The sequence below is a fragment of the Triturus cristatus genome, chromosome 10 (genome assembly GCF_964204655.1).
Source record: "Triturus cristatus chromosome 10, aTriCri1.1, whole genome shotgun sequence".
NCBI classification, from domain to species: domain Eukaryota; kingdom Metazoa; phylum Chordata; class Amphibia; order Caudata; family Salamandridae; genus Triturus; species Triturus cristatus.
In genome coordinates, this window is record NC_140593.1 from 186,671,181 (window position 1) to 187,247,896 (window position 576,716).

General features: G+C 43.5%; 1 protein-coding gene and 2 pseudogenes across 4 annotated transcripts; all 3 read right to left on the reverse strand.

The window, feature by feature from the left end:
* Positions 1-27,138: 27,138 nt before the first annotated feature.
* On the reverse strand, positions 27,139-411,499 carry VWDE (von Willebrand factor D and EGF domains). Of its 4 annotated transcripts, none has more exons than XM_085630785.1 (32): positions 411,113-411,499; positions 363,934-364,118; positions 316,148-316,379; positions 304,285-304,350; positions 287,613-287,887; positions 223,823-223,912; positions 222,824-222,968; positions 220,967-221,181; positions 215,284-215,357; positions 207,441-207,714; positions 201,725-201,933; positions 199,871-200,871; positions 171,418-171,554; positions 156,016-156,171; positions 155,802-155,906; positions 141,263-141,377; positions 140,272-140,522; positions 138,183-138,402; positions 131,400-131,537; positions 112,796-112,969; positions 108,643-108,813; positions 81,474-82,118; positions 77,310-77,405; positions 77,123-77,218; positions 74,289-74,384; positions 72,696-72,791; positions 72,392-72,487; positions 42,314-42,409; positions 42,127-42,222; positions 32,792-32,887; positions 32,538-32,641; positions 27,139-29,682 (listed from the first exon to the last, which is right to left on the reverse strand). In XM_085630785.1, the coding sequence occupies exons 1-32, from the start codon at positions 411,192-411,194 to the stop codon at positions 29,662-29,664; spliced, it is 5,853 nt and encodes a 1,950-aa protein (XP_085486911.1). In that variant the 5' UTR covers positions 411,195-411,499; the 3' UTR covers positions 27,139-29,661. The 4 variants fall into 4 exon arrangements, with proteins under 4 accessions (XP_085486911.1, XP_085486913.1, XP_085486912.1 ...); XM_085630787.1 differs by lacking the exon at positions 411,113-411,499 and adding an exon at positions 409,453-409,562 and having other exon boundaries at positions 363,944-364,118; XM_085630786.1 differs by lacking the exon at positions 411,113-411,499 and adding an exon at positions 409,453-409,562.
* Positions 128,305-128,995, reverse strand: LOC146789188 (RNA demethylase ALKBH5 pseudogene; annotated as a pseudogene).
* LOC146789189 (mitochondrial coenzyme A diphosphatase NUDT8 pseudogene) lies at positions 173,477-174,110 on the reverse strand (annotated as a pseudogene).
* Positions 411,500-576,716: the final 165,217 nt, after the last annotated feature.

Sequence of the window (576,716 nt, forward strand, 5' to 3'; positions counted from 1 at the left end):
TCCATTTTTGCACCATTAATCTATGCTCTAATCTTTACTTTGCAGTGTGCATGCAGTTCTTTGATGACAGTTAATATTTCACTGTTCTATATTAGGATTTTAATCTAAAAACTGCAAGTAACAAAAGGATTTCTCTTAGAAAAGCAGTACCTATTTACATTATGTGCACTTTGTGATTGGCATGGTACACGTTCATTACAGCAGGCCTATTAATCCTCTTTGCTATTTTATGATCAGTCGAAACCTCAACTAGACAAAACTCTAATCTCTCTCCAGGAAGAATATTAATCACCAAGTTATCTTGACATTTTTAATCTTGTCTGGAAATTTCTGGAGAAAATTAACGCAGCAGCAGGTGATTTTAAAATCAAAAGAAACGTGAAAACTCGGCGTCCCCTGAAGTCAGCACCTGGTGCAATTGCACCGGTTGCACCGCCCTAGAGCCTGCCATGCCTGGACATGGAGTTCCCTAACTATATGCAGAGACTGGAGGTGGGCGAACCTCGAGCCTGAAGCCTGGATCTGGCTCAGCTTGAAGACATGTTGGAACCGCGAGCCCATAACGAGCCGAGCTTTCATGTGACTTCTGCCTGCCACCCTTTCTTTACCTAGGATGTCGCTTTACAGCCAAAGGTGGCGACTTTGTAACTATGGAGCCAGGTTCATGTCTGGGCATCGGCTCACCATCCTTTGATTTTGGGAAATGACTTATTCTCTCGAGCCTATAAAAACTGAATATGACCTTATGTAATGCAACTGGTGCTCATTTAAAGTGCTTCAATATCGTCAGGCCGAGTGTGCCGTAAAATGCACAAAGAGGTGTAAAACAAAGCGTTAAAACAAAGCGTTAACACAAAGAAGGAAAGGCAAATAGATATCCAGTTAGTGGCTGATTTGTACAAAGTAAACCTGGAAGCCTGATTAAATCGCAGCTTCCCATTTAAATTTTGTGACCTTAGGTAAATACTTTATTTCACCAAAACTCATTTTTCTTCATTATTGCGTATGAAAGCCCTTTCCAATGTGTAAGTTTAGAATACCAGTTGTACAAAAACCCATTATCTTTGATTTAATAGACTACAATGTTGCTCTATAATAATCTTTGCCATTGAGAGTATTTACATCACAACTGTTCACTAATGGTGCATGTTTAAATACTGTCACCTTTAAGATGTACTTCTCATTAACGAAATACCTATTTGAATTTTGAAGAGGCTTAATCATATTTTATGTGATGTTTGTTGTATGATTTATATAGAAAACATTTTCAGGGCTCGGCTCGTTCATAGGCAGTAAGACCCAAGCCAGGCCCTTGGTTCGGCTCTGGCTCGGCTCTCCCTGTTAATTTGTTCTAGTACAGACCAGCGAACAACATTAGCAAACAAAAATGTTTTAATCAGGAATTTGTTGCATTGCCCTCTTTAATATATTTGGATATAGAATTGAAAAGCATCAGGTATTTAAAAAGGCAGTTAACTGTGGGGTTGTTGTACTATACCTAACATTGTCTTGGGCATTTCAAGGAAAAGCATACACGGTTTGGATTCCTGGAATTTTTTCAATAGAAAACACTATATGTCCACCATCATCAGATGAAGAGGCTTGTGGACAGGGAGTGTGGTCAAACAGCCTGAATGATTTCTTAATCTCATTATTTATATCCTTTCAACATTAGAGCAGTTTGGTGTTGAGAGCAGGTCTGCCATGATAAAGCTAGGAATCCACCTGTCAACATTTGAAACTAATTAGGTTTAAAGGAAAACAGTGACCAATTTAGAGTTCAGTAGCATGGCACATTAATAATAATTACATATTCAACCACAACAAAACATCATTACATTGTGCCTCCTGGATTCATGAGACAATATCACTGAATCAAATATGAGTTAATTCCTTCTTGAAATTATTGTTGCTAAATGTTACAAATAAGTGTTGTACTTAGGAAGACAAGAACGTTACATTATGTTAAAGGAAAAATATGGTTTAGGAAGGAAGGCACAAATTTATATAAACAAGCTTCTTAAGAAAGTCCACTCTAATAATAAGATATCAAATGTTAAAATAGTTTTCTGTTGACTTGGGCTCTAAACCTGGACTCTGACAACTGAGGCAAAATGTTGTGTTTACCTTTTAAGTTTTCAATTGAAGAACGGTTAATCATCATAATACAAAGGTTATATGTTCCTCATCCATAATGGTCCTTATGCAATATGCCTAACTTTGCCCTAAAGAATGAAAACTTTTGCAAAGGCGTGGCCTTCAGGTGGGCATTTATTGCACATGCCCAGTTTGTGTGAAAGTTCTGAAGATTATACTTTGCCATTGATAGCCTGGGCAAGTTGCATACAAGTGAAATAAGAGCTTCAATCTGACGAGCAACACCAGTTGCAAAAGTATATTTGGAGCAAGAGTAAGCTCAAGATATACAAATGAATATAGGAGCTCAGTCAATACACAGTGCATTAGAAAAGTCAATGCACATGAGAGGTCATCATTTATGATTAAACATTGAGATGCTCTCTTTAAATACGTGCTTGGTCATCCATTAGCCATAGTGCTCACATGATACATGCAAATATAAATAAAAAACTATTGACTTTATTAACCGTTGCTGTGTTGTTAGCAGTAAAAAACAAGCATTGGCATAGCCAATTGGTCTCGCCTTTGGGACCTTAGAAGTGTTTAGTTATCCAGCACAATATACTTGGTACAACAACATCAACTGTTGCATGGCTAAACACTTATAAGGTTCCAAAGGTGAGACCTATTGGCTATGCCAATGCTTGTTTATATAATCTTTCAGACCAAGAACTTCCTTCTACAGTAAGTACTTTAAAAGTTATGAATTATTATAGTCTGTAATATAAATTACTTTTGTGCATAATTACGCACAATTGAAGTTAATGGGGAAAAAGACAAAAATGCATATAAAATCGTCTCGTTGTTTTTCAAAGTTCACCTCTTGGATTTCGGTAGTTAGCACAGCCAAATCCAATGTTCCACCAGTGGATTTGTTGGAGCGTCCCGGATTCAGGCGGGAGCAGGATGCTGAGGTCTTTGGTAGCTGGTGCGCTATGGGAGAGAGGGCCACTTGAAAATGCACAGCACAAGGGGACTTACAGGTGACTCTGAGGGAGCCCACTGAAGGGAGCAGGTTGCAAGGGTCTCAGGACCACAGGAGCATAGCTGGATTGGCCTTACCGGGGCCGGTCAGGCCGGGTGCAAAGCAGATAGGTCAGCCATGCAGCATGCGTCAAGATGTCCTCCTGGTCAGGAGCAGGCAGCTTGGAGAGGCAATTTTGGGACAGCTGGTCCATTCATGAAGTTGGTCTCAGGGGTCTTGACGTCCCTCAACAGGTGCTTCTTCCTGGGCAGTTGGAGTCTTGAGTGACTCTTCACTTCGGTGCGGGTTGTCTGGTACCTCATGTATTGGAGCAACTCGTCTCCGTAGGTCCGGGTGTCCTCAAATTTGGTGGAGGGACCTATCTGACCATTCGGAGCTGGTGTACCACTTTTGGTCCGAGTCACTGGGGAGCAGCAAGTCGGTGAGACCGGAGTCTGTGGTTTAGTGCGTGCTGTCGCAGGGGAGCAGAGCCTCTGCTCCAAGGGAGGTTCTTTGTCAATCTGTCAAAGACTGGAGGTGCTCTGAGGTTCTTGGAGTCCTCACAATGGCAAGATGAGGCAGCACACCATGAATGTTTGGTCCTCAAGGCAGCAGGCAGGGTTTGGCACCAGTTTCTCGGTAGCAGAGTTTTTCAGTTCTTGGTTCTTTTCTTCTTTGTGTCCATCAAATCTAAAGTTCCAGGGATGTCACTTAAAACTAAATTTAGGGGCATTAAAGAGGGGGACAGGTAGTAGCCAATGGGCTACGTACATTTAGGGTGTCCACACTCTCTAAGTGACCACTTCCTGTGGGAAGGGGCACTATCCTAGCCCTGATAGGTTATTTTCCTACCATCTCAAGATGAAGGATTTTCAAAACAGGGGCCCACTTCATCTGCCACACCTTACGGGTGGGCTGGCTGAATGAGGGCACACCTCCTCATCTGAATAATTTTCCCGCCTTTCCTCACGCCAAAAGTGGAGCAGGAAAGGAGGGTTGGCATTCTCACTATCATGAGATGCCTGGGCTGCACTTCAAAGGTGGCACTGCATTTGAAGCTTCCCACTGTAGAAGAACATTTCAACCTGGAGGAGGTATGAAGCACCTCCGCTCAGAGCACGCTTTTTTTTGGGCTCGCACCCCATGAGGTCAGAAACATGTCTGGTGGTGGCAAGCTGGCTACTACTAGTCTGAGAGCACAACAGTGCTTGGTAGGTTTTCAGGGAACCATCTAAAAGGTCACATGTGTGCATTTAATAATAAATCCGTCACTGGCATCAGTCAGTGTTTACTAAGACAAGAGATTTGGTACCAAACATCTTAGGGGACAGTGAAGCCATCATGGAGCTAGGAAACACATAGTGACAAGTATCCAGCCCACATATTCTCCATGGCCTCCCTGTGCACTTATATCCAAGAATGGCTCAGATATTGCAGTCATATCTGCACATACAGATATGTCCACACATGGGTGGACTTACCTACCTCATGCAGTGTATGGGTGTATGGCACACAGGTAATGTTATGGGGGTTCAGCCGCACTCCTTTTTCTTTGTTTATTTACACCAATTCTTAAGGTTGAATAAAGTAATTAATAATGTATGGGTACTACAGGATGTCGCCTCCTGTCCTTTAGGCGAAAATAGTCTAAACGGCAATGGGCTGCCCTTTCCGTCGGGAAGGGTCAAACCTGTAGATTCTCCAAGGCGAGTTTATCGCTTTTTCACAAATAATTGATCCAAATTGTTGAAGTCCAAATTCGTATTTATTTCATTTTATAATCCTTTGTATATATTCAATATATTCAATCCAACTTCAGGGTAATGTTATATACATCTTTCCGAAAAATGTTTTAATACATATGAAGGCTTGTATGTGTTCTGTTCGTGCTTCACAGAATATAACTTAGCCCCAATGCATTTCGGGACGAGCCCTTCGTCTGGGGGTGTTCCCTAAAACAGAAATGAACGAGGTGCATGTAAATCCAAGAAAAAAACAGAATGCGAAAAATGATTTAGTCTTGACCAGGTAGTTTAATGTCTACACAACCAGTAATAAAAAGCCATAGTGAAAAAATGGACTTACTCGACGGTGCTTGATATTAATATTGCCGTGAATTAAAGAAGAATTAAAGGTCCTAGCTTAATTTCTAGTTAGGAGACAATGTTTTGCCATAGACTTCAATGAGACCTATGTGAGTTCCTCCTGTGTCCAGCCGGACAGAGGAGCATTTAATCTTAAATGGTCAAAGAATTGTAAGTGAGAAATGAGAAGGCTGATGAAACAGGGGCACAGTCCTGTACCGAGTTTTCAACAGAGAGAGGAAAGAGAAAAGCCAGGAAATGAGAGGCAATTACAAATTGGTAACAGGCAAACAAGTTTTGGAGCGATCGAGGGGGCTTACAATACAATCAGTGACTTTAAGTAAGCTCTAACCAATAGTATCCACGGTGCATTTAAACAATTGCCATAATGTGGAACTATTAACAAGTCGACGTGACGTTTCGATCCCTAGCTCCTAGTATAGAGGGATCATCATCAGGACTAAAGAATTTGTCAACAAAGTAATGCCTGGTAGAATTATAACGCCTAGGGGAGGGGTTTTTGGAATGGAAAAGGTAGATGTGTCTTCAAGAGGGCGGGATCCTTCTTGTTCACGGGCGATGCTGCTTGTGAAGTCAGCCGCGTTGTGAACCCGTGCAATTGGGAAGGCGCTATGGAATCAAAGGATAATGAGAGCGTCTAGGATTTGAAGCAGGGTTGCAGCCAATGGTGCTGTGCGTAGTCTTTTGGGTGCGTGAGTGAGATCAGGTACGCCACACGCGTCTGTTTGAAAGTGGCGAGGCGTGTCAGTGTCCGAAATTCATCCGGCAGCTGTTTGTGCTGTCCGTATTCTTCGGGGCGCGTGATTTAAAAATTGAAACCAGCGTACGCGTCTGGGATGAGGCGCGTCTGTGTCCGAAAATCAACCGGCAGCTGCAATGGCTGTCCGAGTCATGCTAGTCAAGGTCTTGTGGCCACAATGGGGAGTCCAAACCAGTCGGAAGTGGTGACAGGCTGTCACCACTTCCGACTGGTTTGGACTCCCCATTGTGGCCACAAGACCTTGACTAGCATGACTCGGACAGCCATTGCAGCTGCCGGTTGATTTTCGGACACAGACGCGCCTCATCCCAGACGCGTACGCTGGTTTCAATTTTTAAATCACGCGCCCCGAAGAATACGGACAGCACAAACAGCTGCCGGATGAATTTCGGACACTGACACGCCTCGCCACTTTCAAACAGACGCGTGTGGCGTACCTGATCTCACTCACGCACCCAAAAGACTACGCACAGCACCATTGGCTGCAACCCTGCTTCAAATCCTAGACGCTCTCATTATCCTTTGATTCCATAGCGCCTTCCCAATTGCACGGGTTCACAACGCGGCTGACTTCACAAGCAGCATCGCCCGTGAACAAGAAGGATCCCGCCCTCTTGAAGACACATCTACCTTTTCCATTCCAAAAACCCCTCCCCTAGGCGTTATAATTCTACCAGGCATTACTTTGTTGACAAATTCTTTAGTCCTGATGATGATCCCTCTATACTAGGAGCTAGGGATCGAAACGTCACGTCGACTTGTTAATAGTTCCACATTATGGCAATTGTTTAAATGCACCGTGGATACTATTGGTTAGAGCTTACTTAAAGTCACTGATTGTATTGTAAGCCCCCTCGATCGCTCCAAAACTTGTTTGCCTGTTACCAATTTGTAATTGCCTCTCATTTCCTGGCTTTTCTCTTTCCTCTCTCTGTTGAAAACTCGGTACAGGACTGTGCCCCTGTTTCATCAGCCTTCTCATTTCTCACTTACAATTCTTTGACCATTTAAGATTAAATGCTCCTCTGTCCGGCTGGACACAGGAGGAACTCACATAGGTCTCATTGAAGTCTATGGCAAAACATTGTCTCCTAACTAGAAATTAAGCTAGGACCTTTTGTTAACAAAATAAGTTAGTACCCGTGGTCCTTAGCTACCCCTACCGGGTTCCCTTGTTATTTAAACTATTAAAGAAGAATTAAAGCAGTAACTACGTGTGTGATAGTGTGAAGTTAATTGTCTTGCCAAGAGTGAAGTTATGAAAAAGTACACTGTTCGGGTGAAGGTGCTTTAGTGTGTATGGTGTGCGAGTCCTCGTTCAACCGGTGGTGCTTAAATAATTGCAACCAGATTTTGACTAGTTGCAAGAAACCTTACAATCTGTGTACTGTGGTGATCGTGGTGTTATTAAGTTAAAACGCCGAAAATAAAACCGTTCTGGTGAAGTTAATTGGATTTAAACGCGACGGCGAAAATCATTACGGTGTGTGTGCCACAATGATCGTGGTGGTCATAAGTTTCTATTAGCAAATAAAAAGCTGGTTTGTACCTGTGAAGTCCGTCCAGTTGTGAAACGCTAGGTGGATGTCTTTTTCCGAAATAGTGAAAAGGCAAAAGTGCCTTGGATCTAAAAAAGCACAACTCAGCGGGGTGCATAGTGTGTCGTCTAGGTAACCAGGGACGCTATCGTGTTGTATATGCGTGCATCACATCTGTGGTAAATATTTCGTTACCGGTACTATTTTTTATGCGGTAAAGTCTTAGTAAGAATAACTCAGTAAAAATAAGAGGCAGAATCCGTGGTATTAGAGGTTTTAAAAGGCTTTATTCCTATACAAAGGAATACAATTCGAATTGTGGGCCTTCTATTCCATCACCACGAAAGTTCAGGAAGGAAGGGGGCATATATTATTGACAGATAGGCAGTTTTATAGAAAATACATTACAGTGAAACAGATGCAAGAGGCGTGACAGCTGATAATTCAGATAAACTGTACATACGTAACTAATAGAGGCGTAAACATGGGTGTAACTAAAATACGTCATTAAACATGATGTCACAAGTGGGTGGATCCATAAAAGAATCCTGCAATGTCAGCAGAAATATTTGGCAGAGATGCGCGCGCAGCCGCATGACGTGTGATTGACGTGCAACTAGAGGGTGAAGGGGACTTGACATTTAGCTCTACATGTGGAGACAGAAGTCTGGGGTTATGTCAACCTAATCCCAAATCATATCTAATATCCTATGTTTAAAGAACTGTGTTATCCAAAAGGAAAGGTCTCTAGGATAGAATCTATTCTATACTGACTGTTAGTGCGTGTACAAGCGTCTATGTGTCTACATGAAATGCGAGGGGGTAGGAATATTCCATGGTAACGGGGCTATGAATTACTTGCATGAGGACAGCGAGGCCTGGCCCCTTTGCACGGTAGCTGGAGGAATGTTTACCTAAACTGCTAGACAGGAATGTATCGGATGAGGAACGAAGGAGATAATCTCGAAGGTGAAATACAGTTTTTGGCAAGCAATATGCTGGATCAGGCACCGTTAGCCGCGCAGGGAGTAGGACAAAGTTCATGGATACAGATGCAGGCTCAGACTGGAGCTTTCAGAGGCAGAAGGCAGGAAAAGGCTTGATGACAGAATTCAGGGCCTACTCGCCTGAATCTGTAAAATGTGGAAAGTGAACCACATAAAGTCGGTGGCCTTTCATACTTAGGAATGGAATATCTGACCCATTCATGGCGGATCTGAAAGAGGACATGTTGATGGTGGACGCACATATATTTGCGTCTTCAAAACTGGAGCAGGAGGGAACATACATGTACTTATAGCATGTACATGGAGCCGTTGGGGTCTACGATAGGGGACATAACTGATCACAAAATTCATATTTCCTCATTCCCTCCTTGTCCCCTACGGACCCTCAGGAGATATCGATCTTCATCAATCCATCGATCTGTTCATATAGCATCATTTGTTCTTCTTTCTTCTTCCGGGATCTTGAATGGAAACGTGGATGTGGGATACACGATGTGGCACACAGACCACAAATCGCTGGCCCACATTGTAGACATAAACAGCAACTGAATAGTATGAGAAAGCCAATACCTAGGAAGGATAGGATTCTCCATCCCCAGGCTGACAACACGCCCCAGAACCAACCGGACCAAGTCCAGGTGCCTGGACTCTGGTGTATCTGGCTTATAATCTTATGAAGGCGGGTTATGGCTTTATATACTGACGGCGAATTTTCTGGTATGAAAATGCAACAACTTGATCCGATGACCCTACAAGCTCCGCCCCTATCGGCCAGGATGACGTCAAGGACAAGACGATTTTGAAGCACAACAATCCGCATAGCAGACTGCTCTTCTGTTAAATTGCCTAAGGCGGAAATAGTCTCGTTCACTACTGCTTCAAGGGTTCTGGTTAATCTACGTATCAGCTTACTATTAGTGACTGTACCTATATAGGGAAAGAATCCTTTATTGAAATCTGTGTATTTTTCCCATGCTGTTTCAGTGTAATCGACAATTGGGAGATCTCTCTGTTGTCTATTGTGTACTAAATGAGTATTTCTATGATAATCAGGAGGAGCTAGGAAAACAGGTGGCAGAAGGAATGCTATGTAACAAGTACCATCCCAATCTAGAGGTAGACATATATATGCGGTCTGGCCACATATGAAGTAGGAATGATGGGAAGCTCTAAATGTAGACTTGCCTTGATCACTGAATTTTATTACAGTGGTGCATTTACTGTGGCCCATGTGTATGGAACCATTCTTTCTTATACATAATTCCCCTGTTACTGGGAATACTGACATGGCGGGCAAGATTGGTGTAGCTTCAGATTCAACGTTCAGGATCATGAGGTTAAGTGTAAAATTACCTAATCCATATACTTCATTTTCTAGATCAGTTCCTGTTCTTTTGGGGAGTCCCTCCTTGTTAGGGTAGCAGACTTTAAGCAAAACTAGGTTCAGGTTTCCCCATACCCAGTTGTCTTGATAAACTGCGGAATTTGAATCTAGGGAATTAATTAAACTAAACCATGCTCCACAGGAGCCATTGTGTGTGAACGGATATGGAAAGAGGGGCAAAACTCCCTTATAGTTCTGATAGGGAGGGAGTCGGCCACATATCCAACAATTTGTGGCATTGCTGGTTTGATGGGAATGATGTAACATACTAATGAATGTGTTGTTGCGCAGCGCAAATCTATATGACAACTCATGCGGAGGTAATTCGCTAAAAGAATGTTCTGCAGTTACATTGTAAGCACGTTTAAGAATAGGGTAATACATATGCAATAGTATGCTGAAAATAATGATCAGAAGACTTAGAAAAAACAAAATTAATAATGTTACTGTACAGTGACTACGAAGTGATTTACAATACGCATGCTTTTTGAGCTGCATCTGATGATTTCTTTCTCTATTCCGGTCTAGAGGATACATGTCAGAGACAAATTCAACCGATTCACCTTGGAGAGGACTTAAACAATCAAATTGTCTGACTTACTAGACCTCAATTTTAGTTTATAAAGTTCTGGTTTGGTTAATTCAACCAAGGGGAGCTTTGAGTCTGTCTTTGAGGGAATACAGGGTTGAGTAATCACACTGGTTGGTAGTCCATAAAATTTTTTGATATGACTCGAGTGCAACCACCCTTTGCGACCCTCAATCTTCACGGCAGTCCTTGTAGTCAGTAGAACCAACTTAGGCGACTTCCACCTAGGATCCAGTTGGGTCTTCCGGTCGAAATTCCTGACCAAAACCAGGTCACCAGGAACCACGTCATGGGGCTTCACCTCAGTATTATCGGGAAAAGCTGCGGTTACCTGTGAACGACAAGATTGTAGTGCAGACATCAAGGAAGCCAGGTAATCTGTCAGCATATTACAGTCAACATCAGTTATTTTGCGAGGCATAGGCGTCCCCCACATATTTGGTGGTCTACCGAAGATCACCTCGTACGGGGATAGCCCAGTTCGAGAATGTGCTACCATTCTCATGTAAAAGAGCGCAACTGGTAAGGCTACTATCCAGTCGACACCTTTTTCCCTACATATTTTGGACAATCTAATTTTCAGAGTTTGATTATGGCGTTCCACAAGACCTGCGGCCTCGGGATGCCGGACACAATGGAATTTCCATTGGTAGCCTAACAAAAGGGAAACGTGTTTCATTAGTTTGGATGAGAACGGCTGGCCGTTGTCTGAGTAGACAACACGTGGTAAACCGTACCGTGGGAAGAATTCTCGAACTAACTGTTTGGCAGTAGTCGGGGCAGTGTAATCTGAAACCGGGTATGCTTCTGTCCAACGGGAAAGAGCACAGACAACTACGAGACCATATTTGAATCCTCGACATCGTTCCATCTGGATATAATCCATCTGGAGGACTTCAAAAGCATGATTAGGAGGTTGAAATCCACCCTGCTCTACGGGGATGCTTTTACCTGGATTAAACTGACAACATATCATACAGGTACGAACTTTTTGTTTAGCTGCTGCTCGCAAGTGCTTGTTGAACCAAATGTGTTGAATGCTGTCTAGCATAGCTTTCTCTCCTAGGTGCGCTGGACTATGTATTGTGTTAATGATAACTTGAACCATTGAGTCGGGAAGAAACCATATAGATTTTTCCTTCGTCATCCATCCTTGATCCGTTTGGATCCCTCCTAATTCAGTCCATTTCTTTATTTCTTCTGGTGTAGCATGTGTCTGTATGTCAATTACATCAAGGGCAGGATCCTTAACGGTCATGCAATGTGTTAGTGTCGGAACTATTGTCTTTGTCATGTCAGTTGTGTTAGTCTGATTCTGAGCAGTCTGTTTAGCTGTTCTGTCAGCTAGGTCATTACCCTGAGAAATGATATCGGTAACTTTTGTATGGGCTTTGCATTTCATAATCGATATTGTAGTGGGTAGATGAATCGCATCTAATAGGGCTTGAATGAGGGGTCCGTGCTGGATGTGGGCCGTGAGAAGTTAAATAACCTCTCTCTCGCCACAGTACGCCGAAGTCATGGACGACTCCGAATGCATAACGTGAATCTGTGTATATATTGACTTTCTTATTTTTGGCTTGAATACAGGCTTGTGTCAGAGCGATGAGCTCTGCTGCTTGAGCCGACAAAGTGTTAATACGATTTGTTTCAATGACTTCAATGTCTGTTGTGACTGCGTAAGCAGCCACTAACTCTCCTGTACTTGTTCTCATACATGACCCATCTACATACAATGTCAAGTCTGGATCTGACAAAGGGATATCTGTCAAGTCTTGTCTGGGTTTCGTCGTGATAGTAATGACTTCGACACAATCATGTGCCAATGGATCTGTTCCGCTCACTGGTAACAGTGTGGCAGGATTTAACGTATTGCAACGTCTGATTTCTATGTGTGGCTGAAACAATGTCAGTTCGTAACCGGTGAGTCTCACTATAGTCAAGTGTTGTGTTTGTGTGCGGTTCAAGAGAACCTCTACTGCATGTGGTACTTGTACTGTCAATTGATGTCCTAACACTATGGCATCGCTTTGTCTGATTGCTAAAGCTGTTGCTGCCACCGATTTCAGGCACGCAGGAAGAGCCTGAGCTACTGGATCTAATGTACTAGAGAAATAAGCACATGGTTTGTGTGATCCTGCTTGTTCCTGAGTGAGTACTGACAAAGCAGTACCTTCGCGTTCTGTAACAAAGAGTGTAAACTGTTTGCTGTAACATGGTGTTGCTAAAACAGGTGCTTGGCATAAAGCTTTCTTTAAACTTTCAAAGGCGTGTGTATGTTCTTGAGTCCAAGGGAGGACAGTCGATGTGGCTGCCTCCTGTGTTGTCAACTGGATGAGTGGTTTTGCTAGAAATGCATATTGAGGGATCCACTGCCTACAGTATGAAGTGAGGCCTATAAAAGCCCGTACCTCTTTTTGTGTCTTGGGTGGTGGCATGTTAGCGATTAACTGGATGCGGTCGGGTGTAAGCTGCCTTCCCTCCTTGGACAGCGAGTGCCCAAGGTAAACAACTCGCTGGACACAGAATTGCAGCTTAGAAGGGGACACCTTGTGCCCCTTGTCAGCCAAAAATTTTAAAACCGTCAGTGACGCTTTTTCACATTCAGGTTCGCTTCGGGCGGTGATCAGCAGATCATCGACATATTGAAGCAAGGCAGTGTTAACTGGCATGTGGATACTGTCAAGTTCTCGTTTCAGTGCTTGGCTATAGATGCTGGGGCTTTCTGGAAATCCTTGAGGTGCGCGTGTGAATTTAAAACTTCGTCCATTTAAACTGAACCCGAACAAATATTGACTTTCCGGATCGATTGGGACACTAAAGAAAGCATTCTTGAGATCGATTACAGTGAAGAACGTTGCTTCTGAGTCAATAGCTGTTAGTAATGAAGAGATATCTGGGACCACGGGGTATTGTGGTATAATACATTTATTTAATTCGCGCAGATCAATAACTAATCGATATACTGGTGATGCTTTTGGATCCGTTCTTTTAAGAATCGGAATTATCGGGGAATTACATACATTGGAGTCGGTTTCGACAACCACTCCTTGTGCAATGAGCTCGTCAATGATTTGCAGCAAAGCCACAACAGCATCGGGTGGTAACTTATATTGTCGTATTCGTGGTAATATTACTCCTGTTTTTAGTGTGACACGATATGGTGTAATATTCATGCAACCAACATCAGTGGGGCCTTGTGCCCATAAATGTGTAGGTAAATTCTGCAGTCGGTGATCCATGTCTCTGGACACGTAGTGACCTTTAAAGTCACGTAAAAATAGTCGTACTCCTTCCGGAGAACAACATATTATAGCTCCTAGAGCTTTCAATGTTTTTATACCTAACAAGTTTTCTGGACATGATTTAGTAAGCAATAAATCTGTAGTACGTGTCAATGGACCAATCGTAAGTGGAAGAGGTTGTGTCACGTCATTTATTACAGGTTTTCCTGAGAATCCAAGGGAAATATTTTGTGAGCCTGAGAGGGGTGCCCCTGGAACTTCACTGCGTCTTATAGTTGTTCTGCTTGCCCCTGTATCAAGTAAAAACTTTCTGTCGTCCCCTAATAGTTCACTATGTACATAAGGTCCCTCTTGGTCTACAGGAACCTCTATAAGGGGTAAGCCAACTTCCCTCTCTAGGCTATCTCATGAGTATCGCTGATAATCGGGATAATCTGCTTGTGCATACTGATACATCTGTTGTGTTGTTGCTTGCGTTGCAGCAATAGGCTGCGCTTGTGGTGGTGCTATGGTCTGTTGTGGAGCTCCCTGTTGCGGAGCTAATTGTTGCGGAGCTAACCTAGGTTGTGCATGCTGAGGAATTTGTTGTGTATTCTGATCCTGTCTAGGTGGACGTGGTCTCTCCTGGGTTCTACCTGTAGCAATATTATGTTTCAGGACTGGACAATCGTGTATATAATGACCTTGTTGTTTACAATAGTTACATGTCCCTTTCGTAGGACCTGCGGAATTACCCTTTTGATGACCATCGGCTGGGACTGACTGTGCAACAAGCATTTTCATTTTTGAATCTTTCATACGTCTTTGTTCGTGTTCTTGTTCTTCTCTAATTCTATTGTGATGATATTGTAACATCTGTAACATCTGTAATGGGGTATTACCTTGCCAGGTACTTTCGAATTTCAATACTCTATTCTTAACTTGTAGCAGAGAATTTTCAACTAATTTTGTCACGAACAGATGTGGATATGACTCACTACTGGCTTTTATGCCACTATTTATACCAAAACATTTTTCAAATCGGGAATAGAAATCACTAGTGTCTTCATCTGGTTTTTGTTTACAGGCTGAGATTGCACCCCAGTCTTCCTTTTTCGTAGTTAATAAACGTGGCAGTACCTGTACTAGTAGCCCTGCTAGTGCTGTAGTCTTTTCCCCAAGCCCTGATCCTGCAGCTCGGGCCTTTTCTTCGTTTTCCAATGCTGTCCAATCTATCTTTTGGTCTCCCACCTCCCATTCCTTTTCTTTGAGTTTCTCATAAACACCGGCGGGTAATAGGACTTTTAATATTTTCATAATGTCGGGATAGGTATACTCTCCCATGAGTAACATGTCCTTTATTTCACGGTGGAAACCTGCTGGGTCCTTGTCATGGCTGGGTACTACTTTCTTCATTTCTAATAATTCTAATTTAGTTATAGGCGTGTACACAAATACGCGTGTAAAATTATCACCGGCACCTCTAATTGGGTGCACTTCGCGTAACGGGTTCTGTCTATCTATGTGATACATTTTTCTTCCCATGATGGGAACTGGAACGTGTTCTGGGCATACAAAATTTAAATATTGGTTTCGGAATTCTAGAATTTCTTTAATCAAATCAGTACTTGACCCTCTCCATATATTCGTGAGCAGTTCTGTCAATATGTCAGGTAAGGGTCCTGGATCGGAGTGTTGGCTTTTATATAATACAAGGAGGTGTTGAATCATGTATATACTAGCTAAACGCTGTTCGTACGGGTCAAGATTCAGAAACGTGTGTGCAAGTACATCATCATTGTAGTCGCTGGGACTGTCAGCCCATTGTACTGCTGACCTAGCTAATTCTTGTTCGTCCATGGAATCGAGCATATGGTACCCTCTTCGATCTCGGAGTAATTTATCAACGGCTTGGAATAGGTGTTCGGGGGATTTTGTATTTAACATAGGGTTTGGAAAATGTCTATTATATTCTGGACGTATTGGACGTATCGGGTCGTTAAAGTCTCTAGTATAATTATGGGGTCTTCCTCTACCTACATAAGCTATTGTTTCTACTTGTTCTGATTCTTGCTCCTCCTCCTCTTCTGATTCTACTCTGTCTGTTTCTCGTCTTTCTTTATGTATTCGTTCTACTTCCTTGCGGATCTTTCGACTCATGGCGATTATACACGCCTGTCTATCGTGTTTCTCTTCTGATATGTTCTGACCCCATTTGACAAGTCTTTGCATGGTATCGTGATCTGCCCCGGGCCTGTCTTGATTCCTAATTACACAATTTATGAAAAAACGTAGTAGTTGTCTTTGGACATCCACTTTCTGATATTCCATAGCTTCGTTAATACTTTCTGGACCTCGCCCCGTGTGGACAAAGCGATATATTTCGTCTAGGTGTTCACCCATTCCTGGTATCGTCATTAAATATAATGTAGCTCGTCTTATACGTAGTGATGATATGAGCAATTTATCCTGTCTACCTGGTACTGGGTCGTATCTACAATCCACAAGCTGTTCTTTAAACATGTCGGATGTCGCTAATTGGGGTGTACGTTGGAGTGCTAAATCTCTAAGGGTCTGTTTATTTCGCGGCGGGGTGGCAAACATGTCTGTCGTACCTCCGGTAGCACCGTCTGAGGTGCTAGGCACGAAAGGATTCGTTGGACGTAGGATAGAGATTGTAGATGCGGGAAAAACCGTAGAAACGGACGGACCTGTGGGAACTTGTTGTGTAGGAGTTTGTAGTTGCGGGGATACAGACGGATGCTCTTGGTGTTGAACACCATCGGCAAGCGGTATGTGCGGTATGGCATTAGCATACTCGGGAGCTACGTCATCTAAATAGGAAGAAAGGAAAACGTCCTTTGCTGTTTTGGGATGTGTCTTAGGATGTGTTTTTATCGGGAGTAATGGAGGAGTTAAATCTTTTGGTATTTCCGGGGTAGCCTTAGGTAACCCTTCGGCCAGAAGAGGATACATACCATTCATAAGAGTGTTTCTTTGTCTATCTATTTGTTCTGAGTTTACTCGGGTACCTTCCTCAAGTAATAGATTTTCTCGAGTTTTATTTGAATTCTCTCTACCTTTCTCTTCCTGTCTGTGTGCTTTTTCTGTACGTCTGTATGATTCTTTACGCCATAATTCAATGGCATCTTTCTGTGACTGTCTGGCTTTCTTTTTCCATAATTCTTCTTCTACTCTCATGATGCAATCTGCATCCCAGGTCCCTGCTGCGGGCCATCTCTGGTTCTCTGGTAATTCTTTTGTGTAGTCCACCCATAAATCAAGAAATAATACGGCATCTAGACCATGCTTATGATACATAAAGTATCCTGGAGTGTCCCTAGGTGGGATGGGAACAGCTTCTTCGAGTACACTTTTTCTGGTTTTGATCTGTCTTAGTTTCGAAAAGAGCGGCATTTTTAGATCTTGTTTCTAGAACACACTTTATACGATGAACACAATAATGAACAGTCATTCACACCACAATATATAGAACGTATTAAAACATTTTAACATTTAACAGTTTTAACGAACAATGATAACTAATAGAAAACTAGTTACTGACATAATACTGACACTAGATAATACTTATTTATATGCAAGACATACTATATATACTGCTAAACAGTACAGATACACTGCTGAAACAGTGCAGACCGGATTTGTGTACCCAAACCCGTCTTGACCGGCACAGACTATGTGCACGTTAAATGCCTCCCCGGTAATGGTACTCACCGGGTAGCTCGGAACGGAAGGCCTCGGAACGGAACTGAAACTGGACCGGACTGGACTCGACTCGACTGGACTCGGAACTTCGGAACCTGGTGGGACTCTGTATACCTCGGATCTTGCTCTCTCAGCTAGGCTCTGGTCGGGATACTTCGCAATTCTCACCGCCTCGTCTGGGTGTTGATCGCAGCCTCAGTCACCCCCGCTCGGCCGGAGGGAGATACAGGAAATCCTGCGGGTACGCGTTTTTGTCCGTTCAGCTGTGGCAGGAGACCGGGCCTGCAACGCACCGCCGGCGCGGGAGATGAGAAAGTGTCCCTGTTCGGGCGCCAATTTATGTGGTAAATATTTCGTTACCGGTACTATTTTTTATGCGGTAAAGTCTTAGTAAGAATAACTCAGTAAAAATAAGAGGCAGAATCCGTGGTATTAGAGGTTTTAAAAGGCTTTATTCCTATACAAAGGAATACAATTCGAATTGTGGGCCTTCTATTCCATCACCACGAAAGTTCAGGAAGGAAGGGGGCATATATTATTGACAGATAGGCAGTTTTATAGAAAATACATTACAGTGAAACAGATGCAAGAGGCGTGACAGCTGATAATTCAGATAAACTGTACATACGTAACTAATAGAGGCGTAAACATGGGTGTAACTAAAATACGTCATTAAACATGATGTCACAAGTGGGTGGATCCATAAAAGAATCCTGCAATGTCAGCAGAAATATTTGGCAGAGATGCGCGCGCAGCCGCATGACGTGTGATTGACGTGCAACTAGAGGGTGAAGGGGACTTGACATTTAGCTCTACATGTGGAGACAGAAGTCTGGGGTTATGTCAACCTAATCCCAAATCATATCTAATATCCTATGTTTAAAGAACTGTGTTATCCAAAAGGAAAGGTCTCTAGGATAGAATCTATTCTATACTGACTGTTAGTGCGTGTACAAGCGTCTATGTGTCTACATGAAATGCGAGGGGGTAGGAATATTCCATGGTAACGGGGCTATGAATTACTTGCATGAGGACAGCGAGGCCTGGCCCCTTTGCACGGTAGCTGGAGGAATGTTTACCTAAACTGCTAGACAGGAATGTATCGGATGAGGAACGAAGGAGATAATCTCGAAGGTGAAATACAGTTTTTGGCAAGCAATATGCTGGATCAGGCACCGTTAGCCGCGCAGGGAATAGGACAAAATTCATGGATACAGATGCAGGCTCAGACTGGAGCTTTCAGAGGCAGAAGGCAGGAAAAGGCTTGATGACAGAATTCAGGGCCTACTCGCCTGAATCTGTAAAATGTGGAAAGTGAACCACATAAAGTCGGTGGCCTTTCATACTTAGGAATGGAATATATGACCCATTCATGGCGGATCTGAAAGAGGACATGTTGATGGTGGACGCACATATATTTGCGTCTTCAAAACTGGAGCAGGAGGGAACATACATGTACTTATAGCATGTACATGGAGCCGTTGGGGTCTACGATAGGGGACATAACTGATCACAAAATTCATATTTCCTCACATCAATAGATAGGGAAAAAGGGAAAGGAACGAAAAACAGAAGAAAGACCATGTGTGTAGCCATAGTGTTAAAACGAAAATGGTTTATGAAGGGTGTAAATGAAAAAAATAAATATGATAGTAAAGGTATCTAGAGTACATGATGAATAAAATAATAGGCATCGGTATCATGATATTTAGAAAGTACTCTCGTGTAAAGGGGATTGTTAGGTGTTTCCGGTATATGTATAAATAATAATAATATGCAAGACTATAAAGACATGAAAACAATGATTAGTCCTATAATAGAAATATTTCAAAAGTTTACAGATAGCAGCTATATTCACGTCTTTCATTTAACCCCTTAGGGTGTAATGCATTTAATTTGTAAATCCAATAAAGTTCAGGTTGGAGTAAAGATTTTTTGTTGTCACGTCCTTTTTCTAACACTTGTTCCAAAATCATGTACCGAAGTTGGCTGGTATTATGGTTCTTCTCTGCAAAGTGTGTCGCCACCGTAGATTTCAGGTTTTTGTTCCGTATGTTGCTTTTATGCTCTGTAAGATGAATTTTCGTTTGTGTAAAAGCGATAAACTCGCTTTGGAGAGTCTACAGGTTTGACCCTTCACGGAGGAAAGGGCAGCCCATTTCGGTATGGCACACAGGCCATTTCGACTCTTTGGTTTTCTCTGCACCAAGACATGCATCCTGCAATGGCAGTTCGCATAGTCTTGGTGAGTGCTCTCTGTGGTGGCACAATTGGTCCTGCAACCCCAGAGGACACTCTTCAGTCCCAATGCCTTAGGTAACAGTGGTACATTTACTAGGAATTTATAGAGGTTGCTGAAGTTGTGGCAATTGTGGTACAGTTTTGAGAACTAGATCTGGCACTGGGAATCTTGTTAGCAGGGACCTAGGGCACGTACAGTTTGAAATCACATCAAGCACAAAGTGGGGGCTAACCATGTCAAAAGAGGCACTTTCCTGCAGATATGCTGAGGATAGCCTCACATTTGAAATAATCTAGTAAGTTCCAGTAGATGTTCTTTACAAGTGTCACTCTCTACAATGGGTATTTTTTGTGGGGGATATATCACCAAAGACAATTTGATTTAAAAATGTGAGCTTTGCGGCATAATTTGTTAAATGTATCTGCTAAAAATAATACAATTTAGAAGCAGTTCTGAAAAGGGTACTAAAGAAATATTGACATTTTTCAGTGCCTGCCACAATATCCATGATCAAGTTTTTCGGTGCAGTAGAAATCATATGTGCGCCTTTAAAGAACTTGTGTGCTAGATACAAAAAAACTGAATACAAAACAGGCAAACAGAGCCACGGTTATGTAGTGGGCCCCTCTAACTAAATGACCATACAAAATCCTCTGCATTGAAAACGATCACCATTCTCCAGTTCCTTGTCAGGATATAATGTCCATCAAGGTTCATGGTCCCTCAATAAGGTGCTGCTAATATTATGCTGCCAAGTATGGCAACCTTCCAATGGGCGTTCTCAAAATTATAGCTAGTAAGAGGTCATCGTGGATACAGCTCAATGTGTGAAGGAATCGCATGGGATGCTAGCGCTGTTGTTACAATACCAATTCTGGTTACTTACTGAATACTTTTAGGTCTCATATATTAGTGTTATAATTACAGGTACTACCATGATACCAGCAGCATTACTGCCCTAGTGCCAAAAATTAACTTTGCAAAACTGATGCCACATCACCTATTTATATAATCCTATGTTGCCATTCCAGAAATCTCATTGTGGAGGTATGTGAAGCACCACTGGCATGCAAGGATCCCCACTGCCTCTTATGTAAGACAGGTCAGAATCCATGTTAATCAATCCATACAGGCCCATTGTTAAGCAAGAATAAATTTTGCCCTATCAATCTAAACTCAATACCCATGCCTGACACCACATTTCTATAGTATACATAAATGCCATTGCAATGCATGCATTCACACTGCCCCTATCCTGAAATCAGAATCTATATTGTCCTCATATGTACCATACAACTGTTTGGCAGAAACCAAATTACCAAAATATGTAAAGCGACAGTGCAGTGCAACCACCGTTGATAACTTCCAACCCCTTATTTATCATTCTCATTCTCACATGGACCTTGGGTACAGTGGATATGGGAAACGGTTGCAAGGGCCCGGATCCGTAGAGTCAATTCACTGAAAACAATCCAGAGAGGAAGCAGCAACTCAGTATGTCACGGCACACAGACAATAACCAATATTTCCACTGCAACCTCTCTGGTTTTTGCTCTTGTGTCAGGTCCTCCCTCTCTCAACTACTGATTGGATCACTCATGGATGAGAGCATCTATAAATGCTTTTGACATGAACTCCAGAACAGTTTCACAAGATTTGCTAGAATGTGATCATTGGTGCTTTCAGGGTTGAATAAATAGATGAACTATAGAAAAGTTTAGATTTTCACAGGGTTCTCTTGAAGGAGTAACTTGAAGGCCAATGAACGCTGAGCACAGTTCTCTCAGGACATTTGATGCTTTGTGTACCTCTGCAGCTTTATGAATCATTTCATTAATTATATTTAGCGTGTGCTTGCAGGAGTCTTTGATGGACAGAGTGGGATGAAAGAAGATGATTCCATATTTTTTTGGATGCCTCCTCAGTTTTTCTTCATTTTGTGATGGCAGATGCTTATCAGATTTCAATTCTGCAGCATAGTATATTGATCACTCGATTTATTTTCATTTTGTCATCACTTGGAAGATTTTGAAACATTTTCAGATTGCCTTGATTACCTGATGGATTTAGGTTACTGCAGTAGCCATTCTTATAATATGGTTGCGGAGAATCCTACACTTTTGATATGACAGATACTGTAAAATTGCATATGCCTTCAGATCAGTAAGTTAATTAATAATGCAATTTTCCATGGCGATTTATAGAGAACATAAGAATTGTTAGAGAGAGACCTGGGCACTAGAGTCTTCAAGAAAACTCACCCATTTATAATTTTTCATCATCTGTCACTGTGTTTTTCTGACAATATACACAGTTTGAGGAGTCACCTATTTCTATAGAGAGAAAAAAGATCTTGAATCTTCATTAATGTCTCTCTTAGTATGCTAATGCTGGATGGCATTAACATTGGGATTTTGATTGGGAACAGAGGGGTCTTGAAATAAATTGAGAAAACTAAATTTATGATCTTAAACCCTGACCATACCATGCAAGCTAACCCCATGCTTATTGGTGTTGCTTTAGAGAGGGTTAAGGTCTTCGAATATCTAGGGCTATCACTCACTGACGCTTTGGACTGGAGTTGCCACATTGAGAAATGGAGACTCCAACTTTTACAGCATAGTGGGGCCTTAGTAAGAATGCAGCACAGTTCGTGTTTTCGCCCGATATCTCCTGTAATTTAAATATATAAAATGCAGGCTTTGGGTGATGCTTTGCATGGGTCTGAACTCTGAGGATGTAAAAATACATCCAAACTACAAGTCACAGAGAATAGTTTCCTACTAGGGCTTCCTAGTAGTACCCAGCAAATCCAACTCAGACTTGATCTGGGTCTGTGGCCCATTACTGAGGGAGCAGGGAACAGGCACATTCTTTATTGATGACAGATCTGGGTTACACCGGAGTTATCTTCCTATTGAGCTGGTCTTACCGAAGTGTTAAGAATACTGGAATCGAGAAGTATCCCATGGATTAGATATGTGAAAGACACACTATTAAGATAGGATGCGGAGATCTGTAGGAAGTGCCAGAGGCTGTACTGGCTATAAGCAAAACCCAAGTAAAAAAAAAAAAAAAAGAAAGATACCTTCAGTATAAACCCGATCAAGTATTGTAAGCTCCCTCCTATGGTACCCTGAGTGATTGTTCTCTTCAGACTAAGGTAAATTATCACTTTGAACACTTCCTTGATAAAATTGAGCCTCGTTGGCCAGTAAACTGTATCTGCAATTAGGTACAGATCCCTGCCTATTGCCTCCTTTACTGGTAGATTGGCTTATAAGTCAGAATCAACTGGGTGTTCTTGCCTTACCTGTGGCTCAGAAAGGGAAATAGTAGAGCATGTGTTGTTCTTTTGTGCAACTTACCTTCCCAGCAGGAAAAAGTGGCTTATTCCAATCTGTCAGCTCCTGGGTGTTAGAGAATATAACAATGCCCTTCATATCTTAAGGTTTGATGTAAGCCAACATATAGTCTTTGCTGTATCACACTATTTACTATCAATGTGGAGGTTGAGGCTAGAGGCAAGCTTTTAATTGGCCACCCTTGTCCCTAGTGTTCTCTACATTTTACCTAAAGGACTTATTACTTGTTTTATAACGGCTCTAAATCATGGGCATATTGAGACATAGTTTTCCCCCCATTGTCTTATCTTTATGTACTTTTAACATGTATCTCAACATCACTGCAGTTTCTATTCTCTTTTTAGATACACACATCAATGCAGACACTGTGGATTAGTTATATGTGTCAGATTGTCATGGGGTCCTCCAATTGTTTTAAATGGAGTAATACATTTTTTTTTCTTCTTACTATTGGAGGGTTCTGTATTGGTTTTATTGCACTTTCTTAGTGTTTTGATTTTTAGACCTAGATCTAGGATTGTGCTGCACAGACTTATCAATTGTATTTTAGACTTTGCCTATGAACTGAAATGTTAATACATGTTTTTAATCAACTCTATTCTAGACTTTTTAACTTTGTGATCCTGACATTGCCTATGAATTGAAATGTTAATGTATATGGTTAATGATTGAAATAACGTTTTTGAATTATATTATATCTGAAGATAGATTAGATTCCAGACACAATCCTCGTTGTGGCTACTCAGATTTTGTAATGGTTATGCATCTGGTTCAGGCCTACTTGAATTGAGATGATCCTAGTACCACAGGACTGTGTCTCTAATTAAATAAAGAAACCATTTTGGATGGGATGCATTGGTGATGAATGCAGCCCTGGTGGAGCATATGACATCTCAGCTTGAATCTCACTATGAATCAGATAAGAGAATGCCCCTCCTATATCTTATTTTTCTCTCATTCACTCTGAGTCACCAGAAGAATCAAGTTTTCAACAATTTCCAGATTCTCAGTGTGACTTTCTCTTGGGAGTTCAGACAATTATTGTGAAATAGGCCTTTGTCTCATTTTTAATGTCCCCAAAAGGAAGATTTACACTGAGATAACTCCTTTAAGCCCTCTTCAGCTTGCGTTTTGTTTTGTCAACTGTAATTTTGCATACATTTGTAATTTTATGACTGTATCCCTGATGGTTGCTTTGTGGGAAAGCTTATGGTCAATACACTAGACCCGAGTTGGTAAAAGTGACAAGCCAATGGTAAATCTGTGGGCCTCACTGGTTCACTGCAAAAAGATATGTCTAATGCCATATGTCTAATGACGTAGGTTTTGCCTCCTTATTGTGGAATGCATATGCTGACACCAATAGTCCTTCAAAAGTATTTTGTTTCCTAAACTTTCACAGATTACTGCAGCAGGAAATTATTTTGATATTGGCGACACCCTCTAACAATCCCTGGGAGTGGAAGAGTTGCACTGTGATAATCCTTGGTAGGCCAACTAAGTAGGCGTGGGTGGAAAGCTCCACTCCGCCCGCTGTGTGTGCAGAGATTTGCCTACCCCGCGTTCCGCTGAGAAGGCAAATCTCTACACACTCCACAGCAGAGTAGAGTTGACCAGCCCCTGTCTCCATCCCCCCCTATTAAGAATTAATTAAAACTACATTAAAAGTAAAAGAATAAATACTTACCTTGACTGCGGCGTCCCCGGGCTGCCGTCCTCCTCTTCATCGCCATCTCAGGGTAATCTGCACATGCGCGCGCGCGCATATGTGCATTTCTCGCAAGGAATGCGCAGGCGCATGCGCAGATCACCCTGAGACAGAGATGAAGTGGACTGCAGCAGCCCGGGGATGCCGAAGGTAAGTCTTTACTCTATTACTTTTAATGTAATTTTAATTCATTGTTAATAGGGGGGTGGCGGAGCGGATGGAATGTGTCCCCAACTCCGTGGACCTCCGCGTAGTCTGGCTCCGCCAGCTCCTCCCAGTGTTACCTCTAAGCAAAGATTGTATATGTTTTGCCAACTGTAATTTTGTACATATTTGTAATTTAGTGGCAGAATATCTAATGTTTGCCTTATGGAAAAGTGCATGCTCAATTCAGCAGTTCAACTAGGTGACAAGCCAATTTTAAAGGCTATTGATGTGATTGGTTCTTTGAACAAAGTTATGTTAGATGACATAGGTCTATTCTGTTAATTGTAAAACATTGCAATAGCAATAGACCAAACATTCTCATTATAAAAAGTGAGAGTTAAAGTCAATAGGCCTTTATGGATAGCTTGTTATTGCACCATGTTAAAGCTTATGGACATGTATCTTGTTGCATGGAATCGCATAGATTATCTTAAGTAGGCAAGCATTTTTGTTTTGATTACTGACTTTGAGAAACCATGAGGGGAGACAATTTGCACTGTGATAATAATCCATGCTGGATTTTCTTAGGAGGGTCTGACAGGGTTAGTTGTCTGGTTGACTCTTGTAATCAAAAAGATTCATTAAGAATATATACACACACAATCGCAAATATAAACATGCATAGACAGACTTTCCATCAGCCTACCTCTGTCATTGGTCTGGTTTATTGTCATTAATTCTCTGCTTCTGTTCTGAACAGCAAAATGCATGCAACAATTGATCAGTCCACATAATTGATTAGTTCTGTTGCCCAGTGAGTGACAAAGGTTTCCCTGAACAAATGTGAGCTACCGCATTAAAATAAGTTCATTTCAGTACCAGGGATGGACCCTGTTGCCAGTTATTTAACATTTAGTTTTCACATTTTATAGGCCTCTTTTCATTTTGGTTCATCTCATTTTTGTTCATACATTGGTGGCCATAATGGAAAGGTTTCAAATGGCATTTAAAGAAGGATGCCACCAGCAGTGTCCACACAGAATGAAGCAAGTTCCCCATTGCACTGTTTAAAAAAAAAAAAAAAAAAGGGAAACATTAATTAAAGGGAAAAATTATGTTTTATAAAAATGGGGATATTCATCTACTACTCCTCGCACTGAATGAGACTGCTGTTCTGGGACATGTGCACATTGTGCACAGGCAAAATGCCATAATTCACAAGGGGCCCAATGGCTCAAGTTGCTGCCTCATTGCCCTATGCTGTTTACAGACTTAGGATGAAGCAAATTGGGAATGACACTACAACAGACCAATGGATGAATAGAGCGGACTGAAAGCCCCAAGAAGAATGTATGTAAATGCAGGCATTTGAAGAATTGTTTGGTAAAAATATTAGTTCTTATCTAACAGCAGACTAATAACAATGATTGTGTAGAATAAAGGCTATAACTTATCATAATTGTGATTGGCATGGAGAGGGTGACCCTTATGATGTGCATCACTGTCGATGAAGACATCTACTGCCCCCAAATACAAGTGGCACAAAAAAGAAAATGTTACTTACCCTGTAAGTATCTGTTCATAGCATGTAATGCTGTAGATTCACAAGCTCTCCATAATCCTCCCATCTAGTGTTGGGTTCAAATGTTTGCAAGCTGCTTTTCTTCAAAGGAAATCTTTCAATTCATAGGTTATGATGTGACTCAACCTTAAATTGACGAGGCACATGGTCACCGACTCCATGTTAGATTGTGTTTTTGCACAGTGGGTGATAGTAGTATGGTGTGGCAAGTGAATGCAGTATGGTGCACATGTGCACTGGGAAAAGGGAATTAATTAATAAAGACAAGATCTGAAAATAGTGCCACATGCTTCCAGGTGGAGGATAGGTGCATATGGCTCTATAGCACTACACGCTACTAACAGATGCTTGCAAATAACATTTTCGCTTTGTAGCATGTGTTGCTATAGATACACATGCTCTGCAAAGGCTGTAAAGCAGCGTACCTCACTACAAGTGGTAGTTCCCTCCTAAACTGTCCTCTGTGAAACATTGAAGTATATGCCATAACACAAATAATTTAGCACCCTGCAAGAAGACGGAAAGGGAGACCCCCATTGAGGAATAGTTTTGACTCCAAGGTGGCAATGAGAGAGGAGCAGCTTGGTAGAAAATATTTCAACACAAATTGATACAGAACAAGGAGTGCAGAAACTGAGGAAGAGTAGAACAAAATACATTTTTTTATTACCAAAAATGTGTTTATTTTAATGTTCATGGTTTGATTCACTGTACACAGAAATGATATCCGAATACCACAATGAACATTAACATAAAATTAATAACAGCCTATGTACACAAATACATACGGTTAGTTGTATGTAGTATTTACACCCAGGCATATGTCTGGAATCCCCATAGTTTGTCAAAATTCTACATATGCGGTTGATTGGTTTATATAATTCCCAATTTATCAAAATGTTCAAATTTAGAAAAACATTCCATTTAACTAATATGTATGCCTTTTTACCATTAAGGCTTGGATATATACAGGGTCTTAAAAGTTAGAGACCAGACAAGACAGACAATTTTGGGGCATATCCTGCGAACAGTGCTTACTGGAAACAAAAGGCAACGTTACCGTAATCACCAATTCGGGTATTGCAAACTATTTTTTTTTTGTATCTGAACTTTAGGAACGGTAAAACATTTAATGTATATGTCCAGCAATTCATGTCTTTATATTTTTACAGATGCATTACATTTTGACCATTCTCAAATCAAACTGAAATAAGATATACACTAGGAAAAGTTATGTCAGCTTTCTATTCAACAGTTTTCTTCTACTACTGGTAGCATATCCTTATTCTAAAAAGGTGTACACAAAGAAAAAAGTACTTGCAATCCTCATGAATATTCTCTTTTATCTAGTCCTTACCACATGGCAATATTCGTCATAGACTTGCGTTGTTCATGTTTTAGAAGCATTTTGTTATTCCAGTTAGTTTGATTTTATAAACTAAAATAGGATGCAGAACAGACCTCAAAGATTTCTCATTTTATATTGAAAATTTATTTTTTAAAAGATGCTGTTAGCCCCTTAGTAACACTTCATGGTCTCAATACATGTTTATCTTTGTCTCAACAATTAAACATTCATTTCTAAAGAATATGGCTTAAGAAGAAAATGTAAATAGTACTCACTACACCAAGGTTTTCAGACATTGAAGTGATATTGCAGTGTATCATTGGTGTGTTAAACAAAACAATGTCTTACCCAATCACAGCACTAATATTTCAAATAATTGTGTTTCTTTGGTATGAGGAACTATTATTGCACTAAGCCTTTGCAAATAAGTGTTATGGGCTTTCACCTAAACAGCATATGGCTTCTTGCCTCTTTCATTTATTTGAGCTAGGTGATTTCAGGAAGAGAGAAATTCCAGTACATGAATTCTGATGAGATGGAGTCTCCCCTTGCAATAACTTATACAGTTTGATTGTTGTACAAGAATGCACCGCCATACACTTAAGTGTCGATGAATGATAGATGAAGTTAGTGAAGATTTCAAAACAGTACCAAAGATCCCCATTTTCAAGTAACCACCGTCTTTAGCATGAAATGTGATGCGTCATGCTCTTAACTAATGATATTCCTCAAGACATTTCAAAATGCAAACAAACCTTGTCACAGATTAAAGAGTTATATTATATTTCTGTTCTGTTTTCACTATGAAATTAACTTTTGAAAATCTAGAAAATTTCATTTGGAGATGTTTTCCTCGTGTACACATTTTATAATAAGGCAAGTGTAGAACATCTGAGATTATTTTGTTTTTATAAAATGTTTAATCTATATATATATATATATATATATAATGTGCTCCAATATAAAAAGTTATAAAGAGAGTATCACAAACACTGAGGATCCTGTTTGTAATTCAGTTATTTATATACACATTTGGTTTGAAAAATATTCTGGTGAAAAGATTCTATTTAGTTTGATGTAACAGTTTTCAACAAAATCACAGGCCAGTTTTAAAATGGTGGAAGACACATGATTAAGAAGAAGAAATATACTGTATAGTACACAGCCAGAAATGCTGGTAGAAGTATAAATCTGTTTTAAGAATGTCTATGATTTTATTTCATTTGACTTATTTCCCTTAAAGAAAATATTTCGTTTGAATAATTGTATTTTGAAAGAAATAAATATTTATATTTAATCTGTTAAAAGCGAATGTCTAATATTATGTCCATCAGGGTTGTAAACACATACGTTTCATCATAGTTCCACTTAGTAAAACACGAATGATTTACAAATAAACTCAAAAGAGTTGAGAGATTACAGATTATGTGCTGAAGGACAACACATGCCTATATCACTGTTTAAATAAGATAACTGTTTTGTATTCACAATTAAAGGTACAATAGCGAGAAAACCCATTGCAATAAACACAAAAGTGCACTTTGTTAGCATTGCCGACATGTGTTCAGAGTCTGAGGTAGTGATTCGAGCGGATGATAGTACACTGAATTCTTCATGTCTGAGTTAAGCAAGCAATTGACCATCAGTGCTTCAAATATTAGACATAGTTTGACTAATTGTTACTATCTTTAGGACATGCTCCATGAACTAGCCTCTGGTGTATATAGCAGGTTTTCATGCTCAGTTCTGAATGGAACCCCTTTTCAAACATGGGCAAGTTCCATTTACATTGGTGTTTCACTTCTGCAGTCTTGGCCACATAACCACTCTCATTCAACCACGTTGACTGTGCACCTAAAACAAGAGAAAGCATATTTTACTTCTATAGAAAGTTTAATATAAAGCACTGTCCTTGAGCTCATAAAATTTAAATTACAAATAAGCAGAGCATATGTATTTTCAAGGACTCTTTTCAACTCACATACAGAATATTATGAGTGCCCCGCTGTGTCAAAGAAAAGAGACATGACAAAGGCTTTGGAAAAACTTCAGATCAACCTAACGCTGCCCCCTACTTACTACATGTTTGAAAAGTGTGAGATGCAACCTCTTTTGTACCTCTGTAATCTCCAAACTGAAGTGTACATTCAGCACTTTAGCAGTCGACCAACCTCTTAATAGTATTGTGGTCTTGAGAAACCAAAAATGGGGTATATAAAGATAAATTGATTGTATATGGTTAGGTTTTTCAGTGTATATATTTTTACCACTTCAGTGGTATTTTCCAGTGTTTTTTCAACTTCCTAAAATTAATGATTAGTGGGTACGCAATTTTGAACAGCAACAAAATTTGACAGAAGCGGATTTCAAACAGTGTTTACAAAATACATTCACAGATTTCTTTTAGTTTGTTGTTCGATTTTATTTCAGAAAGCTCAGTGGGTTATTACTTGCATCCACCGATAATTGTGCTGTGTGCACATATCACAGCAACAGTACACCCATTGCTTTATCTCAGCTACGTTCTACAGCTTGCCATCACCAAGATTGGGTGCGCTTCATACCTTGCAAGTGAACATTAAAAAACATGTGCAGACTTATTGGTGAAGCAAGAAGTCACTGGCAGCAAACTAATAAGTTCATAAGAGTGTTGAGTTCAATTGTATGATGTCTCCATGTTTAGGTATATTTGAGCTTGTGTGCTTTGTATTCCAGAAATATTGATGTTAATGTTTGCTTAAAACAGATTCTTGTGTTAAAAAATATAATTGGCAAGATGCAGGAGTTACCTTTGCTCCACCACAGTAGATCACGTACAGACTAACGTGCATGGGTGCTAGACAAAGAGCAGGCTTGATCCATACAAATGCACACATTATATACGCCATTCTACACAGCATGTTTTTTGTGTTATTAATTAAGCACAAAGTTTAAATTTTAAGTGTTTTGTGTTCATGTGGACTTGACCGCCTTCCAGACCACTGTTTTTTTCCCTTCCAGGGAAATGGTTAACATCTGGCGGTGCACTGTGACCCTGCCTTCCAGCAAGGGCTGCTGCTCTGTAAAATGATCAGACATTTTTAATAAAAGTGTACAGATTTCTTTGATGAATGTGCTGGTCTTTATTTAGATTAATCCTACTCTGCCCATTTCAAACTCACCTGCACTGTAAAATGTATTGTTTAGTTAATAAAAACCATTACAATCAAGATAAAAACAACTATCTGTTAAAATCCTCCAAGTCGTTTTTTGCAAAAAGGAATGTGTGACTAGAAGTGAGAAGTCAATACATTACAGAATGGTTAAGTGCTAAAAGAAACTATTTGTTAACATTTTCTAAAATGTTTTCTGCATAATGCTGTGAGTTGTAAGAGATGAGCAGTCAGTTCATTACAGAACTGTTGCAAAATTGCACAATAAACAGCACAAGTGGTAGCTAATCAGGGCGACGATGCCTCAGTACAGCTTCTCCAGGTAGAGCTCGTTCAGCACTGCTTCAGCTGCATGTGTTGCTGTTCATTTTTGTCCTTCCAAATAGACGGTCACAGCAGGTAAAGTAAGCAGCTGCCTGAGTATGTTAACACATGTTGCAGATCTTGCCAGTACCCAGGGAGCAGAGTGCTTAAAAAACGATAGAAGATGCTTCCAGGCACTTTTGAACCCCTGGGCCATGCATACTTGTCTGATTAATATTCTCCGCTGGCGGTCAAGAGAAGTTCAACAGCATAGCAAATGCAACCATGATTCATGTGAGTAGGAACATAACCGACAGTCCCTTTAATCTTCGTCACTATGATCGGCCCAGGCAGGATTAACTCACCTGCATCTTAATGCGTATCTTAGGAATCAACTAAATAATTTAACAACTCAACCCAATTGGAAGTGACTTAGCAAAATTGTCGTTACAAATGAAACTATAGTTAGAATTCAGTGAAATTTCCATTTACACGCAACTAAGATACAATTACAGGCCACATGTCCACAGCAATTATTTTGTATTTATTTATGTCTTTTGAGGTTGAACCAAACTAGTGCAGGTGTTAGGTAATAAGTGGTTGCAATTTCCTACCTATTCTTTTTCCTGAAAAAGGGGATGGGGAAGTATTTGTTCTACATTTACCTTGTGATAAAGCAACAGGGAAAATATCCGGAAGACAAGCAATGCTTCTCTCTAGAGGTCAGATTTTGGTACTTCCTAGTTAATAGGCAGGTTTTGGACCTATTTAAAATCAGTTAAAACTGGAATACAGACACCCAGGAATGTGGTTTCATAGAAAACCAAGTTCATAGAATGGCATTTCTGAGAGATCATTCCACCTAAAATGCGTAATTTAAATTTTCATGATCAACAGAATTTACCTTAGGCATAAACAAATTCATAGAATGCCTTTTCTTGGAACTACGTTTTACATACTTATTTTTTTTAAGGTGTAAATAGAATAAATCTTGAATATAGAGTCCTTCTGTTGGTTTTTCTTCAAGTTTTGCATAGGTCCTTTTTCCCGTCAACCTCTTCCGTTCTGACAACTGTCACTGGGGGACGTTTCACTTTTATTAAAAAGCCATTGTGGTCGCGGAATAAATCTATAATACCCCTGAAATTCCTCAGATATGGTTCCCTCCATAAACCATTTATTTACATATACATATGTTCATATATACGAAAAAATATATAAATTATCCACATTTTTGTTGCAAATGCTAATTACCTGCAACTTCTTATTGCAGACTGCTCCTGTATATCCGGGGCGACACGAGCACACGTTAGGCAGCACACATTTCCCGCCATAAAGACATTTTAGGTTGCATAAGGCTGTAAAGCATGGACCGTATAAAACATGTGAGAATTAAAAACAAACATACCTTATGACAATATTACACATTCTATGAGACAGTAAGTTTTGCATATTTCTAGGAACATCGGTCATCGCACATTCTAAGGAACAGCTCATGATATGCTTACGAGTTTGGCACTGCATTCCTTCCCAGTCCGGAGGACAATGGCACTGGTCCGGCCCAATGCACTCCCCACTATTCTTGCATTTCTGAAGACAGATAGCTGGAAAAGGGGCAAGAACAAATACATTATAATTACTTGGACAAATGTATGTGGTGAGGTAAAGATGAGAGACAAGAGCAAAACATAAGTCTTTGAAAAATTTACGTATTTGAGAAAGTTTGAACGATACTCATTCATCACTACACCGTATCCTAATGTAATATAACTAATTACAATAATACGGTTACTACTAATGATTCAATAAATATAAAGCTATTAACACTACTACTACTATTATTAGAATCATACTTTGTCATCATAGACGGTCTGCATGGAACATGAGGCACAATAAGATTGTTCACTGGGCTGTGGCAGAGTCTGAGTCTGAGTGAAGAGAGGAGGTACCAGGAGCGCCCCGTACAGGTAAGAGCAGGGGGTGTGGGGTGGGGGGGCAACAGATGATGACTAGGTAAAGTTACATTTTAAAAAAGAAAACCACTTACCTTGCACTTGCCGCATCGCCAAGTCGGCGATGCGGCAAGCGCAATATAAGTTGTCTTTTTTTTTTTATTTAATTTTACCTCGTATTAGTCTGTCAACTCCCCCGTGCCCCACCCAGCCTCACCACTCTTACCTGCACGGGCCGCTCCTGGGAGGTACAGGGTTGCCGACAGTGTCCATTGCATCCACAAGCGATTATCTGCTCCTCACATTCCTAAGTGCTGCTAGGAATTAAACCAGGCCACCACAGTCCTTAAACCCCATCACACCACCACGGTACAATACTCACTTAACAAGCCCTTCAACATGGCTTGTGCCCCTTCCCGGTAGCAATCCTGCCTCAGGTTCGACCAAGTGCTCTGCCACAGACTCTGCTACAACATACTCGCAGAACTCATGCTGCATGCTCAGGCTCACTATTGTGTGTTACAAGTTTAAGAGTGTTATGCTTTATTGTCTCTCTTTACTAATGTATTCCTGTATACTTTGATGACCGTATAATATCTGCCATATCAATACTTACGACATTTAGAACCAGGTAAATCAATAAAGCTGGGTTACAAAAAATACGGTTGGCTTGGAACATTTGATTTAATATTATCGTCCACAAGAAATTGCTATGTGTTTCAGCAGCCTTGGAAGTATGAATGGATGAATATGCTAGAGTGGGGCATGATGCTGTAACTTGCATATCCTACTTAACAGATTTAAATAGCAAGCGCATACCTCACTAGCATTTTAACTTCACACAAAAACAAAATAAATCCTTGTGAAAATAGCATAATTCATAAATGCTAACACACATAGTTAGCACAATGTTATTTATACAACGCTCCACGCCATTGTTTTGCCCGTTCTATGCAAATAAATATCAGGTGTAATGACACTCAGTTTATGAACCTCAGAAGGAGAAAAGGCTGAGTTAACAATTCCAGGAATTGTTCTTGTGACCAGCAGATCACAACATATATCAGTACTGTGCAGACGTCTCTAAGCTAGTCTGCTGGCTACAGAGAGCTCTTAATGAAGAAGGGATGTACAAGGAAGCAATCAAAACTACCTAGATAAGTGAGGTGTTGTTGAACTGGGACAACAAAGACTATGTGAAGTCAGTGCTATAACCACAAGACCTTTTAAACATGGTCTCAATCATCTGTTCCACTGAAGAGCAGGTGAAATAAGGTGCTTTAGTGCAGGCCTACCTCATGTTTTTCTTAAATCCAAATACAAACACATTAATGGCCCTCAACTTGTTTAGTTCGATCCCTAATCAATACCCACCAAATACTAACGACAATGCACTGCTGTACGAATCTCATAACATAACACAATAGCATAAAACAACACAACATAGCATAACATAAAAAACACAATATAACGGACCCCTTAACTACAACGTTAACACATTTAGTTATAAAATGTTAAGGTTTCCTATAAATCAGAATGGCCACACCGTCGAGAAAAAATTCGGTATTGCTATAATCCTCATATTTTTCATTTGGATGCCCCTTTTCTGCATTATATTTGTTCATTTATTACAATGTACGCTTTAATATATAAATTCACAAATACCAAGATCGTTAAAATATTTGTTTCAGTGCAATGTTATGGGAGGGTGCTGCCCAGTGGGTTCTCTTTCTCATGCTGGTACCTTAAGCAAAGGCCTGATACATAGTTTGGCAGTAGGCAAAAAGGTAGACTATGGCTTTATATCCCTGCATTTTGTCTGTTCTCCATATTCAGAGATGTCTGCCAGGACCGTGGAGCAGTGACGTGGCATGGACAAAGAGGGCTCTGGCCCAGGGCCCCAGCCTTTCAGGAGGCCCTCCTATATTGCCATCTCTGTTCTGCAGAGAGTCTTGCCCTGATGACCATCAATAATTCTAAAACAGATTGTTTCAAATACCGTTTTCCTTTAATTTATTTGTAATCTGGTTAATGTGTGAGAGTCTATTACAGACATCTTGCAGACAAATGTGTTTATGTGTAAGAGTGGGCGGAGAACTCCGCTCATGGAGTGTGCGGAGTTTTGCCTACTCCGCGTTCCACTGAGAACGCGGAGTAGACAAAGCGGAGTAGGCAAAACTGCGCACACTCCGTGACAGAGCGGAGTTGCCCTGCCGCCCGCCTCCACCCCCTACTAAAAATGAATTAAAATCACATTAAGGAGGAAAGGAAAAAGACTTACCTTCACTGCGGCATCCCTGGGCTGCCGTCCTCCTCTTCCTTGCATGTCCAGTTGATCTGCACATGCGCGCGCACCCATGAATGCGCATTCCATGCGAGAAATGTGCATGTGAGGGAGCGCGCGTATTTGCAGATCACCCGGAGATGCGAGGAAGAGGAGGACGGCAGCCCAGGGATGCCGCAGTGAAGGTAAGTCTTTTTTTTTTACTCCTTATTGTACTTTTAATTCATTTTTAATATGGGGGTAGAGTTGGGTGGTGGAGCAGAGCTCCATGGAGTTTGTCCCCAACTCCATGGACCTCCACATAGTGCCGCTCCGCCAGCTCGGCCCACGGTTATTTATGTGTCATGCAACATCCATAAAAAAAAATCTGTAGATCAAAACAACACCTCACATGTTCATATGTCATTGAGATTATGTGCAGAAATATTAGTGAGCTGCTGCTATGTTGAAAAAAAACATTATCACAAATATTAGATGTAAACACATGTAGAATTTGGACGAGTGTGCCTTTGCATTGTCACTGACCTGGCCAAAGGCGGCGTGCAATAACTGATACTGTATCATAAACTCAAAGCTATACCGAAAAGGGACCCCAAAATACATTTTGCCTAGGGCCCTCAAAATCCTTAAAATATCACTGCAGCATACTTTTTTTATACCGTGGCAGGAACCGCCATCATGGCAATTCCTGTGAATGTAAGAAACGTTTGACGGACGGCTGCATCAGGCATGATAGCCAGACGCCAAACTTTTCCAAAGATTTTTCTCCCAAACCGGGATTTTGTTTTTGAAAAATAAAAAAAACTCATGACCCACACAACATAGAAGTTTTCTCCCATGGCATAGGGGTCATTATTCTTCATTTTCCTGACCCTCAACACCAAGATATTCCTAGTGGTGACAGCCGATACAAAAAATGTAAGCTATCCAACCACCCACTCTAAATAGGGGGTACAATCAGATGGCTTACCCTTGATGGCTTTTACTCCTTTGGCTCATCAGAGTAAACTTGAAACCTACAGAGTAAATTCTAATCAGAGTGTGTAAACCTGACGGTCAGCCCATATCTAAGTCAGATGGGCAGACAGTGAGTTTGGCAAGGAGGTTCTCTATTGAGACAAAGTACCCTTTCTTCCAACATGTATCTATCTCTATCTTGTTTTCAATTCTACTCAGACCTGAACAGCTGCCCTTCTGAACAGCTGTCCTTCTGCTAGTTGCAGTTCTGCACAACAGCCAGCCCCAGAGATCCACAGCAATACAGGAAGAGAATGATTCATAGCTGAAACCATGGATAATACAATATTTTGAATGACACATCAATGTCACTGGTCCAGTCCTTTTTAAAATATTCTGCCAATTTCTTTATTGCTCCTGCTCTCCCACAGGATCAATTAGTGACTTTAATAGCACTAGGTCTTATTAGTCCCTCAGCTCCCTCTGCGCATTTTCCTCTTTTAAAAAACATGAATTCTGACCTACCTGCTCCTCCAATAGCACCTTCCAATCAACCTGCATATTATCCAGTGATGTCAGCTGTTTGGCGACTAATTCCATTTGCACAGCTTGAATTTATATGTCTTGCCCAGCCACGAGCTCTCCTTACCAAAAACCTGATCTTCCCACTTCAGTAATTGCAAATCAGCACCAGGCCATGGAATGCTGCCAGCAGCCACTGACTCTCCTAGCTAAAGTGGCCTTCAAGTTCTTAACTGGTGCCTCTCCCAACCGAGTCTCTAAAACAACCAGACTAATCACTGACTTCATGTGCTGAATCAGATCAACTTTGTTCCTCTACCTACTGTACATTGTCAACCACTCATAATTTGTTACACAGCAATGACCATCCCCTTTCTGACACTAATTTCAACATGACTAGCCACTGAAAATCCTAGTCCAACTGCTAAGCCCCCAACTCCTAAACTGATTTCCTCTATAGTACCTTAATATCCCTGTCCTGCTACAGACTTTAAATACTAATATGCTGACTTGCCTGTTTAATGTGTGACTTGCTTCTGGTGCTCATCTACTTATATTTTGAGCCACTGACTTTGTTTTCTTAAATGTTTCTCTATTAAAAACTTACTGAAGCCCTCATAGGCCACTTGCTCCCTATATCATCCAGTTGCCCTACCAAGGACAACCCCTGCAAAGCCAATGGCTCCCTACCTATCTTTCTAGCCAAAAGCCACTCACCAATATTAGTGCAGAGGCTTTCACTCACTTATCCCACCCATGTTTGGCTACTCATTCTCAGCATTTGACTGCACAAGATCAACCACCGAAAACCTCTTTCCATTGTCTAATTCAATCTAATGGCTCAGTGACTCGCTTAGTCAACCACTGATTGATATTTTTAAACACCTAATCCTCTGGTAAATCCCATGAGCCAACAGTCCAACTAACCCCAATCCCACCACTATTAAGCCCTTGACTTTGATACACATTTAGAGACCCTCCTGCTAAACCGACCGTCTGCCTCAGACTGGACATTGACTGCGAGGCAAAGCCAGTTGCTCATCCACTGATGCCAATACTCAGCCACTTACTTGCTGTGGCCACCAATGGATTCCCCCTGACATGGCCACTGAAGGATCATTACCTGTCTTCTGTTGTAACATTAACTGCCCTAGACTGGCTCACTACGTTTCCCAAGCTTCACTGGATTTCCAGGGGAACTTTGCACCTAGTGATGTTTGCAAATGGTAGAACTTTATTGTTGTAGTCTTTCCGAAGGAATAGGGCCAAGTCTTATTCTCTAAAAATGCCTTGCTACTCTTGTCGATGTGGTAGAATAGAAGATATGCTGCACTGCTTAGTAGCCGATTTCTTACTACCACAAAAACCTACTAATGATCGGTGACTTTTGGAGGTACCTCAATGGAAGGTGCCACACAGTTGCCATGAGGTCCTTGCATACCACATGAATAGAGTAATGGGAAAAATTAAACCTCATTTTATGGGTCGCGGATCTGCTGAGACACTTTTCTGACATTATTTGTGTTAACCCTTCCTTTGTGTTCCCAAATGCGCATCTTTCCAGTTGAAAAGAGTATAAAAGTCTACCCTCTTCATCATTTGGCAGGGTCCAGTAGACAAAATGAAAGAACTTTTTTAACTATCATACAAGCCTTTATGGCTCCTTGGACATCATCATGTAACATCATGATTACAACCCATCATTAAAGACCTGTTCCCAGTTGGGCCTGGTGACCTTTGGATATGGCTAGTGCATACAGTCCAATGGATACCCCCCCACCATCTGGCAAAGCTAACAGCAGACATCCCTCTTTGAAAGACTGACCCCTATGATTTGTTAACTTTCGGTGGTTTCACAATTGGCACTTAGACCGTGTTATATTTGCCACGTTGCAAAGGCTGGGAAACTGCTTGAGTTGTTATTTGGTCTTTTCCTGAACTATGTCTCCATGTAGACTACTAGACCTATGGTAAACAAGTAAAACACTACACTGACACTCCTGGCGCTCTAATTAATCATCTATTTTCTTAGGTGGGACCTTCATTATTTATGTGATGAGTTTTAAGGACAAGGGAATTTTAATTCTTGCAATGGAACATCAGATGCCGGGCCTTCAGGCAACTGAGTTGTCCGCTTTGTAGCCAAATGCCACTTTAGCTGAGGGCCATGTCTCATACCAAGTTAGCTACATTGTATTCTTTTACCTTGCCGATTGACCAGATTTTGATTACAAACACTAGAGTGATTCAGACAACTCCCATGTAGCCGAAGATTCATGGAAACTGACCCAAGGAATAACACTAGCCATAGTGTTCAATTCTATTTAAACCCCTTGCCTTAAGCAAAGTAAGCACCTTGAAAACGTTTAGGGTTGTATCGTAGCCCCAGAAGTTGCAAGCACCTTATTTTTGTGTAAATACTCATTATAGCTGCCCTTTTAAATGCCTGTTAATGACTAGCAGAAAGAGACTGCTCCAGTACCTCAAGAAAAGGTTTCCAAGCATTGTTAAAACTACACCAGAAAGCAAGCATTGGCAATGCCACTAGGTCTCGCTTATGAAACAGCCCATATGTTTTAGCCATGTTGTACACCAGCGTAGCTGCTGTTCAGCATGATTAAAAGTTAGTGTGGTAAAGGAGAGTGGTGCAAAATGGAGTGTCAGAGAGTAGAGTGGAGTGTTATAGAGTGGTGTAGAGTAGAGTTGAGTGATGGGCAGTCGATTGGAGTATCACAGAGGAAGTAGAGTGTCGCAGAGTGGAAGGGCATAGAGTGGAGAAAAGTGTCATAATGGAGTAGAGTGTCGCAGAGTGGAAGGGCATAGAGTGGAGAAAAGTGTCATAGTGGAGTAGAGTGTCGTAGAGTGGAGTGGCATAGAATTTTGTGGAGTGGTGTAGAGTGGAGTGACAGAGCAGAGTGGAATTGAGTGGCATAGATGGTGTTGTGTAGAATAGAGTAGAGTGTTGTAGAGAAGAGTGTCATAGAGATGACTAGATTGTTGTAGAGTGGAGTGGCATAGAATGGAGTAGTATAGAAAAGATGAATGGCTTAGAGAGTTGCATAATCAAGTGGCATAGACAAGAGTTATGTGGCATAAAGTGTCAGAGGGAAGTGGTGTGGAGTGGAGTAGAGTGGATTTTTGTGTTGTAGAATAAAGTGGAGTAAAGTGGAATGGAGTGTCATGGAGAGAGTTGCTTAGAGCGTTGTAGTGTGGAGAAGTGTGGTAGAGTGGCATAAAATGATTAGAGTGTTGTGGTGCGTTGTAGAGTGTCAGAGTGGGGCAGAGGTTAAGGGAGAAGAGCGTCAGAGTGGAGTATCGTGGAGTGTTGCATCATAGAGTGGAATACAGGGGCCGAGGGTGAAGTGGCGGGAAGTACAGTGGTGCAGAGTAGATTCGCGTAGAGTGCATTGGGTTTGAGTAAAGTCGTGTAGAATGCATTGGCGTATAGTGCAATGATGCAAACTGGGATGCAGTGGCATACACTAGATTGTTTCATAATAGAGTGGAGTGGTGCAGGATAGAGTGCATGGAGTAAAGTGGTGTAGTGGGCAGGGGTGTGAAATGTGGTGCAGAATAGATTGGATTGACGTAGAGTGTAGTCGCGTAGAGTGTAATGGCATAGAGTGGGATAAAGTTGAGTGGTGCAGAGTAGGATGCAGTGGCATAGAGTGCAGTGGCAGAGAGTCCAGTGTTGGAGAGTACAGTGTCGCAGAGTACAATGGTGCAGAGTAGAGTGCAGTGATGTGCGGAGTGGCATTTTGTGGAGTGGTGCAGCGAAGAGCGCAGTGGTGTGGAGTGGTGCCGAGTAGAGTGGGGTAAAGTGGAGTATACATGGTGTGATGGCCTATTACCATTACAGACAACACATCTTCAATTGAAATGACCATTACATTTGCACAGACATACAGTTTTACTGATAAAAGTATATAGCACACAAACTGCAATGTGTGGAAATGTCATCACAGTGTATTGATTTGTTTGATTGCATTAAAATATTTGTTACCATCACACTTTAGAATTACCAAAAAATTAGCCTCCATTGTCCTTTTCTAATTCTGATATCCTCTGAAATATCGGCACAGTTCTTTTATAGACATACACAATTTGTTGGGTGCAGGGGGAAAAAAAATAACATTGTACAGCCTTTCTCAAGCACACCTCCATTAGCCACCATGATTCATAAATCCTCTCAGTTTGAAGTCAGAGAAATAAAAGTAAATGCCAAGCTCTGTGGACCAGAGCCTGAAATCTGACCACTGTCTCTGAACGCACAGCAAACGTGACAAGATAAGAATGAGACCTGTTGTACAGAAATCCAGTACTGGAGGAAGAATACAGAAGAATACAGTAAGTAGGGATTGGGCAACTCAACTTGGGCAGCCTAAAACAAATAAAGCCAGCAAATAGAAAGCAAGCTAATACGAGTTATGAACCACAAAGCCAATGGCAAGCAGTGGGAAGAATGCATTCTCAGGTAAGTTTTCCAAATGTCCAGAAGATGTCGTTAGCAAACCAGACCGTTGCGCTGTCTGGTAGGCTTCGACCTAAAAACAATTCACATTTCCAGTAATTATAAGAATTTCTCCGGCTCTGATCTATCTGTGAAAATAAATATATAAAACAAATGCAGAAAGTTAAAGTTAGCTGCTAGGTTATCACATTTCAAAGTCATTTGTCATCGAGTAATGTTTGCAATTATGTTTGCAATTAGTTTTGCTACGCAACGTCTAACTCAGTAATTGGGCAATCCATGGCCCCGTGCGTGTGTGTGTGTGTGTGTGTGTGTGTGTTCATGTTTAACCTTGACGGGGACATTAAAAAACTAACATCTGTGTAGAAATGTGCACTTTTCTCACCACCCTGCATGTCTAGGGCCTCAGTGGGTGGTTCAATCAGTCACTTTCAGAAGCCGCTACTAGCAAGTGCAGCACTTGATGTATTCGTCTCTAAATGATTCCTGACGTGATAAATGGTTAGAACGCTTTTGCTAAATGCTTAATTTGACTCACAAAAAGCAGCTGGTTCTTTATGCTTGACGCACATATAGCACGTATATGCGAATTCAAACAGAACTATTATTTTAGGAAATGTTCCAAAAATGGTAACTTTTGAACAATACAAGACTTACGTGTGTTGCATCTTTTTCCTTTCCACCCTGAAGGACACGAACACACGTTGGGCCCCACACACCGGCCGCCGTTCATGCACATTGGATCGCAGACACCTTAGGAGAACACAGCACCAGTGAGATTACCATAACTCCAGCTGGGACATCTTGAAAACCACGACTTTTGTAAAGGTTTGCAGAATCTTACTTTTTTGACACCTTTTCCCATTGTAGCCTTCGGGACAGGTGCAGACGTTATTCCTCATGCAGTGACCTCCATTCTTGCAGGGAGGGTTGCAAACAGCTGCAGGAGAAAACAAAGAATAGGTCGATGATAGAGAGGCCAATGTGAGGCTGATCCTGCTGAGGTCAGGAGAATGAGTATCATTGTGTTGGATAACAATAAACATCTGAATGTGTGATTTAGAAGTGTGCAGGTTATGGTTTATGTTATGTATTCTACTGGCCTCCAATAGAGCACGCCTTTCTGTCGGTACATAATGTATATAGCAAAGACTGAAGAACACCCGCACTGCTAAGAGAGAGTTTTACAAGGAGGATACCAGTAGAGGTGGAGAATTGGGAGTAGACCAGGCTTTTAATAAAGTGGAAGAGGGTGACACTGATAGGGGGTAGAAGTTAAATGTGGCCTTGAGGTTAGGGAACTAAGTAGAGGGATTAGGAAGAGAGGTATATGGTTAGGAAACAGGGTAGCAATTATGAAGGGGAGGAATTGTGGAAATCACAAATAGAATAAGTGGATGTCGATTAAGCTTTGCTATAGGCAGCAGCTTCTATCACTAGCTTGACCTTTGCCCCACCCGATGCTTCCAGGAACAGTCAGTAAAACCCTTTGTTTATGTTCAACAGTTCCCTCTCCTTCCCCATTCCCTAGCCCCTCAAGAGCAAATTGGAGGCTTCTGAGAGACTTGCAGTTAGACAGTGTCAACCCTGAAACATCATTTTGTAAGAGTCTGTGTGAATTAATATCAATGGGTGAGGTGGAAAAAAGGACTATGTGGCAGGCTGCAGGGCCGCAAAGGGGGAGGGGCAAAAAGTGTGATCTTTTCAGATGGGTTTGTCAGCTGATTGGTTAGTGGACGGCTTGGACTTTCAGTCTGTTGCTATTACTATATTATCCGTTATTTTGTAAATATGGCACGCAGCACCATTTGAACCACTCCCCCCACACACACATATATATATGAACACACACACTGCTCCACCTTGCATTTGTTGTGACTTACTCTCGTAGTACTTATGGCTCACTGTTGAGTTCTAGGAGTGCCTGACATACTCCTAGTTTATTGCAAGAAATACAGGAGTAAGCCTGGAATACTACAAGAATAAGTTACAGTTGTTTGATAAAAACACAGCAGTCTTCAGCTTTTCGCACACATCTTGCTTCTGTAACTCATTTCTTGAATAAAATACAAACAGTAAAACAGTCAAAGTCATAAAGCAATGATTAAACAGTCATACAGACTACAACGGCTACTAGTTGCTGAAATCACAAAATGTGGTTAATATCATACAATGCATATTATTAATTATTTAATGAACCTGTATGGTTTCTGAAATTAGGTGATTTAGTTTTACCAACATCTAGGGCAAAGCTGTTCATTCTTTCCATGAAAACATTTGTCTTTAAAGAGAGAGGAGCTGAAAATGTGCTAAACCTCGCGTGTAAATATTGTCCTGTCGAAGGACATGGTCCTCAATGTCTTAATGTGAACAATATTAATTGCCAGTTAATAGCATGTAATCAGAACATGCCTCACCATATGAAGGTCGAGCAAACTGTTAACGCCCTTCCTAATTGGCAGGCATTTACCATAGGGGGACTAGATATGCTTTTGTCCAATTTATCCTTATGATTCATGTCTAGCAGTGCTAGCAAAATGGTCAGATGTACCAGCACCACAGACGAGAACCAACCACTGTTGCATCAGTCACTTCAAATTTAGATCGCGTGCAAGTCGTGTGTCCCACAGTTCAAGTCTGCGTGATAATTGTTATGTTGTGTCGCAATTTATTTCTACAGTGCAACCTTTTCCACTGAAGGATCGTGAATGACGCAGAACTGAGAAGGTTGTGAATACGTGGGTCTTCCTAACCTGCCTCAACTACGAATGATGTTCTACGGATGCAACAGTGGCTGCTGCTCTCATTGTTTAGTGGTGGGGCAGTGGGGAGGAAAGCAATCAAAATGGAAGACATAATTAAAATGATTAAAATTGCACCTCTCTCCCGATCTTCAAGTCTGTCAGCACACTGGTCAGGCTCCCAGACGCTAATCCAATCGCTTCTCCCTCCGAAGCTGGGAATACTAAACCTAGCATGAGAAAACTGTTGGGATTGGTCTGAGCAGCCTGGTTTGCTGCTTAGACAGTGCCTGGGAGCCTGTGGCGTTTTTCCAACCAGACTGTGCAACACAGCTGGTTTGGAGAAACCTAAGTACGCATGTCTGTTTGGCCGACCAAACTGACATGAGCACTTAAAAGTGCCCACTACTTCTCCTTCTGCCATTCCTGTCACACAGGATTACAGTCGAGTGCTGTTGTCACAATGCTTGCTGCTAGAGCCAGCAGCTGTGGGGAAAAGGCATGCCATGTCACTGAGCATAGCTAAACAAAATATTGTTATACTTTGTTCTGCTCAGTGTTTCTAGATGTACATTGGCAAGCCGAAAGAAAATATTTATGGCAACATGTTAATTTTTTGCACTCTTTAGGTAATTATAGAAAGCTAGAATGATTTTGCATGTTTCACCAAATTAAGAGCTACTTCACCTTTGCACCTTTTTTATTTTAAAAAGAATCTGACTTGTATTAAACTGGTTCTAATAACTTTTGCAACAAATATCTAACAGCAATTTTGCACTGCAGTTTCTATTTTCATGCTCTCTCTTTTACATGAAAGAGCTGCGCACCAAGGAATTAAGTGGTTAAGGGTGATGGGGTGACCATGTATTATTAGGAATAAACTCCCCCTGGCCATACATGATAAGGATATTGCAAGTCATCTCAGTGCTCCATAAGCCTATAGAGGAAATCATACTTCTGCCTCATTCCTCTACATGGAACTCCTCGGTGACTTGCAATTTCCTCATAATGTATGGAACGGAGTACTTTATTCCATATATAATAGGTGATGGAGTGCATCACAAATCACCCATTACAAATCAATTAGAGATGGGTTTTTATACGGGATGGCAGGCTCCTCCGTATTATGTATATATTACATAGTGATGGTTGCCACTATTGCCATGGTTGCCACTATTGCCACTATGTAGTTATAGTTTGGTCACAGTTTTGATAGGAAGAGTGAATAACTTTAGCTCCATTAGACGAATCTTCACAAAACTTTCTAAAAGTTCATCCACATCAACTCCATTATGGAACGTTTGGATGTGATCCATCAAACAAGGTCTCAGAAAAAAGGGGTCCCAAATTTATTTTTCCTGTGTAATTTCCCGCAGAAATTGTGCGACGCAATCCAAACAAAATGGCTGAACAAAACTATACCAAATTTGACAGAAACTAAATGTTTTAGAACTTAAAGGAAAAAATATAGTGATATCTGGATGGTTGGTACTGCTAAAACCCCTGCGATGCCACAAATAAATAAAAAAGAAACCACTCTGATTGGCAGAGAGGGATTTTTTACCTGTTGGCCCCTTGGGTTTGTGGGAATAAGGAATGCTTAACAAAACAAAAAAATACTGAATTTCACCAGTTATAGTTAATTGAACTAACTATGCCTTGCACCTTCACTATGCACTGCTTATGGCCTCATATTATACCACTCATGACATGTTAACTTGCATCATTGTTGACATCAAAGCCACTGGGGAACTATGGTATTACAGAAGGGGCCATAGACGCTTGTGCGGCCCCTCCTCTAATACTGATAGTGATGGCGGACATGTAGCTCTAGTGTGAATGTGGCCCAAAGCAAATGAGGGAATCACTTTGCCTCTGCACCACATCCTATTATGGACAATGGCACAAAGGTAATTAGGCCCTTAAGAGGTACACTCACAGTGTGCAACAAAAAGTGTTGCATTCTTAGTGCGCTGCCTGAAGGGAGCCCTCTGGAGGGGACAAAAAAGGTTCCCTGGAACCCTTAGGCTTTCGCCTGTCGATGTGTGAAATCACTCCCTGCAACCATCTGCAAGGGGATCTCTGTCCCTTTTTGAAACACAAAGCAGCATGTGAGCATCTTGGGGGCAGCACATTCATGATAACAGAGTGCACTGTCTCAGTATGTGCTAGCCACACCTTTTCATACGTGCGCCTGCTGCAGACTGGGATTCCGCACCAATTCTGTAACAGGAGCCCAGGAATTCTCATTGGAGAGAATCAATGTATCGAATTGGATAATGGAACAATTGTATCTCAACACAAGGCTAATGAGGATATAATATAACCTTATGGCCTGCTGCGGATGGCTAAATCAGTTGTTAGAGGCCCCTAACACAAGTCACAGACCAGAGCCATGAGCCTTTAACAACCAGTATAGCCTGAGACAGAAGAGCTATAAGGCCATAAGAGAATTCCACCCACTGAGGGTAGGATGTTCTAGATGAGAAAGGGAGAAACAGGAAGACAAACCTTGTAATGTTGGAACAGAAGGGCTATACCAGCCATTCCAAGTTTGGAGCCATTCCGTTGCCTTCAGTGCACCTATAAACATTCCAATGTTCTAATTCTGGATATGTTGATAAGAAAGAGCTCCGCATACTGTCTGCATAAAACAGTGGACTTTGGATTTGTTAACGGCAGACCATTTAGTACAGGGCAGACAGATGTTTAAGGGAGTAACAGAAGGCTTGGGCAAACCTGATTGTTGCCTTATATGTTTGGTGAGCATTTGCCATTAAAATGTTATGGGTCGAGAAATGTATTAAGGCCTTGGTGCTCTATGTTTTGGAGCTCCTCTCTTATTTCTTTTAACTTAGGGGTATACCAAGCCTTATTGTTCTTTAAATAACCAGACTGCTTTTGCTTCATATGAGCCAATGTACCGAGTGCAGAGTGAACTGTTGCGCATGGTCAGATAGTAACAACTGAGGATCATTTCTTAGGGTGTTTGTCATAGAGGAATGAGAGACCGGGCGATTCAAACAAAATATCTTTCCACGTATGAAAGGAAGTTAATTCATTAGAGGTGCATTTTCGATTTCATACAGCATTATACAATCATTTAAAAAGAACATAAAAGGTATCAGATTATGGTATAGCAGCTCAAGGTTCTACTTTGCTTCATGGGGCATCATTCTGCAAATGATATCCACTGCATGGACTTTATATGTAGTAGGTGGTGGTCTCCAATTAGAAGACTAATAAGGAGCAGGGAGTGCTAAAGAGGACTGATCCAAATGGAAATATAAATCTTCCATTAGAGCAGTGAGAAATGTCAACACTGATTATGAAGATATGATCTGCTAAATGGACAAGAGCTGCAGAATTTCCATGTGGACAATGATACACCAGTAGAAAGTGCGAAGCAGCTATTTTAGTTGATAGTTTCTAATGCTGGGGGTTGACTTGCATTTGGTACACATGATTTAAATATCTACACAAGGACTTGCAAATGAAGAATAAATTAAAACAACTAGATTGGTAGTGGCCCTATTAATAGTTTTGAGTGGACAAAACAAAATAGTTACTTACCAGTAGGAATAGTTTTGCAGCTTGAAGTGCTTTCTTAATTCACATGCTGTGCATTGTTCCACTATCTAGAGGTTGGGTCCGGAATCGTTCTTGTTTTTCTTTTTGTTGTTGTTGTTGTTGTTGTGGTTGTTGTCGGTCACCATTTGGTGGTATGTATATCCCATGTGTGATGTAAGACGGTGCCCTGGAACTTCCTGTGCATAGCCACCATACTTCCGATTCCTTTTCCTTTCTCTTTAGTGTCCCTTCTATTTTCTCTTTCCTTTTTTTTTTTTTTTTTGATTTTATCATTCCACATGGTTGCTTAAATTCCCATTTCTGGAGAGGTGGGTAGGTCGCATGTGTATCCAGAAAACTCTTCGAACTGCAAAACTACTCCTACTGATAAGTAACCATTTCATTTTGCAGCATGAGTCCTTTTCTGGATTTACTTGCTGTGCATTAGATTATATAGCAGCATCCCTTCCCTTGGGTTGGTTGGGTTGAAATGAGGAAATGTTAGCAAACAGGTATTGTAGTACCTTCTGCCCCACCTGTGCTTCCTTGTTCATTTAAATGTCCACACAATAACATTTTGCAAAGGTGTGTGGTGATGCCCATTTTGCTGCTGTGCAAATCTCGTTAATGGAGATGTCTGCTAAGAACGCCAGTGTTGAGCCTTTTTCCCTAGTTGAGTGCGCTCTGGGGTGCACAGGTAGGGTCTTCACCTTGCGATTGGTCCTTTAGTTACCAGTGAACCTTTGCTTGCTTTGGCGAAGGAGACAAACAACTGGTTTCCTTTACGAAACTTCTTTGTTTCCTGTAGATAGTACATTAAAGCCCTCCTCGGATCCCGTGTGTGCAGAGCTCTTTCAGCCTGTGTCTTAGGTTCTTTGAAGAAAGTTGGTAGCTGTATTATTTGGTCAACATGAAATTGGGTCACCTATTCCTCTGTGTGTGGCAATGAAATATCTCAGTGCACCACAGCCAAGGTTGCGTGCACCAAAGACATGTTTTAAAGGACAATAGTGCCGGGGATGAATCAGTCATATATGGGACTATGCCTCACACTGTATCTGACCTGTGACTGATGCATCCCAACCTTAACCATTGGATTAGGACTAATAGGTCTCCATGATACCCAATACAACAGAACACCCCCTGCAAAAGAAAGCATCGGCACCAGCATCTCTGTGTGCTTCCTCTCCTTCATTTAAAAACGCCTTCTCTGTGGCCTTCATAATTCTCTGGCCTTGAGCTGAAGTGCATGTGAACTAAGGGTGGGCGGACAACTCCGTTCCGCCCGCGGAATGTGCGGAGATTTGCCCTTCCGCGATAATAGGCGGAGAAACAAGGCAAATCTCGGCACATCCCGCCTTCCGCCTGCTTCCCGTCTGCAGTATTAAATACATTAAAAAAGCAATTTTTAAATAACCTTACCTTATCGGCGGCGTCCCCGGGTTTCCATCATTCTCCATCTCGTCTTCTTCTGGGAACTGTGCATGCGCGGGAGCCCACGCATGTGCATTCCTCGGCAGGAATGCAATTGCGCGGGCTCCCGTGCATGTGCAGTTCCCAGAAGAAGACGAGATGAAGAAGGATGGAAGCCTGGGACGCTGCCGATAAGGTAAGGTTATTTAAAAATTGCTTTTTTAATGTATTTAATACGGCGGGGGAGGTAGGCGGGAGGCGGGACGTGCGTAATGGAACTATGCGGAGAGTGCGGAGATTGTTTCCATCTCCGTGCCTCTCCACGTAGGTCCCTTATGCACATTACGCCCACCCTTAATGTGAACACAGCCTGACTCCTGTCAGTGGACTGAGGTAGGCTACCCATTCGTGGTCTGATGCAGAGGTGGATGAGCCACTGAAAGCTCAAGTCAGATGACTGGCTTTGGGTCAGCTCAAAGTTCTCTTGGACCCTGGTGCCCAAAAAGAGCCAAGCCTTGAGGTTTCTGCGTACCAAAGCAGTACTCCGTTGTAAAGCAGTCAAGAGTAAGATACACGCATCTCGTGACTGAACTGCCAATGTGACTCTAGAAAGCCTGGGCTCAATCCCAGCTCCCCTATTTCACCAAATTGTGTGATTCTATGCAAATATTTTATTTCATTGAGCCTCCTTTTTAGGTCTCGCCTAGCGAACACAGCGCAGCTGCTTCGCTTGGCGAGACTCTATTGTTGTCGCTTTCATTCGCGAATTGAGACAAACCATGTGCGCGCCCGGACAGGCGATGGGCAAGCGCATGGAGTCTCCTTTGTAGTGATAGGAGCTTTCACACGCTCCCACCAAGCGCTTGATTTATTAGCTCTTGCAAGCATTCACCGCTGGAGCAGGATTTAATTGGTCCTTTGATCCGTAGGGCATTTATTAGCTCTTGTTATGTTAACTTGACAGCATTCTACCACATGTAATTTATGCGGTGTGCAATTGTGCAGGTTGAAATATCTCGTACGAGTGCAGCTGCACTGCAAAACCTCTTTTTCCACAAAGAGATACACATTCCCCTTGGATTTAAAAATACACTGCGAATTCAAAAATGTTATTGGTTGAATCATGCAGCCTGAAGACCGGGTAAATGTACATCATTACATACGACTTGCGGAAAGTAACTATTTAATTTCGGTTTTACTATATAGTAAACTGGGCACTCATGTGGGTCAAGGGAATGGCTCAACGCTTACACTTGACCATTCAGTGGGAGCGCGGCCCTCTGATTTGTTGCTAAAATTGCGTGATGCAAAACTTGCCTCTAAAAACTTGAGATGCGATTAGCATGTGAGTGAGCCGGAAGAGGGTGGTACTGCTGTGCTAAGAGTTAATGGCCACTGCCCCCTATCAGCACTCCCACAGTAGTGAGAGGCGTTCCTTCAGCTCACAAGATGCCATGCTTGAACAGTAAATATTTGCAGAACAGTTCCCTTCAGAATTCTGCAGCGCTCCAGACCAGAACCCGTCAGCCACGCACAAGGAATTATGGATCCTTTTCAGGAATTACCAATCGGGGTCATTTCTCGTCAGATTGGACCAGTAGTTTGCAAAACCTCCAGAGGAAAAGCAAAACAGGCAAAATCTACCTGTGGAAAAATGATGCATGTTGCGTTGAGCCTATTCGTTGATAGTTTCGAAAAACTCCCTGTTTCATGAAATATCATAATTTTGCCATTTTGAGGGCTTTTGCACCACATAATTTTTAGAAGTTCACAAAGTAGGAGCAATAATAAACCATTTCTAATAATTTCGAGTTTCCTGGCATTTTTGACATTATGTTTTCCATATTTCATGACATTGTCCACTATATGGCTTCTGCGTTTCCGAACAAAACATGAACCGAGGCCTAGCTGCAAAACATCAAGATAGCACATTTTTCATATCAGCACACCAGTGACTAGGCGTGTACTTTCCTGTTCGGCAGCAGCCTGATCTTTACATGTACTTTGTTTCAAGAGCCATGGTTTTGTAAAAAGTGCCGGTCTACCTAAACCACAAACTCCTGCTATATATAAAACTTGTTTTTCTTTTCTTCAGTGTTTTATGTCTGTTAACTATCAAAGGAAAGTGACATTTATCCTATCTAGGAAGATAAGTATGACGGTTTTCGGGGAGGGGATTATCCTCCTGGCTAAATAGTTATAAACGGTAATTGTGACAATGTTAACCTTCGTTTGAAATCATTCATAGATCTGCCAACAGCATTTCTTACTTCGTTTCATCTGCTTCTACAATCACATCCACTCTTCTTCACTCTAATACAAGTCTCTGATTTATCAGCTGCCTAGCTGGAGTCGCTTCAGTCATCAGATGAGATTTAAGTATTCCTCCTGCCCTCTTATCTTCCCTCTCTAGGGACTTATCCTCCTACGCTCATTACTGCCCACCTGCCCATTTTCTATCTGATACATTTGGAATCAATCAAACACCCCTGCCTTCCAGCACACCTCACTCATACGGATTTCCACCACACTCATCCTGATTTCCACCTCATCTATCCTGATTTCCACCACACTCATCCTGTTTTCCACCACACTCATCCTGTTTTCCACCACACTCATCCTGTTTTCCACCACACTCATCCTGTTTTCCACCACAATCATCCTGTTTTCCACCACAATCATTCTGATTTCCACCTCATCTATCCTGTTTTCCACCTCATCTATCCTGATTTCCACCACACTCATCCTGATTTCCACCACACTCATCCTGATTTCCACCACACTCATCCTGATTTCCACCACACTCATCCTGATTTCCACCTCATCCATCCTGTTTTCCACCACACTCATCCTGATTTCCACCACACTCATCCTGATTTCCACCTCATCCATCCTGTTTTCCAAACACACAAGCAAGCACTTACAAATGAGTTCACTTTGCAGCTTCATTTTATATAACCTCCCTACCTTCTATACGCCAACCAGTGCCCGCTGCAATGGGAGCAGTTCCGCACTTATACAAACGTCTGTCTCAGCACACTCTTTCTACAGCACAACATTTTCACTGCTTCACATGATGCACATAGTTAATGTGGAGAGGGGCAAAGGTGAATGTGGACCATCCATGGTTTAACTGAAATTGACACAATCGTGCATCTTTCTGGAGTGGGATGTCACCTGTGGTAACTGGGTAGCACAATGGGGCTTTCCAGCTCTAAGCTACTGCTCAGGTATGACAGGGGCACCCAACAGCACAATGCTGGAGATTACTGGAGAGAAAGAGAGAGAGTAGTTAAGGATAATTGCCAGGTCCCAGAGTACAGGCCAATTGTGCTAGTGGTGCAGTTCAGTTACACCACTCGTGTTGCTTAATAATGACAATTATGTCAGCATTGCTGCTCATTATGCCAGAGGCTCTGGTCATTTATAGCATTGCCATGCGCGCCTCTCTGGGGCAATGGCGGCTGCTTCTTCAAAATAAAATAGGTCTCGCATTTACACATGTTTGAGCTATTGGCATTGTAAATGACAATGCTTTTTATTTATGTGTTAATTATCATAACAGATAAATAAAAGGCATTGTCATTTACAATGCCAATTGCTTAAACTCTTGCAAATGCGAGACCTATTGCATTGCAAATGCTTGTTCTTCATTATTACATAAGACAGCACATTCAAATATGCGAGTCTAGGATGTGCGCTGGACAAAATCCTGCTGTGTTTGTTTTAATAGACTAGAAATTTGCTTTAGAGGTTGGCGAGCCACTGGAAGCTTGATCCTAGTGTGTAGCTCTGGCTCAGTTCAACGTCCTCTTAGACCCTCAAGCCCAAACTGAGCCAAACATTCTCAGGAGACAATGTGGACTCGTAGCTATAACTGCCGACCAGGTCATATGAGAAACAGGGTTCAAATCTCACTGTGCTGGAAAAAAAACATTTTTAGCCAGCGGTTTCTGTTGTGAAGCGCTCTTATGTCCTTGAGTAAGATTTGCGCTGTGAGCTGTGTCCACCTGCCAAAAATATTTTGTGAATTTGGTTTGTCACCTACTATCTAATCTCATCCTCCAAGAATTACGAACAAAACATTAACCTTTGATGTCAGAGATACCCATCTATTGGTCTAATTGCAGCGTGATACTGGAAAATCTGGAATCAATCCCAACTTCCCTGCTTGACCAAATTGTGTGGTCAACGGTAAACATTTTATTTCACCAAACCTCCTTTTTGTTCATTGTAATATAGGAGAGCGCCCTTGAATAAGTTCATTCAGGTTGAGCTCTCTACAAAAACCTCTATCTATTTGATTTAATAACCTAAAATGTTGCTCTATTTATAATAAGAATCCAATCTATGTTTAAGGTACACATGTCAACTTACTCGACTCCTAGTCAGACCCCACCCAGGATATCGCAATTAGCAAACAATGAAAAATCAGCACTTTTGTAAAAGTACCATGATTTTTGCAGAAGTGCCCACAAAACTTGCCATTGTAAATAAATGTAGGCCAATTCCCCTTCTATTGGCTCTGCTCTGTGCTGAATCAATAAATGGAGGGTGAGCAAAAGGTGAACAGGTGGCAGAGGTGTTCAGTTCCTCTGCCACCAGCCTTTAAAATACACAAGCCCTCCTCCTGTGCTATCAGGCCCCTGCCACCCCCCTGCCATTTGTTTCATGAGCCCCAGTTACATTAAACCCATTTTTTTTTCGGTACGGCAAGCTTTAGTGATCTGCTCAGAATCACATGTTGAGCCAATGCTGATACTCAGCCCTGGTCCCACAGATCCGAAGTCTGTATCTCTGGCCATACCACCACATCCTCAGTTTACCACAGAAAAGAGGAGTCACCCTGTCCTGAGTCTCCTCTGTCCCATGATATACTACCCTGTCCTGTGTCTCCTCTGTCCCATGATATACACCCCTCCCCTTAACAACCCAGGACATATCTTGGCCTGTCTCTTCACCCCCATTGCCCTCTCACTCCCAAGTCTCCACTGTGTACTCGGCACTCCATTTGCCACCTGCTGCAGGGTTTCCCTTAGGAGAGAGCAGTTTTCAAATGTAGAAATGCACTCTCTAGCATCAAACACTGCCCTGTTCTGTGGTGCAGTGCTGCTGGACATTTCTGCCAGGTGACAGAGAGTGACTGGTCAGAGTCTCGAGTAGTGATCATGTGGTAGTTTTGAGACAAGCACATGTTCTACCTGCCACAAAAATACTGCAAATGTTGTGGTTTGAGTTCACAGATTTTGCTTTCTTTTCTGCAAAATGTGCCATCCCAGGCTGCTGAATCATGGTGGGGAGGGGTGTGGGGGTGGTCAGCCTAGTGTACTAACAGCACTGTCATCAGGCCGCGGGCAGGAATGATTCCCAGTATATGTTTAAAAACTCTCACTTTTAATAATTACTGTAAAAACAATCTCATGCACTAAGTTGGAAAGCTTCCATGTGTTAAAGAACTTTATTGAAGTTTAAAGACACCTTATCCTATGTTAACAATGTCTATTGCATGAGCCTACCCTTGGATGGACTCTGCCCTCCCTGTTAATTTGTTAACCCTTCCAATACTATGTTGCTCGAAGTGTAAGATTGTAGGCCACACACTCGGTACAAGTGAGACTGACATGCCTCTTTAATTATTGCCAGATCCTGAGGACTGAATGTGTCAAACTTCATGTTTGAAAACTATTTATTTTGATAAATGTGTCTTACTCTCAATGCAATTATATAACATTTCAAAACCGGGAAGCTTTGGGCAGCAGGAGAAAATACATTGTCAGGTTTGCTGTTTTACTTACAACGGTGCTTCAAGACTGGCCTTTCCCAGCATCTCGCTATACCAAATGCCTGCACTCTCTGTGCTTTGTCCACTTAAGCTTGTGCTACTTTAGGGCAAGGCTGTAACAACACCTCAGGGTTGCTGGGGGGTCGATGGGCAATTGGGAGACATACATCAATAAAGTACCCTCAGGCTATATCTGAATGAAGCGGCGTTAGCGAGAGCCGTCTTTTCAATCTCTCTCCTTCAGCTAATTACTCGCCCAACCTCCTTCACTGTTGGTTCCTTTGTCCTTCGTGCTGTGCAGCTCACCAAGCTGGTTTGTGATGCGACGTGCGCGCTCCATGAAAGACTCTGGGCGTTTCAGGGTAGCAATCTGCGCAAGCGCGCAGGCGCACACCCTGGAGGGAACATAGGTCACCACTTTGGGTAGAAAGTTTGAAATGGTTCTGAGGACCACCTTGACCCGGTGGATTTGTATATATGGTTCCTGCATCATCAATGCTTGAAGCACGCTGACTTTGCGTAGCGATGTGATTGCAATCAGAAAGGCTGTCTTTAGAGTGGGTGATCTTAGATTCCATTTATGCATAGACGCAAAAGGTTCTGTCATTAACTGCAAAAACACGTTTTTCCAGCTCCATACTGGTGCCGGAACGGATTATGGTAGTGCAACTCTTGGAACCCAGTGGCGGCTACAACTATAAAAATATGTTGTGCACTATAGTGTCAAAGTCACCATATGTTGCTTCCTCGGGTGTGCACCTCTCTCCCCGATCAGCGTCCATGAGCAGGAAAGGTAAGGACTTCCTTCCTACTAGGTGGACACCAATATAACCAATCCTGGATCTGCTCTCATCCTGAGAGCAGCTCCAGGATTGGTGAGAGCAGGCTAGCCCAGAACTCATTTTAAGAATGTAGGAGCCTGTTCCAGCAATCCCCTGGCTGTTATACAGGCAGGCGATTGCTGTGTTTACAGTGTGCATGTCAAGCTGGCCATAGCAATGGAGCCAGCCAACCCAACATGCGCACTGCAGGGGCAGCTGTAATCCTGCAATTGCAGGATGCAGCCCGCCCCCTGCCCTTGCACTGCAACGTTTCAGTAAAATAGCATAGAAATGCCATTTTACTTATTCGCGTGTATCCGCTCAAATGGAGGAGCCGCCCCTGTTAAAACCTTCCAAGAATCTCTTCATCACTGGGGATGCGAAGAAGCTGTTTTGCGATGCATAGGTTAACCTGCTGTCCAACACGCGAGTGAAGTATCTTAGTAACATTTTGTTAGAAATGAGGGGGCTCTGGTTGACGCAGGTGTGAACCCACAACAAGCAGGGACCCTTTACTTCTTGTCAGGGCGAAGGATGACTCCCCAGAATAACCCCTGCTCACCCTCTAGGTGCGTGGCGCGAGCAGTCTAGGCTAAGTCTCAGGCGTACACGGTTAAGCAAATGCAATTACACATACAGTAAACCCCTTGCATGCACCACAAACGGACACCAATCAGGAGATATATAAAAATAAGCTTTTATGTAGTTTCAGCAGATTCAAATACAAGGCCCAGTAACGTTGAACTGATGGGGCCACAATTCTTGGAAATACGGTCAAGTTCTCTTGGTTTTACGGAAAGTTCTTTAGGCGGGCACAAGGTAACTGTAGGCCTCAGCGCACTTCGTGCTGAGGCAGCGCCCGGGGAGCACACAGCAGATGACAGGGAAATAAGAACGTTGCGGACCCTGGATCCGATGCGAGCTCGCGGTCGAGTTCGTAAGTACAGTACCTTGTTTCTTGACGCAAAGGCGGGTGCGGGATTTCAGCGGCTCTTCGACAGAAGAGCGAGGCGGCGTCCGGGGCTCCCACACTTCACGATGGGGGGTCTGATCTTCAGGCTCACGACAGGAGCGGGGTGTTGCAGGTGGCGGGTGAACAAAGCGGGGCAGCCGGGCACGCCGATGCGTCCGGGCCGTCCGAGGCTTGGAGATGCTCACAAACGCCGATTCCGGCGGGAGGGTGAAGGTGCACAGCGAGCCTCCACGAGCGAGGTGACGGGGCAGCCCAGCACAGCGTAGGGGGAGCGGCTCCGATCGAGCAAGGCTCTTCCCAAGGCGGGGGCGGCTAAGCAGTCCTGGTCACGGCTCAGGGAGGGACTGGGCACGAGGGTCACAGCTCCGGCGAGGGAAAGGACACCACAGTCCAGCAGCAGGCGAGTGAAGATCAGGTAGAGCCCAATGGTCCTGGGGCTCAGTTCAGGGGGCAAGCTCAGTTCCAAGCCCTTGGAGATCGTTTTTGGAAAAGCACAAGTCTTGAAAGTAAAAGTAAAGTAAGAGTCTTCAGCCACAGTTTCTCTTCTCTCCTTTGGCAGCAAGGTCACCACTGCAGGCCAATCCCCCAGGATAGGGACAGTCTTCCTCCTACAGCTTTCCCGGTGCCTCCTCCTCAGGCAGAGATTCTTCTTGGTCAAAAGCGGATCTAGTTTCTTAGGAGCAGGGCTCCTCCATTTATACCACAAATCTTTTGTTCTCCCAGGCCAGGGGGGCCCTTGCCTAGTTCAGTCCGGTTTCTGAGCACTTTGTTTTCGTGATGCAGGCTTCTTCTTTCAGAGTGCAGGGCAGAGTCATCAGACGCTCCACAGGGGGTGGAGCCGGCATCGAGGTAGCGGAGCACTGTCCTATTCAGAGCCTAGGAGCACTCCTCCCACCCATCTACCTGTCGATCGTCCTATTCATACCAGGCTACCTAGCCCTGCCCATCTGGGTTCCCCCAGCCCTGTCACTCACACCAGCCAGACATCAGATACACATCACGCAGAGGCGGCTGAAATAGTTAGGCAAGCAAAGGCCAACTTTCTAAAAGTGACATTTGCAAACCCGGAATATTAAAATAAACCTTGCGAAAAGATGTACCTTAACATTCCGAGTTCAGGCATACTAAACTCGATCTCCTACCATGTTCCCTGGGTCGGTTAGGATCATAGGGTGTAATAATCCCGGCCGCCCACACTGGCCTATAAGAACAGGGTAGCCTTACAGTAGTGAACAACAAAATGGCGGTCATTCACTACCAGGACATGCCACGTATCTAGGCTTGTCCTACCTCAGGCTCACAATGCACCCTGCCCGTGGGCCTACCAGAGGGGTGACTAACATGCAGCTAAGGGAAGGTTTCGGGGACCGGCAAGTGTGGGCACTTGTCGGTCGGCGCGTCAGTACCAGACTGCACGCAGGTTCTGCAGTGGCAGACCTTAGACATCTTTTACCGGCCGCTTCTGTGGGTGGCACAACCCGTGCTGCAAGCCCACCAGCGGTGTTTGCATTTACATGCCCTGGCGCTCCTGGCGCACTTTACTGGGGTCTGATAGTAAACCAAACAATCCAATCATGGAATCCAACCAACATATACAATTTACAAAGGGAGCACTCGCACCGCGACACTGGTTGGCAGTGGCACAGCGCGCTGAGCGGCCAACACCATAAAATCACATGAGGCACAGCGACAAAAAGAGGGAGGGAGACTCACGCCAAGGTGCCAGGTCTAACACGTGTCCCCTCCAGCTGAAAGGTGGGGAGAACTACCCTACCCCAGGGAGTTCCTCACCACTAAGGCGGAAAAATCTGGACAGACCGTCAGCATTGGCGTGATCTGTACCAGGGCGATGTTCCACCGTGAAATCCATCCCCTGTAGGGAAATGGACCACCTCAACAGCTTTGGATTCTCACCCCTCATATGCATCAACCATCTGAGGGGCCTGTGGTCCGTCTGAACCCGGAAGTGAGACCCAAACAAGTAGGGTCTTAGCTTCTTCAGCGCCCAGACCACAGCAAATGCCTCACGCTCAATAGCACTCCATCTCTGTTCCCGTGGAAGTAACCTCCTGCTAATAAAGGCTACGGGTTGATCTAGGCCCTCCTCATTAATCTGTGAAAGAACAGCCCCCACACCATGCTCTGAAGCGTCTGTCTGAACGATAAACTCTTTGGAGAAGTTGGGAGCCAAGAGCACGGGCGCCGTGCACATAGCAGTTTTCAAGGCCTCAAAAGCTCTCTGACAGGTGTCAGTCCAGATCACCTTCCTGGGCTGCTTCTTCGAAGTCAGCGCTGTCAAGGGGGCAACCATGTTGCCATACCCCTTGACAAACCTCCTGTAGTACCCGGTGAGACCTAGGAAGGCTCTCACCTCTGTCTGGGTTTTGGGCGCCTCCCAATTCAGGATGGTTTCTATCTTGGGCTGAAGGGGTGCCACCTGGCCACTCCCAACTTGGTGTCCCAAGTACACCACGGATCCCTGCCCGATCTGGCACTTACTCGCCTTGATCGTGAGGCCTGCCTTCCGCAGCGCCATCAACACTTCCCAGAGGTGACGCAAGTGTTCCTCCCACGTGGAGCTGAACACGGCGATGTCATCCAGGTAGGCTGCACTGAACGAATCCAGCCCAGCCAACACCTGGTTGACCAATCTCTGGAAGGTGGCAGGGGCATTCTTCATCCCAAATGGCATAACCCGGAACTGGTAGTGCCCATCTGGGGTGGAAAATGCTGACCTCTCTTTGGCCCCCTCGGTCAAGGCGATCTGCCAATACCCAGACGTTAGATCAAACGTGCTGAGGTAGTTGGCAGCCCCTAGCCGATCGATGAGCTCATCAGCTCTGGGGATGGGGTGTGCGTCAGTCCTAGTGACTGAATTGAGTCCTCTGTAGTCCACACAGAACCGGAGTTCGGGTGTGGCTCCCGGCGCTGCAGCCTTTGGGACCAAGACCACGGGGCTGGCCCAAGGACTGCTAGAAGACTCAATGACCCCGAGGGCAAACATCTTGGAGACCTCCTCCTTGATGCATGTCCTCACCCTGTCAGTCACCCTGTAGGCCTTGTGCCGTACAGGAGGGCTATCCCCAGTGTCCACATCATGGACGCACCAATCAGTGACACCAGGGACCAGGGAAAACAGATCAGAAAATTGTCCCAGCAACTGGCGACAATCATTCTGTTGCTCAGGGGTCAGGGTGGAAGAGAGGATGACACCATCCACTGACCCATCTTGCTCCTTGGCTGACAGGAGGTCCGGAAGAGGTTCTGTCTCCTCTTCCATCCCCGCATCTGTTGCCAAGAGCATGCCCACTTGGGACCTCTCCAAGTGGGGCTTGAGGCGGTTGACATGTAGGACCCGTAAGGGGTTCCTGGGAGTCTTCAGGTCCACCACGTAGGTAACAGGACTCTTGCGCTCCACCACCTCAAAGGGACCGGTCCACTTATCCTGGAGCGCACATGGCTCCACGGGGGCCAAGACCCATACTTTCTGCCCAGGCTGAAGCTCTACCAGAGTGGCATTCTGGTCGTACCACCGCTTCATCTCCTCCTGGCTGGCTTCCAGATTTGCCTCAGCAAGTTGCCTGAAACGCCTAGTCTGATTCCTGAAGGCCAGCATGTAGCTATATACATTCTGGGGAGGTTTCCTGGGAGATTGCTCCCAGCCTTCCTTGACCAGACTTAGAGGTCCTCTGACGGGGTGACCATACAGAAGCTCAAAGGGACTGAACCCCAGAGACTTCTGTGGCACCTCACGGTAAGCGAAGAGAAGGCATGGTAAGAGGACGTCCCACTTGCGCCTCATGGGTCCTTCTAGGCCCATTATCATGCCTTTGAGGGTTCGGTTGAATCTCTCAACCAGCCCGTTTCCTTGGGGGTGGTAAGGTGTGGTGAACTTGTAGGTTACACCACACTCTTGCCAAAGAGATTTCATGTACTTGGACATGAAATTGGTACCTCGGTCAGACACCACCTCTAGAGGGAATCCCACTCGGGAGAAAATTCCCATCAGTGCACGTCCCACCACGGGGGCCGTCACTGTCCTCAGAGGAATGGCTTCCGGGTACCGGGTGGCATGGTCCACCAGGACCAGGATGAACCTATTGCCCATCGCTGTCTTGGGGTCCAGTGGCCCTACAATGTCAATCCCCACTCGCTGGAATGGAGTACCGACCACAGGGAATGGCTGGAGTGGAGCCTTCTGCTTCCTCCCACTCTTTCCACTTGCCTGGCAAGTCTGGCATGTCCTGCAGTGAGTATCCGAACTCCTGCGCATTTGAGGCCAATAAAAGTGGGTGACAAGCCTTTCAAAGGTCTTGTCCTGCCCCAAATGCCCTGCCAATGGCACATCGTGAGCCAGCCCCAGTAGGAAGGCTCTGAAGTCCTGGGGTACCACCAGCGCACGGGCTGACCCAGGCTCAGCAACCTTAGGCTCTGTATACAGGAGGTCGTTCTCCCAGTAAATGAAATGCGATCCTGACTGATCACCTGCGGCCTGGGCTGCAGCCTGCTGCCGCATACCCACGAGAGAAGGGCACTCCTTCTGTGCCTTACAAAAGTCCTCCCTGGTGGGACCCCCTTCCTGCTGCCAATGGGTCAGCTCCGGCAGGTCTCCCAGTTCAGCTATCTGTTCCCCCGTAGGCTCCAGGGCATCCCCCTCAAGGTCTGCTTCCTCCTGGACCGTGGGAACTTCAGGGGCCGGCTTCCCGCGCCCCTTGCTCCTTCTCTCTGAGGCCGGTTCCTGGGCCTCCCTCTCAGGCTCCAGGACCTCTCGAGTACCTTTACTGGCTGCCATGGACCGTGTGGTGACACACGCCCAATCCGGCATACCCAACATCTCCAGGTGAGCACTCCGCTCCACCTGCGCCCAAGGTGAGCTCTCCAAATCGTTCCCTAACAAACAGTCTACAGGCATGGCGGGCCTCACAGCTACCTGAAGAGTACCAGAGACCCCCCCCCACTCGAAGGGAACCTGAGCCACCTTGCAGTGCCTCTCTGTGTTGTCAGCGGCAACAACGGGATAGAATGCATTGGGGACCACCTGCTCCTGAGACACCAGGTGACACCTGACAGCTGTCACACTGGCTCCTGTATCTCTAAGAGCTTCCACCCTATGGCCATTTATGGTCACCCACTGCCTGTATTTCTTAGTGTTCTCAGGCAGCTGGGTTGGAGGGACCACTTCACGGTCTCCTAGCGAGACCAGGGACATCTCTGCGGGACCCCACCCACCTTGGACATCCCTCTCCTCCCCCAAGGCTACACTAGTCACCTGCCGGGGTGGAGCACCAGTGGGTGCTGGTTTACCAAACATCGGACACTTCACATCAGAGGCAAAATGCCCCAAATTGTTACACCTGTAACATCTTACGGGCCCCTTCTGAACAGGAGGACCTGTCGGGGCCCCGGTCGGTTTCTGGGGTGGGGGAGGCTGAGAACCCTTCCCTTGGTTCCCTTGGGGATTATTTTGGGGCCCTTTTTGGAACTGCTTCTGTTTACCCCTGTCCCCCCCACTCTTCTGCTGGGGACCCTGCCCACCTTTGGCGGAATCTCCCACGGTACCCTTGTGGACCCTGGTACTGACCCAGCGGTCCGCCTCCTCAGCAAGCTTCCTCGGGTTAGTCAGCTTACTATCGATCAGGTGCTGGCGCAGCTCAGGAAAACAATTACTGGACAAGTGCTCCCATGCCATTAGATCAAGAAGCCCTTGATAATCATTCACCTTACTACCCTTTACCCAACCATCCAGCGCTCTGCAAAAGAAAGTCACATACTCCACATACGTACTATTGGGAATCTTAGTGCAACCCCTGAACCTCTGTCTATATAACTCAGGGGTCAACCCATACCTAGCCATCAATGCTTCCTTCATATGGGGATAGGAATTACGAACATCAACAGGCAAATCTAACAGGGTGTCCCGCCCCTCACTCAGGAACCTTCCCCACAACCCCGCTCCCCAATCTTTCTCAGGGACCCGGTGGGAAGACATGGCTACCTCGTAGGCTCTGAACCACTGCCCGATGTCGTCATTCCGGAAGAACTCCTTCACTACATCCTTAGGAATATAAACTCTTGGTTCCGCCGATCCTGGCGGTGTGCTGCCACCAGAGGGATTAAGCTCCAAACTTTTTGCTTTCAGCTCCAGCTCCCTCAGCTTCATGTCATGCTCTAATTGTAGTTTCTTTTCTTCCATGGCTAATCTTTGTTTTTCCATATCCATCTGCCCATGGAGTTTTGCCATTTCCACCTCGTGTGCCCGGGTTGCTGCCCTGTCCGCCAACTCTTCTGGCGACAGGCCTCTGCCGAACTCATGGACACTTTCTGGGGGAATCACTTCCACCTGATTCTCTGGTGCCTTTGACTCATACCAGGCCCTCAGCGCCTTTACGAGTTGCTCCTTCTTTTTCAATCCAGTTTGGGCAATCCTGAACTTGGAGCAAAGACCTTTTAAGTCTTCATTGGTACGATCATGAAGGGCGCCTTCCTCCCAATCTATGTCTTCAAATCCAGAGATTATGGAAGCCGCCCCTCCGGCAGAGTGTGAACCAGGCATGGCTCCAACAACGGAGATTCTTGGCAAAACAAAAAACAAATGCTAGCCTTGTGGCTGTGTTACTGGTCTGCTCTCACTACGTGGTGATCAGTGATTCACTATACGCAAATCACAAATGCAAATCCGTAAATCCTCACCGCTGCCACCAATGTTAGAAATGAGGGGGCTCTGGTTGACGCAGGTGTGAACCCACAACAAGCAGGGACCCTTTACTTCTTGTCAGGGCGAAGGATGACTCCCCAGAATAACCCCTGCTCACCCTCTAGGTGCGTGGCGCGAGCAGTCTAGGCTAAGTCTCAGGCGTACACGGTTAAGCAAATGCAATTACACATACAGTAAACCCCTTGCATGCACCACAAACGGACACCAATCAGGAGATATATAAAAATAAGCTTTTATGTAGTTTCAGCAGATTCAAATACAAGGCCCAGTAACGTTGAACTGATGGGGCCACAATTCTTGGAAATACGGTCAAGTTCTCTTGGTTTTACGGAAAGTTCTTTAGGCGGGCACAAGGTAACTGTAGGCCTCAGCGCACTTCGTGCTGAGGCAGCGCCCGGGGAGCACACAGCAGATGACAGGGAAATAAGAACGTTGCGGACCCTGGATCCGATGCGAGCTCGCGGTCGAGTTCGTAAGTACAGTACCTTGTTTCTTGACGCAAAGGCGGGTGCGGGATTTCAGCGGCTCTTCGACAGAAGAGCGAGGCGGCGTCCGGGGCTCCCACACTTCACGATGGGGGGTCTGATCTTCAGGCTCACGACAGGAGCGGGGTGTTGCAGGTGGCGGGTGAACAAAGCGGGGCAGCCGGGCACGCCGATGCGTCCGGGCCGTCCGAGGCTTGGAGATGCTCACAAACGCCGATTCCGGCGGGAGGGTGAAGGTGCACAGCGAGCCTCCACGAGCGAGGTGACGGGGCAGCCCAGCACAGCGTAGGGGGAGCGGCTCCGATCGAGCAAGGCTCTTCCCAAGGCGGGGGCGGCTAAGCAGTCCTGGTCACGGCTCAGGGAGGGACTGGGCACGAGGGTCACAGCTCCGGCGAGGGAAAGGACACCACAGTCCAGCAGCAGGCGAGTGAAGCTCAGGTAGAGCCCAATGGTCCTGGGGCTCAGTTCAGGGGGCAAGCTCAGTTCCAAGCCCTTGGAGATCGTTTTTGGAAAAGCACAAGTCTTGAAAGTAAAAGTAAAGTAAGAGTCTTCAGCCACAGTTTCTCTTCTCTCCTTTGGCAGCAAGGTCACCACTGCAGGCCAATCCCCCAGGATAGGGACAGTCTTCCTCCTACAGCTTTCCCGGTGCCTCCTCCTCAGGCAGAGATTCTTCTTGGTCAAAAGCGGATCTAGTTTCTTAGGAGCAGGGCTCCTCCATTTATACCACAAATCTTTTGTTCTCCCAGGCCAGGGGGGCCCTTGCCTAGTTCAGTCCGGTTTCTGAGCACTTTGTTTTCGTGATGCAGGCTTCTTCTTTCAGAGTGCAGGGCAGAGTCATCAGACGCTCCACAGGGGGTGGAGCCGGCATCGAGGTAGCGGAGCACTGTCCTATTCAGAGCCTAGGAGCACTCCTCCCACCCATCTACCTGTCGATCGTCCTATTCATACCAGGCTACCTAGCCCTGCCCATCTGGGTTCCCCCAGCCCTGTCACTCACACCAGCCAGACATCAGATACACATCACGCAGAGGCGGCTGAAATAGTTAGGCAAGCAAAGGCCAACTTTCTAAAAGTGACATTTGCAAACCCGGAATATTAAAATAAACCTTGCGAAAAGATGTACCTTAACATTCCGAGTTCAGGCATACTAAACTCGATCTCCTACCATGTTCCCTGGGTCGGTTAGGATCATAGGGTGTAATAATCCCGGCCGCCCACACTGGCCTATAAGAACAGGGTAGCCTTACAGTAGTGAACAACAAAATGGCGGTCATTCACTACCAGGACATGCCACGTATCTAGGCTTGTCCTACCTCAGGCTCACAATGCACCCTGCCCGTGGGCCTACCAGAGGGGTGACTAACATGCAGCTAAGGGAAGGTTTCGGGGACCGGCAAGTGTGGGCACTTGTCGGTCGGCGCGTCAGTACCAGACTGCACGCAGGTTCTGCAGTGGCAGACCTTAGACATCTTTTACCGGCCGCTTCTGTGGGTGGCACAACCCGTGCTGCAAGCCCACCAGCGGTGTTTGCATTTACATGCCCTGGCGCTCCTGGCGCACTTTACTGGGGTCTGATAGTAAACCAAACAATCCAATCATGGAATCCAACCAACATATACAATTTACAAAGGGAGCACTCGCACCGCGACACTGGTTGGCAGTGGCACAGCGCGCTGAGCGGCCAACACCATAAAATCACATGAGGCACAGCGACAAAAAGAGGGAGGGAGACTCACGCCAAGGTGCCAGGTCTAACACATTTGCTGTACTGTCCTTGTTTCCATTCTTCAGTTATCTGTGCATCAGTAAATGTATCTGCTCCATGTTGCAGTGTAACATTTACTTGTTCTTTGTTTTCTTGCTTCTTTTAGGATTTCCATTGTCCTGGGTAGAAGCCGGAGATGCCAGAATTCTAGTTAATCAGGAGCCATGCCGTTAGCCTGAGTATGGCTGGTTCCGGGTGGTACACTTTACCGTCTTGCATTGTTAGCAGATTTTGTTCTGCTTTGATTGTGAGTTTTTCCCCTGGACATTTCTAGTAGGCCCGAGTACCAGGTCCTTCTGCCCCATTGTGGGGCAATGACGATGAGCTTTGTTCCTGGTTGTCTGGATTTGTCCAGTACCTTTGGAATCAGGGAAATTAATGGAAAAACGTATACAATTTTCCCTGACCAGATAATTTATAGAGCATTCCCCTCTGAATGGTGGTGTGGAAACCTGGAGGCGAAGTGTTGGCATTTTGCCTTTTTTGGGTTTGCAAACAGGTCTATACTTGGCCTGCCCAAACTTTGAAGATTGTTTTCCAGTGTCTCCTGCTCCATCTCCAATTTTTGGGAGGTGCTGTCCTGCCTGCTTAATCTGTCAGACACTGTGTTTTGTTTTTCTGGTAGATGGACTGTCTGCAGTGCAATCTGTTTTTGGAGCACCCATCTCCATTCCTCATGGGTTACTTTGAATAGGATGAATGATTTTGTTTTCCCTCTGTTTGCTGGAATAGAACAGGGTTGTTATGTTGCCCATTTGGACCTATACAGTTTGACCCGTTATGTGCACTTGGAAAACTTTTAGGGCTAGAAACACAGATTTCCTCTCCAGGTAATTGATATGTTTTACTGCATCTGTGCTGTTCCATAATTCTCGTACCTTCAGGTTGCCTGTGTGAGATCCCCAACCATTGTGGGATGCGTCCGTTGTTATGGTCACAGTGGGATTTAGTGTCTTGAATGGTCTCCCCATGTTCCGGTTTGTTTATATCCACCATTGTATTTCCTTTTCTACCTTTGTTGTGACAAACAACTAGATCCTCCAAGCTCCTGGTGGATTGTGAGCATTTGTTACAGATCCATTCCAGAATGAAGCGGATATGCATTCTCACTTGTGTTATGAGTGGGATGCATGAAGCATTATGCCTAGGAATTTCATGACAGTCCTCACTGTCAGAGAAGGAACCCATCTACTCTGAGATTGCCTTTGCTCTCTTGTGGACTGGATACACTTGCGCAGTCCTGGAGTTAAAGTTTGTTTCCAGGAACATCTTTACTTGTTCCGGCTATAGTGACGATTTCTTGTGATTTATTATAAAAACAAGGCTTTGCAGTGTGGCAATTAATCTTTGTATGTTCTTGTGGCATCTTTCTTTTGACTAAGCCTTTAATAGCCAATCATCTACATACAGGTAGACATGGATTACTTGTGTTCTTAGGTGGGCTGCCACCGCCGCAAAGCACTTTGTGAATACTCTTGGTGCGTCGTTATCCCAAAAGGGAGCACCCTAAATTAGTAATGCATCTTGTGCAGAATAAATCGGAGGTATTTTTTGTTTCTTTGGTTCATAGGTACATGTACATAATCATCCTTCAAATCTAGGGTGGCAATATAACCCCCTTCCTTAGGAGTGGTATTACTCCTTGCAGTGTTGTTATCTTGAAGTGTTGTGTACGGATGAACTTGTTTGGAAATCTGAGAACTAGGATTGGTCTCAAATCCAGACCTTGCTTTGGCACCAGGAAGTAGGGGGAATAGTTTCCCTTGTTTATTCCTCTTGCTGGTACCTTTTTTATTGCTCTCTTGTGTAAGAGTTCTTTGACTTCCTTTCTGAGTTGTATGATTTCTTGTCCCCTGAACTTCTTTGGTTTTGGAGGAAGCTGTGGAGGCACTTTGAGTAGTTCTATGCAGTGTCCGTGACGTATTATGTTAAAAACCCAATTTTCTGAGGAAATCTATCCCCTCTCGTGGAGGGATCTTCCTTGCTCCCACAGGTTTTCCGTGGTGGGGTTGGAGGCTGCATAAGTCATTTGCCTGTTGGTCCTCCCCCTCTAGGAGGCTGGTCTCTTCCCCTTCCTCTTCCTCGAAAGGACTGTCTCGGAGGGTGTTGCCATTGCTGGTATGATGCTTGCTGTGTAGCGTGATGTGTACTACCTTGTGGCTGCTGCCCAGATGTGAAGGGCGTCCTGCATGCGGGTCTCCTGGTTGCAGTTCCTTCGCTCCTGAAGGAACCCTTGAATTGCAGTGCCCCATTGCTTTTGCTGTCTCATTATCCTTCTTCAATTGCTAAAGGGTATCATCCACTGCGTGGACGAATACGGCGTCCCCTATGAATGGCATATTGATTATTGAGACTTGCACCTCCGGTTTGAATCCTGATACCCTGAGCCAGGGATGTCTTCTCAATGCTGTCTCTGTGAACATCTGCTTGCTACCAGTATCCGCTGCATCTAGTGCAGACTTGAGGCAGGTATTAGCAATGTTTTTTCCTTCGTGCATTACTGCCTTGGCGCAATATTCTTCTGGGAGGTGTTGCATGAGAGACTCCATCTTGTCCCATTGCTGGTGGCTGTAACAGTTCAAGTGAGCATTGGAGTTTGCAATCCTCCATTTCTCTTAATTTATCTAGGGTCCTGAGTGGAATGCGTGTACTTCTTTTCCACTCTTGATGTTACAGCCCTTGAAGTGACAGACTCATGGAAGGCCTGCTTCCCTTGGTCCAGGATGCTAGAGAGCCTGAGCAGATATAGGTTTCCCTTCTGTGAGGTCATTAATGTTTCAAGAAGGAAGCATGAATCCTACTTTGCCTCCTCTAGTTGCATCCCATATGGCTCCCCTTCAAGGCCATTCAGTGGGGATGGCCTTGAAGGAGAGCTGTCCACCACCTCCTCCGATTACTCAGATTCAAGATCTTGCCATGTCTCCATGAACTGGTTCTGGTCATGGAACCCTGTCGTGCCTTCGTCCTCCTCAAGTTCATAGAACTCTTCTTGCTACTCTTCATGAGGTTATGGGGTTGTCGAGGCCTCCATGCCTGACTGGTCATCTTCGGCATTAAAGGTCATTGAAGGCTTTGCAGGAATATGGAGTTCCTTCAAGGAGACATCGAACTCCTTCTTCCTCTGTAGAAGGGTGGCCATTTCACCCTTGAGCCTTATCTTCTTGCACTCGACCACAAGCACTTTTTGTTCAGCATCGACATTTGGTCTCTTTTTCGCCGCCGACGGGTCTGCATCTCTAAGGCCTTGTCTTTGTCTCTCACTCCCTCTCGAGCAGATGGTTGCGCCAAGGGTTTCAATGATGTCTTGCCCCCATTGCTATCTTTTGGGCAGGATCCATGTGGCTCTTATAGTTTTGGCTGACCGTCGGTTGATGAGTGCTCCAAAGATAAGGATGCCTTTTGGCTCTTATTATCAGAGAACTTAGTGTTGGCGGCTTATTTACCTTCGACATCCTCTTTATGGCATCCTTCACGCCCTTTTTGACACTTGCGTCTTTTTGGCATCAGGAGAGTAGATCTCAATGTCCGACTCCTCTCCACAAGCTGTTTCGACCTCTTCAATGTTCTCCTCCTTGTCAGTGGATAAGCCAAAGTCCTTGAGCGATATCTGTGTCTAAGTGCTTGAGAGTCTTGGGTGCAAACTCTGTGCAGGCCTCACAATCTTCATCTTCGTGATCTTTCAGGAGACAAAGGTTGCAGACTTTGTGGGTGTCTCTCTGTGCAAATATGTGGTGGCGGTTAGGGCAAAACTTAAAAGGGGTGTTTTCCATGACCCTTATCTGCCTCTACCTTCTTCCTTCTCCATTCACGTGGTTGCTACAGCGGGGTCCCCCGTTGGAATCAAGAAGGATCCCATTCTCTGTTTGTCGCTCTTCTTGTGGTCTTCAGTGATTTTTTGGGATTGTCTTACTTTTGTCTTCTTTTTCCAAATATTCTTTGGACCTCCTTCATCGTCCTTCCAGACCCAATGGTGGAATAAAAAATCTGATGATGGTGACTAGACACATGAACTTCCAGGGCGCTGTCTGACATCACACATGGGATGTACATACCACCAAATGGTGGTGAACGACGCCCACAAAAAAAAAGAAAAACAAGAATGATCCTGGAGCCAGCCACTAGATGGCGGAATAATGGACAGCATGTGAATCCAGAAAAGGATTCATGCTGCAATGATTGTGTTATCAAATGTTGCCTCCCAAAGTTGAACAAGTGGAAGCTTGGTTACTACTTGGGACAAAACAAAGGCAATTTAAAATGATCAAATATCACCACTAGACAGTTCGCTCCCAGGGTGATATTCTACATACAACACATTTGACCGGGATCAAGAGAATAGAGTTAATAAAATGCACAAATGAATACAGAATACATTAAATCAATTGGATGCGTCAATTCAGTATTCAGTGGGGCCACTGATGATCATTACTGTTTGGGACGCAAAATACTTGCTAATGCTTTGGCCAGTGAAGATCATTCATGTGAACGCCAATCTGTCTTGTCAGTGCTTGGCAAGATTTATGTTACTTCGAGAGGTCATTGATGATCACTAGTGCTTGCGGCCATTAAGGCTCACTAATGCTAGGGCCACTGAAGCTCTTCAATGCTGAACCACTGGATGTCATTATTACTTGGTATTACTGAAGATCATTTCTGCAAGTGGCCATTGATGCTCTTTAATTTATAGGAGGTACTTGACAAACACAAAGTATTGCACATGTGCTACAAGATTTTGTGTTTCGTCCTGAACTATTCTCTGGTCACAAGCAATACAGAAACTATCCATACTGTGATGTTCACACTGGAGACACACATTTTAGCTTATATTTCAGGATTGAGCTAACAGATTCTCATCCAATAAATGAAAGGCAATGAGTGATGGCAGCGGTTTTTGTAGTTACGTGCACACAAGTAGCTCTCGTTTTAATTGCGACAGGTCAGAGTTTTTGTGACCCATGCTTCTGTATTTGGAATCGTTGGAGAGGCCTGATGGGTACATTCATAGATGTCCTGACGAGTTTTGTTTCACACATATATGGTGCAGATTGGTCTAGGGAAAGGGACATAATAAACTAACAAAGGGTGTAAAATCGGGATCAAAGAATAATATGATGAACCAACAATATAATACTGAAAATCCCTAATTAAAGTTAAGTTTTAGTTTATTATTCAGAAGTCAAATCAATTAAGGACTAAAAAAGTTCAGTACAAAGTTATGGTTGTAAGGCAATTCTGCTAACACTTGAAATTCAACACTAATAGTTAGGTATACAACCGTAACACAACAAATGCCCTGGGCCTAAACACACATCAGACAATATAAATAATATCTTAGCTCATTGGCAAAACACTGACGGCACAAATGACTTCTATATTACACTATGTTGCTAGGCACTGTAAACACAACCATATTTCTTTAATACTTTGCAAAGATTTTGAAAGGCCTGAGGCACTGGCTATGCTCCGCAGGCTAAAGAGCAGGTGTACGGATTCTCTGCTTCCAGAGTTCATTGGGCATAGCCGAGGATCACACTCAATACTGCATGAGGGGAGTGGTGCTGAGAACAAAGCCTGGCTTAAGGGCCAGGCCCTGTGTCTAGAGCTTATGGGACAGGAAGGAAGGTAGAACCCAACAGGCATGTGGCGCAGGGGAAGGGCAAAGGCCCAGGGTATGCAATCAAATATTGTTGGGCAATGTCAAGGTTGAGCCAGTAGGCTCTATGAGACATGGTGTTGAGAGCAGGGCCTGGTTGGAAGCTAGACATTCTTCCAAGGAGGAAAAGCGGCTGTGCTTAGATATGACCAACGCTGCCATGGGCCACTGGACAAAGGCACACCAATGTTTGTGGCTCCTTCTCTAATGCTAAATTGCCCCAAAAGAAGAGACGTTCTTGTATATGCTTGTTGCAATGCTGTAAATATTTATGTAATGTCTTCCAGTGAGCCCAGAGATACCGGAGCCTAGTTTGTGGTGAGTTGTGCATCCGTGCACACCATTACTAACTACAAGAGACAAGTACTTCATTAAAGAGAAATGCATAATAGTGTAAGGCTATGCAAGGCAGACCGCACAGAGCATGAAAACAAACACCATCTGATAGGCAGGACCTAACAACAAGGGTGCACCGTCTGTGGCTGTATCCACCTTGTGGGTCCATCCTGGGTGCCTGGGCTCTTCTGTATCCCTCTCCAGAGGGTACTCTGAGGTATGCACTAAATATGCACCAACTCCAGAGAGGTTCAAGGTTAGCCCATGTTTGCAGGGCCATTTGTTCGGGTATCTGCCTCTGTAATAGGGAGCAGACTCCTTAGAAAAAGGCATTCCCATATTTGCTTCACTCAGGAAACTCCTGCTTTGCATGGCATGAGTACTAACTTTTGACTTGCACAAAGTGAACTACTTAAGGGTCTCCACAATTGTTTTCGCTCCATGCTGAGAAAAAAAAAATCACACATGAACTTAAAAATGGCATTAACGCTCATCCTTCTCCTGGGACAATTACTGTGATCTAACCATAGGAAATTGTTCATAACAGATAAATACATGAGATAAGGAAAAGAAAGAAGTAAATCGAAATACTAGAGAAGAACAGTGAGATGTTAGTTACATTTACAAAGTTTCATCATGAAGAAATAATACAGAATTGTCTTAATTACCGTTCTGACACTGAGGCCCGAAGAACCCGTTTGGACAGAGGCAGACATTGGACTTCAAGCAGGTTCCCCCATTGAGGCACACCGGGCTGCAAAGAGCTGCGGGGGAGAGAGGAAAACACGTGGACTTCTGTGAAGGTGTAATGCAGACACACAACAGGGCCGGGTGATCACACAGGGTCAGGGGTATTTAACTATTCACTACTCTACTAGTATTTACTTCAACGTAGTCCAATAATTCACAACAGCCTTCAAGAGAATAAAACTTTTTTTTTTTTAAATCAAATATAAAAAAGGCATAAATTACCTGTGCTACAAGTTGGTCCATACCAGCCTGGTTTACACTTGCAGACCTCTGGAGCAACACACTCGCCGCCATTTTCACAGTGTCGATTGCAAACCACTGATCAAAGGGTTAAAAAACATGAAGCAGTGAAAAAACCATTTCTCGTTTTTGGGAATTGCTTTGTCGATTAAAAAAGTACACCATAAAAAACAAACTGTATTGTATCTGCTTTGGAATACTCAGATATGTCAGCATCAATGTATGTTCAGAAGCAAAGTTTTAAAAACAACAATAAATATACAGAAACTTTAACGCTACACAGAGCAATAAAGCCTCAAATCTCAAATGGCTAGGTAGGAGATTTGATTTACACGGTGCGCACTGAAGATTTGCAATCAGACCAGGCAAACGCATACAACACCTAAGGTCACATAATAACTAGGGGACAGATGCACTTACAACTGGTTGCAAAATACTGGAGCAAATTACCAATTCGTTGTGGGTCGCAATAGGACCTACCTCATGAATATTAATGAGATAGGCTGCATATGATAGACTACTATGTATCGCAGCTCTCACAGTGATGCCTATGATACATTTTTAATAGAGCATTTACAAAAAAAAAAGCTTTTTGTTTTAGGAGATGCAGTGAGCCCCTGGACCACTGCCTCCTCTTAAACAAGCTTTTTTTTGTTAACATTCACACAGTGGAAGGGGTCCAAAGCAGAAGCCTTCTCAATTGCGAACGGGTTACCAAGACATGTTTGTAGTCATTAAAGTATTAATGTATGGCCACCAGAATTCGGTCACAAGATATATTAATACATACCATTCCAATTCAGTATTTGGAAGAGACACCCTAAACACGCCCCTTTCAAATACCAAATCTGTAGCTCTTCACAAACCCAAACTGTGATTCGGTGGCTTACTCCCGAATCGCAGTTTGGGTTTCTTTCATACCAAAATGCTTTTTTGCAACCACAAACGGGCCCTTACTGCGAATCAGCCCCTTTGGGAACACAAAAAAGCTCAGTACATTGGACCCTCGGTGTGCCCTTTCAGAATAGAAATGAGTGCTTGAACTTGTGCAACAGCACAGTCTAAAAGGAATACCTAGAACTTAGAATTTTACCCGAGTGAGCACATGAGCTGCAGGCATCAAGCTTAGAAACTTTGAGCAGTGATTGCCACTTTCTGTTTCCGAGCCGTCCCTTTTGCAGCTCAAACAGTATAACTTGGAGAACTGAGGAAGTTCTGAGTTAAAAAGAATGCATTTTAGACAGTGCAAGTACATAAAAACAGACACTAGTCTCATAGTCCATCCATAACATTCATGGTAGAGCATTATGGCTGAATAATGATACAGTTCATTGCACAGTACCAAAGCAGATCACTTCCATATGTTTTTCCTGAAACTGCACTTTCTAGCAGAAACATAAAATGGTAAAACTACCATTTTGTGTTTCCGCTTCTTGCAGGAAATACATACGCATTAACTGGGTCAGAGTCTGTGCTCTGCATTGAAAGGGAGCATAATTAGCCCTCATATCTGTTTTGAGGTGTCACTCTGTCACTAATTGTAAAGACATACTTTTTCAGTGCAGCCATGCTTACTTGTTTCACATCTTGGTCCAACATAACCGAAGGGACAGGTGCAAACATTTCTAGCCAGACAGTCTCCTCCGTGCTCACAAGGTGGATCGCAGTATGCTGCAGGAACAGAAGAAAAATGCAATATATGATGTATAACCTGTGCAATTTTTTTTAATGTAATAACTTGTCCAATGCCAATAACTAGACCAGGTATTGTGATCTGGACCCATGCTTAATACTAGATAATGTCAATTAGCATGATTTAGAACAAAATCTAGGATCCTCAAATTGGAAAGGAGTTTTCTGTACTGATTGCTACGTCTGTCAGTTTGGGCTGGACTGTTCCCATGAGGCACAGGGTCAAGACTGATTTGCATATGGCCATGTCTGAACTGGGGTGGCGTGGTGAGCAAAATAACGATGGATTAAACCCAGATCTGTGACTGGGGGTGAATGTTTTGCCAATGTGCAACATTCCGTCCATCATCTTGCTGTTCGCCCTATGTGGGAAGGGTATGCCCAGACGTGGGTCCCGTGCTCACTACGCTACTGGAGTCAAGCTATCCTGGCTGAAGAGGGGTGAAACCCCGAAACCGGTCCTAGGATGCTCGATTCCGGTCCAGGGAAGACATGGCCTGGCAGTTCAGGCTGGACTGTTCCCATGAGGCACAGGGTCAAGACTGATTTGCATATGGCCATGTCTGAACTGGGGTGGCATGGTGAGTAAAATAACGATGGATTAAACCCAGATCTGTGACTGGGGGTGAATGTTTTGCCAATGTGCCACATTCCGTCCATCACCTTGTGTGTTTTGCTGTACGTCTGTGTAATGTCATAAGGTTGTACTAGAAACCTGTGTTACTCACATAAGTATGGGACAGAGTCCTAAGGAGGGTAAAGGAAAGAGGAAAAGGTTTGTATGCTACAAATTAAGGGATAGATTATTAGTTAGGAGGAAACATTTGCAGAGTCACCGGGGAATGGAATTATTGATTCAGTCTGCTTTTGCCACACTTCTTTCCCCCTATCAAAAGTTAAAACCAACAGAATGGGGAATAACCAGGGTTGTGCTGCACAGCAGGCCTTTCTCAGTGTTATTTTACCAGCAAGATTCGCATCAAGTGACATCGAGTCAGGTGTTCACAGGCGTGTGAATACCGTCCCATTTAGAATTGAACTGAGTGAAATTTCATTCGGACATACAGCTTCAATCTATTTGCCGTCTGAGCCAACAAGGGAAGACTAGAGCATGATAGGACCACTGAACAAAAATGGCCTTGGGCTTCAACCTTCAAATTGCTCAAGCGCTTATGGTGTGTGTGCATGACATGCAAAACCTTTTTCAGAACTGAAGGTGGCATTCATATACTTGCAAAAATAAAGCAAATAAAAAATAGTCCATTGCACAAATGCCCCTTCTGGAAAATAACAAAAACAATTTAATGAAAGCCGACATTGGCCTACCAGCCCTAGAACGGATGTGGCCTATTTTGAAGGTGGATGCACATATGTGAAAGAGCAAAATGCAGTGACTCACACTGGAGCGAGACAATGGCTGAGGTGGGTTGGCCCATTGTTCCATCCTGTAGGTTGTGGTGGGTGGAAGCAAAATGTGAATGATGTGTGCGTATATATATATATGTGTGTGTATATACCAATATATATATGTGTATATTAGTATATATATATACATATTTTATATATGTATTTTATATATGTATGTATGTATTGTTCTTATGACTTTTTTTAAACATGAGGCTGCTATGGCAGCTAAAGTTGCCCCTAAGCCAGACCTAAAAACGACACTCATGAAAGCCCACTGGAGCGGTTTGATCTTTTCTGGAAAATTGGGACTCGAAACTACATAATGTAACCAGATGATTCCTAACTGCCTTAATGAGTGTGACATATCTGGTATCAAGAGACCTAACAAGGTTACCAAAGAGCATATCAGGCATAGCATCAGCTAACCAGAACTACCTATAACTGAGCTCCATGATTTTGGAGTTCATAGCTCTAGGACATTGATTGGTTTTGAATTGTTCCTCTTTTAGAAGCATATCTACGGATAGCCAAAAGACACAGATGATTGATGCGGGTGATTCACATCAACACAGATGTCTGTGCAGTTCCTCAATTCATTTTGAATCATTCAAGTAAGTTTTTATCAGTTTTTCAGCAAAAGCGTGAAGAAGGCAGTATATTTACACTCTTGGAGCAAAATGTCTTGTCTAGATTCAATGTATGAGTAAAGCAAAAACAACAGTTGATGGACAGAATGCAGAACAATGTCATACATTCACCCCAGTACAGAGATCTGGGCCTAAATCCATCGTTTTTTTGCTCACCATGGCATTCCAGTTTGAACCCAGCCGTATGCAAATCAGTCTTGACCCTGTGCCTCATGGGTACGGTCCAGCCCGAACTGCCAAGCCAGGTCCTCCCTGGACCAGAAACAAGCATCCTAGGACGGGTTTCGGAGTTTCACCCCTCATCAGCCAGGATAGCTTGATTCCAGTGCCATGGAGAGCATGGGACCCATGTATGGGCATGCATGAGTAAATACAGGGAATTTATATTGCTATGGGACTGAAAAGGCTGAAGCCATGAGGATCCTGCAATATTGTAATACCTAGAAAATTGACTGAATAGAATGCTCAATTCCTGTGTAATGACACACTTACCAGCAGAAAGCGATCTGGCTACATGTCAAGCAGAAAGTCAAGGCTTCCGCTTTACCATTGCCATTACGAAAAGGAAGCTAAGGTGTTCTATTGTAGATCATAAATATGCTGTTACATCAGATATATGGAAATCCATTACTTTGATCTTGAAAAAGGAAAGCATTTCTTTACCATCATCGCACGTAGGACCGCCATATCCTGAAGGACATTCACAGACATTTGGCTTAATGCACTTTCCACGATTCTTGCAATCAGGTCGACACACAGCTGTGGAAAATTAAGATCTTAATTTTATTTAATAATTGTTTATTGGCTATTTGCTACTTTTCAGAAAGTTAGGCCTTTTATGTCCACTTACCTGTTTGACAGTTGTATCCTGAATAGCCAGGTTTGCAACGACATGTGTTAGGAGCGGCACACTCCATATTTTTACCACAGGGCTGTCTACATATTGCTGAAAAACAATAAAATATATAATGAGTTTTTATTAAAATACACATACTGCATCATGGTTAAGCTACAACCACTGCAGCCTGTCTACACTAGCACTATACATAAACCATAGATACATTAACAGATTTAACTTAGCTGTAGGGTATTTGTTTAAGTTCTTACATTGAAACTATATTAATGTATTCATTTGGAAATAGATTCTGTTGAAGTTGTGATGCTATTTATTGGAATGACAAAGTATTGGAAAAATGTGGATGGAAGAAAATGTTTTCTGTTCCAGTATCCTTCATGTGACCACATGGATCTGTTTGTGGTCCGAAACATGTTGAGAGTTCCATTGAACACAATAAAGTGGCTCAGGGCCCATAATTGCTGGTACAGACCTTCTGCTCCAACATTTCAATGCTCGTCTTTCTGCTTGTTCTATTTTAATCTATACAATTCCACCGCCAGTAGATGGAATGCTCCAATACCCCTAAATGGTTGTTTAAGGCCCTCAACCTGTAGCTCGGGCATATCATTTGGGTTTGAGGTCGTTCACAACTATTATTGCCCTCAGCTGTAGACTATAATGCTTAACCCCTTCCATGCTGCGCAAATTCCGCCGCTGTGCTGACGGTTTCTTGCGCGGGCGTGGTCATGACGGAACGGTTCCGTCATGAGCACAGCTCAACCATGGCTCATGACGGAACCGTTCCGTCATGAGCACCGAAGGGGTTAAGTAAGTACCCTGTTGTACGTGGAGGATCTGGGACAATATCCAACATGACTCCAGTAATTATTTTGCAATCATTTTACGTTTTAACTTTTCTGTATGTACAACATTTTTTTTTACCCAGGCTGCAAATGATATATTTTTGGCTTCTGGAAAATAAACAGTTGGAACAAAACGGGCAGAGCACTGTGTGTTCCAACTTTGCCAACGCTACCACGCTTGCCTTAACCACGCATATGCCTTAACTAGGCATATGTGTGGTTAGGCAGTGCGCGGTCTAGTTGCTGGCTGACGGAAGCAGGAAAGATCGGAAGAGGATGAAACATGGTGAGGTAAGTGGGGCTGGGGCACGGTTTTGGAGGGGGTTAGTTTGAATGGTTTGGGGGGTCAGGTCGTTTTCAGAGCTGAGGGGTCGGGTAATTTTCAGGACTGGGGGTTGAGGTAGTTTTCAGGGTGGGAGGGTTCGGGGTCTTTTTTAGGGCTGGGGGGGTTCAGGGTAGTTTTCAGGGCGGGTGTAGTTTTCAGGGCTGGGGGAGAGGGTTAGGTTTTTAGGTGGGAGGGGGTAGTTTTGATGGCTTGGGATTCGTTTTCGCCCTGAAGAAAGTCCTGGACCTTCATGGCCACTGTGGACTGAAACATGTTGGCACTAGGGTCATAGGACCATAATACTCCTATATACCCCTACTCTTATTATTTTTAATCAACCCAGACAGACCCAAAAATAAAGGGAAACTGGGGATCTGCCTGAGGTTTTTTATCTTATAGCCTCCCTGGTCTGCAATTTCTTCAAAGCGCTCCCAACACTGTGGTCGAGCCCACCCCGACTTTTAGGCGTCGGGGTGACCCGATGATGAAGCATGACACCACTAGGGTGTGTGAGGGTACCTAAATTAAAAGGAATTGCTTCCTTGCTCACCTAGTGGTGAAGTTATAAGTTCCCCTGTTCATCATATCATTCCATCTACATGTAACAATAATGACCATTGTATGGTTAGTTGGAGTAAAATTATTTGTGTAACGATTTATACTGGGAGGTGTTACTCTGACCTATATCCTCTCTACCCTTTGGGCACGAGAAATCATTTTTCTCAACAGCCTTTGTATACACATGTATTTTTAAGCAACATTCATTGGTGTAGCATTAAATTATTTAAATATAGATTTAAAAAATGCTAAAACTTGAACTTAAACCGGCAGGGGAAATATTATGTGGTTGGGCCTGCTACAGTTGACCAGTGAGTAATACCGTGGGCCCTGGCACTTTTTTTTTTTTTTTTTTTTACAAACTAAGCACTGTTAAAGAATGATTAAGTGTCCATGTAAGTTTTCCTGAGTAAGCATTTCTTTTTTTACCTTAGCATGCTACAAGTAGCTGGGTAGGGAAAGCTGTATTGACCTGGTTCACAACATTTCTAGATGTGTAAGTGAGACTTGCACACCTAGGGCCAGATGTATGACCCACCAATTAGCGAGTCGCAAATTGAGTCGCATTTGCGACTCGCTAATTGACACGGTTGTGCACTTGGAATGCACAACAGTGTCTCAGACACTGTTTGCGATTCCTAATGGGGTCGCAAATTGCATGCCTCATTAATATTAATGAGGCAGGTGCAATTTGCAATCCCATTAGGAATGGCTAGCACTCCCAGGGATGGTGGCCTGCTGGAGTCAGCAGACCACCATGTCTGTGACTGCTTTTTTAATAAAGCGTTTTTTCGGGGTTTTTTTAATGCAGCCCATTTTCCTCAAAGGAAAACGGGATGCATTTAAAAAAGAAAAATGAAACTTTTCAGTTTCATGTTTTTTAAGGGTAGGCAATGGTCTCTGGGACCACTGCCTGCACTTAAAACATATTTTCCCACATACTCACAAAGGGGAAGGGGTCCCTTTGGGGAAAGGGACCCCTTCCCCTTGGGATCCCTTCCCCTTTGCGAGTGGTTTACCACCTACTTGAAGTAGGTGGTAAATTGCGAGTGTTTTGCGGCCGCAAAACATTAGCACATATCATGTTGACTCGCTATTAGGAAGGGCCGCCCCTTCCTAATATCGAGAGGCGTAAATGCTATTTTGTGAGTCGTTGACTGGCAAAATAGCATTTGTACATGCTATTACCCTTTTTTGCGGCCGCAAACAGGAGGATCTCCCGTTTGCAGCCGCATAAAAGGGTCGTGCATCTGGCCCCTAAACCGTAAATAAAAAGTGTGACATATTAGCAATTCAGATGGGGAAATCTTTAAGTGACTTGTGTTTTCACTTCTAATTTCACAGTCTTCTGGAAGACCTGCATCGCTTCTACAGTATAAAGAAGCTTGTGGGTGTCTAGCAGCGGGCTTTCTTTCCCTGATGAGTGAGAAGAGAACTCTCGTGCAGTGCACATATGCAGCTGTGCAGTGCATAACCCATTCCCCACTTCAAATATGCCCATAAATGACCCCGGTACTAGTGCTACTGAATGTGTGGCAAAGTGTCTGAAAATTCGCCATTTTCCAACGTGAAGGTCAATGGATAGATATACAATATGGAAATTGCATAAACATTTGCAAGACTATTCTCCACAATGAGATATTTCAAACGAAACGCTAGGAGTGGCTGAGAATAACATGCACACCTCAGACACTCACAGGCAACACAAACAGACGCCTGGGACTTTTGTGAGCAGGGCAGTTAGGAGTAAACCTCCAGAAGGCCTGGGTGTACCTCGTGTATCTGGACATTTGTGACCTTTTTGGGAAAGTGACCATCTGTTTGGGATCTTATTCATGGCAGTGAGTTCCTGTTCTTGCTAAAAGTTTTGGTAAGTAAGGTCAACATTTTCGGTAACTGTTCGGTGTTAAGTGTTGACAATAATGTGTATATGTGGGACAAAAGATGTAGTTCGAAAACTAGCTCTAATTGATGCTGTTTATCAAGGACCTGTTTCTCAAAGCTTTTAAGGTTAGTTCGTTTGACATGCACATGGAAATTCAGGAGTAAGTCACATCTCAGGCCGAAGCAAGTGACACTTTCTCAAAGTAAGTAATCTGTGCCCCCAGGAGATACTCTCATATTTACACATCACTAGTCATATGTCATAAAGTTTGAACTTCACGCTTGAAGTTAATAGAGAGCTGAGGAATGTAGAGAGGAAAGAAGGTGAGTGACAGGCATATCTAAAAAGGTGCAATGAGGTAATAACCAAACTTTGACAAGTTAATACTTTACAGTACATTTTGACGAAAATATTGTGTGCCTGTCATTTTTGATCGAAGATAGCATGGAATGTTCCATGCATTCAAACAAAAGGCGATTGTGCTTGCAGACATCTGAAGCCAGTGCCACTATGGTTACATCATCAAAGATGCTAACGCAGAATACCTTTGCAAGTCGCACCATCACCCTGGTACCCATATGGGCAGCGACCACATTTGAAGCCTCTCTCGTGGCTTGGCTCACAGGGCACCCCTGGAAAGCACGGGAAATCTGCGCACGTCACGATGTGATATACCGCTGTTACCGCGGTCTCCCACTCGTCGGGGGTGTCGGTGAGTCTAGAAGAGACGGGGTGTTGCTGAACAGATTTTTGCTTCGTTGATGTGCTTTCAAATTTGAAACCAGTGTTTCTGGCAGGTAATTTTTCTATTAACGTGCTCAGTTTCGTTTTGGCATCAGAAGGGATTTCTTTAGTGATGGTTGTCAGATTTCGAAAATGACCCTGTATTTTGGTGTCCTTTTCGGGTAAAAATACATCCTTGCTTTTGCTGGTCACTTTCGCGCTCTGCTCTGTTACGAAACTGCCTCTGGCGTCCGTTTTTTCGTGTGTTGTAGAGCCGTGGACTACAAATCTAGTGCCTGAAGGTGGCCTACTCAAGTTTGTGTGAGAATCCAAGTGGTCTACGTTTCTCGAGGACGGCCGTGCTTCAGTTCTGGAGGTTGGCAGGATGTGACGTGTGGCTTCCGGCCTGGGGGTGACACTTCTGTTAACAGCAGTTCTCGGTCTGTCTGTAGGTCGAGGCTGGAACTCTACAAAACAAAGAGCACGTGTGTCACTCAGTGAAAACCTAAACTAATGCCAATATCTTCCTCTCTAGGGACCGCCACGGTTTCTCTTTCACTGCATTGCACATGAATTTGGTATGGCTGGTCTACACTTTACAACTTGTCGTCACTTTACATCGTTCTTAGAACATTTGAAAAAAAGCTAGGCAATGTCATCGGTAGAGCATTTATTCGGAATCTGCACACTCAACACCTCACTAATGCAACAGCCAACATCTCTACTTTAGTACTGAACTTTCATCACCAAAGTTATACCAGCAATTAATGGCTCAGTTGCAGCGACACTTACAGGTTGTCTTTGGGCAGTTTTTGACCGGTACAAAAAAAGACCACATTAAATTAACATTTCAAAAATCCTCAGTACGTTAGTTAGTAAAAAGGTGGGCACACCCTGGCCCTTCTAATGCAAAAGCTAGGCATGCGTGTTTGTCACAGTGATGTGTACGCTTCAGAGCATTTTTAGGCGCTTCAAAGACAATTTTTGGAAGAACAGAGCAATTCTTGCAATTTTCTTTCACGTTAGATATATATTTATATTGGAAAATGCTATATAACTGACCAAAAGTGGAAATGGTCTGGACCGGAGGTGATGCATTTTCGGCCGAGGCGCCCGCTTTCAAATGAACTGCTTCTAGGCCCTGGTTTGATCTGTAATGCTTAAAGGTGTTGGATGGATTGGTCTATAGAGAAATCAGGAAATTTGTAGACTGGATATTTCCAATGAGAGTCCAGTAGGGTTCTGCAGAAGTCATTGCTCTGTACACATAAGGAACAGGTCAATGGGGTCTCCTCCTCAGTCTTTTACTCCATCAAAACTATTTTAAAAAATCCTAACTTTTCTGCCTTCCTATTTGCAAAAAACTGTAGTCACTTTGATGGTGCTTTCAATACTTGACTACCGTAATGGCCTCTTTTTTAATATACAACAGAAATATCCAAATAGACTTAAGATTATACGAAACGCAGCAGCTTATCTGTTAATAGGCATTCTCAAATTAAAATCCTTAGCAGGTGCCCTAAAAATGCTTCACTGGTAGGCAATAAGACAGAGAGAAGAATTCAAATCTGTCTGCACTGTTTTAAGGCAATGCATGGGATGGGACTTGAATTCAAGTGGTGCAAACCATCAAGAACCCTTAGGTCTTCCACAGCACACAATGTCCCGATTCCTAAATATAAGCACACCATTTGGGGAGGAAGAAGCTCCATCTACAGTGCATCACATTCCTGCAATACCCTACTTATTCATTTAAAAACAACGACAAATCTCTTGGCTTTTAGAAAAGCCTTAAAAACTTGGCTTTTTATCTCTATATGAAGTATATATGTAGATGTTGACATGGGTAGGTATGTTACGAGCTAGCGCCAAGACACCGCCAGGTAATCGATGCACTTTACAAATAAATGAACATAACATACACAGAGCAGCCTGCTTTTCGGAGGCACTGGCTTTCCCTACTGGCCAGTCTAATTTCAAAGTTACTTAATTTGAAAGAGGTGCCAAACAGCTACTCGTTTTGTGCAAAAGCCCTAGCTCTCTGGAATGCACTTTCCCATTCCATCTGGAACATCCAGAACCTCTAGTCATTTAGGAAGATTCTAAAGACCTGGCATTTCTCCTCTTTGGAGTTTTTTCTTTTGGGTATCCTCTCCTCAGGCCATTGCTGCGAGTGTTTGTTTGCTTCTGTACTAGCGCTGGGAAGCCCATCTCTGGGGCAGCTATGCACTTTATACATTTTATAACAAACATTTTATAGCATAACCAATCTATTGTTGGTGGTTTTCCGTAGTAATGCAACCCTTTCTTCTTAGCAGTCAGTGTCCCATGACCACAGTACCACATGTTTCGAAAGTAGATGATAAAAACAGTAACTGTCCAAAAACAGAGTGTTGTCCCCTAATTTCATGTAGGTATGCAATGGGAAATAACTGCTCAGAATTTAGGGGCACAATTGTTTTGATTTAAGTGACTTAGCAGCTCCATCTGCTTGCTGATCTTCTGCCCCCAGCTTGTAGGCAAGATGAGTTTTGAGAATGTCACTTGTATAGCGTGACTTCAGGTAGGGATTGAAGTCATGTCCGTTTGTATATATTGGCTTTACATAGTTCAGCTGTAGTTATCAAGCAATGGAGTGCTGAGCAAGAGATTGTTTACAAAGCGGGGAGAGGACCTAGTGAATGTACACGTTGAACACAGGGGTATAAAGAGGTTTGGGAGCACCAAAGAGGAGCAGCAAGGGAAGCATTGAGGTAGGAGTTTTGGATGGATGAGGAGAGATGGATTTAGGGGGGATTACAAAAGAAGGCAAGGTGATGTTCCAGAACAGGTAAGTGAATGATGCATGGGATATTTAGTAGGGTGTGAGAAGAAACAGGGAAGTTATTGAAAGGCTAAAAGGGTTGGGGTCTAGTAACTGAGCTAAGCTGAGGCGCCAGGCGAAGATTCTTTGTGTAAAAATGCCTTTTTGCATAGTATCTGCAGAATTTTTTGCTTTGAATAATAGGAGACTGCCACATCCCTACAAGTTTGTTAGATATGGCATCCTTAGTGTGGTTTCCACTGATGTTTTGCCTTCTGACCTCCTGTTTTAGTTGACTTTGTTTTTGCTGGATTTAGGAATCAGGGCACTTCACCACTGCTAAACAGTGCTAATGTGCATGTGCTCTCTACTTAAAACATGGTCTCATTGGTTTATCCACAATTGGCATATCTGATTTATTATAAGTCCCTAGTAAAGTGCACTGCATGTGCCCAGGACCTACAAATCAAATGCTACTTGTATGCCTGGAGCACTGATTTGCCGACCACTTAAGTAGCCTTTTAAACATGCCTTAGGCGTGCCACTGCAGAGCATGTGTGTGCAGTTTTAAACTGCCATGTCCACCTGGCAAGTTAACCTACTTACCAGGCCCAAACCGTCCTTTTTCATTACATATAGGTCACCCCTAAGGTAGGCCCTGGACAGCCCATGGGCAGGGTGCAGAGTATTTAAGAAGCAAGACCTGTAGTTTCAAGTTTTGCATGTTCTGGCAGTGAAATACTCTTAAATTCGTTTCTCACTAATGCAAGGCCTATCTTTCCCATAACATAACATTGGGATTGCTGTATCATTTTTAATAAGAGCAATTTACAATACAATAAGAGACCCCCTAAATTGGTGTCTCTGGAATCACAATTTAAAAACACAACTTATGGTGAGGTTGGTTCTTAAATTGCAATTTTGAAAAGGACACTTTTGGAAAGTTGTTTCAAACAAAAGGGGCAACCCAGTAACCCTGGGCTGGATAATTTTTAACAAAAAGGTGGACCCTATGGGAAAAGTGTAGCCCTTGACTTCCACTGCAAAGTGTCAAGAAGGGGGTACAAACACTTCGAACACAAATAACTCAGCATTACATATTTATCTTTTTATTTAATTTTAGCAACTTTTGTTTTGATTGTTGACAGTGAGAAGTAAAACCTAAATTTGTTCTAGCGAACACAAGGTGCTCCAAAAAAGGGTGACTGCGCAGTGAAAGTGACTATAAGTGCAGAAAGTGAATACGTGCTATGTACATAAATATATACCTGTGGCTGATAGGGATAATAGAGTGTTAGACATCAACCCCTGCTAAGCGAGTGTTGATAGCTACCATCAGTTTCTTGAAAAACAGTCCACATATGTTATTTTTGTCGATGTTTTGACCCCTGGACTTGGATGATTTAAAACAGGGCCATCATCAGGACGCAGAAATACATAGGAGACCCCAACTGATTGGGGCAATTAGTCCGCCTATCAAGAGAATCTTTAAACATCAGTCTTCAAATAGTTTCCAGAATAAGTATTCATATATGCTATTTTGGCTGGAAAATATATAGGCACTGTGAAATGACCGGCGCCCCCCGCGCCTAGAGGAGGGGCGCCCTTAGTAGCGCCACAGGACTGGACCTTCCCCAGGGCCGAAAAGGGGGCTGAATGAAGTGACGTCATCGGGGTGCGCTGGAAGGCTATTTAGATCCGCGCCCTGCGATCCTCAGCCTCTTTGTCCCTTCGAACCTCCGGCAAGCTGCAGGGGCACATCGTCAACGCGGAGAGAGTTCAAGTCGGCGGTGTGCGGAGTGTGGCACAGGAGGTTTGAGGGGGCCCTAGGCGTAGTTTTAGGAGAGATTGACGATCGTGTAGTTAAATAAATATTGCCTTTTAGAGTGCGAGGCGTCTCAGCGCTATATGCGGTGGGTCGCGCCTTTGTTTTCTTGTGTATTTCCTTTCTGTGCAGTTACAGGAAAGATACGGTTGTAGATTAAGGCATTTCGCCACAATATGCGAGGGGATGCTCCCTTTACTGTCGAGGGGCGCAGTGGTAGATGGTGATATTTTGCCCGATTGTAATGCCTGCAATGAGGGAGGTAACGAGGCCGCTTTTTGGTGCGGGAAGCAGAATGGTTTTTGAAGCTGCCGCGCCGCCGGTCGCAGCGCGAAGCAAGTTGAAAGTTGCAGCAGGCACCGGGGTGAGGGGACCCCGGTTTGTACTTAGGGCCTTTTGTCGAGGCTTTAGTACTTTATTTTGATAATTAGTAATTGAGTGGGGGACCAGGCAGGGGCCTTGAGACGCGGCGGGAAGGTGTTTTTTTAAAAAAAAGCACAAAGTGCGCGCGGGTTTTGAAGGGCGTACCCGGCGTAGCTCACCGGGTAGGAGCAGGCGGTATTTATTGGTTGATCGGGGGGTTCGAGGCCAGGGTCTGACCTGCCGCAATTAAATTTGGGTATTAGTTATAAAATAAGGAGGGTCCGTTAAAGGTTACCTGGTAGAGCCTGACGATTTCCTGGCATTGTCGAAGCAGCGGCGATTAAAGAGTAGGCGCGTTTAGGCAGCGCGTTGTGGGAATAACGTTATAGAAGGCTACAGTCGGTATTTAAACTTCTGGGCACACTGCTCCGCTCAGAGCTATTTTCAATTATTTCTCCAACGAGAAGGCGCTTTGATCTCCAGCAACCGTTTATAGCATTTGGCTTGACATAGCGATTATTTCTATTTTAAAACAGATGCATTACATAACCTAAAAGTCCCGACTGAGTGACACCCGCATGACATATTTCAATTGGTGGAAATACCTCACCATTCAGTCGCCTAGTCTAAATTGTGTTTTATGACATAAAACGTCATTTATGATGTTCAGGCGGAAAGGAAGGACCGGACGGCATCGGGGGAGGAAGCGCTTTGTCTGGCAACAAGCTTGGGATTGTCGAGGCAGTATGGCCTGTAGGGCGGGACGCGGGGCCAGAGAGTGTGTAAAGCGCTCAGGAGTGCGGGTTGTCATGGATGTGGCAGCGGCGCGAGGCGTGTGCTTTAGCATTCAAAGGGAGGCGGGGAAAGAAGGCGAATATGTAAGGCGCGACGCGCCTGCTTGGGGTTTTAAGTAACAAGGTGGGAGTGAGGCAATATCAAGGCAAGAATGTGGGGAGCGCTGGGGCGGCCGGCAGGGCTGCGAGTATTCCTGCGGTGCGGTTTGGGACCTTGGATGCGTACATTGCTGCTGCAAATCCTATGTACCCTGGGGGCGGGGTTTGTGGGTTTCCCCGTTACCGGTGTGAACGCCATGCATGCTTGAGTTTGTTTTGGAAGGCTTGCATGCTTCAATATTTTGAAATGCTTTCTTTGTAGTTCGCTGGTGGCAGACGGGTTTTGGGAGTATTCCCGGTCCAGTCCACGTCCGTTGGTAAAAGTGGTGAGGTTCAGGGGTAAAAAGCCACTGTGTAATTTGTAAGAAAAGCGTGGGGCCAGTCACTCACATCTGTCTGATACTTTTCAGGCCCCTTCAGATTACTCATCTATCAATCCCTCTATAGATTACCCTCTCGTCGCCTGTACAAGAGATATCTCTGTGGCACGACCGGTTAGCGTGTTCAGCTATTAACCGAAAGGTTGGTGGTTCGAACCAACCCAGAGTTTGATGTAATCAGAAATGTAATCTGCGAGAATCATTTATGTTCGTCACCTGTTACACCCTGAGCTCTTTAATGCAGAGCCATTGATACAAAAACTGGACATCCACAATTTTTCCAAGTACTAGCCATACACAGAGAGCCCGGCTGATGCAACATGGTGGAAAAGAAAGAGCTTTTAACAAATAGGGTCCGCACGCTAGTAGTGGGCATTGCTTCCGGGTGGGCGTACGCTTATTACCACTCTCGGTACATTGCAATGAGACAGTGGGATAGGGGCTGCACGTGGAAATACAATAGGCGCCGGATGTGTACCTGAATCCACACGCTATAGGTCACCTGGTACAATGCATATACAAGTTCTCTAACCAGCAGGATTTGCGGACTGGCTTTCCTTCATTGACAAGGTACACGTTGGAATAGGCTTGCAGGCACAGCTGAGCAGAACTTTACGTATTCGGGTAGCTCCCATTACACCAACTCCAGTAAGGTTATGCAGTCCAGTAGGAACTCTGTAGATCTAAAACCGGACAATGCTGTTATTTTAAAGGCAGCACATACTCATTTCCGTTTATGTTACCAGCAATAAGGAAATCAGCCATTGGTCTCAGTCACTGTTAGTACATTTGGTCCCAATGCTCCCGTAAGTGGCAATAACCAAGTTTCCTGGGGGTAACACGGTTAGAAATGCCAGCCATAATGGTCCGGGTGGCTAAGTCTCTGAGGAATGTAAAGTAGCTTGTTTTACCTTATAATCTCTTGAATTACCAATTGAAAAGACACCACACAGGTATTTATGTCAATATATATGTATTTATTGCTAAATATACTCTACTAATCTCCTTATGAGATTAGAGCCAGGTAACATTCAAAGATCAACAATTCTCAATAATTAAGGACAAATATGGCTGTAGCCCTAGGGGCGTACCAGACCATTTATTTAAAAAAAAAAAAAAAATGGTCTAACAGTTCAAAACTTTTACCTTCTTCCAGTTAGCTGTGAAACGTTATGGTTAGTTCAACACAAGGGACATAAACTCTGTCTTGCCAACATAATCACATGGCTGGTGTGATAGTATAGGAGGAATCAGCCTTGGTCTGAAGGAGAACGTCTCATCAAGGGCTCATGGTGCTGCTAAGAAGTCAGGAAACAGACGAAATTCTGTCTGCTTACAATTACCCTTGAGCCGCTAGTGCTGGGGAACTAATTCTGGCATGGATGTAGTTTTTTGTTATGTTTTCACGGCGATGCCAATAAGTGCGAGGAGACAGTGCAAAAACATTCTCAAGGCTTTGTTGCAGGAGGACCCCTTCCAAAACCCAAGTTTACAATCACCAGTTTGTGCCGATATGGAACAGTATTTATTCCTTTCACGTAGGGGGTCTTTTGCGAGGGACATAATAACCGTTAGGGTAGTAGTCAGTTTGGGGCTGAACGGTGAGTATTGTTGTGTGGGCTAACGGGTCTGGCTAGTTACCAGGCAATAAAATAAATTATCCAGCCGCTGCTTCCCACGACCAAGGGCAACGCCATCTTCACATAGTGTTGGCCATGCGGGGGTGGGAGGATTTATAATAAAGAGGCACATAGCAGATGATACGGTAACCAGAGGCTCCCTGGTAAAAGTGGTGATGGAGTACAATTTACAAACTTCACCTCGGGCACAGGGTAATTACCCGGCAGGTGCTACATTATCATGGTAACCCAGCCATTTATACCCCTGTGGCAGCCTGCAACCACAGGTCTTAACAGTAAGGGGCGAAGCAAAACCAGGCTTTTATACCCCTGTGGCAGCCTATAACCACAGGTCCTAACCAGTAAGGGGCAAAGCAACACCTCTCACAAAGGGAACAGCCTTGTCAGTGGGTGGAGCAATAGCTCAGAGGTTGGCAGTGCAGGAGTCCAGCCCAGTGCAAGTCCGGCTCAAGAAGGTCTGTTGATGGACACAAAATATGTAGCATAGCTGAGTGGTTTCTAGGCACAAGGAGGTGCCTGGTTGGTAAGTTAACTATGACTGATGTCAGCAGGTAACGGTATAGGGCAGTAGTTCTTCTTTGTCTGGCTGGCGACAAACGGGACTGACCTGCCGGTGGTCCCAGACGTCACCTGGCTGGTGACAGAGTTCGGACCCCTGGGGGTCCTGGACTTCATGGGCATATCGAAGAGGCATACCGGAGAGGCTTGGGAGGGTACACTTAGGGTTGCACTAAGGTTGCAGGCATCCCGGTGGGCAGATTTGCTATTGGAGGCCCTAAGGGACTAGTTTCCTTGGGGAGGGAGGTGGATGTCATAAAGTAAAAACGGGAGATAGTGTTGGGCCTTCCCAACTTGGGGGGCATTAAGAGAGGCTTCTGGACAATGTGCCTGCTACTGAGGTTAGTTGCCAAGATATTTTATCTAACGCATTCTTGGGCCTGGTAAATTATCACAAGGCAGGAGGGTGCGCTATTACGCCACCGCTCAATGACCGATGGTCTGAAGGGAAGTTCTCTATAAGTGGTCGGTAGGATAACGCAGGCAGTATAAGTTAAGGGGGTTCTGCTTAAGGCCAAGGACTAACTTGGGAAGAAAGTGATACGGGCGACCAGTAAGAGGAAGGCAGCGGGTCCAACACTTCCTCCGCTGTCCCAGGAGACCAGGGGAGTCTAATTGGGTTGCGCTAGCATCTAGGCACCCGTATGGGCGGAAATTTTATGGAGGGCCTGGGGTAGTAGTTCCCTTTAGGATAACGGTGGTGGAAATACAGCTGGTGACAGGTTCCTGGCAGGGGGTCATGGATTAATTCAGGGGAAACAGGAGATGGTGTAAACTAGGCTCTTCACAACTCGATGGTCACTGAAAGGGGGCAGGTAATGTATCACAGGACGGCCCAGATAACAAAAGGGAGAGGTGGAATCAGGATGGATGTCATAATTTTGGTAGACGGGCAGCGGCTCATACAAACAATGCTAGGGGCCATTTGGGAGCACAGTTAGCGCGGGGGGAGGGCGAGCGCGCCAGTGAGCTTCTCGCCCTGTGGCGGTTAAACAACTGGATGGCCCCCAGAAAGGGGTAGGAGCCACGTGTGCAGAGGGTAGGCGGAAGGGGGGGATTGGCCTGCTGGTGGTCCCTGACTCTTCTGCCCTAACCCACAACCTATGGACTGAGGTGAACCCTGGGGAGGCTGCCTGAGTGCAGGTACCCCGGTGGGCATGCCAGTGTGCCATGCGGGGCCCTGGTTTACAAGTAGTGCAACTGTTCGCTGTAGCGCGTTGGGGCCTGCTGGCACAATGTGCACAGCAGAGTGGGGGCTTGGTGGGCTGAGACGGCCAAGTTCAAGTGTATGGCCAAGTTCAAGAGTTCAAATGTAATGTGGTGCATATCTTCTTTACTGCCTTTGACAGGCCAAGGCCACTAAAGTGTACGGCCAAGCTCTAGTTCAAGTGTAATGTGGTGCCTAATTCCCCGGCAGCCTTCGTCAAGTTAATACCGCTAAAGAGTGATGCTTTGATAATTTTATATCCAAAAGGGATACTGTTACTCTCGTGTTGGTCACTGGTGAATTACCTGTTTCGTGAAATAAAAAGGCTACGCCATGAACAACACGCTCTGTTTCTGAGAGTTCTTGGGCAAATGGGAAGAGTGAATGTCACGTTGTGCGCCTACTATCATGTGTACATCACTGGGTTAGTGTGAACCGGACCTCAAGGAGGGTGCTCAAGTCAATGAATTACCTGTAGAAAAGTGCACTATTGTATTGTATGTGACCAGAGGAGTTAGAATTTGAAAAGGAAGCCTTTCATCATCAAAATGAAATCTGTTTTTCAAGGGCGTTTTAGTCATGCACTGCAATTCCTGTTTCCTAACTTTCCAAACCCGGGCGTCTCTCCTGGGCCATCAGCTGATGGCCCCGGAGGGATGCCCGAGTTTGGAGAGTTAGGAAACACAGGGCTGCATACCCCCCTGTAGTGAGTCTGGAGTCTGTGCACCAGAGCAGGAAAGGCAGGATCATGTGCACTTCAAAGGCATCTCAATGAAGTCTCCCTACTTCAAAGGCCCAACTGGGTAGAAGTACTGGACTTCTAACACCACCCAATCAGAACACTTCTGGAACTAAGGACATTCTACCAGGAAGCAGGACTGCTGTGCTGCCAGGAGGGACTGCCAATATTCTGAACTACTTTGCTATGTTGGCCTGCTGCCTGCTACCTGGGAGTGAGAAAGACGGGACCTGCATAGCTACATCCCAGAACCAAAGTATCTCCAAGGCCTTGTTGGCTTGCCTCCTGTGTCTGAAGTATCAGGGATATCAATGACTTTATCCTGCAACTTGCAACTAGCACCTGGACACGGTCTGCTGTGAGTCCTGCTCTGCCAAGTGATACCAATCCAGTCCTGGGCCCTTGGAAGTTAGTTTTCGGTGCTGCAACCAAGAAAATTCACACATCAACACTATTGCACCAATCATAACTGGTGCATTTCCTATAACACAGATGCATCGCTGATGCTGTACAAACCACAGATATCGCATCGCTGAGGGTGCAATGAATCCTCCTCTGTTTCCAGGCCATTCTCCGACCTTGCATGGCTTGACACAACGCATCACCTGGTGCTATATGCATCGTCTACAGCACAGTGGTTTGATGACGACGCATCGTTCCAATGTTCATCGCATCTTGACTTTCCCTGCGAGATTGACAGCGAAGCATCGCCTCCTTTGCTCCACGCTTCGTCTCCGATGTCAACGCATCCAAGATACTGTGCAGCGGGCCAAGGCTGGTCCCTGTATCCAATCCACGTTCCATTGCAGTCAGCCTGAACTTCTGGATTTGCCCCAGTCAAGCACAACCAGACAGCCCCAGTTGGAGCGATTTGTTTCTAAGCAAGACAAAACGTTTGTTTTTTTAAAGAATTCATATCTTGAATTCTGCTTACGGGAGTTTTGTTTTGGTCTTGTTTTACTTATAAAAATATTCTCTATTTTTCTAAACTGATGTGGAGTCCTTTTATGGTGTTTTCACTGTCTTACTAAGTAACGTGTTACTCATTGCCTCTTAGTTAATCCTGACTGCTCTGTGCCAAGCTACCAGAGGGTGAGCACAGGTTAATCTAGGGTGTGTTACTGACATACCCTGACTAGGACTGTGGTTCCTGTTGGACAGGGTGCAGAGTCAACCAGAAACCCAATTTCTAACACAGCTCATATGCTCTAGCCCCCCTTAACAAATGAGAAATAATTGAATAATTGCAAGGCAAATATCTGACCTTTAATTGCATAAAAGTCAGATGTCACATGCAAGTTGTAGTGTGGAGTTGCATCACTCACATGAGACTTTAAAAACAAGTCTTCAAGACCCAGGCTGTTACAGCTACATTCCAGAGTAATCCATTTTTAAAATGTTTAAAAGCCTACATTGGCTACAAAATTAGCCTTATAGCACAAATGCCCTAAGTACGCTATGCACAGAAACAAGACTTGGTAACTTAGGCAACTTACAATTTCTTTACAGTAACATCATTTTGAAAAGCTACTCAATGCACAGGATAAGCCAATCTTGTCACGTGTAAAGGCCTGTTCAAAATATAATATACCTTAATGCTTATCTCAGGCCGGGCACCTGAATGAAGTATCATTGGTGCAGGGTTTTAATCAGAATCAAAAACATATCATTCATTAGAGAGCCAACATTTTAAAATTTTTATAGAGGTGATTTTTAGTAAAAATGTTCAACTCTCTCTGAGCTTTGGCACCTCCATAACCCGGACCTGTCAGGGTCTCTCTCGCCTGTAGTTCACAGGAACAAAATGGTGTCCCAGAAACTGTGACTAACTGTCCTAGAACTTGTTTAATTCCAGGAAAGGCAAACACTTCTGGGCCATTGAAGAGGATCTGAACTCAAAACCATACACACTGCACCTGGCTTGTGATAGCTGATGTGCTACGCAAACAAATGATGGCTGGAATGCTGACTAAATCATACATTCACCCCAGTCAAGAGATCTGGGTTAAATCCATCGTTCTTTTGCTCACCATATGCAAATCAGTCTGGAACCTGTGCCTCATGGGAACAGTCCAGACCGAACTGCCAAGCCAGGTCCACCCTGGACCAGAAACAAGCATCCTGGGACCGGTGTCTGGGTATTACCCTTCATCAGCCAGGCTAGATTGAATCCAGTGGCACAGTGAGCAAGGGACCCACATCTGGGCATACCCATCCCAGTTAGGGTGAAAAGTGCTAAGCAAACAAATGATGGACGGAATGCTGAATAAATCATACATTCACCACCAGTTGAGAGATCTGGGTTAAATCCATCGTTCTTTTGCTCACCATGCCACCCCAGTTTAGACCCAGCCATATGCAAATCAGTCTTTACCCTGCACTTCATGGGAACAGCCCAGACCGAACTGCCAAGCCAGGTCCTCCCTGGACTGGAAACAAGCATCCTGGGACCGGTTTCTGGGTATTACCCTTCATCAGCCAGGCTAGCTTGAATCCAGTGGCACGGTGAGCAAGGGACCCATGTCTGGGCATACCCATTCCACTCAGGGTGAAAAGTGCTACACAAACAAATAATGGACGGAATGCTGAATAAATCATACATTCACCCCCAGTCAAGAGATGGGATGGGTATGTGTCAAAACGAAGAAGGATGCACAGGCATGTTTTGTAAGTAAAGGTAGTAGATTTATTCCTTAAGTTACATCACAGGTTCTAGGTTACAGGAAGATGTTCTGATCCATAAAAGTGCCCCACCAGGAGCAGCCTCCTCGCTGCTCAGCCCTTCCACACCAACTGATTCTCCCTTCAATCCAAACCCACTGAACATTCTATATAACCTCATCATAGGCTGAGCAGCCAGGCAGAGAACCACTGTAGGGAGAGTGCATTGGGTAATAAGTACATCACAACACATCTCCCCCCTTATAATGAACGAAAACATTCAAAATGTGTTAAGGTGATAAAACACACATCTCAACAAAGGAGGATGCATTAACAACAAAATAATTATACATCACCCCCCCTGCTATAATGATCATATACATTCAAAAAGGACTGAAAGTGATACAACGCACGTCAGCAAAGGAGGATGCATTAACAACAACCTATAACACATCCTTCCCCCTGATACTGATGATGGACAACAAAGAATGCAAGATAAAGAATTACATTCCTAAAAACAGAGGATGCTATCCTCTATAACTCACACAACAAACAGCGGGTACAATACCACCACACCACACGGAGTACCCATTGCGCCACCAACTAAAGCACAAGACTGCAGCAGAACAGGGATCTACAACCCTCAACTGCACAACTAACAGCAGGACAGGTATACCTCAAATAAGAGGAATAAGACACCACCCATACCAAAACAGGGAAATTATAATCCCCAAAACACTCTAAAAACAAATATGGGTATCTATAAACCCAAAGTAAATCCAGGGTATCTTTAAACCCAAATTAAATCCAGGGTAACTTTAAACCCAAAACACACTCAAGACACTCTATGGGTATTTTTAAACCCAAGGCAAATCCAGGGTATCTTTAAATGCAAAGTAAATCCAGGGTATCTTTAACCCAAACAAATCCATGGTTTCTTTTAAACCCAAGCAAATCCAGAGTTTCTTAAACCCAAAGCAAATCCAGGGTTTCTTAAACCCAAACAAATCCAGGGCATTCTTAACCCAAAAACACTCTCGAACACTCTATGGGTATTTTTGTAAACCCAAAACAAAGCAAGATCCAGGGTAACCAAAAAACAGTGAATTACAACCAACACGCACAGGCCACAGTCTCCACACAACAGAGAACACACCTCCTAACAAACCCAAAACTTGGGTACTCAACGCCCCACACCCTGCACTCACCACTCCACACCCTACACATAGAAAGGACACAAGAACTCCCTAAAAACAAAAGTCACTACTCTGCAACCACCCCCACAAAACAGTATTACAGTCTAAAATGACCCCAAAAAGAAAGTCTCTTACTCCGGTGAGCGATCACTCACCCGAAATTTCCCAGTCATGAAGTCCTTGTTAATGGCACACCATCTGCTAGCGAAGTCCAGTGTCCAGGTTTTGCAGCAACGAAGACACGACTCCCCACCATACGTTGAAACAGACCACTGCGGTGCTTATATGTAAAGTGTTGCAGCAAAAATCACAAGAAGAACAATAATGATGAGCTGTCGTTCGCGGTCCACCAGAACTTGAAATAACTTTATTGAGAACTGCAGTGCGATACTTCCCTGACGTTCTGGCACAGCATATGGCTGCATCCTCCAACCAAAAGATGGCGGAACGGCAGTGATACTGAGCTAGATGGCTCACAGCATCAGCATGCTTCCAAACGTAACAGACAGCAATACGCTTCAAGGATGAGAAAAACGTCACAGAGGAGGAGGCATCGCCGGACGACTGAATGTAGGTAAGTCAGCACAGTTTAAGTATTCGGAGGAATCAGATCTATTCTTATTTCAGGCATAGAATATCGCGTTGTCCCCTGAGTCCATCTAGTTTTTTTTTTTCCTGATCTTTATTGCGATGCTAAACAGCGTGGTTGGCGGCAAACAAACAGGAGCCACCAGAGAGAAGGAAGATGCAGCCGCCCACCACAAGATGGCGGCACGCAGCGCACGTCGTGCCGGAAGGTTCACGGCACATCAGTGCATGCAGCATTCAAAGGCAGGCAAAGACTCTGAAAAATCCATGACGACAAGGAGGGTCCCACGAAGGAACTTCAGGTAAGGTTGCGTGCGCTCAATATGTGACTCGCGACTCAGTGTTTTGAATCCAAAGATGGCAGTTGATCATTGCATAGTATGAATGTCTCAGAAACACCACCAATAACAGACAAAAAAAAACTTACACAACGGGGACATACTGTTCCTGACTTCCAAACGCTGCCAGAACAGACTGCCACTAAAGTCACTACTAATGAAATAGGTTGCCAGAACGAATACTTGAACTGTTCATCGCAGATCATGTGTAGGCCCTTAGTAAATACTCACAAGAGGCAGAGTGAAAAACGTCTGGATATAGTGCACACGCTAGGACCCACAAGTTAAACACAAATTCTATCTTCTGTTCAACAGCAGGCAGAGAGGAAAAGGGAAAGTCCAACAGGAACTCGCAGGCCCAGGTCAGGGCTGACCGTTCACAAGTGATGAGTGACACCATCAGGAAGTTGTAGGAGTGTCAGGAACTTCTGTTAGTCTAGTTACTCCTTTGGGGAAAAACTCACCCAAGTTCAGCAGGCACTGGCACGTCCACGATGGGGCTGACCGATCTTTTGGTCACTGGTGGGGCTTCTGGACTGCCAGCTTGCTTCTTTTAACAGCCCTTCTTCAGTTTCTTAGGTATACAAGTCCATTAAAGGGAGCTCACGTAGGTTCTTTCAAGTCGTCGCCAGTGTTAAAACGAAGAAGGATGCGCAGGCATGTCTTGTAAGTAAAGGTAGTAGATTTATTCCTTAAGTTACATCACAGGTTCTAGGTTACAGGAAGATGTTCTGATCCATAAAAGTGCCCCACCAGGAGCAGTCTACTCGCTGCCCAGCCCCTCCACACCAACTGATTCTCCCTTCAATCCAAACCCACTGAACATTCTATATGACCTCATCATAGGCTGAGCAGCCAGGCAGAGAACCACTGTAGGGAGAGTGCATTGGGTAATAAGTACATCACAACAGTATGCCCAGACGTGGGTCCCATGCTCTCCATGCCACTGGAGTCAAGCTATCCTGGCTAATGAGAGCAGAAAGCCCAAAACTAGTCCTAGGATGCTTGTTTCCATACCAGGTAGGACCTGGCCTAGCAGTTCGGGCTGGACTGTTCATATTGGGTGCAGGGTCAAGACGGATTTGCATATGACTGGATCCATACAGGAATGGCATGGTGAGCAAAAAAATGATGGATATAGGCCCAGATCTCTGTACTGGGGTAAATGTATGACATTGTTCTGCATCCTGTCTATCAATTGTTCTTTTTGCATTTGAAATAGCTGATGTGGCAAAAAAAAGCATCAGGTGGTGTATCTAGCAATTTTGGGATCAAATACATTCTGGAAATCCTATTTTCCTTCAGGACAGATTATATTTTGGGGGCTACATACACGGAGGATGATCCCTTCATAGGAATACTGTTCTGAACCAGACATGTGCAAAGTTGCTCTTGATGCCAGCATGAAGACACACACACACAGAACATAACATATCTATTAATAGGAGGACCAGCCATTGATTGTAATGAAGTGTGCATTTATTATTCTAAGGGCCAGATGTACATCAGTTCTTTGGAGTCGCTAATAGGAAATTGGACTGCAAATTCGGTCTACCCTATGTACAAACCCTATTTTGCGAGTCGGTAACCAATTACCAACTTGCTAAATAGGGTTTGCGACTTGCTATTAGGAAGGGGCATGCCAAGGGCATCCCTTCTTACTAGCGAGTCATACTTCAATGTACAAATGTTTTGCAACCACAATTGCGGTCACAGGACCCCCCTTTCCCTTTGTGACTGGCAATGAAAATATTTTTAAGAGCAGGCAGTGGACCAAGGGACCACTGCCTACTCCTAGAAAACGAAACAGAAATGTTGACATTTTCTTTTTTAAATGCATCCCTTTTTCCTTTAAGGAAAATGAGCTGCATTTTTTTTTAAAAAAACTGCTTATTTTACAAATCAGTCACAGACTTGGTGGTCTGCTGACCCCAGCAGGCCACCATCCCTGGGAGTGCTAGCCATTCCCAATGGGGTTGCATATTGCACCGGCCTCAAGAATATTAATGAAGCTGGTAATTTGTGACCCCATTATGAATCGCAAACAGTGTCTGAGACACTGTTGTGAATTACAATTTGAGAGTCGCAAATTGTGAGTCGCAAAACAACACAATTTGCGATTAGCAAATTGGAAGGGTCGTACATCTGGCCTAACTCCACGTGTACTTTGATTGTACGTTATAAAGCAGACCAAGGAAAATATAACTGCACTTTTAGTTTTTTGATACACTAACTTGAAATTACCTAAACACAAACACCTCTCCTCCCATACGCACACCGAATCACATAAGAGGCTAGTCATGAAACTATATTCATTTTATCAGGTAGTGACAGCAGGAAATCTGTCCAACATTGGGTGAATGTAAAAAATATAAAAAGCAGTATTTCAGGAATATTATTTATTATGTCTTTGCCCAACCATGGGCTGCTCATCGGGACAGCAATCACCCATGATAAAATAGATGCTGCTTTGACTGGAACCGTATAGAGCAGTAGAGGCTAGAACTGTGTCCTTCAACCTTTACTGTAATAAGAACCATTTCTGTTCAATGAAACTCACTGACAGCTGTTAATAATAGAAGTGTTTTAATAGAGACCAAATCAGACAAAACTACACTAGTGGCCACCATATGCAAGATTAATACTAGTCAGATCACCTCAGGGCATCACACATGGTTGCCAGCAGTATTGTACTACTGTAAGAAATGATTTGTCAATATAGAATACCTGTACAGGGGTAGAACATAACAGCTATATCTGCAACCTTTTGCCTTCACCACTACTGTTTTCTGAATTTGTTTTGTTTGCATTAGGACCCTGTTCATTTTACTACTACTAACAAGTGCTAAAATGCTTGTGCTTGGAAAATTGGCCTACACCCGATTGACGCATTTAATTTATTTGAGAGTCCCTGGGATATGAAACCACATGAGTTTGATTTAATCGTGTGTCTCTTAGAATAGTTTAGCAGACCCTGTCCTGAATTCGCTGAGGGAAGACCTTTCCCTAACTCTGCTGATTCCTCAATCTCTAGTTCTTGAGCTGATCTCTTGAACGCCTCTAGTTATTTTCCCTGAACCTTATTTTGGTTCGTCTGATGCGGAATCTTTCAACTTAAAATTTCCCCTTGCCATTCTTTGTGCTATTTTTAGCTTAGTCAAGTTCCTTTAAGGAACTAATATAGTCTCCGTTATACCGTTTATATTTGGTTATGCTTTACATTGTCTTCTGTATAATGTACAATTTCAGACTGATTGACCAAATTGATATATATGCTTATTTGTTAACCTAATTTGCATACTGATTAAAACTTGTAACTTTGACTAATCTGCTAATAAACTTTCATAGTTTAGACACCATCCTCACTTTTGTACTTTTTTATCCAACTAGTTTTCACTGTAATTGAATTTTGGTGCTGATGATCGATCCTTTCCTACACTGTCAGTCAATAATAACAGGTCCATATGACCAGCGGCACAATTTATATCATGATTACACCAAAGCCTTTAGGTACAAGAAAGTGTGCTGGATCAGACTTCTTGTCCGACTCCTGGGTCTCACGACTATAAATAGCTTAGCTTTTGGGCTTTGTCTGTAAAGAGGGAAACATTGTTGTCATCCTGACAGGATGGGGGTGGAGCTATTGCCTGCCTCACCTACACTTCAAAGGGCTGCCTCGAGCACAAACACACACACATACAAAAGCCTGAAACTAGCCCTTTGTCACACAGACCTCTTGGAGACTTAGTAGAAGATGTGATAAATGTTCCAGAACCAGATGTTGGAGTAGTCCAGGAGGTCCCCTACTTCAAAGGCAGTCACCAGGTAAACTATTGGACCGCCTGAGCCACTTTTTAGTACAATCCTGGACCAGTGAAAGATTTTAGAAGGACTGCCTTGTACCACAGAGGACTGTCCTGCTGTTTGAGGCCAGCCTTTTTCCCTACAAGACTGCCCTGCTGCTGCCAGTGGACTGTCCTGCTGCTTGTGGCCTGCCTTGCTTTTCGAAGGAGAAGTGGGCCATTTATTTGGACCCAGGACTAACAGAGTGACTCCAAGGGCTAGTTGGCTTTCTTCCTGTGTGAGCTACAGGAACATAACAAGCCCCAGAGATCTTGAACCCCTCACCTGCCCTCTGCTGAATTCCTGAACCCCCATATGGTTCCCCCAGGACCTGGAGCCTTGGAAGTAGTGTTGGAGGTGCTGCTGCTGCTGCATAACCCTAGCAATTGGGACTTAGAATTATTTTCACCAAAAAGTGTCAGAAGAACCGACAGAAGACTGGGACTTACCTGGCATCTGATCTGTCCAAGGTACATCGCTGGTCAGCCTGACTTCAATGTAGATCCTGCTATGTTCTTCTGCGCAGCAGCAAATCCTGTTCAGCGGGACCTCTGAACAACAGTATTTAGCGTTGTGGAGCCCTCTTTAACCTGCAGCTTCGCCCTGCTGGAAGTTTTCAACTTCCAAAAGGTGTTTAAGTCAGAAGGTAAAAATCTTCACTGGGCTTAACGGCGACAGGCTCCCTATCGACAAAGTCAACTTTTTCTGGCAGGAAATCGAGCGTCTTCCGCTCAGAGTTTTTTCAGCCATCGCCGAAGGCTTAACTGATACTTCTATTCTTCTAAGTCCGAAGGTAAGTTGAGACTAGTCCCATTCCACCTTCTGTATCTGACTCAAATTCTGGCACAGTCATCCTTAACTATTGATTTTACCCAGATGCCAGCGGTTGCGCGCTTTGGTCTTTTAGGCTCTATTTCACACTGAAAACTTAAATAAAAACATAGCTAAGGTTCTACTGACTGGATTTAATTTGGCCTGGTGACTTTTTATTTATTAAAATGTATTCTTTTTTATTTTAAATTGGCTTAGTATTTTTCGTGTTTTGTGGTTTCACTTTATTACTGTTGGTGTGATGCATAAATATTTTGCACATTGCCTCTAAGTTAGGTCTGACTGCTTTTGTGCCAAGCTACCAGAGGGTTAAGCATTGGTTAATTTAGTGAAATTTGTGGTTCACCCTGAGAAGGACTGTGGTTGCTGCTTGGGAAGGGTTTCACCTCACCTCATCTCCCCTCAACCAATAACCTAATTTCTTACCCCCTTGTACTAAGGTAATAACATTTGTAACCAGCATAGGTAAATGCATTAAGTTTCGCCTATGTGATTCTTATGTTTTTGGTAAGTTTTAAATTGGTGAGCAGATGTGGAATATAAGTTACAGAATCTCCATAAAAGTGTTATGACTTGTTTTTTGAGAAAGGCAATATATTGTCCACTGTTTGGAATATAAAGGGAATTGGACGGCGATGCCAAGTTGTGAATTCCGTCGCACCACATTGAGAGCATTCTGGGGCACAATAGCATTTCAACATCTTTAGGCAAGTAAAATAAATACCAGTGAGGACATAATAATTTTAAATATATTGCATGCGTTCAGTGATGGGTGTTAAAAAAGGACTATAATTAAAATAGCAGTCAAAAAACAAGTGGTGAAAGCTCAGAACATAAAGATAGACACAGCTTATAAAATACAGACTTGCTTGAAATAAAAAGATCTCCTTTGCTAGTCTCAAGCTGCAGAGCTTTTAAATCACAGAGTCAAAAAGCAGCAAATTAAGTGGATAGACAAATACGTACACTCCAAAGTTGGGCCTCCAAACTGGACACTTCCACAGACAGAGATGTGGAAGTTGCAGTTTGGTATCTTCCTCTGTCACCTTTTATCAATCCAAAGAAAATATGAGTGAGAGTAGCAGTGAAGAACAGGCTATGACCCTAAAAACTGCCTTTGTGGTAATGCACAGTCGAAAGCAGTGAGTCTGGTACTCAACCCTCTGCACGTGACCAAAGGTGTACAGTGCACTTTTTACAAGATGCGCTACATAATACAACACAAACACATAGGGGCAGATTTATGTTGCACTTGCGGCACTTTTGCGCCGCCGTTGCGTCACTTTTGTGACGCAGCAGCGGCGCAAATCCTGCGCCATGGTGCGGGGCATTTACAAACGTGACGCATATCCCAGATGCGTCACGTTGTAAAGCCCTGCGCCACATGTAGGCGTTCCAGGGCAGGTGGGGGCGTTCCGGCGCAGGAACGCCTCCTAAAAGTGGCTGAGTGAAATCTACAAGATTTCACTCAGTCACTTTTAGGCCCATGCTGCGTCAAAACCCTGCGCCTGCTTGAAGCAGGCGTAAGGATTGACGCAGCATTGTACAGATAGGGCCCCCAAGATCATTGCTGGAGCTGCGTCTCGCTTGCGACGCAACTCCAGCAATGCGCCACTTTTCGGCACAGATGCGTCACGCATCTGTGCCGTTTTTGCCCCATGGTGCGTCGCATTATAAATGCGGCGCAATCATGGTGGCGCAGCTGTAGCGCATAATAACTGGCGCATCCCTGCTGATATGCAGGGATGCGCCAGTCGTCATAAATCTGCCCCATAATAAATTAAAAAATAAAATACAAAATTTAAAGATAAAGGGGCAGATTTATGTTGCACTTGCGGCACTTTTGCGCCGCCGTTGCGTCACTTTTGTGACGCAGCAGCGGCGCAAATCCTGCGCCATGGTGCGGGGCATTTACAAACGTGACGCATCTCCCAGATGCGTCACGTTGTAAAGCCCTGCGCCACATGTAGGCGTTCCAGGGCAGGTGGGGGCGTTCCGGCGCAGGAACGCCTCCTAAAAGTGGCTGAGTGAAATCTACAAGATTTCACTCAGTCACTTTTAGGCCCATGCTGCGTCAAAACCCTGCGCCTGCTTGAAGCAGGCGTAAGGATTGACGCAGCATTGTACAGATAGGGCCCCCCAGATCATTGCTGGAGCTGCGTCTCGCTTGCGACGCAACTCCAGCAATGCGCCACTTTTCGGCACAGATGCGTCACGCATCTGTGCCGTTTTTGCCCCATGGTGCGTCGCATTATAAATGCGGCGCAATCATGGTGGCGCAGCTGTGGCGCAAAATAACTGGCGCATCCCTGCTGATATGCAGGGATGCGCCAGTCGTCATAAATCTGCCCCAAAGTGAGGTGTGCTACACTGATCAAGTGATAAAGTGCAGCGTGCAGTGCTAATCAAGGGAAACATGAAGTAATAAAAAAATATGCCCATCAGTCTACTGCATTGTTATGTGCCCAATTCACATTATGCCCAGCCAAGTTAAAATCAGTGTTTGCCAAAGAGACCAGAGGCTGAGAGACTCGGAGGACCAAGATATGTAGAGAACTGTTCATGAAATTCTCAAAATTGATGCAAACTGATTCTTCTTTTTCAGCCCTTACCATATCCCAACCTCATAATAGCAAGCAATCACCTGATTCAAACTTTTTTTTAACTCATGCAAACATGTGACCTCAAATTAAACCCAAACCAGATGATCACAGTCTTAGACAGTGCAAAGTTAAGCTCATTCTTTGCCAAAGAGATAAATTAACAAATAGATGCAATACACAGATGTTGGAGCCAAAAGAACAAAACAAACTGAAAAATGAAGGTAATGACAAAAACATGAACAATGTGGTCACAGAGTTAAGGGCACTAACCAGTGCTGTAAGATGGTCCCGTGGCCATGCTCCCTAGGGCAGGTAAGGCACATTGGGCCCCTTTCCACTAAAAGGGTAGTAAATTACAACAATAATGAATGTTTAGTGGGTGCCTCAAGTCATTTGGTTATGGTGCCACTGCACATGCTGCACCATTGCAAGCTAGTCTGCTGGCTCTGACATCATCAGTCGTTGGAGCAAAGGTCGAAGCATACACCAAAATATTATGAAACATCCATTTCAAGTGTCTCCCCCTTTGATTTCAACACTCAGACTTTAATTCAATTTTAGACTCCTAGCATTTGCCATAAATTAAGACTCAGACTTTGCAAACTGCTCAGAAAAAGAGACTGTGGGGTTATGCGGATCGGCTAAAGACATTGAAGATTTGTAGCTCCAGGTTACAACGTATCATGGTTGTGCCGCATGAATCACGATAGGAGTGTTATTTCGTTGGTTATTTCTACAAGAGCACTATTACAAGCCTTTTGATTGGACGTCAGTGAAGTGACTCACATGAAATTATAGAAGGACAGGTTGGCTGATTATGAGGCGACAGCTCATGTTGCAGCAGGGACGTGAATGAGGGTCCGCTGATAAATTGTAACCAACGGGTAATTCGGACTCTCTAATGTGGAGCGGTTTAATTGTTACAGGACTAGACTTTGGAAAATAATTTGTAGAAGACTGGATGCGAATGATTTTAGTGGCTAAATGATTGCTAACATCCAGCTCTGAAATACATTGGATTTTCCTGATAAATGGACGGATATCAGTATCGTGTTCATGGTTTTGTGTGGGACACTTTGAGCTGAGTTGTACATATACAAATATCCGGGCTGGGGCTCGCGTATACATACTGTAACGCAAGTATAGATGCGGCGCATTTCCGACTCTGGCTTGTATAGATTTCTACATTTATGCCTTGAAAAAGTCCAAGCAAAGACGAAACACTTGTCGGCTAATCGTGTGCTGGGAATTTTAATATTTGTTCAACAAGAATAAAGACTGCTAAACAGCATGAAGAATGACCTTTCTGGATTTCTATTTCTGATCACTATCGTTGGGTCTTCTCCGCTCTGAATGCAGGGTTCTATACACCCAAGGGTTTGATAAACCTAATCAGTACTAGATAAGGATAAATGGTGTGCTGTAAGAGCCTCAGTTTTTGTGTTTAAATTGGTTGCACATTGATTTGTGCTAATAACACCTTTGGGTAGTAGGTGTTTGGGGCTGACTTAACACCCGCTTACAGAAATATAGTAGAATACTTTTACAAAAAAGAAAATTCACACTAAATCAGTGTTAGATTACTTTGTGCTTAGTGGATGTGCGGCCATTTCCCTGTAAGGGAACGCTACTACCTGTGTATTTATGTCAAATGCTCAGAAAAGAGGTAAACTGAGGGCTAAAATGAATGCTCATTTTGAGATTCTTCTATCAAAATAAGGTATATGGCTGCTAAAAAAAAAAAAGAGTATGACTGAAGCAAGTAGGAACGAAATAGATGTATTTCTGTCAATAAAATATGCAACTATTTTTAAGAAGCCTGCCCCTGATGTTTTCTATTGGTCAACGCGGGAAATCTGATGAAAGTATTACGGTACCCACCCAGGCAGAAGTTTCTCAAACTACCACAATAAAATTCCTCCTTACATAAATAGCGTAATTTCTCTTAGTGTTTCAACTTGCCAGTTCAGTAGCATGCAAGCCCTTAGTGGTTAACACAAGATCACTTGCCTCCTGCCAGCCTGTGGTCTGTGGGTTCAAATCTGCTGCGGTTGACTTGGCTTTTTATTATTCTTCAGAAAGCCAAATGGAGTGAACTGCAACTGAATTGCAACGGAGGTCGACATCAGTGAGCTGTCTCTAAATACCTCAGCTGCCTCCAGTCTGTGTGAATGGGAGACCGCTTCTCTGTAGAAAAGTCTGGCCCGTGGCTTGAACTCTTAGGATGCAACCAAGTCTGCCTCCTTCGAGCACAACTGCATACACATGACTTCCCAAACCGGGTCTCATTCAGCCATCTTAGAAGTGTGGAAAAGCACTTTACATATCTTAGAATGACTTGTATGGCCATCTGTAAGCTTTGGCATGTTATGTTACCAGCATTTACACACAGGCCTTTAAATGGGCAGGTGCTGTCTGATACTCCGTACCTCCCCTCAGGGCCGGCTTTAGGGCAGTGCGACTGGTGCGGTCCCACTGAGCGCTGACCTGTGGGGTGGAGCTGACCTCAGAAGGGGGCTCTGTGTTAAGCAATAACTTATGTTTGGAGAGATGATGGTCACTTTTGCCTGTGGTAGTGAGAGAATCTGAAGAGGCGGTCATAGGGTGTGGGGGCCCCAAAAACTATAGTCGCACTGGACGCCACCAGCGCTAAAGCCGGCCCTGCCTCCCATTCAAACATGCAAATACCACATGCGATCACCCGCCAGCAATGAAATAAAAGGGATGCCGCACCACAAAGGCACACGGATGTGGATGCCTGCTTTGGCCCAGGGGGGAACTGGAGAGTGCACAAAGAACGTATAAGCCCGCAAGTAGGTCCCTGATTGTGCCTTGGCGTAAAGAGGAATGTGCGCTTGATCAGAGCATGAAACTGACACAGGCACAACTGGTCTGAGCAGCAGCCAAGCCCATCGGTAATCATGCAGCCTGCAGAGGCAAAACGAGTAATTTAGAAGTAAACAATTCAAATCACTGAGCCCATGGCAGAATTTTAAAGCAAGGGTGTAGCTGTTGTAGTGACAGCAGAATGAGACGCTTAAAAGAAGTTCCACCAAAGCGGATGAATACAGTACTTTGCGGATGGGAACCCAATAAGAGAAACACACAGGAAGAACAGGAAACAGAATGATGCAACCAATAGAAACAAGGAAAAGTAAAGTGAAAAGCACAATGACCAATAAGAAGTGAAGGCAGGATGTAAGTCTCTTTGAAGATATATTTAATACAATAGATTTCACAAGCACAGAGCAAGCGCTGTACAGGCAAAACCTAAAAAAGAATTTCAAATGCCACATGATTTATCACTCAAATATCAGCCTTAATAATACTTTGGAAATTTATTTGTTTTTCTTCATATATTGACTTATAAATTCTGAAAATAACTCAAATATGCACTCTCAATGTTGGTATATGTATGTTAGTGTATACAAGTAAAACCTAATTTAGCAGGCTGGGCTCCACACAGCAAGCTACTTACAGATAATTGGAGAGCTACCACTAGCTCACAAGCTACTCATTGGAAAAGCCTGGTCTAGACCTCTGCTGGTGAGCATCTGCCAGGGGAGTTCACCAGAGTAAGAAAATGTGCTAGGTCTATCCGAAAGATGGACAACATATGGCTACTGCATGCATCAGTGACTGTGTGCTCTACAACTGCAGATCATATACACAAGGAAGAAACTTGGTAGGTGATACATTTTCTTTAGAGAACTTGCCCCAGACCTCTTTATGAAGGTATGTAGGCATGCACATGGTGAAAAAACTATAGGTGTATTCAAGACCCCCTTTTTAAGACTGGAATTCAAAACTAATCAAGCTGTTGGCAGTGAAAGAATGGTAAAAAGCAAGAAATTGAATGGGCAGGGACTTTGCAGTTACTAGGAATGGTTTGACTGGAATAATGTCCTGTAAGCTTCCCTGTTATTGGACTGAAGAACTACAAAGTGCAGTTACTGGGCTAGAAATAGACCAGCCACTCTCTTTTGTAAATTATGAGTGAAAGGTTAAGCACACTAAATGTTTTATTAACTCCAAAATGTTGGTGAATATGTCAGACACAAACAGACAACAAACATTACTTTCTTCCAATGTGAATTCTTCCAGACCCTCTTACATATGTTGCACAATTAAAAGATAGTAAAATAAGTGAAGTATTTAATTGCAAATTATATCGTTCAGGTAGCCAGCCATATTTAGGACAGGGGAAAGTCCCTTGAATTTCTTGGCACCCAATTTTATGACAAAACAGACAGGTTTGTATTGCATTCTCTGTGACTGTAAAATAAGACTTATTCTTTACAATCCTCAAAGGATTTTCTATTTTTCTGGCCTTTATGGCCTATGCTGATGGACATTAACATTCCAACTTAGAAGCATGTTTTGTCATCAATAGGACGCAATGGGTACACACACATTTGTGCTGACTGATGGTGGGTCACACAGCTCCTGAGAGGATTAGTGAAGGAAGAACACTGAACCATTGCTAGGGCTGGGTTATAAAAAATATTTTAATGTATATTTACCTGGTAATGCTAGGTGCACTGTGCATACACGTCCGTCTCCAGACAAGCCTGGTGGACACTGCCCACATGTAAAATCAGCTCCTGAAGACTGACCTTCAAAGCACTGAACTCCAGGAAAGCAAGGATTAACTGCACATGGATTTTTCAAATTTGCCTGATTAGTGCTCGATACTGCGGAAAAAAGCAAAACAATATGATACCTTCTATCGCAACACTGTGCTACCATACCTTAGACTGTATGTGATTCTACGTTGTAGAAGATGGTGCATTGGGTTAAACTATGCTTTCTGAGAGATGCATGCTTTTTGGAGGAAAATTTGGAAGCCAGAGGTCAAATGAAAAAACTTATCACCAAATACCAGAAAAGGGATAGGTGGGGTAAACTTGGAAAGTATCCATTTTTTAAACAAAATGTACCCGTGACAGGAAGCTTAAAAAGATACATTTTGGTTTTTTTCTTGTGGCTGAACATCAAAAAAATTAATCTCCAGTGGCTTATTTTTCGACTCTACAGTATAACTTTTAAAATATTTCTTAAACTCTATTGGCCTGATTCACAAACTACATTCGGTAGTGCATAAAGTAGTGCTACAGTAGAACTACTCTCTAATAAAATGCACCTCACAAACCTATGAGTGGAAATTTCCACCACCACCTCTTCTATGGGGAAACCATCACACAAGTTCACACCTCACCATCAATATACAAACTAAGTAAATGTAAACATTTTAACTGGGTAGGGCTTTTTAATAAATCTTTTTTTTTTTTAAAGTAATTTAAATTTAATATAATATTAGTTAAATATTTGATTTAATAGTCTCATTAATAATTCTGTTTTTAATTTAAAAAAGTAAACTTCAATAAACATTTTACATTTTTCATTCAATTTAGTTTACCACAAAGAGAGCTCCACCCGGGTGGTGGAGAACTCCACAAACATGTGAAAAGCTATTAGTAGTAACCTTACACTATAAATTCAAAACACATTTAATTAATTTCAGTACATTAATTTAGTTGAAATTCATTTTGTATACATTTATATAAAAAGATTGCACCGAAATATAATGTTTAGATTCACTTATTATATATAAACAGTTACCAAACTTTGTTTAAAATTCATTTAAATGAATCTGCTATTTAAAAAAAGTAAAGCTGCATTCATTTGTAAATTAAAACAGTTATACAAATATATATAAAAATATATAATAAAATAATAATTTACTTATATATAACTATTTTTTAACTTTCATTAAATTTATATATATTTTTAGACAAACAAATGTCATTTAAGTTAACATTATTTCGCATGGGTTTTTATTTTAAGTCCATACCTCAATTATTTTCTATGCAGTACCAGTGGGAGGCCATGTGTGGTGCTGGACTTACTCCAGGTCTGGTTGTCATTTTTTGGCTGCCATTACTTAACATTTTTAACAGTGCCGCCAATCCCTGGTTCGTAAGGTGAAAACATGTAAATCTGTAGTAAATTTACACTCTGAAATGGCAAATAGCCAAAGTAGTAAATTTACTACAAGGAATAAATGTAAATTTACACTTGTTGATTTACTCACATGCAATTGTACTGATGTGAAGAGGTCTCCACATGTTTTGTGTCTTTAACGTGAGTGTTGCATTTATCGCTCAGGAGATTCTAGTACCTACGACGTTTGTCATGCATTAAAATTTGGATTAGCACACCATTTTACCTCTTTCGTTGTCCTCATCTGATTTCTACTTTAATTAATCAGTGTGGATAGAGGGGTTCCCTCACAACAAAGTAGAGAACCACAGCATAACACAGAATAGATTAAAATTCAATTTGAGATTGTTTATTTCAGAGCAAATCGTAAAAAAAGACAATATTTTTTAGAAAAAAGAGATACGGTGCTAAATGAAAAGCTCAGTATTTTAGGTTCCATAATATCAACTGTCTAATGATCACTTAAAGTTTACTTTATATACCTACTTGAAAGCTATGCTTATTTATGATTATCCTTACCCTTAAATATTTTCTGTGATTCCAAGGGTAGCCACTATATAACTCTATTAATGTGCAAAATACTAATCAAGACAAAAATTAAATACCAACCCTCATTACAGCAAAACCTTTGAAGCCTAAAGATTAGCCAACTAGGGATACTTAAAAATACACTGTATAATATGTGACTGGTTTCATACATTTATACTCCGTACTTTATTGCTATCCACAATGTATGGATTTCTGTAATTATAATCCTTCATTTAAATTTGCTTGACATAATGCCTGGTAGTCTCTGGCGCATGGTTATGGGCCCCAATACATAGAGGGGCAGGACGACACATTTTAATACAAAGCAGTGAATCAATCAAATGTTCTGTGGTGTGTTGTGCAAGAGGGGAACAGAGTGCAGAGCCATGTCTATTAATATTGGCCTGCTGCTCAAAAAGGGTTGCCATGTGCAATGCACTACCTCGCATCGGATTTGTACTAGAAGGATAGCCTTGCAGGAGCAAATCCAATGTCTGCACTAAAAAAATATAAGGAATCAAAACACTCTGTTTTCTGAGAATTTCTAAAAAATTACTTCAATATTACATTCAAGAATGATATCCCCTTCTCAAAGACATCTTGCACTTCCTCTGGGAGAAGATGTTGCCACCTTCTCATTAGATATTTTCTCGCTGAAGCTAACAAGTTTCTGTCATGTGATTAGGTTCCATAGAATTGTTTTCAGAGAAATCCTATATAAATTGTCCTACATTTTATGTATTTTAGCATTATGTTCCAACAGACCCCTTTATTAGTGAGAGTTCTGGTCTGTTGCAAAGGCAATTTACTTTTGATTATTTTGCTGTGTAGCTTTGTATGTTGCATCATTTAAGTTAAACTCTGGGCTTCCTGACTTGTTTTGTTTTATTTTTAAAACACATTATTACTCATATCCTAGTGTTTTTAGTATTATCAAATGGGATGAGATTTTTAAACATTGGCAGATGCTATGATCATTAAACATCTTTGAGAGAGGACAGTTAGATATGTCTTTCAGTGATTATTGAACATGCACCGTGTGCAAATGGTTGGAAAAGCAGTGCTTCCTAACAATGTTATTTCCTGACAATATAAAACTATCATGACCAGAGTATAGACTACCAAAGAATTGTGAAGGAAAGTATATATAGGTAAGTAAGGACAAGATACTTAATGCCACATCTATGTACTTTGATAATTCACATATCTTCAAAGGACATACAACTGAAGTTATGAACAGTAAATCTATATTTAACTATGTATACCCTCACAATATTATGTTAATCCATATTCTAGTTGCAAATGTCTGGCAGAGTGATAACTAATGCTCAATATTATGGCATATGGCCTTAACAGTGCACCAACACTGCATACAGGGCCTGATTCACAAAGGGCCTTCGCACTCATGGCATAAGCCCCACAGTCCTGTCCGGGGGCCCTAAATCATTGCGGGACTGCAAAACTGCAGTTTCTCACTGAAGAGGTCCTGCCACGAGTGACGGCCCCCGCCAATAACTGGCAGGCCTCCACCATGGACATGGAGGCTCTTTGTGAATCAGGGCCACAACTTTTATTCATAAAGACCACATAATAATGTAGACAGAGCAAAAGCAATATAGTTGGCTAGGCAGGGATCCCAAAATGTACATTTGAGCGCACTTTATACTAGTACACAAAATAAAGAGTGAGAGCAACAAAATTGCCATTAGCATGTCCCCTAAAACAAACAACACAGCATATAATGATAATTATTCATCCAAAAGCATTAGAGATCACTCACAAGGGCACAAAACACACAGATGGGACTGCTTCTAGTTAAATAGGAACCATAAGTAAACACTACTTCCAACAGACCTACACATATTCAACAAAATGAGATCAGAATATCATTACCCAGATCATTCTTAATACCCCAAAACAAACTGACAAGAATACTCAAAAGCCACAAAAAAGGTAGAAAGTTGCTACTCAAACATTGTTATCATGAAATATGGTAAAGCTGTTGATGTGACAGTTGCAGAGAAAATGGACATCATCAGGTCGGTGAGGAGACCTTGTGGAAGTCCTTCAGTTTATTGTTAAAGTGGCAAATACAAACCATGTATATATTTGGTATTAAACTATATTTTAGCGTTCTTTACTTGCCAGAAACTTTCTCTGATGTTTGCTCATCAGTACTTTCATTTTCTTCAGGGCCGTAAAGGTACTCTTCAGTTCTATCAGTCTGCTCAACATCATCTTCTGCATCACCATAATCTGGTTCAAAATCTTCTAGGACCACGGAGTCTGGAGGAAACTCTGTTGTAGCTAGTGTTTTTACTGCAGACAATGTGCAAAAAGAGCACAATGATTTAGCTCAATTACAGCAAGATTACTTATATTTATGTGGCTAGAATATATTTATAATTACTGAAAGATGTTTGAGTAGACAAATAGTACTACTTAATGATGTAATATCTCTTAAAGTTGAATGACAGAAATGGATAACCATGCATTTACAAACCTGTATTATTTCTAGACATACTTGCAATGCTCCTCTAACCATCAAAGCAGAGCTAGGAGTATGGTTAAGGGTGCATAATGTTGCAATTTCTGCAGATAAGTTATGCGAAGTACAGAAAACAATCTACTGTACTTCCTAAAGTTGTGATGTGTGTGTGCTTTACCCAATCGTACCCACGCAAAGTTTTCTTTTTTCTTAATAAAGAAGATGCTGTGCAGCTGAAATTTTTCTTAACAGTGCATTACAGTGGGGTGGGTGTAGTTACTGCGCTAGGAATACCCTGTACTTCAATACCCTTTTAGCAATTCCATAACCTCAGGATAGTGTCCTTCTGGGAATGCTGTCCATAGTATACAGAGCCTTTAAACCTTTAAACAAATCGATGTGAATAACATTGACATTTCTTTACAGGGTGGACAGCAGTATTAAGGAAAGATTTTCAAAATTGTAATGGAACAAACCAGTGTTTCAAAGAAAGAAACAATATAATAAATTAGATTTTCTTTCTCCCGATGCACGAGCTATCAAGGAAATGGGAAATCAAATCACACCAACAAAATGCCTTCCTTACGGTTCCCATCAAGGGTCCAAACATGCAGGCTGGTATAAGCAGATGATATGTTAAACTGTCCCTGGTAATTTTAATATCTGTTTGATACATTCAATAGTACTATAAAGATGCTCATTGTTGTTGCATTTTTAAAGCAACTGCATATTTGGGGTATGATTCAGAAAAAAGGGTAACAGAATATTAGGAGACCTACAACTCTGCCTGAAAGTTGCATAACATTTTTTTCAAATGTACAAACCTTCCAATGTGCCTACCTGGAAAGATGCACCAAACACAGGTTGCCTGGCTTGCTTCTGGAAAAGTAATCTGACATTTCTAAGTTATTTGCACTTTCCCATTACAAAATTGGAAGCATAGTACAATTACACTCTGGGAAATATATGTAGCAATGAGCAATTGCATAATTTACCTTTTGTTTTTTCTCGATGGGAACATATTACTTACAGTAAGGACACCATCAAGTTCAGAGGTGTTAGAGCCACCTTTTATTTCAGCCTTTTACAGGAGAAAATCTCTGACCATTTCCAGAGTGATAGTATTTGGGTGGCCACCTGTACTGCCTAATCCAGTTGCGGTGTACAATTACACAAATGTTAAAGGCAGCCGCGGCCGGCGCAGGTCATAGCGGTGGGTTGGGGGGGTAGGGTGAGGTGCGGGTGTAGTCAACAGACAACAACAAGGGAAATTAAAATTTCGAAAAAAAAGAAAACCAATTACCTTGCGCTCACAGTACCGCCGACTTGGCGATGCGGCGAGTGCAGGGTAAGTGGTTTTCTTTTTTCCCATTTTAATTTTCCTCATGGTCGTCTGTCGACTCGAACCACCACCCCACCTCCCTACCTCACTGCTCTTACCTGCACTGGCCGCAGCTGTTTAAAGGATTTACACCTAGCTATGTTTTCGCATAAAATGACTTTTGTAAATCAGGGTCTTTGTTTTTCATGTTTGAAAATCTCATATATAATTTAAAGATTACACAATTAAATGTGTTAATGTTTGTTTATACCATTTTCACTTTATCATGGAAGTCAATTCTAGAGAATAAGCTTCTGTGAAAATCTTAGGTCTCAACTACAGGCTTTAGCTGTCTCTTGTTGAAGACATGTTGTATAAAATATACATAGAATGGGCTAGAGTTTGACTCATACTGATGGTTCAGCATGTGTTATTTGATGGTTTTGCCAAAAGCATCAAGTGTGGTCCACCCAGAAGATGTATAGTTTCTACAAATTTTCCCTGGTGTAAATAAGTATTATTCAGTGTTTGATGTCAAAGACTTTTGTGTCCTCATTTTACTGTGCTCATTTGTTTTTAGAGGCCTGATTTGGGCAGACCCATGAGAACAGATCTCTGCCATTAACAACACTTCTTTGTCAACTTGTACTGTGCTTTACTTCCTCTACCTGTCCTCTCCTGGACCCTCTTTTGCCCACTTACTATGTGTCTCATATGCTCGTCCAGTGCTCTACCTTTTAGCAACAGAATGTACAGCTGCTATTTATCTGGAAATGGTAAATTAATCCTAATAAATAAGGGAGTAGCCCAAAAAAAACAACACTTTGAATCATTTCGCAAATGGCAATAAGTAAGAGAAGTAAGCAAGCCCTAAAGATGTTCCAGGGAGACCTACCCCTGAAAGAATTCTGAAATGTTCTTTTTGCACTCCACCCTCCTTTGAGTCTTTTTTCCTTCATTCATTTACACCTTCTCTTGATCCTACCAGTGCATACTTACATCTTTAGATGCATAGGTGGCTAGGTAAAAATGGTTTGTTATACTTAATGACAAGAAACATTTCAATTTAACAAAATTTGTGCGTGCGTGCATGCAAAGATGGTCATCTTGAAATGGTTTTTAGCATTAAACTATGCCAAAGCAAACAAGCATTGGCAAAGCCCATAGCTTTGTGTCATCATAATAACTGGGAGACCTATTTGTCTTGCCAATGCTTGTTAAAGGTTATTTTTGAGTATTGGCAAACATTTAAAGATGTACTAAGTGGATTTCTGAGTCTTAACAAACCTTTTTTTACAAGCTATCGCAATGGCAGCATTGAGGAAGTGGATTGAGGTTGATGGTGGTTAGAAAGAGGAAATTAATTATATTGCGTTTCTAATGTTTTACACACAAGAGATTATATTTAGATCTGCAATTCTATGTCTCAGTCGAGAAACACACCTGCAGTTGATATTTTTGTTTAATATGCATGTTATGTATGTGAATCACAATTCTTTCAAGCTACTGAAGTTGAGAAAAGATATACCTCTTAAGCTGAGAATTGTGCAGTTTCTTAACAAGCATGCACACCTATAGGCAGGGACATATTGGGCTAAAAAGACTTTAGACAACCCCCTCCACCACTGCCATGTGTCCTAGCCCAGGCTGCTGCAGATTCCAGAGACAAGCACAATCCTTAAACTGGTGTATTCTGGGCTGTGCCTGAGATGGCGTCTCAACATGTGCCTGGTACAAAGTATTTCACAGGACTTCCAGGAGCTCAACTGAGAAACAAGTATTGGAACTGTGATCCTGACTGCAAAGGGGACTGGGCCAGAGATGTGGCTAAAAAAGAACAAAATATTCTACAACTATTTGTTGGCCTTTCACCTTCATGTAAATAGGATGCCACACACACCATTTTTGGAAAAAAATGCAAGTTAAAGTTACTGATGAGAAGAGCATTATTTTATGTTATGAAAGCTTATTTGTTAATGTGATCACTGCATATGTTCAAGTGTGTAACCAGGCAGCCACACAAGTCATATGTATTTATAGCGCTATGAAGTCCCAGTCTCCTCCTGGAAACACTGTAAATTGGCAAGCCATTATTTTAATTATTGTATTAAACACAGTGTAAGACAGACTGCAGGAAAATGTGCGGAGATTTTGGATCTGATGTACAGAGCCATTTTGGGGTCATAAAGCCTATGAATTTAAAGTCACAGGGTGTGTGACCATTACATAACTTTTTTTAATGTACTAAACCCATTTTGCAATTGGTAACAAGTCATCAAACCTCAAAATTGGTTTAGAAAGGCATAAGGACTCACTATTTGGAGAGGGTATTTTTAGGGCATGCCTTCTAAATTGAAATTTGTTATGGTATGTTTCAATGTTTTTCAATTGAAATCTAGTCAGAAATCATTGAAAACTTATCAACTTCTAAGTTTAGATGGTAAAATATTAGCAAATGTCAATGTATAAGGCAATGTTTGTTGGCAAGTAGGCAGTGGGTCAAGGGGACCACCAGCAACTCTCAAACAAACTTAATAAAAGTTTATTTTTTAATTGCAGCTCTGTTTCCTCTAAGATAAACAAGCTTCATTATAACAAAAGTTTAGCGTATTTAAATTATATTACAGGCATGGTGAACTGCTACCCCAGCAGGTCACCATCAATCCCTGTGATGGCTTCTAATTGTAGTGAGTTGCTATTTGCGCACTACCTCAGGAATATTGATGATGTAGGCCAGATTGTGATGCACTACGATTTACAATTTTGTGGCCAAACCTATTAGTACAGTCAGTTCACAAAATAATTTTACAGTCGCAAAAAAGTAGGTGCGCAATTTGCAGCCACTTCTATTTGGTACATCAAGCACTTAGAGTTCAAGAAAAAACAAGTGTGTTAAAAATATATATTTGTAGAAATATGCAATCAAACTACATAGTGCAAATCCTTTTAATATGTTTCCATTACAAGGATGCTCTCTGGAACTCAGCTGAGAACAGCTTTACATTACCTTCCAAAAAAGGATAAACCTTTATCACAAGAAAGCCTCAAACAACTGCATCAATTTAAGAAGTATACTTCTTCACAAGAAGCCTTTAGATTTGCTAATTAACCAATTGCACACATTTATTTTAGATACCAGGCATGTTTATTATTTTGCTGTCTGCCCCTACATTGGCTTTACATAACACAAGACTGCCTGCCTTCCTTCCTTTTCAGCCAGAGGCACCTTAAGGTCAGCATTATTCATTCTGGACTGGTGTTTTATTTAAAAAGTATGCTAACTGTTATTGCAAAAACTAGGAAAGATTTATAATGTCACTACTAATTAATCCCGCTGGCTTCAACCACTGAGGTGACCCAGTAGCCATTTACAGGTAGAAGATGCTTTGTGTTTTTTTTTCAGTGCTTCACATGCCTCATGGTCTTGTGGTCTTTCTGTCTAATCAGCTCACTTGCAAAGAGCCCATGGGCCCGATTGTGCACTGTATGGATCACAATTCCCATATGGAATTTGGTACAGCATAGTGATAAGAGGTCCGGTGTTCATGCATCGGGATTTACTAGGTGCAAGAAAAACAAACCAGATCTCACGGGCCGATAAACCCAGCAGATAAAATTACTGCAACCTATTTCACACTCATTTTCTCTTCAAATTCACACAGAGGCATGTTAACAAAAGAGCGCATAGCTCTGGTCTCATCGCATGAATTCAAAAACTCCCCAAAATAGCTAAACAAACACACACTCTTCCGTCTATGGCACTCTATAAAGTAGCATGTTACCTTCTTGCAAACATGCTTTGGTGACTCATTAGGAGCACAAAGTACTGCTTAAATAAACATACAATACAATACAACATACTCCAACTCTACAGCATAGCATGTCCTAATAATGGCAATACAGAGCTAGACAAATTGCTATTGACAGGACTTATCCTTGCCTTTTACAAGCATACATATATTACTCAGTCCCCGATTCAAAGTTTTGTTTTAAGTTATGTCCAGTAACAAAGGAATTTTTTCACAAAGGTAGGGATTTCCAGTTGTGCATCAATTACCAAATTCTGCAATTTTCTCCTGACAACTTTTCTCTGAAAAAGGCTGCAGAAAAATATTACAATAAAATGCTAAGATATAAGTGCAAAACATGCAGAAAAAGGTGTGGTAAACACCAATTCCACTTTTTAAGCTTCATTTTGAAGTGGGGAACTCAAGAGATAATTATGTCACCCATTAAATATCCTACAGTAAGTTAGCAGTAATTACCAAATACACTTTGGGCTCAATTACGATGTAGTTCGGAAAGACTCCGAATGGGATTTGACACGTTCAATCCTGATTCGGAAGCCTTGTTTCAGACCAACATGACAACATTTCCGAATGACCGGTTTTGATTTTCGGAAACCGTTCAGACTGTCTGACTCGGTCCCGAACGGCATTCGGAGTAACGGAGTTGTTCGGAGCCGCCTCGTAAAAGTGTACGGACCGTGTTACCGACTGAGCGATAAAGATGTCGGACAGTCTTTCCGAAATGCTTGTTCCGACATGGATCGGCTGCCAGATCCTGTCTTTGGGGGCCCGTAGCAGGCCCCCTTTCACCCGGGGGCTCAGAATCGGGGCCATGGGGGTACCTACAGGTCCCCACTTTCCAACCTTGCACAGTGTTGCAGGCACTTTGGAGTGCCCACCACAGGGTGCACGATTTTCCAGAACCACCCCTTTCTTCAATGGGAACCTGTGTATTCGGTCTGAACACAGGCTCCTACTGAAGTCAATGGGGGTCAGACCGAACGGTGTTGGGAAATATTGTAATCATTCGGACGGAGTCCCAGAATCTGATTCGGTTGGAAACCATTCAGAAAAAGATTCGGTCAGAATGGTTTCCAAATGACATGGTATTCGACCCCTAAGTATAGCCCAAATACTACATAACTTTAAATCATGGTCCTAGTCTTCCAATGTATCTTTGTGATTCTATCATGATGATATCCATCAGTTCCTCTATTTAGAAAGACTCAGCAGGGGTAGAGGGAGATTGTAATTCTCTTTTGTTGCTCCATCTTGACCTGTGCAACATAGAGGACCAGTCTATGTTTAGGAAGACTCTTAAAGTTAGTCTGTAATATTGATAAGCTTCATATCTTTCTTGATGTTAGTCATTACAGTGCAAAGAAGCCTTAGGGCATTAATTATACTTTATAATTAACAACTCAACTCATATTTTGCATGTGTAAGATTTTGATACATTTAATGGCTTTCAATTAGCCCCTATATGCGGGGCCAGTGGCAACTTTAAATGAAATTGGGTAGAAATTATGGGCTGTAGCTTTAGTCCTTTGGTGATGGAACATTTTCACCCGAGGCATAACTAAGGTGTCTACTGCCTGACCTGCGTGTACACTGAGAGCAAGCTCAACTATGTAAATTCTGAAAATATAATTTATGTGTACCCAGAGACAAGCCTCTTCCACCTAAAACAAACACCTCCATGATCAGGTCCTCAGTGAGCATTGTAAAATAGATGTAGAATTTGCTTTAATGTGTGGCCTGTGTGTTTTTTCCCAGAATAGTGTCTATGCAGACAGGGCCGGACTGGGAACCAAAACCGGCCCTGGCAAAGTGCTCAGCGGCCGCCCCCCTCCCTGCAGGGGGGGGGGGGGGTGAGGTTTGGGGGTGCCGCAGAGCTCTTTGCCAGGGCCGGTTTTCGGCCGATTTTTTTACAGGGCCATTTTTGCAGCTATGCTGCAAAAACGGCCCTGTGTAACAAAAACGGCCCCCACCCGTGCGGCGCACCAGGGGATTGCCCGGTGCCCGCTACGGCCTGTATGCAGATGCAGTACACCTGCACTCCCCTTGTGTTGGCATTGCATTACTATGTTTGCCTCATCCAACTTGTGTAGTTTGGCTGCCTAATGACTCTAAAACCTTTTTCTGCTGTCAAATTTAGCCTGACTTTCTGTCAAAGGCAGCATAATCCTAATATAGTGTATAAGAGATTCCAATGCAAAAGTGTGGCACAATGAAAACACTACTTTGTTCACGTTACAATGACAAACTGGTAACCATGTTGTCTGCCTGGTGTCTCTCTTGTGTCCCGTTATGGGTTGTCCCCTTCTCTCCCCAGGCCATGTTAATTGCTATAATTAGTATAGACCTTTCGCAACAACCATTATAGATGCCGGTGGCGGCTCTTCTGCTAAGGTGGAGGAACATCACCCCCGTGCTTTTCAGCAGTGTAAGGAAAAGTAAAATGATAATAACTCAATGTTATTATCATATTTTGTTTTCCTGTTGTGGGCGTGTCAGCTTTGTGAGGCAGGGTGGGGCTGCTCTGCTGACTGGGCAGGGAGGGGAGGAATGATTTCACTCCCTAAGTGCGCATGAATATTTGGCCGGCAGTCTCAGGCCGGCCAAACTTTCATGCGCACTTCCCATGTTCTCCAACCAGGCTGCATTGCAGCCTGGGTGGAGAACATGCCCAGGTTCCCATTCTCCATCAGAGCACCGAACCACAGCGCTCAGACCAATCACAATACTGTATTAGAGAGTTGTGATTGGCTCAGGGGAGCCTGGGTGCTTCCTGTTCCGTGTTCCAGCCAGAGGGATGAGGAGGAGAGATGCGGTGAGGAGGACTTTTTTAAAACAAACATTTGGATTTTATTTTGATTTAAAATAGTGCGGACTCCTGGCAGAGAAATTAACAGGCAGTCATATTGCCAACTGACTGGCACTCACTTATTCAATACAAGGAGGAATGAAAAATGCATTAGGTTCAAACCTGAGACTTGCCAGTCACACATCTCAAACTCAGGTAGGATCAATATTCTGAGACCTGCACAAGTGAATGGCCTTAAACAAGCTTATGTTGCAACATTCCGATGAGCAGATGGAAAACTGAAAATGTCTCCTTAGTCAACAGTCAGGCAGCAGCATCTTTCCAAAGATGAAATTAAAAATATTTTATGAGCTCATTATCATTCCACAGAAGACATATTTGGAGAATTGGCAAAAAAGGTTGTGGTCTTGAAATAGCTTTGTGAACAATTATTCCAAAGTACTTTGCACTGAAATATGCAAAAGCTGCTTTTCAGCTATCAGATCGCTAAGTCCCCTTCTTAAACATCTGTCAGTGTAAAATCTACCAAAACAGGTTTAGTGTAATTGTCTAGATTTCGACCAATGTTTAAAATGCACAGTTTATCACTATTTTCTTGTGAAGTCTCTAAGGGTAGTCCTGTGCCATTGTCTGACTTGTTAGCCCCCTGCAGAAGTTCAGGTCTAGTTGTGCCCCTGCCTGTATGGGACTGTAAAATTAAGTAATTTGTGAAATCTGCACAATGAAGGATATCATACTTATGTGATTTCTAAGGTAGCCCTACTGATTTTTGTTTTTAATTTGAAGTATTCCTGGTGTACCTTTACCTCACAGAGGCCATAAGGTCTGAGGCAGTGAAAATAAGATGTGAAGCAAACCTAATGGAGTTTCCATTCATTGAGGCCGCTAAATAAAGTATTGATGAAAAATGTAATATCAACATGTATATGTAATTCTACAATTTAATCATCAATACAATAGTAATTATCTGGTCATACTCTGCAGTCTTTCAGTTGAAGACTGTTCAGTCTACAAATTCTGGAGCAGGATTGCAAGGTATGAGGATAACAGCACTCCTATACTGGTTTAGGATATGTTCCTTAAGTATTTGCTGCAAATTATCATGCCACCTATAATGAAACGGCTTGCAACAGATTTGAAATGCCTTGTCCTGTTGGGATGGGTCATCAATTCCAATTTAATAGTTTCTAATGCATGATAATTACAATATGCCAATAGCAAATAGGCTTACAGAGAAAGAGGGGTCACTATAGTCTTGTGCTCTTTGCTCCATCTGTTTCTAGCAAAATTGATCTATTCTGGTCTCTCAAATGGATGCTAATGAAGCTCAGTATCAGTCCTAGGAAAACTTGGAAAAAAGAAATCACTGGAACTTCCCCTGACTTAGCTCCCTCCTTATTCATGCTTCTACTTATTTGGGAACTTAAACTTGTACTGTGGTGACTGAGGAAACAAAGCAGTGGCTGAAGCACTGGACCTCTTCACAACGGCAGTACTCAACCAACTGGTTAACAATTCCACAAACAGCGCACTACACATGCCAGACTAGAAATAAGCAATACACTTCTAGCTCAGTACACTGGTACAATAGCTTCAGATTGGACTGACAATAAGGTAGTTGTGAGAAAGTGGATTATTAATTGGTGTGGATGTGAGACCTCAACAAGTAATAATGTATCTATTTTGTATTTGGTCCAGTTAGGTTACTTTAATTTAAACCTTAGCTCAGTCCTGGGTACCTCTGGCACAGAGCAGTCAGGCTTATCTCAAAGGAACATTTGTAAAGCATTATTCGGAAGTCAAACTGCTTTCAGCGGGGTAAACCAGCAAGTTGAATTCGACCGGCGATGTCGACAGTGGTTTAGCAGTAGTTGCGTCACAGCCCCTAGTTCTTTTAGAAAAAATTTACCAAAACGTTTCTAAATGCCAAGTTTTGCTGTCTTGAGGGAAAGACTGTACACTCTACACAGGAGTCTGCAACCTCTTCTGTATTGAGAGCTACTTCTGATCAGTAATAATCATCACAAGCTACTGAAGCCTAAGCAACTTGCACATTGTTATCAGACACCCCACACCTAGTTTCATTGACTTTAAGCCTAATGTCCATAGCGCCAGATACCATGGTTTGAACAAAATACTTTGACTAGGGGCACTATGACAGGGCTGCCATGTGTGTAAGTGAGAGCATGGTCTTTACGGATGTATGAACATGTGTGTGTATAAATGGGCTATATATGCATGGGTGACTCAGAGCCTTGTCATATGTACTGTCATACTGCTTCCTCTTTCTCAGTGAGGACTGTTTGTTTGTTGGACAATAAACACTGGGATTGTGATGGACTGATTCTATGCACCCCCCTCAGGATATGTTGGCCTATAGTCCTGCTAGCTCCCAGTGCCACCATATGTACCCCAAAACCTAGTAAGGTAACAAATAGTTTGGGCAACCTAAAAAAAAAACAAATGGTGCATGCTCAGAAAGGTACACAAGAAATACACAAAAGGGGCGTTTCAATATTTATTGAACCATTGTTATTCTTGTATAAAATATATGCACTGCAATGATTAATAGACAGAAGCAGATACAAGTGATTAGTAGTATAAGAACAGTGAAAAGGATAAACAATTCCACCATTGTGCTACAACAGTATATATAGGCTGGCATATAAGTAATTTGTATAGTGTATTCCTACTATGCGCTCCCTAACCTAGGTGCCTAATGGGGGTGTTCTGTCAAGAATCCCATACTGGATGATCTAACTCCCCAATATCTGAAGGTAAGTGTATGTAGATCCCAGTCTTGGTCACAAGTTGGACATTCCTCCACGCAGAGGGCAAACAGGAATCAGCTGGGTTGAGACTCTCAAAATAGTGACAACCTCACAATGACAGGAGAGTGCTCCTCTGATGTGAACACAGAAATTCATGTGTATTTATATAATAACATTATCCATGCTTCCGTGTCGAGGCTTCAACCAGGTTAACATTTGTTTATTCTTTTGTGATAGTCATGTCGTCCCATGGACGAATAACAAACAACATTTTCACAATGTATGTTTAGGCCTTGTACTAAATGTTCAAGATGTCATGATAGTGTACTTACGAAGTGGAATTGTAAGCAATGTGGTTTCTGAGAAACTAATCCTGCACTGTCACACAAGAGACGTGTGCATGTGAAGATGGCAGTGTTTCTTTCCTGGGCCTAACCTAGTCATGTGACAGTACTTGTGGCACAGGACATATCGTTCCCCATATTTTGCACCATAACATGTATAACACAAATATAGAACTATTTTTTTATATGGGAGAAATTTAAAGGGCCGAAAAATGTTCTGGAAAAAAGTTCATAATATGGAACATTTTCCTGCACTCTAAATTTCTCCCACTTCAAATAATGTCTCCATTTTTCAGTTAAAAATATGGAACCATATCTACCAGCCAATGGGAGAATGATGCCTGCTGTGTGTAAAAGCGACACTTTGAAATGGGGGAAAATTAAACTGAAATGTTAACTTTAGGTTTATACAGACTCCATAAAACTCATCATTTAAATTTTCTCCCATTTCCAGGTGTCAATTTACAAACACCAGGCATCCTACTCCCCGTGGCCTGTAGAAACAGCACCATATTTATAACAGAAAAACAGCCATTTGTTCAAACGGGAGGAGTTTAAGGTGAAGAAACTTGCTTTATAAAACATTAAGACGCAACTGGCTTAACTGAATACGCAGAAAGACATTGAGCCTTAATGTTTCATCACTTTAAATTTCTCCCATTAAAAAAAACGGAATTTTGGCACAATGTCTACTCACCATTGGTAACAAGAGGCCAGCTGTTTGATAAATGTAAGACTTTGTTATGAGAGAAATTTCAAAGGAAGAGTTAACTTAATAATTAAGGTGATTTTTTTCATTTTCTTCCATTTAAAAGCATTCAGAAACATTTTGTTCTCACATTCCAATACTTAGTTGACAAGGATAAATACCTCTGTGCTTCAGTTCTTCACCACTGTGCTCCAGTCTGGGTCATGAATCTGACGGAGCTCTGCTCATTATCAGGCCCTGCTATCTGCAGTCTGACAATTATAATGTAAAATAAACACAGCCTTCCCTTAACTTTAAAAGGAAAATCTGACCCTGTGCTTATTTAAAACTGACCTCAGGGCTGTGACCTTCTCTGAGGGGGCATTTAAGCGACTTGTAGTTCACGATTGGCTGGTTGGAGGCACTTGATCTAATACCAGTCAAGGGTGCAGGATCTTTTGGGTACTACTGGTAAGTTAGGATTCAATCTACCAGAATCCACAAGCAGGGTCTAGGATGAATCTAGTTTGCAGAGGTCAGCTGGGCTACGCTTTGTTAAAGTCTTCCTGCAGCTTTTGTGTTCATTGAGCTTAACCAGAAGACTAGCCAACTAGATATTGGAGTCCACTTTTCTGTACTGGGTTCATGTGGGAGCAGGTGCCAGCCTTGTGGCTTCTCTCCACAGATAAAATAGCAAGCTAGTCCTTCTTTTGAGCTCCAGTCCTTTGGGCCTGCAGGTGCAGTCCTTCTATTTTTCACAGGTACTGCAGTATTCTGAAAAAGGTAACCAGGAGTGCAACATTTATGCCTGGCACCTGCTTGTCAGTGGGGAAAACTCCATAACCAATAATAAAACCATGGGCCGCCCTACCTGCTCTTACATCACTCCCTGGAGGAGTGGCATTAGGCAATCCCACAGTACATCTCTCTGCCCAAATCCATGATGTTGGAATCTTTTTTCCTTTCGTCAGAGCTCAAGAAGGACCCCTAGGTGTGTCTAGAGAAATTAGAAATTTCCCTTGAAAAAACAGGGACAGTGCCCCCCCATTGGCGCCACTCTGGCTACTTAAACCATTGGGGGGGGGGTGCACCTAGGTGTGAGTTACATCCGACTGTGACAGAGGTTGCCCCTTTCGAACTAGTCCAGCTGGTGGTCACATGCCCCCAGGCCCTCCTGCTTAGAGGAGGTCACATCTCCTCCTGGCCATTGGCTCTTTTTTCACTTTGCCTGAGGGCAATTCACACCTTACAGTTGCCTTCGAGGTGACGGGTAGGGATTATCTCTGCAAGGGTTACTAGAGGCTTTCAGAAAGAAAAAAACTTTCTAAAATAGTAGTTTCATATCTGACTTTACAATCAGTTTGGATTTTAAATTACGATTTACTTGAGTCTTTGAATCAAGGTTTTAGCTATTCCCAAACTGAAGATGTACATTATAAAATGTTATGATTTAACCCAGTGTTTTTCTATAGGAGAGACAGCTTCGCGAAAGTGGAAAATGATTTTGGAGGTTTTTAACTGTCAGGACATGAGCAACTTAAATACACATGTCCTACATTTTAAATACCAGGCACACTACCGTATGAGCTTGTAGAGCCTACCTAAGGGGTGACTTATAAAAATGGCAGGTATAAGTCTGGCAAAAGGTTTATTTTGCCATATGAAGTTTTCAGTTGTAAAACTGCAGACTCAGGCTGCAAGGGTGGCACAATGTGTGCTGCAGTAAACAAGTGACATTTACCATATAGGCCCGGGTGCAATCAGTACCATATACTAGGGACCTATAGGTCAGTTAAATATGCCAGTCAGGAATTAGCTAATTGCACATATACTTTAGGAGTCAGAGCACATACACTAGGTGCTGGATGTCAGTGCTCCAGTGTTCAGAGTCAGTAAACCAGCACTAAATCTTGCAGAAAGTGGGGCCAAAATGTGAGTGTGATCGTGCAAAAAGAGCATTTCCTCACAAACGTGTTCTATTTGACCCGAATAGACAGATTCCAAACACGAATGAATGAGCACAGTACAAACATTTTACAAACTGACCCTCACTGCACTTCAGGATTTTCTGTTAGGAAACTTAGTTCTTCTAAGGGGTGATGTGACATAAGTTGTAGTCAATTACAACCTCAAATTAAGTATATGAGTGTATAGTGCAGAAAAAAAGATCAGAATTTCAAATGCATGAGTGAAGACCGGAAAAAAAGCCAGTGGAAGCTTAGAGCGACCTCTAAATTTAACATTAAACCACAGCAGGTCCTGCATAGCTCTGCCAGCGAGACAAATGGAGGCATTTCACCTGGAAAACAGGTCCACTCTGTCTGGTGAGAGCTACATTGGATTACAGTACAAGATAGAACCTGGTTTAAGTTATTCACCATAGTTGACAAAGCGGTCCATGGTAGGGGCTACAAACTAGCTGTAGGGGGTTACAAACTAGCTGAAAGACTCATTTCAAATATATCACATCACAACAGACCTACAAACTTGTGGAACAATTCTCCTTTGCAAAACCAGAAAACAATTCAGTTAAGCAGGGGGCTGGATTTTCTCGCACTCAGCCAATTATACCTGGAATTAACTCAAGGTTGAATTTTGCCTATGGTCGTGCAAGCCCTTATTTAGAACAAGCATTTGCAATGCAATAGGTCTCGCATTTATGCAAGTTTAAGCTATTGGCATTGTAAATGACACTGCCTTTTATTTATGTTTTAAAAACAAAAATAAAAGGCATTGTTGTTTGCAATGTTAATGGCTCAAAATTGCATAAATGCGAGACCTATTGCATTGCAAATGCTTGTTATGTAAATAGTAATGGTATTCTTATTACCAGGAAATGACAACCAAGCAACTGGGAGCGACTGTATAGTGGATATAAACCCCACAGTAGATTCGCCATGGACTTGGTCATACTTTTCCAACCTTGCAATAACTATGACCATGTAATTCCAAGAAAAGTAAGCCAGGCACCCCTCAGACAAAGCCCCACTTTACTTGAGGGGAGTATCCGTGACGCTCATCCGTGCATAAGCATGGAGATCCGACCTTTAGAGGGTGACTCCCGCCACACACTCCTATCAATCAAGGTGGTGAATTATGATTCCTCCCCCTGTGGATAGTGAGCATATATGTCTTTGCTAGAGGTCAGTGGGCCTTTGTACCACCTTACCTCAAGGACTGTAATACTTGTATCTGTCCATGTGCCAAGAAGACTGATGATTACATTTTGCGCTTTGCTTAAGAGGTATACAAGTCCCGAGTTTAAGGGGGCTCGATATTAACGAAAGACTACATTATGCCATACATTGATGTATAGCGATGATCGCAAATGTTTTAGCCTTTTGACACTTAAATTGACATTACCTATCACTTACACCACACACGGGGTATCTTCACTCCCCCATCATGGCAGTAACCCCATCTTTCCTTACCTGAGGATGGTGACGCTACCCCTCCGCACAGGCAAAAACACCACGGCTCGGACACCCGGATCGGCTTGAACTGGAACTTTCAGCCAAAGCACAGAGCCGAGTCGCTGAAGGAGGACACGGAATCGATGGGCTGTTGGAAGAAATGGATGGGGTCCACGTGCGAGACGATGCAGCCTCGGGGCTGGTAATCATTGATGACGGTGCTGTTAACGAAGCCCTCGGGGATGACCCGGTGCTGCTCCAGTTTGCGGATGACCAGCTGGTGCACCCAGGCGGGAATCTCATCCACCTCGCCCTTGGGGTATAGCCGCTCCTGGCCGGGGCCGTGCTTCTGCGCTCCATAAGTGTAGCCCTCCCCGAAAAAGTACTTGTCGCTCAGCGGAGCCCGGTCCACGGTGTGCTCCTTGTTAGCCCCTTCTCGGCCGCATGCACCACATAGGCGATGCGGCTCTCGATGCAGTCACACTCTTCTGGGCTGAAGAGGCGCATCTGACAGATGCCGTGTTTCACCAGGCGCGCCTACTTGTCCCAGTGGTGGAGTGGCGGCAGAGGGGGCAGTGGTGGCTCCTCATGGTCGCTGTATTCGCCGTCTGACAGCTTTCTCTTGGAACCCGGCTTTGGGCCTATATGGTAAGGCATAAGGGACTGCAACTTCTCCTGTAGGTCCGTGTATCCACCGGCGGCCATGCTGCGGGGCTCACATCACCCAAAGGCGGCTGCAGCAGGGGGAGCCGCCGCCGCGCAAGGCTCAGCTCCGCCGATCAGCGCAAGGGCAAGATCAAGATCGAGCTAAAGAGTCCATGATGAAGGACTGCCTTCGCCAGCCTGGGAGAGCAGAGGCTTTGGGGGCAGAGTGAGGATAGGTATTCCCCTATCCACCAAAACAACCGCGTTATTTTAGGGTGCCTGGCTGTAGCGCAGCCCGCAAATCCTGGTCTCCACCTCAACCTAACTTTCAGACAGCGAGGCCCAGCCTCTCCCCTTCGCAGTCCCATTGGCCTCGACAACGAGCTGTGGTGAAGGAAGGAGCGCTTACACTACCCATTGGTTCAAATGACCATAGTATATTATGTATCTACACAAGTTAGAATGACGAATGGCGATTATGAGGACCCCTGTGACGGTAAGGCTGCTTAACTGCATGCCTGACAAACAGGATTTTAATTTACAGGTCATTAACTGTTGTTTTAAGGGCGACACATTTTTTCATAAACATTTTTTTTCTTCATTGAAGGGCACACCTCCATAGTCTTTAAGGCCGTTGCCTCGTAACATTTTTTTCAAGGAAGGTATACAAACAGGCGCACCTAGACTCCCATTGTTTGGATTCTTTGGCTTACTCCATAGAAATACGTGACAGAAGAAACTTCGCTTGTGCAGTGGCGGGTAATCGACTTAGACGATGGTCTGGGACCGGCCAAAGCCAAGCGATTTCTCTTAGAACAAGCATTAGCCAGGCAGTTGCTGTTTATTTTTGCATCGCGCTTTCACTTTGAAGTGAAAGCGCGATGCAAAAATAAACACCCAGCCCTGTCTCCTTTTGAGAAGGCCCATCCAGATTGGCTCTCACGACGTGTTTATCTAACACACCTCCTAAAGATAAAAAATTGCATTGCAACAGCCGCAAAGCAAACAAGCCAGTCTGGATGGGCCGGACCAAAAGGCGAAAATGGCGGCAACCCAAATCCCTCCTTTTCAATGGGAAGCCAGAATTTAACATAAACGCTGACGCTACCCAATGAAAATGAGGGGTCGGGCTTCGAGTCCCCTTCGTGAAACTGCCTCGATGACTATAGCTCTAGCAGGCGAGGAGCGCATGTGAGCTCCAACGCCAGGCGAGACCTAAAAATGATTGAAAGCTTGAAGATGACGATAGCTTACTAGTCCTTGGATACCCATTGGCAGTGAGGTGCTCTATAAATAAATTTGATGCATACAAATTATTTACATATGCTATATCATTGGCACTTCATGTTTTTGGAAGGAACGCATGGACTGGACAAACCTGCATTATAAGATATTGTTAGCTGTAATGAATCTGTGTGATTCAATTTTAATTGGAGTACAAGTACATTTTTGTTTTATATAACAATTTAAAAATACACCGCATTAATTCACTTGTCCGTATCAATAAATTTTATGGATTTGGCCCTAAATAAACACATTTTGAATAAGTACAATGAGAACAAATAATGGTGGAGTACGTTTGCTAATCATTTTGTGCCGGGATAGAGACAGGAAGATAGTAACAAGCAATCATGCAGACTTTAAAGCATTCAGGTAAATACATATTATTGGGGTTGTGAAAGACCAACACCTGCGAAAGTCAGCCAGGTAATCTATTCAGCCATTCCTGGCTTTTAGGTATAAGAGCACTCTAAAAGTTCAACTAAAGGTCCCACCAATAAGGTGCTCTTGGGTAAAACTCAAATACGGTACAAATGTGTAATAAATTACATTTGGCAAGAATGGAAAGGCCAGTTCATGCAGATATCTGCTCTAAATGCTTCATTCGAAGGATCCAATTTTATGAATTAGGAAGAAAAGTTTAAAAACCTTTCTGGGACAGACTGCAGCAAGCCCCAAAAATAACAATGTTTTCTGTAATAGCTGAAGTCAGTCATATTCTATTTACCCAACTTTACCACAAGGGATCAAATGATCTGCACTGAACTGACAGAAACAGGGATTGACTTTTTTTGATTCATTGGCAGTTAGCATTCCGATTGTGCATGTTAATATTCTCATTGGCCATGCTTTCTTTACTACTTTGTTGGTTGGTGGTGAATAAACAGCATTTTTAATTATGGCATGTTGCATTTATTTGTATGCTTCCAATCTAGTCAGATGCATGACATCACTGGACAGCCTTGTTACTGCATCCAGGCTTATGGTTGTTTCTATGTGTCTTCTCCTTCTACAGGAGATTATATTAATTATTCCTTTCATTAGAGCCATTCAGGAAAGATTGAGTGTCATTCATGTAATAGTGTCTGATAGCTACTGCAATATGTGTACACACATTTTGGCATTATAACTTAAGAAATACAGAATAAGTTAGGGGACAATCAAAAAACATTATTATAGTTACCATAGCAAGTCACACCATCCCCTTCAAGTCCTTGTGGGCATGACCCACACTGATAAGAACCAAATGTGTTTGAGCAAACAACTCCAGGGAAACAAGGACTGGTTGAGCACTCATCAACATCTTCTTGGCAATTTCTACCTAAATGAAGTACACATATAATATGTAATGGATGCATGATAGTAATTAAATAATTATTCCTTGTTTAAGTTCATTTGGCTTTAGCTTATTTTCATAAATCATTACATTTTGATGAAAGAAAGAACATTTCTATTTTAGAATTTCCATTTAAAAAACCTCTAACACTTCACTGTAATATTGAAGAGTGGTATACCTTTTGCACCATTATTCAACAAGCTCAAACTTTTAAAAAGATTGCTGCCAAGTAACATTCAAGTTACTTGCTGCTCAATTCACTTACCATGCATGCCACTAAAAGACGTACCCACCAACTATATCTTCTGCGGGCTCCTCTAAGGATATTTCAACCATAGTAGAAATTCAAACCTAGAAATGTGCAGTTCCCCACCAAAAATGCATACTCTAGTAATTCAACTCTTTTTAAAGCGGGACTAAAATACCATTAACATGCTGCAGTTCATAGAACATAAAAAAACATAGCAAACAAATAGGGCTCTTCTCTGGAGGAACGTTTTCAAATAATGTAATTAGTACGGATGTTTGTTCATTTAAATAATTATGTTGGATGATTCTTTAAACATAGTGGAACTATGTCGCTGTACTAATCCTAGCTGTTAATAGCTGCATAAACTATTTCCATGAATCCATACTATTAGGAACCTTTGTCTTTGATCCCACAACTTCTTAAATACATAACTGTCCATGCGCCCCTTTAAATGTTTTCATCTTACGTTACGTTAGGGAATGTTTTCTGGTTGTCATTACAGTCAAGGGGATGTTTTAATTAAGATTTAGAAGTTAGGCATAAAGTTTGATACCTTCACATTATAAAACCCCAATGGCTATGAAATGTTATGATGCACTTTGCAATGGATTAAAACTTTATCTTGACATCTCAAAGAACTGCCCCAATTTCACTAAGAACAGACAATTACACAGTGCATTCTAGTGCACATATATGCCATTTTCTTTACATATTGCAACTGTAAATGTAAATATTCTGCACAATGGTCAGAGTACTGTTTTGTCTAAAGTGTTCAGTGTATAGTGAGATGGAGTAAGAAAACCTCACACTTTCAAAGAATGATGTGCAGTTATTTATTTATGAGGCTTTATTAATACTTATCAATGTCTTCACCAGTCATCACAGGTGCTTTGGTAATCATTGCCACTTGTAACAACAGGGGAACCCTACTCACAACGGAACCAGGGTAATGATTAGATATGGAAGAACAATGGTTCCAGTGGGTAATAAAAAATGATTTAGGCAATATATATATGCACAATGGCAATGAATTTGTAAAGGACTTCGTAATGTCAGAGGACAGAGAGAAATCTCTACACAGTTGAATCAATACTGTATTTTATACACAGCAATAAATGGTATATACATTTCTTTTGAATCATAAACATACAAAGTGTTTTAACCGTAAAAAGGTTTTTTGGTGCTCGGTGTCCCCAAGTGAAAATTGGAACCCAAAAGTGACTGTACAAGATAATAATGTTTTTTTAGAAAAATAGGTTTCCATAAATAAGAACAAGAAACAGAACGACCATATCAATACAAATTCTTGAACAGTTTATGTATGCAATGATACAGGCTGAATTGTGGTCTGTTCTGTGTGTTTGTCGACGGCGTTTCGACCCTCCTGTGAATGCGGGGTCTCTTCAGGACTTAGGATACTGGGACATCTACAATAAATGAATGAAAGTGAGCATGAGGCCCGTGTACCGGCACAGATGCGAGAGACTAAAATGAAAATGAGAAGGCCAAGTTGAGGGAAAGTACCTGAATGTAAAGGGCACAGCTGAAGTGAAGTGCTTTCGTGAGAGGTGAATTAAAAAACTCACGTGAGGACCCAGCCGGGTTCTACAGTCATAGAGGGGGACAAAAAGTTGTTATGTATTAACAGACATGGTTGTAGTCATAACGAGGTGTAAAAGTGACTTGTGAACGATGCGAACAATGCCAGAAGAAAACATAAAGACAGTTTACCTCACGGGGTGGCCGGCTCTTTAGATAGGGAAGACAGGGCACAAAACAGCTCCTCTGATACGTTGCTACAGCCGTAGCAATTAGGATCCCCTTATCTCTTCTTGGCGTTTTAGGGATCGGACATACGATATTGACTACGGAGATGTTAAAAACAAGGGCAGATAAGTATGGACTGCCTGGGCGACACGTGAGTAAGTGAAAACCAATGCTGGGGAGTACACGTGTACTTACAATTAGAGATCAATCTTCTAATCGATGCAGCGGTCTGGATAAGCTGCAGATGAACAGGCGTACGATGCGCTCTTGGTATAATAACGGCGAGCTTTGGTCGTCCGCTTTGTGATATACAGAAGTTGGCGCCAACCCTGCTTGCCGTATGTCACGTAACGCGCAGAACGCGGAAAAGTCGTTCTATCGGGGATCGGAGCGTGGATGGGTAGAAACCGAGGAAAGACTGTGCCCCGTGATGTAAAATCCCGCTAGACATAGTTGTTATGTCTTTTCACTTACTCACGTGTCGCCCAGGCAGTCCATACTTATCTGCCCTTGTTTTTAACATCTCCGTAGTCAATATCGTATGTCCGATCCCTAAAACGCCAAGAAGAGATAAGGGGATCCTAATTGCTACGGCTGTAGCAACGTATCAGAGGAGCTGTTTTGTGCCCTGTCTTCCCTATCTAAAGAGCCGGCCACCCCGTGAGGTAAACTGTCTTTATGTTTTCTTCTGGCATTGTTCGCATCGTTCACAAGTCACTTTTACACCTCGTTATGACTACAACCATGTCTGTTAATACATAACAACTTTTTGTCCCCCTCTATGACTGTAGAACCCGGCTGGGTCCTCACGTGAGTTTTTTAATTCACCTCTCACGAAAGCACTTCACTTCAGCTGTGCCCTTTACATTCAGGTACTTTCCCTCAACTTGGCCTTCTCATTTTCATTTTAGTCTCTCGCATCTGTGCCGGTACACGGGCCTCATGCTCACTTTCATTCATTTATTGTAGATGTCCCAGTATCCTAAGTCCTGAAGAGACCCCGCATTCACAGGAGGGTCGAAACGCCGTCGACAAACACACAGAACAGACCACAATTCAGCCTGTATCATTGCATACATAAACTGTTCAAGAATTTGTATTGATATGGTCGTTCTGTTTCTTGTTCTTATTTATGGAAACCTATTTTTCTAAAAAAACATTATTATCTTGTACAGTCACTTTTGGGTTCCAATTTTCACTTGGGGACACCGAGCACCAAAAAACCTTTTTACGGTTAAAACACTTTGTATGTTTATGATTCAAAAGAAATGTATATACCATTTATTGCTGTGTATAAAATACAGTATTGATTCAACTGTGTAGAGATTTCTCTCTGTCCTCTGACATTACGAAGTCCTTTACAAATTCATTGCCATTGTGCATATATATATTGCCTAAATCATTTTTTATTACCCACTGGAACCATTGTTCTTTCATACCTTGGTAATCATTGCATCAATTCCACATGGCTTTAAAATAGCATATATCAGTGGGAGGAGGTATATAATTTAGTTTTGAGGACATACTCCCTGCTTTGGGTACTGAGTGAGTGCCTGTAAATAATCACATGATGACAAGTTAGTGGGAGAGAAGGAGGGGTGTAAGGCTCGTGGGATATTGAGGAAGCATCGGGTATCAAAATAGAGTAGTACTATTCAATGGTGTTTATATTGTAGATATCCCATTGTTACGAGCCATGTTAATCTATCAATGAAGGTTTTTTTGTTCAGCCTAGAATTTAGGAGATTGGTAGTGAACATGCATTTTCTTTATGCTCTTAGATTAGCACCAAGAGTTTCGACCAAGGTGCGACTTCCACTTCAAAATAAAGAAAACGTGGATATGGCCTTAGCATGCCAATGGAGGGGCAAGAGTGAGGGATCATATAAAATAAATTAACTCCTTGTGAGAGATGAACACTCCTGCACTCATAACAGGGGAAGCTAGAGGAATTTCAGAAATACTACATCTTCCTATATTCTGCAGATGGACACTCATCTACTAAACAAGCCCACTATGTAGTGGCATCATAACTACTTTCTCTCACACCACAAGAAGGAGAAGAGTTTGAACACTTTGATTGCCCATGGACCTCTGCTTTACATACAGGGTTGTCCAACACAACAATACCAAGGGGCTGTATGAGTTTACAGGGACTTTTTGTTTACAAGACATTTATTGTACTAGACGCTCCTAGCGTGCCTAGGCTGTTTGACCATTTCACTGAGGCCAGGGTTATTGCTCCGTCTGTGAATTAAGCCACAATCTCTGTGATCCCAAAGCTTGGCTAATATTCACATCTGTGATCTACTTACATAGCAATACTATACCCAAATGCAGATGTCAAACTGTTCACCTAGATCAGGGCCACCAGACTTGAAATCTGGCCCAAGCTTATTCATGTGGATTAGTATTGCTTTATAGTGGGTAGGCTGACATACAATGCACCTAGTAGAATTAATAAGCATACTGACAACCCTAGCCAGATATTCACTGAGTAGACTAAATTGACTGGAATTATGTTAGCATTCCTCCAACGTCCATGATGCAAACCCACCAATATTTTTATTGTGATGGTAAACTTTTGCTTACCTACCTCAAGTATTTTGATGAATCGAAGGCCCTTTTGAGTACACAGGGGGACACAACAGGAGCTCCCATTGTCACAGCCAATGTTTGCCCTAAAAATAGAGCAGCTGACTTGCCACAGTCACTGTTCCACATCTATATGGCAAATGCCCGGTCTATAAGGGAATATAGAAGCCTTGTGCACTGCAGAAGGCATCCATATCTTTAGGCAGTCCCATCCCTCTTCTTTGTTCAAAGTCATTGGACACATGCAAGATTTAGAAGCAGAAGGGGCTATAAAAAGAATATGGACAAGTCACAGGTCCTTAACCACTCCCTTGTCCTGGAGGTAGAATTGGAACTTAAAGAAAGATACCCCTTTAAAGGGTCAACATCTCATAATAAATACTTGAGCATTAAAATAACACCACTGGTAGTGAATCTTTATACGTAATCTACCCCCTCAGTTTGAAACCATCCTGAAAAACAAACAAATGGGCACTATTGTTTCTGCCATAGGTGCGGAGAATCAACTTGATCCAAATGAATGGTTTGCTGAAACGGTCATACCTTTTCCAGGCTCTCCCTATTACAGTACACAATACGTTTTTTGAAAGAGCTGCTGCAGCTAACAATCTTGATGACCATATGACCAAATGGAACAGCTGCCAAAGAAGATTACCTCTAAGGCTGTTGCAGCAGCCCAGTCTGAAGAGGGGACTAGCCTTACCGGATTTCCATGTGTACTATGTAGTGGTGCAACTCTGCTTTGCAGTGGAATGGTCACAAAAACATAGAAAGCTGGAGTAATGATGGCCCTTGCCATTGTTGACAGATCCCTATGGGACGTAAATGTAATTTGGCTGCATAAGAACTAAAGACCTGCTAATGTGCCTCTTAGCATGGGACTCACTAACTAAGCACCTGGGGCCAATGACCTTTCCATTTCCATACACATCGATTCGTTTCAATAGTGAATTCATACTGGCAATGCAGCCAGGCCGTTGCTCCAAATATGGAGAAGGTGAATGCTGAATGATAGCGTACTTGTTTAAAGTGGAACCCATAACCTCTTTTCTATATCATAAATTAGATTTTCAGCTAGAGGACACATTGGAAATTCGAAGGCTGAAGGTGGATACCCCTAGGAAATCTGACAGAAGGCTCTCCAAATACAGTGTGCCATCCCAGGTTAAGGACATTGCAGATTTTTAAGTAAAAGTTTGAAAAGAGGAGAAAATGAAGTATCGCTTTAATTATCATAATAATTATTCAGGGTGTATGAGAGTTACATGAAGCTTTTATGCTATATCTGCTAGTGTTTCCTAGAAGAGGTGGGAAAGGGTGTAAAAAGTGGGCATAGATTGGGTTGACGCTCAATGAGATGCTGTAAGTTCTGTGGCAATATAGCATTATCAGGGTGCCTGATAATTTTCTCAGTGTTGTGTTAGTTGTTTTACTTTGAAAACTCAATAAAGAGAATTTCATTAAAAATAAATAAATGTTACCTTTATTAAACATAAAATGATCTCTAAATTTAGGACATTGCCTATGTAAGAAAATGATGCAATAAAGTATGTATTTTGACAAGGTGCACTTTTTTTATGTGTTTTCTTATTAACACTAATAAAACCAGGTAGATCGTAAAGTGTCAGTGTTTGCAATAACTACAACATAGATTATATATTTCAAGAAGTAAAAACAAAAACATTTCAAAAGAGGCCAAGTACACAGCAATGCTTATTAAACCTATTTGGTATGAAATTCCTCAATTAATTCTTTAACCCTCACTGATCAAACATCTGGTTTCACAAATTGTATTCATTTCACAAATTGTATTTATTAACATTTAATAAATACAAGGCGTACACAGAAGTGTGTCGCCATGACCATATTTGGAAATTATCAGTGCAGGAACATGCCATTATAGTAAATGTAGGACAATTTTCAATGTTCATAAATAGAATATTTATCATTTTTTATTAATGTTAATATGGTCATTTGCAAGTGAACTGCATTCAATACACAAGAAAATAATAACTTACCTTTGAGCCCTTGAAAGCATTCACAGCTGTAGTTATTTACTTCATCGATGCACCTGCTAAGGCCACAAGGGCTGGACTTACAGTCATCGATGTTCGCTTGACAATGTTCACCCTCATACCCCAGCAAACATGAACATAGGTATTCTCCTCTACCGGAAGGGAAGTTAATGTTTGTTACACAAGATCCACTGTTCAAGCAGTTGCAGCTCTTAACACTGACCTGGAAGACACAAGAATACATCCCTATCCAATGTAGTACTCAATATGGTCATAAATGATAATTCTTTAGTGCTTTAATTTTATACCAAGAGTTCCGGTTAGATATTTTGAAGCATGAATTCAATGGAGTCTAGCAGTAATTAAGACATAGGTAATGTTTACATGATAGCAAAAAATTGAAAATGTACTGTTAAGCTTTGGCCAAAGCAGCATAACAGTTGACTGATGAGCTTGGCAAATGTGGATAGCCACCAAATAAAAGTTCCTCTGACTGTACAGTCTACTCCTCCAAGAGTAAACTTAACTCTCCCATCAAACCTGGCAATTTTAAAACACAATTTGAGTGTCTGCTCTGGTACAACACCTGCCAAGGAAAGGCTAGCAGTCTTTAACAACAAGGTAGGTAAAGAGTTCAAAGCATGCTTGGAAAATGTCACTGTGTGTTAGGGAAACTGAAATGTGGTACTTCAAAATGGCTTATTCAATAGGATATTGTGTAACATTGACTGATAAACTTTCTGTCCTTTGTCAGAGAATGTTAAATGCGGTGAACGAATGAGTGTGTGATCTCTCCCAAAGGCAAACAGAATCTTCATCTGGCAAACTTTAAATTATGTCATGTGCAACTCCCATATTATTATATTGTTTCTTTTCTTAATAGAAAACACTCATATGCCACACACTTAACTCATAGTGGATGCCAAACACATAAAGCTGAAATTAGAGCCGTTTCACTTTTGAAAACTTTGAAATCATTCTGTGGCTCAAACTTAACTCTAACTATGTTCACATGGTGTTGTGATTTAGAGGGGAATTACACTGGAGCTGGTTACGGTAATGTAAGAACAAATAAAAACTCTCTTGCAGGAGACCTTTGTACTTGACATTTAAGTCACCTGCCCTACATAAAAATATGGACACCCCCTGTTCATTTGTGTGTTGATCTTTGCTTTTTCAGTTATTGCCTTTTCCTGCTCATGTCCCACCAATACTTCCTCTCTAAAGCCTATTTAAGATGTGTAGGTGTAGCTGGCATACTGCTTAACTTGTTTGTTTCTAAAGACCCCATGAATCCAATCAAATGCATAGAGAGGATTAAGGTCAGCCCCTTGCTTTTGATCGGATGGCAGTCTTGTCAACTTCAGTTTAATGCTCCTGTTCCAATGACTTCCCTCCATATTATTGTATTTTCCGGTGTATGGAGCATAGCGTCTGTACTATTATTTTGATTGAATTGTTCCAATGATGACATGTGTATTTTAGTTACTCCTTGGAAGTGCACAGCTACATCCCTTGCTCTCTCTCCCATCTGCTTTCTTCCGGCTGCCTCCCGCTCCTCCACTGTTCTCCTACCAAGTCCATTCCCAGCACCATTGCGATTTTTATGTTATTTTTCTATAGGCTGCTTTTGCAAGGGCAATGCAGATTCACATAGCTAAAAGTCCACTCACTTCATGTATTATGCTTTGTTCCCCCACTCCTCTGTCCTGCCCGACTACATTTTTAAAAACATTTTTCACGAGGGCCGATCAGCATCACACAGGGCATCATACAGGGCTGCTCAATCCCCTGTATTTGCCCGGCATCCTGGCAAATAATGTATTTCTTAATTTCCAAAATAGCACCCACCTTCTTCAAATGTTAAATGAATAATGAAGTATAATAGAAAAAATACAAGGTGACTGCCATGCAAGCATTAGTGGACATTTTGGAATTATTTCTGTTATGCTTATAAACCAAAATTACAAGATAAACACCCTTGTGTGCAAATTAAAATGGACACAAGTGTGGACATCTTGGAATATGTTAAAAAAATATAGTATTCTAAGATGGTTGTCCTGCATTAATTAGTACATTCAACTTCTATTACCTCTACTGATACTCTAGTTTCAGCATTGCAGTCATCTCTTATAGAAAATTCAAATGTTTGTGTCTCCTTCGACTTTGCTTTCCAAATGAGAAGTCCAGCAGGCGATAGGCTGGCGCCTTCAGGTCCTTTATCTAAAGTGAACAAAATGGCAGAACCTTCGGGGTCAGATGCCATGAATTGGTACACAAAGTTTTCCCCATAAAATGTCTGGAGCTTGTGCTGCAATTTCTGAAAGACAGGAGCTGCATTGCCTGAAATAAGAAATACTTTTTTTGTGAGCAGGTGTTTTACAAAACAAAGAAATACATGACACTAGAAAAATATATTATGAATATTGAAAAATGACAATATATTCATATTTCTGGTGAAATGCAGGAATCATTAATTGGGGTGTAAATGGGATTTATTACAAATTTTGAAGCAATGAGGCTGACAAGTTTTGAGTTTCCATTAGAAAGCAAAACAGTCAGTATTCATATCGCCACTAGAACTCACTTAGTAATCATCGGAACACAATGGACATGTTAATGGTATCTTTGACATTTTCAAAATGTCATTGGATATATCAGCTAGGTAGGTCCAGGAGAGATTTGCATTTTGGCCACGTAATTGTGCATAATTTTGGACTACGCTTGCAAAATTCCTGAAATTACTCTATTATGCTATGTTGCATAATTAAACAATGTTCACAGCAAAATGTTAGCATGATCACATGGGAACAACATCAACAACCAGAACAGGAGCAACTGCTGTTAATGGCATTAGTGTTGTTTAAGAATTTTTAAGGGCAAAATTACATAAAAAATGGACTTGAAGACGCATTTTACGCTAAAATATACTGCCAAATGCCAGTTTTGTATTTCACGTAATTTGATGTCATTCTGTTTATTTTTGTCAAAATATTCATGTAATTACACAAATGCAAATTAGGCAAATTTCTCTCACCCCTGGTTCCAAAACATAATGAAAAATTATAAAAAGCATCACTTACTCTGAGAGATTGACCATGTTAACTTTGATATGTCAGGTCTGCAACGTAAGCAGGGGCTACTGGGATTTGGATCTCCATCTCCATAGCAGAGTCCTTCAATGTTGCATGTTTTCTCCTGTATGGTTAGAAACAACATATGCCAATAACATGAGAATCTGAATTTCAGCAGCAGATCAGTGTTAAAGAATATTGACCATTGATTAAATGTGCATAACTGAGCATGGATAAAAATCATTGGATTTGAATAAAAAAGCTTCCAATCTAATGATGCTAGAAGCCAAAAGCTGAAATGATTCCTATGTGAATTATGCCACTGTATTGTCAGACATCTGATTAGTGCTACCCCACAGCACTAACTAGATACTTGTGTCCTAATGTTATGTGCCTGGTTGCAACATGGACAAATAGTTTTTTCATTGATAAGAAATTTGTGTGGCTCCCGTGGGTGCTCCGGCAACGTATCCTTTCTTATAACTATACCTATATTGTCTAAGTTGTATAAACAAAGCTGCAATTAGCATCATCCAGGTTCATCAATACATGCACCTGGCAACAAAGAACAAAAACGCTTTAGTCGCTCTTCAGTTGCCCTACTAAAGAAGAATCTAGACTTCTACAGCATTTTAGAGTATGTGACACAGCACCCTGGATACCTGCTTCAGTTTTCGTTACATTTGAATGTTGCCTAGCTGATTGTAGAAATATGGCAACATCAAGAATCTTTTGAGAATATAGCGGGCCATTTTTGGTACCCAGAACTATTATTTATCCATATTTATACATGCATAGGTTTTGTACAGAGCTAGCTTGTCTCTGGAAGATAATACACAGCAATCAAACAGTAGAACTGGTTATAGTGTTTTCCATCTTATGTCAGCTCAATAGATGGTTAGAGAGTCCCAGTTACGTGTTCACAAAAAAGAATGGGGCTGGACTCTCTGAACTGGGAGGGTACACATTATGCTTTCCTAGAAATATCAATGCAGGTCTTCCCGAACACTATCACTTTCTGGTTCTTCCTGAGGGCCAAAGGTTGAACATTAGGCTCATTCATGGCAGATGAAAGTTTTTAGCAACCTATTGAATTTTCCGGAATGCTCATTTTCCTCTTATTTGGGATGGCATGTCAACCTGGCAAACCTGGAAATTGGGTTCCACATTCTGGTGTAACAGAAAGCCAGATTATGCTAATATCCAAGGTTGGTTTCCCTACACTCTTATAATATGCTCTAATGGAATCGTTGTAATACTTCATGGTGGGTTTGATGGGATCCAAGACACTTTAGGAAGGGCAAAACTACACAACTTCCTTTTTCTCGAATAATTCAATTGATACTGTAATATATTTGATCACAGTCAATTACTCTTACTTAAGCTTGGTTTATGTCACCTTCACAAAAATGTATATATTTTTGCTTCCTGTAAACAGATTACGTAATACAATCAAGGTGTGATTGATAACAGAATCGGGGTCATTCTATGACTGTAAATTGGTAGGGAAGCATACTTTTTCCAAAAACAGGTGTATGACATTCAACTATTGAATGCAGTTCTAAACAAATTACCTGGGGCTCTGTTTGAGGACTATTACACAAATTCGAAAATAGGGGTCATACTAACCGGTCTCCAGTTTTTTTTAAACCAATGATTCGGAACAATGTCAAATCTCCAATATCCAAGATTATGGATTTTAAATAGGGTTTGCAAGCTGGACACATCGGGAACATCCCCATGCACAGAAAATAAACCACCAAAAGCTATTCTAAATGTAAAAGCATGAAATAGGAAAATAACAAGAACGTTTGAGGAAAACCTGCACATTTTATCTATCACAGAAGATGCCATCAAAACATCAGTACATTTTCCTCCCCTTTAACAGTAACTCTGATCCCATTAGTTTAATTACAAAAAAACAGTACAAGAAACCAAAGTAGTACCGCAACACTTTCATTCAATGCCCATTTCCAGATGTTGTCCGATCATAATCCTATCTTCACCAAAAACCCAGCCTATTAAGCAAGTCTATTATGAGCCGATTCAATCCAAGAGGTTCTTCCACATCACAAGAATACTATTTGATTAATTTCTCAAATGAATGTTGCAATGAAAAACTACAGCGTCAATCTAACACTAGCAAAATCAATAGGTGTGGCTGTAAAGGTCAGAAGTACTGGCTTTGCCAATGCATGTTTTCAATGCCAAAATAGCTTCCATTTGCACAACACAGTTGCATCCATGCTTATGAATGGAATGGGTTTCCTATTAAATAGCAACTATTCAAGCATGACTGCCTATGCATACATCGTGACGGGGGGAGGGGATGGAGACTGAGTACTTAACAGTGGCTAAAATTATTTCAAGCAACCCACCAAACATTTCTTTTCTTTTTCTAAGTCTGACGGTTGAGCCCAGATGTGGAGTCTGTGATCACTGGGCCACAGGACTCAACCGGCAGCTCATTTATGAGGGCCAAAAGGCTGAAGCTCTTCTATGGGGGCTTGGGTTCCTGACTAGATGAGACTTGACCTTACAGTTTGAGTTAGATTTTTTTATTGGAGCATGAACAAGTCTGATTTCCATGTGGCTGTTCTCTGTCTGGAGTCGAACAGTGGGGATTTAGTCAAGCAGTTCACCCATCATTTTTTTGATTTTCTAAGTGAAATTAAGTGCAAACTGTTTATTTTCCCATATGCAAGTAACCTGGCCTAGCAGGTCAGACTGGATTGCTACTGGAGAAGGAGCATGTCTCATTTGCATATGGCTGCTCTCTTTCTTGAGGGATATAGTGGGTAGATAAAGATGGACAAGAATTGTGCCCCTGTAAATACCAGTGGCTGAGATTGATTCAAATATTGCACTGATTGATTTCTTGTGCGGGCAGTCTATAAAGCAACACACTTGAATGGTCCACAGATCTACCTACATACCATCAGTATAGACAGAAAACACTCTAGACAAGCATAATAACAATAATGGGATGAGAGTGGAAGAATAGAGATACAGGTGCAAGTGTCGCCATGGTGAATGTCACACTGGTATCTCCAGAAAAATGTCTGGATGGACAAACGTATTCAGTCACAAATGCTGATAATGTGACCAAAGTTCATTCCATGGCTATGGTGTCCTTGGAGTGTGGAGGGGTTACTACCCAGAAGGAGGTGGTTGTGTCCTCTGCAATACCTTTAGAATGTCTGCTAGGGAATAATCTGAAGTCCTCAGCATGGGCTGAGGTAGAGTTAAGATCCCATGCAGCCATGCTGGGAATCCCTAAAAGGGTGTGCATAAAAACTAGAGCACAGAGCAAAGCTCAGGGTGAAAAAAAGCAGTTGGTTTCTGAAAAAGTGTACCAACCCTCCAAGAGTAAAGGGAGAACATCTGGTAAGCCAGCTTCTGAACAGCCACATGCTCAGGTCCCCTCTCCTCAGGGGGAAGGCCCGTCAGCCCCGGAGGGAACTGAGCCCCAGGAACTTGGACCGTACCAGGCAGAGCTCCTGGGCCCAGGGGGACCCTCTAAGAAAGAGTTTTGGCAAGGAAAGTGGACCTTTTCTACTCTTGAAAGCATGAGACAGCAAGCTGATGTGCAGGAAAAGAGATGTTAGTAAATGTAAATGTATGGATACTTGTATAGCGCACGACTACCCGGAGGCCTCTCGGCGCTTGTACGAATACCACTGTGGAACCCATCCTGGCTTTTCCCTGTGAGGCATCCACTCCTGGGCACCCCCAAGGTGAAGGCCAGGCATCCTTAGCGTTGTGGGGGCCGTTGTGGAGATTAAGCAAGCTATTGCCCAGAGTTGCAGAGTGGGACTCCATGATTAGAATGGCACCGAGGCGAGAATTATCAGGTCCGTGGAATTTTTGAGCCCAAGACCCGCCGAGGCGGGGAATTGAACCCTGGTCCCGGGCTAGACCTCTGCATCAGGGTCTGCCGCTCTAATCATTGAGCCACACTTCTCCACAGAAGTGCCTCCCACAGGGCCAATTGGGAGGACGGACTCCTGCACACTGAGGCCAGAGACCGCAAACCTGTGCCACTAGGAGAGTGGTAGTCCCTCAGCAGTACAGAGAGGTTTTACTCTCATTGGCCCATGACACCCCCTTAGCTGAGCATCTTGGCCAGAGCAAGACTTGGAGTAGGCTAGACAGCCACGTCTACTGGCCAAATATGTCCCACAAGATGAAGGGGTTTTGCAACTCCTGTTACCTGCCAAACCAGTGGCAAAGCAGGTAACCACCCAAAAGGCAACCCTAATTCCACTTCCTGTGATTGAGTGTCCCTTTGAAAGGTTAGGGGGTTGAGGTTGTTGGCTCCCTGGACCCTGGACCCTTCAAAAGCATCAGGAGACAGATTCATACTGGTGGTGGATCATGCCATGACTGTGCACTGTTATGAAAAATGTGGAATTACATTTCTTCACAATACTTTGTCCTGCAAAGTCATGCTATCTAACATACACAATACAGCATTCTATACACATCTTTCAAGGTATGACATATTAGTGTATTATCCTATATTTTCAGCACCACATATTCATGGTTGTAGGAAGCACTCTATAAAGTGCACCAAATCGAGGTACACTGTGCAGAGTCCAGGCAACCTATAGTGGTTTACACAAGCACAAGTAGCAAACCCAAATGCTCTCTTTTGTGATAGTGTCGGCGAGCAGTTTAAGCTTATCAGGGGGTAGGGCTAAGCATTTGTTGTACTCACGCAGGCAATAAATGAGACACGCACTCAAGAATAAAGCGGAGACCAATTTGTAAAAACAACACGTATTGTTATATACGGATTGTTATATAAATTTCAACACCAAGAACTTTGGGACCAAGTAAATCATTTTTGAGATATTGATTTTTGCAGGTAAGTAAAATGTTCACTTAAATGCTTTTCTATGGGGGGAAAAGTGTATTCAGCATGCAGTTACTTTCAATAGGTTTCCAGGGATCCCCTTCAGGACTTAAGGTGGTAGGAAGCCAAGGTCCAAAGAACCACCAGCAGTTAGTCTTTGCCTGCCTATGAGCGTCCAGGTGCAGATGTACTGGTCGGGTTGGTAGCTTTGCGCGCTACACTGAAGGAGGGGGGGGGGGGAAATCACCTAGAAACAGGCTGCAGAAATGGACTTTGGGACTCGTCTGGGAGCTCCCAATGAGGGGCTCGGTTCATGAGGGGCCTGGGAGCAGGGAAGCACTGTCCATTCTCGGAGAGTTGGACTGGGGCGCTCGGGTGCAGAGTGGTTCGGTCAGCTGGGCTTGTGGATCCTTGGTGCTCCTGGTTGTCGGTTTTGCCAGTTGAGGGAAGTAAAATCAGGACAGCTGGGCCACTCTTGAAGTATGTCTCTGTGATGCAGACATCCCTCAACAGCTGCTCTGTCTTCGAGCTGTTGGAGTCTGGATTGGAATTAGCACCTGGAAGCCCCCTCCGGGGGATCCCTGCACTTTAGAGATCTTTATAACATAGTATAACTCAAACAGGCTTTGGTTGCTGCAAAGGGCCCAGTACCCCGGGTATTGGTGCTGTGCAGCTCCGGTTTATCCTCACATTTTCGCACTTGATAGGGTGATGGATCTGACCTCCTGGAGCATGACTACCTCTTCCTGGGAGGCTGCTGGGTCGGTAGAACCGCGGGCGATAGAATGGTAGACTGGACTTTGCTGTTTGGTGCATGCAGGCTGTAGGGTAGCAGCTTCTCTACTTCAATGAAGACTGCTGGCAATTTGCAAAGTGCTGGCATTAGACCAGGGTTCTTGGTAAATGCACAGCAGCAGGGCGAGTTGGTTTGTCACAATCGTCGGAACTAATGCAGGCAGGGTTTGGCGCCAAAAAGTCTGCAACTGGTCATCAGGTCTCGCTTTGTTCACTCTTGTGTTTCCTCTTCTTCATGTGTCTATCGAATCTGAGTTCTTGGTGTCGGGGGTGCAACCTAAATACTCAATTTTGGGGTGTTAAGGGGAGTGAAGGTAGTAGCCAATGGGCTACTTACATTTGGGATGCCTACAGCCCCTATATGAGCAATTTCTGGGGGTGTGGGCTTAACCCTGACCCAGTGTATCTAATTTCACCCAAAACCAAGAAGGTGAAATTCTATTTTTCATGCTCACTTCAGGTAGCCCACCTTACGGGTGTAACTAGCCTGATAGTGAACACGCCTCCTAACTAGCTAATTTACCCACCTGTCCTAGTGCCATATGGGCCCTGGGCAGGTGGTAGCATTTCCCCTGTTTGGGGTAAGCTGGGGTTGCATTTCAAAGGTGGCAGAGGCCTTTGAAGCCTCCTGCTTTGATATGTTGATTACCAGCCATCCTACTTGGAGGAGGTGACAAAACCTCCGGCTGAAGCATGCATTGTTTCTGACCTCAGAGAGAGTGGGCTCTCACCTGCAGGGGGTCAGAAACCAGTCTGTGGTGGCAGGCAGGTCTACACTAGTCAGCCAGTACACTAGAGGTTGATAGGTTTTCAATGGGTACCTCTAAGGGGCCCTCTGGATGTTTAATAAATTCACTACTGGCATCAGTATTAAGACAAGGTGTTTGATACCAAACACTATAGGTTTCAGTGAAGCCATCATGTATCTGGGGAACTCGTAATGACCAGTGCCCAGTACATGTACTCAATATGGCTTCCCTGTTGACTTGTACTATCTAGCAATTGGACTAGACAGTACGGGGGCATATCTACTCATGCAAATATGTCCTAACATGTAATATAATGCACCCTGCCTTAGGGCTGTAGGCCTGCTATAGGGGTGAGTTACATATATTTGATGCAGCGTCTGGGGACATGGCACACAACGTGTGTGCCATTTTGTGTTTTCACTTTTGTCCGCACCATTTAATGCAGCCTGCAATGGCAGTCTGCATGATTTTGGTGGTTGGTCCATCAGGATGGCATAATACATGCTGAAGCCCTTATGGACCCTCTTTAGTGCCCAGGCTCTAGGTACCAGGGGTCCTATTTATTAGAGACTTACAAGGGTGCTAAAGGTCTTGCCAATTGTGGAACAATTGCACAGTTAGCTTGGTTTTGAAAAAGAACACTGGCACTGGGGACTATTTTTCATAATGTAAAACATTGACCATTCTAAAGTGATACAGAAAAAGCCTACCAAGAAAAGGAGGAATTTACCAGCAAGATCCAAAATATAAACATAATGTCAAGTATGCATTTCAAGAAGACCAGCAGAGATGACTTCCCTTGTGTGCTATAGGCTTCATAAAGGAGACAACGTTATTAAACTGTACAGAGTAAAGCAGCTCATATTTCTTCCATTGGTAGAACACTGTGAAGAGAAAAAGTGACAGCAGTGGCAAGGGGATGAAATTCTTTTTTTAAGTTTAAAAGCTTTATTTCAAATAAAGGTAGTACAGAGAACAAGAAACCATTGATACAAATATTTCACTATAAGAGAAAAAACATATCAAATGAGAGGTTTATGTACAGAAGAAAAGAAAGCGATTTTACATTTTTACGGTAATAAGGGAGAGGAAAGAAAGGGGGAAAAGAGGGACGGAAGGAAGGTAAACATTCTAAAACTAATAAATTAAGAAATTGCATCTTACATCGGAAAAAGAAAGATAAAACTAATCAAGGTAATATATATAGTAATAAAAAAAAACAGTAAAAGGTAAGGAATGAGGAAAATAAACGTTCAAAGAGGTTTGACATTTTCAGCATTTAAAAAAGCGTAATCAGTTAATACTAAATGATCTAAATAAGTGGTAAGGGGTAACCAAAAGAGATCTCTATTAAGCAAAGGCTTACAAGAGGAGGTAAAAGCAATATCAAGTCGATGCATAGGACAGAGGCTATTCCACCAGTGTTGAATGGAGAGTTTTGTTAGTGTTTTCCAATTTAGAGTGATGTGTTGGAAAGCCAAAGCTAGCATGAGGTAAAAAAGACACTTTTTATCAGGGAGAAGGTCTATGGAATCCGAGAGACTACCAGAGAAAAGTAGGGGGATAGAATAGGGAATAGAAATTTTAAATAGGCTAGCCACTTAGGACCAAACTTTCTCCCAAAAAGAGGAGACTGAAGGGCAGAGGAAAAGAAGGTGAAGAAGATCGGTATTAGGGGGGACCACAGGTCCAACAGTTTGTAGTAGTAGAGTGAGAGAATTTAGCAATAGAGGTGGGAGTGAGATAAAGCCTATGGTATAGAAAGAACATAGATTGAGTAAGAGAAGTAGAACAAGAGATTTTTAGAGCATGGGACCAAAGTTTGTCCCAAAAAGTAATAGACCATTCACATCCCAGGTCAGATTCCCATGCGAGTTCCAATTTGGTTTTCATGCACTCTGGATTAGGAGCTGAGAAATATTTATAAATAGAAGATGCTTTGGGAACTAAGAGAATAAGTTTAAGAAGAGAATGAGAGGCAGGGGGAAGAGATGAGGATGGAAGAGAATAGAAAATATCAAGAAAGACCATCATTAGAACAGTAAATTTCTGTAGGAAGGAGAGGGGACATTGAAAAGCGGTCTGAAACTGGGGAAATAAACACAGAGTTAGACCATCAAAAAGGTCTTTGACCCAGGATATACCTCTTGATCGCCAAGAGCTCCAAAAAATAGTTCTACCATTGATAGTAATGAGGGAGTTATGCCAAATAGGGGAATCTAAAAAGGATTCTTTAGAGATAGGATTGGGATGTAGCAAAGGTTTCAGTAGAGAACAAGTGTGTTTAAACAAAGGGAGAGAAGTAAGAGGCTTTTTGGCAGAAAAGGCCAGGACTTCCTTTAAAGAGAACGGTAATAAGGCTCGCTCAATGGAGAGCCACAAGGGAGTGAAAGGGGAGAAGTCAGAAAGGAGCCATTTGGAGGCTTGTCGAAGACAAAATGATTCATGATATAAGCAAAAATTAGGGAAATTGACACCACCATTAGATTTTGTCCTACGAAGAGAAGGAGAGATCCTTGATTTTTTATTTTGCCAAAGAATTTAGATAGACGAGAATCGATTTGTTTAAAATAGCAGGCAGGAATGTGAACAGGGAGCATGGAAAGAGTATAATTCAAAATAGGAGTAATCATCATCTTGATTGAATCCAACCTACCCCACCATGAAAGAAAGAGAGGATTCCAAGAGGAAAGTAATTTGTCAATCCGAGACAGGATCGCAGACATATTTAATTTAATAGAAGAGGCGATAGAATTGGAGAACCATATACCTAGATATTTGATTTTGGAACTATTCCATGCAATCACAGTGGAAGAAATGGAATGAGGAAGACAAAATTTAGTGAGGGAAAGAATTTCTGTTTTGTCAGAATTAATTCTATAACCAGAAACAAGGGAAAAAGAAGTAAATTCTTGTAATAAGGGAGGAATGGATTTGTCAGGATCGGAAATAAAGAGTAGGATGTTATCTGCGTAAGCAGAGAGTTTTAAATGTTGCTCACCGTACGAAAAACCAGAGATGGAAGCATTGTTGCGGATTGAGGAAAGGAAAGGTTCAAAAGCAAGAACAAAAAGAAGAGGGGATAGAGGACATCCCCGACGGACCCCACGTTGGAGGTGAAAATAAGACGAGATACGACCGTTAACTAATACTGAAGCTCTGGGGGCTGAGTATAACAAAGATATAAGAGAATTAAATTTGGGACCAAAGCCATGCCATTTCAAGGATGCAAATAAAAATGACCAATCTACTCTATCAAATGCTTTTTCAGCGTCAACAGATATGGCCACTGAAGATGTGGAGAAAGAGGGGACTTTGTTTAAAACATTAAGAAAAAGACAAGAATTATCAGAGGTCAACCTGCTTTTGACAAAACCACATTGCTCTTTACCAACTAAATGAAAGGGGATGAAATTCTAAGAAATTCATTCTCTGAACTTTGTAATGTTTCAGAAAAAATGGTTTTATATATGCGCAATGGAGGCAAAGCCATCTGAAATACTTTTCTGGGACAGTTCGAGGCACTGTTAGTTTTGGGGCCAATGGAACTCCATTCTGCCCCTATTTCTTGTTTTTTATGACACAAATGAAAATTCTGCAGCTGAAAACGTACATCAAATTCATGATTAATCAGCTAAAACCATGATTATTAATATTAAAAAAATACTACTCAACCTTAACTGCATGTCTGTCCCGTCTACATCCAATTGTTAAAAATAATTCAAAATGTAGGCGTAACTGCATTATATTTATTATATACAAGCGCACCTCATTCATGTAATTAACAAGTATATTGACCTTTGTCTAAAAGTGTAATGTTTTATACATAAACAATGACTTTTTATTTTGGAAGATGTGATTTTGAATCACATCTTTATTTTGAATGATATGAAAGATCAAGGAGGCAGAAATATAAATGATTACTTGTACTGACCTGCTGAGGAGTTATAAATTAGTGTCAATTAGTTAAGGTCTAGAGGTTTTATTCCATGGGAATATTTAATTTCCAATTCATTCTTCTACACACATTTATCTTCTTATTAATACTGTATCTAAAGAGCAATAATGCCTAGATTTGTTGCACCCACACTATAAATCATTTGTCTTTTGTTCACTGAATTTTGGGGGGTTAATGCAGATGAGACAATGATGGTTAAATCCCCTAATTTTAAGTTCTATTGATTTAGTAGGCCAAGTTTCAAACTTTGAGCATATTGCATTATTTGTCTGAGGGGTTGATAAGCAGTGAGAATAGGAGTGTTAATGATGACAAGGTTTGAATTGTTACAATTCTTTATGAATGAATGATTAGTCTTATTAAGTGCAATGATTGCCTGGAGGCGTCTTGGCGCTATGCGAGACATAAGGACGGTGGGACTCAATTATGATATTTCATAATTTAGCTGGATAAAAAGCCATGTTTTTAGAATTTCCTAAAACAGATAGTGATGGTTCTGCTTTTAGCTCATCAGGAAGATGATTCCAATGTAGGGTCATGGGCCTGAAAAAGCTTCTGCCAACCCAAGAGGAGCATTTGAAAGCTGACACCACTAAGTGCCTCGCAGTTTTGGAGCGCATGGTCCTACCCAGTGTGTACCATCTAAGGTTCTTCTTGAAGTGGGATGGGCCCTGTCTGTGAAGGGTCTTATAGGCCAGACACAAAACCTTGAAGATGGTGTGGTCCCTGACTGGGAGCCAGTGAAGTTGGCTAATGGCTATTTTTGCTGACTGGAATTTTGACATTTTCAAGAGGAACCGAGCTGCGGTGTTCTGAAGGTTGCAAATGTATTTAACGAACCCTTGGGCAAGTCTAGATTAGGCTATTACAGCAGTCAAGCCTTGCTAGTACAAGTACAATAACTACTGTTTGTAGGAGATTGAAGGATAGGAAGTTTTCGATCTTCTTAATCACTCTAAGAGCATGGAAAGAGGATGAGGTGACTTTATTTTACTTGATTTTTACATTTCAATTCCCAGTCCAGTAAAACCAAGAATTTTGACTTTTGAAGCAGGAGTAGGGAGTGATCCTAGTTAGGATGGCCACCAGGCTGGGGCCCAAAAAGAAGGGCTATTCTCTAAAATAATGACCTCTGTTTCAGTTGAATTTAACTTTAAGCAGTTACAGTCTATCCATTTACTTACCGCACTCATGCAGTTCCTGAATATGCACTGGAATGAACATAATTTTTGGCAAAGGAAAGTTTTATTTGGGTGTCATCAGCATATGATGCTAATGACAAGTCAAACGATTTTATGATCATAGCCAGAGGTGTTACGTATAGATTGAACATTGTGGGGCTCAGCGTTAAACCCTGAGGGACACAGCAAGACAGAGAATTAGGTTATGAGGTGAATTCCCCTTGGAACACGCTTGTCCCCGCCCAGAGAGGAAGATTGTAATAGGGCCATCGCCAAACCCTCTATCCAGAGTTCATGCACACGGTCAACCTGAAGCTCATGGTTGACCATATCGAAGGCCGCTGACAAATCCAGCAGGATGAAGGCTAAGCTTCTGCCTCCATTCAGGGTAGCTCTACTTTCCTCCGTGACCACTATAAGTGCTGATTCCACATTTTGCCCTTGTCTAAAGCCGTGCAGAGTATCATCAAGGAGATGATATGTATTTATGAAGGAGGCAAGTTGCTAATTTATTACATTCTCTACCAATTTGGTTGGATAGGGAAGCCATGATATGGAACGGTAATTATTTAAGTCCATGACATTAAGATTACTTTTTTTTTTAGTAATGGGAGAGCTGATACTAACTTCCAAGGGGTAGAAAAGTCTCTTGTCTCATAAATGGGGGTAAAAATGTTATTCAGATATAACGCTACTGCTCTAATTTTGGGGGACAGGGATGCTGAGTAGATCCAGATTTAATGCTGTGAATGATCTTTACAAGTTGCTCTACTGAAGGGGCCTCTAATTGCCTGAAGCCAGCAATTTTGGCACCCACCTCTGAGGGTTGGTTATTATCATGTATGCTAGCGGTGAATTTGTTAAAGATGTGCCTAACTTTCTCCCGAAAGAAACTAGCTAAACATTCACAATTGTCTTGGTTATTTACTGATGTCCTGGTTATTCACTGCTGCATTGCATGCTTTGGGGATGTACAGCTTTTTTTTGTTTGAAAGAGAGTTTGGTTAGAATCACTTGCTAGTTTTAGTTTCTCTGTGTAATATCGTGATTTAGCTGTAAACAAAAGTTTTTTGTATTCTGCTAGGCAGAGTTTATATTATTCTCTCTTCCTCTTTATATCATGTTTGCCATTTGTTCTCTTGTCTCCTACAACCCTGTTTGGCAGCCCCAAGTGTTTCATCAAACAATGGTTGAGATATCTTTTCTGTATTATTAGCTCTTAGTTTGACGGCAATGTCAGTGAGGGCGGAGCTAATTCATTCGGAGTAGTGTTTTGCCACCTGATCTAGATTAATCCCTATTTCGGGCAGTGACTTTATAAGTAGGTGATTTAATTCAGTACCTTGTATTTTGTGCCAGGCATGTCCAGCAGATGTCTCCTTACACAATACTGGGGCTAGCATTTCTTGTAGTTTACCACATGGTGATCCAGTGGGAGGGAGTGGGAATATTCGATGTTGGGATTATTAGTAAATATGCCGTCCAACAGGTTTCCTGCCCGATGCATAGGTCCATTCACTATTTCGGAGAGACTGAAGCATGAGAAGGTGTCTAACAGTCGTTCTGTATCAGGATCCAAGTTATTTTCTAGCTGGAAGTTAAATTCACCATTAACTGAAGTCAGACTTCAGCATGGGGTATTCTAAGAGCAGGCTGCTCTTATCAGCAAAGACTGCTCTTAGCCCTGGGGGACGATAGATGACCATTCTATTAAATGATTGAGCTTTAGTTAATTCAGTTTTAAACAACAGTGCTTCAAGCCCCTCTACCAAGACAGAATTAAAAGCAGCTGGGGTGTGATCGTGATAGATTACTGCCAGCCCTCCACCCATTTTATTAGGTTTATCTAAGTGAAAGATGGTGTCTCCACCAGGAACCGCTGCGATAAGTTAAGGGCCCAAGTTATCGTCAGCCCAGGATTCCGTGACGAACACCAACTCAGTTTGCTTTCCTGTCAGAAACTCTGCAAATTCAAAATGGTGCTTAACGTGGGATCTGGCATTCATAAGCACACATTTAATACCTACTTTGTCAGCTGCTAGTTCGCTACTCTTCTTACCCAGTGAGTTCTCCTGAATTTTTTCCTTAGTTAAAGGGCTAAGATTAATTATCGTGCTATAAGAAGGCAGACAAGAGGGAAAAGATGGTTCTATGAGAGATGAGGGACTCCGTAGAGAGCAATCGTCAGACTTACCGATAGGCCTCTCTTGAATAGTTGTGAGACAGGCGCTGTTCTGAGTTAAAACGGCCAAGGAGGCGGGTGCTAGGCAAGGTGTGGGCACGGACAGGCGTGGATGCGCTTGCCTTCGGCGCACCCACTGCGAACGTCTGCTGCGTGGACACGCTGTAAGCTGCCTTAAGAAACCCTTCATGAGAGGGGCGGGCAAGAACTGCACTGGTAGTATGAGCAATCGAGAAGAAAAATACGTGAGGGGAAAGTAAAATTTTAACTGAGGTCCAGCAATCTCATCGGCAAACACAGGCTCCCCGCGCTAGCAGACTACTGGCAAAATTAAAGATAAGGCAACAAATAAGGGGAGAAACAACTCAAACTATTTAAAACTGAACAAGCCTTTTCGAAGATGGCGTCAGAAGTAGTGGAACCAGGCAACTCTGAAAAAATGGGCACCTAAGTGCCTACAAGGAAAGAAAAGGTATCAACAAGGTAGATGGTCTTATCTATATTATGGCTTGGCTAGATTTAGATCTTTCTAAAATGAACTATTTCCTAGTTACTCTTGGATTGCCTACAGTAGTCATAAAAAGAAAGGGACAAAAACAAGCCCTATCAGCCTTTAATCTTCCAGCACCCCACATATAAATAGGGCATTTTGCATTTCAAAATACACATCAAAACACTATGTACAATATTACCGCCTCTATTTATAGTGAACAAAGTTGAAATCTGCACCAAATGTAAGCATTCCAATACGATTCGATCTTTTTAGAACATTTTTGTAAAAAGGGAGACAAATTAATATTTTACAATGTTAAGGGAAAATGTTACCTTTAGGGTACAGAAGCCATCAGATTGAGGGTCACATGTTTGGCACGCACCATCATACAGAGACATGGTTTTAGGGTTACTGTAGACATAGCCATCATTAGAAACCTGTAAAATGTAATCATGCAAGAATCACAACTTCTTAAGTGATAACATTTCACAAGTGTATAAATGGACATAATTTTTGGTGGCATTAAATTAGGTGTGCTTCCATTACCTTTATTTGCCACATTACTATTGGTCTATTATCCATCAAATCCATGCCGTCAGAGTGATATCCATCAGTTGGCAGCTGACAATCCACCGCCTTGCTGTTTCGGAAAGCAGCATGGGTAAACTGAGGTTCTGCAAGAAACCATTTTCCATCTGTGTACTACAACCAAAGACAGAACATAAACATGAGCAGTGATGACTTATACCCAACCACCAAAATGCTTTTTGCAACCTTTCAAATGATTTGATTATTGATATTATATACCAGTCTTTTTATTAATGTAATATGTGATAAAAGTGTGTTAAACACAGTTTAGTTTCTTCCATCAGACACCCTTGCATTCTAAGGAAAATGCCTGGCCATGACTTGATCAGCTCTTGGCATATGGTCTCACTTACACATTATAAGTATTTTTCCCTATGAATGAAATAAATCAGCTGAGAAAGAACTCAAAGTCATTGAGGATTGGATGGTCAATCATTTTTTGCAATTAAATCCAATCATAATCAGATTTCTTAAACTCTAAATATTACATCTCCATTCCAGCAATAGTTATCATCAATGTCTTCACCATGGTCCTTTTCCCAATGAAAGTCCTGTTAAAGTTCGGCCTTTTTGATCAGAAGGAAAGATGGCGTCAGTGTGAGCAGTCGCAGCGGCGGTGCTCTGGGACACTGGGCTGGGCTGTTCTACTCAGGAAATGCTTCCTACAACCTAACCGAGTGATCAAGACCCCCCGCATCCTGCATTCTACATTCCACATCCAGCATCTTTTGGAACTACCTATGTATTGATTTCATCGGCTGGGCTGGGTCTGGATTATATTAGCCTGGATTATATCAGCTTTGCTTTGAGACACTGTGATTCGCTATTATATATCGCAGCATCGAGAGCTGCGGGGGTAGAAAGAAAACCGGAGGCGCTGATCTGTGCTGAACTATGCGGCGCCCCACATGATATCACCACGAATATCGTATACTGGACAATAAATTAATACGAAAGTCCCGGCTTGACCTCGACCTAGACCTCAGCTCGACCTCAGCTGCAAGTTGCAAGTAGCTTTACATTTGATATTTGGCATTCAGATGGCACTGCTTTCGTAACGAATTGCGTAGCAGAAGGGTATATTTGTTTGTATTACCTGTGTTACCTGCTATTGACTATTGACTATTTCGCGGATTGCTATAGTGCTTGCCTATCCTCTATTGTTCGGAGCAATCCTCCTCAAATCCTTCCCCTACGGCTTTTGGGCAGAGCCCCCGTGGTTATGTAAAAGTGTTGATTGTCTATCTGTGATCGACTGTTAAAGACCTCTTGTGCCTAATTTCCTGGCCGGTGCTCCTTTGTTAAAAACCTTGTGCTTCCATACCTTCAAAATGTAACCATCAAACTTAAAACCCACTGGCTGCAGCAACGTGCCCGTATCACTTTTACCGTATTTCTCTACCCCCGTGACGCCGGAGCTTCTCCCCCGTCCGCTTCCTTTGGCTCCCAGACGTTATCTGCAGACGGGAGAATACAGGCCTCTTAACCTCATGCGCGCTGCGTGCTTCAGCGCGTCCCACGTGTCCCGTTGCCAGGGAGACGCTCTGCGCTGAAAAAAAAAAAGGGCTGGGAAAAGCAAATGGTGCTAGGAGTGGAAGCAGCACTAGAAACAGATTAAAAACGAAGGAGAGGCGGTGTATTTCTCAATCGCTCCCTGCAATTGAAACTGGAGCTGGAGCTGGTACCCGGGCTTCTCCATCGGTCTCATCTGTCTCATCTGCCTCATTGTTTTTATCTGGGACTGGGACAGTGATTAATACTGTTTCTGTATTTGTATGTGTGTCTATATATTTATCTGGCATACCGGCAAAACCACAAGTGAAATTTCAAATAGGGGAGAGCTACCCTCTCAATACTGGCTCCTCACAGAGAGAGCTGAAAACTTGTCTAAAGGAGCTTAAGGGCACGCAAAGTCAGAAGAGACGCAATACTGTCCTGAAAGAGTTCTATTGCAGGTACAAGAGAAAGTTCTATCAGAAACGGATTGTGACGCCCTTTAAGCCCTCTAAAGCCTCAGATATGTAAAGGAATACCGGAGAGAACCGGAAGGACAAGGAGGACAGAGGGGACAGAGGGGAAGGGCTCACCCTGGAAAAAGAACAAAAAGGCCAGAAAATACAAACAGGGGCAGCAAATAACGCCACTTTTAACAAGGAAAAAGGGGACGAAGCAGGCGAGTTTTTACAGGGAGAGATATCGAACCTACAAGACCTTGAGAATGCATAAATTGAGCTGACACCTGCCCAACATACAACTAACAGACATAAAGGCCCCGAAACCAGAGGAATCAAAGCAAAGGAGAAAGACCTGGCAAAAGACTCGGTAAAAGACCTGGCTAGAAATGAGGTTCAAGAAAAAGGAAAAATTAAAGATAAAAATATGGGAAAAAAACTGGAAAAAGAAAGAGAAAAGACCAAACCAAAAGAGAGAGAGAAAGAGAAAGAGAAAGAATAGGAGAAAGAGGCTGGCAACAGGAAGGAGAAAGGGGGGGAAACAGAGGAAGATGCCAAATTGGAACTAATGGCTAAAAAAGCGCAGAGATTACAGACGATAAAAAACTTGAAGGCAACTGCAAAAAACACTGGCATAATTGAATCATCACAACCAAGAATCTCTAATATATTCAGCCCTCTGCATAAGGACTGCCAGAGTGATGCAACAATCAATGGGGAAAAAATACAGATCCAAATGCAGAATAAGAACTCTGAGGAGTGGAATGGAAGCTGCAAGGATGTTCAAAGTATGCCCCCAACCAACTTGGAGGAAAGTCGAACTATAGTCACCGGCAAAGGAATTTGGAATGCTGACTCAAATGTGACCCAGGAAGAGACAAGGGCATCTATAGAGATAGACGCAGTAACATTAAATCAGAGAGAGCAAATGGAGTAATTGGATAAAAAAAAAACTGAACCAGGAAATGAAGGAGCTGATCCCCTTCCCCAATTCTCCCAATTCGCAAGATCCTCCAGGGGGGGAAGAAGTACATTTAGCTAATCACTCTCTCTCGGATGAAGACTCTGAATCAGAGGTATACGAAACAGGGATGTCTATCTCTAGTGACTCAAGTCAACTGAGCAATTCAAGAGAATCAAGTCCAAGCGCGCGAAGGGGAGCCGTATCTCTGGAGATCTCTGGCTCCAATGATTCAAGATTATCTAGCGAAATCAACATCAGGAAAAAAAGGAGCGGGGGGAAAAAAAGGTCAAAACACAAAAGAGAACGAAACGTGTTGAATGAGGAAACCACAGATCCTGGTAATAACACGGACTATGTCAAAAGTAGACCTAATCCCCCCCGAAGAAGCCCAAGGATTAAATTATCAGAAGAAACACCACGTCAAAACCCGGGCGTGCAAGGAAACAAAGAAAGACACCAAAAAAAAACCACGGAACCCTCGTTGAGCCAGGTGCTTTGCTAATAAAAAACTTCCATGAGGATGTGAAAAAAGAGAGCCAAAAGAACCGCATGGCCATTGAAAAATTACAAGGCGCTGTGAAGAAAGTGGGTAGTATATGCTCCGAGATCTCTGAAAGAATGGTCAGGGTGGAAACTCGTACCGAGAATCTTGAAACCGATGTCGCGACGCTTCAAAAAAAGGAAACCGAACAAGACGGAATAATAGGGGGGTCTCATGGCCAAAGTGGAGGATCATGAAAACAGATCCAGAAGAAATAATCTAAGGTTTATTGGAATTCCGGAGAATTTTGAGGGAAGCGATGCCAGAGGGGCAATGATTAACATACTCAAAACATCATTTCCGGAATTGGAAGCCTGGGATATGGAAAGGGACGTCCAGCGGGCCCATCGTTTTCCCCTAATGCTATCAAAAAATTTTAACAAGCAAAATCAATATCCAAGGGCAATGCTGGTCTGCTTTGGGAATTTTCTCCTCCGTGAAAAAATCTACGACCTTGCAAGACCTACCACCCAAAGAGAGCATAAGGGGTTCAAATTTTTTGCCAGACCGGACTTCGCTCACGCCACCGTGGAGCGAAGATGGAAAATGCGTCAGCTACTTGGACAGTTTGAAAAAGCTGGAGCAAAAGTATTCCTGCAAAATCCGGCATGCCTGAAAATTATATTTAAAGGTGCAACAAGAAGCTTTAACAGTGAAATACAGGCGGAGGACTATCTTCGGGAAATCTCAGAGACAGCCTCTCGAAATCATGGGAAATAATCTAAATCAGATATAAAGACTCGTAGTAAAAGGAATATATAAGATTAATTAACTATTGTAATTTGTATCTAGTAGAAGGTATACCTTGGGGATGCGTGGACTTTTAGCGGAATGGCTGAACGGCACGGGGAATTTAAATGTTTAGAAAATGTAGGCTTTGGATCAACTATAAAAGATAAGCATATTATTTATACTAAACTAGCCTAGTTCGCAGGGCCCGCTTGCGCAGATGTTGCACCCCTGGTCCAGACAGGCCCAGGTAACCTTCAAAGGTGGTGGTGGGTGGGGGGGGGAAGGGGGAGGCGGGAAGGCCGGACAGGTTAGACATAAAGGGTAGCAAATCTATGTCAAAAAGGAATAGGGAAATACTTACAGGGATCACAGGAAACCAGAACGTCTGGGATATAAAATATGGCACTTTTTTATTAGTAGCATGGCTGGGATAAAAATATTATCTCTGAATATTTGTGGTCTGAACGATCTTAAGAAAAGGCAAATGGTTGCAATTGGGCTACAAAACTGGGGAGCTAATGTTGTATGCATGCAGGAGACGCATATTGAAGGGTCCCAGAGCCAGCTGTTAAATACACTAGGGTGTAAACTGGCGTGTGCTACTTCACAAGGTGTTAAATCTCGGGGGGTTGCTATTCTGGCTAAAGGGAGTGGATTGGTGTTTAACAATTCTAAAACTGATAAGTTTTGCCGTTGGGCTATCACCAAATGCAGTTATCAAACAGGGCAAAAAATGACAATTTGTGCTATTTATGGGAGCAATACAGATGACTCCGGGGTTTTCGATGAGGTCTCTAACGAACTATCACACTGGCCTCTTCCGGTTTTGGTCTGTGGGGACTTCAATATAAACCTCCCGATCAACTGGTCCTTAAATGATGACTGGGTCTATAAAGGACGTAAACCTAAAGTATTCCGCTCTCTTAAAGATCTGTGTCTTGTACATGGACTTGTGGATAGCTGGCAGACTTCAAATATTAACACCGGCGACCTTGGCTATACCTTTTATTCAAATCCACACCGCACGCATGCCAGAATCGACTATATTTTACTTAAAATTCACTAATCAGGAATTCCCAAACTGTTAAATTGCCCCGGGTACTATCTGACCACAACCCTCTTTTCTGCACACTGACTATTAGGCTAGCTAAATCAGAGCCTACTCTGTGGTCATTTGAAAAAGCATTACTGAACGACCCTCAGTATTGTATCCACATGGAAGACTGGATACCCAAGTTCCTAGCAGAAAACATTAATAGTACATCAATAGAGGTTGTTTGGGATACGTTGAAAGCAGGGGTCCGGGGTGAGACTATGTCATTCACTCAGAGCAAACAGACGAGAGAAAGAGGAGTTACGGAGGCTGCAGGATGAGCTTATGTTAGCAGAAGTAGGACTCATTAGTGTCACTAGCAATATAGACACAACTGGGGATATCTCTAGTACCTTAGCCCAAGTAGCAGTTGCCAAGGCAGCAATCACTAATATGTTTTCAGATAAGGCAATCCGGAAAGCCACGGCACGAAAATAATTAATATATGAAGTCAATGACCAAGTGGGCCATCAATTGGCGATGCGATTGTGACAACAGGTCCATGCTAATCTAATAAGGGAGATTGTAGACCCAGTGGAAGGCCAGTTAAAAGACCCAGAGCTGATTAAGCAAGCATTTTGGAGGTTTTATAAAGAACTATATACGGACAACGGCAATGGAGACACCACAGAAATAGAAAGGTACTTAGAGAATTGTGAAGTCGTAAAGCTTGAGGTAAACACACAGCTGGCTCTAGAGGAAACTCCGAACATGGAAGAGGTATTGACCGCAGTCAAGAGCCTCCCTAAAGGAAAGGCAACAGGTCTGGACAGTATCCATTCGGAGTTCTATGGCACATTTATAGACGAAATTAAACACATATTTAGGGATTTGATTATTCATATTTTCTCCGGGGGGAACCTCCCAGTTCCTGGTTCAGGGCCAAAATTGTGATTTTCGCCAAAAAGGGGAAACCCCCAGAACATTTAGGATCATATCGTCCAATAACCCTTATAAATGCTGACTCTAAAATATACTCCAAAATCTTGGCAAACCGAATTGCACCCATAATACATAATGTTATTGTCAAAAGCCAGCACGGTTTTGTTCCTGGAAGGTCAATGATAAATCATATCCAGAGGGTTATTACACTTTTTGACGGAACAGAAACTACAGGAGACCCTATGGCCCTGATCCTTCTGAATGCAGAGAAGACCTTTGATAGGGTCTCCTGGCAGTTTCTCTGGAAAGCAAATGGCGATGATGGGATTTCGAATCAAGTTTATTCAGGCAATACAAAAAATGTATAATAATCCTAGGGCTGTTGTATCTGTCAATGGAAGCCTAACTAAGGAAATCGCCGTCTCCAGGGGAACTCGCCAGGGATGCCCTTGTTCGCCATTGCTCTTTGCAATATATATATAGATTCTTTTATTCGCTATTTGGAGAAAAACAATCATATAACCCCCATTATATCACAGGGGTATGCAACAAAAACATTAGCATACGCTGATGATATTGCTATAGTTACTGCAGACCCCATAGTAGCAATGCTGACCATTGAGGCCGAGGCCAGGAAATTTGGGCTGGTCTCTGGCTACACGCTAAATCAAGGAAAGACACAAATTGTTTTAAATCAAAAAATTGTGATGGATGATCCTAGGGTGGTGAAGGGAGCGACATACCTGGGTGTCACAATTTCTTCCAAATTAGAGGAAGTTGTTGCCATAAATCTTAAGCCAATGCTGAATACGATACAAAAGGATCTACGACGGTTAGACAATCTCCACCTGTCCATTATCGGAAGACCAAATGCAATTAAAATGGTGTACTTTCCCAAGATATTATATTTATTCAGGGCAGTTTGCCTAGAGTTTTCGAACCAGTGGTTTACAGTAATGGAACGTACTTTTTCTAGATTTATATGGTCATACGCTCAACCCTGTCGGGCATATAAATATCTTACCCTTCCTAAGGACAGAGGTGGGTTAGCACTTCCCAACTTAAGGAGATATTACTGGTCATGTGTACTACTCTACAGTAAGGAATTATTGCAAGGGGGGAATAACACAGAGGTACATACCGCCTCAATCTTTCAGCTATTGGTGGGGAATTCCTGCTATGGCTATTTTTGGAGGCACATACACGACAGTTACCACAAAAAGGTCAAATTTAAGACTCTTTATAGTTGTTTTAAGGTATGGAAGGCTGTAAAAAAAGTGCTAGGAATAGGACGATTCTCATATTACACTCCGGTACTAAATAACCCAATTCTTCCACCAACAATCTTTAAAGATAACTGCGTTAATAAATGGTATAACTTAGGAATAACACAATTAGGGGATTTTTATACTAATCAGGGGATTCAATCTTTTGATGTTTTGAAGGGAGAATTTGGTTTAGACTGGCGGGATTTTTTAAAATATCTCCAGATTAAGGACTTCCTAACTCACAAATCTGGAGTAAGAACACTCTGGGAAGAATCTACTGTAGTAGAGACAATTATACATTCTAAGAAACATTCGATAGGTGGAGTTTATGTGTCATTGTTGGACATGTTCCCTGATGATCTAGATAAAATGGCAATGAGGTGGCAAAGTAAACTCGATATTTCTAAAGAAGGATTTTTATACTCCTATCATCTAGCTCAAACCATTCTTATTTCTACCAAACTCCAGGCACAATGTTATAAAACCTGTTTTTTTCTCTATTATACACCTGATAGGATTGCAAAATGGGGAACTGGTAATGGGACTTGCTGCCCGAGATGCAACCTATTTAAAGCAGACTCCATCCATATCTTTGCCTCTTGCCCAGTGTTAATACCTCTGATTCAAGATAGAGAGGTTCTTAACTTCTGTTCTTCAAAGAAAGGTTGTCTTGTCACCAGAGGCAATGGTACTTGGGGTGGAAGATTCAGATAATCTTGAGAATGGTCACGATTTTATATTTGTTGCTATGGCCGTTTGGCGGCTATGTCTAGCCTCGGCTTGGCTAGACCCGCTACCACCCATTTTTCAACAGTGGCTAGCTAGGCTTTTAGCGGTGCATAATATCGAGATAGCTATATATAAGCGGAAAGGCAGAAGGCGACGTGAAAGGGGCATGAAAATCTGGACTCCTCACACTCTGGCGAGATCTACAAATCTGATTTATTATCAATGCTGTAATGTATTTATGTTATTGCTTTAATTGTTTTTTTGTGAAGCATGGAATATATTTTGCAAAATTTCCTATAATATTTATTTAAATATGACAAACACAACGTAAAGTTCATGATGTTAATGTACAGAATGTTTACCTGTCCGGGGGGGGGGGGGGAATAAATATGCTAAAATCAATAAAAATATATTTTTTAAAAAATTTAAAAAAGAAAGTCCTGTTAAAGTTCATGTTTCAGCGGGATGTGGAATATTTTTTTTACTCACAAAATTTAGACTTCTTCATAGAACATTTTTGGGAGGAATATATATTTGATATTTCTCTCACAAAAATAAGGCATAGCAAGAGATTTTCCATTAAGAACCACTGGACTTTTCACCTGCTGTTTATAAATAAACCACATAAGCATCATGAATTATATGACACTTATAAAAAAAAAGAAAAATCACAAAGTTTGCAAAAGCCACCTATGTGAATTTCCACATCTCTAATTCTTCTCTTTTTTCTCCCATTTTACGACACAACTGGACAGATTGTCTATAGGAATGACAAACATTTCCTGTTAAAAATAAATCTAATTCTCATTCTGATTTCCATCCTAGTGTTTAGACTCTTGTTCTTTCTAGTCTGGGTGGTTGAAAAGCTACTCTTTCACATTTGCCAGATTTACCTGTTTCTCCTTGTCATTCGCCTCTATTGATTCTATTTTAATCTCCCCGTCTATTCTGTGGCACACACAAATTCAAATGTGTACTCATATTTTAGCTACATTGGATACCGCTTTCCTATGTACTTGCTAACTTACAGAGTTCCTAATAATAATAATAATGCCACTTGTAGAGCGCATGGCTACTTCAAGGAAGTGTCCCAGTGCTGGGAAGCTACTACGGAAAGAAAAGAAGCACAACAAACTGGAAGATCTGAAAAGCCAAGTTTTCAGTTCTTTCCTGAAGATCATTTTGGAGGGGTCAACTGACCGAAAGCACAACCACCAATTCTAGCTCTTTTGAATTTTTGGAACAGAGGCCTGTTTAGCACAAGAGGATCAAAGAGTTCTAGTTGGAAGATAAGGAGTGATCATAGACTGAAGGTAGGCAGCACCCTGAAAAGAAGAGCCTTATAGCAATAACAAATGGCCTTAAAGGTAGTTATTTGTTTCACCGACAACCAATGCAGTTTTTTCAATGTGGGGCTAGTAGAAGCGCGTCTAGGAAGTCCAAGCAGTGTCTTAGCGGCCATGTTGTGGACCTGTTGAAGCTTTTTCAACCGCGATTGGGAAACATCCAAGTAAAGGGCATTACAGTATTCCAATCTAGATACAACTAAAGCCTGACCTACCAGTTTTTGGTCAGAACTAGGGAGGAGATGGGAGGATTTTCCTAATATATCTCAACAACCCAAAATACTTTCCTGCAAGAGCACTATTCTGGGCATCAAAAGAAAGTTTCTCATTGAACCAGATGCCCAGTTTCTTAACTTGGGACTTCGAGGTGTTAAAAGACAGACTGCCGGGCCATCGGGCACAGGCCAGATGTTAAAATACTTGCCCAATACCAGGACCATCATCTTCCTTGCATTTAGCTTCAAACAATTAAGGTCTATCCAGGTATCAACCTCTTATGAAAACGCATGGAGAGAAGAGTCCATGTGCCCACTCTTCTGAGATATGGTGATGACCAATTGCGTGCCATCAGCATATGACATAATAATAATAAAACCATATTGCTCAATGACCTCTGCCAGAGGGCTGGCAAACATTAAAAAGGGTTGAACTCAGAGAGGATCCCTGTGACACTCCTTGCTGCAGAGAAGAAATCGTTGACAGAAAAGGTTTTTGTGAAACCTGAAAAGTGCACCTCTGCAGGAATGAGGCCAGTCAATGCAATGCTTTGCCCCAGGTTCCAGAGCTGATTGGCCATGATATTATGGGATACAGTGTCAAATGTGGCCCTGGGGTCAAGCATGAGAATAGCCGCAGTGTTGCCCTCATCCATAATCCATCTTGCAGACTCGGAGACAATCAGCAGAACTGACTCAGTGCTGTAAGAGTGGAAAAGCCAGATTGCGTCCTATGCAGTAGCTCATTGTCTTTCAGAAAGTTGGAGAGTTGTCTGCTCACATGTTTTTCTGCTAGGCTAGAAAAAAGAGGCAGCAGTGATAGGCTAATAATTTTTCGGTTTACAAGGGTCCAGCAAAAGTTTTTATTAAAAAAGGAACCACTATAGTGTGTTTCCACTATTGGGAAATCGAACCAGAAGACAGGAAGAGATTAATATGTTCACATACAGCAGGTTGAACAATCTTGCATCCCTGTTCCAGGATGGAGGGAGAAATTAAATCTGAAGGCAACCCAGATTTGATGGCACAATAGAGGGAAGTCAATTCCCTGAGGCAAATCGGGCAAAATTGTCTTAGTGTAATTTTATTAGGTTCTTGATGCTCAGCAGTTAGACGGAGGAGAAAAGTCACCTCAATTATTTCAATTAGTGTACCCAGTTATTTTTATCAGCTGTTCTTTGGGTTTATAACATGGTTCAACCTCAGATCAGACTCTCTTTTAAGCCTTCATAGAATGTTTTAATCTAACAAATATTTTAGAATTTTATCTTTTACCATCTATTCCCTGGTACCTACTTGTTTTCAGGAATTTACTCAGTCCTTCTACCGAAGTGCATTTATATTCAGATTACATTTGTCAGCCATTCCAATGTGTGTATCCGAAGATACATGGAAAATGTCAAATATTAGGAGCTTCAGTGTCTACAAAGCACTGGCAGTGGCTAATCGTAATACCTGTTCCATTTGAATACCTTGCATAGAAATGGTCTGTTGTGGCAATAATGCCCTTCTTCTTAGGAATCAGTTGGGCTTGCCATCAAATTGTAGCCTTGTATGCACATTGAAGTATTATTATTGTGATAAATGCTTTTGTTAAGTGCAAGAGAGACAATACCGATTGTGGAATCTGATCCATCCATCCAATGGTAATTTTTGTTGTACATTTTTGATAAGCCACCATTGGGTCCAATAACAGTCATTCTGTAACATCCCCAAACAACACTTGTGATCTGCCTCCTCCTTCTCTGTAGCAACTATATTCCATATTAATTTAGAACTAATTTGTAATAATCTTTGATTGGGTGATGTTTACAGTCAATGAGATACAAATGCATAATTAACGATGTCTCTAAGGAGGGTAGCTTCAGATGCAATGTCATTCTCTGAAAAAACAGAGCAGGAACATGTCCATAGAGCATTTGTTGGGAAAATGTATTTAGGAGGCTAAATTCTCAATTGATGTCAGCACTGGACAAGTTAAATAGTAGGGGAGAAACATGCAACTCTGTTTAACTTGCTTTGATGTAGACATTTTAGTGGTAAATGTATTTCCTGGCTCCACATAAACCTTAACACAAGCATAGCTGTAGCATGGCTGAGTCTCCCTTAATATATAAAGAGCCAACATTGACCCAAGCTTCTCACAGATCAAGGGTCTTTTTCTTTGGAAAAAAGGACATATTGGAAGTACAAAAGCCAACAGAGTGGGCTCTCATTCTTAAATTTTGCCTTTATCCTAGGTCATCTAGAACTAGGGAGTCTGCCAGAATAGAGTGACAGTCCCGCACACTGCAGCTGGCCCTATTGCATGTTATGGAGGAGGTAGGGGGTAATATCTATAAATGACACATCCTACAATTGGGCTTTACACTGGCGAAAAGGGATATTGCCAGGGCATGGAAGGCATCTAGGGCCCCATCGGTGGCCGCATGAAAGAATGGGCTGGACTTCTGCATGGGGCTAGAACAACCCATTTTCATTGCTAGGGGGTGTTCGTGTAAACACTACAAAATTTGGAAGCGGTGGGCAGACTATCAGGGTCTGATGTTGGACCCGCCACCGGTGGTAGAGGCACATTTGTCGGAATGATGCACACGCGTACTATTAGACAATGGGGGCGGGTTGTGGGAGGGATCGGAGGGACTAGCATTTCCTGCTGTTTCATTAAGTGGTGGACAGGTTTATGGGGAATTGGCACGATCTGGGGGTGGGGGGAGTTGTTAATATGTGTTTGGTTATTAAATGCAAAAGTCAAAGTCATTATCACTGTATGGTTGAATTGTGCAGTAGTCTCTGGGGTGCAGAGCCCTGCAATATATGTGCAACTTGACAAATAAAATTTGTTTTCAAAAAAAGAATAGAGTGACAGTGACAAAATCCTAACTCTCTGTAGACTCTTGAGCAGGGACCGATAATAGGTATCTTGTTAGGCAAGGACCTTGCTAGGAGAGCTGAGCATGCTCAATTGTTCTAGGCTTGTCAAAGTCATGCTTTTCGAACATCAACAATCCTCTCCAGGATATAGGAATAGATGCTGTTTTTACTGACTTTCTTAGAGACCAGAAGAAATATGGGTGACAACCATGAGCCCAATGATGAGGTGCATGGTACAGTGGGCAGTCGTATGCTAGATGCAGTTACCATGAAACTGTTTTTCTCGGTCCGGAAATGGCCAACAACATGCATGTACTGAAATTTCAGGGTCATCCCAGTATGCTCCAGGCCTATTTAAACAGGTTGAACATGTGAGCAGTAATATGAATGCAGTTATTGGGTGTAAATTCAAACCTGGACAACTCAGAATTTTGTAGGGTGGCAGGTCTAGTGAATAAAATACCCTGCACAATCTAGAATTGGACCCGTAGTAGGGAAAAATAGCAGTACATTTCTTGGTCAACCATCAATACCTTAATAACGGAGAACACTGGAGTCAAAATCACAGAAATTAAAATGTGCTCTATCAAATTTTCCCCATTGAAAAGAGTTAATGATGCTGAATGATCACAAACAAGATTCCAGAAATGGCATTTCAAAGAATTGCTATGTATTGTCCACAATTTGGCTATCCCAGCTTGTTCATCACTCTCCTTTCACACTGCTCTTCAAACCCTCTTTGCATTGCCCTTCTCAATAATTTCCAAACATTCATCCCAAGCAGCTGATATATGGTTTTGATTTCATAAAATAACAAGGTTTTATATGATTGCTGCATTGTCTTGAGGATCATCTATCTGCAATAATTGTAAAAATGTTGCTGTTTGTGTATACTTTTAATCTTTTATAAGAGAATACTTCTTTAAACCCTATAAGTGACATCTGTCTGGTCATTTTGCTTATGGTTGACTTGTATCCAGCAGGAGATTGATTACCTTTTGTAATATATGACATTAATGAGTTACTACGGTCAAATTAAAAGATCCTACAACAAGCTGCTTGTCAAATAATGTTAGTCGACTGGAGGTGCTCCATCTTTTTACTTTTCTGTCTGTTGTCAGATCAATCCTCTAATGATTGTTTGACACCTGTAATAGGACCCACTTTCTGAGTGAGGCTGGCTACTGCCTCCACAAACTAGGTTTGGCACGTCTGGTGGTAGTGAATTAATAGCCCTGAGGAAAAGGCCATTTTCCCTGTGTCCTTGTGGGTAAGACGTCTGTCTTATAACTGGTCATTGGCCTTCATCACATATGGGACACAAATGACGAATATGTAATGTGCGAGTGTGTGCTTCGTGGGTGACTTGGTAAATGGTGGGGTTCATTTGGTGCTGTACAAGTTGGTAGCTTTCCTTTGAGAAGCTTGGCTTTGTTGGCATTTGACATGCAAGCCAGCACACACTACTTCCCATGTCCCCCTCCATGAAGCCTGTTCTATGTGGGTCAGTGGAAGGAAGCCACTAGCCTATTGTTTTGTCCAGAGTGTTGAATAACCAGACTATATCCCCTGTGATGTACTATTGCAGATTCCCCGAAACAAGAACTGATGTACGGCTATGTCAGAGTGCATCCCACAAAAGAGCTGGAAGCAGTCTGCACTGATGATGTAGCAATGTTTGTAAACAGAAAACGAGCTGTCCTTCACTTATGAAAGATAAATAAGGAAATCACAAGGGAGTAATCAGAAGCTATAGATCAACCAGCTTAAGCTCTGTAAAGCAATTTAGAGTCAGATCTACTAACAAGTGGCTCACAAGCAAAGTTGTTGCACTATGTTGTGTACCTAGAGAGAGCAGAACTGCATCATGTCTTCAAAGAAATGGAGCAGTTCTGCTCTTTCCATGCGCTGGCACACTTTGTGCTGCTCAGCACCAATACATGGACCTTAGTGCAAAAGTGTCTGTGCTGTGATCAAGATAGCTTTTGTGCAGTAAAGGGGTACCTTCCTCACAAAACTATGAGGCTATTTTCTCATTGTATATGGGAAGTAGAGTCTGCAAACATGCAGTGCGGAAATAACTAGGAGAAATAAAGATATTTCTCCTCATTACTCAGCCTCAAGGAGGCACAGGAATTTGGTGAAAATTCATGTCAACAAGTCTTTGTAGATACAGGTCTGCATCAAAACCCATCGATGGATCCATGGGAATGCCCATACAGAACCTAAGGGACACCCCCTTGATGCAAAATAACACATTGCACAAACCAAATGCAAAAACTTTGAATATCTGGGGCCTTAATCTGTATTGATGGCATCACTAACAAGACATGAGGAAATCATTTTACATAGTTTGTCTATAACAAGAAAGGAGGCATTGTGGTACATTGCTTAACCTCATATAATCACAGGCCATATCATGATGAGGTGTGCTGGCGCAGCACAAATCTGAGTCCTTACTTTATGCAGCTGTAGAGCGAAAAGTGAATTCATTCAACCCAATATTTCTCTGAGTTAGTGCATTATGTTAGCCAGCAGAGCGCATAAACAGATTAAGGCAACTCTTATTCACTGTGCCCGAACAGTACCGTCTGAAAATCAAGCCCCAACTCTAAGAAACATTGGGTTAAAATGAATTCTCTTGTCACACTGCAGGCGCAGTCTTAAAAGGGGCAGCGCATTTTACATGCTTCAAATTAGACTTTCATTTTCCAATGTATTCTCGTAAAAAGATCTGCAAGGAGTGGCGGCGCAGCTAACGTACCTGCTGTTTGGCCACTTCACATTTCAGGTTCGGTGACTCCCTGAACCCTTCACCGAAGACTCTTACAGATGTGCAGTCATACTGCCGGACGTCGCATTGACCAGCATTCTCAAGTTCTAGGATTTCTGGGACTTGATCTTTAAAAGGATCAAAATGTCTGAGATGGGTTAGGCAATAATTGCACAAACATTTCAAAAGTACATAAACCATATTTTTTATATGAATTGATACGATGCAGAGAGCACACTCTCTATATACAAGCATAGTATAAACAATTTTAGAGAAGCAGAACACATTCCCACATAGCATAATAGTTTGTATTATGACTGTCTCCTTTAGACCTAGCAGTATTGAGTTTCTTTTTTTTTCCGCAATGCACAAACCCCTTTTGTGGTGGCAAACCTATGGATTGGAAAACCCCAGGGTTTGCTACCTCAAAAGGGCTTTTCTTAAATACAACAGCCCTTTTACACATGGAAAGTTCTTTCCAACTTGTAAAAGGGCTTTTGCGATCCTTTCTGACTCACAGATAGGATGGGGCAACAAGCATTTACAATGCAATAGGTCTCGCAATGACATTGTTTTGAGCCTTTGGCATTGTAAATGTTATTGGGTTTTTTCCCCCATTCGTGAAGCATTAATCAAATGGTGGAATATGCTCGGTCCAGCCCCCTGCAAAAGAGGGGAGAGAGTCACTGCTGGTGAGGTTCAGTTCTGCACACACTCGGTGCCTTCTGGCTGCGCACTGTAGTTCAGCTTCATGCCGCACAGACTCAAAATGTGTACCAGGAACAAACAACGCGCTCACTGTCTACAGAGCGCTCATCTCACTGCACAGGATTCCAAACCCGGAGTACACGTGTGCACATACACTTAACACGATTATGCCTCACAGTGCAAAAAGCGCACCTCGCTCACCATGCAAGCCTCACTGTGCACAGGCTCAAACTGTGAACCGTGAGCACCGGAATACAACACTCTCGCTGTTTACAGGGCGTCCATCCCATCTCACTGCACAGGACGCTGACCTGTAGTACACGCGAGTACACACACACACACACACACTCTGAACTTTTTTACTCACAAACCGTTGATTTCAGGTGGTTTAATCTAATTAGTTGAATGCAAACGAGACTACATTACCCAGTCTGCATTATATCACTCAAAAATACAAAACTGAGAGCAGTGTCTGCAATGACCTGTAGAGAAATGGTTACCCTAATAGGAGTGAAGAGGGACGGAAAATTGGCCGCAGGGGAATAGCACAGCAGAACACTTCGAAACAAAGTACGAACACTACAGGAGCAGAAGGGCCTTATTACTAAGTATAGAAGGTGAAAGATAACTACAAAAATACAATTTTGCTGTTTGGTTAATTGTTTTGCAATAAAACATTTTAAATGTATCATAAACTTATATTGAGTTATTTGGCATACACATAAAACTCGGACAGCCCTGGACTTATGACACATATAATAGTCACATTCAAAATGTATTTCGCACATTTGAGAAAAATACTCATAAGCTTCAGTGTACAACTTACATGACTTCCCCCGGTTTTTCCTGGCTTCGGAAAAACACATAAGCATCTAACTGAAGCAGTTCATTTTCCCCACGCACAAAATAACTCCTTTGAATGCCCTAGAATCAGAAGTAAATCACTTTGCATTTTTCTAAGTTGATCTGAGTTGTAGCTAATAAGGGGCTGCCGAAAACCTTTTCACGGGTATCTGCTTCGGGAGACATGAAATGTTTTGGAATCGCATCCCATAGCAAGGGTAGATAAATTGAGTGTACAGCCTGTTTTTGTTTGTTGTTTGATATAGTGCAGATCTAGCTCCAATGAGTAGCAGCATCTTATACAAAAATATTGTTATTGCACCGGGAACACCTCATTCAAACACGATGTGCTGTACATAGAACGTTACAGTGTGTGGGGTTCTGTTGATGGCCAGATTATTTAGGCACAACTCTGTACTCCAGTTTTGTCTGGATCACCCGATGGGGAGGGTGATCCAGTTTCCGTAACCATACAGTGTTTATGACATGTGGGCGAGCATCATGCCTTCTGAGGTCTGCCCAACCAGCTCTGATAGGCGCTGGGTACCAGCAGCTTAAGGGCTAAGTCAGTGACAACAGCAGTCAGCCCCCAGACTTTGTGCTTCCCTCCAAAGACGACAGGTACAGTGTAGGCATAGTGTCCATGCATGCGGAAATGGGTGTGGCCCTGGTTAGCCTCTGAGCAAAGGTCCGGGATAGTGAGAGTAAAGATGTATTCCACCTCACTGGAGCTTAGAGTAAGAGAAAGGGACTCCAGTGGTCCAACGTAGGCTATCACTGGAGCAACCACCATCCCTCCCAAAGCAGTGACCGGCTTCATGACACCCCAGACGGCTTCCTCCTGTACTTGGAACCCCACTTCTTCATCTGTCTCCCTCACAGCTGTGTGGACGAGGTCACGGTCAGACGGGTCACACTTTCCACCAGGGAAACTGACATCTCCCTTGTGCTTCCCACGGAGCTCAGAGGATCGAAGGGTGCAGAAAGGCCGGCACGCCTTTCACCGTGCACAGCAGCACCAACAAAGCCGCAGTGGCCTTCGAGGCGAGAAAACGACTAGTGGGCTTCTCCAGCACACCCCGGTTCCAGACGCATTTTAATGTGGTGGGCTGTATTACCACATCAAAATGCATTAATCTCGCACTTTGAGCGCCCTGATCACCTGCGTGCTGTGAGGGGTGAAGCAGAGTGGCGCCACCGTCTGAGCTGCATTGAAAAAGGCGCTTCCGGGGCAAGGGGGGAGCAGGGGGCAGGCCGGTCAGAACCGGCTTGCCCAGTAATACACGATAAAAGGCCTGGGAGCGCGGGAGTCGGTCTCTTTGTCCCGCGCTCCCAGGCCTGCCGCACCCAGCCTCTAGGAGGCGGTCAACCTTTTTTGTGTTTTTTCTCTCCCTACAGGTAGCGTTACGCGGTGGCCGGGCGGTTCCTGACTCGCAGTGGAGTGACGGAGTCGGCAGATACGGGTGGCGCGCGCTTCCAAGGTTCGCTTTTTCGTGGTGGACGGCGGTTCCTGTTTCGTAGGAGAGAGCAGACGTCTGATGCGGCGAGAACGTACGGAGTGACGGAGCCGGCAGACCCTGGGGGAATCGGACGACGAGGAGTTAAGTGAGGCACGCGCTTCCAAGGTAAAGAGATTCAGCTCAGCGGGGAAGCGTGCGCTTGCTGATTAAGCCAGAGACACTGTGGTCTGAAAGGTTTGAGACTGTAGGTTCAATTCTCTATTGATTCTGTTCAGTGAGACCTTGTGGGAACTATTCAGTTGGAGCTATTTTAAGAAAAGTAGAGAGGAGTTCAATCCCTGGTCTTTCAAGGTCACGGGGTGCTCCGTCTAAAGTGTAGGCAATCGTATTTCCTGCAGTAAGGTGGGGAAATATTTAAAGCGTGTAGTAGCGCAGTAGGCGGCGTGTCAGTCTCATAATCAGGTCTTCAGTTCGGTCCTCAGAGAGGGCATTTACTGCATCAGGGGAGCCTTTTTTAAAAACAAGAGTTTTGCGCAGTGACAGTATTATAGCGTATAAGGCAAACGTAGGCGTGTGATTCAGGCAACATATTTGAGCGTCCTCTTGTGGGGGAGGCTTTTAAGGAGCGTTTTAAGTGGCAGCATTTAAAAAAAAGACTGGGTGATTTGGAGCAGAGTTTTGTTTATTGTTTTCCATACATACGCTAACTTGGTTTTCATCATAGGAGTACATAGTGGGTGCTCTTCACGCTAGACAAGAAGGAGGCGAGACAGAGGGTGTCGCTGTAAGGGGACACAGGCAGGCCTGCATTTCACTGCTTTTGTGGGCCGCCGGGCTAGAGTTCGCTCGCCTACCACCCAGGCTAGCTGGTGTGGTGCTGTCCCAGTTGCGTGGTGCTTACGGCCAGTTTGAGCACCCCAATCGTACAGGTAAGGACCTGGTTAGGTCCCATTTAGGTGACGAATAGCACTGTGCTCGCAGGGTAATTGCTGATGAGTGTGTGGGTTATCTGACAATTGTGGGCCCAAGTAAAAGATGTCTGGTAAACGGGGGCAAAGCTTTCCCGCATGGAGCATATGTTGGAGTCTATGATGCGCAGGATGGCGACAATGGATAGGAGATGGGGAAAGGTAGAGCAAATGGGGCACAGTCTCATAGAGCTCAGACAGAAGGTATATGACCAGAGCGGCCCATCAGGCAGGCCCAAGCGGACAATAGTGCCCCCAAAACTCAGAAGAGAATTAGAATCACTCCCCAAGCGGGTTTGAAACAAGAAGGAGAAGAACCAGGACCCCACACCTAGGCAACCTTTAGGTGAGATCCCTTCTGGGGAGGGTCCCTCAGGTCTTCCAGTTACACCAGAAAGCCCTATAGCTATACCTGATGTAGCGCCAAGTGTCCCATTGACCCCTGTGCCAAGTTCGGTGCCTCCCGCAGCTATCCCGGCGGTACCAATGATAATTCCGGTGGTGCCCACACCATGCCCAAGTGTTCCGGTCCAGAATCCAGAGGCCCCCGTGCCGGTTTTAGCACCAACAGAGGTTGGTCAGGTCCCGCCGGAGTTAGCATCACAGATAGCGGCAGTCCTTCCTTGGTTAGGAAAGGGGGGAATGTTACCTCTTTCTGTGGGCGCAAAAGAAGTAGGGGAGGACCCACTAGCAGAGGCACAAAGAATGGTGGCAAGGATTATGGCTGCCCCAAGCGGGGTGCCGAGCCCAGGCCCGAGTAAAGCCAGTCAACCCCAAACAGCGCAACAGGAGAGCGACATTGGAAAAGACAAGTTGGCCGAGCCAGCTGGAATCGCGGCAATAGGTAAGGAGGTGGCATTGCCATTGCTGGGCGCGGGGTGCTACCCTCTTGGAGGGAACATTTAGCAAGGTATGTAACACGGGAAGTGAGGGAATTGATATGGTCTGGTGCATATGTCAATAGGCTTTCTTTACTTGTGGATAACAGGGAAATGGAGTATGCTAAGAGGCAAAAGGATTGGATGCTTCCCAGTGAATGGCGGGTTGAAATGTCAAGATTCAGGGTGGAGGAGACCCTGACCAATTGGATAAGGGCTTTCTCAGTGTTTATGGCCATAATAGCTGAGCGGTCGCCTAATCTGCAAGCAGAAATGGCGTGTTACCAGAGCAGGGTAATGATGACTCATGATAAATATGGTGGCGTAGGTTGGAAAGAATATGACATGAATTTCAGGAAGGCTAAGGAATTTGACCCATCACTTACATGGGGCCGGGTTGATTCAATCTCATGGTTTGATCAGTTTGGCCCAGGGCAGCCGGGCAATGCAGGGCAAAATTGGAACAAAAGTCACACTTCTCAAGCACCTCAGCCCTTTCGGCCACCACAAACCGGGTGCAGGGAACGGGGGGGGGGGGGTCGAAAAGGAGTATGCTGGGATTTTAATAGAAAGACATGCACCAGAACCCAAGGCACTTGTAAATTCAGACACGCATGCTCCATATGTAATCACCCCTCTCACCCAGAATCGAAATGCCTCAAGAAAGGGAATGCATTCTCAGGAAATAGAGGGGAGAAGAAACAAGAATAAGGAAAAGGAAAAAATGATAACGCATTCACCCATTGACGTATTGGCTAGGACTCCTTGGTTAAATAGGTACCCAGATCATGCCACGGCTAGGATGTTACAGGAAGGGTTTTTGTATGGTTTTAGGATTCCAGTTGTTGACTGCACAGGGACACCAGAGTTTAAAAATCAGCTGTCTGTAAGGTTAAACCCAGGGGTAGCATCACAAAACATTACTAAAGAATTGCGCCTGGGTAGAATAGCGGGTCCATTTGACCACATCCCCGTGCCCAACTTTGTCTGCTCGCCCCTGGGGGTGGTCCCAAAGAAAGATGAGGGGGAGTTCAGGTTGATTCATAATCTATCAGCCCCTAGAGGCAATTCATTAAATGACGCCATCAACGAAGAACTCTGCAGCGTCAAATATGCTTCTTTTGACCAGGCAGTGGATATGCTAAGGGTTTTGGGACCAGGGGCCTTGCTAGCCAAAACAGATGTTGAATCCGCATTCCGGCTGCTGCCGGTTCATTGTTAGATCACCACCTGCTAGGCTTTTCATTTCAAGGGAAGTTCTACATGGATATGTGCATGCCCATGGGTTGTTCTGCTTCCTGTGCTTACTTTGAAAAATTCAGTTCGTTTTTGGAATGGGTTTTCAGGCAGGCGACTGGGCACCAATATTTCATGCATTATCTTGATGACTTTCTCTTTCTGGGGTCGGCGGGCTCCCGGGAATGCGCAGGGGCATTGCAGGAATTTTGCGTGCTCATGCGTACTTTTGGGGTCCCTCTGGCACCAGGGAAGACAGTGGGTCCAGCAACCACAATTGAATTTTTAGGCATTGGATTGGACTCTGTACAGGGATGTTTTAGGTTACCTAAAGAAAAAATAGTGAAATTTAGAGCAGTACTCCAAAAATGTTTGTCAAAAGATAAAGTGACCTTACACCAGCTACAACAGGCAGTGGACCAGTTGAACTTTGCACTACGGGTAATACCTATGGCACAACCATCTCACAGGCCATGACAGGCCTGCAGGAAAAGCATCATCACACAAGACTGTCGTCTGAGGTTCGCCAGGACATGCGGATTTGGATCGCATTTCTGGAGGGTTTCAACGGCAGGGTAGTGTGGCCCGGTCCCCCCACTACTTCTGCGGAGTTAGGTTTATGGACGGACGCTGCGGGCAGTGTGGGATTTGATGCCATACTCGGGAACGAGTGGGTGGCGCAACATTGGCCGGCTTGGTGGGTTGGAGTGGTCTGACAGCCAACATAGGTTTCCTGGAACTTTTTCCCATTTGGGTGGCATTGACGGTTTGGCCTCATCTGCGAAATCAATTGGTGATTTTTTGGTCAGACAACATGACAGTGGTGGAATGCATCAACCAACAGGAGGCACGGTGCAAAATGATTCTCCGCCTGTTGAAAGAGTTCGTGCTGTTATGTATGAAACTGAACATACAGTTTAAGGCTAAACATGTCCCGGGTTTGAGGAATAATGCTGCTGACGCACTCTCTCGCTTCAAGATGCAGGTTTTCAGGGAACACTTACCATCTGCAGAGGCAACACCAACACACTTCCCGGAAGTACTTTGGCAGATTGGTGCCCCCAGCTACAGAACCTCGTGACAGCTAGCCTAGCACCCAGGACCAGGAAAGCTTACGAAGGGGCGTTTTGGTCTTACTGCACGTTTTTGGGACGGGACTGGGTGGATAGCTGGCATAAGTCAGGGGCATTCCTCTTGTATTTAGACACTTTGAATAAGGAGGGGCACTCCGTGGCGACAGCCAGGCAACATGTAGCAGCGGTTTCTTTCTTTGCTCAGATCAGGGACACAAAGGACCCCATGAATAGTTTCATTGTAAGAAAGGCATTGAAGGGGTGGCGGCGCCTCCAGGGGGCTGCATCTGACACCAGGCAGCCGATTGGTTTGGAGCGGCTGACTGCACAGCTACCAGCCTTGGGTGCCATTTGCAGTTCAATTGGGGAGGCAGTACTATTCAGAGCTGCCTTTGCACTAGCTTTTTATGGGGCATTTAGGGTGGGGGAACCGATGGCACGCTACAAGCAGGATGTACAAGGTGGGCTCCTCCTGGAGCATGTGAGGATACAGGGAGACGCTTTGCTAATAACCATTACAAAATCTAAAACCGATCAGGAAGCACGGGGCGAAGGGGTGGTACTTCACAGGGCACAAAGCAATCCATGCTGCCCAGTGATGCACCTAGAAGCTTACCTCAGACAGAGGAATAGTGCGGTAGGTGGGACATTGTTACTGCATACGGACAGCACCCTACTTACCATGTTCCAATTTAAAAGGGTATTGGCCATGGCGATCGGCAGGACAGGTTTGAATCCAAAGGACTTTGGGATTCATTCATTCAGAATAGGGGCTGCCACAGAGGCAACAGCTAGGGGGTTGCATAGCAACAGTGTAAAGAAGATTGGACGATGGGCTTCTAATAGTTACAAGCGCTATGTGCGGCTGCACATGTTGTGAGGGTACCATACAATTGTGGACTGATGCCTGTCCTGTTTTGTTTGTTTGCTTTCAGTTTCTCTAACCTGTCACGCAGGGAGGAAACTGCCGTCGGCACAACACCAAGATTCTTCACAACGGCGGTCACAACCATGGGACAAAGGAGCACAGGATGTGTGGGTCATTGGTCATTCTTATATACGGTGTATGAAATCTGTTTTCCTTTCAGGTAATTACAGACAAAGAGCTGAGCAGGATGGTTTCAAAGTTTCTTTCCATGGTAAAGGGGGTCTCTGCCTCAATCAGTTTAGGGGTTATGTGACAGATCTTTTGAATAGACACAGCCCTCTGCCCACAATAGTTACCTTGCATTTAGGTGGGAATGACCTGGTAACACTGGGGAGAAGGGTCTTGATGGAGGACATAATCTCCGAAGCAGGCTGGTTAGCTATGGCGTGCCAGGGCTGCACCATAGTTTGGTCGCAGATGATACCCAGATTCAAATGGAGGGGGGAAATTCTGTGAAAGCATTGAATCACTCGGTAAGGAGGGTCAACAATAAAATGGGGAAATTGTTCAGGTCCCCTCAGTTACAAAACATGGGTGTGTCAGGGAAGAATCATGCTTCTTAAAATACGGGGTCCACCTGACTAGGTTAGGTAATGAAATATTTTAGAACATATCATAGCTTGGCTAGGGAGTGTAAGGGCTGGGCATGACCTTTCAAGGCAACAGGAGGGGGGGGGGCCAGATAGTCTGGCAACTACACTGGCCTGTGGCGGTAAGGTCATGACTGGTGAGCAGTTAATTTAAGGTCCTTAGGGGGCGGCGCCATTTTTGGATGGGATCGCCCAGGGGGAGGGACAAGGAGTGTTGCCTATAACTCCAGGGGCGGTACATCCGGTTGGCTGGATGGGTGGGGGGAAGGGGGGAGTCACACTTTCTTTAGGCTGGTTGGCCACCCCGCACTGGCATGATGACGTCACTAAATGGCGCAGAGCGCAATAGCCCCCATTTTTAATGGAGTTCAGGAAGCGTATGGGGGTAACCGGGAGGGGGAAGTACACTCTTGGTAAACGAGCCCTCTGCCCCTGTGCACTCCTACGGGAGGGCGTGGCTAATTGATAAGGATCTGACACCGGTTAGCGACCTTGCCGTAGGCCCAAATAGGATACGCAGAAAGTAATGTATGATTATGATCCAGATGTTAGATTCGGATAGGAAATACTCTGTATTAGAAATATGTTAAGGTTAGCCATCTGATATCTGTACATATGAATTGTAATCTAATGTCATGCTACGTTTCTGCATAAATTATGTAAATATTGTTTAATTCAATTTTATTTTGTTTTCATATTTTAATAAATACGGCCGGGGGTTGTACGACCCCCGCCTCCAAAGAAACTCCCCTCATGTTCATCATTAATAGATGTGGTTTATACACAAGGCGGGGGAGGGGGAAGTTCGGTATTCCCAGGCCATAGAAAAAGGCGGGGCCGGTATCGGCCCTGCCGCAAGTATGGTGGGGCGCAGACCCCCTCCCCCCTCGCCTGCTCTCCCGGGTGCGGCGCGCTCCACTGGGTCATTATGACGCGGTGGACGCGCCGCGGCGGGGATTGGGTTGTGGGGGCTCCACCTTGACCCGGAAGCGATTAAGGCGCTTCCGGGGCAAGGGGGGAGCAGGGGGCAGGCCGGTTAGAACCGGCTTGCCCAGTAATACATGATAAAAGGCCGGGGAGCGCTGGAGTCGGTCTCTTTGTCCCGCGCTCCCAGGCCTGCTGCACCCAGTCTCTAGGAGGCTGTCAACCTTTTTTGCCCACCCACCATCCCCTGTAGCAAAGTGGTTATTGTGTTATAAAGTTGACAGTATAATTTTGTTCCTTAGACATTTTCCCGTTTACAGGTCATCAATCGTCGTATTTATTGCTATTCCTTGGTCAGGCGGTAAGGTCATGACTGGTGAGCAGTAAATTTAAGGTCCTTAGGGGGGGCGCCATTCTTGGATGGGGTCGCCCAGGGGAAATGACAAGCGGTCTCTCCTATAACTCCAGGGGCGGTACATCCGGTTGGCTGGATGGGTGTGGGGAAGGGGGGAGTCACGCTTTCTTTAGGCTGGTTGGCCACCCCGCACTGGCATGATGACGTCACTAAATGGCGCAGAGTGCAAGAGCCCCCATTTTTAATGGAGTTCAGGGAGCGTATGGGGGTAACCCGGGGAGGGGGAAGTACCCTCTCGGTAAACGGCCCTCTGCGCATGCCCACTCCTACGGGAGGGCGTGGCCAATTGATAAGGATCTGACAGAAAGTAATTAATGTACGATTATGGGGTGGCAGGAGCATTGTGAGCCCTGAAGTCGGCCCCCAGAGCCGGCCTGCGGCGCTTACAGCCTGTCACTCAGGCGTTGATGTGTGAGTCTTCTGGTGCGAAGCAGAGAGACTGTGCAGTCAGTGCTACTGGCCACGAGTCAGTCCGGTCTGCACTGTGTTTTAAAAAATATTGTCACTCAAATTGCCTGACACCCTAATTGTACCTAAACTCATCTGCCATACACGAAGGGAAGGGGGGGAGGGAGGGTGGGCTGAAGCCCTTGAGCACAATGGGCGTTCCACGCCTGGCCTACACATACTGCTTTACAGCTGTTTGCCGTGGCCGTCCCCTGGGGATGTGTCCGATCGCAGGCGTTGTGACTCTGAGAGCAGGTACCAGTCATTTCTGAATCGGTTTCGTGTATTTATTTATTTAATGCAGTTTTATATTGCGCTGACTTTATCCAAAGGCGTCAGAGCGCTTTACAATAGAAGTTACTTAAGGAGATTTACACTCTAACAAGTTACATGTACAATCAGGATATTTTTTTTATTTTTTTTTTAAAGTGGGCAAAATTAGGTTAATACAGGTATAGAATACATATTTTCAAAGTTGAGCTCAAGTGAATGCCAAGCTGCCATGAGTGTCATGAACTGGGTTGAATTATTCCTGGATGTATGTAGAAGTCGTCAGCTGAGTGTGGCCTTCATTACGAAGTCAGCGGCAAATATTTTTATTATGATTGCTTGTGGTTAAGGCTGACGTTTCTTTACTGTCTTTTTTTTGTGTGCGCATAACGGCAGATGGGTAGGTAAATCTATGTATTTATTCTTAAGAACAGAAAAATTGGAAATTAAGTCTTATGAATGAGTCAACGGAGTGCCAGCTGTGCTGATTCACCGCATTGCGAGTTCAAATTGTTTTTCCATAAGTAGCTGTAGGTTAATACGTTTGCCGGTTATATACATTTATTATCATTTCCATCACACAGTGATGTTCATTTCAACTCGGTTGTAAAGCGCATTTTGCTAGGCACACGTCCAAAACTTTGTTGGTTTTAATCTAGTAAATGTCAGTCACTGGTATCTTCTTCCTAATTTAATTCACTTTTGTGTGTGCAGCCTCTCACTCGCTCTCTGCAAATCAGCTGTCGAGACGGAGAAATTATGATAATTTATTAGCAGGCCGCTGAGATCATCCGTGTTGGGGTCTCTCACATCCTATTTGGTACAGTTGAGTCCCACAGTGCCCTTCCGTGCTTCCCACGGAGCTCAGAGGATCGAAGGGTGTACAGGAAGGCCGGCACGCCTGTCACCGTGCATAGCGGCACCAACACAGCCACAGTGTCCTTCGAGGCACGAAATAGACTGGTGGGCTTCTCCAGTACACCCCGGCACCACCGGTCATTCTCAGGGGACAGGCAGCTCCAGATGGGGTTGCGGACTACGGTGGCGAGCACGCAGGGAGCCATGTCAGTGTGAGACCGGCTAGCGCAGCAGCCGGTGTAGGTTAGAGGCGCGTTACAAGCGTCCCTTTCTTGTCCCAAGGTGACTTGCCCTGGCAGCAGCTGATAGTAGAGCGACTAACGGCAGCCGCATTAGTGAGAACAAGCACAGGACAGCCAGGGGACCATGCTGCCTACACTGTGTTGTGCCCACCAGAAAGTGAAGCCAGCTCTTACTCGCTGGTGTGCTTCAGCTGCCTCCAGTCCAGTGACCACCGAGGGTACAGATGGAACAAGAAATGTAAAATGTTATGTGTCAAATTTAGCTACTGGATGCGGGTTTTAAAATAAGAGCCCCTTCTTCACTGGGAGCTTCTGAAACAAGCACAGTCCGCTTTCACTTTCATCCATCGCAAAACGATTTCTTGTCTTTATAGGGCCATGTGTTTCAAACACATGGCCCCATAAAGATAAGAAAGCTTTCACAGCAGAAGGAAGGCAGACGAGTCCGTCCAAATGGGACGGCTCAAAAAGCCAAACGAAAACGTCACAAACAGCTCTTTTCCAATGGCTGGCCACCGTTTAGCATAATCGGTGAAGCCAGCCAATGGAAAAGAGGGGCGGGGCTTGAAGCCCTTTACAGAAAATACCTAAAATCATTAAATAATCGCCAGCAAGACTGCGCATGTGCCCAAGCCACGCAGGCAAGACTTAAAAAAGGGGTGCCTGCCTCCTACTTAAGATGTGAAAAGGAATGCATCAGTAGGTTATGACTGGAACTGTGGATGCAAACCATACCCAAGTTACCGACCCCAGAGTTGGGATGGTAACTGACTCCATAAGGGAACTTTCCACTTCTGAATCATGTCAACTGCCTCGGTAGGGAACAGGCAGTTGTCCAGAGACCTACTCTCTACCTCCCCCAGATTTCTTCTCAAACGGGAAGCTCTTTTTTTGAAGCAACTCTGTCTTTTAATTTACATGGGCTGGTTTTAGAAAAAAATATTTCCCCTTTCGAAAGCACATGCAGGGATGGGTGTCTGCTGTCCCTTGTGGACCATCATCCCTGCAGTTGCAGCCATTCACAGAAGAGAGCAAATTGCAACCTTCATTATTAATATTTTTAGGCAGGTTGTTTTGGGACTCCCTTCAAACTAACAATTTGCAATGCAGTCCATTAGTACATATGTGGGCAAAACTCTACGAATTCCGCTGGCGGAGCGGAATTTCCACAGCCACCCCTAATTATAGTATATAATACAAGTAGATAAAAAGAATGCCTCCTATATCTCCTGGAATCAAAATTGGCAATTTTACTCATACACTCACAGGCAGCACACGTTGCATAAGTCAATAGAAGACTCGGCTTGTCTGATTAGGGGAGGGCCGGTGTTAAACCCGACAGCCCTTGGGTGGGCTTCCGCAAACCCATAGCCTCCTTACCTCCACTATTTGCTGTATGCTTTTAGTCAGCTTTAGGACTCTGCGCACTTTATCACTGCTGACCAGTGCATGTGCTTCTCCCCTACACATCGTTTCATTGACGTATCCACAATTGGTCTATTTAATGTATCTGTAAGTCCCTCGTAGAGTGGACTATCTGTGCCCAGGGTCTGTAAATTAAAGGGTGCTGTGTACCTAAAAGGTAGGGAAAATACTTCAAAGTTTTGCATATCCTTGTAATGAAAAACACCTATATTCGTTTTGTCAATACTGTGAAGCCTACTCCTCTCCTAGGTTAACATTGGGAATTCCTTATTACACTTTTAAGCCATAATTCCTGATTGAGAAGGAATAACTTTGTCATGTTCGATATCATTGGAATGGTATGGACAAATCCTCTTTGCTAGCAAACATTTAACATTACTGTTTTAGAAATGCCACTTTTAGGAAGATAAAAAGAACAGAGGATGGACAGAATGCTGAGCAATGTAAAAATACACCCGCAGTTTTGGGTTTAATCCATAATTTGTTTGCCCACCATGCCACCCAAGTTTGGCTCCTGGGAACAGTTGAGACAGAACTGCAAAGCCAGGTCCTTCCTGGACCAGAACAAGCTTACGGGGACAGATGATAGACAGAGTGCTGAACAATCCAAACATTCATCCCCTGTCAACAGATCTGGGTTTAATACAACCTTTTTGTGCCCACCACACCACCACAGTTTGTACCCAGCCATATGCAAATCAGTCTTGACCCTGCTCCTCATGAAAACAGTCCAGACCAAACTGCCAAGCCAGGTCCTCCCTGGACCAGAAACTAGCATCCTGGGACCAGTTTGGGGGTATCAGCCAGCCTAGCCTGAATTCAGTGGTGCAGTCAGCACAGGACCCACGCCTGAGCATACCCTTACCACTTAGGGCAACAAAAGCAGAAAGAGCAGATGATGAGCGGCTTCTATTCTTCTAAATTGGTGTGGAGTCTTTTTGTGATGTTTTCACTGTGTTACTGTTTGAAGAGTTTCACAAATACTTTACACATTGTCTCGTAAGTTAAGCCTTACTGCTCTTTGCCAAGGTACTAGAGGGGGAGCACAGATTAATTTAGGGTGTATACCGTACTTACCCTGGCTAGGATTGTGGTTCCAGCTTGGACAGGGTGCATACCTCTGCAACCAGAAACCCGATTTCTAACAGCTGGTAGAATGATACATTTTATATAGGTAAAAGTCACATGGTAATATTTAATACCAGTACACACATACAGAGTGCAGCTGCTCAGCACGTGGACTAATTAACTATGTTTAAGGTGTGAGGTGTCCCAGCCAGGGCCAGATAAATGAAATATGGCAGTTATAATTTTAAGAGGGCAATAAGACATGAGCTACGGCAAATCTTGAACATAGGATTCACAATTTAGTAGGCTATCTGCTGGTTTGTGGCCATTTTAATTAATCTTAATACCTATTTCTTTCACTGTAACTCATTCCTGTGCATCCCTGATTCTACCACCTATTTTCGGAACCTCCCAACCCATTCAGGTTATTGCTATTCTCCTTATGGCCAACAGCAAAAGGAGCAGTACTGCTTTCTTCTGCATGTTACTCTTTGTATTAGAAGGATATATGTCCACCATACATGTTGTTTGCAATACTGGAAGGTTTGCATGATGAGAGCATTATTCCAAAGTTTTTTCTCCAAAATTACTCAATCGCATGCCATGACCACAGATTTGTCTTATTTGAGTCAACGTTATTTAGGGTTTCAAGTGTGTTAAATTTGCTTTGTAGCATATTAGACTGTGTTAGGTACAATCTAGTGCTACTTTAGGAGTTTTTAATTTGTAGCAATGCCTTATCCTAATATATTCATTTCATCTCTTAATTAATGTCTTTTTCTGTAGGTCACCTCTAAGTGCTCTATATAATGTCTTCCCTGACCTACTGTCTTTTGGAAGATTTATCAGTGCAGGAAATGGATTTGACAGTGACGGTCCAGTTAAAATATGGACCAGGTGGGCTCAAAACCATGCTTTATTTTTCTAATTGTTCAGAACAAATGTTGAAGGAAGTTTTGTATACTTGAAGGATATGAATGCTTTGCCAAAGAAAAAGTTACGCATGGCTATGCATCCAAAATGTCATGTCCTTGACTTTAGAGGTCTTTCTGATGTTGTGATTGAGAGCCATGCAAGATTGTATTTACTAAAGTGTGCCATTTTTTACTAAGAATGATGTGATTTGGTCACTGGTACAGGAGTAAAAAGGATCTCTGGAACATTTGTTATCAGTGCCCTGGCTATACACCACTCAACTAAATAATATAAAACAACAAACTGTGATTGTGCCACCAAGTTGTAGCTCTCCAGGCCTGATAACTACGTGCCACCCTCTTCATACACAAATTCTAGCAGCCTCTTCATTGCTTGCCATTTTATTTATGGTATTTATCCAATAAATTCAAAGTTTGTTCTGGTGTCAAAAAGAAGTATGTAAAATCACCTGCAAGGTTTGTCAGTATCCTCAGGTAAGGCAGAACATACTTCCATGGGACACTACCTGGTGGCAGTTGGAGCTAAGACCAACACCCACCGACCACACATGAAATCTGGGGATCATCCTAGATGACAAGATCAACATGACAGCACAAAATAAAATAGTAAGCACCTTTTGCTTCCACATACTACGCATGCTACCGAAGATCTTCAAGGGCCTGCCATAGAACACCAGAAGGATTGTCAGTCAAGGACTCATCAAAAGAAGGATTGACTACAGCAATGCATAATAGAAGCACCTCTTATCCTTATGGACAATTCACCAGTCTCATTTATGAAATATCGACCACACGGTTGTGCAGAGCGCTTCAAGACAGTACGTCAAGCTATGTGGTGTTTCCCCAGTACTGTGTGCTTTGCTTCTGTCTCAGACACTACTGCCCAGATCATTCTTTTGAAGGATTATTCCCCCTTAGCTACCACCGTTGTGTATGTATCCAATACTCACATAATGTCCCCATATTTTCTTCAAGATTTTTTTAACTTCATTTTCGATAACTGTGATTCAGACACAAACAGTATTCTATCATCTTGACTAAGCATGCATTGTAATCCAATATACAAAAAACACTATACAATTCGGTAGTCACCATATTTAACACCAGCTAATGGCAAGTGTTACTTACTTTTGTTTTGGGGTTAATTCAGCCATACATTCTTGTGTTTATGAGGTCACCCTATTGTCTTGTATGTTTCTTTCTCAAGCTCGGGACACTGGTCCATATCTCTTTTCCATCCCTGCTCAGAGGGGGCCTCTCTGGCCTCCAGCTGAGTGTTATATCCCATTTTTGCAATAATACATGCCATCCAAATAAAAATGTATCTCCTTCTTGTTCCTCCCAGTTTCTCCATTATACCAAAGACAACCAGCTTGGGAGTTTGCCCAATATCACTGTTAGGCAGCATTGCATTCAGGAAATATTGTTGTATGATGGGGAATTCCCAAATGAAATATATCAATGTGCCAACCATGTTGTGACAGTGTGTGCATTTCGGAGAGTCCTCGTGCCCATCATACATAGTCTTTTCTGAGGTATAAAATGTTCTGTGTAGATAGTTGATTTGGATGAGGCTGAGGCAGACTGAAATTGCGAGAGCTCGGGGACCGTCTTGGCCTCTCTCCATCTGTCCTTATCTAACTCCGCAAGATCTCTTTCTCAACAAGAACGAAGAGCCATAATGGGATCTGGCCCATTAATAACCCTCCTCTATAATGGCTCCAGCATTAATTAGGTTCCTACATCTTATAGCTTGGTACTATTCCCTACATGCCCCTCAACTGCCACCTAGGACTAAGGAATTAGGCCACCCAACAGTTCCCGATGGTCGCTGACACTCATTGTTTGTTACCATAGATAAGGAGGTGAGTTCACACTACACTGTTCCAGTGAGGTCCAGTGGTGCCTATCCCCTGCCTCGCTGCAAGTGTTCACCACCAAATTCACCACTCCAGGTTGGGGGAAAACAAGAGAGCGATATGGAGATCATCATCCAGCGAGGAATCTGAACAGTGGAGCAGTTCCATGGAGGACTATGTTCCAGTGGGACATTTCTGGATGAGTAACTGTACAGCTCAGGAGAACTCCACCGCACCCCTCTAAACATTCAGTAACTCATCAATCACACCTGTTTCTCTGCAGCAGGATGACCCTATGGGACACAGGAGGCAGATAAAAAGGGTGCAGTGCTTAACACACTCAGCAGGATTCTTACACCACCTACCCTATTATTGCAGGCTTTCCACAGCGTCTCTTCTGCTAATCTAGTTGCTTGTCTACCAACAACCCCAGCAGTCTTAAGTTATGGCTCCTGTGCAGGCACCATAGTCAAAATTTACTTGTTACTTTCTAAACAGTTGTCCCCATCTATTAAAGGGTGCTGTGTACCTAAAAGGTAAGGAAAATACTTTAAAGTTTTGCATATCCTCTCCTAGGTTAATATTGGGAATTCCTTATTACACTTTTAACCATAATTCCTGATTGAGAAGGAATACCTTTGTCATGTTCCGTATCATTGGAATGGTATGGACAAATCCTCTTTGCTAGTAAACATTTAACATTACTGTTTTAGAAATGCCATTTCTAGTTGCTTGCCTACCAACAACCTCAGCAGTCTTAAGCTATGGACCCTGCTCAGGCACCATAGTCAAAATTTCCTGGTTACTTTCTAAACAGTTGTCCCCATATATTTGCTCAATTCTCAATCTTTCAATGAGAGAGAGCAAACTACCACTTGAATGGAAGGATGCACAAATAATTCCCATCCGTAAGAAAACCAATGTTCCAATGGAGGACCTGTCCAAACATCGTCCGTTTTCTCTTCTTCCTCTCCTGAGTAAGATATTGGAAAAGCATATTAATTAAAATCTCTCTAACCATGTCGAATCTACTGGATGCCTTGACACATCTCAGTATGGGTTTAGGCCATTGTACAGTACATAGTCAGCACAGATTGCCGTTACCGACTGCATAAGGCACTCCCTTGACAACGGACAAGCAGTACTACTAGTGCTGCTGGATTTGAACGCAGCTTTCGACACGGTCTCTCATCATATTCTGCTCCGGGGACTCATAGAAACTGAAATTCAACGACAAGCCTTTCAGTGGATTTCGAGCTTTCTCTACCACCGAACTCAGACCAACAATCTTGGCCCTTTCCCGATCTCAGACCATGTAACTGACTAAAGGAGTACCTCAGAGATCCTGCCTCAGTCCCAACTTGTTCAACATTTATGTTGCTCCACTAGCTGGACTACTTAGAAAGCTGAGCTTCACACCAATCTCGTCTGCTGATGACACCCAGCTATTACTGTCATTTGACAAAAATTCACACAATATTCAGACTGCCTTCTTAGAAGGCATGACTGCCATCGGGACCTGGACGAGGAATAATTTCCTACAGCGCAATGCCGGGAAAACTGAGATTATGCTGTTCGGAGATGCGCCTCTGCTCTGGCCCCAGAATGGTGGCTGTCTGATCTAGGTGACACCCCGGTCCCTAAGTCTGTGGTTAAGAACCTTGGCATACGTTTGGACCAGAAACTTACAATGAAAGAGCAAGTTACAACTACCGTGGGTTCATGTTTCCATATGTTAAGCCTCCTATGCATGGTATTTCCCTTTCTCCCCTTAACTGCATGGAAACACTCATCCAGGCACTGGTAATAAGCCGCCTGGACTACTTTGATACTCTCCTGATTTCAGCAAGTGAGTCCTCACCGAGTAGACTTCAAGTAGTTCAAAACACTGCGGCTTGCCTTGTCTCTAACTCTCCTGCGTAAACAGCCTCTCCCCCCCTTTTACAACGGTTACACTGGCTTCCAGTGTGAAAACGGGTGAAATATAAGATATGCTGCATTGTGCTCAGAGCACTAAATGGTAAAGGTCCTGGCTATCTTGCAGGAAAACGTATTCAAGATTAGCAACCCAGACCGTTACACTCAGGAGCTAAATTTTGGCTCCTCGTCCCGCGTTTCAAAAAATCCCGCTTGGGTAGGAAGGCATTCTCTCACCTAGCCCCCTATTTCTGGAATCAGCTCTCGATTCATCTTTGGAAATGCCCAGACTACCTTCTATTTAGAAGGTTGCTTAAAATTGAACTTTTCTAATTTTCCTCTTCTCATCTGCCTTGTCTGTAGCACCTCTGTTGCGCGGAGATACCACTTTAGGGGTGATTCAGGGGCTTCAAAAGTAAATAAATAAATAAAAAGGTTTTTTTATAGCAGGTCTGTCTGCTCCAGGAGGCTTTGGACCACAACCACCTGGAATGCGCTCCAACTACGACATCCACAAGCAGGACCAACAGGTTTCTCTGTTTGCAGTGCTTGGGGTGCTTAATTTGAGCTGGTGGTTTTCGGTGCTCAGCACCGGGGCCTAATTGTCAGTGCCTGCAATTTTCACAGTCTACCTCGTGATACTGCTGTGTGTCTACTCTTTAGATGAGCACAACAATATTGGTTTAATAATTCAATACAAAAATGACTAATAATAATACCTGCCACCAAAGCCAATCTTATAGATTTTGGGGGCCTGGAATAGTCTGAATTGTCACATTTGCAGGGGTTTCATAGTAGATGTGTTGGTAGTGCATTAGCAGCGCTGGCAGGGGAAATGGTTGGTGCAGGTTGAAGTGGCCACCTGATAAGTGCCCTGGCACTTATTGTTTTTTAAATTGGTCTCACTCACCCCTCAAATGCACTGCTCTAGCTCACAGACTTCCAAACCATGGACTCACCTTCCTGAGACTCACTGCAGCTTTCTCCAGTTGAGTCAGTCTGGGTGCAATATGATAATTCCCTGAGCTGTGTTGACAAAGTCATTATTATTGGAGATGGTGGGTGAAACTTTTTTCTCAAATTTCAAGCAGAAATTTCAGAGTACACTGCCACCTTCCACAGATCAATCAAACCAGGATCATTATAAGACTCACATAGCAGAGGTGGGGGGCAAAATGTATAAAGTGTCCATAAAAACAGTAAAGGCATCAGCACAGACACTAGTTTGTGGTACTTACCATGATAACATCTTTAAGGAGAAAACACAGTAATTACTAATTGCTCAAAAACAACACACAATCAAATATGCTAAAATGTGTTCTACATATTTGCAGATGTGCACCTGTTAATGGTTCATCTATACCAGATCCAATAACAAAATATGACCTCATCATTCTCTTCCTAACCAATACTCGTCTCCCAATCAGCACATTCCCCATTCATGTGTTATTCTCTCAAGAATTAGTGGTTAGAATGCACAGTGACTTTATTTAAAGTACCTATCAAATTACCTTGAAAAATTAATTTGAATGCCTCCAGTTTTGTGGTTTGAGATCACATTGCTACAACATCAAAACCACTTTACTAGAACACGTGCCAGGTAAGAACAAATCATTCACTGAAGAAACGATTGACCTCACCATCAAAAACACATTACCACACTTCAAAGATCACATACTGCAGGTAGACTTTAGTTACACTGGTTCTCCTTGAATACATGGCACTCATTCCTGAAGGATAACAACATAGCATTACTCACAAACACCGGGCTATTGTTTGTGAGTCTCCGGTGACCTTATTACTACCTTTCTAAATGGAAGTATTGTTAACCATATTCAAAATATCTGGTGTGTCAATATCCTTTCTTTATTATGCCAAAATCACCTTTTCAAACACAAACTAACCCCAACTATGCTCAGGTGAGGCACACAAACTATCTGTCTCTTCATGCCTTAACCAATTGCAACAACTGCCTAGAGCACGCCTAAAGAGGTGTGAGACCTCTGCATTTGCCTGTGATCAAGAAAGACAAAAGGCTGGGCCCTAGTTAATGGACACCTTTTACCTTGTACAACAGTCTGCAGTCCAACCTACCCCATACCACACACCAACGGAAAGTGCTTCAGGCAGTTTAATCACCATCTCCTTACTGACAAAGTCTTCATTTACTTTCTAATGAGAGCTCAGTCTCCACCCTCCAGCCTCAGGCACTACACTATCTGTCTGGCAAAATTGTTCATGCTACAACACAGGCATGCAAAGGGATCCTGCTTTGCTTCTTATAATTAATACAGTAAGCCACACTTGAGGATAAACATCACCAGACATCTGTTCCAGCAGTGCAGAATCTCAGTTTCAATATTAGCACTATTTACCCACAAGCAAGTTGGACTATCGGAACACCCTCTACACCGGGATCACCAAGTATTAGAAATGGGGGTCTCTAGTTGGAAGAGGTAGGTACCTTTGTCCAAATAGGGACCCTTGCTTCTAGTTAAGTTAAGGGGGACAAACACTTTAGATAACCTCTGCTCATCTCCTGGGCAGCTTGGCACAAGCAGACAGACTTATCCGAAAGGCAGTGTGTAAAGTATTTCTACTCAAAACACACAGTAATACAATGATAACACCACAAATAGACACCACACCAGTTTAGAGAAATAAAGTATATTTCTCTAAACTCAAATAGGCCGAAACGACAAAAATCCAACATACATGTAATAAGAATATGACTTTTCAAAGGTTTCAAACAATTGAGTTCATAGAAAACTATATATGCGTGATTTCTCAAAAAGTACCTGTAGATGCGTCAAAATTCACAAGGCCAAACAGCCGCAGAGATGTGAAGCGTCGAAAACCAAAGAGATGCGTTAGTTCCTGAGACCATGGGGAGGCAATGTGACAGTTCTGCTGAATGCAGAAGTGATGCTTTAAATTCGGTCTGTAGGGGGAAGTGATTTGTCAAATCTGAGACTGTTCTGGTCCGCGGGTGATGCATCAGGAAAGGTTGCTGTACAGGTACGATGCATGGAAATCCGTGATGTGTCGGTGAATGATGCGGGGGTGTCGAGTGGCTCTGCATCAGTTTCTTCAGTTGTTGACCCTCTATGCATTGGTTCTTGCAGTGTCAGAGGCGTTGCATCGGTTTTGGAAGTGATGCAGCACGGTGCGAGGAGATACTTCTCGCACAGTGGTGCTGCGTAGGAAAAACAGCAGCAAGAAGAGCGATGCGTCGATTTCTTCAGTTCTTCAGGATTCTTACAGCTCCCAGCAGCAATCACAACCTCCTGAGGCCCAGAACTGGAACAAGCACCTCCTGGCAAGTCCGATCCCTCAGCAGCAGAGTTCAGGGGAGCTGGGGGTGAAGACTTTGTGTCCCTGAGACTTCAGAACAGGAGGCTAGCACACGCAGGCCCTTGGAGATCTTCTTCAAGCAGGTTCCTAGCAAAGTTCCGGACTTTGTCCTGTCCTTGGCAGAAACAGCAACTGCAGGACAACCACACACAGTACACAGCAAAGGGGCAGTACTCCTCCTCACAGCTCTTCTCCTTGGAGAAACTCTTTACCTAGCTAAAACCAGCTCTGTCCTCTCTGCTGCAGCTGCCCGGCAGGAGGCGACAACAGCATTGTCCAAGGCAGACCAGGCCTATTCAGGTGCAAGGAAATCTCCTCCCCCTACTCTAAATGCAGCCCAGGTCTAATCAGCCGAGCCCTGACTCATTCAGGAAATGCAGGACACACATCAACCCCACCCCCCCAGTGGCTGTCTGAGAGAATGCACATCCCCAGCCACTGTCCCTCCAAAGCCAGACAGTCAATACACAAACCTACCAGAGGGGCACTAGATGGCTAAGCAAGAGAATACCAACTTCCTAAAAGTGGTATTTTCAAACCCAAAATATAAAACTCTTCCTTACTGAAAGATGTCTCTTTATATCCTGAGTTCAGGAATACTAAACTCCAACTTTCTACCTTGTCCCAATGGGGAGTTATATTTATAATATGTTATAAATAAACTCCCATTCCATCCTATGGGACAGATAGCCTTTCATTAGTGAAAAACAAAATACACTGTATTTCACAATCAGGACATGACACACACCTCAGTACATGTCCTACCTTTCACATACACTGCCAATGGGCTACCATGGGCCTACCATAGGGGTGTCTTACATGTAAGAAAAGGGAAGGTTAGGGCCTGGCAAGTGGGTGACATGGCAGTAACAAACTACTGCGCACAGACACTGCAGTTGCAGGTCTGAGTTACATTTACAGGCTGTGCATGTGGAGGCACAACCAGTGCTGCAGGCCCACTAGTAGCATTTGATTTACAGGCCCTGGGCACACATAGTGCACTGTACTAGGGACTTACCAGTAAATTAAATATGCCAATCATTGAATCACCAACTCATAAACACAATTTACAGGGAGAGCATATGCACTTTAACACTGATCAGCAGTGATAAAGTGCCCAGAGTCATAAAACCAACAACAACAGGTTCCAAAACAGGAGACCAAAAAGCAAAATGTCTGGGGATTACACCACACCTCAGGGAACTACACTGACTTTCAATACACAAACGTGCTCAATTCCAACTCCTCACACACACATTCTCAGGCCCCATGTACTTGAACAGTTGCATCTCCTTCCAACAACCACCCAGACACCTCCGCTCCAAAGGAATCCTACTTGCTAACATTCCATGCATACACAGTCAGGAGGACGAGTGTTCTCTTACATCACTCCTAAAGCATAGAACCACCCTCTCCACTTCAGAGACGACTCCTCTCTTCTTGAATTCCACAAGTAGCAGAATACCTGGCTTTTTAATCAACCAACCTACCACAGGTAGGGTTCAACACACACACTTATCTAGCACCAGGATACCCTCGTGGGTGACGGTGCACTTTAGAAATACATAGAACAAAGAATCTTCTTACATTGCGATATTCCTGAGGTAACGTCTTCCGTCAAGCACAGTCTAAAGCTCTTGATACTTCCCAGTAGATGCATACAACCATTACTTTATGGTTTTGTGGCCTTACTGGAGCAGTTGTCTAGTCGTAGCCTAGCACTGCACAGACTGTTATACTAGTGCATATCAAAAAAAACTAATACATAACTACTTTCATGTACACATTATGCTGTTCATTTTTACAGATGTGCATCCAGAAATTACATGCCATCTCAAAAAGCAATGTCTATATTTCTTAATTCAGCATAAAAACTAAACTAACTTCTGACTGTTGTCTCCTTTTTTCTTTCAAATGGCCATGTCCTTAATTTCTATTCATTACATGTCTCCTCCCTCAGATCACAACCTGCAACATGCAGGTTTGCTCTAATCTCTGTGATTATATCTCTGAAAACTGGCCATAACTCATACCAAAGATCACAACCTCTCCTTCTTCCAGTTATACGCCTGCAACTTAACAATACCTTAAATCCTTAAGCTAATCTACTAGACCCAATGACCATCTGCATGAACTCATACCACCACATCACTAATGCTGCCACCTAACTCCTGTTTATGTGACCGATTACAAAGAAATGAACACATGCATGGAACGGTTTGCTGAGCACACAAGACTGAACCCAATTATTAACAATAACCAATTACCTGAATTAATCACTAACCTTGGGTTCTGGAGCAGCGTGCTTCCCAGTGTAAAGCACTTCAACACCTCTTCAGGGATAGTTAGCGCTATATAAATTGAATCACAATTGCAGCAAAATTAACACTGTGCTATGATTCGCTCTTTTATTTAAACAAGGACATCTTAGAGGTCCAAGGTGTTCTCTTGTGTAAACACACTGGTCTTGTTTAAGATAAAGAACTTGAGACCCTAATGTAATCTGCCACAAGCCTACTGGTGTAGCAGGGAAGACTATTTATAAAAGATTTTTTTTTTAATTGGGTTGTCCAGAAGAAGGTGGATTTAAATATATAAATACCACCGAAACAGATCAACTAATAAATAAATCCCAATAGCAAATGGACATAATTTGATTGAGATCACTAACTCTTTGTATTAGGATTTATCAGTAGGGTTATTTGAATAATTACTTTTGAATTATTAATGTGTTCTGTCCTCTGGGTTGTGCTTTTCAGTGTATGAATTATATATATTTTTTATCGTGATAATATTTTGTACTAGGTGAACACTGCTTTGTCTATTATCATTGTGAAAAAACGGGAATTCTTTACTGTTTTTCTTTTTTGTTTTATCATTAAAGTAGGGGCACAGCACCAAGTTGTCAATGTCCACTCAAAAAAAAAGACGACTAGACGGAAAAATAATACATTGTATGTGAACCCCAAAAGATTCAGTCTTCAAAACTATACCTGCATATATTATACATAACAAATACACACATACATGTGCACCCGCTCTTTACAAGATCCTGTTATAGGTGGCCTCATCAGTTTTATCTTCACCGTTTGCCAACCCCCAACCTTAAGAAAACACTTCTCCAGGATCCACTGACATTTCTCCTTACCACGAAATCCACTCTGAACCAAAGGTTCCATTCTCAGCTAAAAGTTCCTCTTACGAAGAAAGCCATTGGCAAGGTTTTCTGGCTATGACTTCAAATTTGCTTTCAATTCTTCAGTGGCATCCCACCTGGTCACCAAGGGCTCTCATCAAGTTTATGGTAGGGTATAGGATGCACTTTGGATATTGCTTATGACAAGTCCCCACTGGGAGAAACTTACCTTAAGAAATCTTTTGCATCCAGTCCTTTGTCACTGGACTAACCTCATATGGTTTTTATATAATTTTACTATCTATTATCTGCATTTAGATTTGTACCTTAATTCATCTATTTCTGATAGCCTTTTGACTTCTGATAGCTACACTTCCCAACGCCACTGGTGGTGCTAAAGTTAGAAAAGTAGATTTGACTTATGCTACAGAAAGGCAAACATGATATTTCAAGAATGACTTTGGTCTGGTTTAAGGCGATGTAGAAACCCTGTTAAGGGCTTTAATAGAAAAGTTCCTCACTCTCTTCTATTGTGTCAGCCTAACTGTTCACACTATGTTACAACAACCTAATACAGGCTTGCAAAGAAAACATTATGGGCCTAATTAGGATGGTTGTCGGACTGCAACCGACAGCTTGTCGGCTGTGGTCCGACGGGCATCTGCTGCTGCAGTCTGAAATTCACCTTTCAAGACGTGCGGTCGGAAGCAGTAGTCGGAGGGACTGACCAATGCTTTTCAACGAGCTCAAGAATCCCTTTGGCGCCTCGGAAACTCCTCATGATCCCTTTATGATGGCAGCTCCGCTGTCTGGATTATGATGTCTGTTTCCGAAAGCCATTCCATGACGGCATTTCGGACATTGCAAGGTTGTTGGAAACCGACACTGGGGGCCCCTAGCAGGGCTCCCTTCCCCCCTGGCCCTCCGCGTTGTGGCCTGGGGGGCAGGGATGTTTGTTGTTTTCAAACATCCCTAATGTGTTTGAAAACATACAATTTTTAATGGGATCTTGTTAAGCTGCCATTTTCAGCCCAACGCAAAAGCCCCCATTAGAAAATGGATGTTTCCAACCGCACTATGTGTGGTCTCATCCAAATGGGATGCCAGAACCGCCTACATATTGTCGGGTGGTTTATACCCCGCGTTGTCTGCCCAACATCGTAATCAGGCCCTTAGTAATTACAGTTGATTGTTTAAACATGCCTCCCTATTTGGAATAAATCTTAAATTTACATTTCAGTCATTGAAGAACAGAACCAGAACTGGAAAGGTGAAGTGTTTTGTTGGGTATATTGTGGGGACATTAACCATCAAGTAATTTTAGAAGAAAATGCATGGAAGGCTAGGTTTGGATATAGGTGTCAGAATAGAAGGACTGTCACTTTGGTATGTGAAATATCAAATTGAGTTTATAGTTCTCTCAATTTATCATCTCTATAAAGATCATTGGGTAGCTTGCTTTTACCAGTGAACCATGAACCATTCACGCCCAGAAGACTTCCTTTTTAACACGTTTCCAACTCAAGTCATTCCATTTTATAGCCACCAGTCAACTAAACACTGTTCCAGTTCCCCAGACCTTTTTGCTTTGTGTCTCATCTCATACTTTTTCTCCATTTGTCTGTATTTCCCCTACACTGTCATTACTTACCAATCCCAGTCCTCACTGCGCTTTATTATCTCTATGTGTTTCTCATATTATCTCTATATATTCTCATATATACCTTGCACAGTTCTTCATGTGTAACTTGACCCGCAGGCAGGTCAGAAGTGTTTGAGGTTGCGTGCGCATCACTTTGGTGTCATTCAAAGAGCAGTTTGGAATTATGAAGACATACTTTGGGAAAACAGAAAAACAGAGCTTTTGGCGCCACTTATGACTGTTGTTGCCACGTTAGCTGTTTTAAGAAGGAACAGATTTGGGCCTCTGTATTAATAGCTAAAAAGTTGTAACTGGAGAGCGGGGCCTTAAAAATGGGTAAAGAGCCCTTGCTGCCCCCGCCCCCTTTTTGTGATGTTCCTGCTGAAATACCTGTTCTGCTTGGCTCACTTCATTGTCATTTGATGAGCTCAAAACATGTCTTCTATAATATTCCTTTGTGCTCACGTTTTTATATGTCCTATCATCCATGCCTCTGAGCTCATCCATTTATGCTGTCTTAGCTGCTTCACCCCTGTACTCAGACTGTGCAGCCAACGTGACGCTCCCATCTTCTACTGCAGCTCGCAGTTACTTCCACCCTCTCTGGTCTCTATAAGCAATCACCATCCATGTCAGGCCACATTACACTGTTTCTTCTCTATTTTCTTATTTACTTGATGTCCCTATTTTTTTCTCTCTCCTAACCATCCCTTGTGCCAGATGAACTCTTGGTGTGGGGAGCCATGATCCACGACCTCACTGACAATGCAAGTGCCTCCCTCACCATGGGGGCAAGCAGAAGAGAGACAGATCCTGCATCGATATAGATCCACAGCAGGAGGATGGGGGTGTGGCTCTGTTGGATAGCTACAAGTTGACACTCGGCCAGGCACTAGGTGGATGATCAACCTGCCATGGCTTGCTTGTGATACACGTACCCTTTCGCCACTAGCATATGGAACTAGTTGAGCATGGGGTGCGGGGCGTTCTGTTACTCTTTGATGTTGTATTGTTTACTTGCTCTTTTTAATATGTTGAGGATGGCCTTGGCAACATTAGAAATTCCACAGGATGCTTACTGTGATTGTACTGTTTGATAATATTTCCTAATATGGAACTGTATTTTGCCAAAATGGCAATAAAAACACAGATAAGAAAATAAAGCATCCCTTGTGCATCCTGCTAACCCATGATCACTCAATGAATTCTATCTTTTAAGAATTCATCTATGTGTTTCATTCTTTTCATCATCACTTAGTTGTGCTTACCTGCAAGAATACTGCAGTCATAAGAACCAAAGCCTTCGAAGCAAGCACACCCCCATTCTAAACACTGCCCATTTCCACTGCAAAGCTTAGGACACCGCAACGCTTGCAGCATGCTTTCTAGTGCATCCTCATGTCTTTCAGCGTTGTAGCTCCCTTCTTCTAAGATTCTGCGTTCGCAATCATTCTCCAACAAGGCAAGTCCAGCTTCCGCCCAAGTGAGATCATCCTTTAGCAACAAATCTGTAACGCACATCTCCAGGACATCCCCAATCCTGCTTCCAAGGAGATCCTCACAAGATTGAGCTATGGTTGAGTTGCTTATGGCCTGTTGGCATACCTCCAATGCTCCGGAATGTGTAAGTCCAGAAGGTGTTGGCCAGGAGGGCATAATCTCCTGGTTGGTATCCGCTGTGTGGTCCTCTGGGAAAAAATAATTGAACCCTTCAAGGTCAGTTTGGCTGAGGCTTTGAAATGGAAATGAGGGAAGGTATTCATAATAATTCTGTCGTTTCAATCTACTTCGGACAGACTGCCCCTCAGGAGAAGAACTTCCATGTTGATGATCATTCCACCTGTTTCCCACACTCCCCAACCTCTTCTTTTCCATTCTATTGTCATCCTCTGATTTACTGATGGTCCTCAGGTGTGTTAATGCATTTATGTATTTTGAAGTTTGATTAATTTGTGGCATGTTTCCATGCAGAAAGCTGAAAGCATCCCTCTCATCCTCGTCAAGCAATGCACGTTTAGATAAATCCCTGCTCTCTTCAACAGAGCTAATATATTCAGCAGTCACATCCAGTCCTGGTATCAGAGCCGACTGATGTACATTACTATTGCTCTTGCAAGAAGTTAGAAAGTCAGCTTGAGATGTAGGATCCAGCCTATTGGAAGACTGATAATGCTCAGTGCCATCAACAGTACATCCACAGTAATTGTTCTTCTTAGGTGAATCAAGTGGAGTTGGAGTTTTGTCAAAAAAACTATCCCCAGGAGGAATCCTGCAAGTGCGAGAAAGAAAAATTATGATTATGATTTTGCTTTTTAGATTTTCTCTTTAGTACTTCACCCTCCAATAAAATTGATTCAATGGTAGTCTGTGTTTGTTAGCCAAAAATGTAGTAAAGCTCAGTTGTTTTTTCAGATTCATAAAAAAGTATGCAATTGATCTTCTTCGAAATTCATTATGTGTAAAATTGCATCACGCACACTCATCCGATTGCATTGAAAACCTGCCTGGATGATATTTTAATAAAGAACTAGGCTATCCAATATATCAAACAAGAAGCCTTATTTCCTCATTAAATTTGGTTTTAGAGTACAAATATAAAAAAGAATCATAGTCAATATTAAAACCCATATAAAAATTCCAAGTTCAGTGTTTTAAAAGTCTATGTGTAAGCGCTATATGAAAAAATGCACCAATGAGAAATCGTATTGCAATACATGCCAAGACCGAAAGCTCTAACTTGGACGGATACAAGAAACATTAACGAAAATAATTTACATATGCTGATTTGCAAGGCATAACAAGGGGTCAGGCCATATTGGTTTAAATGCAGAACAGGCTTACCAAATTTAATTGGGAAAAGTAAAGTCAAAACAGGATTTATACCATGCTAATCAATAAAAATGGAATGTCCCATAATCAATACTTGGTTTCCCCTTGGGCTGTTAATAACGTTACAAATGTGTTAACTGGTAAGATACCTTCGGAAATGAGTAGCTGGACTATTCTGCTTTCTCATCTTTCGTGATCATTTGATAATGGTTGCTTTGGATTGACTGAAGGGTCTGTCGTAACCAACACCATAAAAAAGAATAAAGAGGCTTTTGTAAAAAAGTTGTGCTTACCTCCATTCATTTATAAATGTGTGATGAGTATCAGAGGTTTGTGGGATTCCGATACCATTGATATCATGAAAATCATTCCCAGTATCACCATCAAAAGTACCGCACAGTCCAAGTGTATGCTTATAGTCCGAGCTTGGGGCTCGAAGGGTTAGACTCATTCCCCATTCACTCACATCAGAGCGGATGAAAGCCCCAGAAGAGAAGGAGATCTACAAATAGAAAGAAGATTTCAGCACAGCAAGTTGGACGATTAGTTTAAATAGAATCTGGTGAATTAATTATCCTGGGACACAGTAAATAACAAATTGAAACCTATTTACTTGATACGATAAACTTGCTTAATTGCCAGACTAATTTAAAATGTAAACACCCAAAGTTATACTTCTAAACCAGTGGTGGTTCAATCAATCTATTACCATTCACAATTTGTATTACTCATAGAGCAAATCCAAGTCATCCCAGTTATAGCCAACAGAATCACTGGCTGTTTATTTTACTAGAGGCACTATAGCATTATCTATGAGTGATCTTAGAAATTACATCTAATTAAGTCTGCATTGACTCAAATTAAACACCAAAAATCTAATTGAATCCCCGCATAGAGTAATTTGTTTTTAAATATTTATGATGCACACTGCTAGGGCAGTAACATCAAAACTCAAAACAGAACAATCTAAGCTTAGATCAAGAAAAATCAGGTTTTCAATTGCATACAGTACAACAGATAGGTTGATGGAAAAAGGAAGAGAACACCCATGTTTGAAACCCTGGCAAGACAAGTAGTGTACACCTTGGTGGAACTTCCACATCTTAGGAACCATTGGAAGATGTATAGGCAACGACCAAAGCATTCTGATTGGCAAATAGGACAGGAAAGTACGAAGGTAGGCTACTTGTTGTTCAGGATATTATGTCAAAGGCAAAGTCTTCTGAATAATGAGCAGTTAGCAACCAGGAGTGAGTGTAACTTGGAAAAATTATTGGACAAGGAAGATCATTGAGGGAAGTTCAGGAGAATCTATACAAATGTATACTAGATAACATGAAGTATACCGAATTATATGGATTAGATAAACTAGTAGACCAAGGTAGAGTGTATTGCAGTAACTCAGACACAAGTCTAAGATGGTCTGAAGTTCTGCTATGTGACACGAGAATGGTAACAGAGGAAGAACTCTTCTTAATATCCATAGGTAAAAGTCAGATACTAGACTCCTTATTAATTTGAAGTGTCAAGGATCATCAAATATAAATATAACTGTGTTAACAGGAGGAGAAGTACACATCACTGTCAGACCACAATGATGAAGGGGAGTAGGTAAGACTACATTTCCAGTTAGATGTCCATAGCTTATACTGAGAATTACCTGTAAATCTAGGGCAGTCAGTTCAACACAGTGCAAGTGGAGACAGCAATTGTATTCCACACCAAGCACCCAGACACTGAAGGTATGTTTGCCACATAGGAAAATGTAGATGCTCAAACATTTTCTGAATTTAAGCAAATCCAGTTTAGGTCAAATTCAACATGTGAGTAAAAGGATTGTTTAGAATGAACAACTTTGGTAAGAACTTTTATTTAAGCAATATTTCTTCTGATAATGTTAGGAAATCTTATCTAAGTATTTATTTATGTGATGAAAATACATAATTGCTTACTAAACAGAGCTGATTATAATAATATCCCTGTAAGTTTAACTACAAAACGTGACATTTGCGTGACATTCCCTCCTCTAGTAGATTTGTCAAGTACACTATCTGACTCATACCTTATAACAGTTACTTTATTGGGGATATTTTGCTCCTTAGGCTCGCTCTAGAAAATTATTACCTTCCCAGTTACATGCATTTTTCCCATTTTGAGGTTTACGTTTTTACAGCAGGTAATACCCAATTGAACAGACCCACACAAAAATATGAACACAATGAAAACTGGCAACAGCGATCTGCACAAACAGATAATCCACCGGGGGAGCCAGGAGAACCAATTTGAAAACCACTCCTGCACAGGGGAAACTCCCTCCAGATGCATGTATCTCTGTAGGTGGTGCAGTGCTTGGATGGCAAGTGTCAATGTACCATTGCCTGCGTCATTCCCTGGAATGATGGTGCAGCAGGCCACACCGATCTTGGCACACACTCCTCCTCCCATCATGGTCGTCAAGTCCAATACATATTGGTGCTGCATTAACATGAGTCATATTGCTCGCATTTCTACCTTGACTGAATTAAGGCCGGGCTCAGTGCTGTTCATCATTTTAAGCATTTCCCACTTGGTCATTTGGGAACAGCGGGCGTGTGCTTTTGTCTGCAGAGTGAAGAAGGGTATCGACCCTCCTGCCAAAACCTGTGTATCAGTAAACAGTCTGAATTCTTCGGGAATGTCCTTTTACTGAGGCCAGCCAAAATAGACCACAGTTCTCTTCTCATGTGCTTGGTGCAGCAAGTTTGTCTTCTTCCTTAATGGGTGCTGGTATAAGTCTGATAGTTACTCTCTAGGATTTACCAGGGTCAGGGTGTGTATGGTGACCAGGGAACAGAGTCCATGCCATCCGTGGATGAGCAGAGTATAGGGAAACTCGCTGCACTGCCAGTAGAAGTCCATGAGCCTGGAGGTGCCCCATTGCATATCCAGAATGTGCATGATCATGCTGCAGTTAGCATTTGTGACCATTGGAAGCATTCCTTTACCTCTGAAACATAATGTATATATTGTAGGTTTCTGTACAATTAGGGTTTGCCCCTTCTAGCAAAGTATATTCACCCACCTCGGTGTCCCAGATTGCCTGACCGGGGATGATCGCGCTTTCATTCAATGATTTACCCTGTGACTGATTCCTCCTCATATCCTCGAGCTGGGCACCCTAGACAAGAACTTCATGTCTGGAGAACACTTTTTGTTAGAGAAAACTGCCCCAGATACGCTAAGGACAATCCTCGGTCCACAGATGGATGCAGGGGCAGATGTGTATGTGCATTGAGTTTGGAGTTGTGCTACATCCAAGAATCTCTTCTCTGGGATGTCTTGGGGATAAACAGTATCCTACCCTATGGTGCCCTTTCTGCGCATCCTGTCTAGCTCGGTTTGGATGTCATTAGGTTCAGAAAAGAGGATAATGCGGTTGGCTTGGTTTCTTATAGGGTCAAATGTACTACTACCCAGTGTGTTTCTGCTTTTTTGGGTTGGATCTTGGCCCTTATTCTGCATGGATATAAGTGGCTAAGGCATTTTCTTTCTCGGGGGCTACCTCTTGGAATATGTAAAGCCTGACAGCGCCTACTGCATGTGGGATCAGCAAACAGATGTAACATGACCTGGAGCAACTGCGGTCATGTATTGGTACCATATGTTGTGTAAGAGGGCACTGTGCTATGCATGTGGGATGCTGGAGTTCTGCTGAGTGTAATTATAGGAGACATGGCAGGGGCCCCAAAGCAAGTGCTGTGATAACTTTTGAATAGACTCCATTTTGCTCGACAGTTCCTTGGTAGCGAATAGGTGCAGTAGCCTCCATAACAGACAGGGGGTACATAACAATGCAATAATGCATAACCTGTCATTTGGCATTGCAGGTCTTGGAATGGGTCACTTGGGAGGCGTCTGTGGTACTCTGGTGGCCTTGGTTTCCTTATCAGTTCAAACAAAAAGCTTGAGGTGTTAGTTCAAAGTTTCAAATGCAAATTTCTTGTCCAGGATGGGGTGTTTTCTGTGGTAGCTGGGTGTTGGTGCACTTGAAGATTCGGTGGTTGACCTGTTTGGATGAGAGCTTGTTTCATTGTTAACTCAAAAAACATTATATATGTGTCATAATCTGGGTTCCTGTATTTTTTCTTTGGGGCATGTCTTCCACACTCCACTGGTCACGATTTTGTAAGACACCAGATGGTGGCCCCAGTCGGGTATCTTTTTTATAGTTATGGGAGAATAAGGAGATTATTGGTTATCGAGGCAGTTTATTCTCTTTTATGAGCCATTGGTCCACCTCCTTCATTTATTCCTAAATTGATCCTTTGTTTAGTGCAAGATATTTGTGTGGATCTTCAGAGGCATAGGGACAGACAGCCTCATGCTTTATCAGGAATTCTGTGGGTGGCACTGGTTCTTCCATGGAGTGTCTTGCTTGGTGTGTGCACACGAGTATGTGGTTCGGGAGGCGTGTTGCTATTTAGTGTTGCTGGTGGTTGCAATGCACCCTGAGATTCATGTGTGTTTATCACTCAGCTACCAGCATGCGGCATGCTATGTGACCCTCCCTTGTGACACCAGGTATCTCAACCCCACCTTTTCTCAGGAAACCTCTTTTGGGGCTAACTTTGGGCTTTTTCTCTTTCGTTTTGGGTGTTTCTCTAAGTCTTGTGTGATCTACCATCTCCTTTGTCATGTGCGTGAGGGGATTGAAGGATACTCCGTGGCCCCGTTTTTGCCCCTATCTATGCTTCCTTGAGGTGTCAGAGGTTGGACCGACTGCTTTCCCTGGAGGGTGCATGCGGGGTATTGAGCATTTGTTAGTCACCACGCATGCTCTGGGGGTGTGTGTGTGCACCCTGTGCCTTACCATCGTCTGGAGCTGCAGTGGACATTTGGGACCCGTCTCCCCAGGCACCCCTTTACCCTGGGACCACACCCTGCTTCCTTTCAGCGTACTTGAGCCTGCTGTCCCCAGCTGGTGACTAAGATCATTATGGTTGGGTGTTATAAGGATATGGCAACGTGTCCGAACTTCGGAAACGCGGGGTAGTTCATAAAACGCAGGAGAAAGCTGGCTGAGTCATTATTTGTTTTGTAACCTCAAAAATGTGGAACTCAGGAATTTTGATCAAAAACTATAAAAAAAATAAAAAAATAAATAAAAAAAGTCTGCTGAGAGATGATGTAAACAACAAGCTCGGGGACTGACTTTCCCATTCCCAGGACGTCTGGTCACTCTGGTGAATCTCCCTTAACCGGAGGCTTGGACTCTACGTCATGTGAATCCCTCCCAGCTTATTGACTTTTTGTAAGCGCGCTGTGGAGTTTTTAGGGTTTGTTGCCATCCCCGGCACATGGGAAGCCTGGCCCTGACACTGAGGACAGCTTTGTTTTAGAACTGAAAAGAGACCTCCTTTGGGTGGAGGCTAATAGCTTTTTGGAGGCTCTAATGGGCCTGCACATCATGGGCAACAGGGTATGGTCACTTGAAGGGTCTGTGAATAAACTGGAGATGAGGCAGAGGAAGGGTGTAAGGCACTGTATGTGTAGACCATTATTTATGTCTAATTTGTGATTAGTTACTCATGGAGTGATTGTCATACAATTATATATATGGTCCTGATAGTATGAAAAGATGAGTTATTGAAGTTAATCTGTAGGTTCTGGATTAGACAAGTTAGCTACTGAGAAAGGAAACACGGGTTGAACCCATGAGCAGGCTACTGGAATACCAACACAGAACTACAAAATATTTTCAGGCGGTGAATAGGTAGCTCGTCCTCCCACTGGAAAAGATGGTGTAGATGAATCACAAAGCAACGTTACAACAAAGACAAATATACTGTGTTAAATTTGAATTAATAAAATGTTAAATGCTGTCCGGATGTTATGGGAAACCTTGCCCTGACACAATAAGTCACCTTTTCAGAACAAGCAAGATGTCAGTGTGTCTTTCGCGGTCTTCCCCAAATTAGGTCAATGGTAGAAAATGAATGAGAATTTATAAAGAAAAGATATGGTACATACTGTTACTTTTCTTCCCAGATAGGATTCAGTGATTCTGACATTGTCACTCAGGGTGTCTTTGCTCTTCACCGATAAGTGGGGTTGTGATTCATGTAGCTGACCACTGCACATATCAAATGCGATCACGTCATTTCCTTCCTTTGCAACAAAGCCACAGTTACAAGATGCTGGAAAGTGCAGACTCCCACAGTCCCACTGCCGCACGTGGACTTCGAAGTCTCGCGAAGTACTTTTGTACAACATAAAGGTTCCTGTTTTAAAATTATCATAAAGCCTGTCAGCAGAAGAAAAAGAAAAAGATAAGAAACATTTGCTGTTCATTATGTGAATGCTAAAATGTAAAACAAAACCATTTGCATTATTGTATAGAGTTTCCCAAACTGTAGGTTGTCAACCGATTTCTGGTAGGTCGAGAAAGAGCAATAAATAATGATGCCTTTATATTTTGTATTTATCTTGTCACCTTTGCTGTGCTTCAAAGAGGTCAAATGTCTGTTTATGTCGTCTGACAAATTCCCGTTTATTCTTTTAACATGGGGTTGGTTAATTTTCCTTCCTGGGACTGCAAAGTGAGAGGAGATTTTAAAGTGAACTATGTGACAATTTTGCTGGGGTACAGGGAAAGTGAAAGAAAAGGTTGTAAAGATCTATTTTTTTTGCAACACAACAAAATGTAGATACTATTGTATTTCAGAATATCTCAGCATTATCACAAATTCTAAGGGGAGGGGGTATGCAGACCCCCCTTCTTAAGCCTTAATAGGCAACCCATCCCTGTTGCTCCATGTTTTTATAAAGGGGAGGGGGCCATGCTGACCATTGAAGGCCGCGGGGTGAGTCCCAGGGCCCCCGTATGGTGTGGGAGCTGGCATTGCTCCTGCTCGGAGGGAGCAGCTGTTTTTTGCTTGCTTCCTGCAAACGGAAACAATATGTGTTCTTTTTCTCTGCCTACAAGAGTACAGGCAGGGAAAGAGAACACAAGTCTGCTCCCAGCCAGCAGGTAAATGATTACATCCCCAAGAGCGGGGAGCAGACTTGCATATTTGCTCCCATCTGGTGGGAGATATAACAAGCACTGGTAAATGCATTACGTTTCACCTATGTGATTAATTTTAAGCTGTTTTGTGTTGTACGTTGTAGCTTGCTTATAAGTTACAGAAAGTCTGTTAACCCCTTGTATGCCCATGACGAGCTGGACTCGTCATGGAGCACAGTCGCGCTGTGCCCATGACGAGTCCAGCTCGTCATGAGGCATACCCTAGGGAATCCCTCTGTGCGGGCACCAGAGGGATTCCCTTTCTGCCAAAATAGCCTCGGGAGCTGGGGAAGAGCTTTCCCAGCTTCCGAGGCCCCCCCCCCCCACTTTCACTGCAATGACGATCGGCGCGCACGTCGCGCCGACGTCATTACAGAGAAAGTGAAACTGAAATGAGCCAAGAGGCTCATTTCAGTTTCACTTTCTACGTGCTCAGGGGGCTATCTCAGCCCCCTGAGCACGTAGAAAGACGGGAGAGGTATCGTTGGAAAGGGGGAATCTCCCCTTTCCAATGGTACCCCTCGGCAGTGGATCCCTGCTTGGGGATCGCCACAGGAGGGCGATCCCCAAGCAGGGATCCACCCACTAGACACCAGGGAGGGGGGAGCGGCCCCTTGGGCAAGGGCCTTTGCTCCCCCCAAAGAATTTGCCAAATTTAGTCTTTTTGCCCCCCCTGGGGGGCAGATGGGGGCAGTAGCCCCCAATCTGCCCCCACCCCGGGGGGGGGGGCAAAAAGCCCACTAGACACCAGGGAGTTTTAAAAAAAATACAAAATAGGGGTGGGGGCTGCCCAAAACGGGCATGCCCATGCCCCCACCCCACCCCCCATTACTACAGTCTTTCTGCCCTCCGGGGGCAGATGGGGCATTTGCCCCTAATCTGCACCTTCGGGGGGGCAGAAAGCCCACTAAAAACCAGGGATTTGTTTTTATTTTTTTTTAGGGTGGGGGCTGCCCGCAACGGGCAAGCCAATGCCCCCACCCACCCGCCACCATTACAGCCTTGCTGCCCCCCCTGGGAGGCAGATGGGGCATTGCCCCCCAATCTGCCCCCCGGGGGGGCAGAAAGCCCTCTAGACACCAGGGAAATAAAAAATAAATAAATAGGGGTGGGGGCTGCCCAAAACGGGCAGGACCATGACCCCACCCCACCCCACAATTACTACCGTCTTTCTGCCCCACCCGGGGGGCAGATGGGGCATTGGCCCCTAATCTGCCCCTTCGGGGGGGGGGCAGAAAGCCCACTAAAAACCAGGGATTAGTTTTTAGTTTTTTTTAGGGTGGGGGCTGCCCGCAACGGGCACGCCAATGCCCCCACCCTCCCCCCCACAAAAATGACAGTATTTCTGCCCCCCAGGAGGCAGATGGGAGCTGTAGCCCCCAATCTGCCCCCCCTGGGGGGCGCAGAATGCCCACTAGAAACCATGGATTTTTTTGTTTTATTAGTGCAGGGGTAGGGGCCCCCCAAAATGGGCATGACAATACCCCACCCCACCCCCAGAGAAATTCCAATCTTTCTGTCCCCCCCGGGAGGGCAGTTGGTGGCAGTGGCCCCTGATCTGACCCCTGGGGGGGCAGAAAGCCCACTAGGCGCCAGCGAGTATACCGGCTTTTTTTATACGTGGGGGTGGGGGCTGCCCAAAATAGTCATACCAATGCCCCCACCCCCACAAAAAATAGCCACAGTCTTTCTGCCCCGTCAGGGGCATATCGGGATGAAACCCCCTTCCCCGATTCCCCCCCAGGGAGGCAGAATTTTTTTTAGCAATGTGCATACCTGTGGATTTTGGGCCCTAGCGCAGTTGGCACGTAGGCAAACCTAGCAAACCTGTACATTTTTGAAAACTAGACACCGAGGGGAATCCAGGATGGGGTGACTTCACTGGCTCTCACTAGGTTCTGTTACCCAGAATCCATTGCAAACCAAAAAATGTGTCCAAAATAACACATTTTCCTCACATTTCTGTGGTGGAAAGTTCTGGAATCTGCGTGGGTCCACAAAATTCCACCCACCCTGCGTTCCCCAAAGTCTTCAGAGAAAAATGGTACCTCACTTGCGTGGGTAGGCCTAGTGCCCGCGTCAGGCAAGGGCCCAACACCTATTGAGGAGACATCAAAATTACCTATCACAAAACAACCTGGTTTTGCAAAGGGGGTCCCATGAGTTTTTGGCCCCGGGCTTGGCGGCCATCTAGGGAAACCTACCAAACCCACACATTTCTGAAAACTAGACACCCGGGGGATTCCAGGGAGGTATGGCTTGCGTGGATCCCCCAAAGTTTCCTTACCCAGAATGCCCTGCAAACCTCACATTTAGCTGAAAAAAAATCACCTTTTTCACACATTTTTGTGTGGGAAAGTTGTGGCATCACCGGGCTGACACAAATTTCCTACCACCCAGCGTTCCCCAGGGTCTCCCGATAAAAAAGGTGCCTCACTCGTGTGGGAGGCCCAAGTACCCGCGACAGGCAAGGGCCCAAAACGTATTGAGGCGACATGAAAATTGCCTACATCAAAACGACCTGGTTTTACAAGGGGGGTCACCTGGGTTTTTGGCCGGTGCTCGGCGGCCACCTAGGGGAACCTACCAAACCCACACATTTCTGAAAACTAGACACCCGCGGGACTCCAGGGAGGTATGCGTTGCGTGGATCCCCCAACGTTTCCTTACCAAGCATGCCCTGCAAACCTCAAATTTAGCTGAAAAAAAAAATCACCTTTTTCACACATTTTTGTGTGGGGAAAGTTGTGGCATCACCGGGCTGACACAAATTTCCTACCACCCAGCGTTCCTCCCGGGTCTCCCGATAAAAACGGTGCCTCACTCGTGTGGGAGGCCCCAAGCTAGGGTTCAAAAACGACAGCTAGACATTTTGCCAAAAAAGGGTCATTTTTCACTGCGAAATTGAGGTGTGACCACGTTGCGTTTTGCGCCGTTTCCTGTCGCGGGCACTAGGCCGACCCACACAAGTGAGGTACCGTTTTTCTCGTAAGACTTTGGGGAACGCAGGGTGGGTGGAAATTTGTGGATCCACGCAGATTCCGGAACTTTCCACCACAGAAATGTGGTTTTTTTGACAATTTTTTAGGTTTGCAAGGGATTCTGGGTAACAGACCCTGGTGGGAGGCAGTCAAGTCACCCCATCCTGGATTCCCCTGGGTGTCTAGTTTAAAAAAATGTATAGGTTTACTAGGTTTCCCAAGGTGCCCGCAGAGCTAGGGTTCAAAAACTAGAGCTAGTCACTTTGCCAAAAAAGGGTAAATTTTCACAGCGATATTGAGTTGTGACCACAATGCGTTTTGCGCCGTTTCCTGTCGCGGGCACTATGCCTACTCACACAAGTGAGGTACCATTTTTATCGGGAGACTTAGGGTAATTCAGATTTGTAAAGGAACTGTTATTATCTATTGACTCTCGATGCATTTCTGCCTTCCAAATGAAAGATATTGTGTAAAAAAGAAGTCATTCTAAAAAATGACTGATAATTCTCATGCTAGTATGAGTATTCCCAATTTCAGAAATGTGCAAATATCTACTGTTTCTAAACTCTATATTTTGTTCCCATTTCAGAAATACATAGGTGTCTTTCATACCGATTTTTCCATGTACACATTTTTACAGAATAATTACTATATACCCGGGACATAATAAAAAACCATTGCAAGTTGCTGCTCAGTTTTTGGCTCTGGGTTCGTCGGGTTCTCGGTGAACCTACAAGTCCTATATATCCCCACAACCAGTAATGTCCAGCGGATGTAATGGTATATTGCTTTCAAAGAGCTGTCATAATTAGAAGAAGTTACAGGTGAAAACGTTGACACAAAAGGATGTTTTTTTCAACTAATTTTCAATTTATCCTATATTTAACTGTTAGTTTCTATAAAAAAAACCTTGATGGATCTACACAAATGACCCCTTGCTGAATTCAAAATGTTGTCTTCTCGAAAATGTATAGCTTTCCAGGATCCATTATTGCATTTGTATAGATAGATATTATTCTTTTTCCATAAGCTTATCTGCAAATTCAATTGATATCCCATTGCAGCCCGCTGCAAATAGAAAATGCCTTTCATTTAATTATCCATGCAACTACTTTTCTGACTGAGATTGGGCAAGGCAAATGAAAATGTATTAAAGTTATTTACAGCTAAAAAACAGCAACTGGGGGGGAATTAGGGAGTGAGTCAATCAGTGCCTTTTCTCAGTAATGTAATACCGATTATGTAACAGGAGGAGGAGTAAATGGCCATTACATTGAATCTGCCGGGTAAAAGCACTTCAAGTCTGGACCAAATCAATAGACAACTAAGGAGGTTGTGTTGTGAGTTTATAGGTACTACTAGCAGCAACGAGAACATGTGAGTTACTTCTCATGCTTTGAGCAGTTATGAAATAATACACACTATTCCAATTACTCTGACCCCCCCGTCCAAATTAAGTACATCATTGGTACATTGTCAACCCATGAACATGGGCTGACAATGATGCAGAGTAGTGTGTGGTGAGAATGGCTAGTATGTGGTGTACTTGTGTTAATCATTAGCCCTACCCTTCCTTACTGGCCCGTCACCTTCCGATTCAGCTCCATGTGGACCTAATGATCTAGAACCAGGATGAATAAATGGAATTATCCCTCTACATTTCACGACAACACACTTAATTGGCCACAGATACAGCAAGGTTTGTGGTATTTTATTCTAACTGAGAACTGATTGTTGAGGATTTCGTAACAAAGGTTGTCTGTGGAGGTGAGTGACTAGGTTGATAATGCTACACAAAGAGCATTCTTCATAGTATGACAAGAACACACATCAAGGGTTGCCACAGCTATCACACACACCTGAAATAGGAATGGTGTGTACAGAACGCACAGTAGATGTGACACAATTTCAAATATAAGTATGTCTTTATGCAATTAATTAATGAGTGGTAAGTTGTCAGCCAAATTAGTTGTTTTGTGTAACAAGCTTAGGAGTCACTAGATGCACAAATGTACTTGCACTTACTGTGAACAGTGAACACGGTCAGTGTCAATGAACGATGAAGCGGGCGAGCGGTCTCAGCTCATCTCTGTTGATGAAGCCTTGCAGATATAGTGCTTAGACCACTAAATGACTGGCTCATATCTCACTGGGTTAGGGTTTGAAACCAGCTGTAGTGAGATTGCAATGAGGGTTATCCATTTGATGATTCTTTAGCAAACGGTTTGTGGCTGTGCATTCACAACTGAGAGCCAAGGTCTAGAAAGTGGGACTCTCCCCCACAACCGATCTGGGATCCACAGAAACACGGCATTCCCACAATCTACTACAAAACATCCGGTTTTTCGGCCTCTCCTTATTCTCTTTACTTCAATGTATTTATTATATACATTTTATCTCGATACCCCCTTAGATTGGACCATTACGGTACACTTATACATGTTCAATGAAAGTTACGATGCACTCGTCTTATATTTGTGATTTAATGCACTCGTTGTTTAAAACCGAAATGACTCAATTATTATAGCGCGTCGGCGGCCCTGTTTTACAGGCGCCTCTCAAACGTGCTCGGGCGGCATCAGCCTCAAAGCACCATTTGACTTCACGTGAGCTGTGCGAGCGTAGGTGCTAATCGCTAAATAAAGTTTTTACGACAGGCTCCGTGGTGTTTTATTCCCTTTCAACTGCACAGGATGCGTGTGTCACGTTGACCTCTGACACACCTGGTGACGTGTTGCATCCTGGGGATCTCCCACATGGGGAGGGTCAGTCTGCCGGGGAGTGTTGAGAAATGGCCTCTGCGCTCCGCTCAGAAGGGTCCCGGGGGCATCTGGAACTCATCGCCATTAACAAGGAAACAGAAGCCCGTTCACGGAGGTGGTAAAGTGATCGCTAAAGTCTGAGTTACGGCCGCAGACTTGTGCGGTGTCAAAGCCCCCGCCGAGCGCATGTGCTTCCAATCCTGCCCCTGCTACTCGTCGAGTGCTGAAAAACTGCGCATTGTGGCCCTTCAGCAGCCATCTCTTCCCATTAATGTCCTCTTCTGTACTTACAGTACATAGAGGGAGGGGTCCCGGGGGGAGGGACAGGAGAGCCATTAGTCCTGGACCTCAAGCTCAAAGAGGAGACTCAAATTTGGAAACCTGTTAAGATTGTTCAGTTGCTAGAGGGGATTCAAACCCGGAAGCAGCATGGATCTTTCGAGACCTTTGAGCTGGCCAGTGTGTGTGACAAATGCTATTGACACAAACACTTCTATATCCTCCTCCCATAAGAGCGCCGCACTCACTTGAGGTATGAAGAATAGGTCTGAGGATCTAATAAAAGAACAATTCTATGCGAAAAGGATGAAAAAGTTATTTGCAACTCAAATGTGGTAACTCACAGACATCTTTCAGAAATGATGTAATAGTTTATTTCGTCCTATCAGAGATACTCTTACAGGAGTCAGTTCAGCGAGTTCCATGATGGATTATTATATGGACTATTTTATCATTCTTTTCCTTAATCTTCAGCATGAATTTATATGTCACGTACTAAGGATCCATAGCCTGCTGCTCAGCTTGCTGACAATAAAAGATGCTGGAAGTACACCTAAACTGATTGCAAGAAAATACTATGTTGGCTTTCCAGTAGAATCTGATATAAAACTGAACATGGGATTCCTCCTATCCAAAGTGTTTGTTTAGAACCTGAACATGTCTTCGGCGAATATTATCTACAGAGAACATTTCTGGAATGTAAGCATAAGGTTTAGTGTGAATTAAAATGTTAAGAACTAGAAATTATGGTTTAATTGAACATATTTAATTAGAAGTATATTTACCTTCCATCAAATGTAATTATGTGAGGGTCTGTGAACGAGTAGCAGAAAGCAGTAGGCACATCCTTCACTGTAATCTGTAAGAGACATGGTATTCAGATAAGAAAAGATATGCAGTGATGAACAGTGAGCATTTTGCCAAATTAAGAAAGGTAACAGTAAGCATAAGTTATCTTTGGGTTTGCAGTGCCTCACAACTGATCTCTATAGAAATCTGAGAGACCCTGGCAAAGATTACAAGAATTCTTCCGAAGATAGTGGTAATTATTGCTTTCCAAAATAACCCCAACAGAGATTCTTTAATGAGCTAAACAATCCATTGAGAAACCTCAGGGGGAAATCAGAGGCACGTGACAAACATCCACTAACCACGAGTAGTGTGGCCTTGGCTGACGAGTGGTACACAGGCCATCACCAAACTCTACCACAAGAGGCATGAAAAGTTATGTTGGTCCCCACAGTAGCTGAATCAGTTCTAGTCTAGGTGAGGGATTTAACCCCCTTGGAAATCCTAGGAAGGTCAAGAAACCCCCAAACCGCCAAGTCAGTATTCAAAGATGAAAAGGGATGGGTGTCTTTTTTCTTTATAAGGCAAGGGACTTCCTCACATCTTGGGCAAGATCCACCAAACAGGAAAGGGAAGTTGCAGGAGCAAGGCTGTACCATTGGCAGCAGGATCAATTACCGGTGGGGAAGTTAGAGAAGGGGTGTGGCTTCAACCAAGAAAGGCTATAAAAGAGGGAACAGGAGAGCATTCCCAGAGGAGAAACCGAGGCCGGGTCCTGATAGAAGCTCTCAGTCTTCTGGTCGCTGCACATCCTTGAAAGAGAGGAAAAAAGGCTTGGATACCAAGGGTTGAATGAGAGCGAGGGAGGAGACACTGGAGGCTGGATACTGATTGAAGGTCTCTCTTCTGTTTACAGGACTCGGAGTTAAACGGGGACATTATTAGTGGAATGTAAAACTCATGGCCTGAAACTGACAATTATATTATTGATTTACCATTGAATTTTGGATAAGAAGACTATTGGGTAGGACATTCATTTGTTGAATATAAAGTGGAATATCAACCTTTTAAAAAAAAATACTACGTGGAAGGAAAAGAAACCTTATTTCCCATTCATGTCAGTCTTTAAAGTCCTTAATTGAAGTAGAGAGTTGCAGTAAGAATTTTTTAAATTCTAACCCATTCATCTATCACAATCATCCAATCTTTCATCATTGATCATTCTCTACTGGTTAATACTGTTGTGTGAATGAATCTGTAATGTATTGACAGATGAATACATTTTCTTTATTACCAATCTATCCAATACATGCCCGCATAAAATACACACATGGAGAATATAAAACATTCATTATTTTTAGTGTTTAAGAAAGAATGGGTTAATGTGAACAATATTTAATAAGGACAGTTATTGTAAATGCATCCTTTCCTGAAAGTTTGATGTTCAGTTCAAATTCACACACAGAATGCAACTAGGTTAGAGTGCTAAATATATCATTGTCATTGTAGCGGTTCCTTTGGCAATGTTCTGGTCTAGAAGTAAATCGCGAGGCCATTTTAAATTTGAGCATGGAGGGAATAAAGCCACTGCTTCTCTGGCTTGTGCAGTCTTTGTTTGCAATAGCACTGGCAAGTCCCTTACCTCTTTGCAAGGAACAATGCATCCTTCCATTCATTTCTTGAAATCAATGTATCTCTATATATCATCAGTGTTGAAAGTTACACTGAACACTTACCCCACCCAGCTGGATGCGCTTCCCTTTGACGAGGTCTTTATCTACAGTACTAAGGGTCTGATTTATAGCCTGGTGACCACAAATTGCATTTGTCAAGATGGCAGAACATCCACACCAGCCAAGGTGATGGGAGAACGTCTGGAATGTCTAAATGCCTCCCCACTCTCAGGAGAGGATTCTCAGCATCACTTGTTGAATCCTCTTCCAGATGCTCCAGTAGGAGGATAATACTATGGTGACAATCCAAACTATGAAAACTCTGGAAAATAAAATAAACTGCCAGAATTTGCATTAGCAAAACAAGGTCCTTGAAATGTACCACCAAAATGGGGGTTGATCACAATTGTTTGCATTCTAGTTTCCTGTGCATGTGCGTATGATCTTCCTAGCATGTTCAGGACACAAACCTTTAGTTTCTGTCTTCTTGTACAAAGGATGCCGTCCTAGACTTTAGGGGTCATTAGCTACACATCAGCATCAACTACAGATATCTAGATGTGGCAGCTGCTACCGCACTCTTGACATTTGGTACTCAGAACACTTGCACTGCTCTTAAAAACTCTAGTTGCAGGGCAAAGCAGTGTATCATGGAGCAAGTGGCTCAGACTGGTTAGGTCATTAAAGATCAAGGGGTGAATGATGTTACTTTCCCTACCCCTAATATTTTGACTAGGCATTTAATCTGGCACCAGATCAATGGCACTCAGGATGGTAGCGACATTAGAGAAAATCATAATTGGCAGTTATCCTTCCAGCATCATGTAACAGTCATTCAGCTATTTTGTTGAGGAGTTCCAATAAATCTCCTTCTTTAATTCTAATTCAAAGTACTCTCAAAGGTAATTGATGCATAATATAATAATGTTCATCCTCTTAAGGTGTATTGGGTTATCTATTTAGTAACTTAAACTCAAAATGTATTGCATTGTTTTTATAATTTTTCAGAATTCAATGGAAATATGAGTCCTTGAAATAATTTAGGATATAATGATGGTCTTTAGTGTTTTAATGCTGCTGCAAGGCCCACCCTATTGCCCATCTTGCTATCTTCAGGATCTAGGTTGTATGCTTTTGATGCAAAGGGTGGAGGGGTCAACTCATGTGGTAGGCCACCTTTTTACCCAGTCTTCAGTAATGAGCCCAGTCTTATCATTAAGAGTCCTCGCCTAAAGGCTTAGACCAATCATGCTCATCTCCTTTACTCTGGCAAGGCCCCTCTCTCGGGTAGGTGCTAAAACTCCTGTGAATCAAGGCCGGAAATGGTCAAAACTGAAGAAAGACCCTTGGCTAGAAATACTTGCTGACTCTAGACCAACACTTGAAATTGATCCTCAGGTATCCAATCACACGGTAACTAGGTGGATCAACTGGAACGGAAATGGAGACTTAAATATGACTACAATACAAAACTTGCCTATCAAGCAGCCACCCGGCACCATCAGATAAAAAGGGTGCAAGCCGCATACTATGAAGAACTACTAGGTAAGGCGGCCAATGCTCCTAAAGAGCTATTTCGTATTGTAACATAATGTAAAATATATAAATGATCCTAAAAGCAGGAACTCACTGTCTAACCCCTCAGAAAAACGCTGTAATGACCTTGCAGCAGTTTTCCAAAACAAAGTGGCGGACATATACGGTGATCTACAAAAAGCAAGGGGAGATCTTTATACAGGGCCAGAGTGTCTGTCACTGCCAGAAGGGACAGAATGCCTTCATAACTTTCTCTAATCATGAAGGAAGCCTTTATCGATCCATTTGGGAAAGTGAAATCTGGCTCCCCACTAGATCCAGCCCCTCCCCTCATTCTGGCAATGTGTAGCCAAGAAACTTTCCCAAAGATTCAGGAATTAATAAATCTCTCAATCTTGACCGGAATAGTCCCACGAGAATGGAAGCATGCAGTGGTTAAGGCTTTGTTGAAAAAAACAAATCTTTCTCCCACATGTCCAGGGAACTGCAGACCGATATCAATGCTCCTGGTATCTGGGAAAGTCTTCAAGAAACATATCAATCAGCAGGTGTCCAAACATCTCGAAGACAATTGGCTCTTGGATGACTCCCAGAATGGATTCCGTCTAAAGCACAGTACAGAGTCGGGGCTACTTGTGGTAGTTTAGGAGTTAAAATTAATCCTAGACAAAGGAGAAGCGGCGGCCATTATGCTCCTCGACCTGAGTGCAGCATTTGATACAGTCGACCACAAAACATTGGCACTCAGATTGAGGGAAATTGGCATAAGTAGGAGTTCTGCTTTACACGGGCTGTGCGCCTTTTTAACGGACAGAGCATTCCAGATTTGCCAACCCCCCTGCTACTCTGAGATGGTCCCTCTAAAATACGGGGTTCCGCAGGGCTCAGCACTCAGTCCCACTCTTTTTAATATTAATGTGAGTCCGCTGGCCTCTATTGTTAAAGAATTTGGAGTTTCAAATGTGTCCTATGTTGACAACACACAGCGTGTGGTTTCCCTCTCTTCAAGTGAGGGAGCTCAGCCTCAGTTAGGCACTTGCCTGGAGAAGGTGGCACACTAGATGGCAAGATGCTCTTTGAAATTAAATGGGTACAAAATGGAACTAATGGTTCTAGGGAACAATCCTCCCTCAGTAACATCCTTAGGCTGGCCAGATAGTGTAGGGGCTCTGCCGGTTCCGTCCTCCCCAATAAAAAAAACTTGGGGATGTGGCTGGACAGCTCTCTTTCAATAAAAACGCAAGCCAAAGAACTGACCAGTGCATGTTTTGTCACGCTGAGGATTTTGAGGAAAATTGTGGCACTACTGTCAATGTTATGCAGAGGATTGTTAGTCCAGGCCTTGATTTCATCACGCCTGGACTATGAAAAATTCCCCACATTTGGGCTCCCCTGAAACAGTCCAAAAAAAGACTCCAGATGCTGTAAAATGCTGTGGCCAGAATAATTTATATAATACCTAAAAAGTGTTCTGCTAAAAAAGCCTTGTCCTCCGTACAATGGCTTCCCATGAAGCAGAGAATCAAATTCAAGGCGTTGTGTCTTATAAACAGGGTGGTAAATGGCAAAGGCCCTCATATGAGCAGAGCCCTATTGACCTGCTATGTCCTGAACAGGACATTAAGATCCTCTCACATGGGTCTTTTGACAGTCCCATGGATCTATAAGGCCAAATGGGGTGTAAGATTGTTTGCTTACCTCTCCCCCAAACTGTGGCACTCAATGCCAATCAGTCCGAGGATGGAGTTGGACAAAGTCACATAGAGAAAGCGTCTTAAAACTTGGTTATTCCCCAAGCACATTTAGGCATTCTGTAGTCCCATAGGCACTAGCTACGACTCTCACAGTGATGGGAAGCCTTAGGGTAGCTATGCGCTTTATAAGTCAAGATAAGATAAGATCTGATAACAATATTGTTCGAAAATATTTTAAAGTCTTGTAGCGGATGTTTGATTGTTTACTATAAATATATGAAGGATGCAAGTCCCTTAACACCTTACATATTTATTTGCACCGGAAGAGCTCTGAGGTATCTTTAGTAAATGTATTTGTAGCTTTAGATTTTTGTAATTTGCCTTAGACTCATCATAAATGCAGAAATATTGATTATATTTGGGAGTATGCGTACATTGACTTGTCATGGTTTTTAATTCCTGGACGTTCAATTTGAGTGTTGGTTAAAAAACTTGGGGAACATTGAAGTGATTTCTAATTTATATTGATGAAAATCATAGTCTGTGACAGAAAGCGTGTCTTTCAGTGGTCCAAGGAAGATTTATCTTCCACATCTTTTTCATTTGAATTTATTCATTACATCACACGTCCATTACAAAGGTTCTCACAATGTCCATGAATCTCTAATATCAATTCAATGAATTAATGATACTCTTGGATGTTAAAGTAACAAAAATGACATAAATGTATCTAATCACATCAGTTATATGGAGCACATTTGTTAACCATTGCCAACCTGTATTCCTTTTGGGGCATATCCATTCCAGAGGAAGTTATCACTAACAATTGGTTCCACCAAGATATTGGTCGCTCGGTCCCCATCTCGAGTGAAGTCTGTCACAGCAGTGAAATGGAGACTAGCATGGCTGCAGGTGGCGTTACGGCAAGACATTTGTCGGAGAGCCACTTGACAAGAAGAAAGAGCCAGATTTAGGTCCAGTTGCTCTTCGTCTGTTTGAAAGAAAAAGCAGAGTGATCTCATCATTCAAGAGCAATTTATGGCAATAAACACTTCCACATAATCTTATGAAAGGAAATATAAAAAAAAACTGAATGTAACCATCTCCCTAGGTTTCCTGCTAGTGGATAACCTGCTGGGCTATGGTTAAGGTAGAATACATCCCAAAATGATTGGTCTTTTTCCTAGGTTGACAGTCATCCCAACCTCTTGGCACTACAAATAAATGCAGTTTGTTTACCAAACCCCAGTGCCCAATCTCTTAGTCACACCTGTGACCCCTCTTTTTACCACTATAGAATAAATGATGTACTTTTGCATTTCCAAACGGTTGCAAGCTTAATGTGCATGCCTAAAAGTCGGCAGAAATACATTTTAACAATTGCAATCTGGAATTTGAACTTGCGGACTGCACAAGTTAGGTATGTAAAGTATGTTTAAATTGGGGCCATACTGCTGTTGAAAAATACAAACAGGTCCAACTTTCAGCACCTATAGGCAGCAGAACTTGCCAGTGCTGTAGTTTTTATATGCTTGATTAATAAACTTGTAGAATGAACTGGTGATAATAAAATTAACTAGTGCGCTCTACCATTTGAACAGTCTGTAAACATGAAGGGCCTGATTACGACTTTGGCGGTGTGGGAGTGGGCCGCCACGCTAGCACAAAGTTCTGTGAGCACAGTGCCTCTGAAAAAGGCCACTGCAATGGGAGCATCAAAGGCAGTTCCTGCACAGCTTGGACTCTGCAGTCTATGCTGTACAGGAAACTAGGGTGCATGCACACATGGGGGGGGGGGACGACAACGTGCCCCGCTGCATGCACCCCATGGCCCTGAGGCAACAGGGGGACCTGTAGGGCCCCCTTTGTTTCCTCTCTGCCACAGTTTTTGAAAACCATGGCAGAGAGGAAACTCATAATATGCTTGGCAGTGCAGCAGCAGCACCACCATGCATATTGCAGCCTCAATACCACTGCAACACTGCCGGGGATCTCTGATCCTTCTTGGTTGCGGCGTTCCCATGGTGGTCCGACCACCCATCTTGTAATAGGGTGGACCTCCATACTCCTAATCAAGCTCTAAATTATTACATGCAGGATTGGTTTTATCTACCTAGGTAGAAAAAAAGACTGTGGGCCAGATTACAAGTTAATCACATTTGTCCAACCCATGTGGAAACTGTGTTTGCGCAAGGATTGAAATTCCAAGTTGGATGGTATTTACCTCATCGGGTAATTACTGTGTGCATTAAATATCTAACACTTCATTAAATTTTGGCAGGTCAAACCAGCTAATCAGCACACCTGATCAATAATGTGCCCCAAGGTAGTTATCCGGTGCAATAAATAACTGCTCCACTCTCAAAAACTCGGAATGATGGCCTGAGTGACAGACCGGATTCGAACCTGTAACCTTCAGTTTACATAAATAACTCAGCAATGGACATAGCAGTCCATTGGGTTATCTTATCAACACATGGTGAAGGGTTCCCATCAACCAACTTTAGCTCCATAATAGTACCGATGAAAACATGCCCTGAAATACAGCTATATATTGAGCAACACAAGTGAGTGTTTCTTTGGTCTGAAGAAAACAGTTTGTGATGATCAAACCGGATGCTCCTGTAATGTACCTTCGTTGACTGTTTGAAGCTTTAGCAAGACCCCGCAGTGGTGGTCCGCCTGGCTGATGTCCGAGCAAGGAATGGGCACGGTACTTTCAATGTTCAGTCTGTACTCTCGTCCATCTTCGGAAATACTAATCGATTCAGGGATCAACTTAAAAAAATAGTTGAAGGAAAATGCATCATCTGAATGTTGTTTTCTTAGATGACAAGTTGAAGAAACAATAACACAGAACTGCACATGCAAAAGCCACTGATTTAACTGTTGATTTGTGCATTTTGCACACTCTCATGAAAAGGAATGTTCTGAACAATACAAAATAGGATTCAGACTGATGTTGGCAGAGGGACTTTCAGACAGTGGCACCACTTTTTCTCTTCCAAACGTTTGGTTTACAGAAGAAGTGGAAGCTATTAAGCTTCCCTGATTACCAGATATTGATTATTTTATCTCCACTATATGTTTGAAATCTTGCATCAAAAAATGAAACAAAATATAGAGCTTGAATATGGAAACCTGATGGCAACCAGAAGTGGTCTTGGAGGGGACACTGACAGGAACACCCTGAATTTGACAAATTTCAAAAGGAAAGTACTATTCTTGAAGTGAAAAGCTCATGCAATTGGCGAGATGCAAATGCTACCCCTTCACAAAGAAAGCAATACTTTTTTTTTTAATATATAACCTCCAGAGAAGAATGGTTTTATATAATGGTAATAGTAAATCAATCCAGAAATAATTCTATTTTAGCAGAAAAGAAAATTGAGATACAGAAATGACAGGAAGAAAACAAAAGAGACCTAAGATGAAAAGGCCTTGTGTTTTAATGAAACTTTATGTACTTTTTGTAGAAGTTGCACAATACTGGTGTTTGACTAAGGTCTCTATTCTTCCTTTGTAGACCCAGCTGACACAAATCTTGCACAGATGTGGCACACAATTAACAAGATAATTTCACCATCATGTGAGACTTTTTTGGACCCTGATTTCAGAATAATCGTCTTTACCTTGACACCTGCAAAGAATTCATTGCTTTCTATACTCTGACTTTGAAATTCTGGCTGTTCCAGGAAAAAGCTTGAACAACTGCAAAAAATCTGGAAAACAAAAAGCAAATAATCAGCAATTAAAAATGGTTAGGTTCTCGTGGCTTCAATTGCAGTCAATATTTTTAACAAAAAAAAAGTGTAATTTAAGTTTTTTCTAAACGGCTAGTTGTGTTTCAATTAAAACAACATCAGTGTGTGCATTTGCGTGTCATTCACAATAACATTTTGAAATGAGTTGGCAACCTTGGGTAAGGTATCTGTAAATTATTCTGGAAAGCACGCATACAACAAACATAATGGAGGCAAGAAAAATTGATTCAAGAATTAAAAAGTAAAAGGATCAAAATTTTTTTTAAACCTTGTTGCAATGTACAATCTATGAATGAGTGTAGAAATTCTTTAATGAACAGATAGGGCACCCGAGAAGAGCTCTGGCTACCAGGACTCATTCATTTACAAATTAAGCACTAACCCAGCATGAACACTTGACTCAACATTTTATAATCTTACCCTGCCTAAGCCTTGTGCATGGTGCTTCATGTGCGGTGGCCTTCCCACTCCCCCACACGCAGGGAACGGGAGCGAGACCACTGCCATTGGGAACCCAGAGATCAATCAATCAATCAATCAGGGCTTTGTAAAGCACACTTTTCACCGGTTAGGTTCTTCTTAAGGCTGTAAGGGGGGGATGGGAGGTGCAGCTCTGTTGGGGTCATCTGAAGAGCCAGGTCTTTCCTGAACTGCAGCAGTGTAGGTCTTTGTTGGAAGAGGAGGGGTAGGTCGTTCCAGGTCTTGGCTGAAAGGTAGGGGAAGGACTTTCCACCAGCTCTGGTCCTGTAGAAGCGTGGGACGGTGGCCAGGGAGAGGTCAGCTGAGCAGAGGTTTCTCTTGGGGTGTGGAAGGAGAGACTTCGGTTGTTGAGGTATTCTGGTCTAATGTTGTGGAGGGCCTTGTGAGCTTCTTGGGCCCCTATTCTCTTTGTTGGGGGGTGACTGTGATCCCCTGTCTCCATTGGGGAGACACATTGGGGTAACAAAAGACCTTGCAGTCCCCGAGATGCGGAAGGCCCCCGAGCTCAGTGGGCTCCCTCCGGCATTGGCAGGTCCCTGGCCAGAGAGCTTTGGACTGTCTCCAGATCGTGGGGGGCCCACTGCATGCACTTTGCAGGGGGGCATCAAGTTTCATTACACCACTGGGGAGACGGGTGCTTGCAAGGCCAACCAAAGGTATGGGAAGGGTCCCTTCCGCCCCCTTTGATTTGCAGTGTTCGCGCTAGGTTCAGGATATATAATACCAACACACACTTTAACTACTTCCTTGGAAAAGGGCAGTCTAAGGTGGCAGAAACGCTCCGTCATTTATTTTTTTAGATGGAAAAGTTCCTAACAGCACTTAAACTTAATTTGTCCGCAAACACGTTTAACATGATTTGTATTTCTAACCAAAGCGCCAAGAATAACAAATTTATGGTATACATCGTGATCTCCAAGTGTGTGTGTAAAGGGGACCCCAGACTCCTATTTTAACCAATCTAGTCTGCTTTCTGGGTCAACTGAGTTTAACGGGTTATTACAACATGAAAGTCAGCTGAAGTATTACGACCAGCAATAATCTGGCGCTGAGCTCACAGACCGCCCATGTGTAGCACGGGCATCATGAACACTTAAGAGCTTCGCAGCATGAACAGGGTATCTTTTTTACTTGCATATTAGGCTACGTTGAAAAGAAAATTACTTCCCCTGTTATCATTCAGTGCAGCCATGTGTTTAAATAATTGATAAGGTTATAATTAAGCTTATTAATGTGCTCGTAATTTTTGTATTACATGTTTGCACAAGGCTTTTCAAAGAAAAAAAAGATCTACTATTTATTGTCATTTATAACCCAGACCCTTTCGTTTTCCCACTGCCAATGTTATAAATTAGAAAACGATACACCTCTGTTTAATCTCATATAGTTTCTGATGCAACCTGAGCTAAACAGTGGGGATTTAAGCCCCTGTGCACTGCATAATATGTATACTGCTAGTCAGGCCAGGGGTACGAATGCCACCATTATCTCACGACCACAATATCATCTCAACTGCACCTGAAGGCCCTTACACTGCTGTAGATACATACCTGCCACATACATCACACTTGTAGCCAATACTGGCCAGGTCTGGTGGCTCAGTGGACTAATGCATCCACTGCAGGGGCCTGTGACCGACCTCATGATCACAGATTCGATCCCCGGCGGGTCCACTCAGCCTTTCATCCTTTCTGAGGTCGATAAAATGAGTACCATTGAGTTGAGTAACAATAAACATCTGTTATACAGCACCAAGAGTCCCCTTTGGGGGTGAACGTGCACTTTACAAATATTTATGTTATGTCACTGCTGCACTAGTTAGTAAAGATGCATACCCACCCCAGTACATATACTGCAAAGGGATAATGTAACTTTCTGTGCAGCTATACTGAAATTGTTTACTCTCGGTGTAACTCGTCCTCGGCCCCAACCCCTCAGCATGGGACAACACCTGATGGCCCACCGCCCTAGCCAACCCCCCACCCCCACGAACCACGCCCGGAACCTTGGCATCATACTCAACTCCTCCCTCACCATGACCCAACAGATCAACACTACCTACTCCACGAGCTTCAACACCCTCCGCATCCTTCACAAGACCTTCAAGTGGATCCCCCCCCGAATCCAGAAATACCATCACTCATGCACTCATAACAAGCAGACTGGACTACAGAAACGCCCTCTTTGCCGGAATCAACAAATCCCTGCTCTGGAAACTCCAGACCATCCAGAACACCACTGCCAGGCTCGTCCTTGGCATCCCACGACATGAACACATCACCCAGCACCTACGAGACCTCCACTGGCTTCCCGTCAAGAGGAGAGTGACCTTCAAGCTACTCACTCATGCCTACAAGTCCCTCCAAAATACCGACCCCAATACCTCAATGAAAGTCTCCTTCCTCGCACCCAAGAGAAAACTCTGCTCCGCCGACCTCACACTTGCCGACACCACGCACATCCGCAGAGCCAGAATGGGTGGAAGAACCTACTCTTACATCGCGGCAAAAACCTGGAACGAACTCCCACTGAACATCAGACGTTCCCCCACTCTGCACACCGTCAGGAAGAGCCTCAAGACCTGGCTCTTTGGCTGATTCAGAGCTGCACACACTCCCCCCAGCGCCTTGAGAGCTGCACGCATGAGTAGTGCGCTTCACAAATCCCTGATTGATTGATAGCAGTTATTTCAAACATACAGCACAACAATGGCACAACCAAGCTCTATACACACCTCACCGGGATTAACCACATACAATGCAGCAATATAACGAGTATGTTTTATTACTATTCAGCGAGACTTTAAATCTGGTATAGTGTAGCAAAATTCAGTTTATGTATTAGTTTGCTGCGTGAGTTCAATCCCTGTGGGATATGTGCACGATAAGACATAAGATAAGGCATAATTTGATTTCTTAGGGTAAAGCATGTTTTAAATCTTTGCTCTCAGAATCTCTAATGTAAGGATCTGTAGTAATGAAGCTGCTTGGAGGTGTATAGAGGTGGACTGTCAGAATTAGGGATGAGAAGAATTGGCAGAGTTTAATTCTGCAGAATTACATATGTGGAATTCCGCCACGGTGCAGAGTGGGCACTGCAATGTGCAGTGCATACCTCTTGGTGTCCTTACATAACGAATAGTTTCTTACCTGTCGGTGTAGTTTTGCAGCTTGAAGATCTTTCTGGATTCACTATGCTGTGCATTATTCCGCGATCTTGTGGTTGGGTCCGGATTCGTAGTCTTTTCTTTGTTTTTTGTTTTTTTGTTTTTTTGTAGCCCAGGTGGGCGGCGACGACCCACCATTTGGTGCACCTCCCGTGACGTCGTCATGCTTCCTGCGGAAGTCCCACCTTTGGGGCGCCATCTTCGGGTTCTTTTTTCCTTTTCCTTTCCCTTTTTTTTTTTTTTTTTAAACCCTAGGCGATTGATTAATCTTTCTTGTCCATTTTCCTGTACGTTTTCATTCATTTTGATCTTTCCCATTTTACCCCCTCTTCCTCCAGCCTCATCTTCCTGGCGGAGGTGGGTGGGTTCGCTAGTGAATCCAGAAAGATCTTCAAGCTGCAAAACTACACCGACAGGTAAGAAACTATTCGTTTTGCAGCGTGAATCTTTCTGGATTCACTATGCTGTGCATAGACTTTGTAGCGGTTTTCCTAATTTTGTGGCGGCTGGGTGGTAGATGAGCGTTGGTCGTTAAAAATGTGTTGAAGCACCTTCTGTCCAACCTGTGCTTCCTTGTTCATCTGAATGTCCACGCAGTAGTGTTTCGTGAACGTGTGCACAGATGCCCAAGTTGCCGCGAGACAAATGTCCTGGATGGGCGTGTTCACCAGGAAGGCAACGGTGGCCCCCTTCTTCCTTGTGGAGTGAGCCTGAGGCCCTTCCGCTAGCTCCTGTCCAGCCTGTTTGTGGCAGAATTGAATAGTGAGGGCAATCCATCTAGCGATGGTGCCCTTAGTCACTGGCCTACCCATGAAGCTAGAGGCGAAGGACACAAACAGCTGCTTCGACTTCCTGAGATCCTTGGTTCTCTCAATGTAGTGCATCACCGCTCTTCTTGCGTCGAGGGTGTGCAGGGCCTCTTCTGCGTTTGAAGTCGGGTTTTGGAAGAAACTTGGTATCTGAATACTCTGATTCATGTGGAACGCCGACACCACTTTGGGCATGAAGTGTGGGTCCGTCCTCAGGACTACCCTGTCCTTGTGAATCTGAATGTAGGGTTCCTGTAGCGTTAGTGCTTGAAGCTCGCTCACTCTGCGTAGTGAGGTGATGGCCACTAGAAAGGCCGTTTTCATCGTCAACATTTGTAGTGTGGCCTTGTGAATGGGTTCAAACGGTGCCTTCATGAGCTCCGTCAGAACTACGTTTAGATTCCATGCCGGCGGCGGCAACCTTTTCGGAGGGGCCATTCTCTTTGCTCCTTCCATGAATCACTTCACCACCTGCGAAGTGAAGAAACGTCCACCCTTTTCACCTCTGGTGTATGCAACGATCGCCGCTAGGTGTACCCTTAGGGAGCTCGAGCAGAGGTTACTCTTTAGAAGGTGTGTGAGGTACCTCAGTACTGTTGAGTCTCTTGTCATTCTGTTTTGCAGGCCCTTCTTCCTGCACCACACATTGAACCTCTTCCATTTTGCGCTGTAGCATTTTCGTGTAGTTGGTTTCCTTGCCTCCCGTAGCACTCGCATAGTGCTTGGCGGCAATCTTAGGTGTGCGAACTCTAGGTCTTCAGGAGCCATGCCGCCAGGTTGAGGGTCTCTGGCTCCGGATGCAGGACCTCTCCGTTTTGCATTGAGAGCAGGTCCTTTCTCCTCTCGAACCTGTATGGATTGCCTTGTGCCATTTCTTGAATTTGTGAGAACCATGTCTGCCTTGCCCACTGCGGAGCCACTAGGATCAGAGTCATGTTGCTGGTTCTGCACTTGTCGAGCACTCTGTGCAACAGAGGTATCGGTGGAAAGGCATAGGCAAATGTCCTCGACCAGCTTATCCATAGGGCATTTCCCTGGGATTTCTGATCTGGTTGCCTGGACGCGAAGCTTTGGCATTTTGCATTTTGGCGTGTTGCAAATAGGTCTATTGTGGGAGTTCCCCATCTCCGGAAAAGCTTCTCCGTTTCCTGGCCATTGAGCTCCCACTCGTGCGATGCCGAGGTCTGCCTGCTTAGCCAGTCTGCCTCCACATTGTCCTTCCCTGGTAGGTGAATTGCCAGTAGATCTATCCTGAGAGGTATGGCCCATCTCCAAATCTCCTGAGCCAGAGAGGAGAGAGGTAACGACTGTGTCCCCCCCTGTTTGTTGATGTAGAACATTGCCGTGGTGTTGTCCGTTTGAACCAACACCCTCTGGTTGTACAGGTGCCTCTGGAATGCCTTCAGGGCTAGCAGGATTGTTTTCAACTCGAGGTAATTGATCTGGCGAACCGCATCTGCTGGAGCCCACAGACCCCTCACTCTGAGGTTGTCCATGTGCGCTCCCCACCCCTTTTGCGATGCGTCCGTGGTAATGGTCATTGTTGGGTTTGGTGGTGTCAGGCTTCTCCCTGCTGTCATTTTGTCTCTGTTCCACCAAGTTATCTCCTCCTGCACTGCGTGCGTAACAACCACTAGATCCTCCCAACTTCCGTTTGCTTGTGACCATTGCTGTTGTAGCCATTCCTGGAATGGTCTCATGTGCAGGCGTACATTCGGCACCAGCTGGATACACGACGCCATCATCCCCATCATCTTGCTCACTGACCTCACTGTCAGAGCTCGCCCCTTCTGGTAGAGCCGCGTCTCCTTCAGCAGGGCATCTGTCCTCCTGTCGTTGGGCACCACTGTACTGTTCAGGGAGTTGATTTTTGCCACAAGGAAAATCTTCACCTGCTCCGGTTCCAGCGATGACTTCCCCCAGTGAATCGAGAACCCCAGATTCGTGAGAGTGTCTGTTATGTGTTTTGCGTGCCTCTCACACTTCTCGCGTGAGTTTGCCTTGACCAGCCAGTCGTCTAAGTAGGGGTAGACGTGTATTCCCTTCCTTCATAGGTGGGCCGCGACCGCCGACAGGCATTTTGTAAAAACCCTTGGCGCCGATTTTTTTTTTTTTTTTGTTAAGTTTTTATTAAAGTTAGCATAGCTTTACAACTGTTAACCAACAACACATGCCAGCAATTTTATATCTGCAGTACATTTGTAATACATGCCAACGCAGTCGCGTATATACAATAACATCTTAGGGTGTTTCTGTCAATTCGTACAACCCACCTTTAAGGAACCCAACATCTCAGGGTCAGAGCAGACCTGCCACTACATCCATCCCGCAGCTCGTGTCACCCATCTAATGCAGCACTCTCCTCAGCTATTTCGTGACGTTCCCGAGCCCACCCTATAAATGGTTCCCAGATATCCCGCGGGCGTGAGGCCGATGGCATCAAATCCCAGAAGGCACTCAGCTGCACCTGGCCATAGGTCACATCCGCCAGCCATCCCTTCACCGTGGGCACACGGCTCCTACCCCAGTGTATTGCCACCTGCCGCTTCGCAAACAGAAGAAGCATGGCATGCAGTTTACGTGCTTTATGTGGTGTGCCCTTAACATAGCCTAAAATTCCCAACTCAGGGGATGGGGCATCAGCGCGGCCCAATATCTGATTTACCAGAGTGAATACCTGAGACCAGTATTCCGCAAGCTTTGGGCAGGACCATGCCATATGCAAAAAGGATGCAGGCTCACCCCCGCACCTCCAACAACCAGCATCCCCTTTCAAGCCCATTCTATGTAAGGCGATCGGTGTTCTATAGTATCGATGTAGATACTTGAAGTGTATAAACCTCAGTTTGTAATTCGGGGAGAGCTCAGCGAGCTGCCCACAGCAGAATGTCCACTGTTCCTCCGATAGGGGAGAGTCAAGCTCCACATTCCAGTGCTGTAGGGACCGAGGTGGGACCTCCTGCTCCACATTCTGCATGGACTTATACAGCCTGGTGACTAATCTCTGAGGAGATGCGGAGCCCATCACCCCCTCCAACACCTGAAACACCGGGGGGGGCGCCGGGAAGTCCACGCTCAACGCCCTGCAGGTCTCCCGCAGTTTATGATATAAGAATAGTTCCGAAAAATGCACCGCCTGCCCCTCCCCTGCCACCGGCGGCTTCATGAAGGTATCCTCTGGAAAGAGGTCCGCAAACGTGTGTAGGTGCATCTTCCGTAGCAGAGTTGGGCTAACTCCGTCTTCAATACAAGGTAGTAGTGGGTTTCGCTCTAGGGCCAGGGACGGGGCATACAGGAGCGGCACTCCCGCTCTTCACCTAAGTTCCACCCAGACCCAATGCAGCATCTCCGCGGTGTCCACATCCCCCCCGGGACGGCGCGCCTTCGCACAAACGGCCACCCCGAGCGGTACCGGCGCCACGGTGTCCTGTTCTACTGCCACATGCGGCTGGAAAGGCGTCGGGTGCACCCAATAGTGCAAATATTGGGCCTGTGCGCACAGGGCATACAAGCGCATGTCTGGCGCCCCTAACCCACCCTGGTTCAATGGCAAGGTCAGCACGTCCCAGGATGCTCGCGCCTGGCCCCCAGCCCACACCAGCTCCAGTATGTGCGAACGCAGAGTTGAGAAAAAATGTGACGTCAAAGGGAGCGGTATATTCGCGAACAGATATAAGAATTTCGGCAGAACCACCATCCTGACCAGGGCTATCCTGCCCGGCAGGGATAAAGGGAGCCTCACCCATATCTTTACCCTTTCCTCCAGCCACGCGACAGCTCTTCCAAAATTTAGCGTCCAAATGTCCTGAGACACTCGACTCACCCAAATGCCGAGATATTTCACAGCGCCCGTTTCCCACCGTAAGGGGTACTCTGATTGCACCCTCGGAGTAGTCTCCGTCAATGGAAAGACCACTGATTTTGACCAATTGACCGCTATACCGGCCAGCCCTTCAAAGCGGATGAATTCGCGCAGGACGATGTCCAAGTTCTCTTCTGGCTTCGTGAGATAAAGCGTTACATCGTCGGCATACAGGGATATCAGCAGACTCCGTGAGCTAAGGCCTATTCCGCGCGCCGTGTGGTGCTGCCGGATGCGGGCCGCCAGCGGCTCCATTGCAATAGCAAAAAGCAACGGGGACAGCGGGCACCCCTGCCTCGTGCCCCGCGAAATCGGGAAGGGATCCGAAATCATTCCGTTCACTCTAACTCTGGCGCAGGGCATGGTATACAGCAGTCGTATTTTGTTGATTAGAAGCTGGCTAAACCCTATACGATTCAGTATTGCGAAGAGATATGGCCATTCCAGAGTGTGAAATGCTTTGGTGGCATCCAAGAAAACCACCGCAGCTCGCACGTCCGGGTGTAGGTAGTGTAGAATAGGGAAAATCGTACGGAGATTATGGGACGTGGACCGCCCTGTGATGAACCCAGACTGGTCCGGCAAGGCTATCAGGGGCAGCATAGGTTGTATTCTATTAGCAAGCAGTTTGGCCAATATTTTCACATCCACATTTATGAGGGAGAGGGACCTGTAGGAGCCCATCTCGTCCCTTGGTTTATCCGGTTTTAAAAGGGTAATGATCGACGCTTCCCGCATTGATTTGGGCAGTATTCCCACCTGCAGGGCCTCCTCGTATACAGCCAACAACCTGGGAGCCAGTTCCTCCACGTACGTCTTGTAAAAGGCCGTGGTCAGGCCGTCTGGGCCAGGGGCCTTGTCTAAGGGCAGACTTTTAATCACCTGGGCCACATCGTCGGCCGTAATCGGAAGGTCCATGTATTCCCGATGTTTGTTGTTGAACCAGACCAGCGCAATGGACTCCAGAAAGGAGTCCAGCCCTTCAGGGCATTCCCCCTGGGCGGCCGTGTACAACCCGGAGTAGAAGCCCGAGAAGGCATTAAGGATGTCCGCTTGTCCCCTGATCGGGTCCCCAGTGTGTGAGCGCACCTCATGGACGAATGTCGCAGATCTGGACGGTCTCAGCAGACCCGCCAGCGTACGCCCCGGCCTATCCCCTTCGCCGTACCTCCTGACCTCCGCATGTTTGCCCAGAAACTTAACCTCCCGCTGCGCCTCCGCATCATACTCTAAAATCTTGGTTTTCAGCATACCCAGGACTTCAGTAGTGTTTGAGGCATAAAAGCGCTGTTCCAGACCTCTTATGTCTGCCTCCAGTGGCGCGCGTGTACCCGTTATGGCTTTTAGTACCCCGGCCTGTCTCGCAAAACACTGTCCTCTAATAACCACTTTGAATGCCTCCCACAGGGACGCCACCGAATCCACCGAGCCAGTATTTAGCGCAAAGTAGTCTATAATGTCCTCCCGTATCTCCTCCTTAAATGCCTCATCAAGCAGAGCATGCCGCGGCAGTCGCCATGCGAAGCCACGCGGAAGCCGATCCAGCAACGACAGCCGCAACAGGCACGGTGCATGGTCAGAAAGCGAGCGCGGCAGGTGCTCGGCCTCCACCGCCCATAGAGCCGCATCCCTTGAGAGCAGCCAGTAGTCCAACCGAGACCAGGCACAGCGATGGTCAGTTATACAGGTACCCTCTCGCAACCCGACATGCCTATCCCTCCACACATCAACCAAGCCCTCCTCCTCAATAATCGCCCCCAGAGCAGCACCCGCCGCAAGGTGGAGGCTACGGGCGGTACCCTGTCTGTCAAGAGCATCATCCAGCACCGCATTAAAATCCCCGCCCCAGAGAACGGTATTGCATCCAGCCGCCCGCACCCTCGCCCAAACCTCTTGGAAGAAACCAGGGGAGTCAACATTCGGTCCGTAAATAGCCACAATTGTGACCGGTGTCCCACATAAGAGTCCCCGGGCTAATACATATCTTCCATCGGGATCGCACAGTGACATTTCCTCCCGCCAGTCCAACCAACGCCTAACCAAAACTGCCACGCCCCGGGCATAAGTTGAATAGGTAGCTGAATACACATGACCCCAGCGGGCGTGCCGAAGCCGGGGAGATGAAGAGGCGCTCAAGTGCGTCTCCTGGAGCAAGCAAATATCTATATTGTGACGTACTAAGTATGCATGCACTAGTCTGGCCTTCCGACAGTCATTCAGACCCCGCACATTCCATGTTACACAGTTTATAGCTTCAGGTAACCTTTGGGCCATGTCTATTGTAAAACGGTACACCCCTCATCATCCACATATCCCATGCACTGTAGCAACCACATAGCAGATTATCTATACGCTGGAACCAATTGTCAAACCAAAAACACCCCCCCGTCCACCCCCCACCCACTCCAACCCCCCAATCAGGTTGTGTAGTACCCATCTCGGAACCAGGAACAGTCAACAGATTTGGGAACCTTCCCTTTGGGACGTGTCTGCGCCAGCAACTAACCCCGGTTAGAACAGGGTGGCCAGAAGTTCTGCAGGTAGCTTGGACCGCCCTAGGACATATACACAGGAGAAGGGCACGCAGTAGCGCAACTAGTACTTATCCGAATAGAAACCTGTGTCCACAATCGTCCTGCACAGGCGGCGCCAAGGGGCAGATGCAGTCAGTACAATTCCCATTCATAAGATACCCATATCAGTTATCGTCACTCAGGTGTCCAGCCGCCGCCTCCGCTTCTCCAGTCTGGCGTTTGGCCTTCTTCCCGCCCACATGCTTGGCAAACTTCATCGCCGCCTTAGCATCCGTGAAGAAGTGAGTGGTGCCCTCGAATGCCACCTTAAGTTTCGCTGGGTACAGCAAGGAATATGGTATCTGTGCCTGAAGGAGAAGTCTCTTCGCCGGTGCAAATTCTCTCCGCGCCGCCTGCACCGCCGGAGTAAAGTCTGGATAGAAGGATATTGAGTTTCCTTGGTGCGTGATCTGTCCTTTCTCCCTCGAGAGCCTCAGGATGGTGTCCCTGTCCTGGTAGTTAAGAAGCTTAGCAATAATGGGTCGCGGAGGCGCCCCAACCGGCGGTTTCTGGCCCAGCGACCTGTGCTCCCTCTCCACCACAAAGACCGAGGACAGGTGCGGGTCAAACAGCTCGTGCAGCAGCCCCGTGATGTACGTCTCCATTTTGGAAATAGCGGTCGTCTCCGGTATTCCCGTGACTCGGAGGTTGCTCCGCCTCGACCGAGCCTCTAAGTCATCGTTCTTCGCTCTGATGATGCCCAGCAGCTTGTCCATGTGTAGGAGCTGTTCCTTAGTCTCGACCTGGAAAGTGAAAGTCCGCCGCTCGTCCGTCCAGCGAGTCCAGTCGTGTTTCGTGTGTGGAAACCTGCGCCTTTACCGATTCAAGCTGCGCCTTTACCGATTCAAGCTGCGTCGTGAGGGTATCTAACTTGGTGTCTATGTTGCGGAGGCTGGATCGCATCTCAAGCATGAGAGTCCTCAGGTCCTCCCCTTGATCCTCCACATCTGGCTCATGCCTGCTCTCCGCCTGCGCCCCAGCACCGGCGTCTATCTGTCGCGTTGCCCGCTTACTTTCGAAGGTGATCTTCGATTGCTTGGCATCATGTTTCCCCATGGCTACCACCGCAGGATCCTCGCTCCAACCGCCAGGCCTCCCGCTCCCCGCTGACCAAGCGTGAGTTCGTGCCGGGCAGATCAGAGTCCAGAGGGGATAGATTGGACCTCCTAATGTGTCTCTAGGACAGACCAGCAGCTCCACAGCTGCCTCCGGATGTCCCCAGCCAGTACAGCGCAGCTATCTTCCTCTGCCAGCGGGGCAACTCCAGCACCTATCACCTCAATCAGGCAGCGGCCGCCACCAGCCTCCGCAGTAGTATCCCCGGCTTCGCACCAATATCCCCGACCTCCCGGCACCTTTCGAGTCCGCGGGCTGCTCCTCACTCTCCTCGAGTGCCACGGGCGCGGCTCCGCAGCCTCTCGTCCCGGCAATAAGGGCCCACAATGCCGCAGCGCTCTAGCGATCCTCGCAGCGCCTCTCCTGACGTTCGGTTACCCCAGTTGGCACTCTCCGCTCACTACTGCCATTCACCTCGTCATCCAGACCGTGGAGGGGGTCTCACCTCCCGACTCGGCAGCGTCTCCACGAGGCTCCCGGGTTCGCCAGGTCCAGAGCACACCCGGGCAGTCTTCCCCCGGGGCCACGACCCAGCCCGGGGCCCGATTCACTCACCCCGCCGGGCAGGCAGTCGCCGCCTCAGGTCTGCACTTCTCCGCCACCTCGGACCTTCCAGGCATCAGCGGCATCAGCAATCTGTTCTGTGCTGCTTCTTGTCCTGCGGCCAGGCCCCCAGCGAGTCCCCAGCCAGAGAGCCCGCCCTCGGCGATCGGGTCTTCAGCCTCGTGGGCGCCCCGGCCTCGATTTTGTCCAATGCCGCCTTCAGGCTCCGATCGCGGCAGCTCCGCCCTCCGCTACAACGGGTCCCAGGCCGTATCCCGTCCGCCAGAGCCTCTCGAGCCACAGAACTTCATCTGCGCCTCCCACGCCACCTGCGCTATCGCCACTTCGGGTCCCGGCGGTCTCAGCCCACCCAAAAGTGCAGGATTATGTGTAGGATTTTCTTCCGGCCGGCGGAGCTCGCTTAGGTAGCGGCCATTCCGCTGCTCGGCAAGCCACGCCCCGCTTGGCGCCGATTTTAACTTGAAGGCCAGGGTTGTGAACTGGTAGTGTTCCTGATCGATGTTGAACCTTAGAAGGCCCTTGTGTCTTCTGTTTATTGGGATGTGCAGGTAGGCATCCTTGAGGTCCACGGTGACCATGAAGTCCCCGTCTCTTATTTGGGGCAGTACCTCCTGCAGCGAAGTCATTTTGAACCTTTGCGTTCTGATGAACTTGTTTAGGTACCGCAGGTCCAGGATGGGTCTGAGGTTTCCGTCTACTTTCGGGACCACGAAGTAGTTTGAGTAGACGCCCTTGTTGCGTTCTCTGAACGGCACTGCCTCTATGGCTCTCTTTTCTAGAAGTTTCCGTGTTTCTTCTCTGAGTAGGTCCAGATCTTGAGCCGATCTCTGCCTTCCCTTTGGCTCTCTGTTTGGCGTTTTTTTCTCCAAATCTACGCAGTACCCGTACTGCATGATGTTCAGTATCCACTTGTCTGTGGTTATACGCCGCCACTCCTGAAGGTAGAACCTCAGTCTTCCGCCTACTGGTGTTGTATGCTCGTAGGCTTTTGATCCTTCTCTCCCCCCCGATGTTACTGTTTCGCGCCTCACCCTTGGGGGCATGTCGAGGGTAGGCGTCCTTTTGCGTGCTGAGTCACTTTGATGAGGGCTGGTCACCCCCTCTCCTCCTCTGGCCACGTCCGTTCCCTCTCCCGCGAAAGGACTGGCCCTGAGGTTGGTACTGCCAGTTTTGCTTCTGTTGACCTTGCCCGAGACTTTCACCCTGCTGACCCTGCTGGAACGTCTGGTGCGACGCCCCCTGCTGGCTTCCTCCCCTACCGTAGGGTCTCCGAGGGATTGCCTCACCTCATTCCCCTCAGCTGTAGGGCCCCCATGGACCTCGCCGTTTCGTTTTCTTTTTTCAGCTGGGTGAGCTTCTCATCCACTGTTGCTCCGAACAGTGTCTCTCCGTTGAAGGGGGTGCCAAGGATGTTGTTCTGCACCTCCGGTTTGAATCCCGAGATTCTTAGCCATGCATGCCTTCTCTCGGTGACCCCTATGGCCATGAGTCTTGCTGAAGTCTCTGCCCCGTCCAACGCCGTCTTTATACAGGAGTTGGCGATGTTTTTGCCCTCGTCTACCAGGTGTGAGGCTCTCTGGCGGTATTCTTCGGGGAGGTGCTTTACTTGCTCCCCATCTCGTCCCAGTGCTGGTACTGGTGTCTATTGAGGAGTGCATTGGAATTCGCCATGCGCCAGTGCATTGCGGCGTTCCTCTCGACTTTTCTTCCTGTGAGGTCTATTCTCCTGCTCTCTTTATCAGGTGGTGGGCCCGAAGTTGCTGGTACGTTGGCCCTTCTCCTGGCCGTGGAAGCTATGATTGAGTCGGCGGTCACGCTACCTTTGATGGAAGGGGGGTCCAGGGAAGAGTGCTTATACTTCTTCTCTGTCCTGGGCGTGATCGACCGGCAGGTCGCTGGTTCCTTGAAGGCTTCTCTCCCCTGATTCATCACACTTTGTAGCATGGGGAGAAACTGGCTCCTCGTCTGGATGGGGAGCAGGGTCTCGAGGAGAAAATCGGCTTTCGGCTTCTCCTCGTCGAGTTTGACGCCGAAGGCTGTCGCTGCGCTCCTGACCACCATATTGTACACCCCGATGTCGTCGGGTGGCGAAGGCCTCGAAGGGTACGTGTCCACGGGCTCCTCCGGGTTTTCGGTGTCGAGATCCTGCCATTCGATGTCGTGGCTGGTAGATGGCGCCGAGCTGTAGAACGACTGCTGGTCTTCTTCCTCGGCTTCTCCGTCATAATAGGTCTCGTCTTCCTCTTCGAGATCCCTTGTCAGGCCCTCGGTGTCGAATTCGTCCTCGACCTCGACGACGTCCATCGATGAAACCGTTGGAATCTTGAATTCCTTCATCTTGGCGTCGAACTCCTTCTTCCTTTGAAGGATGTTCTCCATTTCAGCCTCGAGCCGCCTCTTCTTTTTCTCCATCTCGGAGATGCTTTCGGCGTCGACCGCGGGTCTTTTCGACGAAACTTGCGTCGACGTCGACCGTTCTTTCTGCGTCGATCGCCCCGTTTCCTGGGTTGTTTTCGACGACCCTTGCTTTTCGGTGTCTTTCGGCACCAGGGAGTCCTTTTTGAAGGATCCGCTCGGCCTCTTGTCCATGGTTCCCCCTTTGGTCATCGAAGTTTTCGGCGCCGGGGCTCCCTTCGTGGACTTTGACTCTGATTTTCTCGAGTCCCCCTCGTGTTTTCGAGGTACTTTCTGTTTTGCGCTTGACGATTCTATTACCTCGTCTTCTTTTTTCTTGTCGGTCTCTACGACCGTGAAGTTTTCGGCTGTCTCGGCGACGTTGTCCTCATCGTCCGTGGAGAGGCCCAGATTGTAGAGCGACGGGGCCTTACCCTTGCCATCCATGCTGGTGTTGGCTCTTCTCTGCCGATCTCTCACCCGGAGCGTCTTCGGCGCGAAGGCTGAGCAGGCGTTGCAGTCCTTACTCTGGTGTTCGACCGGTAGGCAGAGGTTGCAGACCGGATGCTGGTCCTTCTGCGCGAACTTGTGGTGGCAGTTTGGGCAGAACTTGAATGGCGTCTTGTCCATTGCGCTCAGGGCCTCTGAGTGCGCATTCTCCAAGGTCGTCGAAGAAAAAGGCGCTGAACCTCCTTTCTTCGCGCTCCTGATGAAATCTCTTCCTTTCCTGTGATATCTTCTTAGTATTTATCGACGAAACTCGCTTTTCTTTCTTCTTCCTTCGATTGTAATTCTGGAGCTTCCCGATGACGATCCAGACCCAACGGCGGAAAAAAGAATCTGAAGATGGCGCCCCAAAGGTGGGACTTCCGCAGGAAGCACGACGACGTCACGGGAGGTGCACCAAATGGTGGGTCGTCGCCGCCCACCTGGGCTACAAAAAAAACCAGAAAAAAACAAAAACAAAGAAAAGACTACGAATCCGGACCCAACCACAAGATAGCGGAATAATGCACAGCATAGTGAATCCAGAAAGATTCACGCTGCAAAAGTATGTAATTGCACTAATGGGTATTCAGTGCACTCCAGTGAAGTGCATACCCCTTGGTGCCCTTATATAAATATGTAAGAGCATCAAGGGATATCCACTCCAGTGCAGTGCATATCCCTTGGTGCCCTTACATAAATAGGTAAGAGCACCAAGGGGTATCCACTCCAGTGCAGTGCATACCCCTTGGTGCCCTTACATAAATATGTAAGAGCACCAAGGGGTATCCACTCCAGTGCAGTGCATACCTCTTGGTGCCCTTACATAAATATGTAAGAGCACCAAGCGGTATCCACTCCAGTACATACTACTAGGTGCCCTTATATACGTATGTAAGGGCACCGAAGGGTAAGCAGTGCAGTGCATACCCCTCGGTGCCCTACAGTGCAGCGCATACACCCACAGGTCTTATTTGTGTAAGGGCACCTCTGTTTACAAATCACTGAAGGTGTGATGTGGCCTAGTGGAGCATGGAGTAGGACATGTCCTGTCTTAGCTCTGGACCCCCTGCGGCCTTCCAGTGCCATCTGAGACACTGGCACCGTGCTCAAGAGCCAAAATCATAGTGGGTGTGTCTGACTTCCCCTATCTCACTCAAGGTTTTTTTTTTTTTGCACCCAACACAGCAGTCCCGGCTACGACTTGGGCCCAGGCCTGCGCCTACGTTGGCCAGCATCTTGACACAAGGGGATGGCAGACTGTTTGAGCTGCTGACGGCAGCGGCGGCAGGCTGATCAGGCCCCAACCCTTCCAGAGAACTGAACTCTGCTCAGCTGCTACAACCACATGAAGAGAGCTTTGCTGGTGGCCTAATAGTTCCGAAGAGCCGATGAAAGCCAAGAACCCGCCATCTTGGGGCACCTGGGGTGAACACCTATGCACTGATGTAGCCTACCTGGCGCCTCCTGTTCGGACTGGCCTTCTGATGGGGGCAGATAGTGCAGGCAACACGCTTGCTTCCCACCTGCTCTGACCTGGGCCTGATTGACAGCGGACTCCTAAAGGGTGACTCAGCCGGTGCACAAACAACCTTTGCGGCAAGGGGCAGTGTGTGACTCTTGGCACCCACCTCAAAGCGACCAATATCATGCCTCTGGTGAACGCCCGGCATGTCAGCCTGCAGGTAAGCACCGGCTGATTAGAGGTGCCTCCACTGTACCCTTGCAGAGCCATTGCAAGTTTGCCGGCAAGAAAGGGGAGCGAGTCTGCCCGAAGAGAAACCGGGCCATAGTAATACTGGGACTTACCCTGCCCTCCCACTTTGGCTCCGCTCCAAGACGGTGACATGATTGGAGTCACAGGAGGACAAGGGTGCACTGGTTAGCATTGGCGGAGCCCCATTGCATGGGGGCATCCATGCCCCCTAACCCCCTTCCTAGGGAGGCTTGGAACATGGGGACCACCACTTGCAGGAGGCGTGGACCAAAACAAACTTGCTAATCGTAATCTCTCATCTGAGCCCTTGAAGGAAGTGTCAGAAGTGGCCACTGGGATCTCTCTGGCAGGGTTCTCAACCACAGGCTGCAATCTGTCTAAGTGCAGTGACTAACTATATTGCCAGCGGAATGACCCTGTGTGGACAGCTATCATATGAAATCCACTTGCCCGCCTGTGGCCTTGTAGTAACTGCCTGCGCTTGCCCCTGCCCGGTGTTCTGGGCTGCCTTGGCTCGAGGCCCTTGGATGGTGGGGGAGGAGGGGTGCTTTGGCTAATTCGGACAGCTTGTCCCACTTTGTTGGTCCTAGTGAGAGCACTGGGGTGACTCTCTTCTTGCCAAGGAGACACAGACTGTGGGCCCACCATGTTTGTCTCGAGCTGGTCAGTTGTTGGGCATGCTCTGGGCCCGATGTGAGGGGAGCCTGGTGGGTGAAACAGTGCTCTCCTCGGCCCCCACCAAGCGGACACCACATCAGAAGAGGTCAGTGCCTGTTTTTTCTCCACCCACCAGCACCTTCTTCACACAACCTACGCGGGGCATTTTTTAAGATCTTAGACGAGCCTGGGCCCATATGCACATGAGTCCTCTGGGTAAAGTACTGAGGCTCTAAAGACTGAGTAGAACCCTGGGTACTATCACAGTGCCAAGCATGAGCACACCTGCTTTTCCTGATCCATGGCACACCGAAGAAACACTGGGGTCACCCTCTTCTGGACAAGTCAGGTCTTGGGGCGATTCAGCAGCTCCCTTTGAACTGTACACTGGGTGCTGCACCAATCCTGGGGAAGTTAGGAAGTATCAACCTGACTTTGCCTACCGAGGGCTCTGTGGCTGCAGGCGGCACCCATTATAGATGCTACTGGGGGGATCCAGTATTGGCATTTGGGCTCAAACAGTGGGGCCTGGCACCCGCATGAAACACCCAAATGTAGCCCCTGGGGTGGCCACCTGACCTCCCTTGGTAGCCCCTGGACCAACCCCTTAAGTGACATCTACAGCAAGAGTGCACTTCACACCACCTGCAACTGACATCGGCAATGACCCTGCTCCTCTGTTTCTGCATCCTCAAACTGGTGAGGTCGACATTGTAGTAAAAGCATCTTTAGCGCAAACTGTCCCCTGTGATTGACAGGTGAAGTTACCTCTGCACCCAGAGTTACCAAGCAAGGTAGAAGGAATCCAGCTGTTGAGCCTGGGTTCTGAGACCCCAAAGCCTTCTACTCTGCAAGGGTAGACTACAATTCAACCACCAAGTTACCGATTGACAGCTCCCGTGACTCCCGTTCTGAGTGATTGCAGGGGAGGCTCCTCCATTAGGGCGGAGGAGCATCGCCCCACTGCTTTCTCACAATGCGAGAAGCAGAAACATTTAAAATAGCATTTTAAATACCATTTTATTTTTCTTCTTCTCGCGCTGCGAGATAGCATAACAATATACCTGGTTGAGGGTGGGCGGGTCGGTGGGGAGTGGATTGCCCAATGTTATGGGCCCTGACTGTTTGGTTGGCCCTCTGGGGCCGACCAAACCAGTCGTACATGCAGCCTATATAGAGAAAATGGCCTCCCTACAGGGGCCCTGCTGGGCGCCGTCTGCACCAATCACAACACTGCCATTGCAGCATTGTGATTGGCTTTGGGGAGTGGAGGGAGGATGCCTGCTTCTAGTTCTTGCCGGAGGCAGGAGAGCAGAAACGCAGCAGGAAAATGCGGGCGCTGGACCCGGCCAGGAGAGGAGGCGGCGCGGAACCCGGTAAGGTAAGTTTTGTTTTTGTTTTTTTATATCCCCCCAGCACGAACCCCACGTGACCCATACCCCACAAGCCACAACTGAGTGATTGACAGTTCTAAGCTACCTCTGCACCCAGAATCACTGAGAAAAGTAAAAGTGAACTGGCTGTTGAACCCTGGTCCTGAGACACCAAAGACCTGCACCCTGCAATTCAACTGAAAAGTGACCATTTGTCGCAAGAGTGTTTTTTCCCATTGACTGCAATGTTAAAAGCCCCGATTTAAACCCACTGGCAGCTCAGAAGTTCCCTTTGCACTTGGGGTCTGAGAACAGAGTATAAGTAATCAGACTTTGGAAACCTTGCCGTGGGCTCCCAAAGGCCTCTACCTGGAGAAGGTAAAAAGTAACTCGACCCCTAAGTGACCGTTTGTCACTAACAGTACGTCCCATTGATCGCAATGCTAATTGTCTGAAGAATTTAATGCATTTATTTTCTAATGCTTTGGAAATTCATAACTCCAGTCATATGCATGATAAAAATGTTGTTTTGTTCTCTAAATGTATATACAAATAAGCTCTATTTTTATAAATTGGTGTCGAATTTCTTTTGAGTCGTCTCAATTACTTATGCACCATAATGGTTCTGTGAAATATTTACACATGTTCCTCCAGTAATGCCGGACTGTTCTTTGCCACACTACCAGGACTGAGCTAAGTATCATCTCTGTGTATTGTGAGTATATTGCATGCAAACACCTCCCAGCCATACCATATAACATTCCACCTTGTAACAATAGGCCTCTAAGAAGTTAATGTTAATGGTATCCCTCAAAGGCCTGCTATCCTTGGACTGGCTTGGCACATGCTCCAGATCTATGTCCATGTTTGGGTGTTTATGCAAGAAGTATTCTTCCAGTGTTGGTATCGAAATGCAGATTTTATCATGAAAATTCCTCACCGAGGTAAACCTGTGGTTTTGTATTGCTGCTTACTTTTTCCAAGAGAGGATAAGTTGCATGAAATTGACCATATGAGATGAATTTTTGAACTGAAAATGTATTGCCTCTACTTCCAACGACTCTTTATGTGAGGATGTTAAATTGGGGCTCATGAGGCCACCAGAGATCAGATAGCTGGCATGAAAGGTCCGAACTAGAGGGAGCCTAGGTAAAGTACCAATTGAAACTAGGGGTGTTCCCAGTAGGCTCCTGCCTAGCACTTGGTGCTAATTGATCCAGTGTTTCTAGGCTCGCACAAAATATCTTCATTAGAAGTTAACAGCTTGACTGGAGCAACACTCTTGTAAAATCAGGTATCTGTGAGGAATCCGGGGATAACCCTTGTTAGCTTCACACAAGGGAACAAGCTTCCTGAACAGAAAATGCATGTGTTCGCTTTAGAAGCATCAAGACAATAGTAAGGCTTAGATATAAATGAGATAAAACCCACACCAATTTAGTTAAAATGAATGTAATTTAAGAATTGAAATTGTACTACAATGATAAAATCAGTTAAGGGGATAAGAAATGAGAAAGAAAAAAAACTTCAAGACGAATGAAAACCTAACAGTCAATTATATGTTATAAAATAAGGTAAGTAAAAATCTAAGGCCCTTTTGTGGTTAATACGGTGAAGAAAGGAAGGGTTGGGTGAGTATTGTAGCTTGTCTCGGTTTTACCCTCGGACTTTTCAGAGTTCAAAATCCTCCAGAGATGCAAGCCTAGATGCTGTAGCTGAACAGGGATCCTTGGTGTTAAATGCCTCCTTTTCTTAGGCCTGTGATAGCCTGAAAGGTTGAGGTACATGTATTACAAAAAGATTGAAAAAGAATCCAGTGAGGCTGTATTTTCGTCCTGAACCCGGATGCAGAATGCGGACTCGCTTGTTGGTGAGCTTTGTCTTACGATTTTTATATTTCTTAGAATGTATGTGATATTTCTGCGAGCTTTCTTAGGCAGCGACTTATCACGCTCGCATATGGACGCCTGGCAGGACATATATAGGATCATAGTCTCAAGCATTATTTGGATCCTTGCGCATTCTTTACCGAATCTTGAGTAGTTCTGTCTTTCCATTCATTTTTCTAATCATTCTACGAAGAAAAATGGATTTGACTGACATATGGTACTTTGGACAGTCTGATCTTTATTCATATTTTTGTTTGTTCTTTTCTCCTAGCATCGCCTGTGAGGTTTAACCCTTGATGCCAAGCAGAATTTTACTTTTTTGATTTCCAATATGCGGTATGTCTAGCCATAGGGTGTGCCTGAAAATTCATAGACAGCGGGCGACTTTTGACTGTTTCTTGAGGTAGGGTCCTTCTCTTAGTACCAAACTTCGGAAGATCAGGACTCCAAGTAGAAAAGCATCTTTGATTGTTTGTATTTTTACTTCCCTTTCTTCCCTAGGATTGAGGGGCCTTGATTGAATGTGTGCCTCTTGTAATACATATCTAGTCTTCCTGCTAAATGGCATTTATTTCGATGAATAGCCCTTCAAGACAGAGAAACACTTAAGCTATGAATTCCTTATGGTTTGGTGTGTTTATCGGTGTGGGATATGGGAAATCTATCACTCTTGGAAAGTACAGCATGCTCGCTTGGCTTAGGCTATACTCACTTAATATGTACTTCTGTGTACTCTGTGGTGTTCGGGCTGTTTTTGTTACTGGTTTTCGGTGTGGCATGCTGATCTAATTCTTTATATTTTTTGATTATTTTGGTTATTTTTTACCTTTAACTCTTGGGCTGTTGCTGGACATGGGACTGGAGGCATAGAACTCTTTCCTATATCTCTGTCTTGTAATATGATCTCCATTTGATTGTATGTTTATTTATTATCATATATATATTTTGGACGTAGCTATCATTTTTTGTAGGACTAGTATGCTGTTGATTTTCTCCCCACACTTCGAGCCCTTTTGAAGTTGAGAACATCTTACTTTAACAACTTGAAGAAGGTGTTACCCCATATAAGGGTGGTCACCGAAACACATGTCAGCGCTGGCTGCAGCAGGAACATTAGGATTGTATACCTAGATGGGTGAAATTATTTCCGGATACACAATGCTGGAAAGCAAGATATGTTGATAGCTATTGTTGGAAAGTGGATTATGGCAAATGTAGGTCTACCACTGGCAATAAGGCACTAACACATGATAGAACTCAGCATAGGTCTTATAAAATTATTCCTATGCTCAACCCTAGGTAACGAGACTGCGAGCAGGCAGGCTTAACTTCAAAGACAGGTATGTAAAGCATTTAAAAACACCAATTAAGTAAATAATTAAGACACAACACAAAATAAAAATCCAACACCAATTTATAAAAGTAGGTAATATATTTATCTTTTAAACGATACCAAAATGAAAACAATCCACTGTAGGGAACCAGAGATATGAATTTTTAAAGATTAGTCACTTTCTAGTGCTTAGAAACCAACAGTGCCCCTTTTAGTCATTTCGTTTGCTCTGACAGGGACACACCTTTAGAAATTGTTCTGGAGAATTTCTCACCACTGTTGTGCCGCCTTCTCCAGCAGGCGGGGTCCAGTTAGAACTCCTTTCTGAAGTTCTGCTTGCGGGTACCAAAGTATCCAACACACAATCCAATGTTCTGGAATCTCCAAGAGGGTCCTTGAAAGAGTGAAACTTCAATTCCGCAATCCACTTGAACAAAACCCTTACAAATCCACTGGTACTCCAGGCTGGGAATTCTTTGTGGTGATGTCCAGGTGAGCTCTCTTAACCTGTAGCTTGCAGGGAGTCCACTCTATAGTCCTTTTTAAGCAGGTTTGATCCACAGGGCTGTAGTTTCCAATGGTGCAAAAAGGCGCAAACTCAGAGTCCTGACCTTTGGAAATGCACTTCAAAATCTTCAGCGCAGACAGACCCTCTGATTCTCTTCAGTTTCAAGCAGTAGATCTGAGAGACTCTGCCCCTCTCAGATACTCATTCCAAGTTCTCTGGGTCATGTAGGAGGTCAATTCTGACCAATGGGAGCAGAGTAACTCCTCAAAGATATAACCACATCCTGTAGAGTGTGGCATTATTTTGTCCCAGAGTGCATCAAATCTTTCAAATCCATAATGGCTGATTTTCCAGCAAGGAGGTAAGAGCTGGCTAAACACACCCTAGGATGGCTAATTTGACTCTCCACCCTGCATCTGCTCATAGATAGCTTCCTTAATCCTACCATCCGCCTGAGGTGGTAAGTTTGGAGCCGTAAATGACACTGGTCTCTGCTCTCCTCTTTGAAGACCATGGTTTATGACTCCTCCCCCTGGCCTGGCATTCCTATGGAATTACACACTGCCCTCCCAGCAGAGCTGGTCAACCCCAGGAGCTCTTTATCACCTCTACAAGGCAGCCTGGCTAATCCACTTAACTCTGACCAATCAGGGCAGACCACTGGAAGGCTGAATTTGGACTTACAAACAAGAAAGTCTTATAACTTCTTGTGTGTACACTTTAGGAGAAATTCAACAATATAATATTGTTAGATTTAATAATCCCATCCTGGGAAGTCTTTGAATGGCATTTCTAGCCCTCTCCCATCAAGAGTTATTAATCAATATCTTCCTACCATATTAACCTATGTAACAGGGAATTTGCAATGGGAAAAATGACTTGGGCCATTTTTTCAGCACTAGGACTTACAAAACCATATGTATAAGTGCTTGCCTTATATCTACAGGAGCCCCACCCCATGTGCAACTAGGGGAGACTTTAGGGGTTCTGAATCTGTAGAAATATTGCAGGTCCTCCCTCCACAGTGCTCCTAGCATCAAAGTCGAATTTGAGCAGCACTTTACCACAACATGGGGAATGAAATGCAAAATTTCACTTTACCCAGGCGTATAAAACTCATTTTATAAGGGCGTACCTTATAAATACCTGACCTACAGAAGTGAGCACATCAGGATAGGTCCGAAATTCCCTTTGCCCTTATGGGATTCAGGAACCATTTATCCTGTCTCTAAAAATTGCTCTTAGAAGCAGACAATCAAGAGGGAACAGAAGTCCACAGCTTCACTGTCCTCCTCCACAAAGACAGAGTCCCTCTTGCTATTCTTCTCTGTTACAGGCAGACATCTAGATTCAAACCAGACCAGGATGACATTTAAATTATGCTGCGGATATGTAATATAAGGAAATGGCGCATTGCGCTTCTTAGACAATACTATGCCCCTTCCGCAACTTCGTGTAAATATGTGGCATTTGTGATAAAATGGCATGTGAATGTGTAAGGAGCAATTTGCAGTATTTCGTGGTAAAAATTTACAATAAACAGATTTTGTGTAATTTCATGCCATTTGCAGTGAAAAATTACTGCAAATGTCTAAATTTGAAGCAATTCACTGTAAAAAGTAACTGTGAACCCACAGGAAGAACTGAACATGAGTTGGTATCGATTGCGATGCTCTTGTTTATGTGCATCTTTGTGCAAAAATTGATGCAATTATGCATTTCACAACAAAATAAGGAGAGAAATGACAGGTCTGCATTTTGCATAATTATGTGTAATTTCTAGGGGTGGGTGTAACTTGCATAATCATGCAGAATTACCCAAGAATTGGGAGTGATGGCACTTAATTATGTGAGAAGAGTAATTCTGCGTTTAGCGCAAAAATGCCTCCTCGCTTCCAAAATGAAAAGAAATAGTGCTAAATCCAACAGAACACAAATAGCCACTGGTGCTCGCTAAATGTGCTCTTGGGGAAGCATTTTCTTCCAATTTACTCTCAGTGGCAGCGCTATTTGGTAAGTGCAAAATGCACCCTCAGGTGCAAAATAGACTCGAGGATGCATTTTGGGCTAAGAAATAGCACTAAATGCAGTAGAACACAATTAGCGAGAGTGAGTGGCTGCTCGCTGAATGTGCTCATAATTACATGATCAGGAGTAATCGCATAATTATTGGTAATTCCGCATCAGAGAGTAATGCAAAATTATAGACATTACTCCAATTACTACGGCATAATTAAAATTATGCCTGGGCCTAGAATTTTGCATAATTTCACATAATTATGTGAAAGCTAATTACACAGATATTGCATACTGCTAACTCACAGTGGCAGAACCAGTGTTTTGTGATGATGTCCCTAACAATTGATGAAGTTCCCTAAACCTATCACAGTTACATTTCCCTAAAAATGTGCACCTGCAGCACTTCTTGAGTTTGATGCCTGGCACTATCCTGTGAAGCATTAGTCTTAATTTTCCGAAATGGTGGCAGAGACATTCTGCAATGCCTCTTTACTCAAGCTCTCTTTGCCTACCTCAGCCCAACAACTATGATAAGGGCCAGCTTTCTCCTGATCAGTTAGAGTCTCACACCTCCTGGCGGTCTGTCTCTTATATTGTACTTGGAGGAAGGTAACATGTTATGAGATATGCTAAATTGGGATCTAAGCCCCTTTTGTGGGCAACACAGTGAAGCAAGGAAAGGTTGGGTGAGTGGTCAAGTATGTCCTGGTCAACAATTTTACCTTCGGGCTTCAAAACTTTTTCCGTTTTGAAAATCCTTCAGAGAGGCAAGCCAATCACTATGCCTATGCTGGTCCCCAGTTCCATAAGAACTCTCTACAGTATTCTCCCATTTGATGATGGACTTAGAATTAACAATGCCTTTCTTTGAAGGGTTGACTTGGCAAACATATTCTTTGACCAAGTCCTTGCTAAACACAGGGCAGTGCTGATCAGTCATTACCCTTTTGTTGTGTACTCTTTCATCATTGCCCCTTGTCCTGTCTGATAGTAGGCTTTCAGTGAGAAGTACTGAGTTACAGAACTCATACTGTCTGGAACACCACCAATTGGCCTGAGAGATCATGCCTCATACACCACTCCTTAGAAGTCGGAAGCTAATTTAAATTCCCTACAGGAAGCCTGAACAAACAACCCCACTGATTAGAATGGTGTTAACAATGGTTCTAAAAATAAATTTTGAGATTTGTCTTAAAAAGTCGAAGCTCGACAAAAACATCAGATTTGATTAGTTAAATGTCACAAGCATTAAGATTTTATTGCGTTCTAGCCAGAGCTGTGGAAATGTCCTTTATAAAGACTTTTCACCTAATCACATGTAAAAAGTCACAACTTCCGTTTTAAGAGAGTCTTTGAATTATGCACTCTAGAACAAATCCAATATCGTTAAATCTGGACATTTTCCAACTGGAAGACTTATAGACATACTCACTGTTGATTTAGCCAGATTTATTAGTAAAATTTCAAAAATATTAAGCTAGTATTTTAACACTGAGGATTCCTGAAGTGTTACAGCATATTTATATTTGTTTTAAGTTGTTGATGAAAAGCGGCACTGCACTCCCACTGGGTATTTGGCATGTATGCCAGTGGCACAGCTCCTGTGAAGATTTACCATGCACATACATAAAAAGTCAATACACATATACATGTTTTCTAACTGGCTGCCATATTTTAGAGCTGAAACGCAGGAAGTGAGAGGATGGCTAGCAGTCTCTGACTGTCCAAAAGTCCACAATGTTAGGTGGCTAGGAATCTAGGTCCATACACTCGCCACAGTACATTAACTATAACTCACCCCTTCTCCATGCACTACCTATACCCTTGGATATTACCCAAGTTACAACATGTGAAATTGTTGCAGTAAATAAAACACTTATGACATCAGAAATTATATTATTAGCCAGAACACAGTGCATGGTACAGTGACGAGTTAAAGTTTATCTAGTATGGGGAGTGAGGTAACAAGACTGTGTATGGACGTGTGCAAGTGATATTAATTAAAAGGTTGTGCGCAAGTACAAATGTGAGTTATAAGTAGGACTTATAGTAATATCAAAGCGGTACTTAAATTATAATTTCAAAAGATAACTAAGTTATAAATGTGTCATACTTGTGTAGTTTAAGGTGTGTTTTGTACAAATCATGAAGAAATAAGTGTGTAAGTGGTGCATAAATCATAACATTTAAAGATAAGTATATCTGTAGAATTTCTAATGCTTATAGAGCTTAATTTGAGTTTGTATACCAAACCTAAATAACGTTTTGTCTAACTATAAATGACACTGAGTAACCTTTGGTTTATTTGATGAATAGAGTTTTATTATTTTAAATTATAGTTAGGTATGCTAAGATGAACTTAGCCTGAATAAAAAAAAAAAATGCACTGATAAAAACCAACCTTTTTAATTAACTAGTTGCAGTTTTCTGAGCAACTAATAAGTATAACTTGAACCCTCAACATACAATACTTATGACCTCACATATTACATCACTGACATGTTAAATTACATTATTGATGACATCACTGGTGACATCGCAAATTATATTAGTGATGACTTCGGCAAGAACACTATAGTCATATACAGCATGGAGTTATTGCAGGCCTGATTCACAAAGATAAACGAACACTTTTGTGCAAGTCCACAATGTTTTTGGTATTCACACACAACTAGTTTCTTTTTATTAATTGTAGTTTTACAACTGTGGAGACTCTGCAGTCATGGTGGAGTTCTCTGCATATAAAAAAAGATAGATATCTAGAGGATATGTGCTGGTGTGTGGGGGGTGTAACTGTACACAAAGTATGCAATGCTGTTTTATCATGTGTAGTAATTATAACCACATGTATTTAACTATAAAGGGAAGCAGTTAATGCAGTGGGGAATTACCTCAGTTATTTTCTTCTGTAAATTGATTCTAGAATGGAATTTGAGAGGCATTAATTAGTGTTTTCCCAGGTGAGGTAAGCTATAACATGGCTGCACTATGCTAAGAGCTGGATGGATGTGTGATTATTAGTATACTTGTAGCATACCTTGTTTATACCCATTTATATTTACTGGCATGGCATAACAATCATGCAATGCTTGTAAAAACAAATTTGTCCCAGTAACACATGTAATAGCATCACAATGTAAGAATTCATTAGTCAAAAGGAACTGACTGCTTTCCACCTCACAGTCCCACATCAATTCCTGCAAAATGGGATTAGCTATATCGGTATCTTCTGCAAACATCTACACTGTCCCCATAGCACAGGTAGTAGAGTGTGAGTGACAGTGTGGCATTAAAGGGAAAATTCCAAGCAGGATCTAAAGTATTCCTGCTTATCTCATATGTCGTCTTCCTGCTCCTGATAATTTCATTTCCCTCCACAGTAGGGCTGTGACTTCCACATAACTAAAATGTTGATTTTGGAGTAAAACTTAGTGAAGTGTTGTGAAATAATGTTGAATTCTTTTGTACTACTATAGAAACCATTTTTACTGTGTGGGTGTATGAATCATTTTTTCACTCAATGGAAATCAGTCACAACACATCAATGGATGTTTATAACTGCTATGTGTAATTGAGACAACTTTGTCATATTTTGTGGTGAAATCTTTATACTAGGGATTCAACGTGATTTTGCACTATACAGTACTGTCATTGAGCTAGGGTGTTAGTAGATTTGAAGAATGGGGAGGCAGGTGGAATTATGGACCTACCTTCACACTGGGGTTCACATGGATGAATACTAAACAAAATGCTAATTTAATATTGTTATTAAAGCACATGGGGCTTGTTGAAACTGGGTTACTGGTTGAGGGGCGTGAAAACCTACTGAAGCAACAACCACAATCTCTGTCAGGGTGAAACTCAAGTACACGCATATTAACCTGTGCTAAACCCTCTGGTAATTTGGCACAAAAAGCAATCGGGCTTAATTTAGAAGCAATGTGTAAATATCTATGCAGCACTTCAAACAGTAATAGTCATACTCCTAAAATAGTTCAGGCAACAAATGATACAGTTGCACACCAACTTACAGATATATTTAATCTAGTTCTTAAAACTGAAGCATTTCCAAAAATCTGGAAAAAGACTTCTATTGTGCCCCTGTTAAAAAAAACTAATTTAGATTAAACCCAAGTAACTATAGTCCAATTTCCCGCCTGCCCTTACCTGCAAAACCTCTTGAAAAGTATATGAACCAAGAACGAACTACCTTTATTAACACTAATCTTATCCTTGAGTCTATGCAGCATGGTTTCCGGAGCGAGCACAGTACGGAACTTGCCCTGATTACTGCGTCAGAAGAAATTAGACGCTCAGTAGACAATGGAGGAAAGGCCATCCTGATCCTTTTGGATCTCTCGGCGGCATTCAACACAGTAGACCATAGCCTCCTGATATATCGCCTAAAAGAAAATCGGTATAGTTGTGGTAGCTCTCTCACTTTTCAAATCTTTTTTGACAGACCAAGAGCAAAACAGTGGAACTGGATGGCTTTGTGTCGCACACCTTCCAGCTCCCGTGTTGGGTTCCACAGGGCTCATCACTGAGTCCCACCCTCTTTAACTTGTATGCCACCTCGCTTGCCAGGCTGATTAAATCATATGGCTTTGTGATGGTATCATATGCAGATGATACACAGATCATCGTCTCCATTTCAAATAATATTCAGGACACTGCCCATAACTTTTCAAGTCTTCATGCAACAAGTAAGTAGGTGGATGTCAGAGAACTGCTTTAAACTAAATTCAAATAAAACTGAAGTCCTACTTTTTGGAAGATTCATCTATTTGGTCCTCCATATGGTGGCCTCAGGAATTAGGCATCCTCCCCACTCTGGTCAGAAAGGCAAAACATTTGGGAGTCATTTTTGATACTACTCTGTCTTTTTCACATCAAGTAAAGGCTCTTACTTCATCTACATTTTTCACACTGAAAATTGAGACAAATCTTCCCTTTTATACCACAAGATCTGCAAAAAACAGTGGTCTTAGCGCTCGTTCTTTCCAGGCTGGACTATTGCAATGCCCTCCTTGTTGGTATACAGAAGGGACTACTTATCAAGCTGCAGGTTCTTCAAAATTCTGCGGCTCGCCTGCTCTTCAGGATTCCTAAACACTCTTCAGCCAGGCAGGCGCTTAAATCCTTGCATTGGCTACCCATGGAAAAACATATCAACTTTAGGGCTATCTGTATTGCCTTCAAAGCTCTTCATAAACAAGGGTCCAGATTATCTGATAAACCAGTTTCGATGGTATGTTCCCTCCAGAAATCTTCCGTCTTCATCACACAAGCTTGTTGAGGTGCCCAATTCTGGACACTCGAACTGGGGAGGTAAAAGCTTTGTTGATCTCACAGCCAGACTATAGAATCATTTGCCTATTAAGCTAAAAAACACGCCTGATCTGCTCTCTTTTAGGAAAGGTCTCAAGACCTGGTTATTCACCCTATAGCCTTCTCTATTGCTAGGTTTTTAGTTTCTTTTGACGGATACTGATATCCAATATGGATTTCTTTAGGATTAGGGACCGTGGAGCAGAGCTTAAACTTAGCGATTCTTATGGGGAAGTACACCAGGGCCAAAAAGGGAAATTTGTATCAAGTCTTTGTCGATCTCACGGCCGCTTTTGATTGCGTAAGGCACTCAAAGCTCTGGGAAATCTTAGAATAGCTGGGGGTCGATAGAAATATCATTCATTTTATCCGCCACCTCTATAATGGAGCAAAATCACGCGTGAGATTTGGTTTGTGAGGAGAACGCACTGCCTCATTCCCTATTGGAAGGGGGGTTAGGCAAGGCTGTGTCCTAGCCCCCTTCCTCTTTAATCTTTACATTAATGGGTTAGGACAGGCACTTCTTAAAGACGCCCAAGATTTTCCCGCAAATAGGTAATCGTCCCATTACAGCATTGTTATAAGCCGACGATGCCGTGATTACGTCTCGCACTCAGATTGGCCTACAAAAGACCTTAAATAACTTTTTTTATTTTATGATGGAGCTGGATCTCAGAATTCACATCACAATAAGCTTTACTATGAGATGTGGCCACGGGATCCAGAAGTGCAGGGACATTTTTGTGGAGGGAAATCCGATAGTCACAACTAGCAGTTTTTCATATTTAGGCATTTTGTTTAGCCACATTGACACCTGGGCCAAAGCTGTTGCAGCCAATACGCTGGCACTTATTAGAACAACGACTGCTTTAGCCAGCTTTGTAAAAAAAACTGGGACGTAAACCACCTCTGGAACTTCTAAAAATGTACAAAGCAAAATGCGTTACAACCGTTACTTATGGGGCTGGGATTTGGGGTTTCGCGGACACTAACTCAATACAACTAGTGGAGAACTGCTTTTTCAAATACATTTTATCTGCATCTTCTGGTACCTCCACTTGCATTTCTCATGCCGAATTGGGTCTTCCATACATATCCGACCTCATGAAATTAGAGCAAATTCTTCTGTGGCACAGGATTTGGTCAATTGTTGAGACTACACTTAATAGGGACTTACTACAGGATAGTCTCAGGCTGGATGGTGCGCAAAGGATCCCATGGGTTAAGTTTATCCGTGAATTTACACAAGATATGGGCAATCCGGTATATTTTACTAATCCTAGCACTATCACCCTGGTCTCCAGGAAAAATATTAGAAAAGAGGCCCTCTCTTTCCTGGAAAGCCTAAGACTATCGGGGGAAATCATAAAGCCTAGCGTTTTGCTGCACCAGATGGTTCTTACAACTTTTAGCTTGCAGCCATATTTAGTATTTGTACCAGGTGGCTTTGATAGGTTTTTACTATTAAGATTTAGATTGGGGACAATACATAGACTTGTCTCTATCCCCAACTTGAATGATTGGGCAAGCGAGCTACAACCATGTCCATGTGAAAACTCGTCGCCTCAATCGTCTTTACACACCGTTTTATTTTGTAAATTCTATATCGAGATAAGAAAGACCTGGATACTCCCAATTTAACAGAAATGGGGACTGAGACAATGCCGCCCTGCTTTTATTAAACTCCAGTTTTTAGAAAAAGAACATGTTGCTTGGAGGATATCCATGTTTCTTAAAAAAACTCATCCAGAGAAAAAGAGTACTATTTTCATGACTGAGGAGGTGGCTCTTTTTACATGCATTTTTCATTAACTCTTATCAGAATTTAAATAGGAGATATATTATAGAGACACATTTTTTTTATCTGGATATTGTATTTAATTTCTCAGATGAAAATTTCTTGTATTTTATCTATGCTTTTTATGATTGTTATATCACAATCGAAATAAAGCTTTGTTCTGATTCTGATTGATACCATTAGATCTTGGATGTCAAGCACCGAGATGCCCTAGAGTATTAGTTGCGCTATTCAAATAAATATATAAATAAATAATAAAGTGAAAGCACCACACAAGAAAAATCACACACAAATTTAGAAAAACTGAGTAAAATTCCATAACTATTTCATAGCAAAATAAAAAAAATCAATCGGGAGAATCTGAGATATGTAATTCTTAAACATTTGGGTGAAATAATTAATAAAAGCACAAACTGTGGTTATCTGGTCACACCGGACCAGGACACATTCACAAGTTTAAGCTGACCACTTTGGAGCATGGGCCAGACACAGGAACCAGGAAGTGGCTGACAAGGAAATTATGACTTAACAACTAGATGACAGGGTAGAGCTTTTTATGTTGAAAACTGTAATACGATGTAAAGCAAAAAAAACTGGAAAGTTTTGCGTTTGTAACTGTGCTAACACCACCCTTGACACCATTGAAGACAGATCCGCTTATGCCCGGTGCTGCTTCTGGCACCCAGAAACACCAGGACTTAAGTGCCATTGTTACCCTCCACTGTCCCATGGCACTGAAGATTCCCACACAGGGTCCAACCCGCACTGGGCACTGAGGCAGACTTGGCCCACACGGGCAGCCACTTTACTGCACCTACCGATGTCAGGCACGGGATACAGAGATACAGGCTTCACCCACCCTTTGTCAGGAGCACTTAGGCCACCACTGCTCTTGGGACCCATGCGTAACAGGCCCCCAGTAACAACTGCTGCTCGAGCCCTGTGCCATGGCACTCAGGCCTCATGCCTGTGTCCATAATGTTTAGTAAGGGGTCTATAATGTTTAGTAAGGTGGGGTAGCACCTCCCTTGTCCCGCCTATGTGTCTCAGAGAACAAATTTAAAATATTGGAAAAAGTACCGGTTTCTAACAGCTCGTGCAGACAATGAATAGTCTTTCATGACCTGCTGCAGCGTGACGAATCACAGGTCATCATCAGACCTGCAGTGCAGAGCGAAGTTTCCAAGATTGAAATGCCTAGCCTAAGAAGCACGCATGCGCAAGCCACCCTCCAGTCCCAGCACTGTAACCAAAGCAACTCCCAACCCTCGTCACAGGTCAGGAAGACATCATCTGGCAGACTTCCATGTAAAGAAAGGCACCCTAAATATGCCCCCTCCAAATACTGAATCTGTATGTAATGTCAATTCCAATTTGGGTTTCGATAACGTGTACTGAGCCACAATTTGGGGTTCTTCATACATACCAAAATGCTTTTTTGGCTTTAGCAAACAGGCAGATTCGGCCAGTTTGTGCGCACAAAAAAGATTTATACATCTGGCCTATAGTAATTTAGAAATATGTTCATGCATTTAAAAAATGACATTTCTGAAACCAATACATTTTAGCTCATGTAAACGTATTTAGATATTCACAATCCTTTACTGCCACTTTCATCCCTGTGAGGGTCGCTGCACACAGCTTACAACATTAGATTTTCTTCAAGATTCATGCACAGTGCTGGCCGGCCCCACATAGCGTAAGTCTTTTGGCCTTCGGCATAATGTTTAGAGGTCATTTACAACTGCTGATATTATACACTACCAGTAGAAAAGACTGTGTTCTGGGCCACTTCAGCTTAATAGCAATGAAAACGTGCATACCATAAACTGAGAGATAAGATGCTGTGGACCGTAAAAACACATTTACTGCATCATTTACTCAGGCAAAGGGTATAACATAAAACTTGCAACAGATCTTGTACACAACATTCCCCTAAACTGCAAAACAGGACTTCCAACTCCTTAGAAAAAATTCTGAAACAGAACATTTCTATCGAATGACTGATAAAAGTACCAGATGTGGAACCACAGTAAGCAATATCCAGGCACCATTCCCAACACAGCCAGAGGCAAAAATAATATTATCCTCGTGCCAGAAAGCCTGTTAGAGGATCTTCCAGATGTCTTTAAAAAACATTAGTCATTTGATGGCAGTCTGTTTTTAAAATTTAGCTTTCGAATTACCTGGCAACAAAATAAGATGTATCACGTATGACATAATTCAGCAAAACAAACACAGCATGTGAATGCAGACAAACACGTTATGCTCCAAATCTCTCTAGTGAATGGTCCTGGGATTCCTAGTAGCACAGCAGGGCTGTCCCATGACCAGACTGTGGAAATTGAAGCAAGCCCGATTGCAGCACCCCGTGTTTAATGTAAGCTGGTGGTTGCAGGAGGGGCACCGATTTTTGAGGAGCAGTTCTTGTTTTTCCTCATCAATCTTTGATCAAGAGCAAGAGAAAAAAAATACAAAAGGGAAATAAGGAAGAAGTGAAAGATATGACTTAGAGATTGCAGGTTCGAAAAAAACCCCTGAAAGACTAAATAAAGAGGCAGAAAGTGGCCAGCCAGGTAGCTTAAAGAAGCATGAGATGAAATCCAGACTAACTACAGAGCTTGGTATTTGGTTCTGTGACTTCCATGCACCTTCTGTGGCTTCTGACAAAATGGCTCGACCCAGGCCTTTTTCTTTTAACAGTTCTGCACTGGCCGCAACAGGTGCCCGATGCTGGCTGCAAGAGTACCATTATCAATTGTGAGCACGTAAAACTGTGGTAAAGAGCAGATGTGACTATGCATCTGGAGCAATTGTATGCCCACAACTTAATGGGATGAAGAAGTGGGGCATAGCATGCACCATCAGTATTTCAATTTTTTAGGGATTCAAGGAAAATGCAATGATTATTTACCGGTAGGAGTAGTTTTTCAGCTTGAAGAGTTTTCTTTATTTACATGCTATGCATTATTCTGCCATCTAGTGGTTGGGTCTGGAATCATTCGCTTGTTTATTTTTCTTTTTTCCCTTTTTAGGTAGAGCCTACAAAGCCCTTGCGATGTAGGCGATCTGTTATCTCTACTTTGTGGGGTCCGATTCCTTCCACACATTCAGTTGACTTTATTCTGCGTTATTTTGAAATCTTACCCTGCAAATGGCTACTGGTGGGTGCATGTCCCACCTTTTCTGGGAAGGTTACTCCCATGGAGTATTGCCGCGGGAGCAAGCAGGGGCGCGCGCGGAGTCGCTAAGTGCAGTGCAGCAGGTGAGTGCTTGTTAGGCTTAACATGGTTAACTGTTGGTATCGTGTTCACAACACAGACTTATTTATTTTGGCCGTGCTCGTTTTCAAGCTTGGAATAGTTATCTGTAGTTTTAAAGGTAGTACAAAATACGTGATGCAATTTTTCGCGTCTTTCATTTCAAAATAGGCAGCATGCAGGTTATCAACATCCTATGGATACTTCTGCAGCCCCGCACCTTTGGTTTAAAGTTAATTTGCTCTCCTTTATTTTAAAAAGTCAACCCTCGCTGTGAGTCATCTGACTTCTGATATACAATACTCTTCTTTAAACTGTCGTGTGTGTCCATGTCTTTCAGAAGATAAAATGAAGAAAAGTCCTTATTCATACTTTGAAAAATGACTTTTACCTACAATTAGCGGTAGGTAACTTCAAAGGCACCAGAAGTAGAACGTATAGTTTCTTACCTGTTGGTGTAGTTTTGCAGCTTTAAGAATTTTCTGGATTCACTATGCTGTGCATTATTCCGCAATCTAGTTGTTGGGTCCGGAATTGTAGAATTTCTTCTCTTTTTCTTTTTGTGGCCGGTGGGCGTCGACATACCATCATTTGGTTTCCTTCTGTGACGTCGACGTGCTTCCTTCGGAAGCTCCCACCTTTGGTCGCCATCTTTGGATTCTTAATTTTTTGGTTTTTTTTATTCTTGTTTCATATATTTCTTCCTCTTGTGTCATCTTTCTGGTGGAGGAGGATGGGTTCGCTAGTGAATCCAGAAAATTCTTCAAGCTGCAAAACTACACCGACAGGTAAGAAACTATAAGTTTTGCAGTATGAATCTTTTCTGGATTTACTATGCTGTGCAAAGACTTTGTAGCGGTTTGCTAGTTTTGTGGTGGTTAGGTGGAAGAGGAGCTTTGGTTTGTGAAAATATGTTGTAAGACCTTTTTTTCTACTTGTGCTTCTTTATTCATTTGAATATCCACACAGTAGTGCTTTGTGAACATGTGCTGCTGCCTGGCAAATGTCTTGAATAGGCGTATTTGCTAGAAAAGCTACTTTTGCTCCTTTCTTCCTTGTTGAGTGAGCGTGTGGTGCTCTTTGTAATGTCTGACCTGCCTGTTTGAGGCACAACTGTATGGATTGTGCAATCCATCTTGCAATGGTATTCTTTGTGACTGGTCGTCCAATAAAACTGTTGGCAAATGATACAAAGATTTGTTTTGTTTAACTGTATTTTTTGGTTCTTTCTATGTAGTACATGACTGCCCTTCTGGCGTCCAGGGTGTGTAACGCCCTTTCTGCTTGTATCTTTGTTTTTTGGAAAAAACTTGGTATTTGTATTGGCTGTTTTATGTGGAACTTTGATACCACCTTAGGCAAAAATTGTGGATCAGTTCTCATGACGATTCTGTCATTATGTATTAGGAAGTAGGGCTCTTGCAGTGTTAGAGCTTGCAATTCACTTACCCTACGTAGTGATGTAATTGCAACTAAAAACACAGTTTTTAGTGTGACCATTTGTAGCGTTGATTTGTGGATTGGTTCGAATGGTGCCTTCATCATTTGAGCTAGTACTACATTGAGATTCCATGCAGGGAGTGGCATCTTTTTTGGAGGTGCTATTCTTTTTGCTCCTTCTAGGAATTATTTGACCACATGGATTGTGAAGAAACTCTTCCCTGTTTCTCCCCTTGTGTACGCTACAATTGCTGCTAAGTGTACCCTTATAGATGTGTAGCTCAGTTTATTCTGTAGTAAATATGTTAAGCATTTTAGTACTGTTGGTTTTCTTGTGAACCTTTTTGAAAGTTTATCTCTAAGGAACCTTTGGGAGAATCTTTTCCTTGTGGCTGTGTAACACTTCCTTGTTGTAGGTCTTCTCGCTTCTCTGAGTACAGCCATTGTGCTCTCTGGTAGTCTGAGGTGAGCAAATTCCAAGTCCTCAGGAGCAATGCTGCAAGGCTTAGGCTCTCTGGTTCTGGGTGTAGCACCGTTCCATTCTGCTGTTGGGGAACTTGTGCATTGCCCCTTGAGTCATCTCCATTATCTGTGAGAACCAGGTTTGTCTGGCCCACTGAGATGCTATGAGTATTAATGTCATGTGGCTGATCCTGCACTTGTTGAGTACCCTGTGTAGTAGTGGTATCGGAGGACAAGCGTAAGCACATGTCCTTGACCAGTCTATCCATAGCGCATTCCCTAGGGACTGTTTGCACGGTTGCCTGGATGCGAAGTGTTGGCATTCTGGGGTGTTGCAAATAGGTTGGTTTGCAGAGTTTCCTATTTTTTGAATATCTTTAGGATTTCTGATTGATTCATTTCCCATTTGTGGGATGCTGATGCTTGCCTGCTCAGCCAGTCTACTTCTACATTGTCCTTCCCTGGAAGATGTATTGCTAGTATGTCTATTTTCCTTGGGATTGCCCATCTCCATAGTTCTTGGGCTAGGGTTGATAGGGTTATCGATTGTGTTCCTCCTGGTTTGTTGATGTAAAACATGGTAGTCGTATTGTCCGTTTGGATTAACACCCTCTTCCCGTAAAGCTGTCTCTGAAAGGCGTTTAAGGCTAGGAACACAGTCTAGGAAGTTGATGTGTTTTATTACATCCTGTTGTGCCAACAATCCCCTTACTTTGAGGTTGTTCGTGTGTGCTCTCCACCCTAGCTGGTAAGCATCTGTTGTGATGATCACTGTTGGAGTTGGTTGTGTGAGACGTCTCCGTGTGCTATGTTCTTTCTGTTCCAACATGCCATCTCTTGATGAACTGTTTGCGTGACAAGCACTAGATCCTTCACCTCCCTGTTGCCTGTGACCATTGCTGTTGAATCCATTCCTGGAATGGTCTCATGTGTAGTCGAATGTTTGGGACTAGATGAATGCATGAAGCCATCATCCCTAGCAGTTTGCCCACTGTCCTCACTGTCCGAGCTTGCCCCTTGTGGTATAGATGTGTCTCATTCAGTATCGCTAATGTTCTCTTCGTGCTTGGAAATACCTTTCCTAGTATTGATTTCTGCCTCTAAGAATATCTTTACTTGTTCTGGTTCTATTGACTATTTTTCCCAGTGTATTGAGAAACCGAGTTGGACCAATGTCTCTATGACTTTCTGTATGTGTTTCTTGCAATGATTGTATGAGCTTGCTCTTACTAACCAGTCATCTAGGTATGGATAAACATGAATCCCTTACCTTCTTAGGTGAGCCGCTACTGCTGCTAGGCATTTTGTGAAGACTCTTGGTGCTGATTTCAGTCTGAATGCTAGCACAGTGAATTGGTATTGTGTTTTGTTGATGACAAATCTCAATAGGCCTTTGTGTCTGCCGTTCATGGGGATATGCAAGTAAGCATCCTTTTAGTCTATAGTTGCCATGTAGTCGCCTTCCTCTGAGGCATTACTTCTTGAAAGGTTGTCATTTTGAATTTCTGACGCTTTATGAATTTGTTTAGGAACCTTAAGTCTAGTATTGGTCGTAAGGTTCTATCCACCTTTGGTATGAGGAAGTACATGGAATACACGCCTTTGTTCCTTTCCTTGTATGGTACCTTCTCTATGGCATTTTTGTTCAGAAGCTCTTGTGCGTCTTCGAGCAAATGAGATAGTTCTTTTGCTGAATGAACCTTGTTGTTTGGTCTTTTGCTTGGAGAATGTTTTGCAAGTTCTATGCAGTATCCATATTGTATTATGTTTAATATCCATTTGTCGGATGCACTTTTCTTCCACTCCTGGAGGAAGTTTCTTATCCTGCCTCCCACTGGTGTTACATGTTGGAGGAATGGTTTGTTCTTTGGGACATGGTCTTTTGTTATGTTTGTCTGTTGTTGCACTCTGAGATTTTGTTTGAGTGTGCGTACACCTTGCAGTGAAGTTACTCTTGGAGGTGGGATGCTGTCCCCCTCTTTGCGCTTGGCCTCTTCCTCGAGGGCTCCATCAAAAGGATTGTCTTCCGTGTTTGTATTGCCAACCCTGTTGTTGTTGGCCCTGTTGTTGGCCCTGTTGCTGGCCCTGGCTTCCTCCTTGGTAACCTTGCTGAAACGTTTGGTGTGAGGCTACAGGCTGGTAGTTACCTCTGCCTGCTGGTCTCTGTGATGGTGCTGCGGTGAGTACGCTTACAGCCCTGAAGGGATGCTGCCGGTTTTTTATTGACGCCGGTTGTTGTGGACAGGCTTTGGGGAGGTGTGTGCTGCTTTGCTGGGCACGTACTTGAGGCCGGTGTTTATGTCCTTGATCCAGGGCGGGTGCTATCTCCTTGTGACGTAGCTCGTTGGGTCGCCTAGGCAGTGCTCTGCTAGGAAGGGTGCCGAGCGGTCTAAGCCGCAGGAGTGAGACTCGGGTCTTTCCGGGGGCGTGGGTTTGAATCCCACTGCTGCCATGCTTAAAAAAAAAAAAGCCTAGCCCTCCAACTTGCGGTGGGAGCCCCATGTCCGCTGCTAGCCTGTGGTGAATGAATGGCTGAGACATTGGGAGTGGCATTCTGTGCTTCTGCGAGCGTCCTGCCCTTGGGTGTTCTGTGCCTCCCGGAGCGTTCAGTACATAGGGATCCATGTTTGGATGTCGGGCAGGATAGAGCACGAGTTACATGGGAAGCAGGCTCAAGGGCATACCTAGGTGTTGAAGGGCTCCTTTTTTCACACATCCAGTCATTGGATTTCACGCTTCACTATTAGAAATGATGGTGCGAGGAAGGGTCAAGGAGGTCGGCACTTCATTAAATGGGTCAGATTTTAGGCACCAGGAAGACGTTTTGAGGCGTTTCGTGAGCAGTTAGTTTAAGGATGAGTACGGTATCTCTTGCCATCCAGTGTGCAGGTTCAAGCATTCGTTCATGTCGTAAGGGAATGTGCCACAAAAGAGATGGCTTGGCATTTGTTTGGCCTGGAAATGTATCCTTGTGAATTCGCAATCTGCTATTTTTGGGGCGGGAAAGAACATCCCATATAACTGAACCTCAGTTGCTGTGTGTTATCACCTGTGTATTGGATCAGCCTTCTAGCGCACGGAAAGAGCATTTCCAATGTTGTGATTAGTTGCGCTTGGTGTAAGTTTATCGTAAGAGTGGGTCGGGTGACAGTAGAAGCTACCGGATGCAGATAAATTATTTATATTTTTCAGGTTGTATCATGACTGAGTTATTGTTGGCTGCTGTGGGACAGAAGGTATAATCATTTGCACAATGCTGTTAGTTTATGTAGGGAGGGAATGGTGAGGTTACTTTACATCCTACCCCAAGCACCCAGCTAAGCACAGATGCGACATAAGTCAGCAGTGTTCTAGAAATACATAAACGGGATTACTGTTTCTAGCATGCATATGAGTCAAAGTATGCATTGTTCTTCTCGAAATTTAGGGGCGAGCGTCTTCCTTCCAGCACTGTTGGGAGTTCTGCACACTGCTAGGGTGCCCGGTGCAGAGCACAGCTCATGTAAGCACAGTCTCTTAACGGACTGCGTCTAATTCAGGCAAAATTGCAAGCACTGGCAACTCTAGGGAATCAAGTGGCATGGTTCATGAAGCTTTTTGTCACAAATGAGTGACCACGGGTCTCCCAATATAATTTGTTTTGTCATTATATGTCATCATCATCTGGCAGATTTAAGGTCAGGAATAAACTAGGCCTATCATGTGTCTCGTCTTGCATTTTTTAAAATGGCTGAACAATAATTCGTAGGGCCCACTGCTGTAAAAGCCATGGATAGGCAAACCACAAATTTATCAGGAGACCTGCAGAACAATCTCCAGTTAAAAAGTCTAGCTAACACTCTCGCACCTCCCTTCACCGCTTGGTGCTGAACCACGGGAGAAGAGTGCCATCCTTTCTTAAATGTCAGCTATCCTCGGTTAAAATAAATGGATTTCGCTTTTGCATCAGAAACCGAATGGAACCCCCGAAAGTTTAGACTTCAGTGGGTGACTCATTGATGGGCTCAGTGTTACGCTCTAGGTTTATTGTAAATGAGCAAATGGGGAATGTAGTGAACATTTCAAGCGGAGAACTATGTCAAGAGTGTTGGTTCTCTGCAAAATTGCCTGGCATAGTTCCGAGACTTTCCTTCCCCTCAATAGCGTTTTGTCCCCAGCAAAGCCACGCAACAGGTCGACCTGCGGTTGGCAAAGGGCTGGATGACCGGGATGTAGTAGGAAGGTGGACCTCAGACATGCTTAGTAATTTTCATTTTAGGAAGGTGGACCTCAGACATGCTTAGGAATTTTCATTTTAGAGCAAATATCCAGGGGAAAAACCGGGGGAAGGGGCACACCTTGCAATTCCAAGTGAAACTTTACAGCTATATGGCCAGGTTACACAATACTAGAGGGGGGCTACGGGGATCAGCATGGCTCCAGTAGGGTAGGAGCTTCGCCATGAGGCAGAAAAAATGTGTCACCGGATAGCCTCCTGGGGTTGCTGTTTGGTCACAAATAATGTGGCCTGTCCCGCTCATGGTTTCTCAGATGGGTGGCCAGTTAGATGGACGTGGCCCGCTACCTCGATCAGCGCATATCCGTAGGGCTGGTATAATGAAGATGCACTATAAGCACATGAACTGCAGGGTAACTTCCCAGCCTCCGGTTACCTTATTTATAGTGGCACACCCGCTTCTCACAATATCGCTTGCGTTGGGTGTTACTTCACCGGGTAGGAGTATCACCCCCCTTTCACTGTTCTCCTTCGTTGTAAGAATGGGGCTCGAGTTGCCGTGGGTGGGTTGTAAGGGGTTACAGTCGCATGATGAAGTCAAGGGGGCTGGGCTTGTGAATTATACCCCTGTTTCCAGATGCTAAGAGCACTAAACATCTGTGCTTGGAAGCACGGAAACCTGTGCCACTGTGTTTGGAGGGGAGCAGGACAGGAATCTAGGTCCCAGGCTCCCTTGCGTCCGTCGCAGCCGCCGGCGTCCGCATTACGTGCCCAGAGGCACTTTAGAAGCTTTGCAGGACTCCCGCAGCGCGGGACTCGCACGGGCGTGCACGGGCCACGCCGGGGCAAAGCCTGGGCCATGGGCGGGCCCATCTGCGCCCATCAGAAGTCAGGCTGAGTATCCCCTCTTACGTTTTGGATCCAGAATGGGTAAGCGCAAATTGGCTTCCACAAGCGATATGTTGAAGACGAAAGCAAAGGTTCCTCGTAATTGTGCCTCCACTATATCCTATTTAACGACTGTTGCCTTGAGGCATTCATATGATTCCCAGGCTAAATTGCAGTATAGATCGGCAATTAAGGCATATCATAAACTGGTGCGTAAAACTAGGGCAGCCCACTATTCTAGCCTGATCGCTACAAGTAATAATCGTCAGCAAAACCATATTCTCTGTTTTGAAGGACTTTGTCACATCTCCCTCTGCATCAGGCAGCACTATATCTTCCAGCCTACATGTGAAGAGTTGGCGAATTTCCACCTCGGCATAACACCCAACGTTACAGGAAGGAACATGTCCACAGGCCCCGAGATCTTCTCTCTCGCGTCACTTCCCCCTATTTCCCCTAAAGACATGGAGGCACTGGTTGTCAAAATAAAATCAGGGTCTCCAGATGACCTTTTAAGACTGGACGCTTTTCAAAAAGTTCAACAGGGCCTCCTGCCTGAGCGTCTGGAGCTGGTCAATCTATCCCTTGCCTCGGTGGTGGTTCCAAAATCCTGGAAGCATGCCAAAGTGGTCCTCTTACTGAGAAACCAACATTGGATGTATCCTAGTCGGAAAATTATCATCCAATCTCGTTACTTCCGTTTCTATCCAAAATCTTGGAAGCTCATGTGAACTCCATTTTAACTCATTTCTTGGAAGCCAATTCAATACTAGATATTTCCCAGAATGGGTTCCGACCCCGATATAGTACAGAGTCTGCTCTGCTGATGGTCGTAGAACAACTGCGGACCGCCACGGATGCCGGCAGAACTTCAGCATTGGTTCTGCTGGATCCGAGTGCAGCCTTCGACACGGTCTCCCATGAAATCCTGCTTCTTCGCTTGGAGGAGATCGGGGTCAACAACAAAGCTTTATCTTGGTTTTTCGTCTTTTTTGGCCAAATGGACTTTCCAAGTAATAGCTCCCCCTTCTGCCTCCCGTGTTCACCTAATCCGATGTGGGGTTCCACAAGGGTCAGCATTGAGCCCCATGCTATTTAATGTCTACATGAGCCCATTGGCGCGGATGGCCAAAGCGCGGGGCATCTCCTTGGTGTCATATGCAGATGACACCCAATTGGTGATCACCTTATCAAACAATCCTAGCCAGGATAGAGCAAAATTCAAAGAAGACCGATTGGCCATCGCAGAGTGGATGACTGACAATTTTCTGCAGTTGAACTCAGCCAAATCGGAGATTCTTCTGGTTGGCAAAGATTCCCATCTCTGGGACAATGAATCATGGCATCCTGCCCTTGGAGCCTCCCTTGCCCCTATATCGGTGGTGAAGAATCTGAATTATGTTGGATAAAGATCTTAACTTTGAGACGCATGCCAAATCAGTGGCTTGGAAATGTTTCTGTCTACTTCGTGACCTTAAGCCAATACTTGGTCTGTTTGACCCCCAAACGTGTCGGCTCATCATCCAAGCCTCCACTCTGGCCCGACTAGACTGCTGCAATGTACTTCTTTTGGGTTCCAATAAGTCTGTGATGAACAGATTGCAGCGGGTGCAGAACATTGCAGCCCATGCCATTTTTGCCCTCCCCAAGTACTGTCATGTCTCCAACCTCCTCCACCGTCTGCACTGGCTGGCCCTTGAACTACAAGTTCGCTTCAAAGCACTCTGTATCGCGCATAAGATTTTGACAGGCATCAGCCCAGGAATCCTGAGCGACCATTACGCACCTTCACGAGTGCTGCGCTTGGCGGATCTGCTCCTTGCAAAAATTCCAAGTATACGAAGGTCCAGATCAGGTGGTCGATCTATCAAACGGCTGGCCCCCGCTTTATGGAACTCCCTCCCTCTACACATCTGTAGCAATCCTGATCACCAGGCCTTCAGAAGGCTGGTAAAGACCTGGCTTTTCTCTCAATGCTAATCTTTGCCTGCTCCCTACTCTGTGGGACGCCTCATTGCCGAGGCAGCCATGTGCTATACAAGTATTCTAATATAATCTAATCTAATCTGTGGGTGCCATTACATCTGAAATCCATAATGTGGAAGCCCAATTGGCTATGGGAGGGGAGGCAACTGTTAGTGTGACTATCACTCTCAGAAGGGAATGGGTGGAAATCCTGTTGCTCCTTTAACTTTGGGGTATGATGTTGGAGTAAGCTTAGATCACAACAGGCTAAAATTAGTAAATAGATTTTCGTCACTGAGCCGGTTGGGTGGTAATGACTGAGTGACTACTGGCGCCCCTATACAGGGGCCCGATGCAGATGCTCAGAGGGCCAATCTAAATATTCTGTCCAATAAAGATGAGCTAAGAGGGCCAGGTCTAGTTAAAATACTTAGTTGGAACATCGCAGGACTAAGAAATAAAATGGATGATCCTATATGGAACGACTTGTTACGAGAGTATGATGTTATCGGGCTCCATGAAACTTGGGAAGTTGATAATATTTTTGGGGTGGATGGTTATGCAACATATGCTGAACCAGCGAGGCCTTCCATAGCTGGCAAATCAAAAGGTGGTTTAATAACCATTTGTGTCAAAATAATTGCCATATTACTGATAGTTTAGGTCCTTGCAAACACATGGATACACATTTTGAACACACACAACAAGGGGAATTTTTAGAGGACACCTCGGTGGAGTTTGGTCTCCTACAACCAAATGAACTGATTGGGAAGGTTGCTGTACCCTCTTTTAAAGGTAGGGGAATGAACACAACTATTGATTATATTTTCATTAACCCTGCCCTGGAAATTTATGTTAAAGATGATACTGTCATGTGGACACAGTTTAGTGACAATAATCCCATACATTTAATTTTGGCTGGAGGAATAGGGCTTAATCTTGAGTCAAATAGACGTGCCTCTAATCTACCTATCAAATTAAAAGATCAGGGTTGTAAACTCAAATGGTCCAAGGTCATTCCTGAGGAGTTTTGTAATAAGCTAGTTGCTAAAGTGGGACTGGAGATAGAGCTCTACCTTGATTGTAGGACAATGGATAACAAGACCATCGTGGCCTACGTTGAAATATGTAACCAAGAGGCTGGAGCTTTAACATTTACTTGTAAGGAATATTCGCATAGAGGTGAGAAATGGTTTGACCATAAGTGTACCAACTCTCATCAGAAGTTGATGGTTGCTTTGAAACATAAACCACATGGTAAACCCCTTATAGCCAACCTCAGGAAAAATTATAAATTAGCGCTACATACTCGTAAAATAGAAATCAAAGAGGAGGCCTGGAATGAGTTACTTTCCGTTGATGTAATTAAGAATAGTGCTAAGTTCTGGAATGTTGTTAATAAACCGTTTTTTTCAAATAACAAAAACAGTCCATTGGACTGCAATATTCCAGAGGAGGAGTGGCTTAAGCATTTTAAACATATATGTGGGGACCAGGGGGACTATGGATCCAAAAGCACACTATATGTTGTGGAGAACTATACTTTAGTGTTTACTGCTAAGGAAGTAGCTGCGGCCATCGACCAGATGTCAAGTAATAAAGCACCTGATCCGGATGGTGTCCCGGTGGATCTTTTTAAAACTAATGTATTATTATGGTCTAATATACTTGCAAATGTTTTTACCATGGCCTGTAAGTTTGGCCTGCCACAATCTTGGTCCAATTCAGTTATAGTTCTGGTTTTTAAAAAGGGGAATAGAGGAGACCATCGATGCTATAGGCCTATCTCACTGATAGATTCTGCAGTGAAGGTTTTAGGAAGAACTCACTGATTGGTTAAACGATTCTAACATCCTCTCAAACTTACAGTATGGGTTTAGAAAAGAGAGAGAAACCATGGACCAGTTTTTAAATCTATTTTTACTGGCCGGGAAATACGACTGTGAAGAAAGGTTCACTTTATCAGGCCTTTATGGACCTTTCTTCTGCCTTCGATAGAGTAAATAGATCAAAACTATGGTACTTGTTATTAAAACTTGGTCTAGACAAGGACAATGTAAATTTTCTGGACGATTTACATAAGGAAAAGACACACAATTGATGGACGGAATGCAGAACAAATCAAAACATTCACCCCCAGTCAAGAGATCTGGGTTAAAGCCATCATTCTTTTGCTCATCATGCCACCCCAGTTTAGACCTGGCCATATGCAAATCAGTCTTGACCCTGTGCCTCATGGGAACAGTCCAGCCCGAACTGCCAAGCCAGGTCCTCCCTGGACCGGAACCAAGCATCCTAGGACCGGTTTCGGGGGTTCACCCCTCTTCACCTAGGATAGCTTGATTCCAGTGGCACAGTGAGCCCAGGACTCACGTCTGAGCATACCTGGTGCACTTATGGCGAGAAAGCAAAAGACACACAATTGATGGACGGAATGCAGACGCTCAGACGTGAGTCCCGTGCTCTCCATGCCACTGGAATCAAGCTATCCTGGCTGAAGAGGGGTGAAACCCCGAAACCGGTCCTAGGATGCTTGGTTCCAGTCCAGGGAGGACCTGGCTTGGCAGTTCGGGCTGGACTGTTCCCATGAGACACAGGGTCAAGACTGATTTGCATATGGCTGGGTTCAAACTGGAATGGCATGGTGAGCCAAAAAACGATGGATTTAGGCCCAGATCTCTGTACTGGGGTGAATTTATGACATTGTTCTGCATTCTGTCCATCAACTGTTGTTTTTGCGATTTACATAAGGACCTTACAGCCACAGTGAGATTTGACCAAAAAGGCAACCTTACAAGAAGCATCCGTATTGTTAAAGGTGTGAGACAGGGATGCATTTTAGCACCACTTCTATTCACCTTATATATTAATAATCTGAATTCTGTTTTGATGGGGACGAGTAAGGACATCCCGCGTGTGGGAGAGCAGCTAATTCCGGCTCTCCTATACGCGGATGAATCCGCCTTGATAGCTAGAACTGCAATTGGCCTACAGCATCTTTTAATTACCTTTGCTGATTTTATGAAGTCATTAAACCTTGATGTTAATTTTTTAAAAATCTCACACAATGGTTTTAGGGCTTAAGCCTAGGAAACCAAAGACTCTCCTCTATGAAAACAATGTAATAACCTGGGTGAATTTGTTTACTTATTTAGGAGTCTTATTTGATGAAAGGGGTAAGTGGATTCCACAAATGAAAGCTAAAAGAAATGTAATGGCCAGATCCACCTTAGCTGTTCTTGACGTTGCCCGAAGATTGGGGGCAAATCCAAGGAAAGCAATGTTAAACATTTATAGGGCTAAATGTATCACCATAGCATGTTATGGATCTGACCTATGTGGATACAGAGAAGCCAGTGACATCCAAATAGTTGAAAATACATTTCTTAGAAATATGTTATCGGTTCCACAGTCAACATCTTCTTTTATAATCCACCAAGAAACTGGGTTAGGTTTTATATCTGACCTAATCAGCATGGCATCCTTATTAAAGTGGATAGGCATCTGGACAAACCCGGAGTTGGGGATGAATTGTTAACATTTTTGCAATTGTTTAGCACTTGATTATGCAAACAATATCCCCTGGCTGAGCTACGTAATAAAGCTTGCTACGAATTTAGGAAGGCCAGAGCGGTTTAATTCCCCAGAAAAGTTGATAAAGGCGGGTTTGACTTGGGCTAAAAATATGTTTTTGCAGGTTTCACAGATGGATAGGGAGGCCAAGGAAATAAAAAAAAACATTGGTGAGGACACATCAACTGTTACCCACATCAAGTACCATGGAACCCTATTAAAATATAGTTACAAATCAGCACCATCATTTCCTTTTAGTGAGATTTAGATTTAATCAATTACATCTACTTCTTGCAGAACCAAAGGGTTGGAAATAAATTGAGGACCTGGGTGTTTGTTCATGTGATAATTTTTTGACTCAGGACTCATTGCATTTTGTCATGTTCTGCGAGCACTTTATCCATATCCGGAATCGGTTCATTTGACCTATTTTTAGGGGCAAAGGATTCCTACAGGCTAGACCTGCTTTTATGTATTTACAGATGCTGACTAATGTTTGGGAAATTTTTAATATAGCTAGTTTTCTGACAACAGCGGGGCAGATTACAGAAAAAAAGAGGGATTACTATGAATTAGATCATTTTTAACCATGGCAAATTTTAACTTTTATAATATGGCTTGTTTTTTATATTATCACAATATATTTTTTTTGTATCCTTTTGGTGTTTGTGCAATTGTAATATTTAATGTGTTTACTGTAGTATGCTTTTATGGTTTTAATTAACCGAATAAAGTGAATTTGACTGACTGACATCTGAATGAAGGAATGAATGAATAAACACTTTTATTTGATTTCATAAAAAAAAAAAAAAAAAAAATCATAAAAGGGTGGAGAACCACCATTCATGAAATGTACATTTTGGAGTAAAAACAGGTGAATATAAAACATACAGACAATACAATAAGTGAGTTTCTGGACGAGGTGTACTGGAACTTATTAGTTAGTTAATGGTTTCCTTTTTTTCTAGTTCTGTTGCTGCGGTTTTGAGGAATTTTATGGCTCTACAGGACAGTTGGATTGATAGTCCTCCGAGGCATTGGATGACGGCTACTCTACATGACCTTATTTGTTCCTTCCTAAAGGCTTCCCGGAGGACCATTCTTCGGGTCTCTACCAGGGTAGGGCAGATGCATTGTAAGTGTAGAAAAGAGTCGTCCCATCCTCTGCATAAGCGACATTCCTTGCATTTCCAGGGCTATTTCCATTTTGGTGTCAAGTCTTTTGATGGAAATGACCCAGCCGCAGCAACGTTAGATAGTGCTTTTTCTCCTGACATCTGTGCTTGTGTTTCTTTATTTATGGCTGGATTCACGGCTGTGCTGCCTGGGAGGTGATCCGCACCACAATGACGGCAAGAAGGCTACAGGAATTTTGACCGGAAGATCCGGAACGGGTGTGGCAAGCAGAGGCATCAAGTGTGAGGATCGATCAAGAGAAAAGCTCCGAGGTGCCAGCAGGCATGTGTGAGATGCTGCGTTCCATGCACTGTCTCTAGTTGGGTATAGATATGGACTACCGGAATTTTCTTCAGCAGGGGTATTTAGCAGTATTTATATATCTTGACAGCATGACCACACTCCGGGATAACGTACAGCTGCAGCACCTCAGCATCCCCTTTTTGAACTGGTATTCTGGTTTCGCAATGTCTTAATGCACTTGTTCACACAAGTGCCATCTTGATGGGTACTGCGCGGCGTTAGAATGCTCTGTAGTATGAGTTTTTCCTGTTGTAGGGATAAGGAAGCAAGCAAGCAGGTAGTTATTAGGGGAAGAGGTTCATTTGGAGCCTAGCCCCAAACCTATTGCCCAGGCACGCAGTTTTCCATTCCTTGGCTAGGTTTATAGGAGATCTAGTGGAGGTCGGGTGGGGCACCCCTTCTTAGTCTCCCAATTCTTTCCGATTTCCAAGGATCAGCTGCTATCTCAGTAGGGCACCAACCCGGTTGGTTTGGTGCAGGTACATTAGTAATGTGTCTCCTGTCTGGCGCAACGTGTCTCTATTCGATGGAAGCCATTTATTTGGCCCCAGATGGTTTGTTAATCTCCTTTTACTTCAGCCCAAGTTTAGGTGAATGGATGTACAGCTGGTACAGAAGTCCCTTAGGGTAGCCAGCTCCTGCCCTGCTAGAGAACAGGCAATATGCCTGTACCTAGTGTTGATGGAGGCACCCTGAGCAGGTTCCGGACCAGAGTTTGTTATGGGAGCATCAGCCGCCTGGATGGGGTGCGAGATGATATCACCCCTCCCCTTTTTGGGGGGATGTTTTCAGCGATTGACCGTCTTGTTCATGACACACGTCAGGTATATAGGAGTGATTCTGCCTAGGGCGGCATGGCCTGGTAATTTTGGTACCAGCCAGATGGGGGAAGAAAGTACAGTGGCGCCGACGTATTCTGCAATGCTCCCAGGGCAGAATTGTTTACAACTCAGCCATTGCGGGCTCGGGTCTGCCCTCTGTGCCAGCGCTAGTGTACATTCAAGTATATATGGACCTTGCCATGTTACAGGTTTGCGCAGGGCGACCCGGTTTCCCAGAGCGTCCTGGGTTGCGTACGCCAGACGGCACCCGGAACAGATGTTTGCTCAGGTTTATATCAAATAATTTTGGACGAGTCTTTCTGCCAATGACAAGGATGATTATTTCCGCCTACAGTAATACAGCCACAGAAAGTGCACAGTTAAGTCACATTTGGGCCTGGCATATTACCGATGATAAGGTCTACTTTTATGTGGGGGACACTTAAAAGTGCTTTTGCAAATGGTGTGATCAGATATTTCCAAAAGGAAGACTAGGTGAACAATGTTGCGAGCTGCAATTCCATGCACAGGGACAGGCGCCCAGCTACTTATGGCTATCTGGAGGTTAATGAGACTTGGGTACGAAGGGCATAGTGCAGACCCTACGTAAGGAGGGTGGGTGATTAGCAACGGATGCCCGGAGGTGCCAATAGCAGGGCCCTGTAAAGGTCCAAGTTTCCACTGGGAGGGGAAGAGCCCAAGGGAAAAGGAGCGAGTCCGTTTGGGCCCTTGATTCACCTAGTAGAAGGAAGTGCTAACCGGTGGGTCAAAAAATTATCTGTACCACGAAATGGCGGACTATAGGTAATGAGTGCACCCGGTGCAAGCTTTTGCCTCTGCGAGTTGGCAGACATCATTTTAGACTGGGTAATGAAGTGTTTTACTGGAAAAGGAGGACCAAGGCATGACCTTTCTAGAAGGCAGAAGGGGGAGACCAGATAGTCTGTCAACTATACTGGCCTGTGGCGGTAAGGTCATGAGCATAGTTTTCAGTCCTTGGCAGGCATAACCATAGTCAAAATGGGGACGCCCGAGGGGGGAGAAAGAGGGTCTCTCATGGAACTCCAGTGGCAGTTACAGCCGGTAGGCTGGAAGGGTGCGGGGGAGGGAAGGGAAGTCGTTCATCCAGTAGGCTGGTTGGCCAATCCCCACACGCGCATGCTCTCTAGGGTGCAAGGATGCATAACTGCAGCGGCCCCCTTTTATGGAGTTGAATTTTGAGGGTGTAGGTGGGGGCCCGGTGGAGGTCTCCACCCGGTAAGCTAGACCCCCTGAGCAAGGTCACTCCGGTTGGAGGTTGGGACTTAGCTTGATTTGGATCTGGGGCCACCAGTCATTGACCTTGCCGTAGGCCCTAACAAGGATACGCAGAAAGAGAATATCTTCATTGCTTAGCTTATGATAGGAACGGATATGTATCAGAAGCATGTTAAGGTTAGCCATATAGATATCTTGTACCTATCAATGTATTGGACTTTCTGTGTATTGTGTGCATAATATTAATTTTTAATGTTTGCTTATATTATGTAATAAAATACGGCCGGGGTTTATGACCCCCTAATCCAAAACAGTGTGGTGCTTCAATTGTTTGCCTTGGGGGAAAAGGGGGGTTGAGCCCCATTGGAGCCGTGAGGGTTCCCTCCCCAAGGGTTGTGAGTGAAGAGGAGGGGGACCTTAGGCAAGTACCGGACCATATAAGACTGGGGGGGTGTGAGCTTTAAATTTTCCAACAATCAGGCTGGCATAAAATGCTAAAATACATTATACAACAAGCTGGGTGCATGAGGGTGGCTTAAGGGGCAGTGGGTGTAAATGTGGATTGGTATGGTTAAGTGGGCTAAAAGACAATATTTTATAAAATAAACTACATTTTGTAAAATAACCTAAATTGTTAAGACTTCCAAAGCAAAGAGGGGAAGAGTGTGTGAGTTTTTTTGTGTCAGTGTTTATGTATAAATTCCTCGTGATACCAGACAGATACCTCACCATACCAGACTGAAAGCACCTGTACCCAACTTTTTATTAGAAAAAACATTTATTAGGGGCATGTAACACCCCAAATTACCACCCCTCCCGAAGCTATGCCTCTGCCCCAGACCTATACTGTGAAAAGTAAATTCAATTTCTCACTTTGCACCCACATTACCACTTTAAAAATCCCTTTATATTCAGCATATACTTAATGTTTGCAGTCACCTGTGTTTTTTGCGCTTATGATGTAACAGCTTTCTTGAAGGTTAAAGTGTCAGATTTTGAATATTTGGTGAAGGTGAAATGTGCTTCCTATGCACAGAATTTCGCGGGGGAAGAGGGAGGATGAAACTGGTGTAGCAGTGATGGCAGAGAATAGTTCTGAGCTAATTTTCCCCCAGATATTTCCTATCGCTTCATAACCTGTGACTATATGATGTTACATGTCAGAGGTTTGTAGGGCTTTAAGTGGGCTGGGTCTTGTTGGTGCTCAGCACCGGTAGTTCTTAAAAGCAGGTACCAAAATGGGTCCCTATCGGGCTCTCCATTTTTACCCTTGGGGTGGGGGGGGAACATAACTCTGCAATAGTAGCACTCGTCACTGCTTGTGATGTAAACTCAAAATGAGTCATTTTTCAGTTTTATATAGAGCAAACTTGGAGCGCTTAACATGAGCACCAATTGCTTTCCACAAGCGCATAGTAATTTTTTTGAATCACAGGATGATGAGCCGACGCGAGGCTCGAACCTGCTTTCTCAGGCTCGAAAGTCGGTAGCTCTAGCCTTACCCCACAACCTCACCTACAAGAACTGAACCATTTTTAATATTATATACAACGACGTCATAGGTGTTGCTAATTTGTAGGTGTAATGTTAGTTGCTGTATTAGCAAGGGTCTGGTGGTTTAGTGGACTAATGCATCCACTCTAGGGGCCTGTGTTCGACCTCATGGTCACAGGTTCAAATCCCGGCGGGTCCACTCAGCCTTTCATCTATCTGAGGTCGATAAAATGAGTACTATTGAGTTGGGTAACAATACACATCTATTATTCAGCGCCTTGAGACCCTAACTTGGGTGATACATATGCTTTATAAATACACATGTTATGTTATTATATATCTGGATGCAATGACTGAAGCAGCAAAAAACCAGTCGGGCGCACACTATGCTCAGCACAGATTCTGGGCTTAAGTGTTATAAGCCACGCCCTTAATTACATTGGTCACTCTCCTATGGGAGACCCCCCACACACAGTTTTTTCATCCCACTTAAAGCCCTGGCGGTTTATATTGTGCTATACTGCCCTTTGTATGGCCTCATTGCGCTGTTTGAGTTTGGGTACCTTTACGCTCTGGCCAAGAGGATGTCATCACAGACTGGATTATTGTTAGCATATTTAATGGCTTTTTTCGCACTTTTCTGCCAATTCTCAATGTTAATGAAGACACGGACCAGTGTCAGGAATCCATATGACCCAACAGACATTGAGATGTTGCCAAGCAGCGTCCCTGCGATGAAAGCAACAACCAGGTTTGCAGGAGAACTATTTAAGGTTTATATCAGACTGGGCAGCTGCTGTCTGAGTGCTTTGATAAAGCACTGCGGGTCCAGCCTGCCCCCTTCCAGGCCGCACCAGTTATCCAGTGCTAGCCTCTCAAACATGCTGTTTGATTTCCAAATTACTAAATGCCACAGAATTCCAATAAAAAGTGGTAGCGGAACTCGCCGGCAGGAGGCCGTAGGTGGGAACACACACTGAGGAACCAGTCTGCGTTAGTTTTATCGCAGCAGTGTTTATAAAGAATTAAGTGCCAGGACTCTCGTGAGGAAGCCACTGCAGCCTGCACCACTCGTTTCCCCTGCCATGCTGCCAATGACACAACTATTTATCTTCACACTTCTGTAAGTGTGATAATTCGGACTATCCCAGGCCTCCAAAGCTATAACAGTGGCATGGGCAGCAGGAAATAGTAATTTTTAATGTATATTGAATTAATAATTTACTGTTGTTGTGGTAATCTCAGACACTACCACCTTGAGGCAACTGTCACAAGCACCAGTGTTGAAAATTAAGTGCCGGTGCTGAGCACCGGAAACCACCGGCTCAAATTAAGCATTGTGTTGCAGCACTCGCTGCACAGCTTTGCTGTTAGATCTGGTGTGTAGTGCTTGAAATGAAAAAAAAAGAAGTGCAGGTACTTTGCAGCAGAGTACCTACTTGTTTCTGAGAAGTGCCGGTATGCTACAATTAAAACTGCTGGTGTGGTGTTTAAGCATTCCAGGCCTAGATTTGTTTTCCGGTTTCAGTGAAGACTGCCAGGTACAGCTAAAATGCAGTTGAGGGGAGGGGAGGGCAGGGTCGGACAGGGACAGAAAGCAGACCCATGCACCACAATAAGAGGGCCCAATTACCGAATCTGATAGCTTAAAAAAAACAACCATTGGCAAAACCAGTAACTATTGCATTGCTTTGCAAATGGTCAGTAGTCGTGAAGTTTGGATAGGGACTTAGACACTGAGCATGATTTAGGAAGTGCAAGCAGAACCCGGGCTGCAGCGTTTTGAATTCTTTGGAGTCGCAAAATGCATGATTTACTAGCCCCTAAATATAAAGAATTCCCGTACTCCAGCCTGGACAAAATCATGGCCTGTAGGATTGTCTGACGAACGGTGGGATCAAAAAACCCCAAAATGGGTTTCAGACCTCTCAGTAGCCCAAAACAAGTGCCTGCAACTGCCTTAGATTGACTATCGAAGGACTGACTTCTATCAATCCAGATGCCCAAGTTCTTGCCCGCCTCCTTGGGTATGGGTGCAGGTTTGAGTTTATCTGGCCACCACTGCTCTGACCACATATCACTGTCTCTCCCGAGCAGAAGTATTTCCAACTTACTTGCGTTTAATTGCTAGCAATTTGCGGTCAACCAATCAGCAATTGCCATCATTTCATCCTTGAATTTAACCAGGTTTAATTCATGTTTCTTGGAGAAGGCGATGACAAGTTGGGCATCATCGGCGTTAACCCTGGGCGTAGTTCGCGAAGTAGCACTACGCGAAGCTACGCAAAGTGCACTACGCGACCTACGCGTAGCACTTCGTGAACTGCGTAGTACCCTGTTCGCACTGTGCAAGATGTTGTTTACAATGATTGCACAGTGCGGACAAGCAACCGGCACTGTGCAATCATTGAAAACGGCACGTAGTTTCTCATCGCGAGCGGTCGCGAGCATACGCGTCCACTCGCAATGAGAAAACTGACATCCTCGCATTGAGAATCTCGCCGGGAGGTTTATTTTCCATGCTCGCGATCACCAACTTGATGTTGCTGATCGCGAACGAGGAAAAAGTCTCACCGGGATGTCATTTTGCTTGCTCGCGGTCGCCAACTTGACGTTGAGGACCGCGAGCAAGCAAAAAATGACCGCTGCACTACGCAACACTACGCTACGCGTGTTTGTACTGTGCTACGTGCAATTTGCGTAGTGCGAAGTAGCGCAAACTACGCAAGCGTAGCATAGTGCTTTGCCCAGGATTAATCGGCGTAAGACACCAATGACAACCCTCTGCTCCTGGCTACCAATGCAAGCAGGTGAACATAGATATTGAAGAGCAGAGGGCTCAGGATGGAGCCCTGCGGCACCCCATGTTTAATGGCATGCTCCTTGGAGTATAAAGGTGGCATAGTGACCTGTAAAGTTCTGCCCTCTAAAAAGGATCAAAACCATGTTAAGGCCGGACCCCCAATCCCAATCTCCCAAACCCTATGCAATAAAATCTCATTGGACACCGTATCACATGCGGCACTTAAATCAAGAAGAATCAAGGCCGCCGAGTTTCCCTCAGCAAGACTGCCACGGATTTCTTCGGTCACCGTCATTAAAGCAGATTCCGTTCTATGGCGAGACCTGAAACCGTTTTGTGAGGCATCCAATATAACATTACGTTGTACAAACTCTGTGAGAATGGTATTTACATGAGATTCCGTGCCTTTGGCTAAGAAAGGGAGCTGAGAATTGGGGCGATAATTACCCAGTTCGGAAGGATCCAACGATGGTTTCTTTAAGAGAGGGATTACTTTGGCGTGTTTCCAGGCTGATGGTAGAGATGCAGAGGACAGATTGATCCGTTCCTGGGCTACTGGTACAATAACATTATGAAATTGACAAACTTAGCTGGTCTCAGAGGGTCAACTGAGGAACAGGATTTAATCTTCCAACATAAAGATTCGGTCTCAGTGAGGGATAGTGGAGGAAAGAGACACAGTAAATTCATTTCCCTGGTAGTGCCGCTGTCTTCACGACAATCCCCAAAACAACAGTTGATGGACAGAATGCAGAACAATGTCATACATTCACCCCAGTACATTGATCTGGGTCTAAATCCATCGTTTTTTGCTCACCATGCCTTTCCAGTTTGAACCCAGCCATCTGCAAATCAGTCTTGACCCTGTGCCTCATGGGAACAGTCCAGCCCGAACTGCCAAGCCAGGTCCTCCCTGGACTGGAAACAAGCACCCTACGTCCAGTTTCGGTATCACTTTGTTTGCCTTAGGTTGGCAGGGTATGCCCAGACATGTGTCCCTTGCTCACTTTGCCACTGGATTCAAGATAGCCTTGCTGATGAGGGTAATGAATCCGAAACCGGCCCCAGGATGCTTGTTTCCAGTCCAGGGAAGACATGGCTTGGCAGTTCGGGCTGGACTGTTCCCATGAAGTACAAGGTCAGACTGATTTGCATATGGCCATGTCTGAACTGGGGTGATGGAGTGAGCTAAAGAATGATGATGGATCAGTTGACTGGGGGTGAGTGTTTGATTTGCTCAAACGCTCCGTCCATCATCCCCTTTGGTATCTCTTCATGACAATCCCAGTCACAATTGACAGTGGGGGGGAAGTTATCAAAGATTTTTTCCTCTTTTTGTACAAAATACCTGGCCAATTCATCACATTGAGTATTGGAGGTAATAGGGGATTCAGATTGGAGCCTTTTATGACCTTGAGAAGGGAGAAAATTGTTTTTCGCGAATTCTTGCTCTCCAGGATTTTCTTGGCAATATACTCCACTCTGGCTCTCCGAATTAATTTATGATATGACCTAATTGCCTTACGATAATTGTTTTTTGCTTCCAAGTCAAAAGCACCTCTCCAAATCCACTCCAACTGTTTACAGTTCGTTTTTGCCTTGCTTAGGGATTCATTAAACCAGGGATTAGAGTTCTCTCTTTTTTTAGACTGGCAGAGCTTAGCGGGAATACAGCTGTCCAGAGTGTGAGACAGCCAATTGTGTAAGAGCGCAGTAGCGGATTCTATATTAGATGGAATCTGGGGTTTGTGCCTTAAAAGTAAATCTGTAAATTCATAAGTGTCTAATTTATGCCAAGGTCGTTTTAAAATTGCCATAGAGCCCTACTGGGTCGGCTTACCTTGCCATCGGATAGAAAAAGGGATAAGAAAATGATCTGTCCATGCCATAGGAATTGGGGCTGCAGCAGACAGGGAGTTTAAGTTAGGAAATGTAGGATCCAACAAGTGGCCAGCAGCATGAGTACTGTTCAAGACCCGCTGGGCCAACTGACAAGCCTCCAAGTCGGCCAGAAAATTAGCAATATATGTATTATTACAGTAATCATCTAAATGTAGATTAAGGTCTCCTAAAATAGTAAAATTGGCTGCCTTGCTGGCCAATAAAGTAATCTTGTTTACTAAATCTTCTCTGAAAACTTTAGAAGGTCCAGGTGGCCGATGGATTAGCAAGCCAGAGACCGTAAAGTTATGATTTAATAAGATTTGAAAATGTGCGCTTTCGCAGTCAGGAATGTCCTCTTTCTCAGACTACATGAATAACACTCCTTATAAATCAATGCAAGGCTATTTTCTCATGCTTGACTGGGGTAAATCCAAATGTTCCATCTGACACTGAAGGAGCACGGACCAGATACAGGAGTCATGCAGACCTGCTGACAGTACCTTGGATGCGTTTAAGTTCAGGGATGACATGTTGAAACAGAGGGGATGTGTCGCTGTCGAAGGCGATGTGTTGGTTCCAAAGTCGGGCAACATCTTTAAAGAATTAAAGTCAAGTGCCCATGCGTTGCATCCGAGGGGTTGCTGTCAAACCGCTGGGCAGTTGGCGATGCATTGGCATGAAACTGCGTTGGGCTGTGAGTCAGGGCTGGTGCGGTGCAGACATCAGTGGTGGGGTGTCCGAGACTCATGCAGCACCAGTGATTCACAGGCGCTGCATCAGCAAAGTAGGGGCTGCGTTGTAAGTCAAGGTTGTTGCATCGCTAAGTTGGCAAGCGGTGTCTGCAGCTTTGGTGCAGGCAGTGTCGATGTGTTGAAATCTCAGGGAAACGCGCCAGTTCCGATCGATGCTTCGGTGTTGATGCATTGATTTTTTTTTATGTTGCAGCACATAACACTCACTTCCAAGGGCCTAGGACTGGATTTGGCAACATTTGGCAGAGCAGGACTCACAGCCGAGGAGCCCAGGTGCTGGCAGCAAGATGTAGGTGAAGTTATTGACATCCCTGAGATTTCAGAAACAGGAGGAAAGCCCAACAAGCCCTTAAAGAACCTTTAGAGATGCAGAATGTAGAGAGTCAAGTCCAGTCCTCTCACTCTTAGGCAAGAAGCAGAAGGCATCAGGCCAATAAAGCAAAGGAAGCTGCAAAGTGTCAGTCCCTCCTAGAGACCATGCTAGAATGACTTCAGTTCCAGAAGTGTGCTGGGATTGTGGTGTTAGAGGTCCTGTACTTATATCTATTTTAGCTTTTGAAGTAGGGAGACTTCAAAGAAAGGTAATTGTGGTGCACAAGACCCTGCCCTTCCACTGCCTGTCCAAACAGGCATCACCTGTGGATGGCATATTGATGACTGAGGTTCGCACCTCCGGTTTGAAACCTAATACTCAGCCATGCATGTCGTCCTAATATTGTTCCTGAGCACATCCTCCTGCTGGCAGTATCTGCTGCATCTAGTACTGACTTGAGGCAGATATTAGTAATATTTTTACCTCTTGCATTACCTCATTGGCTCTTTTACTATACTCCTCTGGGAGGTGTTACATGAGGGACTCCATCTCATCCCATTGCTGGTGATCATATTGGTTCAAGAGAGTGTTGGAGTTAGCACTCCTCCATTGGGATGCTGATTCTCGTTTCTTCTTTCTTCCCACCTTGTCAAGGTTCTTACTCTCCTTTTCTAGAGGTGGACCTGTGGATGTGGGGGAGTTGTTGCTCTTCCTGATGGTATTCACAATAGTTGCATCCACAGGAGTATTGCCCTTGATGTATTTAGGTTCCCGAGTGGATGGCTTGTGCTTTTTCCCCACTCTTGATGTCACAGCAACTCTTGCAGTGGTGGGTTTATAGAAGGTCTCCTACATTTGGTCCAAGATGCTAGGGAGCATGGGTAGATAAAGATTTCCCTTATAGGAGGGCATTAAGGTTTCAAGAAAGAAATATTAATCTCCTTTTTTCTCCTCTAGTTGTACCCCATATGTCTCTGCAGCCCTCTTAATGAGGCTTTTGTAAAGGGATAGGTCGTCTGGTGCAGATGACCTTGAAGGGTTGCTGTTGCACCCCCTCCTCTGGGAATTCAACATTGAGAACATGCCATGTGTCCTTGAACTGGTTCTGGTTGTCAAACACGGTTGTGTCTTCAACCTCCTTGAGTTTGTAAAACTCTTCTTGTTCCTCTTCATGTGGCTCTTGAGTTGCCAGCGCCCCCATCTCAGACTAGTCATCTTTAGCTTCAATGGCCGACAAGAACTTCATGGGAATAATGAATTCCCTCAAGGAGTTGTCAAACTCATTCTCCCTCTACAGGAGGGCGGCCATTTTGACCTTCAGCCTTCTCTTCTTGCATTCAACCTCGAGAGGTTATTGTTTGGCTTTGAGCGTCTGTTTCTTTTTCGGCGTGGATGCGTTCACCGTCCCCGAAGCTTTGCCCTGGTCTCTTGCTCCCTCTCAAACGGATAGTTGTGTTGAATGCTTGGACAGTTTTTTGCCTCTATCGTTATCCCTTGGTCAGGATCTGTGTGGCTCTTTTTGTTTCAGCTGACTTTCAGTCGACAAGTGCTTCAAAGCACAGTAAGTCTTACGGGGCTTACTGTCTGAGGACTTAATTTAATGTCTGAGCGTTTAAGCTGGTTAGTTACCTTTGGCACATTTTTTGGTGTCCTTCACTGTCTTTTTAGCTGCTTTCCTCTTTTCAATGTCGGATGCATAGATCTTGGTGCCCAAATCTTTCTCCACAAGTTGTTTTGACCTCCTCAACATTTTCCTTCTCGCCACTGTATAAGAAGAGCTATTTGAGCAATACCTGCATCTTCTAAGTACTGGCCATGGTATAGTTCTCTAGACTTTGTTGTCAATGTACCTTGAGAATCTTGGGTACATACTTGGCACAGGCCTTGCAGTCAGGAGACAGAAGTTGCAGACCTCGTGGGTGTCTCTCTGGGCAAATTTGAGGTGGTAGTCAGGGTAAAACGTAGAAGGGGTGTCCTCCATGACCCTTATCTGCCTCAGTCTTCTTCATTCACCAGCCATGTCGATGTAACTGGTGTAGTCCCCTTCGGCATTGAGAAGGATTCCCTTCTCTTTTCATCACTTTTCTCGCGGTCTTCAGCGATTTGGTTGATCTTCTTAACTATCTCAGTTTTTTTCCCCAAAAAACTACAGAGTTCCTCTGTCGTGCTTCCAGGCCCAATGGCGGAAAAAAACGAATTTGAAGATTGTGACTATGCACAAGAACTTCCTGGGTGCCGTCTGACATCACATCGGAGATGGACATACCACCAAATGGTGGGAGACAACGCCCACAACAAAAAAAAAAGGAAAAGAAACTAACAAGAACGATTCCTGTCCCACTAGAATGAATAATGCACAGCATGTGAATCCAGAAAAAGATTTGTGCGACAAAACCACTTTTTTTTACAAACAATAATGAATCGAATCAGTGTGTGCCCTGAACCATGACTGGCATACTCCAGAAACACATATCTGGGTTTAATGCGTTAATGAATGCAAAGACAGGCATGAGCAAGGCTAAATGTGAGCATATACTAGCTAGATGAAGCCAACAGAGAGTGAAGGGAGTTGTAAAATAGCCCCTCATGCATTGCACTGCAAGCACTACAGTTGAGGCAGGAAGATACACTCATATAGCAAATCATATTAGGTAAAAGACAATACTCTTCTGGGCAGAGCCAAAATGGGATTGGCAAAATCTCAAGTCAGTGGCTGAAAGAGATTGGACAAACAAGCATTGGCAGCCATTAGATCATAGCTTTGTGACAGACTGACTTTGCCAAAGGATTTTAGGCCTGCTGCAGTGTATGCTGTTCAGCGTGGCTAAAGTTTAAAAGAAAGTCTTTGATGCAGCAGCTTGTGCATTTTTTAGGCATGCACAACTACAAAATGACTCTGTGCTTTCTTTTTAGTTACCGATCTGAGGTGGATCGGCGACTAAAAATAAAATATAAGGAAAACATTTATTTCTTTAGCAGGGGGACAGGGGTGCAGAAGCAACATGGGAGTGGGGTAACAGCAAAGCAACACATGGGAGGAGTATAGGTAAGTAACATGGGGGAGGGTGCGGGGAATGCCAAAGCAACATGGGAGAAAACACAAAAGCAATGGGGTGGACTGGAGGGAATGCTTGAGCAAACAAGGTGTAGGGTGGAATAGAAAGAAACAGTGGGTTGGTGAAAGTACATTGAAAGCTGTGGGTGTGGGGAAGGAATGGGGTTAAACACCCAGGCAAGTGTAAGAAGAAGGAGTAGGGCACGGAGAAACAGTCAGGCAAAAAAGAGTAACAAGCAGTGAGACATACACAAGAGAGATGGCTCAAAACCACAAGAATTGTATTGGATTATTACAGGAGTAAAAAGTAGTGCTTGAAAAGCAAGCAGAGGAAGCTGCAATGCTTGCCAATCAAATAGAATGTAAAGAAGTGATGATCCATGGGATCGACTAACACAAGATTGACAAGGCGATATACAAATAAGTAGCAGGTATAGGAGAATGACAAGCAAAGTCAACCATTGGTAACAAATGGGCCAGTTCCAAAGAACCTCTATGTTCTTGGTAAGCCACAATATGCCTCACAACAGTTAGCCCATGCACTGTCTAGTAAGCTTGACCTAAAAAGCGTGTGATTAAAAGAAATGGGCTCCAAACCCAGAGTTTGAACTTTGGATACAAGTCTGTTCAGACAGTTGCTCTGTCAAGCCCCCACCAAAAATCACTGAAGGAACATCCACTCATTAGTCTTGGTTGCCTAATTAGGCACAAAGTTTACATTTGCTCAAGGGATACATTTCACCACAGTTCCACTTACAAAATAGGGTTTCTAAAATAGGAAGCAATTTTATAACCGAACCGAAAACTGCACAAAAATAGCCAACATGAGGTTATCAAGTAGGCTTTTGCTGTGAGAGCCACGCCCTCTAATCTACTGATTTCAGTTTAAGAGTGAGGCCTGCACTGTCTATGCCTAGTCTGAAACAGTTCTTTGGAAAAAATGTTTACTAATTTAAATGATTTTGATGAAAGCATGCTCTCCTGCTTCCAATGCTCAACCTGCTCTTTTGTCCAGCCTTCAGGCATGAATGCATTTGTGTGCATGTTTAACCCAGACTATTACGAGCCAATTGATTCTTCAATCTGATTTGAACAAGACAAATGTCATAGTTTTCTTGCATGCCTGTGTGAGATGTCTACACTATCCTACCTGGATATGTGACTTAACTTGACATTTCTTACGGATTTTCTGTGTCAGGGAAGTCTGCACTGCACGTGAAAGATGTTTGAACTCCTTCTGACCTGCTGTGCATATTCTGTGTGTGGAAGTGGAGTTTTTGCTGCTACTTGATATTCAATAGCAGGTTTGCGTACTTAGGGACTCCTGCAGTGGCCTGGGCAGTGGACTCCGCTCATGGCGTTTTCTGCACTCCGCACTCCATGGAGCATACGGAGTTGCAAAAACCTGTTCAGCAATGCAGAGTTTTTTCCTCAAGGAAAACCCAGTGCTAGACCATCCCCCAGTGAGATTTCTCAACACGGGCGGTCACAGATCCGTTCGCATTGAAGAAGCTGCTGCTTGAGTGGAAAATCTACTTGTGCGGGAGAAAGAAGCAGCGCCCTCTTGCGCTGCACATGGGGCTGTTCGCGATGATTTTCTATTGCGGGAAAAACACCCAGTTCTAAAAATCAGCACAAACGGCACAACCTAACGCACTCCACCACTTGCAGAACTGCACCCAGGCCTACTCCTGCATTGCTGCAGACTATGCTGCACTTTTTTTATGAGAGTGATGCTTGCACCGCCGCTGCCTATGTGGTACATCTTATGTTTGTCTTGGTAAAGTACTGCATTGAGACCAAAATGACTGGCTTTTTCAAAACATTCATCCTTTTCATATTAAATGTGAAATACAGGACAAAAGCAGACTGTTACATTGAATCTTTCTCTCATTGTAGGAATGAATATTTTGAAACTCACCTGGTCTCCAAGCCGGAGGTTAATGCCGTCCAGTTCTATGAGGGAGAATGCCTGCACCGTCGTCTCCTGCCGAACCTCCTCTTTGAGTCCCTCTAGAGAAAGTCTGGACCAGGTCACAACGAACCCCATAGAGCTGTTTGTAGAGGCGGTTTCAAAGAAACACTTGAGGTAAATGCTTGTTCGAGACAACTCGGCCACAATTTCAGGGGTCCCCGGTGGTGGGGGTCCTTGTGAAGAAGCTGGTGGTAATGATGTCAGCGCTGCTGAAAACTTATCTGGTAAGACAAGCATGCTTTTAGTATTGTGGTGGAGTGGATGCAACAATTGGAATGCTAAGACTGATGCATTACAGAAAGCAGAACAGAGAATACACATGCCCAGAGACCCTATTTTTTTTCCACTGCAATTATTTGAGATAATACTTTTATTTTCCTTATTTGTTGATATGAGTGTTTCTAGATCACAACAACCACCTCCTTTAATCCAATTGCAGTGAAATACACACAGAGGTGCTTGGCTTAACAGGGGAACGCATTTAACCTGAATTAACAGTTTAAACTATTTAAAGTAGTGACATTCAAGCTTGGCAACAATTCCCTATTACTATATTAATGTATTCAATAATGAATTAACTTCCACGTTTACGGCCAGGCATGTGTTGATGTTTTTCTTGTGGAAATGCAGTGTACATTTTTGCAGCAAAAGGAAGAGTCGCATTGACTTTATTTCTAAAAAATCTCTGACACAAGCTTTTAGCAATATCATTCCATCTAAATCATACGCGTGGTCGGGGAAGCATCGTATGCACTTCAACCAATCATGACATAGAAGGCAGAGAAATGATCTGATCCATCTATTTTTTATTTTTATTTAATCTTTAGCATGTTGCTGGCTAGATCGACCTCAACGCTGGGGAACCAGGTTCGAGTCTCTGCAGGGACGCTCAACATCCTGTGATTCTCAGCAAATCACGTAATCTTCCCCCGCCTAACAAAAATGAATGTGTCCATCTGCAATGCAACTGGTGCTCATGTAAAGCACTCGGATACCTTTGTGTCAAGTTTGGGCTATATAATCCCCCCGCCCTAAAAAAAAAATGCATAAACAAGTATTGGCAAAGCTAATTGGTTTGGCTTAATGTGCGAACACATGTAAACATAGTTTTTCAAGAATACATGCGTTCCATGCACAAATGCTGCTTATCACATTAAACTCAGCCCTGTTGGTTTTGCAAATGCTGAAATTAAAAGTAGCAGAAAAGGAATGTTTTCTGTATAGAATGCATGTAGGAGATACGTATTTGAATGTAGCAAACCTCATAATGGCTGATTGTACTTATGATTATGAAAATCTAGTCTTAGAGATCACGCAGCCTCAAACACCATGATGCTATTAAAATGAGTTATTATAACAAGAAAGGGGCGAGTAGGTCCAACGTACGTGCCCTGTAATCAGTGAACAAGAAAAGGGTATGAAGTTCCTAAGTGATGTATTAATCACTCACAAGATAAATACTAAAAAGGTTCTACAGGTCGTGAGGAGGGGGAATGCTCCTTGCGGAACTAGGGCCCTCACACACCTAGCAAGCTAGGTGTCATGCTTCATCATATGGGTCTGTTCCTCGTTGGGCCGGCGCTGCAATGCCCGATGGGCACCCTTCAAGGGGCTCTTTATCGGAGATCTTTTGTTCCTTGCCGCAAGGGTGACATGGGTGTGAGGGGCCTACGTGAGTGTAGATGTCTGAAGTGGTGGTAAAACAGGTAAGGGAGTCCTCTGTAGTAAAATGTATTCTGCGAGGGACCCAACCTGATTAAAAGTCAAAAGGGAGGGGTAATTCTTTTGTTATAATGTGACAAAACGAGTACTCAACTCCCAGGAGGTCAACATGTTTCTCGCCTAAAGCTGTCAAGGAGTGATCATGGGCGATTCTTCAGGACCATGTGAATAAAAGTGAAACTATCTACACGTGAGTGGTGAGGTGCAACACTACCTACCGCTAATGGTACCCAGGGACACTACCCTTGGGGAATTGAGGCAACCTAGTTATGTATAAAGATATGCCTCATCAGTTGAAGTGGAGTAAAAAGGACAGTACCCTTTTCTTGTATTAAAACGAGCACAGAGAAGCAGTACATCTTTCAACTGGCCTTAGTAATGAGGCGGATACTTATTTGGCCCAAATTTGTTTTTGGACCATTCTGAGACCTGTAGTTTCACACATTTCCAATTGCAAGCATGGGCCTACAAGTCCCAGCATGCTATGTATTCTCAAATAAGAACAGGAGAGACTGGGAGTTACTTTTATGACATTGGGCAATTGTCTGCAAAGTGCTTTCCAAAAATAAAGGGGAGTATTAAATCTTATTTGAAACCTCTTTTGGGAAGTGATTCTTCTTACGTTGCCATGGGTGAAAAGTAAAGCGAAGAAATGTAAGCTGTTAAATGGATAAACTAGTTTTGAACACTCCTTGTTAAGCTGCAGGCCAAATGACACCATTCACAAATTGAGGGCCAATGTGACTGTCTTGGGGGCATGGGCGCTATTATATCATTTATACCAGGGTCATTGGAATTATGTGGCAGGGGAGCATCAATATATGCAGCTGGGTTGACTTCATTTTACAGTAAGAAATGCCAAATTATATGGCATAATACAGTACAATGTTTTTATAGCATTACTTCATTATTTTGTCATTTATACACATAGTAATACTGTCTAGGCAAAGATTTCACCTCATTAGTGCCAGTTTTACAACCAAATACAGAAATAAATGGATGAAAGATGACCAGTTAACCTTTTGGAATGGCCTTCCAGTGTACGGGAGCACGTTACTACAGTTTTAGAAACTTTTCATCCGTTTGAGCTAGAATCTATTTTTTTTGTTGTCAAAATCTTTAGATTATGCAGTTGACGATGGATTATGTGGCAAATGCAGCAAATCCATAGTTATGCGAAAACCGCCGTGGCCGCAGAATCGCGTTATTCCAGCGGACCTCTTTATGTCCCAGGGTCCTGTCATGTTCTAATACAACGTCGTGACACATATGTGGGAGTTCAAGAAACAGTCAAGAGGTACCAAAAGCAGTCTTACCGAAGGTCCTTAACTTTCTTCTTCCAGGTACTAACTACACTACACACAGCCCCTCTTATGCCAACTATCTCGTGATTCCACTCAATCAGGTTTCAGGGAGAAGCAGTGGGAGAGCTTATTTGTAAAGGCAAATAAAGAAACAACCACTGAAACTTATTGCAGAAAAATGCCCTGTCTATATTCGTCCATGAACCACATAGATCTCATGCATGCCTGTGGCCAGGTATGGCCTAGACACCCTCTTCCTTTGACTTACACCCCTAGGTGATGGCCCCCTTCCCGGTGCCAAAGTTGTTCGCCTCCCATCTTCCCCTAAGGCAACAACTCAATTATCACGAGGGGTTTTGGATTAGGGGTCATTAACCCCGGCCGTATTTATTACAATTTGATATTCAAAAACATTATATATACATTATGTACACAATACACAAAGTCCAGTCCATTACATTGATAGGAACATATGTCTTGTTTGCTATTGTTAACATATTTCTAATAAATAGACATTCCTATCCTAATCTAAGCATTCAACAACAAATAACATTATCTTTCTACGTATCCCTATTTGAGACTATGGCAAAGTCAATGACTGGGCCCAGATCCTGATCAAACTATGCCCACACTCCAATCGGAGTGCCCATGCGCAAGGTTCACCAGGAGGGTACTTCCCAACCGAGCACCCCCTACGCCCCGCAGATTATCTCCATAAGGGGCCCTTACAGTTATGCGCAGTTTACTTGCTCCCTTTTGCGCGTGCGGGGTGGCCAACCAGCCTACTGGAAAGGGTAACTGCCCTTCCCCCCGCACCATTCCAGCCAACCGGCTGTAACTGCCCCTGGAGTTCCATGAGAGACCACTTGTCACTCCCCCTTGGGCGTCCCCATTAAAGAATGGTGCCACCCACTAAGGACCTTAAATTTAAGCTCACCAATCATGACCTTACCGCTGACCAAGGAATTGCACTATAAATAAGACAATAAACATTTCATGATGCATACGTGATGAACCTGAAAATAAAAACAATTACCTGTAAAAGGAAAAAACCACTATAAACAAACATTCGATCAACCTCTGCTTTAGGGGAAAGTGGGTGGGTGAAATTGAGGAGGCCTCCTAGCGAGGCCGGAGGAACTCCGCTTTGTGTCAGCTGTGGGAGCAGCGAGCAAAGAGGCAGGCCTTGCCACTCCCCAGCTTTTTATTCCAATTTTGAGCTGGGAGCCGGTTCTAACCAGCTCGCAGGCGTTTTGCCGATGCGTGTCCCGGAAGTGATTCCTATCACTTCCGGGTCACGCGCAAACTAACCAATCTGGAAGGGAGGTGAGGCCGCCGCGTCACAATGGTGTGCAGCCCGGCACGCCTCCCTGTGGCGTCATCAGGGGCCGGCACGACCGCAATACATGCGGCGTGTCCGATGCCGGCCTCTGCCTTACTCTATGGCCAGGTACGGCCTAGACCCCCTCTTCCTTTGACTTACACCCCTAGGTGATGGCCCCCTTCCCGGGGCCAAAGTTGTTCGCCTCCCATCTTCCCCTAAGGCAACAACTCAATTATCACAATGGGTTTTGGGTTAGGGGTCGTTAACCCCGGCTGTATTCATTAAAATGTAATACTCAAAAACAATATATATACATTATGTATACAATACGCAGAAAAGCCAGTTTGTTACATTGATAGGAACATATGTCTTGTTTGCTATCCGTAACATATTTTGAATACATAGACATTCCTATCCTAATCTATGCATTCAACAACAAATAACATTATCTTTCTGCGTATCCCTATTTGAGACTACGGCAAAGTCAATGACTGGCCCCAGATCCTGGTCAAACTATGCCCACACTCCAACTGGAGTGCCCATGAGCAAGGGCCACCGGGAGGGTACTTACCAACTGAGCACACCCTACGCTCCGCAGATTATCTCCATAAGGGGCCCTTGCAGTTATGCGCAGTTTACTTGTGCCCTTGTGCGCGTGCGGGGTGGCCAGCCAGCCTACTGGAAAGCGTAACTCCCCTCCCCCTGCACCCTTCCAGCCAGCCGGCTGTAACTGCCCCTGGAGTACCATGAGAGACCACTTGTCCCTCCCCCTTGGGCGTCCCCATTAAAGAATGGCGCCGCCCGCTAAGGACTTTAAATTTAATCTCACTAATCATGACCTTACCGCCACAGGCCTGCACAGTTGCCCGACTATCAGGCCTCCTCCTATCGCTCCACCAAAGGTCATGCCCTGTCCCTTGACCCAACTAACCAAGCAAGAAGGTTCTCCATGAAGAGCTCATTACCCAATTTGCACAAGTGGACGCCAACTTTTAAAAAGAATGGCTTCCCCGTGATGTACCCATGAAATATCGTCTGTAAGTGTGGGGATCGGAATGGCCTATCCATTTTGTTTTTGATACTTTTCACAGAGTGGTTCAATGCCCTCACAGTCTCCCCCTCCCGCCATTGAAATCTCGGGATCATATGTGACCATAGACCCCGGACATAGCCTTGCCAACCAACCCACTTCAGTGATCAGCGTTTCAACCAGACCTCGTCTACCCAGATGTACCAGATCATTCCCTCCCAGTTGCAGGATAAAATCCTTAGGGCGAGCCCCTTCCCTGTCAAGCAGGTCTAACACCAGAGCCCTGAAATGGTCAACTCGCAGTCCACCCCGCCCATGGAAAGATACCTTAAAACCAACCTGCCTTGCTCTCCTCTTGCAATTGCCTGAAAAAAATTGTGTAACCGTGTCACATACGAGTGACCAATGACCCACACACTGTGCACCCCCTGGTCCCAGGCGTGCACCTGTCTTACCTTGTGCCAGTGGTTCCCCAAAAACCTGCATGAGCATGCAGAATTCCCGCAGTGCCCACCCACATTCTTGAGAGCCTGGTGCTCCAAGGAAGAGGAAGTCATCAAGGTAATGCAACACATACTGGTGCCCCATCACCTGCCTAACAAGCATTTGCAATGCAATAGGTCTCGCATTATTAAAGTTTGAGCTATTGGCATTGCAAATAATGCAACACCAATAGCTCAAACTTTAATGTGAGACTTATTGCATTGCAAATGCTTGTTTTTCCTCGGGTTGATGTATTCTTAGTGTCCTGATGATGACCTTCTATTTATCTAAATGTCGTTGACTACTTCTATGGACCCAATTTGATAGTACATAACATAAGAATAAAATGGCCCATGTTGTTACTTGATACACACTTTTAGTCTTGTCACATGTGTGAATAACTTGTTTGAGAGCATCAAGCATATTTCTCACCACACACCCACTGTGCTTTCACATTGTTTTAAATGTGTTTTTTATATGAGATTGAATAATTTGATCATTTGATGTATTTGCACATTTTTTTTTATATCCATGGTCTTGGACCCACCGTTATTTATTTACTGTTATTGCTGAGGGGGCAAGGGGGACTGCGCTCTGGGAAAGCACCTCAGACCACAATGGCACCCATGTGTGAGATGCAGGCAGCACTAAGAAGGATAATAAAGAAAGCAGTGACATCTGCAAAGACTGTTGGCTTCATGAGCAGAAAGTACTAGACTCACTGGCATACATACCACACACTCACAGATACCATCCAACTGCAATGAATTATATTACAACAAATACACATACCTATCACATACGAGTAACCAGGAATATGCATATATAACAAGTTTCCACTAATCACTTGCTACACACATATACCACTTTTCTCAAACACATTACACACAGGCACACACATCGCTCCATCAAACAAGAATCACACGTCTATAAAAATGAATGTGCCCTTGTCTAATGTAACTGGTGCTCATGTAAAGCGCTCCAATACGTTTGAGTTGAGTTGCACTATATGAAACTGCAGAAAAATTAATCCAAAGGAAGAGTATGACAGAGTATATACTTAGCACGACATATTAATTAACACACACATCACATAAAGACATCTTGACATATCACACACAAAAGCACACACAGATGATAAAGCGATGGTGTCAAAAAATACATATTTCAAAGGCAAAAAGCATAGCCAAGCACATCACATACAAATAAAACACATATGCAGTAATCTCACAAATTACACACACTTTTGTGCATAAGTCCCAATCCTCAAAAAATGAGTGCTGGTGACCACTTTCTGCAACTACGCAAAAATGAATCTCTGAATACACATTATAACGACATGGAGGGTTCCACTGTAACAAACCTTAAAGATAGATACACTCAGCAGGAAAAGATGCGAGAGGCACCATCGTCCACTCTGAGGAGGAAAGTGTCCTGCGCAACAGATCTGTTTCTTCACCAGAAAATAGACTGCAGGTCTCGCAAAACATATTTTTCTTCAACAGACAGCTGCGGCTACAAGTATGTTGCGTGAAACTGTGCCAACACTACGTAATGCTTTTTTCCAAAACATCCAACCTACTTTGCAAGGAATTTCCGATTTTATATTACAAAAAAAACAAGCATTGGCCACACGCGCGCCTCGCGCTTAAAGTTTTAAAAAAAAAGACAAGCCTGGCGGAGCATGGCGCGCGCGCGCTTGGGGGCGGGGTAGCGCATTCCAGGCGGGGGAGCGGACCCTTTGAAGTGCTCCCAAAAAGCGGATTGCATGGCGGCACGATGCGCGTGATTGTGCACGTGCTAGCCATCCAATCCGCTTTTTGGGAGCACTTTTAAAACCCCCTTACAATAGTCTCGCTTTGCGATCGCAGGTGAGACCTAAAAACCCATTGCAAAAAGGAACTGAATTTTTCAAAGTAAGCATAGGAAACCGAGCACCCCATAGGCATGCATTTATCCATGTAGTACCTTCCCTGGAATTGGAAACCCAGAAGATGGAAATCTAAAGGGTGTACTGGCAGTAAGCGGAAAGCGGACTCGATGTCGGACTTCGCCAGAAGTGCATAAGGGCCCAAACCCCTGAGCATCTCAACAGCCTGATCAAAGGATGAGTACCTGACCAAGCACAGCTCGTCGTCAATGGCGTCATTTAAAGATTGAACCCCCAGGAGCTGAAAGGTTATGAATCAACCTAAATTCCCCTGGTTCTTTTTTGGGGACCACCCCCAGTGGAGAACAGACAAAGTTTTTGGTGCGGGAGTTCTGATACCTTCCAACAAAGCCTGGACGATGAAGGGCAATTATATCTATTTAACCATGGAATCAAGTCACTCATTATAATGGGGGAACTGGCTTTTGCAAGTAAAATATCATCATTCCTGCTTCTCCCCCCCTCTTTTGATTTCTTAAAACACTAGGACTCTGGGTGGGAGGTATTGCCACAGAAGGAGCATGAGTGCTTGAATTTACATGTGCCTGCCGCCCTGGTGCATGTACGACTATTAAAGTCCCAACATGCCCCCTTCTCCCCCCTACCCGCCGCTGGAGCTAGCTGGGGGAAATGTCCGAAAGGAATGGCCCTTGGGACTGTCTTGCGCCCCATGCCCCAAGTGCTCTTACCACAAAATCATGTCAATTTGGTCCCATGTGAGGGCAGGATCAGAAGACTTTGCACTCCTAAAGTCCTTATCATATTCCTTCCACCCCATCCCCCCATATTTATTGTGTGCGCCAATGATCCTGCTCTGGTAGCATGCCATTTCTGTCGCTAGGCTTGGAAAGCGTTCTGCAATGACTACCATATAGACAGAGAAGCCCCTTACCCAATTAATCAAAGACTCCTCTATCCCATACTTCTGCAATTCACTTGCCCATTCCCTTGGGAGAATCCATTCTTTCTTTTTCTTGGCCTCTTCCCTTTCAGTTTCATCAAGCAGCAGCGAAAACATATGAACATAACTTCCTTTCAAAATAATTTCTTTCATTCCCTGCGTCACATGTCATGCCAGTTTTTCATTGGGCGTGCGTGCTTCCCCCACGCCTAACACTGGCAATGTCTGCTGCTTACCTGTGGCAGCTGCCCCTGCTGGCTACGCTGGCTTATCTTTTGCTGCGTCCATGCACGTGCTTACTGCCGGCAATTCTTTACTGGCCCCAGGGGGAGCTGTCCCACTCATTGGAGCGCCATTTGACGGAGTTCCCTGCCCTTCCCCTGGTTTGCCACCGATGCCCCATCTAACTGTGCCACCATCTTCCTGGCTTTATCCAGTATATTCTTCCTGCTGCCAGACATCCCAGCTGCCGGGAACCAATTACCCACTTTCTCTAGTCAGGGAAGGACCGCTGCTAAACTGGCTACCAAATCCAGCTGAACAGGAGGGACTCCCGCAGGGGCCGCCGTCGTAGGGACGCATGGGGCCTTCGGACTGCAATCTGACGGTACTGGCTGACCCCCTGAGCCTGACGAATTATAACCCCCACTACTGTTTGCGAGAGTGCCCTCCCCAGCTGGTCCTGGCTGCCCATCTCCCCCAACTGTTGGCGGGACTGGCATAAAGGCCACAGGATCAATGGGTCCATCCGCTCCCTCTCCTGATCTCGGTGCTCCCCCCCTTCTTCGACCTACTCTCTTTTTGGGCACAGGAGGGAATGCTGCCCTTGGGTCCACCCCAGTTCTCCTGGGCCTGTCATCTGTCCCCTCCTGCCCATCCACCTTATCCCTCAAGTCTGCGATGGCTTGGCCCATTTCATCAACCTTTTTCAATCTGGCCTCCATATCCCCCATCTTACGCATCATTGCTTCCATGAAATTCTCCATGCGGGAGCGCTGCTTGCTCTGCTTTGCCTTAGGGGCCATCACACTAAAAACAGCAAAATGCTTGTCACACACGTGTGCAGATATCCAAACAACTACACAAACTTGATGGTGCCATCCCAAAACGCTAAGGCGCCCTTGGCGCAGCCCACGTAGACTAATACCAGTCACTAATCACACTCCCACAGTGCTGCTTGGCCTGGGACACTGCCCAGACCCTTACCTCACGATAGTAGAGGGCCCACTTCCGGCCACAAGCACCCACGCAACCAGAGCCACGCCCACCAGCTAATCCAGTGGGTCGGGTGAGTATTCTCAAACCCGCGTGGCTCCCAGAAGCGCTGGAATGCAGGCCTGTCCGTGTCTCCTTGAAAACCACGAGCGCTGGAAACCCTAAGAAAAAACTTTAACCAGCACCCCAGCTGCTGCTCCCTGCCGGTGCTGTGACCTTCTTCAGCCTTTCATCTTTGTGGTGCTGTGAGCCTGCAGTCGGAAAGACAGAAAACCCGCGTGGCTCCCAGAAGCGCTGGAATGCAGGCCTGTTCGTGTCTCCTTGAAAACCACGAGCGCTGGAAACCCTAAGAAAAAACTTTAACCAGCACCCCAGCTGCTGCTCCCTGCCGGTGCTGTGACCTTCTTCAGCCTTTCATCTTTGTGGTGCTGTGAGCCTGCAGTCGGAAAGACAGAAAAACTAGAAAACTCCGCTTGCAGCTGCCTTCTGGTATCCTTCTGCAAGCTGCTGAACCTCTATGCCCTGCTTCGCTCCTGCAAGCTTTTGCCAAGACAGAGCCCTTAGTGCTGATAGCCTGCAGAGACAAAATAAACAATAAAAGAAACTGCCCCCGATAGGGTCAGAAGCTCCAGCTGCCTAGATCCTCCAACCTGAAAAACAAACAACAAAGAAATTGATGAGGCCTCCTAGCGAGGCCGGAGGAGCGTCGCTTCGTGTCAGATGTGGGGGCGGTGAGCAAAGAGGCCGGCCTCACCGCTCCCCAGCTTTCTATTCCAATTTCGAAACGGGAGCCAGTTCTAACCAGCTCACTGACGTTTTGCCAACGCGTGCCCAGGAAGTGATTCTTATCAATTCCGGGTCAAGCCAAGACCAACCAATCCAGAAGGGAGGTGAGGCCGCCGCTTCACAATCGTGCGCAGCCAGGCCCGCCACCCTGTGGCGTCATCAGGGGCCAGCACGACCGCCATACATGCGGCGTTTCCGATGCCAGCCCCTGCCTTACTCTTCGTCGAGGAAATTCAGCCCAGAGCCAAGACCCAGCAGAGGCACTCTTGAGCGACCTAACTGTGGAGAACGGCCCTATATGGAGACACTTTTCTGTAGGAACATGTCAGAAACATTCCTCAGACTGGCAAACATGTACGGACGCTTCCTTCTCAGCTCGCCGATATCATCTCAGGGCTCCGGCAACAAATTTACTAAAACATATTCCACAGGACAACAGCTGTGCCTAAAAAAACTCGAGGTCAATGAATGATTAGGCCCAGCAAAATGAACGAGCAAGCCTCTCAGACGCGCCCCGGCTGTCTACAAATATTTCAAATGTGGGTGCTGGTTCTGGGACCCCCACCACTTTCGATATCGGAGTTTAGATGCCTGTTTCGAACACCAAACTGCCTTTTTTACAGTTTCTGTGCTGCAAAAAAACACAAGCTTCAGATGAATCATAACACGTCCAGATGTTACTCTGCTCTTTGTGTCTGAAGTGCCAAGATAGCGCAACGGACTAATGCAACGCCGCGCCAGGGGAACTAAGCGCCATATAAACATGCCCGCATGCATGTATGACACATTTGTGCTAGCTGCGCATGCATGACTGTGCCTATTTGGCTAACACACAGGAAACTTGGCTACGAAGCTCAGCAAATATCGCCAACCGTCCCAACAGATCCAGAGACTCCGCGCTGCCACCGCTGCTCTCCCCACCTCCTGCTTAGGAGCCTCGCTGCGACCTGCTGGTCCACTGGGCACCAACAATGAGCCCTACTCACTGGGCTGTGTTGCGGAGGGATCTGGGGGCAAGCAGCAATCAGCAGCAAGGTGCCCGGGAGGCTCTGGTCCTTCTTCTGGAAGCCTGCGAGGCTCCGATCCACCCCCCCCGGGGTTTGAGCAATCGGGGAAGCTCCGTCTTCCTCTGGCCAGTGTGTGGGGCTCTCCTTGGTGCACAGGAGCCCCTCACATACTCAGGCACGAGACGCCTGACTTCCGGTCTTCGTGCTTCCTTTTCGGGCACGCCTATAACCAGGCACGGGCGCCTAACTTCCGGGTCACGCTGCTTTCTCTGTCTCCAAAGTGCAGGGTAGGCTCCCGTCTTTAACTGAGCACAACTGCGAGGTGGGTTCCCGCCTCAAGGAACACAAAATGCGGGGTGGGCTCCCGCTCAACCACAATGCGGGGTGGGCTCCCACTCACAGTGGCACAAACTGCAAGGAGGGCATGCACACTACTTTGAAACAAGCATTTACGCGAGACATATTGCATTACTAATGGGAGTGCGGGTGTTAAAGAAGGTACGAATGGGAGTGGAGGGGATGATGGGGGGCGAGAAGTGATGAACTGCGGGAGAGGGTGAGGGGGGGGGACACAGGGCAGAAAATAGTGTTGGAGTAAAGGGGCCAATAGCCAGGGAAGGATACAAATGACAACATGTCCGTCAGGAGGATGTACTAACAAGCCTAAAACCAATTCAGAAGGCAGCATTTAGGATGTAAGCCAATCAAAAAGATGGGCGGAGAGTGAGCGGAGCTTCCAGAAAGCTTCCACACTATAGTATATACTGCATGTCTCAAGCGAGACCTAAAAAAAAGAGTTTCCTAAAAGCGAGCAGAGGAAGCACAGTAGTCAGCCAATCGAAAAGATGGTATAAAGGATGTGCTCCTTGGAAGGGACAAAAACAAAGGCAGGATGAAACAAGGAAAGACATTCAATAGAAAGCAAACAAATAAGTGACAGTAAAGCTAGGCAACTGCAAGCAACGGGTGGCTGCAAGTCTCAGTAGGTGCTTGGTAAAGTCAGTATGTCGGTCGCAACCAGACAACTTACACTGTCTGGTATGCTGCACTTAAAAAACCCTTAAAAATATCAATAGTAAATTGCATATTTCCTTTGAGCACATTGTGACAGGAATAATGCTTACCACATGGCTGTATGCTCCAGTGACAGGGGATTAGAGATATAATTATATCCAACTGGTGATGTTAATATGATCCATTTGGCTTGTGCTATGGCTGCTCACTGGCAGTAAAGTCTCACAGTGGACTCAAGCTGGTGAAGAAGAGGAAAAGATGCTCTATCTTACTGGCAGAGTCAAACCCATAGGTCCTCACCTCATAGGGCCTACCATAAAACTGCAGAGGTGTCCTAGCAGCACTGTTCAAAATCAGATCAGAGCAAAATCAGTCTGTAGTTGATTCTTCCATCCCTTGCTTCCACTTATTCATTTATTTATTTTAAAAGTTTTATATAGCGCGAACATGACCACCGAGGTTATCGGAAAGCTTTACAGAATATGCATCACAGGGGTATAATACAGATTATGCATCACAAGGGTATAAGCATACAAAACAGAATAAACAAAGCGACAAAATCAAAGTCTAAAATTGTCCAACAATCTCGGGAGGGAAAAGTAAACACACCAACAGGCAAAATCACAGTCTAGAATTGTCCGACCTAATCGTGAACCAGGTGGCTGGGCCAGAGTCAACGGGTATGGACCCAGAATCCAATGAAGGTGCCAGGCTAAGGCAGAAATTTCTTCATCAGGAGCCCTTTGACCTCTTTTTTGAAGAAGACAGTAGAAGGGTTCACCCTGACTTCGGGGGGAAGGGAGTTCCTGATCCTCTGAGCCATCCCTGAGAAGGCTCGGATATAGATTTTTTTTCTTGAATTTTTGATGTTTATGCAAAAGGGTGCAGGTGCTTCTGGAGGCTCTAGAACCACAAGAGAGTTCCCGTTTCTGTGCTAGGTACAGTGGGGTCATGTCAGATGCAGACCCATGCTCTGTAGAAGAAAGGGTCTAAGACGATTGAGGCCAGGCTCTGAGACCATTTATGTAAGACATGATTTTATCCAAACAATTTCTGCTAGCAGGGAGGGCACTGCAGTATTCTCCAAGAATGTGATTACTGAGACCTGCAACTTAACCAATCATTGTGTAATGGGTGGTACATAATAAGGGGTCACATTAGTTACATTTTAGACCCAAGAAAACAATGCTACCAGGGTGACTGGACTTCGTAAGTAAGGACTGGCCTGATGGATCTCAACATCACAGGTACAATGCTCAAAAGTGATTTTAAGTGTCAGAACCTTCTTGCCAACTAGAAACATGTTTTTATCAGTCCATTCTGACTCATAAATAAAGAGAGAGAGTGAAAGTGCTTGCCCACTCCAATTTATAAGTCACAGTCCTGTGTGCAATAATTTGCAACCCATCTTGGGTTGGTAAACAATTTCCAAAATCGAAGCTTATTAAAACATCCCATGTGCCTTTAGCAAACATGGCTGATTTTGTTTAAAAATAAAATAAAAAATAATGATAATAACTTGTACGGAATGCAAACCTAGAGGCATTGACATCTCCTGCCTGTTGTGGCCCTTAATCCCTATGTTTGCACAGGACTAGAAAATGCTTCCTGCCCCAAAAAAGGTAATGAGGTGGTGACCTCCTGTGACTATACAGTTTGTGATGTGACTCATTTGATGATCCTTTCCAAGATCAAATGAGGCTAGAAATGTGCTAAACGTGCAGACTCCTGGCTGCCTAAGCTGAACGTTACCAGGCTGAGGATTTCAAAGCCGTGACCTCCCAGGCCCTCCCCCTCGTGATGATGGGGAGGATCACTGATTGCTTCGGACCGGAGTGATTCAGTTTTAAACCCCGCTTTGCCCGGGGCTGAGTGTCAACCAGTGACTCCTCGTCAAAGAGTGGGGTGGGGTCAGCAGTGTCACTGACCCCCTTCCCACTCTGTGATGAGTGAAGAACTGCTGCCTTCCCTGAGATCAGTCAATGAGGAGAGGCAGCAGTCCTGTCACTCCCAGGCTTCCATCCTGAGCTGCAGTGAAGGTAAGTTTTGTTTTTGATGTTTGGGGCATGCATGCTTGTATGTATGTATGTATGTATGTGTACTTGAGTGAGTGAATGGGAGTGTATGTGCACATGTGTGAATGCATGGGTGTGAGTGTGTGGCCCCCCCCGCCCTGCTGATATTACCGTCCACCGCTGCTTTGAATTTATTAACACACCACGAAAATGAAACCGGTTATACAGACTGTTCTAACATTCTTAATTTCAATCTTAATTTATATAAATCATCTATAATCACAAACACATGAAGACAATTGAGGGCTGCCAGGTTATTGGCTCATACCAAGGCTAGAAGTGCCTTGCTATTTAGTGAATTTATTAAATGTGTACTCTATTTGCTGTTAATGCATCTATCACAACACACATTTTCAAATGTAGTATTGGCTAATCCTAAAATACAGATATTTCCCATATATTCACTTGCTTATTGAAACAGCTGTTGTAGGAAAAGAATTAAAAAATACTTAAAGAAAAATCATTGACATGTGGGATACGTCATTTGAACATTTGTTAGGAGTTACAGTACAGCTTTTAGACCATTTTTCTAAATGGTGAATAGGACAAGATTCAGGATTTAAAAGATAATGACAAATACATTAAATTCTAATTGCTTTCCTGTCAGACCCCATTTGATGAGCGTAGGACCTGTCTGTATATAGATCTGCATACTGACCAAGTAAAACACTTTACGTACTTGACTGTCACAGTACGAAGGGCGAGTAGACATGGCTTCTCAGAGAGGCAGTGCATGGGTGCTCAAGCTCAGAGGTCAACAAGGAATCAACAACTCAAAGTAAATGTCCAGTTCAGTGCTTATCTTTACAAGAAAGAAAGTACTTTATTACACAATGATACTCAAACCTACAAAGCACTAGCAGCAGAAACAATGCAGCATCTCTGGCCCTATTCAGCAGGTGATGAGCACGGAAAACTGCATTTCCAACACAGGTATTACCACACAAGGACTTTACCATGCAAATTCTTTATCACGGATATACCTTAACTATACCATGCATGGTAAGTATATTTAAGGTAAGTGTATATATATTAACTATTGGTGGTCACCAGTAGGTAATTATAGTTAGGACCTAATTTCCATAGGAAAAGCGATCTTTGATCTGGCTATAACTTTGGCAGCATTTGACTATTCTGCATTCAATTTTCCCCAAAAAGTTGCACGTGGGTACTATTGTTATGTAAAGTTTTTATAGAGTTATTTATATAGTGAGTTATCTACTGTGATGCTTAGAATTAATTATATAGTTATCATTTTTTAAAGTGGTGGTGGCTATTGAATTCCTGCTTTTGCCTTCTGCTTCCATGACATAACCGCAGGGTTCACTATTACCAATGTCATTGCGATCTTCAGCCTCACCGTGAAAACGAAAAATAGGTTTTAGAGATGGTTATTCTGGAAATACACTAGAAAACCAGGGGTTTGAAGTGTTCAGTTAACAAACTGATAGTGTGTAAAATACATTAATATATGTGCAAATATGTGGTTGCACTTTATAGAAAAGGCGCGCTCATCGAGGTTACCGACATCGCCACAATGTCCCAAATAACATTGAAAACCGAAAATAGGTCTGAAAGATGGTTTATAAAGAAACTTAGTACAAAAATATGAGTTTAAACATCCTTTGAAAAAGGTATGTACATAGTAATATGTGTACTGCTGATCTCTATACTGCAACAGATATCGGTCTCAGTAAAACATGAGAAAAACTTTTCACTATTAAAAATCCAACATAATGTGCTTTTCAATACTTGTTTTGAAATTTCGCAAAATACACATTTAGACTATATCTTCAATTAGGGAATTTATGCAACAAATATACTTACTAATGCATGCTCCTCCAACTTCAACTTCCTCTGGGCCACATGTTGGTGTTTTGGTTTCAGGAACAACTGTAAACAGTTATTTTGAATTATTTAATAAGCAGAATAAAAGAGCATTTAAATATAAACATGCCACTAAAAATGAAAGGATAAAATATCAGCACATCCTATGGTTTTGACTAGATAATTGCAAACAGTAAAAAATACAAATGCCACTTGGATAATTTCAACCACATATTTGCTACAGCCCTTCAGGAATTCCTTTTTATTTAGCATTCTAGGCATTAGCAGAAATGGGAAGAAAAATAAATTTTGCGTACGAGGTAAGTCAAGATGACTCTCAATGTGCAATAACCTTCTGTCTCCACCACCCAAATGTCGTGAGAAAAGGAGTGAAAAGGAGTGTTGGTGCCTCACGGTAGCGCCACCAAGGAGGGTTAAGCAGGATGGTACTCGCCTGCTACCTCAAATTCTCATCATCAGCTACCAACACTCCAAAAGCAAGAAAATTGTGTATAATGACAGAAATTAACTGTACAGGTGCTAAGGTGTGTAGTTAAAGAAAGAAAGAAGAACTGTGCAATAGTGTGTGCACCGTCTTAAACCCCTAAGTGATATATACTAATATCAAAAAGCGAGCTAAATCACACTAGCTTGCATACTTTATTCTAAGCTGCGTGATAGCTCTTATGTTAAAATGCCGACATGTTTCGTTACCATTGGATAACACTCACGGCAACTTCTTCAGGGCGTGGGGTCTGTTCGTTTCACCCTGCACCTCTAATTGTCAGTTAAAAGCAATTCAGGATGTCGCCCACCGTGGGCATACCTTTATCCGTGAGTCCTTGCGGCTCTGAATGCACATTCAAGGCTCCACTTATTCCACTCCAAACGTGAGTCGTGTGAATATTCGTCACTGGCGTTTACTCAGCCCAGGATTAACTGAGTTAACTGACAATTAGAGGTGCAGGGTGAAACGAACAGACCCCACGCCCTGAAGAAGTTGCCGTGAGTGTTATCCAGTGGTAACGAAACATGTCGGCATTTTAACATAAGAGCTATCACGCAGCTTAGAATAAAGTATGCAAGCCAGTGTGATTTAGCTCGCTTTTTGATATTAGTATATATCACTTAGGGTTTTAAGACGGTGCACACACTATTGCACAGTTCTTCTTTCTTTCTTTAACTACACACCTTAGCACCTGTACAGTTAATTTCTGTCATTAAAAAATTTTTCTTGCTTTTGGAGTGTTGGTAGCTGATGATGAGAATTTGAGGTAGCAGGCGAGTACCATCCTGCTTAACCCTCCTTGGTGGCGCTACCGTGAGGCACCAACACTCCTTTTCACTCCTTTTCTCACGACATTTGGGTGGTGGAGACAGAAGGTTATTGCACATTGAGAGTCATCTTGACTTACCTCGTACGCAAAATTTATTTTTCTTTCTTTTTAGTGAACTACACCGTTGAATAGCTTAGACGATAGAATCGCAAGTTGTGAAGAGTGTCTAAAGTTCATGACAATTGATACGGATGTATGAAATAATTGTTCACAGTGTGAACAGGTCTTTGTTGTATACAGTGTATTGAGTGGGGGATGACCTGTTCTCTGCCCCTTCAGCTCCTTATTGTAGACTGATTAGCAGAAATGGATCATATCACCCTTTTCAAAGAATGCTTGTTAATCTAATTTACTAAATTACAAGCAAAAACTCGCATTATTGCATGAAAATGTCACATTCTAAACTTGGGGCCTGATTTATATTATGGCAGACAGGATACTCAGTCACATTCATGACAGATCTCCAGTCTGCTGTATTATAGAAGGGATAAAGTACCCCCTGCCTTACATTATCAGGATATTGTAAGTCACGAAGGAGTTCAATAACCATATAGAGAAACAAGGCTGAAGGATGAGATTCTTTATATAGTTTTGGAACTGTGAGGTGATTTGTAATCTTTATCATGAACGCCATGGGATACTATATACCATATAAAAAATGGTCTCATCCTCACCTTTATCACCCTATTTCAAGTCTTAGTGACCTGACCACTGTGCACTTTAACTCAATGCAACTGCACTGTAACTTTACAGTGCAGTTGCATTGAGTTAAAGTGCACAGTGGTCAGGTCACTAAGACTTAAAATAGGGTGGTTCAGATAGTTGTCGTGTCCAAACAGCACGCACTCCATTGTAGCATGCTGAGACCAGCAAAAAATCCAGTTGAAAACAGAGTAGAAGAGGTTTTTTCACTTGTGTACTACAGTTTACTCATCCTCATCTTTCCCACAAACCACTTAGAACCTTGGTGTGTAGATCCTTCCTATGAAAGAGCCAGCATGTTTGTAAACAGGAAGAATAAAAATAAAACCTCTAGTGAAAGAGGAAACATATCAAAAACTTGTTAAATATTGGTTGCAACCGATATTAGAAGCAGTTCAATACAAGTCAGTTTAAAAAAAACGTGTAGAAATATGCAGAAAGATTCTAGCATTTCTATTTATAAGGAGTGCAAAAAAACAAACATATTCTCTCTACTCGTCATTGTAAGCTAATAAAATAGAGCAGAAGAAAGAAAAGCAATGTTCTGTTTGTTGCTTTAAACAGCTGCATCAATTATGCTCCGACTCTGGCTGTAGGCATTGTGATGTCAGAACCTGACTGTAATAACCTTATGTTGGTTGATTTCTAGCGGTTTTTTTTTATAATTGGGGACTTGGTGCATCACAATTCGCTGATTATAAAGAAATTAATGACTGCTATTTATACAGCTTACAAGCATTATGTAGTTTGCATACTGCAGTCTGGTGGTTACGGTTTCCGAACCCTCCAACAGGGATGCCAGATAGTAACACGATAGCAGATACGACCGCAGTCCAGTGGTCCTTGATCATGTAGGTAGCCCAATGGAATGAATCAGCAACCACAAGGGTGAGTGCACAACCATCAACAAGAGATGATAGGAACAGAGAGAGCAAAGGAACCCCAACCATGGGGAGAGAACAACACCGAGAAGATATGAGAGAAGACCCGGCAGCGAGAAGCCAGAGGAAAACAATAGACCAGGCAGAGACGTTGAAGGACCGATACCTGGATCCTATGGTAAAGCCCAGCAGTCCAGGAGAGCAGATGGACACTGTGGCATCGACTGCTGCGTCCCAGGTGAGTCGCAGCCACAGGAAAGTCCTGTGGGCTGATGTAACAACTTTAAGGAGGTGGTGGGAGGTAGGTCGAGGTGCAAAGGAGTAGAAGGGGAGGATTCACGGCATGTATTGCTTTGAATTGTAATTATATAACGCTTCCTAACCCTGTCGAGACATCAAAGCTCTTTCCAGGAGTAGCACACTACCCCAGAATCTCAAAAGGATTAGTGGTGGATTAGTTAGTGAAAAGTGAGTTAATTTGAGCAGTGAACATGTGAGTCCAATAGTTGGATTGAAAAGGAGAATGGGCGGATAGAAGAAGGAAGAGTCTAGAAAGTGTTTATAAGTTTATCATAGTAGTAAGATGAGGTTTGGGATGATTATAAGGAGAGATGGAGGAGGGAAGAATCTCTAGAAATGGATCAGGGAGATCATAGTAGTAAAATGAGTAGATTAAGTCCACAAAGATAAGACACCACACATCTCCATCTGGTTCTCGCAGTGAAACAAAAACACAAAAACACCACAATACCAGGACAAAAAAAAGATAAATCAACCACATAACACATGCCAAACATACAGCTACACAAGCAACAAAAAGGTTCAACTAGAAGATCAAAATAAGAAATTCTAGATTATGTACAATACTAGTGATCTAACGTCACTTGCCTCTCTGGTAGAAAATTAATAAAGCAATGCATCTACTCTTATGGACAGAAAATAATTGGGAAAGTAGCAAATTCTCTGGCTTGTGGGTAGGGAGCAACAACGAGGAACCGCTACCCCTCCTAGCAGACCACAATTAGGAAAGAATAGGCCATACAGAAGGCACAGAAATGACCAATCACAAGTCAGAAATTTTAGGCGCACTGCATTTTTCCAAAATAATAGAAGCCCAAACAAATAGCCTTCTGGAAAATGGCCCTAAAAACCTGCAGAGACTAACTTTATGCTGCAACCTAGCCAGAAACCTTTGTTCATTGGTTGCTAACACGTATCAATCAATCAATCAATTAGTACATTTGTAGAGCGTACGACTCACCCTTGAGGGTCTCAAGGCGCTGGGGGGGGGGGGGGAGGGGTGCTACTACTGCTCGAATAGCCAGGTCTTGAGAAGCCTCCTGAAGGTTTGTAGGTCCTGGGTCTGCCGTAGGAGGATGGGGAGGGTGTTCTAGGTCTTGGCGGCGAGGCGGGAGAACAATCTGCTGCCGGTGGTCGCTCTTCGGATGCGGGGGACGGTGGCGACGGCGAGGTCAGCGGAGCGGAGCTGTCGGTTCGGGGTGTAGAAGGTGAGTCATCTGTTGAAGTATGCCGTTCCGGTGTTGTGGAGTGCCTTGTGTGCGTGGGTGAGGAGCTTGAAGGTGATCCTCTTGTTGACGGAAAGCCAGTGCAGGACTCTCAGGTGTGGTGTTATGTGGCTGTGGCGTGGGATGTCGAGGATCAGGCAAGCAGAGGCGTTCTGTATGCGTTGTAGATGTTTCAGGAGTTTGGCTGACGCTCCGGCATAGAGGGCGTTTCCATAGTCCACCCTGCTGCTGATGAGGACCTGGGTGACTGTTCCTCTCATTTCAGTGGGGATCCACCTGTAGATCTTGCGGAGCATGCGGAGGGTGTTGAAGCAGGACGACGAGACGGCGTTGACTTGCTTGGTCATGGAGAGTGTTGAGTCGAGGATAAACCCCAGGTTGCATGCGTGGTCGGTGGGTGTTGGTGCTGCTCCCAGTACAGACGGCCACCAGGAGTCGTACCAGGCTGAGGGGGTGGAGCCGAAGAGGAGGACCTCTGCCTTGTCAGAGTTCAGCTTCAGACTGCTGTTCTTCATCCACTTGGCGACGGCTTTCATTCCTTCCTGGTGGTTGGTTTTGGCGGTGAGGGGGTCTTTGGTGAGGGAGAGGATCAGCTGGGGGTCATCGGCGTAGGAGATGATGTTGAGGTCGTGCAGTCGGGCTGAGGGATGATCCTTAGGGTACGCCGCATATGATCTCAGTGACTTCAGAACAGAAAGGGGGAGGCGGACGCTCCGAGTTCTGCCGGAGAGGAAGGAGGTGGTCCATTCCAGAGCCTTGTCTCGAATTCCTGCATTGTGGAGGCATGTGCGTAGGGTGCGGTGGTAGACAGTGTCTTAGGCGGCTGATAGGTCCAGGTGGATTAGGGCCGCGATTTTGCCGTTGTCCAGCACGGCCCTGATGTCATTGGTGGCGGCGATGAGGGCAGTATCGGTACTGTGGTTGCTGCGGACCCCAGACTGGGACGGGTCCAGTATGTTGTTCTCCTCGAGGTAGTGGGTCAGCTGTCTGTTGACTGTCTTCTCGATGACCTTCGCCGGGAACGGGAGCAGGGAGATGAGCCGGAAGTTCTTTAGGTGCCTTGGATTCGCCTTGGGTTTCTTCAGTAAGGTGTTGATCTCGGCGTGCTTCCAGCTCACTGGGAAGGTCGTGGTCTCGAAGGAGATGTTGATGGCCTGGCAGAGATGGGGTGCGATGGTGGCGCTAGCTTTGTTGAAGATGTGGTGTGGGCATGGGTCTGAGGGAGAGCCAGAGTGGATGGTGTTCATGATTTTGATTGCGTCGTCGTCGTTGATGTTGGTCCAGGTGAGTAGGGGAATGGCGTGGGTGGTGGCCGCGGGGTCTGAGGTGTCGGTTGTTGTTGGGGTGGTCAGGTTGTTGAAGCTGTCGTGGATGTCTCCAATCTTGCGATGGAAGAAGGTGGCGAGGGAGTCACACAGGTCTCTTGTTCAAATGGATGAATCAGAGGAGAATTATTGCAGCTCAAGGCCCAAGAATGATAAATGCACTGAACCGCTCATTGAGATCCTCCAAATTAAACCGCATGCACTTCAGAAATCCTTTGAAACTGAACTGTTCAGACTGGTGCTGCAGAACATTGGGAAAAGGCATCTACACTCTCCCATTCCTCCAATACACTCACATCTTCTAACAAAGTACTGTTGTATTCCTGAGAAGTAACCAACGATTTGTACACAGTGCACTATACAACCCCAGGCAAATAAATAGACAGTGTTTTTTAGGAACAGCTGTGCTACAGCGCACATCTTCCACAGTGCCTGGTGTTAAGTCCTGAAGAATGGTCCTATTAGCTTCAGTTGTAAGTACCCTGCTCTATGGCTGAAGGAGAATAAGAAACCTAGCATGTATTACATTGTACATAATGGCCTTACTTAACATTGCTGCTTCTTATCAATACAAAGAAATATTACTGAATTAAAATGGCAAAACACAATCATATTGCCAAATCTGCTTTGTAATTATCTTTAAGTAATAATATATGTTGTATGATTGTGAAATATTGTATTATACTTAACACACAAAAGATGGAAGGGAACCTTTTTCTTGTTGTATATGTTTTATGTACTGAATGAATCAGCATCACGAAGTGGTAAAGCTGGTGATGCTCAGCGCCCACAAGCTACCCCTTCTTCTGTGGGCGAATGAGGCCACCTCTTATCAGTAGCCGTTCACTGCTCACACCATCAGGCAGTAAAAGTGTACACTCTGGGTGATGTTCATTGCCCACTGGCCATCACTGCAACTGCGCTCTCTGCTCGATCCATCACACAGAGTAAATATCAGGTAGCACTTAGTGCTAAATGGCTACCATTTATCCTGGTAGAGAGATAAGTACAGGTAACCGCTCTGCACTCGCAGCATCAACACACTGTGAGAGTACTGACCTACACACACACTCGTTGACCAGTCTCTCCTGCTCCATCTCTAATGAGGTGGAGTCAAGGATGCTTCCAATACCATTACCAGCTGACAGAGGTGGACGCAGGAAGGGACATTTCATGCTGGAGGAACAGTAAAATGTGCACTGATCTTGATACAGTTTACTTTCCCTGTGTTTATATAGTTAGTGGTCAAAGAAGTTGCCATATTTGAGTAAAGAGGAAATACTCCAACCACCAGGACTGGCACTTAAAAAGTAATGACTGAAAGGATCTGAACTAAATCAACCAATGGCTGAACTAGGCCGACGCAACACATCTCCCTATTTATCTTTTGCGTTGATGCTACCAGGTTTTTCTAAATGCGTCTGAGTCAGATCTAAAAATAGAGCAATACATATCTACCCAAGGAGCTCAAGAGCTCATTCATATATCCAATTAGTGCATTTTCTAATTCCTATAGGAGCATAGAGAACCAACACGGACTACAAAAGTAGGTAGACCATTGCAACCCTCCAAACACCAATGAATGAACACTTGCAATTAACTAATTGTGATAACTGAGTGTTGTAAGTATTTTCAGAGACATTGGTCAATGGAGAAGACATCGATGTTTACAATGCTAGGCAGAACCCCTTTCAGAGGACCACAGGGCAAGCAGGGGTTACTGGGCCCAAGCGAGGGGGGTTGAGGCCTTTTACTCCTGAGGTCACTGGACCAGGCTTACTAAGGATTAACTGGGCCAAAGTACCCCTTCTGCACTGCACTTTCATTATAACGTGGTCTGAGCAGTCCAAAGATCACGAATCAAAAAGCAGCAGCAATACATAATTTTGCAGCCAAATATTCATTTTTATGAAACAAGATTCATATTTTATTTTCTACTACTACCAGCACAAAGGAGAAATACGACATTCCCAAACAATCACACAGTCCCCCTTGAGGTCGGCTCCCTAGTGTTTCAGTGGCGAGTCTCTGTCCCACTCCCTCCTCGATAGTGGTTATTCCCTATTCACTATTGGTAACATCCAGGGTATGCCCAACTAGTAGTCAGAGTCTCAAGAGTCCACTTAGACTCTAATTTAAAGTCAATAGCTACCACGCTAAATTAGCGACAAGCTCCCCTGGAGCCAACAGGGATGAAAACAGTCTTACCTGCAACAGCAGGTGTGAAGCAGGCTTAGATCTTGAGTATGCCAAGTCGGCATGCACTTGCAGTAGCTGCAGCTAGGTTCAGGTAAGTCAGCCTCACACAGCCCAGGAGGCTACACTTGGAAGACACAGATTTTCTCTCTCGCGGTTTCATTCCTGAAGTGACTGGAGGCTCTCTGCAGCTCCTCCTGTAGGGTAAGTGTCTGGTTACTCTCCCAATGAGGGGATGGCATGATGGCGCGTAAGTGGCCCCACAGCATCCTCACTTCTCTGGCATGAGGTGGCACCAGTATTCCCACGTAAGCGCGTGCCTGTGCACCCGCTCAACTCCGTGACCCGGAGCGCGCACTGCTGAGTGTGTGGCGCGCACATCCCCGAGAACATTCGTGCCGCCGCTGCATTTAGCAAGTGCTCCCTCTTGCTAAATGTCTTTTGTTTTCTAGAGTGCGGCTGTAAACAAAAAGCACAAATCTGCCCGCAGCCAAACTCTAGAAAACAAAAGAAATGCAGAAACACAGCGTGTGCTTTTAGAATCACTTAAAAGCACACGCTGCGTTTGTAAGCTTGCTGCATTTCTTCTCTAAATAGAGCTGGGCTGCGGGGTGATAGTGTGCCTTTTTTTAAGTTTTCATGTTAATTGCAGCCCATCAAGGGCGCGGCTATTAATATGAAAACGTTAACAGAGGCACACAATCACCCTGCAGCTGTGCTCTATTATGTGAAGAAATGCAGCAAGCTTACAAACGCGGCATTTGCTTCCAGGTCACCAGTGCTTAATTTGTCACTAAAGAGGTGCCGGGGCTCTTAATAGGCGGCAGATTTTTATAAAATGTTTGTTGTTTGCCTTCCTAATAAACAGCATAGTATGTGACTTACAACTCATATATACATCCGCTTCCAGACGTGCCTTTTACGCACATCCATGTGTACTCCCAATGGCCATATCTACTTTGTCAGCACTAGTGTTTATTTTACTTTCAAAGGCAACTTCCCCCGCAATGCACATGTACCCAGCCAGTTGCAGTTGCTTATTGTTTGTGGGTTACCTACAGCCGCTTTGCTACTGCTTAATTTGTAAGAAAACAGGCTACGCGGCTTTTATCATATGGCAAGCTTTATACAAAATGTTTTTCAGGAATAACTTGCACAAAATCGTACAAATACTTTTTTTATTTATTTACCACACCTGTCTTCTGCACACTACTGTAACATCAAACACAACCATTACGTTCGCATTTTAAAGCGCTACAACTTGGACTATAGCCTAAAGTCCCTGCAAATTGTAAGGCACCTTCCTGAATAGCTCGCTTTTTATTCGTTACTTGTCCGTAAGGCCACATTCTGCCTTTGTTCACTACTATATTTACCTTTTACACTTCATTCTCACATTATATGTGGAGTTTTATCTACCGCTAACTAGACCCTGAGGTATCAAACTGCTTTACATAAGCACCAGCTGCATTAAATACACACGCAATCATGTATGTTAGGCACAGCGAGATTGACTGATTTGCCCAAAAACACACATTCTTGAGCGTCCCTGCGGAGACTCAAACACCGTTCCCCAGTTCCTACCTCTACCACCATAACCGTGAGGCCACATTCTGTTCACATTGTGCCTTTGTTCACTATGTCGGCTATTCACGTATCCGGCGTGTTTTTAACCTTTTTATGTATTTATAAATATGCTAAATAAATGCATCAAGTGATACACAACTTGAATGCGCATTTGCAATATTAAAGGCTGAATGGCAATTAAGAGCCCAGCCACAGTCTGCACAAGGGAAGTGGCTTGAGGCAGCCGACGATGAATTGCACACCACAATCTGTTTTCTTCAGTTACGAGAGAGAAGTTATTTTTATGACCTCATTATTCAAAATAACTGAGGACGCGTTGATTCCAGGCAGTCAGTCACATGAAGCAATCCAGAGAAATGAAACTGCACTGCAGGCAGGCATCTTGTCCAAACCCCCGTGTTCTTACAGGAGTTTGTTGAGGGTCTGTGTTTTCTCTGAACAGTCTGATGGATTCCGAGGGTGGACTGTGGAGTCACGATTTGCATTTGTTGGTTTGGCTTGGGCTACCACGCCAGGGCACCGTCACCCACGGGCGGCATATTCAGGACCATGGTGATGGTGGCATGGCGGCTGTGGTTATGCTAATAGTAGTTACTTTCACTAATTTAACCTTTTCCGTACTGCTTAACTACTGTGTTACAGTAACTATCAAGTAAAACTTAAGTGACCACTTCGACTGGCCCGGGACACACACTGACTGCATACTATCATAGGCTGCTGCGCAGAGCAGCTTTTCAGTTAACTGATCTAGTGGGGTATTTTCCATCTTCTCTACAGCTGGATCTTAGGACCTCGGTGTTTCTGCCTTCAGCTTTTTTCTTATGAATTTTTTTTCTGGACACACTCTCACGTTGTTCCAAGTCTTTTCCTCAAGGAGGATCCTACAAGGGAATAGCCAGCAAGTGAAAAGATTCCCACTTTGCACCATACTATGAAACTTTTCTGCTAGCATGTCACCCGACCCGAAGTCAGCGCCCGGTGTGATCGCACCACCCTAGAGCCACCCTGCTCAAGGGTCCTGTGACATCAGCGACTGTCGCGCTAGGGTGTGCTGCTTCATAGGCCTGCCTGCAAGACTCGAGGTGAACTTCGGTATGGATTGTGGTTGACAGGCCTTTACGGTTAACCCACAGTTGCCACCGTTAGGGTACGCATGATGGTGCAAAGACACCAGGTCTTCTAAGGTATAGCAAGGGAATGTGCTCCCTCAGGAGAGTGGCCCGGTGGACTGGTCATAAAGGCTGAACCTGGTTCCCAAGTTCCAAACTCGGCAGCTCTGACTATAGTACCACATCCTCTCCTCCACTGAACACCATACTGCCCCACTGAGAGAAACTTGCACTGCCTTCAGCTACAACCCAATTGTGGCCCGCTATAAACTCCTGGATGCGACACAATTCAAATTACGCATTAGACGAGAGTAATATGCTGCCTAAAAAAAAGTTACAAAATCATGGAGAAAGCACTGTAGAGCACTCTATCCTTTATGCACTGTACCACCTCATAGGTACACATACACCCAGTACATGCATTTCATATGCACACACTGCACCCTTCATTTATTGTACAAAAATCACAGGTACATGTACACCCATCACATGCATTTTTCTATTTTGTTTTACATTGCGCAAACGTGACCCAAAGGTACCAGAGGGCTTTACATGAGACCCAGTTGCATTACAGACAAACACATTCATTTTGTTAGGCATGGGCGGTTAAGTGATTTGCCCAAAACCACAGGATGTTCAGCGTCCCTGCTGAGACTCGAACCTGGTTCCCCAACTTTGAGGTCGACTGCTGTAGCCATCCACATCACTACATCCTTCATGTACTGAAGAACTCATAGGCACACATACATCCAGCTCAGATACAACACTCCGGCACTGTGTAGCAGTTCACACCAAACCGATGTAGGTCAAGGATGAGTTAATTACACAGTAGTGAAACTTTAAAAACGAGTGAGCCGAAAAGCCTCCCTCAAATGACCCAAATTAAAAAGATCCTACTGATCACTACATGGCATGTTGCCACCACTGTGCTTCTGCTGCTTAACTCCTGGTGAAGGCAGTAGCCTTCCACCCTGATGGGGGTAGCGCTTTGGGTGCCCCTCTCGGTCCAGCAATTACCGAAATCCGTGAGACTGGCCTATGTCATGGGACACACACATAATATGTGAATATATGTATCAGTATTAGGTATCCAGACCATAATACAATTGGGCACTCAGGGCAGGGCTGCATGTCCATTACCACGCAGTGACTTTTCTGTCCCAACCGTGCTCCTTTGAGTCATATATTATATTTCCTCACCTTCAGCACAGTATCCCATACATCCTTGAGTAGGCTGTAGCAGGTATACGAAGAAACCACCACAGTTCCGCACGGTAACGGGAATTCTAAAGAGACAACAATCCTTTGAGCTGCTGAAGAAGAACTGCCATGTTGCACATGCTGTAAGTTGCTTGATCTCCCCAGGTCCGGGAAGGGATTCAGACTCCCTCAGAGACAACCAGACAGGTGCTTGGGTACCACAGTGGTTCATCTGCATGAAAGAAAAGAAGTTAGAATTAACATCAGTAGTGCACTCAGATATAATCTTTATGCTGTTACATGTTTCTGACTTTTAGTATTAGAAAGGGAAACAGTTTGAGAAAGTAGATATTTCACTACCTAATTTGACCAGACAAATACATAAATTTGGAGACGTTCCCTTATGACACTAGATCAGCCTCTGCCGGACCGTGCTGCATCAAGTTGTCTTGGTACAGAATCTGCAGACAGGAAGCATGTCTCTGCCTTTATGGCTTGGTTTGACTGTATCAGAGTCAGGAGCCAAGTCAATTCCACAGGCTGTGCCCGGCATGCCGGCTCCTTCTGCTCTCTATCTCACAGATACAGGAGTGGAGGCTTCAGTGGTGGGCAAGGCATGGGTGAACTGTGGATGAAAAAGACTGAGTGCAGGGGAGAGAAAGAGAGTGATGAGAATATGGTAAGATAGATAGCTTAGGAGAAGGAGATCAGAGTGAAGGAAGGAAAATGATATTGCTAAACAGAGGCAAGGGAGATCTTATGAGTCTGAAGAGAGACTCGAGGAGAGTGGAAAGTGAACTGATGAGGTGGGGAATGCTGAGGAGATGGGGACACTGCTGAAGAGGTGATTTAAGCAGTAAATGAAGGACATGGGAGAAAGAGGAACAAGGTTGCTGAGAAGAGGGAAATAGAAGGAAAAAAGGAGACTAATTAGAGTCTGGACAGAGTGAGGAGAGGAAATGCAGGCAGGGATAAGAATAAGGAGACAAGGAGTAGAGAGAAGGAGAAAAAAAAGAATGAGATGGCAGAAGAAAGATGAACATCAATGTGATGGACAGAAACATTTTTTGAAAGATTACCATGAAAATGTGAGAGTTAATGAACTAAAAGAACAAGGTTTGTGTATTGTGGCACACATGAACCACTATGTATTTACCTAATCTTGAAACACACATGCAAGGTGACCTCCAGCTTCACCCTCGTCCAGTCAATTTAAAACAGCTCTGTATGATCATTCATAATTCATGTTTCCCATTAAATTCTTGAAACTTATATCATAGTGGATCAGTGAAGATACTCCTCTTCACTCCCACACACGAGAGTGGAAGTCTGGACCTTCCTTGTTGATGAAAGAGGACACTCACACAGCTGTTTGGCACAAAAGGATGTGGATTTTGCAATATGCATTTATGGACATTGACAGGACTGCAGGTACAAGGTGAAGTGGAGTGGGTTCTTAGCAGATTCAATGGATAAGGAATTTTCTCACTCATTGGTACCAGAGGAAATAGTTCTGTAGTTGACACCATAACATTATTCCCACCCTTCTACAAGCAATATTTGCAAGAAGAAGATAACACTAATCAGGTAAGGTGCTTGTGGTATATCATCTTTAACTTAAATCTCTGAATGTGTACATTCTCTTGGGGATTGCCTTTTAACCATCACTTCCTTGCCCCGGTCTTTTAAATTATTTACTGTTTTTTAGATTCACCACTTCTTTAGTTCTTCATTTTGTATTAAATAGGTTTATGTTTAAATCACATTTTGTTTAGTAAACCTGAATGTAATTAGGGACTGCAGCAGTCACACTTGCCTCCCGAGCAATTCCTGTTTCTGTTCCCCAGTGGTCGTCACAGCACACTGCACTGCCTCCCCCGGATGGTGAAGAAGGGTGGACTCACAGCATGTCTAGTTTGAAACAGATGTGTATTTTCGTGTAGAGGCTGCACACTGACAACAACCACTTGAACATTTACCCTTGCTGACGATCACCCTCATTTTGTGTATCAATGCTACACAGAGGGCAGGGCATCAAAGCACCGCATCACTTAAAGGTGCCATCTTGATATTCAGTGAATGCAGTGGAGAACAGCCCACTTCAAGTTATGTCTAATCACTGAAACCCAGAAATCAAGTGGCTACCACATCACCCAACTGAGACCATGGGCTGCCAAGACTAGCCTTGGAAATGGGGGCCATGCAAAAGCCCTAGAGAGACCCACCTACTTGGCATCCAGGTGATCACCACTACCTATTTAACATCTCCTACCAGCATTATGGTCCACTGAAAAAACACAGTGTGTTTAATGGGATACTGACTGAGATGCTAGTATCCTGTCTTCACTTTGACTTAAATTCCTGTGGCACACAAGGATTCAGATGAATTGAAGATGCCTCCATAAAATAGTTTGAGCCTATAGATTAAAATTGGGGACATTTATAAATCAAAATGTTCCATTACAAAGTAATTTAGTCAATTTCTTTATTTAACTATATTTCAAAGGATATAAATAACATTAAAAAACAAATCATATTTAAACTCAAATACTATAAAATGTATCAACCAACAATAAGAACTAGCAATAAATATCTTTAAAAATAGTCTTGCATTATTAAAAAACTATCTCATCTCTAAAACCACTTATTAAAATTACATAATCAGTAAATCTTAAAAATGGAAGGAAGAACCTCGAAGAACAGTTTTCATAAAGTGTCTCAGCTCGCCTTTTCTTCAGTGCAAACCAGAGGGATGACACCATTGAGTAACACACCAGAGGATCACCCAACATTTGAAAAAACTAAAGTGCAGGTCTACAATTCCTAAAATTAAACTTGCGTAAAACAGGAATTAAAAATCTCTTCCTCAGGGCAGTTACCATTCCAAAGTCTAAAAACGCCACTTACCCACACATACATTCACGTAAATCCCGGACATTAAGAAGGCTAAATGCCTCTGTTGTTTGAATCTGAATCGGCCTTTTACAGCAGGGAGCTGGTATGCAGGCATCCGACATGGGTACAGGTAAAATGGTGCCCTTGGCTAGAACAACCCTGCCTCCACTATTGGTCCCCCATAGCCAGAGTAGAATGGCATTAGTCAATCTCACAAAATAGGGTACATTTTGGTGACTCCTGACATCAGAAGCTCTCTCCGACGTTGGCAAAGTCTATAGTTAAAGTAAGAGCCTTCTAAAAAGATAGCAGAATGTTTCAGCTCCGTAAGAAAAAACAGACACAAAGCTGGCTAGAAAATGTACATTAGCATGGCGGTGCAGCTTTCCAAAGGCATGATGAGAGTAGCCTGATAGGAAAGAGGGAAGGCATGTTCAATAATATCATATATGCTCTTTAGGAAGTAAAACATGAAATGTCCACAAATTAAGATACTTGGAGACATCAAAAATGGAATATTGATGTACTGTACGTCAGTCATCCAGATCCGGAACACATGTTCCATAGAAGTCACAGAACTTTAAACCTCCTTGCATTCCATGTTTTCAAGGTTAGTAGTGTCACTTAAAGTTTATTGGTTTGGGAACATCTGCTAAAAAAACTGCAGATTAATACAGTGGAGGCCATTTTAGTTGAGAAAAAGCTAAAATGAATCTGTTTTTAATAGAAAAATTCAGGAGTCTAAAGTCTTAATTGGTCTCTTTGACCAAAGGACTTATACACTCTAATTACAATACATACATTTGTAATGTTTTCAGCCACACTGGATGCTTGGACATGGCCTGTTAGCTGTCTTATACATGCTACACTGACTCCACAAGGCTCCTTGCACTGGTCTCTTCCTATGTTTTCCCCAGCTTGTCTGGCTTCTCTCCTTCATGTAGATCTAGTCCTTCTTATTGTGTCCTCACAGGACAGCCAGGCAAACATGTGAAAGGAGGCAATATTAAGGGCAACTGTGAGAAAGTTCAATTTTTTGGTGGTAACCCACATTTTGTTGCAGAATTTCATTTCCATTATTTAGACTTTGCACACCAGTATCCATTGCATATACTCTTTCCACATAACTTATAAAAAATGGCTGGTACACGACTTGCATATTTAACTATCCTAAAAGGCCATAGTGGATGGTGTGGAAACTAAATCCATGGCATGGAAAGTTTAATGTCACCTGTAAATTGCAGCACCTATGGCACCATCCACAAGTGTGCCATTGAAAACATGGCTTCTGGCCCACCAATGTAGCATGACTGCTGCAGTTTTGATTTGCAGCCGACCTGCACTTACTTGTATCCAGGATTAAGAAGTGGACTCAAAAGATCAGTTTGCTGACTTCATGTTTGACTATAGGGACATAACTAGCTGCAAGAAGTCTTTTTATTCAAAGATCAGTTAACCAATTACAAGTGGAACTGGACTGGATCCTTCTGAACAGGTAGCCTGTACTGGAGTATGTCCTGACCCCTTTGTGGTATCCCAGAGGTCCTGGTGTGCTCGACTGTGTCTAGCGGGACTTCTCCAACAAAGTCTGAAAAGTTGGGACTTAGAAATGTTATGGACTCCAAGACCTCTGGTGAATCAGTGGGGCATCAACGCAATTGCGACCAATTTTGATGTAACTTCATTGAATACAGCTTCAGGCTTGCCCCGCTGGAGGATTCTGAGTGCCATAAAAAAGACAAAGTCCAAATGTAGTGATCTTCAGGAGCAAAGGTGTGAATTGAATCTGCCTGAAATGAGGAGATTAGCGGCGGTGAAATTTCAATTTCTCCTGTGCGGAGCTTTACTGCCAAAACCAATGGCTTCAGCAGGCCTCATCCAGTGGCTATCCAGCATTGCGGATATAAATCTGCAACCTTGCTCTACTGGGGGATTTGGACTTACATTTCAGAAACAAAGTCTGATTGTAAAATCTTTGACCGGTATGAATACACTTGGTGTATCTGAGCAGTGGGATTTTGATGGCGTCATGTTTTTTTACTTTTTAATGTTTTGGTACCTCTAAATGATTTAAAAATTCTCTTTAAATTAACATGATCTGCTCTGTGTGATAGCTGTCATGGGTTGAACGCAAGTTTACATTTTCGAAACAATTGTTTGGGCCTAACAGGTTAGTGACTTTTTTACTTGCGCTGGACTAATATCCACTCCAAATAATAATTCACTTTCTTTGTGTCTTTCTGTGGCATACTTCTTGTTAATGCACTTTTAGTGCTTAGAAACGTCTTGGCCTGAGTCCCTTCTTTCTGGTCCTCATCCTACTTGCTCCTAGCTGCTTTAAATAGGTGGGCCCTCTGTCACTCCTGTGTGGCTTCTGTGTGGATTCCACAGGTGCCTCAAAAGAACTGGCCCGTGGTTAATTCTTGGTTGTCTCAATATACCACTCTCCCGGAGGTCTACCACTGTATTAAAAAGGTGAGCATTCGGTCATTCCTTTGTGGTCTTTGGGTCTTCTGTCATCTCATGGTGGACTCCATAGTATTTCCCTATTGCTCTGAAGCAATTATAACGTGTGTACCCGGTATGCACAGTGTTGTCCTCAATGATGAAATATCTGATGTTGCAGTGATGTTATCAATGAGGTCATAGAACAGGTCATGTAATATAGGAGGTAATTAGCTGTGCATGGTGAGGGCACTAGTTATAGCTACTTTAGATCACAAGTTCTGGTTACTTGAGATAACTATAACTGGTGGATTTCAGTAATTTATTTTCATTTCAAGTGGTATGTTATGACATTTTTGCATAACTAGAACGTCTCTTTAACCTTTCTTTTTTTCAGTGAATTTCTAAGGCTTTTAAAAAAATGTAAAGTAACATATTATTACAATTGCTAATTATAACGCCACTTTAACCTTTGTTTTACGGATTTTCTATGTTTTTTTCAACATAAAGTTTGGGTGCAGCCTGACCATATGATGTTACAATATATAGGGTGTTATTCAGAACACCAAAATATAAAAAGTTGGTCTATTGGCTTTATGACGGGGTCAACATATATAAAGCGGATCTATTGTCTTTGTAAAATAAAATCACCAGTAACTATAATCAAATGTACATTTCATGAATGTATGCATTGCAATGTTTAATAAAAGTGATTGTCCTAAAATAATTATAAAGTTTAAAAAAAAAACTTTTTTGAATCTTTTATAATTTTGAGCTCACCAAATGCAGCCATAAGAACAACCACAAGAGGGCCGTAGACTTCACCTGCAGTGGTTAGAGCTCCAGTGCATTAAAAAAAATGCTAAACTCTCCTGGGTTCGTGGATTTAATGACCCTGGGGAATTACAGGTTTTTTTTTAATAAATGTTGCTGGGGGTTTGCAGATATCCCCGCAGCACCCCACAATAATAAAAGAAAAAATACTTGGTGGCATCCATGGCCCTTCTAGAGGCCCCCCAGGATTGAATTTTTTTATTTAATTTATTATGGGGTGCTCCATGCCAGAGCAGTGACTAATAAACAAGCAGCTTCTGCCGCTCATTAGTATTATTTTTTTATTTTTAATGTTATTTTTTTCATTTTATTAGCCCACATTAATTTTCGTTGGGGGCTGCAGGGGTAAGTAAGTGAACACATGGGGCACGCAGGTGCCAGCAACATGTTTTTGTATTTTTTCTCTATATAGAAAATCACCTTGATACACCTGTACCCAAGTGGCTACATCCAAACTAAGAGCTTATTATTTGAACGAGGAGAATATATATATATATATATATATATATATATATATATATATATATATATATATATATATTTATATATATTTTCACAAAGCGACCCACTTCGGAAATCACAGGGCGCTCTCAGGCGGTGCGTTCAGAGACGGCAGGGTCAAGCCGTGGTTAATTTGTTCATTCGTTTCCCCGTAGGGCTGGGTTCTCGCGCACTCCCGGAAAGAACAGATCATCACCAATTCATATCATCAAGTTTCTTTCTTTATTTACAGCATGCCAGTTAGAAAAAGCTTTTTCTAACTGGCATGCTGTAAATAAAGAAAGAAACTTGATGATATGAATTGGTGACGATCTGTTCTTTCCGGGAGTGCGCGAGAACCCAGCCCTACGGGGAAACGAATGAACAAATATATATATATATATATATATATATATATATATATATATATATATATATATATATATATATATATATTACCTACTGGCGGTCGCCAGTAGGTAGTTATAGTTAGGACCCCTTTTCCATAGGAAAACCGCAACATTCTATTTGGAATAACTTTGGCGCCGGTCTACGAATCCTCGCGAATTTTTCAAAATAGGTGGGGCGCTACGCTACGCTCCTACCCTGAAAGTCTCGGGGGGATTCGTCAAGCGGGGGCTGAGAAAAAAGGGGGGTCCCAAAACGCGTTTTTCCCATGCATTTTTCCATAGGACCTTTAGACACAGCTACAGCCCGAACGGCTGAACAGAGTTACTTGAAATTTGGCAGAGAGGTAGTCCTCAGGTCAAGGAAGTGCCTTTTGTAGGTCTGGTGTAAATCTGTTCAGTAGTTCCTGAGAAAATAGCATTTAAATCAATATATATATCTGAGCCAGCTTACGGTGCGCTTACCGTGCGCTTATGGTAAGCTTACCGTACGCGTACGGTGACGTGCGCGAGCGCGATTCTGTTTGGCTGTTAGATCTTAGTAAACATTCGAATCGGTCGAAACCAGGAAGCGGCGGCCGCCATTTTGTGTGTTTCACACAGAAAAAAAAAGGGTGATAACTTGAAAAGGGGGCAAGGAAGAGAGTTACAGACCCCCTAACATTTGAAAGGGGGTCAAAGAAGGACAGAAAAGTACAAAAAAAACATTAATTTAAAAAAAAATCGCGGGGTACGCGTACGGTAAGCTTACGGTAAGCTTACCGTACGCGTACGGTAGAAAAAAAGAAATAAAATTGAGATTTAAGTGTTTAGATATTAGGGGGCTCTAAAAAGAGCCGTTGTGTTTATGAAGTGATTTGATTTTTTAGTGGTACCTACAAGTAAGTACCGATGCAGAGTCTAAGGTTCAAGAGGAAGACTCTGTTCCCTTCATCAGTGAAGTGTACACCATCTCCTCTATAAATGTCTTGCATGTCGTAACGCAAGTTGTTGTGGTAAATGGAACCCATACCATAGTCTCGGAGGAAAGCAGAAACAGATTTGTTGACGTGCTTTCTTGCTTTGTCAATCTGTTTTAGGGAAAAGTGAAAACAGTTGTGCAAAGGTTTCCTTCATAAGCATTTCCAGACCTACCCCAGTCAAAGTGCCTAGGTCATTGCCACCACAGTGCACTATTATGAGGTCAGGGTGTTGGATTTGCATGAAGGATTTCACCAATGGCATCAATTGGTGCCACTTTAACCCTCTCTGACCAATCCATTTAATGTCTACATTTGGCAAAGCAAGGTCTCTCACCATACCTATTTTCTCTGCATACTTTTCACTCCAGAAGACATAGCTGTGCCCTACAATCCACACTGTGAACATCTTCAAAGGAGAACTGGATGCACTCAGGAGGTGTATTTCAGTAGAATGGGAAAAAGAAATGAAAGACAGTTTGGAAATGGAGGCATACATATTTTTAAAAAAATAAAAAGAACTGATTGGCTGTTTCATACCATTCTACACTAAAATCTAGGCTGTATGTGTCAATTTATAGAAGCATGTTTTGTATTGGTACAGAAAAATGTGTTCCCAAAGAACAGTACTATGGATTTGCTGTTAGGTTTGAAAAGTCAAGCACTCCTGCTCTTTGGAAATGAAACATTGTGTGGTGAACTTCTGACCTAACTCTACACAGCAGTGTTTCAAGAGCTGTTTCTATGGTAGCAGGCAGAAGTCAAGTTGGGGGAAGGGTACTAGGCTGAAGTCAAGTTGGGGGAATGGTACTTTTGGAAAAGGGTTGGTTTTCAACCAATAGAAATGTGTGATTACATTTGAAAAAAAGGGGGAAGCACTGAGATTTGAAATTAACACGTATATGTGTGGAAAAAGAGAGGGAAACATTGCCATTATCTGGTTCTGCTGAGAGGAGAGAGGTGTACAGAACAGAGATCCTGGCTCTGATAATCTGCTGTTTGAGTGCCACATTTCTTTCACAACTAACTAATTTTAAAGGTGAGTTATGAGTTTGAGAGGGGATGTATATGGTAAAATAAGAAATGAATAATAGAATTGGAATTCCTTTTGTTGAAGTTGTGTTTATCGTTTTGTGAGAAATTTAAATGTGAGGAACATGTAAAATAATATGGACTATGTTTTCACCATAAAATAAGGTGTATTGTTATAAATGAGGAATACTTTTAGGGTTTGAGGTTGCAGTCAGTAATGCAAATACATTCAGCATCACTAAGGCTGGTTGCCCTTGCTGGAGTGTAGTCAGTCACCCAGGTTACACATTTTTCTGGTCTGAAAAAGCTGTTTGGACATGTGCTTTTTTAAGAATCTGAAAAGTGGATTAAAAATGTGTCAGACTGTAAAAGTACTTATCACTTGCAAAAAAAAAAGAGTAGTAAGTGTGCTTTCAAATTGGCAAAGAAATTTCGTTTTCTGACTAATATGAAACCATGACTCTGTGTGCAAAGAGGAATTATAGACAGATTTATTGCGTATTACTCTGGTAATTTTACAGTTGCATTAGTAGGAAAGGGGGAGCTATTTTTTCTGCAGAAGCAGACTCTTAGCACACACCCAGCTGCTTATCTTGTGGAATCATGCATAGTATTCACAACAGAGTGGGGTTTGAGGTTGCAGTCAGTAATGCAAATACATTCAGCATCACTAAGGCAGGTTGCCCTTGCTGGAGTGTAGTCAGTCACCCAGGTTACACATGTTGCTGGTCTGAAAAAGCTGTTTGGACATGTGCTTTTTTAAGAATCTGAAAAGTGGATTAAAAATGTGTCAGACTGTAAAAGTACTTATCACTTGCAAAAAAAAGAGTAGTAAGTGTGCTTTTAAATTGGCAAAGAAATTTTGTTTTCTGACTAATATCAAAGCATGACTCTGTGTGCAAAGAGGAATTATAGACAGAGATTTATTGCGTATTACTCAGGTAATTTTACATTTGCATTAGATGGAACGGGGGAGCTATTTTTTCTGCAGAAGCAGACTCTTAGCACACACCCAGCTGCTTATCCTGTGGAATCATGCACAGTATTCACAACTGAGTGGGGTTTGAGGTTGCAGTCAGTAATGCAAATACATTCAGCATCACTAAGGCTGGTTGCCCTTGCTGGAGTGTAGTCAGTCACCTAGGTTACAGATGTTGCTGGTCTCAAAAAGCTGTTTGGACATGTGCTTTTTTCAGAATCTGAAAAGTGGATTCAAAATGTGTCAGACTGTAAAAGTACTTATCACTTGCCAAAAAAACAGTAGGAAGTGTGCTCTCAAATTGGCTAAGAAATTTCGTTTTGCTGCCTAATTTCAAACCATGACTCAGTGTGCACACAGGAATTGTTTTTAGATATTTAATTTGTGATGGTGTTATTGTGATTTTCACTTGTAGGAAAGGGGTACATAGTATTTTAAGATTTGAAAAGATCATAAAAAATGTAGTACTATATTTAAATAAACTAAAGGATTTTTTTTTAGTTTTTTTCAGGTATTGCTGAAGAGCAGTGAACAAAATTTATGATGCCTACAAAATCCAGACTAAGGAAAAACCACAAAAAAAACCTATATTTGAAGACAACTGGAGGACCTAAGTTAGTTGGAGATGCTCAAGTTGGGAAAAAGAGAAAGTCTTCTGGTAAGCAGACAAAAGATTTTTTAAGCAATATCTTCAAAAAAAGGAAAAATGTACAAAATGTCTGTACTGGAAAGAATGTTTTAAATAGAAAACAACAGGAAAAAATTGAGCATTTAGTTAATGCAAATACACCTTCAGAAAAAATAAAGATTAACTTAAAAAGAAAAACAGCGTTTAAAGAGATTCATAGAAAAATGTTTCAGAGAAGAGTTATGTCCAATTTGATAAAGGATGTGAAGAAATGTAAGAATAAGGCTAAATTTCATAAGAGAAAAAAAGAAATTGAAGCCATTGCAGCAAAGGCATTAGAATTAAAAAGGAAACTATTCATTTTAATTTTGAACAGGATGCGTACATTAGATAAAATGGTCAATGTACTGAAATCACAAAGCAAGAGGAAAAGACTAGTGAAAAGAACAAACTTTTGTAAAAATTTTTTAGGTGAATGGATGCATAGTTCAAGTAGTGAACCTTTTTTTAATGAAGAGAGTTATTTTCAAACTAATAGTTTGCTGCATGCAGTTGACACCAGAGGTCGTGCTTATGAAGTGAAAAATGGTTGTATAATGGAGAAGGAGAAAATGGTTCCAAGAGATGAGGTACAAGTGATGGCGGATGAGGCTATGGGGAGACGTCCTAAAGCCCCAGTGTACACTTGGAATTGTAGTAGTATTTGCACTGTGCATCAGGAATCTATTGATAAATTTCGTGAGTTTCTAAGAGAATATAGTAAAAAAAAGTGTAAAACAGAAGATTAAGGTGCTTCAAAGTCTAGATCCATGCAGAGTGAGAGAGAATACTGGTTTGCAGGGACATTCTCTGGCTTGTCTATCTAAAAAAGTGTGTAAAAGTGTTTTTCATCATTTTAGGATGCTGGCTGTTCATCATACTGAAATGAGAAAGTTTGTGAGACGGTTGTATTTTGCTAAAAGTCCAGCAATAAAGTTAGATGAATTGAATAGGGCTCTGTTCCGTGGATCGGTATCAGATGTAGAGAAGGTTACTGATGAAATTCAGTTTTGTTACTTTGGTGCTGAACAAGACAGTGCAGAAAAGGACACAGTAAATGAGGAAGAAGTGGAAGAGAATGTAGAACCCTCTGTAAGTAAGACATTTAATGATCACATAACAAAATTTGCAATAATCTCTAATGAAAGACCAAATATTACTTGTATTTGTTGCCGCAGAACTCATTATAGAAAACAAACCAGGAATGTTGATCTCTACAGAAAAAGTGAAAATGAAGATAATTATAAGTGGAAGGATTTTGCCACATATATATTTCTTGAAAATTGTTTTGAATTGGGTGAAGATCAGCGTATTTGTAAATACTGTTACAACAAGTTAGAGGAAAATAGAATGCCGACCAGAGCTGTACATAATAATTTAGAATTGGATGCTATTCCTGCTGAACTTTCTGAATTAAATACATATGAGTCTATACTTATTCAATGTGTTCATCTGTTCCAGACCATAGTACGTATGGAGCCCAAAACTGGTAAATTACCTCCTTCAGATTTACTGAGAGGTTTAAAAGGTAGAGTGGTGTATTTGCCTTTGGATTTGAAAAAAAATATGGAAACTATTGATGCAGATACTTTGGAAACTGAACCATTAGTTATTCTGGTTAATGGTGTACCTACAAAGAATAAGAAGATTTGGCAGGAGCTGGTAGATGTACGGAAAGTACAAAGAGCAAATTTGTATTTGAAAAGGAATAACAAATGGTATGAATCAATTTATATAGAAGAAGAAGAAGAAGAAGAAGATTTACAAGAAGACACAGAAACACCAACTGGACAAATTGAAAAAGTGGACAAGTCAAAGGAAGAAGAAATTTATGAACATTTTAGCATACATCCTCTTCATTCAAAAGAAGTTATGGGAGACAATATTGATCTGTTTCAGATGAAGAAAGCAAAAGGAACTCCTGTGAGCGTATGGGAGGAGAGCTTGGAAGCTCGATGTTTTCCCCAGCTGTTTCCTACAGGAAAAGGAGGACGATACGACGAATGTCCAGAACAGATTCCAGCTTCTGAGTATCGAACTACAAGACTATATGCAGAAGATCCCAGATTTCGACAAAGTATTCCTTATTTGTTCCATCTTTTATTTGAAAGCGACTTGTCTGCATTATCATATGCAGTAAATCACATTTTAAAAAGTGGAGTACATTTAGAAAATGTGTCTGCTAAGGATTTTATGGAGAAAGTGGAGCACCGAGATGATCATTTGGAAACACAACTGATCAATCTGATGGGTTGTCAGCGTGGGACAAATGAATATTGGTACCGACGCCATGGTGAATTAAAATGCATGTTACGGAATTTAGGAACACCAACATGGTTCCTTACCCTAAGCTGTGCTGAGTAAGCTTGGGATGATTTACTGGATTTTCTACGAGAGGCAAATTCAAACATTAAAAACATCGAATACAAGACAGCAGGAGAACTGTGCTCATTGGATCCGGTTAATGTTTGCAGATATTTCAATCATAGATTTGAGGCTATGATGTCCTTCATCTGCAATAAAAAAAATCCACCTCTTGGAGAAGTAGTGGATTTCTTTTGGAGAAAAGAGTACCAGGCAAGAGGTGCTCCTCATATTCATATGCTGTTGTGGATCAAGGATGCCCCAAAGTTTGGAACAGATACTGATGAAGCAGTGTTATCTTTCATTGAAGAATATGCAACATGTGCTATACCAAAAAGCACAGAAGAGAAAAAGTTAAAGGAGCAAGTTTTACGTTTCCAAAGTCATCGGTGTGGAAAATACTGTCGACGGAAATACAAGAGCAAAGATAAATACTACACTAAATGTCGATTTGGATTTCCTAGACCTGTTCTTTCAAATGGAAGAGTAAACAGTTTTATGTCATCTGTAAGACATACTATTACAAGAAAATCACCTAAGAATACCTACAACCTTAAAAGAAAAGAAGAATCAAAAAATATAAATGACTACAACCCAGTCATTTTATCCATGTGGAATGCTAACATGGATATACAGTATGTAGCTGACAATTCCATTGCTGTTGCTCGATATGTAACGTCTTACATTACTAAATCAGAAAAAACTGAATTGAAAGAAATGTGGGAAGAGATTTCTCACGAGAAGACTGTCAGTAAGAAGCTGTACAGTTTCAGTTTAAAGATAATATCGCATCGAGAAATTGGATCCTACGAATGTTCAGATAGGTTATCTTCTGCAAGTCTCTACTCGAAATCAAGAAGAATAATTTGGGCAAGTTTAGGCCTTGCAGCAATGAGAAATCGGGTACTGAAATCTGTTGGAGAAATTGAATATTTGGCCGAGAATAACCAAGAAAGTACAGATATTTTGAAATCAAACATGTTGGACACATGTTATCCTAAGAGAAGTCTTCATCTAGAGAACATGTGTCTCTATGAAGTGCTGCAGAACTACATTTATTCACGGAAAGCCACAGAAGACATCAACAATGGAAAATATAAAGTCATTGGTGAGGAAGGATGTTTGGTGAAGCAAACAAAAGGAAGTTTGATAAATCACAGGAAGCTAAGTTGCGACACTACTGACAAAAAGGAATTTTACTACTTGGCTCTTTTACAGCTGTTTAAACCATGGCGTACAGAGGATGAACTACTGGGAGAATTTCAAAGCTATGAAGATTCATTTAATGCTTGCAAAGACAGCATAGAATGTAGTACATTCACAAATTATGTGCAAATGTTAAATGAAGAAATTGAACAGGAAACTACAATTGCAGCTGAAGTAGCTAGAGACAGTTCTCAAGACAGCCAAAGTTCAGGAACACTCAGTCAAGATCCCCTAGGACAACCAATCGTTTAAAATGAAGCTGCAATAGCCATGAATGAAGTGGAAACGGCTATGAATCAAGCTCAAGAAGAATTTATAGACTTACCAAATTTGGAAAGACAACTGAATGAAGAGCAGCAACAAATTTATGAAGAGATCAGAAACAAAATTGATCACGGATTACTACATGAAAAAAAAGAGTGCTCATGCACATCATTTCATCCAATCAGGATGTATGTAAGCGGACAAGCTGGAACTGGGAAAAGTTTCTAAATAAAAGTCATCAGAAGCTACCTACAGCAAAAAACAGATTCAACTTTGTCTTGTGTGGTTACTGCTCCAACTGGGTTAGCAGCATATAACATAAAAGGAATCACCTCACATCGTTTGCTAATGTTACCAGTGGAGCATGAGAACAAAATACAATACCACAAGCTAACTGGAGAAGCCTGCTTGGAAGTTTCAAGAGTATTGAAGAAGATGCAAGTTCTCATTATTGATGAGTTGAGCCTGGTATCAAACTTAATGCTTGCCTTTGTGCATTTAAGAATGCAGCAAATTCTAAGGACAGACTATGACGTGTTATTTGGAGGAAAACATGTCATAGTTTTTGGGGATCTTCTACAGCTTACTCCAGTTAAAGGAAACCAGTGTTTAATACTGTGACACATGAAGACACAAAGAAGTCATTGGGAAGCATTGGTAATGCAAATATTTGGTCCTTCTTTGAGTACAAGGAACTTACTACTAATATGAGGCAAGCAAATGATGAAGAATATGGAAGTATTCTGAAAGATATCAGAATTGGACTACTCACTGAAGCTGGCACAAAAGCATTACAGAGTCGGTTGCTACATAATTTATTTCCAAAGGAAGAAATAGTTGCAGAGAAGATATACAAGAACATTGCAGAAAAGAAAAGTGTCATCTGCTTAATGCCAACTCTACGTGAATGCTCAATATTCAATGAGGAGCTTTTGAAATTGGAAAAGGAAGATATCAGGAAATTGGAAGCAGTGGACCAAATTTAGGATGGAAGAATTACTATCACATTAACAGGCAAACTAAAAAATAAATTGGATTCACTAGAGAAGAACATTTCCAAAACTGCTGGATTAGAAAAAAATCTATATGTTTGCATGAACTGTAGAGTATTTTTAAGGAGAAATTTGGATGTTGAAAAAGGTTTAGTTAATGGAGCTATGGGAAGAGTTGTGGGTTTTATTAATTATCAGAAAAAAGATGGAATTGAATGTCTAAAAATAAAATTTGATCAGATAGAAGAAGTTATAGACATTTGTCGTTGTACAGTTCGTTTCATGCTTGTGAAAGACTTATATGTACAAAGGAAACAGTTTCCGTTTTCTCTAGCATATGCTGTAACTATTCACAAGTCTCAAGGATTGACTGTAGATTGTGCATTTGTAAACATTGGTTCAACTGTGTTCAAAGAAGGTATGGCTTATGTAGCTTTGTCACGAGTGAAAACATTATCTGGTCTATTTATGATAGACTTTGATGATTCAAAAGTTAGTGCTGATACAAACTGTGTAAAGGAGTATAATAGATTAAGACGAACTTATGCTCCTCATTTAGGTCAGTATCCTGTGTTAGAGAAACGTGTAGTTTCTCGAAAAAGGAGAATTGAGAATATCTGTAATGAGGATGTAGAGAGGAGGAAAAAAAAGAGGAGTGATGTAATTGCAAGCAAAAAGAAAAAGGAAAATGTTGAAGAGGTTGTAGGATGTCATTTTGAAAATAGCTCTGGTGTCAACTGCTATGCTAATGTAGTGCTGAATGTTGCATTTTATCTGGAAAGTTTGCAAGAGCAGATAATAGTAAATCAGAGAAAAAGATTCTGTTCTGAGTTGAGTGTCCTTTTTCAAAAGCTGAGTAATGATAAAACTCAAATAGAAAGTGCTACTGAAATTAGAAAACTTTTAGATGTATGTTCAGGACGAACACAGTTTTCTCAAAATGTTCAGCAAGACGCACAGGAATTCTTGATGTATTTTTTTCAGGTACTGGAAGAAGAAGGGGTGCCAATTGAAAATATGTTTGGTGTCTCTTATAAATGGGAACATAGTTGTGAAAACTGTTACAATACATGTGGCTCTAATGTTGATTCTGAAAGGTTTATTTATTTAACATTGCCAGACAGTAAAACAGTCACTTTTGCTAAATTAGTTAAAGATGCTAATCATAGCATGGAATGTGGTGAGTGTAAATCTGACATGTTTTCAACGTTAATTTTAAAGGAATACGGACAGTATGTAATTTTAATGATGCAACGATGTAAAGCTGATGGTTCAAAATTGGATACTTTAATAAAGAAGTTTACAGGACAGCAATTATCAATTTCAGGAAAAACTTTTCTAACAGTTGCAATAATTTTCCATGAAGGACCTACTGTTACTTCTGGACATTACACAGTTTATCTTAAATGTGAAAAAGGCTGGACACTGTGTAATGATTCCCAATTGATTTTCAAGCAACGTTTGCCTTTTGATTTAGCAAATTCCTATCTAATCTTCCTGAAACCTAAATTTTAGAGAGACTTGGCAAGATCTGTACAAAACAATTTTACCATTTTATTGGATTAGCATTGGAATTTTAAAAAAAAAAAAGATTTTTCAAATTACCATTTGGCCTAAAGGACAGGTAACCAATTGTAATGTGGACTTATTTAATTCCTAATGAATCTTTCGGAAACCAAAAATTTAGAGAAAATCGGTAACATCTGTACAATTTAAATTTTGGAATTTTATTGGATTACCATTGGAAATTTATTCAAAAAAGATTTTTAAAATTACTATTTGGCCTAAAGGAAAGGTAAACAATTGTATTGTGGACTTATTTAATTATTAATTAATCTTTCGGAAAACAAAATGTTAGAGAGAGAATCGGTAACATCTGCACAATTTAAATTTTGGAATTTTATTAGATTACCATTGGAAATTTAATCAAAAAAGAATTTTAAAATTACTATTTGGCCTAAAGGAAATGTAACCAGATGTATTGTGGAGTTATTTGAGATATATTATTTTTGAGATTATGCTTCTGTAACAAAATTGTCAGACGGTATTTTAAAAAAATAGTTATTGTTATTAGATGATATTTTTTTAGAATATTATGCATTTCTATAATGTTATGTTTAAGTAAAAAGAGATTCTGGGCTTTTTTAAAACAATCTTTGAGATTGTTTTTTTTTTTTGCCCGCTGTTAAGTGATGAATGCAATTGCTTTCACGATTTATAGTGAAATGCAATATATTCTGAAAACAGCAAAAAAAAGGCAAAAAAATGTTTTTGGAAAATATGTAAATACGTGTACTGTGTTATATAATGAATTATTAAATATTAATACTTTTTTCTTTTTTTCCAGATTGTGTAAGAAAATTTTCGAAAAAAACCAACCATTTTTACAAGTAATTTCAATTAAATTTTAATTAAAAAATTAAATTGTTGGGTGAGTCAGGTAAGTCAGAAATTAGATGGTCCTTTTCTTCCACTTCTCATCAAACAGATTTTTAGTATTTAGTTATTAATTCCTCAAGGATCTTGAGATGTAGTAATTGATTTTTAGTGTTTTTTAAAAAAAAAAAATATATATATATATATATATATATACGCTTACCGTACGCGTACGGTAAAAAAAAAAAAAAAGTTTTAAAGAAAAAATAAAAAAAAGTTGAGAGGTAAGGTTGGCTCTTAAAAGAGCCGTTGTGTTCATGCAGGGACAGAGGAAAGGAAGAATGGGAACATTAGCTGGTAGGACAAATGTGCTGGTCTATTTTGTTGTTAATGAGGGGAAGACTGGTCTCCCTATGAACAATTAGACCATGGCAAAATGAACACCGCATAGTAACCCTCGCAAACCGATGGTTCGTTTCCACAGGATCAGAAAAAGGTGAATCTGCCCCCACAGATGAAGGGCTCTGCTGAGCTTCCGAAGAAGGACTCGGCTGAGCTGCTGTGGATGTGCTTGGTTGAATTACTGAAGGGTTTCCTCCAGTATGTCGAGCATGTGTCCTAGGGTGTACATCGTGAAGGTGTCTCAACATAGTGTGATTCCCGAAGGAATACTTCTTGTTGGGATTACCTCTCGAAAGTACACGCTGGCACAGCTTGCAAGTTACCAAAGCAGCATTGACTTTTTTCTCACCCTCAGGAAAACTAAAATACTCCCATATAAAAGAGCTCTTCTGTTTCCTCCTTCTCTGCCTGATGGTGGTGCTGCTAGCCTCACTCTCAGTAGAAGAGTGCTGGTCTGCCATCGTATCCCAAAGACAAGTCAGCTCCTTCTCCTAAGGGATCACAAGCAGAAATGAGGGGAATGGGTGTGGTGTAGGAGAGTTCTAGAACTGAAACAACTTTAAACCAATCAAAAGTTTTGTTTCATGATCACATGACCCACCGTGCGCGTACGTTACGCTTACGTTACGCTTACGGAGCGCTTACGGTAAAAGTACGCATGCGCGTAAAAAAGACACGCGCGTGCGCATAACAGTCACTCCCCAACACTTCCGCGTAACGTACGCGTGTAGCGTACACGCTTACGCGCCCCATGCGCAGTACGCACGGCTACGTAAATTGCGTAACCATACGCAAAAAGAGTAGAAATATTACGAACATTACGCAAACCGTACGCTTACCGTAAGCTTACCGTACGCGCTCTTTAAAAAAAAAAAGGAAAAAAAGAAAATCTATGTTATACTAACATATCTTACCTGTTTAGTAAAAAAAAAAAAATGAGAAAAATTAATATATTACAGAATTTAAAAAAATTAAGCATAGTGTTTTAAGAGAATATAAAGTAAAAAAAAAAAAAAAAAAAAAAGAATTTGTATGTTATACTAATATATCTTTCCTGTTTGGTTAAAAAAAAAGAGAAAAATTAATATATTGCAGAATTTTTTAAAAATAAACAGTGTTTAAAGAGAATATAAAGTTCAAAAACAAAAAAACGTGCTTTTTTTTTAAAAAAGAACTCATTTAATATAAGAATTTATAATAAAAAAATCATACAAAATCAATGAAAAAACCATGGAAATCACACATGTTATAGGTAAGAATTAGCATTTAAAAAACCATACAAATTCACTGAAAAAACCATGGGTTTCACACACGTTATAGTTAGGAATTAGCATTTAAAAAACCTTGCAAATTCACTGAAAAAACCATGGGTTTCACACACGTTATAGTTAGGATTTAGCATTTAAAAAACCTTGCAAATTCAGTGAAAAAACCATAGGTTTCACACACGTTATAGTTAGCGGATATTTTACTCATAAAAAACCATTGAAATTCCCCCGTTATAGTTAGTTAAGCTAACTATAACTCGCGCACCCGCAATCCACTGCTGATGCAATGGTTTTTTATGAGTAAAATGTCCGCTAACTATAACGTGTGTGAAACCTATGGTTTTTTTCACTGAATATATATATATATATATATATATATATAGAGAGAGAGAGAGAGAGAGAGAGAGCCAGAGAGAGAGCCAGAGAGAGAGCCAGAGAGAGAGCCACAGAGAGAAAGAGAGAGAAAGAGAGAGCAAGAGAATAAAAAAAACACAGGTGGCAGGTTAGGTTCGGATTTCACTTTTACGAAACCATAGAATTCCAGCAGTTATAGTTACCTGAGCTAACTTTAACTTACACCCCCACAATGTGCTGCTTATAGCCTAATATAGGACACCACTGGTCACATGTTTTGGCATATTAGGAACACCCAGGGTCTCCCCTAGGTGTCCCAGGAGTGTGTGTGGGGGGAGGGGTGTCCGGTATTTATAAGGTAGACCCCTATAAAATTAGTTTTATATGCCCTCGGTTAAGTGAAATTTTACATTTCACTCCCCACATTGTGATAAAGTGCTGCCCAAATTCGATTTTGATGCTAGGAGCTCTGTGGAGAGTGGATCTGCAATATTTCTTCAGAATCAGAACCCCTAAAGTCTCCCCTAGTTTTCCCATGGGGTGGGGGTCCTGTAGATATAAGCAAAGTACTTATAAAATATGTTTTTGGAATTCCTGGGGCTGGAAAAAACGGCCAAAGTCATTTTTCCCATTGCAAATCCCCTGCTACATAGGTTAACATGGTAGGAAGTTATTAACTAATAACTCTTGATGGGAGAGGGCTAGAAGTACCATTCAAAGTCTTCCCGGAATGGTATTAATAAATTCAAGAATATGATATGGTTGAATTTCTCCTAAAGTGTACATACAAGAAGTTACAAGCCTTTTTTGTTTGTAAGTCCAGATTCAGCCTTCCAGTGGCCTGTCCTGATTGGTCAGAGTTAAGTGGATTAGCCAGGCTGCCTTGGAGAGGTGATAAAGAGCCCCTGGGGTTAACCAGCTCTGCTGGGAGGGCAGTGTGCTGCTACACTGGAATACCAGAGCAGGGGGAGGAGTCGTAAACCATGGTCTTCAAAGAGAAGAGGAGACCTTAGTGTCATTTACAACTCTTAACTTTTCACCTCAGCCAGAGCTAGGCTTATGGAAGGAATGCACATATGCAAGGGGGAGTGCTTATGGAAAGTAAGCCATCCTAGGGGTGTGTTTAGCCAGCTCTTACCTCCCTGATGGAAAATCGGCCATTATGAATTTGGGGGATTTGGTGCACTCTGGGACAACATAAGGCCACACTCTACAGGGTGTGGTCATATTCTTGGGGAGTTGCCCTGCTCCCATTGGTCAGCAGTGACCTCCTGCTTGACCCAGAGAACTTGGAATAAGTATCTGAGAGGGGCAGAGTCTCTCAGATCTGTGGCTTGAAACTTAAGGAAGCAAGACGTTGCCATGCTGAGAAGTTGGGGTGCAAAGTTTTAAGGCCTATCCTCTGAAGACTGCACCAGCTAAAACTACAGCCCTGTCGATTACCTTGCTGCAAAAGAAATAAAGAGTGGACTCCCTGCAAGATACAGGTTAACAGAGCTCACCTGGACCATCAACACCAAGGATCCTCAACCTGGAGAACACCAGTGGATTTGTAAGGGTTATGTCCAAGTGGACTGTGGGAACTGAAGTCCTCAACTTTCAAGGGCCATCTTGGAGCTTTCAGACCCTTGGAGTGAGTTTGAGCCACTTTGGTACCCCTTGAGGAACTTCAATAAGAAGTTCAAGAAGTTTGGAGAACTTTGGAGCAACTTTGAAAAAAGCCCGAGAGAGGGACTGCCTCAACCTGACCAGCCAAGCCGCCTGCCTTCAAACGCGAGCGGGCCAAGCCATCCAGGTTCGTCCTGCTAAAAGCTCGGTAGGTCTAACTTCCAGAGTTTGACCGGGAGTAGAACAAATCCAAGGTTGGCAAACCCTCACCAAATCTGGGATCCCACGAGAAAAGACTCTTCAAAAGTTTCTAAGTCCGAACGAAGGTCAGACCTCCATAAGTTTGACTGAGAGTTCGTCGCAAGGCTATCCGGCGAACCCTCACCGAATCCGGACTGGCTGAGAGCTTTGAGGGACCCCGGGAAGAAAAGCTCCAGAATCATTTCTAAGTCCGGAGGTAAAAACTGTGACCTGGACCTACCGCGAGTGGTAGCCGCTCAGGGCTCCATTGCGGTCAGCCTGAAACTTTGACTTTGAGCTGGTCCATTGCGACCTGATATTCCAATAAGGTGCTATACGTTTTTAAGTGCTATATAATGCTAAATCTTTGAAAATTCATATCTCCGGTTCCCTATATTGGATTTTTGTCGTTTTGGTGTCATTTTAAAGATAAAAATATTTCCTATTGTTATAAATTGGTGTTGGATTTTTATCATGTGTTGTGTCTTAATTATTTACTAAATTGGTGTTTATAAATGCTTTACATACCAGTCTTTGAAGTTAAGCCTGCGTGCTCGCAGCCAAGCTACCAAGGGTTGAGCATAGGAATAATTTTGTAAGACCTATGTGGAGTCCTATCATGTGTTAGTGGCCTTATTGCCAGTGGCAGACCTACATTTGCCCCTACCAATAATCCACTTTCCAACACTTGGTTAGGGACATCACTGATGTCACAGTTGATAACAGTCATGATGTCACGGATGACATCATCCAGTGACTGTGTTCCATAGACTTTTGAGAAAAGATATATACTAAGCTACTGCATAATTTAAATTACTATTCTTTTTGTACTACTGTGTGATACTGTTCTAATGTAGGTCATCTGAGTGGCACTGTGAGTGTCTGTATGAGGGGTGTAAGTGGCTGTCTGGGTGTTGATTGGCTGAATGAGTGAGTGACTTTGTGAGTGTCTGTATTGGTGCGTGAGTGGCAGTATGGATGACAGATTAATGGCTCAATGGGTGAGTGACTGGGTGTGAAAGGGAATGTATGGGTAAGTGAGTGGGTACATGAATGCTTATATCGATGTGTGAATGGGTATGTAAGTGGTTTTGTTGATGAGTGAATGAATGTGTGAGTAGCTGTATGGGTGAGTGAGTAGCTCTATTAGTAGGTGTGTGAGTGAGTAGCTGTGTGGGAGTGGGTATGTGAATGGTTGTATGTGAGTGGGTGTGTGAGTGGCTGAATGGGTGTGGATGTGGCTGAATGGGTGAGTGAGTAGTTGTGTGAATGGCTATACGAGTGTGTGTGTGAGTGTGTGTGTGAGTGTGAGTGTGAGTGTGAGTGTGAGTGTGAGTGTGAGTGTGTGTGTGTGTGTGAGAGAGAGAGTGTCAGTAGTTGCATGGGTCTGTGAATAGATATAGGATTGGTTGCGTGGGAAGTGAGTGGCTGTATGAAAGGTTGCATGGGGTGTGAGTGGGTGTGTGAGTGGGTCTGTGGATGATGTCATCAGTTATTTCATTTAACGTGTCATCAGTGATGTCACTGATAATACCATGAGTAATGTAATCTGTGGGGTCATAAGCAGTGCTTTGCGAGAGCATAAGTTATAGTTAGCTTGGGTAACTATAACTGCTGAATTTCAATTATTTTGTATGAGAGAAATCAGAGGCTAACTATAACCTTTGTTTTTTCAAGTGAATTACTAAAGTTTTTTTAATTCTATTCCCAACTATAAATCCCTGAAACTTTTGTTTTTTTCAGTGAATTTCTAAGATTTTTAAAGTTACTTCCTAACGATAACATCCCTGTAACCTTTGTTTTTTCAGGGAATTTCGAACTTCTTTTAATTCTATTCCCAACCATAACTGTCCTGTAATCTTTTTTTTAAGTGGATTTGAAATATGTGTTTAACTTTATTTCCTAACTGTAAGCTTTAACCTTTGTGAGTGGGTGGATTGTAAATATATAGCCCCAGACGGACTCCCCTATTGCTAAAAACAATTGCCTTTTGAAATTTTACCTTGAATTTGCAGGGGATCAGTGGATTCACAGTAAAACATTTTAAAAATACCCACTGGTGGTGGTGTTGTAACACATGCAAATGTGGAGTCCCCTTGGCCAATAAGAAGATAGAGGCAATCTCTGTAGCGGACTGATGTATTTGTAGGAGTGCTCTAAGACGGCTGCCTTTGCTCTGAACATGGTGACTGTTTCAAACCAGGCATGTGTTGGTATTTAAGGCCACTTAAATTATTTAAAAAATAATTTAACGAACTGAGGATGTGAAAGTATTTCTGTAGGTAATGTGGCAGTATGCATATTTATATTATGCATGTGCAGTCATTTTAGAGCTTCCATCATAATGATCTTGGAAGATGCATACTCATGATCAATTGGCGTTTAGATGGTTGTTAAAGCTGCCAAATAAAAAAAAGCATACCGCATACTTTACGAGCAAAATGCCTAAAATTGTAAATATTTTTCTGAGCAACATAGTTCTTTTATTTATTGTTTTCACAAACGCTGCTCAAAAAATGTTGAAACATTACATTTTGTTTACCTTGCATTTGCGCTTTGCTGTGGGGTTTGCAAACGCTGTGCGGTTCCATTCCAAATGAGGCTGCTGATTTAAGCTTTTATAGTTGACCTCATTTTGGAAAACTGTTAATCTTATTAGCAAAATGTAAGAAATGTCATCTAAATTTCAAAAGCGAGTTTACAGAATGTAAAGTGATAATGTTTAAACTGTCCACATGGCCACCCCGTGCAGGTTACCTAAGCTGGATAACGGAACTGAGGCGTCTGATAGAATCTGTCAATCAGAGCGCGTGCTGTGCAGGGGAGTTGAGGTCAAGTTGGAAATTGAGTTTTTGCAGATCAGGACAGCAGGAGGCTCGGCACATGAATGAACAAGAGGGAAGAGGAATGCAGGCAGCACATTTAATAATGGCTGCCACTGAGACGTGCACCTTTCTAAGCAAGAAAAGGGTTCGTAGAGTTTACAGGCAATCATTCTGTAAGCATATGGCCATTTGCATATAAATAAATTATCGACCTAAATACGAATTACGTTCTTTCTAATGCTATCTAGAATCCATGTTCGTGCCAATGCCCAGCTGCTCAGAGAGCATACTCGCCAATAAATCAGAAAAAGATAACGTGGAAGATACTGATCATGCTTTTACTTTTCTACAACACACTTGTAGAAAACACACTTCAATGGGACCACCTAGGTGACAGCCACCCACTCGAATCAGCTTACAACTGGTATAGCATATATCTGTTGGGCACAAACTGCAAGTAAATGTAAATGTACAGATATTTATATAGCGCAAATCACCAACCGGTCCCTAAGCGCTTGCTTAGGGAACCCGTCCTGGCATTCCCCTGTGAGATAACCCAGCAGGGCATCCACAAGGTGAAAGCCAGGCATCCCGCCACGAGGGGCCATTGTGGAGATTAAGCAAGCTATTGCCCAGAGTCGCAGAGTGTGAACCCATGAATCGAGTATGCACTGGAGTGAGAATTATCGAGTCCATGGACAATTTATGGACTGACCTCTGCTTCCAGGTCTGCCTACTCTAACCAGTGAGCCACACTTCTCCACAGTTGCCCCCCGTCCCCCCCCCCCCCCACCACAGAGGTGATACCTGTTGTGGAAACCTAGAGTCTTTAGATAATAACTAATAGAAGTGACTGTTCAGGTGGGTGTTTTCGTTTCAAGAGGGCAGCCAGCGTGTGACAAAAACGAGGGAAACTGTCACACTAAAATATGTAGGATGTTCTCCGATTGATTGACTGATTACATTGGAGAGCTTTTACGTACCCAAACGGCAACACAATATCACTAAATGAAAAATCTTCACATAAAAAAACTTGCTGGTTATTGGACTCGCAATTGGCAGTTTGAAAGACTGCACTTTTCTAGATTACTTAGTGTATCATTAAAAAATGCACTAAAGCGGATAGGGGGTTGGCCAGCATACCTAAGAACTAAGAGGGGCCCTATGTGTCGGAAAGAGCCTCTTTTTGCATGCCCATGCCCATTTTGTGTGGACTGAGGCTGCTGGATTTTTGACACAGGCCCAGCACAGTGCAGTGCATGCGCTCGGACTTGTAAAACATGTAAAAAAAAATTGTATTTCTAATTGGCATATTTAACTTGCATATAAGTCCCTAGTATATTGTACAAAGTGCATCCAGGGAATACAAGTTAAATGTCACCTATTGTGCCTTCAACTATAGGGACAGTGTAGTAGTAGTAATAACTTTATTCGATTGAAATAACCATCAAAGTATACACAATAAAACAAAAGCACCAACATGTAATACATAAAAAACTAATATATGTGACTCATTTACGAAATCTGTGCATCAAGATATAGCATCATTCTAATGTCCATATTGAAATTACAGCTGAGCAATATATCTCTTAAAAACTCACTAAGTCATTTCATAAAATACATAGCATTCCTCCAGGAATTAAAAATATAATGAAAGCTCACACAATAGATGTGCAATATACAGCAAGTACAAAGGTGCAAAATATTTAAGGTATGTGTTGCTTGTAATACAGACAATAAAAGCAAAATGCTAGGGGTTTGTGGTTCTTTCTTACCTTGCGCTTCATTGATAATGTATATGCAATAAGCTTCCCAAACTTTTTTACAGATATTGTCCACGAATATACGTTAAAGGCTGTGCAACAATGCATAAAGGGACCGCGCACAGTGCAGAACAACAAATGTGCAACATTAATTTCAATAAAAAGAGCTCATCAGGTTAGTAAATACATCAGTTAATGACGTTTAACATTTTTAGTCTCTTAAACCACACTGCTTGTAAAAATTTGTTACAGCAAATACTACTTTTAGCGACGTGTCACTTTTAAAAATCCTAAATACTTCCAAGTGACTACGAGTGGCCATTCCGAGGCAGATTGGAGCAAACCATTTGCGGCATATAAAACAATACTCTCTACAGACAAACAATATATGTTTCTCATCTTCGTTGCACAAGCCGCATGCAGGGCTAGTTTTGAGGTCATGGTTGGTACACCATTTAGTTGTGAAGGACCTCAGTGGTAAAATTTTAAAGCGGAATTTTATGGACAATTTCCTAGTTGAAGATGGAAATATAAAATGTAATAATTCTTCAAACATTGGGTGTTGCTTGCAGGCTAGAAATTAAGTTATTGCTTACCCACTAGATCCATTCACAAAATAACAGTCATTTATATAAGCCCAATATCTAGTTTTAACAGATTGCTATCATTTTTAGGTCTCGCTGAGACAGCGAAAGCTGTCTCTTTGAGACATTTTGTAAGTGGGATTTCAAAAGTGCTACCCATATGGTTTTGCTGGCCTAAGGCTTGAGTGCACGATGGCGTGCACGTGCACAGCTGCTCCTCTGCTCCTTGCATTCCCCCCTCCCTTCTCACCCAGCCCTTTGATGCTCTGCTCGATTACTTTCACTTTAGCCGCTTTGACCCTTGCATTCCCCCCTCCCTTCTCACCCAGCTCTTTGATGCTCTGCTCGATTACTTTCACTTTCACCGCTTTGATGTTTGATCGCAAACACGATCACTTCCGCTTGGCATAGCCTGTACTTGTTCTCTTTGTCCTCACATATGCTCTTCCCTCTATGTTTTTCTCTCTGGTCTCACATGTGCTATTCCCTCTGTATTTTCACTCTGCCCTCACATGTGCTTTTCCCTCTCCATGTTTCTCTCTTTCCTCACACATGCTATTCCCTCTATATTTGTCTCTCTTCCCTCACATGTACTCTTCCCTCTGCATTTTTTCTCTATGCTCTCACATGTGCTCTTCGCTCTGTATTTTTTTCTCTGCCCTCGCATGTGTTCTTCTCTCTATATTTTTCTCTCTGCTCTCACATGCTCTCTTCCCTCTCTGTTTTTATCTCCGGTCTAACATGCGCCCTACCCTCTGTATTTTTCGCTTTGCTCTCACATGAGCTCTTCCCTCTCTATTTTTCTCTCCTCCCTCACATGGACTCTTCCCTCTGTATTTTTCTCTCTGCCCTCACGTGCTTTTCCCTCTGTATTTTTCTCTCTGCCCTCACATACTCTTCCCTGTATGTTTTCCTCTTTGCCCTCAAGTGCACTCTTGCCTCTGATCACATGCATACACAACTATGCACACATACAAACACACACATGCATTTACACACACATATGAACATATACAAACACACACAGACATGCATAAACATATGCATATACATGCACACCAACACACCAACCCCACATACACATATAAACAAGCACGCACACCAACATACTCAAACACATATACATACACACAAACATGCATACACAGACATAGGTATACACACAAACATATGCGTACACATCCATGAAGACAAATGAACACAATGACACACCCATACTTGCACACCAACACACACATGCATACACAAACATATACACATACAAACACACACATGCATACACACACAGATATATACATATAGACACACACACTATGCACACAAACGCATCTCCTGTACTGTCTCAGGGGAAGAGTCGGTGTCAGCTGTCTCCTAGAGGGAGATCTCGTATGAGACAGTAAGACTCAGAGACATGTGGCGGTGGGGAGAGACAGACATGCCTCCCTTTAATTGTGTTGTTGCAAGATGGTGACTATCTTCTGCCACTGGTGCATTCAGATAGGCGGCAGGAAGTTCATCGGACACATGCACTGGTTTCAATTTCGAGAAAGTGGGGTGAACGTTTCACAGATCGGGAGTGTGTGTCAACACGTGTTTCTCCTTCACGGCAAGGCCAATCAGTACGTTTTGTTTAACCGTGTGGTCATGAATCCTTTAATTGCATAAGTGAGCGGGTATGGATGTAAACAAAAATGTAACACTAATACCACATTTTCTGTCACTCTTGTGAACAGGTTTGCTGTGAATGTATGAATGATAATGGCGTTTTAGAATACGTTGCATGGAAAAGGGTCAAGATGGTGTATACGTATTTTTTGGTGTTTTTTTATTTTTTTTTAAATTTATTTTTTATTGCATGGTTAACGTCATGATATACCGGATTCGGATGCTCCATTGCAGATCAGCTGTTTGGCCCGTGGTTATTTACGAGTTTGGAAAATACTTTTGTATTGTTTCGATTCTTTTTGTCTCTGCCCCATCTCTTGGCTGCGTCCTTACTCTCTCCCATCTTCTCTCTCCACCTCTTTGCTACATGTTCTCTCGTAATGTTTTCATTTTCCCCAACTCTCCTCTTTACTCTCTCTAATTCTTTTTTTGCTCCTTTTCTGTCTCTGTCCCTTCTCTCCTCTTTCTCTCCCCACCTGTCCCTTCTCTAACTCCACTCCTCTTCCTCTGCCCGCCCCCCCATCCCTCTCTCTCGCAGTACTGCAGCATAGGCAGCACCAGGTCTCTGATGCCTTCTCAGTGTTGGCCCTGGGGGTGGAGGAGGTAAGTGAATCCCATTATCAACAGATAGTGAACCTCTATTTACCAGCAAGTACGGAGCGGTCTCGGGTGACGGCTGATGCGAACAGTGATCTGCTCTCGGCCCCGGCAGGGCCTGTGGGGTGGGGGCGTTACCTTACACTAGGAGAGAAAGTAAAAGTGATATCCTCCCCTCCCCCCCACTCCACCTCCGTCTCTCCTCACCCTCCACCTCCGTCTCTCCTCACCCTCCACCTCACCTCACCCTCCACCTCACCCTCCACCTCACCCTCCACACGTCTCTCCTCACCCTCCACACGTGTCTCTCCTCACCCTCCACACGTGTCTCTCCTCACCCTCCACACGTGTCTCTCCTCACCCTCCACACGTGTCTCTCCTCACCCTCCACACGTCTCTCCTCACCCTCCACACGTCTCTCCTCACCCTCCACACGTCTCTCTCCTCACCCTCCACATGTCTCTCTCCTCACCCTCCACCTCACCCTCCACACGTGTCTCTCCTCACCCTCCGTGTCTCTCCTCACCCTCCACGTGTCTCTCCTCACCCACACGTGTCTCTCCTCACCCTCCGTATCTCTCCTCACCCTCCGTGTCTCTCCTCACCCTCCGTGTCTCTCCTCACCCTCCACGTGTCTCTCCTCACCCTCCACGTGTCTCTCCTCACCCTCCACGTGTCTCTCCTCACCCTCCACGTGTCTCTCCTCACCCTCCACATGTGTCTCTCCTCACCCTCCACGTGTCTCTCCTCACCCTCCACATGTGTCTCTCCTCACCCTCCACACGTCTCTCTCCTCACCCTCCACACGTGTCTCTCCTCACCCTCCACACGTGTCTCTCCTCACCCTCCACACATGTCTCCTCCACACGTGTCTCTCCTCACCCTCCACACGTGTCTCTCCTCACCCTCCACACGTGTCTCTCCTCACCCTCCACATGTGTCTCTCCTCACCCTCCACATGTGTCTCTCCTCACCCTCCACACGTGCCTCTCCTCACCCTCCACACGTGCCTCTCCTCACCCTCCACACGTGCCTCTCCTCACCCTCCACATGTGTCTCTCCTCACCCTCCATACGTGTCTCTCCTCACCCCTCCACACGTGTCTCTCCTCACCCTCCACACGTGTCTCTCCTCACCCTCCACACGTGTCTCACCTCACCCTCCACACGTCTCTCCTCACCCTCCGCCTCACCCTCCACATGTGTCTCCTCCTCACCATCCACAGGTGTCTCCTCCTCACCCTCCACAGGTGTCTCCTCCTCACCCTCCACAGGTGTCTCTCCTCACCCTCCACACATGTCTCTCCTCACCCTCCACACGTGTCTCTCCTCACCCTCCATGTGTCTCGCCTCACCCTCCATGTGTCTCGCCTCACCCTCCATGTGTCTCGCCTCACCCTCCACGTGTCTCTCCTCACCCTCCATGTGTCTCGCCTCACCCTCCACGTGTCTCTCCTCACCCTCCACGTGTCTCTCCTCACCCTCCACGTGTCTCTGCTGCACGCCTCACACTGCTGCACGCCTCACACTGCTGCACGCCTCACACTGCTGCACGCCTCACACTGCTGCACGCCTCACACTGCTGCACGCCTCACACTGCTGCACGCCTCACACTGCTGCACGCCTCACACTGCTGCACGCCTCACACTGCTGCACGCCTCACACTGCTGCACGCCTCACACTGCTGCACGCCTCACACTGCTGCACGCCTCACACTGCTGCACGCCGCACACTGCTGCACGCCGCACACTGCTGCACGCCGCACACTGCTGCACGCCGCACACTGCTGCATTCCACACACTGCTTTTATGCGAGTTTATGCTACTGACATTGTAAATGACAATGCCTTTTATTTGTTTTAAAACCAAAACATAAATAAAAGGCATTGTAATTTTACAATGCCAATAGCTCAAACTCTTATAAATGCGAGACCTATTGCATTGCAAATGCTTGTTTGTAATAATGTTGGGGTCATCCCACAGGTTTCACATTCCAAGTTTAAAAATCCAACCAGAAACAGTTTTAACCCATGGGATATCCCTGGATCCCAACAGACTCAGTAGCTCTATCAGTGAGTCTTTAAACACTCCAAGTTCAGGTGTAATCCAGAGTCAGATCTAATATACTAGAGTTTTTAATACAGCCAGGTCAGCAACTCTTTATATCCCAACATCAAAATACATAGGGGTTAACGGTGAGCTGGAAGGTAACCCCACTAGTTTCCTAATAAAGTTATTCTCAGCTATCGTCAATGAATATAAATTGCCACAACCCCAGATCTCCGCCCCGTAAAGAGTGGCTTCCTGTACGGTTGCACGGTAAGTTTCCACAGCAGGAGAAATTATATGTGACATGGTTTGGTAAAAGAACCTTAAAATAGAATTAGATCTATGTTCAATCGTTAATGTAGATTTTTTCATTTAGCAAGACCAGCTCAAATTATCCACAAGCCTTACACCTAAGTAGTCAAAATTGTGAATTCTATCAAGAGCCTCGCTGCCTACATGGATACTACGACAGCCCTTCATAGTCTTTTTAAACACCATGAACTTAGCTTTATTTACATTTAATTCTAGGCCTCTTGATTTACAAAAACTTTAAAATGTATCAATTATAATTTGGAGACCCATGGGTGATTCAAATATAAGAAGTGAGTCATCTGAAAAAAGTAAAATTGGTATCTTATTATTATTATTCAGAGCGGGAGAATCATTCCTGCAAAGTTCTAGAGCTACAACAATGTCATTTATATACAGCAAAAACAGAGTAGGCGCCAGAACGCAGCCCTGGCGAACTCCTCTCAAAGGGAATGCGATCTGTTAACACACCATTGGGGCCCCAGCGGATTTGAGCAAAATTATTTACATGCAATTTATGTATTAAGTCTACTAAGTTTGTAGGGACCCCCCATATTTTTCAGGACTTGCCAGAGAGTGGAGCGCGTTATAAGACTGAATGCTGCTCTGAGGTCAATGAAAGCCACATAGAGTATTTGCTTCCAAAGTAAAACATACTTCCAATATGTAATCACAAATTTTAAAATCTGATCTGTTGTACTGATTTTGGCTCTAAAACCTGCCTGGAGGGGAGATACAATTTCATTAGAATTTACCCAATCGAGGAGTCTTGCTAAAATTTGTTTAAAAAAGATATTTTGGGCATTGTCATGGAGGCTAATAGGCCTATAACTCTAGGGCTCCCTGCATCACCTTTTTTATGTATTGCTATAATTTTTGCACCGAGCCAGGAGTCTGGTACCTTACCTCCAGCAGCTATAGCATTTGACAACATATTTAAGTATACAGCCCAGATCAAAAGTTCCGATTTGTAAAGATCTCCTGGAATTTTGTCAGGCCAGGGGCTTTCGCATATTTTAACGAGTTGATTGCCCTAGTTGTTGGTTTTAGCCTGGAAGAAACAAGAGCGGTGAGGTCTAAAACTGTTGATGCTTCAAAAGTGCTAGTGGGATTTTCCAGCATAGTTTGAGCAACAAGGCGCCAGAATAATCAGATGTTGTTCTTTTTACTGACATCCAAAATATCTTGCCACAAAATATTATCACAGTTCTTCTTTGCCTTAATTAGAGTAGATGTGTAAACGGTTCTTACCTCCTTAATGTTGGCAGTATTACCCTCTAAAATAGACTTCCTTAAGGCTAATTTCGCCATTTTACAGGCCTGGTCAAACCATTTATGCACCTTCGGGGAATTCGGAATCTTAACAGATTTTTTTTTATTAAAAAATTCCTGCAATTCATCAAAAAGACCAGTGTGTATATCTAGGATAGGGATTTCATCCTCTCTCAGCCCTTCATATGTCTCAAGATACATCACATAAAGATTATACATTTGCATAAATAGTTTTTGATTGGACATAACATTGGGCCAGAGAGCATAATGGCGGTTATTCAATACCAGAGGGGTAAGCAGAATAGTTGTATGATGATTTTTATCTTGACTCAGGGACTCACCAGTCAAAGGTACTACTAGTGAGTTGTGGTCACTATCCAGTGGGACGGTGTAAACATGGCTTCAGGCCTACCATTGTAGCACGACAGTGGCAGTTTGGAACTGAAATTCAATCCATCAAAATAAACTTTTGCCAGTCCCATACCTTCCTTTGAAATATTAATGAGTCAAGTAGGCCTTATTGCCCATAAAGCAAGATGCTTGGTATTTAAAAGTAGGAAACATAGAAAGTTAAATTACAATCTCCTACAAGCTAATTTTACTGTGGCAAAGAAGGCTGTTCCATAGAGAAATACTGGGATTCAGTATTAAATGTAACAATGCTATCTTCAGCAAGGATATACCTAGAAATTGAATTTTGGGGCTCTTTATAATATTTATTAAAAGCCCAATTCAATGGTTGAAGTTTTATTAAATATTATTAAGGAAAAAGTGCTTTTACGAAGTTACATTTCCTCTTCCTAAAGCTTCTGGTGGGCAATTTGGATTAGCATCCAGCTGCAGCCATCAGACTGCTCAAGCCCTGAATAAGGTGTGAAAACTGCTACCAGAGTCAAGACAAAGGCCTGGGTGTGGGGAGGTGTTTCTGTTCCTCCAGCAAGATGACCATCTGGGCAGTGCTATGAACTTAATTCAAAGGGGCCTCACCTGTCACAGGCAGATGTTAGATAACACAAGGACAGGCCACTTTCTTTGCTCCCCCAGTCAGGAAGGTTCCATTCCCAGTGGGGAAGGAGCTGCCTCAGAAATGGCTTGACATGATGACAGAGGACCTCCTGGGTGGGCTCCTGGTCTTTGCACAAAGAGATAAGGGTTTCACCATCTTGCATTTACAATGAGAGGTGCACTGTGGATTTGTTTGCTGTACCGCACACTGGGACTGCTGCCAATGTGGATAGGGCTACTCTTGAGATCTTTTTCACAATTGGTTAGGGAGGGGCCAGGAGTCACTCCCTTCAGGAGCTACTCCAGGCATAAATGCGGCACCTCTGTACACCATCTTCAGAAGACAATGGACTTTGGAAGAACAGAGAAAGTACTGCACCTGCTGTTTGAAACCTTTGAGAAGGCTAAAGGGCTGTACCTGCTCTAACTTGTACCCAGGTCAAAGACCTGGATTCCAAGATTCAGTTGGCTGACAACAATCTTCACAAAGCTTTTTCCAGCTTCAACTGGACCTGACCTGGACCTTGCTGGTGACTTCTGCTGGATTCAGTCTTGAACCCCAAGTGCTGTTCTTGAAGCACTGGATCCTATGACTATGTTAAAGAGCACTCCTCCTGCAAATACTGAAAAACTAGGACGTTTGCCTACAATGGTCTCTGGAGGACCTGGACAAACCTGCCTAATCAACCCTACCAAGCTACTTTGATGGTTATTCCCATTTGGATCTTTTCAACAGCTGCAAATCCATTTCAGCAGAAGCACTCACAGAAAGTATCTAGCTTTGTGAAGCCTTCAACTAAATCCTGCAGCTTCGCCCCACTGGGGGAATCCAAGCTCCAAACTAGTGTCCAAGTCCAAATGTAGAAAATGTGACTGGTTATTGAATTTTTATTGCTTTGGTGTTATTTTGTTCATTACATTATTCCCTGTTTTCATAGATTGGGAGTGGAATTTTAATTGTGATTTACTTTTAACTGTTTTGGTAGTTCAAGATGATTTACACATTTTCTTAAGTCAAGTCAGTCTGCTCAGTACCATAGCTCCAGGGTTTGAGCTCAGGTTTACATAAATGAAACCTTTACTGGGCCTCATGGGATAGTGACATTAGTACTTGTGATGGACTCCCATGCTCCACAATTAATAATCGACTTTCTCACACTATGGGATAAATAGGGTAAAGATTGTTGTCAAAGATGGATTTCTTGCCACATGTGCCTTTGTGATCTTAAATCTAGTATAATTAAAAACCTAAAGAAAAATCTGATTTAGAGTGTTCAGCCACTACATCATAGCAGAAGTAAATCCTCAAATTGATGGTCAACCAAAGAAAGAAAGCTTTCTGAGGAGGCTTCACAGCCAATGTGCAAACCTGCAGACTTGCATTACAAAAATACCTGATGAGACAGGCTGAATTTCCACCCATATATTCAAGTATTCAATCAATCAGGGTATGGTAAGCAACCTACTCACTTGTGAGGGTCTCAAGGTGCTGAGGGGTGGGGGCAGCAGATCCATTCAGCCCAAGAGCCAGGTCTTGAGAGTCTTCCTGAAGGTGTTCAGAGAGGGGGCGTCCCTGATGTCTGCCGGGAGCTTGTTCCAACTTTTGGCTGCGATGTGGGAGAAGGATCTTGCGCCAGCTCTGGCTCTGTGGATGCGTGGGGTTCCGGTCAGTACGAGGTTGGAAGATCGGAGGTTCTTTTCGGGTATGTGGAAGTTGATTCTGTCGTTGAGGTATTCGGGTCCGGTGTTGTGAAGGCATTTGTAGGTGTGGGTGTGGATTTTAAAGGCGACTCTTTTCTCCACGGGGAGCCAGTGCAACCTTCCTAGGTGTTGGCTGATGTGTTCATGCCGGGGGGTGCTGAGGAGGAGTCTGGCAGCGGTGTTCTGTATCGTTTGGAGTTTGTGGAGTAGGGACTTGTTTATGCCGGCGTAGAGCACATTTCCATAGTCGTCTGCTGGTGATGAGTGCGTGGGTGACCGTCTTCCTTGACTCAGGAGGGATCCATTTAAAGTTCTTGCGGAGTATTGAGAGGGTGTGAAAGCAGCTGAGGTTACGGCGCTGACGTGTCGGTTCATGGTGAGGGATGAGTAGAGTATGATGTCCAGGTTTTTGGCATGGTCCGAGGGAGTTGGTGGGCTTCCGAGGGCGGTCGGCCACCAGGTGTTGTCCCATGATGAGGGGATGGTTCCAAGGATGAGGACTTCTGTCTTCTCGGCATTGAGCTTAAGGCAGCTGTTGGTCATCCAGACTGCTACTTCCTGCATCCCTTTTTTGTAAGTTGAGTCTGGCGGTGGTGGGGTGTTTGGTGAGGGAGAGGATGAGCTGGGTGTCTTCGGCATAGGATACGATGTTGAGGCCATGTTGTCAGATGATGGCGGCAAGGGGGGCCATGTAGACGTTGAAGAGGGTGGGGCTCAGTGATGACCCCTGTGGGACTCCACATGTGATATTCTTGGGGTCGAAAAGGAAGGGTGGCAGTCTGATTCTTTGGCTTCTTCTGGTGAGGAATGATCGGATCCAGTCTAGGGCTGTTCCTTGTATGCCGGCGTCATGTAGTCTGGGGATAAGTGTGCGGTGGGAGATGGTGTCGAAGGCTGCTGATCGGTCGAGTAGGAAGAGGGCTGCGGAGTGTCATTGGTCCAGGAGGGTGCGGATGTCATCCATGGTAGTGAGTAGGGCGGTCTCAGTGAAAATGTAGATATAATTTGCCATCTAATTAACATATCATGAGAATTCTGCTTGAAAAGGCTCTAACAGTTACCTTTATCTGTTGATTCTGACTGGTCTTGTACATATGTTATGCAAGACCAATCTGCTGACATAACCCTTGATGTTCCACTCAAGATACCACTTTATTTTTGGCAAATTACCTTCATTATCTTCCCTTACCAGCAATAGAAATGCTAGGTTCAGTACCATTACTTTTCTTGATGTGGGCTTTTCATGTCACTCTGGAAATATCATTTTAAAGTGTGTTAATTATTGCCAACAAGCACACTCTAAAAGTGTGAAATTGTAAGGCAGTGCTGATGCTGGGTGACTGGATTCTATGTTGTATTTTATGAGCAAAATATGAAAAGATTAAATGCTATAATATGAGACAGTGACATGAATCTGATGCCACGGTTTACCTTTATGAAGTAAAGTGATTTGTCTGATAAAATGCATAACTTTTTTTTCTCCCCCTATTTCTTCCAATTTTTGTCTTTTCTAGATAATCCTAAATATTGATTATTTTGGTGTGTGGAGCTTTTCACAGAAATAGAAGAGAATTAGTGAATGCTCCTTTCAAATTGAAAAAGACAGTCAGCTTTCGCCACCCAGTCTTCATGTGGCAACAGATACATTTGAAGCCTTTCTCTCCTCAATCAAAGAGCTCTTCCTTAATGCTACCGATTCATGAAATTAAATCATTTTATATCTATGGAACCATATAACAGTATGAGTCATCTGTGTCAAGTTCCTTTGCCCAGTGCGCACAAAATATTTGGAATTGCAAATGTATGGCCATTGTTAAAAAAATTTAGAAAAGTTACTTATCACACAAATGGCCAATAAATCACTTGTTTTACAATGTTTTATGATAACTGCAAAACCCATTAACTATTATTCCTGAAACAATCTGCAAGACATCCAGTCACTGCTGAGGATTGGCAGAAATAAAATCCATCAAGATGCACACATCTGCACACTTTAAGGGGAAAATGTTAACAACACCTGTGTTGGCTTAATTTTTAACCACTGTAGGATTAATTCCTAATCCTGTTTAATAGCAGAAGGGAGCAGCACATTAACAGCCTAGAACAGTTGGTCACTCTAGTTCTTCATCAGAAAATTGAGGTTCTAATACAGATTCAGATTATGGAGGGAATACCACAGGATTTCATTGAATTCACTAGGGTTGATAATAATGTGTTTGTAAATCCTAAAATTGCTATTTTTTTGGGAGATGTTATAAATGCTTTCCAAATTCCTTTTCAAACTTCTGTAATTTCATTTTAAAAAGTGAGTAACAGTTAAAAAAGACAATGGACACTCCTAAAACAATGTTTTTCAGTAAAAAAATTTGCAAAATCTACATTCTTTAAAACTTTTTTGTGATGAAATGTAACCCTTGTCAAAGTAAAGAACTTTCACAGCTTCAGAAATGTGTACCCTTTTCCCTAGTCCACTCATAGAATTAAAACATCATCCATCCCAGCTTTTAGTGTAACGGACAAGTATCAAAGACTTCCATAAGGAAGGCATGGCTTGAGAGCAGAAGACCAGGTGCTCCATCCCCTGCATCAGAGAAGGCTGATGTCCTTTCACTGTGATTAAGGTGAACATCTTTCTTTTTTAAGGGAGGAAATAGCTTTGCTAAAGGTTAGAGGAAACTTTGAACCCCTAAATGGTTGCTCAGAAGATGATGCTTCATCTTTTACCTGACTGCCTTTTGTCTGGTAACTCCTGAAGTGTCCTTTGGCCACCATATTGTCTTTACAACCCAAATGAGAAATTGTAAGTTGTTTAATCTCAATATAATTTTTTAACTTCCAGTAATTTGATTGAGTTTTTTTTAGGAACCTTGCCTAGAATCAGAACAGACACCATTCATATTTTTCTGTAAGGTAGATGGGGCCATTTTGTAAACTTTGTTTGTGGGTCTTATTTTTGCTTGGTTAATCAAACTCTTAAACTTTCTTAAATTTAATGAGGTTTTCATAACAAATCTCAGGCTTCCTTTTTTAAATCTTTACATTTTATGGGAGTTTTATCAAGTTTCTTGTCAATTACTAGGTTATTACCTGTAACCCATTGATTGAAATCTTTTTATTCACAAAAGATATTCTGGGTTTTAATTTGAGTTTACTTTATCAGCATTTGGATGGAACTAAAAAAAATCTTCATTAGACAACTAGGCAAACATCACCAATGTACTTCATATCGGTCAAAAACATAAGAGCATACACAAACGTAAAGAATAAAAAATTAACAGTGCATAATAAGTTTAAGTTCGACGTCATGGCCATGGCATCACCAGAGGTCAACAACAAACAAAAAAAAAAATACACATAAAACCATCAAAATAATAACATTAATGAAAAGATTTAAAATCCATAAATGCACTACTTATATCGGATAAGTGGCTGCAGAGAGAGTACTCCATTGCATCACAATCAATTTGCACAGCCAGTTCGTGTAGTTATATAAAGAGGAATGATGATTGCTCGAGACTAACATTAATTGAACCTGTGCTATTAAAAGTCAGTGAGAAAATATAAAGTGCAAAGCATTGAAAGAAGACAGCTATTTCCTTAAAGAAATCATCAAAATGTTCCATAATCCTATGAGTTTTAATGTGCAAAACATTGGATAGTACATCACCCACTGAAGCTTCCAGAGTCCCGCAGACCATGATGCATCAGTTTCAAAATGTGGCTTTCAAAGGCCGTCTGCAATGAAAATGTTTAAGTATGATGCAGGCAGTTGCCTTTATGTCGTAGGGACATGGAGAAAAAAACCTCCAAATGCAAACAAGCATTTGCAATGCAATAGGTATCACATTTTTTAAAGTTAGAGCTGTTGGCATTGAAAATAATGATTTTGACTTTTGTTTTTTTATTTGCAGTGGAGTTATTATATTTGCATAGCACTATTGCCAATGGTATAAAAAAGCCAAAGTAAAAAACATGGTCATTTTCAACGCCAACAGCTTGGAAATGCAATCGGTCTCACAGTTGTTGGAGTTGGAGTTCTTGGCATTATAAATGTCACTGTTTTTAGGTCTCGCCTGAGCCAGGGCATGCGCTGAGACATTTAGTAAGTTGCTTTTGGAAGTGCTTCCAAAGCGGCCGCCAGCTTGCAGTCACGCGCACAAGCGCGCGCGCCACGCTCCGCCTCTGCTGCGCGCGCATCCCTTATTTTCTTTCACTTTCGCGCCAAGCTAATCGCGGCACCGGTGCTTTATTTTTAACATTAAAAGTAAATTCCTGGTGCTGCGATTATAGCAAAAGTATAGAAATAGATGTTTGTTTCTAATTCTTTACTTTTGCTATAATCGCGGTACCCGCGCTTCACTTTTAATGTTAAAAGTTAAGCGCCAGTGAAATAGAAACAAACATCTGTTTCTTGTCAGTCATCATTTTTCAGTTTCCAATGCTATTTAAATGCAGTATCTTACTAGTCACAGCACTTTGGTAACTGTTGTTGTTCCTGAAGCCATGTCTTAAGTACTCCGCCTTCCGTTTTGCTACTACTATTTTGACTTGCCTCAACTGGTGACTTGCTAGTTTGCACTTAAAAACCTGCCTGTATTCCCTCATGGATCACCACCAGGGCACAAGTCTTAAACAAGCATTGGCATAGCCAATAGGTCTCGCTTTTGGGACCTTATAGGTATTTAGGTATGCAGCACAATATCCTTAGTGCAACAACACCAACTGTTGCATGGCCAAACACTTATAAGGTCCCAAAAGCGAGACCTATTGGCTATGCCAATGCTTGTTTACCTAGCCATGTCGCAGCATGCAGTATAATATGTGGCCAAAAGAAGTCCCATGGGACCTCTTTTGGCCACATGTAGTACTGCACCCTGCAAAGTTGGAATTATTGGCAATATAAATGCCAATGACCTTAACCTAGCTAAATTGCAGGGTGTAGTACCATATTGGACCACTTTTAGCCACATATGGTACTGCACCCTGCAGAAGATATGGTAAATCCATCCTACCCAAAATGCATTGCATGCAAGACTGTACTACGAGTACATTCAAATAGCTATATCAATATATACAATTAGTAGCTTTGAAATGTGAAAAAATTATTTTTATATTTATTCCAGATTAGGTTGTACTCTGTGTGGAGCTGATGAAGGGAAATTTATAAAAAGGTCTCATATAAATGTGAGATGTGCTAGAGTGTAAAGTAACCACTGCCAGCCTTGCTTAGGACCAAGCGTTTGTCTTGCCTTAAGCCCTGTAAGAAAATAGTGCTCTAAGGCTGTAATTAAAGCCTGGGGAGTAACAACACATATCACAGGGGGTGTCCTCATGGAAGGTTACGAAGAAAAGACAAGGCGGTACCAAGGAGGGACTAATAAGCCTATTGACTAATGAAAAGTAACCTTTTACAAAGGACAGGGAGAAGAGCCAATTAAAAAGATGGGGGAGCTTTATATTCATATCCTGAATAAGAAAAAAAAAATTGGGGGTTGAGCCCTTATCTGCAACCACCATGGGCCTCTATCTACAAGGAAGAAATCAAAAAAAGTAGGTGGTTGCATTTCTTTTTGTTTTTGACTTTTTTCACAAGATCATTCTACTTAATAAACATGACTTGTAAATCAATTAAGACATATTAACATGCTGAGATATGTTACTCAATATTTTGAGACAGAGAGCGATACCTAAAGACTTGCAAACCTCTACAAACATTTTTTCACATGGCAAATTAAATCACGTTAGTAAACATAAGAACACAAATCAAGATAGAACACATCAATATTCAACCAGTCCAAAGTTCTAAGCCAAAGCGGCTTTTCCTAGCGCGCTTGGTGTCAGTATAGGGTTCAAATGGCATCCAATATGGAAAAAGAACAACACTATTGCTTTTCATAGGTTGGACATGAAGACCCCTACATGTTTCAAACCACAATTATTATAGGTTCTCCTCAGGACTAGGGCTGGATGATTTATAAAAGACTCAAATAGGATGTAAAAGGAGAAGTCTCTTTCTACAGTGGCCATATTTATTTGGATATAAGGCTGAACAGCAGATTTTCAGTCATAACTGGTGACTACTTCAATCCTTGGTTAGGGAGTCAAATCCAAGACTAAACACTGAAATGTATATTTCTCCTGAATGTGTTCACTCTAGAGAGACAGGAGCAACCCTAAATGGACCTTGAGAGAGTTAGGAAAAGCTGCTCTGGCTTAGAAATTTGGACTGGTTGAATATTCATTTGATCTATCTTGATTTGTGTTCTCATGTTTATTAATGTGATTTAATTTGCGATGCAAATTTTATTTTGCATAGGTTCGCAAGTCTTTAGGTATCACCCTCTGTCTCAAAATATTGTGTAACGTATGTCAGCATGTCAATATGTCTTAATTGATTTACAGGTCATGTTTATTAAGTAGAATGATCTTGTGAAAAAAAGTAAACAACAAAAAGTAATACAACCACCTACTTTTTCGATTCACTTGCCTATGTTCCCCAGACTTTGTATGGCAGATAGCAGCAGCAAACATGATTGAAAGTTATCGCATCAGTTCTGTGGTGAATGGTCTGGGGTTACTGTCGATAGAGCCAGTAGAGGCTCGGTTGATGGTAACCCCTTGTTGTTCCCACATATAACTGGGATGGAAGAAACCACGAGTTTAGGGGTGAGAGGACCACCGGCTTACTGCATTCCTGCCACTCTTCCAAAACCATTTATGAGGCCCTTAGTTTTGCTCCTTCAAAGGTTTTTATCTTAAACTCTAGAATTATCTGAATTGTCTAAGGAAATATTATAAATCAGAAGTACTTCCTTTAAGTAAATATTGTTTTAAAGATGTTTTTAAAAATAGGATCAAATTCAGTTTAAAGCTAAAATTAAATACTTAAGTGTTTGGTTTTCCTATTCATGCAAAGATACTATCAATTTTAATTTACAACATAATAACAATACAACCGATTTTCATTTTAGCAATTGGCAGCCCCTACATTTGTCTTACTGGAGATGGTTAGATAATTTTAAAAGTAATATTTCCCTGCATTATCTTAAGTTGTGTTTTAATGCTTTATGTTATTTATTTACGGCAGCCCTTCTGATGTTGTTTTTTCCTGCCTGGGACCGTTATTTGAAGCATTTAGGCCCCGGACAGGAATATAATAAATATGTCCTTTAGAAACATCAGAATTCATGTTGCAAAACGTATTTTTTCCAGACACAACGTCCTCTTGGGGGTGGAAGTAAGGGGGGGTATGTGTCTGAAAATAAAAATGTCAACCCAACTACATATCCTAGTAGCCCAGAAATCATTGACATTTTCAATAAAAGTGATTCCACTGTGTTGGCATGAGCAGTTTACATGCACATTTAAAAATAACGTGCTTTAATGCTTTTTTACGTCGCAGATAGCTAGATAATTACATACACATAAGGGTATTAGTGAGAATTAACACTGTATAATCATTACGATGTGGTAACGTTGTTTTGTGTTTCTTTTAATTAAGATGGTCCATGTTGGCCTAAACAAAGATGGCCGATATTTACAGCCTGCATTTGGGTGGTTGAGATACGACGAGAGGCTTCGCTGAATATGGTTGGAAACCACCTGACCTCGGCCTCTGACTGTATTTAAAAAGGTTTCCGTGAGGACAGCAGCTCCGGGCTTGATGCCAGTTGCCCTTGGAGAAGATTAAAGCCACAATGAACTCTGATAAACTTGCGGTGGCTTCACTATGATTCCGAGGAAGAGCATTCATGGATGTAACATTTTTAAGTTTGTGCTTCCTTCTTCTGTGTTTTTATTTTTGTGATTTGAGAGCAGAGATTTTCTAAATGTTGCAAGTCAACATCCTTTCCTGTTCGCTCTGCTCAACGGTTCAACGGACGTTTAAAGTTTGTTTGTTTCTTTTAAAGTGTTAGTTTTCCTATAAATATTGTTAGACTAGAGAGGGTCTGAGGCCACTTCTTCCCGAACCTATGCTCGAGAGGATCGACGCTGATTGAGAGGACGGCGACTCGGGAGACTTTACTAAGACCTGTCCTGAGCCATTTAGCTAGAATAGGTAACTATGAGAATAATGAATTTGCTAATGATTGACTTTCCTTTGAACTAATTTAGATAAACAATCATTTTGTTTGAATTACAGTGTCGAGTGGTTATTTCTTTGTCATTTATTGAGTTCCAAATGTATTTTCTAATGTCTAAAATCATGACTCAAGACAAATCTTTAAGGTCGCATTGACCTCGCATTAGATGCAGATTGGTTTAGGTTTTCTCTTGTATCTTCAGTGTGGATAGAGTAATTGAATGAATGTTAGTGAGATGGGCCCTAGCGTATGATGAGTGTATGTGCGTGTGACTGTGGATTTACTCTGTCCGTGGAAGTAGGGAGAATTTATATGCACCGATCTGCAGCAATATCTCGTTCTCCTGTGAAGCGTACGAATGCACTTAGGCCAGGTTCATGCTACATAGAACTGCAAAAAACAAAAGCAGCTGGCTGTCCTCACCAACAATCCATTTGAATACAAAGGCTGTTTTCCAAATAAGCAATCAGATTGTGACACACGATTCTGAGGGACCTCCAGTGGCTCCCATTAAAGATACATCTAGGTTTTAAAAATGTCGGCCTTGTTGTATTAAACGCTTTTTACTATGGTCTCCCTGGTTTCTGGGAAATAATAATGTATTCAGAGAGCCAAGACATTCTTCTGACGAGTTTGTGTTGTCTCTGGAAAACTTGATTTTTAAAAAACTGAAAACTGGCCATTATCAGATTGCAAGAAAATTGAAAATGCCAGGCTTCATCCCTCATAAAATTTAGTATAAACATAAGAACACAAATGTTCATGTTGGACCCTAATTTGATATTTCATCAACGTTATCCCACAGATTTGTGCGATTTTTGGAACTTATGATTTGTTGTAAATCATGTATTTATTTGTGTACACAGAGTTTATTTTGCATGAAGCTAATATACCCCACATTCATGTTTTTGGGAAATCTAAGTGTAAAGAAAAATAGAACAATGTTTTTAAGTTTTTGTCATATTGAAAGAAGTGGATATTCTTTTGGGGTTTATGGTTTGAAGCAATGTTAAAGATGAAAATATGGTCGTCAGACAGATGATGGGACGGGAGAAAATCAGTTCAAATTGGATACCCGCGGTACCCCTGGATTAATCATGTGCTAAGGTGAAACATGTAGGGCAACGATTTGCAATTTGGTAGTTCAAGCACATGTGGAATTTGGAGAACTCATCCATATGTTAACTCCTACCTGAGCCCCTGCCAATATGTGAGTAAACTGTGGAAAAGCAATATCGCTGCCTCAAACACTATTGCCTTTGTTTGGCACATTACCGAAATTAAACAATACAACGAGTTTCATTCTGTTTCATTTTGCATGGCACGTTTCTTGCACAGAAAAACTGTATTTTCTTAAAAAAAAGCAATTTGCATTGCTTTAAAATATGGAAAGGATCTATGATAACGAAATTAATATGTAATGCGTGTACAATTTGAAAAATAGACCCCCCTCCATTGCATTGCAAGGATCCCAAATGAATTCGAAAGCAAAATACGATGTGTAGTCTGGATGTTTTGCAACAATATCTCCGTGTAATGCACTCTATGACAGGTAATCCTGGGCTGTCATGCCATTTCATTAGTGGCCTCGCCTGCTTTGAACTCTGCAGTCAATTACTGCAAACAGGGAAAATAGAGCATGACTGGAATGTGGGCACAGCATGCAGTGCACGTGCGGCTACAGCGCAGGCACTGCTTTCAAATAAAGGAGCTCTAGTTTTCTAGAATCCGTGATGGCAGCAGCAGAACAAAGTAATGTAAACATGTCTACCTATCCCACATGCGACGTGCGCATGCGCCAATGCTTTGGTTATATTTTGTTTCGCAGCCTGCAGTTCTTGATCAGGGATTCTAACGGGCTTCTTCGCAACCCTATTTAATAACCAGTAAATCTACTTGTTCTCGATTTCCTCCAGTATTTTGAGGAGCTTTTCATTATATTGGATACTTTTGAAAGGAAAATGTACTCTATTTAGGGCGTTGGATGCTGAAGATGTAGTGCGCCTCTCCCGTGCACCATCCCCGTCTCAATAAATCAACAATAAAATCCACTTGCAAAACTAGAAATTTGCACCTCAAAGGTGCAAAGTTCAGCACACCCATCGACATGAGATGCTTACAAGTTGGGAACCTTCTTAAATGTTATCTTCACCATCATCAGCAGCACACTTGTCCTTTACTCCTCCTATTAACTCTTCCTTTCTAATTCCACATCATTACGGTTACAAGTGTGGAGCACTCGTGTTCGGAACAAACTACATCCCCCATTTTATAAAGAAAGAATAATTAAAGCTATCATGCACTGAAACATAGGACAATTAATGTTACAGTGATAGTTCAAAAGTAAGTAGAACTCCTCTGAGAATCATCCCAGTTCACTCAGATTCTGTTAATATTTTGTAGAGACAGTGCACATTCTAAGAAACACTTTTTGAAGCAAACTGAAAAAAATCAATGCTTATTGAATGTACCAAATAAATGAATCTTAAAAATTGTTCAAATTAATTACTGTTGTGATTCACATTAAACATCATCAAGAACGTTGGCCATCCCCAACAATTGCAACATTTTAGCACATTAATGCCTGAAGATTGCATTTTGTACATTTATAACTTTGTGGACAATACCTTTGGTTATTATGCCGGATCTCTAAAGGTCAGTTTCACAAAGCTATTTGAGCCCCAAAGTGCAGTTATGCTCCTACCTAAAATACATTTGAAAGGATAGCAATCCAATCCAGATTCAAAAAATTAAGCTAGGCTTCATTGTGCCCTTGTAAATGGCACTTTTGAACATGCATGGATTTGCAGCTAATCCCAAAATATTCTACCTACAAAATTAAGTGACCACAGACTTGTGGATTTTAAGTAATTCTCTTTGATAATTTCCTATCCTGGAAATTCTTGCCAATTTAATGCTAGGAACATCCTTGAATTTATTCAAAAGGTACTAAGTGCCTTATTACGATATCGGTTGGAAAGGTTCCGAACGGCAGCCGGATTCTCCTAAACTGTGTCAGAACCAATGTTTCCGACCGACTCTGAAACATTTCTGACTGACCAATTATGATGGAAAGGTAACCGTTCGGCATTTACAAACTCCGAGTCAATCAAAGCCAAATTGTACAGCTCAATAGATCGCATTTCTAACCGATGTATTACGATGTCAGATTCAGACAGCATTTCCGAATCATTCTGTCTGACATGGAACGGCTGTCAGAAACTGACTTTGGGGGCCTGTAGCAGGCCCCCCTTCACCCTGAGGTCTCTGGTTGGGGCCCGTGGGGGTACCCAAAGGACCCCCCTTTAAAACTATGCACAGTGTGGAAGGCACAATGGGGTGCCTGCGACAGGGTGCAAGGTTTTCCGCAACCACCCCTTTTTTCAATGGGAGCCTGTGTTGTCGGTCAGAACACAGGCTCCCATTGAAGTCAATGGGAGACTTTTCAAACGGTGTTCGGAAACTTCGGAATTGGTCGGTCTCGCCAAACGTGAGTCGGTCGGAACTGATTCCAACAAGAAGTCAGTCGGATTGCTCTCAGACCGACATCGTAATGAGGCCCTAAAATGTCAGATGAAGGATGCCGTTCTCGTCATGCACAATTTCCTCCACGATAATACTCCATGGCAGATGTAATTCCATAGGAGGATCCTTCACTCATGGAGAAACCATCAGTGGATGATTTACCACTTCCCCTACAAATTTGCTGCATCTTTTTCACAGCCCAATGTTAATCATACTATTAATATATTTCCTTTGTGGAAATGTGAATTATACAGCTCATATTTAATGGGACTGTAGAATAAGTGGATCCTTCACAGAATAAAATATTATCCTTGGACAAACAAAAAAATTTAACTTGAATGCGGAAATGCCCATTTACATTATTTTTAAATATGTAGTGGATATTATACACATTGAACCACAAGCTATTCAAATAAATTCATATGCCTTGCTAAGACAATCATAGTCTAGTAAATGAGGGATTTATTGTGGATCATGCGAAAGACAAATTTACCTTCAATGTAGAAGTAATCCTATGTGAGCACATTTATATTTCTCCTTCTTGGGCTTAATGAATTGGGAAACAAAGGGCAATATTTCTAAAATTAGGAGAAACACTTTTGTTATTTTGCATATGCAAGATGATGTGCACCAATACCTCCACGCACTTGGTTGGCATCTCTGCTGGTTTATCAAAGATGACAAAGCGGTACCACCCAGGTGTCAGAGAATGGTCGCATATTAGATCTTGAATGGATGATTGCTGGATTCTTGAGGAATCAAAACCAATGCTTCTGTACGAGTTCTGAAGAATCTGATGCCCGCTGGGATAGCACTCTGGCGCTGTGGGTAGAAGAAAATAATTATTACTTACACTTACATTAATTTTGTCACTGATCCATAGATACACAGTGGTAGATTGTTGTAACCCTTAATGTCCATTTATTTGTTCTGGATAGCAGTTCAATAGTTTGGCTTTTAATATTATGGCAGATGTAGATCTCGTGTAAATTTCAAACATGAAGATTGTGCAATTATATTAGTAGGCAAAACATGCTTCCTGAGAAGCCAGATAAGGAGAACTCAAATTTTATTTAGGCTAGTAATTAAAACCATTTCATACAACACCAAATTATTTTTTCATACGCATGCAATTTAAAATTCACTGTACACCATAAAATGTTTAAATTTGCTACAGACTTTGCTAGAGTTTTTTCTGCAAAATTCATGAAATTCACAAAGCGAGCACTCAAGCGAATGATAGTGACTTGAATTGAAGCTACTACTGCATGCGCGGATCCCCACCTGATTGAGCAATTGTTTTAACCAAGCTCATCTCACTGATGCCAATACGGGACTGGCACACAGAATGTGCTATATGGATTCCTTGGAGTAACCGAAGAGTCTACAATGCTGCAAGTCACTGGGATTGCACCACTTGGGCAATAGGTCCAAGGTTGGAAGTACTCACAGGTGGTATAACAAAAGTTGATACTTTATAGCTATTCCTAGAGGAATTTCGAGATAAAGTTGACTGGAGAGGACCGGATAGCTGTTAATTAATGTCCAAGTGTGAGCATGTTTTGACAATTCCTGCTTGTCCTCCAGCAGTGACAAAGAACGGACGTTCCTGGAAGGCAGATTTTTGAAAAAGCCTTAGGCGAGAGGGGTATTCCATAGCTCTTCTGCATGCAGTTCGGCTAGAGACAAATGTAGATAATGTTTTATAGGCATGTTCACTCGTGAGGTCTCAAATTCACACCAAAGCACGTGGTCTAGCATTGCAGATTCAATTTCAAGAACACCACCTTGCGAGTGATCGATTGCTTAAGTAGACCAAATTCTAATTGAAGTTCGACTGATGAGGAGTGTTGTGGTAAAACTGCCCTCTTGTATATCTTTGTAGTTAGATTGTCAAGCAGTTTTGTCTCTCTTCCCCTCAATGTTTCCGAACCGTAGGCAAGTGAAGGGAGTAATTTTGCCTGAATGACTTTAAGCATTGGGGCCAGAGTGGGACCAGATATTTGCTTGTTGAGTGAGCAGAACATGGAAAGGAGAGACGAGGCTTTATTGGTCATGTGCTATTTATGGAGTAAAAACCAGGCTCGGTCATCGATTAACAGACCAAAGTATTTGTATTCAGCTTTTCTTTGCACTTTCCTGGCATGTGGGTCCCATTTTCCATGCTTTTTTAATTTGTCCCCCGATTCATGCCTTTAGTTTTGTGAAGGTTTACTTTTAGCTCGTTTAAGAGGGTGTCGCAATAAAGGGTGTTCTTCAAATGCTGTCAATCAATCTTAGTCTTGGTCATTAACAGGACATGGTCAGCATAAATCAGACTGTAGGTTGGGTCTTGTGTTGGCCATTGAGAAGCTAGAGCAGGATAAGTTAGCAAAATAATCGAGAGGGAGAAGAGTAGCATCATGAACCACTCTAGGCTCCCCCTCTTATGAGGCATAGACCACTCTCTGCTCTCACAATGGTGAAAAACAGATTACAAAATTAAAAACTGCTGAATTCATTCAATTCCACTGAAACTAAATGCAGTCCAATAATTGATGTCATTTTCAACAAGCAGTCTATTATTTCTGCATTCACACATTTACTACTACACTGCAGAGGTCATATCAAATTCTAACACCACAATACATGCCATACTGATATTTTCATAATATTGACGTTGTTAATGATAGTGTGCGTTCTGTGATCTTACTTCTTCTTACTTTTAGGTCATGACCAGGTAGTTGGTCAATTTTTATATGAGCAGCTTTTCACAACAGACATCTAAGAATGTTACGGTCTCTTAATTCCTGGGTTAACATTCCTTACACAGATGATATTGATAGATTTTTCTTTTTGTATAAAGTTCCATTTGATTTAAATCATAGTTTTTTTTTTTTGACCAATACGAGAATACAACACCTCATTCTAGGGGCTGAGAGCAACTTTTCAGGACATTTTTTCTACTAAATAATGGAGTGCAGCACAAACAGTGGATAAAGTGGTTCGGTCCAGGACTCCATTTTAGGACTTAAAATACTGGATAAGCAGAAAATATTTTATGGACATTTCAGTTTTAAATGACATTTGTATAACGGGTAAGTAAATTCACTTATTACCTATCAGACCAAACGTTAGCTCAACAAGCTAGAAACTTCAAGCTGACATCTGTGAGTCACATAAGAGTCACAGGTTGGAAACCTAGTGGATACATTCAGCATGTCATTCTTCCAAAGTTGATTAAATGAAATACACTTGTCACAAATTTAACTTATTTGTAAGGGTCAAGAAACAATTTAGTTTATAGTGTGCAGCACAGAAATTTTCATTGTTATTAATATTGCTCAGGAAAAAATAAACGTCATGTTATTACACAACATTTACAAAGGTCATCCTTCAACGCCAGGGCATTTCATTAATCTATTCTCATTTCCCATGTTTATAAACGAAAGTTAGTTTTATAAATATAGCTAAATCCATAGAGGGATGTAGTCTCGTTTTGCAAAACAAATGTTGGAGAGTTAAGAATTATTTATTTATTTGCAGGTGTTTCGTTCTTAAAAATAGTACATTTTGGTAAGAATAAATAAGCACTGGCAAAGCTCATAGGTCTCGCCTATGCAAAAGATGTTGGCTTTGGCAATGTCTTTTAGCCATTATGTACACCATTGTGGCTGCTGTTCAGCATTGCTAAATGTTAGTGGCATGGAGTAGGGTGGGGTAGATTGGAGTGGGGTAGTTCGGGGTAGAGTGAAGTGGGGTAAATTGGCATAAAGTGGAGTGGTGGAATGGATTTGGGTGGAGAGGGGTAGATTGGAATGGGCAAGTGGGGTAGATTAGTGTGGCAGATTATACTGGGGTAGATTGAATTGGGGCAAATTGGGATGGAGGGGGCTATTGGAGTGGGCCATTGGGGTGGAGTGGGTAGATTGGAGTGAGGTAGATTGCAGTGGGATAGATTAGGGTACAGTGGAGTGGGATATATTGGGGTAGATTGGAGTAGAGTGGGGAAGGGTGGAGTGGGGCAGATTGGAGTGGAGTGTGGTAGAGTGGAGCCGGGTATACTGGAGTGGGGAAGATTGAAGTGGGGTGGATTATTGTAAGGTAGAATGCAATGGAGAGGGGGTAGGGTAGGGTATGTTGGAGTGGGGTCGATTTGGATGAAGTGGATTGGGATACATTGGGGTAGTGGTGTAGATTGGAGTGGTGTGGGATGGGTTGGAGTAGATTGGAGTGGGGTAGATTGTGATTAAGTGGAGTAGATTGGAGTAGAGATGGGTAGATTGGGGAAGAGCAGAGTGCAGTGGATTAGGGTAGTTTGGAGTGGAGTAGACTTGAGTGGAGTAGATTGGAATGGAGTAGATTCTAGTGGGGTTGGATAGAGTGGTGTGTAGTAGATCGGGATGAGGTAGATTTAGTTAGGGTGGTGTAGATTGGAGTGGAGTATATTGGAATAGGGAATTTTGAAGTGAGGCAGATTGGAGTGGTATGGAGTGGGGTGCATTGGGGTGGAGTGGGGTAGATTTGGGTGGCATGATGTAAATTGGAGTAAAGTTCAGTGTGGTAGATTGGGTAGAGTGGAATGGAGTGTGGTAGACTGCGGCAGAGTGGAGTGGGGTAGAGTGGAGTGGGGTGGAGTTGGATAGATTGGAGTGAGATAGATTGGAATGCAGTGTAGTGGGGTAGAATACGACGGGGTAGATTGGAATGGAGTAGATTAGACTGGAGGAGATTGGAATGGGGTACATTGAAAAGGGATGATTGGAGAGGGGTAGTTTGAAGTGGGTTTGATTGGAGTGGGGTAGATTGGAGTGAGGTAGATTACAGTGGAGTGGTTTGGGTTGGATTGGAGTGGGGGTAGAGTGGAGCGATGCAATGAGGTGGAGCAGGGTAGATTGGGCTGAAGTGGGGTAGACTGGGTAGAGTAGGTTGGAGTGGGGTGGAGTGAGTTAAATTTGAGTGGAGTGTGTTAGATTAGAGTTGGGTAGATTAGACTGGAGTACAGTAGATTGATTGTAGTGGGGTAGATTGTAGTGGGGTACATTTTGATGGAGTGGGGTAGATTGGAGTGGAGAGGATTGGATAGATTGCAGTGGAGATTAGAGTGGGGTGGGGTAAATTTAAATTTAGGGGTGTAAATTGGAATGTGGTACATTATAGTGGAGTAGATTTGAGAGGAGTCAGGTAGAGTGGAGTGGTTTGGGGTAGATTGGAGTGGATTACATGGAGGTAGATTGAAGTAGGGTAGACATCAGTAGATTGGAGCAGAGTGGGGTAGATTTGAGTGGGGTAGATTTGAGTGGAGTCAGGTAGAGTGGAGTGGTTTGGGGTAGATTGGAGTGGATTACATGGAGGTAGATTGGAGTGGGGTAGACATTAGTAGATTGGAGCAGAGTGGGGTAGATTTGAGTGGGGTAGATTTGAGTGGAGTCAGGTAGAGTGAAGTGGTTTGGGGTAGATTGGAGTGGATTACATGGAGGTAGATTGGAGTGGGGTAGACATCAGTAGATTGGAGCAGAGTGGGGTAGATTTGAGTGGAGTGGGGTAGATTTGAGTGGAGAGCAGTAGATTCGGGTGGAGTGGGATAGATTAGAGTGGTGTAGGGCCGAGTAGATTAGACTGGAGAGAAGTGGGGTAGATTGGGGCAGAGTGGAGTGGGTTAGACTGGGGTACATTGGAGTGTAGTGGGAGAGTGGAGTGGGGAAGATTGGAGTGGGGAAGTGGTGTGAAGGGGAGTAGAGTGGAGTGTTGTTGAATGTAGTGGCATGGCATAGAGTGGAACGGGATAGAGTGAGGTGAAGTGAAGTGGCATAGTGTGGAGTAAGCAAGGTGTGGAGGCACACCGCCATTACAGACAACACATTTTCAATTGAAATGACCATTACATTTGCACTGAAAATTTGTTTTACTGCACACAAATGATAATGTGTGCAAAGGTCATCAACTAGTGTATTGATGTGCTTTGATCGTATTCTAGTATTTATTTCCACCACACTTCAGAATTACAAAACAGATATGCTTCATTTGTACTCATTCTGATATATTCTGAAACATTCGCCCCTTTCTTTTTTGTGTGTGTGTGTGTGCCAAAGAAATAATTCTACTCTCTCTCTCTTCTTATATTGATAATCACAGAATCGTCACATAAATTCTCTCACTTTGAAGTCAGAGGAGGAATCGTCACTAAGCTCCATGGGAAGAGGGAGTGTGACATTTGACCTCTGTCTTTGAATGCACAGCAAATGTAACAAGATAAGAACTGGATTTAAAGGTCTGTTTACAGAAAGTAAGTTTGTGGTAGAACACAGGAACAAGGTTTGGGCAACTAGAGGGACAAACTCAAGCTGGACAGCCCAAAGCAAATAAAGCCAGCAAATTGACAGCCAGAAAATGAGAGTTACAATCCACAAAGCCAATTGTAAGCAAATGGTGTAATGCATTCCTGGATCAGCTTTCTGAATGTCCCCAAGTTGTCTTTGGCAAACCAGACAGATGCACTGTCTCGTAGGCTGTGACCTAAAATGAGCAAATCTATGTTCATCATTTTTCAATAACATATATATGGGTTCCAAAAGAAACCTTTCAAAAGGTATTAAGACAATGTTATAGCTCTAGAGCCAGAGTTTAATGTTAATGTATTTACCTTCAATAACCCCATAAAAATGGTGGTCTCAGGACTGTCTCCTTGCTTATATAAAGTAAACCAAATACTTGAGCTGCCAGTGTCATGATGACAACTTCTTCAGGAGTTCATAGATTTTCACCAAAATGTGTGCTATTGTTAATGAGCTGCTTGAGACGTTAATCAGGCCCTTTAGGTTTTCTACTTTACTCAATATCTGAAATGAAGCCATGTTCAAAAATGAAATAAATGACGACTTGCGAGTCATTACCCTCAGTACCTAAAATTCTAAAGTTCTGCCTAGGCAACTTTTATGGTCTCGTTCTCAGTGGCGTAACAAACTTGAGGGGACACCCATGCAATGTACATGGAGCCACTACCCCCATTTCGGACCCAGTCAGGCGCTCTCAGGCCAGGGGCACGCCAGCCGGCCTCCATGCTGAAGGGGGCCTCCTGGAGCTCGAGCCCCACACCGCAGGGGCTAATGTTACGCCAGTGCTCATTCTGCTTGCATCGCTCCTATGAAAGCACTGCAGATTCCGTAATGCAATTTACAACATGACAGGAGGAGCAAAACGTCTCAGGGCAACCTGATAATCCCTCTCAAAGCTTGTTCAGACCCACCACCTCCATGATCCAGACCATCACCATCGAACACTAAAACTGTTGAGACAAAGGTGAGAAAAGTGATCACAAATAGTGTCCCACTACTTATGCCGACCAAACAACTACGGATATACTGGGCTGCGACAAAGAGAGGAGACTAGCCCCCAGCATCACACCGACACAGTTCTATTGGCTACTTATACTGTAAGTAAATCAGGAAGAATTTTGAGGGGATGCACCTGAAGGACTGGGCAATTTTAAGACCCAGCGGCGCCAGGGGACAACACCTGAGACCTTCGGGGTTCACCTGTTTTGGCGTACTAAACAAACAGAGACACGGGAATCATCCTCTGGCGTCGAAAGATCTTTTTAATGACTGCAGTCAGGAACAGAAGTCACAGAAGTATCATACGAGATAGATTCTACGGAGACTGCTCGATTTGTACAAAGCAGGTCGCTCCTTAAATACTAACTACTATGCCTCGGGCAAACATTCCTACAAGTTTACAATTATTCCCGTTTCTGTATTCCAAACAATAAGATCACACAACATCACATTCCCATCTCCAGGTGTCCGGCCTTCAATCACACAATTCTGACATCCCTCTATTGAAAGGCCGGACCGCCCCATAATAAAATTGGTCACCTCCTCATCATAAAAGGCTAGAGGGAAATACAGGGATAGATGCAGAAAATAGGAGAGTCAGATAAGACATACTCGTAGGCAAATAAAAGAAGCGTGGTCTATTGTATCAGGGTCAGCAATCTTGCTCAAGCAGGACAAGACAAAAGAGCCGGTGTGGCAGGGTCAGCTTTGGGCGGCAGAGTCAGCTTTCGCCAAGTCATGCGGAATTCAGCAGAACGTGCACTAAGGAATACGTATCCTTGTGAGGTTACCCAAACAGGGTCATCGCTCGGACATCGCCCATTCACTGACTATGTGAGGGCAATGATACAAAATGGACGTCGTGCACAAAATGAAACCCGTAGGTTTAAACACGAAAACCAGCAATATATGACAAATCCTTCAGTGCAGCGTTGCGAAAACACTCGCCCATACTAAACTCATCATTTGTGATTCCCTAATACCAAAATCGTCACGGTCCCATTAGTTCCAAAACACGGGTTCAGTTTTCACGGAACCTCAGACCCTCCTTTTGCCCTTACATAGGCAAGCACTAATCGATATCTGAGTCGATGCCTATTTTCATCAAATCACTGAGGTGTTGCTGAAGCATCATCCTTTCCATCAGTGCCTCTCTAGTAACAGGCGGCCTTCTTATACATGTCGCAGCACAAAGGCCACATAAGGCAGGACCACACTGGACACAGAGACAGCACGAAAACAGGAGAACTAGAACAACCCCAATGACCATCAGAATCTTCCATCCCCACGCAGATAATAGATTCCAAATCCATCCAGTTAGCGACCACTCTCCTTCATCCACATGTATTGAATCAGAGATCTTATGCAATTTGGAAATGGCCTCATAAACTGTCAGAGCATTATCCGGAATGAAAACACAGCAACTCAATCGGATCACTTTACATACTCCACCTCGATCTGCAAGTACAACGTCTAGAACCATACGATTTTGCAACGTCATAAGGCGATCCGCTTGAAGCTCAGCTGTCAAGTTACCAAGGGCACCAGCCGTTACATTAACAGTGGATTCAACTACACGAGTCAGTTGTCTCAGGTTCCTACTATTGACCATAGGTCCCCAAAATGGCAGGAAACCCATGAAGAAGTCTCCCGCTTCCTGACCAGCAGTATCCTCCTGACTAACAACACCTCTCACAACTCTAGTCTTGTGATAATCAGAGGCAGCAGTAAATGTCGGCGGTAGTAAGTTAGCAACATAACATGTTCCCGAAAAATCAGGGGGCAACCATGTGTATGCTCGATCATAACAGACAAAGTATGTACCCTTGGCAGCCAAAAACGCAGGGGAAGACTGTGATGGGAAAACGTACGTTTCAGTACAGTCACTCTTCCCTAGCTGAGCTCTCAGATTCTGACCATTGCCTTGCAAACAAAAACGACCTAGGTGGGGTACGACCCAAATCGGAGATGAACTCTTGTGCTGTTTCTCGCCCAGACTAATGCTATACCCAGTCGCATTCCAACCCGCATAAGCTCGCAACTCATCCTTGGGAATGGATGAATATGCATCGATATTTCTACTCATATCGGCCACTCCTCTTACCAAGGCTTTATTGCTGGAGCTAAATTTTGTGGAGCGCGGTGGTCGCGGGGGATAGGTCTCAAGTGCAAAAAGGAACATAGTCTGGAATGCCCACGATGACCCATTATAGCTAAAAGGCAGAACTAGATACGGGATACCCTTATCAGTGGTATGCGGCATCAAACCACACACCCAGCAATTAGTCGTATTCATCACTAGTTGGTGTTGGTGCAGAAGTTGAATAAACGAATTGTTTACAAACTCAGAACGTCTAGCTTGTTCGTGTTCAGGCAAAGGGTGCAAGGAATGCGAAGAAGCAGTAGTAGCGGAAAAAGAAACGTGAGGAGGCACCGTAGACATAGCAGGTACAAAGATAAAAACAATTCCACACACCAAAGTTATCAAGAAAATTAAAAACATTAGGGCACACTGGATCAGGAAACATTTGTTGCGCAATATTTCATGCAATTTCGCTCTATCACAGTATTAACACCTCGCAGCTCAGGAAGCTCCATCCTCTACTCGAGCCGTCCGCGGCAGTTGGTTTGTACCTGTTCAGAAATGCGTCCGTTAGCCTTGGGAGTTCCCAAAAACCAACCGGGGAAACCGACCTAGTGTCTGGTAACCTGCAAATCAAAACTAGGCACACGTCGCGGCCCTACGGCGAACCCGGATGGCCGGTTCAGGAACACACATACAGAAAACTTCCTGGCTGAGGAGAATACAATTGTCCAGAAACGAGTTGTCAGGGCAGAGGAGGCAAGAGAAAACAAAAAAAGGTATTCACTTTATTAGTCCTTCGAATGGGAGCGTAAAGAGTAACTATGTCTTCCAGGTTGTGTCTGCTCTTCGAACAAAGGACCAGATGACAAGACAGTGTTCAATTGTTCAGGTGAATGTTTGAATGGAGTAATGTTCGGATCCAGGGGCAAAGGCACAGTTCCAGGTGGAGCAGCAGTGTTCTTCAGTTTAGCTGACTCAAGACTTTTGAATCGTGCATCGCTGAACGGGACAAGCCTAGGAACACTCTCTGTCTCAGAACTGCCAATTCCCTGTCTAATCCACTTGTCATACGGTAAAGGTAGCGGTACACGCTTCTTATGGGCAGCGTGCACCCAATGCTTTCTTCCAGCTAATCGAACAGCAGTCCGTATTGACAACAGGACCTGGAACGGTCCAATATATCTTGGCTCCAAGTTTCTGGATTTCCCAAAGTTCTTTACGACAACGAAATCGCCAGGCTGTAACTTGTGTCCTGGTCCCTCTGTTGGTTTTGGCAGAGCCTCAAAAACCTGTTGATGAATGGCACTTAGTTTAGCAGTCAAGTCATAAAGGTAATCGATCAACATGGGATATTCGAGCTGGGTAAATTCCTTAGGTCTAGGGACTCCCCAAACGTTCGCGGGATGACCAAACACAATTTCATACGGGCTAAGCCCTACTCGAGAGTGAACAGTCGCCCTAGTGGACAGAAGAGCCAAAGGCAATGCATCTGGCCATGACAATCCAGTAGTTGTTTGGATCTTAGCTAACTTCAGTTTCAGAGTCCCGTTATAACCCTCAACAAGACCTGCGGACTGTGGATGATTAGCACTATGGAACTTCTGCCTAATCCCCAAACCCATACACACACTCTTCATAACCTTTCCCACAAACTCACTTCCATTATCCGACCATACAATCCGTGGCATGCCGAACCTAGGGAAGAACTCTTTGAGAAGGACTTTGGCTGTAGACAGGGCTGTATTATCTTTCAAGGGGTAGGCTTCGATCCATCGTGAAAATGCACAAACTACAACAAGGACATACTTAAGGTTGTTACACCTTTCCATATGAATGAAATCTAATTGAATAATCTCAAAGGGACAAGTCGCGGGAGCAAAATGACCAGCTGGAGTTGGAGTTTCCTTGCCAGGATTATGCATCAGGCACACCATGCAATTCTTAACCACCCTCTCCGCACACTTAGAAATCCCATCATTCTTCCATACTGGGGCCAACAACTTGCAAATTCCCTTCGCACTTATGTGTGCCATTCCATGTGCCATTGTAACGACTGCAAGCACATACGCATCGGGTAACATCCATCTCTGATGTTCAGACAGATCAATCCAACAACCAATCAAATCCAATTTACCCATACTTTCTTTCCACACATTCTTCTCACTCTCAGTAGCCTCCTTCTGAATTGACTTCACACTCTCAATCGTATTTTCACACATTCCAGCATCAGTAACCCATCTTGCAGAACTTGCAACATACATTCGACTCATCATGTTCTTTGCCTTCTCTTTCGCAACCTCATCTGCAAACGCATTACCATGACCAACATCATCCGTAACCTTCCGATGCGCACTACACTTCACCATCGCAACTTGCTTTGGCAAAGTAAGTGATTCCAGAAGCTCATTCACCAATTGTCCATGCTGTATTTTTGTCCCGTGGGACGTCAAAAATCCTCTCTCTTTCCATAATCGTCCAAAACTGTGTGCAACACCAAACGCATACTGACTGTCGGTGAACACATTCACTCTCTTTCCCTCGGCCAAGACACATGCTCTCGTCAACGCAATCAACTCTGCAGCTTGTGCAGAATTCTGACTTACTCTCGCAGTCTCAACAATCGTAATCAATGTCGTCACAGCATACGCAGCAGTCACATCACCATTCGGCAACTTAAAGCACGAACCATCCACATACAAAGTACCATCCGGATCGGACAACGGGGTATCTTTCAAATCGATCCGACCCTTCGTTTCTTCTTCAGTTCGCAAGCAACAATCATGTGGTTCTAAATCACTCGACTCTACAGTAGTCGGCAACAATGTGGCTGGATTCAAAACACTACATCTTTTAATCTGGATATGGCTTGCCAAGAGTGTCAGCTCATAGCCTGACAACCTAGCACTCGTAAGATGTTGAGTTTTCGTCCTGTTCAATAGAGTATCTACTGCATGTGGAACCATTACCACTAACATATTATCCATGACCAGACCAGCAGACTGTCGAATAGACACAGCAGCTGCCGCTGTCTCTCTAAGACAGCTCGGCAATGCTCTTGCTACTGGATCTAAAGTCGAAGAAAAATACGCGCACGGGCGCTGTTTATCACCAAATTGTTGCATCAACACACAACGCACAACCCTCTCTTTCATGAACGTATAGTGTAAACGGCTTACTGTAGTCGGGAGTACCCAACACAGGAGCTGAACACAACGCATCGCGTAACTCAGAAAAACTCTTCTGACAGTCATCAGACCAAGGCAGAGGATTCGAAACATCTTTGCACGTGAGAGCTAACAAAGGCTTTGCTAACAAGGAGAAATTTGGGATCCATTGTCTGCAGTATGATGCGATACCTAAAAAGGCACGTACTTCTCTCTGAGTGCTTGGCACAGTCATTTGAGCAATTGCTCTAATTCGTTCCGGGGTCAACCTTCTTCCCTCCTTTGACAAGAGATGAACTAAGTAGGTTACTTCTTGGCAACAATATTGTAACTTAGAAGGTGACACCTTATGATGTAAATCAGACAAATGATGTAGCAAGGAAATCGTAGCCGCTTTGCAAGTTGCCTTGTCATCAGCAGCTACTAAAAGATCATCTACGTACTGGATCAGAGCAGCACCAACAGGTAACACAGAGGTATCAAGCTGGCTTTTCAGAGCCTGACTATATATCGAAGGACTCTCACAATAACCTTGAGGTGCGCGCTTGAATCTAAAGCTACGACCACCCAATGAGAAACCAAAAGTGTCCCTACTCTCTTCTGCTATTGGGATGCTAAAGAAGGCATTCTTCAAGTCAATCACCCAGAACCAGGCAACTGAAGCAGGAATCAATGTCAATAAAGCTGTAATGTCGGGAACCACAGGAAACTGTGGAACCACAATCTTGTTCACTTCTCTGAGATCAATTACAAACCGATACACAGGAGGTTGGGAAGAATCGGTACGTTTCAAAATCGGCAAAACAGGACTATTACACACGTTACCTCGTGTTTCTTCAATCACACCCTCCTGGATCAAATCATAAATGATCGCTAAGAGTGCTCATTCACCATCGCCCGAAATTCGATATTGCGGAATTCGCGGTAACCTGACGTTCGGTCTAAGCTGAACAACATATGGAGGAATTTCCAAAAGACCCACATCATTAGGACCCGTAGCCCAAAGAGATTCAGGGAGTGAACGCAATTCTGGTGGAAGTCTATCTGTCGACACATACATAGGAGAGATCACTTTCCTACCCAATGTAAGTTGTACTCCCGAAGGGGAACAATGCAACGTCGCATACAATCATTTCAACAGGTCCAAACCCAACAAGTTCTCACCACAACCAGTAGTCAAAATCAACGGTGCTTCTAACTCACATGGTCCAATTGAAAGGGACAAAGGACTAGAGACTGGATTACGAACAGGGGCTCCAGAAAATCCTACTGAGACATTCGTTAAGCCAGACAAAGGTGCGCCAGGGAGTTTAGAATGTATGATTGAACTTTTTGCCGCACCAGTATCCAACAGGAAAGGCTCAACCACACTTGATATAGCTACTGAAACGTAAGGCCCACTCTGATCGACTGGAACTGACACTACTCCCTCTCTCTGTCCATGGCTATCCTAGCAATCATTATACGCAGCACTCTCGCCCTCGACATAGTAATCATCTACATGGTACTGTGGAGATCTATCAGATTGCACCTTCGATTGATCAAAACAATTAAGAGAACTCTGTGACGGAAAAGAACGCTCATTCTGAGAAAACGCAACACCACGTCCTCTACCTCTAGAGACGTGCTGAAAACCACCACGACCTCTCTGAACTGGCACACCATTCATACGTTGTCGCAAAACAGGGCACTCGTTCTTATAATGACCATCTTCCTTGTAGTATGCACATTGATTCAATCCTAACAAGGGCCGAGAAGCGAAATACTCCGATCTCAGTGGTACTTTCGGGAACTGTGTGTTGCTGAAATTGCGAACGTTGCTGCGAATCGTTCTGATTCGAGCGAGGGGGATACGCCTGCTGCAACAACACCTTAGTCTTCAAGTCCTTCGTTTTCTTTTCTACTCGTTCCTTTTCTTCCTTATCTCTGTTCTCGTAATATTGGGCTGTAGCTAGAATCTGAGCCGTTGAAGAAACAGCCCAAGCACTTTCTGAGTCTTTCAATTTGTTGCACAAGTCAGGCAACAAGTTAAACACGAATTTATCGACAAATAGTCTCTGGCCTCCCTCCGAACTCATGTCTTGACCACTGTGGTCCACAAAAGTCTCTTCAAATCGCGTGAAAAAGTCGGACACACTTTCATCCTTCTTCTGCTTACAAGCCGACAATTTATCCCAGTTAACTCTCAACGCCGGCATCAAAGTCTTCATCAAATTAACTATTCTATTCGGTAACTCCGCTAATAGGGGCTCAGGCTTTGCACCTCCTACTTGGAGAGCATCTGCAGCTAAAATAGCCGTCCAGGTACCACCTAACTCGTTTGGATGATCCTCATGGCGGATCTTTGCCCATATCGGTTGTGGCACTACATTGCCAAACAACATCTCAATCTCTGCAATGTTCATAATACAAGCGTCCACTGTCTGGGACAATTCCTTATAGTAACCAGTAGGATTTTTACGTGGGTCTGGCAAAGTCTGTTTTAATGCTAACACTTCAGACCTTTTCCATGGGACATGTATCCAAACTCTCTGAAAATGCGCTGGAGTCGCCTGAATACCTTTCCCTGCATCAGCCTGTACCGCATCACGCCATACTGGCGGGACCTCTCTCATAGGATACTGTCCTAATGTCTTTGTTGCCAAAGAATCACTCGCAAACAAAGCTCTAGAGGGCAGTACAGACCTATAGGCAAGAAGCCGTTCTAACACATGTCTAGCTTCAGAACCCACTATCATACCTTTCGCAAATTGACTCTGGAGTTCGAGCATTTCAGTAGGGGTTGAGTCTAAGTCGTCGTTATCCCATTCATCTCGCAACAGCTTACACATCTCCTCAAACACATACCTCTGAGTCGGTTCATTCCATTGAGAAAATGTATCGTAAACTATACGAGAACTATACCTATTGGGTTTCAAAATCCACCTATGAGCCATCGAATCTAATAAGGCTCGTTCCCCAGGGTCAGGGAGCTGGCTACGTCTCTGCGTGGAATCAGAAACGACGGGCGCAATTAGTGACCCAAAAAGAAGAGTCAGAAAACTAGGGACGGTGTCGGTTACTCGCCGACGAACGGAAGGTGAAATAGGCATAAGAGCAGGAGAGACAGCGTTCAATGAAAGCAAAGGGGCAAAAGGAGTAACAGAAACAAGGGTAACAGACGTAGTAGGGTGAGGTGTAGTAGTTAAAGACGAAAGAGGCAACCCAGGAAGAGGGGGTGCCGAAGGAACATAACCCAACTGAGGAACAGGGGCAGGGACAGGAGCAGAAACAGGTGGTGGAGGATGAACTACCAAAGACTGACCAGCAGCCGGTTGTACAGCAGGGGGAAGCAAAAGAGCTGTAGGACTTTGTACATAAGGAGGTGGCAACTTCAATAAATAAGACATCAGAGGATCCTTTTCGGGGTCCTCTATCGGCTTATCGGGACATGGTGGTAAAACAGGGTAGCACTTATCAATTGCCATGCTATGTTGTCTAGTGGAAATCTCGATCGCTTTCTCTTCTTCATCTTCCTTAAACTGCCTAGCAGCTTGCATAATCGTAACACCTTTTTCTCGTTTATCCATTTTAGCCTGTTTGATTTCTTTCTGCTTGGCTTCTTTGCGCCATAGACGAAAGGAGTCAAACATCGCCGGCCGGGCTTTCTTCTTCAATAATTTCGCTTCCAAATTATCCAAAATTGAAGTTTCAAAGCTACCATGTTGTGGCCATCTGAGAACACCATCTTTCCTCGTATAGTGGACCCATACCGTATTATACGTGATAGGACCCACACCATGCTTCGAATAGAGCTCGTAAGTCGGAGTTCCAACTGGAGGTATCGGACAAGAGTCCTCCAATCGGGAATCCTTGTTGCAACATCCAAGACAAGACAAGACACCAAGACTACGGTTAGGCATCTTCGCTCACTAACCGAGTTTCAAACTTCAAGGGGCTATCTCTACCGATACACTTGTAAATGTACGAGACCCTCGGTTTTTGGGAACTGCAGCTACCAAATAATCCTAAAGACCAAACTAAACCAAATGCAATGGAACCATGCAAACCAAAACTAAGGACCAAAGAACTCGAGTTACCAAACAAAACTAAGGAACAAACCTGAGGACTGGAAGCGACCCTTTATACTTAACTGAAAGATCAATGACGTCACCAGGAAGACCCGTCTATTGTCTCGCCGTACTAAGGACTACGCCAGGCTCCAAAACAGGTCGACAGTCAGGGCGCCAGTCCTTTGCAGCCGTCTGGAAGCGGGAACCTTCGCGGGGAAAGACCTTCGGACCACTTATGCGACATACATGGATCGATGAAGTGGGGTGCACCTCCCTCGGAAATTTCACACGAAGCTCCTCACAATCTTCAGGCTAGGACCGGGACCGCTCGATGTCGCCCCACATTGGGCGCCAACTGAATGACTGGGCAATTTTAAGACCCAGCGGTGCCAGGGGACAACACCTGAGACCTTCGGGGTTCACCTGTTTTGGCGTACTAAACAAACAGAGACACGGGAATCATCCTCTGGCGTCGAAAGATCTTTTTAATGACTGCAGTCAGGCACAGAAGTCACAGAAGTATCATACGAGATAGATTCTACGGAGACTGCTCGATTTGTACAAAGCAGGTCGCTCCTTAAATACTGACTATTATGCCTCGGGCAAACATTCCTACAAGTTTACAATTATTCCCGTTTCTGTATTCCAAACAATAAGATCACACAACATCACATTCCCATCTCCAGGTGTCCGGCCTTCAATCACACAATTCTGACATCCCTCTATTGAAAGGCCGGACCGCCCCATAATAAAATTGGTCACCGCCTCATCATAAAAGGCTAGAGGGAAATACAGGGATAGATGCAGAAAATAGGAGAGTCAGATAAGACATACTTGTAGGCAAATAAAAGAAGCGTGGTCTATTGTATCAGGGTCAGCAATCTTGCTCAAGCAGGACAAGACAAAAGAGCCGGTGTGGCAGGGTCAGCTTCGGGCGGCAGAGTCAGCTTTCGCCAAGTCATGCGGAATTCAGCAGAACGTGCACCAAGGAATACCTATCCTTGTGAGGTTACCCAAACAGGGTCATCGCTCGGACATCGCCCATTCACTGACTATGTGTGGGCAATGATACAAAATGGACGTCGTGCACAAAATGAAACCCGTAGGTTTAAACACGAAAACCAGCAATATATGACAAATCCTTCAGTGCAGCGTTGCGAAAACACTCGCCCATACTAAACTCATCATTTATGATTCCCTAATACCAAAATCGTCACGGTACCATTAGTTCCAAAACACGGGTTCAGTTTTCACGGAACCTCACACCTCATGCTGTTCTTTCATTGATTGCCATAATGCCACCGGCAAGCCAGCCCTGGACTCCAGCATGAAGGCGAGAGGAGTTCAATGATCCCCACCATGCTACCACTAGAAACCTAAACTGAGATTATAATGGTGAGGTTCCAGGTCATAGCCACGTTGAAGTACTAAGACCATTTAACCTTTTTCAAACCAACACTCAAAACTCCCTCACCAGCTATAATTCGGTTTCCTCTTCTGCCTCACTGTGCTCATCATAAGAGATGGGCATATCCTTTCTCTCATGTGGGACATGCCGAGAATCCTTGACTCCTAAAAAGAAAGCGTTGCATCATTCTATTTATTGCTCAATCCATGTGGCCTCACATGAGGCACCAGCATGGTCTCATTTAATTCTGATTGGCTGATAAATTTCAGGGTGAGAGCATCATCCATATGGACTAGCAGGTTACTTCTTTTAACATATATCTCCTAAAAATAGTGATCCTTAGCAGCCTCATAAGGCGATACATCAGAGCTCAGTGATTCTGAGGGATAGATTGAAACAGTGATGTGGCCAAAAGAAGTAAAAGTTCTGAACTAAAAATGCAAAAGACAAAGAAATATCAAATGAGTAGAGTTATGAAGGATAAGCATCGCTGCTATAACTATTTGCTGCAATGCGAGTGTGGTCCAAAATGGCAGTATTTCTGTGATCACGCCTAAGGTGTCTGCATGTTAAGGATTGTGGCAGTAGTAACTCAAGTTCACCAAAATGGGGATTCCTGTCATAGTTTTCACAATTGGTTCAGCGTTTTGCACCTGAGAGTTCAATAAATCCCACATAAAATAGGAAAACTAAAGAGTATTTTCGAAAATGCTTTTTAGAGTGGGTATCTTGCAGGCTGACTTTGTGAGGAATGAGGACTAACAATTACCCCCAATGGAATCTTTTCCTAATATTGCTAAAAAGGGTTTGTTTGGGTAGATATACATTCTTATTAGTAAAGACTGTCTTTACCAGTTCTCTAGAAGAAAAGAAATGTATAAGAGAAAGGAGGTGTGGATAGTTGAGGGGCTCTTTTGTCCGGTGATAGGAAGGGAATCCGAAGAGGAGGTCGGGGTTGGGGTTGCCAAAAAGGAATTTCGCTCCGGGCTCCAACAGCTCTAAAGCGGGCCCTGCCGCCAAGTGGAATAAAATCTTTCATTTAAAACACTGGCAATATCCTCGAATGGATAATAACCAGCACTCTCCTTAAATCTGGCCCACAGCAAACAACTTTGTGAAACCCTCTTGCAACAGACTATCGTAACCATCGGCAACCATTAGACCCAATGCTGATGACACTTTGTACTCATCATGGACCTCTCTCCCTCCAAAGATGCCATCATTAACATATGCTATGCCATCTTCCCTACTCCCTCCTGAATGGCTACCCCACTTGACTAAAATAACATTCTACCGAATCCCTCTGCTTCCTTGACCAATTATAAAATGAGCTCACATCTTTACACAAGAAATATCATGTACTGTGTCAATCCGCCCCTCCGACATACATTTCGAACTACAACTCTTGGCTATACACGCACTATCCAAGAGTCTCACACTCAGTGGAGATATGTTCCTCCAACACTATGATGTGCACATTCCATTGTAAAAAAGTGCCAGTAGAAGACTAAGGCAAAACTACATACATGCAGCAAATCCTGTACATGAGGCCTACAGCACCTGAAAATGCTTACTTTTTCTACTTCGCAAAACCTCATTCCCTCACTTCAACCATGCCCACATCGACTGGTACACACAAACTATAGTCTTGCTCTACCTAGATCAGTTGTCTCTCCCCTTTCTACATCTGGCTTTACAAACCACTTCTCTTCCAAAATCACCACAATCAGACACATGCTTGCGTCACTACTTACATCTCTGGCTCCTGCTCGTGCGCATCTACAACCCAACTATACATCACTACTGTCGTTAGACGTTGCAGCTACACCCCCCACAGAACATATCTCAATATTTAAATACAATAACTTTGTCTGACCCATCTGATGCTTTCAATCCTCCAATCACGCAAATACTATTCCGTCTATCCTCTTTTTCGACCATTCTCTCGTATATGACAGCAATTTGTAAAAGTAATTAACAAAGTAGCAGCACACTGTACCACCCCATCTAAGTATAGTTTCCACTTCCCCACAAGTACTTGAACACCTTGCCCTCAATGGCCTCATTCTCCATCTTATCTCCAAGAGTGTGCTGAGCACCATCCAGTTAGGCATTCATTCTCTTCCCTCCATGACAGCAGCTCCCAAGCATGTAGTGAACTTCATCACCTCTGCCTACCATCACCACCTCTCATTCATCCTCACACTTCTTGATCCATTTGCAGATTTTGACAACATTGAACCTCTTACTGCCCATGGCACCATAAGGACCCTTGGCATGGTGGGTAATTTCTTCGGCGACATGGTCTTCTCCATTTTGCTCTTTTGCGAGCTACATACAGGTAACACCCAAATATGCTTTTCTTTCTTCTGCATTCTCATATCAGACTCTTGTGCGGTCATCCATCATTAGACAATAGTATGCTCCCTTAAGCTGAATTCATCAGCACTGAAGTCCTACTCTTTCCACTCTCCTTCTGAGCTACCCGCACTCCTAGCTCTGTAGACTTCCTGCACCTATACCCAGTTGAGTTTAGTATCCAACTTGCCAAACTCCGACTGTGAAAATCAGCATCACGTGTATTTTGATAAATGTGCATCAGTAATGTCTGGTTAATTCAGTGAAAAATCTTGACCACTTACCATATTATAAGTGAACAACAATGTACAAGGTTTATTTTTAATCCATGAAGACAGAATGTATGAATTAAATGTTTTTACACAAATATGTTAGGTCTGTTTTTATAGCCTGCTAATCACCTGTGAGGGTATCCAGGTGCTCTGTAGCAGGTGTGAGAGGTCAACCCTGGAATGCTTTCTCTAAAAGCTGGGTTGTCAGCTTCTTGCAAAAGCCAAGGAGAGAGGAGGAGGCTCTGACGTGTTGTGGGAGGTTGTTCCTGGCTTTAGGGTTTGTGTGTGCGTATGGTGTGTGCTAGTGAGAGACTAGCAGAGCACAGGTGTCTGGAAGGTTGATGGAAGTGAATGCAGCTGTTTTCCTGGGGTTGTCTGGTACCCACTTGAAGATGTTCTTCAGCATCCTTGGGATGTTGAAGCAGGACAAGACCACTGCATTGACTCAGTAGTCATGTCCAGTTTGTTGTCTACGATGATTCTGAGGTTTCTCGCTTGTGAGCAGGGCATGAGAGTTGGTCCAAGGTCTATGGCCACTAGGTTGAGTGCCGAAAACCACCATTTTAGTCTTGTTTTAGTTCAGTTTTAGGCAATTAGATTCCATATAGGTGGGCACTTCTGCCATGCATGTGGCCAACTTGTGCCTGGTGTTTTGTCTGAGAGAGACAGTATCAGTTGCGTGTCATCAGCATAAGTGAGTATGTTTATGTTATGAGCTCTCATGACGTCAGCCAGAGGAGTCATGTAGATGTTGAAGAGCTTCGGGTCTGAGCAAGATCCCCGTGGAACTTCCCAAATAAGATCTTGTGCTTCAGAGGAGTAGGGGAGACATGTTGACGGTTTGAGATTTTCTGGTGAGGAAGGAGCAGATCCGTTCAAGGGTGTGTCCCTGGATACCTGCATTGCCGACTCATCAGATTAGGGTGGGATGGGCGGCAGTGTTTAAGGGTACCGATAGGTTTAGAAGGATGAGGGTTGTGGTTTGCCCTCTATCAAGGATCATCCAGATGTCATCCATTGCTTCTATAAGGGCAGTTTTCGTGCTGTGGTTGGTCTAAATCCTGATAGTGTGGTATTGAGAAGCTGGTGTTTGGCAAGATGGCTGACAGGTGATTGTTGATAGCTTTTTGCAAGACTTTAGCTGGGTTGAGAAAGAGATATATTGGTCTGTAATTGGAAAGTTTGGTCAGGATGGCCAGGGGTTTCTTTAGGAGGATGTTGACAGCGGTGTATTCCCATGGTTTCAGGAAGGTTCAGGAAGGTGGATGTAGTGATGGGGGTGGTGTGGGGGGGGGGGGGGGGGGGTTTGAGGCTTCCCTGGTAGGGATTGCTCCTTTGTCAAAGATGTGGTGGGGTCAGCTATTCACCGGGTCCCCGGAGTAAATGGTCTTCATGACTGTTGTGGTTTCCTCTGTGCTACTGGTGTCTCTTATCTCAGTGTTAAGATGACCTAGGATATGCGAGACAACATAGCTATTTTCGTTATTAAAGATTTGTTAGGAGCAGAAATGAGAAAATGATTATTCCAATAAGAACACCATTTCATTAATTCACACTGATTCAAGTGATGATGAGACTGCTGCAGTCTTTAATATTAATCCATTTGTGATCACTGCTTTGATGGAGCGAATTGTCATAACTTAAAGCTTTCAGGGGGATTCGTTTGAGATTATAGTATTTTACCATTTTAGGTTTTCCCTGGACAATATGTGTGCTGTCTCTTGAAACTTTTATTTTCTAACTTGATTTAGAGGCCAACAATTGCTTATTGTTGGTTAGCTTTATCATCACACTTGCTTTCTTCTTATTGGGCAGCTGCCATAGGTTGCCTTCCTCTTTGTGCGTTTGTCCCTCTCCTGGGCATGGGCACATTACTTGTGACCTTTCACTGCGCTGCTGTTTTTTTAAGGTTTAACTTTTTTCTTTTTGGTTAAGCACTCTAGGACAGCATGTGTTTTTATCTATCGTCCTTGTGCTCTTATCCTCCTCTGTCTGCTTGCTCGGACCCTCTCCCTCCCACCATCCATTGTCTATTTTCTTACCCCACCCTGCCGACTTGCACCTTTGGCATGCTTGTCCCTCAGCGCCTCCCTCTCACTCTCAATCATCTATATGTTTGCTCTCAATCATTCCCTCCATTACTCGGTTGTCCATCTGCTTCTGTTTGCTTGAAGCCCCTCCCCCATTGTCTGTGTTGCTTCTCTCCAGCTCCCACCATGCAATAACAAAAAGTACAGTAATGTGACCACGTCATAGAGCTTCTTTCCCTACAACCTCTGTTGTCTATGTTGCCACTAATCACACACCCTCTATCCCCTTTTGTTGACTCCCACCCTGCCCTCTCTTCCATCAGCAATAAAAAAAGCACTATCATACTGGCAGCATTTCTTTTTTTGACAATAACTCTCGTGGGTGAGAGCATTTGGCTTTTACAATGCTGGTTGTTCACAGGAATTAGTATAGACTTAAACCATATGAAGATACAATAAAGTCTATGATCTTCTATTCCATAAAGCATTAAAAAATGCAATACTCATTCTACTCTCTTGTTTATAGCACAATTCCCAGTGGATCATTGTTCTTTCTCCAAACTTGAGGAATGCACCCAATCCTTATTAGGCATTATTGGCAATATCGTGAACTCCTCAAAAAATAAGGCAACATGTTTCTAGTTGTATCTTAAGTATATAAAGTGCTCATTGAAAAATCCCAAAATGAATCCCATTGAATTCATGTTTTTTTCACCCAATTGGATACTCCCTCTTTTGCAAATGTTTCTGAAAACAATCAACAACTACCCCTTAACGTTGAAACCAATGGGTACTGGCCAAGTATCAGTCTGGATTTTGGAGTGAATGTAAGAAAGGTTGTTGGAGGCAGACCATGACCAGGAATGGCTATTAATCCTAAATGACCTGTCCAACTCTTGCAACATGGCCAGCTAGGAATTCCAGGACAGAATAAAGAGGGTGGCTGGAATTTGGGCTCCCTTTCTGGCTTGGCTGTGGTACTCCCTGGATGAAAAGTCTACGCAGTTGGTTTCCCCCACTGTCATCAGTGTTGTTCACATGAATATTAAAACACTACTTGATATATTGATGTACATCAGCATTGGGTCTGTGCATACCAGCAATCTGAACATAGCCATAAATGTGTGTGGCAGTGGATGAGAACAATCTGGTTATCCACAAAAGAAAGGAAAACTGAGATAATGTTGGATAATGTTGGTTGATTAGTTTATTATGGAAGATTTCAGGAGGCAGTTCTGTAGGAGTATCCCAAATAATAAAATTCCCGATCTTTGTTTAGGATGGGTTTTCTGCCCTGGAAGGCAAAGATAGCCACTTAACAAATAGAATGTTCTATTCATAACCTGAATAATAGGCCCTATATCATTGTTCTGATATGCTTTCATGGAGCCCAAAGTAAATATTAAATAGCTGAGAATATGTACAAAATCAGGAAGGCTGGAGACAAATTGTTGTACAACATCTTGCATAACCTACCAGTTGCTAGATTGATAGTATTCAAGTAAAGCTAATTACTTTTCATGTTACCTGGTTCAACAATAAGACTTCGGACATTAACATTTGGTTTAAAGACATAACAATTGTGCACATGACACAATTGTCTCTTGTCATTTGTGTTACCTGTGCTTTCTTTTTTAATTCTTAAGTATCCTATCAATTAAAACCAATAAAGCACACATGGACTAAACTTTGGACTTTGTTGATTGTCATCACCACATGATCGGTATTCGAATGGCTGAATGGAATGTACCAAGTTTCTTGTCAATACATGATGTAAGACGTTCTTGTACCCAGCAAAGCAATCTAAATAATATATATGTGTGACTCACAATCAATTTCTGTAGCTAGAAATGGGTGTGAATGGCCCTCAGTCTAGAAAGAAACCGGGCCCCCAATCAGCTGATTTCTTAGTGAAAGCAGAATTTATTGGGTGAAGTTGGACCATCTTAAAACTCTGAGCCCTCCACATACTGCACTATGCCCAAATCAATATAAAACACACTTTTTTACATGCACTAGCTGAAGTCCTTATTATGAAAACATTAGCAGATTATTTAAAAGAACCTAAACATACAAGATGCATTATAAACAACACATAATTAAGTATTAATAAGGAATAATTGAAGTTATAGTAGAAAAATTGCAGTGTCTACTGGAAATATGACCTATATAAATCTTCAATTGTAAATTTAAATAGAAACATGGATGTTACTTTTACGTAATGTAGTACAACCCGTTTCTAAATGTTCTCAGTTTTCCTTAAAATACAGTGTAACACAAGCAGATGAAGAGATTTCTTGGGATTTCTAAATGAGTTCAAACTTGGAAGCCTGGGTCATTACTAGGCCCATGGATGCAAGTGCAACTAGACCTCACCTCTGCCTCAGACAGACTGGGCGAGGGCGCATTTGAAATTGGGAAGATTGCTCTATTCATTGGGTAGCTACTAATGGATTTCACACTGAAGCCTGCATTTACCCTCTGTGCCTTTACCCACATCAGTAGTTTTTTGAACTGTCAAGCACTGATAAAACGTTATGCATGATTTCAGAAATGAGGTGAAAATCGAGTTTCCCATTTTTTGCATTACTAGCTTCAAATATTTTACTGTTGCCGCACACAGAGATCCCAGACTTGTGCAACTTTATTAACTTACACTCTGTCCTTGCTTTTGAATTGAAACGCAGATTTACCATGCAAATTGAATATGAAGCAAGACACAGAAGTGATATTTGTTTAACTCAACCATAAAGCAGGGGTGCTGGAACAATGTTCAGAGGCACAGGGTCAAGACTGATTTGCATATGGCCATGTCTAAACTGGAGTGGTGTAGTGGGCAAAAGAACGATGGATTTAACCCAGATCTCTTGACTGGGGGAGAATGTCTGCATTGTCAGCATTCCGTCCATCATTTGTTTGTTGTAACGCAGAGTAAGGGTTATGTCACCAATGTTACATCACTAAAGTCAGTGAAGTTGTGAAAAATCCACGCATCAGAAAAAGAACAAATGTAGCGAATGAGCAACGTCCATTCAGCAGGAGAGTGAGAAGGGTGTAGTATGTAGCTGATGGTGCATTTTGGAATATACTGTTACAAATATAATACTAAAACATTGTGCGGTAGTGCACTATTTACAGATACCACTTTTTCCATTGAAATAGACACAATTCGCACGGATATGCGGTTTTACTCATACAACTATATTACACACAAAAGACAATACGTAGAAATCATGTTTCTACAAATATTTAGCATTTCCTCATCACCAAGTAATGTATCTTGATTTGTTCTGATCTTTTTAAAATCTTTGCCACACTTCAGAATTACAAAACATGTGCTTCATTTGTGCTTTCTTAACTACTGATATATTTTGAAATATCTATAACTTCATTTACAGGGAATTACATTTTGTTGCGTGTTAGAAAAAACTGATAACCTACAGCCTTTACTTTCACACACCCTGTACTGCAACAAGATTGTCAGATAGAGAATTTTGTAAAGTGAACTATCTTTGCAATCAGAGAAAGAAAAGTTAACACTAATTCAAAACTGAAAGAATAGGCAGCAATTTGTCAGAAACCTTAGCCTGAGATTTGCCCTCCATCTTTGAAAACTCCGCAAATGTTAAAAGCAAAAATGAAGAAAAAAAGTCACATTATTGCTCATTTACTTTCTGAACTCGAACATGGTTACTGTGGGGTGCTGCAGCACCCCTGGCATGCCTATTTCAAGTGCCTATGCCACAAAGTTGCAAAGAGACAAATCAACCATATCAGAAAAGAACGGGCATACCTAAGGCTCGAACAAGTAACCAAAATTAGTTTCTACTTGATTAACAAAGGTGTCTGGCATGGGATTTGTTGTCAGATTTCTGAAACATATTCAAACTATTTTAATCTCAGTGTCACGAAAAAACAGTTGCTATATCAGCAAAAATAGACCTATAGTACACCGGGGAGAGAATGGGCTACACTTCCGAGAACACCCTCTTCAGAAAATACAACTATCACAAATAGGTGCAGCAGCTCAAGGATGAATACCTGAGGCTAGATTTCCACCTCAAAGTAGGATAGATGAATTTCCAAATTGGATACTCACAAAATTCCAGTGCTAGAGCTAAGGGAAGGTCATCCTTATGCAAGAGGAAGCCTCACACACATAATTGTGTCATGCTTCATCATCTGCAACCTCTCCCCACCCTAGAAGGACAGTGCCACCAGGGCAGACTAGACCTCCTGTTGGACTTGGCACAGGAGGGATTTCTTAGATAAAATACTACTGAACAAGAGCAGGATACAGATTAGTGAATTTAAAAATACCTTACAGTACCCCAGCAGGTAGCCTTTATAAAATGGGGATCACAGGTAAGGTTAAAAACGGGTGGGATGGTAAGTGAGGAGCAATGACTCACACCATCTCAATAGCTAGGCCAACATACTTCTGCCCTCATTAGATGGTCTGGGCGGGTCTGTGGTATTCCTCATGGCCAAGGCTCCCAATCTGTGCCTCAGTGTTACAAAGTGAAAAAAAAGAACAAAAAATACTAATACACTCAAGTGAGTCCTACCCGATATGGAACAATAGTCAATTTAGCCTCTTAAGATAGGAGAAATATTTTTATATATCACCTTCCTTAGGCAAAAACATTCAAATTTATAGTGACGTGGGCATCCAAGTAACACTGCACGTCACTGCACCCATAGCACCCGTGATAACAAACTCATGCAAAGATGACACGCCTGCACTGTGCACAGTATTATATACATAGCAATAATACTAAAAAAATCTTGATTTGCCATAATCACTTCCTACAAGTATCTATCTGATGGAAACCAACAACTCTTACCCTAGACTTTAAGGTATACCGGCTTTCTGGTCAAAGAGGGGGACAATGTCCTTTGTAGTCAAACACTGGTCAAACCAAGATTAAAAATTTAGTACTTAGTAGATACACTGATCTGTTATGACCAACAGCAGTGGATTCCTGCTAGTCAGGGGTATCTCCCCACAGGGTCTAACCCCTGCATGTTATCTCTTACATAGCAATATTAGATTATAGGGGGGGCGGGATCTGCCTCCGCAGCACCAAACCTCTCATTTACTAGGTAGAGGGCCTGGTGCAAATAGAGGTTAGATGTTGAACCTTGTGCTCTTGAATGGGCCTTATCAATGCAATTGCGCCTGTACTCGTTGCTCTTGCACACCTTATTCTTAGTAAACCCCAAACTGGTGCTATAAGGTCCCAACTTTGAAGTTGCGTAGATCGTCATCCGCAAAAAAGTGACTGCACTCTTAGTGGGAATTATTTGGAAAAAATTCACACATCATCCAAAGTTGTAACTGTTAGATGTCACTATTATGTAATGCTTATGTTTAACATATACCCGGCCTGTGGCGCTACAATCTATAGCTGGAAATGGTTCATGTCATTCATTCACATCACTAGAAAAATCACCCAGCCAGCACTCACATCCTCAAAGTATGTACAGCTTGATCTCTTCTGTTTGGGAGGTTCATGTGGGAAAAGGGCAGAGACTCACGCACTCCCGGTTCACCATATGCTTATTAGTTATTGCCCCAAACACACCCGATTCACGTTATCCTTGTTCGTTACTGCCGATTGGAAAGTTAATGTAGTTGTAATGCCCCCACCCCACCAGGTTCCTATGCAAACAGGCCCTCTGCGGATCTGTCCCCCCCACCCACCAGAGTTGAGCAATCACTTACTTCATCAAAAGCTACACCGTGTATTCACACCTACAGTCTGAAACATCTCTCTGCTGCTGGTACGGAGAGTGGTAGGCGACTGGCCTTTTATATGGGCTGTGCAACCTGCTAGGGCTTCGGTAGACTTCAGTGTCACTAGAGGGGGTCATGTGGTCAAAAGTTCAAGCTCCCTGGTACTTCTGGGAAGAATAGACCCTTTACGGAGCAGGCTTAGGGTTGGTATTACAGAAGGGGTGAGTATCTCTCCACCTCACTGTGCTTTTTTGGGGTATGTGCGTGGATCCATATGCTGTTAGAGCTCCTACATATTATTTGGTGACTAGATATTTACCAGTTTCCCAAATTGTTTACAACGGTGGGCCGTCACCCGTAGCCTTCCGCGTCATGCGAGAAGGTTTGTGATAGTCAGCAAAAATGGAGCCATGGATGACACTATTAGCCAAGTCCCGATTACCAGTCCCACATAAGTCTCAATAGGGCTAGTAAATTCAGCCCAGTTTTCTATTACGGTCCTCATTAGGAATCACAAGCTTTGTGGCAAATTAGTGGATCTGGGCATTTCACCTGATGAGTCAGCTGCTGAATCCAGCAAAAATCTATCCGTTAAATACTACGTAGCAATGAAATATACATACTGGGACCCCATTGACCCCTATCATCCATGGCTGTATTTTTATTAAGCTGCATTTTCATGTGGGTTGCTCCTTGTTAGAAACTGGGTTTCTGGGTGGTGGAGGTATGCACCCTGTCGAAGCATAAATCACAGTCCTCGTCAGAGTAAATCAGATACACACCATAAATTAACCTGTGCTCACCCTCTGGTAGCTTGGCACAGAGCAGGCAGGCTTAAGAGCCAATGTGTAAAGCATTTGTGCAACACTTCAAACAGTAACTGATAATGATTGTATAAATAAAACTAGACATAAATGACAAAAATCCAAAAAGTAGAAGTTGAGATATCAATTTTTAAAAATTAAAAGTGAACATATAGCACTTAAAAGCAAAAAGTGCCTATGGGGTTAGCAGGTTGCGCTGGATCGGGGCAAAGCCAAGGGTTGAGGTTGACTGCGAGGGACCATGGGCGGGATACAGAACTGCCACAAGGCCAGCTGAACAAAAGGAACTCGATACTTGTCTCAATAGAGAGATGCGGGGTGCAGCTGAGTGATTGTCGGTGTCGATCCTGCAATCGACGTGATGCATCGATTTTCTTCACGTAACAATGGTGATGCACTGGTTCCGAAGACTCAGCACCAGTTCTGAGATGCATTGGTTCCGAGTGTGATGTGCCAGGTTTCTCCATATAGTCTAGGGAATACGTTGATCGTCTCAACTGCAGCGATGGCGATGCAGTAGTTCCAATGGCAATGCACTTGTTTTAAGTGCGATGTGACGGATCTGTTCCTGCAACTGCAGCAATATGTTGACTCTGCCTCACGCAGCAGAGGATATGTCAGTTCCACTGGAGCAAGCACCTGAATACACTTCCAATTGAGCAGGCACAGGAGCAAGGGGTAAGACTATGATATCCTTGAGTCTTAAAACAGGAGGCAAGCCAGCATGACCTTGGAGATCACGCTTAGTTCAAGCAAGAGTCCAGTTCTTCCACAGCAGGAAGAGGGTAGTGAGCCACAGGGCAGCACAGTAGAAAAGAAGTTCTGCCAGAGTAGCAGTTCAGCAAAGTGGCAGTCGTTGTAGCAGCACAGCAGTCCTTACTCCACAGCAATCCTTACTTCTGGCAGAGCTTCTTCACAGGTCCAGTAGTGTCTGATTTGGTGGAGTCTGAGACCCAGTACTTATACCTAGTTGTGCCTTTCAAGTGGGGGTGACTTCAAAGAGGGGCTCTGAAGTGCACAAAGGTCCTGCCTCCCAGCTCTGGCTCCAGACTCATTACAGGGGGGTATGCAGCCCTTTGAGTGAGGACAGGACACTGCCTACTCAGGTGTAAGTGCCAGCTCCTCCCTCCCATCCTGCCCAGGATGACCCATCAGTGTATGAATGACCACTTAATCACACCTAACCTTCCTTTGTTTGTGGTTGTCTAGATGGAATGCACAAAGTCCAGCTATCACCCACCCAAGTATATATGTATTGAAGACAGGCTGCAGACACACAGAACTAAGAACAGAGAAATGCCATCTTTCTAAAAGTTTGATTTCTAAAATAGTGGCAATAAATTCAAAGTTGCCAGCAAAGAGGATTGATCATTATCATTCCAAAGATATGAGACATGATATAGCTACTCCTTCTCAATCAGGAATTACAGCTGATGGGTGTATACAGGTTACAGGTGTAACAAGGAATTCCCATTGTTAACATATGAGAAGGGTAGGCCTCATAGTAGTGAAAAACAAATGTGGGAGTTTTCAACTACCAAGACATGTACAACTTAAAAGTACATGCCCTACTATTTAATTACAGAGCACCCTGCCCTATGGGCCACCTAGGGCCTATCTTAGGGGTGACATATGTAATAATAGTGGAGTTTGAGGCTTGGCAAGGGGTTTTAAATGTCAAGTTGACATAGCAGTAAAACTGCACACACAGGCTCTGCAGTGGCAGGCTTGAGACATGTTTAAAGTGCTGCTTTTGTGGAAGGCACAATCAGTGCTGTAGGCCCACTAGTAGCATTTAATTTACAGGCCCTGGGCACATGTAGTGCACTCTACTAGGGACTTCTAGATAACATAAATATGCCAATTGTGGAGAAGTCAATCAAACCATGCACATTAGCACTAGTTGCCAGTGGTTAAGTGTTCAGAGTCCTAAGGCCAACAAAATGAAATCAGCAAAACAGTGAGACAAACAGGCAGAAGGTTTGAGGAAGAGCACTCTAAGGCTGTCAGGTCTAAAACATCTCCCCTGGTAAGTTGACCCTAATAGTTTCTTAACTACCTTTGACACATAGGTCCAGGTACCTGGTAAATTAGGCCGGTGGGTCTGTCTGTGGGTTGCACCTACTCAGTGTTTAGGTGGACCTTTTACACTTGTACAGTCTGAAACTGCATAGAAGTGCGTGGCGATTTGTGTAATGGCCTCTTTTGCATTGCAACTATATTGCTTGTAGGACTGCTTCATAGACTCCTATTGCAGTCTGAAAATAGTCACAAGTACATCGTGATTTCTAAAAGCTGCCTCGTCTTGTGGGTTGAACCTGCCCTACTTCTAGGTGGACCAAATAAACCTCTAAATTCCATTATTGGTTATGCTTATGACAGCTGTGCTTTCTGCTCCTGGGTGGATCCCATAGTATTTTAATTGCCATTGCTGCATATATGATTGGTGATTTTTGGAAGCTGCATGTACTGTACCTCCAAGATTTTTATGACCTTCTGAAACGTATTTTAAATAGCTGGTGGTTCTCAAACCCTGCTAATTAATAGGTTGATCCCAGGAGCTCCTAATTAACTCGTGCACCTACCTCACCTATGTCTTCTAAAACCTCTCATAGTGCTCATCCTTCTAGCATCTCTTAAACTGCCCATCCGCTCCTACCTCATCTTTCACTAACAACTTGTCTTTCAACTCTCACTTTCACTCTAACTGCCCTATTGTCCGCCACCCTCAACCTCTACCCATACCTTGGCGATATCCATTTCAATAACCTGCTCTGTTTAATTACTACATTTACTTATTACCATCCACAACTCTTCCTATGACTGTTAACAACTCTATACCCACTCACCTTCCCCGACTGCTTCCATCCTAACATCTCCATATGTCTTTTATCCCCTCCTCCAACCTCAACTAACCAATCTGTCCCTCTATCCACCTCCCTGTCCTATAACCATCATCCATCTAAATGTGCCATGTTCATCTTACACCATCTACCTGTGCTTTGGTTAATCACTCAAAGCACCTCTTAACCACTCCACGCCCTGTAGCCTTACTGAGGCATTCTCCACCTGAAACACATATTTCCTATACCTCCTGCTAGCAAGCCTTACATTAGTGTCTATCTTTCTTGTAATGCTACTTTCTACTCTGATCACTAGGACTTCTTCCTACCGTCTTCTTCTACTATGCCTTTTTCTCTTCCCTAATGCTGATATTTCTACAAGCCTCCTCCCGCTGAAACCTCACTGCCTTCCCACACATTTGTTCAATCACTCACACCAAGCCCACTTCTTAACACACCTTCTCCCATAACTTACCTATTTCATCACACACCCATCTTAGTCTTATTAGACTCAAATCTAGATACCATGTCCATTGCAAAAACCGGACTAGCTGACAATGCACCTCTATTCCTCTGTGTAGCCATCCCACCTGGATACAGATTCCCCACTCAAAACGGTTCTAGGAGGAACAGTGGCGGCAGTGCAGTTATCTTGACAAACACATTAGAGATCATGTGTCTCGAATAGTATGATGTTGCTCATTCCTGTCGATAAGACTGACCTCTCCAAAACAATATAGCATTCACAGATTCATTCTTAGATGCAGTCTCAGACTTTGCAATAAATTACACGGATTTCTGCTTCTGGTTTGACAGTCCCAACCCTTATCACTCACACAAACATATAGGCTCTCAACCTAACCCAATTTGTCTCAGGGCTGTCACTTTAATCTGGGCACACCTTGGCAGTGAACATTTAATTTGTCCAGTGGAAATCACCAAAATAACAAGAAACATTCAAAAAATGTGGAAAGAGCACCACCTCATTTCTTTACCTGCAAACTTCCTCTTGAGGCCAAATACTGCTGCAGCAGTTGTCAACAGAAATGCCGATAGACACTGAAACAAGCTCAGCCTTAAAATATTTTATTCCTAGATTACTACCACTTCTCCCTCCAACTAAATATAAAATGTGGAACACTTCTACAAATGACATAACAAAGTTTTGGGCCCTGTGGTAATGCTAAAGGCGCTCCTTTGCCCAGCTCTCAAAAAGAGGAACCCATCACTCAACAAAAAGATAAAAACATCTTGACAGAATTAGATGCTTTGCAACAACAGTGAATTAAACTAATGTTCCAAAAAGCCACAACATGCCTCTAACACCTTTACAGGATACATTATTGTGAATGCTAAAAGATACCACTACTCTTTGTGGCTCGCCAAAATGAAAAGCCCTACAAGAGTACTACATAGGCACCTCTCAGAATTCCACAACCCAGAGTGCACCACCATCAATATCCAACACTCCAAAGCCTATTGGGTTGCAACTGAAATTTAAATTTGTTTTGCAAACAAAGAACCTGGAATGTTACCTCATCAGGAAGGTGCCCAACAAAGTAGCCTACAGAGGCCAAAACTAGCAGGAAAAAATGAAATAGTCTTTGGTCTAATTTATAAAAACTTTCTAACTCTAAATTCAAACAACTGGTCAAGTCAAGGGGCCAAGTGGCTACCAGTCAGACTCTGGGCCAACACAAGACATTCAGACCACTGTCTGGTAAAACCTTCATTGACATCTTTCTATCCACAACCATTGACTCTCAGCAAAAAAATAATTCCTAACAACTTGCTATCTTCAGGCACTTTCTCCTACGTGCTCAAGGATTTCTTCAATGAACCACCAATCAAGAAAAAGAACCTTGAATCACCAATTGAATCCAGATAAACTGATTCCCAATAGCCCTTTTTTAGGAAACCTGACTGAAAAAGTTGTCTTTTCTTGGGTCTCCCTCTTCTGAGAATGAACAATATATTCTCTTACCACCAAAAAGTCTCCATCTGACTTAGAGTTACTAAATCTTCCTTTATATCCATCTGGGATGACCTGAGATTAAGTGACAAGTCCTTGAACCAGCTTTTGACCCAGCTACTATCAGACCATGCAACTGAGACTAGAGGAAACTCACATCTCATGAAACCTCATGCACAGCTTCTCCTCATAACTTTATAGCTGGTCAAACCACCTCTCCCAGGTCTATTCACATCATCTTTTACTGGCAACTAGGGTGCCCCTCCTTTATAACCACCTCCTCATCCAGCTAACGGCACTCATCAAGTCCATGAACTTAACCTACTCTTCCTACTCTGACAAAACACATATCATTAAACAGGAAAACCTGAAGGGATAAAACTACTTTCAACATTACCACCACCACCGAATGTGAATGAATACATGAATGAATGTACGAATTAATGGTTTATAAAGTGTAACCAACACTCCAAGACGCATCTTTGTGCTGAGACAGCATGGCTGAAAGGCAGTCAGAATATTCTAGTCTTCTGGAACACACGCACATTGAGGCTCTTTCTAAATGCCAAATAGTTTTCCTGAAAGCTACGTATTAAGGGAAGATAATTCTAGTATTTTGCTTTGAGAAAAGAGAAGGACTGCCACCCCTAGTTGCTCATTTTTAAAGTGGGGGATACAAAGATATTTAGCCATAATTGAGCATAGAGAGCATTTAGAACATTAAGAGGTGACATGATATATACAACGGTGTACTCCTTGAAAATGTACAGCACAATGGCAGCTACACAAGACTTTGAAACAGGACCTATTGGCCCTAGGCAGCCAATGAAGGCTTTGAGATGAGCAGAAATAGAAGAGTTGAAGGGAGACTAGGAAGGAGACGAGCAGCCAAATTCTGAATAATTTGAATGCATCAGATAAGATTCTAAAGCATGAAACCTACAACCACCTGATCCTGGGAACTCCACTCCCCTCCCTGCGGCATCAGCAAATCAGCCCAGACATCTGTGAGTGGCCATGGACTCAAACCCTTCCCTTGACATCCAAGTCACATTAGGCACTTTCTACAATACTAAAATACTTCTACGCATCTTCTCTTTTAATCTTGTTATGTCTCTAGAAGACTAGATAAAGATAAATGGTCTATTTTTTAGGGTCCCTACTCTTAGGGTCCCTACTCTTTTTACTCAAAATATTGAAAAGAAGGCAACACTTAGTACCAGGAGAGCTACTACAGTTTTGCCCAAGGGAAGGGATTCCGTCAGTTCTTCGTGTTCTACACTGTCTCCCTGCTGGCCATAAGGCGATCCGTACAAGGGTCATCCTTCATGCAAAGAATCCAGAATCTAAACTACCCCCCTTCTTAGCTTGCACCACAGCTGACTATTTCTCCTTAAATGAAGAAATGCAATGATCAGTACAAGCATCAAAATTACCTTTCCAGGCAATGAGAGAAAATAAGACTCCTTCCTGCACATTACATGAAGGATCGCATTGACCAATAAACAGACTTGGTCATGCACACAAGGAAAGTATAAATACCAGGTGACTTATGGCCGTGCTCATCCAAGTAGAAATGACTCCCCCTTAATTATGGTAGGCATGACCAAGTATCCAATTATCTCTAACCATAGCAAATTGGTTCCACCCATTTTGTCCACCAGGATTTTTCACTTCGGACTACCCAGTTTTTGGACTTTTGCCTTGGGTATTTTTCAGTACCGGAGTCTCACTAATGGCAATTTCACAGTAATCGGACTGAGCAGGTTCACCTCCAGTGTCTGCCTTTTAAGATAAGGCCACTGCTGTGCAGTTAGGGTAAGAGGCACTGGGAGGTTACATGTGAGCACATGTCCACGCAGGTGTCGGGCTGCATGTGTGAGGTGGCAATTGTGCAGAGTCCCGTAACTGTGCACAGGAAGCATGGCGCAGAAGAGACGCTGCAAGTTTAGGTTCTGTCCTGGTGTAGCCCTTGTAATACTTGTGGGCACTCACAGATAGCTCAGAAGGCTTTACTGGACAATCTGTAGTGCTTTCACTGCATTATACATATAGACAGAATATGTCCTAAAGTGCAGTTCTGCTCCCCTAAGGTCTACACAGTCCAGCAAGGTGTCCAACTGGGGTAAAACAGGGAAACTAAGTTTGAATTTGCCGATCTTCACAAAATAAATCCAAATCTTTTGGAACTTCAGGGTTTCTCATATTTCTCTGGCTCAACTCATAATCAGATTCCAGGCCTTTGTTAACCCTACTTAGTCTGCTCCCCAGCTAATGGGAGAAAGGCCTTTCCACGCAAAAAGAGCAGTTATTAGTGATTGGCTCAGTTCCTAGGCGGAAAGGAGTGGGGAGGGAAGTCTGCATTTCATAATTAGCTTCTCACATTCCACAAAGGCTGGGACAGTTCAGGCACATCAGAGCAAAGGATCAAACCCATACATCTAGGGCCAACACAGGCCTTTGATGTTTTGTTGGGAAAGGTTCAAGCAGTGATATCAGCTAGTGGTGGAGCGGAGGCCCTCCGTGGAGCTCTTTCCATAGAAAAATTCAAGTTACCATGGTGGATTGCCCTAGCATTCTGTGCAGGAGAGTGGGACAGGGGTGGAGGGATGATGAAGCATCATAGAATTGGCCAGGGGTCCCTGGCATCTAGAACTTTCCGTTCTATTCTAAAAAACCCTGCTCAGGGGATAGACAGGTGATTAGACCCTGAACGTGGGAGACGACTATGGAGAAAGAATTCCCAGCTGGAAAGAGAAGCCCCCAGATGCCTTGCAAAGAAGGACTAAAGACTTTGTCATCAGCTGACCCTCAGGTCTAAGATGTATCTCTCCAGGACAGTGACGATGGCCCCATTATGCCAGTTTGGGGAAAGACTTGGACTCCTTTGCCCCTGGATGTTCTGTGAGATGGCCATAGGGCCTGGTGAGGGCATGCAGGAGGGAGTTGTGTCAGCTGCTGCAGGGGGCTGCACAAGACCCCCACCAGCAGGAGGAGAGCACCAATAGCAAGGAAGGCAGAGGAGAAGACTGGAGCAGGGAGACAAAAAATTCTTGCTCCCTGTAAAGAGCACCCCTTCAGAGGCAGTGAGGCCTAATAAACATGCTCCTGGTGGCTAGAGCTTGCCACTAAGAGCAAAACTAGCCCAAGATGGAGACTATCACCCCAAAGGGCCCCGAGTTAGGCATCTTTAATAACCTACCATTTTAAAAATACTAAAGGTGAAAATCAAGCATGTGGCACTCCACTGCTATCTGAGAAATATCCTGGGATGAGTCAGCGCCCCAGGAGCAGCAAATTGGTGTTTGACCTAACTCCTCTGGGGAAGAGATGCGTGTGGGCTCCTGTGCCCAATATCTGTATCCCCTCTGGAGGCCCTCATCTCCCCATGGGGCCAGAATAAAAATGTTGACCTCTGGGCCAGAACCCCTTCCCTAAGGCCCAAAACAACAGACACCAATAATTGGAGCACTACTGCGCTCTTCCAATGACTGCTGAGGCCAGAGCCTCAGGAGTGATGTGGACTGTCTCCTCCATCCCCATGCCCATGGGGGATGGGTCCCAGAGCTAAAGCTCCACAGGAGTGAGGCAGCAGGAGGACTGTGCGCTCCCTCCTGCTGGAGCATACGTGGGTGGGGAAGGTTAAGCAGCAGGCTCAGCAGCATGGGAGTGGGGTCCCCAAGCTGCTTTTGTAAAAAAAAAATCAAAAACAGTAAAGGCCAATAGGTAATGCGGGTGTGGCGTAGTGTGAAGCAGCGTTACCAAAAGCCACTTATTTAATATTCACAACAGTCTGCTGAGAAGCACCCCATATGCCTTTCAAGGTCTATTTACATGTTCTTTTCTGCTCATGGTGCCCTCAAAGAGGGGCACCATCATCATAATGTGTAAGTGTTGTGGGGGGCTGCAGGGAGTGCATCAGCCTCCCTGAAGGAATTTGGCAAAAACTGAACATAACTCTCCAGGGGCCTAGCAAGCAAGTCCCCACTAGAGGTTTACATCATTTTTAAGCAGCCCCAGGGATCCTTAGTGGCTGTTCCTATGGCTACACTATGTGGCGAGAAGAGTGTTAAAAGAAATGCAATAATATGTTTGTGATCGCTTTAAATACAATTGCTTTATTAATAATTTCATTATTGAACATTGCAATGCTTATTATGGTTGCTCAGGAATATGGTTATGGGTTCCATTGGTTTTAATGGTGGTATAACATGTGCTTATTGTTATTATTGTGATAACATCCTGGCAAAGCCAAGAGGCCTGCTTTATATATTAATACGACACCATGACAAAGTCAGTAGGCCTGCCTTACATATAATGTGGCGGTCCCTTAAAGTCAGTAGTTCTGCCTTATAAATAAAGACATCACCTTACAGAGTGATGCTTTCTCTAGTATAGGTGGGGGTATTGAGATTATGGGGCTCAGGATGCGATTGCAGTGAAATGTGCTATAAGGGTGTCACGGAAAGTATTTCCATCTACCTAAGACATATGTGTGTGTAATTTAATGCATAGTATTTAGTCATGTGGTTGTAATAAAATACACTCCTACTTTTTAAAAGAAAAAGAATTGACCTGTCAATAATGCATTGAATGTTGGGGGCCTGAGAACTGGAATTACTAGCCCACACCAACACTACTGAGTAGGCCTCGGACTGCTCTGCTTCGCTACCCTGAGAGAGTCAAGTGCTACAATAGGGTACTTGGTCCCCAGTAGAAAGACAATTTGAGTCTTATTACTTATGCAGGACTCACATCCTTTGCTACTAATAACCCAATTTTGCACACTACTTAATGAAACTCCACTCATAAGTGCAGTTGCAAGAGAACATAAAATATGAAGTTGTATATTAATCAAATGTAATGCTAAGTCTAGCAGGCACACAATCCTCCAATAATGTATCTGCCTGTAGTAAATGCCAGTGCCTCCGCAGACATTTACGGTATCTACATGACGCCCACCTATAATCCATAATAAGGCAAACCTGTTTCTATTTATTCCTCATATCAGTACATGTATCCAGTGTTTGCTTCCTGTCTACTCCCATCATCCTGTTTCTCGTTGACTTGATCACCTGTATGTTGTAACTCCTTTTAAAGAATCTAGTCTCCATGTCCTGTAAACACTTTTGAAACTTGTGTTACTGACTGCGGTTACGCCTCGCCCACATCATCCCACCAAAAGATATTGCATTGATTTGACAGTTAGGATGTAAGCTAGAGGCATGTAGGGTTGCATTTCAAGCTGTTGGATAAATAAGACATGAGTTTCCTCCATGTGTTGACCATTGGCCCTTGAGCAGGGCCCCGATATCCTGCGACACAGGGTGACATTCTTACAAAGTGTATGTATATTTGTTACACTATTGTTCTATTCCAGCCCTGGGGAAGTCATGAGGTGAATTTCTCAGTGCCGAAACACGTGTTGGCTGGCTGTGGGCACTAAACAATAAAGAAAGAACATCACGAATACATGAACATCTGGATTGATTATACTATTGTAGTTTGAATAAGTTTGCCTGTGCTTGGAGGCTTGTTACAATTGTTGTAGCAGTCTAGGTTTTGGGGATGTAGGTTTGGCATCCCTCCTCTTTAAGCATCGCCAGTACATTGACTCTCTTTGCCCTTTGACTGCCCCGGCTGGACCCTATACCTACCTCGTAGTCCTCCCTGCGGGGCAACTGCTGCTGCTGTTGTGGCCTGTCCTCTCCCTCCCGCCGCCGCGAATCTTCCGTGGCCGCAGCGTGGAGGTGGGGCAAGAGGCGGACTTCACCTCCCAGGCTCCCCGGACGCCGGAAGCGACGTCACCCCCTACGCGCCCGGAGGCACTATTAAATCGGCCCTACACCCGGTGGAGCGGGTCGACTCTCTTTGCCCTTTGACTGCCCCGGCTGGACCCTACACCTACCTCGTAGTCCTCCCTGCGGGGCAACTGCTGCTGCTGTTGTGGCCTGTCCTCTCCCTCCCGCCGCCGCGAATCTTCCGTGGCCGCAGCGTGGAGGTGGGGCAAGAGGCGGACTTCACCTCCCAGGCTCCCCGGACGCCGGAAGCGACGTCACCCCCTACGCGCCCGGAGGCGCTATTAAATCGGCCCTACACCCCGTGACGCGGGCTCGCGCGCGGGCTATGCCCGGGCAAAGGGCGGGCCGTCTGTGGCCGTCCGGGGCTGGCCGCGGCTGGGCTGGGCCTGACGCTGTGCAAGTGATTATTTAAAGCACTGCATCTGTGTGTACCCAGGTCATAATACACATTTGCACCTGGATTTTACTGGTTATTAATTGTGTCGCAGATATTTCTAGTTTATATTGTAATATCTTAAGTGATTAACTGATATAACAAATTGATTATTTCTGATTAAGGCTGTTCAGAGTGTTTAGTTTAGCTTCATATTTGTGGTTTCATTATTTAGCAAGTTAATATGTCTACACTTAACAAGGAGACTGTTCGTTCTAATTGTGCCACCCTTGATAGTTATCTTGTGAAAGTCGTTGATAAAATCAACAAAGAGCGACGACTTTCTTTAGGCCGGGGGTGCCCTTTGGATTCCTTACCTAATACTCCAGATCTACCTATTGTATCACCAATATCATCAGTAGACGGTGGTGTCAATACAGAATGCTCGCAACGCCCCATAGTGATCCCCGTACCTGATTCTGATCCTACCCTGATCATGCCAGAACCGTCAGACCCGTCATTAGCTTTATGCTCTCCGGCTCCGAGAGTGCAGAGAGTGTTAAGATCAGGGAAGGGTGTTAGGTCAACTATTCCAAAACGAGGAGGGAACCATAATAAAAAAAGATTGGACCCCCCATCTAAGTGTGCAGTGAGTAACCCACCTACTGTTGTCGAAAACACTCAAGTAACATTAGACCCCAAGCAATTAGAGTTTCTAGTTAGTCTAATAGATACTAAGTTTGACAAAATTATCTTGCCTCTAATGGACAAACTTGATATTCTATCAGAAGAAATTAAGAGACTGGGGGGGCTTCTAGACTCCCATTCAGGGACTAAGGTTAATAGAGTAGATCCACTAGATCCACTAGATTCTGTAACAGCTATGGTATCAGAACCAGAAACTCTTAACATCCCTAATGAGAGCCTTTGTCCTAACCCCACAGTTGAATCGCAATTAGCGGCTGGTTCTAATATTCCACCTTTATCTAAGGTAGTGGATAATCCTTGGAAGATCGCCAATAAGCCTAAAAATTATCGTTATTCCTGTCCTAATTTACCCCCGGAATGTGCACCATACGTGGCAGTTTTAACTAACGTTCCCCCACTTCTGGACAACGGGTCTCGGGGCAATCTTGAAAGCCACGAGTCCCTTAAGAATAAAACAGTGGCTTGGTTAAATCGAGAGTGTGGCTACCCAGTGGCTCTGTCTCACGAAATTTTAACTACTACCAGAGCCAATTGGATTGGGAATTCACCCAAAAGTATTAGTGGCGATTGTGTGATCATTAATTTTAGCGACCCACAATTAGCTACTACAACTTTGCTTAGAGCCACCTCACGACCTACAAATGAACAGAGTATTTCTCTTAGACCACTTGGGTTTTTCTATCAACACGTTATCAGCAGACCCCTTAATGTTCCTAGTAGGGGTGGGGGCAGTGCCTCAAATGTGCCTAATAGGTTTGAGCTAGTTAACTCCAATCGGTTCCAGTGCTTGAGCGGTTTAGATTGTAATGACTGACTGATCTCTGATGTAGCACACCGTGAAGACGGGGTTGTACACTGTGACGCAGCACCAGTAAGAGTTACACCGGGGTTGTTAAGAAACGTTAGTTCCCCCCATGATCACTGCCCGTTAATCGATTCTGGTACTGTTTTTGAGGGGGCTAAAGGAGTATCTCATATAACCAACAACCACAGCAAGTGTTCAAGTGCTTTCCCCCCGGACGAAGGCACTGAAATATCCACCAGAAGCCATTTTGTTAGTTGGAATATTGCTGGCTTAACGTCAAAAGAAGCGAGCTTGGGTTGGCCAGAGTTTATTAATCTTTTTGATATCTGCTGTTTTCAGGAAACTTGGTGTAAAAAATTTTCGGGGTACAATGGTTATGTCTCTTACCAGCTACCTGCAACTGCATCCATTTCTGGTAGAGCCAAGGGAGGGCTTTTGATCCTGATTTCTATCAAAATCCCCATTATTGTTAAGAAGCATGTTTTAGTGGGGACCCATGCACAAATCTTGTGGCTGTACGAGAAGGATGGTAGAAATATTCTTTTAATTAATTTCTATAATAATATTTTTGATAGTACCAGGTATGCGGTGGTAGATTCATTGTTCAGTGCTCTAGAAGATATTATTAATGGTTCTAAAATTGTTTTTGAATTTATTTTCGCAGGGGATTTTAATACTATAGTTTGCCCCCTCTCTAGTCATTGTCCGTGCGGAATTACTAACCGCTTTGGGGATGTGGATCTCCATTTTCCTCATAATAAATATGGGGACTCTTTGAACCATCTTTTAGCGGCTTTCGACATGGAAATATTGGATACCAAAAATAATGACCCTGCAGAAAGTATCCCGACATTTACAGGGAGGGGGGCTAACACTGTCATTGATTTTATATGCTTGTCTTCAAGCCTTGTCCCATGGAGTTTGGCTCCTAAGGTCGTGGACATCGCGCTTAGCGATCATAATTGTTTAGTTTTAGAGGTTGTTTTCTGGAACAAAATATCTGTAGTCCCATCTGTTATTATTGATAGTATTGAACCACATAGACCCAATGGTACTAGGTTGAGATGGAAAGGTGACAAATCAGTAATGACGTCTGATAGTATTATTAATAGCTGTCTACCTGAAATTACCGAGATCCTTGAGCAGGATGACGTCAATGCCGATCTTGTCCAACATTTTGTCCGAATCAATACCATTATTGACCAAAAATTTACTAAATTAAGTGATGGCAAGCCAAAACAGCAAAGAGGATGGTTTGATCGTGCATGTACCTGCGCACTAAAAGAGCTTAAAGATGCTCTGGCAACCAAACCTAGAGATAAGAAGCAGGTGTGTCAGCTCAGATCTAACTATAGGAATATAGTTAAGCGCAGGAAGACAGAATAACAACACGAGGCTTGGGACAAATTGACGCAGGCCGCCGAACTGAAAGATTGTTCGCTTTTCTGGGCCACGGTTAACTGCCCTTTCTTAAAAGATGAGAAGGCTCCGGAGCTCACCTCTGTGGTTGGCATGGATACCTGGATTTCCCATTTTTCTATTATTTTTGATTCAGCTAACTCATTGCTAAACTTAAGTGATCGCTGGCCAATAGTGCCCCTGAATATTAGTCTCTCGGAGGTCTTGGGTAGCATTGCCACAAGTAAAGGTGGTAAGGCCCAGGGCCCTGATGGAGTACCCATTGATGTCTACAAGGTAGCCCCGGAGATTTGGGGTCCTGTTCTGGTTAAAGTATTTAATGCAGCAGTCAGTTATGGGATACCCCCAACCTGGGAGGAATCTATCATTATACCTATTCATAAGAAAGGAGACATGGGGGATGTGAAGAATTATCGCCCCATTTCCCTGTTGGACTCCTCAGTTAAAATTATGAGTAGGATTCTCCTGGTTAGGTTGGAAGAATGGGCAGAGACCAATAGCATTTTGGCTAACTGCCAGTATGGGTTCAGAAAGGGCCGTGGGACGATCGAGCAATGCCTGAATCTCGAACTTTTGATAGGGAAATATACCCTGGCCAGAAAGGGCTCTATTTATCTCTGCTTCGCAGATTTAAGTAGTGCCTTTGATCTGGTGGATCACGCTATTCTTTGGGTCAAGCTGATCGATATGGGGGCTCCAGAGGGCATCATTTTCTTTTTGGCCAGACTGTATGAAAAACTTCGAACTAGTGTTAGATATGGTTCTAATAGGGAGTGCACCACTAAATTTAGGATTGGGCGGGGAATAAGGCAGGGGTGTGTTTTAGCCCCCCTGCTTTTCACCCTTTTTATTAATGAAGTGGACACTGTGCTACAGTCAGTCGTGGCCGACGCCCCTAGAGTCAATAACATCACTGTCCCGGTTCTACTCTATGCGGACGATGCCGTATTATTGTCTAGGACCCCGATAGGCCTCCAACGTCTGATGGACAGGTTTTCACAGTTTATTACATCGAGAAAGCTTGTGATTAACAAAACCAAAACCTATACCATGGAATGCGGCACCGGAAAGAATAAGCCTCACTCTTATTACATTGATCAACATAGGGTCAAAGTGGTTGATAACTTCTGTTATCTCGGAATTAACTTCTCTAAGAACTGTACATGGGCTAGCGAACTTACAAGTGTTAGAGCCAAGATGGTCAGAAGCTCTAATGGGGTGTTCACCTTTGCCACCAAACTAGGTGATAAGCGAATAAGTGATATGCTCAAGATCTTCCAGTCACGTTGCCTTTCAACAGCGCTTTATGGAGCTGGGATCTGGGGCTTTACCCAGGCAGGGGGTTTACAGGTGGAGGAGAACGTCTTTTTAAAAAAATTGTTGAATTTACCCAAATCTGCCTCTAATGACTTAGTCCATAGCGAACTTGGTATCCCTTTTTTAAATGATTTGATACTCTTAAGGCCACTATTGTTGTGGCGGTCAATTTGGCTTAAAGAAGAGACGTCACTAAATAGAGCCATTATTGATGACTGTCTCTCTGCTGATAATCATTTAAAGATACCATGGATTAAGTTTATTGTCAACAGTTTCCAAGAATTCTATGGGATTAACATTAAATCTGATAGATATGGGGCTGCAGCAATTTCTAAGGCTGAAATGAAGTATATCTTTCTGCTGTGTAAATCCGAGTGTCGGAATGGTAAATGTGAATCTCTCTCTACCTGTGTGCAATATAACACCTTGAATGAACTGAAAGGATATCAGCCATATCTCACCATGGTGAACAGAGTTTCCCACAAGTTTGTTTTAACCAGACTCAGAATGGGGATTGTGCATAAATTGGTCGCTTTCCCATCTGTAAACAAGCAGCCCATTGGTTTTTGTCCTTGTGACAATTTGTCTGCACAAAGCACGATGCACTTTCTTTTGATGTGCCCACTGTATGGGAATCTTCGGGTAGCTTTTTTAAAACCTATTTTTATAAAATTCGGTGTTAGAACAGTACATGATTCTTTTAAATTGCTTTTTAACTTGCATCACCCTGATATCTGCTTTTTTACTGCAACTTTCTTACTTAAAGCAATTAATATCAGGAAAAGTATGTGCTTTTAAATATTTTATTCTCCCCTGTTTGTAATACTCTCTTGTTTTTAACCATATGTTGACCATTGTGGCAATCTGTTATGTTATTCTGTTATTTTATGTATGTGCTTATATGGACATTTTTCTTTGCTCCGAATAAAGCCTTATGAAATGAATCTGTGTTAAAATGTGTGTACTGTGCATGAGCGCAGAGTTTCCCAATTCGCCCCCATCTGCAACTAATTAGAAAAGTCGAGCACTCAAACTTTTTTTTTTTTTATTGTTGGTTAGAAGGTACTGCCTTGCCTTCATCTATACATAATCAATGGTGAAAGTCCAAATGAAAGTATTAGCAGTGAAACGGTGACCAATGGGATGCATGGTCACTTGTCATCTATTACGCCATCAGCCAAACTTGACATTTTGTTTGCACTTTGCATTCTAGGACCTGTAAGTTCCCTTTTAACTCTAAGTATGGACTCAAAACGTCCAGCATGCACTGTGCTTGTACATAAAATTCAGGCCTGGGTGAAAATAAGTGGCTGCAAAGGGAATGATGTGAGACAGATGATTGGAATGTCAAAATCTTTGGTGGCTGACACCATCAAGAGAACATGACCCAAATGTACAGGTTGGGTGAGGGCGGGAGCTGCTTTCCCTCAGCAGAAGGGGTAGGATAAGAGAAATGGATTGTAATAGGATAAAGAAAATGACAAGATAAGGTGTGCAAAAAACGACTCACTTGCAAAGGCCAGGCCCTGTGTGGCTCTGCAACCACACACTCCTTCAAGGTATGTGTAAATAAATAAATACTAATAGGGTGGTACTAAATAGGCCCTCTTCATTCCAGTAAGAATAATTAATATCCCTTTATCTTTTAAGTTACTGCTGGTGTTCTCTTACCTTATGTTACGACGTAGGAACGTAGCATAGCGCAACGACTCAATCCCGGAGGGGTTTCTCGGTCTCTGTTTTTAATTACCATAATTACAAGTCATAAACAGCTCTTTAAAACATTAAAGGCTGCTTCTAAACTTGTTGCCTTCTTGCAAGTCAGAAGTCTCTCTGAAACGTCTATCCTCTGCTGTTAATTCAGAGGCAGGGTGTTACTCATTAAAGAATGTGTCTCTTGGGTGACGGGTGAGCGCAGGGCTGACTCGGGGAGTATTTTCTGCAAGCTGCCAACCAGAGACCAGCCCACGGCACGTTTTATGGATTGACAACTATGCTGAATGTTGGAACGCTCGCGCGCTGGAATGCTTCCTAAATGAACATGAAAGCCAATCAGCTCGCGCGGAATGTTGTCAAGGAGCACACCACATGGCTGTTTGTGAGACCGAGTACATGAATGCAATGCAGCCTAGGTTGCATTTCCGAAGGATAAACAAATGAACCAATCAGAAGGGAGATAGGCCACTAAAACGCACGAAGTCGCGGTACGTACCACTAGAAAATACCCGTTTAGGGATATTTTTTTTTAAAGAAAAGCAGCGTTTAGCTTAGTTATCTTTCATTGAGAATGTAAATACAAACACATTTGAAGTATATAAGTAAAGAGGGGACTATGCCAAGCGTTTAAAACGAGCGGCCTTGCCTTCCTAATTGTTAGTTGCCAGCGCTAATTGCCCGGGGCTCTGCACTCGAGTGGTTGCCAGCTGTGCCGGTTTCCACTATAGGAATTGTTTCAAGGAGACACTCTTCCGCGGGTTTCGTTTAAGTGTCTCGACGTAAAGTACTTCTCGGCATAGTTCAAGTTTGCACACGAAGTGAACATTTTCCAACCGTTTAGAATTAAGACTTTGCCTTTATAAATAAATAAAAAGGAAATAAGGTGGGCGCCTGTGTATCTCTCTCTAATTGCATGTCAGGCTGCCTGGAAACACAGGCCATCCAGAGGGAGGTAAGTCGTATTTTGTGGAGAGGGCTGTGAAACATACAGAATACGCGTGCACTTCAAAAGACAGGCTGCAGTGCTTAGTAGCGTCACTCGAACACCTGCATTTGACGAATATATGGAAAAAATAATAGGCACTCACTTAAACACTTCTAGAACAAAAGACAACACGCATTCAGATTTGAACATATGCCAGTGGCACAAAAAAATACCGCCGCCACCTGCAGAAGGTGATAAGGGGCCCGCGGGTCTCCCATATCTCACAGCTATTCGTTGACCTTGGCCTCAATGCGCCGACCCTTCAGGGGTCGATGGGCCCCTCCCTTGGCCCGGGGGCTTGCTTTACGCCCCTGACGCATGCAAGAGATGATCCTGAAGAGAGGTGGTGTATGAGATAAAATTGTTTATGCCGGGGGCATGGTGAACTGTATCTTGCCAGTATAAAGGAACTTTCGTTTACAGCCTGCCATCCACTAAAGCAAGCTGGCAGCTCAATGCAAACTCTCCCCGCCAATCATTGAATAACAAGCACCCAATGCAATTCACCGGAGGAACAATCAATCCCTCCAAAGAAAAAGTTTCGACAGTGGTTCTTTTGAAGGGCTGTGAGTGTCTGAGAAATAATTGGCCTGCCCACCTCCAACGGCCCCTGCAGCGCCCTCCTCTTACCTTGCGGACTGTGTGCTGCTTCTAGGCGCATCACCAAGATCCAGAGACAGACATAGGATTTCATTAGAACACGAAGTAGCATTGTGAGCCAGTGCTTGGAAGAGGCTTCTTTCAGTTGTTGTTTGCTTGATGTACTCCCCTGTTCGTGTTGCACATTCACCGGGCCAAAACAACCGTGCGCGTAAAGCTGCGATGAGAGGGGCAGCTGGCCGGGACGGGTCCGAGCAGAGACTGCTCAACAGCTCCCTCCTGCAGAGCTGTGCCAGACTCCGCAGCACACCGGCAGATGCTGCCAAGTAGCACGTCCAGCGGGCGGCCAGCACTGCAAGCACGGGGTCCGGCTACACCCCTCTGTGACCATTGGCTGATGGGGACAAGAAAGGCATCGCGGCCCCCTCCTCTCCAGAGGCAAGACGTCCCCACCGACCTCCCCTTAGTAAAGTGCATTCGGTGGCGCAGCAGTGCTATGGATGGACTGCTGTTCCCATGCCGGTCAGAAAACAGCCATTCACCGCGGCTTATAACCAGGCGCTTTGCCAATTCTTAAATCACATGTTGTTGTAATTAGGATAAAATAGTACTTTTTTCATCATTTTTTACAAGCATATCCTATCCTTCCTGTGTTCTCACAGTTGTGCTTGTTTCACTCACCAACAACCACGGTCGTGCGTCCTTCTTGAATGCACTCGCTCTGTTTTTCCCACAGCTTTTTTCACATTCGTCTTTTTTTTTAACCAAACGCTTTCATTTCTGTGCTCGTTAGCATTTTCCATTGGTATGCCCCCGTGGTTTGTTCCATAGTGCCAATAAGGCAACTGTAGTCACTTATGCAGCACAATACATCATTAAACCACACAACACCTTGTTAGTGGAGAAAATTGCTGCAGGTTTATTTGCATAACAAATATGCCAACATGGTGGGTTACCTTACGGGCGATCCCAGGGCAGGCCAACCCTTATGCCGCCTGCTCGTCTGATGAGCCAAATTACACCGTGGCCGTCGCCAATCGGTGTTTACCAATTCTTGGGAGGGGCCACCCCTCCCATCAGTGGACCACCAGTCCACTCCCTTACTCACGCCCCCCCAAAAGGTGGGCGGAGCGTTCCAGGCAGCCCCCGGTTGCTCAGACCCACAACCTCCCATAGGTCTAACGGGGCACCGTAGTTCTTCCAGGGGACAACGCTAAGACATCCCTGGGTATCCTTGGCTTAGCACCATACTGTGCTGCTGCATGAAGTACCCCTTGGTAACTTGTAGACTCTGGATCGCCCTGTAACTCCTCCTGCAACACAAAACAATAGGTTAGAAATTATACCCCCCACCCAATCCTCTTCATTGTCCGTCCGCAGGGTACGCGGTGGGGTGGGAAAGGCGGCACGGGCAGCGGACAAGAGGCTGCCCAGTGGGCGGGGGACAGTATTTGTACCCCTGTCCCCCCTCCCACTATCGGAAGTGGTCGGCCGGAAGTCCCCCTGGACCCACGCCCAGGGAAACTAGGAGGCCGACTCCAGTGCCTTCCTGTGGCACTAAGGCGGCCGCCCTGTTGAGGGGCCACTGCGTGGCCCCCCGGGCAGCCTTCACAGAGTTATCATTTTCACACTAAAGTTGAAACGAAAATTCTACATGCTCACCCTCATATTTATATGGTGGATTGGTAAGATTGTACCTGTGTAAAGGTGCACGAGATAGTAGCAGCCATGGCACATATTGGCTTATTTCTGCACACAAAAAAAGAGCTGCAGTCTTGCGGCGTCGTCCCCACCTGTGTTTTTCGTGAGGTGTAGATGTGCTCTGGCGGCACTTGTAAGCTAGAGGCGTGTGGCATGGGGTAGGCACAGCCCGTTCAGTAAACCCTCTCAACCGCAACTTTGGGGTGAGCCAAGGCAACGTCCATACTAGCGAAGAAGGTTTGAGAAATTGAGCTGGTGATGGAAGAAAAGGGGTGGAGCCTGCAGGGCGGAGTCATAGGGCGTAGTCAAGAACATTGAGCCGAAGATCTGCGTGCAACTATGTTTAATTTTAAAAACGGATTCCCCAAATAAATCCTCACACAAGATAAATGACAGAGGAACCCTGTTCCGTTTTACTTTATTATTCACTAATAAACCACGTTTACAGGTGCCTTAGAGCCACGTGCTACAGAGATACACAGCATGATTCTTGGAAGTATACAGGTGGTTAAAGCTGGTGGAGCAGAGATCTTGGTCTAATCTGCTGGTCACAGACTTAAATCATCATAAAGTTGTTCGGAGGGTTAATGTGCTTACTGCAAAACAATACAAGCGAACTAAAAGTAAAGTGCTTGCTTGTTAGCAAACTATCTCGGTGGGTTACTTTGCATGCTGCAGAGATCCTTGGTTAACCGAAAGATCATAAACTTCAGGTGTGGGGTAAAATAGCTCAGTGGGTTTTACACTCACTGCAAACATCTGCATGTGGCCTGCTGCATGTTTTAGATCCAGTTTACGAGATTGTTAAAAGAAGAACCATTATTATGGTTTGTAATAATTACCAATTATTAGTGTTTACATGTAGAGTACGTTTTCATTGAGTACTATACAAATATGCATTATTTATGTAATTACGCAAATTTTCAAAGCCACATCCCCCCCGGGACATGCATATTTACTACTTATTTCTATAACACACCCATGCCATAAGGTATCCATGTGCTTTACAATGAATTGAAAAGTACCAGTTCAAAGACATACATACCTTGACAGATACAGAGGCTGAGAAAGTGGAACTCTTTCTCTTCCTAGTTAACTCTAGGTCAACATGTGTCCTTTCACATGTTGGCCAAGAGGTAAATGCAGAGTGCATCTTTGCTTGCATAGTCTTGAACTAATGTGGGGCAGTGCCCCGCTGTGCTGCCTTTGATTTCCAGTTCCTGGTTCAAGGCAGGGCACAGCTCAGAATAAACCACATGCTTATTGTCCTGCAAGTGATGCATTTGGAGATGCTTCTGCTGGCAAACAAAGAGTATCCTGTACCCCAAACATCTTGAGGCTGAAGGCCGCTTCTCAACACCACAGTACGATGAAGGTTCACAGATTCCACTGTGATGCATGCTGCTGTGTGTCCTGTGGTGAAACATTACTCTAGGAGACAGGTGAGGCAATTCTGAAGTATTAGAACTAGGGCTGGGATATTTCTCAACATGCGTGGTTACGGCAGCTCGCTACAGTTTGCGTTGAGAAAGCTGCCACTCAAAAAGAAAATCTACTTAAGCAGGAGAAAGAGGCAATACCCTCTGGCATGCCATTTGGAGCCATTTGCGCTGACTTTCCTGTGCGGGACAAGCTTCCGGTGCTAAAAGTCAGCATTAGCAGCTCAACGTGCCTAATTCTGCAGCACACGGAAGAGTTTTATGTAACTCTGTGGAATTCAGTGTAGTGGGACTCCACAAGTTCCGCCCACCTCTAACTAGAACCCATTCCCAGCTTAGTAATAGCTGCCTAAAATGAAATCTGGTTATTTCCACTTATAAGCCAGAACTGGATGCATGGAAGAAACCAAATGTCCTCAGGCCATCAAACCTGTGTCCAATAGACCCTTCTGGTTGTGGGGATATTTGGGATTTGTAGGTTTTCCAAGAACCCAAGGTACCAAGAGCCAAAAACAGAGCTGCACTGTAGAATGGTTTTTCATTGGGTACCAAGTATAGACCAAAAACATATTGCGAAATATGTAGAGTGAAAAATGGGTATAAGGGGAACCTATGTATTTCTGAAATGGGCACGAGATATGGAGTTTAGGAGCAGTGGTTATTTGTACATCTCTGAATTTGTGGGTACCCATACTAATGCATGATATCGAGGTTAATTTCAAAATGTCTTCTTTCTTATACACTGTCTTAACTTTTAAAGGCACAAATACAGCAAAATCCAATTCGTAATAATAAATGTTCTACTATTCTATGCTCCCACGAGTCTTTCGATAAAAATGGCACTTCACTTGTGTGGGTAGGCCTAGTGCCTACGACAGGAAATGGACCAAAACACATTATGGATGCATCACATTTTTCCACTGAAAACTGATCCTTTTTTCCAATATGGGTAGCTGTAGACTTTGGATCCTAGCTCAGTCAGCTCCTCCAGAAATCTAGCAAACCTGTACATTTTTGAAAAATTGACACCTATGGGTATCCAAGGTGGGGTAACTTGCATGGCTCTCACCAGTTTTTTTTACCCAGAACCCTGTGCAAACCTCAAACATTGACTAAAAAGCACATTTTCCTCACATTTCTGTGATGGAAAGTTCTGAAATCTGTGGGAAGCCACAAAATTCCTACCACCCAGCGTTCTCACACTAGTCCCAATGAAAAATGCTACATCATTTGTGTGGCTGGGCATAGTGCACATGGCAGGCAAGCATAAAACCAAGGTCAATGGGAGTCTCGTGGAGCAACTCTCATTGACCCTGGTATCATTTGTGCCTGTCGAGGGCACTAGGCCAAGTCACACAAGTGGGGTAGCATTTTTATCAGGGCAAGTAGTGGAAAGCTGGGTGGTAGGCATTTTGTGGATTCCTACTGATTCCAGACGTTTGCGTCACAGAAATGCAAGGAAACTGTGCAATTGTAGGAAAGGTTTGTGGCTTGCAGGGCATTGTGGGTAGGAAAACGTTATGGAATCCATGAAAGTCATACCACCTTGGACTACCCCAGATGTTTAGTTTTCAGAAATGTCTGTGTTTCGTAGGTTTACCCAGGTGGCAGCTGACCTGAGACTGAAAAGAGCAGTCATTCAGCAGAGAAGTAGGATGATAGTGGGACTTAGCCCCAATATGCTAACCACATGTGTAAAAGAAATGTTCCACAGCTCATCACACCATTGAAGAACCTCAATCCTGACTCATTCCAATCAAATCTCTCTGGTAACTGGAACCACTAATGTCTGTCAACCAATTCCATCCATGAAATGAAGGATTTATAAAGCGCTACACAGACCTGAGGGTAACTAGACGCTGGATAGACAAGCAGGCAGAGAGGTCGATTAGTGAGGTAAGTTAGTAAAGCCAGATTTCTAAGCGCTTCCTGAACTTCAACAGGTTGGGTTCATTTTTGGGAGGAGTAGGCAGGGAGTTCCAGAGTTTGGTGGTGGTGGAAGCAAAGCTTTTGCCTCCCAATTTTACTTTAAACATCTTGGGGATGAACAGATTGCCACTGTCTGACGATCTCAGTGATCTGGCTGGGATGTAAGGCTTGGAGAGTTGCGACAATTGCCTCTGGCTCTCAGAGACTTTGTATAACCATGTTCAGCTCAATACTATATGAAACCACCAACACCATCATTTCAGATGCACAGCTACAGAAAAGGAAAAGCAGAACCTGAAATGCAGTGGAGAAAGATGCATGACCAGAATGACAAAACCAGCTACAGTGACTATCCCCAATCTATAAGCCAACTATCAAAAAAAGCAACAAGATTTCAATAATCCTAATAAAAGAGAGGCACTCTATGTCCTACAAAAGACCTTTGTAAGGTTGCCTTTAAATGCCGTGATGCAGATTGCAACTCAAATTGCACCACTCTCAAGAATTCAGCATTGTGCTGGCAGATCACTCCATTGACAACGTTTACAACCTTGAAACACACTGTCAATGAAAAGTAATTAGTGCATAAAACCCCTTTCTTATTATGCTGGATTCTATCACCAACATTAATTAACTAAACATCTATTTGTTCTACTTGATCTCCATTAAAGTAATCAATGTATTAATCAAGGTCATCGATACCACTGGGACACCAGTGGACCAATGCCTCTCAAATATATTAAAAGACATTATCCTAGCATTTCCACTGCTGTACTCAATACAGTGATTGTTTTTCATCACCAAAAAACTTAAAGAATCATACATCCCAAAAAATTCCAAAGAACAACACAACAGACCAGCCAGACAAAGCAAGCTATTGGTGAAAATCAAAGGACCATTTCTAGGCAATAAGAACAGATTTTTGTCAGACCCTGACCCTGACCCTCAACTATGTAACAACCTTCTTTCAGGCTGACCGACAGACTTCTGACCTAAAAGAGGTATTTAATCTGCACTAACTGTTTTTTATGCCCACTTCAAGAACATAGTCATCTAAATATGGCTCTCCTTCTCCAACTTAAGCTATCATCCTTCTGACACTGTTAATCATCAACTGCAACTTCAAATACTTCAAATACTGACTGAATGTGCAAAGCACTTCTCTAAATTGGATTACCTTTTCCATTACAGACAGAGACCAAATTGTTAAACGTTCTCTTTGCTTAGCACCAGCCGCTTATCTGGTAGGTGTCTATCAAGGGTCAACAATTGCCCTTCTCATCAAGATATTTATGCTCACATACAACAGCTACGCTCATGAAATACATGTCATCCTATAATTGCAAAAGCCCTCAGACATGGACATGTCATGACTCAGCTGATATCTGCAGGTGGGGGCCACCAGGAAGATTAGAACCACTTGAATCTCACTGTCTCTGAGACAGAGATTCCCACCTGCAGAGCATGGCAAAATATCACCCCACCACCATTTGGCCAAAGGGAATTGTACCACTCCCCAACACACATTAATGGAAGTAAAGTATTTGAGTGTGATAACACTCTTCCTCCTAACCTATTTTTACCTAGTGACAAAAAGTGCTTTCTACATCATAAGAATACTAAGCAAATATCTTTTTACCCTGGAATATCTCTATGGGCACCAAGAGCTCTAGTAACATCACTCTTCGCTTATATCAGTAGGCTATACATTGAACTCATGAGGCAAGTAGTCAGAAAACTGCAAGTCTAGAATACCACAGATACACACGTTCCAAAACTGAAACAGCATAACCATATTACTTCTGTCCTCAAGGCCTTGCACACTTTGTTGCATGAAGAATGTTGAATTAAGCTCTCTGCATCATCCATCGGTGACCCATAGGACAGGACTTTGTTTCCTTTAATACAAACTCACACTCCAATGTCAAGAAAGCAAATTCTGATCAAGAATAGGTCAACTCTTGATCACCCTTACTTTACAAATATCAACAGTGGACAGAAGCTGTTTTTCTGTTCAGATATTCAAGCCCAGGAATACCCACCAAAAGAAAACAAAACAGCCAGCAATCACCCAGAAATCAGAAAAGCAGTAAAGAGTTGGTGCTTTTTTCCAAAACATCATTTCATCTGGCCTCAACCCACATGAATTGCTTGTACGAACCAGCAAATTAAATCCTATCTCTCCCACTTTTCTCTCCTCACCTCATGAAATACATTTCTGCAACATGCATGCATTGGCCTGTTTAGAGCATTCACCCAAGTCTTATGCACGACACCAACAGTGCCCCTCATGGGCCGCACTTTGCCAAACACACTCCTAATCATGCATAATAAACAAAGTAGATACTTGTCCCTTCCAAAGGTGATAAGGGGTGTTAGAAATGGGGTTCTGTAGTTGGCAGGTTGTTACCCTGTCCAAGTAGGGACCCTTCTTACTAGTCGGGATAAGGGAGTTACACTTCCAAAATAACCCCTGCTCACCCCCTTGGTAGCTTGGCACAAGCAGTCAGGCTTATCTCAAAGGGAGTGATGAAAGCACTTGCACATAACATACAGTAATGCAATGAAAATACTACAAAGGTCACCACACCAGTTTTAGAAAAATATTTATCTGTGTAAAACAAGACAAAAATTATAAAAATCCAACATACACTTATTCAAGAATATCAATAATCAAAAGTAGGCTTTAAAAATTGTTCCTTAAAGTGGATAGCTCCATCCGGGGCTACCACGGCAGTGTGGACCAACAAAATTCCATGTTTCTGGTCTACCGTGGTGGTGCGGCCCGGCTGCGGTATTGGAAGAGCCTTAAACAGTACCTTTTGTTCCAGCTGACTGCGGTGGTGCGGGCCGGCTGCGGCGGGAGTCAAGGCTGTGGTGTGAAGCGGAGCGGTGCAGCGTGTGGTGCCCTGATGTCACAGTGCAAGCAGCGGCTCGATGGCGGCCGTCCAGTGGCATCAGTGTGAGACCAGGGCTGTGGTACAAAGTGGGGTGGTGCTCGTCGCGGTGCTGATGGTCATGGTGCAAGCAACAACATCTGTCGAGGATCGGCAGTCGATGGGGCTGGCGTTGGTGGGCCGCTACTAAACTGTGGGACTGGGCAGTGCTTTGTGTAAATTATGAGCCATTCCCCCAAACCACAGTGCAGACAGCAGTGGTGATGTCAGCTGGCAGCAGCATCGTCGGTGAGATCGGGTCGGCGGAGTGAAGCAAAGAGGTGTGGAATGCAGTTCCCACAAATTGTGGTGCAAGCAGCGGCTCGGTGGCAGCGGCAGACGTCGTTGTCAGTGAGACAAGGATTGTGGTGCAAAGTGCGGCTGTTCCCTCTGCGGTGCCATCTGCAGTGCCCTCTGCGGTGCCATTAGGCCACGGAACTGCTGGCAGTCTTGCTGATGGCACCCACTTACCAGGCCTAAACCTTCCCTAATCTTACATGTAAGGCACCCCTCAGGTAGGCCCAAGGTGCCCCCTGGGAAGGGTGCAGTGTACATGAAAGGTAGGACATATACTGGTGCTTATTACAGGTCCTGATAGTGAAATACTGGGCATTTCAGTTTTCACTATTGCAAGGCTATCTGTCCCATAGTCTAACATCAAAGTGGCTTGTTAACCTGTTACAAGCATAACTTTCCACTGGGACAAGATGGGGAAATGGAGTGTAGGCTACCAGAACTCAGAATTATCAAATGCATCTTTTAATAAAGATGATTTTTATATTATGTGTTTGAAAATGCCAATTTCAGAAAGTGAACTATACGAAAATAGCAGCTAGGTAGAACAAGAGAGAATACCCCTAAATACAGCAATAACAGAAAAATTACTATCAGAATATATCAATATATCAACATAAGTACAGCATATAGCAGTTGCGTAAAAACATGAACAATACAATGTCATTACAAGTGTATTATTGTAGGAACGTTTTTTGAAATATTTAAATACATTATAATTGGTTATTGTTTACTTTCGTAGAATCCCCTGATGAAGGGCTTAATCTATAGCCCGAAATGCATTGGGACTTTTTTCTAACATGTGAAGCTTTCATAACATATCATTGCTGACTACAAGCATCGTTTTGTTTACTCTACACGAGAAGCTATCTGCATTCATCAACAATAAAGGCAGAAGACTTCGATTTTTGTTGGAATCATTTGGATTATTTTATCTTTATTCCAGAGTGTTGCTCTTCACAGTTTATTGGTTCTAAAGTTGATAATATTTTGCATAAATGGTTTTTGAAAATTGACTGTTGAACAATTGTTGAATGTGAGTACGCCCCTTTCAGGCATTCTGTAGTGCACTGGGTATTTCTAGACATTGATCTAGAATTCATGACTTTTTCTGTTCAAATGAGGTGGCTGGCAGTGCCACTTACCTGGTGCACACATCAATGAATACATGTATATGTCTTTTTTTTGAAGGGTTTAACATTTGACTAATTTAGTTTATACAAGTGCATACCTAGCTGCTATTTTCGTATAGTTCACTTTCTGAAATTGGCATTTTCAAACACATAATATAAAAATCAACTTTATTAAAAGATGCATTTGATAATTCTGAGTCCTGGTAGCCTACACTCCATTTCCCTATCTTGTCCCAGTGGAAAGTTATGCTTGTAACAGGTTAACAAGCAACTTTGATGTTAGCCTATGGGACAGATAGCCTTGCAATAGTGAAAACTGAAATGCCCAGTATTTCACTATCAGGACCTGTAATAAGCACCAGTATATGTCCTACCTTTCATGTACACTGCACCCTTCCCAGGTGGCACCTTGGGCCTACCTGAGGGGTGCCTTACATGTACGATTAGGGAAGGTTTAGGCCTGGTAAGTGGGTGCACTTGCCAGGTCAACATGGCAGTAAAAAATGCATGTGGATACAGCAGTGGCTGGTCTGAGGCACCTTTGAAAGGCTACTTGTGTGGGTGGCAGAACCAGTGCTGCAGCCCACTAGCAGCATTTGATTTACAGGTCCTGGGCACACACAGTGCACTGTACTAGGGACTTACTAGTACATCAAATATCCCAATTATGGAAACACCAATCCATAAACAAAATTTACAACAGGAGCACTTGCACTTTAACACTGAACAGCAGTGAGAAAGTACGCAGATACACTAAACCAGCAAAAACAAAGTCCAGCACAGCATCAAAACCAGGAGGTCAGAAAGCGAAATGACAGGGGAAACATGCCAAAAGATGCCAAGTCTAGCAAAGGTTAAGAACTAGATATATACATTGCCTTTTCAGCATGTTACCTCCAATTGTTTTAGCTTTTGCAGAACCCTATATTGTTTTGGTTTAGAACTCTGTGTGCTTTAACCCGGTTAAGCAGCAGTAAAGTTATTGTGCTCCCCCTTTAAACATGGTTGAATTGGCATGTTCCTTATTGATATATTTAATTTACCTATAAGTCCCTAGTCTATGGTACAAGATGTAACTATGGCCTGGAAGTTAAATGTCACTAGTAGACTACAGCACCTATTGTACCATCCACTATATTGGCAGTGTAAACATGACTTCAGTTGACAAAAAAAGTTGGTAGTAGCATTCCCTGAAGGGGAAAACCACACATCAAGGGAAAAGAAGCAGTGTAGCAAATGACTAGTAAAAGCGTGACGAATACTAAAAAATGTAAATATATTGGGATGCTAAAATAACTAGGAGCACCTACTACCAAACGGTGCTACCTGCAGGTCACAAAGAACATGCACATAAACATTTATAAAGTACAGTTATAGCAAACCCTTGTTCGTTACAATAGATCCAAAATGCATATATTGAATGTGTATGTATCATGACAACGAATGCTCAAACCCTCAAGTCCAAAGGCGAGCATACTCTATTCCAATCATCTAGGGGTTTTCAGGATAATCCACGAACAACATCCATTGAAAAAGTTGATTTATTGATGTAAAAGAAATTCTCTGCAATTATTGAAGACAACACGTGTTTCGTCTGTATATATCCGTATTCAGACTTTCTCAAGGCAAGATCACTATGTTGTAGGCCGAGGTTCCAAAGCGAAACGGGTCATCCGCATGAGTTGCGTTATGATGTGCACTACTAGTTCCTAAAATCAGAGTGCATTTCAAAACAGTTATTTTTCTTATTTGTGTGTAGGCGAGTCTGCAGCTATAACATTTCATCAAATATCCTTGTGAAACTGTTCCCCGTTGGTCTTGGACAAAAACAATATAGTCCTAAACGTTGGCCAATAATTCTATGAGCAATAGTGTAAGTAGCCATAATAGTGTTCTTATACAGATAGGCTAATAATCACTCTTATGCCAGCGTCAATTCATGAAGTGGTACTAAAACATCGATGGGCCAGACCATGATAAGTTGGTCACCTGTCGAGACAAAGTAGCCGAACAACATACTGTTCGCGTGTGACTATCCGTGAAACAAATGGTAAACATGACTTCAGGCCTACCATTTTAGAGTACTGTAGCAGTGTAAAAACCGCAATTCAGTAGGTCAAATTGAATCCTTTTGACAGGTCAAAACCTTCCATTTAAATATTAATAAGTAACCTCTATGTAGGCCTTGTAGGCCACAATGCAGGGTGCATGGCCTTAAAAGTAGGACAGGAAGACATTTAATGTTAACATTTCATTACAGTGGTGAGCACCCAAAAGCTGTTTATACCTGTGACACAACCAGTTGTTTTACGTCGAAAACTGAAAAACAGATTAAAATCCTAATACCGCATCTTGGGAAAAATAATTAAACAACTATTTTTAATAGTTATTAAAAATCCTATTCAATGGTATAGTGACATTTTTAATAAATATTAGGTTACCTTCTCCCTGTCCGAATTCTTGGATTCTAATTTGCATTTGCTATCCAACTTCTTTCTGACACTGATTACCATTTCAATAGGAGTGAAATGTGTCACAGGAGCAAACAACAGGCTGACCTAAATGGACAGGGATGTCTGCTTTGACAGCAGCAAAAAAGTATGGGCTGTGTGTATCCTTCTTGACATTACTGTGTCAAATCCTGCTAGCGAGGTCTGCTGGATTCACACATAACACTAGGGGTGTACTCGAAAGGAAGGGAACAAGATACTAAGATAATTCTTGTGTACCTATTGTGTGGTTCCTGAAGATTCCCGTTTTTGTTCCACTAGGCTTCTCTCTCTTGATCTGCTCCAAACTGGATTTTATTGCTCAATGTGGGTGGATACTATGATTACCATAGTATACACCCCACTCAAATCTTCAGCCCTGAGAGCACGTTTAGTGTGAACAAAGAAGTTTGCCATCTTGAAAATGTCCATAGTGACTAGGTTTTGCCCTGGGAGCTTTTACCCACTGCCTAAGTGTCACCCCACCCACTTATTCATGCCAGGCATAAATGTGGTACCTTCAGGTACTCACTTCATAAGAGTCCTGGCCCCCGAGAAAGAACACAAGAGTACTGAAACTGCTGCCAGTAACATAAGAGCAGCCTTAAATGACAGATGTGCTGCCTCTTGAAACCAGAAAAAGAAGTGGACTTCAAAGTTCAAAAGGCTGACTGTCAGGATGAATCCCCTGAGTCCCCATACTTACCAGATGGAAGCCTCCTGGTCCACGTGGATGGCCACTGTCGACACTGGAACACCTGTGGGTGGAAAAAGGAACCACTGGTTAAATTGGGCAGAAACCATCAAACACAAACACTAACAACGGACCCTTATGAGTTTGGACAGGAAGGTTGGGCCCCAACATGGAGGAACCAATCAGTGGACCAGGAAAAAGGGGGAAAGGATGCCAAAGAACATTGCAGAGAAACCACAAGGAAAGTCACAAAGTTTGAGGAAGAAGGAATTTGCATTCAGCCAGAAGGAGATCTGCCAGACGCAGCAGAACCATAAGAAGATGACACCACAAGCCTCGTAGGGACCCAGGAGATCTGGACCAAGGAGAGGTGGATGCTGCCAGCGGATGCTGATTAGCCCACCACAACTTCGAAGAGTTGCGATGTAGTGGGTGAGTGACGATGGTGAGGGTGTGGGACAGTTGGAGTCACAGTGACGGTATTGTGCACTTTGTGTAAGGACTGCACATTGTGTCCATTTTATCATACCGGATGACACCTGACCAACTTTAAACAGCAGCTGCTGAATGTCACTAATGTATCCAGTACTGTTCGAAAGGTCCGATTTAAAGCGACTGCTTGCTTGGTCTTGTGATGGTAACGGGTTGGAGTAAATCGGTTCACCGGGATGCACTTAGAAACCGCACTAGAATAACTCCTGAGGGAGAACACCTACAGAGAAGGAACGACACCCGACATCAGTCATACCCCACCAAATGACGACAGCAGCAACACCCTTCCAAGACCCATAAAAAACCTATTCTTCATTTGTACTACCAATAAAATAAAAAAAATTCAGAAACCTACACAGCCTCCGCGCCCTTATATCAAGCTACAGTGTTACAATAAGATACAACATGCATTTTCCTGAAAACAAACAGCTGACTAGTTGCAAATATTTGGATTGGACTCTGCTGTTGGCCTCTGCCTGACACTCTGTGAGTCTCTAAGTGCCTCCCTTGAGCTCCTGGGGTGCTTTGGAAATGTACTCCTGTGGTACTATGAACTCTGTACTGTGATTTTTCCTGAAACCAAACTGCATGGCATCTGGGGTCTCATTTGCATACAAAAAGGACAAAAGTAAAAAATTAAGGCATGTTTCAATTGTGTTTGCTGGAAAAGGAAGCTGAGAAAAGAGCTTCCATTACCAGCATAGTTTTTACCTCATAGGGGTCAAGTGAGGGCTTTTTCAACAGAGGAATGATGGAAGCTGTCTTTCAATCAGTAGGAAAGATTACTGCTTGAATGATTGAGTTTAGGAGTAAAGTGAGGTCGCCTCTAATTGTATTGGTTGCGGATTGTAAAATTGCTGGTGGATAGGGATCTGACGGAAAGCCAGATTTTGTAGCCTCAATAAGCAACTTAAATTTATCCTTGGTCAACAAAAGGAACTCCTATAGTGTAGCCTGTGATGTCAGACAGTCGCCCCAAGAATTTGAGTTCTGGCTAGGGGTGAATTTACAATATTGCTTGGATCTTTTCTTAAAAGAAGGTTGCACATAGTTTGATCAGGTGCTAGAGTGTTAGGGTTATCCGGACTAGTGAATATTTTGACTGTATTAATTAACATTTTTGGTCAATTTGAATTTGTCTGTGAAATATTTAGATTTATTCTCTATAATCAACCGCTTATACTCTAGTATGTGTTTGTGTTTAGGTTTTCCTGCCTCACAATAATATTCCTCTTTTAAAATTGAGGATACTTCGACAGGTTCAGCCTGCCTTTTTATATTTAAAGTTAGTATCTGATCATGCAGTAATCCTGGCGGCCTTCTTTTTCCTGAAAGCTGCCTTATACTGGAATAAGATTATAAATTCTTAATATTGTAATGTAAATCTGTGAGCCATATGGGTGCAATATGTTAGGGTGCTTTTTAGTATTTATAAATATTCTTAGATTGTTATCATGCTGGTTTTATTATATATATTTATGTATTGTGATTCTATGTTTTTTAACCTGTCTTCTTTTATGATTATATTATATCATTGAAATGAAGAGTTATTAATTCATTCATTTATATTCCCTCCCCGCCCTATCTTGGCACCTGCACTTTTGCTTTAAAAGTCTTAGGTCTTTTGAAAACCAAGGGGCAGTAGGATTGCTTCTATGTTTTCTAGGGGTTTTTGGGGGGGACTGGTGAAGATACTGCAGCATTGATCCAGCCCTTACAATTAGAAGCTGCTGTATAAGGATCCTTAACTAGAATAGGCTGAGTGTTAGCCAGAGTCTCAATAAAATTGGTGGTATTGATATTTTTCCAGGCTTTGATTTTAATAGCCTGCTGAGTAGTCTTATCTATGGTGAATTTTGTTAAAATTTCTAATGTGAACACTAAGGGGTCTATTATAATGGCGGGCGGATCGCCACCGCCTGTATGGCGGTGGCAATCCACCCGCCATTATCCACCGCCCGCATACAATTTACACCCACCTGATTATGTTGGTGGGGTACCGCGGCGGACAGGAAGACCGTCTGCCACTTTTCTGCCTGGTCGATGAGTCGACCGGGCGGAAAAGGTTTGAATATGGTGGCGGTGTCTGTTAGACACCGCCATTCATATTACTATGCATACGAGGATCAGCCTTTCCGTGGCAGTGTTGCCGCCATGGAAAGGCATGCGGATTTCGCAGTTGGGGGCCCATTGCGGTGCCTGCCACGTTGTGCATGCACATACACAGTGTGCAGCCACAGCATTATGGCGGGCGGTGCTGTGTGCACCGCCCGCCACAATGATGTGTATGGGGGATGCCACCGTGGCGGTGGCATTCTAAATGCTGGTGCGGGACTGTCGCACCACTGGCGGCTGGTCCCAGCACCGCAAGGTCCGCCCGTCATCCTAATAGGCCCCTATATCTTTATGATCGGAACAGGTCAGTGGTAGAATAGATTTAACTTTGAACTCCTTATTGTGGGAGAAAATGTAATCTAATGTGTAGCCTGCTATGAGTGGCTTGATCATCCAATGAATGAGATCAAGGAACTGTAGATTGTCGATCAACTGCTTTGTATCTGTATTATTTGAGTCTTCCAGATGAAAATTAAAGCCACCTAAGATAGTAAAATTGGGATACTGCATGCAAGACTCAATACATTCATTTAGTTTTAAGAATTTTATTTAAGGGCCTGGTGGTCGGTAAACAACAAGACCTTTAAACACTCCCTTATTATTGATTTTACATATAAACACGAATGCCTCACAGTCTAATTGGGATACTTCCTCAAACATGATTTTTAAGTGGTCTCGGTAAATAATTGCTATCCCACCTCAGCATTTAGCTTTGTGGTCTACTCCAAAGAAAGTGAAACCCTTGGGTACTGTGACCACTAATTCTGGGCCGCATGTTAGATCTGCCCATGGTGTGGTTATGGTGAATTGGGACTTAAAGAACTAAGGGCCTGAATTAGAGTTTGCCGGATGGGATACTCCATGACAAATGTGACAGATATCCCGTCTGCCTTATTATAAGTGCCATTGAATATATTGCACTTGTAATACGGTGGATGGGATTTCCGTCAAATCTGTGATGGAGTATCCCATTCGCCAAACTCTAAATGAGACCCTAGGTCAGAAAGTAAAATCTTTGACTAGGACAAACCTGGTTGGTGTATCCAATCCTCTTGCAACCACAGTTAGTCTCAAATTGTGCAGGATAGAATATTATATCAGTAACACATTTTCAGAACATGTAAATCTTACAATTAATAAACTAAGGAACATATTTATGAAATTAGTGATACAGAGCAACACAGCTTCACCTTGCTATGCTGCCCTGTGTGACTGGGAAAGGGTAGGAATGCGCCATATTTATCTAATACGTCACATTCCTGTCCTTAACCTTTGTGCTGACGCCGTTTTGGCATGGTGCCTTCCTGCACAAAAACAATCCTGAGAGACTTTTTCCTCTTTTTAAGTGTGCTGCACAATGCAGCACTCCTAGAAAGAGGAAAAAACAAGGCAAATAAATGATATTTCTCCTCGTTACACCTCACCTGGGGAGGCCTAAGATTTTGGTGCATTTCCAGGTTTACAAGTACTTGCACATTTGGGAATGCGTTAAAAATCATGGGCGTTGCGTGAGAACACCCACCACAACACTCATTGAATGCCTCCCTTGCACAGAGTAAGGCAACACAGCGCTGTGTTGCCTTACTTCAGATTTTTTAAGCCATTCAGAGCCAAGCAAAGTGGCTTTGCGTGGCTTCAAAAATATGACTTAGAGGTTTCCATCATGCATGTACCAGTTTGCGTGGTGCAAGCATGGCGCAAGGCTCTCATAAATATTCCCCTAAGAACCAAGAAAAAATTCTGATACAATATTTCGGAAATAAGTAAGCTGCCAATATAGTGTGCCAGAGAATGTAATAGTCCATGGATGAAAATGGGGAGGAGGCGGGGTGAACCTGTGATAGACTATCTACATGCTCAGCTAATAGCAGAACGTTTAGCATGATTCGTGGTGGATCAATGCAAGGCTTTCACGGAGGGTCCTCTTCATCTCGTCTTCCTCTCTGATCGCTTTCTTCCTACCTTCCCTGCATCTCGTTCTGTTTCTCACTTGACACCTCCCCATGCAGGATGCAATTAACCTCAAAGACTTGGGAGAAGGTGGCAAAGGCCCCACAAGAGGACCAAACTTTCACAACTGTCCATCAAGGGGGATACAGCCCACCGGGGGAATGCCCAGTGGAGTAAAAGCCTGTCCAACCCTGGACATTGTCCAACTCATAAGGCAGGTCATATGGTAACATTGTTTTTGTGATAGTGAGCACCTTAAGACTCCATTACTGTCTGCTGCAAGTGAGTAGTCAGAAAATTACAATAGCCCCCACTTTGACCAAAAGCTACATTGGCAAAATGCAAGCAGAGCAAGTGAGCCCAACCTCCCTGGGGGAGCTTTCACGTCTCTTCCATCCAAACCTCTGCGCATTCATCATTTCACCCTTCCTTTCAGCCATTGATATCCACTATTTCACCTTTCCATTCTGTCATCCATCATTCAGTCTTTTCTTATTCCATCCATCAGTCATTCCATGTATCTATCCATCTGTTCACATATCCAACATCTATACATGCATCCAACCATCCGTTCGTCTGTCTGTCTGTCTGTCTGTCTGTCTGTCTGTCTGTCCATCCATCGATCCATCGATCCATCGATCCATCGATCCATCCATCCATCCATCCATCCATCCATCCATCCATCCATCCATCCATCCATCCATCCATCTATCCATCCATCCATCCATCCATCCATCCATCCATCCATCCATCCATCCACACTCTCAGATATCCCTTTACTCTGCCTTCCTTTTACTTGTCCATCTATCTATGCATTTATACATTCTTTCACCCACTCATCCATCTACCCACTTATTCATGAATTCACTCAGCCATCCACTCTTCCTACTTTTCTTTCACCATTTAACTTCCCTGCATTCAATATTTCTCGATTCTTTACCTTTTCTGTCGACCCATTTTTCCTACTTCCTTGCTCCTGCTTGTTCTCCTATTTATGCTGGCATTTAATTGATCAGGTCAGACTCCACCAGCCAGACCACTTACTATATTGTCCACCAGATTAGAGAGAAACTAAAGAAAGCTATATACTGATGTAGTTGAATCAAAACTACAGTCAATGGCATCCTATACAAGAGATACAGCAAACTCTAGTGACTTACCTGAATATTAGAATGAACAGTTTCCACCATTCTAGAGAACGTGATAATCTGCTGGGAAAAGTGGACCAGGGAAAATAAAAATAGAAATAATTTGTCTAATGAGAAAATAAGCAGGCTGTGACAAATTCTTTGTCTCTTTGAAAGAGCTTCATGTAGGTACTATTCTCGCCAAAATAAGAATGAAAGAGCAACATATAACATGAGCTACAAAAAGGATCTTAAGAATGCAATATCATAATATTTTTCTCAAGAAGTCATGGTAGCCCTCAATAACTCATGGTATATTCTTTGTGTTTAATAAATTGAAGCAGAAACATGCTGTCTCACGAAATTAGTTCTTTAGACATATCTAATCAATGTACCAATCAATTTGAATACAACGTTATTAAATTCAAGACATATTGGAATCTTATAAGGCTCAGTTATCATTGATGGACAACAATCAGTCAACTGCTGAAATCTTTGCTCAAAATTACTGCCACAAGTTTTACTCATTTCTCCTTACTAAACAATGATGCCATTTCATCCTTAATAAAGAATAGCAAACCATTTGTGTCAGGAGCAAATCTTATTTCTGCCAGTTTGCATAAAGAATTACTTCAAATTCTTACATTCAAGTAAAAGCAATTATAAATGTTACATTGATGTCAGACAGGGTTCCTGAAAAATTGAAAAGAGCATATAGGCTAAGTTGGACCCCGAGTGAGTCTACAACTACAGGCATGTTTCTCCATTGCCATAGTTGTCCAAACTGCTTGAGCAGGCAGCTATTAACCAATTGGCTCAATTTGCTAATAATGTGTTGCAGCCAATACTCAGTAAAGGCTGGTTTCCATGTTTGATACAGCACTGAATAAGGAATTAAATCCTTATTGGATGATCTCTGTTTGTGTGATGATCAGGATATACCCACTGCCTTGATCATTTTAGACCTTTCAGCTGCATTTGATACTGTGAACCACAACGTTTTATTAGATTGCTTGTAAGAATTCAATACCAGAGGCATGGTTTTAGGGTGGCTCCAGAACTTTTTGTCAAACAGATCTTTTCAGTTCTCCAAGGAATCATTTGTCTCTGATAAACTAGTGACCAGTGGGGTACATTAGGCTTCTACGCTGTCCCGAGTGCCTTTGAATTTGTACACAGTCCACCTGGCATGCTTAATTCGATTATTTGGATTTAAGCTGCTTATGTAGGCTGGTGATATGCAAAGGACCTTTAAAACAGGGAACCTAAGATGAGAGCCGAACATCTTCACAATTGTTTAGTAAGGGTCTAACTCTGGATGGCGAATCAACTTAAACTAAATGGAGATAGGACAGATATTTTGTCCTCATTTAGAGACTCCCCAGTCTGGAATTTTATTTTCTGGCCATTTTTCTCTAGGTGAAAAGCTGGTGCCGAAGTGGGTAAAAATCCTAGGTGTGAAATCTGACATACACCTCACCCTGAATGATCTAATAAGCATAGGGATAAAGGTGAGCATTTTTCAGTTGGGCATGCTAAATTGAATCATGTTTTTACTGCTACAATATTACATATTTTAAATGTGCTGGTCTCTGCAAGATTAGAATATTGTAATGCGATTTATCTGACCTTCTCACCTAAATTATTAAACAAACTTCACTGTGTTCAAAATTTGGCAGCAAGTTTGGCATTAAATCTTTAAAGGACGGAGTTCATTACACAGGCACATAGCAGACTACACTCGCTTCCAATTAAACAGAGAGTTATGTTTAAATCTCTGTTTAGTTCACAAAGCGCTGCATGATTCTGATTTAAACCCACTACCACAGAGATCTTCCTTTTTGTAAACCAAATCTCACATCCAGTTCAGAGAAGGCTTGTTGAGTGGCAGACCTAAGGTTCTACTACTTTACCACATTGGGTGGCAAGACCTTCTCAGTTGCAGCAGCAAAACTTTGGAACAATTTACCTATTTTCTTTCGGGTGAAGCCTTCTTTGCTGAAATTCAGGAGACACTTGGAAACTTGGTGTGGTGTTCTCGGTGAATGAAAAGACAGGAGCACGACGTGATGAAGATACAGGTAAGGTTTATTCACCTCAACTACCAACAATCAACGTCAACTGACTAGTAATGGTATCTAACACAGGTATTCTGACAAGAACCTTCTCTAAAGAATGCACAATGTAATTCTGTATACAGGTTCCATGTGAAAGCGGTGTAACCATATAATACCACACTTGGGTTTTCCCTACTTACCACTTAGTTGCACTTTCAGTAGATCCTGCCTGCTCACTATCACCGTTTTAGGTTTTAGCGCCAAGGCACCCTAAGGTGAATAGGAAGAGGTGTGGCGCAGCGGCCAGGGCGACTGACTCCGGAGTCCGGGGATCATGGTTTGATCCTCGGTGCCGGCGGCAGATTAGCCTAGCACCATGTGACTCTGGGCAATAGCTTGGTTAATCTTCCCGACGGCCCCCAGCACCTAGAGACCCTTACGGGTGATTGTTCGCGCTTTACAAATGTGGATTATTATTATTATTATTATTATTATTATTATTATAATAAAGCGCTTTACAAGTCCAAAAATAAATAAAAAATAAACAAGTGACACTTATCATGAGAACCCATGCACCAACACCCTGAAGGAGTAGATCACAAGTCTAACTGCCCACATCCCAAACATGGTAAGAAACACTTTAATATGCTATACCGAACATCCATATGTCTCGAGCTATATAATTGTAAGTGTTAGACACGTGGTAGCGTGGTGCAGAGCGGGTGGGCCAAACTCCGGTGGAAATGTGTAAAGCATCCACGCAGCACACACAGGCGACACACTAGGAGCACTACAAAAAGAGACCACACCAGTTTAGGTGAGAAAAACAGCATCTGTATTATGCAGAACACGTTGTAGAACCATCACAGGTGCATATACATTGTGCCAACCGGCACTGGGTAGTACTTTACATGGCGATTATTTACAGGGCAGCGCCAATCGGGCCGCTGCCAGAGTCATCACAAGCCCAGGTAGAATAAATGAGAATCTCAGCAATAAACGTAAAGCAGCCAGTACCTCCTGGCCAGATCAGGCACTTAGCCACAGTGCAACTAGCCTTAAGCATACACATAAAGCATCACATGAGACATCGTCATGAGCATAAATGCATGATGCATGAGTTCTAGGCCCAGTATGCATAAAACCAGCAGTGCAGGCCTTAGGGAAAGAAAAGCATTATCACTCGGCATAAACCTGCGGGCATAAACATGTGAGTATTAGGCCTACCAGCAGTGTAAGGCATCAGGCATAGTCATATTAAAATGAGGCTTGACGCATGAGGCATTATCAATAAGCATCAACACATTTGCATAAACACCATCAGCAGTGGGCATGCCAAAAACCTTATTAGCATCAATGCATTGGGAGAAATACATTAGGCATCAACCTTATGGGCATAATTGCATTAGGCCTAAACAGGTTAGCATTGGCAACAATATTATGCAATAAATCATATGGGGCAATAGGCCTCGCCAGCGTCAACACAGTTCGCCCCAACCGGGGGCACAACACTCTGAAACTGGCCCCAGGCCAACTGGCCTCCCTCCGGGGCTCAAATGCCCTATGTCCCGCAAAGTCAGGGCTGGCTGCAAAAACAGCAAAAGCAAAGTGCGCAAAGCACTGGGGCAGGGCAGGAGTGTCTCCTCTCTATTCTCCTGAGGAGTACAATGCCCCCCAATACGTTACAGCTGCCTGTGCACTCGCAGGGCAGCTGGGAGTCAGGCCCAAAAACATGCACTGGCGCCACTGCGCAGTTGGGAGCCCAACTCTGGGACCCCTGAAATTCACAGTGCTCCCCAAGGTTGCAGCTATCCGCTGTCAGACGGGGCTGCTGTAAGGTCAGCACGGGCACCACGGTGCCCTCAGAGCGGCACTGGGGGGTGGCGAGCACCGACAATGTGCCCCGACACCACCCCCACCAAGCTGGGACTGAGCCCTACTCACCGGGCTCTCTGGAGTCCTTGCGCAATCTCTGGGCACCGGCACTGTGACCCGATAGGCCCCTTCCTACTGGCAGGCGATGGGGGCAACTGGAATGGAGCACGCACTGCTCCCGCTTCTTCAGTGGCTGCAGGGCTCTCTCTGGCAATAACGTGGGGAGTCCCACAGGCCTTCTCCTTGGGGGAGGGGGGTTGAAATACAGCACACAGGAAAGTAGCGCCCACTCTCCTCACCTCCTTCTGGGGCACCGCTGTAGAGCTCACGAGGCGCTAGAGTCCTCCCAAGTCCAGGGTCCCCCAGAATAAAGTAGCACTCTGGCAGCACAGCGCTGCAGGCTTCAGCTCCTCACTTCCTTGAAGTACAGACCACCAAATATAGCGCTTTGACAGCACAGCGCTGCAGGCGTCACTCCTCCTCTGGCAACCAAGAAAATAGTGCCTTCAAGGTGCTAGGGAGCTGGTGAGGATCCCAAGTCCCACACAAGACAGTAGTGCCCACGAGGCGCTAGGTCCCAGGAATGCCATCAGGGTCCCACAGAATCAAGCTGCAGCAAAAATGCGGGGGATTGGATACATAGTGCTTTAGCAGCACAGCGCTGTATTGAAAATAACCAGCTCTCCCTGGCAGCATGCGCAGTAGGTCCCACACACCACCTTCTCTTGGGCAGGTGCTAGAGGCAGCGCTCACCAGGCGCTAGAGAGGCCCAACAGCTCCAGGGACAATAGACAGTGCTCCTCTTCTCTGGCAATGTAGACAATAGTGCTCATGAGGCGCTAAGAAGCAGGAAAGTCCTTGGGGGCTGGGATAGCGCTGCAGCCCTCACAAGGCGCTAGACAGCAGGAGGTGCCCAGTCAGTTGAAATGTAGAGCTCACAAGGCACTAGGGGCCAGGAGATAGTTAATGCAGGGCAAGATCAGCAAGAAGCAGGGCAGCTCACCCAAAAATGAAGCAGCAGTTCCTGGGAACAGTCATCCTCCATTACGATGGCAATCCTGCTAGCACAGCAGTCTCCACTCCAGCAGAGTCTCTCAGTGGCCCTGTGGACAGCAGAGGGGTACAGATGGGCACAGGGGCCAGCACACAGGCCCTTGCGGTGGTACCTCTTGGCAGAGTGTCCCCTCTCAGTCAAGTCCACCCTCAGGCTGAGCACATGGCATCTCTACTGCTCTACATATACACCCCTCCTCCCACCTACCAGAAATGGCTGGAAGCTTCTAGAAGGTCCCTGGCAGTTCCAGCCTCAACTGTCACTGTGAGGGGAATGTAGAGCACCTTGTCACTTCTAACACTAGACCGCCAACCCACCTCAGGCAGGCGGCACAAGCAGACAGAAATGGCGTCCATTTTAAAAGTGACATTTTACAAAGGTGCATTTCTACAATGGTGGAAATAAAGGTGCGTACACCATTGCACAACAGTTATTATTTTCAGTTCAGACACACCATGTCAGTAAAAAGGCTAGAGGGAAAAGCGAAACATTTTAGGACAATAAGGGCCAAGTCCAACAGTAAGACAACATAAATCATTACAAATCATTACCACAGAAATATTTTCAATTAGCATGCAAAACAAAAACTGTTTACACCACAGTTATTACTCAATGACCAGTAAGTAAAGCACTGCAACTAAGTATATGGGCAAGTGTCGGATTTTTGTATGAGTAGGCTAATCCGTAACGGATGTAAAATATCCTGGAAACCTTTTAATCGGTTTGATAAAAAAAAATCCACAGTGTCATAAATATCCATAACAGCAGCGTTAAAATTACTTTTATTACTCATACCAGTATAAATCCAATAATTACACAACGTAAAACTCTTTTTGGATTGTTTTCTTTCTTTATTTCAATATTTATTCTGGTTTTAGCACGTTATTCTACATTGTAAGAATATATTTCTATTGGCATGTCACATCAATATTATGTTTTCCTGTGAATGCCACAAAAGGCCCATTTAAAAAAAACACATATATTGCTGCATATATGTTGTATTATATTGCAAAAAGAACAATCGATGGACAGAATGCAGAACAATGTCATACATTCACCCCAGTACAGAGATCTGGGCCTAAATCCATTGTTGTTTTGCTCACCATGTCATTCCAGTTTGTACCCAGCCATATGCAAATCAGTCTTGATCCTGCACCTAATGGGAACAGTCCAGCCCGAACTGCCAAGCCAGGTCCTCCCTGGACTGGAAACAAGCATCCTGGGACTGGTTTCGGGCTTTCGGCCCTCATCAGCCAGGATAGCTTGACTCCAGTGGCATGGAGAGCATGGGACCCACGTCTGGGCATACCCGTCCCACTCAGGGTGACAAATGCAAAAAGAACAATTGATGGACAGAATGCAGAACAATATCACACATTCAACCCAGTACAGAGATCTGGGCCTAAATCCATCGTTTTTTTTGCTCACCATGCCATTCCAGTTTGGACCCAGCCATATGCAAACCAATCTTGACCCTGCGCCCAATGGGAACAGTCCGTCCCGAACTGTATTATATTGCAGCATTTATAAAGTGCTTCATACTCTGGATAGAGGAATAGCTGTTTTTCCTAAGGCGGGGATGGTTAGCAGTGAGGCAAATCGAGAAAAGTGTGGCATTGTTGACCATGGGCATATGCGTGCGAGTCAAAACATGCACCAGAAAGTCCAGTGCATTCACAACAGAGACTGTACTTAGTATGTGCACTAGAGTACATTGTAATATATACCAGTAAACAGCCTACAACAAGGACTCTAACAATAAACAGCAGATATGACAGGCATGCAAAGCAACTACAGTCTCTACAGGGTTACTACTGTAATACATGTTCTCTATCCCTTGGAAGAGGAATGCTGCTGGAAATTGGGGAAGGAAACAAATGAATCACAAGGAAATTTAGCAAGTAAGAAGGTTGACCACCTTTGTGGACCCCTTCCAGGATGGCTCGCGGACATGGCTGCACCAATTGCCTGATTCTCTTCCAAGAGCATTGAGGAGGGGCCTTGCTGTACTCCTTTGATGTAGTCTGCCTTTCTTAACTCTTGGGAAGGGTGAACTATGTGCACAGCCCTGCTGCTGGGCAAGTGTCCCCCCTGAAGAGACTGTTAAGCCAGGGTGAGCTTAGAGTGGTGCCGGTACCCAACTGGACTGAGCCCTGAAGCGTGAGTGACCTCCCAAGCTGAGATTACTGGTGGACTGAAGTAATGATTCTGATGCACATTCATTTTTTTTGTTTCCCTCTGGAGAGTCTGTGCAAGAGAGGATGTAGCCTTACGGCTAGAGTGGTCGACCTCAAAACTGGGGAACAACGCTCAACATACTGTGATTCTGGGAAAATCACTTAATCTCCCCGTGCCTAACAAAAATGAATGTGTCCTGTAATGAAACTGGTGATCATGTAAAGCGTTCTGATAATAAAAGAAAAATGAAACTATGAGATGGAGGCACTGAAACCACTTTCTTCTTTTTGCAAGTTCCAAGAATAGATTCAGTTAAGCCGCCTGCACTTTTTATTACCAGGAAGGAGTGAAGGATCCTGCAGCTCTAGTTTACAGAAGGAAAGGTGCACTAGCAAAAAGGGTGAATTACTCTGGCCATGCCCGTCCTGTCTGTATAAGGCTGAGCAGCCTGCAAGTGATTTGTTTTTTTTGTGTATGATTAGATTTGACTAGAACTCTGATGAATGAAGACTTCTTTTGGAAGTGGGCATCTTCTTTAAAAACACAATGCTCAAATCTGTTTGTCATTTTGGTGCTGTTTTAATCATTAAAAGCATTTTACTAAATTGGTTTGTGGTCTAGATGTGTTTAACCTTTTCTATGCTCATGGAAGAGCGGTTCCGTTATGAGCCACGGTGGGTGTGTGTTCATGACGGAACAGCTTCTTCATGGCACCCACCCATGGGGGAAGCACCAGCGCTCCCCCCATGGGCAGCCTATCAACTCCCCCCAATTAGAGATGGCAGTGGAAGAGCTTCAGCTGCCACCCCTGACCCGCCCGTGGCTATTCCATGTGATTTCAGCACGCACAGCACTCGCCAATGTCATCAGGAAGCCCCGGACATGCTGGAAGCCATTTGCTTCCAGGCGGCCGAGAAAGCAGGTAGGTGTTTCCTGCTCCGGGGGGGGGGGGGTGCTTTGAGCATCGAAGGCATCAGGGGAGAGGAAAGCGTTTTTCCTCTCCCCTGATGTCTCTTTGCAGGGCCTTTCTGCTTCTCAATCATGCACAACGTCGCGAACGTGCAGCAGAAATGACCCAACTAAGCACCATTGAGCAAAGGTCGCTTCCAAAGGGAGTGAATTTTGTGCATGTTTTTTCTGCCCCCCCAGTGACATGCGTGTTATTATGTTAATTGTTTTATTTCTTGTGAATTGCAATTGTAATGTTTAATTTCTCCTTTTTATTCTAGTTAAAGGCTTTTGCTCTTTAGACTGTTCCAGGTCGCGGTTTCGTTACTAGTGGTTCTGCAGTTTGTCTAGTTGCGTGTGTTTGGTAAGAGATTTATTTTTGTACTATTTACTCTAAATTATTTTGAATGTGTTTTTTGCAAATGGTGTAATAATAGCCGTATGTTTGGCTTCTGTTTTTTAAATGTAAAAACCTTTTTGCATTTGTGCTCTATGTGTATTTTGTTGTCTTGTGAGTAATTGGTTTAGTTTTTCTTTCTAGTGGGATATTGTTGATTTTTGCTGTGTCTCTGCAGAGTAGGTGCTGGTGAGTGTAGCTATCTTTGGCAAGTGAGTCATATTTTTCTTGATCATATAGATCTTTGTGATGAAGCCACACTTTGTTTATTACTTATTTTACACAGTGTTGGTTGTTGTTGACTTGTTTGTGAAGTCTCCTTTCTTTGTAAGGATTATGGCTAGTCACGGATTACTGCTCAGCAGGTTGGTGGTATGCATTTTGGGTCTTCATGATCATGGTTCAGAGACTGACTCTGCATCTAAGGCAGAGGAGGCAGTGGAAGATTCTGGCAGTGAGTTGTCTGTCCACAAGGAATCATCGAATGATGAAGCCACTCTTAGTGCAGATGAAGTGCCTGTCTTAGAGGAGTACATTGATGTGCCAATAGTGCAGCAAGAGGCATCTGGGTTGCAGCCTGGGACTGCAAGGCTTCCTATTGGAAGTGCTGACCTCTGGGTTGCCCCAGGCATGGTGCAGCCAACATTGCCGGACTTTACTGGTGTTCCAGGATGTAGAGTGGATCCTGAAAATGTTTTTCCTATACATTGTTTTCAGTTGTTTATGGACGATACATTTTTGGCAGAGATTGTTGAGTAGACTAATTTGTATGCTGAACAGTATTTGAGTGACAACAGTGCCAGAATTAGGCCCCACTCTAGAGCTACCCGGTGGACTCTCACAAATCTGGAAGAGATGAAGAAGTTCTTGGGTTTAGCTTTTTTGATGGGCTTGCTAAGGAAGCCATTGATGTCTTCATATTGGTCTGCTAGTCCCTTGATGGCATCGGCTATATTTCCGGCAATCATGAGTTGTAATCGGGATTTGCTTCTGCTTCGGAGGCTCCATTTTGTCGATAATGGTTTAGCGTTGCCACGAGATCACCCAGATTGTGACCGTCGTTTTAAGATTCAGCTTGTCATTGATCACTTTGTAGAACGATTTTATGAGAACTATGCTCCAGGGAAAGAAATAGCTGTGGATGAGTCTTTGGTCTTGTTCAAGGGCCGCTTGGTTTTTAGGCAATACATTCCTAGCAAGAGGGCACGCTATGGATTTAAGATGTATATGCTGTGTGACAGTAGGACTGGATATGTCTCTAATTTCACGGTGTACACCGGTAGAGATTCCAGGATTTAAATGTAGATAAATTCTACACTGGTGTGCAGTTCAGGAAGTTGGCCAAAGTGGACACTGTTGCTTGTGGCACAATCTGCTCTAACCATAAAGGTTTCCCAAAATAACTTGTTTGTTAAAAGCTTGTGCTGGGACAGTGCAGTGTGTTGCATAGTGAGGAACTTCTAGCTGTGAAGTGCAGACAGGAGAGATGTCTACATGCTGACTACCATCCATGAGGAAAACACTTCACCTGTGACTGTTTGGGCTCAGGTTGCTGGAGTGCGCAAACCTGTGTGCATTTTAGACTATAATAGGCACATGGGTGGTGTTGATAGAGTAGATCAGAGGTTGGAACCTTACACTGCTCTTCGTAAGGCTTACTTATTACATTTGGTGTAAGAAGTTGGCTATCCATCTTTTCCACTTGGCAACCTTTAATGCTTTTGTTGTATTTAAAGATTGGTGTCCTGAGTCAACGATGACATTTTTTAAGTTTCAGGAGTCTGTGATAGGCAGCCTTGTTGTAGTGGAACAGGCAAGTGTTCCTAGAGTTGGAGTGGTGGAGGATGTGGCTGGATTGAAAGATCTATCAGAAAGAGGGCGACGTCTCACCCCAACTGGACGCACAGCATACATGAAGCATAACGCTGATGCCAAAGTAACCATTATCAAGATTTTTATTTGAATTTCTTCAAGCTTAGTCAATTTCATCCATAGTAATTCTCGTCACATGAGAGACATCTTATGTATTTAAATCCTTGTCAACTGCAAACATGCCAATCCTGGCCTTATTTTGTAGCGCGGTACATAAGTATTGCCCAATCATTAATCCAAATCACCCAATGCATTTCGGGCCTCCATTCGGCCCTTCGTCAGGGGTACTCTACAATTTAAAAAACATGATTATTAGAACGTGACTTTAAATCAATACACCGCATTTATATCTGTGTTGAATTGTGGTACTTATGCTCTGTACACATTAACGTTTTCCCGCTAAACGTAACCCTGAAGTTACCCCTAAATTGATGCCCACACCCACCTAAACACTACCCACATTCAAACCCTTCAATTTATATCCCCATCCAGTTGCAAAACACCCCTTCAAAAGCAAGCCTAACCACCCCAAGCTTTTACCTTGTGAATCAACCTCCATGAACGCCACTCGGTTCAAACGCAAACCTCCGTGTGTTGCATGCTTCCCTGAATCTGTGTTTTTATCACCTGTGCTCGATTGTGACCCTCCTCCTTTTCGTAGCTTTCTTCGTTAACCCTATGTCTCCCTCTGTGTTAGGACGGAAGACTAATCAACTACATGTCCCACAATCCCTTGCTACTGCCCAACTGAAGTGTAACTGCCCACCTGAAGTGTAACTGCGCTTTGTTTGTCTGACTCGTTCCTCTACTCTTCTCCCGTGCTACACATCAATCCTAGCTGCCCCGCCCACCCTATGATGACACCAAATGTTAATCTTATACAGTTCCATATTTAGAATATGCATCAACAATTGTGCTCATACATCGTGCGCACATCAACATGATTATTAATCGGTCCGTACTGAATTTAAACACAGTTCACTTTGCTTAAAAATTGCACAGTTCAAAGGAACACTGTTTGGGAACAAGATCTATTGTCCAGTCTCTCTTGTGACGTAAAATTCATTTTCTTCTTATCTGTTGGTAATGGGTGCAATTCGTCGCAGGGCAAATAGATCGCCACTTTCCTGATCATATTCCTCCCACGCCCTCAAAATAATTTCCCAGTAGATAGAGTCTGTTGGCGAAGATTTACGTGGAAGGAGACTCGTAAGCACTATCCAGAGTGTCCTTCTAACCCTGCGCTGTGTGGGCCTGCTTGTTTTAGAATGTAACACACGCAAAATAATTTTTGGGAGCACCCATGAGTGGAACAGTGAACCGCCTTGGTCTGAATTGTTTTATATTTTTTGTTCAGTTTCAAAGTTGACATTAGTGCAATGTATTTAGTTTTAGATTTTGTGTTAGCAGATTTGTGTCTACTTACAATTTGTTTGTGTAGGGAAACGTTGGGGGAACCATGCAAGCCATACCTCCATGGACTCACTAGGGTGTCTAGTTTTCAGAAATATGTGTGTTTTGTAGGTTTCGTTAGATGGCCGCCGAGCCCGAGGTCAAAAACCCAGGTATCCCCCTTGCAAAACCAGGTTGTTTTGTGATAGGGAATTTTGATGTCTCCACAATAAGTTTTGGTCCCTTACCTGCCGCGGGCACTTGGCCATCCACACAAGTGAGGTATCATTTTAATCGGGAATCTTTGGAGAAAGCAGGGTGGTTGGAAGTTTGTGGCCCCACGCAGATTCTAGAACCTTCCATCACAGAAATGTGGGGAAAATATGGGGGGGTTTTTTGCAAGGGATTCTGGGTAACAAAACCTGGTGTGAGCCACACAAGTCACCCCCTCCTGGATTTCCCTGGGTGTCTAATTTAAACAAAATATATGTTTGCTAGGTTTTCCCTAGGTGCCGGCAGAGCTAGGGTTCAAAACCTACAGCTAGTTACTATGCAAAAAAAGGGTAATTTTTCACTGTAAAAATGTAGTGTGTCTACGTTGCGTTTTGTCCAGTTTTCTGTCATGGGCACAAGGCCTACCCACACACGTGAGGTATCATTTTTATTGGGAGACTTATCGGAACACAGAATTGTAGAGCAACTGTTGTTACCTATTGACCTGCCATGCATTTCTGCCCTCCAAATGTAAGACAATGTGTAAAAAGTAGTCACTTTGAAAAATGTCATGCTAGTATGGGTACCCACAATTTCGGCGATGTGCAAATAGTTACTGCTTCCAAACTCTATATTTTATTCCCATTGCAGAAATACATAGGAGTCCTTGATACCTATTTTTTACTCTTTATATTTTAACAAATTATTTGCTATATACCTGGTACACAATGAAAAACCATTGCAAGATGCAGCTCAGTTATTGGCTCTGGGTTCCTCGGGTTCTTGATGAACCTACAAGTCCTATATATCCCCACAATCAGAAGGGTCGAGCGGATGTATCGGTATATTGCTTTAAAAAAATATGTCATACTTAGAAGAAGTTATAGGTGAAAACGTTGGCACAAATGGTTTTTTTTAACTCATTTTCAATTTTCCTTATATTCAACTGTTAGTTTCTATAAACAAACCTTGAAGGATCTATACAAATGATCCCTTGCTGAATTCAGAATTTTGTCTACTGTTCTGAAATGTATAGCTTTCCAGGATCCATTATAGCTTTCATACCCATTTCTACCACTAACTGGAAGGATGTTGAAAGCACAAAAAATTGCAAAAATAGGCTATTGTCCCAATAAAATGGCAAAACTGTGTAAACATTTTGGGTTTTCTGACAAAAGCCTGTCTGTCCCTAAACGCTGGGAAGATGGTTATTTCAGCGCCACAAGCACTTTGTTGATACCTTTTGCAGGGGAAAAAACAGACTCTTTCTTCTGCAGCACTTTTTTCCCATATTTCAAAACAAAAAACTAAACGTAGCTGTATTTTGGCTAATTTCTGGGCCTCCTACAGGGGAATCAATAAACCCTGGGTACCTTTAAAAACCTCATGATGTTGGAAGAAAAGACGCAAATTTGGCTTGGATACCTTATGTGACAGAAAGTTACAGGGACCTAAGCGCGAACTACACCGAAAAGCCAGAAAAGGCTAAGAACATTGGGGGAAAACACATCATTCGACTGGTAGAAGATCCATATCACCCCCTTCTCAAATAAAATCTCCCCAATATTATCACAAACCAAGTTTATTTTAATAAATAGGACATTTTGGACCCCTGAGAGGATCTTTAAACTTAATCTCAGCGAAAGGGAATTTTCCTATATTCTTCTAGGTGCTCTGGACCCTAAGATCAAAGATGTGAATGACCGATGCTTATTAGATCTCATGCTTACTTTAGCCTGTAAAATTGTTTTGAATAAGTGGAAAAATTCCAAAGAAGTCTCCTTTAGGATGTGGCAAGAATGGTTATCCTTCCTTAAAAGAGCTGACAAAGTTGTACTTCATGCCTCTCCCTGGTGCAAGTCACATAGGAAGCTTTGGAAATCCCTTCACGCCTTCTTCTTATACGACCAACCGTGAGAATTGGCTCACTTTTCACAAGGCAATGCATACCGAACCCCATATCAACTGTACGTCATCAGTAATGTATTTTATAATGTATTCTATTTTTACTTCTGTGTAACTGTACTTACACAACACCCCTGTACTGTATCGTATTATATACTATCATTCGGCTGCAACTGTGCTTGTTTGCCCACCTGTATGTCACTACAGCTTCAATGCGACTCCTATGGTAAGGCACTTGAGTAATCTGTTGTTTGTTTATTTCTATTTCTATTTACTTAGAATTTCTTATTGTTCATATCATTATCATTGTGTTTTCTTATTGTTTATATCATCATTGTGTTTATTTACTTATTTGTTCATTTTTTGAAAATTCAATAAAAATGACTTGAATAAAAAAATTTAAAAAAAGAACATGGGGAAAAGGAATAGCAACGAAGGGGCTACGTTCTTGACTTTAAAGTTGTTTTCAGGCTGCTGCAATATTGTACCAAACATATTCAATGACAGAAGCCTTTTGCTTGAGCCACAGCTACCAAGAGTAAGCTCAAGATTCCTTAAAAGCTATTTAGGCACTATATGCCTAACCTTTGAGAAAACTCTACCACAACTCCCAATAATATTAACACTGATCTTTTACGGGTTAGAACATTGATTTTGTGCATTAGTTGCTGAGTAGTGCGGATATGGCTGTGTGTCTAGAAGACATTTAGAGACTTAAGAGTTAAGAATAAAACATCCTTACTGTAGGATAGTAGGATCTGTTTCTTCTGGTTACCCCCACGTTTTGCTGCTGTAACACTCTTTCTCGACTTTAGTCTGGCTGGGCCCCTGCTAACTAGGACCCCAGCCTAGCTGCTTCCTCTCTAAATTGATTCCGAGTACCTTAGGTACACAACAGATTGTATTCTGAGGTGCCCTTATAAGTCCCTAGTATATGGTATACTATGTACCCAGGGCATAGGTACCCCAGAGGCCTACCAGGGGCTGAAGCATGTATTATGCCACCCCTGGGAAGCCCTCCAAAATGACACCACAGGTCTGCTACTGCAGCCTGGGTAAGGAGGTGCATGCACCCCTTACAGAGATATAGGTTCACTATATCTCACCTATCACTGCACATAGAAACCTATCAGTCACCCCTATGGCAGGCCTTATCAATCCTGAAGGCAGGGTGTTTGGTTTTGTGCGAGAGGATGCCCATGCATGAGCAGAGCCCCTCTGCAGCCTTCGGAATCTCTTCTCTTGTCTGTGATGCAGCCTGACCATATACTCTTAAGTGCATTATAACTAAACGGTTAATGCTAATTTTGGACTGGCTGCAAAAAACATGTCATGTTTGGTGTCAAACACCTTGGAATCATACCCCCACACCAGTAACTGGCGTGGGAGTATGATCCCACCCTTCTAGAGGGAGAGACATGACAGCAGCGGTATACCCGGTACTAGCTTAACAGAGCCCTGGCAGCACAAAATGGATGCAGCAGGCACAGACACGAGTCTGGCCTCCTGCTGCTGACCGAAACTCCGGCAGGGGAGGCCTGGACAATAGGTTTCCTGTCACCGGGAGTTGTCACCACCTCCCAGACAGGCTTTAGTGTATTGGGGCTGGGTGGGTGCACTCAGTGCTTTGAAGTCCTGCACTGGGGGCACATTTGGTGTCCCTGTGCATTGTCCAGCTCAAACTGGTTCAGGGGCTACCAGCCCCTGCTCTGGCGCAAACCTGGACAAAGGAAATGGGGGTAGCCACCCCTCTTTCCAAACCCTCCCATAGGTGCGCACCCTGAGTTAGTCCAATGCCTTCCTTGGATATAAAGAAGAAACCTCTGTAACCAGAACTTTAGATATCCCTGGACGAAACTCTGAAACTGAATCCTGGAACTTCGAGGATCTGTTCAACGCCAGATGACTGAAGAATCTCCTTTGGAGTAAAGGAGTTACTCCCCTGCTTGGCAGGCACCAAAGACGCATCTGTCCAGTCTGCATCTCCGAAGCTCCCGCTGGACGCCGAAGACTTTGCAACACCAGAGGTGGATTTCCAGACTTCCCAGAGGCTGAACCGAGTCCCCAGCAAAGCTGAGACCCGTAGACACTGGGCACATTTGCAAGTGCATCAGCTTCTCGATATCTCCTGAGGTTGTGCATTGGGTTACTTGTAGCACAGACCCCGAGCAGAGAATCCCCTGAAGATTGTTGGCCTAGTCACTCCGAGTGACCCGTGGGCCGCCATTTTGTGATTCCTCTTGAGGTCCCTTCGCAATCCCTGGTCCATCAACTGGAGGGTCCCTGTGAAAGTAACTCTGACTTTTCTTGGTCTTCCCTCGTTGCTCCAGAGGTGCCCTCACTCCTCCTTGCTGGGGGAGTCCCTCGGACCTTGCCGGTCCGCATTGAAGCATCTTTCTCCTTTCTGCATGGGTTGCTGTTGCCAATGCTTGTTGTGTCCAATCCGGGAACCGATGCTGCAGCACTTGTCTTCCTTTGTGGGACAGCTCGAATACAGCTCCTGGTTGTCCTCGACACCTCCTGGTCCTCGTGGCTGAAAAGTCAAGCTTCACCGTCTTCACCTGAAACACCCGACATCGGTGGGCATCCGTCCATCGTGCCCCTGGTCACTGGCAAGTAACCCAGACTCTGTCCCCTCTGCTTTCAGGTCCTTCACATCTCTAATCCTGGTTTGGATCTCTTCGGACACTTCGCATCTTCCCGGCAGCAGCACTTCTTCGCCAGCTTCCATTGAAAACGACGACGCAACGCAACACCATTTGACTCCTATGCACCCGGCTTCCCTGGGTGAGGTAACTCGAGTACTCTGGTGCTCCCGTGGGTGTTGACCCTAGAACTGTCTAAGTCCAAGAGGGTTTGGTCCTAGTCCATCTCTAAGTGTCCTTTAACTTTAAAAATATAACCTCGACTTTCCCCATAGATGCTAAAGGGAGCTCGCGGCTGTGTTCTCACACTGCACACGGCCCCCGTGGGTCCCCTGTGTCACTACCTTGGGTGGTTCCTTGGGGTCCCAGCGATTCTACAGGCTCTAGGCCTTGTGTATAGTTAAGTCGTGGTTCTTATACCACTATTTCAGTATATGGTTTGGCTCGCCCCTAAGGTCTAACGTGTATTTGTGCTACTTTACTGTTATATTTGAAGTGTAACTTATGTGATTTTGCCTCTAGCCTCATAAAGAGACTAGAGGGATGTGTTTAGTAATAAATACATATATTTTATATATATACACCTGGTGTGGTCTCCTTTCATTTAGCCATTCAAGAGATTATAGACTGGTAAAAAAAAAGCAGCTTTACATTCCTTCAAGACTTAGCCTGAAGGCTGCTCTCCATAGCTACCACTAGGATAGCTTTCAATAAAGGTTGTCTTTAACCTATAATCAATAAGGGGTTGTTTGGACTGGTGCAAGGTGCCCACTATAACTAGTGGACAGCATATACCAGGCCAACCTCTCACACTTACAACAATTGGTATGATTTTTTTGTATTTTTAATTGACTCACATTTTTGGAGGTGATGGCATCCTTTTGGTGTGTTTTGCTTCCAACATCTACAAGAGCCCTATGTAAAGAGAGAAAGTGGTTCCGTTGACTAGAGGCTAGTAAGCCACAGCTACTGATGTTCAAGAGTCCTCGCAGGGAAGAAGGAGGGCTCAAATCTCAACAGTTAAGGATAACCACCCACAGCTAAGAAAAGTATGTCTGCTTATTTCCCTCTGAAAAGCCTATGTGCAGGCTTTCCTGTTTCAGATTTAAACATATAATAACTGATAAAAGTCAGTGGAAAGGGAAATATCCTGATAAAAACCAGCACATCCACTATCTAAAAAGTCACTCAAAGACAATAAAGTAAGAGAGAGGATGTCATTTTTCATTTCTTTTCGAAGACACTCACACAATGTGACTTTGTCAGTCAAGGAAGCAGCAAGAGCACCTAGTCTAATATTAGTCTGCTTGCATTTTGTTGTTTAAGAATTTAATTAAATGGTTGTTTATTTTTCCATTTGTTTCTTACAGTTTTGTGTGCTCAGAATAACGGTCCAAGTTTTAGAAGCAGTTGTGATCTAATTATTTTATACACTGTGGAGAATCTGGGAGCATTATCATCATATTTGATCATCTCTTGGTATTTGTAGCTCTGGCACGGACTCCTGAAACAATTGGCTCAAAGGTTTCTTGGCCAATGCCTACTATCACATTTTCCCTTAGACACAGAATGGGTAAACCCCTTAATACATCAGGGCCCTTTGGTCACAAGTGAGTTTTGCTAGCACGTCATCTACCAAACACCCATGTGTTTTAACATTCAATACAAGATGTAGGGACAGTTACCTGTGAAAAGTTTGCTGTTACCATGTGCACGGGATAGTGGTGAAAATATGGTAAAAGACTTCACGTCCTAAGGCAGCAGAACACCAAGATGAGCGGCTGCAAGGTGTTCACTTGTCATATGGGACATGTTCAGTCAATCTTAGCTTTTTACCCAACTGTTTTGGAGTCCATACATAAAATGTTAACAGCAAAGTTTCAACCCCAGAACACAAGATGCTGCTCCAAATGTCATGATTGTCTTAAAAAGTGACACCTGACTTGGGGAGCAACTATAAATCTCCACACAACAACAGTAGCACCACTTTCATGTGGTCACAGATAGAGCCCAGAAAATTAACAGTAACCATCCTGAAAGCTCCAGGTTTCATGTGTTCTAGAACGCAGTGCCACACATTCTGGTGTAATTCAAAATGATAAAAGTTTCACAAGGTACTATGCTGTTGTCAGGCATGACGGCCCCTACAATATTTAATAAGAAGTAGGAGAATTGCCTCCTTCACAGTGTGTACTGGACTTCATTAAAAACATTTGACTATAACGGTTTCTTACTTTCTTAATCCACTACTAGTCCCAGAACTGGTAATTCCTTTTGACCACTCCATGCCACTCCACTCAATGCCACCTTACACCACTTCACTCAATTCCACTCCACACCACTCTACACCACTCTACGCCACTCCACACAATGCCACTCTACTCTACACCAGTCTAATCTATGCCAATCTATTCCATGCCATTCTACTCTATGACATTCTACTCTACACCACTCTACACCACTCTGCGCTATGCCACTCCACGCCACTCTATTCTTTTCTGCTCTATGGCACAGCACTCAACTTTATGTCACTCTACACCACTCCACTCTACACAACTCCACTCTGCACCGCTCACTCTAGGCCACTTCACTCCACACCACTCTACTCTGTGCCACTCCACTCCATGCCACTTAACTCTATGCCACCATACAGCGCTCCACTCAAATCCATGCCGCTCCACTCTACACCACTCTAGTCTATGCCACTCCACACAATGTCACTCTATATCAATCTACTCTACAGCAGTCTACTCCACACCAATCTATTCCATGCCACTCTACTCTATGCCTCTTTACTCTATGCCGCTCCACTTCACTCCAAACCACCCTATGCCACTCCAGTCTACATCACTCCACGCCACTCTATGCCACTGCATGCCATTCTACTCTATGCACTTCTAGGCCACTCTACTCTATGCCACTCCAATACTATGCCACTCCATGACACTCCACTCTACACCCCTCCACTCTGCACAGCTCCAGTCTGTGCCACTTTGCTCCATGCCCCTCCACACAATACCACTCTAGTCTATGCCACTCTACTCTACACCACTCTACGCCACTTAATGCCACTCCACTCCAAGTCACTCTATTCTGCATCAGTCCATTCCACTCTACACCACTCCATGCTACTCTTCACCACTTTACTTCACTCTACTCTAGATCACTCTACATTATGCCACTCTACTCTCCGCCACTTCACACTACTCTACAACACGCTGCACCACTCAGCTCCACCCCCACATTATATGTCATTCTAAGCACTCCACTCCACTCCACTCACTCCTCTCCACTCTATGCTACTCTGCTCTCAGTCTGCCCTTCTCCATTCCACTGAACTCTACGCCACTCCAGTCCACTCTACACCACCCCACCCCACTGTATGCCACTCCTCTCCACACCACTCCACCCCACTCCACTCTGTGGCCCACCACTTCACTCTGCCACTCCACTCCACTCCATGCCACTCCACTCTATACCACTGTACTCTATGCCACTCTACACCACTCCACACACCACTCCAATTCATCTTATCTTATCTTATCTTATGCTGTATTTATAGAGCGCACTGACACCAAAGGTTTCCTGGCGCTATGATTGAGATTGGAGGTGGGAGTCATAGTTTACATGAGTTTTGAGAAGAGCCATGTTTTTAGGCTCTTTCGGAAGCTTAGTAGGGTACCAGAAGTTTTAATGTGAAGAGGGAGGGAGTTCCATAATTTGGGTGCCAAGTAGCTGAATCTACAGCCGCCCAGTTTTTTTAGTTTGGCCGTCGGCGTGGTGAGAAGATGAAGATGGGCAGAGCGGAGGTTACGAACCGGACAATGAGGGTTCAGAAGGGATTCTAAAAAGGCAGGGCCCTTGGACTGCCGGGCCTTGTATACCAGGCAGCCAATTTTAAAAGCAGCTCGCTGTTCGATAGGCAACCAGTGCAGCTTGGCCAGGAGAGGCCTGGCGGATTGCCATTTGGGAGTTTTGCAGATAAGTCTAGCTGCCTGGTTCTGCACCAGCTGGAGACGATGGAGGAGGGACTTGGGTAGCCCCCAGTAGATTGAATTAGAAAAATCCAGGCGGGAGAGGACGAGGGAGATGACAATTTGCACCAGGGATTCGTGGGAGAATAAGTGGGAAATCTTGCGAATTTTGCGTAGCTGAAACATGCTGGCAGAAATGGTGGTACCAACATGAGTTTTAAGAGAGAGATCAGTGTCGATGGTAACGCCCAAGCTTTTTACCGAATTCAAAGGTTTAGGTGGAATGCCAAGCTCCTTAGGCCAGAAGTGAGGGCCCCAGTATAGAGGGCTGGTACCAGGCAGGAGGAGTTCCGTCTTCTCAGGGTTTAATTTGAGCTGGTTGGAGATCATCCATTGTTGGATATGCAGCATTGCTCCCTGAAAGTTAGGTACAGCATCCTGGGAATCTAATGGAAAAATGATTTGCATGTCGTCAGCATAATTGAGGACAGTGCAATTCCAAGAGCTCAGTGAATGGATAAGTGGGCGCAGATATAAATTAAACAATAATGGAGACAGAGAGGAGCCCTGGGGGACTCCACAGGTGGTGGGGACCTGGGTGGCGGTAAAGGGGCCTAGATGGACTGTTTGAGCTCGGCCCGAGAGGAAGGACTTGATCCATTCCCAGGCGGGTCCCTTGATGCCTGCCTGTCCGACACGGTGGAGAAGGATGTCATGATCCACCGTGTCGAAGGCGGCCGAGAGGTCCAAAAGGACCAACGCCTGAGGGGACCCTCTATCGGCATTCTCCCGAAGGGTGTCCAAAACTTTTAGAATGACTGCTTCGGTTGAATGCGCCGGTCTGAAGCCTGCCTGGTTAGGTACCAAGAACCCGGAGCTCTCAACGAATGCCGAGAGGCAGGTGGTGACGTAGGCCTCGAGAAGTTTAGAGATATAAGGCAGAAGAGAAATAGGCCTATAGTTGGCAGGATTGGCGGGGTCGGCTTCTGTCTTCTTTAAGAGGGGGACCAATATGGCTTCCTTAAAAGCCCTGGGGACCGAGCCGGAGCTGAGGGAAGTATTCAGAAGGGGGAGAATACAATCAGGCAGAGCAGAGAAGGTTGCCCTAAGAACTTGGGGGGGGCAGCAGTCCCTAGGAGATCCAGATTTAACACGAGTGGTAAGCTCAGCGAGAGTGCTGGCGGTGATTGGTGGGAACTGGATGAAAGAGCAAGGGTTAAAAGGGGGAGAGTCAGGAAGGCTAGGAGGAGTAGAGGGAGGAATAGCATTCTTGATGTTTACAATTTTTTGGATGAAATAAGAATTGAGCGAATTACAGGTTTCCTGGGTGGGGGCCTGGGTTGGAAGTACTCTGTGGTCAGATGAGAAATCGTTGAAGATTTTAAAGATTTCTTTAGATTTATCACTAGCTGTATCGATTCTTTCCGTGATGTGTAAGGCCTTTGCTTTAGTAATAGCGTTCTTATATTCATTCCGGGCCCTCACAAACTCGGTGCGGTCCTCCTTGGAGTAGCCCCGTCTCCAGTTTCGTTCCAGGTGACGCAGTTTAAGTTTCTGTACTTTCAGTTCCTCTGAGAACCAGCGATGAGAGTTACCATGTCTAGTATGAGCAAATTTGGTGAGAGGGGCGAATATGTCGCTGGCTGATGACAGCCAGGTGGTGATCCCATCCGACATAGAATCAATATCTGATTCGGGGAGGGTAGTGGGGTAGGTGTTGGTCAGGTGATCAATAAATCCCTGGGAATCATAAGAATTCCATTTGCGACTCAGTCCCCCGGGGAGGGGAGGAGCCTTAAGTTTCCCTTTAATTGAAATAGTGACGTCAATCAGGTGATGGTCAGACCAAAGGCAGGGGGAGATGACTGGGCAAGACAGGACGAGGTTGTGAGTCCAGATGTGGTCCAAAATGTGGCCCTTGATATGAGTTGGGGAAGAGATGTGTTGGGACAGATTTAGGTTTGTCAAGATTTCAAACAGTTCGATGGCGTGGGGTCCAGCTTGGTCATCGTCAAACCAGTAATTGAAGTCGCCAAATACGGCGAGTCGGGAATGGTGGGTGAGCAGGTCGGCTACTTGCTCACTGAAGGACAGTGGAAATGATGGCATTGGCTGGGGGGGGGCGATAGAGGAGTACAATCGCCAAGGCACCCCCAGAGGTTTCCACGCTGATAACTATGTTATCTGCCCCTGGTAGGGTAAGTAAGGCGGAGGTGAGGAATCTGAGATTCTTGTGTATGATGGCCGCTACTCCCCCTCCCGGGCGACTAAGAGGGCGGTTTACATTGAGGATGTAATAGTCCGGGGGGAGGGTCGCCAGGATATCCGGGTGGGAATCCGGCGTGAGCCAGGTCTCCGTTAGGAGCAAGATGTCGGGTTTATCCATGTTGAGCAGCAAGAATAAATCAAGCTGATGCTTCACCATGGAACGAGTGTTAAGGTAGAGCACACGGAGATGGGTGTCATTGTTAGATGCCAAAGGGGGGGCCATAGGACAAGAATGGACAAGACCATGGTCAGAGTGAGTGCCAGGGTCAGGCAGCTTACTGGTGATCTCCAGGAGGGCAGTGCGCTCCCACACACCAGGCGGCAAAGGGCAGTTGGAAAGCTGCAGGTCCCTGAGTGTTTTCGCAGGGTATGTGATGAGGGGGCCAGGGGTTGTGGCCCCTGGGCCCGGGCGGCGCGCCCGCTGCGCCCGTCCGCTGCGCCGACAGAATGGGGGTTCCATTTTGTAGTGATCGAGGGTGGGAGGCGGGAGGGGCGAAGCACAGGAATGCTGACCCTGGTCCGGCTCCTCACCTAAGATGGCGGCCCCCCGAGCAGCGTCCAATCGGCTGCGAGGGGTGAGATCAAGCGCGATCAGCAGCCAAGAGATCCCCTATTTTTAAGAGCGAATCTGTGTTCAGGGAGTAATTAAAAGCGCCAAGATACAACAAAGTGAGCAGGTAAATAAAGTGCTGATGACAGATTTTTCGTGGTACTTTTTTAAAAATGCGACGAATTTAAAATTAGCAATTCTACAAAGAGTGCACACAGAGTCCCGGCTTCCGCCTCAGGACGAGGTATCACTGACACACACACACACAATCGAATCAATCGTGGTGTGGGTTAAGAGGGCTTTTGTAGTGATCGAGGGCGGGAGGGCGGGAGGGGCGAAGCACAGGAATGCTGACCCTGGTCCGGCTCCTCACCTAAGATGGCGGCCCCCCGAGCAGCGTCCAATCGGCTGCGAGGGGTGAGATCAAGCGCGATCAGCAGCCAAGAGATCCCCTATTTTTAAGAGCGAATCTGTGTTCAGGGAGTAATTAAAAGCGCCAAGATACAACAAAGTGAGCAGGTAAATAAAGTGCTGATGACAGATTTTTCGTGGTACTTTTTTAAAAATGCGACGAATATAAAATTAGCAATTCTACAAAGAGTGCACACAGAGTCCCGGCTTCCGCCTCAGGACGAGGTATCACTGACACACACACACACAATCGAATCGAATTCATGCCACTTTCCTCTATTCAACGCAGTCTACTCTATGCTACTCTACTCCACTCCACTCTGTTCTATGCCACTCTTCTTTATGCAACTCTACACCACTCAACTCCACTCTATGACACTCCAAGCCACTCTGCTCCACTCAACTCTATGCCATGCACTCCACTCTACACCACCCCACTGTACGCGACTCCTCTGCACACCACTCCACTCTGTGGCACTCCACTCTATGTCACTTTACTCTATGCCACTCCACTCCATGCCACTGCACTCTATGCCACTCTACTCCACTCTGCTCCACGCCACTCCATGTCGCTCTACTCTACACCACTCTACTCTATGCCACTGCACTCTACAGAACCTCACTCTACAGCACTCCACATCACTCCACTGTACACAATGCCAGCCTACACAACTCTACCCTATGCCACTGTTCTCTATGCCACCCTACTCTATGCCACTCAACAACATTCTACACAACTCTACTTTATGCCTCTCTATTCTGTGCCACTCCACTCCACAACAGTCCTATCTACACCACTCCACTCCAGTCCACACAATGCCACTCTATGCCACTCTACTCTACACCACTCTACTGTATACTACTTTATTCTATGCTACTTTGCTCTACACTACTCCACGCAACTCCACTATACGTCACTCCATGCAACTCAACTCTACATAATATCAGTCTACACCACTCTACCCTATGCCAGTCTACACCACTATACCCTATGCCACTCTAATCCATTCCACTCTAAGCTACTTGGATCCACTCTACACCAGTCTACTTTTTGCCACTCCACTCCTCAACACTCCAGTCAACACAACTTTACACCACTCTACACATCACTAATCTATGCCACTCAAATCTACCCTACTTTACTCTACTCTACTCCACTCCACTCCACTCTAGTCTAGTCCACGCAATGCCACTCCATGCCACTCTAATCTATGCCATGCTACTCTATGCCACTCTATTCTTTGGCACTCCACATTCACTCCACTCTATGTCACTCCACACCACTCTACTCCTTTCCAATCTGCTCCATCCTACTCTATGCCACTCTACTCTATGCCAGGCCACTCTACTCTGTCTCTCTGTGCTATGCCACTCTACTCCACACCACTCCACTCTGTCACTCCATGCCACTCCAGTCTATGCCACTCCACTCTAAGCCAGTACACTCTACATCACACTACTCTGTGCCACTCCATTCTGCGCCACTCCACTCTGTCATTCCACTCTGCCACTCCACTCTATGCCATTTCACTCTAATCTGTGCCCTTCAACTCTACTCTACACCACTCCACACTATGCCACTCGACTGTACGCCACTCCACTCCACTCCGCTCCGCTCCACTCCATTCCACTCCACTCCACTCCATTCCACTCTACTCCTGTCTACTCCAATCTACCTGACTCCACTCCGTGGCACTCTATGCCACTCCACTCTATGCCACTCTACTGTACGTCACATCACTACCTTTTATAAATGCTGAACAGCAGCCTTGCTTCTGTACAACATGGTCAAAAGACATTTGCAAAGCCAATAGCTCTCACATAGGCTGGAACTGTTAGAGGAGGAGTTCTGGGGAGCAGTGTAGCTGCTCAATCATTGTGCTGAACTGAGCCTATGAGATTGCCTAAGACGTCTGTGGTTTCCACAAAATCTCTGTGCATCGAAGAAAAGTGTTTGTAATATTTACATGGGTTCATGTGTGTGTTGTAGCTGGAATGTGTGGACATGGCACCTGAACTTCGTCGGATGCCTCCAATGCACCATACTGCTGCAGCCACAAACCGCAATCTCACAAGAGCTGAAAGAAGTTGCTTTTGATTGCGAAGTGTGCTCTATCTCCAAATAGCAATAATGATATGACGCACTGTCAGTGATTGGCTGCATGCCTCTGCCCTCAACTGGGATCCTCATTATGGTAAGATGCTATAAAACTAATAAGAAATATGATAAACTTAGTGCACCAAATTTGCTAGAGGGGAGTAAACTGTACATAAACCTTGATTCCTGCTAATAGAGATATTCTTACCCAAAGGGAAGAACTATCTAGTTTGGAAGAGGAGGAGAACCCAGTGGAAGATTAGTGGATAGCAGATCCACGTGCTGGAGCTCCGGTATTCTGTTCACTCAATTGTGCCTATTTATTATTACCTATGTAGTATTTAGTTTTTTGTGTGTAATAAAGTATGTTTCTTTTATGAGGTAAAGCACTGGGTTGAACAATCAGTTATTTCACTGTCAGACTTTTGTAACATATGTTTGGGTGCCCTCTTTTAGGTCTCTTGAGTCCCATATTTGGAAAAACCCACTCAAGATATTTTGAATCATGTGCTGTAGCTTAGGTAGAAGATATCTTGGCACATGAAGAAGACCAACAAAGTATTTTTCAGATTGTCAAGAATGGATTTAACAGTTGCATGACCAGAGAACAACTTGTATAGAATGTTTGTGTTGTAGAGCCAGGGCTGTCTCAAGCTCTACAGGAAAGTTGGACTTTGATGGACACTGTGCCTGACAGAGTAGTTGAGGTGACTTACTATGTAAACCCTTCCTCCTGAATAATTCCCAATGGATGGTCTCTATCAATCACCATAAACCTCCCTATTCCAGAAATGACATGTTGATGCTTATGGTAACAGTAGAAGAAAAAGAAAAGAGTGTCGGAGGGATGGGTGGAAACAGAAGCGAGGAGGCTGTATGGGGTTAATAGTGGAGCTTTATTAGTCAAGAGAACATCCATAGTATAGAGGTTGTTGAGTCCCAGAAGTGTTTCTACAGAGTGCTTTGTCTGTGCTTAAACAAGAAAATGGGCGTTTTCCTTTCCTTTGTTTCTTCTCAGGTGCGCTGTTTCTGGAAGACGGGATCCCGGGAGGCTTTCAGGGACAGAATAACACAAACAAAAGAGGCGGTAAGTATTCCCCTACTGGAGTTATTATCCTTCCACCACACCCGGGTGAGGGCAAAGAGAGCAAATGTGGCAAGGAGAGCAAAGAAGGTGCTGCACTATAGACGCTCCTCTACGGTGATCTTTACTTCAGTTCTCCACTGTTGGCAGGCTTTATTCTATATGGTAACACTGAGGCTCTGTCACGTATAGGGAGGGGTGTGTTTGGCACAACACCAGAAAACAAATGACTGTGAACGTAAGGAGAAAGAAAAGAAAAGGAAAAAAAAGACATCACATGCTTTAAAGTGCAAGTAGGACTCTAGTGCAATTATCTGGTATTGGAGGGTGGTAGTGTGGTTTGCTTTCTAACCTGCCACCCACTCGTAATCCTGGTGCTGCCTTATGCCGCAACTCTCCTGAGTTGAGGCGGCTCCTGCACTTCCTCAGGGGACCACCACACGTCAGGGGCATCTCTGGCCTCGTCATCTTCGGCAACGTCGCTGTCCTGGTTGTCAGTCTCCTTGGTTACTGCTCCGACTCCCCCAAACTCCTTCTCTTCACCGGTCTTCATCCCCTTGGTGTTTTCCTCGTCACCCACTGCAACCTTTCTCGCGTCTTCTTTCCTTCCCGAAGCCACTTCCGGGTTGGTGACCGTCTTTGCTGTCTCGGTCTCCTTTTCTCCTCCTCTCCTTGTCGGGGATTGGCTCTTGCGGCTCACATGTTTGTCTAGGGGTTGGACCAGCCACAGGCTCGCTGATTTTCCGCCCAGTGGAGGAGAACAACAGCCCTTCATTAGTGTCGGTTTTTCTTTCCAGGGCTCATTGTCGGCATCAGAATCCAGGGTGTACGGACCCCATGGCAGAGGAACAGGAGGTAAGTTGAGGTTTCCGGGAGGCATCCGCGGTGGTTCTTCACAAAGAGTAAACCTGCCCTGATCTCCCAGAGCAGCATCAGGACCATTTTGCTGGGCTGTTACCTCTGACACCTAGGCTCAGTGCTGGTGAGTTCACTATATTGACACAGGTGCCAACTTGGCTTTTAAAAATTAGATTTATAGGCTGTCACATAAGATGAGGGCCATCCTTAAGGAGTAGGTCCCTGAGAAGTTAGCCCTGGGATGATTAAGCCATCAAGCAGTCTTTTGACCAATCTGATGGAACTAGCACAAACGCCTAAATGGCAAAGGGACACAACAAATGAGGTTCTAAATGAACTACACAGGGTGTGCGCATGGATCTCACCAAGACTCATGTACATACCATACCCGGAGCTGATCACAGATAAGACGCTGCAAAATTACTGTGTACTTTTGATTTGACATCTTGGTATTGACATATCACCCTACCAGAGGGTGCAAAGGAGAGGGCTACATTTTTAATGCATGAGGTCCACTTTCTGTACAAAAATAATGACCCTTTGAGCGTAGAAATTTTCTTGCCACCTCTTGTCAACAGGGTATAGGATAGTGTTAGAAATCGGGTTGGTGGTTGACCAAAGTATGAACCCTTGACAGAGCAATCAGGCTTAACTTTAGAGGCAATGTATAAAGTATTTGTGCAACACTTCAAAGAGTAAATCAGTGAAAACAACACAAAAACAAAATTCCACACCAGGTTAGAAAAGTAGAGTTTAATGTAATAAATCTAAAAAGTAGAACACGAGATATTGAATTTTAAAGTTTGTAGTGAAAAATAGTGCCTGATAATCATGTTGATGGGGCTTTGTGATCCGAAGGTAGGTGTTGAAGATTTGAGACGCAGTGGAAGCAATGCGCTCCTTCCAATGAGTGGAGAAGCTGCGATGCTGAGGTTTGCCATAGAGGCTGCCATCAACGAAGGATGTGAAGAGCTTGCGCCGGGAAAAGCATTGCACAGTGGTGGTTTCCAAGTTAATGCGTCAGTCCCAAGGAGAGGCATGCAGCGCAGATGTGAGACTTTTGTGACGGGTCCAGTCCACGCAACAGCGGTGATTCATCGGTTCTGCTTGAAGATGCACCACCCAGCCAAGGAAATGCATCGGTTCTGTTTGGGGATGCTTCGCTCAGCAGAGTATGCATGGGTGCCACTGGAGAAACACCATAGGCCCACTTCAAGGTTCCAGGAGTTGCAGGGTAGACTGACAGATGTCAGAGTTGAGGTGAAGGAGGTTGGTTGGAAGTTATTTGTCTCTGCGACTTTAGATCAGGAGACCTGCTAGCTGGCCCTTGGAGTCACTCTAGGTTCAAGTGGTGCAGGTTTAGTCCCCTCATCCAGGCACGAGGGCAGCAGGTCAACACAGCAAGGCAGGAACAGTAGTTCAACAGAGTGGCAGTCCTTTTAGCAGCACAGCATTCTTTCATCCTGGCAGAGTCATCAGAGGTCCAGAATTGTGCTGAACTAGTGGTGCCAGAGGTCCAGTACTTATACACATTTGGGTCTATGAAATGCGGCAGACCTCAAATACAGCTCTTTGAAGTTCACAGAGGTCCTGCCCTTCTTGCCCATGCTCTACATTCAATACAGGGGGGTATGCAGACCTTTGTGTGTGTACAGGGCACAGCCTATCCAGGTTTAAGTGAGGCTGGGTCCAGCTCGTTCCTCCTGTCGTGTCAGGATGCCCTATCAAGTCAAAGCCTAAGTTCCCATTTGTGTGGCTGTCTAGGAGGACTACACAAAGCCCAGCTGTCACCCAACCCAGACATGTGATCAGAGACAGACAACAGGCAGCAAATGCCTAAAGTAAGAAAATGCCAACTTTCTAAAAGTGTCATTATGAGAATTGTAATTTAAAATCTGACTTCACCATGAATTAGGATTTTAAATTAGGATTCCAGAGACACCAGAACTGGAGATTGTATCTCCTCTAATTGGACATGACACTTATAAACTTTAATAAGATAATCCCAATGTTATCCTATGGGAGAGATAGGCCTAGCAGTAGTGAAAAACGACTGTGAGAGTTTGTCACTACCAGGACAGGTAAAACATAAGAGTATATGTCCTGACTTTTAAATACATTGCACCCTACCCTCTACCTTATGTGTGACGCATATCTATAAAAAGGGAACGTTTGGGCCTGGCAAAAGGTTTATTTTGCCAGGTTGATGTTGACAGGCTCTGTTATAGCAGGCCTGAGACATGATTAAGGGGATACTTAAGCAGGTGGCACAATCAGTGCTGCAGGCCCACTAGTAGCATTTACTTTACAGGCCCTGGGTACAGAGAGTACCACTTTACTATGGACTTATAATTAAATATGCCAGTTGGAGATGAGCCTATATTACCATGTTTAAGCATGGTAAAGTGCGCAGAGTCCTAAATCCAGCTACAATGAGTGGAGGAGGCAGGCAAAACGTTGGGGAAAAGACCACCCTAAGGTTGTCATGTCTATTAGTTAGGCCAGTAGACTTCAGTGTCTCTTGCCAAGACAGTGATGCAGTTTACGATGTCAGATAAGCAGACCCCTTTCTGCTATTCAAGAATGTACTTCAGGCCCTTCAGCAGGCAAGCTTGATTATCAAGGACAATAAATGTTAGACAGGGCAAAGGACTGGTCGGTACCAAGCTGATCTAATTTCCACAAAATTATGAATTGGGAGCTTCCAAAAGCCAAACTCAGTGGAACCCTTTTTATGGTCTAATGAGATATTATCACAGATTTATGAAGGAGTATGGGAGTATTGATGCACGTTTGACCCAGATGCTTTTTTAGAAGCAAAATAAGACAAAACAATGAAGACAGAGTGTCTAACACCTTTGACACCCTGACGGAAGCATTGTCTGCCGAGGGCACTTGAATACAACATGGAGTCTGTTGACCAGTGAGAGGCTTGAGGCCATGTATTAGGGGGCACTACTATTTAAGTTAAATGATGAATGTCAGGAACAATCTGTAACATTCATTAGAAGAAAGATATTATCTAGGAAGCAGCGGTAGTGTACGTTTGAAAGGCAGGTCCCCATATGCTTGGAACTCACTTTTGAGACCAGGCTGACCAAAGACTTCCTCTATTGTTGAAGGAATCTGTTTTAAAACAGGGGATTGTTTTTATTTCGAAGCATTGCACTGGAACAAGAGCATGTTAATGCAGAAGGTCTTTCTTGAACTTTCCACATAGTCAATGGTAAGGTGCAAGAGAGAAAGTAATTCTATGACCTGGAGCAAGCCCAAATCATCAGCAAGAGCATTTGTGTGTGGTGCCCCTGTATTGTGCTGCATGACTAGCTTCCATATTTTGAATTTGGGTGTTTGGAGACAGATGAACCACCGCCATCTGCAGGGAAGACTGCTAAAGAGCCATCAACTTCATGTCTTGTAACCCTGAACATATCATTTAAGACTTTAACACCAATTTGAGGAGCGTTCATTTGTCTTCCTGAAAATAATGACCTTTACTTTAGAGTCATTAAGGCACAATGGGCTTTCTCACAACTAATGTAAGTGGTGATCAAGGCATTTTGTTAACTTGTCCAGATGTTCAGATCTGTTTATTTGTCTGATGGAGAGCTGTGTTTAGCTTGCATGGTTCTGAAAGTCCAATTGGGTTGATAAATTGAAGAAATTGATGCATATGAATGGTGCAAAATATGAGTGAAGAAAGTGGCCCCTGTATGATAGTGTGAGGACTCTTCCATCTCTCAGAGTATTCGATTCTGACTCTAATTTTGTTGAAACAGTTAGATCTACTGCATCAGACGCCATAAAACTGAGGGTGGACAAAATCAGGGTTTTCCATTTGCTTCATCCATGTTGATGCACAGATCTTCTCATCGGTTTGCTAGTGGAATCACTGTCACCGTCAGAGGTCTGAAGCCAGATTGACACCTGATGTCCTACAGTCATCTTGAAACTTCACACTTTGCCAGTTTCCTGTGGGACTAATGTGCTGCCAAATCCTAAAATAGTCCTTAATAGCATAAAGAAGAATATATTTAGAATGATTGTGGCTTTGGGGGAATATGATTGAAGGGATTTGTGCCCTTGACCAGATGGGCACCCAGGTGGGCTTACATCGGTGCAGTTTTTGACTTGACGGAAGTCTGATCTTAAAGGTGCAGGAGGGAAAGTCATTAGATTGTTATATTCTAGTAGAGCACCCACATTTAGCATGACGGCACCCAGCTTTAAGTATGCAATTTGTATGTCTGACTCCAACACTGTCTTGTAGTTTGAGGTGGATATTTACTTCAAATGCCAGGTTCTCATAGCCGTGGTGATAACCATCAAGTCCGGACACCAACACTGCATAATGAATAGTGACTAATGCATTCTGGACTTATTCTCAAACTGCATTTTTTAGAATGTTTAATAGTACTACAATAGTACTTCTGAAATGCTATAAAATGGTGTTCACAAATCTACCAATTTTTTTTTTCTTTTCTCAGATATATAAATGTAATACTTAGCAGCAAAAGTGGGAGGGACAAAGAAGAGTGGCCTGAAAAAGGGGCATACTTACTACTTAATGGGAGGGGTTCAGATGAGGACATGCACCCTCGCACAAAAGAGTAAAACTATCCCACAACTACACTTCTAAAGTTACTGCAGCCAAAAAGGTCCCTAAAGCAGTAGTAAATTACTTCAACTCAGCGCTGGACAATGTCCAGCACAACACATGGCCAACCAGTGCTAACACAACAACCTGCCATAGAACATAATGGAGGTAGGGACTTAAAATAGAACTCCATAGGAAAGAATGTTAAATTCAATTATTGAAAATAGTAAAAAATATATATAAGTAAAATGTACCGTAAATAAATCTAAAAATAAAACGGATTTTTTATTTAATTATAAATGTTTTGCTAACCTTTTTTAATTAAAAAAATAATGCTGCATTCTTTTTATTACAATATAATTAAATTACTTTCAATTAATTCTGTACAGTACTTTTAATACATAAAAATGCATAAAAATACTTTAGGTGGTAACATATCTTTCAATTTAAACTTCAGAAAAATAATTTTTGTTGAATTTAATATAATTATATTATTTACAGATGTAATTGAAAATTACATTGAGTGCTGCCGCATTTTTTATTTTGTTGTACATTTAAAATAAATTTGCATTAATATTTAACATAACATTTTTGATATATTTTTTTTTAAATAAAAAAATATGTTTTACTTTATAGTGGTGAGAGACTCCACTAAAAGGTATAGCTCTCTCTATAGGAAACATTTAAAAAGTTTATTAAATTAGCAAGAATGTCACATGGGGGTTGACACGGTGACATGGTATGGTAGAGATTATTTTCCCTGGGCCTGTTGCAAATAACTTTAAAGTATGTGCATACATTTCTTAGTTCCCATATAAATCAAGTAATGTTAGTGACACAAAAAACAGCCATTTAAACTGTTTTTAAAGACATGCCCACGTTTAATTGATTAAACACTTCTCTTAGAAATCGGATACTGTAATAATCATGAATCCCACTTCTGCTTATGTTCTGAGCACCACCTTCAACTCAAACAAGGAGGTTGTGGGTTGCAACAATTCACAGAACCAACCTGTTTTCTAAAATATGTGAAAAAGAAAATCCTCGAAATGTTCCAGATTTCGCAAAAGGTTCAGCCCCATAAATAAAGCACAAAAATGCAGAGGAGCTACTTAATTGACTTTTAGTGAAAAACACTATTTCGAACACTGAACCAAATGGACTTAAGATCTTCAGAACAGTTGTATTTACATAGTCTCTAAAGAGGGTGTTCTTGCTGCTTTGTGGGTTCCACGCACTGCAGCAGCAGGAGGAAGGGGCCTCCCTTTAGGGTAGGCACCTTTCACCCAAAGGCATGAGTATCTCTGTGAGGCATGAGAGACTCCGGGGCCCACGCCATATTCTGCAGTTTAGTTACGCCGCTGACATCAGCTCGCGATTCCCAACTCTTAACAACTTTTGGTAGATGTGAACCTCGGTCCCCTGGCCTCATAGAACGCTGGCTACCGATCCCAGAATGCCTTTGTGCAAATTGCCCGCAGCTTCCTGGGAAGTGTTTTCCTGGTGTCTTTTGGTGCACAGCGTTTTTAGGCACCTCAATGTAACATGCACGTGTTCTCTTTTAGGACTCCTCATTGAGATATATTTGACTTGAAACTGAAACCCAACACGTTTTGCAGATATTTAACCTTTCACACTAACATTCCACTACACCAACAATTTACCCTCGCTCATCCTGCGTTCTCTGTGCCCTTCCATCAAAAGCTTTGACTCAGCCACCTCTTTCCTCCCTCGTCTCACAAATCTGCACACACACTGGAAATAAACAGCCCACAGCCGTTTAAAGTGTTACTTTAGGGGCCTTGGATTTTTAGCTTTCCACCTAGGGCTATTATTATGTTTATTTGCACGTTTGTCATGTAAACCTGCACCATGTGTTTCACACAGTTGTCAGTGCCTCATGCACAATATATATAGAGGCAATCCGTGTCACTAAAGGTCACGCTTGTTTAGACTCCAGCTTTACTGGACACACGTTGCTCCCAGCAGGCTCTTTTCTGGTTTGGTAGTTGTGAAGTAGTTAGTCAAACTTTGAGGCCTGCAAAGAACAGTGTGGGCAGGGACTCTAAAAAGCAAACCTTTAGCACTGCATAATTGTTAATTCACAACATTCCAGGGGTAGCAGTAGTGACATCATTCACTCTTTGACCCCAGATTACAGCGTGGTTTGGCCCGTTGTCGCACCCCTTCTCTAGCCTTGTGCTCGTTAGCTGCTTACATTGCCGAGAAAGGGCAAATCGAAGAAACTCTGCAAACTTCCTGTTGTGGGCTTTGTCCATGGGTCAAGGGATGCCAAGGGTTGTATCAGCGTTATCAAATAGCAAAATACTGGTAGCAACTGCTACTTCTGGGTACCCGCAATTGACATCCATTACCTTTGAAAATGGTGTGTTGTTTGTATAGAACATTTTCTGAACTGACACAGCAAATGACAGCCGACCCCCAAATCCAAGGATAAAGATGAACAGATCTTTGACATACTCATCCAAACATCATCTCAACTGCAAAGATCTTACTTGGAACAAACTCGTATTTTCACACAAACTTACTCAAACCAGTTCTAGAATTAACAATAAACACTCAGACCAATAGCATTCATAATTGAATGACTGCCGCCCCCAACTAAAATGGCATCCAGATTAAGAAAGCTCTGTGTTACAAAAATGATTGGAAGCACCATACAAATGACAACAGCATAACGTGTCATATTGTTGTTTTCAATACCAAAGATAAACAAATAAAAATCATTAAACCTACTGAAATATTTCCCGTATAACAGTGTTAACTAATATTAAACAAATGAAAGAGCTCAGTGGACTAATGCATGCACTGTTGACAACTCTGTGGGTGCCTCCTTCCTTTTAGAGTTTGGAGATGAAATTAAGGAGCACCATTGAAGTGAGTAATGGGAACACCTGTTAGCACAATGTATATTGACTTAGGAGATAGCGCTCTAAATAGGATAAGTAATAATTTATTATGTATACATTACATCGCATTCCACCAGCATTACATAACATTACACCAGCAAGGATTCCACAGACCAAGCCACCTTCAAGATAGCTCTTAACCAAAACCACAACTCCTGAAAAAGACAAAAAGGAGTGCCCTGGCTGACCACATCAAAGCCAGTTCTAACCACAACAAAGAACTCTTCAACATCATCAGAGAGTTCTTCAAACCCTCAGCCACCGAAAACATTATCACTCCTTCCCAGGAACTTTGTGACACCCTGGTGGACTTCTTCCACCACAAGATCTCCACCATCTACTAAAACGTCAAACCCAACTCACCCTCTTCAACCTCTACAGCCTTCTCACTGCCACAGGTGTAACGTAATGACCTATTTGTGAATATCACAATAAATAAAAAAAAATGCATTTACACACTCTCTCAGACACTCAGGCACCCACTCACAGACCCACTTAGAGACACACGGACCCACTGACAGACGCACTTGGAGGCTCAAGCACAGACTGTTATTTTTTGTATTATTTATATCGATGCAGCATAGTCCAATCAATTGATATATAAATATTCATGCATGGTATACATAGTTAAAAAAGACAAAACAAAAGGAAGATGAAAAAAGGCAAAAAAAGAAACAAATAACTAAGTACAATGAGCTTAGCATATCATGTATATACAGTACAAAAAAAACAATGGCCCCAGTGAACTAGCACCACCCTTGCCGCATTCTACTATCAACCCTCGTATACTTCGGATGTTGGTACCTCTCATGTGTTCATGATTCTATCTATTTTTTTAAGGATCCTGTACGTTTACCGTACAGCACTTCGTAAGTATGTACTTTGTGCATCTTGTTAATCCACTGTGGGAAAGTGGGGATCTTATCCAATATGCAGTTTGCGACGATCAGTGATCTAGCCACCAGCACTGAAATAAAGAATAACTGTTGCTGTCTCACAGATAGTTCTCCTTCCGGAATTACTAGCCCAAAAAGAGCTCCATATGGATTTGGCATGATATTTACCCCTAATTTTGAGCTAGTTTTCACAAAAATATCTTGCCAATAATTCCTTAGATGGCTACAGGTGAAAATAGTGCGTAGCCAGTCGCCATTCCTATCATTGCACCTAAAGCAATTGGGCTCCAACTCAGGATAGAGTTTATGCAGTTTCACTGGGGTATGATACCCTTTAGTATAAAATTCCATTCTTCTTAGATTATTGGCACTTCTGTGATTATGTGATTAAAAAACTTCCACTGTGAAATATCCACTTTGCACCCAGTAGAGGATTCAATCCAGTACCTTTGCAATGCAGCAGTATGTACCAATTTCCTGTACCTGCTAATTTAGATAGAAAGTATGCTGAATTTAGAGGTTCTAGAAGGGTCCTCCACTCCATAATACAGCCCTCAGAAAAAGTTTTGATTGAGAGAAAACTAAAAAACAGCAAAGGGCTAATAACCAGATTTGAGTTACACAATTGCTGCCAGGTCATGAATTCATTGATATAAAAGAAATCTTGAATCCTCCTATATCCCGCTCTATACCACTTACTACACATATCCATAGATAATTGCAGTCCTAAAAGCCTACATTCGGCTAGCTTCAGGGATGGATGAAGCCTCAGTATTGCCCAACTTTCCCATATCCTGTTAAATCTCGCTACAATAATACGAGGTATCTTATATCTTTCTTTTTTTGTATGTCTTGGCATTAGCAGGAAAGGGGCAAAGTTGATTTCTGATGTCTACACCATCTGTTCTAGGTAAAAGTTAGCATCTCTAGGAATGTTGGAATAAGTCCCCACTAACCAATTCATGAAGACTGCCTATAGTATCCTTTTATTTTAGGTAGTGCTAGTCCTCCATCCTCATAGTCTGGCTCAATAGCCTCTAATTTTAATCTCGTTTTTTTGCCCTGCCAAACAAAATGCTGGATGGCCGAATTAATTGACCTAAAAAAGGACTGAGGACCTTTGGTCTGTACAATAGTAAACACGAACAGCAGCAATGGTAGAATACTCATTTTCACCAAAGCTACTCGTCCCATGAATCGTTATAGAACCATTTTGTCACCTGTTCAGCAGACTACAAATCATGTCAAGTGTGGATGAATAATTTAGCTGAACAGATCTCTTATGTTGTCAGTGACGAAGATCCCCAGGTATGTTATGGGTCTATTCGTCGAGAAGTACGATTGCATAGTAGTGGGTAATACATCTGTCATGAAGTTAGAAAGGAGAGCTGGGACTTTGAATGATTTATTTGATAGACTCCCAGGTTGGAGAAGACTTCTATCTTTTTCATTACATTAACGAGATTAGCTTTCTCCACCTTTATATACTGTACCATATCATCCGTGAGTAATTTTAATTTAGAGGCCTCTGGAACAGGAGCCCTGATATTGAGGTCATGCATTGACTCACAGGCCTGCTCAGACACTCATACACCCACTCTCAGACCTACTTAGAAAGTCACGCACCCAGTCACAGACCCACTCAGCCACTTGTGCACCAGTCACAGACCCACTCAGACAATTACGCACCCACTCAGACACTCACACACCCACTCAGACACTCACAGACACTCAAACATCCACTCACAGACCACTCAAGCAATCATGTACACACTCACAGACTCACTTAGACACTCATGCACTTACTCACAGGCAGGACCACCGAGAGACATATGCACCAACTCACAGACACACTCAGACAGTTATGTACCTACTTACAAACCCACACAGGCACTCCCACTCACAGAACCACTGAGAAACTCAAGCACACACTCACAGATCCATTCAGAAAGTCAGGCACTGACTCACAGATCTACCCTGAGACATATGCATCTACTCAGACCCACTCAGACACTCATACACCCACTGACAGTCCCTCTCAGACACTCATACACCCACTCACAGAGCCACTCATGCACCCACTCACAGAGCCACTCAGAGACTCATGCATCTACTCACAGACCCACTAAGTCACTCCCACTCACAGAGGCAGAGACACACTCACAGACCGACTCGCATACTCACACATCCACTCACAGACCCAATCAAACACTCACAGTTCCACTCACAGAGCCAGTCAGGGATACAAGCATCCACTCACATAGCAAGTCAGAGATACACACTTCCACTCACAAAGCCACTCAGACTCACATACACCCACTCACAGATGCACCCAGACACTCACAGACTCCCACTGACACTCACGCATGCACTCACTCCCCCACTCAGACACTTATGCACCCACTCACAGACCCAATGAGACACTCATACATAAACTCAGAAACACACACATCTACTCACAGAGCCACTGAGAGACTGACTTACCCACCCACACAAGCACTTGGGTACTCAGACAGCTACTCACACAGCCATTCACAGTTGTACAGCATCAACACAGAGTTATGAATTGTAAATGTGCTTTTGTTTCTTGAATGTGTGCCTTTGTTTTGCAAATTTGCAATGGATTTGTGAATTCCCCCCAGAAATACATTAAAAAGGGATTTAAAAAGAAAATGAAGCAGTGTTTGGGAAAAGGGGCTGCTCTGACAAGAGGCTTTGTGTTTATTGTGTGTAGGTTATAACTACACATAAAACAAGGAACAATCTGTTGTTGCCTCTCTCTGTGAAGTGAACTCCATCACTTCCATAAATATCCTCCATGTCAGGGCATACACTTTTGTTGTAGATGGAGCCCATATTATGGTCTCTGAGAAATGCAGAAACAGTTTTAATCACATGATTCCTGGCTTTGTCTATCTGTGGACAGCATTTTTTGAACACTTCCATTTCTGCCCTTGACAAATTCTGGAGAACACCAAGGCAGTATGTGGGAAAAGTGCCTTAATTGACCAAAGGTATCCTTCATTAGGATTTCCCGTCCAACCCCAGTAAGAGTGCCTAGGTCATTGCCACCACAATGCACAATAATGAGGTTAGGATGTTTGCAATCTGAAATGCTTTTAATAAATGGCAACAATTGATCTAATTTTAACCCTCTTTGGCTAACCCAAGTAATGTCCACATTAGGCAAACCAGTCCCTCTCACCCATACAGACATTTATGTACCTGCTCAGTCACACATTCAACCACTCATGCACTCTCTCATTCACCATTAACAGCCACAGACACGCCTGCACCCTCACCCACACAGCCACTCATTCATCCTCACATTCACCATTACACCCACTTAAACACCAACTCACTCATCCATACAGATAGATGCTTACACATCCATTCTCTTACTCATACACCCACTGACACACCCAGTCTCTCACATACCCACTCACTCCTGTATATACCACTTACACACCCACTCACTCACCCATAGAGAACCTACCACTGCACTTACCTTAGTATATATGTTTAACACTCAGTAGGCTTTTGAAAAAACTCATGATTACTTGATGATGTCATCAGCGATGTAATCAGTGATGCCATTTGAGCTATCATGAGTGATGTCACTGACCAGGTAACAAATGATGTAATATGTGAAGTAATATGCTAGTTAGTTGGACATTTCACTCGTACAAAACCAGAACAATTCGGCCGTTATAGTTAGTAGAGCTAACTATAATTCGCGCCCCCGCAATACACTGCTGATGACATCACATATTACATCACTCTTGACATGGTCAGTGACATCACTGATGACATCTCAAATGACATCACTCAACATAACTGATGACATCATCCAGTGAATGTGTGTTTCAGTAAAGTTTAAATATGTTTTATATATATATATATATATGGCAAGGTGTATTGAAGAATGAGTGGGTGTATAAGTGTCTTAATGGATGATTTAGTAGGTGCGTGACTGATTGTATAAGTGACTGATTAAGCGTATCTTACTGAATGCCTGGATTAGTGAGTAAACTGTGTAAATATCTGTATCAGTCTGTCAGTTGGTGCGTAAGCGGCTGCATGGGTTGGTGAGTAGCTACATGAATGTCTATATGGGTTATTGATTGGTTGTCTGAGTATCTGTATGGGTACCTGAGTCTGTGTGAGTGGGTGGGGGTGGGTGACTCTGTGCATAGATGTGTAAGTGTGTGATTCACTGGGTGTATGGGTTCAAGAGTGCATCTGTGAAGGGCTGTATGGGTGGGTGAGTGTGTGTATGGGTGTGTTGGTGAGTGAATGGATGTCTCAATGGTATATGTGTGAGTAACTACAAATGTGAGAGGCAGTATATATGAGTGTTGGAGTATATAAATGACTATATGTGAGAGTGAGTGATTGTAAGAGTGGCTGTATGGATGAATGTGTGCTTGTATCAGTGAATGTGTAAGAGTAAGTATGTGGTAGTATTTGTATAAATAAGTGAGGTGGTCTGCGTATAACTGTATAGGTGAGTAAATGTGTGTGATTGATTCTTTGCATGACTGAGTAGGTGTGTGAGTAAGTCTATGGATGAGTGCCAGTGTATGAGTGTATGTATAGGTGTATGAGTGCATATGATAGTGCTGTATTGATGAGTGATTGCATGTATGAGTTACTGTATGGGTGAATGAGTAGATGTGTGTGTGTGTGTGTAGACCGAGGAATCACTGAGTGGGTATGTACTAACTGCTATAAGTTTTGGGGTGATTCGACAAGCGGGGGCCGAGAAAAAAGGGGGGGTCCCAAAACGTATTTTCTCCATGTTAATTCCCATAGGAAACTTTAGACATGGCTACAGCCGAACTGCTGAATGAAATTACACCAAATTTGGCGAAAAGGTAGCGCTTGGTTCAGAAAGATCCCTTTTTGTTAAATGGTGTTAATCCGTTCAGTAGTTCATGAGAAATTAGAAAAAGAAAAAGTTTCAGTATCTGGGCGGAGCCTAACGACACATCTCATCGTGAGATCTGATTGGCTGTCAGCACTTCATCCTGGAATTGCTGGCAGCCATCTTGGGACCAATATACATGATAGTACCCCATTCAAATGCATTGTAGTGAATCGAAGATTTTGAGGGTTACCAAAAGAAGAACTATAAAGGGTGATAACAGACTTTAGTTACATTAGAATTCATTTGTTGATGGTACCATACTAATTTCAGGAATTGTGGTGTGTTCTAAGGTGATTTTACCATGTGAAAAACCTTCTGCTGGGATATCATGAATCATGTTTGAGAGAAAACTGAAGCTAACATGAGAGAATATTTTCTGTAAATTCACATTATCTTTCTCAGTCATTTGAGAATGAAGTCTGTCATTCTCAGTAAATCCTGTACATCCAACAAGGGCAGAGACTGTCAGTTGATTCCTTTGTGTTCTACTGCAGCTTCCCAGAGTGTTCTAAAGAACAACTAGAGCACTAACAGCCTTACTTATGACAAAAGTATGGCACACCTGAAGCCATCTTGATTGGAATAAACTGGTAACACTTAAAACATTTAATTTAAAAAGGAACAAAAGGAGGGGCTTCATTTTGCCATAGAAATTATGGTTAGTGCTGCAGAAAGAAAATTTAGGGCATGTTTTAAGTGAGATCTCAAATCCTCTTCTATTTCATTAGAAAATTCTGACATGCAGACTGAAACAATCACTTTCAATACCAGCAGTAGACTTCCAGTTAACTCCCTGGTGAGCAGTAGCTTTACTACAGTGATCTAATGAACAACTAGAGTGCTAACATTCTGAACTGATGGCAAATGTGTGACACATCTGAATGCCTTCTTGATGGAATCAAAGTAAAAAACTGAAAGCATTTCCTACTGAGGAGACTGCAGTAAATGAGGAAATTAGGAAACTTCATAAGAAATAAGTCTCCCAAAAGGGCCACCAGAGAAAAAAGAGCCCAAATGTAGCACAAATATCACCCAGATGTAGCCCACATATAGCCCAATGACAGAACTGTGCAAAACACTTTTTATTTTTAGTGTTTCTGCATTTTTATATAGCGCAGACTGGTCAGATATTGGAGCGTTACATCTTACTTGGACCCCTTATTGAGTATTTTGCACGAAGTACATGAGACTGATCTTGCGAAACATTGAACTTTACGATTCTGTTAACCTGAAGTTGCTCTGAACCGGGCTTTGTAACACCTGTTTTTACCTACTGGTTTGCATTAATTCTCACTGTATTGTATTAGGAAAGAGGATTTACTGTTTTTATTGACACTTTTATGATCTATGTTTATAAATCAGATCGAATAAAGTTTAATGAATTCTATGGCAGGATGGAGGCGAGGATTATGCACATCTTTCCTCACTTTATTTGCATAGCAGTTCAAAGAAAACGTAACACAACAATCATTAAACAAAAGACTACACAACCCATGAACCATTATGGGGGTAGTCTCCAAGGCAACTATAGTCCAATCATATCACAGTCCATCATATATAATATTGTGACATCTCTTCCACTTCCTCTTCCTTCACTGCTCGTCAGTTAAGTGCATTTCTTACATTCTTGGCTTAATCTGAAGTTGTTGCTGTTTGTATAGCGGTTTCTTGTGCACGTTATTAGCATTATTGCCTTGGTGTTTTTTTATATTCCCTGCACAGCAGGCTCTTGCCCGAGAGCATTGTCCCCCTATCAGTTTCTCCTGCTGTGCGCTCTGCGCGCGGTGAGATCCTGTCAGGTGCGTCTGGTCCGAGCGAGGCAGCTCCGCCGAGGGTTCCCGCTGGCCTTTACGCTCGTTTTGGGAATCCGGTCACTCCTTTAGTGTCAGCTTGATTCCCGACCAACCCTTGCCTAATTTTGACACCGCTCCGCGGTGTTTTCCCCCACACGGCCCCGTTAGCGACCAGCGCCACCTGGTGGTTGTAATTGGTATTGCGCCTCAGTCTATTCTTATAACAGCTTCGGGGAAAGCCCAGCTGTTGGAGCACTGAAGAGGAGGCTGCCTTAAGGATTTTAAGGGCATTTGTTCTGTGCTCACACCCTCTGCTATCATGTCTTCTCCAGAAGACCATTTTTACTCCTCCTACCAGGAAGTGGAGGAGGAATGGCCCCCCAACTTCTCCCTCCAGCAGTGGTCCAAGCCCTCTCTCTGGCTATTTCTAGGGCGCTGGTTCCTCTTAGGGATCAGGTTGATAAGCTGGCGAAAAGCATCCCTGGGATGTTCAGTGACCCAGATCGGGTGGTGGCGGGTCCCAGTAGCTCCCAGATGGGGAATAAAAGGGCTGTTACGCATAACGCGGGGCACTTGGAAGGATTTGATAAACTTACGGAGACCTTCCTCAAGAGTGCGTGAATGCTAAAACATGCACCCTGCCCGGAGGAGGAGGACTCTGGAAAAAATTGCGACGCTGTCACCCCTATTGTAGACCCCGATGGCCGGTTTCCCTTAGAGGGAGAGGGTGTATCGGAGGACGATTTCTCCTCCAATGAGGATAAGGTCCCTGGCATCCAGAGTCCCACTCCTCTCAGTTGGGGATGGGGTCCACTCGGACATGTTCGAGCCTACCCAAATTTACCATCCTAGGTCGGCAGATTGGACCCCTGACAACAAAGTGGCAGAGTATGCGGGGGGAAAATTCATCAACCCCTTGAAAGGGAGATCAGGAATAGGAGGAGGGGAGAATGCCCCAGGCCCTCACTGAAGGGGAAGGTGGCATACACACCTGAAATTGATGAGAAACTATGTACCTTTTTTTCCAAGTACATGAGGGATCCCAAGAAAGGAATTGATAGGTCTTAGACGTGGTAGGGCCATTGACCCAAATTATTCAATTGGCGGAGTGTTCAAAAGAGTCAGGATCCCCTTTGTCCACGGATATTGTGGCTGGTTGGGCGTACTACCCTAAACCCTAACACACTACCCCCTCTACTACCCAAACACCACTGCACTACCCTAAACCCTAAAACACTAGAACCCAGCACGACCCCCTAGAGTGCACAAACACCACTGCACTACCCTAAACCCTAAAACACTACCCCAGCACTACCCCTACACTACCCAAACACCTCTGCACTACCATAAACCCTAAAACACTACCCCCAGCACAACCCCCTACACTACACGAACACTGCACTACCCTAAACCCTAAAACACTACCCCAGCACGACTCCCTACACTACCCAAACACCACTGCACTACCCTAAACCCTAAAACACTACCCCCAGCAGTACCCCCTACACTACACAAACACCACTGCACTACCCTAAACCCTAAAACACTACCACAGCACTACCCCCTACACTACCCAAACACCACTGCACTACCCTAAACCATAAAACACTACCCCCAGCACAACCCCCTACACTACACAAACACCACTGCACTACCTTAAACCCTAAAACACTACCCCAGCATGAACCCCTACACTACCCATACACCACTACACTACCCTAAACCCTAAAACACTACCCCCAGCACGACCACCCACACTACTGCACTACCCTAAACCCTAAAACACTACCCCAGCACGACCCCCTACACTACCCAAACACCACTGCACTGCCCTAAACCCTAAAACACTACCCCCAGCACGACCCCCTACACTACCCAAACACCACTGCACTACCCTAAACTCTAGATAAAAAAACACCCCATGCCCAATCCCACTTACCTCTCACTCCTCGTGGTTCCTCTCTCCTCGTGGTTCCTGCTTCACATCGTCTCTGAGGGGCGGTGCACGTCATTGTGAGGAAATGGAACAGCCTCTGTTTCCTTACAACAACGTGGATCGTCTACATGTTTTTTGGAATGCATGGGAATTTACCATACATACCTTCACAACAAAATTGGTTGTAAAGGCATGCATGGTAAATGACCATGTGTTCTAAAAATATGTGTAGTAATGACTTCGCGATGTACAACTCATGCGTGGTAATGCATGCGTTGTAATGGTATCGCAAAGTAAAAAAGTCATTGTAACGGCTGTTTACCGATCGAAGCTGGCCCCTGTTCTTCAGTGAGACGTTTATTTGATTAATTAGGTGGAAGGAATGTGTTTTTTTTTTACCGAAAAGTGCATTCCCAGCTGTTGTATTGTGAAAATATCCGCGTGGCCTGGTTTCACTTTCGGTGAGAAAGTGGAAGAGTCTGTTTGGATCTAAAGGAGTTCTGTTGTTGGACGGGGCCGGCGCGACACCTCATCAGAAAACATAATTAATGGAAAGCATCCTCCCTGAAGTGTGGAGCACTGCCATGAGAGGTCAACGAGTGTGCGTCTCACCGCAGTATGACCGTACCGCATGACCCGTGTGCTGCCTCCAGGGTACGGGAGGAAGAAGCGGCATCGCAGGTCCTCTTGAAGACCGTTGTAGCACTAATTCTACATTTTGGTACTAGGGCATTTTAACTTTGTTGTTCCTGGCAGATACAAAGAGAAGATCCTGTGTTATTCAGTGCCCTTGTTACCTTTTTTGTGTGTTGTGGTGCTTGTCACTTCTCTGCCCCGCCGGTGCACACGACTGGGCACCCCACCTTGTGTGCCATCTGTAGGGCCTCTGCCCTCGGATTGTTAGGATTCCCTTTTGTGGCAAAGCGTCTTGAAGACGAGTTGAAACCTTAAGGCTTGTTCCACTCCCATGTTCGTTCATGAAACTCATACTTTTTAGATGATCCCTAAACAACAATGCAAAGAAGCACTTTAGAGACGTCCCCTACCTTTCATAAAAAGACGTCTCATACACGAATCAGTGCTTGGCTTACTGATCCTGCATTCAACTGGTGACCACGCCCCTATTTATAGCAATTAGCTTCTGAATCCCTGAGCTACTAGTTTGCTCTCGCCTTGTTCCAGCTTCATTTTGATATCAGTCACCTGAGGCGTCCTAAATAGTGACTGACGCTGATCCGTTCCTTCCATCTGCCCCGGAGCCGGTCAGCGCTGCATATCTGTCCGCGGCCACGAATGATCGGCGCGACTCCGCTCCCTTCCTGTAAACAGGAGTAAACCAACCTTGAGCGTTTGTTCTGTTGTCTCCATTTACAAGAACGGAGCCGGCCAGTGTGGTGAGCCCTCTTTCTCAGGTAGGCATTTGTTGCTGCTCCACTCTCTTCCCGCCATCAGAGCCCGGCTAGCGCAGCGCTTTGCCTGGGTAGGGGGGACGTCGCGACTGCTCCGCTCCCATCTCTGGGAATGACTGCCAGCGTTGAACAAACAGTATAACTTTGTTTAAAGGTGTCCGTGACTGCTCCGCTCCCCGCAATTACTACAGGAGCCGGCTAGCACGGTACCGCCATTATTGATTTGATTCAGGGCAAGTTCCTGACTGCTCTGCTCTTCACTTCCCCTTTAGAGCCGGCCAGCAAGAATTGCCCTCATTTATTTTTTTACTCAACCGTGTTCGTGATTGATCCGCTCACCTCGCTCTTGAGCCGGCCAACTCAACACGATATTTTATATCCCTTGGTCCCTAAGCCCTTTCTGGTCCACTCTCAGGGTCCTTCGCATTTTCCCCTGCATCTAGTGTTGTATGATTGTGAGTGTGAGTGAGTCCTTCCTTGCCCATCCGTCTATCGTATAAGTACATCAACCCCGACATACAAGACGTCAAGTAAAGGTTGGTGATCTGGGCTACCTTCTTCGGATGAACACCGAGACACGCTATCAGTAAGTGGACTACAGGGGGAGAGTGGACATGCATTAATGTTATGAACGCTTTGTGTCTTTATATTGAACAGTCCTAAAACCTCACCTGTATTTCCTTTCAGCATTCTAACAATCAACTACCAAAGTTGCCTGCTACAAACCTTAGGGGAAGACTGGTGGTCACTCATTGGTTATTCCCCTCACTTTAAGTGGACAATAACTCAAGAGGAGGTTATTCTGTCTTTCTCTGGGAGTTGTTTTCTGAAAGTTTGGGGACTAGGTCTTTTCTCCTGTGGAAGTTCTGACTTGGTGTCCATTCCAGACCTCACTGACAGAAAGCCAAGCCATTGAAATATTTCCACTCGAGCGAAGATGAATCAAGACGGGGCTGGTGCCCTGTTAAACCCCTCTCTACACAATGCTTTGCAGAGTCCATCTGTAGATGACCTAGCCGTAGCATTAGTCGACTTACAATCAGAGGTGGGGAGGTTAAGGACTGAGATTCAGAGATTACAGGCTGAGGTAATGCAACTAAAAACACAGGTTCCCATAGATTCTAGAGACCCTGGTGCCTTTCCCAAGAGCGGAAGAAACTACATACAGCCTGCTCATTTTTCTATTCCGTCTACGAGTGCTAGTTCCCCCACTAGAGGAGATAGTTCCTTCCCTCCGGTACAATTGACAGTACATACACCCAATCCAGTACCCTTAGCCATGCCAGAGAGATTTAATTGAGATAGTTCCAAGTACAGCATTTTTATGAACCAGTGCCAGCTACAGTTCCTTTGTAAAGCCACCGCGTTCCCTGATGATCCAGCTAAGGTAGCATTCGTCATATCCTATTTAGCGGGCAATGCGGCAGACTGGGCTGTTCCATTAGTAGAGAACAACGATCCCTTGTTATATGATTTTTCATTATTTCAGGACAAAATGAAGAGTCTTTTTTCTAAACATACTTTCATGCAAGCAAGTGACAACGCCCTCCTTAACCTTAAACAAGGAAACAAAGACCTACTTTCGTATATCACCAATTTTAATAGATTAGTTGCGGAAACGTACTGGCCTGAGGAAAAAAGAACTTCCTTATTCTATTGTGGGTTATGTGACAAACTGAAGGACCTGCTATCCCAGATAGTCAATCCACCAGAGGATTGCGAGGTGTTTATTGATTTAACAGTGAAACTGGATCACAGACTCCATGAAAGGAAGGGTGAGAAGTCGTGCCTAAATCCTCCTAGATTCCTAATGGTAAAAACAGATAAGAAAGAAGTACCGGAACCCATGCATATCGGTGGAGTACGGAATCCTCTCTCCACGGAAGAGAAAGACAAAAGACTGAAAAATAACCTCTGTCTCTATTGCGGAAAAGGCGGACACTATGCCCGAGATTGTCCAGTTCGTCCTCGTACACCATCAAAGACTCTTGCAAGCAGTCAATCACCTACTATAGAAAGGGGAAACTAGAACGCTTGGAGAAGGTAGAGACCGATTCTTCAAGTGTTGGGTTTTTTAAGGTCTCCCCCTCAAAAAAGATAACACCCTTAATACCTAAGCATTTTACCCTGTCTGTCACTCTGGTACTATCCCCACAATGTCGAAAAAATGTGCATATTTTGTTAGACTCAGGAGCCACTTGTAATTTTTTGGATATTCATCTAGCGAAAACCGTTGGCATTCCTTTCATTCACAAACTCAACCAGAACCTGTAGAGCAGTCGATGGGTCTGAACTATCGTCTGGGTTGATTACCTACCAGACTCCGCATATGGAGATGATTTGTAGTAATGGCCACTCCAAATCTATTACCTTCGATCTCATAGATGCCCCTAACTTTGGAGCAATATGAGGGGTACCCTGGTTACAGAAACACAACCCGCAAATAGATTGGATCTCTCGTACCGTGACGCTAAAGTCACATTTTTGTATGTTGAATTGCTATCAAGAAGCAAGAGAATCGGACACTTCTCTATGCTGTGCCACAAGTACGATGTCTTGACCTCCGGGTCTTCCTGCAATCTATGAAGAGTACAGCTCTGTTTTTGATGAAGCAAAAGCCACTGTTCTACCCCCTCACAGGTCTTATGACTGCCGTATTGATTTAATTCCGGGAGCAGAATTACCCGTCAGTCGCATCTATGCTTTGACCACGCCTGAAACAGAATATCTACAAGAATACATCAAAGACATGTTAAAAAAGGGGTTCATCAGACATTCCACGTCCCCGGTTTCTTCACCTCTTTTTTTTATCCCGAAGCGAGAAGGAAGTTTACGTGTGTGTTTGGACTATCGCGCTCTTAACAAAGTGACCATCAAAAACAAGTACCCTCTCCCGTTTATTCCTGTTCTTTTAGACCAGGTACGAGGAGCCAAAATATTCACCAAAATAGATTTGAGAGGAGCCTACCATCTTATCCGCATTAAACAGGGAGACGAATGGAAAAGAGCCTTCCGTACCAAATTCGGATTATTTGAGTATTGTGTAATGCCGTTTGGCCTTTGCAATGCTCCTGCTGCTTTTCAATTCTTTGTTAATGATATATTGCGTGAGTATCTAGACATCTTTGTGATCGTCTATATCGATGACATCTTGATATACTCACAAAACGAGCAAGATCATGTGATACATGTGAAGAAGACCCTTCAGAAGCTTAAAGAGAATCAGTTATTCGCCAAACTCGATAAGAGTATGTTCCATACCACTCGCGTGGAATTCCTTGGATTCGTAATCTCTCCTGAAGGGGTGCACATGGATCCAAAGAAGGTAGAAACATTGGTTAAATGGCCTAGCCCAGGTTCAGTTAAAGAGGTGCAATCTTTTATTGGATTTGCCAACTTTTATCGAAGATACATACACCACTTTTCCGAGTTAGTGAAACCAATAACACGGCTTGTACGGAAAGGAACATCCTTTAAATGGACAAAAGAAGCAGATCTTGCCTTCTGCTTTCTAAAAGAAAGATTCACTAATGCTCCCATCATTAAGCATGCAGACAACACACAGCCTTATTATGTGGAAGCAGACGCAACACAATTTGCAGTAGGGGGAGTCCTCTCACATAGAGACAAGACCTCAGGATGTTTACACCCTGTTGCCTACTTCTCCAAGACCTTGTTACCCGCAGAACAAAATTATACCATTGGGGAAAGAGAATTGTTGGCCGTTAAATTAGCCTTCCAAGAATGGAGACACTATCTGTTAGGGTCCCCGCATGTAATTACCATTTATTCTGATCATAGGACTCTCCAATTTTTTAGATCAGCCAGAGCACTTACCCCTCGACAGATGAGGTGGGTGGCATTTTTTAGTGAGTATGACTTTATGATTACGTATCGTCCTGGCCCTCAGCGGGGCAAAGCAGACGCCCTTTCGAGGCTAGGTCATGAAAAGAACCTTACACAAGACGAGTCTTTCCCCATCATTCCAAATGACAAAATCATAGGGGCAGAATACCAGAAGAACACTAGTTCCCGAGAATTCCTGGAGAAAGTAAAAGAATTATATAAAGAGATTCCACTGGAAGACTGGAAAAAGGATCCTCTGAATTATATCAAAGAAGGGCTTTATTATCATGACGGCAAACTGAAGTGCAGCAACAGCTGTTACAATGGTGTTACAATAGCGCTTTGGCTGGACATGCAGGTAGCATTAAAACACTCAAGGCCTGCCAACAATGGTTTTGGTGGCAGGAAATGAACAAAGACGTCACCGCTTTTGTAGAGTCCTGTTCTACTTGTGCTCGACAAAAGGCTTCCCATTGTGCACCCACAGGCATGTTGAAACCACTTGCAATACCCCCTTCGCCCTGGCATTCCATTAGTATGGACTTTATTACTGATTTACCTCAAAGTCAAGGGTATAACACTATCTTGGTGGTAGTGGATATGTTAACCAAAATGGCACATATCATCCCCTTGAAGAAAGTACCCACTTCCAAAGAATTAGTGCAGGTGTTTATAGCTAACATCCTTAGATTGCATGGCCTATCCTCTGTGATAGTGTCAGATAGAGGGGCCCAGTTCGTATCGAAGTTCTGGCAAGGCATGTGTACTGCTCTGGGAATAGAACACAGGTTATCCACTGCCTATCATCCCCAAACGGATGGACAAACTGAACGCACTAATCAAACCCTAGAGCAATACTTAAGATGCCTGCTTTCCACAATCACAAGCGACTGGGTTAGCGCTCTCCCTCTGGCAGAATTCGCCTATAACAACACCACTCACGCCTCAACTGGGGTATCCCCATTCTATTTTACATTAGCCCAACACCCTAAATTCCTACCCATTTCCTTTCCCACGGAGCTGGAGAGTATCAATGGACTTAAAGAACGCCCTAAAACACTGTCGTCAGTTTGGGAAAAAGCCATAACCGAATTACAAAAAGCCAAGGAAAGTATGAAAAGACAGGCGAACAACACCGATGTCCGGAGATTAGCAGGGCCTAGAAAGTTGCAACCCCGATATGTAGGCCCTTTTGTAATTGATAAGGTGTTAACCCCAGTTACCCTCAAACTACAGTTAAAAGAAGACATGCAGATACATCCCGTCTTTCATTGTTCCCTAATTAAAAGGTATATTCCCCCTCTAAGCCCTAAAAAACCACCACCGCCAATAATGGTTGAAGGGGAAGAAGAGTTTGAAGTGAATAAGATTCTGGATTCCCGTAGACACAAGGGGAAACTCCAGTACTTCGTAGATTGGTTGGGTTATTCCCCGGAGGACAGATCATGGGAACCCGCGGAAAACATTCATGTCCCTGTCCTGATCCGTAGATTTCCTGCCCTCCATCCCTCAAAACCTCGCCCCGGGAGTGCATCTTTGGGTGGGAGAACTGTTAGGATTCCCTTTTCTGGCAAAGCGTCTTGAAGACGAGTTGAAACCTTAAGGCATGTTCCACTCCTTTGTTCGTTCATGAAACTCATACTTTTTAGATGATCCCTAAACAACAATGCAAAGAAGCACTTTAGAGACGTCCCCTACCTTTCATAAAAAGACGTTTCATACATGAATCAGTGCTTGGCTTACTGATTTTGCATTCAACTGGTGATCACGCCCCCATTTCTAGAAATTAGCTTCTGAATCCCTGAGCTACTAGTTTGCTCTCGCCTTGTTCCTGCTTCGTTTTGATATCAGTCACCTGAGGCGTCCTAAATAGTGACTGACGCTGATCCGTTCCTTCCATCTGCCATGGAGCCGGTCAGCGCTGCATATCTCTCCGAAGCAACGAATGATCGTCGCAACTCCACTCCCTTCCTGTAAACAGGAGTAAACCAACCTGGAGCGTTTGTTCCGTTGTCTCCCTTTACAAGACCGGAGCCGGCCAGTGTGGTGTGCCCTCTTTCTCAGGTAGGCGTTTGTTGCTGCTCCACTCTCTTCCCGCCATCAGAGCTGGCCAGCGCGGCGCGTTGCCTGTGTAGGGGGGACGTCGCGACTGCTCCGCTCCCATCTCTGGGAATGACTGCCAGCATTGAACAAACGGTATAACTTTGTTTAAAGGTGTCCGTGACTGCTCCGCTCCCCGCAATTACTACAGGAGCCCGCCAGCACGGTACCGCCATTATTGATTTGATTCAGGGCAAGTTCCTGACTGCTCCGCTCTTCACTTCCCCTTTAGAGCCGGCCAGCAAGAATTGCCCTCATTTATTTTTTGACTCAACCGTGTTCGTGATTGATCCGCTCACCTCGCTCTTGAGCGGGCCAACTCGACACAATATATTTTATTCCTTGGTCCCCAAGCCCTTTCCGGTCCACCCTCAGGGTACTTCGCATTTTCCCCTGCATCTAGTGTTGAATGATTGTGAGTGTGAGTGAGTCCTTCCTTGCCCATCTGTCTATCGTATAGGTACATCAACCCCGACATACAAGACGGCAAGAAAAGGTTGGTGATCTGGGCTACCTTCTTAGGAGGAACCTTATTTTGTGCCACACCGAGACACGCTATCAGTAAGTGGACTACAGGGGGAGAGTGGACATGCATTAATGTTATGAACGCTTTGTGTCTTTATATTGAACAGTCTTAAAACCTCACCTGTATTTCCTTTCAGCATTCTAACAATCAATTACCAACGTTGCCTGCTACAAACCTCAGAGGAAGAGTGGGGGTCACTAATTGGTTATTCCCCTCACTTTTAGCAGACAATAACTCAAGAGGAGGTTATTCTGTCTTTCTCTGGGAGTTGTTTTCTGAAAGTTTGGGGACTAGGTCTTCGCTCCTGTGGAAGTTCTGACTTGGTGTCAATTCCAGACCTCCCTGACACGGATCACTGGTTTCGGTTTCTGGAGTGGCAACATAAACACTTGCTCGCAAAGGACTAGCCTGAACACTCCCCTGCACCAGCATTCCACAAAAATTCTTTGCTAGCTTTCCCACGTCGACGAGGACCTCATAATAGCACGGCTCCGCTCGCGACACCGTATGACGTCATCGGAGCCATAAGAGGACCTCGTCGGTGTGCTGACGTCAGTACCATCCATCTTTTCTGTGCCACTGAGGCAAACAAGCGGACCAAGACATTTTCACATGTATACATAGTATAATAAATATATATATATATATATATTCACTGAAAAAAACATAGGTTTCAGGCAAGTTATAGTTAGAAATTAGCATTTAAAAAAACCTTGGAAATTAACTGAAAAAAATCATAGGTTTCAGGGGCGTTATAGTTAGTTGGAAATTTCACTCATACACAACCATAGAAATTCTCCTGTTATAGTTAGTTCAGCTAACGATAACTCACGCGCCCGCAATGCACTGCTGATGACGTCACATATTACATCACTCATGACATGGTCAGTGACATCACTCATGACATCACAGATGACATCTCAAATGACATCACAGATGACATCATCCAGTGAATGTGTGTTTTACTGAAATTTAAATATGTTTTATATATGCATATCTCAAGGTCGATGGAAGAATAAATGGGTATATAAGTGTCTAAATGGCTGATTTGTTTTTGTAATATTGATTGTCTAACTGACTAATTCAGCGCATCTTACTGAATGCATGGGTTAGTGAGTAAACTGTGTAAATATCTGTATCAGTCTGTCAGTTGGTGCGTATGCGGCTGCATGGGTTGGTGAGTAGCTACATGAGTGTCTATTTGGGGTATTAGTTGGTTTTTTGTGCATCAGTATGAGTGTCTGAGTGTCTGTGTGGTTCGCCGGGGGGTACTTAGTGCATAGATGCATGAATGAGTGACTCACTGTTTGTATGTGTGGAAGACAGCATGTGTGCAGGACTGCATAGGTGGATGAGTGTGTGTATGGGTGCGTAAGTGAGTGAATGACTGTCTCAATAGTGTCTTTATGAGTAACTACATATGTTTTAAACAAGTATATGTGAGTATTGGTGTATATAAGTGAGTATATGTGAGAGTGAGAGTTCCTGTACAAATAAGTAGGTGTTTCTATAAGTGATTGTTTAAGAGAGTAAGTATGTGTAAGTTTCTGTAGAAGTAAGTTTGGTAGTGTGTGTATAGCTGTATATGCAAGTAAATGGATATTTGATACTTTGTTTGCATGTGTGACTGTGTGTGAGTAACTATGGATGAGTGGCGGTGTGTAACAGGATGTATCGGTGTAGGAGTACATATGATGAGTGAGTACATGTATGAGTGACTATATAGGGACTGTTGGTGAATGAGTAGATGTGTGTGTAGATCTTGGAATTACTGAATAGGTGTGTTGTAACTGGTATTGGTATGTCCATTGTTTTGAAAATGTTCGTTTGTATTTTTGAGTGTGTATCAAAGGTTATATTAGGGTGAGAGGAGGTCTGCCACTCTATCACAAGGATGATGTCATCAGTGATGTCATCAGTGATGTCATTTGAGATGTCATCAGTGATGTCATCAGTGATGTCATCAGTGATGTCACTGACCATGTCATGAGTGATGTAATATGTGATGTCATCAGCAGTGCATTGCAGGCGCGCGAGTTATAGTTAGCTGAACTAACTATAACGGGGGAATTTCTATGGTTTTGTACGAGTGAAATGTCCAACTAACTATAACGCCCCTGAAACCTATGGTTTCTTCAGTGAATATATATATTTATATATATATGCACTGAGTTATTTGTGCATGTTAAATGAAAGAAAGTATGAATATTAGTTACATGTCCTCTAACATACCCAAATAGGCACCTATATACTCAATGATATATGTAGTGAAGTGCTGATGGAAGTGGACACCTATTTCAACAGTAACTGATATATGCACATATGCAATATATAGCCATTTGGCCAAGGAAACATTCATCGAAAAATTTAGTTACATACTGAGGCATTCAGTTGGTGTTAGGTGAGTGAAAAGTGTATTAGTGGTAGATAGCAGTGTAGTGAATGTTTTTGTTTCCTAGATATGATTTGATTAACTTATCCACAATTTGTATACTTCATTTATTTGTAAGCCTGTAGTTTAGTTGAGTAACTATGCCCAGAGCCTTTTAATAAAATAGTACTAGATGCATTGTTCATCTGATTGAGCAAAACAACGAAGTAGAACCTCAAATATGTGTGAGGTGTGCTAGTCCAGAACCTGCGACTGCAGTTTAGACTGCTATGTTGGAAAGACATTTCTAACGCCTTGGCCAGTCTTAAGCTTTCCTTTTATTACATTTAAATAACCTGTAAGGTAAACTGTATGTAGCTAATAGGGGTAGAAGGTATGTATTTAAAAGCTAAAACATGCAGTGTGAAGATTCAGTGAGTTATAAACACAGTTACTGAGAAATATACCCAGTTAAATATCCACTCATCTATCTATGTACTCACTGAGATACCTATTTGCAAAGCCATACATGCCCCGCACACCCAGTCAGACAGCGACAGAGGTAGCTACACATTTAGTGACACACCCGCATAGCAGTTATGTATCTAGCAGTAACAGAGCCAGTTCTAAACACAGTTACATATGCCAACAGTCACTAACACAGACAGTAAGCAATCCATACAGTCACTTACATGAAGATTTACAGAACCATAGAATTAATAAAAGAGCCAGTCATATGCCAATATATTTACTTACACATCCACTGACACACCGACAGAGGGGCTGATACACTCACTGAGATATGTACTCAAATACTGACACTCCTAGTCACCCATCCAGACAAGTAGCCCTTTGAACATGTCTTGGGCCTGCTACTGCAGATGGTGCATGTGCAGTGTTACTGCCAGGTTCAATTGACATTTAAAACCTTGTGATAGGCTTTAAAATCCAATTTTTTCTACATATAAGTCACATCTGAGATAGGCCCTAGGTAGCTCATTGACCAAGGTGTTATCTATTTAACAAGTTAATACATGTACTTTGAAATTTCAGTGAGTTACATGTACACCTTGAGACCCATACGACCAGTTTTACATCCAGTCTCCAACCCAATACTGAAACTCATAAGCCTATTTAATAAAGCATGGAAGCACTCACACACATAGTCTGACAGAGACAGAGACACTTACACATTCACTCACTCACCCATACAGCAGTTATGTACTCAGCACCAAGAGAGCCACTTGCACACAAAGTTACACACCCCAAAAGTTACTAATACAGCCAGTAATTAATCCATACACCTACTAACATACACATTTAGAGACACAAACAGTTTCTAAGAGAGACAGTCATATAGCGACATAGTTACTTTTACATCCAGTGAGACATGCACAGAAAAAAATTGTATACTCATTCAGATATGTACTCTAATACTGACACAAACCAGTGAGCCATCCAGCTAAGTTGCTCTTTAAATGTGTCTCAGGTCTGATATTCCAGATGCTGTGTATGCAGTTTTAATGCTAGGCCAATTTGGCATTTAAAACCCCTTGGCCAAGCCTTAAACTCATCTTCTGCTATATGTAAGTCACCCCTAAGGTAGGTTGTAGGTAGGCTATCCAACAGGGTGCTGTGTGCTTAAAAGGTAATGCATGTGCTTTGAAGTTTTAGTGAGTTGCATGCACACCTACAGACCCATATACACAGTTAAACATCCAGTCTCACACCATACTGCAACTCATAAACCTATTTAGAAAACCATAGAGGCAATCATATACCCAGTCACACAAAGACAGAGGCATTTAAACACCCATTTAGTCACCAATACAGCACTTATGTATCCAGTAACAATAGAGCCACTTGCACATACAGTTACACACCCCAAGAGTTACTAAAAGAGCCAGTAACCAATCCATACAGCTAATTACATACACATAAGGGTGATGGGAGCACACGGCTTCACATCCCAGCACAGTTTTCCCCTTAGCATCCTTGCAAATGCAGTTCAGTTTAAATGCGTACATGAATTTTTTGTTGAAATGTTTCACCAAAGTTGGTGCAGGTTAGTGCTGTGAATCTCGAGACACGTGTTTCTGGATATTATCCTTCATCAGGAGAGATAAAAAATGAAATTCTGGGGTTGCTGAGAAAGCTGCCACAATCCTCTCAGGTCTCTCTACCTCTCCTTGGTGCACATGTGCATCTCAAAAGCTCGTCAGGTCAGTGGCTCAAGGGAGCATTTTTAAACAGAACGGGGATAGGAGCACACTGCTTTACCTCCCAACACAGTTCGCTCCGTAGCATCCTTGTAAATGCAGTTCAGTTTAAATGCTTACTTGAATTTTTGTTGATGTTTTTTACCAAAGTTGGTGCAGGTTAGTGCTGTGAATCTCTAGACACATTTTTATTTATTCTAACGATCGCAGCTACCCGACAGGGTTTCCTGGCGCTGAGCGGAATGAGTGAGGTTGCAGCAGGATTGGTAAAGGGAGTTAGACCTGATTATAAAGGAGGGTCTTTAGCTTTTTACGAAAGGTTAAAAGGGACTGACAGATTCTCAGTTCCATAGGAAGAGAATTCCACAATTTAGGTCCAAGGTAGGAGAGCCAGCGACCTCCCATACGGGTCCACCTTACTCTCGGAACTGAAAAAAGAGAGAGGTTGGCCGATCTCAATTGGCGGGGGCAGGTAAGGCTGGACAAGGCTTTGAATGTAAGAGGGTGCCAAGCCATGCTGAACTCGAAACATATAACATAGGGCTTGAACTCAATACGTTTGGTAACCCTGAGCAAGTGGAGTTGATGGAGCAGAGAAGTGACAGAGATGTGACGAGGCAACCGAAAAAGCAGGTGAGCGGCTGTGTTTTGAATGAGTTGAAGTCGGCGAACAGAAGCCTAGTCCATGCCCAAGTAAAGTACATTGCCATAGTCAAGTCTGGAGATCACCAAAGCCTGCAGCATGGTTCTTTGGGCGGCAGGTGGAATTAACCAGAGGATTTATTTTAACCACTTAAGAACCGCAAAGCAAGCTGCGTTGACTCCAGACACTTGGGCTTCAAGCGAAAGCTTACCATCAACGCTAAAACCCAAGTTCTTAACCTTCGTGACCGGATCAGGTAAAGGTCCCAAGGAGACGGGCCAATGACTAGCTCTCCAAAGTTCAGGATTGTTCCCCAGGACAAGGACCTCAGTCTTAGAGCCATTCAACTTTAAGGCATTGCTGGTCATCCATAAGGAAATGTTACGTAGTCCAAGCTGGAGTAGTGAGGAGTCCTGATGTTGAGCAGATGAAAGAAAGAAAATGATCTGAGTATCATCTGCGTAAGAGAAGATGGTCAAACCAGAATTTTCTGTGATGTCAGCCACGGGGCGAACATTAAGGTTAAAAAGCAGGGGACTCAGAATCGAGCCCTGAGGTACTCCTGATGTTAAGGCTACTGAGTTTGATTTAGTTGGAGGTGAAAAGACCTGAAAGAAGCGATCCTCTAAATAAGAGGTCCGCCACTGCAAGGCCACATGAACAATGCCTGCAGCTTTGAGGCAATCCACCAAGATGGAATGAGCGACTGTGCCGAAGGCAGCGCTCAAATCCAACAGGATGAGTGCTGCCATTCCACCCCTATCAAGCTGCTGCCTGAGATCCTCCATCACCCCAAGCAGAGCATATTTGGTGCTATGACCAGGACGAAAACCTGACTGCAAAGGATGTTATAATTTGTGCAATGTTACATGTGCGGAGAGTTGAGAATTGATGTGTCTTTCCAATATTTTGGAAAATGTTGAAAGGAGAGATATGGGTCGGTAATTTGACCAACAGAGGGGGTCCAAGCCGGTCGTTTACAGCAGAGGGATCACTAGTGCGTGTTTCCAATTTCGAGGTACCTGCCCATAATTTAAAGAGCAATTAAGAACAGTGAGATTCACACCAAGGGCAGACACATCTAAAAGTCTGAGCTTAGATGAAGGGAGCAGATCAAGTGGGGAGCCAGATTTAATAGTTCCCAGTAAACATTGAAGGGAGGTCAAATCAAGTGGGAGCCAGGCCTCAATTTGATCAGGCTCTACCGATGAGAGAGCTTGGGGGGGGGGGGGGGGTCGATATTTTCCAAATCAGATAGTTGCGTGTTAGGAAAGATGAGGATGTCTTGAAGGGAGGAATCAGAATCAAGCTGGCGATGGATAGAAACACCTTTATTATGGAATTCAGTGCAAGTTCGTTACATTGAAGTAGTGACAGTGAAGGGGACGGCAGGAACGTGCTCGATGCGGAAAGTTCAGTCACAATTTAAATAAAGTTTTCTGACAGTTTTGGGCAGTCATAATCTTGTCCGTATAAAAGGAAGGACGTGTTGATATGCAGAGAGCATGATTTTTTTTCAATGCCTTCAAATAGGCAGTCTTAGCCTGAAGAGAATAATGCTTTCTCCTCTATCTCTCCAAGATTTTACAGCGTTTTTTATCATGGCTAAGGGAGTCGGTGAACCACGGGCATGGAACGGAACACATGTGTTCCTGGATATGATCCTTCAAAGTTGGTGCAGGTTAGTGCTGTGAATCTCTAGACACATATGTTTCTGGATATTAAACTTCATCAGTAGAGATGAAAAATGAAATTCTGGGGTTGCTGAGAAAGCTGCCACAATCCTCTCAAGTCTCTGTACCTCTCCCTGTGCATCTCCAAGAGCTTGTCAGCTCAGTTGCTCAAGCTGGAACTAAGAAATTTTGGAACTGCATCCACTGTAATAATGCCATATGGGGAGAAACACTACTATGCCCCAGAACAGGCGAACAGATAAGATTAACTCAAACCACTGACTGCAACTCCAACAATGTAATTTACATGATTAAATGTATTTGTGGCCTCCTGTACATAGGCAAAACTGAGAGGAAAATAAAAATTCTTCTGAGCACAAAAACAAAATTAGAAATAAACATATCAACTCCAGCCTAGCAACACACTGGGAACAAAGCCGACATACAATTGCACAAATTGAATTTCAAATCATCGAACAGGTACCTATCCTGCAAAGTACAGATAATTCTAAAAAATGTCTGCAGAGAGAAGCATTTTGGATAAAAAGACTAACACTCTAATGCCACAAGGTCTCAATGATACATTTGAAATGGCGTGCTTCCTTGTAGTTTAGCACATTGAATTGAGAGTCTTTTGCACATATATAAGAATACCTTTTTCTTAAAACCATCCATTTAGGTAGGACATTTATTATTACTTATTCATGACTGTATAATGATTGTGTATTATATGTTTATCTAATTTGCAATGTGTATTTGTGCATACTAATATGTCATAATAACAATATTCCTAAGGTAATGAGCAGTTAGTCCTTTCATATAATTTATATCACTGTTTCATAATCCAAAGATGGCGCCTATTTTCACGGCTAAATAAAAATTTTTTTAGTCCACACACTTGATCAGCGTGACATGCATTGACAGATATGTTAACTGGTTCGGTAGTGGGACGTCCGATTGTATAGCCCTAATATTCTTTTGTTTCAATAGCTTATTTAACATTCTTGCATAGGTTCAGGCATAGTCAAAGATGGCGATGGTTTGTTGACAGCAAGAAATGATCGCGAGATCTCGGCATGGTTAACCAACTGAGTTTGGTGGATGGTGGATGCGTTTAGCTTCTTAGTGGAATGATGTGATTACACGCGTTTTGTGAAAGCTGTGGTAAGAGAGAGGCAACGTACACTAGGTATACTTGCTACCGGCTACGGGGTGTATGCTCACAGTCCCTAATGGAAGTTCTTTGACCTTATTACAGCATCTACTATGGGAAGTATTGTCGATATTATCTCAAGAGCTCAACCAAGAGGTTGTTTTTGTGCATTAGAGGTATGAGGGTAAGTTGACTGTAGACACGCTTTGGTGAGGTCGAATTTTGTAATGAAAATGGCACTTTTCAAAATTGGCTTTTGCTATTACAGGCTTCGGTTTTTCGACGGGCAATTCAAGGACATTTTGTTCTTTGAGTACTAAGATGGATGTAATTAATTGATTGACTTCAGTAACTCGGGGACAGCACTTGGGTGTGCAGGTGTAATGTAGTTGTTTAAGGTCCTTGGCACTATATCCTCATGTTCACCTATATGGCAGAGTGTATGAACTGCATTATACATTTTTGAGAATTTTTTTGATTGATCCTCTTTAGCAAATCGTTTGATGTTTGTTTTTATGTTAACAGGTTTGCCCGGTTTGCCCCTGACGAAGGGACATCTCGTCCCGAAATGCATTAGACGCTGTTCTCTTCAAGCTCCTGAAGCATAAAATGATTGTATAAATAACTGAAAGTTGAACTTTTGCTTGTTATGTACAATGAACTGTTTGTTTTATATGCTGAAAAGAATAACAAGTAAAAATTCTTGAGTGAAAAGATAAAAGAATTAGAATACATGGTTGAATTTATGTATATCCTTTATAGCAATGCACGCTTTAGCCCAAGTTGCCCTATGAACTTGGCCATCACTCACTGATACACTAATGCATACACTGACACACTGTGGCACACACTGATTCACACACTAACAAACCCAGTCACACACTGATCCATACAATACAACACCTAGACAGACACTGACATGCTTTTAAACACCCAGGCACACACTGATCTATAGACTGACACACCCAGGCAGACAGTGATGCATACACGGACATAACCAGATACACTCTGAGGCACACAGTAGCACCCCCAGGCACACACTGATACATACACTAACATACCCTAGGGGGCACTGATGGATACACTGACACACCCAGGGACACACTCTTACATACACTAACACACCCAGTCACACACTTATTCATACACTGACATACCTAGTCACATATTGATGTATACGCTGACAAACCCAGGCAAACACTTATGCATACGTTGACACACCCCCGCACACACTGACTCATATGCTGACACTCCCAGGCACACACTGATGCATACAGTGATACACCGAGGCACACAATAATGCATACAGTGACACATCCAGTCACACACTGATGCATTAGCTGACACACCCAGGCACATGCTGATGTAAACATGATAGTAACAGCCTTAGAGTGGCTATAAAATTGTGGTTACTGTTTGTGCAGGTACTTAAGTGCTTAAATGATGTAAATGAATAGTATATAATGAAAACCTAAATGTATTTATTTTTACAATGGTGAATAAAACACAGAGAAGAAACAGAGAAAAGGATGCTACCTCCTTACACTAAAAAAAGAAAAGGGACAACATGGTGAGAAAGATGTTAAAGACAAAAGAGCTGCTGGTAAGAAAACTAATACGTTCTCAAAATAGTATGTGAAATAATGTAAAGTGAGCAAAACCATGTGAAATATGCAAGGTTTCAAATGAGATAAAAAAAGAGACAAGCTGAGTAACATTAAGAGTAATACATTTTTATAAGAAACCAGATAGTTTAAGGAGATGACAGAACCAATTTAAGGAAATAAGAGTCAGAATGTTTGGTAGTAGTATCGTAATTCAGAATTTGGTACAAACTATGAAGCAGTATCAAAAGAGAAGAGAAACAGTCAAACAAAAACAACATATTGAGGCTGTAGTTGATAAAGCATTTGCCCCGAAGAAGGTATTTATTTTGATACTGAGCAGAATGAGAACACTGGATAAAGTGTGGTCTATGGAGAAAAGGAGCAAAAAAAACTTGTGAATAGAAGTAATTTCTGTACAATTTTCAGAGGTGAATGGAAGCATACATCTAGTACTGAGCCTTTCTTTAATGAAGAAAGCTACTTCCAAAAGAACACATTAGTGCATGCAGTTGAAACAACTGGTCGATGCTATGAAGTGAAATATGGTATTCCCATTTCCAAAGAAGAGATGGTTCCTAGGAATGTAGAGGAAGTGATAGCTGAGAGGGTCCAAGAAAGGCGTAGACAGGCCCCTGTATACAAATGGATATGTAGCAATATTTGCAGTGTTTGTCAGGAATCAATTGATATATATATATATATATATATATATATATATATATATATATTCATCAAGAATGCCCAAGCATGCAGGGGCGCACTCACAGCAAGTCACACCATCCGGCGTCATTAAGCATGAGATGAACACACAAAGCTGCTCCTTGATTGCTTTATTGTGACCTGATGCGTTTCAAAGCACTAGCTTCTTTCTCAAAGGTCTCAGTCAAAGTGGCAGTCTCAAGGCGCTCCGTACAACAGGTCAGTAGTAGACCTAGCAGACCCCGCCCTCAATGGGCCGCGCCGCCGAGCGCATCTTGCACTCTGGGAAATGTAGTCCTTGCACGGAGTAAAATGAAACCTATAATAGGTCTTAAGTAACTGTGAATAATAGACATCTATAATACACCCTAAGTGGGTCCAGGAGCAGCCTGCATGCTCGCATTATTCCATCTTGCTGTGCCGTACTTGCGTCCCCTCTGTTCAGGCCTCCTGGATGTTTTGTGTGGAGATCAATGATATAACGAGATTCCAATCTCCTTAAGCACTTCTCTCTGTCGCCCCCTCTAATACTCTTTGGGACGTGATCTGAACATAAGTATTGTGAAAAGGATCTATTACTATTAGAGGGGGCGACAGAGAGAAGTGCTTAAGGAGATTGGAATCTCGTTATATCAATGATCTCCAGACGAAACATCCAGGAGGCCTGAACAGTGGGGAGGAGCTTGCAGTTCATCTATCATTAGTAGCAAAATTGGAAAAACGTAACCTTCATCAGATAAGAGAACAGGACAACTACATGTATATAAGAGAATGATTAGGACAGCTTATTTAGGGAGAAAGAATTAGAATAGTATTATGGGAAGCACTGGGATGCATGTGGCATATCACATATATATAAATATTCGCAAAGTTTGTGCCCATCCAGGGCTACATGAGTATTGAGCATAAATAGAACGCGCAGGACAAATATGAAAGACTGACATTTGTTAGATTACCTATTGAAGGTTAGATATTGCAGGATAAAACTCATATAGAGTGTAATAACTGTGGGACTAACTAATATGCGCAGCAATTATCAGCAATGACAAGCAGATCTTTAATTAATTTGCTTTAAGGATTGACTCAATGTTGCTTAAAATGTAAATTATGGTTCCAATATACAGCTCAATAAGGTGCATTAACCCTAAAGATCTATAGAATTTAATGAACTGCTTATGAAATGAAAATATATCGATATGCGGACTGAAACATGTTTAAAGATGGCGCTCATAGTAGACCAACAGTCCTTTGTCCGTTGCAATGAAATTGACATGTGATATAAAGTTGCCATGGTAACGGCGCCCGTCGACATTGACGAAGGCTGATGCCGAAACGCGTTTGTTGTTGATTTAGAATTCGCAATAAATCCTAAAGTGGATTTAACCTAACGAGAGTGCTGGCCCTATTTTACGTTTGTAAGGAACTGGATATTTTAGCGGCTTGCCACCACTGTACCGGGCACCCGCTCACGAGTGCAGTAACACGGAGCAAGAATAATATATATATTTTTCACTGAAAAAAAACAGGTTTCAGGGATGTTATAGTTAGGCTGACATTTCGCTCGTACAAAACCAAAGAAATTTGGCTGTTATAGTTAGCTGAGCTAACTTTAACTCATGCCCCCTCAATGCACTGTTGATGACGTCACATATTACATCACACATGACATGCTCAGTGACATCACTGATGACATCACTGATGACTTCAGTGACTAGGTGTTTTTTAAAAGTTTAAATATATATATATATAACATTCTTAAACTTTAAAAAAACACTCAGTCACTGAAGTCATCAGTGATGTTATCAGTGATGTCACTGACCATATCATGAGTGATGTAATATGTGACGTCATCAGCAGTGCATTGCGGGGGCGCGGGTTATAGTTAGCTCAGCTAACTAGAATAGCCGAATTTTTCTGGTTTTGTACGAGTGAAATGTCAGCCTAACTATAAAGTTCGAGAAACCTGTGTTTTTTTTCTGTGAATTTCTAAGGATTTTAAATGCCATTTCCTAACTATAATGTCCCTGAAACCTCTGTTATTTTCAGTGAATTTCTAAGGTTTTTAAAATGCTAATTTCTAACTATGCTTACATAGGTAGGGCGTGCAGAGAGAGGAAGAAAAGGCTCAGAAAGAAGCACGAGAAGTGCAGAATAAAGCAACAGAAATGTAGAAAGAGGCAAGAGAAGTGTAGAAAGAGGAAGAAAGGTACAGAAAGAAGCAAGAGAAATGCAGAAAGAACCAATAGAGGTGCAGAAAGAGGCCTACTTCAACTATGCCTTACAACCGACTCATACAAAGTAGCCTGATCACTAATCCTTCTCCCAAGATGTCTTAAACCTCACTTTTCTCTTGAAGGTTCACTATTAATCAACTGCTCAGAATGTTAGGCCTACCAAATATATAACAGCAATCCTAAGCATATCACTATTTTAAGTCTGACCAAGTTTGTGAAGGTATGCAGGTGTATCTCTGCTTTTACCTAGTGACATGTTACATAAAAATAAACATACAAATACTTGAATACCTGTGTTTTAAACAGCATACTCTGTTTATATGTGTACAAAAGGTGTATGTATTTCTTTCTGCTCATAACACAGGGCACATGGGTATTCAATAGTCTATTTGAGGGGCTCTATAGCACCTATATACATGAGACACGTCTGCCTGTGCAACCGAATGACAGACCAGAACTGAGATTTGACCACCTATAGGAGGTTACCCGTTTTTTAAACCACCATCTTCAGATGCATAATACATGTGAGAATACATGCACAAATAGACATATACCTCAGTCACAAGAGCATGCAGACCTTTACACTTGACAGCTTGCACTTCCCATTTGAGTACAGAAAGAGTCAAGAGAAGTTTAGAAAGAAACAAGAGAGTTGAAGAAACAGGCAAAAGCGGTGCAGAAAGAGGTAACAGGGGTGCAGACAGAGGCAAGAGAGGTGCAGAAAGAGGGAAGAAGGGTACATAAATTTGCAAGAGGGGTGCAGAAATTTACAAGAGAGGTGCAGAAAGAAGCAAGAGCAGTGCAAAAAGAAACAACAGAGCTGCAGAAAGAGGCAAGAGGGGTGCATAAGGAGGCAAGAGGGGTGCAGAAAGGTGCAAGAGAAGTGCAGAAAGAATCAAAATAGGTACAGAAAGAGGCAAGAGGGGTACAGAAAGAGGCAAGAAAGGTACAGAAAGAAGGAAGAGGGTTGCACAAAGAGGGAACAAGGCTGTAGAAAGAGGCAAGAATGGTAAAGAAAGAAACAAGAAAGGTGCAAGAGAAGTGCAGAAAGAACAGAGGTGCAGAAAGACAGATGAGAGGTGGCAAAAGAGGCAAGAGATGTACAGAAAGAAGCAACAGAGAGGAACAATGTGTAAGAGGGGTAGAGAAAGAGGCAAGAGGGTGCAGAAAGAAGCAGGAGAAGTGCAGAAAGAAAGAAAAGAAGCACAGAAAAGGGCAAGAGAGGTGCAGAAAGAGGAAAGAGGGATACGGAAAGAGGCAAGAGGGGTGCAGAAATTTGCAAGAGAGGTGCAGAAAGAAGCAAGAACAGTGCAACAAGTAACAACAGAGGTGCAGAAGGAAGTAAGCGGGGTGCAGATAGAGGCACGAGAAGTGCAGAAAGAATCAAAAGAGGTACAGAAAGAGGCAAGAGGGGTACAGAAAGAGGCAAGAAAGGTACAGATGAAGGAAGAGTTGCACAAAGAGGGAAGAAGGCAGTAGAAATAGGCAATAATGGTGTAGAAAGAAGCAAGAGAGGTGCAAGAGAAGTGCAGAAAGAAGTAACAGAGGTGCAGAAAGACAGATGAGAGGTGGCGAAAGAGGCAAGAGATGTGCAGAAAAAGCAACAGAGGAAAAATGTGGAAGAGGGGTAGGAGAAAGAGGCAAGAGTGTGCAGAATGAAGCAACAGAGGTGCAGAAAGAAACAAAAGAAGCACAGAAAGGGGCAAGAGGGGTGCAGAAAGAAGAATGAGGGGTACAGAAAGAGGCACAAGAGGTGCAGAAAGAAGTAAGAGAAGTGCATAAAGAAGCAACAGAGATGCAGAAAGGGGTAAGTGGGGTGGAGAAAGAGGCAAGAGGGATACAGAAAGAGGCAAGAGGGATTCAGAAAGAAGCACAAGAGGGGCAGAAAGAGGCAAGGTGGGTGCAGAAAGAGGCAAGAGAAGTACAGAATGAAGCAACAGAGATGCAGAAAGGGGAAAGAGGGGTGGAGAAAGAGGCACGAGGGTTGCAGAAAGAAGCCAGAGAGGTGTAGAAAGAAGCCAGAGAGGTGCAGAAAGAAGCAACAGATGTACAGAAAGAAGCAACTGAGCTACAGAAAGACGCAAGAGGAGTGCAGAAAGAGAGAAAAGGGGTGCGGAAAGAGACACAAGGGGTGCAGAAAGAAGCAAAAGAAGTGCAGAAAAAAGGAGCAAAGGTGCAGAAAGAGGCAGGGGTGCAGAAAGAGGGAAGAGAGGTGCAGAAAGATGCAAGAGAGGTACACAAAGAGGGAAGAAGATGTAGAAAGAGGCAACAAGGGTACAGAAAGAAGCAAGACAGGTGCAGAAAAAAGCAAGAGAAGTATAGAAAGGAGCAACAGAGGTGCAGAAAGAGTCAAGAGGGGGTGCATAAAGAGGCAAGAGAAGTGCACAAAGAAGCAACAGAGGTGCAGAAAGAGGCAAGAGAAGTGCAGAAAGAGGCAAGAGAGGTGCAGAAACTGGCATGAGAAGTGCAGAAAGAGGGAACAGGTGTGCAGAAACAGGCAAGAGAGGTACAGATAGAGGGAAGAAGGATGCAGAAAGAGGCAAGAGGGGTACAGAAAAAAGCATGTCAGGTGCAGAAAAAGGCAAGAGAAGTGCAGTAAGAAGTAACAGAGGTGTAGGACGTTGAGAAACAGCCAATACAGGTACAGAAACAGGCAGGAGAGGTGCAGAAAGACAGAACAGGGGTATATAAAGAGGCAAGAGAGGTGCAGAAAGAGGGAATAGGGGTACAGAAAGAGGCACGAGGAGTACAGAAAAAAGCAAAAGAGGTGCAGAAAGAAGCAAGAGATTTTCAAAAAGAAGCAAGAGAGGTGCAGAAAGACAGATTAGGGGTGGAGAAAGAGGCAAGAGAAGTGTCGAAAGAAGCAACATAGATGAAAAAAGGGGGAGGAGGGATAGAGAAAGAGGCAAGAGGGGTGCAGAAAGTAGCAAGAGAAGTGCATAAAGAAGCAACAGAGATGCAGCAAGGGGGAAGTGGGGTGTAGAAGGAGGCAAGAGGGATACAGAAAGAGGGAAGAGGGGTACAGAAAGAAGCAAGAGAGGTGCAAAAGGAAACAAACAAAGTGCCTAAAGAAGGAACAGAGGTGCCGAAATAGGCAGGAGGGGTGCATAAAGAGGGAAGAGTGTTGCAGAAAGAGGCACGAGGGGTGCAGAAAGAAGCAAGAACAGTGCAGAAAGAAGCAATGGAGCTGCAGAAAGAGGCAAAAGGGGTGCAGAAAGAGGGAAGAGGGTGCAGAAAGAGGCACAAGGGGTGCAGAAAGAAGCAAGAGAGGTACAGAACAACTAAAGAAGTGCAGAAAGGAGGAGCAGAGGTACAGAAAGGCAGGAGGCAGGGGTGCAGAAAGAGGGAAGAAGGGTACAGAAAGAGACACGAGGGGTGTAGAAAAAAGCAAGTGAGGTGTAGAAAGAAACAAAAGAAATGCAGAAAGAAGGAACAGAGGTACACAAAGAGGCAAGAGGGATGCAGAAAGAGGGAAGAGAGGTGCAGAAAGAGGTAAGAGTTGCACAAAGAGGGAAGAAGGTTGCAGAAAGACACAAGAGGGGTGCTGAAAGAAGCAACAGAGGTGCAGAAAGAGGCAAGAGGGGTAAAGAAAAAAGCATGTCAGGTGCAGAAAAAGGCAAGAGAAGTGCAGTAAGAAGTAACAGAGGTATAGGACATGCAGAAACAGGCAATACAGGTACAGAAACAGGCAGGAGAGGTGCAGAAAGACAGAACAGGGGTATATAAAGAGGCAAGAGAGGTGCAGAAAGAGGGAATAGGGGTACAGAAAGAGGCACGAAGAGTGCAGAAAAAAGCAAAAGAGGTGCAGAAAGAAGCAAGAGATGTTCAAAAAGAAGCAAGAGAGGTGCAGAAAGACAGATAAGGGGTGGAGAAAGAGGCAAGAGAAGTGTCGAAAGAAGCAACCTAGATGAAAAAAGGGGGAGGAGGGATAGAGAAAGAGGCAAGAGGGGTGCAGAAAGAAGCAAGAGAAGTGCATAAAGAAGCAACAGAGATGCAGCAAGGGGGAAGTGGGGTATAGAAGGAGGCAAGAGGGATACAGAAAGAGGGAAGAGGGGTACAGAAAGAAGCAAGAGAGGTGCAGAAAGAAACAAACAAAGTGCCTAAAGAAGGAACAGAGGTGCCGAAATAGGCACGAGGGGTGCAGAAAGAAGCAAGAAAAGTGCAGAAAGAAGCAATAGAGCTGCAGAAAGAGGCAAAAGGGGTGCAGAAAGAGGGAAGAGGGGTGCAGAAAGAGACACAAGGGGTGCAGAAAGAAGCAAGAGAGGTGCAGAAAAACTAAAGAAGTGCAGAAAGGAAGAGCAGAGGTACAGAAAGGCAGGAGGCAGGGGGTGCAGAAAGAGGGAAGAAGGGTACAGAAAGAGGGAAGAGGGGTGTAGAAAAAAGCAAGTGAGGTGTAGAAAGAAACAAAAGAAGTGCAGAAAGAAGGAACAGAGGTACACAAAGAGGCAAGAGGGATGCAGAAAGAGGGAAGAGAGGTGCAGAAAGAGTTAAGAGTTGCACAAAGAGGGAAGAAGGTTGCAGAAAGACACAAGAGGGGTGCCAAAAGAAGCAACAGAGGTGCTGAAAGAGGCAAGAGGGATGCAGAAAGAGGCATGGGAAATGCAGAAAGAAGCAACAGAGGTGCAGAAAGAGGCAAGAAGAGTACAGAGAGAGGTGCAGAAAGAGGAAACGGGTGCATAAAGAGGAAACAGGGGTGCAGAAAGAGGGAAGAAGGGTGCAGAAAGAGGCAAGATGGGTACAGAAAGAAGCAAGTGAGGTGCAGAAAGAGTCAACAGAGGTGCAGAAAGTAGAAGAGATGTGCATAAAGAAGCATGAGAAGTGCAGGAAAAGAAAGAAAGGTATAGAAAGAAGCACCAGAAATCCAGAAAGAGGCAAGAGAGGCGCAGAAAGAAACAAGAGTGGTTTGCAGGCCATTAGTACAAATTTAACACCCACATTTAGCAATAAATAACAAGTGACCATTCTAGCTTTGCAAAGGGCCTTCTACCACGCTGTAACACTTGTTGCTGCATTTTTGGTAACGTTTGAGCCGTTTGAGCTAGAAACAAGTTTTTTTGGGTTAAAATCTGCAGATTATGCAGCAGATGATGGATTATGTGGCAAATGCGGAATATTTATAGTTGTGCGAAAGTTAGTGCAGCTAAACAGTCGAATAATTCCAGTGGCCCTGCTCAAACCTCCGACTAGGTCCAGAAGTGCTCCTCAGTGGTTCCTTCTTTTTGAGTTTATAGTTTAGCTTCTATGGAAATGAGGAAGATTAAGCCTGAGGTTACCACTCCACAACACAGACTACCATCCCACATTATTACTCTCCAAAACACATAATCCCACTCTACATAATTCCTATGCACTAAATACCATATACTTTTGATCCACATAATTTCACTGCACAACGTACTACATAATTCCACTAGACACAATGTACATCCACTCCACTCCAAAAAATATTAGTAAAAAACTTTTACATTTACAACACCAATAGCTCTAACTCTCGCAAATGCAAAACCTAATACATTGCAAATGCTTCTTTAACTAGTAGTCGTGTTTGCAGAGTGGTGAAAGTGGGTGCTGGGCCTCCGACCAGCACTCAGGAATTCCCCTGTGTAGGACTAACAGGCGGTACCAGGAGGGCTTCTTGGCCCCCAAAGTCCCTCAGGAGTAAAGTGGACTACATCCCCCAACCTTTAGTGTGCTGGGAGGAGCATTTGGAGAGTGGTGGAGAAAGGGGGCGTGGCCTTTGAAGCCCTCTTAGCAATCCCACTGTGTGGGACTTACTGGAGGTAACAGGAATGGTAGCTGGCCCCCAAGGACATCTTTGTGGGCCAACTACCCCTCCTATTACCCCCAGTAAGTCCCACCCAGCAGGATTGCTAAGTTCTCATAGCAGGCCATGCCCCCTTTGCCCACCACTCTACAAACGCATTTTCTGGTGCGCTCTTGGATGGGGATTAAAATCCCCTTTGCTGATGGAGGTCCATAGGGGCCAACTAGCATGCCTGATACCTCCAGTAAGCCCCAAATAGTGGGATTGCTGAGAGGTGGACGCAGGCCATGCCCCCTTTCTCCACCACTCTGCAAACATGCCTCCTGGTGCGCTTTTGATTGGGGATGAAGTCTCCTTGCCTCCTGGGGGTCCCTGGGGGCCAAATAGCCCTCCTGTTATCTCTAGTAAGCCTCACACAGCTGGATTGCTGAGAGCCAGAGGCCACGCCCCCTTTTTACACCACTTTGCAAACGCGCCTCCTGGTGTACTGCTGCTTGGGGATGAAGTCCACTTTAGTCCTGAGGTCCTCAGGACACAAGAGGAACTCATTGCCCCACCAGCAGTGCACCAAGAGGCGTGTTTGCAGAGTGGTGTAAAAAAGGGCATGGCGTTTGACCACCTGTCAGCAATCCAACTGTGTGGTGCTTACTGGAGGTAAGAGGTGGGCTAGTTGTCCACTAAGGAATATCAGTAGGGAAGGGGACTTCTTCCCCCAACATAGAATGCACCAGGAGACGTGTTTGCAGAGTAGCAATCAAAGGAGACGGGGCTTCCGTGAGTTGTGGGGCTTTCGTTATTTATTTATTTTAGGAAGGGGGCCCCCCTTCCTCTGACCCATTTGGGCCCCGGGAACCCCACCCCCTGGGGCCAGACCCACTTTTTTATAAAAACATACAAATGGAGGGGGACTCCATACCCCGGGGTTTGGCCATTTTTTTTTTATTGCATTTATTTTCAGGTGAGGGTGGCCGCGTGGCCCCCCTCCCCTGGCTGATTGTGACTCGGGGACCCCATCACTCTGGGTATTGCCTTTTTAAAAAAAAATCTCAGGGAGGCGGGGCAGCGTGGTTCTTCTCCGGGCCATTTTTGGCACCAGCGACCCCATCCCCCAGGGCATGGCCATCTTTAAAGGGACTGTGGGAGGAGCCTGAAGGCCCCTGCAGTCCCAGTCGGCTCTCGCCTCCTGCCGGGGTCAACATTGCTTTTTACTCCCAGGGAGCTGCTAACATACAGCTCCCTGGGGTGAAAAGTGAAGTGTACTCGCTTTGAGCAAGCGAGAGCAAAGTGTTCTTTCTTGCGAGTGCACTGTTTGATATGGGAGGGCGGGAGGAGTGCTTAAAAAAATGCTTTTTTGGGACCCCATGAGGAGCCCTAGGGGGGTCAGGGTGTTTCTACCCTGCCCCCTTTTTTCTTTTTAATCTTTTTTCTTCTGACTCACTTCAACCGAGTCACAAGATGGCTGCCAACTCTTCTTGGTTTGAAGTGTTGGCAGCCAATCAGAAACAAGCTCATGATCAGGAGGGTTCACGAATCCACCGTGTTCACCAGATATTGATATTTTAAATTGCTTAATTTCTCAGGAACTACTGAACGGATTTACACCATTTAAAGCAAAGAATGCACTCTAGACAAAGAGCTACCTCTCTGCCAACTTTGGTGTAATTCCGTTCAGCATTTCGGGCTGTAGCTGCGCCAAAAGTTTCCTATGGAAATTAACATGGAGAAAACGCGTTTTGGGACCACCCCTTTTTTCTTGGCCCCCGCCTGACGAATCTTCCCAAAACGTTCAAAACAGGAGCTGACCAGAGCGTCCAAATTAGTTTTGAAAATTTCACGAAGATCGTCAAACGGCGCCAAAGATATTGGCAAATGAAAAAACGATTTTCCTATGGAAACTAGGTTCTAACTATAACTACCTACTGGCGACTGCCTCCAGAAGGTAACACATATATATATATATATATATATATATATATATATATATATATATATATATATATATATGTGTCTACAGTTCCTCTCTGCCACAGAGGGGTATGAGTTGCACTCCTTACGGTAAGTGAAAGCGACGCTGGCGTGTCTTTTCCTAATATATTTCGGTCACATTGACCTTCTTCAGAGGGGGGGGCCAAGACATCTTGAGGCTGAACAACACACCTGCACTCCACTTGCAGCTTTTTTGAGTGTTTGCCCCCTGGTGGGCGTCTCAATAGACGGAGTTAAGCATGCTGGGTCATGTAGTGCGTTCACAGTCTCCCAGTTATTACCGTTCGGTGGGTGATGTCTGTTGCTTATATATATATATATATATATCTATAAATAACCTACTGGCAGTCGCCAGTAGGTACTTATAGTTAGGACCTATTTTCCATAGGTTCCAAATACATTCTATTTGGAATAAAGTTGGCGCCGATTGACGAATCTTTGCAAAATTTTCAAAAGTTTTGGCCAGCTCCGGTCTGCTCCTATCCTTAAAATTTCACGGTGATTCGTCAAGCGGGGGCCGAGAAAAAAGGGGGTCCCAAAACGCGTTTTTCCCATGCATTTTCCCATAGGACCTGTTGACGCAGCTACAGCCCGAACTGCTGAATGGAATTACACCAAATTTGGCAAAGAGGTAGTCCTCAGTTCAGACTCGTGCCTTTTGCTTAAATGGTGTAAATCTGTTCAGTAGTTCCTGAGAAAATCAAAAGTAAAATCATATATATAACTGGGCGGAGCCTAACCACACATCTCATCGTGAGATCTGAATGGCTGTCAGTACTTCATCCAAGAAGTGTTGGCAGCCATCTTGGGACCAATATACATGATAGCACCTCATTAGAAAGCATTGCAATTAATAGAAGGTTTTAAGACTTTAGTTACATTATAAATCATTTGTTGATGGTACCATACTCATTTTAGGAATTGTGGTGTGTTCTAAGGTGATTTTACCATGTGAAAAAGCCTTCTGCTGTGATATCATGAATCATGTTTGAGAGAAAACTATTTCTCATGCTTTTCCCACAGAGGTTTGGAAGGTGATCTATAAGCTAAAATGAGAGCATATTTTCTGTAAATTCACATTATCTTTCTCAGTCATGTGAGAATGAAGTCTGACATTCTCAGTAAAACATGTACATCCAACAAGGGCAGAGACTGTCAGTTGATTCCTTTGTGTTCTACTGCAGCTTCCCAGAGTGTTCTAAAGAACAACTAGAGCGCTAACAGTCCTACTTATGACAAACTAATGGCACACCTGAAGCCATCTTGATTGGAATAAAGTGGTAACTCTTAAAACATTTAATTTAAAAAGGAACAAAATGAGGGGGTTCATTTTGCCATAGAAATTATGATTAGTGCTGAAGAAAGAAAAATTAGGGCACATTTTGAGTGACTTCTCAAATCCTCTTCTATTTCATTAAAAAATTCTGACATGCAGACTGAAACATGCACTTTGAATACCAGCAGCAGACTTCCCTGGTGAGCAGTAGCTTTACTACAGTGATCTAATGAGCAACTAGAGTGCTAACATTCAGAATTTATGGCAAATGTGTGACACATCTGAATGCCTTCTTGATGGAACCAAAGTAAAAAACTGAAAGTATTTCCTACTGAGGAGACTGCAGTAACTGAGGAAATTAAGAAACTTCAAAACAAATAAATCTCCCAAGATGGCCACCAGAGACAAAAGAGCCCAAATGTAGCCCAAATATCACCCAGATGTAGCCCAAGTATAGCCCAATGACAGAATGTCCCAGAGTGTTCTTAAGAACAACTAGAGTGCTTACTGTCTTACTTATGACAAACGTATGGCACACCTGAAGCCATCTATATTGGAATAAACTGGTAACACTTAAAACATTTAATTTAAAAAGGAACACAATGAGGGGGTTCACTTTGCCATAGAAATTATGATTAGTGCTGAAGAAAGAAAAATTAGGGCACATTTTGAGTGACTTCTCAAATCCTCTTCTATTTCATTAAAATATTCTGATATGCAGACTGAAACATGCACTTTTAATACCAGCAGCAGACTTCCGTGGTGAGCAGTAGCGTTACTACAGTGATCTAATGAGCAACTAGAGTGCTAACATTCAGAATTTATGGCAAATGTGTGACATATCTGAATACCTTCTTGATGGAATAAAAGTAAAAAACTGAAAGCATTTCCTTCTGAGGAGACTGCAGTAAATGAGGAAATTAGGAAACTTCATAACAAATAAATCTCCCAAGATGGCCACCAGAGACAAAAGAGCCCAAATGCAGCACAAATATCACCCAGATGTAGCCTACATCTAGCCCAATGACAGAAGTGTGCAAAACACTTATTTTTTGTGTATTTGCAGTTTTATATAGTGCAGACTTGTCAGGTATTAGAGTACTTTACATGAGCATTGGTTACATCACACAAGATCAAATTCATTTTGGTTGTAGACATGGGGAGATGAAGTGATTTGACCAGAATCACAGAATGTTGAGCTGAAGCAGAAACTCCAACCTGGTTCCCCAGTTGCAAAGTCTGCAGCTCTGGAAGTAACACCACATCCTCTCCCCTAAGTGCAACATTTAATCAAGTGGTCAACTGGATAAAAAACCCATAAAGATTACAAATAATTTAAAAGTTCTTTGTCGCTATTTGAAAACCCAGAAAATATGTCCTCATTTTAGTTTTATAGAGCACTAACTATAATTTTGATGCAAATAAGACCCTCTCATATATGTAATTTCTAAAGGAAATGCTCTAGGTATTACAGTTTTGATTACATCAAGATGATGTCAGGCGTTCCACACTTTTGTAATAAATATAGAATGTTAGCAATCTAGTTGTTCATTGGGATACTGTTGAGAGGCAGAGGCCAGGGGCACGGACTCTGAAAATTGAAGGCAGGTAGGAGAGTACAGAGGCAACAATTTGACCGCACTGGGCCGGCAGGAAGGGCAGTGGCAGCACAACAGACTATGGAGGGCAGTGGAAAAGGGGCAGGGGCAACAAACCAACAATACAGGACTGGCAAGAGAGGCGGTGGCAATATAATAGACCATTGTGGGCAGAAGGAAGAGGCAGTGGTTGTACAACCATACATGCCAACAGACCCGTTTCAGCCAGGAAACGTCCAATGTTTTAAAGCTCAAATGGGCTTTATTTGATCTGCCTCCTGTCTACAATCTCCTCCTTTTCAATGAAACTCAAAGGGGAAAATCAATACCCCAGTTTTTTTTCAAAATCTCCCTCTTACCAAGTTCAAAATGTTCGCAAGTATGGTACATTGGATCATGGTAGGCAGGAGGAATTGGGTTAGGGACATGGACTCGGATAATAGAGGACAGGAGGGACATGGAGAGGTGCACCAAACGGACCCTACAGGGCAGGCATCAGGGTTTGCAGCAGCACAATACACGACACAGGGCATGCGGGACGGGAGTTCAGCACAACAATCCATAGAAAGCAATAGGGAGGGGACAGGACCATGCACATGGACAACAGATAACAGAGGGGAAAGAGGCAATGGTAGCTAGCTGACCGTAATGGACAGACAGGAGAGAAAGCTGCAGCATAACAGACCATAAAGGGCAGGAGGGACGGCTCAGGGGCATTACAATGGAACGGACAAGCCAGGAGGGAGGGAATAGGGGTCTGCACATGGAAACAGAGGGCTGGGGGCAAGGGGGCAGGGCAGGAGCAGCAAGACGACCATGGAGGTCAGGCAGGATCGGCACTAGAAACAAGACACACCATGGAGAGCAACAGTGAGACTATGATGGCATACACACAGACCATGGAGGGAAGGTGGGAGGGGGTCAGGGGCAGCTAGCTGACCACACAGGGAAGGTGTGAGGGGCCATGGCAGCACAGAAGACCATGCATGGCAAGCAGGGGGGGTAGTGGCAGCACAATGGCTATGATGGGCAAGAAGGAGGGTGCAGGGGCATGCACAAAGGACCATGGAGGATAGTAGGGAGGGTCAGGACCTGGGCACAGACAAGAGAGTTCAGGGGAAGGGGCCTCACAACAGATCGCGCGGGGCAGGCAGGAGGAGCAGTTGCAGCACAACAGACCAGGGAGGGCAGAAGGGTGTGGCTGTAAAATGGACCATGGAGGACAGGAGGAAGGGGATAGGGGCATGGCATGTAGACAGGCAGGGTGGAGGTGGTATGGACAGGTTACAGTCATCTGACAATGCTAGGCAGGTGGGAGGGGAGTGGCAGCTCAACAGAACACTCAGAGTAGATAGGAGTGGCAGGTCCATGGAACATGGTGGGCAAAAAGGATGGAGCTGGCGCATGCACAAAGACATCGGAGGGCAGGGGGAAGGAGAATAGGGGCAGCAAGCTAAGCACAGAGGCTAAGCAGGAGGTCAATGATGGGCCATAGAATTGGGCAATGGAGGGCAGGATGAGTGGACTGGTACATCATGCTAAATGGAGGGCAGTGGCAGTACATCAGACCATGCATGGCAGGAGGGAGGAGGCTAGTCCATGGATTCAGACAACAGAGGATAGGGAGGAGGTGGGTGAGGCAGCAAGCTAACTGTTCAGAGAAGGTGGGTATTAGGAATTGTAATGTTTTTAAAATGTGTGTCTGTGCGAACTACTTAAAATATGAACAAGTATGCAGCATAATCTCACTTTTATTCAGGAAGAAGAGGACGTTTGTGACTGTGACTCCGGGCTCACTTGGCAGAAACACCCCCTGACCCCCCACCCCCCATCGCAAAATGTAATGCCAGTGAAAAGGGTAGGTGGACGCAGTGTTATATAGAACATAGTCCTTAGAGCACAATTGAAAATGAAAACTAGATATAGTATACGGTATAAACTATGCACCAAAAAGTGTGATATAAGATGAACCAGGGCGTGAAATATAATATGCAATACATTGTACGCAATGACAGATTCATTGGAGAGCGCGAAATAGCACAGGCACTAGCGCTAGCTATGGGATATGCGCCTTGGAGTGTAATATGCACAGGACAGTGTTGTGTAACCTAACTAGTCTCTAAAGTTGTAATATAAAATATGTGCTGGGGAGTGTAACGTTGCATATGCACTGTGACAAAGATATGGATCCCAGATTGTAATATGTATGGCATAGCGCTGTGCGTTATAACATAGGCATCGAGGAAGGCACGCTAGATGGGGCAATATAACCCGTGCGAAGACAAGTGTGGCATGACATATTCACGGGGTGGTGTTACAGTGCACATTGGCTAGAGAGTGTCATAGCATACGTACTAGCTGGTGGAATACAACACAGAGGTGTGTGGCACTCGGCGGGCACTGGTGGGTTTAACACAGCATTGGGCTCAGCCAGGAGCACGCTGTGACTCTCAAGTGAGGTGCGTCACCTTTTCAGAGAGTAAAATAAAAAGTATTACACATCCGGCGGTGGATGTGTGTTTTATTAACTGTGAGGGGGTTTCTTGCATAGTTTGGTTGAATTTTTGCCGAATCCCCTTTGAATGGCTTGGTGTGCGTGTGTATTAAATGTGCCCGTCAATAGCTACCCAGGTTTGTATAAATAAACGACAAGGGTGTCTACTTGGAGAGTACCCACCGGAGGGGGTGCCGGGATTAGGCATGGTAGGGCGTCAGACACGTCAGAGCTTCACTAGGGGTGTAAATAGATTCCACGTGGATTCATTCTATGCATAGTCGCCTTTTAATGAATATCACGCAAATCGTCATGGTGATAGGTACATACGGTTTGTCCAGCATGTCCTAGGTGTTTCTATAAATATATTTAAAAAAAAAAAAAAAAAAAAAAAGGCCGGCCCCGGGTGATGGGGTCCCCGGGGCCATAAGTGGCCTGAGAAGGGGGGCAACGCAGCCCCCCTCCTAAAGAATTTTTTAAAAAAGGCCAAGACCCGGGGGTTGGGGTCCCCGGGGCCGACTAAGGCCTTTGGAGGGGGGCCACATGGCCCCCTTCCAAATTTATTTTTTTCAACAAAAAAAATTAGGGTGCAGGCCCTGGGGGATGGGGTCCCCAGGGCCAATAAATTAGAAAAAGAAGTGGGGCCACACAGCCCTCCTTCTTAAAACAATAAAATAAATAAAAGACCGGCATCGCGCCGGAGGCCACGCACCCTCCTTGCAGCACTCTGCAAGCGCACCCCCTGGCCAGTTGTAAGTTGGGGAATTAATTCCCCTTCAATACTGAGGGTCCCTGAGGGCCAACTAGCCCAACAGGTATCTCCAGTATGTGCCAGGGAGCTGCGCTGCAGACAGGTGTTCTGAGGCCACGCCCCTTTTTACACCTCTATGCAACGCAGCTCTGTGGCACTTACTGGAGGTACCTAGTGGGCTAGTTTGACCCTAGGGACCCTTAGGATTCAAGGGGACTTAATCTCTCAACTTAGAACGGCCACAGGGCACCTTTACTCAGTGGTGAAGAAAGGGGACGGGGCCTGAGGTGACGTGTGAAAACATGCCATGTGGCGCGTTTTAAGTTGGGGAAATAAATCCCTTTCAATCCTGAGGGACCATGGGGGTCAACTAGCCCACCAGGTGCTTCCAGTAAGCACCACTGCTCTGCGTTGCAGAGAGGTGGTGCAGGCCGTGCCCCTTTTTACACCTCTCTGCAATGGCGCTTACTGGACGTACCTAGTGGGCTATTTTGCCCCTAGGGACCCTCAGGATTCAAGGGGACTTAATCTCCCAACTTAAAACGGCCACAGGGCGTGTTTACATAGTGGGGAAGGGAGGGGACGGGGCCTGAGGTGACGTGTGCAAACACGCCCTATGGCGCGTTTTAAGTTGGGGAAATAATTCCCCTTCAATCTGGAGGGCCCCTGGGGGCTAACTAGCCCACCAGGTGCTTCCAGTAAGCGCCACTGAGCTGCGATGCAGAGAGGTGGTCCAGGCCGTGCCACTTTTTACACCTCTCTGCAACGCAGCTCTGTGGTGCTTACTGGAGGTACCTAGTGGGCTAGTTGGACCCTAGGGACTCTCAGGATTCAAATGAACTTAATCTCCTAACTAAAAATGGCCACAGGGTGTGTTTACACAGTGGTGAAGGGAGGGGACGGGGCCTGAGTTAACATGTGCAAACACGCCCTGTGGCGCATTTTAAGAGGTAGTTTTAATCCCCTGTCCTATTATATACTAGGGGCTTACAGAGAAGGTCATGCTAATCACAGGGGGCCCCCAACGCATAGTGTTCCCTACTGTATGTAGGTGTTTTCACTGGATTCTGAGTGTCTTTTAACATAGCACTGGCTCTAGGAATGGTTAGTCAGACTCAGTTACCACCAGTATCCGTCTGAAAAAGTTGAGGGTACAGGATGATTTTGCAACAAGGCTTCTTTCTGCTCTTCTGTCTGTTCTTTCTGCACGTTATCCTTCTTCCTGCACTTTTCTTTGTCTTTGAGGACTTCTGTTGTTTCTTTCTGCATTTCTTTTTTTTCTTTCCGTGCATTTTTTCTTCTTTCTTCACATATCCTTTCTCTGTAGGCGTAGTTAGAAATTAGCATTTAAAAAAAGTCTGAAATTCACTGAAAAAAACCATAGGTTTCAGGCACGTTATAGTTAGGAATTAGCATTTAAAAAACCTTAGAAATTCACTGAAGAAACCATAGGTTTCAGGGGCATTATAGTTAGCTGGACTTTTCACTCGTACAAAACCATTTAAATTCCCCCGTTATAGTTAGTTCAGTATCATATATAAGTTGCGCATATATGATAAGTCTAGTGCATAAAAAATACTCAACCGCTCTTAACCCATCTTTGTTACGAATACAAGTATACAATGAACAAACAGCCAATGTTATCAAAAGATAATCCGGGCTCCAACTCAAGTTTTTGATTTTGTTCAAAAAGTCACATGTACCTTGGACGTATGATTTAAGATTTTTCATGTATGGCTGTAAAAAATAGCCAATGTACATAGAAAGGTTTTCCAGTGGCCCATCACAGGCCGCAATGATAGGCCTATCTGGAGGCCTGTTGATGTTTTTATGCACCTTAGGTATAAAATAGATAAAAGGAACCGAAGAATGTTCTTTTTTGATGAATTTGTACTCATCCCCGCTAAGGAGCCCTCGGCTCTTCCATGCCAAAAAATGTTGAAATAGCAATTCCTGTTTATTTCTATATTTGAGCGGAGTACTCTTTTTATAGCATTGTAAGTCGTTGAGTTGACTGTGTGCTTCTTTCATGTATTCATCCATTGGCCAAAGGACGATATTGCCGCCCTTGTCAGAGTTTCTCATAACAACGTTCTCATTTTGCAATTTGGAAATCAATTGATTATATTTTCTTTCTTTGTTGGTGTAAGTTTTACTTGATCTGCTGATTGCATAGTTCAATTTTTTGATTTGGCCCACAACATGTTCACTAAAGGCATCCAGTCCATCCCTTGCCATAATGGGAACAAATTTGGATTTCTTTCTGAATGGTGTAGTTGGTCTAGCGTGTGCCCCAAGTGGAGACAGATTTTGGCTGTTTACTTGTTCTCCCTCCTCTAATTCACGCAGGTCCTGGTATATACCCAAATCAGAGACCATAAGGCCAGAGTAGTTGTCGACCACTGTAGTTGGCGTGACCATTTTGATCTGATCCGCTATTGATCTCAACTGATGAAATTTTAAGAGCTTAAGTTTTCGAATATACTGATATATATCTACTCTGGTTTTGGTATATTGAAAGTTGGATTCCACGCAGTAAGACAGACCTAGGGATAAGATTTGGGCTTCAGCTGCTGACAGATTGACATTGGACAAATTAATAATTGTATTGGCATCCTGTTTGTTGGTTAAATTGTCCGAGCTGCTGTTACCTTTGTTCAAGTCCCCTACTGTCGTCTGCCCCTGCCGCGGCCACGGTTCTTGAACCCTCCGTTGCCCGCTGGCATGGAGTCGCTCCCTTTGCCTTTTTGATTTTTTTTTGTGGCTGGCCCCTTGTTGCGTGGTCACAATGTGTATCTCCTCCTCTGTTTTACAATGTCCAACTCTTCCCCCAAAGTGTACTTGATTCCTGTATGTTAGACGTTTCACCTCGCACTTTCATTGTCTGATTCGCTTTCCGGGACTGAGCTTAAATCAGATAATGAAGATACTTCAGTGCGTTGTTGCCCTTTCTTTGTCTGATCATCATCTTGTTTGCACTTATTGGCTATTGCTGCCCTGAGTGAATCATAGCGCCGCGCAAACGTAAAGATTTGGCCATTGGCATAATCCTCACGATCTCTTTTAACCTTGTATATTTGCGTGTTTTGGTTTTCTCTTCCTCTTTTGCCAGTCTAATGTTCATTACCTCCCTCAGTTTTTTATCCTGAACGGGAGTTCCCTTCTTGCTGCTTGATATCATCCTCGAGGGTTTCAATTCTATTTTGTAGAACCCCTTTCTGCCATCATTAATGGATTATGTGCCTCATATTGGCAAATGAAAAAACGCTTTTCCTATGGAAACTAGGTCCTAACTATAACTACCTACTGGCGACTGCCATCAGAAGGTAACATACATACATATGTGTGTGTGTGTGTGTGTGTGTGTATATAAATATATATATATATATATATATATATATATATATATATATATATATATATATATATATATATACACACACAGAAAAAAACATAGGTTTCAGGGGTGTTATAGTTAGCTGCCAATTTCACTCGTACAAAACCATAGAAATTCCTCCAATATAGTTAGTTCTGCTAACTATAACTCGTGCACCCGCAATGCACTGCTGATGATGTCACATATTGCATCATTCATGACATGGTCAGTGACATCACTGATAACATCACTGATGACATCTCAAATGACATCACTGATGACATCATCCAGTGAATGTGGTTTAGTTTGAAATTGAAATATGTATTATATATATATATACCAATCTGTATTGAAGATTCAGTGGATATATAGCTGTCTGGATGGAGGATTTAGTAGCTGTCTGATTGTCTGTTTAAGTGAGTAATTAAAAGTGTCTCACTTAATACATGGATTAGTAACTAAACTATGTGAATGTGTGCATCACTGTCTCTGTTGTAGAACATGCTGCATCAGTTGGTCACTAACTACATGAGTGTGTATATTAGTTATTGATTAGTTGGGTGAGTATTTGTATGGGACACTGAGTTTGTGTGTGGTTGGATGGGGTGTGTGTAACTCTATGCATAGATGTGTGAATGGTTGATTGACTAGGTGTATAGGTTTAAGAGTGCATGTGGAAACAGTTGTTTGGTTGACCGAGTGTATTTATTTGTGTTTTGGTGAGCGAATATATGTTTTAGTTGTACATCTTCAACAAAGTAAAAAAAAATAAAAGGCATTGTATGTGAGAGTTGGTGTATATAAATAAGTATGTGTAAGAGTCAGTGATTGTGAGAGTAACTATCTGAAAGAGTGTATAATTGTAATGGTGATTTTTTACTATGAGTTACTATGTGTTGGAATAAATGAGGTGTTGTTGGATAATTGCATAAGTGAGTAAATGTAAGTGTGATTAATATTTTTCATGAGGGAGTAGGATGACTGCATAACTGACTAAGATGACTGCTAATGTGTCAATGTCTATATATGTGTATAAGCGCATTTGATAGTGTTCTATTAATTAGTGACTGCATGTATAAATGAATATGTTGTTGAATGGGTAGTTGTGTGTGTAGACTTAGGAATCAGTGAGTGGGTATGTAGTAACTGGTATTGGTGTGTCAATGGTTTCAAATATGGTACTCTGTATTTTACAATGAGTGATGAAAGTTTATACTAGTGTATGATGATGTGTATCAGATTGTCACGTGGATGTCATCAGTGATGTCATCAGTGTTGTCATTTGTGATGTTATCAGTGATGTCAATTCAATTCAATAAGCTTTATTTGGTAAGTATAAAACAACCATAAAAGCACATTTTAAAACATTGTTAAAAGACCACAGCAATTCATTACATTAATTGATTACGACTATTAATAGAATTTTAAAACGACATACTTTTCCTTGCCTGGATTGATCTCAGAATGTATGTCGCGGCGTAAAAACAAATATCAGGTTCTCGCATTGTAAACAATAAACTCATAGCAGCATTAGTAGTTAAAGTGCGATATTTTTTAAACAAAGGTTTAAGAAAAGCAATACGGAGGTTCCGGAACAAATCACATATAAGGAGAAAGTGCAGGGTACTTTGCTTAGAACGTCCATCACATGGGCAGGGGGAAACGGAATACTTTTTTACACAGGGAAATGCTACCAAGTGGTGAACGATGCCTAATCTCATTCTAGTAAGGACAAATCGATGTGATAATCTAGTTACCTGGCTCAAATAAGCTTGGAAGCCCCCAGTTTCTAAGAATGAATAATAGAACTGGCAATTTGTTAATTGTCCACTACTTTTTTGTCGTACAGACTTACACTCTCTCAGAAATGTATTTTTCAGTTCAGTTTTAGACATTTCATTGGGGTTTTCCAAAATATTTATTTTAAATAAATCCTTAAAAGTTTGTACTATGTTATTGAGCCAAGGGATCTTTAAACAATTATCTAGTTGGAGACAGTCTTTAATAATTCTTCTGTTGAACGCGGTCTCTTCTTTCAGCCATATAGATCTCCAGATCAACAAAAGTCTTAGCCCAATTAGGTCCGTCAGATAGTTAATCCCCACTTCGCTATGTATTAGATCAGAGGGCGCTGAAGTGGGTAAACAAAGCAATTTTTTAAGAAACATATTTTTCTCTGTTTGCAAGTCACCATGATAATGATGACCCCAGACCCCCGCACCATTAAGTGCGATTGAGGTACATCTTGATTGATAAATATGCATCATATCTTTGATACGGCGGTCCCCTATTTTAGCAGCAAACCTGAAAATCCCATGTGCACCTTTTGCCATTTTAGACCCAACATTCATCATTTCTTGTGACCATTTGCCATTACTAAAAAAAGTTATCCCTATGTAACAGAGCTGATCTACTGTGTGTATTCTCTGTCCGTCTACAAAAAGGGTTGGTTCTCACGGGCCATGGGCCACAAACCATAGCATATGTTTTAGTCGTGTTGATCTGCTACTTTCTCCCCTTAATAAAACCAACAAACTTATCTATTAGCCTCTGTAGGCCTATAGGTGTTCTCGATAAAAGTACGGCGTCATCTGCATAAAGCAAGACCGGCAAATCTTGTCCTTCCGCCTTGGGTGCATCAGACTTTACCAATTTAAGTGTTGCATCCACTTCATTAATAAAAAGTGTAAAAAGCAGTGGAGCAAGGACGCAACCCTGACGGATGCCTAATTTAACCTTGAATTTGGGAGTACACTCGCCCCTTTGACCATACCGCACTGATGTTACTAATTTTTCATAAAGCCTAGCCAAAAAGAAAACAATAGCCTCTGGAGCACCAAGATCTAGTAGAATCGGCCATAGCATGGCATGATCCACTAAATCGAAAGCGCTGCTAAGGTCAGCAAAACATAGGAAAAGGGACCCTTGCTTGGCACGTGTATTTTTTCCAATTACTAGATCCAAGTTAATACACTGTTCAAGGGTCCCCCGTCCTTTCCTGAAACCATTTTGGGATTGAGTTAAAATCTCGCTTTCCTCCACCCACTCCTCTAACCTGACAAGTAGGACCCTACTCATAATTTTAATGGACAAATCTAGGAGAGAGATCGGTCGATAATTTTTTGCATCAGATCTATCCCCTTTCTTGAATATGGGGATAATTATAGATTCGCCCCATGTGGAGGGAGCGCCTTCCGAGACAGCAGCATTAAAAACTCTATTTAATATAGGGCCCCAGAGAGCAAGTGTAGCTTTACAGACATCTATTGGGACACCATCCGGGCCCGGGGCTTTCCCACCCTTGCTGCTATTAATTTCTTGTTCCACCTCTACTAGTGTAATATTAAGAGGTAAAATCGGCCAGGGACTTGAATCCCCAGGGTCCATTATGGTTACATTTCCTGGATTGAAGATACTAGAGAAATACACAACCCATGCCTCACTGCTGACATGAGATGTCATTTCGGGGATCTCCTCATTTTTAAAAAAAGGTGAGTTAACTGTCTCCCAGAATAACTGGCTGTTAGAGGTATCCACAGCCATTGTTAATTTATCCCAGGCCTCCTCTTGAAGCTCTCTCCTTCTCAGTTTTAAATGTAATTTATAGGCCAATCTTAAATTCTTAACAAGCACCAAATCCCTACTCCTGCTAGACAGTGCTTGTTTGAGCGGATTCAAAGAGTGGGTACAGGCATGGTTAAACCATCCTCTATTCTGTTTAGATTTCTTATTAGAAGTGGTGGTCATAATACTATTAATAGTTCCATTAATTTTACAAAAGTTTGTTAAAATCAGAGAAGGTTCAACATTAGCATCCAAATTTGCGCAGATCTCGGTATAACATTCAGTGACAATATTTTTTATTACCTTACCCGGGTTGACCCCTTTACATTTTATTCTAGTACCATTTGGTCTACATGGGGCTATATTGCCAATCATGGTTTGTATTACCGGGCATCTATTGCCCCATACAGATATCATAGTAATACAATTATGATCACTTAATAATAGATCTTCTATCCACGGAGTGGTACAGAATGAAACAATATTTGCAGAGACCAAGACATGATCTATAATGGAGTTAGCGTTTCTACCTGTAAAAGTTGGGATCAAATTACCAGAACCGTCTCTTGCACATTGCATTATATCAAGATCAAATTTGGCCAAAAGTATGTTTAAAATTTCTCCATAGGGGTTATGTGGGAAATGCACATAATCGTCTCCTGTGTCATTCCTAAACCCACAAACCTTAGTTGCAGATAAAGGGCATATTTGCGTATTAAAATCACCCATCCATATTATTTCAAATTTAACACCTTTTTCATTACCCAGTTTATCAATTGCATTCTCCAATTCTATAACTACCTTGTGTCGTGTACAATCAAACAGATTATTATAGAAATTGATTAACAAGATTTCCCATAAATATTTTTTGGTATAGCCAGAGTACCTGTGAGTGACATCCAACATTAAAAGACTTTTTAACTACTATAGGCAGGTTATTGGACATAAGTATTAACTAACCCCCCTTAGCTCTACCGGCTGTGGAACTCAGAGCGGGTAAATTAAAAGAAACAAACCCATCAAAATGAACATATTCTAGACACCATGTTTCCTGGAGACATATAATGTCATGTTTACTGAGAAAATCCATCCAACCTAGCATCTCTTTTTTCTTAGTCAATCCAGCTATATTCCATGTGGCTATACTCAGTCCACAAACTATAGGACTCTTTACGGTTTCAACTACCTGGATCATTGGATGCTGCACAGCCCCGGTCACATTAGTCATACAGATCTCAACAGGGGGAGAAAAGTCTTCTTCCATGGGTTCGCTCATATGATCATCAAAAGACTCACCCTGCTCTTTACTCAAATTCCTACCTTCCAGAATACTTTTATCCCCCTGTAGATTTAGCTCCTGTCCGAAAGGTACTTGTTCTTCTAATCCCTCAGCACTATGTTGGCTAGTGCTCGTAAAGCCCACCATTCCTTTAGCGTGGCGGGCAGGGCTATGTCAATCAATCGCCTCAAGATTCATAAGTGGTTGAAATCTGTTATGGGTTGGGAGGGCAAAATATGGCAAAGGGGGCATAGTTCAGTTAGCTCTACGATATACCAAATCTATATCCATAGGTGTATCTTGTTTTAAATGGCTATAAAAAAAAACAAGTGGAAGAAGTAAAATTCTACCTTCATTATCAGTCTGAACAGGAGCTCTTTCCAGGGTAATCCTAGCATGATATGGGTTTTTAAAGTTAACAATAACACAATCACCCTTCTTTGTTTTCCTTAAGGGACCGATCCAATTGACTCTTCTTGTCGTAAGGATCTGATCCGCAAAGTTAACAGGGTAGCCACAATTGCGATTTAATCAATCCACCACTTTGTTTTTTAGGGATGCATGTGTTTCTGTTATACTTGGACTAAGAGGGGGAATATTCACCAATACTGCCACATACGGGCAACAATCCGGGGGTAAATTAATAGATCTAACCCTTTTTCCCACCTCTGAGTCTTTCTCTATCTGGTTTGTAGATACCTGTATAATCCCCATGTTCCTAATACCTTGGATACCTGCCTCACAGGGAGAACTATTCCCCTGTATTTCCTTCCTTTGTCCTGGGAGGGCTGTGTTAACTACTGTGGTTAATACTCTGGAATTAGGGCTGATCTGTTCTCCAACCCTTCCGCTCCTAGGAATATCTGATGCACCCCTATAACAGGTATTGCTCCTGTACCTTGTGGTCCTTCCTGCTACCCAATTAAATCCATTTTGGCCATATTTTCAAATTTGTTAAGTGCCCCATGAAGTCTAGCTACCTCACCATTAAGTAGATATATTTTATCATGCAGTTGTTTAAGGTGATATTCTAAAGTTTGGGATATAGCAGCTATGATCTTATTAACCTGTAAATCACACATAGTTCCCAGGCTAGATGTATGCTCCACTATAAGGTTAGGGACTGATGCCTTAGTGCCTTTGTTGGCTATCCCCTGTTTTTGCTGAATTTTCCTACAGCCCCTTTTCCTTTTAGGGAGAGGTGATCCATTAGCTACTGGTAGACTTTGGACTTCTCTAGGGTGTGGTGAATCTCTGGGAATAAGGAGTTAAGATGGGAAGCAATGTGTGGATCATTGGTTATGTTGAACTCTACATTAGACTCCACTTGTGGATCGATCGCGCTAGTAGAGCCGGAAGCTTTACCAGTCTTAGTGAGAGGCGCCGTTCCGCCTTATCTATCTCAACACTAATGGCGCTAACCGCCTTAACAAGATAGCAATCAATGGTGGAGCCTGGGGTCTCAACTATATTGTTTGTGCCTTTTGGTAATTTGCGTTTCGACATGTTATTAATTCTGTATTTAAACAAATACCCCTATATACAAGAAAGAATAAAATATAAACAAACAAGATAAAATCAATACCTGAGTTCGTATCCTAATCTCTTAGACAACTTTTAAAGCAAAATAAAAATGTAAAAAGCTTATTGATCGTCTACATTTCAAGGATAGCAATTACTAAGAATAAAGTACTGGAGTACCACTAGACGTGTCCAAATGAACTGATTATAAACATCTTTAACAATCAAAGCGTACCACCTAGTCACGGATTCCTTATCAGACTATGAATATAAAACCAAGGGGGTTGGCCCAGCCCAACCTCGCACAGTCTCGGACAGTCTCAGACGGGCCCGCCCTTGGCCCGGGCTTCGCCCGGCACATGCCCGCGCGCGTCCCGCGAAGCGGGGGCTGCGAGAAGTTAAGTAGCGCTTGTGGGCGGGCAGGCAGGCAAGCACAGGTGTGCACAGTTACGGGGCTCCTGGTCCTTGGAGTCCAGAGACAGCAACAGCCAGCAAAGAAATCCCAACGACAAGCGGCACCCGCGAAGCGGGGGCCTTGATAAGTTAAGTAGCGCTTGTGGGCGGGCAGGCAGGCAAGCACAGGTGTGCACAGTTACGGGGCTCCTGGTCCTTGGAATCCCGAGGCAGCAACAGCCAGCAAAGAAATCCCAACGACGAGCGGCTCCCGCGAAGCGGGGGCCGCGAGAAGTTAAGTAGCGCTTGTGGGCAGGCAGGCAAGCACAGGTGTGCACAGTTACGGGGCTCCTGGTCCTTGGAGTCCCGAGACAGCAACAGCCAGCAAAGAAATCCCAACGACAAGCGGCACCCGCAAAGCGGGGGCCGCGAGAAGTTAAGTAGCGCTTGTGGGCGGGCAGGCAGGCAAGCACAGGTGTGCACAGTTACGGGGCTCCTGGTCCTTGGAGTCCCGAGGCAGCAACAGCCAGCAAAGAAATCCCAACGACGAGCGGCACCCTGACCACGACTGACCATGTCATGAATGATGCAATATGTGACATCATCAGCAGTGCATTGCGGGCGAGCGAGTTATAGTTAGCAGAACTAACTATGACGGAGGAATTTCTATGGTTTTGTACGAGTGAAATGGCCAGTTAACTATAACACCCCTGAAACCCATGTTTTTTTCTGTGAATTTCTAAGGTTTTTTAAATGCTGATTTCTAACTATAAGGTCTCTGAAACGTATGGTTTGTTCAGTGAATTTCAAAGCTTTTTTAAATGCTAATTTCTAACTATGACGTCTCTGAAACCTATGGTTTTTTTCAGTGAATTTCAAAGGTTTTTTAAATGCTCATTTTTAAGTGTGATAGTAGGTATACCTATTATTTTGTACTGATTTTCTACAGTTTTGTAACTGTTTATTTATAAATATTCTTTCATTAAATAACATTATATATTTTTCTGATAATTGCAAAAAAAAATTAAAAAGATTCAAACTGAAATATTGATTACTTTTTTGTTTTCATTTTTTATTTTAATACATTTATATTATTTTTTTTTAAAAAAATATCCAATTTTTTTCGGAGTCGCGCACTCAAAGCGTACACATCACGGTGGGTGTGCAGATTCTAGCTGCCATTTTAGAAAAGTCGTGAAGGATTCGTGTACGGTGTGCGACAGCTGCGTGTTTTACAGTTACACCATATACATTTATTATTACGTGATGTGCGCGATTGGTATGCGAACAGTCCGTGACTCCTGCTCCCGCGCATTCGCGAAACATGTGCATTACGGTACGTGATGCTTGTGGGGTGGCAGGTCCCGCGTGACGTCATACATGCTGGGGCGCACTGGGTGCGCGACTCCCGCAAAAAAAAATTATGTTCCAAAATTATATGTATGTGTCTTTAATATACATATTAGGGCAAGAGAGTATCTAAGATATTCATAAAAATAATATATTTGTACTTATAATAAACTTATATTATTTTTAAATGTATTTACGCGAAGTCTGGTGCGTGCATCGTGAGTGCACAGAACCAGGTCAGCAGAGCTGCTGTAGAGCCAGAGAAGCCAGGTCAGCAGAGCCGTTGTAGAACCAGAGAACCAGGTCAACAGAGCAGCTCTAGAGCCTAAGAACCAGGTCAGCAGAGCTGCTCTACAGCCAGAGACCCAGGTCTGCAGAGCTGCTGTAGAGCCAGAGAAACCAGGTCAGCAGAGCCAGAGAAACCAGGTCAGCAGAGCTGCTTTAGAGGGAGAGAACCAGGTCAGCAGAACTGCTTTAGAGCCAGAGAACCAGGTCAGCAGAGCTGCTCTAGAGCCAGAGAACCAGGTCAGCAGAGCTGCTTTAGAGCCAGAGAACCCGGTCAGCAGAGCTGCTCTAGAGCCTAAGAACCAGGTCAGCAGAGCTGCTCTAGTGCCAGAGAACCAGGTCAGCAGAGCTGCTATAGAGCCAGAGAAACCAGGTCAGCAGAGCTGCTTTAGAGGGAGAGAACCAGGTCAGCAGAGCTGCTCTAGAGCCAGAGAACCATGTCAGCAGAACTGCTTTAGAGCCATAGAACCGGGTCAGCAGAGCTGCTTTAGAGCCAGAGAACCAGGTTAGCAGAGCTGTTGTAGAGCCAGAGAATCAGATCAGCAGAGCTGCTCTGTAGCCTAAGAACCAGGTCAGCAGAGCTGCTGTAGAGCCAGAGAAACCAGGTCAGCAGAGCTGCTTTAGAGGGAGAGAACCAGGTCACCAGTCCTGCTGTAGAGCCAGAGAAACCAGGTCAGCAGAGCTGCTTTAGAGCCAGAGAAACCAGGTCAGCAGAGCTGCTCTAGCTGACACTGACTGACAGACACTGACAGACACTGACTGACAGACACTGACTGACAGACACTGACTGACAGACACTGACTGACAGACACTGACTGACTGACAATGACTGACTGACAATGACTGACTGACAATGACTGACTGACAATGACTGACTATGACTGACTGACAATGACTGACAATGACTGACTGACACTGATTGATTGACATTGACTGACACTGACTGACACTGACTGCTCTACTACTCTACTACTCACTCTACTACTCACTCTACTATTCTCTACTACTCACTCTCTACTACTCACTCTACTACTCTCTACTACTGTCTCTCTACTACTCACTCTCTACTACTCTCTCTACAACTCTTTCTCTACTACTCACTCACTACTCACTCTACTACTCACTACTCACTCTACTACTCACTACTACTCTACTACTCAAACTCTACTATACTACTCAAACTCTACTATACTACTCACTCTCTACTATACTACTCACTCTCTACTACTCTATTTCTCACTCTACTACTCTCTACCACTCACTCTCTACTACTCACTTACTACTCACTCTCTAATGCTCACTCTCTACTACTCAAACTCTACTATACTACTCACTCTCTACTATACTACTCACTCTCTACTACTCTACTACTCTACTACCAATCACTCTCTACTACTCTACTACTCTCTACTACCAATCACTCTCTACTACTCTTCTACAGTCTACTACCAATCACTCTCTACTACTCTCTACTACCAATCACTCTCTACTACTCGCTCTCTACTACAAGCTCTCTACTACACGCTCTCTACTACAAGCTCTCTACTACACGCTCTCTACTACCCTCTACACCTCTACACCTCTACCTCTACACCTCTACCTCTACACCTCTACCTCTACACCTCTACCCCTACACCTCTACCCCTACACCTCTACCCCTACACCTCTACCTCTACCCCTCTACCTCTACCCCTCTACCTCTACCCCTCTACCCCTCTACCTCTACCCCTCTACCTCTACCCCTCTACCTCTACCTCTACACCTCTACCTCTACACCTCTACCCCTACACCTCTACCCCTACACCTCTACCCCTATACCTCTACCCCTCTACCTCTACCCTCTACCTCTACCCTCTACCCCTACCCCTCTACCCCTCTGCCTCTACCCCTCTACACCTCTACCTCTACACCTCTACCTCTACCCCTCTACCTCTACCCCTCTACCTCTACCCCTCTACCTCTACCCCTCTACTCCTCTACCTCTACACCTCTATGTCTACACCTCTACGTCTACACCTCTACCTCTACCCTTCTACCTCTACCCCTCTACCCCTCTACCCCTCTACCTCTACACCCCTCTACCCCTCTACCGCTACACCCCTCTACCCCTCTACCTCTACACCTCTACACCTCTACGTCTACACCTCTACCTCTACCCCTCTACCTCTACACCTCTACACCTCTACCTCTCTACACCTCTCTCTACACACACACACATGCATATATATGCATATAAATGCATATACATTTATATATATGTATGTTTATATATACATACATATATAAAAATATATAATCTGCATATCTATATAAATAGAAATATAAATGCATGCATACATATATTCTTACATATGCATGTTATGTACATTAAAGTTTGAAAAACACTAATACAAGCAAAGCTAAAAAGCCACCTAATTACAAACAGAATTGCTTTAAATTAAACGAGGGCGAGACCTATTGCATTTTCAATGCTTGTTTACTTTGGTTCCATCAAGAAGGCATTCAGACGTGTCACACATTTGCCAAAATTATGAATGGTAGCACTCTAGTTGCTCATTAGATCACTGTAGTAAAGCTACTGCTCACCAGGGAAGTCTGCTGTTGGTATTCAAAGTGCATGTTTCAGTCTGCATGTCAGAATTTTTTTATGAAATAGAAGAGGATTTGAGAAGTCAAAATGTGCCCTAATTTTTCTTTCTGCAGCACTAATCATAATTTCTATGGCAAAATGAACCCCCTCATTTTAGTCCTTTGCAAATTAAATGTTTTACGTGTTACCACTTTATTCCAATCAAGATGGCTTCAGGTGTGCCATACTTTTGTCATAAGTAAGACTGTTAGTGCTCTAGTTGTTCTTTAGAACACTCTGGGACATTCTGTCATTGGGCTATACTTGGGCTACATCTGGGTGATATTTGTGCTACATTTGTGCTCTTTTGTCCCTGGTGGCCATCTTGGGAGACTTATTTGTTATGAAGTTTCCTAATTTCCTCATTTACTACAGTCTCCTGAGTAGAAACCCTTTCAGTTTTTTACATTGATTCCATCAAGAAGGCATTCAGATGTGTCACACATTTGCCATAAATTCAGAATGTTAGCACTCTAGTTGCTCATTAGATCACTGTAGTAAATCTACTGCTCACCAGGGAAGTCTGCTGCTGGTATTGAAAGTGCATGTTTCAATCTGCATGTCAGAATGTTTTAATGAAATAGAAGAGGATTTGAGAAGTCACTCAAAATGTGCCCTAATTTTTCTTTCTGCAGCACTAATCATACTTTCTATGGCAAAATGAACTCCCTCATTTCGTTCCTTTTTAAATTAAATGTTTTAAGAGTTACCAATGTATTCCAATCAAGATGGCTTCAGGTGTGCCATACGTTTGTCATAAGTAGGACTGTTAGCGCTCTAGTTGTTCTTTAGAACACTCTGGGAAGCTGCAGGAGAACACAAAGGAATCAACTGACAGTCTCTGCCCTTGTTGGATGTACATGTTTTACTGAGAATGTCAGACTTCATTCTCACATGACTGAGAAACATGATTCATGATATCCCAGCAGAAGGCTTTTTCACATGGTAAAATCACCTTAGAACACACCACAATTCCTAAAATGAGTATGGTACCATCAACAAACGATTTATAATGTAACTAAAGTGTTAAAACCTTCTATTAACTGCAATGTTTTTTAATGAGGTGCTATCATGTATATTGGTCCCAAGATGGCTGTTAACACTTCTTGGATGAAGTGCTGACAGCCAATCAGATCTCACGATGAGATGTGTGGTTAGGCTCCGCCAAGATATATATGTGATTTTACTTTTGATTTTCTCAGGAACTACTGATCGGATTTACACCATTTACACCATTTAAGCAAAAGTCACGACTCTGAACCAAGGTCTACCTTTCTGCTAAATTTGGTGAGATTCCGTTCAGCAGTTCGGGCTGTAGCTGCGACTAAAGGCCCCTATGGAAAATTGCATGGGGAAAACACGTTTTGGGACCACCCCTTTTTACTCAGCCCCCATTTGACGAATCACCCCAAGACTTTCAGGATAGGAGTGGACCGGAGCGGGCCCAAGTTTTGAAACTTTCGCAAAGATTCGTCAACCGGCGCCAAAGTTATTCCAAATAGAATGTTGCGGATTTCCTATGGATAATAGGTCCTAACTATAACTACCTACTGGCGACCGCCAGTAGGTAATATATATACACACAGATATATATACACATACACATACACACACACATATACATACACACACATATACATACATATATATATATTCACTGAAAAAAACGTAGGTGTCAGGCACGTTTTAGTTAGGAATTAGCATTTAAAAACCTTAGAAATTCACTAAAAAAACCATAGGTTTCAGGGCTGTTATAGTTAGATGGACATTTCACTTGCACAAAACCATTGAAATTCCTCCGTTATAGTTAGTTCTGCTAACTATAACTCGCGCGCCCACAATCCCCTGCTGATGATGTCATATATTACATCATTGATGACATGGTCAGTGACATCACTGATGACATCATTGATGACATCTCAAATGACATCACTGATTACATCATCCAGTGAATGTGGTTTGGTTCGTTATTAAATATGTATTATATATATAGCAATCTGCATTGAAGAAGGAGTGGTGTGATTGACTGTTTACTTGACTAATTTATAGTGTCTCACTAAATATATTGGATAGTGATTAAAGTGTGTGAATATCTGTATCACTTTGTCAGTTGTGTAAACTGCTGCACCAGTTGGTTGCTAGCTACGTGAAGGTCTATATTAGTTATTGATTAGTTAACTGAGTATTTGTATGGGAGAGTGAATGTGTGTGTGGTTCGGTGGGGGGTGTGTGACTGCCCAAAGATGTGTGAATAGTTGATTCAGTAGGTATATGAGGTTAAGACTGCATGTTATAACAGTTGTTTGGTGGAGTGAATATCTTTATGGGTGTGGTGATGAGCAAATATATCTCTCAATGGTACATGTCCAACAAACTAGAAAAATAAAAGGCAGTATATGTGACAGTTGTTGTATATAAATAAGTATACATAAGACTCAGTGATTGTATGAGCAACTGTATAGATAACTGTATAACACACTAAGTATGAGTTACTATCTATATGAATAAATGAAGTGGTGTTTGTATAAGTGTGTAGCTGACTAAATGTAAGTATGATCCATTGTTTGGATAAGTGAGTAGGATGACTGCATAAGTGAATAGGATGTGTGCTGGTGTGTAATGTCGATATAGGTGTATAAATATATTTGATAGTGTTCTATTGACCATTGACAGCATGTATGAGTGAATCTATAGGTAATTGATTAGATGTGTGTGTAGATCTAGGAATCACTGAGTGGTTTTTAGGAACTTGTATTGGTGTGTCAATAGATTCAAATATGGTACTCTGTATTTTACAATGAGTGATGAAAGGTTATACTAGTGTATGATGAGGTGTATCTGATTGTCACGTGGATGATGTCATCAATGATGTCATTTGAGATGTCATCAGTGATGTCATCAGTGATGTCACTGACCATGTCATGAATGATGTAATATGTGTCATCATCAGCAGTGGATTGCGGGCGCGCGAGTTATAGTTAGCAGAACTAACTATAACGGAGGAATTTCAATGGTTTTGTACAAGTGAAATGTCCAGCTAACTATAACAGCCCTGAAACCTATGTTTTTTTCAGTGAATTTCTAAGGTTTTTTAAATGCTAATTCCTAACTACAACGTGCCTGAAACCTATGTTTTTTTCTGTGAATTTCAATGGTTTTTTAAATGCTAATTTGTAAATATAATGTGCCTGAAACCTATGTTTTTTCAGTTAATTTCCAAGGTGTTTTAAAAGCTAGTTTCTAACTATGCCTACAGAGGAAGGACATGTGAAGAAAGAAGAAAAAACACACAGAAAGAAGTAAAAGAAATGCAGAAAGAAGCAAAAGAAGTCCACAAAGACGAAGAAAAGTGCAGGAAGAAGGAAGACATGCAGAAAGAACAAACAGAGGAGCAGAAAGAGGCCTTGTTGCAAAATCCTCCAGTACCCTCAACTTTTTCAGATGGGTACTAGTGGTAACTGGCTCCGACTAACCAGTCCTAGAGCCAGTGCTATGCTAAAAGACACTTAGAATACAGTTAAAACACCTACATACACTAGGGAACACTATGCGTTGGGGTACCCCTGTGATTAGAATGACCTCCTCTGTAAGCCCCTAGTACATAATAGGGCGGGGGGATTAAAACTACCTCTTAAAACGCGCCACAGGGCGGGTTTGCACACTGGTGAAGGGAGGGGGGGCTGAGCTGACGTGTGCAAACACGCCCTGTGGCCGTTTTAATTTGGGGGATAAAGTCCCCTTGAATCCTGAGTGTCCCTTGGGTCCAACTAGTTCACCAGGTGTCTCCAGTTAGCGCCACAGAGCTGCGTTGCGGAGAGGTGTAAAAAGTGGCACGGCCTGGACCACCTCTCTGCAACACAGCGCAGTGGTGCCTACTGGAAGCACCTGGTGGACTAGTTGCCCCCAGGGGCCCTCAGGATTGAAGGCAAATTATTTCCCCATCTTAAAACCCGCTATAGGGCGTGTTTGCACACGTCACCTTAGGCCCCATCCCCTCCCTTCACCACTGTGTAAACGCGCCCTGTGGCCGTTTTAAGTTGGGAGATTAAGTCCCTTTGGAGCCCGAGGGTCCCTAGGATCCAAGTAGCCCACTAGGTACCTCCAGTAAGCGCCATTGCAGAGAGGTGTAAAAAGGGGCAGGGCCTGCACAACCTCTCTGCAACGCAGCGCAGTGTCACTTACTGGAAGCACCTGGTGGGCTAGTTGGCCCCCAGAGGCCCTCAGGATTGAAGGGGAATTAATTCCCCAACTTAAAACACGCCACAGGGCGTGTTTGCACACGTCACTTCAGGCCCCGTTCCCTCCCTTCACCACTGTGTAAACGCGCCCTGTGCCCGTTCTAAGTTGGGAAATTAAGTCCCCTTGAATTCTAAGGGTCCCTAGGGTCAAACTAGCCCACTAGGTACCTCCAGTAAGCGCCACAGAGCTGTGTTGCAGAGAGGTGTAAAAAGGGGCGTGGTCTCTGAACACCGGTCTGCAACGCAGCTCCCTGGCGCATACTGGAGATACCAGGTGGGTTAGTTGGCCCTCTGGGAACCTCAGTATTGAAGGGGAATTAATTCCCCAACTTACAGCTCGCCAGGGGGCGCGTTTGCACAATGGTGAAGGAAGGGGGCGGGGCCTGAGGTGCATTTGTGCAAACACGCCCTGTAGCGCATTTTAAGTTGGGGAATTAATTCCAAATTGACTGAGTGTGCCCTGGGCTCCTGCCAATCAGGTACCCAGGGCCTATGTTCCTTACCTAAAACTGTGTTGAAACCTAAACCCAATTGACATCTCTGGCCACATGTCAACCCCTGGTAAATGGTACACCAAGTACCCAGGGCCTTGTGACCAGAGAAGGCCACTGAGGGCTGCAGCACTTATTGTGCCACACCTAGAGGCCCTGTACCCTGACACACACACACACTGCCCTTGCAGGCTGAGTGTCTGGGTGCAGAACAAAACAGAGAGTCAACATAGCACACATCCCTGTGTGCCATGCCCACAATACACACTGCCCTGGCATACATCAGCCACCCTTCTAGCTGGGTACCCTATGCCAGTGGTTTGGGTACAGGTGCATGAGCCCTGTGCCCCTACAGTACCCAGGTCCATTCCTGGGCACTGTAAGTGCAGTGCTGCCATCTAAGAGTATATGGTGCTGGGAGATCAGCAACACAAACTCCACAGCACCATGATGGCAACACTGAAGACTGAGAAGTTTGGTATCAAATTTTTCAGCACATTAAACCTGCACTGATGGCATCTTAGAGATACCCCCGGAACCTAACCTACAATCCACATCTTGTCTGACGGGCTGCCTAGGCTGCCACACAGCAGACATGTTGCTGGACCCCTGGGTAGAGAGCCATCCACTCTCCTGGGCCTGCAACAATGCACATCCTGGGTGAGGTGCTAGGTCTCCTCCCCCAGGATGGGCAGGGGGAGCTTAAAAGGCATGCCGCCTTTGTGAGCTTCTCCAGGCCACTTGCTGTACTGTGCAACTGGCCCCTACCGGTTCTGACACCCACTCTGGCGGGAAGACTGTCCGGAAACCCCAAAGAAGGAAAGGGGGTGTGCCAGCCTCTGCCAACCCCACCCCTCAGGTGTGGGAGGAGAGGTGAAGCACCTCTCCGGGCTCTCTCTATCTTGAAGATGGGAAGCCCTGTCCAATCAGGACTAGGCTACTGCCCCCCTCCCACAGGAGAGTGGCAGGATAGGGGGTATACCTGCAACACCCCTAAATTTAGTATTTAGGGGCACCCTGAACCATCCTTCCTCAGATCCACATTCCAAAACAACAAAGAAGGTCAAGAAACCAGAAGACCTGCTGTGCAGCTGCTAACAAGAGGAAGACACCAACTGCTTTGGCCACAACCCTACCGGCCTGTCGACCCTCGAACCTGCTCCTGCTAAAGCCCAGCATCTCCAGTGGCCAGAAATCTCACAAACCCTGGAGGACCTGGCTACCTTGTGACTCTAAGCAACTGGTACTGCTCAAAGCAAGTAACTGACCCCTGGTATCAGCCAGGAACCGCGAACCCTGCACACTCTGCACCCGCCAAGCCTGGCCTGTGCTGGAGTGGACAAAGACCACGAAGACGTCCCCCCGGCGACTGTGACCCCAAATCCAGCACCATAAGGACCCACCTCAATGCTCCTGATGGCGCCTGCAGCCTCAGAACCAGGGACCCCCCCAACCACGACCAGCAGAGGGTAAGATTTCCCGACACCAAAAGGCACCCCTGCACCCGGCACCCTGCGGCCCCCTGTGCCCAACTCCTGGGTACCTACCTATCCTCCAACTACCCAACTTACCTCTCGAAGTGGTGGTCGCACCTGAAGAATCTTCGTCCCCGAGCTTGCAGCCTATGTTCGTTCTTGAGCTTCTCCATTGCAATCCATTGAGCGCCCGACGGCTCAGAAGCACCTTGCACCCAGCCGCCCGAGTGCCCCTGGCAGTGCAACCTCTACTCCAATCTACTTCCCCATTTGCCCTGAGCAAGTGACCAGGAGCCCAGCTCCTACAGCCGCGTGGCCTGCTAGCTAGCAGCCACCAACCAAGGGCCCCCTGCCTCCCATAGGATAACATTGGGCCTAACTCACTCTGCACCCGGCTGCCCCTGTGCCGCTGAGGGTGTAACAACTGTACTTACCTGACCCTGGGAGACCCCCGAGTCTATGCCCATAACCTTAACTCTGCCAGTCGAGTACTTACTCAAAAGCTGATAACACTCTTTTCTTCCATAGGGTAACATTGACTGGTTTCACTTGGAAATTCTTCTAAGTGTGGAGTTTCTAAACTTTAAAATATTCACCTAAAATCAACAGAGTAACGAAAACGAAAATACTCACCTGCTATCAGGAGAGATCCCAGTGCTAGATCTTGGTGCCCAGCACTGACCCTGAAAAGTAATTACAACCATACTTACCGCTAGCCCCATTTTCTTCCATAGGAAACCATTGACTGTTTTTCTGTGAAATTTCTTCTGTAACGAGAACATACTTTACCTGCAACTTGAATTTTCCTCCATAGGATAACATTGCCTGGTTTTTGCTGAAAAAGTTTCTAAGTGTAGATTTTGCAAACTTACAAATATTCGTTAAAAATCGCCTGTATAACCAAAACACATTCTCTCAACTGTTTACAGGTGATGTACCAGTGCTGGATCCAGGATCCAACACTGAGTTAGAGAAAGTAACCATAACCCCACTTACCTGCTAAGTGAATTTCCTCCCATAGGATAACATTGGTGATTCTATGTGAAAAAGTTTCTAAGTGTCAACTTTTAAAATACAAATATATTTGTCGGAGTGATGGTGAGAAGCAGAAGTGAGGAGGCCGTATGTGGTCAATTGTGAAAGGTTTATTAATGAGAAAAAAAACAGTTTGGATACAAAATAGCTGGTTGGAAAGGAGGTCTGGTGGCACCAAGGGAGGTTCTGGAAGGCTTCCTCAGGGTCTTGAGAGAACTTGATGGTAGCTCTTTCTTCAATGCAGGTCATGAAACCTATTACGGGTTTCAGATGGTCTGTCGGGATCCCAGAGTAAGCTCAAAAACAAAAGAAAGTAGTGGTCAGAACCGAGTCCTATAAAAACGGGACACCGTCACCAAACCATTTGAAGGGGATGAGTAAAGTAATGTGCATTTTAATTTAGAGGTATTTCAGAGGGATAGCGGGAGGGTTTCTGAAAAGGGTCAGGCTTGTAGGCGATAGAACGGAGGTGGACAGAATATTCAATACGGTGGTCAAGTTACAAGTGCTGTCCTCAGTCCACCAGTTATTCCCTGACTACTCCCAGTTGCCCATTACACCTTCCCTCCCCCTCCCTAAGTTCCCGTGCCCATCACGTACCGCTAAGAGCCACAACTCTCCTGAGTTGTGGCGGCTCGTACATCCTCCGGGATCCACCACTCTTCGGTCCACGTCTCTGGACCCTCTTCTTCGGTTCCTCCTGCTCTGGCGTCCGCGTTGCTCCTCGACAGCTCCTCGGTCTCTCGACAGTCTTCACCTGGGTTCTTCCCTGCTGATGCGCCTGACGTCGCGTCTCCTTCCTTTTTCTGTCGGTCTTGACCTCCCACTGGGGCTCCTGATTGGTTGATGTGGATTTCCGTCCCACCTTCGAGGTGACGGACTACATCTGGATTACTTCCGGCGTTCTGCGGGAGGAGGGAAGAGTCATCCATTAGCTGTGCCTGTCTAGATGTTTCGTCATCTTTGTTACGGTAAGGAATCCATGTCGTACTCTGCGGGGCTTTATTCTCGTTGGTGGGTTCGGCCCTAGGGACTCCCTCACAATATTGCTTAAAAATCACAACTGTAACCAAAATGCTTTTACTCAATTCTTTACAGGTACTGTCCCAGAACTGAATCCAGGATCCAGTCCTGTGGTTAGAAAAGTAATCCTTAAAGTAACTAATTGCATTTAACTAGAAATTCCCATTGAGCTCAATGTATTATTGTGTTTGAAATTGTGTTGCCTATTGCAACCACTGTACCTGTTATATTCAAAAGTCCATTGCCTATTGAAAAGTATTTAACTAAAGCATTTCATTCTGAGAAAGTATATTTTGATACCTATTGTTGGCTCTAAAATAAAACAACTATATATTTTTTATACAAAAACCATTGGCCTAGAGTTCAGTTCTTGAGTGTGTGAGACCATTTGCTGACTGAGTGTGTACAACAAATGCTTTACACTGTCCTCTGATACTGCCTTACTGCTCGGCCAAGCTACCACTTTAGAGAGTAAGGTTATATCTAACTTTAGCCTCTGCCAAACCTCTGGGTACTGTGGGGTCTGTGCACACTGTACCTATTTGGGAACAGTATATACAGAGCCACTTTCTTACAGTGTGTGAGTGGCTCTATGAATCAGTGAATGGGTTTGTGAGTGCGTCTAAGAATCTGTCAATGGGTATGTGAGTGGTTGTGTGGGGTTGGTGTGTATTAGAAGTTGTATGGAGGTGTGTGTGGGTGTGTGAGTAGTTCTGAGGATAATGTTATCAGTGATGTAATCAGTGATGTAATTTGAGATATCATCGGTGAAATCATGAGTGATGCCAATGATCATGTCATGAGTGAAGTAATATGTGAGGTGATAAGCAGTACGTTACGGGCGTAAGTTATAGTTAGCTCAGGTATCTATAACTGCTTAACTTCTATGGCTTTATATGAGTGAAATGTTAACCTAACTATAACGTCCCTGTAACCTTTCTTTTTTTCAGTGAATTTCTAAGGTTTTTTTAATTCTATTTCCTAACTATAACATCCCTGTAACCTTTGGTTTCTCCAGTGAATTTCTAATTGTTTTTTAATTCGGTTTCCTAACTATCATGTTCCTGTATCCTTTGTTATTTTCAGTGAATGTCCACTGTTTTGTACATTCGGTTGCCTAACAGTAACCTGTAACTTTGAGAGTGGGTGTGTGAGAGGCTTTATAGGTAGGTTAGTGGGTGTGTAAGTCTGAGTGGATGAGTAAGTGGGTGTGTGAGTGTCTGAGTGGGCCTGTGAGTAGATTGTAAGTCTCTTAGTGGGTCTATGAGTGGGTTTGTAAGTGTCTGGGTGTGGGAGCAGTTGCATGAGTCTCTGAGCGGACCCGTGAGTGGGTCTCTGAGTAGGTCTGTGAATGGTAACATGAGTGTCTGAGTGAGTCTGTGAGTAGGTGGATGAGTGTCTGAGTGGGTCTGTGAGAATGTGTGAGATCTCTGAGTGGATCTGTGTGTGGGTTTGTGAATGTCTGAGTGGGTCTGTTAGCTGGTATGGGTGTCTCTATTTAGATCTGTGAGTGGGTACATGTGTGTGCGAGTGGGTCAGTGAGTCTCTGAGAGGGCCTGTAAGTGTATGAGTGAGTCTCTCAATGGTTCTGCTTGTTTTGCTTGTCATTTTGCCTCTTTCTTCTCCCTTCTGACCTTTATTCTGCCTCGTTCTGCTACTTTCTGACCTTTATTGTGCTTCATGCTGCTCATTTATCACCTCTAATTTGCCTCTTTCTGCTCATTTCTGACCTCTATTCTGCTTCTTTCTACTCATTGTTGCCCTTTATTTTACCTCTTTCTGCTCATCGCGGACCTTTATTTGACCTCTTTCTGCTCATTTTTCACCATTATTTTGCCTCTTGCTGCTGGTTTCTCATCTCTATTTAGCCTCTTTCTGCTTGTTTCTGACCTCTGTTCTGCCTCTTTCTGCTCTATTCTGACCTTTATTCTGACTCTTTCTGCTCATTTTGGACTTTTATTCTGCCTCTCCTGCTCATTTACAGCCTTTATTTTGCCTCTTTCTGCTTGTTTCTGACATTTATTCTTCCTCTTTCTGATAATTTCTTACCTTTATCCCGTCTCTTGCTGATTGTCTCTAATATCTTTTCTACTTCTTTCTGCTAGTTTCTTACCTTTTTTCTGCCTCTTGCTGGCTGTTTCTGACCTCTATTCTGCCTCTTTCTGCTAATTTCTGACCTCTAATCTGCCTCTTGCTTCTCGTTCCTCACATTTATTTTGCCTGATTCTGCTCGTTGCTGACCTTTATTTTGCCTCTTTCTTGCCTTTTTTAACCTCTATTCTGCTTCTTTCTGGTCTCTTTTGACCATTATTCTGCCGCTTTCTGCTCATTTCTGACTTTTATTCTGCCTCCTCTGTCCTTGTTTCTGACATGTATTTTGCCCCTTTCTGCTTATTTCTGATCTTTATTCTGCCTCTATCTGCTCATTTCTGACCTTTATCCTGCCTCTTGCTGCTTGTTTCTGACCTTTATCCTGCCTCTTGCTGCTTGTTTCTGACATCTATTTACCTCATTTGTGCTAGTTTCTGACCTTTATTCTAAGCCCGGGAGGAGCTGGCGTAGTGCCGCTACGTGGAGTTCCACGGAGTTGGAAAAAACTCAGTGGACCTTCGCTCTGCTCCGCTCCCCTCCACCCTCCCTAATTTAATTATTTTTAAAAACGGCACTTACCTGCTGGGGCGTCTCCGGGCTGCCTCCTCCTCGCCATGGTCTCTCTCTCCTCCTCGTCCTCGCCGTCCTTGTCCACGGAAACCCCTACGTTGTACGTCTGGCTGACTTCACTCCGCCATGGAGTCACTGTTTTGCCTGACTCCGCATTCTCAACAGGGCACAGAGTAGGCAAAAGCTCATAAACTCCGCTTGCGGATTGGAGTTCTCCCCCAGGGTTACTTTATTCTACTTCTTTCTACTGTTTTCTGACCTTTGTTCTCCCTCTTTCTGCTTGTTTCTGACCTTTATTCTACCTCTTGCTGGCTGTTTCTGACCTCTATTCTGCCTCCTTCTGCTCGTTTTTCACCTTTACCTTACCTCTTTCTGCTCATCGCTGACCTTTATTCTGCCTCTTTTGGCTTGTTTTTTACCTTCATTTTGCCTCTTTCTGCTCATTGCGGACCTTAATTTTGCCCCTTAAAGCTTGTTTCTCACCTTTATTTTGCCTCTTTCTGCTCGTTTCTCACTTTTATTCTGCTCATTTCTGCTCGTTTCTTACCTTTATTTCGCCTCTTTCTGCTTATTTCTAACTTTTATTTTGCCTTTTCTGCTCATTGCTGTCCTTTATTCTGCTTCTTCCTGCTAGTTACTGACCTTTATTCTACCCCTTTTCGCTTGTTTCTGACCTTTATTCTTTCTCTTATTCTTTTCCCCTGGACCATGGGGGCAGCCTCAAAACCCCGGCAGTCCCAGCCAGGTCCTCGTCTCCTGCGGGAGCCGGCATTAACTTTGCATGCAGAGAGCCACTAAACATGCAGCTCCAGGTGTGTGAGAACAATAATTTCATCTCTTTCCCTGCCCGCATGCCTGTGGCTCCATGAGGGGGGCTGCGCTGCCCCCTCCTTCACTTTTCAGTGCTGTCCCTGGGAAGTTGGTGGTCTCTGGAGAAGTATGTTGCCTAGGAAGGGGGTCGTACAGCCTGCTTCCATTTTCCCATTTAAATATTTTGCCCCGGGGAGGTGGTTGTCCTCGGGTTTCAGGGGGAGTCGCAGGGCCCCACCCTTAGTTGCTTTATAAATATTTGGCTCCGGGGAGGTGGTGGTCCCTGGTGTCCAGGTGGGTCCAATCATCCCCCATCAAGGTTTAGTTAGCCCTGGGATGATGGTGGTCCCTAGGGTTTAGAGAGCCCATGTAGGGAGGCCCCATGCCTCCCCCTCCTTTTTAACCACTAATGCCCTGGTGAGGTTTGGTCCCCAGGGCCCAATGAGCCTCAGGAGGAGAGTCCCATGCCCCTCCCTTCTTTGAAAAAAAAATACCCCAGGGAACAGGCCCACCAGCTGGCTGTATTCAAAACAAGCACAGGAGCCTGCTCTTGTGTTTTTTTATTTTGCTGCGAATTACACTCCTTGATGCATTTTTGCAGCAATTTCTTTTTAGTAAAAGTGCTTTTGGCCCTTTTAGGGTCCCTCTAGGATCCCATGGCCAGAGCTTAGGGGTCAGGTTATTCCTACACTGACTCCTTTTTCTGTTTTCAAAATGGTTTTTGCAGTAATCAGCTGTAGCTGAGTACCAAGATGGCTGCCAACACTTCCTGACTTAAGTGTTGGGAGCCAATGAGGTTTTAGCACAGGGACTGTCAGATCCCCGGAGGATCAGCGTCCCTATATATATATATACATCACATGGTGTCAGGAATGCCTATTACTGAATATGGCCTCCTTAACGGACTTCCTTAACCAGCATGCACCTGCCAGATGGGTGAGCGCAAGGCCAATTACAACTTGTTAGGTGGAGGAGGAGCGAGAGACCACCTGACTGGGAGTGGTCCCGTTATTAACAGAACATCGTTTGACTCTCTGGAAGATCAAGAAGCCCATGGAACCGGCACTGATGAAGCCAATTGGACGGCTGAAACGCGTCTTCCCAAGCGTTTCATAGACTTCATTTTCCTTGCGCCTTAAAGAGCAATAAAGCCATTTTTATCCCCGGAGCTGTGTCGCGCTTTTTTCCAATTTGGGAGAGAGCATTGGATTATATATATATATATATATATATACACACAAATTGAATGTCTCTTTTAATAACTCTACAACTACTGAAATTTGGTCTAATTCCATCCATCGTTTCGGGCTGTAGTCGTTCTCAAAAGACATATATGAAATAACATGGGATAAACTCCTTTTGGAAAATAGGTGTAGATTCATCTAACGATGCCAAAGATATAGGCAAGTCAAAAGACGCTTTTCACATGGAAATATGGTCTCAGCTATAATTACGTACTGAAGGAGATATATATATATATATATATATATATATATATATATAGCCCGTGACAAAGGCCTCGCAAGGGCTGAAACGCGTCGGTGTGAGCCAGTTTTGCTGAAATAAAAAGCTTAAGACTGGATTTGGAGTGCGTTGTATCCTTGTTTATGATAATTAACTAAGGACTTGGATTCAGCCCCATCGCGATTGCACCTGTCATTGAGCGCGCTGCGAAAAGGATCCGATTGTGTTGGAATATATATATTATATATCTATAGGGTGGATCACTTTTAAAATTAGAATGTGGTTTCTTGTTCATCATGATGCTGTTCTTTTATTTGGCTCATCTATTTATCTATTTTGTACTCTTTGTAACTGTTTCAATTAACTGTACAATAAACTTACTTAATTATTGTCAGTGCTGGTTACAGCGAAAATCCAGTACAAAGTTAGTCATACCATCCATTGCATCATTTATAATTCCTGAAGCATATGAACATTTGTTCTGTTGAACAAAGTAGTCTAATTGTCTTGTGGCACAGACAACAATGCCGGAGTGAAAGATTGCTCCCAGTGATGTTTCTCAAGGTTGGGTGTACCCTTTATATTGGTCTGTGGCAACCAATATCCATCTCAAGTGCAGTCAGGGCCACAATCACAGGTGTGTTTTTAGCTTGCTTAGAACTGTACCACCCTTAACCAGACAACACCTAGAAGAGCTTTCAGGAGAGTTCTAAATTCTATGAAATGAATTCCAAAGTAAACTCAAATAAACTAGAGTTCTTTCTATTGAAAACCAGATCAGGAGACTTTAAAATAATCGATTTTAAAGCTACGTTTTTGTTTACGTTATTGCTTTCATTATTCAGTTAGGAGTCTGAAATTTCTACTGTTATTTTAGCTTAGGATTGAAAGCAAATGCATTCAGGATTCTATTACGAATGCCTCGCAAACTTCCAACACCCGACCTAGCCACTGTTTGAACATATGTCGGAATTAAATACCTGCCATTCAAATATGACAATTGGATTTTTTTTCCTCCAGAAAACTTGGCAGGTGTTTTCTCCATGTTCGTTTTCATAGGAACTTTAGACACAGCTACAGCCCAAACTGCTGCACGGAATTACTCAAAATTTGGCGGAAAGGTAGATGATGGTCCAGGGAAGTGCCTTTGTGTGATTTAGTGGATGTCAGTTCAGTAGATGAGGAGTAATTTCAAGCAATCTCCAGTTGTGTATATAGGGATGCGGAGGATCCACGACCCCTTCTGATCTCGTGCTGAGATCGGATTGGCTGCGAACATTTCTAACCAGGAAGTGTCGGCAGCCATCTTGGGACTTGCTTGAGCTACGTCCCAGAAAAAACATTTAAAAAAAGAAAAGGGGACAGAGGGACGTCCAACAGGTACCCCGCAGGGCCAAAAAAAGCATCTTTTTAAAGGCTTTTGGTAGGATCCATGGATCCCACTGAAAATTTTTAAAAATTAATTTCTGGCTCCCGTGCTTCGTTAATAATCAGCCCCTGGGTTGGCTAGGTCATGTAGGCCTTTGCAAAAAAAATGAAAATGGCTGCATGGGCCCCTCCTACTGGGGCTTATGGACGCCCCGGGGACCACCACCTCCCTAGGGCTTATTTATTTATCAATGGGGGGGCCTCTTGGTCTCCCTCCAGGGACCTCCACCACTCCAGGGCTTTAATTTTAATTTATGCGGTTGAGCCGCAAAGACCCCTCTGGAGCCCCGGGGACAGCCACCTTGCCAGAGCTTTCTCAAATTGATAGTAGGGATGCTGGGCTGCCCAAGCAGCCCCAGGGACAACCACTTCCCAGGGGCAGAATTCAGGCAAAGGGCCAAGGAGCCATAGATGAGCCTGGGGACGGCCACCCACCAGGGCCGGCACCTGCTTTGTCCTGGGGTGCCTACCCTGTGACAAAGCTGTTTTTTTTTAATTGGCGGGAGCTTTACCGTTTCTGTCAAGCCATAAACAACTGTGCTCCTCTTCCAGAAAGCGAGAGCATACAAAATGTTGAGCAGCTCCCTATGTGCAAAAGCAATTCTGTCTCCTGCAGGAGGCAGGGGCCAGCAGGAATCACAGGGGCCTTCAGGCTCCCCCCACAGCCCCCATCAGTGGAGAGTGTCTGCCCTGAGTGGGACTAAGGCACCCACAGTAGAGGCCTGTCCCCTGGGGATGGGATCCCTGGGTCCAAAATAGGCTCAGGAGGGGCTTGGCATGGCCCCATCCTCTTATTTCTTTTTTTTTTAAAGGATGGGTTCCATGGGAATGGGTTCTCATGGCCAAAATCAACGCAAGGAAGTGGTCCCCCGCTGGTAATAAATAAAAAAAAGATAAACTGGTTGGTGGATGAAGTACCCTTGACTCCAGAGGCTCCCTGGGGGCCAACAAGCCCTCCTGTTACCTCCAGTAAATCCCACACAGCGGGATTGTTGAGAGGTCTTTGGAGGCAACTCCCCCTTTCTCCACCACTCTGCAAACGCATCTCCGGGTGCGCTGCTGGTTGGAAATTTAGTCTCCTTGGATGCTGTGGGTAGCTGGGGGACAACAAACCCTTCAGTTACCTTCAGTAGGTTTCACAGAGCTCAATTGCTAGGAGGACTTTTGAGGCCACACCCCCTTTCTCCACCACTCTGCAAATGCGCCTTCTGGTGCATTGCTGGTTGGGGGATGAAGTCCCCTAGGCTTTAGAGTGTCCTTGGGAGACAACAAGCCCTCTTGTTACCTCCAGTAAGTCCCACACAGGGGAATTCCATCTGGCACATTACTGGTTGGGGGGTGAAGTCCTCTTGGATGCGGAGGGTTCATGGGGGCCTAGAAGCACTCCTGTTACCTCCACTAAGTCCCACACAGCAGGATTCTTGAGGGCTGGTTGAAATCCCCACCCCCTTTTTCCACCACTCTACAAATGCGACTACTAGTTAAAAAAACATTGAAATTCACTTAAAAAATAAAGCTTCAGGGACGTTAAAGTTAGGAAATAGAATTTGAAAACCCTTAAAAATAGATGGAAGGAAGCAAAGGTTACAGATAAGTTATAGTGAGGCTCAGATTTCACTCATGCAAAACCAGTGAAATTCAGCAGTTGTAGTTACATGAGCTAATTATACCTTATGCCACTGCAATGCACTGTTTTTGGCCTCACATATTACATCACTCAGAACACTGTAAGTTACACCACTGATGACATTTCAAATGACATCTCTGATGACATCATCCATAGATGCACTCACACACCCACTAACACCCCATGCAACCTCTCATATGCCCACTCACACATTCACACAACCACTCACATACCCATTCACAGATTCATACGAGTACTCACATATCCACTTACTTCTCCATAGAGCACTCAAACACCCACTCACTCACTCATACCACCGCTCACACAACCATTCACTCTTCCATATGGTTACGTACGCATACAACCAGTCACTTACCCATACAGCCACTCACACAGCCACACAATCAGCCATACCGATACTCAGACACCCACTTACTCATCAACACAGTCACTCAAACACCCACTCACTTACCCATATAGCATCTCAACACAGCCACTCACCCACCCATATAAGCACTCACATGCTCACTCACACACCCACACAATCACTTACATAGCCATTCACACATCCATACAAACACTCACACATCCACTGAATATCATGGCTCCATTGGTCAAGCAACTGCTGGGTCCTGAAGAACATAAATCTGCATAAATAGCTTTGTAGATAGTTTAACATGTAATGAGTCACCATAGTAAATAATGGACTCACAAATAGCAGCAACAGTGGAATAGTTCCCATATTGAGTAAGCCATTGTTGGATATGGAGCAGTTGAGTAAGTTGGAGAAACCATGCTGAAATGACTGGGTCAGTCCCTTGATGCTGGGAATCAAATTGACTTCAAAGCTCAAACTCATATTTTCTATACCCTGCTCCATGGTTGGACTGTTACTATTGCCTGAGACTAACAGGCTTACTTGCATAGATGTTGCAGGCCTCCAACTGTTATTAGCTCTTTCATGATACAGTTCAATATAAGACATTGGCTTCCCACCCCACCCTGGACTTCCACTGTACAGTATTCAAAGAGGCATGACGATATCCACACTCTCACTCAAATAGAGGAAGATATTGTTGTTGTTGGCATCTTTGTAGAAATAAAAAACTAGGAAGTGTAACGGGCTTGCCATAGTCTCAAAGTAACCATTAATGTGACTTGGATAGAGTAAAGATTCCTGAAGTCTTCCATCAGTTCATTAGCAGTGCTGGTATGTACACAGAGGAAAGGCGAGAGCTTGCACTCTGTCTGTCAGAAAAGACTCAATCCTCTTAAGTACAGTGTTTCGCCATCCAATAATATACAGCGTTTAAGTGGAATTACATTGTCAATGTTGGCAAAGGTCTCGCAGAAGGTTAAAAGAATCTGGGCAGATATCGATAATTTGCATTTGGGGTCAGCAATTCCTAAATCTTCACAAAATTTGAGCTTCACTATTGGTAATAGCAGACCTGATAACATGGTTGTTGGGTATAAAAATAACCACTTGTTTAAGGTTACCAAAAACTGAAAAGATTTTATGTCTCGATGTCTCCATGAGCAAATATGCTAGTGCTTATAGGGGACTCCTAATACATTTATAAGGCATTATAGATGAGATTGTGATAATCAAATTTCAATGATTCAAACTAAATAGAGGCATTAGCAGTTAGTCCGCTATTCAGCACATGGTCAAATTATTTTACAATTCATTAATTCAGAAATGTAATTGAAAAGAGCCAGAGGAACCTAGGGGCACATGCATCAATGAAAATACCGATCGCAAACGGGCCGATTCGCAGAATCGGCCCCTTTGTGATCTCTATTATTGCATTTGGGATGCATCAACCCAAATGCAAGTTCACAATTTAGGTAATCGCAAATTTTGCGATTACCTAAATTGCAAATGCATTTAGGGAATCGCAAATTGCAATTCCCTATTTGCAACAAGCATTTCCAAAATGCGACTAAGCATTTAGGAAACGCAAATTATCATCAACTACAAGTTGATGGTAATTTGCAAAAACTTTGAAAAATGCACAAAAGTGCATTTTTCAAAGTGCCATGTGGTGTACACACATGCCCTTAGGGCATGTGTGTGTGTGCCACATGTGCACCCACCCCAATTTTGGGGCTGGATCAGGGTGGCCCTTTGGCCCCCTTGCACCCTTGAAATTGCATGCGCAATTTGCGAGTACCAATTTGGTACTCGCAAATTGCGCCTGCAATTCCCATTCATTCCTATGGGCCTGTAGGCCAATAGGAATGAATGGGAAGCTATTCCATAATTGCGCATCACAATTTGCTATTCGCAATTAAGGAATATGTAGGAATCGCTAATATTTTAGCGAAACCTACATGCATAGGCAATTGCGATTACATAATTGCGATTCCTGAATAATCTCAATTATGGAATCTCAATTGCCTACCTTGATGCATGTGCCCCCTTGATCCTTAATATGCTAAAAATAAGCTAAACAAAATGATCTAATAAAAAATATTCGCTAGTAGCTACAGTCAAAAACAGAAAGCTGCAAAACCAAGATATTCACCCAGGCAGAACAAAATGGCAAGTTGGTCTCACGTTTTAGCATGAATCCAGCCTATTACAATCAACCGTTTAAAATACTGATGTATAACCTAGGGGCATTAGATAATTCACAGAGAATATCAGAAAGAAGAGGAGTTTTTTATTTGTCCTAAAATCTATGGGGCTTTGCCGTGTCTTATTCAGTCCTGGTCTTCTACAAATAAAAAAAATATAAGCAACCACTGACTGGTTATGGCCTGTGATGCTGTGTTAGTGAAATGCAGCTGAGGCCAACGGCACAGTGAGATCTAGACGACATTTAGGAATAGCCATCAGACCTAGGGCATCACACTTGAAATACGTCAGAGGGTTCCAACAGATTCTGAATTCAGTTCGCATGCAAGCAAGCTGTAAGGTGAGCTTCTGCCCAGCAAGGAAAAGTCAAAATGCCCCAAAGTGTACATCACGGACACATTCTATAGCACTGAGGCGGGAGGTGCTCCTGAGAGCTGGACGGATACTAGTGGGTGTTTGGAAATGCTGAGTGTGTAGACAAACAATATAACTCCATGTCTGACTCCAAACTGATGCCTTCACGCCTGCTGGAGACCATGGATACCCTACCAGGTGATAAGCCACACTTTACAAATCCACACAACATACCATCATTGCAGACACTGTAGGATAGCAACCATACAAGTGGGGGACCAACAAGAATGAACAAATAAAGCAAGCATTGGCACAGGGATAGAGAGAGATCAGGGAGGGCCATCACACAGCGTAGCTGATCTCTTGTTTCTGGTAGGAGGCATTGAGAACTTCTTACTCTCTGTGGATGTCTCAGGACTTCTAATGTAGGCTTGGTTCTTCCACACCGTCAAGGACACAAGAAGCAGTAGTGCATGGCTGCAGTAGAGGTGCTGGAACAATCTTAAGCGTGGGGGTGTTACCCTCAAATTTACATCAGTAAAGTCATAGGAATAGTGGAAAATGCAAGCATTGCACAAAGAACAAATGTAAGACATGAGCCCTGCCTATTCAGCTGAAGAATGGTGGGGGGAGTAGTGTGTGTCCAGTGGTGCATTTTGGAACACAATGCCGAAAATATATCACTGAAGCTTGTGTGCTAGATTACTGTCATTTACTAAGAGCACATTTTCCATTGAAATGTGCTCCTGAAATGGTAACTAAATTAGCATCAAACATGCAGCTCTCTTGCTAAAACTATATGGTGCACAACTAATAACGTGTGAAAATCATATTTCTGTGCATATTTATAATTGTGCAGCTCACAAGTGAAGCCTCTTGGTTTGTTTCCACCACACTTCAGAATTTCAAAAGATGTCCCTCATTTGTCCTTCTTTGCTGCTGATATATTTGGGAAGATTTTAGATTACCTTCATGTATTTAAATATTGTTAGAAAACATTTGAGATCCTGCAGCCTTTTCATTCATACTTTCTGCACTCCAACAAGACTGTCTCTTGATTCACACTACAAATTTCCCTCACTTTGCTATTGAGGAAAGGAAAAGTAAATACCAATCTCCATGTTAAATAGGCATCTGTTTGTTAGGGAGACCATGTCTGACACTTTATCTATGCTTTAAACTAACAGCAAATGGACAAGTGAAAAAGAAAATTGAATGGCCTCTTTATTGCCATTCGCCTTCTGATCTCCTGTACGGTCATCTTGGGGGTGCTGCAGAACCGCCCATACCCCTTCTTCCCGCACCCCTGGCCCAGAGAGCTTCAGTGTTGTATCAGGCTTAGTCCTAGCCTTGACGAAATGGGATCCACGCAGTATTGTTTGAGTAGCATTACATCAGGGCCCATAGAGGTCTGTACCAAAGGATATCTTTCATTTAACGGAGGGACCTTCCTCCATATACTCACTGTCTATGGCAGATGGGCATCTCCACACTATCAATGCATCCTCAACCTTTGACAATCCAACCATTCATACTAGGGCAGAGAATTCCCCCACCGAGAAGATAATGCTGGAGAGAAAAAGCCTTGTCCGGATATCAGAAAGCACTGTGGGGGCTCTCGCTAAGTAACACGAGGGAGCGACTTTCTTCAGGAAAATAGTGTTGTGTATTTCCTGTAACCAACTCCACAAGACAAAGAAGAAGACATAGGATAAAGTGGTGGATGTGCTGTCTCTATTGTTTCTCTGTGATCAGCATCAATTCTCATCTAACCTTCATTCTAAAAACCAAAAGATATTCACAGTCATTTAAATGTAAACCTAAGAAAATAGGGCTGAAGGGATTGTGGTCAGTCTTCAGGTAGAATTTGTTCTTATGTTCTCATTCCAGATTATGTTCACTAAAATCTAGTTCCATCAGCACAAAAGGGACCATGTTTACCAGGGGTGGACTTAAATTACAATGGGAGCTGGAAGTCATCAACCTTGCATGTAACTACTGCACCTCAAAAAACTACAAGCCAGGACCGCTGTAAAGGGGTTAGGAGCTACACTCTCAAGACTAAAGAGTAGAGATGCCATAAAGGATCCAAAAATAGTCTATCCATGGACCATTTGATCGATATTTTTAGGTCCTTGGGTTAGAGTCCTCTCAAACTAAGCAAAAAAAAGAAAAACCATCAAGAGCACAAGCAATAATATTGAGAAGGTGCGAAAGCAGGACAATTATTGAGTGCGCACTTAAACATTTACCAGAGAACATGCAGTCTGCATTTAAGATGATACTTCCCGGAGAACGTACAAACAGACAAGTTGTGTGGTCTTTATTTGGCATGGTGTTTTATTTTTCGATCTGTTTTTTTCAGTATGTAAGCATTTCGAACCTGAGTGATGTCTTTGTGATTTAAAATGAGTGTATTTCAAATACAAAATGTAGACAAATGGGACTTATTTTGCAGAATGACTTTGTTTATGATTTTTGCTATACAAGCTACGTAGAATTGAATTGCTAGTCTAGAGAACGCCACACATCTGTCTGAGCTCTGTAATCGGTTTCACACAATTATTTGGACGAGAGCTCTTATGCATTCGCATTACAAATCATAAAAGCTGCAGAATGACTTCTAACTAACCCAAGCAAACCATCAATTCCAGATACCATTCGAGACCAAATTGATGCTCATAATTGTAACGTGGAGAACATAATTGGAGATTTATAAAAACAACAATTTAACATTGTGGAGTACAGAGACTTGTAAAGCCTCTTAAATGTGCTATTCTGCTACGGGTTTTCCACACATGGTTGCCAGACACAGAAGAAAATCTGCTTGGTTTTCGAGCATTCTTGTCTTTTGTCATGGAGGGTTTTGGCGCTTGCTTTCAATATTTAGTAAAATGCATATACTGCCCTGTATTCTCAGTTTCTGTACTTACCCCTTCTAAAAAAAATATGCATATATTTAAGTGTTGTTAAAATATACTAGTTTTCTGAGTATGGCTGGAACAGAAATTATCTTAACGGTGTAAGGCCCTGATTCCAAGAAGGATCATAGGTGCAAGAGCAACCCTCTAACCCATGGGAACATGGGTATACAATTCTTAAGTGCTACAGTGGTTCTCACAGGCAACCATAAAACATAGTATATTATATTCAATAAAGATTGTAACATGTGAAAAAAGTAAAAAGGGGTTTGTGAAAAAGGACTCTCACCAAACATAATCAGCGCTGCCACAGACACGTCACATACATATAATGACCAACAAATAAACAATAATACAATGGGCATGACAGAATTTCAGTAATTTTTCTAGCCTAGAGCCCCAAATTAAGGTAGGTCCAGTGTGCATACCAATACATATAATAAAAAAAATAACACAAAAATATAACAAACACAAGAGTATATACAGAAAGAAAGAAATTTGTTGTTAGGTAACAGACAACTCTTAAAAGAGGTAAATAATATCAATGGTTTACAGGAAATAATAAGCATGTTTTTCTGTTTATACTGTCAACGACGTTTCGACCCACAACTGGATGTAGGGTTCTCATCAGGACTGACAATAATGGGACATACTGTGTGAAATGAAATCAATGAGATGGAGATGGGGCTAACAATTAACTGTGGGAGTGGGCCCTAATGATAGGGCAAGACATGCAAAGTGAGCATGCTAACCATGGAGGAATGGCTGTGGAGCTGAAGGGGGGGGGGGGCTTAATCAAATAGGCGAGGTATGCACTGAGAACATGATAGCTAAGGAGAAATATAATCATTTTTGCACCAAAATTGGAAAACATTTAAATGGGTGCCTTTGAACACTAACATGTCCTGACCTCCAACAAGCCTTATATGGCACCGATTGTGTGCTGGAAAAGATACATCGATGACATCTTTATCACAGGGAGGGAGTCATCAGACACATTGCAAGAGCTTGGTACACATCACAATCACATCCAACCTCAACCTGCAATTCACCTGCCACTCAGCTGAGAGTTGCAGACCCTTTCTAGCTCTCCAAATCTCACCAGAAGAAGGAAAACTGATCACATCACTCTACAGAAAACAACAGACCAGTTGCTTGCTCGTTAAATACTGGAACATATTTTCCTCATAATGCATAGCTGTTGTGCAACAAAGTAGGTTAGCAGTTCTAATATGTTGCCACTGTCTGCTTCTTAATTCACTGGGCCCTATTTGCTTCAGTGTTTGTAGCTGTGCTTTGCAAACACCCAGGACCTAAACAGTTTAAATGGTGCCTGTATTGTGTCATGAACTTAATATTTTTTGCGCTCTGGCTCTCTGGTGCCATTTCACTGCTCTAGAAAGAAGCCATTTCAAGAACTGAAAGCCATGGCCTTTTGTAAAGTTGCATTACAAAGTACCTCAGCCGTGCAAGCGAGCAGTTGTGTGTGCTGCGTTTGTTCAAACCCTGGAGGTGACTGAATGTCAAATGAATGCCTGACATTAGGAACCTTATGCACACTGTGAACCGATTTCACAGTGAACCACCAAAAGAGCCCACACATGGTGGGCACATGTGCTCACCACTGCTCCCTTGGGTGAGATGGGAAACAACTAACTGGAGGCAAAATATTTTCGAAGCTTGTATTTTTCAGCACTGGATTCTAAACAGCCATCCGCACGCTTCATCGTCATGCCAGAACTTCTAAACAGCAAATACGTTTGCACTCCCAAAAGTGGGACATTTGTGTAAGGCTTTAAAATATTTCTATCTGTTTTCCTCCAAATGTTGGTGCTTCCAGATTACCGCACGGTTGTGAAATCTCTGCCAAGATGAGTGTGCAATGAAAGATGCCACTGCAGTTTAAAACATTCTAACTTTTTGGTTTCTGTATTATGCTAACTTAAAATAAACTGCAAATATGATCCTTGGCAGAGGCTTTCAGGGTCAATCAAATCCTCTTTTCCAAAGCAGCAACGCATTGATGAAGAGGATGCCAGGATGCTTTGAATATCATTTTGTAACACACAGAAATAATAGATTCATGTGTGCACAGACATTGGACTCACCAGATCAAAAGCAAATCTACGGAGCTGAACTATTAATGACATGTAGCCTAGGAGTTAAGGTGATATCTCTCCACTGTAAATTTAAAAAGAGAGTGTTGTTTGTTATAGGGAAGACTCAGAACTTGAATTTATTTTCAGTTAGCGGAGTTTAGGGGAACTCACAATAGCTACACACTGCAGCGTTGCTGAAAGGGCTTCATTTCTGCCCCACAACGGGATTGTGCACCAATGATATATGGTCTATGTGGGGTGTCCCACCCACAAAAACCTCAGTCCATGCCCCACCACATCTCCTACCTAAAACATTGGAGAAGTGCGTTCTCCAACAACTTAACAAACATATTGAGGGCTTCAACCACCTCGACATCTTTCAGTCGGGTTTCAGGAAAGGTTGTAGCACCGAAACAGCGATGCTCAATATTGCAGAGGATATCTACAGAACCTTAGATGAAGGTGAAGCCTGCCTCCTCATCCTCATTGACTTATCAGTGGCATTTGACACAGTAAACCATCGAGCTTTACTTGAGACTCTGAAGAGCCGATGTGGCTTCAGTGGCACAGTACTAGAATGGTTCACTTCCTTCCTGCAACAGCGTTCGCAACAGATTAAAATCAACTCCTGCCTCTCGGCACCAACACGAGTCAAACTTGGAGTCCCACAAGGATCGATCCTCTCACCATCCCTCTTCAATCTCTTCATGGAACCCCTTGCAAGTATTTTGAATCAAGCAGGGGTCCACTACCACCTATATGCTGATGACACACAAATATACTACAAAATTAAATCGCCTAGTGACGTCCGACACCTCAATACCACGCTAACCAAGATCCAATCCTGGTTTAACGCAAACCACTTAAAACTGAACCCAGACAAAACGGAATTAATACTGTTCTCTCTGAAAAAGAAGCGCCAACCAATTCACGTCTGGCTCAAGGAGCTTGATGCTCTAACTGCTCCCTCCTCCTATCCGACTCAGTATAGTCACTAGGCATCACCCTGGACAAGAACTTGTCAATGAAGGACCACATCAAGAACTCTGCAAAAAGTGCAGTTTACTCTCTAAAACTCCTCAAAAAAAGTAAACCTTTCATTCCTCTAGAGGATCTCAAGACAGTTGTACAATCCCTAGTCCTTTCTAAACTAGACTATGGAAACACCATCCTAACAGAGACACCAAAAGCTCACCTTGCCCCACTAAGGTCAGTCGTGAACATGGCTGCCCATCTCTTAACTGGTGTAAAAAGATTTGAACACATCTCACCAACCCTCAACGCACTCAACTGGCTTCCCATAGAAGGGAGATGTAGCTACAAACAGGCCTGCATCACACACAAGGCGATTCACACCCAATCACCAAACTACCTAAACAGCAAACTAGTAAAAGCAGGAAAATCCAGAACTCTGAGAAGCACCAACTCTCTTCTTCTCATCCCTTCGAAACTGAAAAAGAAAAGAACCCAGTGCCGGTCCTTCTCTGGCAACGTACCCAGGATGTGGAACGCACTCCCTACTGACCTCAGATGCAACCCCTCCTTCTCGTGCTTCAAAAAGGTCCTGAAACTCTTACTCCTCAACCAATACTTTACCAACCAAGGCAATCATCCTAGGCATCAATAACCGAATGAACCGAATGGACTTCCCACTCACTTGGACTGTCAAGGATGGTGGCTTCTGAACTGTGGCAGCCTCCTGCGTGCCTCTCCCCTCACTTGAGACGTAAGTATTTTCTTTGCTTTTATCGTTATGCTTCCTCATGTCTTGCAATGTTATGCAATCTTTGCTTTTCCTTTTTTCATGTAAAGCGCTCTGATAGCCACGGGTCTAGCCAGCGCTATATAAAACTTTATAAATAAAACATAATTCATATGTATTGCCACTTGACCTTCCCAAATATGCATGGTCACAGTACGGTCAGCCAGATTGGCCACTCTCTGCCACAGAAAAGTCCAATTGACTACTTTTTGACTAACTTGATTAACACCAGAATTCTGCCTAATCTGGTTGTTCATGGGAGGTCATTCAAAAGGCTCCAATGCTTTGCTGCTTTCCAGAAGCAGCACTGTGTTCTAGAAGGCCCATGCGGATAGGAGAGTTAGGGCAAGAGAGTGCTGTTGAACAGATATGATTGCAGTTTAAATTGACTTTTTTCATTCTAGTACATTTAAATCATTAAGATTATTTAGATGCTTTTCTTGAAATAACCCCTAGTGAATATGAAACAACTGTAACTGATTTTTGGAGACGCCTACCAACAGGTCTAATTTATGGAAATGCTATCTATGTATTGCTGATATCTTATATCAGATATATGGGTTTACTGCTTGTTTTCTTAAGTATATGTAATTTGATTCTGAATAAGTAGATGGGTGTACTGTGGTTTCATTGATATCTCTTTGCTGTGAGAGAAGCTGCATCGCCATTGTGTTTTTATACATCATATGGTGAAATACACTGACCACCTCAAGCATTGCTCTCAGTGTCATAATCAGGCATATGCACAATGATTTTTTGATTGTAATATTAATGTTAATTTTGGTAATGGCTCGACAGTGAGATGCTCACCAGACCTTACATGATGAGTGGAGAAAGAGCTTTAAGAATTACTAGTGAGAGAGGGGCTTCTGTCCCACCCACATGTTGATTCCTTGGAGACATCATTTGACTTGGAAGAATTTGTGCTTCTTTACTGTGACAAGTAGAAAACAATAGCAATTTAAAGGTGGATTGTTATAAGACTGTGTTAAAGGCTTCAGAGAGGTATTTTGTTAAATATAATCTCTCAGATTATCAGTTCACCATAGTCATTTGATAGGGTTATCCCATCTGAGTAATGGCAAGGGTAGACGATTTTCATTGTGTTAAGATGGTTTCCTTTTTTTGTCAACTGTAATTTTATACATAATTGTAATGTTTTGATGGCTGCATTAAGGGAAAAGTTATATTCAATACAGTAAACCTGAGTTGGTTATAGAAACAGTACTTGCCAAACCCTCTAACCTACACAGGTTTAGCAATTGTCTTCCAGTCTCTTGTAATAAAACAATCATAAAAAATACATGTGTAAAGACATACATGTGTATAGATCCATAGAGGGGCTTTGGGAATGCCATCTCCAGCCCTGCCATTGGTCTGGGTGATTATCATTCATATTCTCTTTCTGTTCATGACGGCATAAAGCATAAGAAACATTCATTCCAACACTGCTGTTACCAGGCATTACCATCGCGAGTGCCATTACCACGCATTACCATAACCATGCAGGAATTTTTATAAAGCATATGCCTTTACCACGCAAGCCTTTTCAGCGAATTATCTTTTAAAGGCATGAATGGTAAAAGTATATGCGTTTTAAATGTAAGTAATAGATAAGTATTAAGCATATATATATATATATATATATATATGGAGCCACAAGTACCGGTAAAGGGACCCTTCTGTCACGGGCGGTCCGAGTCAGGAAACCGGGATTCCTAATATTTGAAGACCATCACTTTCGTATTCACGAAAATAAACTCGGACTCCGATGCTGCAAGCAAATATTTAATTTCAAAGTGCAAGAACGACGCGTTTCACCAATACGGCTTGTTCACGCTCGAAAATGTTAAACAACCGCCATGTTTAAATACACAAAATCATTGAATGACGGGTTTACACATGGTGTCAGAAAGAATGTGAATTGGGCGGCCATCATGTAACGGTGTATAATACATTGTAAATCCATTACTATTGACACAAGTATTTCCAAAATACAGATATGCGCAAATTAACATCAATAAAACCTCATTGTGTCTAATACAAACATAATATAGGTCAAATAAATGTAAATATGTAAAAATCGCGCAATAAAAGTTCGTTGCATAATAGATATTGTAAATCTACAATGGGATTGATGTGTCTCACAGCACCATATAATACCGGTTGGGGTATGCCTTTATGATGTACGACCCCAAAACACATCGATAATAAACTTAGCGTGAATGAACAATATCATACACGGTCCATGCGCCCAAGTGGGCGGAACCCAAACGGAGTCAGCCAATCACGGCAGAAGGAGGGTAACTAAATGTACCCGATTGGGTCGTACACCAAGCAGACACTGCTACTCAAATAATAAATGGCAATACTAAGACTGAATTCCGTGAATATACATTGCAATATTAATTAGCATCCAATCGCCCAAGTGGGCGTTACTGAGAGACATCTTGTACAACAAGAAGTTCAAGCCACCAATACAGTCTTTGTCCCAGTAGATATATGATGCTATGTATTTCTCACTGTCTCAATACAATGTGATAAACATTATTATACCCCAAATGAGGTTTAGGGGTATAATAATGTTTATCAAATGAGGTTTAGGGGTATAATAATGTTTATCACATTGTATTGAGACAGTGAGAAATACATAGCATCATATATCTACTGGGACAAAGACTGTATTGGTGGCTTGAACTTCTTGTTGTACAAGATGTCTCTCAGTAACGCCCACTTGGGCGATTGGATGCTAATTAATATTGCAATGTATATTCACGGAATTCAGTCTTAGTATTGCCATTTATTATTTGAGTAGCAGTGTCTGCTTGGTGTACGACCCAATTGGGTACATTTAGTTACCCTCCTTCTGCCGTGATTGGCTGACTCCGTTTGGGTTCCGCCCACTTGGGCGCATGGACCGTGTATGATATTGTTCATTCACGCTAAGTGTTATTATCGATGTGTTTTGGGGTCGTACATCATAAAGGCATACCCCAACCGGTATTGTATGGTGCTGTGAGACACATCAATCCCATTGTAGATTTACAATATCTATTATGCAATGAACTTTTATTGCGCGATTTTTACATATTTACATTTATTTGACCTATATTATGTTTGTATTAGACACAATGAGGTTTTATTGATGTTAATTTGCGCATATCTGTATTTTGGAAATACTTGTGTCAATAGTAATGGATTTACAATGTATTATACACCGTTACATGATGGCCGCCCAATTCACATTCTTTCTGACACCATGTGTAAACCCGTCATTCAATGATTTTGTGTATTTAAACATGGCGGTTGTTTAACATTTTCGAGCGTGAACAAGCCGTATTGGTGAAACGCGTCGTTCTTGCACTTTGAAATTAAATATTTGCTTGCAACATCGGAGTCCGAGTGTATTTTCGTGAATACGAAAGTGATGGTCTTCAAATATTAGGAATCCCGGTTTCCTGACTCGGACCGCCCGTGACAGAAGGGTCCCTTTACCGGTACTTGTGGCTCCTTATGACTTTAATGGGAACGATCTGACCCCTTCAATGGCCTGATATTATCGGGTCCACAGTCTGATTTCGGTGGCTGAGAATTTTCGACCACACGTAACGGTGTAAGCAGCCAGTTTTTAGACGCACAGGTGTTTGGATTAGAGATCTTCGGTTACGGTGGTGTTCGTGCACGGCTGAGTACGGACTCGTTCCGTGACAGAGGATTGTGTTCAACACTGAAGTGACATCAATTTTTGAAGGGCAAGGGAGCGTGTTGAGGCTACAGACTACGTTGCCGGTATAACACGCAGGTGCTGCATGCTGATAACTACAAAAACATCATGGCAAGTGCTTTGGAAGCTCGAAGGAAACAAACAGCGGATAGGCTTTTCTTTACACAGACTGGCTCTGTAAACAGTGGAGGGAGTTCGTCCACCAACATCCTTGAAGAAATTACTTTACAAACACTACTAAGTAATTTAGAAAAATTACACAGGAAAGAACTGGCAAAGTGGTGGGAAGCGGAGTCCTTACAAAGATATATTGAGGTAAAAAGAGTCCCCAGAGGACTGAGGATTTTCACCGTTCCAACCTATGAGGATCCTGACACTGATATGTTAGAGGAATGGACCAACAACTCAGCGGAATGTTCAATGACCATGATGCGCATATTAGTGAAATATGCTTTAAAGGATCGTGCCAAATTGCTATCGGAAATTGAGAAATTACTCACCGAAATCAGTAAAATCATGACCAAAGAAGCGCTAGACGAACACATGGAAAACCTACACAAAAAGATGGACAAACTGGAAGAAGAAATAACAGCCAAAAAACAACGCAAATTTCTTCGAGATTACAAGGATTATCAGGCTGGTAGAACATTAACATTCCAGAGGAAATATGACCATCTTTTTGAAAAGAAGACAGGCACGATGATAGTTCCCCCTAGGCCTGCAGATTCAACGGAGGAACTGGTGGAAAGTGATGTTTCTGATGGCAATGTCTCGGATGTGTCCGCTTCGGGTATGAATCAAGAAGCCAACAATGACACACAGAGAAAAGGTAGTAATTTTTATTACAGTTCCAGTTGTTAAATCAAAACAGGACGGAACACCAACAAGACAGCGGGTCGCAGAGGGGACGAGGAAACAGAGGAAGAACAAGAGGAACCAACTGGCAAAGAAGAGGAGGAAACAACGCAGAAAGAAGCCCAATGGGAATGGAAACAAGGGGCAAGAAACAGCAACAAATATGACAGTTGTAAACCTTTCGCAACGGTCTCTTTCCTGTGAGGAAATTGAGACTTTGTCACTTGGACTCACCTTTTGCCCTACTGCGAATATGAACTACACTCAGACTCGTATTGATCTATTCCTGTTTTCAAGAAAGCTCAAACTCAAGAAATGGTTTAATACAAAACCTAAACAACAACAAGAAACTGTAAGTTTTAACCAAAGAGAGAGTAATTTGAATGTTTTGGATGTTGAACTCATGCATGCATTATATGACATGACAGAGAACGTTGATGGTGGCCAGTCCTTACCTGAATGGGACGCATGGGGTGAAAATTTGGATAACAATCCGGGGAGTGTATTCAAACCTAAATCTGTATTTCTCCCCAATGTACAATGTGAAGCAATTGACATCTTTGAAAAGGGTGTGTTGTATGACATACAGAGAATGAGATATAACAAAATAGCAGGGAGACAAAAAAATCTGTCAGCTAGACAAATCACATCCATCGACGAGCTGAAAGCGGATCACAATATTGTGATCCGCCAGTCTGATAAGGGTGGCAACGTGGTTGTCTTGGATAAGCAAAAATATCTATCTGAAGGATTGAGACAGTTGGAGGATGTTAACTGTTATTGCAAAACAGACATGGCTGAGGTATTGAACTCTAAAATCACATATAGAGAAATTCTGGTGGGATGGAAAGACAGGGGTCTGTTAGAACAGGAAGAATTCAGTTACCTGTACTGTGCACATCCCAGAATACCTATCTTGTATCTATTACCAAAGATACATAAGGATTTGCTAAACCCTCCGGGTAGACCCATAGTGTCTTCCATTGGGTCTCTATATGAGAATACCTCTAAATTTATTGACTATTTTTTGAGGCCTTATGTGGTTGCCCTACCCTCATATCTTAGGGATACTACGCATTTTTTAACCATCATTGAGGGCATACATTGGGAGGCAGAGTACACTCTGGTCTCTTTGGATGTTAGCAGTTTATACACGAGCATCCAACACGAACAAGGTTTATTGGCTATCCAACACTTCTTTAAAACCAGATCCATCTCTTTACTTCACCACTCTCAGATGTTATTGGAAATGATAGAGATCTGTCTCAAAAATAACTTTTTAATTTTCAATGATGTCATTTACAAGCAGTCACAGGGCACAGCGATGGGAACCTGCTTCGCCCCCAGCTATGCGAATTTGTTCATGGGCTGGTGGGAGGAGCAGGTGGTCGCCAGTATGCTGGAATTTAACAACGTTGCCCTGTGGCTGCGTTACATCGACGACATTTTTTTCATTTGGTGTGGTGATGAAGATTCTGCTCGAATCTTTATTAACAAATTAAATGAAAACACTTGTAATCTACATTTCAGTGAAAACATTAGCAAAAAGTCTATGGAATTTCTGGATGTCCGCCTGGAAGTCATTAATAATCAATTGACTTCAAAATTATTCCGCAAAGAAACGGCGGGTAATAGCATTTTAAATGCCAAGAGCAGCCATCCAGGTAATCTGATACGGAGCATTCCCTATGGGGAGTTGCTCCGCGCTAAAAGAAATTGTAGTACTAAAGTGGCATATGAGAAAGAGAGGGAATTTATGTGCCAGAGATTCAGGGAAAGGGGCTACAGTGCCAAAACTGTGAAAGATGCAATCTCCAGGGTAGAAACAACAACACGTGATGAACTTATTTATCCTAAACAGAAAGCAACCAAAGAAGATAAAATTAGATTTATCACCACTTTCTCAGGCCAAGCGGCTGAAATACGCAGAGTTTTTAAAAAACATTGGCATGTGCTACTTACAGATGAACATCTTAAACAAGATCTGAGTAGCAATCCACAGATCACTTTCAGAAAAAGTCGTTGCCTGGCGGATGAATTGAGTTGCAGTTATATCACTAGCAATGAAATTGACCCCAAGAACAGAGAAGGGGGTTTCAAATGCTGTCAGAAATGTAAAGCGTGCAAAAATAGCACCGATTGTGCCAAGTTACAGATACCAAACTCTAAAAGAGAATTTGTAATAAAAAAGAAACTCACATGTAATTCCAACCATTGTGTGTATGTGTTGATCTGCCCATGTGCAAAATGGTACATCGGCAGTACCAAACATGCAGCCAAGAAACGTGTGTTAGAGCACTTACGGGCAATACGTAACAACAACAGAGCATACCCTATTGCCAGACATTTCTTTGATGAACATTTCCAAGATGAGACCAGGTTACGCATGGTTGTGATTGATTCTGTGGATCTAGGCTTGAGAGGTGGCAATCGAGAACTATTGTTGAGGAAATTGGAATCCCGTTATATTGTGGATTTCGAAAGTCTTGCTCCTAAGGGATTAAATATGAGCGAAGAATTATCTGTTCATCTGCATGAATAAGCATCAATGAAAGTTTATCTCAAGCTGTTGTAGACTCATTTTAAATTTTATATTCATATCTATCTTTTTCAGACGGTGTGTCAGGAACTGTGAGGAAGGTGGTCAGACTCATTGCAATTTGGATATACACTATGTTATAATTTTTAGGTGCAATCGGGATTTTTATGACTTTGTATTCTTGGGGGACTACTCTTTAGCCTAAACCTCATTTGGGGTATAATAATGTTTATCACATTGTATTGAGACAGTGAGAAATACATAGCATCATATATCTACTGGGACAAAGACTGTATTGGTGGCTTGAACTTCTTGTTGTACAAGATGTCTCTCAGTAACGCCCACTTGGGCGATTGGATGCTAATTAATATTGCAATGTATATTCACGGAATTCAGTCTTAGTATTGCCATTTATTATTTGAGTAGCAGTGTCTGCTTGGTGTACGACCCAATCGGGTACATTTAGTTACCCTCCTTCTGCCGTGATTGGCTGACTCCGTGTGGGTTCCGCCCACTTGGGCGCATGGACCGTGTATGATATTGTTCATTCACGCTAAGTGTTATTATCGATGTGTTTTGGGGTCGTACATCATAAAGGCATACCCCAACCGGTATTATATGGTGCTGTGAGACACATCAATCCCATTGTAGATTTACAATATCTATTATGCAACGAACTTTTATTGCGCGATTTTTACATATTTACATTTATTTGACCTATATTATGTTTGTATTAGACACAATGAGGTTTTATTGATGTTAATTTGCGCATATCTGTATTTTGGAAATACTTGTGTCAATAGTAATGGATTTACAATGTATTATACACCGTTACATGATGGCCGCCCAATTCACATTCTTTCTGACACCATGTGTAAACCCGTCATTCAATGATTTTGTGTATTTAAACATGGCGGTTGTTTAACATTTTCGAGCGTGAACAAGCCGTATTGGTGAAACGCGTCGTTCTTGCACTTTGAAATTAAATATTTGCTTGCAGCATCGGAGTCCGAGTTTATTTTCGTGAATACGAAAGTGATGGTCTTCATATATATATATATATATATATATATATATTCACTGAAAAAACCATAGGTTTCAGGGGTGTTATAGTTAGCTGGACTTTTCACTTGTACAAAACCATTGAAATTCCCCCGTTATAGTTAGTTCAGCTAACTATAACTCGCGCGCCCGCAATGCACTGCTGATGACGTCACATATTACATCACTCATGACATGGTCAGTGACATCACTCATGACATCACTGATGACATCTCAAATGACATCACTGATGACATCACTGATGACATCATCCAGTGAATGTGTGTTATTCTGAAAATTAAATATGTTTTATATATGTATATCTCAAGGTCGATGGAAGAATAAATGGGTATATAAGTGTCTAAATGGATGATTTGTTTTTGAAAAATTGATTGTGTAACTGACTGATTAAGTGTATCATAGTGAATACATGGCTTAGTGAGTAATGTTTAAATATGTAAATATCTGTATCAGTCTCTCACTTTGTGTATAAGTGGCTGCATGGGTTGGTGAGTAGCTACATGGGTGTCTATATAGGTTATTAGTTGGTTTTTTGAGTATCAGTCTGAGTGTCTGCATGGTTCGGTGGGGGTATTATGTAGTGCATAGGTGCATGAATGAGTGACTCACTGTTTGTATGTGTTGAACACAGTATGTGTGCAGGACTGTATGGGTGGATGAGTGTGTGTATGGGTGTGTTAGTGAGTGAATGACTGTCTCAATAGTGTCTTTATGAGTAACTACATATGTTTTAAACTAGTATATGTGACTATTGGTGTATATATGTGAGTATATGTGAGAGTGAGAGATTGAAAGAGTTCCTGTATGAATAAGTATGTGTTTCTATAAGTGATTGTTTAAAAGACTAAGTATGTGTAAGTTTCCGTAGAAGTAAGTGTGGTGGTGTGTGTATAACTGTATATGCAAGTAAATGTATGTTTGATTCTTTATTAGCATGAGTGACTATGTGTGTGAGTAACTATGGATGAGTGGCATTGTGTAACAGGATGTATAGGTGTATGAGTACATATGATGAGTGAGTACATGTATGAGTGACTGTATTGGACTGTTGGTGAATGAGTGGATGTGTATGTGGATCTTAGAATTACTGAAGAGGTTGTTGTAACTGGTATTGGTATGTCCATTGTTTTGAAAATTTTAGTCTCTATTTTTGAATGTGTGTATCAAAGGTTATATTAGGGTGAGAGGAGGTCTGCCACTCTATCACAAGGATGATGTCATCAGTGATGTCATCAGTGATGTCATTTGAGATGTCATCAGTGATGTCATGAGTGATGTCACTGACCATGTCATGAGTGATGTAATATGTGACGTCATCAGCAGTGCATTGCGGGCGCGCGAGTTATAGTTAGCTGAACTAACTATAACGGGGGAATTTCAATGGTTTTGTACAAGTGAAAAGTCCAGCTAACTATAACACCCCTGAAACCTATGGTTTTTTCAGTGAATTTCTGAGGTTTTTTAAATGCTAATTCCTAACTATAACGTGCCTGAAACCTATGTTTTTTTCTGTTAATTTCAAAGGTTTTTTAAATGCTAATTTCTAACTATGCCTACAGAGATAGGACATGTGAAGAAAGAAGAAAAAATGCACAGAAAGAAACAAAAGAAGTGCAGAAAGAAGCAACAGAAGTCCTCAAATACGAAGATAAGTGCAGGAAGAAGGATAACGTGCAGAAAGAACAAAAAGAAGAGCAGAAAGAAGCCTTGTTGCAAAATCATCCTGTACCCTCAACTTTTTCAGACGGATACTGGTGGTAACTGAGTCTGACTAACCAGTCCTAGAGCCAGTGCTATGTTAAAAGACACTTAGAATACAGTGAAAACACCTACATACACTAGGGAACATTATGCGTTGGGGTCCCCCTGTGATTAGCCTTACCTCCTCTATAAGCCCCTAGTATATAATAGGGCATGGGGATTAAAACTACCTCTTAAAACAGGCCACAGGGCTTTTTTGCACACGTTAACTCAGGCCCCGTCCCCTCCTTTCACCATTGTGTAAACACGCCCTGTGTCCGTTTTTAGTTGGGAGATTAAGTTCATTTGAGTCCTGAGGGTCCCTAGGGTCCAACTAGCCCACTAGGTACCTCCAGTAAGTGCCACAGAGCTGCGTTGCAGAGAGGTGTAAAAAGTGGCACGGCCTGGACCACCTCTCTGCAATGCAGCTCAGTGGCGCTTACTGGAAGCACTTGGTGGGCTAGTTAGCCCCCAGGGGCCCTCAGTATTGAAGGGAAATTATATCCCCAATTTAAAACGTGCCATGGTGCGTGTTTGCACACGTCACCTCAGGCCCCGTCCCCTCCCTTCACCACTGTGTAAACGCGCCCTGTGGCTGTTCTAAGCTGAGAGATTAAGTCCCCTTGAATCCTAAGGGTCCCTAGGGTCACACTAGACCACTAGGTACCTCCAGTAAGCGCCACAGAGCTGCGTTGCAGAGAGGTGTAAAAAGGGGCTTGGCCTCAGAACACCTGTCTGCAGCGCAGCTCCCTGGCGCATACTGGAGATGCCTGTTGGGGGCGCGTTTGCAGAGTGCTGCATGGAGGGGGCATGGCCTCCGGCACGATGCCAGTCTTTTATTTATTTTATTTTTTTAAGAAGGGGGGCTGTGTGGTTCCCCTTCTTATTCTAATTTATTGGCCCTGATGACCCCATCCCCCAGGGCCTGTCTCCTAATTATATTTTTTTGACCCCAATCCCCAGGGCCGGCCACTGTTTTTTATTATTTTTAAAAAATATATATTTATAGACACACCTAGGACATGCTGGTCAAACCGTACGTACCTATCACCATGACGATTTGCGTGATATTCATTAAAAGGCGACTATGCATGCAATTAATCCACGTGGAATGTATTTACACCACTAGTGAAGCTCTGACATGTCTGATGCTCTACCGTGCCTAATCCCGGTAGACACCCTTGTCGTTTATTTATACAAACATGGGTAGCTATTGACGGGCACATTTAATACACATGCACACCAAGCCATTCAAAGGGGATTCGACAAAAATTCGACCAAAACTATGCAAGAAACCCCCCTCACAGTTAATAAAACACACATCCACTGCCGGATGTGTAATACTTTTTATTTTACTCTCTGGAAAGGGGACGAACATCACTTGCGAGTCACAGCGCGCTCCTGACAGAGCCCAATGCTGTGTTACACCCACCATTGCCTGCCGAGTGCCACACACCTCTGTATTGTATTCCACTAGCTAGTGCATATGCTATGACACTCTCTAGCCCATGTGCACTGTAACACCACCCCGTGAAAATGTCATGCCACACTTGTCTTCGCACGGGTTATATTGCCCCATCTAACGTGCCTTCTTCGATGCCTATGTTATAACGCACAGTGCTATGCCATAAATATATTACAATTTGGGATCCATATCTTTGTCACAGTGCATATGCAACGTTACACTCCCCAGCACATATTTTATATTACAACTTTAGAGACTAGTTAGGTTACACAACACTGCCCTGTGCATATTACACTCCAAGGCGCATATCGCATAGCACACGCTAGTGCCTGTGCTATCTCGCGCTCTCCAAGGAATCTGTCATTGCGCACAATGTATTGCATATTATATTTCACGCCTGGTTCATCTTATATCACACTTTTTGGTGCATAGTTTATACCATACACTATATCTAGTTTTCACTTTCAATCGTGCTCTCAGGACTATGTTCTATATAACACTGTGTTCACCTACCCTTTTCACGGGCATTACATTTTGCGATAGGGGGTGGAGGGTCAGGGGGTGTTTTTGCCAAGTGAGCCCGGAGTCACAGTCACTAACGTCTTCTTCTTCCTGAATAAAAGTGAGATTATGCTGCATACTTGTTCATATTTTAAGTAGTTTGCACAGACAAAATGTTTTAAAAACAATAAAGTTTCTAATACCCGCCTTCTCTGAACAGTTAGCTTGCTGCCCCATCCCCCTCCTCCCTATCCTCTGTTGTATGAATCCATGGACTAGCCTCCTCCCTCCTGCCATGCATGGTCTGATGTGCTGCCACTGCCCTCAATTTAGTATGATGTACCAGTCCACTCCTCCTGCCCTCCATTGCCCAATTCTATGCCCCATCATTGACCTCCTGCTTAAACTCTGTGCTTAGCTTGCTGCCCCTATTCTCCTTCCCCCTGCCCTCCGATGTCTTTGTGCATGCCCCTGCTCCATCCTTTTTGCCCACCATGTCCCATGGACCTGCCACTCCTATCTACTCTGAGTGTTCTGTTGAGCTGCCACTCCCCTCCCACCTGCCTAGCATTGTCAGATGACTGTAACCTGTCCCTGCCACCTCCACCCTGCCTGTCCACATGCCATGCCTCTATCCTCTTCCTCCTGTCCTACATGGTCCATTGTACTGCCACACCCTTCTGCCCTCCCTGGTCTGTTGTGCTGCAACTGCTCCTCCTGCCTGCCCCGTGTGGTCTGTTGTGAGGCCCCTTCCCCTGAACTTTCTTGTCTGTGCACAGGTCCTGACCCTCCCTTCTATCCTCCATCGTCCTTTGTGCATGCCCCTGCACCCTCCTTCTTGCCCATCATAGCCATTGTGCTGCCACTAACCCTCCCACTTGCCATGCATGGTCTTCTGTGCTGCCATGGCCCCTCCCACCTTCCCTGTGTGGTCAGTTAGCTGCCCCTGACCCCCTCCCACCTTCCCTCCATGGTCTGTGTGTATGCCATCACAGTCTCACTGTTGCTCTTCATGTTGTGTCTTGCTTCTAGTGCCCATCCTGCCTGACCTCCATGGCCATCTTGCTGCTCCTGCCCTGCCCCCTTGCCCCCAGCCCTCTGTTTACATGTGCAGACCCCTACTCCCTCCCTCCTGGCTTGTCTGTTCCATTGTAATGCCCCTGATCCGTCCCTCCTGCCCTTTATGGTCTGTTATGCTGCAGCCTTCTCTCCTGTCTGTCCATTATGGTCAGCTAGCTACTATTGCCTCTTGCCCCTCTGTTCTCTGTTGTCCATGTGCATGGTCCTGTCCCCTCCCTCTTGCTTTCTATGGATTGTTGTGCTGCACTCCCGTCCTGCATGCCCTGTGTGGTGTATTGTGCTGCTGCAAACCCTGATGCCTGCCCTGCAGGGTCAGTTTGGTGCACCTCTCCATGTCTCTCCTGTCCTCTGTTATCCAAGTCCATGTCCCTATCCCATTTCCTTCCATGATCCAATGTACCATACTTGCGAACATTTTGAACTTGGTAAGAGGGAGATTTTGAAAAAAAACTGGGGTATTGATTTTCCCCTTTGAGTTACATTGAAAAAGAGGATATTGTAGACAGGAGACAGATCAAATAAAGCCCATTTGAGCTTAAAAACATTGGACGTTTCCTGGCTGAATCGGGTCTGTTGGCATGTATGGTTGTACTACCATTGCCTCTTCCTTCTGCCCACAATGGTCTATTACATTGCCACAGCCTTGAAGGAGGGTAGATTTTGTATCACAGGGGGCCCCTGGCCCGTTCTGTCCACACCTGAAGTATGAGACCCTTGTCCTTGCCCTGCCAGCCGCATTTGTAGGCCGTATTAAATTGACCAGCGGGTCCTGTGTTGCTATATAATTATCCTGAGACATCCTTACCACTCAGCCAGCATAAAACCCCTGTGTAGGCCCTTCTGTTCAATATGTAGGCCTCTTTGTTAAATTGACCATAGCTCTGCAATTTTAGTGTATAGCAGTCTGAAGGCAGGTCTGCGAGGCCTTCTGCTCCAAACTAGTAGCCCCCACCCTACCCGAGTGCTCCGTGCTCGGTATCAAAGTTCAACATCCCCCTGAAGCTGTCGACATACAGTAGGCTGCATCCTGGACTGGTACTTGCTTCCTGGGCAGGTTTCCCGCTTTTAAGGAAGTGGCAACCGCAGAGCGTCAAGTTAGGAGAACTGAGGAGATTTTATACATGAATATATTGAATTCCTGTACAATACCCATTATTTTCTGCTTGCTCTATGGAACTTACGATAAGCGATTGGCCTGAGAGACTGACCTTTTCACCCAGTTCATTGTCAGCATTAAGTGGGTAAATGACGAAATGTCTGGTAAAATCTGCAGACGAAGCTTTTGGGTAGCATACGTAGGTAGATGTAGCGTGCAAAGGAGCCCACAAAATGATATAAAAAGGGAGCACCCACAGATATCGACGGACAACCTCGCCGTCTGTATGTAGGTTAACAGGCTGTGCAGGTTTTCCCCAAGAACTGGGAGCTCGTGTCTTCCTTTGCTTAAAATGTCTTGCTCGGCTTTGCTTGAAGTATCTTATTCTATTTTACCTATATGAAATGTCATGTTATGTTTAACCATTGTTCTCTTTACTTTTGCATTTAAAAGATGTTGTATTGTAATTGCAGGAATGCTTGCTCTAAGAGTAAATGTGAGTGTCCCTAGGTAACATTTTCCTTGGTGTAACTTGTTTCTCATGATGCATTTATAGATGTGTTTTCTCTCTCTCTCTGTCAGTCCATTAATTGAGATACAGAGAATATCATGACAGCTGTATGATTATCTGGATTCTGTATTTTGTACTTTAGGTCTCTATTCTGCGGTTTCTTTGAAGTTGCATCTTCTCATTAAACTGCCATTGTATTCTGCCTCCAATTCCATGTCTCATATGTCTGTTTTCTTCATTTTTGGAGCAAGCGTTCCTAGGCACCCCGGCTCAAATTAAGGTGCCCCTTTTGTCCCTGACTCACTCTCCTGCTCAGTTCTGTGGTGGCTCCCGGGGCTCTGGGGACCGCCCCTAGCTTCCTTGACCCGTAATAGATCTTCCCTCCAACAGCCTCTCTTGCAAGTCCTGTATTGTTGGTTTGTTGCACCTGCCCCCCTTTCCACTGCCCTCCATAGTCTGTTGTGCTTCCACGGCCCTTCCTGCCTGCTCAGTGTGGTTAAATTGTTGCCTTTGCACCCTCCTACCTGCCTTCAATTTTCAGAGTCCGTGCCCCTGGCCTCTGCCTCTCAACAGTATCCTAATGAACAACTAGATTGCTAACATTCTATATTTATTACAAAAGTGTGGAGCGCCTGACATCATCTTGATGTAATCAAAACTGTAATACCTAGAGCATTCCTTTAGAAATTACATATATGAGAGGGTCTTATTGGCATCAAAATTATGGTTAGTGCTCTAAAAGACTAAAATAAGGACATATTTTCTGAGTTTTCAAATAGCGACAAAGCACTTTTAAATTATTTGTTATCTTTATGTTTTTTTATCTAGTTGACAACTTGATTAAATGTTGCACTTAGGGGAGAGGATGTGGTGTTACTTCCAGAACTGCAGACTTTGCAACTGGGGAACCAGGTTGAAGTTTCTGCTTCAGCTCGACATTCTGTGATTCTGGTCAAATCACTTAGTCTCCCCATGTCTACAACCAAAATGAATTTGTTCTTGTGTGATGTAACCAATGCTCATGTAAAGCACTCCAATACCTGACAAGTCTGCACTATATAACACTGCAAAAACACAAAATAATAAGTGTTTTGCACACTTCTGTCATTGGGCTATATTTGGGCTATATCTGGGTGATTTTGGGCTACATTTGGGCTCTTTTGTCTCCGGTGGCCATCTTGGGAGATTTATTTGTTATGAAGTTTCCTAATTTCCTCATGTACTGCAGTCTCCTCAGTCGGAAATGCTTTCAGTTTTTTACTTTGATTCCATCATGAAGGTATTCAGATATGTCACACATTTGCCATGAATTCTGAATGTTAGCACTCTAGTTGCTCATTAGATCACTGTAGTAAAACTACTGCTCACCATGGAAGTCTGCTCCTGGTATTAAAAGTGCATGTTTCAGTCTGCATGTCGGAATTTTTTAATGAAATAGAAGAGGATTTGAGAAGTCACTCAAAATGTGCCCTCATTTTCTTTCTTCAGCATTAATCATAATTTCTATGGCAAAATGAACCCCCTCATTGTGTTCCTTTTTAAATTAAATGTTTTAAGTGTTACCAGTTTATTCCAATCAAGATGGCTTCAGGTGTGCCATACTTTTGTCATAATGTAGACAGTAAGTGCTCTAGTTGTTTTTATGGACATTCTGTCATTGGGCTATACTTGGGCTACATCTGGGTGATATTTGGGCTACATTTGGGCTCTTTTGTCTCTGGTGGCCATCTTGGGAGACTTATTTGTAATGAAGTTTCCTAATTTCCTCATTTACTGCAGACTCCTCAGTAGGAAATACTTTCAGTTTTTTACTTTGATTCCATCAAGAAGGCATTCAAATGTGTCACACATTTGCCATAAAATCAGAATGTTAGCACTCTTTTTGCTCATTAGATCACTGTAGTAAAGCTACTGCTCACCAGGGAAAACTGCTGCTGGTATTGAAAGTGCATGTTTCAGTCTGCATGCCAGGATTTGAGAAGTCACTCAAAATGTGCCCTAATTTTTCTTTATGCAGCACTAATCATACTTTTTATGGAAAAATGAACCACCTCATTTTGTTCCTTTTTAAATTAAATGTTTTAAGAGTTACCACTTTAATCCAAGCAAGATGGCTTCAGGTGTGCCATACATTTATCATAAGTAGGACGGTTAGCGCTCTAGTAGTTCTTTGGAACACTCTGGAAAGCTGCAGTAGAACACAAAGGAATCAACTGACAGTCTCTGCCCTTGTTGGATGTACATGTTTTACTGAGAATGTCAGACTTCATTCTCACATGACTGAGAAAGATAATGTGAATTTACAGAAAATAAGCTCTCAGTTTAGCTTATAGATCACCTTCCAAACCTCTGTGGTAAAAGCATGAGAAAATATTTTTCTCTCAATCATGATATCCCAGCAGAAGGCTTTTTCACATGGTGAAATCACCTTAGAACATACCACAATTCCTAAAATGAGTATGGTACCATCAACAAATGATTTATAATGTAACTAAAGTCTTAAAATCTTCTATTAACTGCAATGCTTTTTAATGAGGTGCTATCATGTATATTGGTCCCAAGATGGCTGCCAACACTTCTTGGATGAAGTGCTGACAGCCAATCAGATCTCAGGATGAGATGTGTGGTTAGGCTCCGCCCACATACATATATTGATTTAAATGCTATTTTCTCAGGAACTACTAAACAGATTTACACCAGACCTACAAAAGGCACTTCCTTGACCTGAGGACTACCTCTCTGCCAAATTTCAAGTAACTCTGTTCAGCCGTTCGGGCTGTAGCTGTGTCTAAAGGTCCTATGGAAAAATGCATGGGAAAAACGCGTTTTGGGACCCCCCTTTTTTCTCAGCCCCCGCTTGACGAATCCCCCCGAGACTTTCAGGGTAGGAGCGGAGCGTAGCGCCCCACCTATTTTGAAAATTTCGCGAGGATTCATCGACCGGCGCCAAAGTTATTCCAAATAGAATGTTGCGGATTTCCTATGGAAACAGGGTCCTAACTATAACTATCTACTGGCGACCGCCAGTAGATAATATATATATATATATATAAACATTAGGGATTTTTTTTAAGGGGTTGTTTTTTAACGCTGAAACGCGTCTCTCTGATGTTCCAGTGTCCTTTGTGACCGGACTGAATAAACAGGATGCAAAACCCTGACTTGCAGTGCAGGTTCCCTTTCTCATAACAGAGTTTGGGGAGTTTTTTTATTATAATATATATATATATATATATTCCTCTTCTATGATCCCTCTCACGGACCGTAATTGAGGCGAACACCAGGAGATATATATCTTTTGTAGATTTATTTGCGACATACAAAACAAACACCCGACAGACGCGTTTCGGCTACACGCCTTTGTCAAAAATAAATATATATGTGTGTATGTGTTATATACAGAAACACACACATTCTCATGTATTTATGTGTGTGTAAATATATAAAAACTACACATATATAAATACATATATATATGTACATCGTGTTGGCTCTTGGTTTAAAAAAGCAAGTTAAATCTCCATCCTCATTAGAATGAAGTAAATACTCATCCTATTTGACTTTTAAAAGCGGACTGGCGTCCTGGTAGACGGAATTTATCCTAGAATGCATGGTGTGTATTCAAGTGTCCATGTTGTGTAAACTAAAGCAAGCACGATAAAAGTTCTTGTTTTAAATAAACAGCATGCAGTTTTTACAGGTCACCTCATTCAGAGTGGCCGCTTCCCCTCCTCTCCACTGCCTCGAGGCAGTGCCCTGCTCCGTAGTCCTGAAGCTTAAGAGCAAGCTGTGACGGGCTGCGTTTCAAAAGTGTCTGCCTTTCAAGCTTGCGAGTTTGTTGTCCTCTCGCAGCGACGGCGGGCACCTCTGGCCTCATCCCACCACCTTGCCACAGTGCCAGGTACGGGGGCTGACCGGAGCCTGCAACGCCACTTCTCCCGTTCGCGGTCGCCGCTCTGCGCCTGAACACAGGTGGTGCAAGGTATGACGCTGCCGCTACGCGCCACAATACACCCCACACCTCCTCCACTTACAAGAGTCCTTGCACTCTAGAGGGGGTCGAGCAGTGAACTTTCATTTAAAACTGTTTCCCCCAGAGACGCGTTTCGGCATTAAGATGCCTTTATCAATCTGGAGACATCGTGTTGGCTCTTGGTTTAAAAATGCACGTGAAATCTCAATCCTCGTTAGCATGAAGTAAATACTCATCATATTTGACTTGTAAAAGCATATCTTTTACATTTTAAAGGAGGGGTGTGTTACATGTGCGAGCGTGACTCCTGTTACGCTAGCGCATCCTGTTTACATTATGTGTGCTATGTACGAGATAGAAGAGCAGCAGCCGTGTCCTGCTCATGCCTCGTTCAGCAGACGCCTGCTGTCTCAATGAGCTATGCTCGGGGTGGGGCTGGTTGTTGTTCAAGGGTTGGGGGGATATGTATAGAGTGGATTGGCAGCTGGGCGGCATTACAATCTTGGACCGTCTTGTACCCACTTGCCGCTTTCCATGAATAAATCCAAGGATAACTTCTTTCAGCTCCAAGTGTGTTTCATTGTACTTACCTACACCTTTTAAGGTAAAGGCATATGCGCTGTAACAAAATGTGTGGTAAAGGTTATGCGTGGTAATGGCATTCACGTTGTAATGGCGGCGTTGTGTCTGCATGCGTTACAATGGAATGCGTGGTTCCATCACACACCTGGACAGTACACTTCAGCCCTTTACTCTATTGCCTTATGTGTGATGACATTTTGCCTAGTCACATGGGCACATCTACTTGAAAATTAACGCACATCAGTGACAAGGTCTTTTTTTTATCATCTTTATTTTTACATTTTTCAAGTGAAGCTGCCCAACACTGCAGTCATTATAAAGACCAACAGAAATAGAAATAACAGCTCATGCATTACATTTGAGTCAAGTTGCATAATCGAGGTACATAGACATGCATACATTTCTGTCCCCGCTGGGATTTCCATCTCTCAAGGAATCATAGCATTTGCCAGAGGGCTCTCCACTCTGATCTAACCAGGGGTACAAGAAGCAGAAGGCTTCATGTTATCAACCAGTTCGAGAGTGCTGTCTGACCTGACCTTGACCTGAGGATCAGGTTGATCCACCTTCTTACCATCTTCTCCTTTCTGTTGATCTTCTGCATCTGCTGCAGTCCTGGATTTGCGCTCCTCGGACCTGATGCACAAAGGGCCTCCACACTTGTGGCAGAGGCCCCACAGTTGTGGGGTAGTCTCTGCATTGGGAGTTCTCATTGTGGAGATTTCGCCCCAAGTGCAAGGACTCCCCAGTGCCTGCTTGAAGTGCTTGATTGACACTAGGATATGAATGCTAGATGACTCCGAGGAGGAGAAGGAGCCTGATCTTCCCCCTCCTGAGTCCTCCGTTTGCTACCTGCACCGCAGAATGTGTATTGATCCATTTTAGTGACTGAGTCATTTGGGAGGTTCTACACCAGCCCATGAATGCCCAGAGCACCAAAACCCCAGGTTCTTCAATGCCACTTCCAAGGCCCAAAACACTAGCCACATTTACTGGTCTGTTGTGCTCCCTCGGCTCTGCACCTGCCTCTTTAAGGAGCACCTCAAGTGCTCTGCCCCTAGAGGGCTTCATCCTTTTCTGCCCAGTCTCAATTTACGTCTCCTACATGGATGCAGGTAGGCCAGTGATGTTAGTAGGTTAGGGGGATACTCTAGGGGGTGGGTCTTCATCAGAAGGTTTATGCTGCTGTTTTGAGTTGTAGTTATTTATAACATTTATAGAGCGCACTATCACCATACATGTATCCTGGCACTGAGAGACTCTACTTAGACAAAGAGCGAATAAACTGCTATCGAGGTAGGCCAGATCAGTGAAAGACAGTTACACAGGAGGAGCCAGGTTTTTATGACTTTTCTGAAGTACGTTAGGTCAGCTGCAGATCTAAAGCAGCTGGTCATCTATTCTTGAGTTTTGATCAGCTGCAGATCTTAAATAAGCTGGTAGTCTATTGCAGCGTTTAGCTGCTTTGACCATAAAAATTTGGCCACCCTGTCTTGTTTTGTGAAGTTTTTCAATGCCAATGATATTCGCAGTTGCTGAGTAAAGGTGTCTTTTTGGAATATGTCTTTTAATCATCCTTGCAGGGGCAAAGAGCCTTTGCCCTGAAGCACTTTAAAACCTATGCAAAGAAATTTGAAGGCTATCCTTTGTCTTGTTGGGAGTCAGTGAAGTTCCGTCATAGCGCTGGAGGCAGATAATATTCTTGGCCTATTTAAAGCCAATTTTGCAGCTACTGCTTGTACTCTGTACAATCTGTTTACCACATAGTCCAGTATTCCTAGCAACAAAGCGTTGCAATAGTCAAGTCTACTTAGTATCGGGGGTGTGGCTTAGCCGGCTACAAGGTGGCCGCACTTTGAGTGGACCCTGCCGACCAAGCTCAGAATCCGACTCAGTATCCGACATAATCCTCCGGACTTGTGTGAGCTTAACAACTTGGTCTCCCTGCCCCCTGGGGTACAAGCTGATTGTGAGGAGGGCGGGTGCCCGGAGTGTGGCCGGGGCCTGTGCGTGGACGCGAGGCCTCCCCAGTGGTGACACAGCATCCGGGATCCAGCGGGGCTGCGGAGTGCTCCGGCCTGGTGGGTGCCTCATCTCCTGAGACCAGCCCCATCGGCGTGGTTCCTGCTGCAGCAACGCCCACGAAAGACAAGTGAGTGCGGCGTACACAGTGTAATGCAGATTGTGGCGGAGTGGGGTCACGGGTGTTGTACCGTGGGGCCCTGGGGCTGCGTGTTGTAGTGGGGGCCCAAGGAGCAGTCCATTCCCGAGGCCTGCAGCTGAGGGTCAGTTGAGAAATTGGCATGCAGAGCCGGGCTCGCTGTTGGGACGCACGCAGTGATCTGACTCGGGGCAGCCACGCGCCCTGTGCAAGACCTCCATAACCGGCTGTGAGCCTCTGCCCTTACTCCTCACCATACATTTCTGCATGTGAGGCATGCCTGCTTGTCAGCCCCCCAAGACTCTGGCAGCCACGGCAGGCTGGACTGCATCACAACTGGGGTGTGCTCATCCCTCCTCGGCCTGGGATCGGCCCTGGAGGTACATCGTGGACCACACCTTGGCAATGCTAACACCTCACGCACTTACTTTGTTAATTCCCTGGCAGAGGTGGCGGACTACAGCTTTGTGCGCCCACTGAGAGGTTGGCTCGCAGCCCTACCTGCTTTGCGGTGCTTAACACCCCTGTCATGGCGCCATTCCAACTTCTGAGTGTATGTAGTCTCCCTGTTCTTTCTTCCGATCGCTCCCCTCGACTCCACGCATCCGGCACAACTGGTTCACCAGTCAGGGCTACTGCTTGGCAGATCTCCCTTGCTGGCACTACTGGCAACATAGGCAAGGTGGACACCAAACAGTCCAAGCTTGCCTTCGAACAACACATGCAGACTAGACAAGATGACCCTGCTCCGGAAACCGGCGAGCTTGCTATCCAGACTGATTCTGGCGTTACACGAGATGATGACCTAAAGGCGATACTGCTGAATATCAAGGCCAGAATCGGCGGTATCGCAACCAAACTAGACCAACTGTCCTCCAGCCTTGATACCATCAAGACTAGGGTGGACAAGCACGACTCGCAAATCGCACAACTGGAGGTAAGGGTGTTGGAGTTTGAGGACACTATGGCCGGGGACAGGCGCAAGCTGCTTTACATGGACAGAGTACTGGAGCTCATAAAAGCCAAAAATGAAGATTTGGAGGTGCTCTCTCGCAGGAGCAACCTCCGCATCACGGGCGTGCCCTAATCCTCCAACATCAAGAAAATGGAAGACTTCGCTGAGAAACTACTGCGTGACCTCTGCGGCAAGGTGCTCTCGCCGGTCTTTATTGTGGAGCAGGTGCATCGATCCTTGGGGCCACAATCTCCCCGGGCACTCCAGCCCACCCGCTCATCGCCAAACTCTTGAACTACCGTGATCGTGAAGCAGTCCTTCGCGACGCTTGAGAAAAAGGTGAGATGCAGCATCAAGGGGCCACGTTGGCATTCTACCTGGACTTCACGCTGGCGGTGCAGGCTGCCCGACGGAAGTTCCTGCCTGCTAAGAAGTTACTCCAGAAACACAACGTTACATACTTCCTGATGTACCCTGCCAAACTGAGAGTAAAAATGGGTTCGCAGTCTCAACTTTTCACTGATCTGAAAGCCGCCCAGGCTTTTGCAAGGAAATTGGATAAACAACAACGTCCTGCGCTGGGCATCTCACAGCTGGAGATTTATGGGAGTTCATGGTTCTGTCCTTCTTCCTCCCCCTGCGGAACAAAGCCGTTTACATTGTTCTTTGCTTCACCAAATCTCGTTTGGGGCGAACTGCTTGTATACTCCCTTAGAACTCACCTCATCAGCCCCTGTCCACCTGTGCCACCTGGTCCTCTGTCTCCATTCCTGAACACTACAATGTATATGTTTGACTGAACTGTGAGACTCAATTAATTGCTTTTTAGTGGCCCTGACTCCTGGCTTTGTCAATGTATTATAAAGGGTCGCCTATTGACGAACTCGTAGGTCGCCACACATCGCTTTTATTTGCACTGTTATTTTGGAATCAGGGCCTTGTTATTCGACTCTGTTATAGACTCACAGCTGTTTCCCCCCAGGGGGGCATGCCTATACGTTCACTGATGCTTTGATATAGATTTGCCTGACTACCACTGTGGCTTGGCCACCCTGTCCAAATGACAGGGGTGCACGCCAGGTAGAACCATGCCCCCTTGGGATACTTCCCTCTTCCATTTGCGTTGCTCCTTTTCCAAGTTGGAGTACCTTGGGTGGGGTGGGTTTGGATACTCAACCTAATTGGGGGGTTGGTGTGGTTGGTGGGCGGGGGGGACTGTCACCTATGGGGTCGATGCCTCCTATATGGGGCTTTTATTTTCAATGTTTAGTTTTGTTTCGGGCATGCTGTTGCAATATGCATTTCGAAATACACTGTTCATCACAATACTCACTGCTGTCATTCCCACAATACACCTGATGCTATCCGCCATTCAACATCTCCATGCCATCACATGATGGACACTACATTTTGGACCTGGAACATTAGGGGTTTAAACGACCACCGTAAGGCACATCTCATGCATGCACAACTCATAAGGCACCAGGTGGATATACGTTTCCTCCAGGGAACTCACCTCCTTTCTGCCACTGCTTCCAGGCTGCAATCGAGACACTGGGGTGAGACTTAATAATCCTTTGATTCTACTTACTCCCGTGGCGTCTCCATTCTCTTACGCAACGGGCTCCCCTGGCACAACACCCATTCCATCATTGACCCTGATGGCAGATGTCATCCCTGCTGGCACTCTCTTCAACCAGCCTCTAATCCTAGCAGCAATATACGGGCCAAATTCCGACGATCCAGATTTTTTCACACATGTCTGGCAGCTCATCTCCTCTCTGGAACCCCATTCCCTGCTCTGGGGAGATGTTTTAACATAGCACCTGCGCAATCGCTCAACTGCTCTAGTGAGCGCGCCTAACATCCCTAGGCCACCTCACTCCTATATTCCGTCATGTCTGACAACTCCCTGCTGAACACATGGCGACATGCCCACCCTGACAGGCATGACGGAACCTGCGTAACTTGCTCAGTGGGCTCTTGGCCCTGTCTTGATCTTTGCATCACTACTCATGATGTCTCCTCCTGGACCACGTCCATGGATCACATGGCCCACACCCATTCCGATCATGCTCCTGTACACCTGCGCTTGCAACTCCCACTCATGTTGCACCATATGTTCGCATGGCGATTGCCTCCCAATGCTCTCCGAGATGCAGTTTTCCACGAAGATAAAATAATGTTGGCTCGATGGAGTCTACTTCAACCCTCTGGGAGGGCTTCAAGGTTGCAATTTGTGGGGAATGTATCGCCAAGCAGTCTGGGATGTTGAGATCCATCCAGGGCACCCTGGATCATCTGGAGAATGAGATTAAAACCTTCGATCTCCTGCTCCCATGACCCCAGCCCTGGCACCCTGGCACAGATCAGAGCAAAAATTACCGACTTCCACGAGAAGGCAGATAGGGAGATCACTTTTTTGGGCAGAGAGGCACGAGCCTGTCGCTACGGTGAGGGCGACCGCCCCAGCAAAACCCTCGCCAACCTTCTCAGACAAACTCATGCCTCTTCCTACATCACGGCTTTGCAGGATGGGTCATCTGGTAGAATGACCTCCCCCACAGAGGTTGTCGCCAGACTCTCTGTCTTTTATTCACAGTTATACTCTGCTGGCGAAGCAGCCCCACGCGAGGTCATGGATCAATACTTCAATACCATTGAGCTCCTCTGGCTGCGCAACAACCACCGGGAATACCTCGATGAGCCATTCACTCAGGAGGAGATTCCCACTGTGATCGTGGGGCTCCTGGGTGATAAGGCACCCGGATCAGACGGCTTCACATAAACAATAAACAATTTGCGCCCCTCTTTGTCCCGCACTTAGCCGCCATGTACAATGATTCTCTCGAACGCAGGAGTTTTCCTCCATCTCTCCGCGAAGCCCTTCTCACCCTTCTCTTGAAGCCAGACAAATCTCCTGAGTGCTGTGATTCATACCACCCCCTGTCCCTCATCAACACTGATGATAAAATCTATGCTAAACTGCTGGCCACCCACCTTCTCCCACTCATGTCCCTAATCGCACGCCCAGATCAATCTGGTTTAATTCCGGGGCGCACTACTTCCCACAACCTCCGGACCATCTTTTCAGTCCTCCACCAAATTAATCCCTCTCTCCCGGCCGTGGCTGCACTATTAGACGCCACCTAAGCCTTTGACACTCTTGAGTGGCCCTTCCTCTTCTACCTATTTCCGTGCTTGGGCTTCAGTTCGGATTTCGTGCATAAGATACGGCTTCTATACACGCTCCCAACAGCCCGCATCAGGATAAATGGACAGCTCACTGAGCCCATTTCCATCTCGAGAGGCACTCAGCAGGGGTGCCCCCTCTCCCCGATACTCTTGGCCATCGCCATGGAGCCCTTGGCGGCCCGTCTGCGCAAGCACCAAACTAAGAGGTGCATCGGCTTTGCGGCCCGGGCCCATGTCATTTCCATGTACACGGATGACATCACAATCTATGTCTAAAACCCTCAGGAAAACCTTGCGCCCATGCTGAGGTAGGAGGTGCGGTTCGGGTGTATTTCTGGAGTCCTAGTAAATTGGAATAAGTCGTCCCTCTTCCCCTCACAGACGCGACAAAGCCCTTCTCCCCTGACAACCCGTTTATTTGGGTGTCGGGGCCCACCAGGTATCTTGGTATCTGGATGAGCAGGGACGTGGATGAACTTTGGAGATCTAACTTCGGCCGTGCAATGGACTGGCTGGAGCCCAAGATCTGATTGTGGTAAAAACTACCCTTATCGCTGGCCGCGCACATTGCCATTGCTAAAATTGTGGTGCTCCCAAAATTCCTTACCTCTTCTTGAACATCCCTGTGCCCCTCACATAAAATTTCTTCCGCAAATTACGCTCTAACATCATAACGCTGGTTTGGGCAGGGCGACAACCTAGAATTGCACATGACATTCTCACACGCCCCCTGATCCGTGGGTGCCCAGGCTTTAAGCGGTACGCGCTGTGCGCCCAAGCCAGTTTCCTCCACTTTTGGCTCCACCCCACACCTTCTCAACCCCATGTAGCAGTCAAGGCGGATCTTGCTGCCCCATGGCCACTCCAGACCGCGCTCTTAATCCCACCCAAACCCCCACGCAGCGAGATTGATACAGTCGAGTGTCTGCGCTGGGCCTGGGACAGGCTACAAAAATACACAGGTGCCAGCACACTATATGCTCCCTCCATGACCCTAGCCAGCAATCCAAATTCCCCCCGTTACAGACTGCAGGCATTGCACGCCACGTAACCCTCCTCGTACTCAACACCATAGCAGACATCCACCCTGATAACACATTTTTTGCTATGCCAGATAATGCTGCACCAATGGATAGGTTACTGTACTATCAGATTAGAGCAACTTGCAAAGAAGCTAACCCCACGTTCCCACAGGCCCCCCAGGCTCATGCAGCCCTCGAACTAGTTCACTCCTCTTGGTCCCCGTGCAAGCTAGTCACCAGACTTTATGCTCTCACGCTAGCCGCTTCCTTTCTTAGCACTGAATGTGCCCACGCTGCTTGGAGTGTGGATTTAGGCAGGGATCTTCCCCAGGAGCTTTGGCTCTACTGCTGTAATCAGACTAAACGCCTCTCCCCCAACTATCGCCTGCGGCTCATACATTTTAAATATTTGCACAGACTTTACCGCTCTCCTGCGTCATTACACAAGATGTGTCTACTCGGAAGTGATAAGTGTGCACGCTGCTCGGCTCCAGATGCGGACTTTGCCCACCTGGCCTGGTTGTGTCTTTTTGTGCCTTCTGGCGGGACGTATGCATAGCCATAAGTGACATCACACTTGAGCACATAACTCCCGACCCCCTGGTATGCCTCTAGGGATGCGTTAAAAATGTGTCAGACGCTAGCTATAAACTCAAAGCCATGCTTCTGGTACTTGCTAAATGAAGGGTGTCAATCCACTGGGGGTGTAAACCAGTGCCCACAGTTAAAAACTAGCTGGATGACTCAGCTCACTGTCAGACATTGCTGGGTGAATTTCGTGATTTGATTCCGGCAGCCAGTACACCCCCTGACATACGGGCCCCTCTCATCTCTTACCTGCAGCACCTTGCCACCCCAGACGATCCGCCAATGGGCTCCCCCATTGCCGAAATGCAAAACGCCAGAGACAGTGCCACTGTTAGTCCCGCATTATCAAGTCTGCCTACACGTGCATCCCTCATTATGCCCTAAATACCACATACACAAGCTGGGTTATGTATTGTGCCTTTTTCACTAATTTGGAATGTAATATGTTAGTGTAAATGTGACTGCATTCATGCTGCAATGACAACTTGCAATGTGTCATGATCTTTTTTTTTTTTTCCAATAAAGGTTTTTGAAGAAGAAAAAAAAAAGTCTACTTAGTATCACACTTCGCACAATCAGATTTTTAGGTTGGGAGGGCAAGAGTGGCAGGAGTTTTGTTAAATGCTGAAGATGTGCAAAGCATATGGCAGCAACTTTATTTACTTGGCTCTCCATAGATAGCTTATTGTCAAAGATAACCCCCAGGT

Coding starts and splice junctions, on each gene's coding strand:
- VWDE (XM_085630785.1), bottom strand. CDS start 411,194: ATGCTACTTCGTGTTCTAATGAAATCCTATGTCTGTCTCTGGATCTTG. Junction 304,351..316,147: donor TATGGGATACTGTGCTGAAG/GTGAGGAAATAT, acceptor AACTGTTTACAG/TTGTTCCTGAAACCAAAACA. Junction 222,969..223,822: donor AATTCTTTGCAGGTGTCAAG/GTAAAGACGATT, acceptor TATTTTTTTAAG/TTGATCCCTGAATCGATTAG.